General features: G+C 37.2%; 9 protein-coding genes, 1 long non-coding RNA gene and 2 other non-coding genes across 16 annotated transcripts in view; 7 read left to right on the forward strand and 5 right to left on the reverse strand.

Moving 5' to 3' along the window:
* Positions 1-987: 987 nt before the first annotated feature.
* Fh (fumarate hydratase) lies at positions 988-28,376 on the reverse strand. Its single transcript, XM_046432474.2, has 10 exons — positions 28,244-28,376; positions 22,658-22,792; positions 19,637-19,747; positions 17,219-17,395; positions 14,640-14,822; positions 13,058-13,223; positions 7,891-8,094; positions 6,312-6,439; positions 3,754-3,907; positions 988-1,185 (listed from the first exon to the last, which is right to left on the reverse strand). The coding sequence occupies exons 1-10, from the start codon at positions 28,367-28,369 to the stop codon at positions 1,043-1,045; spliced, it is 1,527 nt and encodes a 508-aa protein (XP_046288430.1). The 5' UTR covers positions 28,370-28,376; the 3' UTR covers positions 988-1,042.
* Positions 28,377-28,383: 7 nt separating this feature from the next.
* On the forward strand, positions 28,384-30,561 carry LOC124084995 (uncharacterized). The gene is made up of 3 exons (XR_006849312.2): positions 28,384-28,520; positions 28,803-28,973; positions 29,108-30,561. It is a non-coding gene; the product is annotated as an uncharacterized LOC124084995 (long non-coding RNA).
* A 5,713-nt stretch (positions 30,562-36,274) lies between these two features.
* Positions 36,275-86,149, forward strand: Kmo (kynurenine 3-monooxygenase). The gene is given in 16 exon segments (XM_046432530.2): positions 36,275-36,526; positions 48,662-48,731; positions 49,032-49,129; positions 61,555-61,644; positions 64,882-64,930; positions 69,051-69,138; positions 70,902-71,067; positions 74,252-74,323; positions 75,113-75,234; positions 77,238-77,385; positions 79,493-79,550; positions 82,434-82,516; positions 84,542-84,643; positions 84,734-84,793; positions 85,804-85,908; positions 85,910-86,149. Coding segments are annotated over 16 exon segments (1,434 nt in total). The 5' UTR covers positions 36,275-36,472; the 3' UTR covers positions 85,979-86,149.
* A 505-nt stretch (positions 86,150-86,654) lies between these two features.
* Opn3 (opsin 3) lies at positions 86,655-129,310 on the reverse strand. 2 transcript variants are annotated; one of them, XM_046432528.2, is made up of 4 exons: positions 128,821-129,308; positions 96,241-96,560; positions 90,184-90,435; positions 86,655-89,006 (listed from the first exon to the last, which is right to left on the reverse strand). In XM_046432528.2, the coding sequence occupies exons 1-4, from the start codon at positions 129,191-129,193 to the stop codon at positions 88,743-88,745; spliced, it is 1,209 nt and encodes a 402-aa protein (XP_046288484.1). In that variant the 5' UTR covers positions 129,194-129,308; the 3' UTR covers positions 86,655-88,742. The 2 variants fall into 2 exon arrangements, with proteins under 2 accessions (XP_046288484.1, XP_046288485.1); XM_046432529.2 differs by lacking the exons at positions 86,655-89,006; positions 90,184-90,435; positions 96,241-96,560 and adding an exon at positions 124,874-125,011 and having other exon boundaries at positions 128,821-129,310.
* On the reverse strand, positions 118,290-124,676 carry Chml (CHM like Rab escort protein). The gene has a single exon (XM_046432527.2). The coding sequence runs from the start codon at positions 124,674-124,676 to the stop codon at positions 122,793-122,795; it is 1,884 nt and encodes a 627-aa protein (XP_046288483.1). The 3' UTR covers positions 118,290-122,792.
* A 13,160-nt stretch (positions 129,311-142,470) lies between the features above and the next one.
* On the forward strand, positions 142,471-278,050 carry Wdr64 (WD repeat domain 64). Its single transcript, XM_046432506.2, has 28 exons — positions 142,471-142,616; positions 148,548-148,678; positions 170,290-170,389; positions 172,874-172,977; positions 176,088-176,117; positions 177,486-177,596; positions 180,394-180,608; positions 184,205-184,339; positions 205,400-205,479; positions 215,654-215,793; positions 228,590-228,716; positions 231,562-231,710; positions 234,199-234,322; positions 239,740-239,915; positions 241,030-241,206; positions 248,963-249,093; positions 252,327-252,428; positions 253,472-253,541; positions 254,673-254,709; positions 255,841-255,977; positions 257,234-257,339; positions 260,573-260,631; positions 264,531-264,640; positions 267,674-267,862; positions 269,869-269,974; positions 272,258-272,338; positions 273,123-273,224; positions 277,967-278,050. Exons 1-28 carry the CDS (start codon positions 142,472-142,474, stop codon positions 278,048-278,050), a joined length of 3,258 nt encoding a protein of 1,085 aa, XP_046288462.1. The 5' UTR covers position 142,471.
* LOC124085047 (U6 spliceosomal RNA) lies at positions 252,160-252,266 on the forward strand. Its single transcript, XR_006849322.1, has one exon. It is a non-coding gene; the product is annotated as a U6 spliceosomal RNA (small nuclear RNA).
* Positions 278,051-334,216: 56,166 nt separating the features above from the next.
* Positions 334,217-365,261, forward strand: Exo1 (exonuclease 1). Its single transcript, XM_046432473.2, has 15 exons — positions 334,217-334,453; positions 334,705-335,176; positions 336,045-336,218; positions 339,300-339,419; positions 339,881-340,004; positions 341,711-341,848; positions 342,869-343,081; positions 345,618-345,805; positions 346,469-346,565; positions 351,244-351,469; positions 354,854-355,100; positions 357,564-358,131; positions 360,798-360,899; positions 361,992-362,185; positions 364,772-365,261. The coding sequence occupies exons 3-15, from the start codon at positions 336,058-336,060 to the stop codon at positions 364,905-364,907; spliced, it is 2,514 nt and encodes an 837-aa protein (XP_046288429.1). The 5' UTR covers positions 334,217-334,453; positions 334,705-335,176; positions 336,045-336,057; the 3' UTR covers positions 364,908-365,261.
* Positions 356,157-356,287, forward strand: LOC124085043 (small nucleolar RNA SNORA36 family). The gene has a single exon (XR_006849320.1). It is a non-coding gene; the product is annotated as a small nucleolar RNA SNORA36 family (small nucleolar RNA).
* A 56,899-nt stretch (positions 365,262-422,160) lies between the features above and the next one.
* On the forward strand, positions 422,161-423,441 carry Becn2 (beclin 2). The gene has a single exon (XM_046432500.1). The coding sequence runs from the start codon at positions 422,161-422,163 to the stop codon at positions 423,439-423,441; it is 1,281 nt and encodes a 426-aa protein (XP_046288456.1).
* Positions 423,442-467,629: 44,188 nt separating this feature from the next.
* Map1lc3c (microtubule associated protein 1 light chain 3 gamma) lies at positions 467,630-472,220 on the reverse strand. The gene is made up of 4 exons (XM_046432484.1): positions 472,088-472,220; positions 471,925-471,980; positions 471,674-471,780; positions 467,630-468,469 (listed from the first exon to the last, which is right to left on the reverse strand). Exons 1-4 carry the CDS (start codon positions 472,143-472,145, stop codon positions 468,229-468,231), a joined length of 462 nt encoding a protein of 153 aa, XP_046288440.1. The 5' UTR covers positions 472,146-472,220; the 3' UTR covers positions 467,630-468,228.
* Positions 472,221-513,141: 40,921 nt separating this feature from the next.
* Positions 513,142-576,716, reverse strand: part of Pld5 (phospholipase D family member 5) — a 421,479-nt gene continuing 357,904 nt past the window's right edge. For all 4 annotated transcript variants that reach the window (XM_046432532.2, XM_058575187.1, XM_058575184.1 and 1 more), the window contains exons 6-10: positions 548,524-548,721; positions 533,732-533,868; positions 528,541-528,709; positions 524,145-524,259; positions 513,142-520,142 (exon numbers count right to left, since the gene is read on the reverse strand). In XM_046432532.2, coding sequence (XP_046288488.1) covers positions 519,886-520,142; positions 524,145-524,259; positions 528,541-528,709; positions 533,732-533,868; positions 548,524-548,721 — 876 coding nt within the window. In that variant the 3' untranslated portion in view covers positions 513,142-519,885. The remainder of the gene's footprint in view (positions 520,143-524,144; positions 524,260-528,540; positions 528,710-533,731; positions 533,869-548,523; positions 548,722-576,716) is intronic.

A 576,716-nucleotide genomic window follows, 5' to 3' on the forward strand; every position in this document is an offset into this window, starting at 1 on the left:
TGACTGATAGAACATAACTTACAGATATTCAGCTCATGGGCATTTCTCTCTTCATGAAAACCCTGTTCCAACTTCCTATATAAGAGGTTGATTTAAATCCTTCAGCTTTAGATTTAGGTCAATCTATTCTGGATCTCTCTAGAACTGCTAATCCAAAATCCCCTGAAGTTGTTTCAAATGAGTTCCTGCAGAAAATTCTTAGCAGAGATGCAGAGAGATGATGGGCAAGACTCACTCACAAGACCTGTTCATCTTTCCCTCCTTTCTAGTCCTCTCGCCAGCTTCCCTTATCCTTCTAATCCATGTTTGAAATCCTTTACCCACATCTTTCCAGTCTTTTTATAACTGAAGTAAGACTCTGTGTGTGTGTATGTGTGTGTATCATTAGCACATACAGTATAAATACCCGTTGTTTTTTTTTTAATCTACCCTATTTTCTAGCTTTTTAAATATATGCACAAACACAGAGACACACAATAGCTACTCAGAAGGGCTTGGTCAGCACATGCTCCCAAATCATAGAAAACTTAATGATGGGCATGATTTTGGAATGAAACAAAAAGTACCTTTTTTTTTTACTGTACAAATTTTTTAAAATAATCCAAACCAAAAAATTTATAACTCTTCAGGGTTAGGGAGATAGCTTAGTGGCAGAGCACATGCTTAGCATATGTGAGGTCCTGGGTTCCATCCCTGGCACTATGAAAAACAACAACAACCAAAAAAAACCTCATGGCGTTTTTAGAAAACTTAGTGAAAAAATACATGTACAAATATCAGAGATTCAACTAGAATACTATTTAACATAAAAAAGGAAATAGACTTTTTCTTTTATTTTATATATTTTGTACTTATTCAATTTACTTTGAACCCTAGCTAACCTGGAGTTTTATACACTGCTCAAATTTCTTTGCTAGTGAGTCTCAAGTCTAACAACAGTTTCTTTTTAAGTGTATTCACTTTTGTCTAAGAAATAAACATAAGGAGTCTGATTTTTTAAATTTTATTTTACATGTTTATTTTTATCATAAATTTATTTCAATCACTTTGGACCCAGCATGTCCTTAGGCTTTACCCATTCGTCAAACTGCTCTGCTGTGAGATAGCCAAGCTCAATAGCAGTTTCCTTTAAAGTTGAACCTTTTTTGTGTGCAGTCTTAGCAATCTTTGCTGCCTTGTCATACCCTGAAGAAAAAATAGACAACACCAGAGTTAATGAAATTTGGTTTTCTAAAGCAAAATGTAATACTGCTTACTTGATATTGATGCTAGAAGTCTTCTTTAATGACATATTCCAAAAATTTTTAAAAAGTATTAAAAGTGAATATCTTGATAATTTACTTCTCATATAGAATAAAACCTTTACTTGTTTTAAGGTATAAAGACTTGAACATACCTCACTTTAAGTAGCACATGTCCTCCTACATTGAAATTGTCCATTAACTTAGGTATTTCACAGAGAAAACAAAAAAGAATATATAGCACCAAGACATAAAAGTACACCGTTACATATTCTCCAACAACATGTTTAACCAGCAATAATTATCTTTCTAAGAAAGCATTAATGGGTTAGATGCTCCAGTCCTGCAGAAAGTGTACATAGTACTATAACAACTGGCAACTGGTGACTAGCTCTGAGGGGTGAGAAATCCCCTCAGTGAAGGAGGAACAGCCAGTGCTCTCAGGAAAGACATGCCTTCCAGCAGCAGTTCTTCTCTTCTGAGTTTCTACTGTAGTGGCTTCCATTCCCTGGCCTCTCCTCAGACATTACAAGGATACAGTGGGGCAGTATAGCAGAAATATATACCTGTATAAAAGATCACAGGTACATTGCTGACTTCAGAATTATTTGCTTTAAAATGAAGTTAGGGATTGGGCATTTGGCCTTGTAGTCTTGACTTAATATAACTTTTTTAAAAATTAGAAGAAATAAATGACCACCACCACCACCACCACCAAGAACAAATCAGAAGGCAAAAGCAAGAATGAAAATGAAAACAAGGTAGGAGGAAAGACCAAAAAAACAAAGACCAGGGGAATATGACCCAAGGTAAGAAGGCTGCTGAGGCAATATGATTAACAACCCAGTAAGGTGTTAAATGTCTATATGCAATTAATCATCACCTATAATACAAACTACTAAGATGGTTGATTTTATTACTGAACTGAATTTGTGAATGATCAACATGTTGTAAAGGGCATTTACTGACCAGAGTAGCTTTGAGAAGAATTCTCATGTGAAACTCAAGAGGATGTCTACGCATGAATGCTCACTACTTTTAGTCCTCAAGTTCCACGAGATAGTATTAACAATTAGTCTGTTACACATCTAGGCCATGGAGAAGCCATGATTTGAAGGGCTGTACGGCTCAGGCTCTGTCAACTAGTAAGGAAATATTTGCCCATTTTATTCTTGTATTGCCTCTAATAAGTCTTTTTCTCTCACTTTAAACTAATGTCATTCAGTTTTAGATATTTCTAATTTTAAAAAGTTTTGGCAACATGTTTTGAAGTAAAGATCTGAGGAAATATTTCTCACAAGAACCTTTTATCAATCCTTTTGCATCTTTTCAGTTGAATGTTGATGTACAATTTTAATGGATCAAAATATCATTACAAATACTATACCAAAAAAACATCACATTGGGCTCAGGGCTGCCTAAAACAGTCAAATGAGCTCTAATATTGTAAAAATGAAATTTTAGCTTTTTGGGAAGCTGAGATATAAAATCTGCCTTGAAAGTTCATAATTATATAAGAATGCTTTAAAGTAGTATTCATAACATGATAAGACTACAATGATAACTTATTGTTCTAAAACAGAAAATCAAAGACTATGTTAACTTCAGCAGAAAGAAGGGGTTTGACTTTTTTTGGTATTAGGAATTGAACCCATGGGTGCTTAACCACTGAGCCACCTCTCCAGCCCCACCCCCCACCCTTTTTTAAGTTTGACACAAGGTCTTGCTAAGTTGCTTATGGCTTCACTAAATTGCTAAGGCTGGCCTTACACTTGCAATCCTCCTGCCTCAGCCTCCTGAGCTGCTGAGATTACAGTGTGCGCCACCATGCCTAGTGAGGGTTTGGCCTTTTATAAGTCACAACATAAAGCAATGAATGCCTTAAAACCTACAAAATAGCCAATCCAACAGGGATTGCTATGGTCAGTATACCATACAGGTCTGCTTCTATACAAAATGAAACAGCTACAATTCTGGAAAGACTTGCAATACAAAAGCATGGTTTTATACATAATATTTCCTTTTTTTTCCATTCTCTAAAAGCAATGAATATATAACCTTCTTTCTATTACTTGGCAGCTTTCCATATCTGAACTGGATAAAAACAACGAAATTGAAGTATTATAGAGCATCTGTGAAGATAAGCAGATTCATTCCTTGTGGATAATCAGCCAGTGCCACCTAGTGACATTACCAGCTGAGGTCTTACAGAGAGCCTTCCCAAAGTACCTGCATATTGAGTTTCTGAAGCCATTTAAATACATTTAAAATATTACTTCTGAATATTATATTTAAAATAAAATGAAATATAATGGATCACTTTTTGAAAGAACTATGTCACCATAGAAGTTATAAATATATAAAGTATCTTTTAACACAATTTCAAGTATTTTAAGAGATTTTACTCAATGTCCAAAAGGAATTTGCTATCCACAAACATTGATTTGGAATTCTCTAAAAATGTTTCAGCTTTTAATTTTACATTCAAAATGGCATTATTCTTTATTCTTACCAATATGAGGATTAAGAGCAGTCACCAACATTAGAGATTCGTTCATTAGCTTGTTGATCCTGTCTGTGTTGGCCTGGATCCCCACCACGCAGTTTTCTGTGAAGGAAACTGAAGCATCCCCTAGCAGCCTGGCTGAGTGTAATACATTTTTAATCTTTCAGAGAGAGAGGGAGGGAGGGAGGGAAAGAAGAGGAAGAGACATTACTATGCTTATTATTATTATTTTTTTTAACCAATGACACACATTGTCTGCTGGCTTATTCTCAATGTATAATTCAACAAGCATATAGCACTCCTAAAAACTGTAAGGCCCTACACCCTAAAAACCAAATTTGAGGGCCAGGCACTGGCACACACCTGTAATCCCAGTGACTCAGGAACCTGAGGCAGGAGGATGGAAAGTTCAAGGCCAGCCTCAGCAATTTAGTGAGACCCTGTCTCATAAGAAAAAAGAAAAAAAAAAAAAAAAGGACCAGGGATATAGCTCAGTGGTAGGCTGTGGGCATAGAAATTGAAAAATTATTGCCTTATTAGAGGCAATACAAGGATGAGATGGGCAAATACTTCCTTACTAGTTGACTGAGCATAAAATACAAGATCACCCATGTTGAGTATATAAAACAGGTATGAAGAGTTGGTGATCATAGTAAAAGAGGAATTAACTCCAGCTACAAGAACTGATGAAGTCCTACTTGACACAGAGGATTGGATACCCAGAGACAGACAAAATAATATTCCATGAAGGAGGAAACAGATGCAGAAATTTAAAAATTAAGTATATGCTTGAAGCAACTGGTCCAGTCAGGGTTTCCCAGTTCTTAAAGATCAACAAGGGTTTGTTTTGTTTTGTTTATTGGTTCTTTTTAGTTATGTATGACAGTAGAGTTCATTTTGATATAATTTTACAATCATGGAATATATCTTGTTCTAATTAAAGATCACCAAGGTTTTTATACTTAATAAAACAGATATTCCAGTCACCTTAACTTTTCATATAATTTATAATATGAAAGTAATTGGTAAGTTTTACCAATTGCTTCTTTTTATAGTATTTCCAATATAAACTAAGATATATTCACATATTAATAGCCTTTTGTCTAAACTCAAGGGTACACTTCCAACAGACTCTAATAGAAGGCACTAAACTTTAAAAGTTTAATTTGATACTTGTCACTTTATTACATGGCAAATGTTGATAATCTTGATTTGTTTTCTATTAAAACAAAACAAGAAAAAAATTTAAAAGATTACTAAGACAACATTTTCTTCTTTCTTCTCTTCCTGTCTCTTCTGAGGCTTTCTTTCATTGGTTTTACCTTTTCTATGTGCCTTGGATATCTATCAAATGACTTACTGAAATCCAGACACCAAGTGTCTGTATCATTTCCCTTAAACTAACAGGCCTATAACTCAACACAAAACATAAAATAAGAGGACTTGGTATGACTTTTTTTTTTTTTTTTTTTAAATTCAACTCATGCTTGATAAATTATAAAAATCCAACAATGATTGCTATGTGCCTATATATGACATATAGCTGCTATGCAATCTTACCTGGAAGGAAAAGTTTACGAGTCTGAATTCTACTGCAGGTTTTTTATTTACCATTAGAACATACACTGCAGAAGGGAAAAATCTGTCTTGTTTACTATTTTATTGTAAGCACCCAGTACAGTGCATGATATGGAGTAGAAGCTGATAAATATTTATCGAAACTGAGAGAATACACTTAATATTTGTCATTTGCATGCCTATCAAATTAAGATTAGATTTTACACTGTATACTAATAGAAAATACGCCTCTAAAATATTTTAGATATAACAATACTTGATACAAATGAAGTTCTAAATAGTGATGCAGCTTCATTATCTGAAGCTAGGAAAAAATGGATAAAAGATGATAATATTTTGTTCTATCTCTGGAAAAAATGAAAAAAGAACAATTCTGATAGATACAATGTTTCCACTAATGTAGAAGAGGTAAAACCAATGAAAAAGAATTTGACTTGGGATAGGAAGAGAACTGGGGAGAAAGAAAGAAGATTGTTTCAACATCAGATGATGTTCAACATCAGATGATGCAAGAGAAGAACTGTGGGATGTCTGTTGAATTGAAGAGGTCACTAATGATGGGAGAACAACTCAGGTGCAAGTGGAAGGCACTATGGACTTGTGGGAATCATAGCATAAATGAAAGTGACTGTGGGGTATTCCTTCAAGATTGAATCTGAAGAAAGGAGGAAGCAAAAGCACAACATGAGAAGGAGGCAGGCTTTTAATTTTTTAAACTGAGGAAACTTGAACTTACTTCTAGTGAAGAAACCTATACTACTTCAGAATTTTTCTTCCTATTAAAAATGTAAACTGTCAAATCACTTGAGCTACAAGTCACTTAATTCCTAATATTTAGGGCTACTCTTCTAAGAAGTACTTGATTTCCAATTGCTACTCTTATCATATAATTATCTAATGAGGAAACTCTAGAAACTTAAGGAAAAACAACAACAATGACAATTAGCTTTTAATCAAAATCATTAAAAACTGAATTTAAAGCTTACCATCATTGGCTTGAAAACATTCAATTCAAAATGTCCATTGCTGCCTCCAACAGTAACAGCGACATGATTCCCCATGACTTGAGCTGCAACCATGGTCATTGCTTCACACTGAGTAGGGTTCACCTTGCCTTCAAGGAAACCACCAGTGACAGAACACACATCAAATGCGCTCATAATTTCATGCATCACTTTAAAATTATGTTTTATGTCAAATAATCAGGCCAAGGAGGAAGTCTAATTTCATTAAATAAAAGACATATAAAAAAGACCAATTTAATGAAATAAACTGACTAAAGAAAGAGAGATGAGTAGCTACAAAACTGAATCACTCGATGACTAATGAGAAACTACATCTAATACATTATAGTTCTCCACTATCGTGGTTTTTATTCATGTTATGGAGCCAAGTACACAATACACAATCGGAAATATGGAGACTCTACCTTCATGAAACTTGGTTAGGAAAAAAGCTGGCAATTTCATAGACATCGGGTAAATAAAGAGAAATATACGCTGCTATGGGAACACTTATAAAAGAGGAATATCACCAACACTTGGGAGGCTTCCTGTCAAGCTGAAACTCTGCTATCTACCACGAGTCTCTGGAATTCCACCACCCTGGGAATGTCCCTCCAACAAGCTTCTTCTAACCAATGCAAGTTAACACATTGGGAAGATACCTCCTTTATCTGTGACTCTCCATTTCTCTTTTAGGAAATCACCTTGGATTTGCAATCAAGTAAATCCACATGTCATTTGTCAATATGAAATACTTAAAAACAAGATATTCTCTTGATCTATTACAGGCACAGATTTAAAACAATCAACTGTTAGACCATTCTTTCTCAATATTAAAAATTACTTTTGTCAGTTTTAGACTGATGTATATTGGCCTACAGAGGACTTTAGGAATCTCAATTCTATCATGTGATAAATACTGCCACCTCAACTTTGTTCCAGTATGATCAGCATGTATTTTCTGCCTTCACCTTCAATCACCAGTACAGTGCTGAATGGGTAGAATCCTTCACCTTCAAGATACTCCTCCAGACCAGACTCAACTCATTAGTCATTCCTTAAATGTTACTATTCATCCAGCTGTATTCAGTCACCAGCACTGTTCACACTTCTCCATTGAAACCAATGATTATCAGGTAAGTCTATCAAACGACTTACTGAAATCCAGACACCAAGTGCCTGTATCATTTCCCTTAAACTAATAGGCCCATAACTCAACACAAAACATGAAATAAGAGGACTTGGTATGACTTTTTTTTTTTAAATTCAACTCATGCTGATCATTTAAAACACCCTATTCTAGAATTCTCTTTGCTTTGGCCTGTGAAGGACAGAACTATTACATACCTTCAAATAAGAGAACTGAAATATAGCTGCTAACTTTTTCCTAACTTGTGAGGTGATGTTCTTAGAAATCCTGATCCAAGATAGCCCACACAAGCATTTTGAAACAAGTGTGTCTTGTGTTTCCCTGTCTAACTATGGGATCACATTCTAAAGTTGAGAATGTCTGGGATTTTATTTAAATTCCAGTTCCAACCTTTACTAGCTATGTGATTACCTGGCATGATACTGCTTCCTGGTTCATTTTCAGGCAAGATCAGTTCTCCCAGACCAGACCGAGGACCAGAACCCAGAAAACGAATATCATTTGCTATCTTCATCAGACTGCATGCAGTAGTGTTCATGGCTCCACTGAGTTCCACCAAAGCATCATGAGCAGCCAGAGCTTCAAATTTATTTGGAGCAGTAACAAAAGGTAAGCCTGAAGAAAAAATAGCCAACCTGGGTGAACAGTAAAATAAATAAGTCTGTCTACTTTCAACAAGTTAAACAAAGTTTCAGTACCTGAAAAGCAAAAATACAACCGAGGAGATAGCATTTTTAACAAATGGTGCTGGAAAAATTGGTTCTCCATAGGTAGAAGAATGAGGACTTTTATCTCCCACCCTGAACAATAGTCAACTGAAAATGAATCAAAAAACCTAGGAATTAGACCAAACCATTGACACAGGGTCAACACTCCAACATATGGGCACAGGCAATGACTTTCTCAATAGGAATCCTAACACTCAGGAAATAATGCCAAGAGTTAATAAGTACGATGGCATCAAATTAAAGTTTCTGTACAGCAAAATAATTAGGAATGTGAATAGAGAACCAACAAATTGGGAGAAAATCTTTGCTACTCTTTGACAAAGAATTAATCATCGAAAAACTTAACACCAGCTGGGCACAGTGGTGCACAACTGTAATTTTAGCAACTCAGGAGGCTGCAGCAGGAGGATCACAAGTTCAAGGTCAGTAGATCACAGTTTGAGACCAATTCTCAAAAGAAATACAAATGGCCAACAAATATTTGAAAAACTGTTCAACACCATTAGCAATTAGGGAAATACAAGGAAAACTACCCTGAGATTTCATCTCACTCCAGTCAGAACTGCAGCATCAAGAATACAAACAGCCAGGCACAGTGGTGCACAACTGTAATCCCAGTGGCTCGGGAGGCCAATGCAGGAGATCAAAGGTTCAAAGCTAGCCTCAGCAACTTAGCAAGAATCTATTTCAAAGTAAAAAATAAAAGAGGGCTGGGATGAGGCTCAGTAATTAAGCACCCCTGGGTTCAAGCCCTGGTACAAAAAACAAACAAACAAAAGCAAATGCTGAAAGGCTATGGAGAAAAAGGAACACTTCTGCACTGATGATGGGATTGTAGATTACTAAAATTTCTGTGGAAATAAATATGGAGGTTCCTTAAAAGGCTAGGCATGGAACCAACAGATAAGTGGCCAGCTATACTACTTCTCACTATTAATCCTGAAGTAGTAAAGTCATCATACTTCAGTGATACATACGTACCCATTTACAGTAGCACAATTCACAATAACCAAATTACGGAACCAAACATCAACAGATCAATAGATAAAGAAAATGAGGCATATGTACACTAAGGAGTTTTATTCAGTCATAAAGAAAAATGAAATTGTCATTTGTAGGAAAATGGATGGAACTTGACAACATTATGTTATGCAAAATAAGCCAAAACTCAGAAGGTCAAGGGCTGTATGTTTTCTCTCTTATGTGGAAGCTACAGAAGAAAAGGAAAAGAAGTGTAGGGAGTCTCATTAAAATTGAAGGGAGACCAGTAAAGTAGGAGAAAGGAACCAGGGAGAGGGAGTAGGAGAAGGAAAGGGGAAATACTGGGGAATGATATTGGCCAAAAATTAAATATTGTTATATTATGTGCACATATGAATACATAACAACAAATCCCACCATTATTTACAACTATAATGCACCAACAAAAAAATATGGAAGAAAAAACAATACAACCAAGGGCTAGGGGTACTGCTCAATGATAAAATGTGTTCTCTAGCAAGTATAAGGCCCTGGGTTTGATCCCTAGCATTGCAAACACAAAAACTATAAATATTCCCAAAGAGAATAAAAATTGTACTTCATAAAAAATGTTTAAGGTTTAAACTTCATGTAGATTTAAGAAGTCCTAAAAGAATACAAAGAATCTAGCACCAGAACATTTAAAGGATGAAATAACAAGTACAACAAATATACTAGGAAAAAAACACTACTGTAAAACTGTACTGCCAACATGTGTATAATGCCTGACTACTCTTGAGTAAAAGTGAAAAGTGAACGAAATCCACTCCACTTTACTCCACACTCTGTTCCTAGTATTGTTGAGTTTTTGTTTTTTCTTTTTTTGGTACCAGGGATTGAACTCAGGGGCACTCAATCACTAAGCCACATCCCCAGCACTACTTGGTATTTCATTTAGAGACAGATTCTCCACTAAGTTACATAGTGCCTTGTTCTTGCTGAGGTTGGCTTTGAACTCTAGATCCTCCTGCCTTCAGCCTCCTGAGCCACTGGGATTACAGGTGTGTGCCACCACACCTGGCTCTAGTACAGTTTTAAAAAATTTCTTTGTCCACTTTATTCTGTTCCATTTTTCCCCTCTAGCCAGGGGCCAAAAGATCTCCCTGAGAGAATAAGAAACAAAAATGAGTTAGATGTTCTTAGTCACTCCCATGTCAATTTCAAAAACCTACTTATTCTAAACCTTAAAAATACAGTTGTTGTTTTTTGTTTGTTTGTTTGTTTTTAACTAAAATGTGATGTAAAAGAAAAAAACAGCTAGTATACTTGAACATGTATTGTATAATTATCTCCACACTAACCCTCTGGCAACCTCTATATATTAATAAGACTTTTCTGTAGAGAACAACTTGGCTGTAATAACAGTAATCATTATTCAGACTACAGTACTCAACTAAAGGAAACAAATAATTTAAAAAGATCTAATAATTTAAAGAAATATCACAACATGACATTTTAAAAAAGAAATTAAGCCTGTCTACAACAAATCATTCAAAAGTTATTTCTGCCAATTTTGAAACTTTCACTTCAAAGCAGTTTCAAAGAGAAAATAACTGAATACCACCAGATAGTAAACAAAGTTAACACTGCTATTTTAACTGCATGCTATATGAACTCCTATATAGAAAACCTTTTAAAAGTAAAGGGATTAGCCAGGTGCAGTGGTGCACACCTGAAACAGGAGGATTGCAAGTTCAAAGCCAGCCTCAGCAATGGTGAGGCGCTAAGCAACTCAGTGAGACCCTGTCTCTAAATACAATAAAAAATAGGGCTGGGGATGCGGCTCACTGGCCAAGTGCCCCTGAGTTCAATCCCTAGTACCAAAAAAAAAAAAAAGTGGGGGGATTAACAGCTTTTGAAATGAATATAAAACATGTTTGATAGAAAAATATTTATTTTTCAAAAACTATTTGGTGCATTATAAATAGCTGGATTCATTATGCTATATTTGTACATAATTTGATCAACCACATTCCCTAGTACCTTCCCCTCCATCCTCCCTTTAATCTACTTGCTCTATTCTACTGATCTCCCATTACTACCATTTTAATTAGTGTATTGTAATTACATGTAAAAATAGGATTGTGGTATAACTGTTCATGGACATGGCATAATTTTATAGATTTCATTTGCCAGTACTTCCTCAAACCTCTCGCATCCTTCTCTGCTACCCTACTCATCTCCCTTTTATTTAGATTGCCCCTCCCCCTTTAAAAAATTCCTTTCTTTCTCTCTACCTTCTACATACAAGAGAAACCAATAAGCCCTTGACTTTCTGAGTCTTCTTTCACTTAACATGATGTTATCCAGTTCATCTGTTTACTAGCAAATGCCATAATTTTTCTTTATGGCTGAGCAAAACTCCATTGTGTATACATGCCACATTTCCTTTATTTGTTTGTCTGTTAATGGGAACCTGGGCTGGTTTCATAACTTGACTATTGTGAACTGGGCTGTTATAAACATTGCCATGTGTGTATGACAATAGTGTGCTGATTTTGTTCTTTTGGAAAATACCAAAGGATGGATGGGTCATATGGTGGGTCCATTTCTAGTCTTCTGAGGAATCTCCGTACTGCTTTTCAATGTGGTTATACTAATGTGCAGTCCCATCAACAATGTATAAGTGTACCTTTTCCCCCACATCCTTACTAGACATTGTTATTTGTATTATTGATCACTACTATTCTAACTGGAGTGAGATGAAAATTTAGTATAGTTTTGATTTTCATTTTCCTGATTGCTAAGGATGTTAAATATTTTTTTCATTTATTCATTGGTCATTTATATTTCTTCTTTTGAAAAAGATGTCTATGTTGAGATCATTTGCCCATTTATTCATTGGGTTATTTGGTTTTGGGGTGTTCAGTTTTTTGAATTCTTAAGAGTAGTTGGCAAAAGATTTTCTCCCATTCTACAGGGTATCTTCACACTCTTTTTTCCTTTGCTGTGCAGAAGCTTTTAAATTTGATGCCATCCCATTTATTGATTCTTGGTTTTATTTATTGAGCTTTTCAGGTGTCTAATTAAGGCAGTTAGTGCCTGTGCCAGTATGCTGGAGGGTTGAATCTGTTTTCTTCTAGTAGTTGCAGTGTTTCTGGTCTAATTCCTAGGTCTTTGATTCACTTTGAGTTGATTTTTACATAGAATGAGAGACAAGGATACAGTTTTATTCTTCTACGTCAGAATACCTAGTTTTTCTATCACCATTTGTTAAAAAGGCTCTTTTCTCCTACATTATGTTTTTGGTATTTTTATTAAGTATCAGATGACTGTTATATATACTTGTCTGTTCTATTCTACTGTAATCATGTCTGTTCTGATGCTAATATCATGCTGTTTTGTTACTATATCTCTGTAGTATAATTTGAGATAAGTTATCATGATGTCATCCCCCCCAGCATTGCTCTTATTGTTTAATTTTGCTTCGGGTATTCTGGGTCTTTTATTCTTCCACGTGAATTTTAGAATTGTTTTTCTTAGTTTTGTGAAAAATGTCATTGGTATTTTGATGAAGATCACCTTTAATCTGTGAACCACTTTTTGTAATATGGCCATTTAAAAAATATTAATTCTGACTATCCAAGAACATGGGAGGTTTTTCTATCTTTTAATGTCTTGTTCAATTTCTTCAGTGTTCTACAGCTTTCACTACAGAGGTCTTTCACCTCTTTGGATAGATTTATTCCCAGGGTTTTGTTGTTTTTGTTTTTGAGACTATTCTGAAAAATTATTTCTAAGTTTAAATTTTAAAAAATGCAAGGCAAAGATACCTAAAAATTACCTGAACTAGTACAACGAAAAAGTATACTAACTCACGAATCACTAACCTGTGAGTGCAGCTACTTTTGCAGCAACTTTTTCCGCAAAGCCGATTCTAGTATTTAAACCAGTACCAACAGCAGTGCCTCCAGCTGCAAGCTCATAGATTCTTGGCATGGCAGCTTTTATTCTGGCTATTGCATATTGTACTTGTTGAACATACCCACTAAATTCCTTAAAAGAGAAGAAAATTAAGGTGAGAATTTCCTAATGGCTTACAAGTTATTCTAACTATATTATGAAGTTTAAAAAAAAAATCAGACTACTAAATTATAAGGTACTCAAGTGGTATTTACACTATGTCAATTCATATGATGAGCAAAATACAGGGATAGATGAGGATTTATAAACCTATTAGAAAGGACAACATAGGAAATAAACTTTAAAAATGAACAACTTTACAATATTAAATTATTGGTTTTTTTGTTATTGTTGTGTCCCAGAAAACTTTGAGAAAAAACACTAAATATTCTCCCAAGGAAAAATACAAACTTCTTCATTCAATTTCAATTTAAAAACTTGAGAAGAAACATAAAGACATTTTACAGGGACCTGAGAAGCAAAGTGTCTCAGTGAATAGCATGAAAAGGAAAGAGTAGAGTTAAAACTACAGTGTCACTACAAAATTTAATTCTACTATCAATGTCACATTGGTTCCCAAAACATCATACACTTTAAACAACCATAAAATTTATCATGTTTGAATATAGCAAGGGCCTTATTAACAATTATGCAAGGACAAAAGACATAAGCTGGGCAAGCCAAGGTATATAAGTACACTAAGTCTTTTCTTTCCTGCCTGAAGACATTTAAAAACCACAAACATTTTTGATTAGTACTAGGATTTCATACTGTTCTAACGAAAACATTTTAAAAGATATAATTCTTTTCAGGGAAACCTGATCATGTGACATAATATCATATGTGCACATGCATCTACACATGTACAGAGGTTGGATTCACTCATGGAGTATATTTTGATTAGGGAAAAAGGCAAAAACTCAAAAGACAATTTTAATAAAAGCAACTATAAATGCTTTTGATAAAGTTAAACAAAAACAGAATTTTCTGTCAGGATAGGTAGAATGATGATTTTATATAGATGATTGAGTCAGGGCCCTAATGAACATGGTTTTCAACACGTGATGCATTTAAAAAAAAAATAGAAGCCAGAGAGAAAAGTAGTTTCAAACACATATATAGTTCCTCCTTAAAAATTACACATGGTATTAAGAGTCAATGATGGAAAGAGAAATGGGACATGGCTTTAAAACGCAACTTTTCTTTATTGTACAGCTCAGAAAACTGAGCCATAGAAGGCTAACCACTTTTCCTAACGTCACATATCTCACACAGAACAAAAACCTGAACCTGAGCAGTCTAACTTGAGGGTGGCTCACTGCTAATACACTTTGCTCCTTTCCTAAGGGAAAGCTATTAAAAATTACTGATCGGTTAACACAGAACAATCTCTGTCACTGAATTTAAATGTTATAAATTTGGTCTTTTAAACCAGTAAAACTTTGAAGGTGATACAATGGCCATTTTTATCAATTCCTAAATTGAATAAAATGATTCAAACTCCTATACCTGCCCAAGAGTAAGTGGAACAGCATCCTGAGTGTGAGTACGCCCAATTTTGATGATCTGTGCAAACTCTTTGGATTTTGCATTAAGAGCATCATGTAGTTTCTGTAGTCCTGGTAACAGTACTTCATGGACCTCTACTGCAGCAGCAATGTGCATTGCTGTGGGAAAAGTATCATTGGAGCTCTGTTGGAAATTTTTCAAAAGGAACATAAAATGTTAAATCATGAGCAACAGAAAACAAATGAGTATCTCAATCTCAAAAAAGAAAAAAAAAAGAAACCTCACTAAATGATAATTTCAGAACTGGCAATATGTAATAATTACATTTAATGTGGCAAGTTAGATCACTTAAGTCAAATAAGAAGCATCCTAGTTCTCAGAACTGTATTATATACAAGTATATTGGGTGTATTACATATTATAACCAAGTACATTTAATGTGTTAAGTATTTGCTCACTAGTAAATGACAGCAAAACAAAGTAAACAACTGTATTTGATGATAGTTAATATCTCCTTTCAATTAAATAGTACATCCAATCTTCCACATGTATTTATTAAACTTCAGGAAAGTTCTATGGGGTAGGTCATTACTTTAACAATAGGAAAGTCAAGTTCTCAAAGAAATGACAATGGCTTGCCAAAATACTCAGGAACTGGTAAAATAGACCTAACCAAATAGTGTCTACTCAGTACTCTTTCCTCAACTATTGATCCTGTACTTTAAAACTATGTTTTTTAAAATTATGGAAAATAGTAAAACACAATGGTAGGATAACCATTACAATGAATACTCATGGACCTAAACTCAGCAATTATCAATATACTCAACATACTGTATGTAGTCAATCTTGTATCATCTATTACTCTACTCTATCCTCTCATCTTACTACACACACTGTATTATTCTGAAACAGATTACAGACTGCAGAATATAAAATAAATTCACATTTAAAGGTGAGTACTGAATCTGAAAAATCCTTATCCAATAAACTCATGTAAAAAGCTTTCGTTTTAATACTTTACAATATATTATACTATACCCAACACCCAGATCCTGGTTTCTAAGTATCATTTTTCAAAAAGGTTGTCCAATAGTTCTTTGGAAACGTCAGTTTCTGGGGTTAGGGCAAGGGAAATCTAAGGCAATAAGCCAGGAATATCTTACAGGGCCAGAAAGTAAGAAAAAAAATAGTGACATGATTTACAAGACGTAAGAATCAACTCAATAGGTTCCTAAACAGATAATTTAAGCAATAATATAAATATCAAAAGTACTGGATTATAAACAATCCATGAATCCAAACTGAAAGACATAATTGAATAAGTAAATAAAATGGGGAAGGATAAATTTTTCTTACCAAAAAAAACAAACTTGAATTAATAAATGTAGAAAGAAGGAAAACTGAAAATCACTTTTAAAATATCATGAGTAGTAAGTGCTGTAGGCAAGATTCATTGACGAAGGCTAAAATAAACAGGCAAAGTTTCAGGAGAAAGAAGGTATTTGCATAGTCTTGAAGTATCTCTATTAATTAATGTGGTGATTATAACACATGTACAAAATTTCTTCAATATTCCATCCTCTAGGAACTAAGCTCAAGTGTAGTGCCTGGAATGAAGGCAGGACTTAATACCTCATTTTTAACAAGTAATGTATGGAAGAGGAAAAATAGTAATTTAATGGTGGAGATTTTATTAAGAATCACCATAACCAAATAACTAAGATTAACATCAACAGTATTAATTCATGTTGCTATCTTGCACCCTGATATGATGCAATAAGAAGGGTCCTTACCTTGTATGACAGTCTTGCCCAAAGTTCATAACCTCAGTCTAATCATGAGAAAACACCAGACACACCAAAACATTCTACAAAATACTTGACTACTATTTTCAAAAGTATAAAAGGGACCACTATGGTATAAATGTCAATGTTCCCCCAAAATTCCCCTGTTGAAATGCTAAATTCCAAAGTGATGATATTATCTGAGGACTTTCTAGGTATTTTGTTATAGCAGGCTTAAGGGACCGAGGTAAAAGAATAAGAAACAAGCACAGATAAGAAAAATTGAAGGGATATGCAACTAAACGTAACATGTAGTCTGGAATGGATCCTGGAAGACAGAAAAAAAAAGGACCTTGGTGGAAAAATGGGAAACCCTAAAAATAATCTCTTAAAAAAGTCTGTTGTTTGTGAGTATTATATTTATATTAATTTCTTAGTTTTTATTAATGCATTGTGGTTATATGTTTTAATATTAAGATTAGCAGGTGAAGGGAGTAAAGAAGTTCTTTGAACTATCTTTGCATTTCTTTTAATAGAAGTCTGAAATTATTTCAAAATAAACAATTTAAAACTAGATGCGTCAATAAAAATATACAAATACAGTACAGAAGTGTTAAAAGCAATTTTTATAAAGTTTGTGACAAAGAACAGACCCCTAAAAGAAATTCAGGAAACTTTAGAAGTCTTTTCCACTAAAGAATAAAGCAAATACATTCACCTTATCAAAGACCTTACAAAAATAATCTCAGGCATACTTTTCAATTTGCAATGAAAAAAAGAAAACATACTGACCTGGCTTTTATTAACGTGGTCATTGGGATGCACAGGGTTCTTGCTGCCAAGTTCACCTCCTAACATTTCAATTGCTCTATTGCTAATGACTTCATTTACATTCATATTTGTCTGGGTTCCTGATCCAGTCTGCCATACCACAAGAGGAAAATGATCATTTAATTTACCTTCAGCTACCTGCAGGAAAAAAAAAAAATGTTAAAAATTAGCATTTTTAAAATAAGAAATAATATTCGGGGATTTTAACTAATTATGATTAAATCAGATCCATTTACAAAAAAACTATTTTAAAGATGTTTATTTATTTCCATCTGTTAAATGACTTGTTAAGGGTTCCACAGCATTTGAATGCAGTTGTCCCACAATTCTAAGCTCCTGTAACATCACTTTTCCAACCACAGACACTTTAAAAATGAAATGTTATATATTCTGAATAGTATGACAACTCACTGACTTCAACTGAAAACTGAAGCAAAGTCATTTTTCTTATTTTTCTCTAACTGCCTCCTCTAATAGAAGGCCACCTGTTAAGGCAGACAAATAGTCTTTAGATACATTTATTGTTAAGAAGGAATATCCAACAGATGTTACCACCAGAGTCAGCAGGATAACGAATTAGGGACTTGAAAATGTGAGTTCACTAATAGCTACTTCATTGCACAGATGTCCAATGATTAGCAACTGCCAAATGTAGAAACAAGCACTGCCCAGATTTGCCCCTATTTTTGTCATATTTTTATACTCTCAGCTTATGTGTTAGTCTTTGAATTATAAGCTTCCTAAAAGAGTGGGTTCTGAAATGATTTTAGCTTAAAAAGTCAGAATGCACTTGACAAATCTACACTGAACAACTGGTTCATTTTTAAATAAAACTGTTTCTATCTAGTTATATAAAAATAGGTGATTAGTGCAGATAATTCTGAGAACCGAGGAAAGAATAATAGTCATTTTAGTTCTATCCTACAGAAATAATGGCTATTAGCTTGTTGGCATCTGCTTCCAATGTCTACCTCCCACAATGGGTACATGTGCATATAGTTGGCCCTCAGTATTTGTGGGATTGTGCTATATTACAATAGCACAGAATAAAAATATTTGGAAAAAAAACAAAGAAAGAAAATTATATTTGTACCAAACATTTATAGACTTTTTTGTTTGTCATTCTCTAAACAATACAGTGTAAAAATAGCATTTACATAGTATTTACGTATAACAGAGATGATTTAAAGTGTATGGGAGGATGTGGCTAGGTTATATATCTGACTTCACCATATGTGAAGGATTATAAAAATAATTTCACAAAATTTCCTATTTCTCAAAAAGATTTGTTCTATGCCAATCTTTAAAGAATTAATTTTCTATGATTCATAATATAACAATATAAATGCAATTTACATAAGCAGCTGTTATGGTTAGACACATCCAATTTATTTTTATTATTACATAGCACTATAATGAAAAACACTGTTACCTTCTAATTATTTCCTTAAGACAATGTTATTAGTAGAGTAGTGAAATTATATTCTTGATATGCATTATCAAATAATCAATTAGTTTTAAAAGGAATCATTTATTCATGAGATAAGAAATCAAATATAAAGCTTACTGTCTTTTCAAAACATTTTCTTTCCTTTTTTTTTTTTTTTTTTTGCAGTCAGTGAGGATTTAACCCAGGGGTACTCTACCACTGAGCTACATCCCCAGGTCCTTTTTAACTTTTTATTTTGAGTCTCACTCAGTTGCCCAGGCTGGCCTTGGGAACTTTCATTCTGCTGCCACAGACTTCCAAATAGCTGGGATTACAGGCACCCAACATAAAGTCAAGAAGCTTAAAGGACATAAAATAATCCAGAAATTCTGCCACAATATAGTATTTTAAGCACCATATTAATATCCTCACCAAACAACAATGCAGCCATCTTATCTGGAAATTCATTAACTCAAGAATTCAGTGCCTTAATTTGCTGCTAAGTAGATGGAACTAAGTGAAATAGGCCAATTCCAAAAACCCAAAGGCCGAATGTTCTCTCTGATATGTGGATGCTAATACACAATAAGGGAGGAGGGAGGAGGGAAGAACAGAAGTTCTTTGGAGTAGACAAAGGGGAATGAAAAGAAGGGAGAGGGGATGGGAACAGAAGAGAAAGTAGAATGAACTTTGCTATGTTCATATATGAACACGACCAGTGAACCTCCACATCATGTATAAACACAAGAATGGGATCCTAATTAAGATAATTTCTACTCCATGTGTATATGTCAAAATATACTTCCACTGTCATGTGTATCAAAAAAGAATAAAAAAGGGGAAAAAAATTTAAAAAGGATTCAGTGCCCTTTCCTATTAGCAGGGTTTATCAATACCAATGGAAGACACAAGTCCCATGCCATTAAGCCAATATAGTTATCACCTCCTACCTCATCTGCTGCCTTCATTATTGCATTAGCAATCTTTGGATCAAGACCGTAATCCTGATTTACTTCAGCAGCGGCTCGCTTCAAGATGCCAAAAGCTTTGATAACTGGGATCTAAAATATTAATCAGAAAAATACTTCAAATTTGCAATTTTAGGTAAGCACGAACATTATTTTATGTAGTTGCAAAACTGTACCTAAAACAGTAACTTAATTAACACAATGATCCTCAAATGTTTAGAACAGAGAAAGATTACAGATAAATACATAATGAACCAAAAGAACTAAACAAAAGCAAATATATTGAGTCTTCACATATGTGTATGTCTCACATACCCATACACATGCACATTCATATTCACATATAAACTATTCATTTTAGTTTTTTATATGTATACACTACAATTCTTATTTATTTCACATACTATGCATTCAAAACAAATAGTATTCACTCATTTCCCAGCAAGAGCCATTATTTTTTCTTGCAAAATATGAAATATGATGCCACAGTATTATCACTATTGAGATAACCAGTTGCTGAATGGCTATCATCTTACCCCAAAACCAATAAACAACATAGTCTAGTTAGTGAAGATGTGACAGTCAGTAAGTCACTAGAAATTTCTCTCATATTTTTGTTTTTAAACCCAGGATTCTCTAGACTTTAAAACACATATGGATATATAAATCAGATATATAAATATCTCTATATATCAGATACATAAATATGTATCTTTATACTTTCATTTTTTAGTATGCAAATCTTTTCATTTCTTTCTTTTACTATTTTTTCCACTGGGGATTGAACCCAGGGGTGCTTAACCACTGGGCCACATCCCTAGCCCTCTTTTGCATTTTATTTAAAGACAGGGTCTCACTGAGTTGCTAAGTGCCTCGATAAATTGCTGAGGCTGGCTTTGAACTCTTGATCCTCCTGCCTCAACCTCATTAGTCACTGGGATTACAGGGGTATACCACTGCATCTGTCCAAGTCTTTTCATTTTCTAATACAAATTACTTCAGCAAACTTGAAAAGGATAAATTGAATAAATTTAGATGGGATTTCAATGAAAAAACTTGATTTCTGTCAGAGAATTGACCTATGAATTCTTACCAAAATTAGTAACATAGACTGTGGCACAGATCCCAAGTCAAGTTTGAAAGAACAGAAGGGAGAAAAGGAAGTGAGGAAGAGAACAATGAATTTATAAAACTATAGTTTTATAAATCTATAGTCCTTGATAGAGAATCAATGTGGAAAAAACAAAGAAAAGTAAAGAATAAGATATATTAAACATATACACCTGAACCACAGTGATTATAAGCTGAGAAGCAAACAGAAAAAATAAACAATTTTATTTTGAATTATAAATAACTAAAATTAAAACATGTTTTACTCAAACAAAATGGAGACAAATGGCTAACAACTGATTAGAAACTTAAAACATTTAAACATGAACAAACAACGTGTCAAATCACCACCTAATTATAACCAAATGCCAAATAACACTGACTATGTGAATGGACAGATTGACCCTAGTGTTAATGGACTCATAAAAATAAGATAAGGTTATAAGTTTTACTAAATACAATAAGATAAATTAGCACAGTACATCACGGGGGAGAAAAGAAGAATCATGAAAATCTACTCACATTAGAAATTCATAATCTCATTACCTCTGGGCCTTTCTACTAAGATCAAGTATAAAATCAATAATCTTTTTTGGGTTTGTTTTCCTCTTAGACCTCAAGTATAAAGAGATGGGTTTAATCATACTATTAAGTTCAGGATACACAGAGTCTAACATTTAATAAAGTTCAGGAAATTAATATAGATGAGGTCATATGTGACTAAATTGATTCCCCAGGCAACAATCCCACAGACATATAATCTGAATGTCTGCCCTGTCTTCTAGAGTAAAAGCAGCAAACAATGTACCCTTAAAACCACACAACTTGCTGATTAAAGCAGGATAATAAAAAAATCCCAGGTGTTGAATTATACAGGAATATTTCAGGGTTAGTTTCTATCTTTGCTACTCAAACACGGAGCCTGACCCTATTACTTCATCACAAAACAGGCTATCCATGGCAATGATAAAAAAATTTCTTCAAAGATTTAGTCCCCTGTCACAAAATTCTAAAACCAAGTCAAGATTTGGTCTTGAAGGCTTAGTCATGAGTTAAAACATGGAAGTTAAAATTATTCAGGATAAAAAGTAGATTCAGAAGATAACTGGTAAACAATAGCTCACCGGATGAAGCCTGCTACTTCTAGGCTTACTAACCTATCCTGCAATCCTGCATTGACTATTTTTCATACTCCGGTTGGACTCCATTAGGATATGTAATATATTTCATCAACTCTTTTCACACGTTAAAATCTCTGAAATCAAGATGCATCTCATAATCAGTGACATATCACAACTTTCGCTTTTTCTTTTTTAGTGGTATAGCTGGTCCATCTTCTATTTGATGGCATCTCACATTTAATGAAATGTATTAGGAAGTTTTTTAATCATTTAATCATTTGGGTGGCATTGAACAAGTTCGTATTATCTATTAGCTGGAAATTGATGAGTAGTAATGTTTTAGGGTAAGTGTGTAGTGGACACTTTTCTGAGAACAAAAATCAAGACACAAAGTAAAAAATTAAAGAAAAACCCTAGTTTTACATCAGTAAAATGAAAAAAGAAATTGAATATTCAAATAAAAATTGTTTGCAAACTGTAAAATTCTAGCAAAAATCTATAAACATCCAGTAAAAATAAAAAGATAATCATTTAGTTCTATCAAGAATTTAAAATATTCAAAGTCATGGCTAAAAAATAATAGCATATTAAAACTTCAAAAAGTTATCTGTCATTTTAATGAAAGAAAACAAGTTTTTATTCATGAAGCCAGTTTTCTTAATAAACCTAAATTTAACTGTGTAAAATATTTATTTTTGAGGTAGAGTGATCCATTTGAATATAGCCCCTAGTTCATCTAAAATAAGCCAACATTTTCACAAAAGCCACTTACTGGCATGCGTTCTGTCACACCTCCAATCTTAAAGTTCATTGTAGATCTCACAGTCTGGGCGCCATAATATTTATCATTTGGGACTTTCAGTTCACCAAAGGTATCATATTCAATTCGGAAGGAATTTTGGCTTGCCTAAAGACAAGGAGAAGATGCTGTTACAACCTGAAAGAAACCCAGTATCAAAAGCAATAGCATCTTATGAGCTATAAGGAAAAAGAATAGAAGTAGCACATAATTTTGACCATAAATTTTGTTTTTATTCTCATTCCGCTCCCTGCTTTTAGATCTTTCCTTGAGAAATTGATAAAGTATTAATGCAGATGTTAAGGACAGACTACAGAATTCAAATACTATGCAGATGACAAATACAAGAAAAATATTTGAACTACAGCAGTAATCTTTTCCACTTAGCAGTGTGCCTACTGTGTACTGGTCAAGATTGGGCTAATTCGAACCTAATCTAATTTAATGTTCGTTTCACTGGAACTTTTGCAGAATAACAGTTTGAAATTTGTAAACATATTTTTAAAAAGCTCAGATATGGTCTACAAACACTATGTATGAGCATAGTATAACAAATAGTTCAGACCTTGCAATCAGACAGCTCACCACTTAGTAGCTGTGTCACCTTCTCCAAGTCAGCTTTTCTCATTTATAAATCATAATAAATGCACACACAAGGGGAGATGAGCTATGTCAGTTCAATTAGGTGGACATCATTATACACCAACTTGTCTCCCACCCTGTAAACCATATGCACAAATATAAATATTTTACACTGCAGTCTTTGTTTTGGATACTATAGGCAGAAATCTTTGTATGTTAAAAGATACTTTGAAACAATAACATTAGCAATGACAACAGCACCAACCAAGAAAACTGAGGTCCTTCTTTCTCTTCATTATCTTGTTAAAGAAGAGCACCAAAAGGCTGGCTCTAGAGAAGGTAAACTGGTTTTCATCATTGGTTTGTGAAATCTAGTTTGATTTCTTAAATTTATATCATCACTTTTTTTGTGTTCAAAATTATATTTTCATCATAAAACAGACATTGTCCCCTAAAAACAGGTTATTATGATAAAACTCAGAACCATTCATAGTTACTCAGAAAGATTTAGGTGAATGAGTTTCAGTTCTGTTCTTCAGTTTAAACCTTTGTGTAATTACAAATCAAGAAATAATAGTCTCAATCATATCTTAGGATTTTGACACCAATCAATCATTAAGAAAGTACAGAATTTGGAAAGCAGTATGGAGATTTCTTGGAAAGCTGGGAATGGAGCCACCATTTGACCCAGCTATTCCCCTTCTTGGTCTATTCCCTAAAGACCTAAAAAGAGCATGCTACAGGGACACTGCTACATCGATCATAGCAGCACAGTTCACAATAGCAAGACTGTGGAACCAACCTAGATGCCCTTCAATAGACGAATGGATAAAAAAAATGTGGCATTTATACACAATGGAGTATTACTCTGCATTAAAAAATGACAAAATCATAGAATTTACAGGGAAATGGATGGCATTAGAGCAGATTATGCTAAGTGAAGCTAGCCAATCCCTAAAAAACAAATGCCAAATGTCTTCTTTGATATAAGGAGAGTAACTAAGATCAGAGTAGGGACGAAGAGCAGGAGAAGAAGATTAACATTTAACAGGGATGAGAGGTGGGAGGGAAAGGGAGAGAGAAGGGAAATTGCATGGTAATGGAAGGAGACCCTCAGGGTTATACAGTGGAGGGGGTAGAGAGAGAGGAGGGGAGGGGAGGGGAGGGGAGAGGTGGGGAGGGGGGAGGGTGGAGGATGGGAAAGGCAGCGGAGCACAACAGACACTAGTATGGCAATATGTAAATCAATGGATGTGTAACTGATGTGATTCTGCAATCTGTGTATGGGGTGAAGGTGGGAGTTCATAACCCACTTGAATCAAAGTGTGGAATATGATATGTCAAGAAATTTGTAATGTTTTGAACAACCCACAATAAAAAATTAAAAAAAAAAAAAAAAAAAGAAAGTACAGAAGTCATTTGTGGCTGAAATCCCAATCTCAGCAAACACTTCAAAAAATACACTTCTTTATAATAATTTTAAAATCCCAAATATGCAAAAAGAACAAACACTGGGTCCAGAGAAGTGGCTCAGTGGTAGAATGCTTGCCCAACAATGCACAAAGCCCAGCACCACAAAGTTTGCAGTAGCTTAGTTAGCTAGTAACAAACTATCCTGAAAACCAAAGAGTACTCTGTATTTAACCCAAGAGAATATATAGGTTGTACAAACAGGTAAGACAGAAACAGAAGCAGTGCTGCAAAACATTATTGAGGCTATGTATAACAAACCTAAAAAGAGGGTTGAATCCAATGTATAACAGAAAGATAGAGTGTGTCTTACAAAAATGATGCCTGTATGGATATATGTTTCCTGGGGTATGACTACTCTAACTGTATTTCAATGATCTGAATATGTTATTTTGAAAGGTAGAAGAACCTCCTGAAGGGAACAGCAGGATGTATGTGATATTCCACTTAAGAAACCACTGGTTCACACTAAGAAAATTAGAAAGATGAGATCATTTATATTCTATCAGAAAGTTGCACTAAGTACCAGGAATTAGCAAAAACCGTCAGAGGAGGTGATACCTATGTGGGTGATACCTAGAATCTGTTAGATAAGCACACATATAAATAGAGGAACACTGAACTTGGTTAAGGTAATTACAAAGTTTCTTCAAACATTTTTTTTTTAATGAAGAAAAAAACCTTTATATCATGATTCAGTATATAAACATATATGCACACAAACCTGAAATAAAAATTCCATGAAACAATTTATACCATGTACTCTTATTCTATCTTTTGTTACTCTATTAAAAAAATAAATAAAACCAATGCTGGGCTGGGGATGTGGCTCAAGTGTTAGCGCGCTCGCCTGGCATGCATGCGGCCCGGGTTCGGTCCTTAGCACCACAAACAAACAAAGATGTTGTGTCTGCCGAAAACTAAAAAAAAAATAAATATTAAAAAATTTTTTTTCTCTCTCTCAAAAAAAAAAACAAAACAAAAAAACCCAATGCTGGTTATTCACTCCCTATATTGATTTCACAAATTCCCGAGCTGACCTCAGGTTTGAAAAACACTTGTATGTTTTCAAAATCTTCTCATATTGTCACATGTATAACCTGTTCCCAGTGGCCTGGGACTTAGAGAAAATTATCAACAATGAATGTCAATTCTAAAAATGTTTTTAGTTCACACAATATGAGCATTTTGGTCTTTTTGGAAACTGTCTTCATATGCCACAATTTAGAGAGCAGAATTTCAAGGAAAAGGCAGCTGCTTTAAGAATTAATGCCATGATTTTAAGAATTAAACCAGTAAGGACAGGGCAAGCATAAAGGTGGGAATTTCCATTTGTTTCAGGGACATCCCTATTTATTTATATAAAACTACTTCCCTCCTGGGGAATGAGTGAGTGATGTGTCCAGCATTCACCACAATAGGATTGCTCTGCAGCCTAGAAATACCAAGTATTTGTTAACAGCCACTAACCCCAGTGACCTCAGGTTCTCCTCTCCAAATCTGCATGATAGGCTAAACAGAAAGGTCAGCCAAAAAATACAGACCCCTAGGGCCTGTAAGATATCCCTACGCAAATTCATGGATAAAATTTAACTAAACCATGGTTATTTCATGAAAACAATGTAAAATGATTTTCAAGCTGGGTTTGGTGGCACTCACCTATAATCCCAGTGCCTTGGGAGACTGAGGCAGGAGGATCACAAGTTCAAAGCCAGCCTCAGCAACTAAGCAAGACTCTGTCTCAAAATAAATATTAAAAAGGGCTGAAGATATGACTCAGTGGTTGGTTAAACACCTCTAGGCTCAATTCCCAGTACAAAAAAAAAAAAAAAAAAAAAAAGAGGTGCGATTTATTCCTCATGCAAAAGGACTTAGTAGATAAAAACTAATTTCATTGTGTTGTTTTCAGATTCTTTGTGAAAGACTGTTTGGTCTTAAAACATAGAAGTCTCAAAATAGGCAAATATACAGTAAGTGGTTTATTGATATTACATGGTAATACAAAATATTTATCTTTCAGACTTTATGGCCATCCTGAAAAATCATCAACGAAATGACCTTCAAAAAAATGGAGAACTTCCTCATCCACAAAGTAAGATCACAGCTGGTCTCCCTATTAAATACTCTCTCAAGACCTTTTTTCTCCTTTGTAGTATTAGAACTCTGGGGGAAAGAAATCTATCCCCATTACCACCCTAAAAGCAAGGTAGTGCTATTTTTGACACCTACTCTAAAAGGATATTCATAAGGTCTCCTGCTTCCTTTACATAAATTAAATAGTTAAGAAATGAATTTTTAAAAATTTAAAGATTCTAAAATGCACTAAAATTACTACAGCAGGTAGTTCCAGGAATACAAAAGCATCCTAGACTTTGTAGTTTTGGGTATAGTGATTCCATTGAAGCATCTTCCAGTTTATTGTCCAAGAAATATCTTGGCCCTAGATGAAGCATATTTAATGAATACTCACTACATGGTATTTTCCCATGTACAATCTTGCTGAATAGCTGTAATTACCTCAATTTTGTATACCTGTGGAAATAAGTGCAAAGACAATTTGCCCCAAGTCTTAACTTTTTGAGTAGTAGAGGATTTGTAATCACATCTGGGATTGCAAAGCACATGCTATCCTTTGGTGTAGTAAAGAACTGTACTCTTCTTAAAGCATTATTAATTTCTGGAACCTCCTAAATTATAATTAAATTCTGGAACTTTTCCTAGCCAAACAAAACAAAAAAACCCAAACACGCACACACTCACGAATTTAATGTTTTTTAAAGGCTGAATTACTTCTAAGGTGACATTGTAACGATCAAAGAGCTCGTTAAAGTAAGCATGTCATACTTTGAACTTGGAACTTTTAAATTCCTTAGCTGCCTTTCTAAATCAAAAGTACTGATTCAGCTATAGTGAGGTCCTATCCCATCTCCTCAAACATGCTGTTCACGGATTTCTGGGTTTTACAAACATAATGGTTTCGGGAAACCTTATTAGCCTACAAATTTAACAATCGCAAGAGAAATATAATTTTAAGTTCCTAAGACTTCTACTCCTTTGGAGGGCCTGAGAGCAGTCCAAAGCACCCTTGCGGACCAAGAGGCCAAAGGATGAGCACAGAGCCAGAGCTAGCCCTCTCCCCGCATCCTCCTCCTAGCCCAGCATGGTCCACGAGGTAGCGCCGGGTCGGGACCCAGGCAAAAATAGAGGGAAAGCAGCAAAGGCGACTGAGGCGTGGTACCCCCAAACGAGCGTGGGCTCGCCCGTTGGAGTTGAGGGTAAAAGCCACGCTGGACCGGCAGAACCTCACCGCCAGGTCCCCGGGCCCTCGGGGGAAAGTTCCTTCCCCGCGCTGAAAAAGCGTCAGAGTGGGAGGCGGCCACGCTGGCGCGGGCGCAGAACCGAGCTTCCCGAGGCAACCCTCCCGCCAGCCCGCGGGCGTCCAGGCCGACTACAGCGCTGACTGAAGGTCACCGCTGCAAGGCCGACCCACGGGCCGCCTGCGCTCACCATTCGAGCGGCGTTCAGGGGCCGGAGTGGGAGGACGGCCACGCCACCCAAGCCAGAAGCTAAGGCAGCAGCTGGGTCCCGCAGGAAGCGACTAGACAGCGCGAGGAGCCGCAGGGTTCGATACATGGTTGCCGCCAGAGCGTGGGCGGAATTTCTGTGCGTCTGTGGCCACGCCTCCGCGCCTGCTGTCAGAGCCCAGTCTGCCCTCAGTCCTATCCAATCAGCAGCCTGAAGCCGAGTTGGTGGGGCGGGACTAATCGTGAATGGCCAGGACCGAGTGAGGAGGCGGGTTAACTTCCTTAGGGTTGTAGTGCAGATTTTTAAGCGTTTGGGTTTATGGGAGCTTAGTGAGGGAGGAATTATGGGAAATGTGGTTCAGATGATTCTTTCAGCCAATTTGGTGGCTACGTGTGGCTGATAGAAGGCGAGAATTTTAGCTGATGAATCAGTTAATGTTTGGTTGATGCAATATCCTAGAAAGAAATATTTATTATTTTATTTATCGTCTATTCATTTATGACATGTTCTTCCTTTTGAAATTCATTTTCTATCCTTTCAGAACATATCTTCCTAACAGAAACTTTGGGAAAGTGCAGCACAATGTAGAGAATGAAATAACAATTATTCATAATCTCACCATTGAAAGTTCTCAATTTTTTAAAACTTTTCAATTTGGAGTCTCTACAGTTTCCCTTCTCTTAACGTGCAACTCTCAGAACTCTTTTTAAAGGTAGGATGGAAAATATCCACAATCACAGATTGGGCTTGGATTTTTTTGTTTGTTTGTTTGTTTTGTTTTGTATTTAGGTTCTCTATTTTTTGACTAATGTATACATCTGCAAATTAAGAAAGACATTGTTTTAGTCCCCAGGCACCCTGGACTACTCCTGTAATCTCAGCAGCTCCTGAGGCTGAGACAAGAGGATCATGAGTTCAAAGTCAGCCTCACTAGAAAGCGAAGTGCTAAGCAACTCAGTGAGCCCTGTCTCTAAATAAAATACAAAATAGGACTGGGGATGTGACTCAGTGGTCTAGTGCCCCTGAGTTTAATCCATGGTACAAAAAAAAAAAAAAAAATAGCACATATTGTTTTAACATAATAGATTGTGTCAAGAACTGAAATAAAATTACATCTAAATCACAATTTTATCTCTTCTCCTATTGCTTGGAACCAGATGTTGGTTAAAAAAGAAAAAGAACCATTGGATGATGTCCAGACTCCAAAAGTCTGAAATCTGCAAAACCAAGTTTATCAGTCAGTGACTTCTGTCAAAGTTCTGGGTAACATTGTTTATATAATTTTGTGACTTAAGAATTTGACTTTCATATTTAAAATATAAAAATATGGGGCTGGGGATGTGGCTCAAGCAGTAACGCGCTGGCCTGGCATCTCAGGGCGCGGGGTTCAATCCTCAGCACCACATAAAATAAAATAAAGATGTTGTGTCCACCAAAAACTGAAAAATAAATATTTAAAAATCTCTCTCTCTATTCTCTCTCTCTATCTTAAAACAAAAAATTAAAATATAAAAATATAAATAAGAGACTGTAATAATTGAGTTACAATCAAAACACTCCCTAGAACCTATATAAATTCTTTATCTTTTTATCTCTTCCCTCTGTCAACTAATGATTTGAGAAATCACTAGAATATTTAATGAGGGTGAAACTAAGAATTATTTAGTTGTTAAAAGTTCAGAATTTAAAAATTGGAATTATAAAGAACAGTGTTAGCAAACACTGAGCCACTTAACCCAAATGTTTATATTTTCTACCATTAAAAGGCAAACAACACTTGCAAATTAATTGTGAAATGATATTATCTTTTTCGTTGGTTTGACATAAAGTCACAGGAAAAAAATTACTATCAACTACTGTCATTTCCTAGGAAATGCTAATATTTTGGCTTAATTGTTTCATACCTTTGTAAAATAAAACATTACTAGTAATGGAACCATATTTTCTTTCCCATTTTTCCAGTAGCTCTCATTATTTTGACATGCATCCTTGCAGTTCACCTGTGTATTTTAAGTTTCACTTACTGGTATACAAAAAAAAAATGTTTTTAAATTTTTACTTTAAAGTTTTACTGTTCTGTAAGTGAATTCTATGTTTTTTTAGATGTAAGATGGAATCTCACTATGTTGAACATACTGACCTCAAACTAGAAATCCTCCTGCCTCAACTTCATGAGTAGCTAGGATCAAAGGCATAAGCCACCACACCTGGCTCCATGATCTTCTTAATTTAATCATGTTTTATTGTGTGGATATTAAATGTTTTATTTATTAGTTTCTTAATGAAGGACATTTTTTTGCTATTATACACAATGCTTTAATGAACATAAATTTATGTTTTTTTCATAGACCACTTCTCTCTTCATTGGGTAATCTCTCTCTTTATTCCTATTGTTTCTATTGTTAAATTCTTCTTTAGATATTGATATTTCTATACTAGTTTTATATTGCTTAATTTTTGCCTGATGAACAGTGCCTGTCTTTATGCTAATGAACTGATGATACCAAACTTATTTTTCAAGCCTAGACTCCTCCTCTTAGCTCCAGAGTCACATATCCAATTGTATACTTAATAGCTCTATTTAGTTATCTAACTCAATACTCAGATTTCAATTATCCCGAATAATAAATCTTGATTGGCACCTCTTCCTCAGAAGAGGTGACACACACTTGTAATCCCAGTCGTCTTGGAGCCTGAGGCAGGGAGGATTTCGAGTTCAAAGCCAGCTTTAGCAAAAGCCAGGTGCTAAGCAACTCAGACCCTGTCTCTAAATAAAATTCAAAATAGGGCTGAGGATGTGGCTCAGTGGTCAAGTGCCCCTGAGTTCAAAACCCTGGTACCAAAAAAAAAATCTTATGAATCTTTCTTGATTTTTGAACACTGACCCCATTTCCCAAATACATACATATACTATGTGAATTTTACCAACAAATCCTGGCTATTTTACCTCAAAATTATATCCTTAGTCCATCCACTTTCTTCTCTGATTACTCTCACTGATTCCTATCTGTTAATCAAATAGCCAGGTAGTTTAATACATTAGTAAACATAAAAAAGAAGTAAGATATTTAGACAATGGTGGAGGGGCTGCTTCTTTAAGATAAGGTCAAAACATTGCATTTGAGCTAAGATCTAAAGGATGAGAGCCAGCCCAATAAAGATAAAAGAGCATTCTTGGCTGAGGCTACAAGTATAAAGAACCTGGTCAACTGAATAAACAATTATTGAGCAAGCCAAGTTCATCAGTGAGATGATATTCTGTCACTGTCAACAGTATGAAAATGACGAAAACAAGAGTAAACACTATGAATCCTCTACTAAATTGCATTTTTTGTATGTTTTTATCATTCCCAGTAAGGTTGATTTGTTAAATGTATAAATATATGTATACAGACATGGAAGAATTCAGTGACTGATGTAAAGTAAGTTCCTCTTGGAATCATTCTGTTGTTATAAAGCACCTGTTTTAGGAATTAACAAATTACTGAATTCCAATTAAGACAACTTGTTTGCTGCTATTGTCACAGATTACCCTGTATATTCCTAACTTGTCCTACAGCCTCAAGTTCTTCAGTCTCAGAGGATGGGAGAAAACTAAATGGTCAGTTCTGCTCCCCCCACCCCAAGAAGTCCTATAAAGAAAGGCAGAGTGGGGCTGGGGCTATAGCTCAGTGGTAGAGTGCCTGCCTTGCACATGTGAGGCACTGGGTTTGATCCTCAGCGCCACATAAAAATAAATAAATAAATAAAGATATTGTGTCCACCTATAACTAAAAAAAAAAGGGGGGGTAGTGGTGATCTTGACCTTCTGAGGTTCTTCCACTGTAATGCTTCCTGCATGACTTTTTAGAAAGAAGAGAGGACTAAATAGCCGGGGTCACCTTGTAACTTCATAATCATTAAACTTTGTTCAAACTTTTGCTGCCTTTTCTCTTAGCAAGTACTTCATGTTATCTTTCAGTTTCTGAAAGTCCTCAACTGTGTTCCACCCAGATTTGTTTTCTCTTGCCTAACAACATACAAAAAGTTAATTATTTCTTCTTCTTCCAACCCATAGAACATCAACTCTAATGATTACATGTTCTACTTTATCAATTCAAACTTCATTTAAGAATTTTTTTTTTCAGTTCTGGGGCTCGAACCCAGGGCCTCATGCATTCCAGGATAGTGCTCTATCACTGAGCCATATCCCAGTCCTCATTTAGGTTTGAATTATCAAAAACAAACAGAAAACAAGATGAGATTTGAAAATTGTTACCTCTGGAAAATAGTCATGTGTTACTGACTGGGAAAAATGAGACATAATAACACAAAATATTTTTATCCATTCCAAGAGCAAACTTTAGTTCTTGTCTCAAAAATAGCCAGGACTTAGTACCAAAGTGACAGTCATTATCTATCAGCAGATTGTTTACAAAGTAGCTATATAGAATTGTATGATTCATTATAAATCTCTTTTATCTCAAGTATTTTCTAGATATGATATGATGTTTTGGCCAATAAGTAGTCTCAAATGGGCCATAAAGATTCCAAAGGAACAACTATTTCAGAGACAGATAAATTTCAGTCATATTCCTCACTGAATCACCCATAGGCATATGGCAAAAACAAAAATAAATCATTTCTAAAGCTATATACCAGTGTCTTAAGCTTCAAAGTACCTACAGGGTTTTTTTTTCTTTTTAAAAAAAACATGTTTTTTAAAAGATTCATTTAGACAAGAAAATGTTTTTTTGAGCACTGCACTTAAAATACTGACATGGAAAGTAAATAACATGAGTATCTACAAGAAGATAAATAACCATCAAACAAACCCACTATAGGAATTCTCAGACACAGATCATAAGGCAATCATGTTTTTTATTTTAAGTAACAAACCACAAGATTGAGAATATTAGCAAGGATACAGAAAACTAAAAGCAATTTAGTATTTATAAAAAAGAACCAAATAAAAATACCAGGATTAAAATTTCTAAAAATCAAAATGAAGAACTGGGTTGGGGATGTAGCTCCATGGTAGAGCACTTGCCCTTCAGGTGAGAGGCCCTGAGTTTGATCCCCAGCACAGAGAGAAAAACAAAACACAACCAAAAAATCAATATATGAGTTTGTCAGCTAATAAGACACAGGAGAAAAGTGAATTGGTATATTAAGCAATACATTAAAAGAAACCAGCCATAATGAAGTGCAAAAGAACAAAGGATAAAAATATGATAAAAGAAAAAGATATATGGAACATCGAAGAATATTTCAAAAGGTGGTGGCTGAGAGTATTCTAGCACTATTGAAAGAAACTGATCCATGTTTTAAAAAACCGACTGATTCTCTAATCAGATTCATATAAAGAAATCTTTACCTAGATACATCTTAGTGAAACTACAGAAAACCAAAGACTCAAGTTCAAAGATAAAGATAATAGACTTGATTTTAAAATATTTTATTTTAAAGCTATCATAATTAGGCTGTGGAATAGGCATTGATTTAGGTTAAGTATAGATTAGGTGGAATGAAATAGAATAGAAACCTAGAACCAGACTTACACATATATGAACACCCTACCTACAATAAAGGTATTTGTGAGAAGAGGGAAGCCTTTCATTTAGTAGTACTGGGAATATTGGGTATTCATTTAGACAAGAAAATAAAATTTTGGCTTGTATATCACAGCATGCACAAATACTAACTCCATGTTGATTATGGACCTAAAATGAAATGTAAATTAAAAATCTCTTAGAAAGACAATATGGAAGAATATCTTCATGACCTCAAGACTATAAAAAAATGTAAAACATGACATTAAAAACTATCACACAAAGGAAAAGGCTGATAAACTTGAATATGTTTAAATTAAGGGTATCTTTCAATCAAAAGACCCTGCTGAGAAGGCAAAAAGGCAAAACATAGCACACAAGAAATTATTTGCAACATATATAAACAATAAATCTCATATCCAATGAGAATTTTTCAAAGACATCCTCCCACCAAAAAATGAGTACTAAACACAAAAGAAGAAAGCCATTTTTTTTAAAAAGTTCACAGGAGTTCAATTTCATTGATTATCAACTTTATTAATTATTATTGCAAATTAAAAGGAGCATGAGATACAGTCCACACCAACTAGACTATCCAAAACTAAAAATTCCAATAGTACACATGTTGGTGTAATGTAGCAGAAGGAAAACTTCTAAACACCTTGTCAAGTAAAAATTAGTACACTACTTTGGAATTTAACATTGGTAAATTTGGAAGATTAAAAAAATGCATAACAAGCATATGAATCCCAAGGAGATTATATATATATATATATATATATATATATATATATATATATATATATATATATATACACACACACACACACATACACACATACAACAGCATTATTTGTGATATTAAAATTGAAAACATATAAGAATCCATCAACTATAGAATGGAAAAGTAGTATACAACAGTGAAGATGAATGAACTAGAGCTACTTGTAACAATACAGATGGATTATTAGAAGCATAGTATTCAAAAAAAGAAGCAAGTTGCAAAAAATAAAAATCCAGTATGAGCTTATTTATAGCAAAGTTTTTTTTAAAAGGCAAAACTAAACTATTTTAGGGATTAATGCATGCCACTACAATTATAAATAATAGTAAAGAAGCAATAAAGTAGGAATACTGATAACTTCTATGAACTAAGAATGATCAGCAATGGACTTGTAGACTTCTGGGATTTGGGTGATATTCTTTCTGGACTGGAAAAGTAGTTACATAGGTGCTTGCTTGACAGAAAGTTATTACTCTTTACATTTGTGCTTTATGTACCTTTTGTGCTAGAGTCTATAATTTTTAAAAGCTTTTAAAAAGAGTATTTTCTATATACTTGAATTGTATGTTGTAAATTGAAAAAATAGAATGGGAAAAAGGTCTTAATTTTGCTACTCATTATATTTTTAAAAGAAAGGAGGGAAGAAAATGAGGGGTAGAGTAAGAGCAAGTGAGAAAGAAGCAAGAAAGAAAAGAAAAGACAGAGAAGGGAGAGATAAAATAAGCTTGTAGAAGAGTAGGGAAAATCCACACACATAAACCACTGCCCATTGGTTGTCTCTGGGCAGGGAAAGTAGGCTGCCAAAGAGACGGTGTTAGAAGAATTACTTTTTCACTGTATATCTTTTTTGGCCTTGATTTTCGTACCGTGTAAACATATTACCTATTCAAAATTAAAAAAAAAAAATTAAAATACCTAACAAAAAAATTTGCCAGTAATTTTCACCATACGTATCCACAAGGGGTCACTATTGAATGAATTTTAGGTCCTACAGAAGAAAAAATCATTTTGAATTTTTTGTACTCTCATCAAGAAGTGAGAAAGCATCTTCATTTATGTTCTTAATTCATATAACATCACGTTCCAGAAAAAATTGCATCTTGCAAATATGCAAAAATAAATAAATAAATAATATACATTTCACCTGAGGTGAAAAGCACAAAAGACTAGGTAGATTATAAGGTGTGAAGAACTAAAGTATGACAATTACATAACTAAAAATCTTGTACAGGAATATATTAATTCCTGAAAAAATTTTCCCTGTTAGCTCCTGCTAAAGAATCCGTAGTTCCCTTTAAGTGAAATTACTGGTAAGTCTTCGTTATAAGAATAATTCATGGATAAATTAAAAAACCGTGCCATCTTATTTTTTTTCTTTTAAAAAAATCTGTGCTAGTTATACATGACAGTAGAATGCATTTTGACATATAGATGGAGTATAACTTCTCATTCTTCTGTTTGTACATGATGCAGAGTTACAGCAGTCATGTACTGTGTCATCTTAAATACAACATGTTTAGAGGCTTCAGATGAGGGAAGTTCCATTCATAGTTAATTATGAATGAAAATGAAACTAACAAATGCATAGAAAAAGGGGAAGAACACAAGACTGTTTTTAAAACCCCGTGTCTTATACATAAGATAGTGTCTTCACTTTGCCAGATTTTTCAAAATTTGGTTATTGCAACAAATCCTGCTTTTTCTCAAAGTTAGGTTGATTGGACTTTGGCTACTGATGGGTTAAGTGCTAGCAAGGGACCTTAGCCCTGACCAAACATTTTGGTTGGTTCACAGAGAACTGGGATTTCAGCAGTATAAAGACCAAGAAAAATCAGTGTATAGGACAGAGCTCCCTCAGTGACAGAAGCAACAATTGTGAAAAGTGCTTTGGCAGTTATGGACTCATCTGATATTCAAAGGAAAAAAGTAGCTGTCATCGGTGGTGGCTTGGTAAGAATCTATTCAGATGTATTGTTATTGTTAGTGTTGTTATATTAACTGTTATTACTCTTAATAATGACTGTTCATCATTTGTACAGATTAATTTCTTATAAAACTTTTCTAATATTTAAATATGCCTGTTTTAAATATAGCACTGATTTTTAACTTGTTCTTTTCCAGGAAAGTTATTTTATATTCATTAAGTACAAAGATGTCTATTTCCCTTCATCATTTTGGTGTAGAATTAAAATAAATAAATAAAGCAAATTGAAGTTTATTTTCTTCCCAAATAAGCTATGTTTTAATAAACAGATATTAGTCTTAATAGTCATTTCAATTAAAACATTGACTTCACTTTGGTTAATAACACAGTTAATACTGTTTAATGAGAATTAGAGTTAAGAAATGTGAAATTAATGTTTTAAATCCTGTTGGATGGTCAGTAGTTATTTGAGTAATTGGGAACAATACTTATGTAGTTGTCTGACTTATTTGGCTGCTCCAATGCTGCACCTAGCATGGAGGAGTGAGGTGCTCACTGGTTACCTGAGCAAGTGAGATAAAAGTGCTGGAACTTGGCCCACACCTAGAAAGAGAGAAGTGTTGATTTTTTTGTTTCCTTAGTTTTAGGGCCAAAGCTGGTTCTCTATTGAATATGGAACAGCCTCCAGAAAACTAAATTTTTTCTTCCCTCAGCAGAGTACCTCTTTTAGAATAAAAATATTCCAACTAGTTAAAATTTAATCATTTTTGTTTTCACCTTTGGTCAAATCATTTGCAGGCCTTTAACTCATAGGTATTCATTCCTTCACTCATTTATTTACTCAACAAAAAATTATTGAAGGCTTAACACCATATGAGACTATATAGAGATTGGTAGATTTATGCCACACAATATACAATGAATGCTAATTTTGGCTTTTGTTCTGCTTTCTTTATTGTCTTCTCCCCCAAGTGCTAGGACATTCCTTTCATATTTTGAAATTCAAATTTCAAAATGGTAAGGAATGTTGTCACATGCCGTATGGGTCACCGGTTGTGACATATGATTTTATTGCTTCATACCAGACTACTACCCAGTTCTTTTCTATCAAAATATTATACAAAATGAGAATCCATTAATTTAACAAAATCATATTGTGTATTTACTCTGTGTGAACATTGTTTTCAGGAGTAGGGATACAGGGATGAACCAACAATGAAAACAATGGAAAAAAACACATAAGATAATTTCAGGTAGGGATGAGCTCTATGAAAGAAATCCAGACAGGGTAATGTGGTTGTCCTGAGGGTACCTGTTTAGAGTGTGGTCAAGGATGACCTCTCTAAGGAGGAGTTTTTTGTCCAGAAATATGAATGATGAGAAGGAATCAACCATGGAAGATCTAGAGAAAGAGCATTTGGGTGAGAGGAAACTGACAGAAGGGAAACCCTGGGACTTCAATGAGCTGCAACTGTTCAAAGAGCAGAACAAGACCAGAGGAGCAGCTGGTCAGGCTGGAGAAGCTGGCACAGCCAGATCTTGTAGGATCTGGAAGGCCAGGTGAGAAGATCCAGATTTTATTCCAATTACAATGGAAAGCCATGGGAAGATTTTAGGGGGAAAAAATAGCTGACTTTAAAAAGTCCTTCAGGCTTTTACATGGAAAATGACTGGGAAAACTTAAAGAAGATAGACCAGTTAGAAAGCTGTTGATCCAATACTTGGACGAGGGCAGCAGTAAGGATGTCTCTTAAAATGTCTCTTAGAACTTCAAGGGGAGAGAGAACAAATTTGTGATTGGATATATGATTTTGGAAGGCACAGATATGTGGGTGTCATCCTCATTATGGAATCACTTCATACATGTGCCTTCGAAAGATCTCAGCTTTCATTCTGAGAGTTTGTGTCTTACAGCTGTAGATGATAGATTTTGTCATGGATTTATAGGCTAAATGTATTGATGGCAAACTGGCCCCAAATGGTGTTTCTGCATTGTCCGAATGGCGTTGCATTAAGAGAAGCAACTGTCCTTCAACTGAAGAGAAATTAGAAGCAGGTAGAGTCTTTAATGTGGTCTGGTTAAAACACTGAATCTGGAATCTAATCAAAACTCACTATAAAATTTTCTAAAAATAATCTTGCCCTCACCAGTTTGAATCTCTTTTACATGCTTTGCAACTACTCCAGGAGCAAAACAAAGGAAGATCAAGCAGTTTTCTTCTGCTCTAGGCTGTCACATTTTTCTTCCCAGCTCACGTAAGACTCTTTTCTTTCTCCCTTCTCTCTGCTTTCTCATTTCCCTCTTATTCTTATTTCGTTCCTGTCTGGTAGCTAGGCCCAAGAGCCAATGGGGCAGGTAGAAAGATGGTGTGGATCAGGAGTTGCTGAGTTTTTGCCCCACTCATCAGATTTGACATTTGGTAGACTACTTCCTTACCAGGATTTTAGAAAAAGAAATCAATGTGCACCATATAATTGTTTATAAAGCTAAAAATAAAATAACTTGACTAGCCAAATAGAAGTGAATTGCATGCAATTAAATGTAATGCAATTCTTATTTTTATTTAATATATTTTCTGACACAGAAATATATTCACAATATACCATACACTTTTTAGGAAAAAAAATGATGATAAGAAATATACATATATATATATATATATATATATATATACAGATATAATATATGGATACAATTTTAAAAGAAAATATCATAAACTTTATATATACATACAAAAATGTGACTACTGGTTGACTAGTAGTAAGATTGTGGAAGAATGCCATCTTTTCTTTAGCAATTTTTTACCTTGTTGATAGCACTTTCTTTCTTTCTTTCTTTATTTATTATTTATATGTGGTGCTGAGAATCAAACCCAGTTCCTCACACATGCCAGGCAAGTGCGCTACCACTGAGCACCAGCCCCAGCCCACAAGAATACTATCTTTATTCATGTTTATCTGTACTTCCTAATTTTTATTAAAAATTTTGGGTCTTACTATGTATCAGATATTGTGGTTTGTGCCCAAAACAGAAAGATCGATGTAAATATCATTTCTGCTGGGGGAGTCAGATTAGAAATGCAAATAAATAATTCAACTCATTGTGAGAGATGTTACTACACATATTGCACGTATGTAGAATTGCAGAAGAAAAGGCAAATAAGTAATTCATAGGAGGTGAGGAAAACTGCACTGAGAACATGAATCTTGAAGGAAAGATAAAAATTTTCCAAATACATAAAGCAGAAAAGAATAGTTCAGGCAAAAGAAACGCTACATTTAAAGGCATGAAATAAAAAAGTGCATGGCATATTTAGTTTCTAGTGAGGCAAATGACTTGAACAGGTAGAAACTGGGGAAGGAGAGGGTTAGTAGAACACCCCTGCAATAGCCCAGGCAAAAAGTAAGGACGCCCCATGTAAGAGGGTGTGAGTAGGAGGAGATCTGTTTTGAAAAAGATTCAAGAGGAGCAACTAATAGGCCTTGTTGCCTAAGTATATTATAGGTAGAGAGGGTTGTTTGACATTACCTGAGCTATCCTGGTAGGTAAATTACTGTATGCTGTTGCCATTTCCAGAAGATATAGAATTCAGAAGGAGAGGAAGGTTTATGAACACAGCATACAGGAGAAGGTTGAGGGATAAGAACAAGAAAAGTTTTAGTCATGTGGAGATGGAGATGTCTGTCAGCACCATAGTACACAGATTCTATAGTCAGAAATAGAGCTCAAGAGAAAGATCAAGGCTCTTAATTAACCCCAGAATCCCCACAGAAAGAACGTAGGATGTTCAAAAACAGACCATGAAGATCACTGATTGGTTTTAGAGACCAAGTGCAGATGTTTCAGATCAGAAACTTTAGGGTAAGGTTTAAACAATAAAATAGACTTAGACATAACAGATGCAATTCTAGCTGGTGCTATAGTTACTAACAAAGTAGGAAGACATTTTTATGTGCCTATTACATAATAAGTAGAATTATTCTGATTTTTTTTTTCTCATTACACTGATATGTTCAAACATCACTTTTTTTTTTTTTGGAGGGAGATCAGGTAACCAGGGATTGAACTCAAGGGCACTCAACTACTGAGCCACATCCCCCCAGTCCTATTTTGTATTTTATTTAGAGACAGGGTCTCATTGAGTTGCTTAGTGCCTCACTTTTGCTAAGGCTGGCTTTGAACTTATGATCCTCCTGCCTCACACCTCCAGAGCTGCTGGAATTACAGACATGCACCACTGCGCCTGGCTTAAAGATCACATTCTTGAGAGACAAAATTATAGTTCCATGATACAATACATATTTCAAGAGATATAAACATGTTTTTAAAAACTTTGATAATAAACTTAGAAACACCTATGATCCTTAGGGAGATTTTTATGTTTCGTTAACAATAGTTGACATGTGTTTAAAAATCATATTACCAGATTAATTTAAAACATATTATAGGGCTAGGGGTGTGGCTCAGTGGTAGGGCACTTGCCTAGCATGTGTAAGGCCCTGGGTTCAATCCTCAGTACCACATATAAATAAAGAAAGGTATTGTGTCCATCTACAACTAAAAAAATTTTTTAAATATATTACAAAAAGAGGAATGAAATGCATGAATTTTTATGATCATTATTTCCCTTTCCCATTAGGGTCAACATTTGTAAATTAAAAGGTATGGTGTATTAGTTAGCTTTCTGCCACTATAACAAATACCTGAGATAAATCAACTTACAAAGAGAGAAGGTTTATTTTGATTCGCAATTTGGGCCTGTGGTGAGGCAGGGCATCATGGTGGAGAGCCCATCGCAGAGGAAAACCACTCATCTCCTAGCAGCTGGGAAGTGAAAAGAAGAAAAAGAAGGGGCTGGGTTCTATAACTCCAGTGATCTAAAAACCTCCCACTAGGTCCCACCTCTTAAACATTCAACCACTTCCCAAAAATACCATACTGGAAACAAAAACATTAATACATGGACGTTTGGGGGACATTCCAAATCCAAACTATATGTATAATGTTCCATCATCATTAGCAAGTTGAATAATTACTATTGGAGGGGTCACAGGAGAGTCAGTCAGAAAACCATACAGTGAAATACGTGATAAATATACTTTCATGTTTACATAAAATAAATTTACAAATAATGTTTTTTTTTAATTGGTGAGACATCCATACTAAGATGGGTTCAAAGCACATGACCCATAAAGAGGGAAGTATAAGGAGTGAGAAAAAGAAAGGAGATAATGATAAACTGGGTAAATCCATAATTATGTAACCAAGGAATCTCCTTGAAGCTCATCTTATGCACAGATGTGCTAGATTGGTTGTTAACAGAACCTTTAATTTACAAATTATTTTGTGATCAAAGCGATTTATTGATTCAGGCTTTGGTGCTTTAAAACAAATACAGAAACTCTTCATAATTGTTCATCTTCTTAATGGAAGCTGTTTTATTTCTCCTGGGTGTTTAATTCTGCCCAATTTCTTTCCCTCACCCAAATAACCTCTTCCCTATTTATGGTCAGGAACCCAGCTGTGCCTGAACCAGGAATTTGTGGAGGCTTAGAATGGTTTATACACCACATTTCTATTTATATCTTTTTATCTTAGTCTATTTGCCAGTCTAACAAGTAAACTGGTTGTGACAGTTTTTCCCAATTAAGCACATTTTACAGAAAGTGAGAAATAGAAACAGAGTTAGAGTCTAAAAGCTACATTATTAGTCACATTACTATCCCTTCCAACTAAACATATATAGCATATAGAAATATTTTTTTCCTCTTAAGTCATTTGAGTCTCAACTGCACAGAATAAGACTCATTAAAACCTTTGACACATTCTAATGACTAGCCTCGGAGAAGACACTTTTATTTACTGCTTTGTTTGTTTATTAAGTACACTGAATATCTGAAAACCAACATTCAACACAAAAATTAACACATTCCAACCTTTATGCTTCTCCTCCACCCATTAGAAGCATAGTTTTGAAGTGTGTCATTCTTTTGTCTTTTTATTTATACTTTTATCATATATATTATGTAGACATATACAAATAATACATATATTTTTAAAAAATTAGATGCATACATATATCTATGGTTCAGTTTTGTCTTTATAAGAATATCATGCAATTTGAAATCATCTGGGATTTACTCTTTTAACTTACAGTATCGCTGATATATTCATATTATTGTATTTCATCAGGTGACTCTGCCATAATTTATTCATTTATTGTGGTGGTCATTTTGTGGTGTGTGCAATATATTTGCTTTTTCATTTAGTTATGAAAAGTGCTGTTATGAACATTCTGGCACATGTCTCCTGATGAACAAACAGCAGAATTTTCTCTGGGCCTTATTCCATGAAGGGAAATTGCTGGTTTGTCAGACATGTGAAAATTCAACTTGACAAGATAATTATAAGCAAAGCATAAGAGATCTCGTTGGCCCTAATCCTCTCTAGCACTTGATATTTTCATGAACCAAACATCAGTGTCGCGACCCCTCGCCGGCAAGGGAAAACACGACACAGGATTCTTCTTTCAGAAGTTTATTCAGGCCTTGTTTCATGTATTATCTTCTAGCGACCCCCCCGCCGAGCGCCCAAGCACAGCCTAATAAAGCCTCCCGCATACCAATCCCAAGCTGCCACGTGGATCTCTCTCATAGGGTGGTAAGGGATTGCGCGCCAACTCTCCAAAAAAGGAGTTGTTTATCACAGGCCACAGTGGAAGCCGGCGCCATCTTCTAATGGCGGCCACGGTCTATAAGAATGGCTTACCACACATCAGATTTAATTTTATTGTGTTTACAGCACCTGAAGTTCCTTCTTTTCTCCTTCTGTCATGAAGGATCATGAATACATGTTCAATTGCAAATACACAAAAAGGCTTTGCAGAGACATGTATCTACACTATACTTGCCAGCCTGTCATCAGCGATCAACCTCTGGGCCTCTTCTCTCCAATACTAAAGACTTCAGTATTGACACATTTCCCCCCCCCCCCCCCCCCGTCTTCCAGCCCTGCCATCACCCTGAGTGACTGTTGAAGTTCATACTGTTGACCCATCCAGATCCCCAGTCCCTCAGTTCCTTAACCTTCCCATCTCTCCCACTCTCATGACTTCAGACTCCATGTCCTACTGCCCCACATATTTGACTGTCACTCCACCGAATGGTCACATTTGTAGTAAGAATGTCATATCTAAGACTGTCTGGTTAAAAACTCCCTAACATTCTAGCTTTCTCATTCAGGTACCATAACTGTTCCTGCTAAAGTCATCCTACTTCTCACTGTTCATTGACCCTTCTGTATCTTCCTTCAGTCTTATTCAGCATGGTGGTGATGGTCCGTTAATTCAGCGAATATTCTCAACACCTTTTCTTCATTGTCCTTCCATCTGACCCAACTAGCTAATTCTCCTCCTACTTGATGTCAGAAGTCTTCTTCCTCTGCATTAAAATCCAGGTCAGTGCTACAAGAAAAAGAAATTGTACAACCCTACACCTTGGTGCCATTTATAAATTCATGGTCTCTTTTGTAGTCAGCTTTTTCACTGCTGTGACCAAAAACCTGAAAAGAACAGTTAGAGAAAGATAATTTTATTTGGGGGTCTCATGGTTTCAGAAGTCTCAGTCCACAGATAGCCAACTCCATTCCTGGGGGCCTGAGGCAAGGCAGAACATGATGGCAGAAAATTGTGATGAAGGAAAATGGCTCAGACATCACACCAGGAAGCAGAGACTCCCCTCACACAGACAAAATACATACCCCAAAGGCATGCCCCCAATGACTCACTTCCTCCAGTCACACTCTACTGCCTACAGTTACCACCCCGTTAATTCCTATCAGGAGATTAATGCACAGATTAGGTTAAGGCTTTTACCTAGTACAATCATTTCACCTCTAAACTTTCTTTCATCGTCTTACACATGAGCTTTTGCAGAATACCTCATATCTAAACCGTAATAGTCTCTATCCTAAACTGAATCTCCAATACTGTTCAGCTATACCTCTAGTTGATTAGGTCATGGCCTGGAATCAGATTGGATATGTCTGAATCTCAATGCCAACTCTATCACTCATTAGTGCTAACTTAGGTGAGCCACTTAATTTCTTTGTGCTTCAATTTTAATATCTCCAAAATAAGATAATAATAGTATTTAATTAGTAAGACTGCAGTGAAGTTTAAATGAGTTACAATAGTGAATGGTAAATTACAATAATTTCATGAGTATTATATGTTGGTATTATTATTTCTTTAATCAGATTTCACTATTTCATTCTTTCTAGTAGTTATTTTAAACCCATGTGATGTACTTCTCAGAGCCCTCTTTCTCCTGACCCTTATTTGGCTACCCTGCTACTCATCCTACTAGGTTTCTAAGTTTGGCTTTCCTTTTTTATTTTTCTAATAAGTCATATCTTACCCCACTCCATACTCCTGAATTTGAATTAAGGATTCTCCCTCTCTACTCTCAATGCTGTATTTCCCCCATCATTCTATGTATCATGCTATTGGTATTAGTCTGTGGTCTCCTTAAGAGGTCTAGGTGTATCTTGTTCTCTGTTGTAATCTCTAGCACCTAGCATGGAGGTGGCACACAGGAAAAAAAATCAATATATATGTGGTAAATAAATATATAAATAATAAGTGAAAAAATGAAGACTCAAACAAGACTTAAACTCCCTGAGAATAGCAATTATATATTACTGTTGGCATCACCTTAATACCTAGAAAGGAATTTTAAAATGCTAAGGAATCAAGAAATATTTTGCAAATGATCATTTTTCTATCTCTTGAAAATCACTTTTAAGTTTCCAAAATAATTCATATTCTTTGTCAGCTTCATCTCTACATGGCAAAAGAGTCTCATCTCTCAAAGATCAACCAAAGTAACATTATCAACAAAGTTTTTTCCAGTTTTCTTGTTCTAGTTATCTATTGCTGTGCAACAAACAACCACAAAACTTAGTGGCCTAAAATGATAATCTATTATTATACCTCAGGTCTGTGGGTAGTCTGTCATATGGCTGGAGCAGCAACCATCTGTAAAGCTTCACCAATTTGGATATCCAATTTGACACTAGTAGTTGGTGCTGTCAGTTGGTGGGTGAGGCTCTTGATTGGAATAACTACACATAGACTGTCCAGGTGGCTTGGGTTTCTCATAAGACTTGGGCCTCCAATATTTACTATTCTTACGTGATAACTGGCTTCCAAAAACAGGAAGCAGAAGCTTCCGGACCAGCTAAACACTATGCTTAGAAATGACTCAAGTATCACTTCTTCTTTTCTTTTTTCTAGTACAGAGGATTGAACCCAGGAGTACTCTACTACTGACCTATATCCCTAACACTTTTTAGTTTTTATTTTGAGACAGGATCTAGCTGAGTTGCCCAGGTTGGTCTCAAATTTGCCATCCTCCTGCCTCAGGCTCCCTAGTAGCTGGGATTACAGGCATGTGCCACCATGCTTTGCTCAAGTGTCACTTCTGCAGCATCTTGTATATTTATTTATTGCACTGCTGGGGATGGAACCTAGGGCCTTGTGCATGCTAGGCAAGCACTTTATCGCTGAGTTACACTAACAGCCTCTAATGAATTTTATTGGTTAAAGCTCTCACGAGCCCTCCTGAATTTAAAAGAATGAAAAAATAATTTGTCTCTTGATGAAGGAATGTCAGGTTACATTACAGAGGACGATAAAAGGTATTGTTATGACCATCTTTGAAAAAATACAATCTGTTATATTCCTTAAGGAAAAATTAGTCCCCCACTTTTTTTTGGTGTGTGTTCATTAGGACGTATATTGCCTGCCTGCTTTTTTTACCCCCATTTATTTTTAACTGAGCCAAGAGTTCTTTGCAAGGAATTTCTGATGTTAACTTATATGCACACCAAACTTTGAATAAATGGAATAAAATCACAGTTCTCAAATATATAAGTCTTTTAAAAATGTGCTTAGAAGTTTGTGATGGATTTATTATGCATTTTTAAACAATCCATATTAGAAGTTTAAATATTCAATATTTAAGCTTGGGAAATATTCAATTTTTATGTAAAAAGTGGGCTTTCATACTCAAAAATGGGCTATTAAGCATTAGTTCATACATTTGTCTCTTTTTTACTTAAATTGAGTGTTCACTGGGCACAAGAACTTGTTTTGGTAACCTTTAGATTCCTAAAGTTTAGCATAAGTTTTGCATAGCAATTACTCAATAAAGTTTGGTTGTGAATTTTACTTTAAAACATATGATAGAAGCTGGGAATTAAAATGGTGAGCAAAACCCGTCAATACAGCCTAGTGGGGTAAACATATTGATTATAGATTCACTTTAAAGACATAAACTTTCCATTGTGACAAGCTCTTTGTATTGGTTTGCTAGGGTTGCTAAAATTAAGTACTATAAACAGGGTGGCTTAAAGAATACAAATGTACTTTTAAACAATTTTGGAGGCTAGAATTCCAAGGAAAGGGCATCAGGATCTGCTCCAGGTATCTTTCTTTGGCTTGTAGATGGCCATCTTCTCCTTAGGTTTCTTCTTCTATTCATGTCTGTATGAGTCCACATTCCCCCTTTTATAAGAATGGTGGTAGTAATACTGGATTTGGGTCCACCCTCATGGTCTCATTTTAACCTGATTATCTCTGTCTATACTTTATCTCCAAATAAGGTACTGAGGGTTGGGACTCCAGTGTATGAGGTTGGAAGGATGCAATTTCGCTTATAACGCTTCTCAGAGGAAAAGTCCACAGCACTCTGATAATTCATAAGAGGGGAATCTGAGGTGGAGAGGCCGAGGAAGGCTTCCCTGAGGAAGTGAAACTGAGTGGAAACCTGGAGGTTGGGTGGGAGCTTATGAAATCAAGAGGGAAGGGAATTTCTGATCATGGAAATAATATATGGTAAATTCCCCTGTGAGAGAAAGCATTGTGAATACAAGTGGCTGAAAGAAGTCTGGCAAGACTGGGGCAGAAGGGGACATGATCGAATCTGTATAATAAACAAATAAGGAGAAAATCTGAGTCCTATAATGGTGTAATTTTTTCCCCCCAGAGAGAATTTGTTTGCTTCTGTTAGTTGGCTGTGGTTACCAGCAATCCCAGACAAACAGAATCCTCTCAGGAATAGGGATAATTCCCAAACTTTGATCCCTTTGACCACTGGTTCCTTTCCAGTTTACCCTCCTCCTCTTTTGGGTCCTTACCCAATGATGGGGGTTGGGTGGTCTCAAAACTTGCCCTCCTCAACAGAAGTTTGTGTGTTCCAAACTCCAGATTTTGGGCTTCCAGCTTCATGAGTCTATCAAAAATTCTGTTGAAGTTCTCAGCTTCTTCTACATTAGCAGATGCCTATAATGCTTAGGCAGAGAGATTCCACTTCCATGTATAAAACCTTAGAGAAAAATTATCTGATAGGTAACAGAACACATGTACCAAAATGTTCTCTTGAACATGTGAGTCATATTCCCAGACTAGAAACAACTCAAATATCCACTGAGAGTAGGATGGATGAATCATATCTGTGATATTTCATGCAATGAAGAATCAGAGAGGACTAAAAATGGATGATTTGAAGCTAACACATAATTATATGAATGGAATTCATAAATACAATGCTGTGTTAAAGAAGCAAAATGCAAAAAAAATACAGAATGATTTTAATTATATGGTTCAAAATTTGGCAAAAGTAAACTATATTGCTTAGTCACATATACATAAATGGTAGAATTATGAAGAAGCAAAGATAGTTATTACAAAAAATCAGAGTAATGTTTACACTAAGTAAGAGTATTGTAACTGGGTGGAGGTGGCAGGGGTGGTGTTAGAGGGGACTGGTAATTTTCTACTTCTTGATCTGAGTAATGATTTTAATATCAAAAAATTCTTTCCAATTATTCTATAAAGTGTACAATGTACACTGTTTCATGTTCTTTCCATATGAAAGTTATATTTCACTATAAAAAGTTTAAAAAAACAAAAAAAGTACATCTAATACTACACCACTAAATCTTGAATTAATCTTACTATTTTTGCAATCAGTATTCTCTAGCAGTAACTGAGTGAAACAATATAACAATCGTGACACCAATATTTTGTTTTGCCAGTAAAAATTCCCTATGTGTGAGATTATATAAAATTTTAAAAATAAATTGTTTTGATTCCTAGGTTGGATCATTAAATGCATGCTTCCTTGCAAAGAGGAATTTCCAAGTTGATGTATATGAAGCTAGGGAAGGTAAGTCAATAGTGAAAAATGTGAGATGTGACCCTAATTCTTTGACCTCTTTTTTTCTTAGATTTTTCTGAATACAAAAATGTTTTTAATAAAATAAATTTAAAAATAAGAACTGTTGGATTATTTTTAAAGCCTCAGTGATCTACATTTAATATAATGCTCATTTACTATTTGTAATTTTTAGAAGAGTTTAAGAGTCTTTGAGTTTAATTCTGAATGTAATAGTTTCAGGTGCAACAATATGCTCATCCTCTGCCTATATGGTGTAATTAACCATGGTGTCTGCTTCCAATGTATTAGATATCCGAGTGGCTAACTTTGCACGTGGAAGAAGCATTAACTTGGCCCTTTCTTATAGAGGACGACAGGCATTGAAAGCCATTGGCCTGGAAGAACAGGTACCTTGTTATTGCGTTTTCTTATAGAAGATAATATTTAATGTTTTTCAAAAAATTCTATGGTCTTGTTTCTATCCTGGTTTGAAGAAACATTTAATGTCAAGAACCGCTGCATGAAAACTCATTCTACAAAAGTTTTCAAACTTCTAAATTTGACATTTTTGACAAACCTGGGGGATTTGAGGTGACAGGGGTCACTACAACCTCACCTGATGACTGCTTCTGACACTGGGCTTTCATAGATTTTGGATCTTTGCCTAAGAAAAAAAAGAGAGTGTGGAAATGGCATCCAGGATGAGAGGTGGCAGATAAAATTCAATTTTATTTATATTACATGGGACCATAATCTCTTATTCTGAACTCTGCACCCCAACAGAGCTTGGAAAATAGAAAAGTTTTCATCACTTATTTAATAACAAAACTTGACCTGACACAAGCCTTTATGGTCTAATTTTAAGATTCTACTTAGTATAAATGTTGTTTTAATTAGCTTTTCCTCGCTGTGACCAAAATACCTTACAAGAACAATTTAAAGGAGGAAAAGTTTATATTGGCTCACAATTTCAGAGGTTTAGTCCATGGTTGACTGACTCCATATCTCTGGCCCCAAGGTGAGGTAGAACATCATGGCAGAAGGGTGTGGTAGAGGAAAGCACCTCAGTATGTGACAGCCAGGAAGCAGAGGGAGCTCAGCTCACTAGGGACAAATACCTACCTCAAAGGAAAATCAACAGTGACCTGCCTCCACCATCAACAACCTACCTGCTCATAGTTAACACCCAGTAAATCTGTATCAGTGGGTGGGAGTCAAGACGCAGCCCAGACTGCCCACACCAGCCTGTGTAGGACTCAGGCTCACAGTAGGCCGAGGTCTGCACCTCCACTGGCAGGGCAGAACCCACCAGAGCCTAGCCTCTGGCACAGGACCGCCACTTCCAACCAGCAGACTACCAGAGGAGGTCAAGCCCAGATCCACCCACATTGGCCTGTGCAGGGCCCAGGCTCACAGTAGGCCTGGGTCTACCCCTCCACCAGCAGGCACCCATGGAGCCCAGCTTCTGGCACAGGACTGCCCCTCCTGACCAGCAGACTACCAAAGACATCCAGGTAAAGGGTTGGGGAAAATTTTACCACCCACATGGACTGTGGAAGCAAGCAGGAGTTTACATCCTGATATCAAATAAAGTACGCTTCAAACTAAAGTCAATCAAAAAGGATAAAGAAGGACACTACGTACTGCTCAAGGGGACCATACACCAACAAGACATAACAATCATAAATATATATGCCCCAAACAATGGTGCAGCTATGTTCATCAAACAAACTCTTCTCAAGTTCAAGAGTCAAATAGACCACAACACAATAATTTCGGGTGACTTTAACACAACTCTTTCATCACTAGATAGATCTTCGAAACAAAAGCTGAACAAAGAAACTGTAGAACTCAGTAACACAATCAATAACTTAGACTTAACTGACATATATAGAATATTCCATCCTTCAACGAGAGAATATACTTTCTTCTAGAAAAAGAACAAATCAACACCCAAAGCCGCAGAAGATAGGAAATAATTTAAATTGGAGCTGAAATCAATGAAATTGAAAAAATTGACAGAACAAAAAGTTCAAAAAAGTTGGTTCTTTGAAAAAATAAATAAAAGTGACAGACCCTTAGCCATGCTAGTTAAGACAAGGAGAGAGAAAATTCAAATCACTAACATACATGATGAGAAAGGGAATATCACAACAGACACTACAGAAATACAAAAGATAATTAGAAATTATTTTGAAAACTTGTACTCTAATAAAATAGAAAATATAGAAGACATTGACAAATTTCTAGAATCATATAATTTGCCCAGATTGAATCAGGATGATATGCACAATTTAAACAGATCAATTTCAAGTGATAAAATAACAGACGCCATCAAAAGACTACCAACCAAGAAAATCCCAGGACCTGATGGATACACAGCCAAGTTCTACAAGACGTTTAAAGAAGAACTAATACCAATACTCTTCAATTTATTTCATGAAATAGAAAAAGAGGGAGCACTTCCGAACTCATTCTATGAGGCCAATATCACCCTGATTCCAAAACCAGGCAAAGACACATCAAAAAAAGAAAACCGCAGACCAATATCTCTAATGAACATAGACACAAAAATTCTCAATAAAATTCTGGCAAATCAAATATAAAAACATCAAAAAGATTATGTACCAAGATCTTATGGGATTCATCCCAGCAATGCAAGTTTGGCTCAACATACGGAAATCAATAAATGTAATTCATCACATCAATAGAAGTAAAGATAAGAATCATATGATCATCTCAATAGACATAGAAAAAGCATTTGACAAAATACAGCACCCCTTTATGTTCAAAACACTAGAAAAACTAGGGATAACAGGAACATATTTCAACATCATAAAGGCTGTCTATGCTTAGCCCCAGGCCAACATCATTCTAAATGGAGAAAAATTGAAGGCATTGCTGCTAAAAACTGGAACAAGACCGGGATGTCTACTTTCACCACTTCTATTTAACATAGTTATTGGAATACTGGCCAGAGCAATTAGACAAACAAAAGAAATTAAAGGGATACACATAGAAAAAGAAGAATTCAAATTGGAACTATTTGCTGATGATATGATTCTATACCTAGAAGACCCTAAAAGTTTCACAGAAAACTTCTAGGAACTAGTAAATGAATTCAGTCAAGTAGCAGGATATAAAACCAACACCCATAAATCAAAGGCATTCTGTATATCAGTGACAAATCCTCAGAAAGGGAAATGAGGAAAACTACCCCATTTTCAATAGCCTCAAAAATAAAATAAAATACTTAGGCATCAACTTAATGAAAGAGGTGAAAGATCTATATAATGAAAATTATAGAACCCTAAAGAAAGAAGTCAAAGAAGACCTTAGAAGATGGAAAAATCTACCTTGCTCTTGGATAGGCAGAATTAATATTATCAAAATGACCATACCTCCAAAAGCACTATACAGATTTAGTGCAATTCTGATCAAAATTCCAATGACATTCCTCATAGAGATAGAAAAAGCAATCATGAAATTTGTCTGGAAAAATAAGAGACCCAGAATAGCTAAAGCAATCCTTGGCAGGAAGAGTGAAGCAGGTGGCATCACTATACCAGACCCTTAAACTATACTACAGAGCAATAGTAACAAAAACAGCATGGTATTGGCACCAAAACAGACTGGTAGACCAATGGTACAAAACAGAGGGCACAGAGACTAACCTACAAATTTACAATCATCTTATATTAGACAAAGGTGCCAAAAACATGCATTGGAGAAAAGATAGCCTCTTCAATAAATGGTGCTGGGAAAACTGGAAATCTATATGCAATAAAATGAAATTAAACCCCTATCTCTCACCATGCACAAAACTCCACTCAAAATGGATCAGGAACTTAGGAATAAAAACAGACACCCTGCTTCTCATAGAAGAAAAAGTAGACCCTAATCCATCATGTGGTATTAGGCCCCAACTTCCTTAATAAGACTCCTTTGGCAAAATAATTAAAATAAAGAACAAATATATGGGGTGGACTCAAGTTAAAAAGTTTCTTCTCAGCAAAAGAAACAATGTGTGAGGTGAATAGAGAGCCTACATCTTGGGAACAAATCTTTACCCCTCACACATCAGATAGAGCACTAATCTCAAGGGTATATAAAGAACTCAAAAAATAAACACCAAAAAAACCCCACAAATAACCCAATCAATAAATGGGCCAAGGGCCTAAACAGATACTTCTCAGAAGAGGATATACCATCAATCAATAAATATATGAAAAAATGTTCATTATATCTAGCAATTAGAGAAATGAAAATCAAAACCACTCTAAGATAGCATCTCACTCCAGTCAGAATGGCAGCTATTATAAAGACAAACAAAACAATAAGTGTTGGCAAGGATGTGGGGAAAAAAGTACGCTCATACACTGCTGGTGGGACTGCAAATTGGTGCAATCAATATGAAAAGCAGTATGGAGATTTCTTGGAAAATTGGAAATGGAACCACCATTTGACCCAGCAATTCCTCTCCTCAGTCTATACCCAAAGGACTTAAAAACAGATACTACAGGGACACAGCCACATCAATGTTTATGGCAGCATAATTCACAATAGCTAAACTGTGGAACCAACCTAGATGCCCTTCAGTAGATGAATGGATAAAAACAGTGTGGCATATATACACAATGGAATATTACTCAGCAATAAAAGAGAACAAAACCATGACATTTGCAGGTAAATGGGTGGAGTTAGAGAAGATAATGCTAATTGAAGTTAGCCAATCCCCAAAAACCTAATACCGAATGTTTTCTTTGATATAAGGAGGCTGATTCATAGTGGGATAGGGAGCGGGAGCATGGGAGGAATAGACGAACTATAGATAGAGCAGAGAGGTTGGAGGACAAGGGAAGAGGCATGGGGTTAGAAATGATGGTGGAGTGTGATGATCATTATTATCCAAAGTACATGTATGAAGACATGAATTGTTGTGAATATACTTTGTATACAAGCAGAGGTATGAAAAATTGTGCTCTATGTGTGTAATAAGATTTGTAATGCATTCTGCTGTCACATATAAATTAAAAAAATAAAGAAATTAACTGGGGATATAATGAGGGTTGTTCTGCCTTTTTGAGAGGCTGCCTACAGGGACACACGGTATTTTTTGTTCCCTGCATGGTGAATCCTGCCCTAGTCTCACACTGCTTAGGGGAAGGTAAGGTGCTTCTGGCCCCAACACAAGCCACATCCCTCAACCCACATTAGCAGTGATGAAGGTGATGTTTGGCCTCTCTCACCCTGTCACCTTGCCATTTTGTTCAGCATGTGGGTCGAGAAGAGGATGCTCTTTATTGAGCCAACACAAAGACTTCAGTAATAAACAACAGGAACACACTAAAGGTTTATCAATGGAGGGGATAAAAATTTTCCTAGCTATTGGGTAGAACCAGATGAGCTCATTAAACAAGTGTAATTACATGATGAAAGGTGTAATATAGATTCAGCCATAGAACAGGTAATTTCAGGCTGCCATTTGCCTGCGGCTTGCAGACAGATTACTCAGGCTCAATGCTAGATGACCCGCGGAGACTGCTTCTTGGAGCCTAATCTTATCGGAGCATACACCGAGCACGGAGCGGCTGAGTTCTGGCTCCCGGAACTGCTCTGGCCCAGGGCTAAGGAGCCCGCGGAAACTGCTTCTCGGTCCAGGTACTGCTGAGTACTGTGGAGGTAAATACCAACCGAGCCTTCATGGGCAGTGGCAACAGGACTGAGACGGGGCCTGTGAGGGCCAGTCAGGACTCACCCATTGCTTTGGTCACCCGACAAAGGGAACGAAGTGCTGCCATTCGCATAGGATACCAACATGGCAGAGATCTGATGTCATCAGAAAGCGGCGGAGGAGAGAACTTCATCAATACCAGCGGCGACAGAAACAGTTGGTCTCCTGGTAGGGAGGGTGAGTCACAGACACCCGAGTCTCTTGCTTTGTCTTCGAGGCAGAGGGGAGGAGCTGGGCCGCCGCCCGCGCCCGGAGCAGGCCCAGTGGCTCGCTGGCGTGGTGGTCCCATGACCCCAATTGGAGAGGGGGCGGATCGAAGCCGCCACCCGCACCCGCAAGGTGGGCAGACCTGCGACCAACCTGCAGATCAGGCCCAGCGGTCCGCGGGCATGGTAGGAGGGGCAGGGCAGAGCCGCCGCCCGCGCCTGCAAGGTAGGCAGACCTGCGGATCAGGCGCAGTGGCCTGCCGGCGTGGTACACACGTCACCCCAATTGGAGTAGGGGCAGAGCAGAGCCGCCACCCGTGCCCGAAAGGTGGGCAGACCTGCGACAAACTAGCGGGACAGGCCCAGTGGCCTGCTGGTGCGACAGACACGTCACCCCATTTGGAGTAGGGGCAGAGCAGAGCCGCCACCCGTGCACGCAAGGTAGGCAGACCTGCGACCGACCGGTGGAACAGGCCCAGCGGCCGGCCGGGGTGGTAGGCACGTCACCCCAATTGGAGTAGGAGCAGAGCAGAGCCTTCGCCCACACCGGGAACAGGCCCAGCGGTCCGCAGGTGTGGTAGAAAAGTCACACCAATTGGAGGGGAAGCAGAGCAGAGCCGCCGCCCGCGCCTGCAGGGTAGGCAGACCTGCAAGCGACCGGCGGATCAGGCCCGGTGGCCTGGTACACTCGTCACCCCAACTGGAGTAGGGGCAGAGCAGAGCCGCCGCCCGCGCCCGGAACAGGCCCAGTGACCTGCCGGCGTGGTAGTCACGACAACCCAATTGGAGTAAGGGCAGAGCAGAGCCACCGCCCACGCCTGCAAGGTAGGCAGACCGCTGCCCGACCCTGCAAGGGAGACTTTTCAACTATACAAGAGCAATATAAATATATAGGGGAAAAAAAAATTTCAAAAACACAACAGTTTCACCAAGCAGAAAGAAACGCAAGCAGTACGAAAAGACAAGGAAAGAAAGGACCACAAGCAATGCAGGTCAACTCAACTTTAGAAGAGGTAACAGCTGCAGCAGATGGAATGTCAGATAAAAAATTCAGGATATACATGCTTCAGATGATCTGGAGTATCAAGGAAGACATTAGACAGCAAAATCAGACAATGAAAGACCACTTCGACAATGAATTACACAAACAAATCCAGGAAGCAAAGGATCAACTATACAGGGAGATAGAGGTTATAAAAAACAAACAAACAGAAATCCTAGAAATGCAGGAAGCAATAAACCAACTTAAAAACTCAATTGAGAATACTACCAGCAGAGTAGAACACTTAGAAGATAGAACATCAGACAATGAAGACAAAGTATTTCAACTGGAAAAGAACATAGACAGCTCAGCAATACTGTTAAGAAACCATGAGCAGAACATCCAAGAAATATGGGATAACATTAAGAGACCAAACTTAAGAGTCATTGGGATACAGGGAGGTACAGAACTCCAAACCAAAGGAATGAGCAATCTATTCAATGAAATAATATGAGAAAACTTCCCAGACTTGAAGAATGAGACAGAATCCCAAATCCTAGAAGCCTACAGGACACCGAATGTGCAAAATCATAAGACATCCACACCTAGACACATTATAATGAAGATGCCCAACATACAGAATAAGGAGAGAATTTTAAAAGCTACAAGAGAAAGGAAGCAGATTACATTTAGAGGTAAGCCAATCAGGATAACAGCTGATCTTTCAACACAGACTCTGAAAGCTAGAAGATCCTGGAATAACATATTTCAAACACTGAAATAAAATGGGTTCCAACCAAGAATTGTGTATCCAGCGAAATTAAGCTTCAGGATGGAAGATGAAATTAAAACCTTCCACGATAAACAAAAGTTAAAAGAATTTGCAGCTAGAAAACCATCTCTTCAAAACATCCTTGGCAAAACATTACAGGAAGAGGAAATGGAAAATAACAATGAAAACCAACAGTGGGAGGTAGGACAGTAAAGCGGGGGGAAATAATCAAATAGGAAAACAAACCATGTTTAGTAACAGAAATAAACAAATATGGCTGGAAGAACAACCCATATCTCAATAACAACCCTAAATGTTAATGGCTTAAACTCACCAATTAAGAGACACAGGCTAGTAGAATGGATCACAAAACAAGACCCAACAATATGCTGCCTACAGGAGATGCATTTGATAGGAAAAGACATACATAGGCTGAAGGTGAAAGGTTGGGAAAAATCATATCACTCATATGGACTTCAGAAACAAGCAGGAGTGTCCATACTCATATCAAATAAAATAGATTTCAAGCCAAAGTTAATCAAAAGGGATAAAGAGGGACACTACATACTGCTTAAGGGAACCATACACCAACAAGACATAACAATCATAAATATATATGCCCCAAACAATGGTGCAGCTATGTTCATCAAACAAACTCTTCTCAAGTTCAAGAGTCTAATAGACCACCATACAATAATCATGGGAGACTTCAACACACCTCTCTCGCCACTGGACAGATCTTCCAAACAAAAGTTGAATAAGGAAACTATAGAACTCAATAACACAATTAATAACCTAGACTTAATTGACATATATAGAATATACCACCCAACATCAAGCAGTTACACTTTTTTCTCAGCAGCACATGGATCCTTCTCAAAAATAGATCATATATTATGTTACAGGGCAACTCTTAGACAATATAAAGGAGTAGAGATAATACCATGCATCTTATCTGATCACAATGGAATGAAACTGAAAATCAACGATAAAAGAAGGAAGGAAAAAGCATACATCACTTGGAGAATGAACAATAGGTTACTGAATGATCAATGGGTTATAGAAGACATCAAGGAGGAAATTAAAAAATTCTTAGAGATAAATGAAAACACAGACACAACATATTGGAATCTATGGGACACATTGAAAGCAGTTCTAAGAGGAAAATTCATTGCTTGGAGTTCATTCCTTAAAAAAAGAAAAAACCAACAAATAAATGATCTCATACTTCATCTCAAAATCCTAGAAAAAGAAGAGCAAAACAACAGCAAAAGAAGTAGAAGGCAAGAAATAATTAAAATCAGAGCTGAAATTAATGAAATCGAAACAAAAGAAACAATTGAAAAAATTGACAAAACTAAAAGTTGGTTCTTTGAAAAAATAAACAAAATCGACAGACCCTTAGCCATGCTAGTGAAGAGAAGAAGAGAGAGAACTCAAATTACTAGCATACAGGATGAAAAAGGCAATATCACAACAGACACTTCAGAAATACAGAAGATAATCAAAAATTATTTTGAATCCTTATACTCCAATAAATTAGAAGATAGTGAAGGCATAGATAAATTTCTTAAGTCATATGATCTGCCCAGATTGAGTCAGGAGGATATAGACAACCTAAACAGACCAATATCAATTGAGGAAATAGAAGAAACCATCAAAAGACTACCAACTAAGAAAAGCCCAGGACCGGATGGGTATACAGCAGAGTTTTACAAAACCTTTAAAGAGGAACTAATACCAATACTTTTCAAGCTATTTCAGGAAATAGAAAAAGAGGGAGAACTTCCAAATTCATTCTACGAGGCCAACATCACCCTGATACCTAAACCAGATAAAGACACTTCAAAGAAAGAAAACTACAGACCAATATCTCTAATGAACCTAGATGCAAAAATCCTCAATAAAATTCTGGCGAATCAGATACAAAAACATATCAAAAAAATTGTTCACCATGATCAAGTAGGATTCATCCCTGGGATGCAAGGCTGGTTCAATATACGGAAATCAATAAATGTTATTCACCACATCAATAGACTTAAAAATAAGAACCATATGATCATCTCGATAGATGTGGAAAAAGCATTCGACAAAGTACAGCATCCCTTTATGTTCAAAACTCTAGAAAAACTAGGGATAACAGGAACATACCTCAATATTGTAAAAGCAATCTATGCTAAGCCTCAGGCTAGCATCATTCTGAATGGAGAAAAATTGAAGGCATTCTCTCTAAAATCTGGAACAAGACAGGGATGCCCTCTCTCTCCACTTCTGTTCAACATAATTCTTGAAACACTGGCCAGAGCAATTAGACAGACGAAAGAAATTAAAGGCATAAAAATAGGAAAAGAAGAACTTAAATTATCACTATTTTCAGAAGACATGATTCTATACCTAGCAGACCCAAAAGGGTCTACAAAGAAACTATTAAAGCTAATGAATGAATTTAGCAAAGTGGCAGGATATAAAATCAACACGCATAAATCAAAGGCATTCCTGTATATCAGCGACAAATCCTCTGAAATGGAAATGAGGACAACCACTCCATTCACAATATCTTCAAAAAAAATAAAATACTTGGGAATCAACCTAACAAAAGAGGTGAAAGACTTATATAATGAAAACATCGATGTTCATAGCAGCTCAATTCACAATAGCAAGACTGTGGAACCAACCTAGATGCCCTTCAATAGACGAATGGATAAAAAAAAATGTGGCATTTATACACAATGGAGTATTACTCTGCATTAAAAAATGACAAAATCATAGAATTTGCCGGAAAATGGATGGCATTAGAGCAGATTATGCTAAGTGAAGCTAGCCAATCCCTAAAAAACAAATGCCAAATGTCTTCTTTGATATAAGGAGAGTAACTAAGAACAGAGTAGGGATGAAGAGCAGGAGAAGAAGATTAACATTAAACAGGGATGAGAGGTGGGAGGGAAAGGGAGAGAGAAGGGAAATTGCATGGAAATGGAAGGAGACCCTCAGGGTTATACAAAAGTACATACAAGAGGAAATGAGGGGAAAGGGGAAAATAGTACAAGGGGGAGAAATGAATGACAGTAGAGGGGGTAGAGAGAGAAGAGGGGAGGGGAGGGGAGGGTTGGGGGGATAGTAGAGGATAGGAAAGGCAGCAGAACACAACAGACACTAGTATGGCAATATGTAAATCAATGGATGTGTAACTGATGTGATTCTGCAATCTGTATATGGGGTAAAAATGGGAGTTCATAACCCACTTGAATCAAAGTGTGAAATATTATATGTCAAGAACTATGTAATGTTTTGAACAACCAACAATAAAAAAATTAAAAAAAAAGAAAGGTGTAATATACTGGACATACTATTTTCTGTCGTTTTAGCCAGGGGTTACAAACTTTCTGTAAAGGGCCAAATAAAAACATTTTATGGTAACTGGGCTATATATTGTCTTTATTACATTTTTTTAACTTATTGAAAATGTTTTTAACATCCCTACCTCATGCATTGAACAATTTTTTTAAAAAAAATTATATCCTTGCAAAAATTACTAAAAAATTCCAGTAAAAAAATATTAGCCAATTTCTTTCACTTGGTAAAATTGCTCAGTTTAAAACACTAAAGGCTTTGGTCCTTGACTAGTAATAGAGTTAATCTCCCAGCTATTGCTAATAAGACTTCTAGACACACATGGAGCCACATTGGTTATTGCTCAGTACAACCATTAAATCTGGAGGTTTGTGTAATGCTTTGCCAGGAAAGCCTCATGTTTACTTGATGACTAATGCTAACCATCATTCTGTGTTGCATATGCTGCCAGAGAATTTTAGTGTACCTGCTGGTTCAAATTAAAATTTAAAAAGACTAAATACCATGTAAGAGATGATATAAAGTTTATGGGTTTCTGCATTCTTGTTATTTTCTTCTGTCAAGAAGGTCTTTGGTACAGATAAGACTGTTTTATGTCAAGCTGGATATAAACCATTCAATTTCTTATGCTTTCATTTAATAAATTTTCAAGAAGTCTCTCTTCTTGCACAAGTCTGGTCACTGAATGTAAAAGGTTTTGGATAATAAGTGTCAAGTAAACAACTTCTGCAAGGAGGAATTGTTTTTTCTTCAACAGAAGTCTTTCTAAGGGACTTGCATCCTACGAAATTGAATATTTAACCACAGTTATTTATGAGTGTTAAAATGCCCATGGGCTAAAACAAAACAAAAATCTGTATCAGTGGATTAATCCACTATTAAGTTACAGCTCTCATAAACTAATCATTTCACCCCTGGACATTCTTGCACTGTCTTACACATGAGCTTTTGGGGGACATCTCATATCTAAATCATAACATGTTTTGCTACAAAAATAGTGTTTGATTTTGAGATGATGCACCAGACCCACGAAGTGTTAAATGATATGTAGCATTTGTGCCTTATACTACCTGATTAAAATTTGAAAACTCCTGAACTCTGAAACCAACAAGCCCCATGGTTTGAATAAGGGATTGTGAACCTACAGTAAAATTCCCCGACATGGACTTATTATTATGTAACCTCCAATTATCATGAAATTTGGAAATGTAAAGAGAAGTGGCATATTTTTTTTCTTGATAATACTATTACTTCCACTGACAATATGTCTTTCTTTTTTCACCTGTGGTGCTAGGAATCAAACTCAGTCCTTCACAGGTGCAAGGCAAGCATTCTACTATACCCATAGCTAGACAGTGTGTCTTAGAATTGATCATATAAATAAACATGAGTGCTATTTGCATTCCTACAGTTGTTATCCAAATAGCAATAGCCTTGCATAAGAAAACCCTTTGCACTAAACTTCAAGAGTCCCAAGTTTTACCCCTCAAGATGTCCCTTTATGTCATTATGAGGAAATCACTTAACCTCTTTAATTGTAAAACATTCTCCCTAATCTGTGATGTTTGGTTTGGATCAGATCAATCAATTAAAAGATCTAAACTTGGAAAAAAAAACAACTAAAAATTTCAGGAACAGTTTTCACTGCATGTGTTGTTATTATACTGGGTTTCAAGGGTCCTTTGTAGTTATTAATATTTGAAAATTACATTTTAAATTCAATGTTTATCTTATTTGCATGACGTCATATTATAGTAATTGAAATCACTATTTCTGGCTCATTTCAGGTTATATCCCAAGGTGTTCCCATGCGAGCAAGAATGATTCACTTTCTTTCAGGAAGAAAATCAGCAATTCCCTATGGGACAAAGTCTCAGGTGGGTTTACCCTGAAGATAATGATTTTCACATTGATCAAAACTAGGCCTCATATGAAACCTGCCTTTTGCTGGTTGGCTCCTCCTTTTCTCTCCAGCCCTACCTTTGACATTGCCCACTTCAGTCTAGACTCCAGGAACATATGTACTCGTTAATAAGCTAATTCATAGGAGATGCTCAAAACATGACCCAGACCATAATGCACATTCAAAAAGAATTCATTATGATTACTGTTCTTACTGTTAGGCCATTTCTTGTCTTTATGCTTTGCTCCTGCTGTTCAGCTGCCTGGGATGCCCTTTCCCTCCCATGTTCCTTTACAATTAGAGAAAATTAGTATGTTATTTGTTGTCAGTCATAATGGACAAGAACAACTCTGGAGAGTTTTATAATGCTGTTGCCTTTCCCTAACTAACCTTCTTGCCCCAAAGTTGCTTATAATGGAATGTATAAAATGAACCATAAATGCTTTCAGTACTCCATAATTTCTAAAACAACGGACGCCAGATGGTGATGAAGAGTTTATGAATGAAAATTCATTTTCCTGCCTTGTGTTTTTCTTATTTTTCACATAGTAGCAACAACAACAACAAAAAACAAAACTGTGGAAACTATATATTTTCATCTAATTATGCCTTCTGAGTTTGTTTTCTCAAGATAGAATGAATGCACTAAAACACACATCAACAAGAGAAAAATTCCAACTTGCTTTATTGTTACCCAGGATTGTCTTATTAAGCACAGAGTGAGGTTCGTATTGTTCCAAGCAAAATTCCTGTTGCAGGTAGATCTCAGACTCACCTGGGACCTTGTTAAAATGCAGAGTGATTCAGCAGGGATGGAGTGGAGGCTGAGGTTCTGCAATTCTAAGAAGCTGCCAGCTGGGGTTGATGCTGCTGGTCCACAAACCATGCTTTGAGTAGAGAGAAGTGTGTGTGTATTGGGTGGTGGGGAGGGGGCGGTAGAGGAAAAGAAAAAAGAGAACAATAAATCCACAAGAGGGTAAAAGTGTTGGTGAAAGTTCCCCGTATTAGAGGCCTTCACTGTATTATTAAGAAGGAGGAAATGTCCCTTCCCCCATCATTCCAGCTACTTCTGGATTCTTAAGAACTGAGTTAATACTAAATTTACAGCCACCCCTCTCCCTATAGTTTTTGCATCATTCTATCTCATTCTAACATAGGGGCCTCCTTGGCCTGTAAGAACTACATAAAGTTGGTATTAACCACTCAGTTGCACAGCCTGTGAAAGTACAGAGCCATTTCCATGAACCCAGGATTTCTTCCCAGGGAATGAACCTACCTTTCCTTGGCCTCCTCTGCCACTTGGCACCGACTCTCATGTGATATTGGCTGTGTACCACAATAATCCAGTCCTGAAATTCACCCTTTCACTTACTCAAAAGGCCTGTGAATCTGCTGATTTATGTGTCATGGAGGGACCACTTTGTTCAAGGAACACAAACAATTTAGAAATCTTCCATGTGCAAAATCTGACTTATAAAACCTTTCTGACCCCCTTCTCTGGCTTTCCTCTTCCAGCTGTATTTTATTGTTTGTTCGTTAGTCCTTTTCCCCATGAAGCATTCAGACTCTTCCTGTCTGACTGCATCTTGCCGCCTTCCTCCCAAATTGCCCTGGGAACTGTCAAAATACTGTCTAATATACAGAACAGATCTGAGCTCGCTCCCAAATTTATATTTCTAAGCCCCTACGCTCAAAATAGAGAAAGGGTACCCTGCACCTTATTATGAAGCGTTCTTTTCTGAAGGAACTGGGGGATGGAGAAAGCAAACACTTTTTTTCCCTAACATATTTGAAATAGCACCACAACTATTGTCTTATGAATTCCCAAAGGAGACTTTTTTTTTTTAACTTTTCTATGTTTTATTAGTAGTGTCTTTTTGGTTGCAAAAGCCACCTTATACCTCTTGACTTATTTATTCTTATTTGTTCTTCAAAAAATCAGCATTTCAGAATAGGTAGTTATAACACAATACTATTCAAAGATCTGAGGTAGACTGGTGTTCCTGCAGCACTGATGTGTCTGTCAGTTCTCAAATAATGCAAGCATCAACCAAACCTGACAACTAACATGGAAATTTGACTGTTTCTTGACATACTTTGAATAACACATTTGGTTTCCATTGAAAAACTGATTAATGACTTAGAAGACCAGAAAACAGAACCATACAGCAGAGAATGAAGAGGTTCATTTTAATTTACAGCAAAGACAGGAAGCTCCTCCATCATCATTACCACTGTGGTATGACCAACTTATTTTACAAAAGTTTAGATTCAGTTGTTAATGTAAAACTTTTACTTTGGGATAAGCTACAGATACATAAATTAATATTTATGTGTTAAAAATATTGTGACATCTCAAGAAAAATTATATGCTTTAAATATTTAAAGCAATAGATTTACCTTAATTCCAAGGATACATTGTAGTTAGCATAGGCTCTAAGTAGGTACTTCTATATAAAATAATAAATATTAAAAAATAGATTTTATAAGTGCATTATATAAAGATGAATATAAACCAAGCTGAATTTGTTACTATATATTTATTATTGTACTTACTTTATTTTTTCCTTCTGTTTCTAAACTAATCTAAAATTAAAACACTTTAACAGTTGCTTTAAAGTGTTGAGGATCCTAGGCACTGTGCCTACCTTGTCTCATGGGACTGTCAACCCTGCTGAATTTTCCTATGAACTCAGAAATAACCAACATATGTTCCAGTGAGGTTTAATCCTGTCTCTGCCAACCTCCAGCCTCACCACAACCAAATCTAACACATACGTACACACACACACACACATACACACACACACTTTTTATATTCACATGAAAGCCTACGGTAGTCTTTACATTTCTTCTAGTGATGCTATTATTACTGAAGTGTCCCAACAGCTAAATTTAGTTACCTAAGATGAAAATATTTCATTTATGACTCATTGTTAAAGTGAAATTACCTTAGTGAAATAATATTTCTTGTACCTACAAGAGAAGGATTTAGTTTTTAATCAAACTTTGAAAAAAATCCTAGTTAAAACTTGGGCATGTATTAGTACATGTATTTGGTTAAAGTGCTTTTTTAAAAGATCACTCAACTCAATGGTTATAAAACTAAGCTTGCAACCTATGCTAAATGATAAAGATTTCCTTTTGCTGAGTAACTTAGAATTATATTTTCTAGTCTGTAGAAACAGTTTCTACTCTGTTTCTCTTGCAGTATATTCTTTCCATAAGCAGAGAAAACTTAAACAAGGATCTACTGACTGGTAAGTCCGATGCTTTTATTTACCAGGTTGAGGACAGCACACTCATCTTGTCACATGATTTTGGGGGATTTTTCTTACTATTGCTTTTTATGGGTTATAAAGAGAAAGGTTATGTACATTTTAATGTCCTTGAAAAGTAGAAGTAATGCAACCTTCAGTGTCTCTTTTTGCTCTTATCAATTATTTAAAGAAAACTGTTTGTTCATTGTGCAAATTCCTGTTGTCTCTTAGGCACTAGCATGAATGAGTGCTCACTCTTGATGAAGAACTCACAGTCAAAAGGGACAACAGGGGGCTGGGGTTGTGCTCAGCGGTAGAGCACTTGCTTCACACATGCAAGGCCCTGGGTTCGATCCTCAACACCACATAAAAATAAATAAATAAAGGTATTATGTCCAACTACAACTAAAAAATAAATATTTTTTTTTAAAAAAAGGGACAACAGAATGGTCAATTTTGCAAAGTGACATGATTAGATGTACATTTCAGAAAGACAAGAAGCAGTGTGGAGGCTGAGAGAGGGTTGCAATCTTGAGGGCGTTGTCATATCCCTGAATGAAAAAACAGGGCCTGGTTAAGCAACATGTTGGAGGGGAGGGTGTAGATTAATGATATTTGTAGGAGACCAAAAGAGATAAGGGATAGAGGAGGCTGAGAAAGAGGAATGCGTACAATATAACCCTGAGGTTTCTAATTTGAGTAACTAAAAAGGCTTGCTCATTAATGGAAAAGTCACTGGATTATAAATTAAATTTGTAGTTTGGATAACCAATCCAATCATACCCCATGCACCTTTTGGCCTTTACTAACTTTAAGCATAGATCATGATAGTTTCTTCTCTTCAGTATTTGTACTAAACGGATTCATCTCCAGAAACACATGACGCTTAAGAATTTCTTCTCTTTTAAACCAATTCCTCGTGATGTAGTCCAGCAACCTCCCGTCTTCAGGTGGCAGAGGCTCAACATGATCTGTCTTTGCTTCCCCACAGTCCCCTCACAGAGAGTTTGTAACATGTCTGTCAGGATGAATTGAATTAATTGAAATGAAATGAAATGAAGTGAAATGGATCGAAGAATTGAAGAGATTCAATTGAATGATTTGGGGGAATCATTCTAGCTAATTCATCAGGAACTTTGGAAACAGGGCATGGAATTCTTAATTCCATTCCTTTAATTAAATTTAGCAGACTATCTTTTGGATAGATAGGTGAGTAAGGTGGGACTGCTTGGTGAGATATATTCATAATGAACCTAAGAAAGCAAATAAACTGCAAACCAGTTTTTAGCAGTATAGTAGACCTAAGACAACCTCTTTACAGAAATCTCTAGCTTTACTAAGATAAAAATAATAAACATTCTTCGAAGCATCAGGCTTATGTGCATTGATTTATATAACTCTGTCAACAACTATGTGAGATAGGAATTATTTTTTAATCTCAATTTTATAGATGGTAAAATGGAGGCTTAGAGATATTAGGTTACACTGTTAATAAGTAGTAGAATCTGGATTTGAACTTGAGTCTGTTTATTCCAAAGTCCATGCTTTTAATTACTCAGTTTCCGCCTCTAATATCAATGAAACACCTGCTAATACTAAGGCGCTAAAACATGGGGAAAGTACAATCTAGTGGTGCACAGGACATAGTTTATAAACACAATAAATATATTAATAAAATGAATGCTGATTCTCTTAACTCAATCTTCACTTGGCATATAAAATTCTGCATTTCTTTGCAAGGCATAAGGTGTGTGAACCATACATATTCAGCCAATTAAACATGCTCATTTCTCTCTAACTAAACAACCTCCTGTTGGAAAGGATTGCAGCTAAATTGTATCCCTGCATCAACATTTCATGCAGGATTGTTTCATGGTTCACTGTTCTCTGGAATGTTATTAATTGTTAAGCAAAACAAGACAGAAAAAGAATGTGTGATCAGGAAGTGGGATTAAATCCTTCATCAAGCCTGTTGAAACTGGCTTTTCTTTACTTGCAGTATTTCTCAGGGCCTTTATTATACCAGTTAGCACTGTGGACTTTCTAAAGCAGCTGGGGCCACAAATATCAACCACAGGTGTAATTTGCAGCTTTACATAAATAACACTTAAAAAATATTAAAAACGAGTGAAATAAAATTTAATAAGACTTACTGTATATGTATATTTTAATGCTAGGAATTGAAGCCAGGGTTTTGCATGCCACTGGGCAACATCCCCTGACCTTTAATAAAATATATAAACCTAAGATGTTTAAAATATTTTCATTTCAATGTATAATCAATATAAATTATTCATGAGCTATTTTTATTGCTGTATGCATATGTATGTACATATATATTAAGTTGTCAAAATCCAGGGCATGCAACATATCTCAATTTGGACTAGCCACATTCCAAGCATATTTCATGTGACTGGGGACCAGCACAGGACAGCTCAAGGGAACCAGAGTGTTCAGTATTTCTCTACATCTTTGACTGCAGAACCGTTTTTTTTTTTTTTTTAAGGATCATATCCAAAACCAGTGTTTGGTGGAAAAATTTGAGTTGCACAATGCTATAAATTTGTGTAGAAAATTAAATTAGTAAAAAAAAGTTTATTCTATGAACACTCTTTATATTTGTAAAATGGCTTCTCGGCTATCAGGTAAACTCTGATTTCTGTCAAGTTATTTACCAGAAGATTTTTTTTATATACATAGATAAATTTCTTTGGTTTAGCAACTCTTATATTTAAATATTCACAAACTTCCAATCTGATATTCAAGACTCCTAAAATCTTCGGACCTTAAAACAAATCCAACAAAACAGGGCGGAAGAAGACAGACTGAGATGAAATGGAGAGATAAATTAGGAATATTGAGTTGGAAGTCAGAAACCCGTATCTCATTTCCTCTAATTTTTTTCAAATTCAGTATTTTTAATTTAATTTTTGACATCCAAAAACCAGTACATAATTAATGTATACAATTTGATGGACTTGTACTTAAATTTTTATTATGTGTGAACTCAAGGATTTTACCTTTTCTTCCAGGATTCTGAGTACTCTAAGATGAAGGGTTTTGAACTAAGTTATCTCCAAGATTTATTCCAGCTCTAATACCTGTATTCTGATTTGTACTTTTAAAAACAACAGATAGCCTACTTATAGATCTTCTATTCACGAGCATTAATAGGGTCAAAAATCATTATTGGACTACTGTAATAAAATTTGATTGTTAGTTCAGAAAATAAAATTCACTCTGTTTTATAGATTATTACCAGGCAAAGAAAAAAAAGCAATAAAACTATTTATTCAACCGTATTTCAAAACTTTTTTGCTCTTTTCCCTCCTTATATGTTTCAAAGCTTCTTACTCCTTACTCCTTTTTCCCTCCTAACAATTCCAGTGGTTCCCCCTCCCCCAAACCCCAGCCCTAGGGATTGAACTCACTATCACTAAGTTATACTCCAACCTTTTTTATTTTTTATTTTCAGACAAGGTCTTACTAAGTTGCTTAGGCTGGCCTCAAACTTGGGATTCTTCTGCCTCAGCCTTCCAAGTTACTGGAATTAAAAGCATGTGCCACCAGGCCTGGCAATATGCCAGTGTTTGATTCCAAAAAAAAAACTTAACAAATCAATAGTCTATACTTGTGACAATTTGAATTAGAAGTCCAGAGGACTTGCTAAAAAGAGATAGCAAGACATGTATAATATGAGGAAAGGAGTTTGGCTGAATATCTCTAATCATAATAAAACCTTAAATTGGAGCTAACTTTTGAAATATGATGCCTGTTTCTTTACAAGAGCACTAACAATTACTGGAATGCAAGAGTTTGCAGAAATGCAATTGTGTGTGTGTGCATGTGTATGTGTGGGTGTTGTGCTGGGAATATAACCCAGGACCTTGTGCATGCTAGGCAAGCCCTCTACCACTGAGCTCCATATTTTTAAAAACTGTGAGTATAACTGATTTTTATTTTGAATTTGCCAAAATTTGTTGAACTACCATTTTAACAAATTTGTTTTACATTGTTAAGAATAAATATATTATATTCTTCCCAGAAAATGATTAAAATTCAATTTGATCAAGTGAAGCAATTGAAATGTCTGTTCAATTTCCCTTCTTTGTTTCCTCAGCTGTTGAGAAACACCCCAATGTGAAAGTGCATTTTGGCCACAAGCTGGTAAAGTGCAATCTCGAGGAAGGGATGGTCACAGTGCTTGGGTAATCAATGGGGCAAGTTCTTGACTGCTAGGAGGTGGAGGGGTGGAGGCCTGGAATGGAGATTTGTATCTGTAAACTTTGTTCTTTGTCTCTTTTGAAAGAGTTAAATGATTACTAAAAGGGTAATTCACACAGTTTCTAGACTCAAGAAATTTTAGATTGAAAATAGCCTCTGAGTGCCTACTGAATACCAGCACCAGTGATTTGTCTTGATTTTCATGCTCTCTCATCTTCCTATAGTCTTTGACACTGGAGACCACTCTGCTTCCAACTCTCTCTTTCCTGGAAATAGGTGACCCTGGCTACCCTGTTTCTTGTGTCCTCTTTCTGGGTACTCTTTCTCTGCCTCACCTTGGCTGACTGTATTTTTTCTACTTTTCTAAGCATGGTAGCCCATTCTTGGGATCCCCACTCATGACTTCCACAACCACTCATAAAACGATGTGGATTTAAAATGAGCATCTCTAGTCCAGGCCTCTGTTTTCAAATTCTCAATCCTTATTAAAGTCCTAATCAATGAATGTTAATTTCTCAACCACAGGTGCATCTTGCCATTATTTCAAATAATCCATGTCTTAATCATCTATTTCTCCCCAAACCTTTCCCATTCCTGTCTTCCTTGGTATCATTACCAACATAATTAGAACTATTCTTGATGTGACCTTTTTCCTATTTTTACCCATTAAAACTGTAAACACACTGCAGTCTGTCTTGCACCCCACTGACTTGCAGGTCTGAATTCCTTCTTCCTGCTGCCCAGCAGTGTCCTGCTCTCATCCTGCACATGTAAGCTATTGCTATTACCTGTATTTTGCCTCCACTTCAAATTTTCTTAAGTGAGTTTTCTTAAATTACCACTCTTAATACATTATCCTTCTACTGGAAAAATTTATTTTTCCCTTTGCAGTAAGTATTTAAACCTTTTATCTTTGCATCCTGATTTTTTTTCTCCCCTCCACACATTTGACATTTTACAGATTATCCCTACAAATCTATGGGCTCCTTATCCATAGATTCAGCCAATTTCAGATCAAAACTGAAAAAAAAAATTGCATCTGTACTGAGCATGTACAGACATTTTTTTTGTTATTATTCCCTAAACAACACAAATCTTTACATAGCATTTACATTGTTTTAGGTTTTATAAGTAATCCAGAGATGAACTAAAGAAGATGGGAGGATGTGCATTGGTCATATGTAAATCCCACCCTATTTTACATAAGGAAATCAGCAAATTTTGGTATCCTGGAACCAACACTGAGGAATAAAGAGGGACAACTGTATTCTAGTGTTAAGCTTATCTTCTGATACCCTTTCCTCAAGCCAAACTTGTTAATCCTAGAAAATCCTGATCACATCCATGCAGTTGTTCATACATTCATTTATACATCTGGAATGTATAAAAGTACTGTTCATTCATGCACTTGGAACACCTTACCCTTTTCTCAAGATTCTCTTCCTTCATGCAGAGAAACCAACTCCTTGTCACACTTTCATGGGCTAACAGGTCTTCAATAATTAGTACGTTTGTCTATTATTCTCATTCTCATAAGCAAAACCATTACTGGGATAAGTGTTTTCACTTTAATTTTATATCTACTAACTCAAAGCTCTACATTAGGCACATGAAAGTGAATTTTTTGATTTACCCATTGATCTACTACTTTTCATACCTTAAGAGAAGTACATCATCATTTTCACCAGATTATTTTTGTGGTGGTGGGCGGGGGGAGGGAATGGTGATGATTCATTCTGTTTTTCAGATCTGACAAAGTCCCCAAAGACATCACTTATGACCTCATTGTAGGATGTGATGGAGCGTACTCAACGGTTAGAAATTACCTCATGAAGAAACCCTGCTTTGATTACAGTCAGCAATACATTCCTCATGGGTACATGGAGTTGACTATTCCACCAAAGAATGGGGATGTAAGTCCCTTTCCCTTTCCACATCCCTCTCCCTAGGAGCGAAGGAGAGTATTCTAGTGTAGTGGCTCTTAGTGACACGTCTTGAGCAGTTTGAGGTCTACCACAAGAACTTTGTAATTGATAGCAAATCAGATGTACAGGTATCGCTTTAATAACATCATTATATCACTCTCACTCAATCTTTTGATATGCTTTCTTGAGTGAGAAAGAAAAGAGTATAGTTTTAACCACTCTACTGGAAACACACATCAGATTTGTATTATTATGATAATGTCATTTGTCTATGTTCTCTTGGGAAAAGAAAACAGATTGGGACCCAATTCTACAGTACACTGACAATCCAAGATATTTATAACCATGATTTAATTAAATGTTAAATAATAAATCAAATAAACTGTTGCAAAGAGATTTTCATTGTGTTTTCTCATTCCCTAGTATTTCTGTTAAACAATAAGTGTCACCAGAGGCAAATAAGTGTATGCAAATTTTTACATAAAATTTGTTTTCATACATTTTATTTTAAAAAATAAAAATTTTATTTTAAAATATTTTAATATTTTACATGTGAAATGAAATATATCTTTAAAGTATAAAATTAAATTTAAAAAATTTAAAACATTCTAATATTTTAAATATATAATAAAAATTTAAATTTTATTTGTTTTGTCATTACCAAATAACAATAGGAACCTGTTAAGGATAATTAAAATATTAACAAAAGCAATAAGAATTTTGACTTCTAAGTAGGTGACAGTAAATGCTTGATTTGCCTACAAAATAGTCATTTTAAAGGTGCTGACTTAATCTATCCTAGCTAGTCAGTTTGGGACAGCTAGTCAGTTTGGGACAGTGGTGTTGCATACCAGCCAACTGTATAGGTCAGTCAAATCCGTTTTTCAACGTTTTATTGCCTTTTTTATTTCTTACTCCTGGTCAAAAATATATTCATTAATTTTTCAGTGATTATGGTTTTCAGGTGGGTCCTATTCTGGATTTTTCAGGGTAACAGAATTCTGTTGAAAAATTGTCCTAGACTTAAGTAGAATAGTTCCTACCAAAGTAGATTTAAGACAGCCATTTATTTTCTAACTGTAGATAATTAATAGTAAAGATTATGCATTCTTTTTTTTTTTCAAACACACTCTTTTATGAAAGAGTGCTTTTTCTGTTGTTTGTTTGCATTTATTTTTGAGATGGGATCTTGCTGTGTGTCCCAGGCTGTTCTTGATCCTCCTACCTCAGCCTCCCAGGTAGCTAGGACTACTTAGCCATTTAGAAAGTGCTTTGACATGGCAATATGACTCAGACATGGGAACATTTTTACATGAAACCCCCAAACCCATGAAACTTTCTCACTTTTCCTCTCCCCTACCCTTTTCTTTCTTTTACCTAATGTGTATACAACAGACATTTGAACTCTTATCTCTGGTGACTAGAGTGGGAATGAGAGGTTGGTTAAAAAAAAAAAAAAAGGTCTTTGGGTTCCTGTGTGTGTGTGTGTGTGTGTGTGTGTGTGTGTTTTGTAGTGCTGGAGATGGAACCCAGAGCTCCCCACACATTAGGCAAGTACTGTAGCACTAAGCTATACCTCCAGTCCTGGAGGTTCATCTTAAAAGTTGTTTTTGTATCGATAACAAACTATTTTGCCTTGTCCTTTTATGTTTGGAGGTACTTATGGTGAGTGGACTAATGGGATTTTGCTGAGTCTGACCTGGGGATTGCTATTCCTAAGGATATCTACTGAGAGCATGATTTGGTAATATAGAGGCTGAATATTTAAAGGATTATTATTTTCTAGGATCATGGAGTATGTGTGAATATAAGTATGTTCTTGGCATCCTACTCTCTCTCTATCTCAATGACATAGAAACCATTTTCTGAGGAAGACAGAAAATATATATTATATTCCAAACTATTCTAATTACTGTTGCAGTGAATGACAAACAAAATTGGTTTCAGTTGTTAATTTTCCTCACTCCTTAGCTTTTGGAGTTTTAATGGCAACATGGTCACAGATACAAAAGATAGCAGGAAGGGAAGGGAAGGATGTTTCCTTCTTGCAGGCTGGCCTCCTTAGGACCCTCCTAAAATGCTAGACTCATTTATGCCCCCTCTGTCTGGTTGTACACAAAGCCACTGTCCTTTACTTCTTACCTAATCTATGTTTTCCCCCTTTATACAAATTCCTTCTTTTAACCACACCAGCCCCCAAGTACTTCCCTGCCTGGCAGGCACAGACTCTTCTCTTAAGACACAAAAAACCTAATAAGTGTGAAAATGCCAGGGTGGACACCTAGCCTGCCTGGACCCTAGCTGACCTAATCCAGCCATCTGCCTGAGTAAGAAATAAGCACAGGATGGAAAAAGGAAAAGTAAATTTTATGCACTTAGATCAAACTGGGAGAAGCAGCTTGATTGTTTCTCCACCAGTCCCACATAAATGGTTAAAGTTTATACAAATAAAAGTCAGGTGACACATATGTAGATTTTGCGAGGCTATGCTTAGCCAGAGAATGTATCAGTTTTAATTTCCTTGGCATCTGACCTCAGCATGAGGAAGATATTTATTCTTCCTCAACTTTTGTTGAGGAAGTTCGGGAGCTCTCTGTTTCAATTACACTGTTCTTTTAGTATTTATTCCACTAAAGAGATAAGACTCCTTCCTACTATTTGTGTTGTGGGAAACAAAATTTTGTTAACCTTGTGAAATTTAAGCTTAAAAATTTTCCTGTACAGTATAAAAAAGTACCAAAATAAGGTCTAAATTATTATGTATATATACACACACATATATATATATATATACACTCACACCTATATATCTACCCTCATATATTTTGTTTATTTGTATTATATGTTTTTTACATAAATATATGTGTGTAAATATATATGCATATATGTATGCATGTATATGGAAAAAGAGAAAGCGAGAAAACATACTATAGCATGTTTTCAATCTTGAATTATACCTGGTATCAAAAACCTACCTAAGGTGGAGCTTATAAAGACGGAATGTAAAGTATTTTCTAACCAACTTCTATTTTGTGTAGCAGCAGATGTGTGTATCACAATGTATATTATATTGATTGAAATTACCCTGAAAACAATATAAAGCAGAGTCAGTTTTATAGATGGGCTATATCTGAGCACTAATCAAACATATATATGCTTTTTATTTGTGCAGTATGCCATGGAACCGAATTATCTGCATATTTGGCCTAGAAATACCTTCATGATGATTGCACTTCCTAACATGGTAGTATATAGAACTTCTTACCAATTCTCATTTTGCATCTATGATGAATGTTTTTTGTTACTTACTTTTGTACCTAGTATGTGAATATCTAATTGATCTCTTCATTGTTTAATCAATTTAGTGATTATATCTGAAAGTTTTAGGTTATTAAGGAAAAACCTGGGAAGGAAGTCCAATTATTTACTTTGGAAAGGAGGTTTAACTTAGTTTAATGAATAATGGCTGTTTATGTGTCATCTCCATCAAAAACAGTCTGGAAGGAAATGCCTCCCCCAGTAAGGTGAAAGAGATTTAGGTTACATATTATGAAGAACCTCCAGCCTTTAAGGTCTGTAAGACTTTGGAATATACATTATCCAAAAAGAGCTTGGGTTTTCTTTCATTAGACCCTGAGGCTTTTTTCCTATATAGATCTCATCATCTGTTCTCCGGTTGCTCTTTTTCCTCCTGTTGCTGTTTATCCTGTGGTCCAGTGCCTTTGATACTATCTTAAAAACATGAAAAAGAAAAGAAATAAAATCAACCAATCTATTAGTAATCTAAGGAGTGTAGTGTTTGCTTAGTGAACATGGAAAGTTTAGATGGTAGAACTTCTACTAATAAATAAGCAAGGAAGCCCAGGTGCACCCCTGGGACTTAGCAGAGCTTTCTTCTCAAGATGGGGACAAAGTGATAATGCCTTTTCTATCTGCTTGGACATTCCTTACCAGAGCTCCTTGGTCCTTAAAAGAAGCCCTGCGATTTAGGAATCTACTTTCCTTTCTCACTCTGTTCCTCTTCTTCTCACAGAACAAATCTTTCACGTGCACTTTATTCATGCCTTTTGAAGAGTTTGAAAAACTTCTAACCAGGACGGATGTGCTGGATTTCTTCCAGAAGTACTTTCCGGACTCCATCCCTCTAATTGGAGAGTAAGTTTCAAAATGCACAATTATGCCTTTTGCTTTATTGGTTTGAATTATTCCAAAGTCAAATAAAGGTTATGCAACTTATTTGTTTTCATTAAGCATGACAGATTATGAAGTAACCTGGACAGAAGTCTACATAGAGCAAAAGTCTAAGTGAATGTTCTGCTGTGAGCAGGAATTCTGAAAAAGTTCATGCCATGTCCAGTTTCTCCTGGAAAGACAAGCCACCAGTGTCCTAGGGCTGTCATGTATCTGTGCAGGCTCCTCAGGTTCCTTGGGCTCCTTGGACTTGGCTGTGTTTCCTTCTACTAGGAGACACAGAATAGATACATCTAACAACCTCAGTCTCAGATCCAACACTTACTGGTTATACCAGTTTTCCTGTCTTGGGTCCCTCATGGTAAAATGCTGATAAATAATAGTACCTAACCCGAAGCATTACTATGAGGAGTCAATGAGATCATGCTTACAAATCATTTAGCACAGGACCTGTAGACATTAAGTTATGCACAATTGACAGCTGATTGTATTAGCTTTCTGGCTTTAGATCTGCTGCTACTCTAACCTATGTATGTCATTACCCTTCCTTTGGACCAGGTTGTGTACTCTCAGAAGGGCCCGTCCTCCCATTGACTTTTCCTCCTGGAAACCAGCTCTGTTTGTGCACTAATGATATCCTTATGAAGGCAACCCAATGCTGCCAGAAGAATATATGTTACTCTGTTCAGACTGCTATAATAAAAATCCCATAGACTAGGTGGCTTATAAATGATAGAAATCTATTTCTCAGAGTTCTGGAGGCCTGGAATGTCCAAGAATAAGGTGCCAACAGTTTCAGTGTCTGATGAGGTCCTGCTTCCTAGTTCATAGAAGGCAGTTTCTCCCTGTGAACACACACGGTAGAAGGAACGAGGGGGTCTCTCTAGAGTCTCTTATGAGGGCATTAGTCACATCTCATGGGGGCTCTGCTCTCATGATCTAATCACCTCTCAAAGGCCAAACATCATTACATTGAGGATTGGAATTTCAACATATGAATTTTACGGAAACATAAACATTCAGGCTATAATTGAGCAGGATTTTAATATTACTTCTGCCCCTTATTTTCTTGAGTTTCACCTTTAAAATCATAATTCCTACTTTTTAGGGTAGTTAAGAAAATCCAATAAACAAGGAGGAAGGTATAGTTCACTGTTGGCCCTTAAAAATTGCTAGTTTACCTACTTTTCCTGTAGACAAAAATCAGTCTGTATTGATCTCTCTTTCTCAAACATGGAATGTGTCTGCACATCACATTTAGCCCTTATTACTTTTAAAAATTTTCCATGGCTGTTTCTTGCCTCTCCAGTCAGATTTAAGATACTTGAGGGTATGTACTGTTTCTCTATTTATAACTTTCACAAAGCCCCTATAGATGCATTATAAATGCTAGAGGGTGTTTTTGTTTGTTTTATGTCTCGGTCATCATGTTGCACAATAAATTTCTTGAATTTTTCCTTCTGAAATTGTGTGCCCTTTGATTAACATATTCCAGTCCCCCTAAATACTATTTTGGTTGCTATTGTTCATTTCCAAATACATAGGATTCATATTAATTTTAATTTTGGTTTGCTGTAGACTAATCAAATGCATAGTAGCATTTGTTCAATATTTCCATAGAATGCTAAAAAATATACCAATGCATTTAAAAATTCCATGACCTATGTGCATGATATTGTCTTCATGACATCACATATGACACAGAAATATTTCAAATTGTTCAAATGTGGTCAAGCTTGTTCTTTTGGGATATGATTAATATTATGGCAAATCAAGAAGTTAATTAGAACAATGGAATTTTAAGACTGGTAGAAACTTCACTTTTCCCTGTCCTGTTTTCTTCTTGACATTCTTGTGTGTTTTTCAGTAAAATCTTGTATTTAAAAAAAGCCAACAACTTTGAAAGAATCCAGCAGAATTTAATACTAAGTTTAAAGTCTTTTTATTCTGCTTACTTTCTTCCGAAGGCAAGCCCTGGTGGAAGATTTCTTTTTGTTGCCTGCCCAGCCCATGATATCTGTAAAGTGCTCTTCCTTTCACTTTAAATCACATTGTGTGCTGATGGGAGATGCGGCTCATGCCATAGTCCCATTTTTTGGGCAAGGAATGAATGCGGTGAGTTTTTTGTTTTGTTTTGTTTTGTTTTTCCCCTAGGTAGGTTCTAGAAATATTTCCAGGTTAGTCTCAACCTAATTGTCTTAAATAAAAGACAAGTCTAAGATTATCCCCATGTGATAACCAAGAACACAGTCAATTAAACAATTATACCAATTGCTTAACTAGATGAATTGCCAACACTAGTCAGGATTTGGATTATTTGATCCAGTAATCCAATGTAGAAAAAGAATTATAAAGCATAGCATAGTATTCTGTTCAGTTGAAAAATATATCCATAGCTCAACATTTGGAAACTTGGTTCTCAGTAATTGTAGTTTCCTTTTTTTTAATTAAATTTTAATTTTTTTAGTTGTTGATAAAACTTTATTTTTATTTATTTATATGTGGTGCTGAGAATTGAACCCTGTGCCTCACACATGCTAGGCAAGCGCTCTACCACTGAACTACAACCCCAGCCCTCAAGTCTTAATTTTTAAAATAAAGTTTGCCTAGAGACTATGCACAAGTATATGATATTAGCCTCAAAAACAGGAAAAAATATTCTAAATTATCTGTTTCTTCTCTACTTTTTCTTTCTAAAGGAAAGGGAAAGGGAAACATGATTGACAGGGCTAACTAAAACTCTGAAATGGATTCAATGTTGAATACAACTGCCATCGTGGAAATTTTAATAATCTGGCCAGAAAGAAATTTCAGAAAAAAAATAGTTCTTAAATACTGAACACTATTTACAAAATTCTAATTAATTTTCTGTATATGTGTAAGTATGTATTTACACACACATGCATGCTAGTAGTTTATTAATCATTAGTCATGTTTTGTTTTAGTGATTAGAATATATTCTAAATTTTGAAAAGAGCTTTTTTTGGGGGAGGATAAAAAGCATTCATTAATTTATTTTTTTAAAAAAAGAGCCTTTGAATCTAATCCACTGCATTTTCCACAGAGCAGTGGTAAACATTTTGTATTATTGAAACTTAAGAAGGCATCAACTGTACCATAATGGATTAAGTGTTCAGGTATTAGAAAGTCTGTGTTCAAATCTTACCTCCAAGGTTATTTCACAGTGTATTCTTGTACAACTTACTTTATCTTTACTTTCTAATTTATAAAACTGGTATTTTAATAGTATCTACCTCAGAATTTTGTGGAGAGTAAATGCATTAGTTGAAATGAGAAATTAAAACTGTTATGTGAATCTCCTATGCTATCTTTCATTTCTAAATTCCTATGCCATTAAAATCCTGTATTCTGAACTGTAATTTATTTGACAAATAAATTTACTTACTTTAGATGTGATCTCTATAATGGATGTTAAGTATATTTTTAAAATTTTTTATATCTTCTCTAAAATTATAGTTTAATTTGAGCCAGGCATAATGGTGCAAACCTGTAGATGCTGAGGCAGGAGAATCTTCCTGTTTGAGTTCAAGTCCAGCCTGAACAACTGAGGAAGACCCTGCCTCACAATAAAAAATAAAAAGGGCTGGGATGTAACTCAGTGGTACAGCACCCAGGGTCCAAACTCTAGTACCACACACCAAAAAACAAACAAACAACAACAACAAAAACCTTATAGCTTGAATTCCTGGAAAACAGGAAACAGTTTTTGATTTTTCTTTTTCCTCACTAAAATTAGCATAGCACTTTATCAATTTTGATTTAGGAAATTTACTTTAATCTTGAGGTATAGGAACTAAATTAATTTTATCCTATCATTAAATTGTTCTAAATGTAAATCTTAAAGAACTGAATGGTTTAAATATTAAATTCTAAACTTCATGGTAGAATAATATGGTTGTTTGTTCTTTTCAAAGGAGAACTGGAACCCATTGACATTATAGTAGTATAATTTAAATATTTGGTCCTACTCTCTATCACTATAACCATATAAATATGAATTGAGCAAAGGCAGCACCATCAAACATGCAGTTGATGGTCTTTTATCATCAGTGCCAGGTAACAACTGAAGTGCTATGTATTGGCTGAAGATAAACAGCTTAAACATTATACTCACTGATGCACATTCTGTTTGAAATTGAGCAGTTTGTAATTTTTAATTTATCGTTTCATTTATTTTTTCTCATTGTTTTTCTTGTTTCAGGGATTTGAAGACTGCTTGGTATTTGATGAGCTAATGGATAAATTCAATAATGATATTAGTAAGTAAAATTTCTCAAATGGTCATGGATTAGCCCTACTGACTAATTGTAAGCCTACTTTTGATCCTCAGTGATCACAAATCCATGATGTGTGTTCCTCATTCAGGATTATAAACTTTTTAGTTAGCAATCTCTGCCATTATTGTTGCCCATCTCAGACAATGGACACCCACCTCCATTTGTTCATGGAAGTCTATCTTAGTCAGTTTTCCATTACTATAAAAAATACCTGAGATAATCAACTTATAAAGAGAAAAGCTTTATTTTGGCTCATAATTTTGGAGGTTTCAGTTCACAAGCAATTGGCTCTGTTGCTTTGGGCCTTTGGTCAGGCAGTATATCATGGCAGGAGCCCACGGCAGAGCAAAAACTGCTTTCTTCATGGCTGGAGGACAATAAAAGAAGAGACTGGAGTCCCCACGATCGATCCCTTTGATGAGCATGTACCTAATGTCACAAAGATTCCCCACTAGTCCCACTTCTTAAAGGTTCAACCACTTTCCAATAGTGGCCTCCTTGGGTGCAAGGCTTTACTATGTGGACCTTTGAGGGACACTTAACAACCCAAACAGTACCAAGCTCATTGCAGCCATCTGTGCAAAGATAAAAATTCAGAATACCAAAACTAGATGGAGACGTGTTCCTTTCTCTTCCTTTTCAACCTAAGTAAAATCCCCTGCCTGCATCCCTTACAGAGCAGCCTCAGAAACACTTCAGTGCTTTCTTGCTTTTTTCCCTATAAAAGTTTGCAGCAAATCAGTCATCTCGAATGCTTTTCCTGATACTAGGCACTCTCCCTGGGACATTGGCAGCTCTAGTGGGTTGGTTTTATATGATACTATGTGACATAATTACACCAGGCCATGCCAAGACCAAGAGTAGGTTAGGACTACAGGCATAGATTTTTGTTACTGTTGTATCATTTCTTTCTGTAGCCGGTGCCATAGTGCATGCCTGTAATCCCAGTGGCTCAGGAGGCGAAGGCAGGAAGATTCCGAGTTCAAAGCCAGCCTCAGCAACTCAGCAAGGTCCTAATTAACACAGCAAGTCCCCAGTACAACCCACCCCCCCCCCCCAAAAAAAAAAGCGAATTTCACCAGGAAATCTCCAGATTTTCCTCAGGTCTCAATTCTTTTATAGTTGTAAAAATCAAGGTCCAAACAAAAAGAAAGGAATGTTGCAGCTGATACTTCCATTTGTCTTTTTTTTTTCAAGTTGTCAATGGACTTTTATTTTACTTGTTTATTTATTTATATGCGGTACTGAGATTTGAACCCAGTGCCTTACACATACTAGGCAAGTGCTCTACCACTGAGCTACATTTGTCTTTTGATTAATTAGAAATTGATTCAGTCAATTTTACAAATATTGAAGTTGTAACTTTTTATGCAAAATTATGAAATTAAATGTATACATAAAAGGAATTGGAAACAATAGCCCAGGAACTGTACAAACTTTCCCTGCTTCCCAGCATCACCTGTTCTCAAAAGGTACCTCTGAATTTAAACCTGTTTCGGATAAGAGGTAGACTAGAAAACCAATCTTGAAGTTTATACCTAGATTTGAATAGTAACTCACAGTCTTAGCTGTGTGATCTTGAGCAAGTCACTTTATCTTTCTAAAACCTTCATTATTTTTCATCTGTAAAGTAGGAATAATAATATGAAGGAGTTGTGAAGAATAAATAAAAGAATCTATGTAAAGCATTAAAAAGAAAAAAAAGAGAGAAATCATGGTATAAAGTAAGTTCATAGTAAATTGTTTGTTACAGTGTTACAGGAAGTCATCAGACACTGCTGCATGGGCCTAAAGGAATTATAGGATGTTAGGGAAACCTTCTCCTTCTCTTCTTCCTCCTCCTCCTCCATTTCCATCTTTCTTTCCCAGTCAGCACACCCAGATGCTCAGGAACTAGAGGTATTTGGCTTCATTCCTTCTTAGCCCTTGTTTTGCATGCAATAATGAAGGTGGATGAAGAATTCATGTATCAGAACATACCGTCATTACTGGTTTTGGATACTAGAGAACAAAGATAAAACAATAGTAATCAAGAGTAATAATCCTAATTAACATTATTGAACATTTAACACACACACACACACACACACACACACACACACACACACACATATATATATATATATATATATATATATATATATATATATTTATTCTTGTTTTTTTTAAAGCATTCCCTTGTTTGATCCTCACAGAATACATGGAACATCAGTACTAGTCTTATCTCCATTTTACAACAGTGAAATTAAAGTTAAGTAACTTTCCCAAAAACATGTCGTTAGGAAATGGTGAATTGGGACTTGAGCCCAGATTTCCTGACTTTGGAAGTGGCATCTCTAACAACTAGAGTCGTTCAGCTATGTGAATGTAATCTCAGTCATTCACCTTTCAAATATTTCAATATTTCTTGTATACCAGGTTAAGATTTTATATATAAAAACATGGAGCCTGCCTTCTAAGAACTCACCGAAAAATGAGGGAGATGGTATTTAAGATAATAAGGTACAGTGAGACAAGTGTGCACAAGAGCCAAACAAACACCAAGAAGAGAGTGGCAGGTTCTAAGCAGTGCTGAGAGCCACTTACATGGGCTGTTTTCCATTTGTGAAATAAAAAAAATAGTGACTTTACCAATACAGAATTATAATATGTATTATCTTTATTGTAAATCTTATTTAATCTCAACAGGAAATAATCTGTAGACATTTCTCAATAACCATAGATTATTGATCATACAGAATAGTTATCCATAGTTTTAAAAGGTTAGAAAAAATGTGGGTAGTGAATATACTATTTAATTTGACCTAGATAGAGTCTAGCATGTTTTTATAGACTGTTTTGAATATTATTTAACTTGGTTTCCAGGTATGTGCCTTCCTGAATTCTCAAGGTTTAGAATTCCAGATGACCATGCAATTTCAGACCTATCTATGTACAATTACATAGAGGTAAGTTTTGGCTCCATTCTGTAAAATGATTCACTGATAAGATTAGCAATAATTTTATTTTTTTGTGTTCCAGCCCAATATCATGCATCATGTCTAAAGACAGGTACAGACAAGAACACACAGTGGGCTGGGGATGTGGCTCAAGTGGTAGCGTGCTCGCCTGGCATGCTTGCGTCCCGGGTTTGATCCTCAGCACCACATACAAACAAAGATGTGTGTCTTCTGAAAACTAAAAAATAAATATTAAAAAAAGAACACACACAGTATTCCTTAGACATAAATATGTTACTAGCAACAATGACCCACAAAACATCATTTCCATCTGCACTTCAGGGACATTTAGGAGGTAACAAATGACAAAATATCTAATAGTTCATTCTCAGATATTAGACAGTAGAGTTAGTAATAGGCTACTTTAATGAAAATATAATGTGGAGATGTACTAATTACAGAATCTAATAAATGTTAGCTGAGCTTTCCAACCTTAATATTATGAACTGTATATTTAGAGTAGTACTGCATATACTTTAAAGCCTGTGTACTGAATAAAATGTATAATAATACTAAATAAATTCCTGGTTAGAAAAAATACTAAAAAAATTCCTGGTTAGAAAAAATAGTGCTTTGAAAAAATACACATTAATTCCATTTTAAACCAATTGCATTGTTACAGGGCTAGTGCTTTATGGGAAACTAAAGCAGCATGAAGGGCCCCCTCATCAAACCCTGGTTCTTACAATTGGATCAGAAAGATTTGAGACATGTCACTCAGAGTAACAGGCGTGAATTTATTAAAAGGAATAGGAAAGGGGACATTCTCAAGGGAGAAAGTAGGTCCTCTTAGAGAGAAGAGGGGTGGTATGCCTCTCCTGCCCTCCAGCTTTATTGGGGTTCCAGAGAAATTTCCAGGGAGTTGTACTCAAGTCCACCTTGTGACTTTTGACTGACAGCAGGATGACATCAGACTTTCAAGTCCCTACTGCCATGTCAACTTTGGGTCACTTTGGCCCAGGCTGACTGGTTCTAATTGAAACTTGTTCGTATAGATTTTATAGATAGGGAGAATTATCCTTATAACTCTGAGTTCTGGAATCTGGTCTGTTAATGGTCACAAAAATACCCCCTTCAGGGTAACTTGTGTTTTTGTTGGCTCTTGGGGGCCTGAATTTCTCCTGCAGTCTGCCTTTCTCAGGTAGTTTGCTAATGAATGTAACATATCTTAAGGATTTGGGCTACTCGTAGCTGCAGGTAAATTGTTTTTTAAAAGTGAAAGCATATGGAGGTCAGTACAGTGGGCCCATTTTATAGAATTAGTCCCATAACCTCACATTCCCACTCCTCACATCTCTCTGTTCCCTATCAACATGAAAAGCTTATGACAAGTGATTGTGATTACAGTTTTCAAATAATGAAAAGAAAATTTTACAAGACAAATTGAAGGAAGAGTATTACTGTTTTCCACCTCTTCTGAAGACATAAAGAAATAAAAGTACTTTACCTTGAGCCCAATTTCATATATGGTGAAGGAAGTTCTAGGAGATACTCAAATACTTCATTGATGTATCTTGCCTGAGTCTTTAAAAAACAGATGGCTTTGACAACACAGTATTTGTCCTGTATAAGGAATAATAGATCGAGACAGACATAACTTTAAACAATCACTTGTTGCCATAAGCAATATTACAAATCAACCAAGAAACAACCGAAATTGATTAATCTCTGAGTTCACAGATTACCCATAGGTCTGATTACCCAAGCCCTTTGCTGAAATAGAGTTCCTATACTGACCCCTGACCAAACTAGACTTTCCTAATAGGTTTTGTGTGATCACTGTACATTTTCAAGATAATGTCTTGTACTACTGAAATTTCTTAAAAAGAGTTTGGGAATGACCACTATGAAAATGGGAATTTATTTGACTACCTTGTGTCCAGCCTTGTGCTAAGTTGGAATGAAGAATAATAAATGTAGTAAGGAAAGACATTTTGTTCAAGGTGTTTTTAAAAAAGACTTTTATTATTGCAGATGCGAGCACATGTCAATTCCAGGTGGTTCATTTTTCAAAAGAACATAGAGAGGTTTCTCCATGCAATTATGCCATCTACCTTTATCCCGCTCTATACCATGGTAAGGTCTGGATTTAAGACTTCCCCTCATTTTAAACCTCTGTTCAGCCATTGAAGAATCCACAAGAATACTTTTAAAACTTCTCTACAGGTCACTTTCTCCAGGATAAGATACCATGAGGCAGTACGGCGTTGGCATTGGCAAAAAAAGGTGGGAATAAATTACACTATTGAAAAAAAAAAGCCTGATGTGTTGACAGATTATGTTTATCTTTATTTCAAGAAAATACAGAAATGATAGGACAAGTACCAACTGTTTGCTTTCCAAACAAAAACTGTCCTGAGTACTCAGAAGGCAGAGTGCCAACTGAACAACATTACAAAGAGAAATTATGAGAGAGATTTTGAAGGGAAGAAATTTGAAAAAGAAACTGAGACCAATATTTCTTGGCTTTTTCCTTTATTTTAGTGATGTGATGTGATGTACTCTTGACTTTTTCATCCTGCAATATTCTTATGGGTTTAATTTGTACAGTTGGACAGAACTGAAGCACTTATAAAACACTATCAAATTCCATTGCAATGCTATGATACGTTAGTTTTGGGCAATTCACCCAGAGATACCATTAAATGGAATTCAAATTCCTGATGATCTGTTTTGCATGGGTGAAATTATAAAAGTTCATAGTTTATTGAATACATAGATATGGAACTGGGCATGGTGATGAGACTAGCAGGAGGACACAACTGGACCAGAGAAGAGAAGCCTGAAGACACATGATGAACACAGAATTGGGAATAGCAAGTATTTATGTAGAGCTGGAAGGCAGTACATAGGTGTGAGAATGGCTACATGGCCACTGGGGAAGCTGGAGAGGTAAGCCTGAGAGAATCCGAGGGACCAAAGATTTGGATTTTAGAAAGATCACTTCGCTGTAGGGAGAATGGATTGGAAGGCATCAAGATTTAGCAGTACAAAGATAAATAAAATAGGATCTCTGACCTCAAAGAGATAGAAATATGAAAGGGAGAAAGAAATAGCAGCAGACTGTTAGAATGCAGGACAATAAGTGCAGAGAGAGAAATCAGGTCATACAATTTAATTGATTCTTCGGGTTAAAGAACAAAAAGGAAACTGTACTCTTGTGGGGTGTGAATAAAGTCTATTTCATGATTTTAATTTCTAGATAAATGAAATAAGAGTTCTTGCTGTCCTTACAGGTGATAAACAAAGGACTCTTTATCTTTGGGTCGCTGATAGCCATTGGTAGTACCTACCTACTCCTGAACTACATGTCACTGAGCCCTCTGGACTACCTGAGAAGACCCTGAAACAGGAATCACTTACTTCCAGAATATGGAGCAGGTTTACCTGCAAACTCTATGGAGTCACTAGAACAAATCCCTATTTCATTAACCAGTAATGTAAAGGTCCAAAGGTAGCAAATGTTGGATTTCTTTGTGATCAAAATTAAGTAACAAAAAATATATCTCCGTTGTGTTGTCATATTTAATTCACTATTGAAAGATAGTTGTTAGCATATAATTAAACTTAATGTTGAATCTCTCTGTGTTAGTTGCAATTGCTCAGGAATAGGGGAAACATTACTTTTTTAAAGTTGCAACATGTAGCTTCTCCATCATGTTTTACACGCTCAGATTGGGTCATTCTACATTTTAAAATTCAATGACAAAGATCTCTTTCACTTCTCAAAAAATAAGGCTCTGGAGGCCTCTGGGAAGGCACTCATTGTGTGTGTGTGTGTGTGTGTGTGTTCTTTAAAGGACATAGTAGGACTCACAATAAGATTGACAACACTTGAGACTAAAAAAAAAAAAAAAAAAAAATCACAGTTTTGCCTAACATGTTAACTGAGCTTTTCATCATCTGGATGGACCTTTTCTAATTGCAAGGCTCAGATTCACTTGATAAAACCGGAAGTATAAATGAAGTATAAATGATTCAGTGGAGTTCCAAAGAGTTACTGAATGAATCTATTTCATTTCCTGGTTTTCAATGCTATGTATGCCCTTCTGAAGATTAAAAAAAAGGCCATTAATGCAATAATAAGTGAAGGATAAGAAAAGATTTTATTCATAAAACAAACGCTTATATAAGAGAGTAGAAAGTAAACAAGGGGAGACAGCTTTTATAGAAATATGAAGCCATATTTTATTCAATTTCAGACCCTTAGAAACAGTTTAGTAACTTGTTCTTGAACCATATACTACAACAGAACCAGCATTGAACTTGATTTTTTTAAAACGCATTTAGTGAAATATTTTCTTTGGTTATTCTTTCTTCAATAGGCCAACTGAGCCATTTAGAAGTTCTTCAAATACAATTAATTATAAAGATGTAACACTAGAAGGAGAGTCATCTAGGAAATAAAAAAAAATAGGCAGTAAAATAAAATGATTCAGTATTTATTTTCTCTATTGTCAAAGACATTCTCAAGTTCTTGATACACTAATAATCCATGTTTAGTGTGTAGGGGAAGAAAGTAATACTTTTTCCTTTTACCTATGTTAGATCCATTGGCTGGGGCCCCTACAACAAAAGACAGATTAACAAGAGAAGAACAAACACAAACAGAATTTTATTAACATATATTTCATATATACAAGGGAGATGCCCAAAGAATGAGTACATCTCAAAAGAGCTGGCTTAGAACTCCCTGGCTTATATGGCATCTTCAACAAACAGCAAACTGCTAGAGAAGTGACAAGACAAAAGAAAAAGACTGAGTCTCTAGGGGCAGTAACTTGTTTAGAGATTAGCAAAGGGGAGTTATAGAAATTCTTCTGGTGCTGTCTACAGGCTGGTAAGTGTCTAAGTTGTCTCTGTGATGGGCCTTGTCCTTCCTGGTAGAAGAGAGGAGAATACCTTTTTAAATGTATGTCCCAGGTTTAAGCAAATATAGGTGGAAGCCAGAGAGCTTTTCTCTTCTTTCCTTTCCTTTTCTTTCTTTTTGTACCAGGGATTTATCCAGGGGTGCCTAACCACTGAATCACATCCCTTTTATTTTTGCCCTTTTCATTTTGAGACTAAGTTGCTTAGGGCCTCACTAAAGTGCTGAGGCTGGATTTAAACTTGCAATCCTTCTGCCTCAGCTTCTGAAGCCACTGGAATTACAGGCATGTACCACCACACCTGGCTCCAGAGAGCTTTCCTTATATCACTTCTTCTCAACTGTCTTCAGGTCAAAGTAATGCTTATGCAAAATGGACATATGCTACCCAAGGGTAGCATATTCTGGTATCCTACATGTCTAAACAATGACCCATGGAAAAATGGCCCCTTCACTAACATTGACCATCAGTTATTCAGTGGAGTGATTGATGGGCAATGAATATTGAATAATACATTTTATGAATACACTTAAACACTTATTTTCATCCCTCTACAAATGTAAGTTGTTTTCTTACTTAGAACTCCTTTTCTTGCCAAAATTGTGGGAAAGTATTAAAATAAAATGATAATCCTGCCGTGCTCACACTTGAAATGAAATAGATGGAGATACTGCTCTGCCATCAACATCATCTCCACCTGTGTGTTTCCTACTAGTGCATAATTAACCACACACCATGATTACCTTGAAGTCATCTTATTCTCTTTACTGTGATGCTTCCTAATTGTGTCTTCTGGCACTTACTCAGCAACATGTTAGTATGAAGCTTTTCTTTATCATACTACATGTGTAACCGCAGTTTTTTGTTTGTTTCAGATTGATTTTCATCCTAGAATTATTCCCTTGATAATTTAATTTGGTCATATAACATGACTGAATAGGACCCAACACTACAGAGAATTCAAGAAGGTCTAGCTATTTCATACATATGTATGAGACAAAATTTACTTTTACAGTGTGCTTTGGCAAATATAGTCATTTAAAAATACATTTGAAATGAAAATTCTCAACACATTAGAAGATGATGGTGCCAGATGCCCATCTTGTGCCATAAATGTTTTTTCATTATGTAAAGCACCCATTGAATTAAAAGAATGTGTCTTGCTTGTTGAGGACAGAGAACATATGGGCAACTCAGATTTCCTGCTGTGTCACAGAAATTCTGTTGATATTACATAGAATAGGAATTCCAGAACAATCCTTATAAGTCCAAATGTGCTGTCCCATCTAAGGCTCCATCTTTCATTTCTATAAAGGACGAACTTGGATTACATCAGCTTTGGACCCACTGGTTCTATTACTGTCATCAACTGATAGAGATTCGTCACTGGTGATGATAAAAACAATGGAAGAAGAATTAAAAGTCACTTTCTTCTTTGGCCTTTCCCCATCTTTCTGTGATATCACAATGGGTCTGATCTGCATTTCATTTCCAACTGCTGGTAGGTCTTTAGCGGGCTGCTGGCACCTCAGCAGTCGGGAACATAGGAGCTGCAAAAGGGATCTTCGAAACTGGATAGAGGGAAAAAAAAAAAAGAAAGTTGATTTAATAAATAAGGGCCAAGTAAAAACTTGGCCTTTAATCTAAGTTAACATTCAAGAAAATTAGCTGAGCTTAATTTGGGCTGTTTTGTTGTTGTTGTTTGTTAGCGGATGCAGGGTAAGCCTCAGATCTACCTACGTCATCCTGGAGTTCTATGTCTTTTATTTATTAAAATTCTTGTTAACTAGACCACATAGGACTATTTAATACCTTATAATCCTTATTGGTTCAATGTTTACACCTTCTGTGAATAATATGTCTGTTTATTTAAGGGATTTTGAACATGAATCCAGTCCACAAACATTCAGTCATCACGGACTACTGTACTATAATCTACAAATAATATAAATAGCAAAGAAAGAGCCCTTCCTGGTAGAATTCATAGCCTAAGTGACTCACGAATATTCCTTTAACCTATTAAATCCTAAGTTTTCAATCCTGCAAACATAATAAACATTCAAATATTATTTCAAACTTACCATATGTGGTACACTTATAGTTTAAGTTTTTATGTGTTGCACATTTAGAACAATGGGTTAATTAGGTGGAGAATTTTTAAAAAATAAAAATTACTAATCAGTAGGGTCACTCACAGTATCTGTTTCAAAAAAAATGTTTTTTCATATAAAACACTATGGGCAAGAACCATTGTCTTATTCATTCTTGTTTGTTGTATCATTTAGACTTTCTGTTTAAAGCAAGTTCCCAGGAAACAGAAACAACATCAGGATCATTTGGGAGCTTGTTAGAAATGCAGAATATTGGGCACAGAGACATACTGAATCAGAAGATGCATTTTTTACAATATTTTCAGATGTGGTACATACATAAGAAAGTTTAAGAAGCACTCATCTCTAGTGCCTTGGTTGAAAGAAAGGGTACAACAAGTAATTGTTAGTGAATGCATTTATAATTTGACTATTGAGGTCGTGGTCCCTCATTTTGTAACACGTAAATAAAGTAAGGACTAAGACTAGAATTTATTACTTTCTTTGGCAATATTCAACATTTCTTCCTGAACCCTTTACTTTTCTATAAAATCCTTGATTTGGATTTTTTATCATTGAAGCTGTTCTGAATTACCTCTATAAAAGTATTATATTTTTCCAACCCCTCCCACATGGTAAAATCAATTACAAAGCTTACCTTTCTGATCATGAAGATATAAATAACTGGATTGTATACAGTGCTGGATTTAGCAAAGAGATTAGAAACAATAGATACTGTTGGAGTGACCCGTTGTCCATAACCATTAGCCACTAAGAAACAGACCACAATATAAGGCATCCAGCAGATCAGGAAGGTAAATACCATCACGAAGCACATTTTGGCCAATTTCTTTTCATATCTTAAAATCTTGATCACCTGAATTGTCTGAAGATCTTCAACACAGCGAAGCTACAGAAAGGAGAAAGAAAAGGGTTGAGAAATGAATCATCTTCTTTTGCTGCTTTTAATAAAATATGCAACTAGCATTACTGGCCCTGCCTTTGTGGGGAGAACTAAATGGGATCCTGGGAGGCTGACTTGTGATCCAAGCCTTGCAGCTGGGCAAAGCCTTCATCTCTCTGGATCTCAGTCTCTTCAATAGTATCTTAGATTCTTTCATGGTTTTTAATACTTTTCTAATTTGTTCAGTGAGAATGAAATAAATTATTCTGCCTAGACCTTCAAAAGACAGCATGAAAGAGTCATGATAAAATGGAAACAATTTCTCCATGATTAAGAATATTTTCCATTTAGAGCATTAATTGGCAAATTCTCAAATCAGGCAACAAACTCATGTCATGTCAGGAGTTCTGCACAGTTAAACCCACAGCTGGTCTTGATGAGAACTTAATCCCCAATGAATTCTTGCTGGAAACTACTGTGCCTTTCAATTCACTGCTAATAACTATAAACTAATAAATAGGATTTGGTGAGGATTTTCTTTATGGTTGATTTCATCAGAAGCTTGTTTGCAGAGAATGGCATTTGATAAAACTCAGGGTGCCTCATTCCTCTAAAATCAGCACATCTACTAGCTTGTCCTCATTAAAAGTATTGAGTAATAGTGATGTATAGTTAGAAAGTTCTTTGAGTTTCTTGAGTAACATTCTGTAGAACTTCTCTTATTGTTATGAGAAATGTGTTATTAAGGAGATTAAAAGAATATTTCTGCATTCCAAAAATCTATTCTTAAGTGGTCACTGTAAGAAGTTATACTAATTTTGCTACAAAACTATAAATACTGGGGCTGGGGATGTGGCTCAAGCGGTAGTGCGCTCGCCTGGCATGTGTGCGGCCCGGGTTCAATCCTCAGCACCACATACAAACAAAGATGTTGTGTCTGCTGATAACTAAAAAATAAATATTAAAAAAATTCTCTCTCTCTCTCTCTCACTCTCTCTTAAAAAAATATAAATACTTTATACATTGATTTTAAAAGAAAAGTATCTGGCATACTATCAATACTTCATAGTGATAGTTTTAAACTGGGAACTTTATTATATTTCAACAAACTCTTAAGTGAATCCTCTAATTCTAATATTATCATAAAGGCTAGAAAAAATTATAGAAAGAAATTATTAAGATGTGCTTATAGTATTAAAGCACATATTTGAAATGATATCCTTAAATTACTGATGTCATCTAAATTTTATTTAAGAAGCTATATTCACATTAAAGTCACATATTCAGATTAACAAAGAATAGAGGGAAACACAAAAAATTAAAATGTTTGATTGCTTATAATAGAATTCTATTATACCATCATATTCAGATTAACAAAGAATAGAAGGAAACACACAAAAAATAAAATGTTTGATTACTTATAATAGAATTCTATTATACCATCCTATCTTAAAAGAAACTATTTTATTGAATGTGATAGGATATTTTTCTATTTTTCATAATGCCACTCTTTTGGGGGAAGACATGCTTCCTCCAGTTTATAGAAATATTGTGGGGTTCTTGTAGGAGCTTTATATTAGAATCAGATAATCTGATTTTGCTCCCAGTGTGATATTGAACAAGTCAATTACATTCTGTAGGAATAAAGATGAAAAGAAGTTTAAAACCATCTATGAAAATTCCAGTTTCATCACATGTATGTGGATCCAAATTGTGCAGATGCTTTTGAGATTATTTATTTACATTTGAAATATTATAGAAACTAACATACTTATATGCACTTTTGTTTCTATAAAATATTTATAATCATTATTTTTGACTCTTCAGAGTTTCAATTAGCTAGTATATAATCATGTCTAATTATCTTTCCTCGAAGCCCCCACTATCTAGGTCCTAACAGTTTTATTTTTACTATTTTTCTGGGCAAGTTAGTCTCTCACCATTTATAAAGTCAGAGTGCTCATTTATTATTTTGGAATTATATGCATGGAAGAGAAGTTAATTTAAGCAAATGTTGGTCTGTATTTCCCCAGACCCTCTTTAGTATAAGGAGAATGTCCTGACCAATGAGGTTTGTATTTGTGAAATTCCCATAATTATTTTCAATCTTTTTGACTTTTTTATTTCATCACTCTCATTATTCCTTGACTCAGCTCATTCAACATTTTTTTCAAATTGAGAGCTCTACTTTAGGTATCACCTTCTTTATTCAACCATTTGTATGTATTTTTCAAAATCACTGTGGATGAAGCAAAAGCAAATGTACAAATTTGTCCTAAAAAATAAACCACTTAAGAAAAGTTCCCCAGAATTTCCTCTGACAGTGTCTTCTTCCTAAGATGAATGGCTGATGCCTTGTGCCTATTGACCCATACACCTGAAGATCTTCAAAAACCTCATACAAGCCCTTAGTCTCAATGAATAGCTATGTCACCACTACTGTTATGAGTCACCTCTCTCTGAACAGAAGAATAGCGGAAAATTACATGTATGCACTGTGTTCTATGTTGAAGAAATATAACAATCTAAAATCAAATTTCTTTACATTTTTACCATTTCTCCTGTCTTTCCCTTTCTATGCCCTCCATAATTCATTCCAACAATAGTGATTGATCACTTGTTACAGGCAGGTACAGTTTCAGCTTTAGAGATTTGGCCTCTGCTCTTGAGAATCTCACTATTGGGTTAAGGTGGCTGGTGTACAAACACTTGGTTCAATATGAAGGAGGGAAGCAAGGAGGATTATGAGATGCACCAGGCTGGATAACCAGTCCTGAGAGTGACTTAGAGCAAGAAACCCTGATCTGAGCCCTCTGGGGAGAGGAGAAACTGGCCAAGTAAGGAGGAGTGATGGCCAAGAGGGAGAGAGGGAAGGAGGGAGGGAGGGAGGGAGAGAGTCAGAGAGAGAGAGAGAGAGAGAGAGAAAGAAAGAAAGGAAATGTGCTAAGGCAGAGAAAAAAACACCATGTGTCAGGTTCTGGGAACAAGAAATGTTGCAGTTAGCTGGAGGTGGCAAGGAGAGGAGTGTCAAGAAATAAGGATGAACCAGTAGATAGGAGATGCCACACAAGACCTGCTAGCCCTACTCAAAGGCTTCATTTTCAATCATGAAAGCAGTGGAACCCCCAGGTAATATTTAAGAATAAGTACTCTGTTGGAAGTGGGCAGAATATGAGTTAGAGGAAAGCAAGAATAAAGGAAAGAGAACTAAGATTCTTTTGAATTGAGTCTGTGGCAGTGAGAGAGGCAAAAATTGGATATATGGGAAAATATTTAAGTAGAATAGATAAGAATTGATCACTAGTTGGGATTAGGGGAGGAGATAAATGACAGATAGTCAAGAGAACTCCCTAATTTTGGGGTTAGGTAGCTAGGAATGTTGATCATTCAATGAGAAAGAGAACGGAGGGTAGGGGATTTGGTAGAAAAGATGGCAGGTTAATCTCTGTATATGTTGAATTTGACAAGCCTGTGGACTATCGCAATGAAGGTGTTCAATTGAATGTGAGGATTGAACAGAAATCAAAAGAAAGATTTAGATTAGAGATAAAAGTTTTGAAGTCATCAAACCTTTCTTAGAAAAAAATCTTGGCAGTACATGAATTCACCGAAAGCCATTGTGTAGCAACATGAGAACTAAGCAGAGAATGCTGGGGAGAAACAAGAAAGAGAAGCTCTTAAAGGAGCCATAAGAAGATGGGGCTGGAGAGTCAGGAATGAAGGTAGCAGAGAAAAGGGTCCTTGAATCAATAAGGGGAGAAAGTCATAAGTAAGTAGACATCATCAACAGTTTCATATACCACAGATGCCAGAAAACAATATGAATAAGAAATGTGCCCAGGGGCTGGGGATGTGGCTCAAGCGGTAGCGCGCTCGCCTGGCATGCGTGCGGCCAGGGTTCGATCCCAGCACCACATACAAAGATGTTGTGTCCGCCGAAAAAACTAAAAAATAAATATTAAAATTCTCTCTTTCTCTCTCTATCTCTCTCTCTTAAAAAAAAAGAAATGTGCCCATTGGATTTAATATTTAGGAGATAATCAGTAACCTTAAACGAGGGCTATTTTAGAGAGTGTGGTAGAGGAAGGAGGTACACATTTTCAAAGAGTTGAGGAATAAATACTGTATGAATTTACTCAGCTACTAACTCCTTGAGCTACAATAGAAATTTATTTCTCACAGTTCTGGAGGGTAGGAAATCCAGGATTAAGGTGCTGGCAAGGCAGGTTTCATTCTGAGGTATCTTCTCTTGACTTGCAAGTGGCGGTCTTACTATATGCTCACCCAGAAGGAGAGTGGGAGAAAGAACAGGCTTTTTGTTATCTCTTCTTATAAGCCTCACTCTCATGACTTGATCTAACCCTCCTTATTTTCCAAAGGTCCCACTTCACAGAGGATTAAGTCTTTGACATCTGAATTTTGGAGGGCACAAGCCAGGAGAAGCATATTTTAGATGCTCAATAAATAGAGGTTAAATAAACATTTATTGAGTGACAATATGGTACCAAAAGTCACCAGTAGTTCTTTGAGTTAGCAGTGAAAAGAGAGAAATAAAGCAATAGGGAGAGGAAGCTGAGAGTAAATCTTGCTTTTATTTTAAGTTAGCATAGCTATATGCTAAAGAGAAAGATACAAGAAGAGTGGAGAGATTGAAAAGTTAAAAAGTAAAATTATTACGCTTGAGAAAGTTCCCTAGGAAAGAGAATGTAATGGGAGGGACTGGGGGACAATCAGAATTTAGAATTAGCTTTGTCCTGGGAGACTTCCCCTGTCACTCAACAACTGAAGAGAGGCACTTAAGAAATAGTGTTAACATAGAGGTTTTGATAAAGGAAGGCAGGGAGTTGAAAAGTCCTTGCTAATTGGCTTTAATCTTCTAACAAATAACAAGCACAATAATTTAATGAGGAGGGATAATCGGTAAAAAATTAAAATGAAAATTGGTGATTTTTTTTATAGCCATGGTGTGAGAGAGTGCACCTATAGGGATACAAAGACAGGCCTCAGAGGACATCTGAGTAATTTTTTTTTCATCCAGAAACTCTCTACGTTTTGATTATAGCCTTGGAGAAAACAATTGGATTGGCCCAGGGATTTTTTTTCCCCAATGAAACGGGTGTAAACAGTAAAAATGTAGGACTTGAGGGTAATTAGTTAGGATTTACAGTGATGCCTGGAACTAGGTTTGGTTTAAAACAAAAGGTAAAAGTTAGAGATGTTTGAAAGAGTGAGCAAGAGACTAGAGTGTTCTAATAAAAGAAAAGAGCAGATGGAGTAGGAAGAAGCAGTAGTTAAGGAAACCATCTATGGCTGAAGTTGGAGACTGGGACATGGATCATGCCTAGACTGTTGGGTTAGTTCAAAAGTGCCTCTGCTGCCTCCCAACATGTAATCTATTTGTGCTCAGCTCTGGTCCTTTATGGCTCTCATGGGATTTCCAGTGTCATTCTGAGTAGTGTTTCATGGTGATCTTTGGGGGGGAGGGGAATCACGAGAAGCATGAAATTCTCTTTTTAGACTTTCTAAATTCTAAGAATGTTCCACAATGTAGGGCTGTGTTGTTGTTGAGTTTGTCTGTCCAGAATCCCTTTCTGTCCTTCTTTTGATGTGCAGAAAGTAAGTGTTATTCCTCATTTATCTTTTCATGGAGTGACTCAGAGTGCAAAATTCTGCCAAATGGAAAGTCTCCTAGAGTTCCTACAACTCTGGGCAACTACCAATCATGTAGGAAGTGTTTGATTTTTTTTTCCACCCAAAATATTCTGCCATGGACATGTTTTTGAGGAGAGACATTTGTGGACTTCAACTCACCATTCGAATGGAATACAGAATATGGCCATAGCAGTGGGCTATAACACCCACAGGCACCACCAAGCAGCCAAGAAATAAGAAAAGCACAAAGGAGGAATCGTTGGCATCTTTGGATTTCCAGTCCACAGTGCAGCCTAGTCCATGGACGTCTAGGATGTATCTGTTCCAGCCCAGGAGAGGTGCTCCTGCCCATGCCAATGAGTACAGCCAGATGTAGGTAATGGCCCTCCAGGCCCAGGAAAAATTGATCACTCTGGCATGGACCACACGAATATAACGTTCATAGGCCAGCACAGTTAGGGTGGTAATGGAAACAATGCCTGCAAGAAGAGAAAGTAGAAAAGTATAGCATACTGCAGGGGGAAATCAGACATAAGAGGAATAACACATTCTTAACTGGAAATACAATATGGAGTATCTGAGACCAGTGGAGGGCTCTAGAAGTTAAAAGATCCAAGAGTACTAATGCCCCGGAATCCCCCAGGAAATTAAATCAGAAATGTATTTATTTCTAAAAGAAAATGTTGAATAGAAAATGGCATGTGAATTGTAGTGGGACAAAAATAAAAGCCCTAAAAATCAGCCTGTCCTAATGATATCACTATTGTATTAAATTTTCTGCAAAAGAGAAACTAGAGACAGGATCAAGTGTCTCCTTTAGTTCTGCCTTCTCTCTGCTATTAAAAAGTCAAAATGGGTTCCCTGAAGCTCAAAATGGCCAGTCAGGGTGAAATTGTTCAAAGGGCTCCTCAGCCTCCCCACTAACAGATGTCAGCAATAGGAACCTTTCACCTGCAAGGCTTGCTGATGAGGTGGAGGAAGTCTTTGCTCTCATGATCTTCATTTATACCTCTATTTTACAACAAATGCACTTTAACAATATTATTAATGTTTTTCTCTGTTGCTCCTCAGAGAGTGATTTATTTGCTCAACAAGCACCTATTGAGCATCTACTGAGTATCAGCTACTGTACCAACATTGGAGGTCCAAAGATGACTAAGAAGCAGAGCTCCAGATGTCTGAGGGGAATGTATGCTACAATTGTGAAACAACATATGGGAGTCACAAAAAAAGGAAAAATCTGTGCACAAGGCAGGAGAAGCACATTCCAGGAAGAATGAAGAATCAGGGACCAGAGAATGAAGGTGTAAAATAACAGGAAGAGTCCATTAAAGATGACAGTATTCATAGATGTCCTAGATCAGAGGAGACAGAGAAATTTAGAGAGGCAGAGGTGGCCACTCTGAAAAAGGCTCATAGTTTCTAGATAAGATTTTTTTAAAAACCTTCGACTAAATGAAATAGTCAATTATAAATCTGCTACTCTCAGTGGGAATGTTCGTACACAGTTTGGTGGGATAGAAATCAATAAAGGCATTGTTTCTACTGTTAAAAATAAATCTGCTACTCTCTTGTCCTATTTAAGTATGAAAATAACAGTTAAATTCTCTTCCTTCTTGAGAAAAGATGGGAGAGGAGGGGAGGAGTAGGGAGGATAGGAAGGGCAGCAGAATAGAATAGAAAATATGATTGATGTATGTACATTCCATGTATGTATTATATGTCAAAATACATTCTGCTGTCATGTATGACTAAAAAACATTTAAAAAAAAAATTAAAAAAAATTCTCTTCCTTCTTTTGCTTCGGAAAGGACACTCATTCCAATAGTAGTATAGAACTTGAAACACAGCCCAAGGCTATGGGAACCAGCTTGAAGGCAAGGCAGGATATACGTGCCCCAGGGTATCATTAAAGGCAACCAAAGTGAAATCTGGGTTCCGGAGACATTTAGCAATTAGTATCAACTGAATCCATCTGCTTATTAAATGAGTGGAATGAAGGAGAGAGTAAAAAAATAACTTGGAAATTTCTAACCTGCCTAATGAGTAGAGAGTGATTATATTAACCAAGATAAAAGTTACAAGGTTATGAACAGATATGGGAAAGAAAATGAAACTGTGAGCTCCCTAGAACACATCAACATAAGTATTGGTTGGACAAGTGGATGGAGAAAAGTGGCCCTAATAGAGCATAAGACTGGTCTTCCAGAAGCAGGTAAGAGTATGTTGGGGGATGGGGTTGCTAAGAGGCCTGGAGCAAGTCCAGCTCCTAATAAGTAGCTCTGTAATTTCTGACAAATCATACAACCTCTTTAGGCCTTAGTTTTTATTTTCATAAAATTGAAGGTCCATTCACATTATAAGATTATAAGATTTTGATTCTGCTATTATAAAAATATGAAATGAAGAGGCCCTTGACTCAGAAAGAAACTGGTAAAACAGTTAATATTTCATTTATACATGATAGATTTGTTTGTTTTTGTTTTGGGGGTACAGAGAACAACATTATTCCCAGAGTTCAATATACATGTTATACAATAACTATTCATTAAACAAATAAAAGAATGTTTACTAAATAGTGAATAGAAGAAAGTTGAGTTTTATAGCACAGTGAAAGAAACACTTTATAAAGTAGTGATCATAGCAAATAATGGACTTAAATTCAAATTATAGTAAGTAATTGTGAGGACAAGGAAAGCATCAAATTAGATGTTCTGCCTTTGGAAATATATTTTTACTTTATAAATTTTTTATCTAAATAGTGATATCCTTTCTTTATTATGTTCCTAGAAGGATATCTAGAAATCTAAAGTTGGTGATGTAATAACTCTAATGAAACTTTTTTATTAAAATATAATGGCATTTACTTTTATAATTGACTTTAAATGCCAAAACATGGTTTGGCCTTCAATTTTAAGTTAATTTACAATGAATTTTATTTAGTCCTTCAGAGGCAAGAAAACATTGCAATTGATTGCACTATTGTACAATATTATATAATTTTAGTAAATCTCAATGTATATTAAAGATAAATAAATGAATTCTTAGGGTTACAGCAGTAAGCTGATATAATAAGCTTGTGTGAACTATAATTACATTAACTTATTCATTCATTCATTTAGTATTAACTATTGCTTATCTACCTGTCAATTATTATTCTAGAAAATACATATAAAGAGATAAGTAAATCCCTCAAGAAATTTGAAGTCTAGTGATAGAAAGATAATTTTGAAAACAAATAAATAATTAGGGAAATATTAATAAGAAAAGAGAATAAAGAGATAGAAAATAATATAAGGCATGGCGGGAGAATACAAATTAAAGGATGCAATAGTATTGTCAGGGTGCCAGGGCTGAATATGAAAAACTCAGCTTTGTGATGAGTTTTTTAGTGTAGTTTTTGCCCATAACTGTGTGCCAATAAGCACAATAAATTTCAAGTGCCTGATTGCAAACACCTATATTACTAATCATGACAAGTTAAAACCAAACTAAGAAGAGTGATCCTTGAATTTCTGAGGCCCTCCTGATAGCATGGGTGTATAAATGAATGACAATAGGAGACTGATTTGGTTTTCAAGGGTTACCCATCTGAAATTATCTCAACTGCATCCTCCTTGCAAAATATGCAGCAGCTTCCCTCTCCTCATGAACACTTTATTTGGGTCCTCAGTTAAAATTACTTGTTGTATTTTATTTGATTTCCAGAACACAGCTTGAGAGGATGAGAATGAATGGACTGTTTTACAGCAACTTTCTTTACACACACATTTTAGTCAACCTGGGATCCCATTTATTCCATGTGTACATCTGTTTCCCTTAACACTATGAGAAGAAAAAGGAAAGATGACCACTAAAACAGGGCACTAATTATATACCAGGCTCCAGGATAATCATTCTACATATGGTAACCCCCCTTCTGGAAAAAGAGGTCTGTAGTTCAAAAGGGCTAAGGAACCAATAGGTGGTGGAGACAGTTTTGAGAATCTGGTACTGATTTCAAAATTCATGATTTTGCCTTTACACCACCTTCTCCGTTCCCACTGATTTCACTAGGGGTGGAAGTGATGTTCCTATTCTCCCGAAAAAGTTGCATATTAATCAGGTATTTATGAAGTGCCCATCACTGGCTGAGTAGGTCCTGTAAAAGGAATTAGAGATGCATGGTCCCTACCCTGGAGGATACTACAGTATTGTATTTTAATAAAGCCAAGACTAACTCAAACACAACATTAGAGGACAATGTAAGAGAATACATTGTTAAATGTCTGGTGACAGAACAAATCAGGAAAAGTAGACCCTGGTTACTGTGTTGTGGGGGTGGCTTCAGTAAGAGATGAAAGTTTAAAAGGGCCATAAAAATGACAGAATGGTTGTTATAACTAGAAAGGATCAGGCAATTATTTCTGGCTAGAAGAGTGACTTCTACAAAGGCAAAGTCAGTTGCCTTGAATTCTTGCAACAGTGTCTTGGTCTAGGCATGGAGCTAAGCCTGAGAGGTGAGAAGGAGTGGTGAGAAGCTGATCATATCTCCCATGGCTATCAGTGGTCTACAGTAGGAATCTTCAAATTGTTTTTCTAGCATTTCCCCTAGTCAAATTTTGAAAAACAATGTGCATGCTAAGATATTTAAAGGGTGGCATCTATATTTTTAAAATATTAAATTTAAAGTATTATGTAATATAAATATTAGCATTTTAAGATAAAACTATTATCTGACTCTTATAAATATATCCAAATGTATCTAAGGATTCATAAATATATTAGTGATTTCATATACATATTTTATGTGTTTATATATAAATATATATAACAATGACCAATCATTTAAACTTACATATTCATTCCAATTTTCTCCTCAAATTTTTATCTCAAAGAAACATATTGGTGTGGCTGAGAGATTTTAAATTATTTGTTGAATTCTGCAAAGTTGTACTTTGAAACTGAAATTTTTAAATTTCCTCTGCACAATAAGGTTCTAAATCTTTAAAAATTTGTCTTATAGATTGTTTTCAATTTATATACTTAATTAAACTGGGTTATAATTTGTATTACTATACAATTGATAAAAATATTTTGTTACATATTACAAGTAAAAAAATTAGTCAGAAATATACTTCTTAAAGAGATCAATGTGGTTTCCCTCACTGCAAAGGCTATATCTATCCATGATTATAGTATTACTACTACCTAAATGGATGCAGGATCAATTCTACTTCTACTTTTTTCTGCTTGTAAAGTTAAAGAGAGATTTCTTGACACCACGCACACACACACACACACACACACACTCCAAGGTAGTGTAAGGGGACAAACAGATAAGGATAGTGGGAACATGAGGTTAAGAGAATAATTTGATAAAATGAGCCCACTGTATTGACTCCCCACATGCTTTCTTTGTGAAAAAGCAATCTGCCTGTAGCCCCATCTAGCCTGAGGGACAGGAAATGTCACATTCCTCAGCAAACTGAGGCAGGGAGGCCTAAAGTTTTGGCAGTCAGTGTAGGTAATGAATTATGGGGATTGGTTATCAAAGAAAAGACAATGGGTTGTTAACAGCTACCCTCCAGGATCATACTTCCCAGCATAAGGAGTTGATAAAGAATACCTGCTGTTGCTTCTGCTCCTTCTGCCCTTAGGCATGCACATGGAAAAGAGAGACTGGGGGATTCTGGGGTCTATGAAAGAGCAAGATATACCCACTCCCACTGACACCCAGTCTTGGGCCCCCTTCTCTTTGGAGAAGTCTGTGGTCCCTATCTCTTTCTTAAATAAAACTTGCTTTTTAGGCTTGCCTTGGTGTTTCTTGGGTGTTTAATCTTCAACACTGGGGGAACAAGGACCTGTTCCTTATTTCTAAGACTGGTGTCAGTATCAATGGAAGGAGTTTCTTTATATTCAATTCTTATTAATTATAGGAACATCCCTTCTATATTGGGTTAATTAAACCCTCTGAATTTATTTGCTAAAAATCATAGTGCTTATTGCTAAAATTGTTTTTAATAATCTGCCATCTAACAACTTGATCTTGTTAAAAATCAAATCACTGGAAACCCCCTGAGTGATCATTCACTTCTTCAATATTTTCATCAATATTTAAACTTTTACTGTTTTTCAACCTGAAACGCCCCACACCCACTCATTGGCAATACTCCACAGAAAGATTTTATCTTATTTGAGAAGCCTGAGGAGTTTGCTTTTCTTTTTGGTGTAAAGTGGTAGGATGATTCAGGAAGTGCCTTGAAAACAGGTAACTTATCTCTTGGAAAGAATCTGAATGGAAATTGAGAGTTAAAACTCTCCTTGCATAGGCATTGGAAAGAGTTTCTATGCCTCCAGCTGTTCTGAAGATAGTAGTCTCTAAAATCAAATCTCATCTTATTGTGTGCTCACATCAGGATGCATGCTGCACCTCAAACTGCCAGGTGTGTTCAGAGCTGGCTCCTTTGATATTGCTGTTCCCTCTGCCTGAAATGCTGACAAAGATCTCTTAGCCTGGAGAAGACAGCTGTGTAAACAAATAATTACAGGAATGTGATAATTGCTGAAACAGCTGTGGCCAGGGAGCTGGAGAATGAAATGGATAAAGTACTTATTTCTGTCTGGGGAAATACCGGGAGAAGAGTTTAAGAGAAATAATGTTTGAATTGATGAATAGGAAGAGTATATCAAGTTGATAAGGGTGAGGATACTTCAAGATCAAGGATATGGTATTTTCAAAAGCACAGTTTGAAGAGGCATTCAAATTTATCTCCATGCATCAATTTGGTTTTTTTTTTTACTTTTTAAATATTTATTTTATGTTATGATAGTCGTCCAAATCCATGCATCAATTTGAGTTAAATAATTCTGTGTGGTATAATGTGATGGTTATATGTAAACATTTATCGATGAACATAGATAATACACATATGGAGGCACACTGCTAGACATTGTGAAAACAAAAATGAGTAAAAAACCAGAAATAATTATTAAACAATGTGATAAATTCTTTAATAGAGGGGGGAATATGTTTGAGGCCAAAGTCCTGGGTTAAATTTCAGTTTCTTTAATCTTTACATAATTACCATGTGACTCTAGGAAAATTACACACCTGATCCTCAATTTGCTCACCAGTAAAATAGGGATAATAGAACCAAAATGGTGTCTCATTGTGTGTGTGTGTGTGCATGTGTATATTAAATGAGAATGTGAACATGATTAATAAATAGAAATGCTTATGTAACATTACTTTACAGTTGGTTGGAAGCAAAATTGTTTTAAGTGGTAGAAAGTGGACAAGAGGCATAGGAGTAAATAGAGCTCTGGAGCTTAAATATATGATGAGTCAATATGTAATATGTACAAATACCCAAGAATAAAGTCATTTTCTTACTTTGGCCACTGGATGGCCATATTGAATAGCTTATTTATAGTTCAAATGTCTAGACTCCAAAAAAGCAAGTTAATACTAAATAGAATATGTGCTTAGAACAGGTAATGCTTGGTTCCTGACTCAGATCTCTGAATCCCAATCTGTTAAATTAAAAAGTTACCATAATTTGGCCCATCCTTCAAGGAGAAACATTTAGTCCAGAGAAGTGAGTAGAAGGAGAGATTCCATCTAAGAGTGGTAGGAGGAATATCCAGCTCAAGATAAGACATTTTGTGGGAAGCAGGTATAACCAGAGTCTTAAAAAGTACATTTTAACCAGGCAGAGAAAGAGGGTGAGAGGAAACAGCTTATGTTAACCCATGAACACCTGACAAAGTGTGCACCATTTGGGTTTCTGCAAAAAATTCAAAATGGTAGAAACAGAGAGTTCTAGAAACAGAAGTGAAAGGCCAAGACTCTCCCAGGAAGACATATCAGGATCATGTGAAGAGTTTGGAATGCATCTGCAGGGGCTCCCAGAAGCTATTAAACAATTTTGTTCACTTCTATTTTTAGGTAGTTCTAGAGAATTTTGTTAACCTCTGATTTTGTGTATTTTTCTTATAAAAAGTTCCCTCTGGCTGCAATGAGGAAAAAGTATTGTAGGGAGGGACAAGTTTGGCTATAGGTAAACCTACTGGAGAAATGCAATTATTATGATGAGGAATGAGAAGTACTATAGTGGCACTGGGAAAGGAGAGACAAGAGGACCCAATAAATTTAAGGCAGTGAATCTTTGTTGTCTGTGGGAATGAATGAAGAAGAATCGCAGGAAGTCTTGTGCTATTGGCTTGGATAAACAAAGGAATGTTGTCACGGGTTGAGTTGGAAAGCAAATGAGAGAAATAGATTTGGGGAAGATGATGATTAGGGAATAATTCACTTCATCATAGATTAGCTAGGTCATTTTGAACAAATGACTGAATGGACTGTTTCAAATTCTCTCCCTATGAAATGAGGCAACTATAAACCTGCCTTGTGGTTTTTACGAGTTGTCCAGGTGGTAATCTGTAAAGTCTAAACTGAGCTTGTGCTCATTTTCTCAAACTAGTCAAAATTCCAATTGTTCATTCCGACATATATTGATTGGTAGACAATTTAAGGATGCAATTGAATCATAGAATAATGGAAACAAAACTATTCAAGAGTCATTTAATAAAGATGCTACTTTATTATCAGTAGCCTCTACTCAACATTAAAGAAAAATCGTACATTTACTATACTTGAAAAAGATTTTTCTTAAGTAAATAATTCTTTGAAATCTTGTTTTGTTGCTTTTTGCAAAGCTTCCTCACCTTTTTTTTTTTTTTTAATGAGCAATGGTAATTCAAGCCCACCAACATTTATAGAGTGTACTTACAATGTGTCAGGCACTATTCCAAGCAGTTTCCCTGTGTGATCTCATTTAATCCTCACAAGAACTTTGTGAGACGTATAGTGGAAACGGAGGTAAAAAGAGTTAAGAAACTTGTCAAAGTTATGAGTTAATTAACACAGCCAAGATTCAAAACCCATAGCTGCTTTCAATGTCCATGCTATGCTGATTGCTAATTCTCCTTTGGGAATTATGAAACATTTTGTACTAATGAAGTAGGCTCTACAGAAAGCAGACTAATCTACCCCTTCGCTATATATTCTATAACTGTTTTTATCTTTGATATCAGAAGTTGTCACTCTATAAACACAAAATTTTTTTAAGTTGAAGAATTTTAGAAGAAATTTGAGATGACTATCTTCATTTGATAATGTTTCCTGACTCCTGGAATGAGAGATTTCCATTTAATCAATAAAAGTAGTTTTCTAAAACACCAAAAAGATGGTTATATTTTAGTGTGCATCTAATTTTCTATTAAGGCAGAAAAGTTAGTTCTAGATAACGATTTCATCTTTACTATTTGCTTCCTTCCCTTTATCAAATTCAATTTTTCAATGACTTATTTAAAAAACAAATTCTTTGTGTTTAATATTCTTTAGTACACAAGGTTTCAGCTCCATCACAGCATGAAAGTTAAACCCTTTTCCATGGGTTAAAAAATTATGATTTCAGATTAGTTTGAATGGATTTATGGCTGCCATTTGCAAACACAGTCCCAAATACTTGTAGTACATAAAAAACTGACAGCTCCCTTAACAAAAGGACCAATGAATTTCCAGAATGAGAGGCAGTCCTCATGGTAAATCTGTGGGCTAGCATCTCCTCATTCAAATGTCTCTATAGCTGACTCAATTGTTCTTATACTACCCCCCAATGGTATTTCTTGTGTATTAAAAAGGAAATATCTTTTTTTCTCATTAAATTTATTGATTTTTAAGTAGCAGGAGCAAGGTAACTATCTGTTGATGTAGCTGGTAAAGCACATGGTGTGGGCCTCCCTGGGCATCAGTGCAGTGGCTCAGAAATCATTCTAGGCATCTCTTCCCTTTATTATCTCACAGTCTGTGACCCCCTCCAGCTTCTTGTCTTCCTATAGCCCCATTTGGACAGATATTCCAGTTTTAGACTATTTACCTTTCTTTTGATTTGACACGTTTTAGCCTCCTTTTCCTCTAATAATTGGCTAATTCCATACACTCTAAACAAGGGAAAGTTGGCCTCTTCTTGGGATAAGTTCCCATTAGAATCTATTCCTTATTTCTGACTCTGTTCATCAGAGAAGGATATTGAACAAGATGGTTCAAAATGGGGTAGGAGGAATGAGTAATTATTACACTAAGGGACATGTGGGTTTTTTTTTTTCTGTTGCTATAACAAAATGCCTGAGTCTGGGTTCTTTATAAAGAAATGGGGTTTATTTACTAGCTCACAATTTTGGAGGTTGCAAGTCCAAGCAACATGGCACCTGTTCTGACAAGGGTCTCCATATTTCTATCACATCAAAGCAGATGGCATTTGTGATGGAAATGACACAGAGGGAAAGATTACTTGGCAAGGTAGGAAGCCAGAGTAGGGGGACAATCTTGTTCTTTTATAAAACAGTTCCTCTTATGGGAACTAACTTGGGTCCCATGAGTACTGTTAATCCATTCCAAGGGCAATAGCCCTAGTAACCTAATGACTTTGTGCTAGGCTCTACCTCTTGAAGGTTCCACCACCTCCCCAACATTGCCACACTGAGAATGAAGCTTCTAATACATAAACCAGTGGGGAACAAACTAATCCCAACCATAGGAGGACCCAAGGAATATCCATTGTACCAGAATCTGCAATTCTAGTAGGAAAGGGCAGTTTGAAAATAGAGCAACTTTTCTATGGTATTCCTTAGGTTTAGGGAGAATGGCACACATAGGCACAGAGAACCAGTCTCAATTTTTTTTTTTTTCTTAAAAGTACCAATCGAGATCTTATGGTAATCCGAGAATGCTTTTCTAGCAGAACCTGGTCTCTGAACCACTTTAGGAACATGTTTGCTTCCTTAATTTTCCTTTTTGTCTATTTTCTATCTCATGTTTGCATTTAAAACCAACAGGCTTTTCTTTTGAAATGTTCATCTCTAAGCCTCAGACCATTCCCACTATTTTTAATGCAGGCTCACATCCTATAAATGACTGCTATCACCCTACCCTTACTTCCCCCCCGTCTTTATCTGACCTCTGTCATGCTCTTGTGCACTAAATGCTAGATTAATAATTGATGACTTAGTTTATATACCATCTCAGATCCTTGACCCAGCTCACAACCCCCCACTCCCAACTGTGGGCCTTGACTATTTGCCTCACTTCCCAGAAAATGATGGTTCTATGATGGTCACAAAGCTCCAGCTGCTGTTCCTGTAACCATGACCACAGACTTACAGGTGGTTGGTTCCAACCTGTACCTGTACCCTCACTGAACTGGACCCAGCTTATCCAACTCAGAAGCAAAGGGATGTTGACCTCTTAGAGCCGGCTGAGGTCAATGTGAGTCAGGAAACAGAGATTACATTGCTTGCACTGCTCTCCCACCATTTGGGCTGTTTCAAGTTGCTCTAGTTTTAGTAGCCTTATTGAAGATAGCCTGTAAGATCAAGCAATCCCCTGGTTTTTTTTTTTTTGTGTGTGTGTGTGTGTGTGTGTGAAACTGTAGCCAGATCAGGGGTGTAGCCTCTCACATTTGGCCTCCTCTCTTCCTTGCCTCTTCTTCTATTCCCTCACTTTTGATTCCCTAGGATTATACCCCCCAAAATCATTAGGCGTATGCTTTATCTTAGGCTTTATTCTGGGTGACTTATGCTAAGATAATCATCTTATTTCCATAAGATTCTTCTGCAGAGTTCCCTCTTCTTAATGAGCTAGCTTTCAAGGAACTCTGCCTATTTCTTCCCCTACCTAGACAACCTTGTTTTATTTCTAAGTGCCTTAGGGCATGCAGTACTCTACTCATACATTAATACAGACTATATTTTCCTGACTGCTGTTTCCTACTTACTATATTTTAGTATCATTCTATGTATTCTTGTCTTGTTGCTCCAATTAAATTGCAAATACCTGAGGGTTAAAAACCATGTCTTTTGTATTTTGACATTCTCCTTGGCACCTGGAATAGTTGAGAAAGGATTAGTTTATAACGGTTCATTATGAACATATGTATGTGTAAACCATATTTCTATACTGAGGTAAACATGGTCACCTCTGTAATCATACACTAAGGTGAAATGCTGCTTAGAAAAAGCCATCGTCAGATTTCAATGAAAAAGAAAAACAGTACCAATGGAAAATAGCAATATATTAGAACATAAAACAAGACCAATTTCAACATTTTTTCCTAAGGGGATCCCTATTTCAACTAAAAATACTATTTCACAGTTATTACATTATAATTTTTGACTATTAAAAAATCTTTCCTCATTTTTATGGATGATATAAAGTCAAATGTTATTCCTATTAGATTTGTCATTTCTCATTCTCCAAATGCAATAATACATTATAACACCTCATTTAATTTCTTATAATTTTTAAAGTTTTATTTCATATATTTTTCTCATCAGATCTTTATAGGCATGTGAGACAAAACAGCTCATTGTTCCCAGTTGATTATGATAGTTAACTAGCCAAAGGCCACAAGATTAATAAGGATCTGCTTGGATAGCAAGCCAGATTTTCTGATTGCTGGTCTAAAGCTCTCCTAAAAATTTTTTCAAGAAAGATTAGACAAAGCAAATTAGTTGTGATCAATGGAGGAGCTTTAGGTCTTCTTAATTCCATGAAAAAAATTCAACGTATGAATAAATTATCTAATAATCCTGTGACCACTTGCCTGCAATAAGTCTATTTTCTAAGTATTCCTTCCTATATTATTATCTGGCACCAAGAGAAGAAAATTTGATAACACAGAAGAGCAAATTTTAAAATATTAGGAAGGGCTGGAGGTGTAGTTCAGTGGAAAAATGCTTGCCTAGCATATGTCAGACCCTGAGTTCTATCCCCAGCACTGAAGTGGGGGAAAAAAAAAGAATAAACATGAGTGAATCTAAGAGGTATCTAATTAAATTTTTGTTCAGTCATTTTATAGTTTATAAAACTCTCAAGAGAGCCCACAGCTTAGGTTGTACAGCAGATGGTACCAACACCACTTTCATTTTAAGTCACTTTCTCTTACCATGCTGACTCAAGTGGAAAGTATTGAAACAGAAGAAAATTCTTTCCCAAAGATGAAAAGCTTTTTGTGCGTGCATAAACAACTAGAAAATATGATAAAAAGAGAGTGGAGATAGAAGGTAAGAAACTTGTGAGAAGACATAATTGCTAAATAACATGGAGACTGCAATACTGGGACAGAATGCTTGATGTTTATAGAACTAATTTATCAGATAGGTAGTTGTGCAGGAATAAAAATAAAACTTATCTTCTTGGTGACTATGGTTGGGTATTTTGAATGGATGAGAAAATATCATTTCCTTAAAAGGCTTAGTCATCTTGATCTGACAATGCCAAAGGAAGAACTAGAGAAAAATTCCAGGTTGGGGAGGGACGTTTACAAAAAGTGAGGTATATTGCCCAAGGCCAGAAAGCAAAACTTGTAGATGTTAGAGTAAGGCGGATTCCTTGAACTACTAGCATTCTACTATTTCCAGCTTCTTTTTCATGTTGTCTAATTTGGCTCAGTGTGGATTTAACTTTCTCTCAACCCTGAATTTAAAAACCTCTAGATCAGAGCAGTAGGTCTCTTTCCCTTGGTACAAATACTACTTCCAAAGGCCAGCTCTTGAAATAGCCAGATACTAAATCTCCCAGGAGATTGTTAAAAATGCCAGTTTCAAGACTTGACCCTCCAAGACACTGATCCAGTAGGCCTGGGATGGAACCTAGGAATCTGTATATAAGACTCCATTTTTTTCTTTTTTTCAGTCAGTTCTGGGGATTGGACCTAAGGCCTCTTGCCTGCTAGCTGTACTACTGAGCCACATCCCTAGGCACCATCTGATTTTAACTGACTTTGAGAATGATTGGTCAGATCTCCTTAAGTATTATCTCATGGCTATATGCTCATTTCCCAGCATTTTTCTCCAGTGCAGAAACAAAAGTAATCACAACAGGTGTCTCAGAATCCTTCTATGTCAATACTTCACCAAGATGCACTGCAGATTCCTTTTGATTGTGCAGTCAGCACCTAAACTAATCAGCGTAGAGGGCAGGTCCCCCCTCATCTCTGACATAGCCCATTTCTGTTCTATCCCCCTGGAGTCTATGCATCATGACCTCTGTCCTTTGCAGCAGACCAACAACATTGCTATTCTCTGTTTGTACAGACAGTGCTCTAGGACTAGAGACATATTTAAGGACCTCATTATTCTATGGAATTATTCTCCTCAATAAAAAGGCTTTCACACACATGGCAGGGTTTCAGTGGTTTAAAATTTCCCTTTCTCATTGTGACATTCTTTTCTTTGCACATTTGGGTGTTTTTTTTTTTTTTTTTTTTTGTTTTGTTTCTGTTCTGGCTTTTCTTTTTTATCCTAAGAAGTCTATAAGAAATACAAATTTGGGTGTGGTGGTAATCCTAGCAGCTAGGGAGGGAGACTAGGGCAGGAGGATTACAAGTTCAAAGGCAGCCTTGGCAATTCAGCAAGGCCCTAAGCAACTTAGCAAGACCATGTCTCAAAGCTAAAAAGAGCTGGGTATATAGCTCAGTGGTAAAGCTCCTCTAGGTTCAATCCCTGGCACCAAAACGGGGAGGGGGGGAGAAAGAAAGAAAAAAGAAAAATAGAAAAATAAAGGGATTTGCCTCAAGCCCCCAGAAGGGAGAACATATATATATGTGTGTGTGTATATATACATGTACATATTTATTTATTTTTATATACAACTGGAGTTTACCCCAGGCAAGGAAACAGCATCTATACTAAAAATCAGTGCTACCTGCCTTTTAACGTTTTAAATCTTTCATTATTTAGAGATCTTTCTAAGTCAACATTTCCTTATGCCTTGGCACCTGAAAACTTTCAGGAAAAATGCCTGGTTGCCTCAGTCTGGGCTCTAAAAATTGCTTGCCTTTTTTCCCATCATGCTCAGGACCTGCCAACGAGGAGCTTGTAAACTGCCCCCACTTGCAAACCAAATTGAATGGTGGGTTTGAGGCAACATTTCATAAATAGTACTGCAGATAGTGTCACGCACAGAGCTACCCAGTCTGAAAGCCAGTGAGGGTGACAGAATAAAGAGCAGTTTTCCAGTTTATGTAGGCAGCTCTGATTTTCACAAGATTTTTACTTATTCAAAGCTTTCACTCCTTTCCCCTTATCTTTTGCAAAATCTTCTGTTTCTTATAATTCAACAAGCTATAATAATGCCATGTTATTTTGGCACTGGAGGCACAACATTTCAGTAAATGGCTGAAAGCAAGGTCATTTGAAAACAAGGTCTTAGAAATCTGAGAAGCCTTGTTTGCCCAGGAGTAGACAATTACTCAGACTCCAGAGCCCATTGGGTAGTGTTGGGCAGACAGTTTCATCATGAAAAAGGAGGCAAAGTGGAAACCGATGATACTTCTTCATTTTCTCCTATGATGGAGAACAAATTGAAGCCTGATGCACATTAAACTTATGGCATTTTCTGCATGAATAAATGTTCTGGGACAAATCACGGCTTAAAAGCAGACAATCAACAAGTCAGGGATGTCTAAGTCTTTGTTAAGTATTTGAGTAGTCCTAATGTGTAGGGCCCTGAGCTTAATGCTATGAAAGCCAACTCATAAGCTATGGTCCTTAATGTAGAGGGAAAAGCAACACAAAAAGACAAACCAGAATACAAAATTGGATAGTTGAAATGCCTAATGAGACATACAGATGAAACATCATAGGAACTCAGGGAGAGGGAAGGTCTGAGAACTGGGGAACTGGGAAAGCTTTACATAAAGGAGTAGGACTGAAGAAGGTCAAAAACAATTTAAAATTTTGCCCAGCATATATATGTCTAGTAATTTCATATTTACTACTTTGAGCAGTGCTATTTAGAAAAATATGCTATGAACCAAATAGATTACTTAAATTCTACTAGTAGCCATACTTAAAAAAGTATAAAGAGGGCTGGGGTTGTGGCTCAGTGGTAGAGCACTCACATGTGTGAGGCACTGGGTTCAAGTCTCAGCACCACATATAAATAAATGAATAAAATAAAGGTCTATCAACAACTAAAAATATTTTTAAAAAGTATAAAGAAATCTATTAATTCTAACAACATTTAACAGTTACAGACAGCATGCTTGTGTCTTCCCCCAAATGTACATGTTGAAATCCTAACTTTCAGTGACATCACAGTATAGATTGGCAATGTTTCAAGAGCTCCAGAGATGTGTGTGACTAATAGTTACTATATTGATCAGTATAGCCCTAGATAAATTCTGTACTTTGGGTAGGAAGAGATATTATAAGGATATGCTTTGAAGCATTGATTATGTTAGACTGAAAACCAGGAAATAACCTGATGTTTGTCAAGAGAAGGAAATGGATAAAAAAAAAATTGAGCAAAAGGACTGAAACACTGCTTGAACTCCCATTAAATTCATGTTTGTAGTGACTTCTGGGAAGGAAGTGAGATGAACTGAGAAAAGAAACACGTAGGCATGGATTTTATCTGTAATGCTTTGATCCTTAAAAGATGGATTAGAACATATCTAAAAATACTAATACTTGTTCGTGTTGCATGGTAGATATGTGGGCACTTGTATTATCATTTGCACTTTTCTGTATTTAAATATATAAAACAAAACATTGAGGATATGGAAGTAGCAAGTGGAAGACAATTGGAAGGCTGGCTTTTTAAAGAAAGAATAGAAAAAGGAGTCACAAGTCAAGGGACAGTTGGTGATGGTGGTTAGACTTCCAGTTGATGGAAATGATCCCACTCTGAATGAGAGAAATAATAGCCAAAAAGCTTTTATATTCCTTGCATATCTGTGATAGTTCAACTTTGCAGCCTCATTATGGGGGAATGTTGATGAAGCAAAGGGATTTATGGAAAAAGGGAGTAATGCTTTGGAAACAGCAATGATACTCAATGTGTCACCTATTCTAGCATCTAGTCCTGGGGTATTTGGTGTGTTAAAAGAAAGACAGTTGGGAGAGGTGGAGAGTTAGGATCCTTGGGGACAGCCAGAGTTCAATTAAAGTAAGCAGGTAGAGAAAATGTTAAGAGATGTTTACAGTTTCTGAGGTGAGGCTCTAGAGGTTACATAGGAGGAGTTCAAGATTGAACCAGATCAAGAAATACATGAGCCATAAAAAAAAAAAAAATGTGAGTCCAATCATGGCTGACTGGAGAGGTTTTCCCCTTCGCCAAGGAGGGACCTCAAGAAACATAAGAGATATGATGGGATTCATTCTGACCATCTTCTGGAGAGCAAAGTGTTTGCAAGGTCTGGTCCTGAATGAGTTGCTCAGTGGTATATTGATTTCTAGAACATATGCTTTTCCTGATTTCACAGCGTGGACATTTGGATTTCTTTCAGTTTATCAGTTTTCTAACAGTACTGTGAGGAGGGACAATAGAACATAGTGATCATGGACATTAGGTTCAGGTTCCTTAGTGTTTTAAGTTCCTTACTGTAAAATAGGGTAATAATAATACTCAAGTATCCCCATAGAGTTGGGATGAAGACTAAGGTAATTGATATGCACTTAAAATAATACCTGCCATATAGCATGCTCTTAGTGTGGCAATGGATATTATAATTCATGTATATATATGTATACATCCTTGAGATAATTCTTGGCAATATAATGCTAGGATGGGGAAGTACACAAAATCTTAGTGTTTTCAAAATAGCCACCAGAACAGAAATTAAATCCCCAATCACATATTATTGGATGTTCACTTCATTCCTTCTTATATGTCACAGTATATGACAAATCATCTCTAGCCACTCTGCAACTTATTATAGTTATTCTCTATATGCCTACTGACCCTGAATGCAATTGATAAATCATTAAAACATTAGTTCACTCCACCTCTTTGCAATATTATCACTTTGAACCAGGCTCTTGTTGAAATTCCCTGTGGTTTCTATAACATTTTTCATATATATGTGATATGTGTGGTGTGTTTGTGTATATTCATATATATCACCGCTACCTCAGTACTAGGAATTGAATGAAGAGACAGGATCTCTCTAAGTTAGAGATTGGCCTTGAACTTGGGTTTCTCCTGCCTCAGCCTCCCAAGTCATTGGGATTACAGGTATGCACCACACGACTGGCTCTCCTTCCTATATTATATGCTATTTCTATTCTATATTTATTTTCCTTAAGAAAAAAAAAAACAAATGAATTATCTATGTAACCAAAAGTTAAAAGTGGCAATTGTTTTAGCCATAGTTATCCAATAGAAAAAAGATGTGAGGCATATAAGTAGGGCCTGAAATAACGCCATCAGGACTTTGTATTCCTTCTTGCATCATTGGCTTGCTTTTTTTTTCTATTTGGCCAGATCTTAAAACAGATTCTCTGGTAGTCAAGGTATTGGCAATACCTAATTCAAATCCTTGATTCTTCATAAGCCTAGGAAAAAATAAATAAATAGAGTATACTTAGGAATTCTAGAAAAGGAATCTTTCTAACCCAGAACTAATCCAAAAGCAGGAGTTACTGTGTTAAATTCAGGCTGGGCACTATGTCTATATTCCCCCTAGGTCTATATCTACCAGCTCTTTTTAAATTTTCCTGCAGCATTCATGTGCGACCAACCATTGAGTCATGCTGAGTTAATCTTCTCAATAATTCTCAAACCTGTCCTTTGCTCTCCAACTATTGACCTAATTTAGATCCTCACCATCTCTTGCCAAACTACTATAATAGCCTTATGTCTAGACTCTCTGTCTGCAGTCATGCCTCCTTTGTAATCCTCCAAACATAGTGGGTGGGGGTGTGAGGATAGGGAAAAACACACACACACAAAACACACCCCTCAAATGCAACCAGTTCAATTCCTTGTTTAATAACATTGTTTCTCTACTAGGATAAAGTCAACATTTCCTAGCTTGACATGCAGAGTACTCTAAGACCTTCCAAAACCATATACTGATTATCTTGTATGAGCAAAACCAAATCCATTTGCTTTTCTTCAAAACCTGTTCCCAGTCTTGGTTAAATGTATCACTCAATCAAATACCAAAGATGAAATTTCAGTCATTTTCAACTTCCTATTCTCCTCTCTTATGTGGGACATATAATCATTCTCCAGAAATTAGGTATGGAACCACCATTTGACCCAGCTATCCCTCTCCTCGGTCTATACCCAAAGGACTTAAAAAAGAATATTCTACAGGGACATAGTCCCATCAATGTTTATAGCAGCACAATTCACAATAGCTAAACTGTGGAACCAACCTAGATGCCCTTCAATAGATGAATGGATAAAAAAATGTGGCATATATACACAATGGAATATTACTCAGCAATAAAAGAGAATAAAATCATGGCATTTGCAGGTAAATGGATGGAGTTAGAGAAGAGAATGCTAAGTGAAGTTAGGCAACCCCAAATAACCAAATGCCGAATGTTCTTTGATATAAGGAGGCTGATTCATAGTGGGTTAGGGAGCAGGAGCATGGGAGGAATAGATGAACTCTAGATAGGAGGGGAAGGGAGGAGACATGGGGTTAGAAATAATGGTGGAACATGATAATCATTATTATTCAAAGTAAATGTATGAAGACACAAATTGGTTTGAGTATACTTTGTATACAACCAGAGATACGAAAATTGTGCTCTATTTGTGTAATAAGAATTGTAAGCATTCTGCTGTCATATATAAATAAAAGTAAATAAATAAACAAAATAATCATTCTCCAGGTCCTGTATTTCTACCTCCAAATTCTTTCATTTCTATCACCCTGCCCTACCCAGGTCTTATCACATGCTTCCCCCTTACCAATCACCTGCATCCAGTCTCTGTACCTTCTTCCCAGCCTCCTACACACAGCCACCAGGGTAGCCTCTGAAATACAGGTCTTAGGAAGAAAACACGTGCACAGTGTGTTATCCACTGGATAAAAGTCCCAACCTCGTTGGCCCCTATCCCATATGTCCTGCCTCTCCACATCAGTGCAGGCTCTCTTCATGCTTGAGCCAGGAAGGCCATGTCCATGATACCTGTATGCTTTGTTTCCGCCATTCTTTTTGCACAGAATGTTTTCCCACACAGCAGTCTGTGGAAATCCTGTTCAGGGCCCAGTCCAAATACCTTTGCTTTTGTGAATCATCCCCAGATTTCCCTAGTCAGACAAAAGTAATTTCTCTGTGCATCCATTAAAGTTTATCTACACCTATATTATAGTGATTACTACAGCCTGATTGAAACAGTGGTTAGTTGTGCAACAATGTCAGTCCCAATAGATTGAAAGTTGCACTACTTAACTAATTCTGTAATTTTGAGAAAGGTATTGAGTCATATTTCTCATTTTACATGAAAACATTACTACCCTTGTGGGGTTATTTGAAAACATGTAACAATATAGTGAAGAAATACCAGTTTCTGAAATATTGGACTTAATCTGATTGACAACCAGATTTGACAACTTTCTGAAAATACCACGTCATATCTCTGTCACATTTGGTTTATGGCATCAGACTGCCTTCATCTGAAGTCCCTTCTACCACTTACCAGCACAGCATGTGATCTTGGTCAAGTTCTTTGTCTTGTGTTTGTTTCTCCAACTGCAAAATGGGAATAAGTACCTACCAATTGGATTGTTATGAGGACCAAATAAAGATAACAAGAACTTATAGTTAATATGTAGCATATGGTAAGTGCTCTGTGTTATAATCACTATCTTGTATTCCCAAAACTGAACATAGAAACTAGGACATGGAACTGATTTAACCCAAGTTGTTATGCACTCTTATATACGCAATAATTCCGTCTCTTGTGATGGAGGCAAAATGGAATAGTAGCATTTCAAGTCTTACTAGTGGATCTAAATACTAACTAGGAGTGAGTCCAGGCAAGTTACTTTGATTCTTCCAGGTCTCAGCAATAAAGTAAATATAAATACTTGCCCATTCTTACCTTCTGCAGTTATCCTTCGGATCACATAATAGAGTTGTCAGAAGAAAAGCATTCCTATACATGCTGAAGCAGAATTGCCGTCACAATATTCATGTTAGTCAAACTTGTTCAGGTGAACCATGTTCTGTATTATTAACACCTGATAGAAAATTGGAGGAACTGCACCCCCTGCTGTTGCAATGTGAATACATATGGTGGTTGGTTAAATGAAAAGGAACTCTGCTAGAAACAATGCCTCTTTATAATGAAGGTACACACTTAAAAATCTTCAGAGGGAACAACTCAAGGCAAATGGGAGCATGACTTGATCCATCCAGATAAAAGCAAATTAAACTAATCCTTACTAGAGGATTTATTGGTATTAAAACTGATCTGCTTGTCTCATTTAGATTTCTTTACACTTCCTACTCTCCAAACCCCCCAATGATTTTTGAGTTTCTGGACCCAATTTCTTCTACCTTCTCTTTGCTCTTACCCCAAGCAGGACACAAAGCTTATAACTGCTATACTAATTAAATAATTAGTAGCTGAAACAGATTTCAGAAAGTGCTAGCTGACCCAGATTTTAACCTCTTAACTACCTGTTTCCAAGGGTGTAACAAAAGATTTGGGCACCCTGTAAAATAAATGCCATGCATTTTCTTCTTTGGTGAATTAAGGGAAGGGGAACAGTGGTAGTTACAACTGAAATTGTGATGTATAGAAAAGGTATAAAGTACTCACTAAGGTAAAAGAGACTTTAAACTAAATATTCTAAACCGAATGTTTCTCAGGTAGAAAGAATTTATTCTATTCATTTTTATATTTCTGGATCTTAGAATCCAATTGGTGTTTAACCTGTTTGTTGAATTAAATCACCTTGATTTGGATCTCTAGGGACTGGGAGAAATGGTCTGCCTGCATCCTCAGTCCTGAAATCTGTCCTCAACACAGGTCTCCCTGCAGACCCCACTCAGCCAAGGCTTGGCCACCTCTATGAATCCAGCCTTCTTCTCTCTGCTCTGACACTCCCATATTATATCTGTTCTTGGATTTGGGCAATGAAAGTATGCAATTTCTAACTGCTAAGGTCCTGGAATGCATTACTATTATTTTTATTATCATTCTTTAATGCTGGGCAATTAAGTTACGAAAGATACAAAGTCCATTGTGACCAAGAATTCCTTTCCACCAAGACTTAGAAAACTTTCTGCCACACATTTCTGGAGATTAACTTTTTGAACCTTTACCACTTAGAATTTTTTAAAAAATTTTTAATTTAAAGGAGAATCTGAGGAGTTTCCAAAAAATCAGTAATTTTCTCAACAATTCAGAATTCCAACTTACAATAAATCTTTTATTCTTTATTTTACACATCAGTATTTTACAGAAAAAAGAACCCCTTATTAAGCTGCAATTATTTAAATGTCTTCTGATTCTTTTCAACACAGATACATACAAATTTATACAAATATGTAAATATATGTTCTAATTAACATTTTTTGATCTAAGTTTTGCATACAATTTTACATATATCAATATTAACTAATGGCTATATGTTTATGATAGCAACAACAATACACCAAAATTTATCAATTTCTGAATTAATAGGCTTTTTCTTTTAAATTTGTATGAAAGGAACTGCTACAGGTAGCTTTTTTTTTTTTTTCTTTCTTTCTTTTAAGTATTTTCCCAGGCATACATGTGGTATTCAAAGTGATCTGGTATATTTAAAAAAAAAATCAGTTACAGAGCTCTTGTTAGTCTTCTAAAAAGTTCTTTAAAATGACTACTAATATATAGTGCTATTGGTATAGACAAACACAAATTTAAAAGTTTTGCTTAACAGCAAGAACTAGGTCAAAGTCATTTAAATCTCCTTTTAAAATATTTAACCTGAACATCTTTCTAAAAATTTATTTTTACTTATATCTTCTCATTTGTAACCTATCCCTTACTAAATCTACCTAGTAAAGAGGACAAAGCCTTAAGGATTTCCATCCACTTTTAAAAACATTATTAAACCACTTATATAATGCAAACACCCTTTTTATTCCATCTTCTTTTTGTTTATTATACATTTTTCATCTTTTTATTTGTTGATCTACCTTGTCAATATTTCTCATTGCCATGAAATTCCTTGGCACCAATATTGGAATGAAAATTGTAATATTTTCATTTTTACTTTTATAGTTAACATTTTAATTCAACTGGCATAAATTGCATTATCATATGTTAATCTATGTCCACAATGAAACAGCTAGTCTTTCTACCAATAGACTTTCTGTCAGTGTCTATTAAATACCTCTTTCTGTTTATTCATATTAGCTAAGATTTCTGCTCAGCATCACAGAGTTTTTAGATAAGTCACCCAAAGGCATGCTTCAAAGACTTAAAAGGCAAAGCTCCCACTTTTTCTCGTAATTTAAAAACATCTTTACCTGTTTACTTGCCTAGGTAATTTCTTTCAATTTTGTCAAGTTACATGAAACATCCAGTAGGAATGTTAAACGGTATTATAATAAATCTACACATCAATGTCATATATTGACATTCCTTTGGACAATAATTTCATGTTCACTAACTCAATCCTCACAATAATTATTAATTCTAATATAGGTGGTAAAATGGAAGCTAAAAATGTTTTTCCCCGAGATGAGACAACTAATAAGATGTGATGCAAGGACTCCACATGTATGACTTTTCCATTATATCAGGATGTCTCTCATGAGAGTATGCACATATTTTAAATTTAGCTCCTTCAACCTGCTTCTATTTAAGCATTTTTCTTAAATTGTCTCAATATAGTTGCATAACATCCTTTATATGGTTCATATATATTAATACCCAAACACTTTAAATTGCAGTCACTGTTGGCATCTAGAAATTAGATTTTTAACAATGATATATCCTGCAACTTCCTGAATTAGTCTCATTAATAGATTTATATGATAGAATAAGGTTAGCAAGGTATAAAGCCATGTAAATAGAAAATAAAATTTGTGGTGTTTTCTTATCTTTCTTATTTTGTGAATTTCTTTATCACAATGACAAATTTCTTCAACCATATATAAAGAAAATGGTGCCAGCATAGTTTAATTTCAAACTGAGAAATATTTGTTTCCTCAATATGAATATTAATTATTAGTTTTCAAGTAATTATCACACTAAAAAATGAAATCATTACCAAAGATAATTAAATCAAAGATGAATGATAAATTTTTTTAAAGAGTTGAGACTACTAACTTTGGCAGTAGCTAATACTTTGGATTTTTTACCATTTTATTCTACTTATGTTGATATAATGGCTGCTTTGCTGAACATCAGCCTTCTAATTCTGAGTCACAATAAATAAAGACTTTTGTTGATGTATTATTTGCCAACATTTTCCTTTTCATATTGCATTTGCTAAGAATGAGACCGTTTTAAGAATGTTTGAATTTTAATATTGAAGCCGTATGTACCTCAAAATGCAATTAATGGTATATCATCTTTTATGATACACATTTTCCCTAAACATTTAAAAAAGTTAATAATCCATTGGGTCAAATTCTAATTTGTCAGAAAACTATACTAGATTAAAATATCCTCTATATTTTTAAATGCTTTTTACAGTTTATAACTTGTCTCATTTCCAACTTGCTATTTTGTATTGATTTAAGAAAGTAAGATATTCATTTTGTTAGTTTTTTAAAACAATCTCTATTGTGGCCTCATATAATACTTTTTATTTTTATTTCCATTATGTCTGTTGATACCATATTTTGCAACTTTTCACTGTTACTTTTCTGTATTTCTCATGAATAACCTGTGATACTGAAAAACTTTAGTAAGTCTGAATTACTTTCACTTTCATTTTATTTATCTTACAATTTTACTCATTTTAATTAGTATTTTGTAGTAATCAGGCATTTCAACTTTTTGATAGGTTTAAACTTTAGGATCTACTTACTAATATACCACTTTACTGTATTTTAAAAGTCAATATTAATATCAGCCCATGACTTTTATACTTCCAGTATGCTGTCAATTACTTAAATCTGTCTTACTTAAATCTGTCAATTACTTAAATCTGTGATGAAGGACTGAATTAGAACATATTTTGGTCTACTAACGTTTTTTAGAACACAAACTTCAGACCAAAAGATGTCACCAAAGAGCATTATTTTGTCAAACTTAAGTCGAATTCTGCTTCAATGAGATTCATAGCTCTAAAACATTTAATTAATCTTATTCACATTTCTCTGACTTAACAATAAGCTGCAAGACCAGGGTCTGTCTACTTTTCTTGCCCAGCAACATTAGATTTTGATTTTCATGGGCACCTTTTCCTTCTCATTCTGTACCTATACGTTTCTAACAATGATTGCAGGTGGAAAGATGAATGATTTATGGAATCATGAAAGAATGGGTTCCAATACTGGCTCATCCACACATCAGAATGAGTAATGATTAATAACTGAGTCTCCATACCTCTCTGAAAATGTATGCAATAGTATCTGCCTTATATTGTTGAGAAACTGTAGTGAGAAAGCACAGTATGCCCAGCACATAGTAAATGCTATTTTGAGAGCAAACACAGTTATGAAATGGTTTGGGTTTCTATAGGATTATCATTCTCTCTGCCTGAGGACTGGAAATGGAATTAATCATGGAAATTCACCTCCTCTGACAGCTCCCCAAGCTTTCACCTTAGAAAGTTGGAGTAAATGACTTTTTTTTTTTTTTTAACTTTGGATGGGGGGGCGTTTATTCTCCAGATATAGCTAAGAAGCAGAAGTAAATATGAAGGCTGTTGTTACCTATTTGTGGGATGGGACACAACCATAGGGGCACAGTAAATCCTACTTTGACTCAGTATTTTGGTTACTATTGCTAATTAAAGTGACAGAGACAACAAGGTGGTAGTTTCATCCTGAGAAAACTGGGATAAGAAAATCTATTTAAGCAGAGAATTTTAAAATCATCTATAATCCCAGGTTAAAAGTGTCCCACTCAGTTTTTCCTTTGGATCCTTTTTAGGAATTTTGGAATGGTCATCCTGAAATATCTTTTTTTCTGGGGTCATTTATTTTTTATTTTGGCCTGAGTTACTTGTTGGAAGATCTTTTGTTTTAGATGTCAAAGCAAGGTTTTACAGATTTTTTTTTAACTACTCTAACTTCTAAATTTCTTTGGAATGTATCTCCCACAAATGAGCTCTTCAACTACAAACTCTTGACTCTTTAAAGTAGAAGGCTATAATGGTCTCATTGCCTTATGGGTTATAAGGGTCAAGTAGATAAATTCACCTGCAAAATGTATTGTTAACATCAGACTTAACAATTAGAAACAATTGTATTTTATCATATTGGTATTTGTACTATTGCTATTCCTACTACCAAGCCTACATGTTTATATTATTTACAAAAGACTCACATAATTTACTATTTGTATGTGTTTCACTATTCAAGCAGAGGTGATAGCAATTTTAGTAGCTGCAATAGTAACTAGAGCGTTTCTTAAATGATATTAATTGTTCTGTGGATAAAGAAATTTAAAGACCAGTAGTAGGCATAATATTACTTTTCTTTAAGCAAAGCTGATAACATGGAACCCTCACACAATACCCAATATTAAAATAAAGCTAACTTTTTTGATATTCTGGATCATGGAGCCGATTCTGAAATTAAAAAAAAAAAAAGTCCAGTGACAAATAATAGGTTCACAAAGACACCCAGTGCCCAATGTCTCAAATCATGTTAAAGACATCTGTATACCATTCTTTTATGTAGGAAGCTGTCCTTCAAATAATAATATATTGATTCCAGGATGAAGAGTATTTTGAGTTTGTTCTTTTCTAATTCTGAAGATGCTTCCCAGGGCTTTCCAAGTTTTGGCTTTCCTCAGGGGATTCAAGCTTGGCCATTATTATGTTGGTTCCAGGAGCTTCTGGTTGCTTATCATCACCATCAAAGATAATGTCTTCTGGATTTGGAGGAGGAGGACAGAATTCTTCACCAGGAAAGATCTCCTGAAACAGAGTTTCTGCTTGTTTGACTGCATGCTCATTTCCCAGTCCACAGTCAGGCCCAGAGCAGACATAAACATTTGAAGGTAAACCATCATAGGAGCTTCTGCTGATTCCCGAGGAATCTCTCATATTAAAATATAGAGCCCACAAAAGTCTTGGCTTTCCAAGTTCTTCTTTTTCTACTTTTGTTTCAGTAAAAGGAGTGAATAATTTCTTCACCACGGATTCTAAGTCTTCTCTTGCTGTTTTTGAAGATGCACAGGTCAGATGTACTAGATAGGTGTCTTTCATGCATGTCATGGTTGATGAACATAATTCCGTGACCCGAACAGAATAGGTTCCTGATTCCACTGGAGGCACTATCAAAATGGAAATCTGTTGATCTGACTCTGTCTTTAGTACAGACTGATCTGTAATGAGTATTGCCCTCGAGATCTGTTTATACTGCACATTGGAGCATGTTTCCTGAGAAAGGTAACTATCCTCCACAATAAAATATTTAGCATTTATTCTTTGACCCAAGTGATCTATAATTGCTTTACATCTACCAGATTCTTTGTCAACTACAAGGCATTGTACTTTATGGCGAAGACAATAGATTCCACCAAAAACAGCACACATCCTGCAAAAACACTGGGGAATTTCTCCTTGGCCATACAAGGGAAATAAAAATGGAGTGTTGCCAAACCGTCCAAGACACTGAAGGAAGTTTTTTGTTGCTTTAAGGCCATCTAATGTGCTACATGATGATTCTGATGTCATTGCAATTGAGTGCAGTATAAAGTGTTGGAGGCTGGGGGTTAACTTTTTAGTTTTTAAGTACTCTGAAAATGAACATTGCTTGAAATCTTGGTATTCATCAGGTTGTTGTTCATAGTCTAAACAAAAGGTAAGAAATTTCATCAGCATCCTTTTTTCAACCATAGTGAGTTCTTTGCTATTAAAGACATCTGCTCTGGAGCAAGGCACCTGTTCTACCTTTCCTTCCCGAAACGCAAGAATCCTAGTTACATTTTTAAATTCTGCATAACGACTAACATTTGATTTGATTAAAAGATCAATCAGTGATCCTTGGGAATATAGCAGCTTTGATACCAAATCAATATTAAATCTCCTGCCTTCTTCAACTATTAGAGGGTAAGTAATCCTATTTCTCTTTGGCTGATCAATGTTATCTTTCTCTAATGATTCTTGTATACCAGTTACTTCTAGGGAAATATCTTTATCACTTTTTTGGGTATGTTGGGCAGATATTTCATAGCTAGTGAAGTATGAGGAGTCCCTTTCTTTGGGCAAGCACGCAGAATCCACAGATTCAATGAGGGTACTAGATGCCATTGAGGAGGGACTTTTCTGAAGAGCACCAATCTCTTGAACATTGTGCTCTTTATCTTGACTGGCATAGCAAAACACTTCTATGTGTTGAATGGTTTCATCCTTCTTGCAAAGAGTGATGCCTTCCTCTGTTTCATGAATCAAGTCTTGCCAGGCAGTATTTTCTTCCTCAGTATCTCTGTTTTGCTGATACTCCTGCAACCAGGATAGCAATCCTGAAAAACTGAAACTAGCCCAATTCCCTCCATAGTAGCTTCTTGAATCAATATGTAGAACCCTCTGTCCACTTCTTGAGCATGCAGCAGCAAGGATGGATTCAGGCAGACCTGTCCCTATTATAACCACATCAAACTCTGTGGGGAGAATGTCTGCCATTCTAGGAGGCAAAGTGTCTTGTGACAGCTGCTGATGAAGGAAATGTGTATAAATCTAGGCTGAGGGCTCTGCTGAGGTCTGCTTATGTGTAATAAAATCTCTCCTTGTGATGTTCCAGTTCATCCCAGAAGCATTGGGTTTGCAGGTCCTAGTTGTTTAACTGTTTCCCTTTTTTAATGTATTTTTTTTATAAGCCAGTAGCATAAAACCATGATAAAGTACATCTAATCACATCTGAGAATATTAAAACGGACGTGTGGTTTTCATTTCTGCATTTCGGCTTAGCAGTAAATGTCAAAATGCATCACATATGCATTTGTGACTGGAACTCTTCTCTGAAAGAAGAAAATTTAAGAAAGAATACAACTGTAAACAAAATAGAGAAGTAATTTCATGCAATACCAATTATAATCTACTGGAACCTGACTTAGTATCTGGATACAAACCTCTACTAAAGCAAGTCATCAAATGCTTTCTCACATATTTTCTACTTTCTTGAAAATGAACAATATAGGCATATCCCCCTCCCCAAAATAACTAGAATAATAAAGAATGAAAACAGTGGCCCACAAAAACAAAAATTAATTAGCATGACTTAAATTTTGGCTTTTAAGAAACCACTTGAATAAAACTATATACAGCTGTGAGCTTAGACTAAATGAAACGTGTGGCTTCACTGTGTACATGGAAACAGATCATGTTCTATACAAACACTGTCACAATTAGGAATATTTCTGTGCCCAAGAGTCTATAGGTGATTTTGGTAAAGCCAAGCATAAGACTTTTTCTTGCCCCAACCACCCTCAGAACCTTGTGATAGCAATAAGCAACTATTTTGACTGAGTTAACCAGTCAGATTACTACATAAGAATTAATTCAATAAAACAGCTGGCATTTAAAAATATTTAGGCATAAAAAAACAGACCGAGGGGAAAAATGTACATATAATCAGTCTTTATATGAACATACATATGCATGTGTGTATTTTATAATTTAAAAAAATTCCTAGTTTCACATATTAAAATATCGTAACATAAATATCACACATTTCTAACATTTGAATAAAGTAATGGTTTGCATTTTGCCAAACTCTAACCCTGAATCTCTGTATCCCAAGAAAAAAGGTTTTTCTAAACATCCTCGGCTAAGGATAACAATAATACATTATTATATTTATTTTTGAAGGTGTGGTGCAGGAAGTCTCTCCATTAACCTCCAGCATGATGCTGGTTATTGTCTACCTGTAGAGCAACTGTTTGATGCTAGGTATGGCCAGAAGTGGCATAGCCAACGGCCTCAAGGCATACTCACCTGGAAGTCTTCAGGTTAAAGACATACCCTACAGTGCTCTTTTCTATCCATCCTGGCACAGTAGCAGTGAAAGTTCTTAGACCTTTAATTTTTACTACCATTAATTCTACGGAAATCTAGACTGGCACAAGCTGGACCTGCCAAGGCCAGAAGGACTGATTATTATGGATAATGATTAAAAAAAAAAGCCATTCAATCATAACTTAGATAAATTGACTAGGTTACTGACCCACTACTCAGTTTAACTGAAATGGTGATCCCAGCAGTCCTATCTAGTCAAAAGTTTCTGCCTCAAGAACATCAGATTTCACTTACGTTCAGAATTCTCTGAGAAACAGGATCTGACAGAATACAACAATTGCCTTATTTACTCATGCATGCATATATATATATATATATATATATATATATATATATATATATATATATATATACCTGATTTACTGATTACTCCAGTAAAAATATACTTATTTGCTGATTTGGTCTTCTTCTAGCAGGTTGTAAAGAGGAAGACAGAACCTATGAGGGTACTGAATAATAACAAGCATGGTATATGCTTATTCTTGGCTTAGAAGGGAACAGGGCTGAGAGTAGGAGATGAGGATACAAGACATTAGCACCAATACCCAGCACCTTCTAAGCTACACATATCAAAGGAATCCTCAAAATACAAAGTAAGAGGATGATCTTGAAGAACATTAAGCTCAATTACTCCATAATAAAAATGAGAAAACTGATGGCAGGGGAGACTTGAGAAAGCCCACAGGATCAAAAGCAGGACCCACTCTTTTACCCTAAGGCCAGTGAATTTCCCACTGGATGGGAAAGTCTCCAAATCCTATGGAACAAGCAGCTACTTCTGGCATTTTTAAATTCCCTCTCCCTTCAAAACTTCATGGTTGATTAGTTCTTGCTCAGGGTAACAACAAGAGAAACACTTTCATCTGTAATCCTAATCTAGAAGCACACTTCAGGCAAAGAAATTTTTAATCTTTACTAAGAACTTTTTAAACCCCACAGTAATCTCACTCTTGACTTGTTTCCAGTGTTTAACCAAGTCTGATCCTTTAATCTCAGAGTGTCTACCTCTAATTCTAAAATGAGGATATCATGGTTGAAAGCACTAACTAAACACCTTGAGAAGTAGAGCAGCCATTAGGTAAAATATTATGTGGCGAATGTTTCTAGCATCTTAGAAAAATCACTTCTGATTGATATGTGACCTGAGCAGGGATGGTAAAAGAGAAAAAAGGGGCATACAAGATTGTGGGGGCCAGCAAAGAAAACGGGTGAGGAAGCACAAATTAAAAACAAAAACAACCACCACAACAAAAAACCTAGATACATCCTTGTTTTCAAACTCCCTTGTGCACAATTTTCCAGCACAGAAAAGGCACTTCATGGAAATAAGAATTTTCATTTGTGTGAACCAACAACCGTTGCCCACCTTGGGGAGCTTTACTGATATATTAAGCTTAGACTTGAATCACCTTCTTTAAAGTTCAGCGGGGCCTACAAAACTGCCCAATAGATATCTTTAATTAACGTAAAGAGTGTAATCACAGAGTCATCTGTACATTTACAGTCCCTTCTGCAAGCTTCAAATTTTTGCATTAAGGAAATTCTCAGATTAATCCTTATTGGGGAGGAAGAGAATACTAAAATCATTGAGGCAATCAAATAAATGAAATCATGACTTCTCTGACATTTTCTTGTTTCTTTTGAAATATTAAGAAAATTAACCATGAAAAGGCGAATAAGAAAATATCTGTAATGGTGTTATAAAGACTTTCGTTCTCTAATATCTGCCAAGATAATAGTAGTAATAAATCATCAATGGATTTCAAGACTTAGAAAAGAAACTTCAAGACCTCAAAAATACACATTTCTATTTCAACTCTTTATACAAATGAAATTCCTGGAACACACAAAGTAAGTTCTTTTCTAAGCTTAGAATATGTCTTGAATCATATACTGGGGTTGGGCATCCTTCAAAATGTCATCTCAATGAGACCTAAAAATCTTCCATAAGGATTAGGAATACTGTACAAATAAATCTTCAATCAATTGTCAAGTTCCACCTTTAATGAAATATATTGGCTACATAGCTAATTATTTGTTCACCTGGTTTGGGATTCTCTGAGCCGTTGATTTTGGTATGATGGAAAATATAAAGGAGGAAAAACACAATATAAAATACCTGATAGGACACATGCCAATTTGCATTCTAAGAACCTGAATGAAACTTTCTCATTCCTTAGGAAACAAAGGTTTACAACTGCTAATGAGCAAAAGAAAAAATAATAGACTGCCACAATTTTAGGTCGCTACTTCTCATTTTAGGAAAGAAACAATATATGAATTAAATGTCTTATCTCTTCCTCCAACTTTCATGAGCTTTTTTTTCCTCTTGGATCTCTTGACTCTACAGGGCCTCGTTCCCTCAAAATGTAAAACGTTGTGGTGAAATAAATGCCCTGTTGAGTTTTATCAAGAGGTGAAAACAGAGACCTGAGATGAAAGATGAGCTTGCCTGAAGCCAGAGACTTTATGCAAGGGCTGGAGCCTGAAAGAGCAGCTCAGGATGAAGCCGCTATTTAGGGTCAGCGTGCGGGGGAAGAGGCGGGCCACGAGAGCGAAGTCGCGGCAGCGTGGGTGGAGGAGACTAGGGAAGGTGGCAGACACACCATGCACTGGGGGTCGCGGGGGGCAGCAGAAGGGTGGCGGGGCTCTGCAGCCGTGCTGGAGCGAGGGAAGCCAAGCAGGAGGGAAGTGTCAGTGCTGGGAGTGGGGAGCTGAGGCGAGGATGCTTCCTCCTCGTGGTCCAACTCACCGAAGAGGCTGCTGCTGAACCCGTCCCACACGCAGCCCACGGTGTCCCACACCCAGCGGTTCCTTAGGCAGGACACGAAGGTAAAGGTGACCCCGAAGAGGGACATCAGCAGGTCGCCGAGGCTGATGTTGACTAGGAAGAGGTGAGTGGGTGTGCGGAGCCGCTGGAACTTGTAGTAGAGGACGAGCACCAGCAGGTTGCTGCCAGCGCCCAGCAGCCCCAGGGAGCCGAACAGCAGAGCCAGGCGCTCATAAGTGCCGGGACTGAAGAGCGGTGTGGGGCTCAGCGTCCCCTCTGGCGCCGACCCCTCGGCGCCCGCAGGCCCGTCGCCCTCCCAGGAGCCCTGGCTGCCGCTGCGGTTCCCCGAGTACATGGCCCGGCGCCGGCGCGCTCGGCTGTCGGAGGCGCTCAGCGTCCGGGTGGGGCCGGGACTCGGCGGTCGGCTTTGGCCATTGCGCCGAAGGCTGCGCCCAGCGCGCGCTTAGGCACGCCCTCCCCGCCCCTTCCGCCCGGCGCCCCTCCTAGCCACGCCCCCGAAAGCGCGCCCCGCCCCTGGCGCGCACTCGTAGCCTCGCCCTCCTGCGGCGTATCCTCGTAGTCCCGCCTCTACTCTCTGGTCCCTCCTTCACTCCTGCCCCCGCGTGGATGCGCATGGTAGGTGAGTCTGGAGGATAGGAACACAGGGAGGCAAATCAACCTCATTCAATGGTTCTGCACATTCCCATCTCCCCGCGCGCATTCAGCTTAAAAACATCATGTCCTCTCACCCATTCACTCACATACTTATGCATTCATTCATTCATAAATATTTATGAACGCCTGCATCTACCACGTGCTTGCAAAAGGGTTGGATTAAGTACATCCACACTAGGCTTCTCTCCCCCCAACCCCTCCCACCCCCCACTTAATGAAAGCAAAAGAAAACAAAATGTTGAAAAGATTGGAATATGGTATCAGCCAAACAATCTTACAAATAGGGAAACTGAGGAAGAAAAAAACGTTAAACTGATAGATAAATTGACAAATTTAACTGCCTGAGTGCTGGAGGACATATTCAAGGACTTTAAAGAATGTGCTGCAATGGCGAGGGATAGGAAGAGAGAATCATGATAAAGAAGGAAATGGCATTAAAGTGAGACTGAGCTTAAGCACCAGGCTGTACCCCAAAACCTTTCTGTCCTGATCTGAGTAGTGTAGCTGAAGCCCTTCAGTGAAGGTGACTGCCTGGGCTGTGCCCCATAGCTTCAACCTAAATCTAGCAGGTATAGAAAAGTAAGTGCTATATTTAGAACAGGACACATTTTCCACTGGGCCTTTTCCCTGGTAGCAATGAAAATATAGTACATTTCAAATATAGATTGTGAACATGGTTACATTCTTCAAGAGCTGCTTTTGCCTCTATTCCTGCAGGATCTCTAACAAGACCTCACAGGAGGATGCACCCCACAGCCACACCCACAGGCTATCCTTGGCCCTGGTAAGTAGGCTGAGTTTGTAGAAGGGAAAGTAATTGCTCTACATGGAGGTGTTTACCCCTCTAGCCTCAAAAGATGAGTAAAGAATGGTTAGCTTCAAGGAATTCCTGTTCCAAATTTCCTAGAAATAGAATCTAATCTTCTGGATGGTCAGCTCTCCACCCTGGTGTGTTGAGCAATAGTCAAGGGGCAGTGTGCCCTGTCCTCTGTCCTTGATTTTCCTTTAAGGGTTCTAAACTGGACTTGCCATCTATGAGATTATCTAGCCCATCCACCCTTTAAAACTTTTTAATTTTATATTTCAATTTTATTATTTTATATTTTAGAACCTATTCAGTTCTGTTTAATATCCACTGTGTTTTCACCTTAGTTTCTCTTCTACAGTAAGTTCACAATAAATATTAGTTGAATGAATGAAAAAAGGACTCACTGTATTTTTTTTCTAAAGCATTCATTCTTTGGTGCTGAATCCCTCCCTCAAAAAGCTTGCATTCCAGTATTTAGAAAGTAGATGAAATCAAATTAATACATATGTAGGATATCATATGCTAAGTGCCATAAAGAATTATAAAGCAGAGAAAGGGTATGGAAGAGGGAGGAACCTGGTTGTTATTTAGACATGGTGATTACAGATAGTACTTTAGGCACAGGATACATGTACTGAAGTGGGCCTGTGCTTGGTATATTTAAAGAACAACAAGAAAGCTGAAGCTAGATTTACAGATAGGTAGTTAGTGTAGTTAGGTAAATAGGGTCTAAAATTGAGTAAGATAAATAAAATGGAGGCCATATTGAGACGGAGTCCAGGAAACCAGAGCAGTACTTGAGGAAATGAAATGTGAATGTCCCCAAGGCCTGGAGCCCATCCTAAGGAAATGAATCTAGAAAGCAGCTCCCAGCAAACAGGGAGATGCTAATCCAAAAGCCGCCCCAGGCCCTTACTGACCAGATTACTCCTTCAGCCCACTTATCCCCCATCTTTTGGGTCTTCCCATCTGCATTCTATATCACTGTAAGATAATGGAAAACAAAGGAGTGTGGGAAAGCTGAAAGAAGAGTTTAGCTATAAAAAAGGGAAGACCTCCTCCTTCCACGGATTCTGCCTTTTGGGCCCCCTTCTTCCTCCAGGAGGAAGTCTTTTCTGCTGTCCTTTAATAAAGCCTTCCATTTTCCACTCTAAACTTGCCTCAGCATGCTTCTCTGGTGTTATACTTCAGCATTCGGGGAAGCAAGGACTCAGTGTAAACAGCGGTAACAAAGCCGCTGAATGAAAATAGGAAATGAGTCAAATGGTGGCTCCATTCCCAGATTTCCAAGAAATCTCCATACTGCTTTCCAAATTGGCTGCACCAATTTGCAGTCCCACCAGCAATGTACAAGTGTACCCTTTTCCCCACATCCTCGCCAGCACTTATTGTTGTTTGACTTCATAATGGCTGCCAATCTAACTGGAGTGAGATGGTATCTTAGGGTGGTTTTGATTTGCATTTCTCTGACTGCTAGAGATGGTGAGCATTTTTTCATGTACTTGCAGCTATTCCCCTTCTAGGTCTATTCCCTAAAGACCTAAAAAGAGCATGCTACAGGGACACTGCTACATCGATGTTCATAGCAGCTCAATTCACAATAGCAAGACTGTGGAACCAACCTAGATGCCCTTCAATAGACGAATGGATAAAAAAAATGTGGCATTTATACACAATGGAGTATTACTCTGCATTAAAAAATGACAAAATCATAGAACTTGCAGGGAAATGGATGGCATTAGAGCAGATTATGCTAAGTGAAGCTAGCGAATCCCTAAAAAACAAATGCCAAATGTCTTCTTTGATATAAGGAGAGTAACTAAGAACAGAGTAGGGACGAAGAGCAGGAGAAGAAGATTAACATTAAACAGGGATGAGAGGTGGGAGGGAAAGGGAGAGAGAGAAGGGAAATTGCATGGAAATGGAAGGAGACCCTCAGGGTTATACAAAAGTACATACAATAGGAAGTGAGGGGAAAGGGAAAAACAATACAAAGGGGAGAAATGAATGACAGTAGAGGGGGTAGAGAGAGAAGAGGGGAGGGGAGGGGAGGGGTGGGGGGATAGTAGAGGATAGGAAAGGCAGCAGAACACAACAGACACTAGTATGGCAATATGTAAATCAATGGATGTGTAACTGATGTGATTCTGCATTCTGTATATGGGGTAAAAATGGGAGTTCATAACCCACTTGAATCAAAGTGTGAAATATGATATGTCAAGAACTATGTAATGTTTTGAACAACCAACAATAAAAAATTTAAAAAAAGAAGAAAATAGGAAATGAGGGCAGAGAGGTGGGTGAGCACTGATTGGCCTGATCATTGCAGAGTCTTGGCTATTGTAATAAAAGGATTTTGGGTTTTATTTTATACAGAATAAAGCCCACGGAAATACCATGTTTTAGTCAGCTTTTTCACTGCTGTGACCAAAAGAGCAACAAGAACAATTTTAGAGGAGGAAAGTTTATCTGGGGGTTCATAGTTTCAGAGGTCTTAGTCCATAGGCAATTGGCTCCATTCCTCTGAGTTTGAGGTGAGGCAGAACATCATGGCAGAAGAGTGTGGTGAAGGAAAGTAGCTCAGGGCATCACATCAGGAAACAGAGAGAGACTCTACTCACCAGATACAAAATATATACCCCAAAGGCATGTACTCAAAGACCTACCTCTTCCAGCCACACCCTACCTGCCTTCAATTATCACTCAGTTAATCTTTGTGATTACCACCGCCCCCCCCCTTTACCAGTTAAAGTTCTGCTCCCTTACATGTTGAAGTATGCCAAAGCAAGCATATAAATAATATGCAGGGTTTATTTAAAAAGGGGTAATATAGACTTCTCCCAGGAGGGAGAAGGGGGCCATAGCTGGTATCCTGGTATTCTAAGAAGCAAGGATGTTCTGCCTTTCTTATAGGTCTTAGGCTTCCTTTGTTCTCCTGCTCTCTTCCCCTAATCTCCTTCCTGGATGGAGATACTCTGTGGGATGGCCAAAAGGTAAGAAGCAGGTGGACTGGGGAAGGGCTGGATAGAGTAGCCCAGGATACATTAACAACTTTCAAAACTCCCTGTAGCTGAGGGGCGGGGGGCAATTCCTAGGACAGGTTACCTTAGTAGGTTATCTTGATAAGGTGGAGGAAAGACTCTGAAGTCATTTCAGTCCCTCAGGGGGCAGTCTCCAACTTCTTGGACTTACTCAAATTGGCCTCCTTGATTCACCATGACTCAATTTACCTATCTATACTGATTGCCTGTCTAATTCTGGCTTCATTTATCAGGGATTAGTTCACTGATTGGGTCAAGGCTTTCCTAACCCAATCATTTCACCTCTTGAAAGGGTAAAGTTTCTAAGCTGTAAAGCCTGAGTTAAAATGTAAAGGACCAGGTATTGTAAAGTTTTTGAACTGCACACAGAACCTGAAATTCCTGAGGCAGTTAGGACAATGCCCGGTACTGACCATTTAGTTGTTAAATAACCTGGACCCTGTGCAGTTTGGCACGTAGGCATTCAGGGCCCAAACCAATCAGTTTGAATGTACCCTCCTCTTTAGGAGTGACCTATCACCCCCGCCTGACCTGTTCCCGCCAATGAATGTGCTAATCATGTTTAAGAATTGTTGTTTGATTTTCCCGCGGTGTATGGTGATTAGTTAAAGGAGACTGTGATGTATGTGAAGTCCCTGCCCTCCCCAAAAAGTGTACTTAAGCACTGCTCAACCCCCGCTTGGGGCTCTTGGCCGCTCTCCCTTTTGCTGTTGCATGAGCCGGTCTCTTGGTGGTCTCTTCCTCCGACGTTTGCCGGACCCTTACATTGTAAGCCCTCTTGCACTGTCTCTCACACATGAGCTTTTGGAGACACCTAACATCTAAACCATACACTATGCAAGAGAAATAATAGCAGCGAATGAAAAGTAAGAGTAAGAGGCTTTGGCAAATGTTTAAGAATGTTGATTCTGTTGTTTTTTACAGTACTGAACTTGACAGAAATAGGCAAGATATCACACCTACAATTTTCTTTGTTAAACATAAAAATGTTTGTCAATTTATGAATTATGTATTGATGGAATAATGGCAAAGTATTACCACTTAAAAGTAAGCACAGTACTAGAATAAGAATAAACACAATGATCTGTTATAGTTAAAGCTTCGTCCCAGGGTTTCATAAACTGACTTCCAGACCACTCACATGTAATCGAATCAAGCCTTTATTGAAGCACACCAGTGGCGGCTGACCAGAACATAAAGCTGTTCCCCTGATCAGCCCCGAACAATAGCAAGGACACTCCTTATAAGCCTGAAAACCGCAAAAGGGATGTTCAGGAAGGTCCAGCCAATGCAAGCAAGCCAGGAACAGAAGCAGGACAGTGCAGTCAAGCGGAGGGAAGCCTAATCAATCAGAGTTAGCCCAGTCACCCCAGTTACAGAAACAGAGCCCTGTTACCCTAGTTACAGAAACAATGTCCCATTAGGTAGTTCCATGTTCTTAAAGGTTTCTATAGCAAAAGGAAAAGAACATTTTGCCCCAGTTGTGACCTTTCTACTTGGCATGGTTGTTTTACAGGATGAAGTCATAAAACAAAATGGAGTCACATTTGCTCCTACTACTTTGTTTTCCATTATCTTACAGTGATATAGAATGCAGATGGGAAGACCCAAAAGATGGGGGATAAGTGGGCTGAAGGAGTAATCTGGTCAGTAAGGGCCTGGGGCGGCTTTTGGATTAGCATCTCCCTGTTTGCTGGGAGCTGCTTTCTAGATTCATTTCCTTAGGATGGGCTCCAGGCCTTGGGGACATTCACATTTCATTTCCTCAAGTACTGCTCTGGTTTCCTGGACTCCGTCTCAATATGGCTTAGAGGGAGGACTCTCCATTGTGGAAATGGGCTTGCCTGGGACCCAGGTAATTTGCTGTGACATTGTATGAATGTTTGAGAAAGGTGACCCTGCTCAAGGACCAGGGCGGATCTGGGTTTAGGGCGGTTCCAGGTTTAGGGTGTGGATCCTGCTGAGAATAGGGCGTATCCTGCTGCCTTGGGCGCCTGCTCCTTGAGTTCCCGTTGAGTTCTCCCGGGATTCAGAGAGTATTTGGTATGCAGAGCCCGGTGGAGTGTGTGGATTTTCCCAGAATATGCATGTAGAGTGCTGGTGACAGTTCGGGAATAAAGAGTTGCTGTTTGAATCTACAAGGCTGTGTGGTGGCTCGGTTATTTGGTGCCCAGCCAGACTGCGGCAGAACCCTATGTCATATACAAAATTAACTCAAAACGGATCAAAGAAATAACACATGGATCAAAGACTCAAACAGATTATTTGTACAGCAGTGTTCATAGATATACTATTTGTGATGGCCTAAATAACCCAAATGTCCATCAATGGATAAATGATAAACAAAATGTGAGACACACAAACAGTGGAATATTATTTAGCAACAGAAAGGAATGAAATTCTAGAACATGCAACAACATAGATGGACTTTTAAAATATTATGCTTAAATGAAATAAATCAGACACAAAGGACACATATTATATGATTGCACTTATATAACATACCTAAAATAGGCAATCATATAGACAGAAAGTAGCATGGTGGTTGGTTTCCAGTGACAGGGAGTTAGAGGGAATGGGAAATTTACTGGACACAGACGTTCTGTTTGGAATTATGCAAAAATTCTAGAAATGGATAGTGTTGATAATTGTACAACCTTATGGATGTCTTAATGCTATTGAATTATACAATTAAAATAGTTAAAGTTGTAAATTTTGTTTGGTGCATTATACTGCAATTTAAAAACAAAAGAAAAAAAGGCGGGGAACGGGGGAGCGTGTGTAAATCATGCTTGTGCCTCACTGTCTCAAGCATGTAGAAGTAAACTCATGTAACCAGTTGATCAAACAAGCTGGACTGGGTATGGTACAAACAAAAAGTAACTTTAGTCTTTTTTCTCCCATGATTCATTTCAGATATCTTCTTTCCACCTGCTTTATTATTTATTTATTTACTTATTTTGTCTTTTGATTAAAGTTTGGCAGATCCCAAAGCTTTTCTGACCATTTTCAATTAAGACAAGTCCTGGACATTATAATACTAAAACATTAAAACCTATGTAAAACTCACTGTCCACCCTCCAAAATAGTTTGCTTAGAGAGCTTCTGTGAGGGTGAGATAGAAAAACAAGCTTAGCTTCTCCCATTTCCTTGACTCATGACCTACAGATGCTGCTGTTGGCCTGTCTGGGCTCAAGAGAAAAAAAAAATCTTAATTGGTAAAGTTGTCATCTTATGTTGGAGCCCTCTTATTATATCATATTTTAAATGCTGAGCTTTTCTCTTCTGGGGTGATTATTGGATTCTCTAGAAAACCTTAGGCCCCTGAGATTCTTCTTAAACACTTCCCTTGACAGAAGCAATGCCTTCATCAACCAGGTGCTTGGGTTTCCCTCACAGGTGATGCTTAGGGTTCCCCAGATAATAGAGGCCCCATCAATAGAGCCCCCCTGAAGATGGGCCAGTGTGGGATACTTTACTCAGAGTCTAGTATATGACTTTCTGCAAATATGGTATGCATCCTTTCACCATTAAATTCTGGAAGTGCCCTCTATCTCTCCCCATCAGTGCTCATTGGATGGAAAGAAACCAGGGAAAGTTTGGCCCCTCAAAGTGCTCATTGTCTCCACAAACTCCTATTAAACATGTTGCCTTCTTGCAAATAGCTTGGAGGTGAGAATGTGCACATATATGCAGATCTAGTCCCTCTCCCACCTCCTGCATGGATGACCTTTATAACTGGGGAGTTCCTCAAGCCTTTGTGGGGTTACTCCCAAGGCAGAAAATAATTTAGTTTAATATCCTCCTATACTGGAGCATCAGTCACAACCTCTTTATGTTCCAAGACTGTCCTTTGCAAAGTATTGGGGAAGAGAGACAGAGACATGTTTTATCTGACATTCCTGTTTGGAGTACTGAATAATCCCTAGCCTTCTGTGTCATACAATTCCTTAGATGGATGAGATATAAGATCACCTTAATGTATAAACTATGCAAGCTACCCATATTCTCCCAAAATATATACAATGACTTTTAAAACGAAATCTTATTTGTAACTTTGCTGTTTTTATTAGTTAGCTTTCTGTCACTATAATAAATGCTGGAGATAAGAAAAAGGTTTATTTTGGCCAACAGTTTTGGAGGTTTCAGCCCATGATCAATTGCCCCTGTTGCTTTGGGGCCTGTGGCAAAGCAGCACATCACAGTTTAGCAGAACCACTCACCTCATGGCCAGGAGTGAAAAAGACGAAGCGGAAGGGGCTAGGGTCCTTCTGTCCCCTTCAGGGGCATTCCCCAATGACCACAAGGCCTCCTACTAGGCCTGATCTCTTGAAGTTTCTACCACCTCTTGATAGTGCCTAACTGAGGACCAAGCCTTGAACACATGGGCCTTTGGGGAATAGTCTACATCTAACCTATAGCACTGTTAAAAACAGAGTTTAGGTGATGAAGGATTTAGGGAGGAGTAAATTAGGTGATGAAGGATTTAGGGAGGAGTAAATTAGGTGATGAAGGATTTAGGGAGGAGATTTCTTAAAGAAACCGGTTAGTGAAATTGTGATTAATTAACAATATATATTTTTCCCATCAATATTCATTATAGTGAAAGTTTGGTAAACAGGAAACAATATTTGTAAGCTTCTTAAAGGAAAAAAAATTAAAAAGTTATGCATGAAGAGTTAGGAATCAGAATAATTTAGCAACAGAAGCTGGTCAGAATGAACTCCTTAAAACAGTGTAATAAGGGGCTGGGGATGTGGCTCAAGTGGTAACGCGCTTGCCTGGCATGCGCGGGCGCTGAGTTCAATCCTCAGCACCACATAAAATAAAATAAAGATATTGTGTCCACCAAAAACTGAAAAATAAATATTAAAAAATTCTCTCTCTCTCTCTCTTCTCTCTCTCTCTCTCTCTCTCTCTCTCTCTCAAAAAAATCTGTATTTCCTTTTAAAAAAAAGAGTGTAATAATATCTTAACAACTTTGAAAGAAAACAATTTCCAAACTAGAATTCTATACACAAATATCATCAAAGGAAAGCAAAGATCAGGATATTTTTAGACCTGCAAATATCAAAATTTTTCTTGGGCTGGGATGTAATTCAGTGGTGGAATACTTGCTTGGCAAGCACAGGGCTCTGGGTTAAATCTCCTGAAACCCTTCCTCCTGCAAACATATCTTCCAGGTGCTATTTCTGGATGTGAGCCAACAAAATTAGGGTATAAATCATAGAAAAGAAAGACACAGGAAATAAGCCAAGGATAAAGGAATTCACAAAATGATGGTAAAGGGTTATGGCCATATGACACCCATGCCCCACTGTACCTAAAGTCCTGGCTTCAGGATTGTGACTCAAGAGATAGACCCATGGAGGAGTGTTGTTACCAAGATATGTCCCCCTCATGCATTGTCTTTCTATTTTGAATCTGCCTGGCCCAGGTTCTTGGCAATCCCTGGTCAGCCATGGCCACGCACTGTTGAAGTTCCTGCCTCTCAGTGACCTGTCAAAGGAATCATCTGAGAACTTCCCTTTTATCCCAGAGTTCTTCCTTGATGTAGCCTGAGAATTGGAGTTGGCCACAATGCACTAGGAGCAGAGAACACAAAGCAACCTATTGTCCTGGCAGGATTTCTATTAGAGGCTGCTACCTGGCCCAAAAGATAGACAGGTTGAGAATCCAACCATGCACCTTATATCACAGTCTGACCTGCTAACTTCCACACATGGTTCTCATAATACTCGTGGAAGCTGAAGCCAAACTAGCTCAGAGAAACTGTTCCCACCAATTATTTTGCTAGGGACTTACCTCTGACAGTGGCAATACCATTTCTTTTCTTGAATGGCTAAGGATGTGCTTGCTTCTAAATATTTTTCACCAATCCCTTTCACAGTCATTTACATGTAAAAAGTAATTAATAAAATAACACATTTGACAAAATAGATGAAAAAGAAAAAGGAATAACTATGCTAACAAAAGCTACTAGAAACCCAGAGACAGATTTATAGAATAATACATACATTGAAATTTAAATAATGTACATAGTTATATTAAAACTATAAAAGTATCAAAGTGTAGCCTGATTTTCTAAAATTAATAGCCTTTAAGAGCGGGAGACAAGGCATAGTGGCGCCCACCTAGAATCCCAGCATGTTGGAAGGCTGAGGCAGGAGGATTGCAAGTTCTAAGCTAGCCTCAGCAATTTAGCAAGACCCTAAGCAACTTAGTGAGATCCTGTCTCAAAAAATAAATAAATAAATAAAAAGGTGTAGGGATGTAGCTCCATGGTAAAGTGCCCCTGAGTTCAATCTCAAGTACAAAAAAAAATGTGAGGAACATGATAGATTTATTTTAATATTCTTTAAATTTGTGGTTATATCATCTTTGCAATAGAAAAAATACAAGTACAGATACATCCTGTATCTTTATAAATGGCCATAATAGTTGTCAAAAATGCTCTAGCAAACCCTTCTAAGATGTTCCCAAATGGCCTTGCCATAACATGCATTTAATACACATTTATACCTACTATCTCCATGCCCACCCCCCATCATTCCACTGATGAAGCATTCCTCAAGGTATAATACACATTCCAGTGGTTAATTTTCAGTCCTTACTATGTATGGATGATCAATATTACTTTGCACAAGTGACTGCTCCTTTATACTTCAATGCTTATCTGTAAATATTTCCATATGTAGCTCTAAAATATAACATTAAATAATAACAATGCTTTGATATTAACATTTCTGTCATGTGTTGACATCTAACCACCAAGGTGATGGTATTAGGAGGATCTGCCTTTGGGAGATGACTAGGTCAGGAGGGCTCCATTCTCATGAATGGGATTAGTATCCTTATAAAAGAGGCTTGGAGGAAGCTGCCTTCCACAATGTGAGGACACAGAGAAGATGCCACCTCTGAGGAATGGGGCACTCACCAGATATTGGATTTGCTGGAGTTTTGCTATTGGGCTTCCTTCCCAGCCTCCAGAACTATAAGAAATAAATTTCTGATCTTTGTAAATTATTCAGTCTAACACATTTTGTTATAACAACACAAATGGAGATAGACAAACAACATAAAATATAATTAGAATGTCTAATATAATGAACAACATTTTCTTAATATCATCAAATATCTAGTCAGCATTTCAATTTCCAATTGCCTAGTAAGTATTATAATTACTTTCAGTATGTTCATGGAGTCAGGCTATAAATATAGTCTACACACTATTTGAAGCTTCTGTCATCTCTTAACTTGGATTATTGAAATTGCTACCTAATGGATTTATCTATTTCTATCTATTCTTTCTTCCTTCTAGTTGTGATTCATAGAAAGCAACTAGAGCAATGCTTTTCAAATAGAATTCAGATCATGTAACTATTCTGCCAACTCCTGTATGTCTCAGGTTAAAAGCCTTTACAACAACAGACTATAGGATCCTCTATGATCTGCCCACCTCAACACCCTGAAACTGGCTCTTATCTCCCTTCCTCTCTCTCCCATCCCATATCATCCTAGACAAACCACCCATTTCGCTTTTCTTCAGAAATGTTAAGCAAATGTGGATCTCAGAACATCATTCTTGCTCTTCCCTGGAACATCCTTCTACCATCTATCCATGTGCCATGCTACCTTTACTTCCTTCATATTTCTGCCCAAATGTCTTTTTATTAATGTAAAAATAATTACTTTCCCTGAACTCCCCTGCTCCAACACATACCTTTGTTCTTTCTTCATAACACTCACCATCTTCTGACATATAACTTGCTTATTTTTTACCTGTCTTATTTTAATATTAGATTGTAAATTCAAGAAGCTAACTTGCTCATTGCTATATCCTAGTGCCTCTAGCATGATGTTGGTATTCAGTAAATATTAGCTGAATGAATAGATGGAAGAATATAAGAATACATGCATTAGAATCATAGGAAAGGTGGCTCTTCAGATGTTGCTGCATTGTATTTTGAAAGCTTTAAAGGAAAGAAAAGAAATAACGTTTTTAGAGATCATAGAGAATGAAATTAGAGCTAGGAGATTTTTCTTTATGTGTGATGTTAGAGATTTTCTTTCTCATAGATTGTAGCTAGAGATGGATGTCAAACAAACGGTATTGGAGCTGAAGGTGTTCCTCAATGTCATTTGCTTTATCTCTGCAAGTTCTTGCAAGATGTTTTTTTAAAATGGACTACCAAAGGGGTAGGAACCTCATCTAACTCACCTAAACCATAGGAAGCTAACAAGTTGTTGATAAACAGACAACATCTCCTTCCCATAAAAAATTGTGAAGACTGAAAAATTTGATTCGATAGCAATTGGACTAAATGGGATTGAAGATTGTAATTAGAGGGAAGGGAGCATACAGAAAGGTCTCTTATTCCACTGACATCTTGAAAAACTTCCCTAACAGGAGCTATTCCTTCCTATCCTTAGTTCATTTTATTGTTTTAAATGAAGGTCCATGCATGAAGGAATAAGAGGCATTTTTTAAATTCTCTGTGATCTCTAAAAATGTCTTCACTTGAGGTAGAAATAACAGGTGCTGAAATACATTTGCATCTGTAGAAGTTCAAGCTTCCATATCCAGTGTAGCTACAAAAAATGAGCGTGAACTTCCTTCAAAGCACCATGAGGGAGACAAAAGGTGTGAGGTGAGAAGAGATATAGAAGGGATAAAGTAACGCCTACTTTTCTTACTTGGTATTTACCCATTTATCTTCCCTCTAAAGAAGTATACACCCACATACAAAAACCTGTAGGAGAAACAAATTTCAATATCCTCCTTGTGAAAAAAGCAAAATGTTACAGAGACATTGTGATGCAATGGGGACCATCTGAAGGACACTGCTAACATTATGAGGTCAGGAAGTTTTGCAGAAATGTTTGCCTGTAGGAAACGCGTTAGACCTAAGCCAGCCTTCCTCCCTACTAACATCCTATGGTAACTCTTACTCCTATCCATAGGCTGGAATTTTGAGATCAAAAGAATGAGACTTAGAGCAAAAATTGAGACAGCAGAGCAGCACTGCAGGAAACGGAAGGTTTTTCACATTGGCAAATAAAACAACTTTTTATTTCTCTACAGAAATAAAAGATTCCCTGTGTCCATATGGATATCAGAGACAAAAAGCATTTCAGCCCTGCAGTTTTGATTAACAATTTCAGAATAGCCGTGAATGGGTTTCAAAAATTGGTTGAAGAGACAGCACTCCAGAAAAAAGGTGAAAGAGCAGGCTTGTTTTTCCCAAAAGAAGGTAAGAACAGTGATTACAGGGAAGTAGAGTTGGGGAGGTTGATTAGAACTGGGAAGTGTTTGAAGCCATCAGAGAAAACCAGTGTAGCTTAATAGCAAGGACACCAAATGTGGGTCCTGAAGATCTGAGTTCTTGTTCTTTCTTTGTCTCTAAATAGCTAATTTGACTTGGGGAGATGTTTTTCCCAATTCTCTGAATCTTCATTGTCTCAATTTTAAAGTTAGAGGATTGGATTAAATGACATCTCGGGGTTCTTTTGTAGGCACTACGATTTGATTGCTCACTGGTTGACCTGGGGTTCACAGTAGTTAGTGTATAGTGACCATGTGGAAAGCCTTATGTGCTGCTGTGTTAGCTTTCTGTCACTCTAACAAAATACCTGAGATGATCAGCATAAAAGGAGGAAAGGTTTATTTTTATTTTACAGCCAAAACCCAATTATTTTATTTTTGGCTAAGAGTTTCAGAGGTTTCAATCCATGGCCAAATGGTCTGTTGCTTTGGGGCACACCATATGGGGAACACATAATAGAGGAAGCTGTTTGCCTCTAGGCAACCAGAAGGTAAAGAAAGAGAGAGAAAGGAAGTTGGCTGTGGTCCCAAAATCCCCTTCAAGGGCATATCCCAATGATCTAACTTCCTCCCACGAGGTCCCACCTCTTAGAGATTTCATTACTTCGCAATAACTCCACAGGCTGTTGACCAAGTTTTTAACACATGGGGCCTTGGGGGGCACTATTCAAATCACAGCAGCCATCCTTCTATATCTATGGTTATCATGATACCATAAGGACTTTTGGAAGCAATACAAAGTGTCCTGTTTCACTATCTTTCCATTGTCTGGGACAGTCCTCATGTCTCTAGGCAGGCATGATTTGAGCATGCTAAGATAAGGTGAATGTAGTGGACAGTGGTCTGCCAAGAGTATGACTGGCAGAGAACCCAATGCAGAGCCATGGCCATGTTCAAGGGGATTAGTATAGTATGCATTTGGGGGGCCCAAGGACAGTCATAAAGAGTAAGGCTGAATAGCACAGTCAAAACCCAATAGAACAAACGCTCTTATTGAAATAAAAGGAACAAGGGTCAAATAATTGCTAAAGGGACAATGTGACCTGCCTTATGTGTGCCAGGTTACTTAATCATATGTAAGTAAAAAATATTCATTTTGGGTGTTTGTACCCAAACCAGTATTATTTGAATAGCATTTAATAATTTATGTTATTTTAATAAGTATGATTTAATATGATTTGCATGGCAATCTGAATAGACAAAGATTACTAACATGTCCATTTTATTTCTGAAAAGACAGGAGGTAGAGATGAGTCACCTGCCTAAGTCACTCAACTTTTAAGTATTAGAGCTAGGTGGTGTAAGTCCTGTTAGATATGCACTTTGGGTAGTTTTGTACTTGGCGAGGCTTTCTAAACATCTCAATAAAACTTAATTTCCCCCAGTCAGTTTATTTCGTTCTCTGTAATTGATTTTCCAAATTCTTACCATCTTTTCTGAAATCTTCTATGGGATCTCTGCCCCTCCCAGCCAAGTTTCCTATATTATATGGGAAAGCATGGCCCAAAGACATGAAGTCTCTCAAATTCCCTTTCTTCCACTTTCAAAGTACCTAAAGCAGCACCTGTCCTCCCTCCACCCTTCCAAGGCGGTCACTTTGCTACAACAGCCTCAAAAATCTCCTTTCACTGGCTTTGTCCTCTCAATCTAAAAATATACTCAAGCGCCCTGACCTTGACTTTCTCTTCCCTTTAGCTACCACTGTATATCTCTCCTTTGCTTCTCCACTAAATTTCCTTACAGCATTACCACTTCATTGTCAACCTTCTCCAGCCTGGCTTTCCTCATCACTTTGCTGAAAATGCTCTTACTAAGGTATTTGAGAACCTAACACAGTTGCCAAATTCAATAAATTGTTTTCCCCTTTGCAGCCCACTTAGCCATTTTGCTGCATTGACACTGTTAGCCGCCTCTGCTTCAAGAAATGCCCTCCCACTACATCTTTTGTCATAATACTCTCTTCTGATTTTTCTCCTTTTCATTTTTTTCTGTGCCTCTTTTTCTCCTTGAGCTTTGCCTACTGTGTTCTCACTGGGTGTTATGGTATAAACATCATTTGCCATGCCAGTTTATCTGGTATAACCTTTGACTGGGTCATAGTATTTTTCTCTTGGGTTATTACAACAGCCTATTAATAGTCTTCTTGACGAGAGTGATTCCTTCCTCTATACTTTTCAAAAAGCTTTTCCTTTTACAAAATTAGATCTGCCATATTCCTGGCTTATTAGCTGACCTCTGAAATCCATGTATGTTAACTTGGCATGCAGGCCCATTAACAATCATGCCTCAACTTACCTTTCTAGTCTCTGTTCCTGGCACTTTCTTTCTGCACCTTCTGCCCTATCATAAACTTTTTAGCATTTCTAAGTATGTCAGACTCTTAATCATTGATTTTGCTGCATCATTCCCCCAATGTACAATTCCTTTCCTCCTTTTCCTTTTCTTTCTTTTTCTTTGATACCTGTAAAGTCCTGTTCATCTTTTAAGATCCAAATAAAATATCACTTCTTTGCAAAAAGTCCCAAACTTCCCCTAAGGAAAGGCATCTTCAGACTGCTAATGCACTTATTGCTGTCTTAAGGAATTTACCTGATGTATTTAGCCTGCTGAAATATATATATATATATATATATATATATATATATATATATATATATATATATATATATATATATTCCTGTCCCTTTTCCCCCACCATTGACCTATGAGTGTTTTGAAGGTTTTGCAACCCTAAGGCGAGCACAGTCTGATGTCCAGGAGGTTCTCCTTAAATGTGTGCTTCACAAATAAGTTAACCTTGCATCCACTGAGAGGCTTGTAATCACAAACCTGCATTGAATATGTCCTCCCTATATAGTTTTTTAAGATTAGATAAAGAGTAATTACTGCTAGACAAATGACTGTGACCAATGACTACTGTAACTGAGGCACCGGTCTGAAAGATTGAGAAGGAAAAGTATAATTGTAACTTATATCAGGCTGCTAATACTGTCTGAAATAAATTCATATTCATTAATAATCATTAGAAAATTAGGCCTACTGTTTACTATAGGCAAGAAGCTAAGAATGAGAGAATGTTTTTAATGGAATAGTTGTCTATCTCAAAATTGATATTAGGTAGACTGCAGTAATTTGTCCCAGCAATATTGCTCTTAAATCTTGCCAATGACAATGATAGAATCCAAAACAAACCAGGACTGGAAAATCTGATCAAACTTATTACATGACATTTACAAGGAAACACATATATTGTTCTAGTTAGTGTGAATTTAAAATAACTAAATAACTATTTGTGTGTCTCAGAGTAATTTCAAGTTTAATATGACCAAAATGGAATATTTTATTTTTCCCAAGGAGTGTAGTCCTTTCCCAATTACTCCTGTTTTGGTAAATAGTACCAACATTTGCTGAGTTCTGAAACCAGAAACCTGAATGCCATTCTAGAACAAGTTTCTCAACCTTAGCACTATTGACCTTTTGGTCAAATAATTTTTTTTTTCTGTATACATGTACGTGAAGGTGGCATTGGGCTGTCCTATGCATTATAGGATGTTTAGCAGCATCCCTGGACTCTATTCACTAAATGCCAGTAGCACACCCACCTCTAGTTTTGACAATCAGAAATGTCTCCAGACATTACCAAATGGCTTTTGCACAGGTTTGCATGTGCATGGGTGTGTTGTGTATGTGTGTTGTGTATATATGTATATGCATGTGTTTGGGGGTGGGAGTGGTCATAATATCTTCTCTGGACAAGAATCTGTGCTCTCAACTCCTGCCTTTCCTTCACTCACCACTTTTGTTTACATCAATTTTTATTCCATTGTAAGTCCTTGTAATTCTACTTCCAAATATATCTTACCATGTCCAATGGGATCTATAGGGTACTCATATCACTTATCCTCCAACTAGGAACACTTTCAAGAGCAAAAGAGAAAGAGTGTGTTATTGATAATTAAGTTGAGAAGTATAAGTGAGACTCTCTATAGCAGTGAGACATGTACAGTCAACTGCAGTATCATCATGGCCCAAGCCTCTGAAGCCCTGGGTTCGATCCTCAGCACCACATATTTTTATGTGGTTATAAAAAGTTATAAAAATAAAATAAAATTTAAATTAAAAAAAAGTTAAAAATTAAGTCAGATTATCCTTTCCCTCTGTGAAACCCTCCAGTGTAGCCTACCATAGTGCTTAGGATAAAAGACCAACTCTGACCCTAGTTTAACCCTCCTGCGTGTCTGGTCTTAGCTCATAGCACTTTCCCAGTACCCACTAAACTATACTTACTCACCTTCCCAGAACACACAGAGTTCTTTCCAACCAAGGCTTTGTGTTTATCAGCCTTTGTCTAAATATTCTTGTCTTCTTTACAAATGACTGACTCCTTTTTTCTTAGCTTGATATTAAATTTTCCTTAGTTTAATAGTCTTATCTTCCTCCTTAAAGAAGCCTTCCCCGAGGTCCCCAACATCATATAATTCTATCACAGTTTCCCATTGATTGCTTTCATCCCACTTATCTCATTCTATAATGCCATTTAGTTTTACTTTGCACTGAGGTTGACATACCCATAAAGTCAACAATCCACAAAGTGCAATTATAAGCTTAAGTGTGGAGCTTCATAAATTTGAACATTGGTCATCGTACCTATAGCACCAACCAGACAAAGACAAAGAACATTTATAATCTCCCAGCAAGTTCCCTCATGCCTTTTTCCAGCAATACTACTTCCTACCTTATGAATAAATAACCGCTAACTTAATGTCTGTCTCTATTAATGAGCCTTGCCTGTCACCATCTGTGAATTGTTTGTTCACTTTTTCATTTTCTGATCCTCTGCCTAGAATATAAGCCCCTTGAGAGCAGGAATCCTGCTTGCTGAGTTTTCATTCTAAGTCACATGTCTAGCTCAGTTTTGACACACAATTCTCAATATAGTTGTGTGAACTAAATAAAAGAATCTGATCTCTGTGTACAGTTCGATAAATCATTGCATCTAACTCTTTTGTGACCTTAGAGTCAACAGTCTTACTGAAACAGACCTCCTATGGAATTGTTTTAGCATCGTGAACTTCCTCAAGCCAAGAAGGAAATTGAGAACGTTTCCCCTGGCCCAGGAAGGCACTAAGGAAGCTGAAGCTGTGACCCATTCTCTAACTAGAATAGCCTAGTTAAACCTACATATGTGTATCTCCTGGCTTTTGTTTCTATAAATTGTTACTCCTTTTGTAAGACTGAAGGAGGAACAATCTAACTGCTTCTCCCCAGGGTGCTCAAACTGCATTAAATTCATTTTTCCTTTCTGTATCGCTTGCTTATTTCCTACATGGGTGGGTGACTGAATCCAGACAGCTGGGATACACACAGTTTTCCTAACTTGGCTGCAGGTAACATAACCCCAGTAAATCAGTATATTTGGCAAAATGAAGATTCAAACAGTGGTGTATGTGTGTGTGTGTGTGTGTGTATGTTTATGTTTACACAGCGTCAAAGAACCAATTATTGTTCTTTGCACACTCTACCTTTCATTTCATTTCAGTTGGTGAAACTTTTCACAATAAGAAAGAAGTAATTCATTTTCTTATTTTGGGGTTCCTGCCCAAAATTTCTAAGATAGCTGAAACAAAGGCTGTAGAGAAAGCACAGTCTACCAAAAGCAAGATATTTTCTACAGATTTAGTATTATTTTAGCCAAAGGCCTAGTTATGTTTCCAAAGACAAGATCTTTAAAATGCAGATAAATTTGATTTTTATAGGTTGAAATAAGGAAATGGAAGGTTAGGAAATAGATAAAAAGCTGAAATGTGAAATATAGGCCTTGGAATTTGATGAAAATGTAATTGTGCTTTTTCCAATGCAGATGTCATTGACTATAACAAGTTTTATTCATCGGTTCAAGAACTCTTTGGTTCAGAAGTGAAGACTCAAGATGTGAAATGCTTTTATAGGAAACTGTGCAACAACCCTGATGCATCTATAGACTGGTGTGAGGTAGTCACTTTTCATGTTTACAAGAAATTCAATAGTTGTCTTTGTTCAGAATAAAAAATTAAATCAAAGTATTACTTCCAGAGAAGTTAAATCTACAATATGTATGTATCATGTTTCAATATCTATAGTCACACAATATAAAGTGGGTAAACTAAGTGCCAGTTTAACTATAGTCCTGATGAGTAACTCTTAAATATTTTTAGGCCAACCAGTAAATTGGAAGAACTATAGCTGCCATTAACAACAATCAAGACTTTAATAGCCTTAATTGAAAAATTTTTTCCTTTCCATTTCTTTTTTTCTTTCCTTTCTTTCTTTCTTTTTTTTTGGCGGGGAGGGTAGGGGTGGGTGGGAGATTGAGCTCAGTCCTTTTTATTTTGTAATTTGAAAAGAGATCTTGCTAAATGCTAAGACTCCTTGAACTTGTAATCTTCCTGCCTCAATGTTTCAACACTGGGATTAAGGAATGTACCACCACACTTGGCAAAAATATTTCTTTTCAATAGCACAACTATATATAAGTGTTCAGTGTGTCTACATTCTTAATATATAAGAAGGTGATTGATTACCTCTGTCATTCCTTGAGTTTTCTGGTTGGTACAATATTAACTCTTGAAACACATGTATATAAAGTAGTTAAATAATTTATTTTTTAGAGAGAGAGAGAATATTTTTTTAATATTTATTTTTTTGGTGGACACAACATCTTTTTTTTTAAGATTGAGAGAGAGAGGGAGAGAGAGAGAATTTTTTTAATATTTATTTTTTAGTTTTCGGTGGACACAACATCTTTATTTTATTTTTATGTAGTGCTGAGGATCGAGCCCAGCGCTCCGCGCACGCCAGGCGAGCGCGCTACCGCTTGAGCCACATCCCCAGCCCTAGTAATTAAATAATTTTAAAAATTACTTCTCTTTCAAAAATCAGTAGATATAGCAGACCAAAGAAAAAGTAATAATTTAAAGAATTTGATGATCACATTTAACAAGCTGATGGATATGTATAAATGGAACTTTGAACCTAAGACATAATACTCAAACTACATATGTGACTATCACAAAATTGAACATCTGTTTGTCTAAAAAGAATACATCAACAAACTCCAATAGAACAAAATGAGAAACAAAATAAAAGATAGTCCAAATCCCAAAACCAACAAAATAAGATAAATAAAAAATTAACAATTAACTTTGGAGAAAAAAATAACAAACAAAAAAAGATGTCTACTAAGGCTTTAAGGAACACATAATTCCCATGTTATATTGATTATTTTTATAGTCTAAGAACAGCAGAAAATCTATCCAACTCAACTTTATGAGGCTAAATTAACACTGAATTGAACAAAGGAACTAAACCAATATTATTTGTGAATATAAATACTAAAGTCCTAAATAAAATGCTAACATATTGACTTCAGTTGTGCATTTAAAAATCATTTCCAAATAGAATTTACCCCAGAAAATGAAAAGGATAGTTCAATATTAGAAAAGCCACTAATATACTTCTTTTAATAGGTTAGGAGTAAAAAAAAATACAAAAATCTTAATCAGAGGTCAACAAACTAAGGCCTCAGGCCAAGTCTGGACAGCTACCAGTTTTTGCAAATAAAGTTTATTATAGCAGGGCACAGTAGTACATGCCTGTAATCCCAGCTAGTCTGGAGGCTAAAGCAGAAGGACTTCAAGTTTGAGACTGGCCTGGGCAATTTAGAGAGACCCTATCTCAAAAGAAAAAAGAAAAAAAGGCTTGGGGGTAGAGCTCCCTGGGTTCCATCCCTAGTACTTAAATATATATATACACACACATATATATTCTAGAACACAATAATACAAACTCATTTACGTATTCTCTAGAGCTGCTTCTGCCTGATAATACTAGGATTGAACAGTTCTGATAGAGACCAGATAGTATGCAAGTCAAACTGCATAGTCTTTTTCAGAAAAAGTTTGTTGACACCTGATCTTAAAGTAAAATAAGAATAAGGAAAATATTTGACAAAAGTTCAATAGCTATTCCTGCTCTTAAAAGAAAAAAGGGGCTTGGGGATATAGCTCAGTGGAGTGCTTGCCTAACATGCAGGAAGCCCTCAGTTCCATCTCCAGTACTGTGCCAAAAACGAAAACAAAAACAAAAAAACTTAACAGAATAAGACTAAGAGGACATTTCCTTAACTTGATGGTTTCTATTGCTACTGGAGCAAATTACTGAAAGTTTAGTAACTTAAAGAATTATGTCAAAAATTCCATGGATCAGGAGTTTAGGAATAGCTTAACTGAGTCTTCTGCCCAGGGTCTTGCAAGACTGTGAGGTGTTGGATTATATTCTCATTTGGAGGCTCCAACTGAGAATAATATGCTTTTAAAGCTCATTTTAAAGCTCATTCAGGTTAACAGAATTCTCGTTCTTGCTGTTATAAAACTGAGGGTCTCAGCCTTTGAATGGCTGGAGGCTGGAAGCCACCCCCTCCTCCTAAGGACTGTCTGCAGTTCCCTATCACATGGACCTTTACAGGAGCAGTTCACAACATTTCTTCCTTAAAGGCCAGCTTGAAGGCTAGCTTCTTTTATTGTAGGCTAAAACATAATCATTAGAGAAATAGTTCATTTGCCATACTTTGTTGGTTAGAAGCAAATATCAGTTTTGATCATATGAGAAAGAGAGATTATACAAAGTGTGAGTCATGTTTATGAGTAGAGGAGAGGCCCTTTTAAGAATGTGTCCACCATAGGAACTTACCAGAAGTGTATTTAAGTAAATATCATATTTAATGATGAAACACTAGTAACATTCCCATTAGAGTCAAGACCATGAAAAAGATGCTTCAACTTCAGTGTTTTGTTGAAGGTTACAATGCAAAAAGAAAGGAAAAAAAAAAAACAAGAAAAGGCTAAAAATATCCAAGAGAATCCTACAGAAAACTATTGGAAGTGAGATGAGAGCTGAAGAGAGTCCAAAGAAGATGAACATGTCAGAATCAATAACTTCCACAAACCACAATAACCACACCTCGGCTCCACTAAAACTATCAGGAAAAAAATTCCATTCAGAGGAATAACAAATAGTACAGAATATCTTGGGATAAATCTATTAAGGAGTATGTAAGACTATGAAGCCCTACTTGAAGGAGTAAGAACAGAAAAATAGAAAAGCTTAAATTGTCTCCAAATTATACATTTAATAGAATCTCAATAAAAAGCCATTTTATAGTTAATGTGGCTAGAACTAATAGATACCTCAACATACTAGTAAATCAATTTTAGTACATGTCTATTTGATAATTCCTATAAATATTTCAGTTTGCTTATAGCAATTGAAAACTATTCTCGAAAACTTCTGTGAGTACTAATAAAACTTAGATTATCTACAGATTAGTTTGGAGATTCTTCTATGGAGCATATATCTAAAACATATTCATTTTTACAAGAAATGAAAGTAAACATAGGATTTTCACTTCAATTTTTGCGTGACTATGATATCTAATTGAAATCAGAATGTGCAATATATATGAAAATATAAAATCTGGGCAAAAATAGAAATATACACAAGTCATTAGAAGGATCATGTTTCAAAGGTAATGAATTCTGATTAACAAGCTTCACTCCCTTCTCTTCCATGAGCCTGTTGCTTACATACAAATGATGTTTTACCAGAGACTGCACTATAAACATTTTAGTCCTACATTCATGACTAATTTCCTAAGATGTCTTGGATTTTGAGTTGTAGTTTTCTGAGAGGTTTTCAGTTCTGTAATAGAATTTTATACAGTGATGATCTATTTTTCTAGAACATATTAAGAGTTATTATTTATATTGCTAAAATCAGAGTGAATTATACTCAGGATACATTAAATAGAACTTCTAAGTATCTGCCAGATATTACTAAGGAAGGGAGACCTGGTATACTGAACAAAGGTTGGGCTGGAATTTAGATATGAATTCCTGCTTAGATTGTTTAGGTAAAACCAGACAATCAAAAACAGCTGAGAAAATCTGGATTTATCCTTAGTGAAGATAATATAACAAAACCTCATAAAAGCTTTCATAGGAAAGATCATCATCCTTGAGGCTGAATTCTTATACACTAGAGACCTGCACAAACCAAAGAGTTGCCATTAGTCATGTGAGGCTAACTGAACCCTGGAAATATGACTAGTCTGAATTGAAATGTTCTGTAAGTGTAAAATACATATCAGATTTCAAAAGCATATATGAAAACAATGTCTAAGTATCTCAAAAACAACTTTTTGTGTTTACCTGCCAAAATTATATTTTGCACTGGCCATGGTGGTGCACCCCTGTAATCCCAAGTGGTTCGGGAGGCTGAGGCAGGAGGCTCACATGTTCAAACCAACATCAGCAATTTAGTGAGACCCTGTCTCAAAATAAAAAATGTGGAAAAAAAAGTGCGCCAGGGTTGTTTCTCGGTAGTTAAGCATCCCTGGGTTCAATTCCTGGTACAAAAAAATGAAAAATGAAAAATAAATGTGTGTATGTGTGTGTGCATGTGTGTGTATGTATTGCATCTATTAAGTTAAATAAAATGTATTAATAAAATTGATTTCATCTCCTTCTTTTTACATTTTTAATGTGGTTACTAGAATATGTAAAGCTTTATATGTGGCTCACATTTCCTTTCTACTGGATAACATAGAAAATGTCAGAAATAGAAGTAGAATGAATTCCTCTTGATCAGAAAGGACAAATTTTTGTGGGCAAACAATTGAAAAATTTAGAGTCCTTGTCTGACCATATCTGATAGAAGGAGTCTAAAATTTTTAGTTTTTGGAATTGCCTCATTCTACATAATGACTTTTGTAAAATTCCCTTTCCTATGTAATTAATTGGACTAACTATGAAGTACTCAAAATCAGTTTTAATATAAAAAGAATAATCAAGTCACCTATGAAAGAAGACCTGTGACATTTTCTCTGAGAACACAAGCTTGAGAGAAAAGGTTAAGCTTTGCATTTTCACATATAATCAGGGAAAATGACACAATTAGCCATGTGATTGGAAGTACCCATCTGAAGAATGTGATGTCAAAGACTTTTTGTTAACTAGTTTGACAGGGTGAACGTGCAGGCCCATCTCTTAAATTTGGGCAAGAGTACAAGTAGAGGTTCATATACCATATGTCCAAATATTTTAAAATTATAAATCCAGTAAATTGTTAAACAAATGGGTTCTGTCCTCCAATTTTGACAAATGTAACTTATCAGGCCCTGGAAGTCCAGATTAAAATTTAAAACTTGATCTCATACTCCTTATAGTTTCACACTGAAACATGGAAACATGGTGACAGCCGGCCCTGGCCAGCCTCCCTTTATTATCTCTACTGACTCTATCCCACATCTTAGGGGCTATGTGTGCACATATAAGAGCACCTGAGTCTACAAGACTAACTTCCATACCCTCACCTCCGCCAACTCTATTCCTTGGCCACCTCTCAGACCTAAGGTTCACTCAGCTATGATTTTCAGTCCCCCTTCCTGGAGATGGACTTGGGTGAAAGATTTCATGGGCTCTGGTAATAGAGTCTGGGCCCTTTGGCAGGGAATTCTGGGTTTGATTTTAAAAGTATTGGCATAAACAATGGTCCTTAAACTTGCATGAAAGAACTAGACTAAAACTGTTCAGTCCCAACATGGTAGCCACAAGCCACATGTACTAAATGAATTTAAATTAAATATAAAGACAATTGCTCAGATGTACTAGTTACATTTCAAGTGCTCACTATTCATATATGACTAATAACTATTTTATAGGACATGACAACTTAGAGAATATCACCTTCATCACAGAATGTTCAATCAGACAGTATTGATCTAAAAGCGTAGGTCCCAGGGTATGGGTCTAAAGGCAATCCTGCAAGTATGACTGTTTTGATGCAACAAAGTAGAAAACCAATAAATAATCAGGGAAAATGATACAATTAGCCATGTGATTGGAAGTACCCATCTGAAGAATGTGATGTATTTGTTAACAAAAACTCTCATCCAAAGAAAAGTGAACTGTCAGTGACTATACAACATCATATAGAAGCTTCCCCCCACTCCTGAATCATATAAGGGTGCAACATGAATGTATTTTTTCCCAGGATTTAGGCTTTATCACACTGTGCAAATCCTTTGGATATTCTTCTGTATACTGGTAACTTGAATCCAACTAAACGTTGATTAATGTGATTTGAGAATCACATATCCTCAATGTTTTCTATTTTCTTGTAACTATTTCTCATACATCCAGTGGTTTATGTGCTTGAATATCTAATGCAATAGTTTTGGTCCATTGAAATAGAAAAAGGTGTGTATAACAAGTGTTTCATGCAGAGATTCTAGAAGTTCATTGATATTATACACTTATATCGAGAAAGCCAGTGCTCTCAAGATGCCCCATAAATGCCAACAAGTGAGACATAGTGTTCACAAAAGGACACCTATGTAAACAGGCCTAGAGTCTCCGTGTCTGAGTCTCTATGTGCTTGATGGTAAATCCGTTTACTTGGAGTTCCACAATAACTGAGAATCTAGCTTCCAAATGCAGTGAAGTACTATTCTAAAGCAAGTCTGGATGATTTTGATTATAGTGATGAGGAAATTGAGTCTCATTCTCTCTGACAACTCCTTCTCTTTCTTTTTCTCATTCTCTTTCCATTTAGAAAATCAAAATCTTCTTACATTTGTAAAATGTCTTCTTTTTTATATATACATCCCTTTCAGGTTTTATTTAATCTTTACAACAGTTTCATCATATAGGTTATAGAAGATAATTTATAATAATAAGGATGAGGAAAACAAAGCACAGAAAGTTTGACTGACTTTTATCTAAAGCCACCTAGAAAGTCAGGTTTGGTCTTGGAGCTGAGATTTTCTCATCTAATAACTCATGACATTATCCTGTTCCTTCACTTGGGTTATAAATCATATGCAAGTTTAATAGGGGAATTGTGACCAGCCTTTGACAGACCTTATGTTTATGAAGAGTCACCTGAGGGTTGAGAAAATGATGCAAGAAGATTCTTCTTTTATTGTCCTGACATTTTTCTCACAAACTATCTGTGCCAATGCATTTCTCTTTTAACCCATGTGCCCTAATCTTTCTGAGTTTCAAATCTGTCATTTGTAAAATGGAAATTCAATGCTGGAAGACTAGCTTCATTTTAATATGGTTTGCCTGGTTTGTCTCTTTAATCTATTAGCTAATAATAATCTACCAAGTAATAAGAACTGAATTTATTCTTTGAAAGTCAGCCACAGACATATAAATCTGATTCCAAAAGATTTGTAGGAATATTGCTATTGTAGCAATGCCACAAAAAAATTGCACTTTGGAGAATAATGAAATCTTAGAACTCAACTAAAACATTGTCTGGACCTTCCCTTTCAATTTCTAATGAGAAAAATTAGATGTAAAGGGAACTAAAGGAAGATGATGGCCTTAAGTTTACCAAGTGAATCAGCCTGGTACATCATGATCTACTTTCTTTAAAATACTACGTGAATCTGTATTTCCAGGCAGCTTGTAAAAATTTTTTTTAGGAGCACATTACAAATTCATTTGGAGTCATACAGTATCATTTGGGTTGGCTATAACAATTATTATAAAGCTAAAATTATTTTTGCTAACTTCAAAAATGTTAACAGAATGTTCCAGGGTAGGTTGAAAAATAAGCCACATGCAGGTTTTTGTATTATTCTACCTGCTTTTCATTTTCTCCATATGTTCTACAATGAACATATATTCCTAATGTAATTTAAAAAACAAATCACTTAAAGCATGGAACAACGCCTACAAATAGCATATTTGAAAGAAAATTAATACTCTAATAATGGTAATACATCTGGTAGTCATAAAATGCTCAAACTATTTCACATTTTACAATGACTAGACTAATATTTGAAATGTTGAAAGAGAAATTTGAGATCCTCGAGGTAATAGGTTCGTCATAGGAAAAAGAGATATGTTTTGTTCTTTAACATTATTTGCTTGAAACATTTCCTTTCAAAATGTAAAACTTCAGCTATCTCTCCTGAAGTACTTCTGCTATGTCTTCTGAAGTTTATCTGGTATAATCTTAAAATTTTACTAAAATTTTTTTAATAATTTGATATTTTTAGTTTCCTTCAGAAGTTATTTTGAGAAGCATTGTGATATGGTGCTATTACCAGTAGAAGTAGCAAAATGGGTCATTTCCGTAAGAGCAGATGTTCTACATGATGGCATCTACTTGCATGTAGAGCACATAGATACAACTGCAAGCTGCACTTATGACAAAGTGCATGGCTAATGTGTGTCTGGTAGGCAGCATGGGTGCTTAGTGGACAGTTTTAAACCATCAAGGAGGACACCTGAGTTCTGTTTTTTGTACTATACCTGGAAAAATCAGGAATTATACCTCAAATGTTAATGATGGTGTCAGTAGCTTTTTGTTGCTATGATCAAAATCCTGACAACAAACAACTTAGAGAAGGGAAAGTTTATTTTGGACTCGGTTTCAGAGAACATCATAGCTGAAGGACTTGATGAAGGATAACTGCTCACCTTCTGATACCAGGAAGGAGGGAGAGGGAGGGAGAGAGAAAGGAAGAGAGAGAAAGAGGGAGAGAGAGAGGGAGGGGGAGGGGGGAAGAAGGAGTGGGGAAGGGAGAAGAGGGAGGAAGGAGGAAGAAATCAGGAATAAAATATAAACCCCAAAGATGCACCCCACAGTGATCAACTTCCTCCATGCCACAACTGCCTATAGTTAAACATCTATTAGTCCATTTAAATTAAACAGATTAATCTACTGATTAGGTTTCTGCTGTCATGATTGAATTATTTCACCTCTGAACATTCCTGCATTGTCTCTCATGAGCTTTTGGAGGATACCTCACATCAAAACCATAACACTGATTGAACTCTTTCCTACCTGGTACTTGGTGTCACCTAAGTACTCTCTAATCTTTCTAATCACAAGTAATTTAATTATATACTTTCTCATTTAATCTTTATATTAGTGCATCAGATGGGGGTTATTACTGATATCTTTAGTTTCCAGATGGAGAACACTCAGGCACAGAGAAATTAAGGAAAATCGCCTGAGGTTGTATGACCAGCTGATAGTAGAACTAAGATTTGAAGCCATTTCCAAGTCCTGAAATACCTTATACTACCTCACATGAGACATTGCTCATGGATTTCTTCCCACATCTGTTCTCAGAAACCTTACAGATATGTTGTAATTATCTCCATGAAAATTAGAAATCAGATTAAATGACTGTCTGTAAACTGCTTTTTGAAATCAGGTATCATAGACATATGACACATTATTTCAAATTAAATGACAGCACAAACTGGAATTCTCTTATCCTGAGAAGCACTGGAATTCATTCGCATAGAAACAAAAAAGCATTTTTATTTCCATTGTCATTTCACATTATCATCTGAAAATTACTATTTCATACTATAATCTAAGGTTAAATTGGCTGGCAAATGTTCACAATTTTAAAAAATTGTAGTGAATTTAACTTGTATTAATAATGTTTATATGTTTATATGAGGGTATAATAGGCAGACTTTTTGGGCAGCGGTGGGTACCAGGGATTGAACCCAGGGGTGCTTTACCACTGAACCACATCCCCAATCCTTTCTATTTTTTATTTTGAGACAGAGTCTCACTAAGTTGCTTAGAGCCTCATTAAGGTGCTAAAACTGGCCTTGAACTTGCAATCCTCCTGCCTTGGTCTTCTGTGTTGCTGGAGTTATAGGCAAGTGTGATAAGCAGAATACTAAAGGTGCCCCTTTCCTAAGATTCCTATTCCTGGTTATTCAGTCAAGCTCTAATCTGGGTAATGCTGTGAATGGACTTAATGGATTGATAAGGAACAAATCAGCTGAACTTAGGGAACTTGTTCAAATTATCTAGGTGGGTTCCCATCACATGAGTTCTTAAAAACAGGACAGGAAGGAAGGAGATTTCAAGCATAAAGGCGATTTGAAACTCCATTACTATTGTTGTATATATGGCCAAAAACTTGAATGGATGTGAAGCCTAATCTTCCCCCAAAGACTTCAGTAAAAATCATGTCTCTACTAGCTCTTTGATTTTTGGTCCAGCAAGACCCCTCTTGGACCTATGGAAGTGTGAGTTAACACACAGTTGTTACTTTAAATCACTACGTTTGTGGTCACTTGTTTTGGTAGCAATAGAAAAATACAAAAAGGAAGTTGTCAAAGTTCAAAAGCGAACATCTGCTGTTACAACCAACAGAAAACAAAATGTCACTTTAAAAGGAATCCAAGCTCAACAGTAATGTAAGGAGGTGAGATACTTGGAGAAGGAAACTGGACAAGAGAAGAATGAAAAATAGGATTGAGGATTATTATCTGTACTGTGGTTGACTTTAAAAGGTTTTTTGCTGCTTTATTTGTGTTTTTACAATGGGAAAGATTTGAATATGCTTGAATGTTAAAAAGTCAGTAGAAAGGGAGAGATTGAAGATGCAGGGGAAAGAAAAAAGGAGATAACTCTAAAAAAATGAAAGCAAATGGGATGCAGAGAACAGATGACAGGGAAAGAGAGACATAGCTTCCTTTCAAAGGGAATGAAGGAGGGAAGGATGGGGACAAGAAGCTAGAGAAGCTCTTGTCTTGTGACCTCCATCTTTGAAGAAGAAGGTGAGGTCAGCTGTTGAGAGTGAACCAGAGGTGCAAGGTCTTAGACCCTTCAGTTTTCCCTGCATCTCTGCCTCCATTTCCTCCTGTCTCCTTTGCTCTGAGTTACCTTGGATTCCAGGAACAACAGGTCTGATCCATAAAAATCTTCTGATGTGTTGAAACTGCCCACCAGACAACAGCAACTTTCTTATTGCTGACAAGTCCCCACCTGACCCGTGATGAGGTAAGGAATGGACCAGACCAGGTCTGATCAAGATCACCTGCTTTGACAGCTGTGCAAAGCCTTCAACTATGCAAATCCCCAACCCTTACCCTCATTTCTCTTTCTACAAAATCTCAAGTCATTTTCAATCCCTTGAAAACAGGGCTAAGAACACAAAACTCTTTTACTTCCTAGCGTAGCTACACTGATTAAAGTTCTTTTCATCATTAACTTTTTCTGTTTGATTTTGGGGGCCATTAACTTGACCTGATTTGTTGGATTACCAGAGTCAGGCCTCTGGCCTAGGTCTCTGGTAACAAGTAGAGTCACATGTTTAATGGGAGTGGAGAAGGTTTGCCATTACTCCTGTGATCAATGCAAGAGATCACCGAAGGAGACATGGAATGATAGCCAAGAGACTCTGAGACCCACTGAGGCTGGAGCTCCTAAGGAATTGTTTGTCCTGACTGCGGGGCTAGAAGGCTTTCCCCAAGTTAATCAGCCATAGCAACATGACCACAAGGAAAGCAGCAGCTGAATTCCCCCAGTGGTGAGGTTTCTTGCCAGGTCAATGCAGTAGTGAGAAAAGGACTGGAAACGTGTGGTTGAGAAGACAGACCACACACTCTACATAGTGTAAGAAAGGAAACAAAGGCTGCAGGGAACTGATGAATTTGGATAGGAAAAGAGCTGAATTTTCTTTCTGATTCTGGTTGACCATAGAAGTCATATAACTTTATCCCAGAGAGTTTCCATATATTATCAGTTTAAGTCTTTCTTATGGGAGAAACCAGTTCAATCCCTAAGTAGACCTGTGGTTATAGTCTTCATAGTATTTATAACTTTTCTGTCCCTTCCATAATGCCTTCTAATCTAGGCTCTCTAATGATAATAACAGCTATTTAATTTTAAATAACATATGTGTCAGGTGCAATGCAAAATGCTTTACAGGAGCAATGTCATTTAAACATCATTAAAAAGAACGCATAAGTTTACCCTTTTATTCTAGTGAGGAAGAAATTGAAACTTAAAAAGGTATTTGTCCAACTAACTGAGTATCTTAGTACAGGAACTCAAATACTGAGCCATCTGACTACACAGCACACACTCTTTTGGGTTTTGTTTTTTACAGTACTGAGGATTGAACCCAAGGCCTTGTACATGCTAGGCAAGGGTTCTAACTCTGAGTTACACTCCCACCCCACAGCACATGCTCTCGCCATGAGACTGTGATTCAATGAGACAGGGCAAAGGGGCAGATCAGTACATGACCATTAACTGGATAATGCATCAGTAAGTGATGATAGAGAAATCACAGCAACAAAAGATCACTGTCCACTAAAACAGATCTTTTTTTTTTGGTGGGGGGAGAGTACTAGGGATTGAACTCAGAGGCGGTCAACCACTGAGCCACATCCCCAGCCCTATTTTTTTGTATTGTATTTAGATACAGGGTATCATTGAGTTTCTTAGCACCTCACTGTTGCCGAGGTTGGCTTCGAACTCACGATCCTCCTACTTCAGCCTCCCAAGCCACTGGGATTACAGGTGTGTGCCACTGCGCCTGGCTCAAAGCATAGATCTATTAAATGCACTTTCTTTCTCCTTCATCGGTCCTTCAGAGAGAATTAGATGTTAAACCCAGAGATTTTATGCCCATGAAAGATGAACAATGATTTCCGAAAAATAATAAATTAGTTAATTTTTTATTGAGCACTGGCTTTGCTGGTGGGAAGAACGGAAAATATAAGAGGAAATCTTGATGATCCAAACTTTCCCACAGAGTGAAGTCTAGTGGTAAGAAGGGATTAGGGCAGTTGCCACCTGTTGTAAGATTTGGATGATGTGGGTATGTAAAGGTAGAAGTAGTAACATGTGAAGCAACTAACGATAAGATATATGATAAAATATAATGCTGAGCCATCCTTTAACATTGAAATAAATTGTTATTAAAACAAAATGATATGTGATTGGTTTCAATCTACTCTCAATTGAGTCAGCTTACTCTCAAAGTTTGATCACCCATGGGCAGCTTGTTTCAAATGCAGCCTCTCAGACCCCACTCCAGACATGTGGAATCAGATCTGCTATTGAGCAGGATTCTGGGATGGCCGGTGGACACCCTGATGTTTCAGAGTACTCCCTAGTTTCTGCCATTCATTTATTAACAAGGATCACCTAGTCTCAACTTTGTGAGAAATACCGATATATTAGACATGTAAGAATTTAGTTTTAAGTAATTAAAAAGAATTTTTTAAATCCTATTTCTTTAAAAAAAATCTCATATAAGTTTATGAGAATTTTATTTCTGTTTTTTCATAAGACAATTGAAGAACAGTGTGTTTTGAGACAGGCGTCTTGCTAGGTTGTCCATGCTGACCTCAGTCCTTTGGGTTCAAGTGATCTTTCTGCCTGAGTCTGCTGAGTAGGTGGGACAGTAAGCATATGCCACCATCCCAGGCCTAATCAAATTCCTTGCAGTTTAAAGTTGTCATAATTTGACAATTATTCATACATAAAAATTACTTTTCTTTCAAGATATTCTTTTTATAGTAATTTATTCTCATGCAATGCCTAGAGAGTAAGATTTAGAACACTTAAATAGATACAGTCTCTTAAATTCCCAGAAAGCCAGAATGAAAAATCTGGCCCAGAAAGATTCATAAAAAATGGGTATGAATAGTCATTTGAGAGTAACAAAATTCAGTGTGAAGATTGCTAGCTGAGGGCCTTCCAGATGAAGGCAATTGGATTTATAAAAATAAGTGCCAGATCTTAATAGATCTCTCATCTGAGCAAGGATACTGACCTGGTACATTGGTGGAAGCACAGGGGTAAAAAAAAAAAAAAAAAGTGGTGACTCAAAAATCATGCATTATGAGCATACAGTTTGTTGAATATATTAACAAACATTCTTTTTCATATGGGTAAGCCCCTGGCTACTAATATAAATTAAATTTTAGTCAATATCAATGCTGGTCCTTGGCCCATTTATTGATTGGGTTATTTGTTTTTTGGTGGTTAGCTTTTTGAGTTCTTTATATACCCTAGAGATCAGTGCTCTATCTGATTGCTGTGTAAGAGTTAAAGATTTGCTCCCAAGATGTAGGCTCTCTATTCACCTCACAGATTGTTTCTTTTGCCAGAAAGAAACTTTTTAGTTTGAGTCTATCCCATTTATTAATTCTTGCACCACAGGAGTCTTATTAAGGAAGTTGGGGCCTAATCACACATGGAGATTACGGCCTACTTTTTCTTCTATTAGATGCAGGGTCTCTGGTTTTATTACTAAGTTCTTGATTCATTTTGAGTTGAGTTTTGTGCATGGTGAGAGAGAGGGGTTTAATTTCATTTTGTTGCATATGGATTTCCAGTTTTCCCAGCACCATTTGTTGAAGAGGCTATCTTTTATCCAATGCATGTTCTAAACAGCATACTACAGGGACACAGCCACATCAATGTTTATAGCAGCACAATTCACAATAGCTAAACTGTGGAACCAACCTAGATGCCCTTCAATAGATGAATGGATTAAAAAATGTTCCTCAGCAATAAAAGATAATAAAATCATGGCATTTGCAGGTAAATGCAAATGAGTTAGAGAAGATAATACTAAGTGAAGTTAGCCAATCCCAAAATATCAAATGCCGAATGTTTTCTTTTTTTTTTTTTTTAATTTTTTATTGTTGGCTGTTCAAAACATTACATAGTTCTTGATATATCATATTTCACAATTTGATTCAAGTGGGTTATGAGCTCCCATTTTTACCCCATATACAGATTGCAGAATCACATCAGTTACACATCCATTGATTTACATATTGCCATACTAGTGTCTTTTGTATTCTGCTGCCTTTCCTATCCTCTACTATCCCCCCTCCCCTCCCCTTCCCTCCCCTCCCCTCTTCTCTCTCTTCTCCCTCTACTGACATTCGTTTGTCCCCCTTATATTATTTTTCCCCTTCCCCTCACTTCCTCTTGTATGTACTTTTGTATAACTCTGAGGGTCTCCTTCCATTTCCATGCATTTTCCCTTCTCTCTCCCTTTCCCTCCCACCTCTCATCCCTGTTTAATGTTAATCTTCTTCTCATGCTCTTCGACCCTACTCTGTTCTTAGTTACTCTCCTTATATCAAAGAAGACATTTGGCATTTGTTTTTTAGGGATTGGCTAGCTTCACTTAGCATAATCTGCTCTAATGCCATCCATTTCCCTGTAAATTCTATGATTTTGTCATTTTTTAATGCAGAGTAATACTCCATTGTGTATAAATGCCACATTTTTTTTATCCATTCATCCATTGAAGGGCATCTAGGTTGGTTCCACAGTCTAGCTATTGTGAATTGTGCTGCTATGAACATCGATGTAGCAGTGTCCCTGTAGCATGCTCTTTTTAGGTCTTTAGGGAATAGACCGAGAAGGGGAATAGCTGGGTCAAATGGTGGCTCCATTCCCAGCTTTCCAAGAAATCTCCATACTGCTTTCCAAATTGGCTGCACCAATTTGCAGTCCCACCAGCAATGTACAAGTGTACCCTTTTCCCCACATCCTCGCCAGCACTTGTTGTTGTTTGACTTCATAATGGCTGCCAATCTAACTGGAGTGAGATGGTATCTTAGGGTGGTTTTGATTTGCATTTCTCTGACTGCTAGAGATGGTGAGCATTTTTTCATGTACTTGTTGATTGATTGTATGTCCTCCTCTGAGAAGTGTCTGTTCAGGTCCTTTGCCCATTTGTTGATTGGGTTGTTTGTTCTCTTATTGTCTAATTTTTTGAGTTCTTTGTATACTCTGGATATTAGGGCTCTATCTGAAGTGTGAGGAGTAAAGATTTGTTCCCAGGATGTAGGCTCTCTATTTACCTCTCTTATTGTATCTTTTGCTGAGAAAAAACTTTTTAGTTTGAGTAAGTCCCATTTGTTGATTCTAGTTATTAACTTTTGTGCTATGGGTGTCCTATTGAGGAATTTGGAGCCCGACCCCACAGTATGTAGATCGTAGCCAAATTTTTCTTCTATCAGACGGCGTGTCTCTGATTTGATATCAAGCTCCTTGATCCATTTTGAATTAACTTTTGTGCATGGCGAGAGAAAGGGATTCAGTTTCATTTTGTTGCATATGGATTTCCAGTTTTCCCAGCACCATTTGTTGAAGATGCTATCCTTCCTCCATTGCGTGCTTTTAGCCCCTTTATCAAATATAAGGTAGTTGTAGTTTTGTGGATTGGTTTCTGTGTCCTCTATTCTGTACCATTGGTCCACCCGCCTGTTTTGGTACCAGTACCATGCTGTTTTTGTTACTATTGCTCTGTAGTATAGTTTGAAGTCTGGTATCGCTATACCGCCTGATTCACACTTCCTGCTTAGCATTGTTTTTGCTATTCTGGGTCTTTTGTTTTTCCATATGAATTTCATGATTGCTTTCTCTATTTCTACAAGAAATGCCATTGGGATTTTGATTGGCATTGCATTAAACCTATAGAGAACTTTTGGTAATATCGCCATTTTGATGATGTTAGTTCTGCCTATCCATGAACAGGGTATATTTTTCCATCTTCTAAGATCTTCTTCTATTTCTCTCTTTAGGGTTCTGTAGTTTTCATTGTATAAGTCTTTCACCTCTTTTGTTAGGTTGATTCCCAAGTATTTTATTTTTTTTGAAGATATTGTGAATGGAGTGGTTGTCCTCATTTCCATTTCAGAGGATTTGTTGCTGATATACAGGAATGCCTTTGATTTATGCGTGTTGATTTTATATCCTGCCACTTTGCTGAATTCATTTATTAGCTCTAATAGTTTCTTTGTAGAGCCTTTTGGGTCTGCTAGGTATAGAATCATGTCATCTGCAAATAGTGATAATTTAAGTTCTTCTTTTCCTATTTTGATGCCTTTAATTTCTTTCGTCTGTCTAATTGCTCTGGCCAGTGTTTCGAGAACTATGTTGAACAGAAGTGGTGAGAGAGGGCATCCCTGTCTTGTTCCAGATTTTAGAGGGAATGCCTTCAATTTTTCTCCATTCAGAATGATGCTAGCCTGAGGCTTAGCATAGATTGCTTTTACAATATTGAGGTATGTTCCTGTTATCCCTAGTTTTTCTAGAGTTTTGAACATAAAGGGATGCTGTACTTTGTCAAATGCTTTTTCCGCATCTATCGAGATGATCATATGATTCTTATTTTTAAGTCTATTGATGTGGTGAATAACATTTATTGATTTCCGTATATTGAACCAGCCTTGCATCCCAGGGATGAATCCTACTTGATCATGGTGCACAATTTTTTTGATAAGTTTTTGTATCCGAGTGGCCAGAATTTTATTGAGGATTTTTGCATCTAGGTTCATTAGAGATATTGGTCTGTAGTTTTCTCTCTTTGAAGTGTCTTTGTCTGGTTTAGGTATCAGGGTGATGTTGGCCTCATAGAATGAATTTGGAAGTTCTCCCTCTTTTTCTATTTCCCGAAGTAACTTGAAAAGTATTGGTATTAGTTCCCCTTTAAAGGTTTTGTAAAACTCTGCTGTATACCCATCCGGTCCTGGGCTTTTCTTAGTTGGTAGTCTTTTGATGGTTTCTTCTATTTCCTCAATTGATATTGGTCTGTTTAGGTTGTCTATATCCTCCTGACTCAATCTGGGCAGATCATATGACTTAAGAAATTTATCTATGCCTTCACTATCTTCTAATTTATTGGAGTATAAGGATTCAAAATAATTTTTGATTATCTTCTGTATTTCTGAAGTGTCTGTTGTGATACTGCCTCTTTAATCCCGTATGTTAGTAATTTGAGTTCTCTCTCTTCTTCTCTTCGCTAGCATGGCTAAGGGTCTGTCGATTTTGTTTATTTTTTCAAAGAACCAACTTTTAGTTTTGTCAATTTTTTCTATTGTTTCTTTTGTTTCGATTTCATTAATTTCAGCTCTGATTTTAATTATTTCATGCCTTCTACTTCTTTTGCTGTTGTTTTGCTCTTCTTTTTCAAGGATTTTGAGATGAAGTATGAGATCATTTATTTGTTGGTTTTTTCTTTTTTTAAGGAATGAACTCCAAGCAATGAATTTTCCTCTTAGAACTGCTTTCAATGTGTCCCATAGATTCCGATATGTTGTGTCTGTGTTTTCATTAATCTCTAAGAATTTTTTAATTTTTTCCTTGATGTCTTCTATAACCCATTGATCATTCAGTAACCTATTGTTCATTCTCCAAGTGATGTATTCTTTTCCCTTCCTTCTTTTATCGTTGATTTTCAGTTCCATTCCATTATGATCAGATAGGATGCATGGTATTATCTCTACTCCTTTATATTGTCTAAGAGTTTCCCTGTGACATAATATATGATCTATTTTTGAGAAGGATCCATGTGCTGCTGAGAAAAAAGTGTAACTGCTTGATGTTGGGTGGTATATTCTATATATGTCAATTAAGTCTAGGTTATTAATTGTGTTATTGAGTTCTATAGTTTCCTTATTCAACTTTTGTTTGGAAGATCTGTCCAGTGGTGATAGAGGTGTGTTGAAGTCTCCCATGATTATTGTATGGTGGTCTATTAGACTCTTGAACTTGAGAAGAGTTTGTTTGATGAACATAGCTGCACCATTGTTTGGGGCATATATATTTATGATTGTTATGTCTTGTTGGTGTATGGTTCCCTTGAGCAGTATGTAGTGTCCCTCTTTATCCCTTTTGATTAACTTTGGCTTGAAATCTATTTTATTTGATATGAGTATGGATACTCCTGCTTGTTTCCGAAGTCCATATGAGTGATATGATTTTTCCCAACCTTTCACCTTCAGCCTATGTATGTCTTTTCCTATCAAATGCGTCTCCTGTAGGCAGCATATTGTTGGGTCTTGTTTTGTGATCCATTCTACTAGCCTGTGTCTCTTGATTGGTGAGTTTAAGCCATTAACATTTAGGGTTATTATTGAGATATGGGTTGTTCTTCCAGCCATATTTGTTTATTTGTGTTACTAAACATGGTTTGTTTTCCTCTTTGATTATTTTCCCCCCTTTAGTGTCCTACCTTCCACTGTTGGTTTTCATTGTTATTTTCCATTTCCTCTTCCTGTAATGTTTTGCCAAGGATGTTTTGAAGAGATGGTTTTCTAGCTGCAAATTCTTTTAACTTTTGTTTATCGTGGAAGGTTTTAATTTCATCTTCCATCCTGAAGCTTAATTTCGCTGGAAACACAATTCTTGGTTGGAACCCATTTTCTTTCAGTGTTTGAAATATGTTATTCCAGGATCTTCTAGCTTTCAGAGTCTGTGTTGAAAGATCAGCTGTTATCCTGATTGGCTTACCCCTAAACGTGATCTGCTTCCTTTCTCTTGTAGCTTTTAAAATTCTCTCCTTATTCTGTATGTTGGGCATCTTCATTATAATGTGTCTAGGTGTGGGTCTCTTATGATTTTGCACATTCGGCGTCCTGTAGGCTTCTAGGATTTGGGGTTCTGTCTCATTCTTCAAGTCTGGGAAGTTTTCTCGTATTATTTCATTGAATAGATTGCTCATTCCTTTGGTTTGAAACTCTGTCCCTTCCTGTATCCCAATGACTCTTAAATTTGGTCTCTTGATGTTATCCCATATTTCTTGGATGTTCTGCTCATGGTTTCTTAACAGTCTTGCTGAGCTTTCTATGTTCTTTTCAAGTTGAAATACTTTATCTTCATTGTCTGATGTTCTGTCTTCTAAGTGTTCTACTCTGCTGGTAGTGTTCTCAATTGAGTTTTTAAGTTGGCTTATTGCTTCCTGCATTTCTAGGATTTCTGTTTGTTTGTTTTTTATAACCTCTATTTCCCTGTATAGTTGATCTTTTGCTTCTTGGATTTGTTTATGTAATTCATTGTTGAAGTGATCTTTCATTGTCTGATTTTGCTGTCTGATGTCTTCCTTGAGACTCCAGATCATCTGAAGCATGTATATCCTGAATTCTTTATCTGACATTCCATCTGATGCAGCTATTACCTCTTCTAACGTTGAGTTGACCTGCAATGCTTGTGGTCCTTTCTTTCCTTGTCTCTTCATACTGTTCGCGTTCCTTTATACTTGGTGAAACTGTTGTGCTATTGAATTTTCCCCCTATATATTTATATTGGTCTTGTATAGTTGCAAAGTCTCCCTCGCAGGCGTGGGCGGCAGCTCTGTCCCTCTGCGGGCCGCTAGGCTTGTTCTGTCGGTGGTCACAGTTCTGTCTACTTTGCAGGCGCAGGCAGCGGCACTGCCACTCTGCAGGCCTCTGGGGCTGTACTGCCAGTGGGTCGCAGGCCCGCCTACCTTGCAGGCGCGGAGGGGGGCGGCTCTACCCTTCCTCAGGCCACTGGGCCTGTTCTGTCTCTAGGTTGCAGGTCTGGCTTGTTCTGATGGTGGTCACAGTTCCGTCTACCTTGCAGGCGCGGGGGGGAGGGGGCGGCTCTGCCTCTCAGCAGGCCGCTGCTCCTCTTCTGCCGGTGGGTCGCAGGCCCGCCTACCTTGCAGGAGTGATTGGAAGCTCTGTCCCGCGGCGGGCCACTGGGCCTTTTCTGTCCGAGGTCACAGTTCCCCTACCTGGCAGGCGCGGGGGGTGTGGGGCGGCTCTGCCCCTCAGCAGGCCGCTGGGCCTGCTCTGTGCATGGTCACAGTTCCCTCTACTTTGCCGGCCCAGGGGGAGGGGGCGGCTCAGCCTCTCAGCAGGCCGCTGCTCCTCTTCTGCCGGTGGGTCGCAGGCCAGCCTACCTTGCAGGAGTGATTAGAAGCTCTGTCCCGCCGCGGGCCACTGGGCCTTTTCTATCGGTGGTCACCGTTCCACCTACCTGGGAGGCGCGGGGGGTGGGGGGCGGCTCTGCCCCTCAGCAGGCCGCTGGGCCTGCTCTGTGCGTGGTCACAGTTCCCTCTACCTTGCCGGTGCAGGGGGAGGGGGCGGCTCTGCCTCTCAGCAGGCCGCTGCTCCTCTTCTGCCGGTGGGTCGCAGGCCCGCCTACCTTGCAGGAGTGATTGGAAGCTCTGTCCCACCGCGGGCCACTGGGCCTTTTCTGTCGGTGGTCACCTGGCAGGCGCGGGGGGTGGGGGGTGGCTCTGCCCCTCAGCAGGCCGCTGGGCCTGCTCTGTGCGTGGTCATAGTTCCCTTTACCTTGCCGGTGCAGGGGGAGGGGGCGGCTCTGCCTCTCAGCAGGCCGCTGCTCCTCTTCTGCCGGTGGGTCGCAGGCCCGCCTACCTTGCAGGAGTGATTGGAAGCTCTGTCCCGCCGCGGGCCACTGGGCCTTTTCTGTCCGTGGTCACAGTTCCCCTACCTGGCAGGCGCAGGGGGTGGGGGGCGGCTCTGCCCCTCAGCAGGCCGCTGGGCCTGCTCTGTGCGTGGTCACAGTTCCCTCTACCTTGCCGGTGCAGGGGGAGGGGGCGGCTCTCCGAATGTTTTCTTTGATATAAGGAGGCTAATTCATAGTGGGATAGGGAGCAGGAGCATGGGAGGAATGGATGAACTCTAGATAGGGCTGAGGGGTTGAAGAGGAAGGGAGGGGGCATGGGTTATTAATGATGGTGGAATGGGACAATCATTATTATCCAAAGTACAGGTATGAAGACACTAATTTGTGTGAATATACTGTGTATATAACCAGAGATATGAAAATTGTGCTGTATATGTATAATAAGAACTGTAATGCATTCCGCTGTCATATATAAATAATAAATAAATAAAATTTAAAAAATATATCAACTCTGTTATTACTCTGCAGTTAATTCTAAAATATTATGCATGTCTATATGTGTTGTTTGGGATTTTTAGATCTTTGGATACTTCTCTGAAGATGATGCTCTTACTTCCCACATGGATGAAGAAAATTTGGTTTTCCTTGTGTCTAGAAAACAGCGAATTATTATTTCAGGTGATATTCCTTAGTTTACCTTCTAGTATGAGTTGTAATATTTTTTTCCAATACATCAGTATTGGGAACTCACTGTTTCCATTGAATCACCTTTCATTTTATTTTCTTGCTCATTTTTTCATAACTGGGGGTTGGAAGTGACAATTTCATATGAAGTTGTAGGAAGAAACTACACTTGCAGATAAAACTGAAATATCATTGCTCCAACAACATTAAGAATGTGAGGTGAAAAAATATAAGTATTCTTGAATAGGCTCAGACCTCAAGTTAAACCTCTTTACATTAGCGGCTCAATAATGAGCTCAATAATGCATGCTCTAGTACCAAATGGAATCATGAGTCTTTAAAATTAATTCTTGAAATTATGTTTTCAGTTTAGAAGTGCCCCCATACTTTTACTCTCAATTATCTTAGGGAGGTTTGCTGACATGTCCAAAGTTGAGTTTACCCAATCATGGAGAGAGATATTAATCCATTTAGAAAGTTACCAATTTACATGGGGCTTCATAGTTGAGCTTGGGATTTGGGGATTTCCAATCCTCTCTGCTTTTGACACTTTGGGTTTTTTACCCTTTATCTCATCCAGGTTGGGAGAAGTTCAGGGAAAGATATACCCTTGAATATACTGTCTTCTAGCATTCCATCACATATTTAAAGATGAACTGGGTAGTCCAGGTTGAGTCTAATGGTCCTTTACCAAAGCACCTGGATTTACTTCAGTCCTTTGAGAACAAAGCCCACTTTTGGCTTTTACCCTTCCTTAGCCCAGCCTCTACCCTGGGAACTATTGCCAAATAAACAGATGAAAAAGGACTATTCTGGCCATCATTGCTCTTGAGCTGAGGAAGGGTCAGAGTGCAGAGGAGAAGTGTTGCAGGCATCCTTAGTAAGAACTTTGAAAGCATTTTTCTAGATGGCAGATGTAGTTCATTTATCTCTCAACTAATCTGTGTTAAGATCCACAAAGGTGCACTGGGTACCTCTTCAAGTGCTGGGGACACAGCAGTGACAGATACAAAGTCCCTGACCTCATAGAGATTACATTCTCATGGGGAGATACAGACAACAACAGAAAAATCAAAGTAACATATGCAGTATGTCAGGTGGCAATAAGTGCCAGAGGAGAAAAAATAATCATATTTTAGAGAAAAATAAAACAGGAATGTAGGAAGAAGAAATTGGGTTAGGGTTGGGAGACAGAAAGGTGGTTGGGGAAACCCCCACTGAGAAGTGAATAAAAAACTTGGAGAAAGAGAGAACAAGGAGCATGTATTTCAGGCAGATATGGAGTGGAATGGTGTGACAAGGCAAGAATAGCGGATAGTGAGTTTGAAGAGGCAAGAGTGGACATTAGGATAGATGTACAGGAATCTGTGGACAATACACTACATTTACGCTCTATATATTCAGATCTATTTCTAAGAGAGGGAAAGCTATAAGAAAGCTGTAGATAGAGAAGAGGCATGATATGAGTTGTTCTTTAAATGCTTTTCTGCCTTCTATGTAGAAAATAGTCTACATTGGGGAAGAAGTAGAAGCAGAGAGAATCATAGGGGCATGGAATAGTGTGTTTTTCAATCTTTTTTTCATTAATGATCCCGAAGGAACCTGTTTATAAAAAGATTTCTTTAATATCCTTTTCTCCCCCAGCAACCGTGCTACATGACATTTTAATACCTTAGATATTAATTACTATGTATATCTGATTATATACTATATGTACACCTGTGCTTTGTACACAGAAAGAGTACGATTTATTTACAACCCCCCAATGACCAATTTGCACCCCTGTGGGGACTTCTCTGCGGATGCATGCATGTTGTGGTAACACTGGAGCATGAGATTTGTTCATTTGCCTTTCCTAAGAGTTTACAACTATAAAAGCTAAATCATCCAAAAGAGTCCAATATACATGGCTTTATCATTTAGTATGTGACCATAGAATGACATCAGAGTCTAGAAGTTGGTTTGTTTTTTTCCCCCAAACGTACACAATTTTTAAAAAGACTTAATAATAGCACTGAAATAGTTTCATTCTTTTATATAAGAAATTCTGAAATAGTATTGGATATTCAGTCTATAAATTTTCTTCTGTAAATCATGATGGTGACAGAAAAGATTCCTGAGATGTGAAAAATCTCAAAATAGAAGTGATTTCAAAAGATGTTTAGAAAACTCATTCTCTGTGAAATGTGCACACATAGGGTATATGTATGGTGTGTGGGTGTGTATCTTACATTTTCTCTGTGAATTCATGCACCACATTTTGTTGGGAAGCTCTATATATTTAGATCTATCTCTAAGGATAATTAAAAAGCTACAGTTGCTGGGGTTTATGGTTTTATTCTATTTTAGTTTTTAAGTAATTTGGGACTTCCTGGCAAAACACTGTTGTCTTTTCTTTCTCTTTTTAAGACTGATTTAACAAATGAATTTTAGCGTCTTCAGTGCTGGAAATTGAAATTAATATTATGCTATTGACAGGTAGTAGAAGACGGGATGTGATCAAGTGCATTGTCAAGGTTCCTCAATTGGATTTATTAATAACTGCTTCACAGAAAGGCCTAATAACTATCTTTAACAGCCAGGTAATTTGAAATCTTAGATTTTTCCTTCCATCCCTCTTTTCTCTCTTAGGCTTTGTCTATGCATTATGCAAATGTTTCAGGTAAAACAGAACCCAAAACTTTAGAGTTATTCCAAAAATAAAGCCAAATACTTAGTCATAAGGAGCACTTGGGCAATTTTTGAAGTTTTGATAATTACATTTGACATGGTTACTCAGGGTGTCATATTGAATCATGTGGCATCAACACAATTAAAGGTTGATCAGAAGCATTTCCAAGCCAACCAATTTTGTCATTACCTGACCAAGTAAAGTCCCATCAAAAACCTTGGTCATTGAGGAAATAAAATGGCTCAAATTCTGTCTCCTCTATTTTATTAGACATAGGAAATTTAAAGAATAATTTTTATCTTTATATTCTATTTTTGTTTCTATAAAATGAGGGAAATAGAACCAGTTCTTTTTCTCAGAGGACTATAGTGAAGATTAAATGAAATAGTGAACATAGAAGCACTTTATGAATGATAAATTACTATACAAATGTAAGGCATTGCTATTATCAATGTTATTTCTAAATTTATAAATCTATTTTTAAAATAAAAGAGATTTTAAAAGAATGTATGATGATATATCCTATATAACATTTAACTATGAAAAAAGGTGAATTTTTGGTGTTAAATATATTTAAAAATCTATTAATTTATTTCCAATTAGTGACAAGCTGTATACAAGTAAAATACATTTAAAATAATCAATATATGACTAAAATTTCCAAAATAATTTTCATATTTCAGTAACGCTCAACTCAAGGCATTTTTTAAACATTGAAATCACAATCAGCCATATAATGATGATGAGTCTTCCTCCTCTTCTTCTTTTCCTACTCCTCTTCCTATTTTTTGTTTTGTTTGTTTTTGCAGTACTAGGCATATCACTGAGCTATATCCTCAGTCATTTTTATTTTGAAGCAACACCTCACTAAGTTGTAATCTTCCTGCTTCAACCTCCTGAGCTGCTGAGATTGCAGGGGTATGCCACAACTCCCAGCCCAGGCAGTCAGCTTCTGTCAGAGGAAGGGGCCAGCTGGGCCCTGAAGCTGGTACACTGGGGATATGGAGTGGGTGTGAAATCGGGGTTCCAGCCTGGTGCAAAGCCAGCTGTTCACAGTACTCCGTATTTCCCTGCTCTGGTAGTTGTGTTGGTTAGTTAGATCATTTAATATACACAAAGGGCTTAACATCATTATAAGCACACATTAAGTGATTTCTTTTTTTCTTTGTGCATTTTTAATGCTTTTTTTTTTAGTTGTAGGTGGACACAATACCTTTATTTGGTTTATTTATTTTTATTTGGTGCTGAGGATCGAACCCAGGGTCCCACACATGCGAGGCAAGTGCTCTACCGCTGAGCCACAACTCCAGGCCCTTCTTTGTGCATCTTTTCCCTCTCATTTCTCCTTTATTTTCTCAAAAACAGAATGAAGAAGGTATCTAAAAAACAATTGAAGAGGAAAATAATGATCTGACTATGTGAAATAAGGTGGCATTATCATATTTCCAAATATGCTTCATACATGCACAAAAGTGCACACACAAGCTTATAAGTGCACATATGCATACTCACAAGCACACTCTCACATCAATTTCTTATAAGATAATGTAATCGGAATAAAATGCACCAGGAATAAAAAATATTTCCAGTGTTACATGCCTTATGAATAAGATGTATATTGTGTAAAGAAAGTAATCTGGAGGTATATATTATGGGGACAATTTAGTAAAGTTAGCCATTCATAGCTTCAAATGTCCTTTATTAGGTTAAATGATAATTTGGACTGTAGCTTCAAATATCTTTTATTAGGTTAATTGATAATTTAGACTCTAGCTGAAATAGAACAAATATAGTTAGGAATGTTCTCGGTGATATAGACTGGAAATGTCATTAAGAAAAATTCTTGAAACCAAAGCTAGATTTTAAAAACTCAGAATATATAGGTTGTTTAACCTCAACATCACATAAAAATAAATAAAATTAAGACATTGTGTCCAACTACAACTAAAAAAAATTAAAAAAAAAACTCAGAAGATAGTCGTAGGATTATGAGAATTTAAGAAAGGTGAGAGAGCTTTAAGCAGGTGACTTCCACTAAAGATGGATATAGATGAATAGAAGAGGAAAACACAGGGGTTCTGTTCTGCTGCTCACCAGTTTCCTTTCAGCACTTTCTTTTTCCATCTAGAAATAAGTCCCTGGTTGGAAAATCCTTTTTTAACTCTTCAGATGAAAGTCTCTGGATGGCTATGACAAACAGCTTCACAGCTCTCCATGACGCACTTTTCCTATTTCACGTAATCTACTCCTTCTGAGAAGCCATATCCTAGATATTGTGCATCTTTTCCCTCAACCCCCCCCCACAAAACCCAAAAACAAACAAATAAAAAAACTGGGTAATTAAGATACTTCCCCCACAAACCCAAAAACAAACAAATAAAAAAACTGGGTAATTAAGATACTTCAACTCCAAGTCCTCATCTTGGGAGCAGTTATCATCCCTCCCAGATATGGAGGAGTCTTATATCTACCACTTCTCTGCATGGAACCAATCTATGATTCTCAGCCCCTGGGCATAATCACTCTGCAGATACTTACTGAATAAACAAGGAGGTCCCCTCAACAGAATGTTCTCTAAGTCTCTCAATAACTTGGAGAGAGATCTTCCAAATCAAACAGTGCTAGATTCTTCTATATAACCCTATGTTCCTATTGATCTCATTAGCATTATTTGAATTACTCTTGTCATTGCTGTTAGAATTTACATTTCCAACTTTTGGTATCAAATGTTGCTCTAAATAAATAAGAATGTGAGGTAGATTGCAGATAGAAGGAACAAAATAATTAGTCAAATGTAAGACTCTTAAGAGGACAGTCACCAGGCCTAAGGACAAGCCAAAGACGTATAAGCCTAGCTCAATGCAAACTGAGCTACATCATTCAAGGTCAAACAGAGAGGTAACTCATGGCAGATAAAATAAGTGAGATTAATCCAAGGAGACACTGTGTTTTCATAGACAGCATTCTCATTCCTAATTGTAGGGGCAACTAGGTTTCATTATTCTCTTCCTTTATTCACAGATGAGAGTTCAGACCAGCACCAGTGTTACAGTAAGTTCATTTTAAAAATTTCTAATAAAGTCCAATTAAGGTTGTGATGATGATTCCTTCATAATTAATCAAAATCACAGTGAAGTACCTGAACAGGCTGTGACTATGTTTTATAGATTGTTTTTTGACTAGGATCAAAACTAAACCTGGAGTCGAGTGTGGTGGTGCATTCCTGTAATCCCAGCTACTCTGGAGGCTGAGGCAGGAGGATGAGTTCAAAGCCAGCCTCAGCAACTTAGAGAGGCTTTAAGCAACTCAGTGTGACCCTGTCTCCAAATTAAATCTAAAAAAGGGCTGGGAATGCGTCTCAGTGATTAAGTGATAAACCCATGGGTTCAATCCCCAGTACCAAAGAAATTAAAATTGAAAAACCCTAAACCTGGAAAAATAACAAAGACAACTCAGGTCTTGCTTCCTGGAGTTCAATTATCTGCAGAGAATTGTTTGGAAGCTGATTACTCCTTGGAAATTTCAATTTAAGAGGTTCTCCTGAGTTTTTCTGAGCACCTACTACGGAAGGATATAAAAAATGATACAACGCAAATTATAAAAACAAGGAGGCAGCCAGTGGAAATAATTCGAGAGCACTTTATTTTAAATTTAAAAATAGCATCAAAATTCTAGTGCAATTTTGTAATTATTTAATCCTTATCAGTGAACTGAACAGTAATCTTCAGCAGATATAAAACTACAGTGATTTGCTTTATAGGTTTATTAGAGACAGGGAAAAGCTCTGAATGAATGCACTGAACTATGGAAGCAGGGTGCCATGCTGTGTGGCAAAGGAGTATGGATTCTCTTTAAACCTCTGAGATTCCATTCCTTTAAACCTTTGAGCTTCCATTTCTTAGCCACTTAGAATTCCTAACAGGTTTTACAGAATTCAAGGGCACATTTGAAACTCATGGAGCAGTTTCTGGCACACCAGGCATTCATAAGTGGAAACTATTGCTTCTGTTCCCTGGGGTGTTGGTGTTGATATTACAGATTCCAGCTATGCTAGCTTGGTGACTTTTGGCAAAACACAAGACAAACTCCTTGGCCTCAGCTTATCATTGTCAAGTGATTGCTAGTTAATAGTCTGAGCATGCACCAGGGCCAGAGAACCTGTGTAATCAGTGCCCCAAATCTAGCTCCCTGTGCTCACTGTGAAGAAGTCTCAAAAAAAGTGAATAGCGCAAAAATTGGCAGCTCTTTCAGCTGCAGTGTGCTGCCAGAAGCAGCACCTACACCAGCTGAATCACTCTCCAGCTGATGGCTTCTCTGCAAACTGGGTTTTTTAACATCAATAACTTACTCCTTAGTATCTACCACCATGTCACAGGAGGGAAATGCATTATGACCCCTAGTTCTGTGCTTTTCTATCAGGATACTTCCTGGATTACAGGATGCGATTACCTCTCCCAGCTGAAACGAATTGTTGCCACTTCAGAAAGGACTATCATTGTCTGGGATTATAAAGCTCAAGGGAACAGCCAGGTACTGTGCCAAGAGAAATACTCAAAAGAAATGAGAGTGTCAATTTGTATTGGTGAGAATATGAACAACACAGTTTCCGTAGTGAAGGTCACCTTCCTCATACACAAAATCAGAGGACTTAACTAAATAACCTCTCAGATCAAGTTCCGTATTCACATTCTGTGATTAAAAGGAAATGTTCTTCCCATTAAGTGCATATTTAATTCAGGGGGTTTTGCCTAGTTTTGATTTTGAGGAGAGGGTAATTCCTTTCCTCTTGTATGCCCATTCTCTTAATCCAAGCATTATTTTTCTGGTTATGCTTTCCCACACTTTTCTCTCCAGTCCAGCTTCATTAGGTAAAAAAAAAAAAAAAATTACAAAAATCAAACTGCCTAACTCTGGAAAAAAGTCTAATGAAGCAGCTCTTTTGTGACTGAGCAATTTGCAGACATTTAGAAGTAATGAACATGTTCTCTGCCTTCAAAAACCACTCAGTCTTGAAGGACCTCATGAATAAACACAATGTATAACAAAAGGACATCAAATTCTACAGTAAAAAGATGCAACTACAATAGGGGCTCAGGGAGAAGTAAGATTGCCGAGAATTAGGACTATAAAATTTTTTTTTTCATGGTTCAGGCTGACTCTGAAGGACATGGTAGATGAAGTAGTTATTTAATCTTCTTCCATTCCTTACATGTTCCTAGCTTCAGTGAGATACTAAACTATTTTGTGCGATTTGTCCTGCTATTGTAACCAACTACTGATGCCAGAAGGCTGGGGCAGGGGCTGTAGCTCAGTGGCAGAGCCCTTGCCTAGCATGTATGATACGCTGGGTTCCTTCCTTAACAATGCATAAAAAAAACTAAACAAAAAGTCATGCTGTCCATCTACAACTATAAAAAAAATTAAAAATAAAATAAAAGGCTGCTGGTTGCTTAGTGTGCTTTGTCACATAGTATGTGACTCTCTCTGAGTTATAGACCTGACTTTATTAATTTCTGAAATCCTGAACTTCAGTACCCTGGACTTGGGTCCTTCGAGCTTTCCTGTTTTCACTCTTTTTCAGTCCCATAGAAGTTTCCAGTCCCTTTTGAAAGTTTCTTCTCCAGACTTCAGTTCCTCTCACACTTCTCTTTTATTTCTGCCTGTGCCACTAGGAAGATCATCTGGGCTGGTCATCTTCGCCCTCCAGTCTCTTTAGTGTCTGCCTATCAATGTGGATAAATGTTACATATTCTCTGTCCATTCACAGGAGCTAAGCACTGCTGTGGAAAAGCACAAATCACACTATTTGGCATCATTTGCAACTCAGGGTCTGCAGACATAGCTCTCAGCAGCCACTGTCTGATCTCGTTCTTGTCCTTTGTCAACTCACTCAACCATTCCTCATAAGTATTCCAAAATTTCATTATTTTCTCAGTCCCCCTCCCTCTCAGCAGATGGACTTGCTTTTACTTTCCTGAGTAAACTAAATCTATGACTTGTTCTTTTTCAAATTCAAGCCCTTCTATACATAGATTTAACTGGAAACACCCCCCTACTTCTTACTCTCTGAAGGCAAAAATCCTTGCATCCCGCACATCATCTCCCCCTGTCATGGCCAGGACAAGGCTCCACAGTTTCTTGCCCTTCTACTTTTTTGGCATTAATCTTCTTCGAGGGCTCCTTCCTCTCAACCTCTTCTTTACCTTTCTCTCCATCAATTCTGGTCCTAAATCAAAGGTCATTTTTCTGACCCTGGGACTTATAGTGGGCTATTCACGCTGTGTGCAGCGCTATAATTCATTTCCTTAGGTGCAAGTCCTGTTACGTGCTCTGTTGTACTCTGCTGTCTTCCTACTAGCCTGCCAGCTCCACAAAGTCAGAAACTTTGTTCTATTCATCACTGTACACCCTATGCCTGGAATAATTCTTGGCACACAGGTGTCCAGTAAATGTTTGTTTGTTTAATGCCTGAAGGAGCCTCTGAACATGTTCCACTCTCATTCATTCTAAAGAAAATGGAACAAATAACAAAAATTTAATTTTTTTTCTTCTCTCTTAGAGAGTTCTCTGGAAGAGCAATCGTAGCCTAAATTAGTGAACCTATTGGATAGTTCAAAGTCAGCTTAACTAATGTTTGTTGATTATTTCTGGATGAACTTGAATGTTAGGATATTTTCTTCTCCCGATAACTCCTTATAAAATACATGGAACTTTGATATTTAGTTTTTCTGTTTTTACTACCCAGTTTTATGTCAATGGTATGCAACCCAGGGTCCTGTTTTCACTCTTTTTTAAGTGCTTCTGGCCACTAAAACTTACAGATACTTGAATGAATTGAAGAGTTAAATAAAACATTTAAATCAAGAAAAGATATATTTATAGAAATAGAATTATATGTACATGTATGACATTTTACTGAACCTTTTTATACTTCTTGTTAATATTTCTTTACAAATCCAGGAGAAGACTATTTACAGTAATACATAATAAAATCTCATTATGAGACACAGGTAGGTACTCCACCTTTTTCCCCACAAAAACACCCAAAAGCACAATACTGGGCTCATGATGAGTGTTCATTAACTTCTATTTGGTGAACTTTTTTTTTTCTTTCAAATTCCTTTATCAGTGTGGGAGAATTTAAGATGAAAAATATCAGAAAATAAAACTTATCAAATACTAAGGATAATAGGATTTTTTTGGGGGGGTTCTGGAGATTGAACAGTGTCTTATGCATGCTAAGCATATGTTCACATATTCTCCCAGCCCTATTAGTATTTATTAATACTAATGCAATAGCTCATTAAAAGCATTCATTTGTTTATAGGAGAACTACTATGTCATAAAGCCCATGGATCACTGCCTTCTGTGTGTGTGTGTGGCATCTCTGCCTGACCAGCTCTGCCGGGATGACATCCTTCTGGGAGATGATGGTGGTTTTGTGAACAGATTCACAATTAACAGTGATGACTTTGGACTAAAGCAGGCAAAAACCAAAAAGAATTTACAAACTCAGGTCTTGGACTCAAAGAACTTTAAAAGGTAACAAGTAGTCCATTTGTTTTAATAATTGTAGTCATTGTTCAATTATACGCACACACATATAGTGAAAATAAGATGCCAGCCCCATAAAAGAGATTTGAGATTCAAAGCTGAACAAAAAGCATTTCTTGGCTCAAGAATCTTCCAATATAATAGAGGAGAAAACAGGAAAATTAACCATTCAAATTCCCTGTTTAAAAAAATTAATTAATTAATTTGTTACACATGACAGCAGAATGCATTTCAGTTCATAGTACACAAATAGAGCACAATTTTTCATTTCTCTGGTCATACACAAATTTGTGTCTTCATACATGTACTAGGGTAATGATGTGAAATTCCTATTTTAAGTGCTTCTGGCAACTAAAACTTACAGATACTTGAATGGATTGAAGAGTTAAATTAAAAATTTAAATCAAGAAAAGATATATTTATAGAAATTGAATTATATATACATGTATGGCTTTTTACTAGCTCTTCAAAGAAGATTCTAAACATAAAGCAATTAACTAAGAATTTAAAGAAAAAGTTTGATAGACTTGACTACCAAATAAAACCTCAAAGACATAAAAATATCCTTTTAAAAGGTAAATAAAAACAAATAAATTCTGCCATAAATATTATAGACAATAAGTCAACGTTCTTTAATGTGTCTTAAAATTCAATTAAAAACAAAAATTCTCCAAGAGAATGAACAAAGGATATGAACAGATAATTCATGCTTATGCACACATCTTACAAATAAATGGTCAGTAAACACTTCAAAGTGATTTTCATACTAAAATGCTAACAGTTATCACCAACTAGTAAGATAATGGTGATTATTATCATCTTCCTTACAATTACAATGTCCATGTTTTTGAGTAGGGCATATATTACTTTTATTAGTAGAAAAAGTTAAATTTTGAATTAAAATTTGCATTTCCTTTTTCATCAAGTGAGTACAACTTAAAATCTGATTCATTTTTTAAATTTTAAATTAGAAACTATTAAAAATGGGGAAGTGTGAATTAGATAAAATTTTCCAGAAAGCAGTTGGGAAAGATATATCAAATGCCTAATAAACATTTATACATTGGGACCTGAAATCCCTGGGAGTTCAGAATATCAATATAGTTTTCACAGCATAATTTCTAACATTAAATTGTTTCATGTCTATTATAGGGAAATGATTAATTAAATTATTAATTTACATAAATAATTCAGATATAATTTCTATAAATGAACATTTATATTTTTAATAAAATGTCCATATTTATGTATAAGATTTATGTATAAGATACATTTTTTTTTGTCAGACTCCCAAAAGCTTTTATGGTATCAAAGATGTCCACTACATCATGGGATAACCATATTCAAGAATGCCATGTACCCATTAAATTATATTTTGAAAAATATTTATGACATAATATTAAGTGAAAAACAATTTATCTGGGACTGAAGTTGTGGCTCAATAGTAGAGTGATTGCATTGTATGTGAAAACTCCTGGGGTCAGCTGGGGATATAGCTCAGTTGGTAGAGTGCTTGCCCTGCATGCACAAGGCCCTGGGTTCAATCCTCAGCACCACAAAAAAAAAAAAAGAAAAAAAAATTGGGGGCTGGGGTTGTCGCTCAGTGGCAGAGTGCCTGCCTTGCACATGTGAGGCACTGGGTTCGGCCCTCAGCACCACATAAAAAAATAAACAAATAAACAAATAAAGATATTGTGTCCATCTATAACTAAAAAATAAGAAAACTCCTGGGGTCAATATCCAGCATCATACCCACACACAAAAAATTATCTATGAATGCATCAATCCAGTTTTGTAAATACATTGCATATCTGTGTTCATGAATATGTATTTTTATTTAGACAAATATTAAGTGTAATTATCCAAAATATTAACAATGAGTCTCTATGATATTTCAGAAATATGATTTTTGTTTTCTGGTTTGTTTTTTGCTTCCTGATTTTTTTTATAAAACATCTTTTTTTAAAAAAATATATTTTTTTAGTTGTTGATGGACCTTTATTTTCTTGATTCATTTATATGCAGTGCTGAGAACTGAACACAGGTGAGGCAAATGCTCTACCGCTGAGCCACAATCCCAGCCCAAATATCTTTCTTTTATAATTGAAAAAAATTTAAAATGTGGGGTCATACAAATAAGTAACAAATAGGGTTAATTTGTAGGGTTAGAATGTGCAATTTACCCTACTCAAAAACATGGACATTGTAATTGTAAGACTAACCCCATTGCTGTAACTCTAAGAATGACAGAGTCATTAAGAAACTGGTTCCACTTTCTTCCCTTTATATCTGAGCAGTGTAAGCCTCACCAAAGGTTTACCAAAAGCTGAGACATGAATCTTTACTGAGATCTATACCACTTGTCAGAAAACCCATGACCCATTCTTCAGTTCCTATTTCCATTAGGCATAATCAGAAATGAGATTTGGGAATCTGGGGAATTTGAGGAATCTGGGTACAGTTAAATGAATGATAATTCACACTGGTTCTTGTGGATCATTATTTACATGTAGACAATCCAATCGTAGATTATCTAAATCTTTCAAAACTCAGATGTATATATAGGCTGAATGTTGAGACAGTTTCCCATACCAAGAGTTCCTGAAACTTGACAGAATGAAAAATATTAAGGCTTAAGATAGTTAAGTTCTGGAGTCATCAAAAAAGCTTTCTTGTGGTTGACATCTACAAGAATTCATTCGTGTCGAATGGGTGGGGACATAGGTAGCAAACACTAACACACAAAATAAAGAGAGAAATAGCCAGCACCCTGAGTTCAGAATTAAACAAAATCTGGCACAGAAAAAGAAGTATCTCTCTCCTCTTCTTAATCCCATATTGTAGAGCTTTTATACCTTGAGTTGTAAACATGTCTGTTCAACTAGAATCTAAGCAACATGGTGAGAAGAATTTCATCTTCATCATCACTTTATGTCCTTGATACCTAGGTTAAGTAGGTCATTAATATACGTGAATGAGGAAACAAATCATTACATGTGAATAACTATAACACCTAGGATAGCTTATTCCTGGTTAAGACAACATGTTTGAGGCAGAGATTTAGACTTCTGATTTTAAGCCTCCCACTCAAATGCTCTGTAAAGCAATGAAGGATAATCCTTGAACAAGAAATTGAATGGGTATTCTAGCCTCCCCTTCACCAATGGTTGGGATTTCAAATTTTCCACTTCTCCAATTGTGAAAATTATGGAAAATACAGATGTATTTTTCAGCTGAATTGATTCATAAGCCATAAACCAATATGAAATGTACTGCACCACTTGGATGATCAGAATTTTTTCAGTGAAGTAAGGATGATATTGCCAATTAGAGACTGAGATCTTTCCAAATTGTTCCTTTAGTTCTGAGTTTATAGCTTAAAAGTTGATGAGAATCTTTTAAACTTTTTTTTTCATTTTAAATAGGCTAGAGTAGGAAATTTTAGTTAGTTAAAAGTGGCATAACCCATACAACTGTATTCTTAGCATGGCTCAGAGTTGCAATTCAGTTACTCAAATTAGATGCTCAATTGAAATGTGTTTGTGTATCTAACATAATACTCTACCCTCTTTTTGCATTCCCAGTGTTAAAAGGAAGCTACATAATGACTGGGTTATGAAAATTAGATATATCCCATCCCTAAATTGCTTTGGATCCTGCTCCTTAGACAGTGTTCATTCATTAGTTTTGGAATCCTTGAAGAGACTTGAGGACAATTTGTAAGTACATGGTTTATATAAGTGAACATTTTGTGGCTTTCAAAATTTTTATCATGATAAAACATCACAGTCTTGAAACTTTCAAACTTGTTTTCCAAAAAATTAGATGTTAAATATTCCATTTGCTTGACAAGGTTAATCAGATTTTTCAGGAGGAAACTGAAGTTGCTCAAGCAAATCTGAATATGACGTGTTCTCTTCACAGCAGTTTTGCTCATTTGTCATTTATCACTGTGATCTACTGCAATAGATCAATACAGCTACATCTATAACTAAATTTGAAAAATGTTGGTTTGTTAATTAAACTTCATACTTTTAAAATTATTGTTTAAACTAACCAGTAGTTTGTATTGGCCATACATAGCACAACCATAACATTTTGTGTATAATACACCAGATGGCAAGGTGAACTTGAATAATGGGCTGATTTATTTTCAATCTGGCTAAATGCTTGTTATTAACTAAAGAACAATGATTGCATTTTAATTTTTAACTTTAAAAATTCATTGAGATCTGTGCTACAGCAGACAAACTTCTAAAACATTATGCTAAGTGACAAAAGCTGGACAAAAACCCTTGCATATTTTATGATTCCATTTATATGAAATGTACAAAAGGGCAAATATATAGAGGCAGAACAGTGGTTGCCTAGGAGCCGGTGGTAGGAGCAGGGATACCAAATGGGCACAGAGACTGATGAATCAATCTTTATGTATCATTGAATACATAAACGTATCATTAGACACTTATACATGGTAAGTTTCATGGCACGTGAATTATACCCCATGAAAGATTCTTAGAAAAATATATCAAGATTCTGGTTCCCAGTATGACAAAAAGGAGTTTGGAAGTTGTCATTCCATCCTAAAAACAAATTTTAAAAAATGAAAAAATTGAAAAATCAATAGTTGAGTTTTTCTTAGATACGTCAGATATGTGAGGTCACAGGGTAATTCTGCCGCCTTCAAATTGGGGAGACAGGTAGGTAGATAGTGAGAATCACAATATACTGAACTGAAATTCATATGCAGAAACATCCAGGGCACCTGATACCAAGGTAGAATGACCTAAACTTTCATTAACAAATTTCTGGAGACTCAGCATGGGTTACTTTAAGTGTTAAAACCCAAGGGCCCAGGCACAGGGGGAGCACCCTACATTGTGTAGATTTTGTCTCCAAGAGCTCACCAAGTTCTCAAGTAAAAATTAGAGAAAAATCCTCTCAGGCTTCTGGCAGGGAGAGGAAAAAGGGAATTATATTGAAATATACCAGAGTATTCTGTTCTTCACAAGGCCTACTTTCCTGAGAAACTATAATACCAAGTCCTAGACTTCAGGGTTTTTTTTTTTTCAGATACTAACCAACCTGAGAGAAGGGAAATATTCAATTTCAATTCACTCTAGCCATCCAACCCCAACTAAGGGCAAACAGAGAAGCCCTGTGAAGTTCACAGTTCAGAGACATAGACTCACTAAAAGACTGACTCCTGATTTTAGGACTAATGGGCACATAGTCTTTCCCATAGCTTACCACCATATTACTAAAGCCCTATTTTCAGCAATTCTTTTTTACCTTTGTTATCATGGCTGACATTCAAGAAAAAATTCAAAGGCATACTAAAAGACAGAAAATATGGCAGGGATATTAGAATTATCATACTGGGATTTTAAAACTACTAGGATTAACATGCGAAAGGCTGTGTCTGATAAAGTAAACAACAGGCAAAAACAGATGTGTAATGTAAGCCGAAAGATGGACATTCTATGAAAGAACCAAAAAGAAACACTAGAGATCAAAACAATAGCAAAAATTAAAAAATACCTTTGATAGGCTCATTAGAAGACTGCACATGGTTAGAAAAGAATCTATGAGCCAGGCACCGTGGCACACCGGAGGCTGAGATTATAGGCCAGTCTCAGCAATTTAGCAAGGCTGTAAACAAATCTAGTGAGACTCTGTCTCAAAATAAAAAATGAAAAGGGCTGGGGATGTGGCTTAAATTAGGTTATGTGCCCTTAGGTTCAATCCCTAGTACCAAAAAAAAAAAAAAAAAAAGAAAGAAAGAATCTATGCGTTTGAGGATATGTGAGTAGAAACTTCTTCCAAGACAGAAAAGTAAAGAGCATACCCAAGAACTGTGGCATAACTGCGGAAGTGGAACATTTATAATGGGCATGCAGAAAAAAAAAAGGTAAAAGGAGAGAAGAAATATTTGAAGTGACATTCATTGAGGATTTTCCCAAATGAATATAAGACAAAAAAAAAACATGAACTCTGGAATCTCTGAAAACAGGAACAATAAATACCACACACACACACACACACAGAGAGAGAGAGAGACACACACACACACACACACACACACCTATACATCTATAGAAAATAATTACATCTGACTTTTAAGATACTCTGTAAGCAGGAGAGTAATGTGAAATATTTAGTGTTGGAGAAAAAAAAAGGAAATTAAAAACCAGTCTAGAATTCTGCACCCTGCAAAATTACTCTTCAAAAGGGCAGAAGAAATAAAACTTTTTCAAGACAAGTAAAAATTGAAGGAATTTGTTGTCAGTAGGTTTGTCTTGCAAGAAATATTAAGAGAAGTTCTTCAAAGAGAAGGAAAATCATATATGTAAGATATTTATTTTTACCTTAAAAAGAATCAAAGAAAGAAAAAATAAAGATGAAATAACTTATTTTTCTTATTTGTAAACGATCCAACAAATAACAGACTGTTCAAAATAATATCAATGGCATCTTTGATCCTGGGTAGATGTATATGCATATTATGTATGCATGTATGTAAGTAAAATAATAAAGCAATAAACAAGGGTCTAGAGGAAAGAATTAATAGCATCTTTTAACTATAAGCTATCACATTACTCATGATTTTGTTTTGTGTTATTTGAAAGTTTAGTTCAGATTAGTTGTAAATGTATATTATAAATTCTAGGGCAATCTCTAAAAATAGTTGAAAAAGGAACGAGAAGGAAAAGGAGAGAAAGAAAAAGAAGGAGAAGGAGAAAGAGGAGGAGGAGGAGGAGGAGGAGGAGGAAAGGAGAAGGAAAAGAAGGAGAAAAAATTATATTTAAAATAAAATGGAATTATACAAATATGTTATTATACAAATATGTTCAGTCAAATCCATGAGAGCAGAAAAAGAGTGAAAAGACAAAAACAGGAACAAAGGGTAAGGACAATGAATAAAACCCAGTAATAAATATAGTAGATATCCAATTACATCAAAAAGCTCTTTAAATGTCAATAATCTAAATATACCAATTAAGAGAAAGAAATTGTCAGAGGGATAAAAAATAAGACCCAATTATATAGTTTATGAGAAATACACTATATATATATATATATATATATATATATATATATATATATATATATATATATATGAAAGAGACAGAGAAAGTATAAAATATGTCATATTATTAATCAGAAAAAATTTTAGGGAAAAGGAAAGGAACCAGCAATTAGGATGTCAATTCTCCTACAAAACATAACAATTTTTAGTGTGTATGCACCTAATAACTCAGAGCATCAAACTACATGAGAAAAAGACTGATAGAACTTCAAGGACAAATAAATGAATCCATTTTTTATTCTAGTTGGAGACTTCACCCCTTGTTTATAAAAAAAAATAAGCAGATCTAGTAGACAGAAAGTCAGTGTACACCGTTGAACTCAACTGAAGAAAATGGACATCTATAGACTACTTCATCCAATGACAGGAGAACACATTCTTATGCTCATATGGAATAGTCACCAAAATTGACTACATTCTGGGTATAAAACATACTTAAACAAATTTAAGAAAATAGGAATCATATATTGTTTGCTCTGAAGATTATACAGAATTAAGCTGAAATCTATAACATAAGGATAATGGAAAATCCCAAAATATGTGGAGATTACACAACACATTTTTGAATAATGCATGTTAAAGAAATATGAAGAGAAATTAAAATATGTTTTGAACTAAATGAAAATGAAAATGTAACAAATTCATGCAATATTGAGAAATCAGTTCTCAAGAGGGAAATTTTTGGTGTTGAGTGCATATGTTAGAAGAGATAAAGATCTGAAATTAGTCAGCTAAGCTTTCAACTTGGGAAAGTAGAAAAACAAAGTAAATGAAATCCAAGTAAGGAGAAAGTTAGGAATAATAAAATGTAGAGCAGAAATAAATGAAATTGAAAACAGGAAATCAATAGAGAAAACCAACAAAAAAACAATAGCTAGTATCATGAAAATATAAATAAAATCAATAAGCCAGTCTTAGAAAAAAGATAGGGCACAAATTACTAATATCAGAAATGAAAGGGAGAAACTTTGCTTCAGATCTCAGAGATGTTAAACAGATAATAAAGGAACATTATGAATAACTTTATGCCTACAAATTTGAAAACTTAGATGAAATGGACCAATTCTTTGAAAGATACCATCTACCAAAACACAAAAGAAGAAACAGACCATCTAAAAAGGCCATATCTACTAAAGAAATGGAATTAAAGACACTTCACAGAAGAAATATAACTGGTCAATAAATATATGGAAAAAAATGTTCATCATCACTAGCAATTAGAGAAATGCAAATTAAAACCACACTGAGATTCCATCTCACTCTAGTCAGATGGCAATTATAAAGAATATAAGTAACAATAATGTTGGCAAGGATTTGGTAGGATTGCAAATTGGTACAACCACTCTGGAAAGCAGTGTGGAGATTCCTCAGAAAATTTGGAATGGAACCATCATTCAACTTAGTTACTCCACTCATCAGTCTTTACTCACAGGACTTAAAATCAATATACTACAGTGATGCAGTCACATCAATGTTCATAGCAACTCAATTCACAATAGCTAAGCTATGGAACTAAGGTTCCCTTTAATAGATAAATGAATAAAAAAAATGTGGTACATATTTCAAAATGGAATATTACTTAGCCATAAAGAAGAATGGAATTATGGCATTTGCCAGTAAATGGATGGAAGAGGAGACTATCATGCTAAGAAGCCAATCCCCCCAAAAAACAAATGCCTGAATATTCTCTTTGATATGCAGATGCTAACTCATAATAGGGTAGGGAGTGGAAGTTCACCGGATTGGACAGGGAGGAGTTGGGGGAAGGATGGGGGATTGGGAATAGGAAAGAATAGAATGAATCTGACAAAACTTTCCTATGCTTATATATGAATACATGACCAGTGTAACTGCATCATGTACAACCACAAAAATGGGAAGTTATTCTTCATGTATATGTGATATATCAAAATACATTCTATTGTCCTGTATAATTAAAAAAAACAAATAAAAATAAAATTGATTTTATATAAGAAAAAATTAATTGACTTTCCACAGAAAACACCAAGCTCAATGGATTCACTGATGAATTTTAACAAATGTTTAAGAGAAATTATATCTATTCCCTTCAATCTCTTACAGAGAATGGAAGCAGAAGGAATACTTCTGAACTAATTCTATAAGGCCAAGGTTACCCTAATACCCAAACCAGACAGACATTATGAGAAAATAAGGCTAACAACAAATATCTCTCCCGAACATGAAGGCAAAAAATCCTCAAAAATGGTGAATCAAATCCAAAAAGGTAGAAAAAGAATTACACATTATGACTATTACAGATGAATGTTTGTTTCCTTTGAAATTCATATTTTTAAATTCTACCTTAAGAAGGTAATTTAGATCATGAAGATAAAATACTCACCAATGGGATTAGTGCCCTTATAAAATAGAGTCCAGGGAGCTCTCAAGTTTTCTTCCTGCCAAATAAGTATACAAGGAGACAACAGCTATCTACAACTTGGAAAAGGGACTTCACCAGAACATGGCAATCTTGACACTTGGATTTTGGATTCTTAAGTTTCCAAAAACTGTGAGAAATAAGTGTTTGTTGTTTATGCCACTCATCTATAGTACTTTGTTACAGCAGCCCGAACTGACTGAGACAATGACCAGGTTGCATTTATCTCAGATACACAAAGCCAGGTCAACATTCAAAAATCAGTTAGTGTAATCCATAATGTCAATAGGTCACAAAAGAAAAATTACATGGTCATATTAATAAATGCAGAAGAAGAACTTGACAAAATCCAACACCAGGATAAAAACTCTCAGCAAGGTAGCAATAGAAGGAATATTTTCAATTTGATAAATGTCATCTACAAAGACCCTATAGCTAACTAAAATTCTACTTAATGTTAGTTAATGGCAAGAAATTAGAAACTTTCTCACAAAGACCAGGAACAAGGCAAGGATATTCCTTCTCTGCTCTCCTTTTCAACATCTATACACTCTAGTTAATGGAATAGGACAAGAAAAAATAAAAATAAAAAAGGAAAGAAAGAAAGAATACCTACTGATTGGGAAAGAAGAAATAAAACTGTTCACAAATGATATACTTCTCTATGGAGAAAATCCAAAAGCATTAACCAAAAAACTCTTAGAACTAATAATCAATTAAAGCAAGTTTGCACAATGTAAAGTTAATATACAAAAGTTAGCCACTTTTTTCTGTATCACAATAAAGAATAATTGGAATTTGAAATTAAAAACACAATACTATTGACAGTAGCATTTAAAAGAACAAAATACCTAGATATAATTTAACAAAATAAATGCAAGATTTGAATGAGGAAAACTATAAAACTTTGATGAACTACATCAAATATAAATGGAGAGATATTTTGTGTTTAGAGACAGGAAAACTCAATCTCATCAAGATGTCAATTTTTAACATCCTGGTCTCTATTTTCTTTTTTGGGGGGACTGAACTGAGGGGCACTCAGCCACTGAGCCACATCCCCAGTCCTATATTGTATTTTATTTAGAGACAGGGTCTAACAGAGTTGCTTAGAACCTCGCCATTGCGGAAGGCTAGCTTTGAAATCACGATTCTCCTGTCTCAGCCTCCTGAGCCGCTGGTATTACAGGCATGCACCACCATGCCTGTCTTGGTCTATATTTTCAATGGTATTTCAATCAAAGACCCAGTAAATTATTTTGTGGATCTCAAAAAACTTATGCTAAAGTTTATATAAAACTTATGCAAGAGACTTAGACTTCACAACACAATATTGAAGGAGAAGATCAAAGTCATAGGGCTGACATTACCTGACTTCAAGAATTACTATAGAGCTGTTGATATCAAGACTGTGGCACTGGCAAATGCATATGCAACTAGTTTGGTGAAACAGAATAGAGAACCCAGGAATAGCCCCACACAAATAGAGTCAGCTGATCTTTGACATAGAAGCAAAGGCAATTCAATGGAGCACAGATATACTTCTGACAAATGGTGCTAGAACAAGTGGACATCTAGAAGCAAGAAGAATCTAGACACAGACTTTACTCATTTCATAAAAACTAACTCTAACTGGAACATAGTTCTAAGTTTAAAATGCAAAAGTCTAAAATTCTTACAAGATAACAGAAGAACATCTAGGGGACTTGGGTATGGCAACTTTTTAGACAAAACACCAAAGTTTGGATCCATTAAAGGAATAATTGGTAAGCTGGACTTTATTAAAATAAAAACCTTCTGTTCTTTTCTTTTGTCAATAAATTATTTTTTATTTTATTTCTTTTCTTTTGTCAATAAATTATTTTTTATTTTATTTTTTTAATTATATGTGATAGCAGAATGCATTATAATTCTTATTACACATATATAGCACAATTTTTCATATCTCTGGTTGTATACATAGTATATTTACACCAATTTGTGTCTTCATTCCTGTACTTTGGATAATAATGATTGTTCCATCCCACCATCATTAATAACCCCATGCTCTCTCCCTTCCCCTCCAAACCCTCTGCCCTATCTAGAGTTCATCTATTCCTCCCATGCTCCCGCTCCCTATCCCACTATGAATCAGCCTCCTTATATATAAAAAAAAATTGGCATTTGGCTTTTTGGGGATTGGCTAACTTCACTTAGCATTATCTTCTCTAACTCCATCCATTTACCTGCAAATGCCATGATTTTATTCTCTTTCATTGCTGAGTAATATTCCATTGTGTATATATGCCACATTTTTTTTTATCCGTTCATCCACTGAAGGGCATCTAGGTTGGTTCCACAGTTTAGCTATTGTGAATTGTGCTGCTATAAACATTGATGTGGCTGTGTTCCTGTAGTATGCTGTTTTTAAGTCCTTTGGGTGTAGACCAAGGAGAGGGACAACTGGGTCAAATGTGGTTTCATTCCCAATTTTCCAAGAAATCTCCATACTGCTTTCTATATTGACTCACCACTTTGCAGCTCCAGCAATGTATGAGTGTGACTTTTCCCCCACATTCTTGCCAATACTTATTGTTGTTTGTCTTCATAATAGCTGCCATTCTGACTGGAGTGAGATGAAATCTCAGAGTGGTATTGATTTGCATTTCTCTAATTGCTAGTGATGATGAACATTTTTTTAATGTATTTGTTGATCTACTGAGAATTGTCTCTTCAGATCCTTGGCCAATTTATTGATTGGGATATTTATTTGTTTATTTATTTATTTATTGGTGGTTAGCTTTTTGAGTTCTTTATATACTCTAGAGATTAGTGCTCTATCTGATGTGTGAGGGCTAAAGATTTGCTCCCGAGATGTAGGCTTTCTATTCACCTCACAGATTGTTCCTTTTGTGAAGAAGAAACTGTTTTTTTAGTTCATCCCATTTATTGATTCTTGATTTTAATTCTTTGGCAAAGGAGTCTTATTAAGGAAGTTGGGGCCTAATCCCACATGATGGAGATTAGGACCTACTTTTTCTTCTATTAGATGCAGGGTCTCTGGTTTTATTCCTAAGTTCTTGATCCATTTTGAGTTGAGTTTTGTGCATGGTGAGAGAGAGGGGTTTAATTCAATTTTGTTGCATATGGATTTCCAGTTTTCCCAGCACCATTTGTTGAAGAGGCTATCTTTTCTCCAATGCATGTTCTTGGCACCTTTGTCTAATATAAGATAATTATAGTTTTGTGGGTTAGTCTCTGTGTTCTCTATTCTGTACCATTGGTCTACCAGCCTGTTTTGGTGCCAATACCATGCTGTTTTTGTTACTATTGCTCTGTAGTATAGTTTAAGATCTGGTTTAGTGATGCCACCTGCTTCACTCTACCTGCTAAGGATTGCTTTAGCTATTCTGGGTCTCTTATTTTTCCAGATGAATTTCATGATTGATTTTTCTATTTCTATGAGGAATGTCATTGGAATTTTAATCAGAATTGCACTAAATCTGTATAGTGCTTTTGGAAGTATTGTCATTTTGATAATATTAATTCTGCCTATCCAAGAGCAAGGTAGATCTTTCCATCTTCTAAGGTCTTCTTTGAGTTCTTTCTTTAAGGTTCTGTAATTTTCATTACATAGATCTTTCACCTCTTTTGTTAAGTTGATTATTTTATTTCATTTTATTTTTGAGGCTATTGAAAATTGGGTAGTTTTCCTCATTTCCCTTTCTGACGATTTGTCACTGATATACAGAAATGTCTTTGATTTATGGGTATTGATTTTATATCCTGCTACTTTGCTGAATTCATTTACTAGTTCTAGAAGTTTTCTGGTGGAACTTTTAGGGTCTTCTAGGTATAGAATTATATCATCAGCAAATAGTGCCAATTTGAAGTCTTCTTTTTCTATGTGTATCCCTTTAATTTCTTTTGTCTGTCTAATTGCTCTGGCCAGTGTTCCAAGAATTATGTTGAATAGAAGTGGTGAAAGAAGGCATCCCTCTCTTGTTTCACTTTTTAGAAGGAATGTCTTCAATTTTTCTCCATTTTTAGAATGATGTTGGCCTGGGGCTTAGCATAGATAGCCTTTATGATGTTGAGATATGTTCCTGTTATCCCTAGTTTTTGCTTTGAACATGAAGGGGTGCTGAATTTTGTCAAGTGCTTTTTCTGCATCTATTGAGATGATCATATGAGTCTTATCTTTAAGTCTATTGATGTGATAAATTATATTTATTGATTTCCGTATGTTGAACCAAACTTGCATTGCTGGGATGAATCCCACATGATCATGGTGCACAATCTTTTTGATATGTTTTTATATTTGATTTGCCAGAATTTTATTGAGAATTTTTGCATCTATGTTCATTAGAGATATTGGTCTGAAGTTTTCTTTTTATGATATGTCATTGCCTGGTTTGGGGATCAGGGTGATATTGGCCTCATAGAATGAGTTTGGAGTTGCTGCCTCTTTTTCTATTTCCTGAAATAAATTGGAGAGTATTGGTATTAGTTCTTCTTTAAAGGTCATGTAGAACTTGGCTGTGTATCCATCTGGTCCTGGGCTTTTCCTGGTTGGTAGACTTTTGGTGGCATCTGCTATTTCATCACTTGAAATTGATCTGTTTAAATTGTGTATGTCATCCTGATTCAATTTGGGCAAATTATATGACTCTAGAAATTTGTCAATGCCTTCCATATTTTCTATTTTATTAGAGTACAAGTTTTCAAAATAATTTCTAATTATCTTCTGTATTTCTGTAGTGTCTGTTGTGATATTCCCTTTCTCACATGTATGTTAGTGATTTGAGTTTTCTCTCTCCTTCTCTTCATTAGCATGGCTAAGGGTCTGTTGATTTTATTTATTTTTTCAAAAAAACAACTTTTTGAATTTTTTGTTCTGTCAGTTTTTTCAATTGTTTCTTTTTTTTCAATTTCATTGATTTCAGCTCTGATTTTAATTATTTCCTGTCTTCTGCTGTTTTTGGTGTTGATTTGTTCTTTTCCTAGGGCTTTGAGATGTAATATTAAGTCATTTATTTGTTGACTTTTTCTTCTTTTAAGGAATGAACTCTATGCAATCAGCTTTCCTCTTAGAACTGCTTTCATAGTGTCCCAAAGATTTTGATATGTTGTATCTGTGTTCCCATTCACCTGTAAAAAATTTTTAATCTCCTCCTTGATATCTTCTGCAACTCATTGTTCATTCAGTAGCATATTATTTAGTCTCCTTTTTGGTTGACTTTAGTTTGAAGTCTACTTTATTTGATATATTGATGGAAACCCCTGCTTGCTTCCGCAGTCCATGTGAGTGGTATGATTTTTCCCAACACTTCACCTTCAGTCTGTGAATGTCTTTTTCTATAAGATGAGTCTCTTAGAGGCAGCATAGTGTTGGTTTTTTTTTTTTAATCCAATTGCTAGTCTATGTCTTTTGATTGGTGAGGTTAGGCCATTAACATTCAGGGTTATTATTGAGACATGATTTGTATTCCCAGCCATTTTTGTTTATTTTTGGTATTTAATGTGACTTGGTTTCTTCTCTGATTAGATTTTCCTTTAGTGTAATCCCTCCTTCTGCTGATTTTCATCATTGTTTTTCATTTCCTCTTCTTGGAATATTTTGCTGAGGATGTTCTGTAGTGCCAGCTTTCAAGTTGTAAATTCTTTTATCTTTTGTTTATCACAGAAGGAAGGTTTTTATTTCAGCATCAGATCTAAAGCTTAGTTTTGCTGGATATAAGATTCTTGGTTGGCATCCATTTTCTTACAGAATTTGTTATACGTTGTTCCACGATCTCCTGGCTTTGAGAGTCTGGGTTGAAAAATCTGCTGAGACACAAATTGATCTCCCCCTATATTTGATCTCATTCCTCTATCTTGCAGCTTTTAAGATTCTATCCTTATTCTGTATGCTGGGCATTTTCATCATAATGTGACTTGGTGTATATGTGTTGTGATTTTGTACATTTGGTGTCCTGTAAGCCTCTTGTATTTGGTTTTCCAATTCGTTCTTCATGCTTGGGAAATTTTCTGATATTATCTCATTGAAAGGATTGTGCATTCCTTTGGTTTGAACTCTGTGCCTTCTTCTATTCCAATAACTCTTAGATTTGGTCTTTTGATGCTGTCCCATAATTCTTGGATGTTCTGTTCGTGGTTTCTAACTTTCTCCACTGTGTGATCAACTTTATTTTCCAGATTGTATACTTTTTCTTCATTATCTGATGTTCTTTCTTCCAAGTGATCTAGTCTGTTGGTTATGCTTTCTGTTTGTTTGTTTTTTTCCCAGAGTCTCTATCTCTCTCTTGAAGTAATCTTTTGCTACCTGTATTTGCTCTCTTATCTCATTGTTGGAGTGATAAGTTTTTGCTTGTATTTGCTCATTTAGGTCATTCTTTAATTCACAGATTATTTTAATTATGAACCTTCTGAACTCCTTTTCTGACATTTCATCAACTTCACTGTCCATGGGTTCTGTTACTATAGTGTCCTGGTTTGTTTGGGGCACTTTCCTCTCTTGTCTTTTCATGTTGTCTATGTGTCTTCCTTTCTTGCAGCGTGGATCTAAAATATTACAGTTTCTTCCCTATATTCTTGTAGTAGCTGTGCAGATTGTCTGTACCTCACCTTGATGTTGGGCTTCCAGACCCTGCTGTTGTCCCTCAAGGAATGCTACTGCATCCTGAATCTGGGTCTTGCTTAAGTTGGAGTGGGTGGATCTGGGCCACTGGCTTGACCTCCTGTGGTAGTTTGCTGGTAGGAAGGGGCGGTCCTGTGCCAGAGGCTAGGCTCTGGCAGGCCTACGAGAGCCTGGATCCCATGGGCTGGAGTGGGTGGTCTGGGCTGGATCTGGGCTCCCATGGGTAGTCCACTGGTCAGAAGGGGTGGTCCTGCACCAGAGTGTCTGCCCCTCCAGGAAAGGGCTGTCAATAAATTATTATAACATTTATTTAAATAAAATAAACTTGGAAATCTTGTGAGATGAAAGACAGAGAGGTTTCCTTTTCAAAGTCATCATTTATTTAAATTACCATTTACACTGTTAGCAGTTCAGAGTCAGACAACAGAATGAGAGAATTAAATTAGAAATGTAAAACCATTGAAAATATATTATAATAACAGTAATGAACAAACACCTGGTAACACTTGTAATGTGACTCATGATTGACATGAAAAAAAAAACTTGCTTTTTGAAAGATGCTGTCAAGAGAATGAGAAGAAATGCCACTAACTGGGAAAAAATATTTGCAAATAACATATCTGATAAAGAACTGCTAAGCAAAATACACAAAGAACTTTAAAAATTGAACTTATTGTACCTTTTCTATATAAACAGTGAATGTTGAAATTTAATTAAGTCCTAGGTAGATGACTTGGCTTCTTTACCCCTTCATACTAAGTATAAAGCAGTATTAAGAAAAAATGGAAATAGTCATTTATACCCTTAACAAAATACAATGATTCCTTCTAGATCCTTTTGAGCTATTTAACAGAATTCACAAAAAAAGGAAAAGAAAAAATAGCATTTGCACATCTTTAAGGCAGAATTTCCTTAAATTACAAGATTTTAATTTAAATAATGGAATAACCATTAGCTATTTAATGGAAGAACAGATATCATATCTCTAAGATGATTGACTACCTCAGATTTTTGGAAAATTGTACATTTTATACTCATTTAGAAAAAGCTGAAAATGTTTATGTTGGTATATAATATATTGCACTGAGAGATGAATTAAAAAATTTTCACAGTAAGTTAAAAATAGTTTCATTTCTTGACACCAAATCTGATTCCACAAATGTCATTTATATGGCATAATTAATTACAGAGTTTCAGTAATGTAATTAACTGCTAATGATTAACATGATGACATTTTAAAGAAGTGCATTTCTGAAACATTTAATTAAGAAATAGATGCAACTTTATATTCAGTTTGATTTTATACTCTGAGGGCAATTCATGAAACATTTATAACCAAACCATTTGTTTGGTTATAGAGAAGCATTGTGAAAACATACAAGTACTATGTGACCTCGGGTCCTATAAAAGACATACCTTCTACTTAAACATCTAGATCATTTTCATTTCGAAGTGACTCTAACAAACAGCAATGATTTTACCAGTACAAATGTTTCCAGAACATATTTAGCAGGACAATTGCAATAGGTAATGTGGCAACTAGTAATGGATACTGGTCCTGTAGTTTAGCCTTTAATCCAGAAACATACCAATTAATAATAAATAATTAATAAATATACTTAAGTCATGACCTTTGCCTCTGAGTGCTTAAAATCTAAGTGTGAAAACAAGAAATACAGACATAAAATCAGTGGTATGCTGAAATCAGGGTGTGTCAGCATATGAGAGCTGATTGCCAAGCCTGTTGTTAATCACTGCCATTAACAAAAATTAAATTTATAAATAAAAAATTTATTTAAATTAAAAATATAGGCAGTAAATATCCTAAACCCATCATTTCACACCTATTTTACTTTAATTTACTATTATTTATCTTCTTGAGGTTTTTGTATCCTCCAGAACATAGAAATCCTGCCTAATGGTGTATAGCTATATATCTTTTCCCAAAATAATGTTCAAAGATGTCAAATTGGCCAATAGGAATAAATAACCCATGGAAAATAGCAAACACACCAGAGATGGTGGTGCACACCTGTAATCCTAACTTCTTGGAGGCTGAGGCAGGAGGATTACAAGTTGGAGGCCAGCCTCGGCAACTTAGTGACACCCTGTCTCAAAGTAAAAATTTTTAAAAGGATCAAGGACTGATTTAAGCATACTACTAATTTTATGTCTGTATTTCTTGTTTTCCCACTTAGATTTTAAGTACTCAGAGGCAAAGGTCATATGAACTAGTTATTTGTTATTAATTGATATGTTTCCGGATTAAAGGCTAATATAGCTCAGTGCTTACCTCGAATGTGTGAGGCTCTGGGATCAGCCCCCAGTACCACAAAACAAACAAACAAACAGAAGGCAATGACCCTTTCCCCTCCTTGGCCCACGATGAATATGAAACATTTACTAGCACGCTATCACATAGGATAATAATTAACAATGGAAATCATTGTGTTAAAGGCCAACTGAATTGTTTATGCTTATAGGCATGGAATAAATTCAGAAAAGGTGGTGATAAGTGATAGCCCTCTGGCAAGTTCAAAAAGATAACAATGAGTTTTACAGAAGGTACAAAAAAAGTAAAGTTGGCAATGATTTCATTAACAAGAAAAACTATAGCAGCCACAATAAACATGCTAAGTCTGAATTTCGATGGGTGAAATGGCTAATTTCTTCTTTCTTCAAGTATCTTTATATTGATGTGTTAGTTGCCTAGTATCAATGCAGACATTTTAAAATAGAAATAAAAGGATTAGTCCAACAACATTGGCAGGTACTAACTCACAGCACCTGGAACTAATCTCTTCAGAAATTTCCAGTATCCCTGAGACTCTGTTCCTTACCTTTAGAGTTCTTGAATGCTCTAATTCCCACTAAACCTCCCAATGATCTCATTGAAGTGTCTCTTGATACTTGGTTCTCTCAATTGCATGCATCTTGTCAGTCTTCTCCTTGACCTTTCTCTCTTTCCTCCTTACTCACCTGTACCCAAGGCTTATCATCTGAGCTTCATGTCAGCATTCTTCGTTGCCCTCAGTCCCTGTCTGCCTACTTACCAGCCAGAAACACCTCAATCCCTCTGCTGAGCAGAGCCTGAATTACACTCCTTTTACACACTTGGTTTATCTGCTCTTCCATGCCCCTCAGTAACTATTCCAGACTTCACCTCCTTCCATTCCCCACTGAAGTTTTCTCACTGTCCTGTATGACACAAAACCTTGAGATCCCAAGAGGAATTCTCCAACACACCCTACCTTTCAAAATCATGTCTGGTCACCCCTATCTTTACTGTTTTGTTTTTGTTCAGAGGTTGAGGTATGAAAACTTTCCATTGGTAACCTTGTGTTCAACTCTTTGCTCTATCCGTTTTTCCCACTCTCTTTATTTTCAACCTATATTGCTTCTTAAGTCTCTTCAGATCTGAGTAATTCTTTCCTTGGTCTACAATATCATCCTCCCAATGACTATGCTATGCCTTTTCTTCCCTTTTAACTTTTGGAAAGGACTCTGCATTAATTGCCTCCCCTTCCTTGATCTTGCTCATTTCCTCCATAATCCTTCCTAACACAGCTTCTCCCCATCTTTTTCTGTGGACAAGTTTGGCTTGGGGCATTCGGTATTCATCTCACTCAGGCAGACACTTTTCTCCTGGCTTCTGCAAAGGCAGATTTTCTCCTAGTATCTTACTGTTTATTCTTTTTCCTTCTGATTCTTCTTTTTGTGTCTGTCCTAAATAGTGGCATTTTCAGGAGTTCTTTCCATACTCAACATTTTGTCTCAGTTTCTATGCTCTTCTTGGGTGATGTACCTCTTCTCCAACACACCAATATCCATACATTGGTGAAACCCAAGCTCTCTTGAAGTTTGAATGTAAGTATACCTGTTCACCATGTCCACCTGGATATCTCATAGCCTCTCAAATTCACATGACCATATTTGAAATTGACTTCCCCTACCTCTCAATACATACATACAACAGCATATTATATTTTGTTTGGTGACAGCATGATCTATCTATCACCCCAGCCAGAAATTTGGTGATCTCACATGACTCTTCACTCTCAACTCCCACAAACCATGGATCACCAATTTGTCTACATTGCTTCATAAACACTCATTGAATAGGTCTTATCTTCTTTATCTCTATGCTTCCCACTCTCCAGTCTCTTACCTCCAATTGGTCTCTTGCTTCAGGTGTTTTAAAAAATATTTATTTATTTTTAGTTTTAGGTGGACACAATATCTTTATTTTTTATGTGGTGCTGAGGATCAAACCCAGTGCCTCGCACATGCCAGGCAAGCACGCTACCATTTGAGCCACATCCCCAGCCCTCTTGCTTCAGTTTTATTGCTGTCAAAACTGTTGTCAAATTTTAGCATGTTTCCCTGAAGATGACATGGAGCTGTCTCAACATCTTTCACTTATCTCTATCCTCTGCAAAGAGCATATCTGTGGTTTGTCTCCTGTAAACCCCGCCCCCCCAATCTTATCTCTCACTCTCTTGAAATTAGTTACTTAGATCTCTGAGCTTGTTACTGCTTCCTGGATACCCCATTATGGGACTTTGTATATGTTTGGGACCTGACACAGTCTCTTACCCTCTTTTTCCTTTTCCCCCACCTCAACGACTGATTAAGGATCAGATAACATCTGTTCCACGGAATTATTCTGACCTTTCTATAGCTTCTCCCTTTCAAGACTAGGTAAGATACCCTTTACCTAGTCATGCCTCAATTTTTGTATTTATTGCAAGTTAATTATGTTTTAGGGTGTGTCGCTACAAGGTACTAAATTTAGTGATGCATCCAACATTCTCTTTCTGATTGTTTCATAATTTGAACGAGTCTACATAGATGACTCCCAAATAAATTCTGGAGCAAGAATCTGAATATTCATTGTTTGAGAAAATTCATATTGATGAGTTACTGTGTTTGAGGAACCACACTAGGTGCTGGGAATTTAAAGATGAGTAAGATGAGGTCTTTGATCTTAATGCCTAACGAGAGAGAAAAACTAATAAATGATTCCCACAAAGGGTGATAGTGCCTTGATGGAGATGTAAGAGAGGACTGTGGGAGCAGAAGAGAATGCCAAGAGCATCTTCAGGTAGGCTGTGGGGGGAGAAAAATCAGGGAAGGCTTCCTGAAAGAGTTGTCACACATGCTGAGTATTAGAGAATTGGTAAGAGTTATCTAGGCAAAGCAATTAAATGGCAGTGGAGTAGATGAATAGACACACTAATGAAATGGCAGTTGCAAAGTATGGAAGTAAAAAAGAAGAAGGTGAGTTCTGGAAATTGTCAATGGTTCATGTGATTGGAGCACTGGGAGAAGAAGAGTAGGGGAAGATAAGGCGAGACAAACCAATCTCGAAAATATCAGGCTAAAGAGTTGGAATCTAAAACCAAAAGCTATAGGAAGCCATTAAATACTTTAAATGGGGGAGGTGATAATGTATGTTTTTTAGTAGCTCATCCTAGCATCAAGGTTGAAAAAATGGATTGGGAAAAGAGAGATAAAAACGAGGGAGAACAATTAGTGACTCTATGGTATACTTCAGAAGACAAATGATGAGGACTTTAACTTAACCAGTGGAAATAAGGATGAAAAAAGACCAGATTCTTGCAAAATTTATAAGAATTGTAACCCACTGGATGAGAAGAATTAGTTACCTACTGGATGAAAGGAAACTGCCTCATTTTTTTTTTGTTCTCAACAATATTGATTGCATATTTTTGAAAGACCAGAAACTAACTATTCCAAGTAGGGATATAACGGTGCCAAAAAGACACTAAATGTGTTCTTATGGAGCTCATGTTCTAGTGGGAAGCAGATAATAAACTAACAAATAAATAACACAAATTTAGGTGATTGCATGATGGAATTGAATGAGAATGGAGAGACATTGGAGACAATATTTGAAGTTGGAAGGCAGGAAAAACTGCTCTGAAGAAATAAGTTGTAAGTAGAGATAGCATGAGGAGAAGATAGACTCATGCAAAAACCCAGAGGAAAATGTCCATGCTTCAGGTGACTGCCAGGCTTCTGACTGGGAGGACTGTCTACATGGTACTTTTTACCAATATATAATATGAGTGAAGGAATAAATTGGTGAGATGTGAATTCTAATGTCATTTCTGCCATATAGGTGTTGGGCACGTTGTCTTGGGCACATTACTTGAGTTACTTAAACCTTACTACCCTCATTTATAACTGGAAATAGTCTTAACTTTCTTATCTCACATCTGTGGTGCTCAAATAAGCTGAGATGGGTGATAGTGCTTTGAAAAGCATAAAATGCTGTAACAATTGAAAGTATTATTGTTTGCTTAAGTTGTCTAAGCCTTTCATGAAGAAAAGAATTTAAAAAAAAACCTTTGAACTCCATGTGCTGACACAGTCCATGAGAATAATAAATACTCAACAGGGGAGGAAAAGGAAAGAACTCTCTGTTTTCCTTTGGAAACAAGTGATGATGGTTTCCATAGTCCCCTTTTTCAAGCGTTAGTATCTGTCAATCAGGTTGTGAATTTTTGTATTAAGTTTTAAATGAGATAGCAACCTTTTTTAAAAATTAGGTAGAAATTTATATACATTTTAATCTCCCCTTTAATTACCTTCTCTTTTTGTATGGAAAATATGCCCTTCAACTAATGTGATTCTAGGCAAATCTAATTCATGGAGGGGTAGCTCAAGAGCAGAGTTGAGTTAATCATACTCTCACACTATTCCTATCTTATTTTACTCCTTTTTATTGTTTACTCCATTTCATTCGTACACGGGGCAGAGAGAGGAGTAACAGCCATTCTATTGGGTTTAACGCATCTTTTTATATGTTTTTATATGTTTATATGTTTATATGTTTCCTTCAAAGTGCATGTTTGAATGTATTTTTAATTTGTAATGGTATCGTAGGGCATTTAAATTCTTACTATTCATAGTATTCTATATATTTACTATTTAGTAGTTATGAACAATTAAAGTATCTAGAAGGTTTTAATTTTCTAACTAACCAGTATATTCTAGTCTTTGCTCCAAAAGAGCATCTATTTTGCAATAGTTTGGAGTCTGTCTTTGAAACCAATTCTAAGCTTCCTAGTATTTACCCTATCTCTTGGAATTTGTTGGTGACATAAGCAGCTGAGAGTCAGGAAACTGTGAGATAAAAATACTCAGACAACCTCAGCATACAGTGATCATTGATCTGATCAGCCGGATTCTGTCTGAGCTTTTCAATGTCTTCCTCACTTAGATCACTCTCTTTCTAAATGTAGAAACTGAAGAGGTTTGTTGAGTGTTCAGCATAATCATGTTTTCCTGAACTGCCATGGCCACTGGAGAGTCATCGAAGTAGAGTAAGAGTTGGGTTGCTTCCCTCTCCAGATTCAACATGTTCCCATTTCTGCAGTTTCCTATAATGAGTTTCAAGTTGAGCCAGATTAAACTGCATTTATACAAATACATAATTGGCCAGCTGTTAAAATCGAAGCCAGCACAACTCCCAAAAAGGCAGAAAAAAAAATTCTCTCAAAAAACAATTTCCATTTCAGAAGCGATTACCATTCTGGTTATAATTTTGCATGGAAATTTCAGAAATGGAGTTTTGTACCAGAAAGAAAATGAACATCTGCAATTAATTATACTATATGGAACACATTGGCCTGTTGTAACACATAAGTTGAACTTTTTACCCTTTGATAGCTTGACCGTTTCTGAGAGATGAGCAACTAACCACTCAGTACTACTTTTCATTAGTCAGCCAACTCAGAGGCAGCTTATGTTGGAAAGACATAGTGTCCTTCCATAGGACTGCTGTGGAGCTAGACAGAACTGGCATCTGTCCCAGCATTCACTAGTTCTGTGACCACTAAATATATTACCATAACCTCTTCTTTAGCCCAAGCTTTCCCATTTGTGAAGTTAATTTGGGTTAACTCACATAAAGTGCCTGGTTTAATGCATGGCACAGTCAGAGCTTATTTGTTCATTTCTTTTTCTTGTTCCCCTAAGAACTAAAAAATATGCTGAAAGCATTAGGGGCAAAAAAAAAATGTCATAATACTGAGGAGATGAGATGGAGCTATTATAAGTCTGCACTTGCATCTCAGGCCCAGATTAGAAAATCCTGTCCTAAGGGCCAAATCCAATAAGCCACCAGTTTCTATAACATCAGTAAACTAAAAATGGTGTAACAAATATTTGAGGTAAATACACTTTAAAAGACATTTATTTGGGCTCACAATTTTGGAAGTTTCAGTCTACGGTCAGTTGACCATGGAGAGGCAGCGCCATGATAGTGAGAGCTTATAATGGAACAAACTGTTCACCTCATGGCACCTAGGAAGCAAAGAGAAGAAGAGGATGGGGATGGGTTTCTCCAAACCCCTTCAATCACACACCCCCATGACCAAAAGACCTCCCATGAGGCTCCAACTCTTAAAGGTTTCACCACTTCCCAATTGCACCAAGAGCTGGGGCCCAAACCCGTGCCACGTGGACGTCTGCATGGAGTAAGTAGATCCTGTAGATCAGTAATGATTCAATCATTATTTACATTTTCTGTGAGCAAATGGATTTACAAACCATTTAATAATGAGTATGTTAAATAGAATTTATAAGTTGAAATTAGCTTTATAAAGAAAAATGTAGATATCTTATATCTGTTTGTTTTCCAGGCCTGTCAGAGAGTTTGCTATGCCAAGAGGAGCAAATACATTTTGCTACTGTGTAAAAGCAAATGTGGTTGTCACTGGAGGTAAGAGGACAGTTCCCATCATAAAGAGATTTTCTGCCTTGCAAAGAGTGCTCTCCTATTTTACTGCTGGGAATAACCTTTTAGGGAATTTATAAAATTTTATGAAGTCAAATCTGTATGTCGCATTCTGTGTGGCTTCTTGACTTGGGGACACACTTAGAAAAGCTTTCCTCAGCCTAGGAATCGGTGAAACAAGATTTTCTAGATTTTATTTTAACTTGCTTTTATTATTTGGCTTTATGGTTTTACTTTTAGAGCTTTAATCCATGTAAAAACCTATTTTTACAAATGAGAGCATGAGTTCCTAAATTTTAAAGCTTCCTAAAATATAACAAAGCTTGTATCTTTATTTGCGTATTTTGGGGGGGATAAAGCCAAATTTGTCAAATTCTTAAAAGGATTCCATGACCAAAAAGGTCAAGAGCTAATGACTTTGAGTTAACAGAGAAGAGGACCAAGTTTAGAACCTTGAATACCAACTATCTAGGGGCAAGTAAGGTAGAAGATGGGAAACAAGGTCATCTTCTGAGAGGGGAAAGATGACATCGTGAGAAGTTTTAGGGGAAAGATAGAGGACCAAAACACTCTTTTTTTTTTTCAGGGATTAAACCCATGGGTGCTCACCCACTGAGTCACATCCTCAGCCCTTTTCATTTTTTATGTTTGAGACAGGGTCTCACTGAGTTGCTTAGTGTGTCACTTTTACTGAGTCTGGCTTTGAATTTGTAATCCTCCTGCCTCAGCCTCACAAGTGACTGGGATTACAGGTGTACGCCACCACGCCCAACCTGAAACACTTTTTCAGATGCAAACTCCTCCACTATAACACTGACTTTTTATTTTACTGCACTTTGGAGTCAGATTGTCTAGGTACGAATTCACTCGCAAGCAGTGTGGTGGGCAGATTGTTTATTTCCCTAAAATTTCAATCTCATCTGTAAGTAGAGTTGACTGTAGTATCTGCTCAAAAGAATTCAAGTAATTTAAATAAAGTACTTAGTACTGTGTCTTCTGCACAGTAAGTGCTCAATGTGTGTTTGCTAATGATATCAATGGTAAGAAAAAACATATCATGTAGTGTTTGAGATTAATTGAGCTAATACATGCCTGGCACGTAGTAAGGTCTCAATAAATATCCATTCGGTCCACTTATAATACATAGGCAAAATTACTTTGGCAGATGTGTGAAGGTTTTGTTGGAATAAAGAAATCTGAGGTTGTGTTTAGAAGGCTGTTACCGCTGTCATGAATGAGATGGAGAGGGTCTAAATTATCATGGGTATCATGGAAAAAGAAAAGAAAAAGCAAATTTCAAGGACACTGGAAGTGGGGCTAGGGGTGTAGCTTAGTGGTAAAGTGCATGCTTAACATGAGTAAGACCCTAGGTTCAACCCTTCCTCCCCCCCCCAAAAAAAACCAAGCAAAACAAAATAAAAAATCCAAAACAAAGCAAAAAAATTGGAAATGAATGATTCATAAGGCAATTCATGCAGAATGATATTGTAGATTGTAAGGTGGGAAATGGAAAAACATCATTATGTTCATAGTGACACAGATATGAGGAAGAAGATGCTTAGGTGGATTTTCCATCTAAGCAAACAAAAGCTCAATTTTTGAACCTAAAGTTCAAATGTTAATTAAACACCCAAGAGGGCATTCCTTCTGTTGATGGGAAAAGATCTAGTTAGAGAGGAAGGGTATTGGGGATCCCAGACTGCCTTCAGGAGGGGGAAGACTAACACGCATTATAGGTAAGCAGACTTATAGGTAAGATGCAAGTGAGCAAAGCAGAAATATAAACAAATATACGTCAAGAAAATGTCCTGTATTGCAAAACCAAAGTTTAAAAAGAGTAAGAATAGAAAATTTTAAAAAACCTCTTTCCTTAAAAAATAAAATAAAATTTAGTAAATATATCATTTGCCTAAAGACATTAGAGCAAAAATACCCATTAAAAGAACCAAGATGTTAAATGAGTGAGTGCTATTGGCCCCTACCAGGTAAGATACCTTCAATTCTTATTCCCAAATACTCACGGCAGGCAATGCCTGGATTCTTCTTAGAGTCAGCTGCCTCACCCTAAAGTGCCTATTTTGCAAACTATAAAGTGTAAAGATAGCTAAGCTCCTACTTCAGAATAGGTATATCTATCTGAGATATACCCTGAGAGCACAAAGCTAATTTTTTAAGTATACTGTGTATTCAAAGTTAATACTTAAATTAATGTTTTGTTTTCTTGAGTGAAAGCAATAACTATTTATTAGAATAATACTTAATTAACAAACTGGGTCCCAGATTTTTCAAAATATATTTTTAGTTTACCTTCCTAAGAACAGGCAGTTCTTGGAAAATTGTAACCATAGTATTTTAGGTCAGGAGGATCTCTGAAAGCATGTAGTTCAGTTTCCTCATTGAGGAAAATATAAGCAACAGGGAGAGATTAAATATTGAAAATTAAACAGTTTATTAGTAGCCAGGCTATGACTAAACTTAAGAATAAGTTTATAACTAAATTTCTAATACATTGTTTTTACTTGTTTTGCTATCCAAAAGAATGCTATATTATTTTTATAATTATAATTTAACTATAAGTTAATTTCAAGTAAGTATTGTAGAAGGCCTAAAGTTGAGCACAAATTTAAGTATTAAGTTCGAATGCATAGTATACTTGAAAAAAAAATTCGCTTTGTGCTCTCAGGGGAGATATACTTACCCCTGAAGTAGGAGTTTAGCTGTCTTTACACTTAATTGTCATAGGAAAGCAAGGAGCCGAAACTCTAAGTTCTTGTGCTCTAGTGAAAGAAGATTTAAACTCAGACACCAAAAGTCATGCAGGAGAACTTTATTAGAAGTGAAAGTGAGGTAGAAATAAAATAAGATAAAAGTGAGGCTTAAATAGAAAGCACTTTCAAGGGAGAGAGTAGACTGTCTCCAAGCAGAGAACAACAAAGAAGAAAATGCTAATTTTCTTTTTTCCCCAATTTTATTACTGTTTGATGTTTACCAGAACTGGGGACCACCTTCTGTACTCTTCGCCAATTAGATATTCAACTCCTTCACATTGGGCAGTGGAGTTTTTTACCTTAGTTGGTCCTCTCTGGAACTCTCATGGTGGCCATCCTATTTAGGGGGGCTTCATCTACAAGTCAATCCCATATTAATATGGTCATTGGGTCAATTGCTGGTCAGAAGTTACCTTAGTGCACCTAAACTACTAAAAAAATCTTCCTTCCCAGATAAATAGAGACACCTTTAGCCATAATTCCTAACTTCATGTCAATATCAACGGACCCTATCAAGAGTTAATCCCATTAATCCTTTTCTTTTGACATATTTCCCAATTAGCTCCTTTTGCTTCTGTTTCCTTTCTACAAATTAACTGTCACACTTTCTTGTTTACTTTGGACATAGTTTAAAGAAGAACCTAAAGTAATTTAAAAGAACACTTGTGACCTTGCCTGCATTTCACTGCTCATTGCTAATTATTACCCAACAAGATGTATGATCTATCATGGGCAATGGAAATGGAGACATTTCCTGGCCTGGACTACAAGACAAAGTAGTAGTGGGTGCCCCAAGAGATGAAAGAAGGATTGCACAGCGTGGTGGAAATGGAGCACCAAACATGACTGAATCAGTCGGCTTTCTATCACTGTGACAGAATACCCGAGAGAATCAAATTGAAAGGAGAATGGACTTATTGTGCTATAGTTTCAGAGATTTCAGTCCATGGTCACTTGGCCTGTTGGTTTGGACTTGTAGGGCTCAGTATGACATGGTGGGAATATGTGGCAGAGGAAGCTGTTCATCTCATGGCAACCAGGAACCAAAGAGAGAGACAGGAAGGGTCTAGGGACCCAATGTCCTCTTCAAGGGCATGATTCCAATGACCTAACTTCCTCCAACTAGGTCCCACCTATTAAAAGTTCCACCACCTTCCAATAGCATCACAAGCTGGGGACTAAGACTTTAGCACATGGGCCTTTGGGGAACATTCCAGATCCAAATGAAAGCAATGCCTAAGAAGCAAACCACTAGATTCTGCCTCCACCATTGCAAGTCTTTATTATTAGGAAAAATTTTAATACTCTATTTCAACCCAAATCCCCCCCCCAAAAAAAAAACCCTTTGACAAAACAGTACTTAAATATGTGGCCAAACTGAGATTTAATTTTTAAAATATAATCATCATATAATGGTTTCACATTCATCTTAACCAGGTGCTTTGGACAGCCCTTTGTTCTCACTTAAAAGAAAATAAAACTTTTAAGAACACCAGCTTTGGCTACATGCTTGTAATCCCAGTGCCTTGCAAGGCTGAGGCAGGAGGATTGCAAGTTCAAAGCCAGCCTCAGCAAAAGTGAGGGGCTAAACAACTCTGTGAGACCCTGTCTCTAAATAAAATACAATATAGGAGTGGGGATGTGGCTCAGTGGTCAAGTACCCCTGAGTTCAATCACCAATAGCCCCATACACACACACACAAACAAAATACCAGCTTTAATATAATGTTAGCATTTTAATCATGTCTGGGGGAAATGTGTTTAGTAAAGTTCTGGAACTTAAATGATTCCATTAAACTCAGTGTTCATTATATTATAAAATCCTGCTCTACAGCTTTGAAAACTTATTAGTTATAGTTTTTCTAGCCTTTGCAAAAGAAATCAAACATTTAACAGCATGACCAGCAAGAAACCAATACATTTCACCATGCATAATTTATTAAATTTCACAGTTTTGAAGCCTCTATTAGTAGAAAATGCAAATTCTCAATAACTGAAAACATGTTTTTCCCAGGAGAATACTCTTGTTGATTAGTGACTCAGCCAAGCACATTGTGAAGTGTACAGTACGTACTGGCCAATGACTCAAAATATACAATAAGAGCTGTTTTGCGAAGCATAGTTGAGCAGGTTAAATATGCAGGGACACTTATAAACAATTTTCCACAATTGCACAACTAGTTATCTAGTTGAGTCAGTTGTCTTTGCTCCCAGCCTTGCGTTGTTCCTGGACCACTATCATCTGATTTGTTAGAGGTGCTCTCTCCTCTGTATTCATCTCTGAACTGAGCCAGCTCATTTCATGAAAAGCAATGTACTTGGATCAAGTGACTCACCAACTGAGATAAGAGCTTGCTAAAAGAAAGAAAATCCTCTGGTGAGTGGCTTTATCTAAATCTTGGCTTAGTTAAAAAAGAGAAGAAAAATAACAAAGAAACAGGACATGCTCCTTATGAGTCATAATATATTATTTGCAATATAAAATCCTGTCTTCATATTTGACATTTTCTGTGAATACCTACTTTCCTTCCATATGTTTTGTGTGCCTTACTGCTATTGTTGGATTATAAACACTCAAAAGCAGGGACCTTGCTTCATATATCTATAAGAGTTTCTCTCACTCTCTTCCAAACATTTTGTAGAATGCTCTGTTCAAGGAAGGGACCTAGAAAAATGATAATAATAGTGGTAATAATATTCAACTTATAGTCCAAGATCTTTTCAGTTGCATATATACAATCTCAATTAGTTTCATGATAAAATTATGACCTAAGTTCATTTATCCCCATTATAAAAATAAGAAAATGCAAACACTTAGGTGAAGCAACTTACTCAATATCATAGAACTAGGGAATGATGGAGATAGGTTTCAAATCAAAACTGACTTACCCAGAATATGCATTCTTAACCACTTCATAAGAGAATCTGCTAACCAACTCATTTTACTTAGCAAATAATAATCAAGCACTTAATAGTTGTCAAGGATTGTCATAAACAGAAATACAGGACTATTATGATTTGGATGTGAGGTGTCCCCCAAAAGCTCATGCTTTCAGTTATCGAGACAATGCAAGAAGGTTCAGAGAAGAAATGATTGGGTTGTGAGAGTCTTAACCCAATCAGTGGATTAATCCTCTGATAGGGATTAACTGAGTGGTAATTGAAGTGATGGGGTGTGGATTTAAGTGTATATTTGTATCTGGCAAGTGGAGACCTCTCTCTCAGCTTCCTGATCACCATGTGAGCTGGTTCCTTATGCCACACTCTGCTACCATGATGTTCTGCCTCACCTTGAGCCCAGAGGAATGGAGCCAGCCTTCAATGGACTAGGACTTCTGAAACCTTGAGTCCTCAATGAAACTCTTCTTCCCTAAAATTGTTCTGGTTAGATCTTTTAGTCACAGCAGTGAAAAGGCTGACTAAAACAAAGACTCATCGGATAAACAATAAGCAGATATGTAAACATAAAACTATAATCAATCAGGATTAGTGCTATAAAAGAAGTCTGATGAAAACACTCTGAGAACACTAAAAAGTCTTAAGTCCATCAGGGCCCGGGGAGAGTGATCAAGGAAGGTGCTAGAGAGGAAATATTAAAATTAAGTCTAAAAGGTTTTTTTTTTTTGCAAAGTAGACTTTTAACAGGGAATTTCTTTGTATCCTTAACATTTAGCAAAATAGCAAGTGTACGGTAATTTCTCAAGAAATTTTTATTCTTGCTATTAATAAGGATAACATGAAATCTTAAATTTGAGAAATATCCCACTTACTCATCTACCATAGTCCTTAAAATATCTGGATTGATATTTTAAGTCATCTTGGGCTGCTATAATGTAATAAGAGACTGGGTGTCTTAAACAACAGAAATTTATTTTCTTATAGTTCTGGAGGCTGAAGTCCAAGGTCCAGGTGCCAGAATGGTCAGTTCCTAGTGAGGGCTATTCACCTGACTTATAAGTGGCCTTCCTCTGGCTGTGGCCCTCAAAAGACAGAGCAGTGGAGAGTTGTCTGGTTCCTCACATATGGACCATCATAAGGACTCCGTCCTTATGACCTCATCCCAAAGGACTCATCTACAAATACCATCACAGTGAGGATTAGGGTTTCTACATATAAAATTTGAAGGAACATGATTCAGTCCATAGAAGTTACTTGAGAAACAGAAACTAAGATTCAGATGTTCCCTGCTTTTTCCAGCCTGTTTCTGGTAATATTTCAGGATCCGAGAGTCTCTGAAATGAAAGCAGTTCACTTTCCCAGAGGAGTTAGATAAATGTTCAACAAAGATTTATTTTCAATTTACATGCATGTTTCCCCTGTCCTTTAGCCCTTGATAGTTAAAGCTTCTGATTCATATCCACACTGAAGTTACTGAAATTGTTCAATAGATATTAGTTGAACTCCTACTATATGTTACACACCAGAAATACCAGAGTAAACAAGAAAAAGTTCTGGCCTCAAATCACTTAGAGTCTAGCAGCTGGAGTTGTGTTACTATACTAACACTGGAAGGATGAATAGAGAAAGAATAGGGTAGAAAATATACCATGCTCCTTTTTCATGGGACCCAACAAAATAATCTGAATTACAGAAGCATCTGAACCTATCACATTTGGCTGGCTTCTGAATATCTGACTATCTTGGCGTCCAATTTTTCCTCTACTGGCTCTTTCAACATGGAGAAGTCTATTTACATAAATAGCCCAATATATATCAGCAAATAGCTCCTTTGCATGGTCAAACACATTACCAAATTAAATAAGATTACCATGTTGGATTTCAGGTGTTCATGTAAATTGTTATTCTTAATAACTTAAGATATATATTTTATATATATATATATATATATATATATATATATATATATATAATTATAATGCTATTATATAATCTTTTTGTCTAGTAGCCTAAAGGTCCTTGGTAATATGTAAGATGCTCAGGAATGCATCACAATAATCCTAACTCGATTTCATTTTCTGCTGTGTGCTTCTGAGCAGAATATATTTGAATCACTAAATTAAATCATTTGATTAGAATAACTTAATCTTTAGGAGTTATTTTCTTATAAGAAGGTTGGATTATATAATTTCTAGGATCTCAACTTGAAATTATTTGCTATTTTTATGAGTCAACTTCCAGGATGACATTGAATGAGTTGTTGGTAAAATAGAAAATCCAGTATCTTAAAAATATTTCATATGTTAGAAACTATTACACATAGATTAAGTTACTCTTTTTAAAGACATAAATGGATTACAATCATGTTAGTTCTGATAATGCAGGCTGCTGTAACAAACTCACTCAAATTTTATTTTTCATACCATTGGAATTGTAATAGATCAATGGTAAAAAGATATGGTCAAACAATCTACAGAGAAAGGAGATAAAATTAGCAAATATGTATAGGAGAAAATAATACTATCATAAATTAAATTGAGATAAAAATAAAATATCATTTTGGATCTACTAAAACACCAAACATTTTAAATCATGGTAATATTCATGTGCTGACCAGAGTCTAACAAAACTGGTAGCCTTGAGATTTGGTACAACTATTTTGGAAAGTAACCCATCAGTATTTTAAAGTCATAACAATGTTTATAGCCCTTAATATAATGATCCCACTCTTGAGGATTTATCCTCAGTGAATAACCCAAAAGAAAAAAAATCATGCAAATAAGTGTACATTACAGTACAGCTGAAAAAAAAAATTAAAAAACTAGAAAGATCTAAATAATTTAATGGTTAAGAATGGTGAAAGAACAAATGGTTAAGAAATTGTTAAATCGCAACGTAAGGTTATGCAGCCATAAAAAAGAATGAAATCCTGTGATTTGCAGCAACATAGATGTTCCTGGAGGCCATTATAACTGAAATAGGTCAGGTACAGAAAGACAGATACCACACATTCTCATTTATATTAGGAAGCTAAAATGTTGATCTCAAAGAAGTAGAGAGTAAAATTGTGGTTACCAAAGCCTGTGAAGGGTGTGTGAGGGGTGGGGGGGGGGTGAATAATAGATGGTTAATGGTTACAGAAATGCAGTTGGACAAGAGGAATAACTTTTAATGTTCTGTAGCACAGTAGGATAGCTTTGGTTGACAACAAGTAATTGAATGTTTCAAAATAGTGAGTAGAGAGGATTTTGAATGTTTCCAACACACACAAAAAATGTCTGAGGTGTAATATATGACAATTAGCCCAATCATTTCAAACTGTATATATATACTAAAATGTGACAATGTAATATGTATATATATATATATATATACACATATATATGTATATATATATACACACATATATGTGTGTGTGTATATATATATATATATATATATATACACATATATATGTATATATATATACACACATATATGTGTGTGTGTATATATATATATATATATATATATATATGAAACATTATTACTATGGATCAGTTAAAATGAAAATAATTTTTGAAAAGCAGAACAAAATGGTACAATTGCAACTAAAATGATAATTATGAGGCCATGGACCCACAGTCGTCCATGAGCATAAAATAATACATAGTGAGAGCTGGTCCTGGTAGTGTACACCTGTAGTCCTAGTCACTCAGGAGGCTGAGGCAGGAATATCACTTGAGCCCAAGTTTTTCAGGCCAGCCTGGGCAAATAGTGAGATTTTTATCTTAAAAAATGGGCATAAAAACATATCCAGAATCATATATGATTTATATTTTTAAAGTTGACACTGATTTCCTAGAGGGAGTAGAACTAGGGATTATGGGAATTATGGGGAAAAGACTTTATTTTGCAAAAATTATACTCTTTTCTACTATTTAAATCTTCTACCATGTACCCAGATCATAAAAAAAAAAACAACTGTCTGTGCCATGATAGTAATTACCTATAAATTATATGAGCTTATGGATATGTGTTAGAAGGGAAGATGGAAAAATAAAAACAGTTGATTTGTTCTAGTGGTAGATATTATGTGTAGTTTTCCTGTTACCTTGATTTTTCTTATTATTATAATGTTTGCATAATTTAAGAATGTGAAAATAAAAGAACAGCTGCCTTAAATACTTTTTGGAAATAAATAAAGCATAAATAATACATTAATGCATGAAGGAGTAGGAAAGTATTGAATCAAGAAAAATACTCATCAAATATTTATGAGAACTCACATTTGTATGTATAAATACAATTACAACAAAACAGCCTTGACAAGAAACAGCAGATACAGATCAAGGCTAGGCCCTTAGCAAGTCAATCACAGAATTTGTCCTGGAAGAAATGGGCTGTGATTACTTATTAAAAGAAGGATAAAGGATGTGATTGAATGGGAGAGATAATTTTTAAATTTTGACCACTTGAGAAAATAAATAATCTTTCACCATCCTCCTTTTTAGGAGATGATAAAGTCCTCCGGTTGTGGCACCCCAATATCAGCACCAAGCCCGTGGGGAAACTGGTGGGACACATGTTCAGCATCACCGAGATGGTAACCAATGAGAAAGAGCAACACCTCATCAGCCTTTCTTCTGCAAAGGTAACAAGAAGAAAATAGCAAAATCAAAATGAAATCTGTTTTTTTTTCTTTCTTTCCTGAAATCACCTCTTCGAAGACCTAGGGTGCATATGATATTTGAATGAAATAATGGATAATCACTGAGAAAAATATTGTTAGTATGAAAATAGAATTAATGAGCTTCTATGTTATTTCTGTTGATTGTAGCCTAAGAAAGGGCAGGTTTAAAACAAGTGTAAAAGGAGACAATATTGGGAAGCCAATGTTATCCTCAGTAGACAAAACAAAAGAGACTGTCATTAAAGAAGGGAACATCACCACTAAAGAAAGAAAAAAATAAATAAATGTTTCTGTCACTGTCATCATGAAACTATTTTAAATGTTCTAGCCAATGTAACACAAGGAAAAATGAGGTATAAAGATTAGGTTGAGAATATCCAATTACTATATTTGTAAATGATGTGATTGCTTGAAAAAGAGTAAAATCAACTTAAAATTTTTAAAAATGAAAAGCTCAATAAGTTGTCTTGTTATAATAGCAATTTATAAAAAAGATAAATTTCTATATAAGACCAATAACTAGTTATGAAGAAATGGTCGAAGAAACAGTATTCTTAATTACATAAAGTATGACATATTTTGGAATAATGTTAATAGGAAATATTCATGATTAATAATAAGATAACTATAAAGTTTTACTGATGTATTTAAGAACATGAATGTTTCTACATGGAAATATTATACTGTAAAAGAGCGTCTTCATCAAATTAATCTATGTACTTGATATTATTTGGTATTAGTTAATATATTAATATACAAGAATATCCTAGAAACCTTGAAAGATATAACTATAAGGTGACACTTCTCAATTGGATATAAAAACATAAAGTCACAATGAATAAAACAGCAGTAGGTAGACAATGCAGGAATTATTAATTTCATTTCATGTATGAAAGAAAACAGAGATTTCAGGAATTAGTAAATATGGGTGTGGGAATTTGTATATGATAAAGATAGCATTTCAAATATATGAGCGATGAATGATTTATTCAATAAATGTTGGGTAAACTGATTAACTGTATAGCAAAAAAAATGTAATCAGGTCCTCACTTCATAATAATGCAGCAAAATACATTCTATATGGGTTATGGATAAAACTAAAGATGTTCTAGAATTTTCCAGAAAATATAGGTGAATATTCATATAGTTTGGGGGTAATTTCTAAGCATAGCATCTATAGCTGATGGGAAAATAAATTTAACTACATTAGCATCCAAGTTTTCTATAAATTATGATAATAGCTATTATTTATAAAATAACAAATTCCATGTACTGTGCTAAGTATTTTGTAAGCCCAACTCATTTAATGCTAATAGTGACCTTAGAGGACAAGGGACTAATCCCTTGAGACCCTTAGAGGACTAGGCTTGCTTAGCCATGTAAGAGGCCCTGGGCTCAATCCCTAGCACCTATGTGCAAATAAGTGCACATACACACAGAAACTATATGAAATGATTCTATCAGTTTTACACAGGTGAAAGAAAATGAGACCTAAATAACTTGTACAAGGTCACATGGCTACATAGTAGCTAAGTGTAGCCAACCTGGCAGCAGCTTCTTCCTCAGACTGTCTTTCTACCTTCATAAACAAAGTTAAAGGCAAGCAGCAGAGAAGACAAAAGTGCAATTTAAAGGAAACATACTGGAATAATACCCATAAACAAAACAAAACCTTGATAAGTAGGAATTAAAAGGAGGAAACAGGAGTGGAAGGAAAGGCTTAAAAACAGACTGGCATGTTCACATAGTGCTGGGTTGGAGTAAAAAAGAACATTGAAAAGGGCAAAAGTAGGGCAAGTACAATATCCTAACCTACTTCTCATGTATTTCTTAATATTTCATGTTTAAAATAAAACTTATTACACCTTGTGACATGTTGCTCAATGTATATAGAGAAAATAGACAACTATATTTTAAAAATAGGATGATTAAATGGACCCAAATGAAAATAAGGGTTCTGCACTTCATTCAAAGTGGTAAAAACACAGTCATCTAAACCGTGCATGACCCTATAAATGAAGTAATGCAGAGATTATAGTAGTGCCCCCTATCTTCAGGAATACAGTTCAAGGCTCCCAATGGATGCCTGCTCCATTGTATATACAAAAGACTGTACTCTGTCCTTTTTGTTGCTTTTTTTTTCCTATAAGTAAACACCTAAGATAAAAAAATTAATTTATAAATCTGGCACAGTAAGAGAAATAACAATAATAATACAATAGAACAATTATAGCAATATACTGTAATAAAATTGCCAGCATCACTCTCTTGTGTTTTATTTATTCATTTGCAATAGTGGGAATTGAACCCAGGGATGCTTTATCATTGAGCTATATCTGCAACCCTTTGTTATGGTTTAGATGAGGTGTCTTCCAAAAAGCTCATGTGTGAGATAGTGCAAGAAAGTTTAAAGGTAAAATGATTGGGTTAGAGAACAATCAATGCATTAATCCACTTGAATGGATTAATCCACTTGAATGGATTTACACCACTTGAATGGATTGACCCACTTGAATGGATTAACACCATGCTTCCGCAGGTAGGGTGTGTCTGGAGGAGGTAGGTCACTGAGGGCATGACTTTGGGGTACATATTTTTGTTTCTGGTGAGTGGAGCTCTTTCTGCTTCCTTTCCATATCCTGAGCAGCTTTCTTCCACCATACCCTTCTGCTGTGCTGTTCTGCTTTACCTCAGGCCCAGAGCTATGGGGTTGTCCATCTGTGAACTGAGATCTCTGAAACTGTCAGCCCCAAATAAACTTTCTCTCCACTGTGTTGTTCTTGGTAGGTCTTTTGGTCACAGCGATGACAAAACTGACTGAAACAACCTTTTAAAAATATTTATTTATTTATTGGTACCAGAGATTGAACCCAAGGGTGCATAACCACTGAGCAACATCCCTAGCCCTTTGTATTTATTTATTTACTTATTTATTTTTGAGACAAGGTCTTATTAGGTTGCATACAGCCTTGCTGAGTTGCTGAGGCTTGCTTTGAAACTGTAATCCTCCTGCCTGAGTAGCTGAGATTACAGGTGTGCACCACCATGCCTGCCTATTCTCCTGTGTTTTAGAACCATTATAAGAAATAATGGTTCTAAAACATAATAATGTCAGCGTTGTGAGCATAAGCAGTGTGCTACCACTACAATGGATCTGATAACTGATATAGCTAATCAGTGACTATGCAACTGGACAAAGGGATGATTCACCATCTGGGCAGGATAGAGGATGATGGAAGATATATTTCTGGCATTTTCCATTAAATAATTTTGTTGTGTTTCATATTTTTGGACCACAGTTGACTGCAGGTAACCGAAAGGTCAGGTAACTGAAACTGGGCAGCAGTACCTCATATAAAAGGGACTACTGCCCAGGTTCATCTTTTGTATATACAAGGTGCCTATTTCAAAGATTTTACTCCACTTTGTCCCCTTCTAAAAAGAGAATTAGAGGGCTGGGGTTGTAGCTCAGTGGTAGAGTGCTTGCCTAGAACGTGTGAGACCCTGGGTTCGATCTTCAGCACCACATAAAGATAAATAAATAAAATAAAGGTATTGTATCCATCTAAACTACAAAAAAATTCAAAAAGAGAGAGAGAATTAGAACTTTCTGGAACCATCTAAAACAGAATTACAATAATAGTGGCACAACTGTTTAAATGCAATAAAACTCATAGAACCTTACACTTAAAATGGATGACTTTTACAGCATGTGGATTACACCTCAATATTGTTGAAAACAGATAATTAATGTGACATGCCAAGAAAGTAAAAATTCAAGAGAAAAAAGGCTTTGATTTATGGTATCTCCTTTTGCATAACAGAAATTCCACTTACACATTTAACATTAATGAATACTGATATGAAAATATCTAAATAATATATGAGATACAATGAAAGAGGATATAATTAATCTATTTTAAAATATATATTTGTATATTTTACATTATCAGTAAGGATTATCAGCAAGATGTTTGATGTTTTAGAGGTTATTACTATGAGACAAGGTTGTGAATGGATTACAAGTATTTTCTTTTGTTTTGGGGTTTTTTTTTTCCCCTTTTATTTTCTGTTCTCTACAGTAAATATTCATTGCTTTTGTAATAATAAAAACTGAAAATTTTTAAATGATACTGGAAAGACAGTGGAGGATTTTGAGAGTAAAACTAAAACATTATGGGAGTCTTCTCTAGAAAATTGAAAGGAAAATAAGATATCTGCTAGCAAAAATTGAGGTCATTTGTGCTCATTGTGAAGAGACAGAAGAGATAACCTTTCCAAAATCTTCTAAATGTAATGGGCACATTAAGATGATGCTCATTCACCATCCTGGCAACTCCATTCGAGCAAATTACTTAATATCTTTCCATTTGGTTTCTTCATTTATAAAACATAGGAGTGTTTAGCCTAGAGGGTTGTTATAAAGATGAAATGAGCTCATTCATTTTATTATTCGGCCAACACTTATTTCTGGGGTATCTACTCAAGCATCAGGTTCTGTTCTGGGATCTAGAGATAGAACATCCAACAAGTGGGGCGAGGGTCATGTCCCTGGAAAATTTAGATCCTAGGGGAAGAAAAACAAGAAAAATAATAATAAATGCATAAGAAAACAGTATGGTAATGTCTGTAAGAAATAGAAAAAAACACTGGGGTGAAGTGATTGAACATCACTGCTGTTTTCTTCTGTATTTATTATTTTGAAATGGGCATAAATTCACATAAAAGCAAAAGCCCGAGTGACCAGAGGACCCAACCCCATGAAAATCTGGCAAAAGAATAACTGAAGCAGAAAGGACACCCAGCAAGATACACACACGTCTTTGCTGAAGCTGTCTTTACAGCTTCAGGGGAATAATTCACAGCAGCACCGGAATAAGATCTCCATCGTCATCATTGATTACAACACAAAACAACAGATAGTCTTTTCATACCTAACATTCCTTCAGATCAATTCACATAAATCAGCGTTCATCAGACCAACCTGAAACAAATCACTGTGTTTAGCTGTGTGGAAACTACCTGCCTTCTCCTAAGTGTTTAAAACAGATTCCCATCTTTCCTTCTATTTTGCAGTATTTCCACAAGGATTTTATATTCTCTTCCAACTGTTAAAAACTATTTGTCTGCCAGCTGCTAAAATTACATGTCTAGTCGCAGAGCTCAAGTGCTGAACAGCTAGGCCACATCTACTGCTCCAGAAGAACTGATAAATGTTGGAAGATGTGAAGACAAATATAAAAGCTACTTACTTTCATTTCATTAGCAAAACCACAGGAATAAGGATTGGCAACCTTTTCTAGTACAGATCTAGCTATCAAAAAGCTGGGTTGTTTTTTTTTTTCCTATGAAGAGGAGAAATATATATGCTTTCGTGATTCGTAACAGATTGCAAATGGGCGTAGAAGTTGCTATTTTTTCTTAAATTTTCACTTTGGAAGTGATATGTAGGAACCTGAGAAAAGGCAAAGCTTGACTAGACAGGGGTTTGCCTTAGAGAAAAAAGCACTGTTTGGAAATTAGGTATCAGGTGATTGAGGTCAGAGCAAACACAATGGATTGTCAACCTAGCCTGTCAACCTAGGCTTGGCTTCCATTTATCCACAATCACATCTAAGATATTCTCATAGATAAAGATAATGCTACAGTCTCCCTTCCAGGCAGCATGGCTAAATGAATCACCTCTAGAATCAGGTAAATCTGAATTTAACTCTTGCCTCTGAAAATAACTATTTGTGAATTTGGGCAAGTCCTTTGAGATCCTTAAGGAGCATAACATAGTATCTTCCTTAAAGAGAGAATTAAATGAGATAGTATGACAGACATCACTCGGCCAGAAAAAGAGCGGGGAACAATCTCATAGCAGCACAGGAATAATAACATTGTGCAAAAAGCCTGCACAGAAAATGAAGGAGAGCCCAAATGCAGTGTGTTAGAAGAAGTGAGAATGTCCTAAGGAGAATCTGAACACCAGCAGATGGAAGGGAATTTTAGGCAGAGGCTGCTTTGGTCTCTTAAAGACTTTAAAGAGGACATAGACTGTAGGCATGTTAAGGATGAAAAAAAATGATAAGAGAGAAAAGGAGTGAAAGGTGTTTGTAAGAGATAAAGGTGTCTGGAGAAAAAATAAGGCTCTGAGCATTCTTGGGACTTAATGTATTTGCCTCTGAATTCATTTATTTCCTATTATTAATAATGCCACTTTATTTTTGTCTGCATTTTATTACTAAATATTTTCTATCGTTTTACTCTAATCCTTCAAAGTAGCTTAGATTTGCATACAACTCTTGTCTTGCATCTCATCTTTTGAACCCAATCTTTTTATTAGTGTATTAATAAAAAGTCTCATTCATTTGCATGGGAAGATACTCATTATATATTACAAAGTGAAAATAACAAGTTGCATAGATACCTTTTGTGTACATTTATACATGACCATAACACGATGCAAAGCAAAATGTCTGAACCATGATACACCAAAGAGAAAGAGTGAATCTCTAAGTGAATTATTTATCTTGTGTACTGGCAACTTCTCCTTTTCGCAAACAAAGGAGAATATATGTTTGTGTGTATATTACTTGTGTCAAACACTCAAAAAATCCTAAAATAGACACTTGAGATAATTTAAGTCAAGCATGCAACACAGCACCTGGTATGGAGCCAGGCCTCAGTACACATTCACAATTATCTGGAAGGCTTGTGCTCTCTCTTCTCTCTAGTTGTGGTGGTAGGATTTTTGTGCTGATCTATCCAACTGGTCCTGAACCATCTTGACCACTCAAGTAGAGATTATGGATGTGGTCCATGGCATAGAATAAAGTGACAGTTTCTAGAAAAATCCGGTGAGTCTCATGGCATTGATGTCTAAACATCAAAACTATGTAAAAGTCAGAGTTTTCCCTGCTGTCCTTGAGTGGCTGATACCACCCTCCTTTCTCTCTAAGCTACCTCATCTTCTACTGATTTTTTTTTTTTTTGCATTACCAGGGAATGTACACAGTGGTGGTGCTCTATCACTGAGCTCCACCCCCAGCCCTTTATTATTTTATTTTTAATTTTGAGACATTGTCTCGATAAGTTACATAGTTGGTCTCAAATGTATGGTCCTTCTGTCTTAGCCTTCTGAGTCACTGGGATTGCAGGCATGTACCACTGTGCCTGACTGATCAGTAGAAACTGATCATTTTGAGGTCATTGTATTAACTTCCCTCTTGTCTATCTCAAAGTCTTTTGGTGTTTTTACCTTCTCTCTTTTTTCTTGCCTCCAAACAAGCAGTTCTCTTCCTGCCTAAATCAAATTCCTCTTCTATGCTCTTAATCAGAGCCCTGACCCATCAAGAACCTTGTTTCATCAACGATGCTTCTCTTCCTATGTCAAATATGTTGATCACCAAGGTTCCTTTTCCTCAGTTGTAAACAATTCAGTTCTAATTTATCTTTAAAAATTTTTTTCTGGACTGGGGATGTGGCTCAAGTGGTAGCACGCTCGCCTGGCATGTGTGCGGCCTGGGTTCGATCCTCGGCACCACATACAAAGATGTTGTGTCCACCGAAAACTAAAAAATAAATATTAAAAAAAAAAAGAAAAAATTCTCTCTCTCTCTTAAAAGAAAAAAATTTCTTCAAATCTATAGTTGAATTTCTTTTCATTTCATATCTTTTTTCTGACTTCTGATTTTCCTTTCATTGTTATTTGTATCATTTGTTTCCCAGTGAACAGTGACCCACCTTCAAAGTCACTTTTGATCCTTCTTCTCCCCAACCCCTACCATGGGTCAGTCTCTTTTTGATCTCTCATTCTCCATCCCACAGTCATGACCTTAGTTCAGACCACCAAGGGGCTTCCAGTTGAAGGTGCATTTAAGAAAGGTATTGGTGGTCTACTATCTTCAATCCCTGCACCCCCCAAACCACCCAAATATTACACTGTCACATTAGCCCTCCTCAACCCTACTTCCAACCTTGCCAGTGCTTTCTTATGGATCAGAAAAGGGAGCTTACAAATGAAGTCCAAATTCTTTTTTTTTTCTTCCAGTTTTTAAGTTTCTCCATGGTTTGGGATCAGAATGCTTTTTAGCTTTGTTTCTATTCATCCACCTTCAGACATACTAAGCTTCACAAAACTCTTCCCCAATGGCTTTGTGCTTTCTGACCTTTTGTCTAAAACATGTTTGCCACTAGGCCCCATCTCTAAAAGGTTTAATTTCCTCCTCCCAATAGCACCAAGCTGGAGACCAAGGCTGTATCATTCCCAGATATTGCATTTATCTTTTAAATGTAAATGAAATATGTCCTGAGTGAAATATTACCATCTTAAAGATCTCCTTGGATCCCTTGCGTTTGCACGCACATACACACACATTTACTACAGCCACTGTTGACATTAACCTTTATCTCTCATACAGCGGGGCCTTCTAAAAAGCCTCCATTGTTCCTTGGCTGTGGCTCATGGCTATAGTAGGACTCCTGACTTCCTACTGTGCAAATATGGGCCAACCAATATATGAGACCTACTAAGTGCCTAATACTCAATAGAAAGGCCCTGTGTCTCTATATATATTGACATAATCTCTGACCAAAGGAGCTACAATCTAGTTGAGTAAATAAAGTATAACTGCCACAGATCTTTCATGACAAGACCTAAGAATGAAGAGAAACCAACTTCAATTTTTTTCAGAATTGAATATAGAAAAATAGAATATTTGTGTCCAAAGATATGAACATTAAGTTCATATCTTTGGACACAAATATTCTATTTCTAAAAGTTTATCACCCAATTATATTTAGACTGCTACCCAGAACAGTGTATTTTACAAAGTTACATGTACAAAGTTACATGTACTTTAATAAAAGAAAATGGGGAAAATGAGTCTAATTTCCAATAATAAGGAGCTAGGTACAATAAATTATGAAACATATAATGGAATACTGTGTAGCCATTAGAAAGAATGAGGCAAATCTCAGTTGATTTATATATCCTAATAGAGATATAGGTTGTTTATATATGCAACCTCATTTAATGTTCATGAAAATTCTAAGAGATAAGTACTAGTTTATCCCCCTTTAGAAACGTGAAAACTAAGGCTTAGAGAAGCTAAATGATTTTCCCAAAGTCACACAGATATTAAGTGATAAAGCAGGAGTCATTTGAGGCAATCTATCTCTAGAGCAGTATTGAGGATCCCAGAAGAAGTGATAGGTGGGAAGAGGAATTTGGTTTTTGTACCATGCATATCAGTTAACTTTCCATTACTATAACAAAAAACTTGAGATAATTAACTTATGAAGAGAAAGGTTTATTTTGGCTTACAGTTTTAGAGATTTCAGTTCATGATCGATTGGCCCTGTTGCTTTGGGCCTGTGGTGAGGCAGTACGTTATAGTGGGAGCAAATAATACAGCAAAGCTGTTCCCTTTTTGATCAGGAAGTAAAAGAGAGTGAGGAGTGGTCAGAGTCCTACAGTTTGTTTCAAGGGTACACCTCCAATGACCTGAAGACTTCCCACTAGGCCCCATCTCTTAAAGGTTTAATTTCCACCTCCCAATAGCACCAAGCTGGAAACCAAGCTGGTAGCACACGAGCCTTTGGAGACATTCAGGATGCAAGCTGTAGCATACTACTTAAAATACATAGAATAATTTTGTCATTAAAAAGTTAATTGTTTTCCATATTTTATGGGTCCATTATAATTATATATAATGGTGGGATTTGCTAATACATATTCATACATGCACACAAGTTAATTTTTAAAAAACATGTTAGATATCCTCATCTCATTTTCCATTTGCTAATTATCACAGAGGAAAAATGTGAGAACAAGATTAAAAAATTAACAAGTTTAGTTTCAAGTTGCTAAAATGTTTTCTTATTAAGTTACTTGGAAGAACTTAATAAATACATTTTTGCATTAAATTTACTAAACAGATAATGTTGAATGTCTTTCATTTCTACTGCACTGTTAAAACCTTAATTTTCAAATATACCTTTTGTCTATAGAGTTAACTCTCAAACAAGTTTCATAATCTCATATATCTTCAAGCTTTTCTTGTGAAAAATCATGTAATTCATGGAATGACCTGATTTGATTCCTTTGGGGACAAAAAAACCCAAAAAACAAGAAACAATCTTATTAACCTCTTGTAGCCATTGGGTAAAATTAGGAAGGCAGGTCAATTCCCAGCTTTCCCTGACAATGCATTTTCTTTCATCATATAATGTTCATTTTACCATTCAAATAGTTCTTTCAATGGACTCTAACTATTTGTCCTCTACCTAATATACTAAGTCCTTTCAGGAATGACCTGCCTGCACATGGATTCTCCCAAGTTTTTAAACACTAATACCCGCCATAAGAATATTGTCAGCCCCTGGTCAGGATAAGTGAATGAAGATGACTAGCATCCTTAGAACCTCATTAATATCATTACTTTCTTTTCTCCCAAAGGAACTAATATATTATAACCAACTAAGAATAAAATGGATTATGCTTTCTGAAAGTGTTCCATTGATTAATTAGATTAGTAAAAGGTATTGTGTGTCTCTGCAGTGCTGAGCCACTGTACAGTTCTCTTGGACCAAGACAGAATAAGCAAGTAACAGACCCAATACCCCATAACCAACCCCAAATAAAGGAAATTCATAAGACATTCTATTAAGATGTGGTTTCTCCCTTAAGTAACTTCTGGTCTAGAAGACAAGACTACTCAGTAAGTCATCATATTATAATTGCTACATGATACTAATATAAACAAGAAATGGGCATATAATGGAAGTGTGTGTGTGTGTGTGTGTGTGTGTGTATCTCCTATTGAAATCTCTTCTTTTTTTCCTCAACACTGTATTTTGAAGTTTATATGGTATTCTACTGTATGAATGCATTACGTCTTAGCTTGCTAATGAATGTTTGAATGTTTTGTTTTATTTTACCCTTTGTGTCTTTGTGATTATTGCTTTGGTTGAATAGAGGCAGAGGGTACTGGTATCTTTATGTTCATTCTAGAAACAAGAAAATTGAGACCCAAGAAGTTTAAATGATAGATTAGAATGAAAACCCAATTTTTTTTTTTGCCTATTCTCTTGTTTCCAACAACTACAATTCAGAGTGTATGCACACACAGCAAAAAGATGCCCACTTTGGACTATCTCAGTTAAAGCAATAAAATCAGAAACAAAATGAAAAGAGAGAAGTTTCTTTGACACTCCTTGAATTTGCTTTTTTTGCCTCTATCTCCTGCTGTTCTTCATTCTAGGTTCTGAACCTAAAATCATAGGTAGTCCTTTATACTTGCTTACTTTTTCATACAAAAGACTGAAAAGTTCAATGTTCTATCTTCTCTGTATATTTGCATTATTTTACTATGACAAAGGAAATAAATCCTATTTTAGTAATATTAACATACAAAGGATACATATTTGGGTAAAATATCCTTAAATCACCCGACTTCAACAATTTTGTGTTCTTACATATAAGAACCAATCTGTTTTATCAGTAGTGAAGATTTCAACTCAGTTAACTCAGTTTTAAGGGCCTCAAATTAGAAGTTAGTATCTTTGTTAACAAAATTAATTCTCAGAGTTTGATACATAGTTCTGAGAATAATCACTCATTTACTCAACAAATATAAATGATCTCCAACTTACAATAGTTTATGATTTTTAAATTTTATAATTATATAAAAGCATACCTACCGTTGTGGTTTTCACTTTCTGTACAGTATTTAGTAAATTATATGAGATATTCAACCACTCTATTATAAACAGGGATTTGTGTTAAATAATTTTGTCCAATTGTAAGCTAATGTAAGTATTCTGAGTACATTCAAGGTAAGGTAGGCCAAGCTGTGATATTCAGTAGATCAAGTATATTAAGTATATTTTTACTTGCAACATTTTCCACTTATAATGGAAATAACCCCACAAAAGTCCAAAGCTATTCATAGTCTAATTTAATTGGTTAACAGTAATTGCTATGATATAAAAATTTTATTTAGAGCTAATGCATGTCAAGGAATGTAATCTTTGATCAAAGCACACTTATTTCTGAAATTCTGTTACACTATAACTTACTAGAAAAAAAACACAGCATAATGAAGAAGGCTAAGACCAGTTATTTCAGGTGACAAAATGTAAACTTGACCTAGTTTTCTGAACTCAAGTTTTATTTGAATTATTGTATAGTTTTCTGTCCCCTCTCAAAGCAGAGCAATAAACCAATTCCCTATTTTCTTACTCTATTTATATCATCTCTAAAAACTACTTTCCATAATTCTTACATCTCTGTACACGGGGAACGAGAGGTTCTTAGAAACCTCACTTAGTAAGATGTTCCCATCTTTATAAATCACGAAAGAACAATTTGAAGCCTCCCACCTAAACTATGAGTCTCCCTATTTTCTTATTCATGGCAAAAAAAGAAATGTGGCTTCAATTCAACAGTAAGTTATGATCTGTCTATTATTATTTCTCCACATTTTTAAATAGTAAAAATACTATTCTCCCCTCCCCACTATAACAATAGAAAAAGTCCCTTCCTCAGGTATAATTCTGAGCAGGGCTTTAATCACTGTTGTTCTTTTCCTCTGATATTAATGAACAATAAATGAACCAAGAACCAAATTGGAGCTTTGCAAATGTGTGCTCATGAAATAAATTGTATTTCCCTGCAGACTTTGCAGACTCTGAAAATGCTTTCCCTAAATGTCTTGAGTGAGAAAGACAAAGTATAAACAATGGTGAATTCTGTGCTTTATTCCCCCAGGTTTTCAGGGTGTGGGATATACAGACTCTCTCCCTGTTACAAGTCTTCCATGACAGCCAGGGAGGACCAGGAGACATGCAGATTTATTCTATGATATATGATACCAATCATGGCATGCTTATTGCAGGTAAGCGTACCCAAACACAGGCAAATAAAACTCATGCCTTGATTTTTAACCTTTAAAAACATTAACACTTGAGCACTTACTATGGAAAAAGATGAGAAGGGGAAATAACCAACCATCATTTACCACAGTAGATATTTCTTTTAATTCCATTTTTTTCTTATTGTTATATTGGTAGATGGATGAAATGTGTAACTGCACTTTCCTGAATATACCAGATTAGTTCTTTAAATCCTCGAAGCTAAGAACACATAGCCTGTGTGAAACAGCAAAGAGGACTGTAAATTGTTGCTACATCTAGGGGAAATCCAGCTCCCATATTCAGCTCCGTTTTGACTTTGGGTAACAGGAACATGATCCTGTCTTAGAATGGTGACCCCAGCATGCACCAGCATTAGCCCCTTTTCCACAGTGAGGCAATTTGGCCCCATGAATTCTGGTAGCACCCAGTTACTCAAAAAGGATACAGACCCTCCCAGCTGCCTTTGCTTCTAAACAAAGAGCAGTGGAAAGAGAAACTAGGATCCAGTGCTGATGCCAACAGATTTGTCACCAATTTTTATTGTGCCCCCTTAGACACACTAAAGAGACAAGGTACCCTGTTAGGCATTTAGGTTGAACACTGTTCATTTGCGCACCCTTAGGCTTTAGAAGAAAAAAAAATGAATGATATTAATAGTAGTACTTCCTTCTGGAACACTAAGCCAGAATTACATTTCCTAAGCATATTCTCACTGACCACCTGCTCTGAGTTCCTGTGGGATTAATTAAAATAGGGAAATGACTAGTGCTATCTCTGATGGAGAAAATAATTATTTTTAACCTTTGTGTTGATTTTTCCTCTCTGGATTAGGAGTGACCTAGCACTTCATGCTGGATAAGTAATTTTTCACCTCATAAAAGAGAACTTATTTCCAGTTGTAAGCACCCCTCTTTTATATGACCTCCTCTAAAAACTGCTGGCAAATTTTCTTAGTGTCCCAACTTCCATGTTTGACTATTGGATTTGGCATTTCCATCCCATTTATCATCAGAGTAACTACTAAGTTTCAAATCAGAGTATAATATACCAACATAAAAGAAGGAAGAAAAGAAAAATCAAGATTCTTCCTAATTTTATATAATTTTGGTAGTATGTCTGCTTGTAAAAACAGAACTCTGTGTGTATTGCTTAGCCACTAAAACTGCATGTGTTGACTATAGCCATGAACTTGACATAAGAATTACATGAAACTTATTAATTCATGCTTGATTCACATGAAGCTTCCCTATATAGTAGTCTTCTAAGCTACAATGACAGCAGTACCACATTCTGGAAATGCTTTGCAGAATATGTTGTTACTGGCACTGTCATTATCATTATCATTCTTATTAAGGCAATGACAACTGGTATACTTTTTTTTACTTTATGCAATTCCATATGAAATGGAAATTATTAACTTTTTATTTTGTAAATAGCAAGATAATCTCAAACAGTTCAGTTCAACTGATGAAGGCTAAAATATAGTACTATAATTTGATCTTAAAGCTTCTGACTCCTAAATCCACATTCATTCTCTGTACTGCATTGATTCCATAGTTGTAGTACAACCAACCAAAAAAGTAGAAAATTGCCCCATGTCCATAAGCATATCTAGCTTTGTTGCTGTGAATTTTAAATAAAGTTAGTTATTGTCAGTGTAATGTTAAGAGATCTACCAAGAAGTTCCAAATGTGGTTTGATTATCTGGTTACCATATGCCTCTCACATTTCCATATTGAAGTATTCGAATTGAGAAATATTTCCAGATGAACCATTTCAGTCTTTCTTCACACATAAACAGATTTTTTTTCTTAAAATGTAAGCACCTTAGGAAAGTGTTTAGTAACTCCTGCTAAAACTTTTAAAGTGGAGATTTCTTTGGAAAGATTTGAAAAATTAAATGAAAAATAAGTCTGCTGTTGGTAACTTAATCTCTACCTCAATAAAATGGGGAAGAAGTTTTATATTTATTTTAATGACAGGATGCTTTGATATTGTTATTAATATTTCTAGATATTACACTAAAACAGAACATACCATTAGTTGATTTTGAGAGTCAATACTTGAAATTTATAGTACAGCTATAAAACCAAACCAAATGCCCTCTTAAAAGTGCAAGAATCCCTGTTCTCCATCTCATGACCATACTAACTGCATCTGTCACTATGTCATTTTGGAAATTAACCTTTCTTACCGATATTGCAAGCACCGGCTTACAATTATTCCCATTCATTATATTTAGTAAGATCGCACTCACGGAGTTATTTATCATTTGTTGGTTGAAAAGGACTCTCTAACACTAATTTCAACCACTTATTAGAAGTTCACCTTCAGCAGAAAGTTGGTCATTCCCATCACTGCTGTGCACCAAATGAAGGGACATTAGTAGGCATGATAGAGAAAGGAAAAAGTGTACTATAAAACGCTATCTGTTCTGAATCCATAATTAAGGTGAGTACATATCGGCTCTTTTGAAAGATAAAGGCAGAGCAAATGTAATTTTCTCTTCTTTGTGTGATTACATAAATCATCGCATGACTAAGTAAATGTGGTGCATATGATGAGATTGTACATTGGAACTCCTTTTAAGCTTTAATTGGGGATCACTAGCAAAGGTATGTCAGTGAAGTCCAAGTGACCTGCACTTGAAAAATAATGAAGTTCAAAATAAATGCTTTATTTGTCAAAAATGTTGTAGAGTAATTGGATATATTTTCACCTTCTTAAATTTCCTGGGTGTTGATATTATTAATCTCACTGATTGTGGTTGGGTAAATTCCAAAGGTCTAATATTGAGTACTTATGAGATGCTTACTTCTGTTTCAGGATCAAGTGTTATAGATATGTATCCTTTAACTAAGATGATACAGGATACAAAACAGGTTCCTCACACTCATGATCGAGAAATCAACGTCATACTTTATAACACATATTTTGCCCAAGTACTCACTATCTGTTCTGAATCCATAATTAAGGTGAGTATATATTGGCTCTTTCAATAGATAAAGGCAGAGCAAATGGAATTTTCTCTGCTTTGTGTGATTATATAAATCACTGCATGACTAAGTAAATGTAGTGGTGCATATGATGAGATTGCACATTGGAACTCCTTTTAAGCTTTAATGAATACACGAAAAACAAGCATTTTAAGCCAGCTCATATTGCTTGCTACCAAGTCACATGCTTATTTGAATAAATAAAGCTACTTTCACTATCGTTTTAGAAATGGAAAAGGAAATATATCAAGGAGGGAAAACTAGCCTGATTCCATTTTTTCCATTCACAGTTGAGCTGTGAGTAGACAGTGCATGCTGAGAAGGAAGGAAAGAAAATTGATATATGTTTCTATGATCCCTATAGGAGGATGCCAAGAGCATATTGTCCATGATTTCATTTAATTCATGAAAGCTCTCTGTGGACAGATGAAAACTTCCATTTTAAGGAAGTTCAGCTCAGAGCTGAAGTGACTTCCCCCAGATAATATAGTTAGTAAACATGAGGATTGGGATATGAACCCAGGTTTGCCTGATGTAAATCCTCTTGACTTTTATGCTCCACCCCGGTAGTTCCACTGCTGCTGTGTGCAGAGGCTGGGATACCTGGCTGTGCTAACCGTGTCTGTCAGTAACCACTGCTATTGCCTGGCATCAATAGCTAGAGTTTTTTGCAACAGGTATTTCACACATATTCTCTAAGAGGAGAGAGACACATGAACTGGTAAAATGCATTCCTCAAGAAACCCTTCAAATTCCCTCTCAATTTTTGATATTTTGTGCACATCTGCTGGAAATTTTCACACCACTAAAGGAGCTCCTGAGTGCAGTTAGTTAATCATCACTTAGGATAATTTTAAAAGAAAGTAACTAGACAAAAAGTAAAACTAAGATCTGTTCTGCTCTCCTACAATAATGGCCTCTTAAGGGGAAACTGTCCTCCCTGTGCGGGACGAAAGAGAGAAAAGGAATTCATCTAGGTAGAGTGTATACCTGATTGGGTGGAGAGGGACTGTACTTTAGGCTGGAGATGGATGACCTAAAACCCATTCATGCAGTGACCAAGATTTTTCTTTTTCCTTTGAAGACCTTGTCTATACCCAGGGACACTCAGAGGTCGAGAACATGAGCTGTAGGACCAGGGTGACTTTATTCAAATCCTGGCTGTACTACTTCTCAGCCAGTGGCTCTCCATTTTCTGGCTCTCAGACTATTTCATCAGTTACATCTCCTCACATGGTCCCATCACTTAACTGTAACAGCTCTCTTTCCCTGGAGGAAAAATACACTTTCCCATCTCTGACCCTTTGTATAGTTGCCCACCCCCCAAAATCTCAAGTGTGATCACCTAGTACTGCTAGCTAAATTTTGTAATTTGGTTGGAAGTTTGATTTACAAGGGGGAGAAATTCAGAGAGCAAGTCTACAAATATAGGTTTCTAGCTTCTTCTATGTTACCAAAGAAAGGTAAAGATGAATTTTGACACATTTCTGGATTTTCTAATTACCTCCAGCCTAATTTCACAGATGGACCCCTCTGAGTCTTGCCCTACCCTTCTCTCTCTTTGCCTCTCCCTCTAGGTTTGTGTCTCTAGTTAGAGAACTACTTGAAACAATTAGCGAGCTCTTTCCTTAGGAGTCTCTCACATAGCAAGCTGTTCACATATTCTGTCCCCTGATCCCTGCCTCATTTGGATGTATGTCACAGGAATACATCCAATTTGATCTTTTTGTCTGCCTTGCTTTTGTTACATCTTTATTTTGCTGCTAACCTTACTTCACATTTACAGTAATGTGTCAATCAGCTATCTATTGCTATAACAAAATACCTGAAACAGCCAACTTATAAAGAGGGAAGGTTTATTTTGGCTCATGGTTTTGGAGGTTCCAGTCCAAAGGTAGGTTGGCCCCATTGCTTTTGGGACTGGGGTGAAGCAGCATCCATGGGAGGAGTGCAAGGTAGAGCAAACTGCTCACCTCATGGACACCAAAAAGCAAGAGAAAGGAAGAGGAGGGTCCATGTCCTAAGATCCATTTCAAGGCACATTCCCAAAGACTGAAAACCTCCCACTAGGTCCCATTACCTCCCAATAACACCTACCCTGGGGACTAAGCCTTTAACAGATGAGCCTTTGGGGGAAACTGAAAACCCAAACTAAAGCAAGTAACAACTGACTACTTTCCCCGCAGCCAGAGACTGCCTGAAATGGAAGCCGCAGGCTGCCTCTGCCATCTACATTTATAGCGGGCATACTCCATGACAGCATAATAACATTTAAATAGCTCTGCATTATTCAGAGCAAACCAACATTCTTTGATCAAACCAGCCCTTAGGGCAGAGGATTGGGAAAGGTTGGAGAAACGCAGAGTACAAATTTGGAGGCTGTCTTGAATATGGTAAAATTTTGTTAAGAATTGAAAAGCATATGTATTGGGTTACTTGATTTTGTGGTTGTCATTCTTTTCTATAGGTATGGGAACTTGAGACAGGCCTCCAAATATACCAGATTCTAGACCCTCATGGCTTCAGTATTGAAGTGACTTCGGCAGCTGTTGACGAAAGTGGATATTTTTTTGCCACAGGAGCATATAATGGTCAGACTAATATCCAGAATATGGCCTCCCTGCTTAATGTCTTGAGAATTTGTGCTAGGAATACAAGTTTTAGGGGTTGAAGAAAGAACATGAATCAGGCTGGAACGTGTAAACGTGCCAGAGTTTTCTCTGCCCCAATGAACAATGATAGAGTCTCTTATGTGTAATAGACATGTCTTGATATTGATGTTAAAAATAATATTGCATTTGTATAGTGCTGTAACTAATTCAAAAGTCTGTCACATACAGCATCTCATTTAATCTTTGGTAGAAAGTATCTGTGTTGTACTGACTCATTCTATCCTATTTTTTGGGTACTATCAGCTAAAACCAGACATTAGATCCAATTTTTTGGACCAGAAAATATCCGACCAACCTTGGCATAGCATGCCTAGAATTTTATATTGAACTTATTTCTATGTCTAAACTCCTTGAGGGCATATGCCATGTCAAACTTAGGAAAATGTCAGGCTCCTGATGTGAAATTTTATTTTGTGTTTCTCAAGCTGTGGAGCACTGCATAGAATTTCTAGGAACTAGAAAGCTACTGACTGCCCCACCTTTCATCTTACCTTGTTCTGAATTCCCACAAAAGTGTGCTTTATGTGCATGGCCAACTGAATGTGCAACTCAGAATGTGTTGATTCTAGGGACATATTTACTAAACAAATGCTTATTTACAAGCCAATTGATGGACTAAGTAAGTAATCTAATGGGAAAGTTTGATTTTTGAAAGTGAGCAGAAGATAACCAGCATGAAATAACAATCATTAATGCTGAGACAATGAGGTATGAATAAATGCAACTGGTTTTCATATGGAACAGTACATAAGAAAGCAGTGTGAATAAGCCATAAGCTTACCCTACATACATAGAAAACTTGGTAATAATAGAAATTCTGAATGACATACACAATTATTATCAGGCATAAGGATCAAGCAACTCAATATCTGACAGAGAGTCATAGTATTTTCATGCACCCACGTTCATTAGTCCTATAATGCCACCCTGACCAGCATGGGCATCTGAACTAAGATTGCTCCTATGAATTTGCAGGGATATAAAATAAAACACAAACACAATTTACCTTTACACAAGCTTCAGGATGGCTTCTCTAGCTCTCCTTCTATCCATAGTAGGACAGAAGGGGAAGGACTACAAGGGAACAGGTGAGTGTAACTCAACCTTAGGGGCACACCCACAAAGAAGACCTTCTTGCTATCCAAGCCAGTCTCCGACCAAGCCACAAGGAATGCAGTGATTGGTCAGAACCTGACACATCAGGACTGCAGGGCATAGTCAATTCAGTGTGTCCCCCCCCCAATCTAAGATTCTTTTAAATATTGGCAATTTCTCTTTCACAGAGGTATATTAATTAAATTGACAAGGATTCTCCATCTAGGACAACTCAGAAAGTAGGATTCCTTGACTCCCTATGGACCTCTGCCCACGAGCCATCAGTTGCTTCTCACTATTGCCCCAACCACCACTTAGGGAAGAGTTATACCTCTGCCTGCTCTCTGCATTACTAAATCTGATGGCCCATATCCCAAGGTAGAAGGAAATCTGGGCCATGGGACTGTGGTTATGCCTAAGCCAGGAATGAAGGAAAACATGATAAGTTCTTAATTGTTTGTATGACCATTTTCCTATGAAACCATAAACTCCTCAAGGACTATTCATTTTATATCCAAAGGTCCTCCCACAGTACAGGGCCTGTAGGGCCTGAACATTAATCAATGTTCAATGTTGTTAGTGAACAAATGATAAGGTTTGACTATCACTGATCGGGGAAGGAAAATAGACAGGGAAAACCTTCTGGATATCCAAGAGGATTACAGCTGGGGAATAAGAGCTAGAGAGATAGGAAGAGGTAGGTGGTAGGGTTAAAGGAAGGGAGGAAAAGTGCCAAGAAGGCAAGTCCAATGGACTCTAAACTGTGGTGACCACCGTAAGAGCCCATTGGGAAGATAATTTGCTACATAGTAATAAATTAGAAATAGGCATTCAACACTACACTGATTATCATCCCTTCTGGCTCCTTCATCCCTAAATCAAATGAACAAAGCTGATCATACAGAAATTGTTTGAGCTTATATAACAAAATCCCATAGATTGGCTTATAAATATTAGAAATTTATTTCTCACAATTTTGAAGGCTGGGAAGTCCAAGATCAAGGCCTTGGCAGATTTTTTTGTTTGGTGAGGACCCACTTCCTGATTCATAGATGCTAACTTTTTGTCCCCAACATGGTGGAAGGGATGAGGGAGCTTTCTTTAAGACCTTTTTTTAATAAGAGTTACTTAAACTAAAAAGTTTTTTCTCAGCAAAAGAAACAATAAGAGAGGTAAATAGGGAGCCTACATCCTGGGAACAAATCTTTACTCCTCACACTTCAGATAGAGCCCTAATATCCAGAATATACAAAGAACTCAAAAAATTAGACAATAAGAGAACAAACAACCCTATCAACAAATGGGCCAAGGACCTGAACAGACACTTCTCAGAGGAGGACATACAATCAATCAATAAGTACATGAAAAAATGCTCACCATCTCTAGCAGTCAGAGAAATGCAAATCAAAACCACCCTAAGATACCATCTCACTCCAGTAAGATTGGCAGCCATTATGAAGTCAAGCAACAATAAGTGCTGGCGAGGATGTGGGAAAAGGGTACACTTGTACATTGCTGGTGGAACTGCAAATTGGTGCGGCCAATATGGAAAGCAGTATGGAGATTCCTAGGAAAGCTGGGAATGGAACCACCATTTGACCCAGCTATCGCCCTTCTCGGTCTATTCCCTGAGGACCTTAAAAGAGCCTACTATAGGGATACTGCCACATCAGTGATCATAGCAGCACAATTCACAATAGCTAGACTTTGGAATCAACCTAGATGCCCTTCAATAGATGAATGTATTAAAAAACTGTGGCATTTATACACAATGGAGTATTACGCAGCACTAAAAAATGACAAAATCATGGATTTTGCAGGGAAATGGATGGCATTAGAGCAGATTATGCTAAGTGAAGCTAGCCAATCCTTAAAAAACAAATGCCAAATGTCTTCTTTGATATAAAGAGAGTAACTAAGATCAGAACAGGGAAGAAGAGCATGAGGAAAAGATTAACATTAAACAGAGACGAGTGGGGGGAGAGAAAGGGAGAGAGAAGGGAAACTGTATGGAAATGGAAGGAGACCCTCATTGTTACACAAAATTACATATAAGAGTTTTTGAGGGGAAAGGGGGAAAAAAACAAACAAGGGAGAGAATTAAACAACAGCAGATGGGGTAGAGAGGGAAGATGAGAGGGAAGGGGAGGGGGGATAGTAGGGGATAGGAAAGGTAGCAGAATACAACAGTCATTAATATGGTATTATGTAAAAATGTGGATGTGTAACCGATGTGATTCTGCAACTTGTATTTGGGGTAAAAAATGGGAGTTCATAACCCACTTGAATCAAATGTATGGAAGATGATATGTCATGAGCTTTGTAATGTTTTGAACAACCAATTAAAAAAAAACAAGTACATGAAAAAATGCTCACCATCTCTAGCAGTCAGAGAAATGCAAATCAATACCACCCTAAGATACCATCTCACTCCAGTTAGATTGGCAGCCATTATGAAGTCAAACAACAACAAGTGCTGGCGAGGATGTGGGGAAAAGGGTACACTTGTACATTGCTGGTGGGACTGCAAATTGGTGCAGCCAATTTGGAAAGCAGTATGGAGATTTCTTGGAAAGCTGGGAATGGAGCCACCATTTGACCCAGCTATTCCCCTTCTAGGTCTATTCCCTAAAGACCTAAAAAGAGCATGCTACAGGGACACTGCTACATCGATGTTCATAGCAGCTCAATTCACAATAGCAAGACTGTGGAACCAACCTAGATGCCCTTCAATAGACGAATGGATAAAAAAAATGTGGCATTTATACACAATGGAGTATTACTCTGCATTAAAAAATGACAAAATCATAGAACTTGCAGGGAAATGGATGGCATTAGAGCAGATTATGCTAAGTGAAGCTAGCCAATCCCTAAAAAACAAATGCCAAATGTCTTCTTTGATATAAGGAGAGTAATTAAGAACAGAGTAAGGTCGAAGAGCATGAGAAGAAGATTAACATTAAACAGGGATGAGAGGTGGGAGGGAAAGGGAGAGAGAAGGGAAATTGCATGGAAATGGAAGGAGACCCTCAGGGTTACACAAAATTACATACAAGAGGAAGTGAGGGGAAAGGGAAAAATAATATAAGGGGGAGAAATGAATGACAGTAGAGGGGGTAGAGAGAGAAGAGGGGAGGGGAGGGGAGGGGAGGGGGGATAGTAGAGGATAGGAAAGGCAGCAGAATACAACAGACATTAGTATGGCAATATGTAAATCAATGGATGTGTAACTGATGTGATTCTACAATCTGTATATGGGGTAAAAATGGGAGTTCGTAACCCACTTGAATCAAAGTGTGAAATATGATATATCAAGAACTATGTAATGTTTTGAACAGCCAACAATAAAAATTAAAGGAAAAAAAAAGAAAAACTAATAGTAGCTGCCTACGAGAGTAAGGATGAATTGCAAAGCACAGGGAATAATTTCCTTGGGGGATGGAATATTCCATTTCATAGTTTAGACATTAGTTTCATGAGGGATATATTTGTCAAAACTCCTAAAATTATATTTTTATGGATGTGAATTTCATTATATGTAAATTTTACCACAATGAAAAAGTCGTATCGTAAAAAAAAAAGCATGGGGAGAATCAACAGAAAAGAAAGTAAACTCAAATAGAAGAGTCTAAGGGTTTCAAAGAAAACAGCTTTCTGTTACTGTAACAAACACCTGAAATAATTAACCTATATGGAGGAAGGTTTTGTTTTGGCTTGTAGTTTAGGAGACTTTCAGTCCATGGTTGCTTGATTGGGACTGTGGTGAAAGAGCTGACATCATGGCAGGAACATGGCATCCAGGAAGTGAAAAAGAGTGATCAAAAGGGTCCAGAGTCCCACAGTCTCCCTCAATGGCACTCCTTCAGTGACTTAACTTCCTTTCCCCAGACCCCATCTCCTAAAGGTTCCACCACTTCCCAGTAGCATAGCTGGAGACCAAGTCTTCAACACATGGGCCTTGGGGGGGGGGGCACTTCTCCAAACCATAATAAAAACGGTCATAAATTTAGAGACTCTGCCTGATCCTATTGGGGTTTTATCAGCCTGTGACAAATCAAGGCATACAGAAATATATTTCATGCACAGCAAGCCTGGGGAACTTCACTTATCAATCTTAGTAAGAAATAAATGTAGGATAAATTGTTGGCAGACAGCTTTCAATCAGATCAGTTTGCTCTGAGTTAAAAGCCAAGCTTTCCACAAATTATGTTATTCATGTAGTCTTTTCCTTGTGTGCTCAGGGACAGTTAAAATCTGGGACTTCGGCAGTGGGCAAGAGATGAAAGCGTTGCCAGAAGGGAAAGACTGGAAAGAGGAAAAGCATTGGCTGAAACGCCTGATTTTTCTCAAAACTCAGGAAAAACGCCAGTACTTGATCCTTGCCTTGGAGCTCAGTGGAACTATCAAAATGATCCAGGTTTATGGTTATATTTTTGTATTTGTGCTATAGGTGATCTTCTTGGGAGAACCAAAGTTCTTAGTGAATAATATCATGTAATTCCTCCCCGGTCAGCCAACTGAATATAGTGTTTATCTATTAGACTTTCTGTGAGACTGCTAATTAACTGTGTCCAGGTCCAAGCAAAAAAGCAGAAAGAACAGCTGTCCAGGCACAGTATCCTGTCCATCAAGCTTCTGCTGCAGAGTTAGTCAAGATCCTCTAAAGCCAGTATCAGGAAGGTTAAATTTACATACAGCTACCCACCTCTGACATTGCTTATATCCTCTTTTGGGATTAATTCATTGCTCCTGGAACTGCTCCTCAGCAAGCTGTGTCCCTTATAACCCATAATGCATTCAGAGATGCTCAAGTCACTTTTTCCATTTGTCACCAAAATTGCTTTGTTTATTTTAAGGTTAATGATGCAATCTGCTCAGGGCTGTTTTGGGAGAATTGAGATAGGCTAATTTATTTTTCCTGTGACTCTATTACCACCTAGGAATACTAATGCCTTCTTCACATTTAAAATGAAGGCTACATCATTTATCCTTGCTGAGTGGATCTTACCCTGTCAGTTAGAATTCAAGGACTCATTGCCTTTATTATTTTCTTTTTGGAAGCTAAGATCACACAAGTCTTGAATAGGAAAGCAATCATGCAGTAGCAACATTGATTAAGATGACTAATAATCTTTTAGCTAGGGCAAGGAGTAAAGCAGTTCCCTGATTCAATACTCTTCCTTTGTCGTCTTCACAATCCAAAATGGTACTGTAGAAAGGAATTTCTTAGTAACATACTCTAAAGCACAAGGATAAGTCAACTTTCTTTTGAATAATACAATTGATCAATTATTAAAACAATTGGTCATCAGGATACTCTTCCTAACAATGTCTGTTGTCACAAAGATTCCCCTTTCAAGAGCTTAGAAAAGAAAGAGGAACTATATTAGCAAGGGATTCACAGGGCTTAAGATTTGATAAAGCTGGATGATGGATACGGCAGTATATGTTTTATTTTTCATTCTTTAAAGTAGCTCAAAGTAAAACCAATTAATTAAACTTTCTATGCCCTCCCTGAATTTCTACTAAAGGGTAGGGAAGATGATGCTTTCCTTGTGGTGATATGGGAGCTACCTGATCCTATGCCTCACCTACATGATGGAAACCACATTATACATCTGAAGACCTTATCTAAAAATAGAAACATGGATATTCCTTTCCCAGATGTTGAGTTAGTTGTTCAGAGAAAATTTTCTCAACATACTAAAGTAAGTTTCAAGTTTTAACTTTTTTTAGTTTTTCCTTTTAGTTATTGAAAATCATAAATAATATATATACAAAAGTCCATAAAATAATACAATGAACTTCTATGTACTATTGCTCAGCTCAAATATTTTCTGTGAATGGCCATTTTTTTCTTTAATCTTGCCAATCTTCCTATGATCATCTCCTACAGATTTTAAAGCCAATTCCAGACATTATGTCATTTTACCTCTAAATGTTTCAGTTATCTGTTTCTAAACAATGACTCTTTCAAAAATTACAATACTACTATTTTCTAAAATATTTTCTAAAATAATTTACAAAAGGTCTTTAAAATCTTCACATATTCTTTTGGTATTCAAATTCCCCACATGTCTTCATAAATCCTTTTTTTATTTTACTTTGTTTTAAAGTAAACAAGGTTCAAAACAAGGCACCTCAGTTTCATTTGGTTGAGAATCTATTTAATAACTTTTATTTTTTTTCCCAGTACAGGGGGTGGAACCCAGGGGTACTTACCCACTGAGCTACATCCCCAGATTTTTTCTTTATTTTTTATTTTGACACAGGGTCTTGATAAGTTGCTTAGGGCCTTTCTTGCTAAGTTAGTTGCTGGCTTTTAACTTTCTCTCATTCTGCCTTGACCTGTCAAACTGCTGGGATTACAGGTGTGCACCACCCCACCCAGTTTAAATAGGTTTTAATATATAAATGCCTTTCGGTTTTTCTTTTTTCTCCCCTAATAATTTGTTTCCATATTTTCTCACTTTCTGGGTTTTTCTGGTTGCATCCTTATGATATCGTTTTAGGTTCTGAACTTCCTGCAATCTGGGAATTAAAATTGGTTAATTTCATATAACTTTGTTGTTGTTTTTTTCTTTAACAAATCTCTATCATGGAGTATGTTGTGATGATATTATTCCATCAAGACTGACAGAACTACTGGTTGACTTTGTGTCAGAATCCATTGATGATCATTACCTAGGGCTATTATTTCATTTCCAGTTGCCTCTCTGCCCTTAGGCTTTCTTTATTACTGAAATGTGTATTTAAAGAAAAACCCTCCTTCATCAAATATTTGATTATAGTGAAGATACAATTGATACAGGAAAGCAAATTAACTTTCTCTGTATTTTTTTAGTATTCAAAATAAGGAGTAGGTTTCCTAGCATCTTCTGAAGGTGGCCAGTGAATTTTATTTGCTTAGTATCATTGTCAACTCAAAAGTTTAAATGTTTTTGATGTGTTTCAGTTAGTCATACTATTATTGATGCCCAGATTGTCCTCTTTCAACATGGTTGGAGCTTTGGATCATGTCTGGATTTCTTTTGACATGATCCCAGAAGTTCTGGATAGCTTCCAGGTATGAGAAGAAAATCCAGGCTCATCTGTGTATCTCTTGTTCCAGATCTATAAGCTACTCCAAGAAGCCCTTCTTCTTTTTAGTGGGAAATAGTATTTAAAAATCATAGTCTGGGATTGAGATGTCTTTTACCACTAGTCTGATTCTTGCTTTTATAACTTTTCAAAGGTCTTCAGCTTTTCATTGGACAGAGCAAAGAAAAACCTTTTAAGAGAAAATACATGATGAGCTCAAACTGATCTTTCCAATTCAAATTTAAGAATAGATGGTTTTGGCTGTTTTTATTTTATATCTCCGTTTCACTGGAAATCTTTGTTCCTAATGACATTCATATAATTAAATATTTGCTTTATCCTATTGTTTATTTACCAAACCTTATATACTATATAATGCTTTTTATATAATATTTTATTGTTATTGTATTTTGTGTTATATTTTAGTTTTAGAAAAGCAATAAAATTATTAGAAATAGGATAGATTGAACAATTTAAGATCTTCCTTTTTTTGAGTTCTTTTTGTCCTTAGGGTAGATATAATTTGGAATGTACTGTGTTTTAAAATTATTTGAAAGGATTCCTTGTGCCACCAACACTGCAAACAGTTAAATTTACTTTTTTCGTTTTTTTTTTTATGTATTGCTTTATTTTTTCAGTATTGAAGATTGAACCCAGGGGCACTCTGTCACTCGGTTATATCCTCAATTCTTTTTATTTAACTTGTTTTAAAATTTGAAACAGGATTTTGGGACCTTGCTAAGTTGTTAAGGTTCTTGGTAAATTGCTGAAGCTGACCTCAACTTGCAGTACTCCTTCTTCAGACACCCAAGTTGCTTTTTAAAATTAACTTTTCTTATTATTATGTAAAACATTTAAATAGTTCCAAAATCAAATCTATGAAACAACTTGTATTACAAGATAAAAAACAAGGTCTGATCTAACTTCTACTTGTGTCCTTCCACCCTACTCCCTCCCTAACCTATATTGTTAGCTCTTTATTTTTAATTTTTGTTTTAACTTATGTCTCTAATGTTATTTTTTAATATAACCAAATATTTATCCATACTTGGTTCTCTATCATCCTTTATTAGGAAAATAATAGAATAACCATAATAGAATAACCATAGTAGAATATGATTATATATATATATAAAATCATTCCTTTGTTATTTTAGTTTATTAGTTTATTTTATTTAGTATTATTTTATTTTGGAGATTATTATAAACTCTAGGAATCTTGGTCTTTGTTTTTTTAAAAAAAATTATGGTAAAATGCATATAGCATGAAATATAACATGAAAAAAATTATAACTTGTTATATTTTACATGCACTTATTTTGTATATAGTGAATAAATTATATATATATACATATATATATAATAGTCTGATGATATTCTTTCCTTATTTATAATTTAAAACAGCATTAAAAATGGCAACAACATGCGCGCGCGCGCGCACACACACACACACACACACGTGTGGACCAATTGTTCATATCTTCTGCCCATTTTTCTACCTAGATTGCTCCTTTTCTTCTGATGTAGTAAAAGCTTTTCATTTACTAGAAATTATATATGACATGTTTTTGTATGTATGTGTATTATCCCATGTATAAATCATTAGGGATATATATTATGGATACTAGTCCTTTGCAATGTAAGTTCCAAGTGTCTTTCCAGTTTCTTATTAGTGTGAATGTTTTGTGTATGATCATTTTTGCCAAGGCAATACCAACTTTTAGGAAGCTAGGTAAAGATGAGTTTCTGGTATCAGGAAGTACTTAAGATACAATTTGTAAGTGTTCTTCACTATAGAATCCTGTCTGTCTCTCAGTCTATCATTTCTATCATTTATATCATCTGTTTATCTACCTATTTAAACTAATCTTTCTAAAAGTAGCAAGGTCATGGAAGGAATAGATGAATTCTAGATAGGATAGAGGGGTAGGAGGGAAAGACAGGGGACAGGGGGTTAGCAAGGAGGGTGGAATGTGAGACATGACTATCCAAATGACATGTATGAAGAACACAAATAGTTGTCAACATACTTTATATACAAACAGAGATATGAAAAATTGTGCTGTATATGTGAAATAATAATTGTAATCCATTCTGCTGTCATTTATTTTGTTAAAAAGTCAATAAAAAAATAAAAATCGCAAGGTCTTTTAAATTCTTCTGGATTTTAATAGGAAGTAAGTTTGGGACCATATCAAAAGATCATGAAATGGTAATTCACTTTTTTTTGCCAATTATTATTTTTATACCATATATTTTCATCTAGATTTTTTTCAATGTTGATAGAACTTTATTCTTTTCAAAAGTTTCATTCCTTTTAAACTTCTCATCCTGCTTTGATGGCATCATATGGTTAATTATAAAGGCCTTGTTTTGTTGTTGCCCTTTTCAATGCTGTTTTAAAATATAAATAAGAAAATAATATTATTGGACTATTTTTTTTTCAAGATAGTCTAAATTCCAAAATTGTAAGCATAATGAAAGGAACCAGTCTTATTTTCCCTAACCCAGGGGGAAAAACATGTTTATCCTAACATGTACTTAATGATAGACCTTCAAGTTATAGAACCAGAATCCTTACCCTGGGATTCAGGGGCTCCCTGGCCATGGGTAGACTTCTGGAGTCTAAAAAGCCTGTGAAATTGTATGCAAATTCTTTTCTCAGGAGTGCAAGGTTCATAGCTATTTTCTCCCAACATTTTAATACAAAAATTTTCAAATATAAAATTATTTCAGTGAACACCTCTATATCATTTCACTTAAATTTAACCATTAAAATTTTACAATATTTATGATTCCTTCAGGCCACCTTATTTTAAAAATATATTTTGAAGAAAAGATGAAGGCAAAGGTAGATATCACCCCTAAACACTTTGGCATGTGCATCATTAGCTGGAGTTCACTATTTAGGTTTGTTTTTAGTGAAATTTACATAAGAGAAAATGCACAAAATTTAAGCATCTATTCAATGAGTTTAAAGAGAAATACGTACAACCCAAATCCCTATCAAGATAAAGAACATTACCACTATCCCATAAAGCTCTTCCATGTCCCTGCCTACTCAGCATCTGCCTCTCACCCAGAGGAAACCACTGCTCCAATTTTTTTCACCATAAATCTGTTTTTCCAAATGCAACATAAGTATAATCCTATAGTTTATATGTAAGGTTTCTTTCATTTAGCATAATGTTTTTGAGGTATGCCTGTATCACTGCATGTATCAGTAACTCTTCCCTTTTTATGGTGAGTAAAATTCCACCTTAACTTTTAAAAAGATTTTTGAAGTGTTGTGATCAAGAAAAGGTTTATAACTGCTAACTAAAGTTCAAATTCATTTCAAAATATCTCAGAAGTGGATGAATGTATTGAATTTGACAACTTCTTAAAACCCCTTTAGAAAGAGATTTTATGAGGTGCTTGTATCTCCTCAACCAGGCAGATGCATATGTGCATACCTGAGCTATGAAGTGTCCAGGGCAGATGCTGGAGGTTGATGGATGGAGAAGCAAGGAAACTGTCCCTTTGTTTCTATAAAAATTTAGACCAGAGGGGAGAAATGCTGGGGAGCAATATTGGCCAAATTATATTGTTATATTGTGCACATGTACAAATATGTAACACCAAATCCCATCATTCTGTGCATCTATAATGCACCAATAAAAATGTGGGGAAGATAGAAAAAGAATAAAAATTAAACAAATTGATTTTTTTAAAATGAGAATATTCATTAGCCTCATTTATTTAATATTAACTGAAGCCACTCATACTTTTCAGCTTTTACAGGGATAAATGGTCAGTCAATAAAAACTGCATGCTATAAAAGAAGAAAATTATGGTAATCATAAGTTTTCCCTGCTACCATTAGTGAATAAACTGTAACATAATTTAAGAGAGAATAATATATCTTGTTTTATAGAACTGAAACTATTATATGACAAAGAGATATGATTTTTATTCATAATGAAACAAATGTCAGTATAGCAGTGCAATTTGAATTCCAGTCATCGCTCATTTAAATAACTAGGTTTTGTTATCTAAAACGTCTTTGAAATTAATACATATAGTGCCTAGATCATAATAACATTATCAAAAAATGTGTGCAAAAAATAGAACAAAATGTGCCTCCACATAAAGTAATTTTATCCTACTTCTTCTTCCAATGCTGTGGATCACTGGAAACACTAGGTTCAATCATATGTAATTGATGTATGAGACATTGTTTATAGCTAATAAGAACACAATGAAGATCAATGTACAATAAGTCAGAACCAAAGGAGATGGCAAGTAATTGCATAGGTAATGAAAACAATTACCTTGAAAAAAGTATTTTATAAATTATATAATAAATTATTGAAGTACAATGGAAGTACCTTCTAGGATTTTATGCAAGTGTCAGTATCTCTGATTTTGAATTCTTACTTTGGGTATTTATCAAATTAACATTATAGTACCTCCTTTGTGCAGTGTATTTTAAAATTACTCTTTAGGGAAAATGCAAAAGTCACCTGGGAAAAAATTGGAGTCTATGTGGAAATTCTTTCCAAAAAACTCTTTCACTTAGAAATCAGTTTTTACTGAGCACTTACCATGTAGCATGTTGATCTCTTAACACTGGAAATGTCAAGATTAATGAGATATAGTACCTGGGTTATCGGAGTACAGCAGAGAACTTGGAGGGCTGTGGTGAGAGGGGAGCTCCTGAAGAAGATAATTGCCAAGTTAGATATAAAGAATTATTGGGAGTTAGCTTGGCCCAGATAGGGGTTTCTAAAGGGATGTGAAAAGATAGAGTGAATCCCAAGTGAAGTAGATAACATGATCAATTTATGGAGGTTCAATATTGCTCAGTCAGAGAAAGATAACTACAAATATCTCAGTGTGGCTGAAGGAAGACTGGAGAGGTAGAAGATGAAGATTTAAAAAAAAAAGTGGATATGGACTGGATGGTGCTCATGATGGTAAAATGCTTGAATATCTTTTAAGAGATGAAAAGCCACTAAAGAATTGTATGTGGGAAATGGCAGGATCGCATTGTGTTGTGGATTGCTCACATTTGATGCTGCTTAGGTGGCAGATTTGAATGACAATTAAACTACAAAAATTCAGGCAATAGGCTATTGTTTGACTTGAAAGTTACAAGATCATGATAGCATAATGAGAAAGGGAAGGTTTCCAAAAATATTTAGTCAATAAAGTAGCAGAATTGGCCATCAGTTAATTAATGATGAATGCCAAATAATTGGGAGAGGACTCACGGACAGCGCCAGGAACATGCTTAAATCAGGCAATAACTTAGATGTATTAACTTTGAGATATCTGTAAAGGTTCAAATTGGTGATTAAATATTCAAACCTGAAGCTTGTAGGTCATTAACATGGTGATAAATGATTCAAACATAAGGTAATAAGATTGCCCAGAAAGAGTTGGATGTATTGGAGGTAAACCTTAATGGTATTGACATTTTAAAAGTTGGCAGACTAAGAGGATACCAAGAAGAAAACAGAAAAAGAAGGACCAAAGAGACACAAGCTGTATTAGTCAGCTTCTCATTGCTGTGATAAAGTACCTGGGAAAATCAACTTCAAGGAGGAGGGTTTATTTTTGACTCATGATTTGAGAGGTTTCAGTTCATCGTTGCTTGGCACTATTGCTTTCGGGCCTGTGATAAGACAGAATATCATGATGGAAGCACTTGGAGAAGGAAACTGCTCACCTCGTGGCAGGAAGTAAAAGAGAGAGGAAGGGGCCAGGGTCCCAATATTCCCTTAACCATCAAGTATTATGCATGCCTCTAATAGAATGCTTTAAAATTATGTGGTAATCAATACTTCATCTGAATACTTTACATTATTATGCATTTCTCCAATCACCTGTTTGACTTCATAGTCTATGAACATAAGATGCCCAACAAATACTCAAGACAAGATAATTGAAAAGTATCACATAGAAATGGAAATAATGGTAAATAAAAAGGGCCACACAATGATATGGAACAGAAGCCAATTAGGGTTGCTGATCGAAAGAAAGGTCAGTCGGTGAAAAATAGCTAGTGCAGAGTATTCTTTCAACAAGTTTGAAGAGAAGAGAAAGGTAGAAAGGTAATCTAATGTTTGGTAAAGAAGAATAAATCAAGGCTGAGAGAAAGGAACCAGCATGAAGGAGAGCATATTTTTGTTGTTTTAATGAGTTTTTCAATTTAAAAATTTCAGATTGAACGTCGAACTTTAGATTAGATTTTACTAAATTTCATTAGATTTTACTTAAACAGTTTTAAGAAGACATTTTGTTTTAACTTGATGACAATTACAACTTGTTCACACGACATTCATACTACAGTTAGATATTGTATTCTTAACTATGAGGCCATTTTTCTTCTTTCTTTAGAATCCTGCTATCAATACTGAGGTGAGCTGCATGGATTTATTACAAAGAGAAGGATATAATTTGATAGTTACTGGAGCCTTAAATGGTATAATCATCCTATGGAATTTTGTAGCATCTACTGTCAAAGAAGTGTAAGTTGTATTTTTGCCTTAAATAATATAAAAGGTTTACTGAATAATAATAGTCAAAATAACTGACAATGCTTAACAAAACAAAACATAATGGATAAAAGTGGGGATGACTCTTAAGGGAGGCTTTCCTGGAGTTTATGGTCATGAAAAGACTATGTTCCTTACATTCGAATTCTAGAATGATATATACACAGTAAACCTTAAGTATCTATATTCTAAAAACTTTGACCTATACTCTCCTCACATGCCTATATGATCTTTTCATGTGTGATCTTGTCCAAACTTGTCACTTTGACAAATACTTAAAATACATAATAACTTCAAACACAAATATCTCCAGAATTTCAAACACATGTCTAGTTGTCAACTGGTGATTTCCAAAGTCAAATGGTGAGAGGTGTCCTAGGGCTTTTATGTCTCATTCAGCACCCCAACACATCCAATTTATTATGGAATGGTGCTAGCAAAGGCTAATGTGTCAGGTGTAATTTTTAATCGAAAGCACTTAGATTGAGATGCTCTATATTATGACCAAAATCTTCCTCTGCCATTCATATCTAAATTTTTTTGCCATTGGTTATAAAGAAGCCAATGTATATTGTATTATCTGTTCAGATGGATTGTAAATAATAATTCCCCAGTTGTCCAATTAGGACTCTTACAAGGACCATGTGTGGACACTCTATGTCAAAGGGGTTTGTAAGATTTTATTTAAAGGTACAAGATGGCCAAGAATTTTAATGATTAAATTAAAATATAAAGATTATCTAATTCCTTAGGGAAGGGAAGATGTATGAAGGATAGGAGAAAAGAAAGCTGGAACAGATGAGGCAGAAGAGGAAAATTCACAAGCAATCTCTGCCTCTCTACAGTACCTTACATAGTACTGGCCTATCTGGACTTAATGCTCTTTTTCTGTCCAAGTTTGAATCATTGCTTTTAGACAACTTTTGAAAGGAAAACAATTCTCATTGGGACTCTGGATTTATTCTCTTTTGAAGCTTTAATTGCAATAGTCAATATTTGAGGTTCAGACCCTACACTCTGCACCTCAGTCCATGTTCTCCTGGACCGTCCCTACAATTTCTGCCATCCTCTGGTCCTTCCGGTCCTTCTCTTCAACCTTGCCCTGGAGCTTTTCTTGCAGACTCTCATTTGATATCTGTATCTATGTGCATGGCACACTGCCTCACCTTTTTTTAAATTAATATATTTATTGCACTGTAAGTGACTTATTGCCAAGAAGGGAAAGTAGATAAGACTTAGAAGACCAGTATGGATGCCACAGATGAAAGGGTGGGCAATTCTCCTGAGAACATTCTCAATTTAAAGGTAGAGATCCTCTTTGTTGGCGTACCTGGTATTTTGTCAAGAGATGCATGCAATTCCAACACCCAATCAGAGAGAAAAGCAACTCATTTTTGTGGTTTCTATATGGCGTCCCTTTCTAATAGGCTGATAATTATAGAAAAACAATTGATAGAGAACCACTGGAGTATTTTTCAAAACATATAATTAAGGTAATTTGCTTTTAAATTGAAAATAGTTTCCATATTCATGGTGAAGGCCATTTCTTCTTCTACCTTAAACTTTGCCTAAGACCTCTCTTCCTTTAAATTAAGAATATTCTCAGGAGAAATAAGCCTTCTCTCTCTCTGCTCCCAAATCCATGTTTTGGGGAGGCCCAAATTCATTTTTTTTTTGGTGCCAGGGATTGAGCCCAGGGGCACTTAACCACTGAGCCATGTCTCTAACCCTTTTTATGTCTTATTTAGAGATGGTCTCAATGAGTTGCTTAGGGCCTTGCTAAATTGCTGAGGCTGGCTTTGAACTTGTGATCCTCCTGCCTCAGCCTCCCAAGCTGCTGGAATTACAGACATGTACTACTACATCGGGCTTCAATATTGTTTTTGATAATTTTAATGTATTTCAGCTTAAGAATGATTTTAATGTATTTAATGTATTCAGCTTATCTGCAAAGCAGAAATACCTAAGAATTTCGAGCCCAACAAGTCATCAAGCCCAAATCCTTTATTTTTTGAACTTGGTTACTTCATCTCTCTTAGTCAGTTTTCCCTTACTTTAACAAATACTTGACATAGTCAGTAAGAGAAAAGTTTTATTTGGGCTCACAGAGGTTTCAGTTTATGATCATTTGGCCATTTTGCTTGAAGCAAAACCATCTTCTGGCAAGGAAGCAAAAATGAAGGCCAGGAAGGAGTGGGATCCCACTGGCCCTTCAAGGGCATGCCCCACTGACCAGAAAATTCTCATTAGGCCTTACCTAGTCAAATTTCCACCAGCTCCCAATAGCATCAAGCCAAGGACCAAACCTTTAACATATGGCCTTTGAAGGACATCTCAGATCCTACTCCCTCACTGGCTCAAATTAGCAGAAGTCATTTCTGGAAAAGGGGATTTTGCTAAAGGGCCTATTTGCTATAAGGAATTAAAAGTGTTACTTTTGGAACCAAGCATGCTGATTTTCAGGCAGTTAGGCACAGTTGCTCTGGTCTCACTCAGGCCACTACCTAGGATGGTGTATCATTCCTTACAATCTGGAGCATCAGGGGACTTGAAAAACAGGAGCAATGTAATCTCTAAAATGCCTATTCTTCTCCACTAAATTGTAAGCTCTTTTAATTCCAATTTGTCACTCCACTTATTCAGAGAGTATAATTCTATTATTTAAACAGTATGATACTTCCAGTAGTTTCCACCACAGGATTATACAAACTGACACTCTGACCTATAGTTAGGAGAACCAGTCCAATTAACTGAATTAAGACTTTTAAACTATTAAGGGATAATATGGTTATGCAGAACCTTATTAAAGAAAACATTCAAACCCTAAAATTTCTGGATTTTCTTTTTTTAATAATACCTTTATTTTATTTATTTATTTTTATATGGTGCTGAGGATCGAACCCAGGGCCTTGCTAGGAGAGCACTCTACCTCTGAGCCACAACCCTAGCCCCTGGATTTTCTTTATATTCAAAGTCATCAACATTTTGGGAGTTGGTCATATTTGCATGGGAAATATGGTACAAATAATATAAGTTATTGTGGTTGCTTCGGCAGCACATATACTAAAATTGAAACGATACAGAGAAGATTAGCAGGGCCACTGCTCAAGGATGACATGCAAATTCATGAAGCATTCCATATTAAAAAAATAATACAAGTTATCTACTTTGAGAAATTTATCATGTAAATGCATGCTGATTTTCAGGTATCGACCTGAAGGTTGTTTCAATGTGGACCCTGACTTGGATCCCAAGCGCTTTAGGATTAATGACATACTGTTCCTCTTTCGTACTCCTGAATGTGCAAGGTAATTAGTATTTATGGATCAAGTAGTATTATCTGGGACTTATGTTGATGACATTAAAAAAGAGTTCTCTTCATTCTAGTATTAAAGAAGGGGACAACTGGAGGAAGACATAAGTTGAGTTGACTTCTCAGCTTCAATGCTTTTTTTTCCTGTCACTGTCTTTATGCAGTTAGAGTGGTCCTCAGGGACCTAATGTGCTGTATGGTCCCCTCACCATATCAACTTCACAGCCTCCTTTACATCATTCAGCCACACTGTGAGCCAACATCTAACACTGTCACCACCGATGTAAAGCTAAAGTTAGAACTTTCCAGGCAGGGATGGAAGATCAAACTGCAGGTTTCACGTTCAATTCAATATCACTGAGCAATCTCCATCCATTTCTGAAAGAACAAAGACTTGTTTTATAAGTATTTAAGAGAAAGTATATTGGCTTGAGAATTCTGGTTTGGGGGCAATAAACAATGTTAAACACATCTCCAGAGAAGAAATAAAAAGTTTCTATGTTAGTTTGAGGTCACCCACTGGTGAGCCAGAATACAATACCTTACCTACCTCTTGGCTTGAAATTTCATCAAAACAATTTGGACAATATTTCAAAGACTTCCACTGTGTTCATTTGCACCAGCACCAGCACCCTAAGCCACTTTTCGGTCCATGCTAGCAAACCACTGCAGAGACAGAATCAAGCCAGCACTGACCATTATAGTGCAAGAAGTTAGCCAGGCTTGTCAGACCCTACCCAAAACCACCCCATCCCCAGCCATTTCAGTGTCAAAGCCTCTGGGAGTAAATCCAGCTTTAGTAGTAGGACAGATCAGACTTGTTTTTTCCAGACCCAGGCAGCAATACACCTTAGCTGCTAAAAGCTCCCCAGGAGTCTCCACCACACTACTGAATGTCTGTCACACAAAATTTCATAATTGAAGGGCCTGGTATCCACAGCTGATACAAGAAGCAATCAATGGAAAGTTAAGCAGAAGATACTCTTGGAGTATGATATAGTATCTTTTCATCCTTGGGTTTCCTTCCTTCCATTATAGGAAATCAAGCCAGGATTCCATATGCTCTTCATCCCAGTGTGAGTCTAGCAAGGGTCCACAGAGTAGCAAGGTAAGCCACAAGTAGAGAGGGTATCTTCTTGTTCTACTTGGTGTTGGCTCAAAAATAGGATGTTGAGCATCTGAGTCCTTCCTTCCTTTAAAGGAAAGTAAAGGTGGAAAAATTTGATGTGTATATGTCAAAAGTATGTTTTTCATAATAATATCTACACCATTTTCAATTTTAAATTTTTTTCAAAGCTTTTCCATCTGCAAATAATCAATATATAACCATTAACAAAGTAAGTTAAGTGATATTACTTTTGCATTCATAAAATAACAAATTAATTTTAGAGTATCTCATTTGCTAAAAAGTATTACAATTTACAGGAAGAAGAGATTACATGATATAATGATAACATAATGTAATGTAGTGGTTTTTAATTTCAATGTATATATTTTTACACATTATATTTTGTTTATTTATTTATTTTGGTTTTGGGGATTGAACCCAGGAGCATTTGACCACTGAGCCACATCCTCAGCCCTTATTTTATTTTTCATTTTGAGACAGGGTCTCACTAAATGCTTAGGGCCTCTCTAAGTTGCTAAGGCTGGCATCAAACTTGTAATCCTCCTGCCTCAGCCTCCAGAGTCACTGGGATGACAGGCATGCACCACCACACTTGGTTTATACATTGTATTTCCAATTAGGATTTTGTACAAAGGAAAGTTTTCGCAGCATAAATTATTTTAAAATAGCTGGCATGGTGAAAGAATAAATTTATTCAGATAGATATAAAAGCAAGACTTGTACATGAATCCAAGTCCTCCAGTTAGTAACTGGATAGCTGTAGAGATGTCACATCACATGATCTGAGTTTCTGTTTGTTCATCAGTAAAAAGAGAATAATAAAGATTAAACTATTTGGCTGTCAATAGAATTAGAGATAATGTATACCAAGAACTGGGCATGGCATGTTTTGTGTGTTTAATGATTCTCATTATTATGCTACTCCTGAACCCACTAGGAAATGTTGGGTTATGGATTCCCTATTTATGAACATGAAAATCTCTGCAATACAGTTTTTCAAAGAACTAATTTTAAAATTAATGCTTAAGGAAATAAATCTGCTCATCTATTGTGTCTTATTTCCTTACAATGTCAAGAAATATTTTATCTTGCTCTTCTCTCCTCATTCAGGGAAGCAAGCAAAGCATACACGATGGTGAGTTGAAAGGTCAGTGTCCCTTCTCTTCTTCTTAATAAAACAGTACCTTCTTTTCTTTTATTTTTTTAAGTTTTTGCTGTGTTTCAGATTGAACCTAGAGCCTCCCCCATGCTAGGCAAGTGCTCTACCACTGAGCCACATCCCCAGCCCTGGCTACTGCTTTGTAGCAGGGACTTTACCTGACAGAATACTCTTAATGAATATTGTGCTCAAATGTTGAGATGCTGTGGGATTTGGTAGCCCAACAGGTAGAATTTGTTATGATAATGCCTTTTAAAATACAAATTCTAGGTTTTAAAAACATCTAAAACATTACTGAGCTTCTTAATCTCCAGCCCATTTTCCTCAAACCTCTACATAAGCCATTCTGGATGTGTTAGGATTTACACTAGTTGGCACATACGGTAAATAGAGGCTTTTGCTATAGGATAAAAAATATAAACCTTTTAAAGTTTTTCAGTGATCCAGGATTCCATTTTTTTTATTTTTAAAAATGTTTTTATTATTGAATTATAGCTATGCATAATAGTTGGGCTTATTTTGACAAAATCATACATGAATGGAATTTAATTTGCTCCATTTTGGTCCCCAGAACATTTCCTTTCCTCATTCCCTCCCCCATCTCTCCTCCTCCTACTCTACTGGTTTTTCTTTTATATATTTACTTATTTTTAAGTGATATATATATACATATATATAATTCACTGTAATATATATGTAAATAGCATAATTCTGTTAAATGCATTCTGCATTTTCTCCCCTTTCCCATCCCTCCTCCCTCCCCCTTGATTTCTTTCTCCTACTCCACAGATCTTCCCTCTATCCTTATGAAATGTTACCTCCTTTCCCTTCCTTACTTTGCTCTTGCTTCCATGTATGAGGGGAAACATTCAACCCTTGATTTTCAAAGTCTGGCATATTTCCCTTAGTGTAAGGATTTTATTTTTTAACACTTTTTTATTCCCTGCCCTGTGTTGTTCTCTTGAATTAAAAAAAAGAAAGAAAGGAAGGAAGGAAGGAAAAATTCTGGGGAAGAGAATGTGATATTTTGCTATTTTCCTGCTTCCTCTTTACATTTCATAAAATGTAGAATTCCAAGTATTGCAAATACCATTTATAGCTCATTAATTTCTTCAATAGGTGAGAAAACAAATGTGGAGAGAGAGCAACTGTCAGTGGACAAAAACCAACCTGGATCTGCCAATTTAACACAAGTTCAGCCTCCTATCCTTGTTACTGCTCATGAGGATGGACACCTCCGCTTATGGACTATGGAGGTAATGGAGCTTAGTGTTTCCTGGAAATAGGAAAAATGGGAAAGATAAATAAAATAATTAAATAAATCTTAGTCTTCTTCCATATGGCATCCAACTCTAATGTTTTTCATCCTTCTAGCCAACTGGATGTTTTCATAGCCTGCTATGATCATATTATTTGAACTTTACAATAAGCCAGTTTTGTAATTCAAGAGACCAAATCATCAAAACTATTAATATTTCACTCTTTCTTTTATTATTATAAAAAATAATAATTTTTATTCACCAAAAGATTTTAAATTATTGGAGTTGAGGGTGGGCATTTCAAATTAAGAGGGCAAATTAAGAGGCATTAGGAAGACAACAGATTAACAAAGGATCTTTAGCAGTCTGAGGATCAGGGTAGTGAATCCCTGAGAGAGGCGAGGGAATAAACCCACTGTGGTAATAAGGTTCTTTGCTTTAGGGACACTCAGGAAGTAGCAAAAGTGTTATGTGACACATGGGGGGAATCCAACAACAGAACAAGATGGCTGCCTCCTAGATCAACTCCAAGTCTGTTCGTGGATTCTAGCTTATTAGTGAAAATACAAAATATATCTGAGATGACCTTTTTTTTCCCTAAAAAAATAGGTCATCTCAGATCTATAAAAAGTCTAAGAGGTATGCTCAAGAATGAGAGAGTGAGAGAAACATGAGAAAGATTATATTTAAGTCAAGTCTCAGGAAATAAAGAACTGATTCAAACTTTTTGTTTTCAAGCTTAGATGTTTATTCCCAAAGCAAGTTAACATGTGTAAAAGTCCTTCCCAGAGCTGGTTTATACTAAGCACTGAAAAACAATCTGTGTGAATCTGAATCTCTCACAATCCCTTATCTTGCATCAATATTGAAAAAATAGATATTTCTGAAATGGCAAGTATTTATGTGAAAACCAGTGGAGATACACTTCAACCTAAAATTAACATTTAAGTGACTATGTAACTGAAAATACTATCTGAGGAACAGGATGAAGAATCATAGGAAACCCCAAATTTAGAGGCAGTCTATAATAATCAGAGTCTACATACATAATTAATAGTTGTCTATAACTTTAGAGTATTTAATTTCAAAGAACTAAGTCCTTGTGGATAGTTTCAAACTATTTTATTAAAAGAAGAAGAGAATCATGTTTAAGTACTAGAGATGAAGAGATGTATTACATAGAGAGAAATTCAATTTATTAAAATTTATTTGTAGAATTTATAACAACCTTACTTTCATTATCCTTTATTCAGGGGAAACTACTGAAAGACATACTCCCTTTCACAAAACATTCAGCCATTTCTCTGACATCGCTGTATGCTGATTCATGTTCCAGGGTTCTATTAGCTGGAAATGTGGGTAAGTCATTACTTTTATATCAGCCACAGATATCTTAGCAATCATTCACCAAAGTGACTACAGGAAAAATGTGTGATGTTTAGTGAGATAAAAAAAAAAAAAAGTCTAACAGGTATGCTCAAGCATGAGAAAGTTATGAATAGCATGTTGAAGAAATGGAAAAATAAACAAATGTCAGGAGAACCAATTTTTTTCCTAATTCTTCAAGCAAGCCATTCTATTTCTTCCACCTATAAAAGGGGTATATGGCTACCAATCACTTTACCTTACTTTATTGGGAATAATGTAAAATTTTACCTTCTAAAATTGAAGATTTATGTTGTATTAATCTTCTTTGTGTGTGTTTGTGTGTGTTCTTTGTTGTTATTGTTGTTCTTTTTAGTTATACATGACAATGGGATGTATTTTGGCATATTATATGTACATGGAGTATAACTTATTCTAATTAGGATCCTGTTCTTGTGGTTGTACATGATGCAGAGTTACCCTGGTCATGTATTCAAATACAAGGCTAGAAAAGTTATGTCAGATTAATTCTACAGTCCTTCCTATTCCCTTCTCCACTCTCTTCCCTTCATTTCCCTTTGTCTGATCCAATGGACTTCTATTTTTCCCCCTCCAACCTTGTCTTGTAGTGTGTTAGCATCCACATATCAGAGAGAACATTCAGCATTTGATTTTTTGGGATTGGCTTATTTCACTTAGCATGATAGTCTCCATTTCCATCCATTTACCAGCAAATGCCATAATTTCATTCTTCTTTATGGCTGAGTATTATTTCATTGTGTATATATACCACAATTTCTTTATCCGTTCATCTGATGAAGGACACATCGGTTGGTTCCATAGCTTAGCTTAGCTATTGTGAATTGAACTGCTATAAACATTGATGTGGTTGCATCATTGTAGTATGCTGATGTTAAGTCCTTTGAGTATAGACCAAGCAGTGAGGGATAACTGGGTCAAATGGTGGTTCCATTCCAACTTTTGTAAGGAGTCTCCATTCTGCTTTCCATAGTGGTTGCACCATTTTGCAGTCTTACCAGCAATGTATTCTGAGAGTATCTTTCTCCTCACATCCTCACCAACATTTATTGTTACTTGTATTCTTTATAATTTCCATTCTGACTGGAGTGAGATGGAATTTCAGTGTAGTTTTAATTTGCATTTCTCTAATTGCTAGAGATGTTGGACAATTTTTTTATATATTTTTTCACCATTTGTATTTCTTCTTCCGTGAAGTGCCTGGTCAGTTCTTTTGCCCATTTGTTTTTGTTTGTTTGTTTTGGTGTATTTTGTTTTCTTGGTGTATTTTGGTTATTTTGGGGGTTTTTGTTTTTGTTTTTGTGTGTGTGTGTGGGCTTTTTTTTTTTTTTTGGTATATTTTGAGTTCTTATCAGAGCTATAGTAACAAACCTGGCATGGGATTGGGAAAAAAAAAAGACCAAGAGAACAGAAGACACAGAGACACACCCACGTAAATACAGTTGCCTCATCCTAGACAAAGGCATCATAAATATACATTGGAGAAAAGATAGCCTCTTTAACAAATGATGCTGGGAAAACTGGAAATCCATATTTAGTAGAATGAAATTGAACCCCTATCTCTCACCCTTCCCAATATACAACTCAAAGTGGATCAAGGACCTAGGTACTAAACCAGAAACCCTGCATTTACTAGAAGAAAAAGTAGGCTCAATTCTCTGTCTTGACAGCTTAGGAACTGACTTCCTCAACAAGACTCCTAAAGTGCAAGAAGTACAATCAAGAATCAATAAATGGGATGGTAAACTAAAAAGTTTCTTCACTGCATTAATCTTTATTGCAAAACGGAGTAGTGACATACATTAGAGAAGAATATGGCTATTGGTTCTCAATAAGGGGCTTTTTTATATAAGTTAATATTAATATAGTTGCTCTTAATTCTTCCATCTAATAATATATTTTTTATTCTTCCTTTTTATTTCTCTTCTTCTGTCTTTTGAATTAATCCTAAATTTCCTTTGTTATCATTTTTTCTGTGCTTTGAAAGATTATGTGTGCATTAATGCAGATTCATATGTTAAGCAATCTTTAATTTTTCTAGTGTTTACCTTTAAGTTTTTAAAATGGTTAATCAGTTTGTGAAAATTAGAATGAAACAACGTCTTTTCAGTTAAAGCAGCAAATTAGAAACTGACAAACTCTGGCCCTACCATTATTCATTCCTACCAGCAATGAAAGACAGTTCCTGCTATTCCACATCCTCACCAGCACATGCTATTTTCTGTGTTCTGAATTTGGGCCATTTTAATGGATGTGTAGTGGCATCTCATTGTTGTTTTAATTTTCATTTACCTAATGACGTATTCTCTAGATCATCTTTTAATATGCTTTGTGAGGTTTCCGTTCGGATCTTTTGCCCATTTTTAAATTGGATTGTTCATTTCCTTATTGTTGAGTTTTCAGGGGTTCTTTTAATTAAATAAAGTTTTTCTCCCTGATAATTTCCATTGCTCTGAAGTCTGCTCAGTCTGAAATATCTATTCCTTCTTTCTTTTGGTTAGTGTTACTACAATACGTCTCTCTCCATCTCTTTTAATCTGTGTCTATATTTAACGTGTGTTTTTTGTGGACAACTTCTGCCATTTAATTGGTGTACTTAGACTATTTACATTTTAAGTTGGATTAATACCTACTATATTTGTCACTGTTTTCAGTCTGTTCTTTGTTTCTATCTTTGTGTCTGTCTGCCACTCATTTTCTGACTTTTGTGGTTTTAATTGAGCATTTTGTGTAATTTCATTTTCTTTCCTTTCTGAGATTATCAATTATATTTCTTTTTCTTAAATATGTATGGTAGTTGCCATAGAATTTACAATGTATATTTACAATTAATCCATGTTCACTTTCAAATAACATTATACCACTTCATTTGGATTACAGGATAAATATCTCTGTAACTGTTTGGACTCAATTCAGTAGTGGTATATTCATTCTATCATCATCTACTTTGATCTCTAGAAAAAAATTTGAGTAGATAAAACAACTTTATTGAGGCATACTAATTCAGAAACCAAATAATAGCGTCATAGAAAAACTTAAGTAAAAATTTTTTTTCCTATTCGGTTTCTCAGATTCCCTTTTATTTACCAATATAAATGCCTACGTCAAAATGATTTGACTTTCTGCATAGTATTTATTTAGATAATGTGGTATCTGATTAAGGATTCCAATGTTTAAATTTTATACAGAAGGACATGTTATCCTTTGCAGTATTAGTTCCTTCCTGGACCCACCTCATGATGAAAAGGTATGAAATTTAGTTTTCCACTCTCATAAATGAATTGGCACATATTTATTGAGCTTTTCTCTGGGTAAGACTCCAAAAGAGATAGAACTGCAAGACTCCCTACTTTTAAGGCACATATACTATTGCAATTTAAGCTAGATGACAAAGAACTGCTGGTGATAAGAGGGATGAATGAGTGGGGGTTGGGAGGTTGAGTAAGCCAGCCACTGGTCACTTTACATCTTCCTCATGTTTTGACTTATTTGTAAGGATCTATGTATAAAATCAGAGTTTAAAAAGGTTCATAGATCATCTACTCATCCCCAGTCAGGTTATTGACCTTGTAAGATATTCCATAATATTTCCTTGCAAGCCTAATACAGAACCATTATTTTCAAGAAAATTTTCCTATTCTCTAATGTAAATCTTCTTCTAATTCAAGAAGATTTTAATTTATTTTAGATTTAAAGTGATGTAAATGTCCCATTCTTATTTTATAAAACTTAAGTATGCACTTTTTGTGTGAATGTAAATATCTAATATAGTACATATATTATAGGTAAAGAACCAAAATTAACTAAATTGCACTAAGGAAGAACTGTTTTTAGCAGAGTCTTATTTATCTTTAAGTTAATACTTCAAATCCAAAAGCTAAATATTAGCTTAAATAAGCACTGTTTTATTTTTTTAATCCTACATAGCAATACATAGATGTACTGAATGTGATTGGTTCCTTGCAGAGTGTCTTAGAATGGTTATTCTTTAAAATATTAATCCACTTGATCAATGAGGTTTTCCTTTTGCTTAAAAAATCCAGTGTAGTTTTTATGAAGTTTGAATATTCTGCTTTAGTTTGATGTTCTCCACCTTGCAGAAGGTAAATCAGAATGATTTCCTGAGATCACACTGGCAGTTAATGATGAAGTCAGGGCCAGGAACAGGGTTCTTGTTCACTAGTTCAATGATCCTTCCACCTGAAACATTTAGTGCTACCAAATGACAATCAATAAGGTTCAAGTATCTTATGAAATACCAAGTTTCATTTACAATAACCACAGATTGCTTATAATCAAATCAGGCTATAAACTAAACAAAATCAAATTATGTACTTGAATCATTTATAGCAAAAGACTTTCTACTTGTTTTCTCCTACAAGTAATAATTATCAATATTGTATGAGTTCAAAACATTATCACCAATTAGAAGAAAATAATTTATTTTGATAATATTTTAAATTCTACCATGTTCAATCTCATTTCAGCCTTTTCTGTTCTTGGATAATGTGATTATCCAGTTTGTATATGGAAGCCTATTTGTAAATATACAACAGAACTTGGTTATAAAATGTCTCATCATTACATAGACAAACATATACCAATGTGTGAAATAAGCCAGATCCAGCTATAGGTTACAACTGTAACAAAAAAATCTATAAATCACAGGTTAATATTGCTTATTCCTAATATTACTATTAAAAAGAAGCTCTGTGGAATACGGAAATTCTAAAAGATGGGATAGTCAGGTCTCTCCTACATACATATGGTTATATACACGCACTTCAGGAAAAGACAGTTCTGCTTTCTAATTGCAGGTTATAATCCATTAAGGGGTCACTGAAATAAACTTAATGAGTTGCAACCATTAGTTTTGTAAAAATGGAAGAAAATGGAATGCAAAGCAATAGCATAGACAATATTAGTATATATTTTACATAGGCTAAGAATCCTTCTGTGAAAATTGTTTCAGATACATGAATATGCACATGTTTACTGCACTGTAAAGTCAAATGTCTGTCTTACTATATCTATGGTCCATGTTTGAGAAACACTTGCCTTAGATGGCATTTAGAGAAAGAAATCTTGAATGACGAGATATTCATGGACAGCTTTGAAACAATGTGAAGTAGAAGAATGCAGATTTTACCCTATTTCTCTAAGAAAAGCCCGAGAAAATTGAATCAGTAGGTCATGAAATTTAGGAAGAATTGTCCCTAACCCTTGTTAAAGTCTAAATGAATAGGAGGCTCATAGGAGAACTCTAAACTACCAGAACTGTGGAAGCAGTATGGTCTTACTGTGGGTTCATCAGTGATAGGGACATATTCAAAAAAGTGTATTATTGCAGAGCAAGCCCCCTAGTTAATAATTCTAGTTCACATAATTTAGGAATGTCTTGAGGCTCATCAGGGGCTCCAGACTTGAGGATAAACCTGAAGGGACACACCAATGAAGCCTCATGAATGTTTCTAAAAGAGAATGTGGTAGGCCCATTCTTTTTGTTAATCCTGTGTAGTATATACCTCCTACCACACACTCCAAATGAAGAACAAAGTAGCCAGTGCTTTCTCTGGATGGACTTTGCAAACAAAATTCTTTATTCCAGACTTACCTTTGACCTTCCCCTACCAGCTCTGTGTCATCTCGTTCCTGATAATATTCTCTGCCATTCTCCCCCATGCCCTCTCCCAAGGCAATTCTTTCATGTAGTCATCTATTGCCCATCAGCTAAAAGAACTGTGAATCTTCAATTCCATGATCAGTTGCTGAAGACATAAAATACTTCCTCTTCCAGGGGTATTTGCACTTAATAAATTGCTAATGTTGGAAATTTGGGTACCTCCAAAAGCAAGAGACCAGGGACTTAACCACTTAGTGCAGATGTTTATACCATCCATTCAAACATTGCTCTTTAAATATGTTTCCCCCCCCCAGGGGGTGAGGGGGAGTACCGGGGATTGAACTCAGGGCCACTCAACCACTAAGCTACATCCTCAGCCCTCTTTTGTATTTTATTTAGAGATAGGGTCTAAAGAGATAGGTCTTAGAGATAGGGCAAAATTGTGACCTATGCAGTTGAGGGGAGAAACAAAGAATGTCCACGAGTTTTTGCCCCTTTCAATGCTTTATTCACTCAAATTACTCAATACAATTTCACTCTATAGGTTCTTAATCAAGAAAACGACAATCCTTAATGCTAGGCACTGCAATAGACATAATCAATTCACAGCAAACAATTCTAGATTAATTAATTCATAGCAAACAATTCTAGATTAATTCTAAGCACTGCAAAACACACTTAATCATGACAAGCTAATGATAGACATTCCTTCTGCATGGTAAGTTAAAAAGTTTTAAGCCTTAGACTTTATGTCCAACAGATGCACACTCACTTGGACCTGGAACCAAGCCAGGCTTTTCCTGGCATGGAGTGGACGACCGGTTGAGGAGAGGGTCATAGGGAGAAGTTGTGGCTCTCACCAAGGTCCAGATGAGGTGATAGAGTTTGAGAGTGGTGAGGATCAAGCAGAGGATCAGGAATGATGACAAGTGATGGGATGCCAGTCTAGGTCCTTATCAGGCTCTCCAGCTCGAGTGCATCCTATTACAACTGGCTGACTCCCTGTTCATCAGCTCTATTATTTATGCTTAATTTGACCCCCCTTTCAACCTTATCCGCTACCACTGGATTTCTCAGTGACATCTTTTACCCTGGGGTCAGAAATATCTGGCCTGGTGGTCTCCACCCTGATCTTCTCGCCTTTCCCTGTTATCAGGCAAGGACAGTCTGCCAGGGGCTTCACTCTATTTATCAGGGTGAGGGGAAGTAACTTGTCTGAGGCCATACTGGAGGGCTCTGTGGGTGCGCCTAGTGAGACTGCAGGTTTCAAACTGGAGTTTTTAAAATGGAGTTGCTTAGGCTCATTCCTAAGGCCATCCTCACAGAGTGTCACCGAGTTGCTTAGCACCTCACGTTTGCTGAGGCTGGCTTTGAACTCACAATCCTTCTGCCTCAGCTTCCCAAGCCACTGGGATTCCAGGTGTGTGCCACCGCACCCAACCAAGACTGCTCCTTAAAAGAACAATTTTAACATTGTATTTCTTGACTTATTCCAAGAGACATGTCTTGTTGTTGCTATCTAGAAATTCAGGCAGCTCCTCTCCTGGCGGGCTCATTCTTTAGAAATTGTTCAAGTGATCTATGTGGAAGACAAGCAAGTGGTGCTTACTGCTTCCGTTGATGGCTCAATAAGGTAGGCCAAGATGGTTTCCTACTGTGAATTCAGGGTTTTGAGTACGAGAAGTGAACAAAAGGATTTATGCTAATGTTGAAGTATTAGGTTAAAATAAAATCTTGGTAAGCCGAATAGAAAAATAAATTAATAAAAAATGAAAGGTGACACAAAAGGGCTTTGAGAAGACTCGTTGATTTGGAATTTTTTTTTCTGTATCCAAGGAAACAAAATGTTATGCTCATCTACATTTAAAAGTAATAATAAATGTTTTCAATGCAACTCTTTTGTAGAATTATTTCAAAGAATTAAACCAGATAGGCAGCTCAGAGAGCTCAACCCAAGCCTAGGAAAGGCCACAAAAGGAGGCTTAGGATTAGAAGTTATAAAACAGCTATAGAAAGACCATCTAACTGAGTGCAATGATGTGCACTAGTAGTCCCAGCTACTTGAGAAGTGAGACGGGGGATTGCTTGAGCCCAGGAGTTCTAAGTTAACCTGGGCAACACAGGAAGATCCCTTCTCAAAATAATAAACAGTACAAAAAAAAAAAAAAAACTAACAAAATCATCTAATACTTGGAAAGTAAATTATGAGCCAATTAATTCACTAACAATGTGATTGATTTAGCAAAACCTACTTGTTTTTAATTACCTATAAAATGCTAAGTACATACACACAAAATACTAAAAACATACACACATATTTCAGAGAAAAAGGGAAATATCATAACATTTCTAGAGATAAATTGGTGTTTATATTTTACTTTCAATTTTTGTGGTACTGAGGATTTAACCCAGGTTGCTCTATCATTGAGCTAAATCCCCCTCCCTTTTTAAATTTTATCTGGAGACAGATCTGGTTAAGTTGTTAAGGTCTGAGAACTTGAAATCTTCCTGCTTCAGCCTCCTGAGCCACTGGGCTTTAAGACATGCTCGTCTATTTGAATTATCTTAAAATCATGCTAATGAATTATGCTCTTAAAAGAATTGAAGTTAAAATAAGAGGAGTAGTATTCAGACTATAGCACTATTCAAACTAGCTATCCATGCCATGGATAAATTACTTTGATGATTCCTTTAAATAGAAATCTCTTTAGAAACTCAGTTCAAAGAGCCTTGCTTTATTAATAGCAATCTCAGACTACAGCTCTCTTCATAACTAAGCCATCTTTTTGCTCATATGAGCTGCCATTATCTAAAAAGGCAGGGAATTTTAATACTCTAAATCTTGTCAGAAAGATTCTGATTTTTAGTAGGAAATAAACATAAACTGAGGCTTAAGCCTGGGACATAGAATAGGAGTTTAGAGTAAAGAAAAAATTTCAGTGTGGTTCAAGTTTGCCAAGAGTCCACAATACAGGAAATAAAGCTGAAGTAGAAACAGTTGCTTGGGAAAGCACCACATGAAGAAGGAAACACCAAGAAACAAGGAGACCAAACGTTACTCAGTCAAGGTCTAAAGCAGAATAAATTTAGAGTTGTTCTGAAGTTAGTCCCTCAACCTTCTAACTTCTGTGTTTAACCCATTTGGGTCCACTATCACAGATGTGGCACACCTATAAAAGCTTAAATTGAGCAACAAAGAAACCACTATGAAAGGTATTAATTTGTTATGTTAATTTGAGCTAATTATTATGTATTTAGAGTTCTATTCTTTTGAGAAAAATAGTAGGTGAATTATTAGAGCATTTGAATATACATATATAGGATAATATATGTTATATATATTATATATATATACACGCATATATGTATCTTAATACATATATTTCCGCATATATATGAAATATATATAAAGGATATATAAGCTTTAAGTTATGATTTTTAACCTATTTTAAAGCATTTGTGTCAATTTCATTGAAATATTCACCGAATTGCCAACTTGGGATTTATTGGGTTAAAGGACCATCTCATTCCCTTTAGTGCTAAGGAACTAAAATATGTAAGGGATGTAAGATGTTCATGTGAAGTCCTCAGGACACTGTCACATCTGAGGAGTCCAGACTGACACCTCCACTTCTGTCTTCTCAGTAACTACTCTTTAGGGTAGGATACTGCTTAGCCTTTGTAGAATCTACTTACTTTTAGTTCCTTTAGCTTGTCCACTTTCTGAGTCATTGCAGCAGGGCATATGATTGCTGTCTTTGTCATTTCCTGCTCTAAGGTTGAAATCAAGATATAAAAGGAAGATCTTTTTTTAAAAAAATATTTATTTTTCAGTTTTCAGTGGACACAACATCTTTATTTTATTTTTATGTGGTGCTGAGGATAGAACCCACCGCCCCGCGCTTGCCAGGCGAGCACGTTACCGCTTGAGCCACATCCCCAGCCCCCAAGGAAGATCTTTTTGATGATATTTTGTTTTTCCACAAGATATCAGGCACATATTCCACTAATGATATTCTATATCATTTTAAGTCATGTGGAGTGAAATGATATTGAAATAATACATATGGGTAGAAACCTACTTCTTTTGCCATCCTATATCAGAACTCATCTATAAAAATTAATATGGTTCTCCATGACAGTAGGAATTGTGGAAGGAGTTTGAAAGGAATTTGATATTGCTAAAAGCATCTCTAGGTCTCTCCTCTCACTAGTTTAGTACTGATTCATAAGTAGGCAGCTGAGACATAGGCCTAATTTGACCAAGAGACAGTCAATGTGGATACTGATTAGCTTGAAGGGGAGCAGGGTTGTTTGGGGGAAAATATGTTCTTTGTTTTCTAACTTTGATAAATGAGTATCACAAATATAGATTCAAACTGACATTCCCTAAAAGGTTGTGGGTTAGAGTTTTAACTGATAAAAATGTTTACATTGAGGGCTGGGTATGTAGCTTAATGACAGAGCACTTGCCTAGCATGCTTGAGGCCCTAGGTTAGGAGAAAAGTTGACACAATGATCAGGTTTCACAATATTTGTAGGAAGAGACTTGGACTTGAGTTTAAATCCTTGGTAGACCCCCAAAAACTACACAGGTGATCTATGAACAGAATCACTTCCCCTGATTCCCCAATTACTTTCCCTCCCTTCCTTGGTCTTCTCTCAGGCTCTGGCATGCCCTCAATGGTCATTATTGTGGATATTTTGGACAGAGAAGATTCTTTGAATTATCCCAAACCAGTGATTTCATTTTGCCTTGTGATGTTACTGAAGCTCCCATAGAAATAAAAGAAGAAAGCAAGTTGGCAGACAAGAGGAAAAAATATGAATATCCTCTAATATTTGACCGGGAAAGGTGAGATGGTTGGTTTTGTTGTTGATGTTTGTTGGTTTGTTCTTTAGATGAATAGACAAGAATTAAACTATGGTGATACTGTGACACTGCTGGACATGAAGAATTGAAAGGTGAAAAGTCCACAACTTTTCAATAATTTTGCAACCCAGCAGAAGGGAGAAAGATGTGAACAAAAAGTTCTAATTCCATGAAATAGTGCTTTTAGGAACATCCAATTCTTTATTTGGTAGGGGCAGGGCGAGGGAAGCGACTGAATCCAGAGGTGCTTTACCACCGAACTACATCCCCATTCCTTTTTGTTTTGCATTTTGAGATAGGATCTTGCTAAGTTTATTAAGCCTTTGCTAAATTGCCAAGACTGATCTCAAACTTGAAATCCTCTTGCCCCAGCCTCCTGGGGGACTGGGATTGCAGGTGTGCTCCACTGCACTCAACTAGGAACATCCCGTTTTTAATAACGGAAGGGTAAATAGAATCTAACCAAAGACCAAATAGGCAATTGCCTAAAGAAAGGCACCAAATAATGAGAAACTGTGCTATAGTTTTTAAGCTTAGCTTTTAGCGGGTATGTGGGAAGACATGATAGGAGATAAAGCTTGAAAAGTCTATAGGGAAAATGGACTTCTTTATGGGTCAGTTTAAAATTTTTAAGCTTTACAGTATTCACTGTAACAGAATATACAAGAGAAAAAGCAAGTGTGAAAAAAAGAGAAGGGTTTGCTTGGGAACATCCAGGTGGAGGTATTTATTGAGCACCCAGATAAATCTGTATATCCTCAAAGAGGTCAAAGCGGTAAACACAGATTTTGAAGTCATTAGCATAGCAGTATTTTCAGTGTAGATAAGTCATGAAGGTCTTGTGTATTGATTGAGAAAAAGCAGAAAACTATGCGATAAACAAGAAACAGTTTCTAAAGAGCAGACCAAGAAAGAGACACTAGTGAAAATCTTGAGAAGGAACAGCTATGATGTTGAAAGCAAAAATACAAGTAAGTAGTATAGTAGAAATCAAGGAAGGAGATAAGTGTTCTGTGAAGAAGTAGAGAAAGATGCATTTATGGAATAAAGTAAATGCTGGGTGTGGCATAAAAAGGTCACTTATGACTCTAGAGGGTAACTTCAGTAAAGTGATTGGTGAAAATCACATAGCAATGGTTGAGAAATAAAAAGGAGATATGAGAAGATAATATAGAGTACTTTCAAAATTTTAGTTATACAAATTTATGGGGTATAATGTCATAACTTAAGACATATTAAACAATGTTTTCTAATATGTGAATATGGGTCTTCATCATTATACCGTGAGATCTTTGAGCATAGATTCCTTGTTTTATAAATCCCTAGTTCTTATCTCTGAGCCAGCACCCAGCAGGAGCTCAAAAGATACTTGTGAAACAAAGAATGGAAACCATTACAAAGAGTGGGCATACATGTAAATGGTAGATAAAGAAGTATGAAAAGCTACAGTGTATTTGGGTAAGCTAAATATGGGATCTGTGTGCACATTGTGTTTACTATGAAATAATTTTGTTTGCCTGTAGCAAAATTGGCCTTATCTGTAGAGTAACTCCATCTCAGGATGTATTTTTATTGTCTTTTAAAAAATGTTTCTAATGCCTGGCTGTGGATTTCTAAATGTCTCCATAAGTTAGTTTTAACTCTAGGGGAACCTTCAGGTCACATAGAACTCAAGCACAGGATTTACACAAGAGGTTTTCCAGCTCTGCTATATAGTCCCCCCCCCTTCTCCCCATGACTATTTATGAACTTAATTACATGGAATGTTCAGGCAGAAAAGAAGTCAATGTGGTTTCTCTAGAGGAAAATCTAAAAAGCTAAATGGAATAAGAATCAGGTGCAGACATAGTGTCATTAGTACTGGTGCCACGAAAACCTAGAAATTTGGGGACTGAAGAGGAAAGACATAACTGGTATTTGTTTAGTTGACAGGACATATAAGGGACAAGTATGAAGTTAACTTTCTTTTTTTGTATCTTTGTATGCAGATGGAGAAAGATGAGCTCAATGTCATTACTTTTCAAACGCACACCTCCCAAGCCCTTTGAAGTGGAACAGGATTTTAAGTTTTTCAAGGCTCTTTCTTCTCCAAAGGTAGCTAAAAAAAAAAAAAAAAAAAAAAGAACCACACACACAACAAAGCAAAAAAAAAAAAAAAAAAACAAGAACACTTTAACTGAAAAAAATTACTTTCCAGAATTTATAAAGATCTAAAAATTAATGAGAAAAAACAGTCCAATTAAAAATGGTTGAAAACTTGAATAAATTCTTTACAAAATAAAAAAAATCCAATAAACATGAAAATATGCTCACTCTTATTAGTAAACATGGGAGTGCACGTCAATAATATTATGGGATACCACTTAGACCTACCAGGTTGACAAAAATAAAAAAGTCTGATGATATTCACTATAATCAGAACACTAATCTGTCGATGGTGATGGTGTTATTTGATAGAACCACATGGAAGAACAACATGGCATTGTTAAATGTGGTTAAAGTTGAAAATAGTCATGCCCTATTAAATATATTCCCTGGTGAAACTTTTGAATATGTGCTTGGGGGCAGGAATATACAGCTCAGAGGAGTATTCTTTGTAACTGAAAGAAATTTAAATACTTGTCAACAGTGTAATGGACAAATAAGTTACAGCATATTCTTAAATCATTTTAGTATACAGCAGTGAAAGTAAATGTACTAGCTTAACACTTACCTCCATGGATGAGTGAAACACTACTGAGTGAGAAAAGTTTTATATGAGTATTTACATATTGATTCAGTTTATGTTAAAAAGAAAAGAAAGGGCAAAACTAAAAAATATTGGTTTGGAAAAAGCATAGAAGGTACCAAACATGGTGGTACACACCTGGGATCTCAACAACTCAGGTGAAGCAGGGGAATCACAAGTTTGAGGCCAGCCTCAGCAACTTAGTGAGGCCCTAAGTAACTTTGTAAGACCCTGTCTCAAAATAAAAAATAAAAAGGGCTGGGGATATGGCTCAGTGGTTAAGTACCTCTGGATATTCAGTATACCCCTCCCACTCTGAAAAAAAGCATATAAGGTAAAATTATATAAAAATAAAAGCAAGTAAATCAAATGCGTGAAATTCAAGATAATCATCAATGTCTGAAATGTAGATCAGGAAAGAGGCCAGGGAACTGCAGTCTGAAGATTTCAAATTTGAGGGTATAATTCCAATTTGTAGAGCAGGCCAGTGGGTTCATTATATCAATATTCTTTTACACTATCTACTTCATACTTAATAAATATTTAATACCTTTCATTTTTTTTTTCTAAAACCCTACCTTTCTGTTCAAATAGGACTCAGATTTTTTTTTCCATGAAGAGTGATAGGTAGGGCAGACACAGGCTGTGGAGTCCAACAGACTTAAGTATAATTTTAGATAAGTTATTTTATTCATCTTCTATTTTGAAAATCCCTCAATAAGTTGTGTGAAGATTGAGAAAATATATACCAGGAACATTTTAAATTCTCCATAAAAATGAGTTCCACTTTCCCCCAAGACTCCAAGCTCTCCAATCTTTCTCTTCATGTCTTATGATCTGTTTAGTTAGCATGTTCTACATTGAATTACAATTTTATTTATATCTTGTCTTTACTTCCCACTTCTACTACTAACTCATAAGCTCTTTATGGGCATAATATGTAACAGATACTCAGTTTTGTGGAATAGGATTGAAATAGTGCAACCTAGAAATAGAGGCAATATTCATCCAACATAGAAATAAATATTTTTAAAAAAAAAACAGTTAACAACTGAGACATTGAATAAATTTGGGGAAATTTTTAAAAGGGCTTATAGAGCCCTTGAAATAATGGAATGGCCCAATATTATGAGCCTTGCCAACTACTTACTTGATTAGGTAGTAAAATAAAAAAGAATCAATGCTAAATTTGAGTTGAAATGCATTTCACTTAGGATTCTCTGATTGTCATCAGCAATCTTGTTTTGCCCATTTCTTTTCATTCTTAGTTATGTAATATTAATCTATTCACTTATTTTCAGTCAATTCCCTTTTGTCTTGTTGTTACTAGTAATAAGAATATAATGGTACTAAATCTTAAATTTGCTAACACGTGGCTATCTATATGATCTCCTTTGATTCTTTTTTTTTATTATTGGTTGCTCAAGACAATACAATGATCTTGACATATCATACATTTGATTCAAATGGGGTATGAATTCTTATTTTTCCATGTGTACAGATTGCAGGATCACATTGGTTATACAGCCACATTTATACATACAGCAATACATGCAGCTAGTAAATGAAGGAGTCAGGGTTTGAACCAGGTGTTTTGCTACTGATGGAATGCACCCTTTTCACAAAACACTCATTCCTTTGTTTTACAGATTCGCAGACATGCCTTAGAAGGTTTCATGACTGAGAACAGAGAGGCCGGGATTGGTTTTGGTTCTCTTCCTATATACAGGGTGAGTTGGGGCATTTTGTAGAGCTGGAGAAGTAACAAAACAATACAAAAGCTGACTTCTTATTCCTCACCCTGCACTATCAAGCAAGGTTGGGGGAAATCACACCCCTAAACCCACTTTTGTTTCCATAAACAGCTGATGTCCAGTCCCAGAAGAGTTTTGGGTGTCAACAGCTTGAATCACTTATCTCTACCATTCCACATGGTAGCTATTTTGAATTTTAACTTAGTGGCTCTTCATCATCCACAGGATAAAATCTTGGCATATAGACTTATGATCCAGTTTCTGCCAGAATTATTTGCCCTCATTTTGATCACATTCTCACCATACTCTGTAGGCTAGAGCCTGCCAAATAACTTTCTATGCATTAAGCCTCACTGATCTGTCTGTCACCTCTATCACACTGTGCCTGTGCTGTCCTCTAATATTCACCCAACCCTTGTTTTCTTTCAAATCCCTCCTTTCAAGTGTCCACCCCAGGTTACCTGTGTTAAAGAACTAAGTAATGAACCTGAGAAATAATAAACCAAAGAACAAATGTTTCATCTTAATATCAACTTGAATCTTAAATGCTATTTATCTTTTCCAAGGATATGTTCATTTTAATAGGTGTCAAAGATTTAAGCAATAGATGATGCTAATAGTAAACCATTAAGAATTAACAGTGGGCAATTGGTAGAGGGGTCTTGTTGAAGTGTGGTTCTCCCCCTCATTTCCCATCGAGAATTCACATTAGGGAAGTTATCACATTAAGTATGTCTGACTCTTTGTTTATGACTTACAGGTAACAAGCCCCACTAGTTTAAGATTCCTTCCACTCATTGGTTCAGAAGCACAAAAGGAATCCTCAGATGGAAAGAAGGGAATTCATGTTCAACATGAAAAAGTAAGTTAGTACTAACTCCACAGTTGATTCTAATTCTACAGTTTATCCCCTTTGTTTGGTTTTTAATTATTTAATTATTTTTCTGTTCCTAGAAACATAACTTCGGGGCCTAAAATTATTTCTGTTCATACTTTTTACTGAATATTGCAGATGTATGTGTCTTAGATCAGTGCGATGGAAATCATGAATTTTTTGGATAGAGAGGACAAAAATCAAATAGAACCTGGGAGCATGAGTGAATGAAGCTCTGCTAGTGCTTCAAAACTGAAATTATTCACTGAGCTCTTTTAGAAGCTAGGCAACTTGATACAACAGTCAAACACTGGACATCCATCATTGCTTCATTTTATTTATTTTTATTTTCTGCAGTGCTGGGAAAGGCACCCAGAGCCTTGTGCATGCTAGGTAAATGCTCTACCACTGAGCTACATACTTTGCTTCTTAATCTTATTGCACCTATAAGATGGAGCCATGGCTTCAGTCAGCTTCTGGCTCTCCAGCAAGAAATTTTCCCATGTATTAACAGGAAAAACATAAAGTGCTTCAAAGTTTACAATGTATCTTTATATATGATTCTTTTAATTTTCACAATAAGTTCAAAGAAAATGTTAGTTCCATCCTAGAGCTGGGGAAGAAAACAGGATCCTAAAGCAAGATCAAGTGACTTGCCAACTATCACATGCTAATTAAGTGATAAACTGAGGTTTTTTTCACACTAAATGTCATGCTCATTTTTAGTAGATTAATGGTCTGTACAAATCAAACCTTATTCCTTATCCACTAGTTCTAGAAGCTTGCATGGGTCTGACTTAATCCATTGTGATTTATATTTAGTGATTCAAATATATCAAACACTAAGAGGAAGATCTAGCAGCACATGGTGATTTTTATAAAGCCCCTTGCCATGAAGTCAGATTAAAAACAGAAAGAAAATAATTTTTATTATCCACACCTAATCCAATAACAGATAACAAACAGAATGACAACAACACAACAGTTTTTAAAAGCATTAAACGTGTTTAAAATTAAGTAAAATTAATTAACATGGGAAATTTTACCATAATTTTGTTAGCTTGTGTACTTAAGGAGAATAGGAGTGCTTCCTGGTAATTATTAATTCCGTCAATTTTTCCAGTGAGAGCTTTCAGCAATAGAAGAGTTTTCTATAAAAATAGTACTATTACTTGGAATTGTCTTAAGTAATGGGTGAAACACCATCATATAAATAATCTAAAACTAAAAGACAATTTAGAAAAACATTATTTGTGCTGGGCATGGTGACCCACACCTGTAACCCAGTTAATCAGGAAGCTGAGACCGGAGGATTGCAAGTTTCAGGCCAGCCTGGGCAATTTAGTGAGACCATATCTCAAAATAAAAATAAAAAGATTGGATGTAGCTTAGTGGTAGAGCTCTTGCCTAGTATGTGCAAGGTCATGGGTTCAATCCAGAGAACTGAAAACAAAGCAGAACAAAACTGTTCTGGCTTAAATGAAGAAAAGAATTAAGCATGGTTAATGGGTTGAAATTAGTTTCCAAAATAAAATTAAACTTGTTTTCAGAAAATTGTGTACTTAGAAGAGGACAACAAAATCTGAAAACCAAAACAGATTAAAGCCACCAGTGTGTTGATTTTCTGCAACTTGAGGAAGCCAAACAGCCTAAGTATGAAAATGGTGGATGAAATCAAATCAATAAATAAACACCCAATGCCTAGTCTCATAAGAAGCATTTCTAGGAAGATGGGCATAAAGTGCCCTCAGAAAGTTTGGATTCAAGATTTCAATTTAGTGAAATAAACATTTATGGAATACCCTAAAAATTCTATCATGTGCTTGGCAGTGTTACTGCCACCAGGAATCTATTCACAGATCAGGAAGCTCACAGCACAGAGCAGAGAAAGTACTATGAAAAAAGTCCAATAATAGACATCCTAATCTCTTTTGACTTGCAATTTTAAAATATAGAAATGCTGGCTCCAAGTACTAACTTCTGTAAATGGTTTATAAATCTCCTGAAAATTAAACTACAAAATTATAAGATACTACTCATAATATAGGAAAACAAATTAGAACACATGTTATATTCCTTTTCAAAAAGTTTAAATGTGGAAACAGAGAGGAAGAATGTGAACTTTGTGAAATGCAACCCATTTCCAAAATTATAGACACATATCCAATCATAGAAAAATTATTTAAGTGAAAGATGGTATATATATAATATATATATATATATATATATAGCATATTCATAGTTTTTCAAAAGAATGTATAATGACAGAATTTCTCATGATTTTATTTTAGGTGAACTATTATAACTCAATAATATTGTCAATTATAGTGGCTAATATTTATTTTCAAATTAGTATGCCAGGTACAATACTGTGCACTTGACATGTAGTCTTTCACATAATCTTTGCAATAACACTTTGAAGTAGTTACAATTATCACACTCATTTTACAGTTAAGAAAACTAAAAGCACAGAACATAAGTATACTTATGTTTATCTAAGATTCCAAAAGAACCCAGTAATTGAGCTGGGGTTTAAACCCAGAAGTTTGACTTTAGAGCCTGATATTTAAATATAAAACAATAGAATTCAGAGATAGATGAGCTGCTAGTCTCTTCTGACCAGAATAATCTTCTGAGAGTGTACAAATAATGAACATTAAGAATCCCTTCCCATCACTCTCTATCCCCTCTCCCAGCTTGATTTTTCTCTGTGGCTCTGATGAATTTTTTTAAAGACATTTTCCATGGCATTTTTTTCCTTAAAAAATTATTCATTTTTTTTCTCACTGGAATGAAAATTCCAGAAAGGCAGAAACTTTATCTTACTTATTCTGTCCTGTAAAACATCTAGAATAGACTTGACACATAAAAGACACTGAAAAAAGTTGCTGAATATAATAATGAGTTTTTATTAACCCCAAATTCCTAACAAGAGGAATTCGCAAATTCCCATCACTAGAAATGTATACAGTAGGAGCTTCAAAAGTCCAAACTATAAAAATATAAATATTCTTTGGAGGCAACATTCTAATCCTCTTATCTATTATTAACAAACGCCTTAATGAGCTACTGGGAATAGGAGCAAGAATGCATTTGGGAAAGTCGGAGTGGTCAGGCACTAGGAATGTCTGAAAGAGGAGTTTGGGGCACCGTGGGCACACTGCATCCCTCCAGGTCTCTTAAGGCTAACTCTGCTGGACGATATGTACTAACCAAGTGGTAGGGCAGGGAGGGCTTGCCTCATTATTTTCATATTTTCCTCATTCCCCGTGAAAATCAAAAGTTGCCTTGAGCTGGAGGTGGTGGCCCACACCTGTAATCCCAGTGACTCCAGAAACTAACGCAGGAGGGTCAGTTGGAGGCCAGCCTCAACCACTTAGCAAAACTCTCGGTAACTTAGCAAGAACCTGTCTCAAAATAAAAAGATCTGGGGATGTAGCTCAGTGGCAAAGAGCTTCAGGATTCAATTTCCAGTGAGAAGGGAGGTGCGAGTTGGAGACATAAGGGAACAGAGATGCCAGGACTTCATAAACCTGAATCAAGGTTCTAAAGTGATGAAATTTAATTAATGAAATTTAGTTCTAAATTTAAGAACTGTGTCCTTTACTGAAGGGAAATTTGTGTATCAAAACACTTTTTAAACCAAAATTTTTTTTTTCTTTAGCAAATCTACTTCCAAAAATTAAGTCTGAAGAAATAAGGGCAGGGGTTGTAGCTCAGTGGCAGAGCGGTTACCTGAGGCACTGGGTTCGATCCTCAGCACCACATAAAAATAAACAAATAAAATAAAGGCATGCTGTCCATCTACAACTACCAAAAATAGTTAAAGAAAGAAGAAAATTATAGCAGGCATATGTTTTTTAGTTAATAAACTTTATTTTAAAAAGATAAAAGAAATACAAAAAGGAAAATATAAGAAGGACCCATGCAGCTTGGGAAGTTCCTTTAGCTTGGTTTCAGTAGAGTGATCTTGGGAACTAAGCCTCCTAACCTTGTCTCTGGGAGCAAGAGGAGCAGGCACATGACCTACTAGTGTCTAAGCCTAAAGAATCTTTGAGTGATTGAATCTGGACTTTAGTAGTTTATTGTTTTTGTTTTACCTTATAATTCGCCTCTTTTTGTTCCTTCTGTCTTCTTTACAATGGATCATAACATCAAATTGATGTGTGTTTCAAAATCATATAACCAAGCCCTTCAAAATTCTATATGGTGTCAATTTTAAATGCTGGTTGGACATTACTGATAAAATTAGATATTTCTTAATACAAACTAAATGAATTTAAAGTTTCATCTTTTTTTCTTCCAAAAATATTCAATTCAAAACCAACTCATTTTTCTCATTTGTGTGATCATCACTTGATTTTATTTTCCTACTGGTCAGCAGAATCTGATGTTACTAAGATTAATTATTAATTAGCTAAGTTTGTTTTAACTAACCCTTTCCATGTTTCTCAGTTGAGCCCTAGAGTGGATAACTGTCCAATTAAAGTAGGTTTAAAACTTCTCACTTCTATTCTTCTACTATACCCTTGTTCTACTTCCTACTTGTAGCATTCTTTTGTCTGGAGACACATTGGAATGTGAAGTAAACGACTACACACACACACACACACACACACACACACCCCAGGAGGATTAAAAACTTCTGTAGTGATGAAACTTGAACTTGACTCTGGAAAATCGTTTGTTCTGTAATCTAGTTACTAAATAACATGCCCTTTATTTCACAGGGAGGACGGAAGAGAAGTTTGAAAAAAAATTTAGTGCCACAAATCAATCTGGCTTCTTCCTTCTTCCCAGCCATTACCAAGTAAAGAGGAAATTCAGAATTGGCTGCTGCACATGAAATGACAAGGTCTGGATGATACCCTGGTCTTATTTCAGGATAAGAATGAAAGTCCACCAGAGTCACTGGTCTCTGGATCCTCAGACCATCCTGTTGCTGACGATTGCTTTGGGAGCTTTAGTGACCTCAGCTCTGAGTACCAAGCAGGTGACAAGCAGCCAGTTCACGGATGTCATTCATACATCGAAATCCATTTACGGAATAGGAGATGTTTCCTGTTTAGTATTAACAAAATGAAATACACAGAAACAAACGAAAGCAATAGCATAGAGAGATCTAAAATAATATAGTTATCTATGATTCGCTTTATACCTTCTACCATATGCACCATAGTTTATAAACTAGAATTATTATCAGAATGTATGCAGGCAGAGGCAAATTATATGTCACGTTTTAAAGTATATGAAGAGAATTAAAATTAAAAAGAAAAATGTGACAATCAAGCCTCTAGTTATTTGTCTTCTTCATTTAGAGAAATGTTATCTGATAGAAAATATTCAGTTTCTTAGGTAAAGACAAATTATTTACATTTAGTTTGGAAATTAGTACAGATAAAGAGAACTTAAATGGTATCTAAACTTTCTGGGGTTCGTCTTTTATTACTTTCTTTTATTAATTAATTGATTTTAGTATTTGGACTAAATGATCAATGTTACCAGTCGGTATGCATAAAGAAAGAAAACATCAAAACTTTATCAGTAAAGAATCAAATTTTAAATAAGTAAAAAATCATGAACAAAGTATCATAATTTTGAAGGCTGAGAATTAGCTGACCTCTTCAGAAAAATGATTCTGAGAGCTAAATAAAAAAAGTAGTCTGATAGTCTGCTTTTCCCAAAGCACCAGACCAATTGGGTAAGAAAAAAATGTGGTCTGTTCCTTGGTAATATCAGGTTTCTAATTTATAACAGATTTTATAATTCTTAAAATCCCAAAGTGTTTGGAAAACTAAAGAAATTTGTTATTCACATAAATTCTACATTTATACACATTTCTTTTTATGTTTGTGAACTGAAGTTCTCTGAAGAAGCCATATATATGTTGAAAAGCCTGCAGACTGTGTGACCTTGGCTGACCAGAACATAGTGATTGTGAAGAGATGGGATGTTGCAGATCAAGAGCCAAAGTTATCTTGGACTGTCTTTGGTCCCTTCTAATACCATTTACTATCAACCTTTGTATCTGACCTAGCATCATGTGACCACTAGATTAAACTCTTAGAATGGATAGCTAAGCTTGACAGACCTCTAGTCTCCACCAACTCTAAAGCTAAGATTTCAGTAACACTTGAAACCCATGGAAGAGATTGCTTGCCTTGCTGTAGCTTGTCCCTGAGGCTCCTACCAATGTGATTGGTAAGTGCATTGATTTATGGCTTTCTATTGTTATATGACTCTAAAATGTAATATAACCTCTTCCCTGGTAGAATGTAGCATTCAGAGAAACTTGCATTTGTGTTATTGAGCCATGGTCACCCTAATTAGGCTCAGCAGAAAATATTTTTGCTGGTGTGGTAGCCCACTCCTTCAATCTCAATGACTCAGGAGGCTGACGCAAGAGGATCACAAGTTCGAGACCAAACTAGGCAACACAGCAAGACCCTGTCTCAAAACAAAAAAAAATAAAAAGACTGGGGATGTAGTTCAATAGTAAAGCTCAATTCCCAGTACCAAATAAATACATAAAGTACTTTCTTATTTCCTTTAAATCAGAGTTGTTATTTTATACTGTATTCATTTAGACATTTAATTTTTGTTGCTAATAAGAATGTGGTGATTTCTCCAACTGCTTTTCTTTATCTTCTAGCTTTTTTCTTTATATATTTTAATTTCACTAGAAGCTTAAGTACCAAGAGAAAATACTGAACATTAACATTTTAAAGTTTTGTTTTTTGGGGGTTTTGTTTTGTTTTTTTCTAGTACAGGGGTACTCTATCACTGACTTACATCCCAGCCCTTTTTATTTTGAGACAGGATCTCGATAAGTTGCCAAGGCTAACCTCAAACATGTGATCCTCCTGCCTCAGCCTCTTAAGTACCTAGGATTACAGGTGTATGCCACCACAGCAAGCTAAAATTTGTTTAACTGATATATATAATTTACTCAAATACAAAGATATTCTAGAAAAAGAGTACTAGAGAACATCAACTACCCTTAACTCCTAAGTAAACCAATTTAAAAAAAAAAATCTAAAACTTAAACTTCCAAGAAGTTAATAGAGATGATTTATTTTTTCTTTTAGTCTCAGTTGTAAAAAAAGGATATTTTATTTACTAAAACAAGACAATGTTAACTACTTTGCCAAGAACTTAATCCCTTTAAAATGACATTCAAGGGCCCAAAATAATATCTTCCACCCATTTTGCCAGAGGAATTCACTCTCAAAATCCCTTTAACAGAAATAAACAATTTCTTGATCCCTTTAAGATTTAAAAATCTTTCAACTTTTTTTTGTGTTATATAAGTGATTTACTTTCAAAAATGATATTATACATAATTATGTAGCTAGAATTTTTAATGATACACATAATATATAGAAAAATTTGCCCTTTCTTTCTTTTCTAAAAGTGTAGACTGATTAACCATTGTTAAAGGGCATGATTTTTTGACATCAGATTTAAAATATTTTATCACATCGTACTTAGGGTGGAGTTAGAATGTTCACTAAAATATAGGATAATGAGTTCTGCATCAGGTAATGGTGAAGTAGGTAATTTGGACAAATCACACCCCCTGAGGACAACTAGAATTGGGAAACATTTCTTTGAAGGCATTTGAGAGTAAATACATTGACAAAGTATGAATATGACAGATTCTGGGGGAAGAGTTAGGCTGAGGTATGTCACCCCAACTTTTGAAGCCAGTTTTCAGCAATGCAAGTATGTACTGGTTCCAGAAGAGAAGATTAAGAAGCTGAGAAGCTGAAATGGTAAGTAGGGCAAAGGGCTGAGTCCCTCTTACTTTGCATTGGGTTCCAAAGAACTTCATCCTAGAAATACGGGTGAAACATAGGCAAACAGATCTTTGCTAGGGACTATATAGTTCAGCTTCCAATCGTTGCAAACCCTGAAAATGGATGAAGGTAATTCTAGATTGATGGAGCCCCCAAATGCCTGCAGAAGCAGAGATAAATATGAGGAAAGATGAAGATAATTTAGTCCTCAAGTTATCTTCATTCCAAATGTACATTTGACCCACTATAAAATATTACTTGGTGCATGAGGAGACAAGACAATGAAAATGAGAACTAAGGAAATCACAAGATTTACCAGATAGATAGACTTTAAAATAACTAGCACTGAAAAAGAAAAGCAAAAATTAAACTATGCTCAGCATATTGGAGTATATAAAAACAAGAATTAGAATTTCAGCAGAGAATTAGAAATTATTGATAAGAACTAAATGGAAATTCTAAAACAACAAAAAATGAGCAAAACTTACTCCAAGGATATAACAATAGTCTGATAAAAGAGAAAATCAGTGAACTGAAAAATATTTTAGAAGGAAATATCCATAATGAATCATTAAGAGATGAAAAATAGGAGTTAAAAAAAAAACAGAGGTGAGATAGTAAGAGTAATACATCTCAGAAGAAAATGGAAGAATAGGGTTTTAGCAATATACCAACTGTTTTTCAATACCTAATAAATGGGGCTGGGGTTATGGCTCAGTAGTAGAGCACTTGTCTACCATGCGAGAGGCACTGGGTTCTATTCTCAGCACCACATAAAAATAAATAAATAAAGGTTCATCCTCAACTTAAAAAAAAAAAAAACTAATAAAAGCCACTAGTTCACGGATTCAGAAAGTATCATAAGCTTTAGGTAGAGTAAATAAAATTAGTAAAAATGAATGTACATCTACATACTTCATAGTAAAGTTATTGAAACATTATGGAAGAAATAAGAGAGGATTTGCCTTTAGAGGCAAATTGTCTTCCTGAATAATGAATAAAGTGACTTTACCCAGCTTCACAGTAGAAATGGGAAGAGGACCAGGAAACAGAGTGATATACTCATACTTCAGGAATAAAATAAAAGCTAACCAATTGTCAATCAAAACAAAGGACAGTTAAATGTCATATGAGGTTTTGACAAACAAAAACCAAGAGAATCAATCATAGTAGATGCACATTAAAGTACTGAAGAATACTTTTTAGCAGGAGGGAAACAACTGGGGAGTTCAGAGATATAAAAAAGATGGAAAGCAATAAGAGTGGAAGATCTGTGGATAAACTAAACACAGATGATAAAATTGATACAAAAGAGATATAAAAGTGGAGAGGAAAATAAACACAGTTCTCTAATGCTCTTCATTGCTTGGGAGAAGGTAAAAGAAATAATAATCCAACTCTAATAAGTCAGGGATATGTATTATAATATCTGTGTTAACCACTAAAGATAACAATATATATGACTATATATATTGTAGCTATGGCTCAGCAGTAGCACACTTGCCTGGCACATGTGAAGCACTGGGTTAGAACTCAGCACTACATATAAATAAATAAAATAAAGGTCTATCAACAATTAAGAAAAAAACTTGATCTAAAAGAAAACATGAAAAGGTGGGACGAATAGAAAATACATAGAAATTTGGTGGATTTAATTCTAAATATATCATAAATATGAAACATTTGATAGGTCTTCAAATTAAAAGACATAAAATTATGTTGTCAGAATGGATAAAATAATGCAAAACCCAACAGTATATCGTAACAATCCTAATATATAAGGACACCAAACTATTGGAGATAAAATGATGGAAAAACATTTATAATACAAAAGCTCACCAGGAAAAAGGTGGCATGTATAATACAAAAGCTACAGAAATATTAAAGTATACGTTAAGAAAATAAGAATCTTCCCACTAGTTTTATTCATAATAACTCAAAACTGGAAAAAGTCTACTTCCCATCAACAAAAGGATTATTAAACAAACTGTAATAATTGTGACACAACAGACTACCCCCTGCAATTATAAGGAATAAAATACTAATGTATACATTAGCATGGATATGTAACTGGCCTAAGGGCAAGGGTCCCCAGGGAGTTCTAGGTCCAGGTTCTTGGCATGCTGAGCAAAGAACTGAGCAAGAGGTTGGCTGAAAAGCCAGAGGTTTGTTGAAAGCAAAAGAAAACACTCTTGGAGAACAGAATGTGCCTAGCTGAGAAGAAGATCAAGGCCCCGTCTACTCAGTGAAACTGACTTTTGTTGGGCTCTGCTAGTTTGCCCCTTTCTCCTGTGAAGATCTAGGTTTGATTGGCACCTTTATTGACAGCTGAATTGACATAATTTCTTCTATACTGCCCAGGCATTTCCTTTTCCCCTAGAAAATGCACAGAGGGACAGCAAACTCCAATGCTGATAACCTTCAGTAGCGACAAATTTACTTTGGGTCAGTCCCCCTGGCTCTGCACATGCCCAAGATCTGGGACTTTTCCTTTAGGGTCTTAAACTCCCCTTGTTGTCATCTATCTTGCTCGCTTTAACCACAAGAGGCCCAAGTTTCCCCTCACAGGAAGATGCTGGGTGAGGATGAGGGGCCCTAGCCCCCCCCAATGCCCTATCTCTTACCTAACAGATCCATCGTAAGAGCATAAGTCATAGAAGTTTTGAGAAAGAGATGAGTACTTTATGATTCCATTCTTATGAAATTCCATAACAGGTAAAGTGAATCTTTGGTTAAAAATTGAAACAATGGCCTCTCACACCTACTCCCTCCATTGTGATACTGTCTGCCATGAGGTCCTCATCAGAGCTGACCTGAAGCCGGCACCAGGTCTTTGAACCTACAGAACTAAGAAAATTCAGATGAATTATCTGGTGAATGACAGGAAAAGTGCCATAAATCTGACATTATTTCTTTTTCTTCTGAGGAAAGCCTGGTTCTGTGTAATTATTGAGCTACACTGTGAACGGAACACACGCTGTAAATTGGCAAGAAACTCTTTTAAATCCGATCTTGATGCCGGTGTAAGTGATGCTGGTGATAGATAGGGTTAAGATTCAGTTTCAGATCAATTTAGTGCAGAATTTGAAGTTGGATTTTTCAACTCAGAAGAATATAGCCTCAGTGAAGGACAAGAACTCTCAGATAAAGATGATGAGATATATTCAGTTTCTGTCTAGCTGGCATGAAGAAGATCCTGAGGTTTCCTTAGTTGACTAATAGAAGCATACCTCAGGTGGTGAAATGAAAATCCCCTTCCACCACATTGCCACAGATATTGGGTTTTTCTTGAGAAATGGCTTCCCTAAAATAGAGGAGAAAACAAAGTAGAAATTCCCCAGAAGGCAAATTAGAAAACAGCACATGCAAGAAGTTGAGTGCCCCTGAGTTCAATCCCTGGTACCAAATAAATAAATAAATAAAAATAAATTCCCCAGTACCTCCCCTTTCCCTCCCCCTCTTCCCTCCTGCTGAACCTCTTCCTCTACTTTAGTCTTCTCGCTTCCAGTTTTCATGAGATCCTCTCCCACCTTTCTTTTTTCTTTCTTCTCTCTTAACTTTCACTTATGAGAGAAAATATGATGACTCTTGATTATCTGTGTCATAACGCTCTCAAGTTCCATTCATTTTTCTGCAAATGACATAGTTATTATTCTTTATGGCTGAATAAAAATATATTGTGTATATGCCACATTTTATTTATCCATTATCTGTTTGCAGACACCTAAGCTGGTTTCAGAGGTTGACTATTGTGCATTGAGCCATTATAAACTTGGTTTTGCATGTATTATTATAGTAAGCTGACTTTAATTCTTTGGGGTAAATATGAAGGAGTATAGCTAGAATATATAGTGTTTCCATTTCTAGTTTTGGAGGCAACCTCCATACTGATTTCCATAGTGATTATACTAATTTACAATCCCACCAACAATGTATAGGTGTTCCTTTTCCCCGACAGTCTCCCAGTCATTTATTTTTATTTGTATTCTTGATGACTGCCATTCTAACTGGAGAAGAAATTTCAGTGTAGTTTTGATTTGTGTTTTCCTAGTTGCTAAAGATACTGAACATTTTTTTCATGTATTTGTTGTAGGTCATGACTCTTCTCAGGATGAACTCAGGATTCCAAGAAGGCAAGAACAGAAACCATATGATCTCTTGAAGTTTAGGCTGAGAGCTCACCCAACATCTTATCTGCTGTACTGTATTAGCCAAATTAAGCTACAAGGCAAATTCCTACTCAAGGAAGTAGGAAAATAGTCATAATACAAAGTTGAGTATGCATACAAATATAGGAGGAATTTATGGCTGTTTTTCTATTACTTACCACACTCCTTGCTATATTTGGATATGGTTTGTTCCCCAAAGGTTCGTGTGCTATAAGCTTGGTCCCCTATATGTGATATTGAGGTGGTGGCACAGTAAGAGGTGGGGCCTAATGGGAGGTATCTAGATCATGGGTACTCTACCTTCATGAATGGACTAAGCTATCTCCTGGGAGTGGATCTGGTCTAATGGGCCTAGATTCGTTGTAAGAATGAGTTTTTATAAGGAAACCCCATGCTTCCCATGAGTCTCTCCTCTATATTGAGTGATTTCCCTTTTTGCTTTTTTCTTCCTTGCCACTCTCACCAGATGTGAAGCTGTTTGGACTTTTTAACAACTAAAATAGTTAGGCAAATAAATTGTCTTTTTTAAAAGAAAGCACCTAGCCTCAGATATTTTGTGATTGTAACAAAAAAATTGACTAAGATACTCCTCAAATATTTCTTTAAATTCATTGTAATCCTAATAACAATCTCACTATTTTTTCCTTTAATTTGACTTGGCAGGTTGATTATAAAGTTTACTTAAGAATATAAAAAGTTTTCATATATTAGCTAGGATACTCTTGAAGATGAAGAAGGATAGACTTGCTTAGTTATATATCAAGATAATAGAAAGCTACAGTATGATAATTGGCGTAAGTATAGATAAAGCCGTGGAATAGAGTAGGAAGCACAGAAAGCAACCCTCACATATCTAGATGTTTGATTTATAGCCTAGGCAGCACTGCAGCACAATATAAAATGGGTTATCTCTTCTGTCTATGGTACTGAGAGAATTAATTATCTATATTTAGAATATTCACTAACTTACACCATGCATAAAAATGACATATAATTCTAAATGTAAAAGGAAAAAATATGAAGTAATTTTAAAATAAATCAGGGCCTGGGGAATGTGGCTCGATGGTAAAGCACTTGCCTAGCATGTGTGAGGCCCTGAATGCAATCCCCAGAACAGCCAAAAAAAAAAAAAAAAAAAGTTAAAATAAAACAAAGATATATTTCTTCATGAACAGAGAAATAATTCTTAAATGGTGTATAAAAAGCACTGAGCACAAAATAATAGATAAATTGAATTATATTACCGTTTGAAAATTCCTATTCATCAAAGACACAATTAAGAAAGTGAAAAAGAAAATAAATGCATGAAAAAGAAAGCTATATAAAGGCAAAGGTTTTTATCACTTATAACTAGGATTTAGATCCACAATAAATGAAGAATCCCAACAAAGCAATAATAAAAATAAAGATAATCCAGTAGAATAGGCAAGAGACTCGAATTGATATTTCACAAAGGAGGATATTCAAATAACCAGTACATCTATGAAAAGGTACTAAATCTCTTTATTAGTCAGGATAATGCTAATTAAAACTACATTAGGGCTGGTGTTGTAGCTCAGTGGTACAGCATGTGCATAGTAAGTGTGAGGCACTGGGTTCGATCCTCAGCACCACATAAAAAGAAATTGGAAAAAAGGTATTATGTCCATCTACAACTATTTTAAAAAAATTTTAAAACTACATTAGATGAAAGAATCAATGAAAAAGTTTCTTGGACTAATAAGTGATTATATCAATGTTGTAGAACACAAGGTTAACATATAATTCCAGTGGCTCAGGAGGCTGAGGCAGGAAGAGTGCAAGTTCAAAGCCAGCAATTTAGCAAGGTCCTAAGCAATTTAGTGTGAGACTCTGTCTCAAAATAAAAATTAAAAAGGGCTGGAAATGTGGCTCAGTGGTTAAGCGCCCCTGGGTTTAATCCCCAGTACCAAGGGGGAAAAACACACACACACACATACACAAGGTTAACATACAAAAGTCAATTGCTTTCCTATACATCAGTAATAAACATGTGAGACTGAAATTAAAAACTCAATACCACCTAACATTAGCCCTCTCCAAAATGAAATCGGTATAAATCTAACAAAAATATGTACAAGACCTACATGAGGAAAACTACAAAACTGTGACAAAAGAAATCAAAGGAAGACTAAATAAATGGAGAGAGATTCTGTGTTCCTGATGTCAAAACCTTGAAACTACATTTTATGGTATCAAAAAATAGACCTCAAACTGCTGTTATAATCTGATATTTAGAATTATTACATGTTGCACCTTAAAAAGAAAAACTAGTTTCTTTTAATACTTTTTTTGTTTTGTTTCTGGATAATGAGCTATGATTAAAAGGTTCAAGCTGTTAATTACAGGTTCTTCTCTGAAACTAACACATTGTAGGTGTGTATCATCTTATTTCCAACATGTGAAAAGCAAAATTAGTTACACCTATCATTAAAATTTTTCTTGTTTAAATCTATTTTGAAATGCTAGAAACATTGATGTGCTATTTAAGAATTTTGATCAGATGGATATAGTGCATGAATCGAATTATGATTTTGAGGACATTTACTAAATTAAAATTTAACATCCTCATTGCCTTGTTGCTTTTAGACATCAATATTTCTTTTGATTCCTATCTTCAACCAATGTCTATTATGAGTTACAATATGAAATATGGCTGAAACAAAAGCTGAGTTGCTTGGGGCCTCACTACGTGGCTGAGGTTAGCTTTGAACTTTCAATCCATCTGCCTCAACCTCCAGAGTAACTGAGATTATAGGTGTGCACCATTACACCTGCACTTGTGATGTTTTCACTCAACACTTTTGTGGCTCTGAGGATATTGAGACATATAGTCTGTTTTTCTCTTACAAAAAAATAACATTTGGGGCTGTGAAAGTAGGAGACCTAGATATACAGAAAGGTGAAGGAATACTTTCAAGATAGGATGAGCTTAAACATGTTTAAAGACTTTGAGACATGTAACAGGAGAGGAAGGAACCAGAAAATGAAGATAGAATTTGCCTTGTTGCTTTTGGTGGAGTCAGATCTGCCTTAAGCGGGAGCAAATCTCACCTTCTATTGTGGCTTTAAGCAATAAGGAAGTGGGTACAGATAAGGATAATTTCATAGTTGCAATGGGAGGATATCGAAGATGTTTCCACCACTTTGCCTCAGTTTCTCTCATAAATAACAACTAATATGTATTAGTATTTAATTTTTATTTTATGACAACAAAGGGTTTATTTTGGCTCAAGTATTTATTATTTATAAGGCCCGTGTTAAGCACTAGACATAGATTTTTCTCAATGAATGTTCATAATGCAACCATGCTATTATTATCTCCTTTTACATTTAAGTTTTGTTTTGGGGGTATTTTTGTTTGTTTGTTCAATGCTTGGGATCAAACCCAGGGCCTCATGCATGTTAGGAGAGTACATATGTACTACTGAGTTACAACCTCACCTTCCTTTTCCATTTGAAAACAGAGAGTTCAAAAGTTAAATAATTTGTCCAAATTTAGATCTTTAGGAAGTAGAGGAGCTAAGAACTAAATCCATGTCTATTTGATTCTTGAGCCCACATTATGAACAAGTACATTTGTTCATAAGGTCAGCCAAACCCTAATACTACAAAAAAAAAAAAAAAAGTAAAAGTGATGTACAAGTAGTAGATTGTGGTCTGAGTTAATGAAATTAAAAATTTTGGAAGTTGGAAGTATAGCTGTAATTTAAAGGTAGCTTAATGCTTAGCATACAAAAGGTCCTGGGTTTTAATCCCCATTTCAGAATCATAAATGAGATTTTGGTAGATGTTTGAAAAGGGATGAGAAGATTTTAGTATTCTTTTTTTAATAATATTTATTTATTTTTAGTTGTAGTTGGACACAATACTTTTATTTTATTTATTTTTATGTGGTGCTGAGAATCAAACCCAGGGCCTTGCACATGCTAGGCGAGCGTTCTACCTCTGAGCTACAACCCCAGCCCCTTTAATATTCTTGAAGACTGAAAAGAGAATTTTCTAGACATAACAAGACCACGATGTAGCAATTAAGGTTCTGCTGAGTTTTAATAACCATGAGTTTGCAATGGCTTCAGTCTAGAGTTGTGGAATCTTCTCTGTGGCTCTTGCAGAAATGAGAAGCTCTACAATCTGCCTGAGATTTTGCAGAATGAAACTGATGGGGAACAAGGGGGCAAGTGGTTCAATAGCACAGCAAGAACCACAGGATGTAGGCTGATAAGGAGGAAGACAAAGCCAGAAGGGTACCGATTCACTGGTCAAAAGTGAGTGGCCATCAATACTGTCAAAGGTGTATTGAAAAATAAGTGTGATTGGGGCTGGGGGTGTAATTTGATGTTAGAGTGTGTACTAACACCAATTATTCAAGTGTAAAGCCCTGGGTTCCATCCCCAACTGTGGAGAGCGGTGACTTAACCATGGTTTCTGATTCCCTCATGGCTGTGTTTGCACTGAGAACTGCCTTTGCGAAGGTGCAGGTCAAGATGGCCCAATTGCTACAGTGATGCCCAGCCAGAGGAGGCTATTTGCAAAGGTGTGCAGCTGTTATCAGTTGGAACCTTGAGTTCAGTCACCAACTCCCAGGGGGTACAGAATTCTGAGCATACAAGATGACCCTGATGTCTTGCAAGTTTCTCAGCATCCTTCAGATTGCTTGCTTTGCTGAAACTTTACCACAAATAACCTTTTGATGAAACCTATGTAATAAATATGCTGTTATTGAATATTTCATTATATATAATAATATTTTATTATATAGGTAGTCAGCCAAACCCTAACCCTACAAAAAAAAATAGTAAAAGTGATGCACAAGTGGTAGATTGTGATCTGTGTGAGTTAATGAAAATAAAAATTTTGGAAGTTGGAAGTATAGCTGTAACTTAAAGGTAGCTCAATGCTAAGCATACAAAAGGTCCTGGGTTTAATCCCCAATAGAAACACAGGAAGGAAAGAAGAAAAGAAGGAAGGAAAGGAAAAAAATAGAAGAGGAATAATTCTAGGAGATAACAAAGTACGTTAAGGGACAGTTAAGGGTGACAGTAAAAGATTTCTGGGAAAATTTTTGAAAGGTGAAGATTTCTGGAGGTGAAATTTAATAAAACTGAGACCAGGGAACTCTAATGTTGTGAGTAAAATGAATTATCCACAGATATCAAAGATAGTGTGACTGAGTTTGATTGAAAACACCCTGGACCTGAACTTCACAGTAAATGTGGAGGAGGCAGGCCAGAAGTTTGGTAAGCAACACTACTAGGAAGAGAAAAGATATTATAGTAGCAGGGTCCTTGTACATGAGGGTAGTAGAATCATGATTTTGAAAGAACAATAGGGGGAAAGTGCTAAAATGAGGAGGGTGAAGGAGAAGATAAAATGTTTTGAGACCAAAGGAACTGAACATTATCCCACTGCTCCATCTAAATAGCACAATTCGAAATTGTAATGAAAGGGATATAACATTTGATGTTAGGGGAAAATAAGAAAGAAATATTAACCAGAGCACTTCTGGGCTCTGAGCACTTCAGCAATGCCCAACATTCCAAACAAAGCCAACCTCAGATCTATGACATTTGCTATTTAATTCATTCATAAATGTGTTTTGTTTGCTTTGTTCTTTTATTCATTTTTTGCCAACTAAACTATTAAAGTTTTTGAGGATAAGGAAATTTCATACTTTAAAAAATATGAATTGAATTACTGAATTAAATCTAGTGAAGGATATAAATGCTAGCCATAACACTCTGGCTATCTTTATTTTATAATATCCTGAAACCCCATCTGCTATTGAAATCAGCCCAGATTTGAGGACAAGCCCACCCATCTTTCTGTGTGTGGCCAGGATATTTTTTGCCATGTTTTGTCACATTTTAGGATGACATAATTAGATCTATTCTAGTCTAGCAGACTTAACTCCCACTATGCTGAGAACAGATCATAATAATTACCAATGTGATAATAATCACCAATGGCAATTTTTACATGAGACAAAAAAATAAACTGTTTGAAAATATATAGGCCAAAGTGAATCTTTTCAATATAAGACTCAAAAAAGAGAGTTATATACTTTGACCAACAAATCTGTTGAACATTTTCCCCCAGGGCACTTCTCCCACTTTCTTCAGCTCTCTGCTCAAATGTCACCTTATAATTGAAACATTTTCCCACCATGTCCATTTGAAATAGTCCCTTCCCACCTGCTTCTCACCTCTACCCTGGACTATCTTCCCTCCCTGTTCTTTATATCACTTATTGCAAGTTGATCACATTCATTTGCTTGTTTTAATGTTGTTGTTGTTGTTGTTTGGTTTTTTTGTGTGTGTTTTTTTATCTGTTACTCCTCCCTAGGAATTAAGTTCCTTTCTTCCTTCCTCCCCGCACCCCCCTCGGCTGGAACTCTAGTTGGATTGTGTGCTCTGTCAGTACCTATAATAGTACCTATAATAGTACCTGGTACAAAGGAGGCATCTGTAAGGATTTGCTGAATGGCAGTTTTTTATACATGATACAGTCGAAAAAGCATAGAACTTGGAATTAGAATTCCACTGCTGAGTCCAGCTGTGCTAACTCATAAGCTGTTTGACCTAAGATAAGTTACTAAATCTTCCTGATCTTTAAATTTCTTATCTATAAAATAAGAGTGTTACCTATCACTGGTTTAAAAGCTATAGAGTAGTGTACAGATATTTATATGTGCTTAGCATGGCGTGGCGGCTCAGTAAGAGCTGGTGTGTTCCGAGACTTTTGACCTATAGCCACCATGTCCTAATTGAAGAAACAATTTGTCTCTCACTAGTTGGCCCATTTTCACTGCACTGGTGGGGGGAGTAAGGCTGTGGAAATTGAAAAATAGAAAGAGAATCATGAGTCGCAATCTATTAATTCACAGTACCACCAGGAACAAGGTCTCCTGAACTCCCAGCCTCTTCAGTTCCTCTTGCTTAGCCTAAATTATGAATTCAGAAACAAGATATGCTACCAGTCACCCCTTCAAAGAACCATTAGTATTAGCAGCAAAGTGGGTCAGCATATATTGGCAACACTTAGAAAAAATGTAAAATATTTGGGCGCCTATGGATGGCTCCTCGTTATAGAAAACAAGGAGAAATTTAATTACCTCCTCAATGGCTTCTGCTTTCTTCCAGGAATGTCTAAATTATCTCAGCCCCAGAAGGACTAAAACAAAGCTATCAAATTTTATACAGCATAAAGGAAGATATTCTTTTCATTTTTAAGTCATTTGTCTGTATAACTTTCTATCATAACTTGATTTTTCTCATCTTATTCTTTAATAGAACAACTCATTATGTGAGAAATGCAATCTAACGTGTTTTGACTCCTATATTCTGTTTGAAAGCTGAATACTGGGACTACTTTATTTTTGTAACTTATTGAATTACTTTTACTGAACTGTGCTTTGGTTTTGTTGGATGCTATAATAAACAGCCAAAGAGGACCCACTGTTGCACTTACTCCAGGGATACAATGATAATAGCAACATTTTTAGGTCATGTAGAGTCTTTAACAAGGAAGACTCAGGAGCTAACTCTCCTTCAGGTCCCTAGATTAAGAAAAGATGTATTTTGTCCAGAGGCCTGATCTGCTTGGATCTCACAAACACACAGTTGTTTCCTCTTCTCTCTGACAATTTGGTAAGTGTAAAGCCAAATTTGTATACTTCCTTCAGCAACTGTCTTAGAACATGATTATATTTTACATTTTTGTGCAAATATTCCCCTGGTCCAAGTTGCCCAAGTAATTTATTTGAGATTTTTAAAATTAATATAGTCCTGTTGTAGGATACGATCTATGAATGATTACATAGATAAGCATACACATTCATAGAAAAAATGAGCAGAGAATGTACAGAGATCCTCTATCTTCCTTATGCCTCACCACATGTACAGACTCCTCCCCATCATCAATTTTTTCTACCTGAGTGGTACATGTATTATAATTGATGAACATGCATGACACATCATTATTATTTAGAATCCATAGTTTACATTAACTTTCATTCTTAGTGTTGTACAGTCTCTGTGCTTATACATTATACAAATGTATAATGCCATGTATCTTCCATTGTAGAGTCATACAGAATAGTTGCACCCTGTATATACCGATATTTTGCTGTTCAGTTTTAAAGAATAAAAAAGTACAAAATTTGTTCTCAACTTTTTTTTCTAAGTTTCTACTGGTTTTTCATGAATGATCTTGTCTGTATGATGTATCTGCAGTGGGTAATAAGTTCCTTCTCTCAAAACTGACCCATTTTTCATCAAGCACAACCAAAATAAGCCAAATCTATCTGCAAATCCAAATTTCAGTAGAAATGTTTGCACAAAAGCTTATTGTACAGAGTACCTCTTCACAAAATGGAACTGATAAAGCCTCAAGAGTTTTAAGCAATAAACTTAGACCTTTAATCATAAATAGGCATGAAGAGTAAAGACAGAAGGAATAAACATTCAGAACCTTTGCTCTTTTTCATTACTAAAATTATAAGCCCCCTCCCAAAATAACTTGGGGAATGAATGACATTTGTCATAACTAATAATGAATTATTTTTGTTAATATAATTCTTCTAAATTTTTTAAATGATAGGTAATTAAAGAAGAATATATTATTAATGAATCACTTAGAAGGGCTATAAGAAATATGTAGCCATTGGAAAATATTTTCAAACAATATTTTCATTATGTCCATATGTAGAATGTCCCTTTAGGTTGTTTACATGAGAAATTTCAGAACCTGGGCTGCTATACTGAAAACCTAACCATATAGACATGTAGGAAGAATTGTCTTAACTTCTAAAATGTTTTCAAATGAAATTTCAGAATAGTCTTTTAAATGGTTCTGAAGAAAGAAAAAGTTAAATCTGTCTTCAAACATTTATAATAGCACATGGGAAGCCACTCCTGAGCTATTTAGCATCTTCAATCGGCCTTGAGCCACGGAGATTTGGGTTTGGCATTGCAAGTCATTCTGTGGCTCCTCCCACTTAATGCATTACACTATACAGGTGACTTCAGTCTTCGCTCTGCTAGGGAGGCTGCTCTCATAGCTTGGAATTGGGCATGACCCATTGGGCCTGGATAGCCCACCTGCTACCTTATTTGGCAGAAGAACATTCTGTGGAAAACCATTGAAGTTTCCCCCATATATAGTTAGCAAATGCAGGCTCTCACTCTCTCTCTTCCCAGTGTGAAGCTTGACCCCTAAGGTCAAAGAACTGTCCCACCCCCGCTTTTCAAAATTACTGTGTAGTGTGATTTTTTTCCGCTGCTTTCTTTACTTAGCTTTATTTTGCAGCCAGCCCGCCTCACACAAAGGAAACCCAAATTCCACCACCCACATAGGACGTGGGTAAGAATAGCAGATATTAATCAGACTCCAGTCTCTCCCTGCATCTACTTCAAAGAATCTCACATCTTTCTAGCTTCCAGAATATCAGTGCACTGTGCCATCGTGAATTCTAAACATCATTTCCGTCTACCTTCCTTTGAAGACATTTCTCCCATTTCCGTACACCCATACAGTTCCAAAAACCAATCTCATTTATTTCTCTCTTTTTTTCCTCTCTCTTTCCTTTCCCTATACCTCATTCCCTGCCATGATCTGTCTTCTGCAAGCTGGAGGCTCAGGAAAACCAACAGGTAATTCTAGTACAAGTCCAAGGGCCTGGGAACCAGGGGAACCAATGATATAAGTCCCAATCCAAACATGAAGACCAAAGAATTAGAAGCACTAATGTCTGAGAGCCGGAGAAGCTGAAAATCCCTGATGAATCCACCCTTCTTCTCCCTTGTCATTCTATTTCCGACCTCAAATGGTTGGATGGTGCCATTAATATTCGAACTTCTTTAATCAGTCCACCAATTTAAATGCCAATCTCCAGAAAAACTCTCATGGAAACACTCAGAAATAATGTTTTCTAGCTATATGGGCATCTCTTAGCCCAATAAAGTTGACACATAAAATTATCCATCACATTGAATATTAGGAACTAATAAATACCCTGTTAAGTACTTGCAATATTAGAAGATGCTTGAAGTCCACTTTGATGACTATTAAAGATATGAAACGTCTGGGAGCCTGGTGCATGCCTGTAATCCCAGGAACTCTGGAGGCTGAGGCAGGAGGATCAGAGTTCAAACCCAGCCTCACCAAAAGCAAAGGGCTAAGCAACTCAGTGAGACCCTGTCTCTAAATAAAATACAAAATAAGGATGGGGATTTGGCTCAGTGGTTGGGTGCCCCTGAATTCAGTCCCTGGTACAAAAAATAAATAAATAACAGCCAACATCAATGACATTAATTTTAATATTGCAGTTTAATTTGTTCTTATTATGATAATCCACCATATTATGCTAGTACTTATAAATCACTGTTACTTCCATATTTTTGCTTATTTAATAGCTCATTTCCTCAAATTTAAAATATTTTAGTGATCTGTGCACTATTCCTAGTATATAGGAGGCACTCAATATTTGTTGTTTGACTTTAATTTTGTCATTGCCATAATAAATTCTATTCTAATATGCCAGATGCTCTTCATATTAGCACCTACTAGCAAAGCAGAATCATGAACCATTCCAGCATGACAAGCAAATTGCATAAACATTACATAAGAAAAAATAAGCAGATTTTGATGTAGGTTACAAAAAAAGTGCTTAAACTTTTCTCTGAGCTTTCACTTTATAAAATTGCAAGCAACAAATTTGATTGAATTTCTCAAAATTGTATCTTTAAAAATGTAGAGAAGAAATGACACTGGTCAAATTATATTGCTTTATTGTGTGCACGTACAAACAATTCCACCATTACAGCTATAATGCACTAATTTAAATATATGGAAAAATGCAATGAAGTTAATAAGGCTCTTTAAGTTTTGTCATATCCATATAATTCAACTGGGTTTTACTTAGGCTAAATCTCTACCAATGGCTCCCCAAACTGACCCAATGACTGGATTAGTATAGCTGAGAAGTGGTTTTAGTTTAGGGAGCTTTTTTGTCTGCTAAAATGCAATACAGATTACTAGGCTCCATCCCCTAACTGCTGATTCAGCTATGTCTGGTGTGGGGCCAAGACATCTATATTATTTTAAAGACACTAAGGTTATTGTGATGCACAAACGTTTTCAGGTTTGGACTGGCTCAGGTCATTACATGACACATGATCATTTTATAAATGAATTAGCACACAAACATCTTTAAAAACAGGAATCACCTTTTTTCCTCATCTCAAAGCCAAGATGATATAACACTACATTGAGATAGCTATTGAGACCAACTCCTTCTAAAAATTGGGAAGTATTCTTCAGTGACAAGCTTAGAATATGCAACAGAAGTATCCCATCCATATTTTCATCTCAGAAATTCAGGTTATCTGTATGGATCACAAAACTGAGATGAATTATTTTTGTGGATATCTTCATGGATCAGAAAATTGATCCATAAAGGCGGGTTTCATTATTATGCATCCAAATTTGTTGCAGAACAATTCACCTGAGCTTGTAAATCATATCTTCAAACTTAGTCATTCATTCGGTAAACATTTTCTTAGTTCCTATTTTAGGCCAGAAACTATATTGAAATGGAAGAAGCTATTATAAACACCCAAAGTAAGCCTTTCATAGTTAATCAACCTCAGAAGAAATGGACACAAAAATAAAATAATTGTAATACTTTCAGTGAATCTAAAGGTATTACATTATCATCAAATACAGGGGAAGCAACCAACTGTTTGGGTGGAGAAACTGGCCAGTTGTGCTTGTAGTGTCATGAGCCACGCGTTGGAAGATGTTCTGAACATACTTTCAAATGAGAGTCTAGAACTGGAGACACGTTTAGGCAGCTGTGGCAATGAATAAGACTTTACAGGGAAAATAAATTGAATGAAAAGAAAAAAAGGAGAAGTGGGGGAATAAAAAGAGCAGAGAACTCTAAGGAATAGCAGACATTCAAGGAGCAGGTATAACTAGAAGTGGTAGTGAAAGAGCCCAGGATGAGACAGGGAAAGTAAAAGTGTCAGGCAGAAAAGAGAAGAAATAGCAACTCACAGGAAGAAGGACAGAGAGGGTTTTGAGAAGGAAAAATTGGTCAACACTTTTAATTTTCAAAGGTCAAATAACAAGAGCAGGATGGTGTATTTATTATAAGTTCTGAGAACTCAGAGGAATTTAGTGACCTTAAGAAGCCACGGTTGCGGGGGGCAGGCAGCACCAAGCAACAAGTAGAGGTGAGTAAGAAGAGACAAGGGAGTAATGGCAACTCCTTCAGGCTGCTTTGCCAGAAAGAGAAAGAAATGGGATCACAGAGAGGCAGACAAGGAAGAGACGGGTTCTTTTTTCTTTCTTTTGTTTTAAAAGAAAGAAAAAAGGTGGGTAAGGGCAGCAGCCCCTTAACTCATCTTATTGAAAGAATTGCTAAACAGAAATCCCTGCAAAATCTGGTACAGTGGAAATGGTAAATAGAAGTCAGGAGCTAAGAGAGGGAGCAGCAGACAGTGGAGACAGAAGAGCTGGAAAGACCTGGCTTCAAATTTGCTACATCCCTGAGCAAATTACTCAGCCTATGCAAGATTGTTTTCTTGCTATTTGTATTCAGAAAGAATATCCTTTCAAGTTTGTATAGAAGATGAAATAAAGTACAGAGTACACACCTCAGTACCGGCCAGTAACATGCCCCCTTCCCCTTTCTGTCATCCTAAGCAAAAATCAAAAAGAATTTAATAAAAACATATTTTGTTAACCTTGAAACGCACACACACACACACACAGCATTTGAAATTTGCATAAGTACCTAACCAATGAATTTAATCTAATGAGTAATTTTAGACTTTTAATGTAATAATGAAAAACATAAATGTTATATGCAGTAAACTATATGAATTAATAGAAATATATATAATGGATATCTACAAAGTTGATGAAGACATAAAATAATGTAACCATAACTTTTACATGACATGTTAGTCCACAAACAAGGCCTATGACAGGAAACTTGTTAATGCTTATTCTGACCAACTTTTGTCTCACAGCCATAAAATCAATTTCATAGGAAAGCAGTTATTCATTAAGCTCTGTATTAGCTAAAATAAAATATTTCTTGCTGATATATTCTGGGCTCTGCTTGTTAGGTTACTAGTGTTCAAGAAGAAGGGTTGTAGAGGTGACTCCATATGGACTATGGCTTCTGTTGTATGATATAAGGTGAATTCCAAGCCTAAGGCTCTATGTTAGGGCAAATTTAGGGGTCTGAATTCAGACCTTGGTCAGTCTTCTCTACCAAGAAGGAAGGATGATGACTGACACATCATGGATAATTGAGAACGTTGTCCTTGTCATCAAAAATCACCTGTTAAAATGATTATTCAGATTCCTGGTCAGGATATGGTCAAGACGAGGATTCAGTCAGGATACATGTGAATGGTGCCACAGTGAGCACAGTTCTCATCAATTAAATAAACTGATGTTCCTATTTATAAAGGTAAACAATATTGCTGCAGACAATTAGGCTTCTAGTATCTAATCAATCATGTCATTCCTGAATCTAGATATTCATCCCTACCAACAGCATAAGAAGATAATCCTCTAGTAAGTAACATTTGAGGGATTCCTCCACCAGAATGTTATCTGAAATGTTCATTGATGCCTAAATATTGAAACTGATATGTGCTCTTTTGGATTTTTTTGCATTTTTGTTTTTTGGGTATTGGGGATTGAATCCAGGAATGCTCTACCATTCAGCTATATTACCAGTCCTTTTAATGTTTTATTTTGAGGCAGGGTCTTTCTAAATTACCAAAGATCTCACTAAATTACAGAGGCTAGCCTTGAATTTGTAATCCTTCTGCCTCAGCCTCCGAGTCACTGGTATTATAGGCATGTACTACCCACCGTGACAGATATGTGCCCTTCCATAAGATCTTCATCCCTCTCCTATGAATGCATCCAGGAATATTAACGTGACCAACTATCTGACACTACAAAAAGTTGAAAAGAAAGGATGAGGTAAGAAGAATGGGGAGAAGACAGAGTATGTGTACATGAGGGAAGAGCTGAAGAAATGCGCACGCGCACACACACACACACACACACACACACACTCACACACATACGGGGTAAGAGGGCAGACATAACAATTAGTGAGGGCAAGGAAAGACAAACCAAGAATTCAAATTGGACTGTAATTAGGGAAACTATCATGATAAGTATGGCAGAGAGAGATAATCTGATATGCCACACATGATTTTTATTTGACTCTGAAATACATAGGATATTTTTGTAATGAATATACCTGCTGAATTGTGTTATAGGTTAACAGTGAAGTGACATCCTCTGAACCTATACCAGCTGGGTGGACGGGAGATAAAATGGCTAGCAGTTTGCTAGGTATCAGTAAAAAATTTGGCTAAGATCCAAAATATCTCAAGGATAATTTGTGATACAAGTTTTGCCTGCTTAGAAATTAATTAAATGGTCTATATTTACATGCTTGCATTTGTATATGTACAGGATTACTGTACTCAATTTGATAACATACTTGTACATTTTATGTATTTTTGTACCCTCTATTAATCTATAAGTACTTCTTTAAAAAGGTACTATGTATCTAGTATTTTCTTTTTACCATCATAAACTACCTAGTTCAGATATTATTTTATTGTTGGTACCCAAAATGTAATTTACCTATTAATGGATTACCTCCATTTCTGTTTTTCTTAGAGACAACAAGTTTTTGTTTGTTCGTTTGTTTTTACTAGATGTGTGAATAAGTAGGTAAAGAATGGAATGAAACATTAATTTTCTTAAACAAGTTAATACTGAATTAGAAAAACAGAAGTTACCTAGGAAAATAAGATGACTTCTGCCCTTGAGGTACTTATCATCTGGGAGATGAAACAGGGATGGAATCATTTGAACAACAAAGTAGGAGAGACACAATGTGGAGGTCATTACAGGTGCCACGTGGACATAGGAAGCTACCATTCTGAAAAATGCATACCTCTTCTCAATAGTGTCAGGCCTCATCTCTGTAGGGCTCAGAAAGAAGGAAGAAGGAAATGCACATCACATTAAAAGCAGAAAGACACAAGCAATATATACAAAGGTTAGCAAGATTCAGAAAACAGTCAGGTAGAGATGAAAGGGATTAGCTAAAGGGACTCATGTTTATACTACCAGTCCCCATTTTTGTATTATGAAACAATAGATGAATGCATCCAAGTTAAAATCAGCTTTAATTTATAGCTACATACCATCTGTATTATGTACTATTCTTATTGCGGCAACATCTTCAAAGAAGGCATTTGATTTTAAAAAGAATCTCATATCTACTTTTAGATGTTTTTTTCCTATAAAAAAAGGCCATAGACTGGAGGAAAGCACAGAGGCACAGGTGGCTAAATAAAATTTTTCAATGAATAGAAATGAGCTAAGAGTCCCTAACATTTCTCAAAATGTCTTATGATGTCAGAACAAATTGAATGAATTTATGTATTGCTCATGCATATACATTATTTATGATTTAATGAATCAGAAGCAGTATTTGATGAATAAATTCAACTACTGCATTTCTGTGCAATGCCTGTAAATATTTTTCTGCCATTCTAACTTAATCATTGGTGAATTAAAAAGAGATGAACACATTTGGAAGAAGAAAAATTAAAAAGATTTCTACCACATGGAACATGCGATTTTTTTTTTCCGATTATTGAAACACTCCTTCAGATAGCTGGCCACATGTGGGGGAAATGATTTACTGAAGAAATACTTAAGATAAGGGTTACATCAATTTTACTATTTATGCCCTCCTGAAGACAATACACAGTGGTAAGGAATACTAGTACATGCAGGCATTCACAAAAATGGGTCAGAAGTCAGACCAATAGCAGAAAAAAATGCATCAAATTATCCTGTAAATTGTATGTTATCCACAAAAATAGTTCAATGAATAGTATCTTTCTTCTTTTCCTCAAATTTCCAGGCCAATTCATTTCAGACCAGAATATATTTTAAACCCTGGGTTCCAGGCCTATCTCAGTTCTTCCTTAGGTTCTTCTGGAAGGGACTGACCAGCTGGATCAACTCTAGTCTGAAGCTAACACTAAATACCCACACTTTCTTTAAGTGGTACTGAATCCTCGTGAAACTCCTTAACTCTCAGTCTTCACAATTTACAGAGCAAAATCACACCTACTTTATGGCAGAGAGCACAGATTTTGCAATTACCCTCTCTAGTTTCAAAACCTGCCTCCCCAGATATATGGTTTGGGAAAAGTAATTTATTTTATGTTCTCTGTGCACAAGTTAACTCATTTGCAATGTGAAAATTTTAGTACATCTACATCATAAAGTTTTATGAAGATTAAATTAAATAGTACAGGTAAAACTATTTAGCAAAATATATTACACATATTTATTTATTTAATATGTATCTATGTAGATTCATAAATATAATTATATATGCACATATTTTTCAGTTTCTTTTCACCTAGGCACCCTACTTTGTTCTTATCTTGTAAATGTGACATACAAAAAATTTTTTGACATTTTCCCCATCTTTATTTTTTCTTCTATGTTGCCCTTTGCCAAGTGAACACAGCTAACCTAACCAGAGAGAAAAAACAAATCTCACATCCTAGCAACTGTCAAGTTTTTAATCCATGTCATTTCTGATATTTCCTTCATTGCTTGCAACAGCAGAAAGAAAAATAAAAAGATGTCTTGGGTAATTGATAATGTGCTTTTTCCATCACCAATTAGAATCCTGAGACTCTCAGTCATGGGAGGAGCAGCTTCAGATATGTTTTCAGACAGAAAGAAACCAACATTGCTTTCTGCCTGGAGAGAAAAGCCTTCCTCCTATGAATACTGATTCAGTTCAAAGGCAAACCTAAATCTTATCCAAAGCAGAATAGGATGGAAAGTTCTTAATTAGAATCTAAGCATACGATTGGGGAAGTAGGGGGACAGTCACGCACAGTAAGTTTGTTCTTGCATAAATTCTAACACCTCCCTAAGACATACTACTTGTGCATCAGAGCCAAAGGAATGAAAAAAATAAAAATAAAAACAATCACTAAGTTGAACAGCAAAGATAGAAGTAGAGCTGAAGCTTAAGCCTCTTAATTTGCCTTCAGTTAATTCAGTTCCACAATAACTTATTTCCTGTATCATCAAAGATACAAGAAATAGGATTGAAGACCCTGAGCAGGCAGAACTTACAATGTGATGTTTCAAGTGGGGGCAAGATTGCTGATTGCTCGGTTATACCTCAAGAATTACACTAGTACTTGCTGTCTTGGGGCTGATTTCTAGTTCCAAAGCTAAGACATTCCCTTCAAGGCAGTTGAGAATTAAAAGCTTTCCCTCTTCCCAGCATTGTTTATTGCACCGGGAAGCCAATCACCCAGATGGAAAAGGGTTTGAGGTATTCCAGGAATAGAGGCTAGAGAGTCTGTGAGGGATGACTTTGAATGCTGCACATCCAAAGCTACTCAAATTGTCATCCTGCAAATCATCAAGGGTTGTGCTCCCTGGATTGTTTTTTAGGGTTTCTCGATAAAGAAGCTTGCATGAATTCCAAAAAGTAAATCAAGAGAAAAAAAACTTCTGACCTAAAAGTGCTGTAGAAAACTGGGATCTCCAATGGCAGAATTTAACACAGATGGGAAAAGATACTCCCTGTCTTCTTCCCAGCACATGACTGTAACATGAAAATTTGGAAAGGTGGATTGTGCCTGGAAGTGTGCCATCAGAGGATACTTCAAGGAAACAGTGGAAGAGAAGTGATGGTACTTCATGTGAAAAAGAAAGCACTTATTCATGTGTCTTTTTCTTTTCCTTACTGGGGCTGATGGTGAACCAGTGATCCAAGAGCTGGAATCTGAAGAATCAAAACAAGGATGCAATCTTCCTGAAAAAGCAGAATCAGAAAAGTTTAGAAAGACAAGTGCTAGTTATTGTCCCTTTGAAAGAGTGAGAACCCAGCTCAGGGCACTAGAAGCATTACTAGAGCCATCCAAAGATGGGGTGAGAGCAAAATAAGATAATACCAAACAAGGGCTAGGCACAGTGATTGCTGAGGAGTAGCCAAGCAAACAAGCCATCAAGGCTCCCATGCCCAATAAAAGCGTGACGACTAGAGGAATGTTGTGTTATATGTTTTTCCATGTTAAGAGTTCTGTGAATCTGAGTCAACTGCTATTTTAATTATTATTAACATAGTTAACATTTAATTATGACTATGCTTTGACAACACTAACTCCATTTTGAGCTACCTCTTATTACACAAGCTGTAACTGAGCCAAGTGGCCGGCTGATTGTTACCCTTAACAGAAGGCTGAACAATGGACAACTGTGCCGATACATAAATGTGATTGTTGATATCTGGGACCTTTCCCTATAAAAAAATTGACATCTGGAAGCCGAGATAATACACCTTCTGGGAATATAAATACCAGTGCCTTTAGATTTCCATTTGACACTGATCTCACAGTGACTCTGCTTTGCAAAGTATCCACCTTGAAAAGGCAATAGCCATTGCAGGCCCTGCCTGGGTAAACAAGTGCTTTTCATTACCGATGACTTAGTAGCAATTCAAACCCTTGAAGGGACTGCTCTCCTATACCATTTGGGCAATTCCTTCCGTGAATGCAGTGTTCTGTTTATTACAAGCATTCTGTACCTACATTTGTCTACATTTTTATGTACTCCTTTTGGTTATTTTTACCTATTCTGCTTTGGTGTGTCTTGCAATAAACCTTTTTTCCTTTGGAATCTATCTATGTTTCACTTGACTTGTTATTTGATTAAAGGATAAAAAGACCTGCCTCCTTGGAGAAAGCACAAGCCTTGAGGTGAAACTGTCACCAAGTACTGGAGAACCAGGTCATCTGGGCTGGTCCTGTGTGACAGGGGATAAGAATGAGAATATGGGGGAGGTGTAGGTCCTATGCTCAGTCACAGAGTATAAAACCAATCAGAAATCAAAGACAATTCAAACTGAAAGTCAAAGTGTCCATTGATACAATACCTAGAGTTTGTGTTAAAATAACGGTGCATAGATGAAACAAAACCGGTGTTTTAAAAATGCAAACAGTGCAATATAAAAAGCTATTTTTGATTCAGAACACTTCATTCTGAATATAGAAAACAATGACTGGAAATTGAAAATGATATGTATGAGGAGTACCAACTAATATAGTATTGAAGAAGGAAGCTTCTCATCTTGCAGCTCAAAGAAATTCCTCTTAATTCATATGTAAATAGGAGTGGAGGAACATTCAAGAAAGATGGCTGTGGTAGAGTAGATTCTTTTACATAATGTTTTAAGAGCAAAATCAAAATACAGTTGCTTCTTGCCCAATATTAAAAGGTTTAAATAAAAGATAATTATATTCTCAGAGCCTAATGTCACATTTTTGCAGCTTTTCGTATTGGTGTTTTATTTATATTATCTTATAACAGCCCTGTAACAGAAGCTAACTAATATTAATATGCTTATTGTATTAAAAAAGAAAGTAAGGCCCAACAAGAAGAAAAAGTGGCCCAAACTTCATCAGCCTCAGTAAATGAAAGAGTCAGTTTTCAGAGTCTTCTGACTCCTAACCAGCCTCTCATCACATTGTCCCTCATCCCCATTTCTTGGGTTGCCTCTAGTTGCTAGGTAGGTATCCCATTCTGGTACTTTGCCTATTAAGTCTTTCCAGCCTTGACCTAACAAATGGTTGAAATACAGTTTTACAGCATTCTAATATTCCAGAATATCTTCCTTATTTTTTTTTTTAAGAACCAAGTGTGTTAGTTGTCTCTTAGTGTAAGACATACCTGAGATAATCAACTTATTTTGGCTTACAGTTTTGGAAGTTCTACTCCATGACTGATTGACTCTGGAGTGGCACATCATGGCAGGTATGCATGGAAGAGGAAAATCATTCACCTCATGGCTGGGAAGAGAAAAAGAAGAAGAGACAAAGATCCCACAATCCCCAAAGAGACATGCTCCCAATGGCCTTAAGACCTCCTACTAGGCCTCAACTTTCAAAGTTTCTACCACCTTCAAACAGCACCACTTTATAACTCAAAGGCTTCTTTTGGAGGACATTCTAGATTCAAACCATAGCACCAAGTATTTTCTGGGTTTTTTTTTTTTTTTTTGGTGTAGTACTATTATTTCATTATTTCAAAACTCTAAACTCTGGAATTAGTGAATTATGAGATATACTTACTATATATATTTAAATTTCATATCAAATATGAACCAGAACCTATAAAGTTCTCTGATTATATTAAAATCTCTTCTGAATGATTTTACTGTAATATTTATAATTTCCTAAAATACAAGTAAGGCTGATCCAATTTTTTCTTATAGTTTTTTTTTTTTATTTCTCTCAGGTAGTTTTAGCCCACTTTCCAAAAATCTCTAATGGAATTTAAATAAAGTGGGGGTGGTATATTAGGAAAGTACTCTAAGAAAATGAAGTAAGAGGAGAAGAAAAAAATATACAAAGAAGTTCCTAAATTAGTGGTTCTTTTTCTTTTTTTTTTTTCCCTGAGAGGACCAAATCCATTTTCTTAGAAATAGGTTTCTTTCCCATAGGACAATTTGTTTTAAATTATTCCCCAATTTAAAATAGATTTAGGCTGGCAAGGTAAAGAAAAACAGTCCTTAACCCAGCTCTCTCAAGTTATTTTCTCAAGACAAAGAATAGACAATGACGGTACTGTGATGATGTCATCCCTTCATCAAACATCGCCAAGAATAGCATTGATGTCAGCACTTCAAGATTATGAAAATAAATATGATCGGTCTTTTGTCACTTGGTTCCAACGTTGAAGTTGTGAAGCCTGACTGTTTGAAGTGGCAAGTCACCTACTGTGGCAGCTCTTGTGGCCTCTTCACCACAGTCAGCAAAGCATAACATCAAATGGCCCCCATCACAGCTCCCCATCGTTGGCTGCTGTCTTCTGATCCTAAGTGCTACTGGTAAATTCTGTTCTACTAACAAATGTTCTTCCTCTGGGCGAAACTTGGATTCCAGTGTTACTATCCTCATTCTCAACTCTAGCTATAAACCATGAGCTAAAGGGAGCTAAATATAATGCAATGCAATTTGTGTGTGTGTGTGTGTGTGTGTGTGTTAACTCAGGATTGAACCCAGGACCTGAAGCATGCTAAATATACATTCTGCCTCTCAGTGGTGTCCCCCTATACCCAGTGGAATATTTTTGTCAGAACTACCCAAATTCCTATTAATAAAGAATTGATTGATGGAGGGATTAAATTTTGGTGCAGCCATATGGTGTCATTCCAAGACACACAAAAAAAGTGAGTTCCATTTACGTGTACTCATGCCAAAAGTCAAGATGAGATGATTAAGTGACAGGGGCAAGTTTGGACAATACTCATTGTAAGAACTGTAATTATAGAATGAAACCCTGTAACCAGTATGTGTCTATCTTCTATCCCTCCATCTAGTTGGTTATCTCTATGCCTGTATAAAAATGAATAGGAAGAGTTCTAGAGAATTTATTGGCCTGCCTAACAGAAATGCTTGAATGCACATAGAATGAATTTAGCACACAAAGAGACATAGTTTGTATCCAATTTTTTAAGTGTAAAAATAAATTTCAAAGCAAAATGTGAGCTGAATGCAAAATACTTTTTGGCAGGGGAGAAGGAGGCAGCCTGCCAATACACAATGCCAACTTCCAGCAAGCCGACCAGGCTAAGAGGGGCCTCTAAAAGGGTGAAGCAAACTGCCCAGCACGTAAGAAGGTGATTCTTCTTAATGGTGATGAAATACGCGACACTGTCCATCCTGATGATAACAGAAGAGTTGCCATCTTTGCTAACAGTCCATCCGTTACTGAGTCATATTCACTTGAATCCCCAGTGATGCTCTCATTTTCCCCCCTACCACCACCCCCCCACTTTCTTTTAAGAATCAGTGAGAGCTCTTTCATCTCTGGCTGAGGAGAAATAAGACACAGGCCAGAGTGATCACTGAGCATTAGCCACAGTTCTTGCTATTAGAACAGGGGACAGAGGTCCTCTTTTTTCATTAGCTGCCACTGCAGCAAGCTTAAAGGATGTTCCCACATAACTTGACCATGTTGGCTGCAATTTTAAGAATAATTAAGCCTAAAAGATGAATGTAAATGCCACAATACAAAAGACTTAACTGATATTAATGTAATCATGTTCATTATACGTATTGGACTATTAACTAGATTTTTGAATTTTTCTCATAACTGTCAAGAGCTCATCTTTTTATTCTTTTCTGGTAAATTCTGTCTCTCATTAATTTAAAATACACTCAACCCCTGGTGTTTAAGTATACCAAAATAAGTTGTACAACTTTACTTTTTTAGTATATTCTTAGTTTACTCCTTAAAAATGAAGAACAACAACAACAAAAAAAACCCAAAACAATCTAACATTCTAAATGATGTTATTCTCAATTATGTAACTGTACACTTGGAAAAATACCAAGAAAATTAACTCAAAAGCTATTACAAAGTAGAGAAAAAATTCAGTAAATGGGCTACATATAAAATAAATATTTTAAAAATTAGTAGCTTTTCTGCTGAGCACAGTGCTACCTGCCTGATAAAAGGCTAATAGAAGGATTGCATATTCAAGTCCAGCCTGGGCAACTTAGTGAGATCCTATCTCAAAATAAAAAATAAAAAGGGCCGGGGGTGTTGCTCAGTGGTAAAGTGCCCCTGGGTTCAATCCCCAGTATTAGAAAAAAACAAAATGTTGTCAATAGACAAACAACAATTAAATAATAGATATAAAGGAAGAAAAATATATAAAATAGTGATTGTGATAATCAGAAAAAAATTAACAATAAACATGCAAAATTTTAGTAAACAATTTTAATCTCATAGCTAAAATCTTTAAATCTATAAGAAAAATATTTAATTAAAAAGTTTACACTAAGGTATATACAAGACAAATAGAAAATATTCTCATTATTATAATGTCAAAATTCCTTCCTAAACTAATATATAAATTTTAAATGATCAATAGAAGTAACAGCAAAATTTAAACAAGCTGTTTTAAAGTTCATAGAAGGCCCGCCGCCTGATGTCCACCTGCAGATCACCCGCCCTTAACCTGCAGACTGCGCACAGACCAGACCGCTAGTAGATCACCCACCATTGGCTGCCCTTTGCCTCCTGAAAGTCCATTGTCACAGTACCGGCAGGTTTCTTTACACGCAGCCCGCTGCCACCTGGAAACACCTGCCAAGGCCATCAGGTTTGCCACTGCCACTGCCGCCATCTCAACGCCGCCTCAGTCTGGGGACACCAGCCAGGGCCTGGAGATACATTGTCAGGATACCTGCAGGACTGGTTGCACCTAAGGTCTTTCTTCTGGGTGTGCAAGTGGCTGCAGGGTCCCTGGTGGCCTCCCTGCAAGTTGAAAAGGCATTGAGATCTTGGCATTGCAGCAAGAGAGAGCCTGGGGAATCTGAAGTCTAGGTCTATCAGATTGCAGCTGGGTTTGTGTGGGCCAGCCTGGGTCTAGCAAGCCTGTGGAAAGCCAGAGACTAGGGGCAGTTCCCCAGGGAGAGTTCAGGTTGGAGAAACTTGAGAAAACAAGGCTCTCTAGCTCAGTGAGTCCTCAGGTGCATGGGGACAGAAGGGGCCAACTACAATAGGTAGGAAGACTGGGAGAGGGTGTGAGAGCATTTTGCTATCAGCTCACCCACTCAACCAGTTTGACACCCACTGGACTGGAGCTACCATCAAACTTCAGACAACCCCACCTATCAGCAGAGAAGGGAAGCTGAGAAAAATTTTGAAAGCCAACAGAAGCTAATTGTTCAGTTTTCCTTTCCCCTTCTCTCTCACATCTCTACCATCTTTGAATCCAAATATTTTTCAAGCATCAATTTATTGAGAAATGGGATGTCTGAATAGCATATTAGAATTTTGTTGGGTATCCTATATTTTTACTTTTTAAAAAAATTGTATATATTTTTTTCTCTCACCTATCTGTCTCCCTGGATTCTCTTTCTCACTTCTCTCATACTAATAATCAGCCTTGATTAATTCCTTCTTTATTCTTACTTTTAAATTTTTACCTCTATATTCTCTTCTCCCTCATAAACATCAATCTCATACTACTTCTGTTCCCTCATTGTCCATCATTAGAAACAGTAAACTCTTTTAGTAAACTTACTGTTTATATTATAGAAAATAATTGAATACATTGTCGCTGTTTATTGTGACTAAACTGTAGATGCCTTAATAGAAGCTATTTGGTTTAAAGGTATGTATTGTTTACATTGAGTTCTGTTATATTGGTCTTCCCCTTAAAGGTGAGGTACTGGAAGCCTTCAGGGACACTATGAGACTACAGGGTAGAAACTGTAATGCCTCAGATCCATACTACTAGATGGGAAAGTACACAAACAACATGAAAAAAACAAGGGAATAAAGCACCTCAAACAAACCAAGATGTTCCAATAATAGAATCTGTAGACAATACAGTGGAAGAAATGTCACAGAAGGAATTTAGAATGTACATAGGTAAGCAGATCTGTGAAGTAAAGGACAGTATAAGGAGTGAAATCAAAGAGAAAATACAGGAAGTGAACTATCACTTCAATAAACAGAAATTGTGGGGGGAAAAACTAGCAAAAATCTTCAAAATGAAGGAATCAATAAACCAAATTATAAATTCAATAGAAACATCACCAATAGACTAGACCACTTGGAAGACAGAACCTCAGACCATGAAGACAAAATATATACTCTTGAAAATAAAGTTGACTGCACAGAGAAGATGGTAAGAAACCATGAACAGGACTTCCAAGAAATATGGGATGGCATCAAAAGACCAAATTTAAGATTTATCAGAATAGACGAAGACATGGAGATACAAACCAAAGGAATTATATCAGAAAATTTCCCAAATCTAAAGAATGAAATGGAAAATCAACTACAAGAGGCTTATAGGATCCCAAATGTACAAAATTACAGCAGACACACACCAAGGCACATCATAATGAAAATGACTAAGAATAGAATTTTAAAGGCTGCGAGAGAAAAAAATACAAATTACATACAGGGGAAAATCAATTCATATTTCAACTGATTTCTTTTTTTTTTTTAAAGAGAGTGAGAGAGAGAGAGAATTTTTTTTTTAATATTTCTTTTTTAGTTCTCGGCAGACACAGCATCTTTGTTTGTAAGTGGTGCTAAGGATCGAAACCGGGCCGCACGAATGCCAGGCGAGCGCGCTACCGCTTGAGCCACATCCCCAGCCCATTTCTTTTCTTTTTTTTTTATTGGTTGTTCAAAACATTACAGAGCTCTTGACATATCATATTTCATACATTAGATATAAGTGGGTTATGAACTCCCATTTTTACCCCAAATACAGATTGCAGAATCACATCGGTTACACATCCACATTTTTACATAATGCCATATTAGTAACTGTTGTATTCTGCTACCTTTCCTATCCTCAACTATCCCCCTCCCCTCCCCTCCCCTCCCATCTTCTCTCTCTACCCCATCTACTGTAATTCATTTCTCTCCTTGTTTATTTTCCCATTCCCCTCGCAACCTCTTATATGTAATTTTGTATAACAATGAGGGTCTCCTTCCATTTCCATGCAATTTCCCTTTTCTCTCCCTTTCCCTTCCACTTCATGTCTCTGTTTAATGTTAATCTTATCCTCCTGCTCTTCCTCCCTGCTCTGTTCTTAGTTGCTCTCATTATATCAAAGAAGACATTTGGCCTTTGTTTTTTAGGGATTGGCTAGCTTCACTTAGCATAATCTGCTCTAGTGCCATCCATTTCCCTGCAAATTCAATGATTTTGTCATTTTTTAGTGCTGCGTAATACTCCATGGTGTATAAATGCCACATTTTTTTTATCCATTCATCTATTGAAGGGCATCTGGGTTGGTTCCACAGTCTATCAATTGTGAATTGTGCTGCTATGAACATCGATGTGGCAGTATCTCTGTAGTACGCTCTTTTAAGGTCTTCAGGGAATAGTCCAAGAAGGGCAATAGCTGGGTCAAATGGTGGTTCCATTCCCAGCTTTCCCAGGAATCTCCATACTGCTTTCCAAATTGGCCGCACCAATTTGCAGTCCCACCAGCAATGTACAAGAGTACCCTTTTCCCCACATCCTCGCCAGCACTTGTTGTTGTTTGATTTCAGAATGGCTGCCAATCTTACTGGAGTGAGATGGTATCTTAGGGTGGTTTTGATTTGCATTTCTCTGACTGCTAGAGATGGTGAGAATTTTTTCATGTACTTGTTGATTGATTGTGTGTCCTCCTCTGAGAAGTGTCTGTTCAGGTCCTTGGCCCATTTGTTGATTGGGTTATTTGTTAACTTATTGTCTAATTTTTTGAGTTCTTTATATACTCTGGATATTAGGGCTCTATCTGAAGTGTGAGGAGTAAAAATTTGTTCCCATGATGTAGGCTCCCTATTTACCTCTCTTATTGTTTCTCTTGCTGAGGAAAAAACTTTTTAGTTTAAATAAGTCCCATTTGTTGATTCTTGTTATTAACTCTTGTGCTATGGGTGTCCTATTAAGGAATTTGGAGCCCGACCCCACAATATGTAGATCAGAGCCAACTTTTTCTTCTATCAGACACAGAGTCTCTGATTTGATATCAAGCTCCTTGATCCATTTTGAGTTAACTTTTGTGCATGGCGAGAGGAGGGGATTCAGTTTCATTTTGTTGCATATGGATTTCCAGTTTTCCCAGCACCATTTGTTGAAGATGCTATCCTTCCTCCATTGCATGCTTTTAGCCCCTTTATCAAATATAAGATAGTTGTAACTTTGTGGATTAGTCTCTGTGTCCTCTATTCTGTACCATTGGTCCACCCGCCTGTTTTGGTACCAGTACCATGCTGTTTTTGTTACTATTGCTCTGTAATATAGTTTGAAATCTGGTATCGCTATACCGCCTGATTCACACTTCCTGCTTAGAATTGCTTTTGCTATTCTGGGTCTTTTATTTTTCCATATGAATTTCATGATTGCTTTATCTATTTCTACAAGAAATGCCGTTGGGATTTTGATTGGCATTGCAGCTCCAGGAGGTCCTGGAATAATATATATCAAGCTCTAAAAGAAATGGATGCCAACTGAGAATTTTATAGCCAGCACAATAAAGTTTCAGATTTGAAGATGAAATAAAAACCTTCCATGATAAACAAAAGTTTAAAGAATTCCCAACTAGAAAGCCTGCACTCCAGAACCTTCTCAGCAAAATATTCCACAGGGAGGAAATGAAAATAAATAAACAAACAAAACAATGAAAACCAGTAAAGAGAAGAGCTACACTAAAGGAAATGTCAATCAAAGGAGAAACTAAGTAAAGTTAAATAAAAACCAAAAATAAACCAAAATGACCAGAAATAAAAATTATATCTCAATAATAACCCTGAATGTTAATGGCCTAAACTCATCAATCAAAAGACATAGACTGGCAGATTGGAATTTTAGAAAGACTCAACAATATGCTAAGTAAAGAAGCCAATCTCAAAAAAACAAAGAACAAATGTATTGATCCATAGTGGGTGAGAGGGGATGTAAGTAAGAATGAAGGAATTTTGGATTGTGCACAGAGGAGTGAGGAGAGGGGTGGGGCTATAGGGATGGGACAGTGGAGTGAGACAGATATTATTACCCTGTATACATGTATGATTACACTACTTGTGTGACTCTGCACCATGTACAGCAAGAGTAATAAGTAGTTGTGCTCCATTGTGTACAATAAGTCAAAATTCATTCTACTGTTATGTATAACTGATTTTTAAAAATAAATAAAATATTTTATTCTAGTAAAAAAAAAGTTCATAGAAGGAAATGTGTTATCTGTATGTTTCAGAAAAAAATATATAAAAGAAAGATTAGACCTGCAGATATTAGAACATAGTATAATGCAAAAGTAATAAAAAATAACCTAGTATATGCATGTAGAGAGATACATCAATAACAGAAGAGTCTAGAAATAGGCATAAATGCATTTTGGAAGGCAGGTTCAAAATGGCTTCTTCAAATCAACCAGGAAAGATGAACTTTCATTAAAGAGCTTGGAAACGAAGCATATGGGGAAAAATAACACTAGATGTCAACCTTACTTCTTACATCAAAATAAATTTTAGTTGGATCAAAAATTTTAAATTTAATTAATTATTTAATTACTTATTTAATTAATCATTTAAATTACTCATAATAGGAGAAATGCAAACTAAAAATTACAATACAATTTCTTGTTTTTCACCCAACATATTTGAAAAGAACAAAATATTTGATAAAAAGCAATTATGGAGTGGTAAAAGCACCACCTTTAGTGGGAATATAAATCAGTAACAATCACTATAGGGCAATTGTGCAACACCTGCCCCCATTAAAATGTCCATATCCTTTGACCCAACAACTCATCTTTTATTTTACAACCCTAAATCATATTCCCAGAAAAGAAACACAGGTATACAGAAAATCACTACATTGTTTTTTATAGTCAATAAGTAAAAATAGGTCAAATACCTTTCAATTAGAGACTAGACAAATCAACTATAGTACACCCAGCAAATGGAATACTTGGCAACTGTTAAGAAGAAAAAGGCTGGGACTGAGGTTGTAGCTCAGTGGTAGAGTCTTGCCTTGCACATGTGAGGCCCTGGGTTCAATCCTCAGCACCACATATAAATAAATTAATTAAATAAAGGTATTTTGTCCATCTACAACTAAAACAATATTTTTAAAAAGTAGATTTCATGTTGCTCCAGCTGACTTGAAATGAAGGGCAAGCCATGTTAATTTAAGGGTAATTGTTGGTGATGGTGTTTTGAGTGAAGGTATAATTTGTGGGTCATACTACCATTTCTGTATACAAGCAAACAAACAAAAAACCTAAACAGGACCTCCTCATTCGTATTGATGGCAAGAGATGCAATATCAGTTACCTCTGGATGGTGAAACTATGGGACCAGGGGATGAGGATGGGAGGGCCAAGCTGTATGATTTCCAGAGAAAACCCTTATTGTATTTTTATATTCTACCTTATGCACTTATTATTTACACATAACAAAAAATTAATCAATTGAAAGTTAAATAAATAAACGTTATGAAATATTCTGTGATATTTTTAGTACTTATAAATGTATTTCTTCTGCTATACATACACAGTTTTTATAGGTACTAAAACAAATGCAATAGAAAATATATTAACTTGAAACCATTTTGTAATTCATCATATTTAAGAAATACTTTAGTTGATTTTTAAAAATTGTGCCTTATATGCAAACAAAAATCTTTCATGCGCTTATTGCAATTGATGTAAAAATAAATTCTTTTTATAGCATGACCTCTCACATTTGATATGACGTAGCTGTCCTACTTATGGAAGGACACCCAGAAGCCAAGTCCCAACTGGCATATGTACCTTTGTAATATAATAGTACCTTGCTTTTTATAGTAGTTTGCATGTGGGTTATTTGATTGTTTTTTTTCCCCAGACCTAAATATAAGAAACCATCTATATGTAAGAAACTGTTTTTAGCCATCCTTTTGTGTTTTCATAGATAAGATTTTTGTAGCCTCGCTCATTGGCCTGACCTACCTTCCACCCTCCCCCTCTCTCTTCCTTTCTTCTTCTCTCTTTCTTTTCTTCCTTTCCTTCCTTTGTGGATTTGTGTGTTTTTGTGAGATAAATGTGATCCTAAGAATGTTAATGGGATTCCAAGAGGAATGACCTTCCAATGACTGCTTGGGTCAGCATAATCCTTCAGGATGGCCTTTTCCTACAGATCTCCTTATTTGAACTAAAGCAACTATTCTTTTTTATTTTGAGAATTGTTTTCCACTCTGCAGAATAGGAAAGGTTGTTTTCCCTCACCTCCTGGCCTTTCAAGAGTCATAAAGGGGAAAGGAAGAAAAAAAACACTATTGGCTGTTTTTTTGTTATCTACTTCTTATTTATTAATGTTTGGTTTGGATTTTGAGTAGACACTGGATCTTTTTAATTTCTGTATTCTTCTAAGTTGAATTTTAACAAAAAAATTTGAACTATTTTGTTTGTGTTTTCTGCTTTAACCTTTTGAACCCTCTTAATTCTTTTATCATTTTCTTATTTATTTTTTACTGGGTATTGAACCCAGGGCTGTCATATCAGTAAACTATATACCCAGCTCTTTTTATTTATTTATTTATTTATTTTTGACACAGGGTCTCCTTGAACTTCCCAGGTTGGCCTCAAACTTGCAATATTCCTGCTTCAGTCGCCAAATCGCTGGGATTATAGGTGTGCACCACTGCACCCAGGGAATCTTCCTTATATAACTTAAAGTTATTAAAAAATAGTCTCTTTGTGCAGGCACTCTTCTATATAATTTCTGGTCATATAATTGTGGTGGAAACTACTTATTTTCTGTACGGTTTCTTGTAGTCAATTCCCTCCCTTTCAGCGGAGAAAAGATGGGTTTTAGGAAGGCATATCAGTTTCCCTCAAGCAAGTGTTGGCCCCTAGTGGACCAAAAGTGACAACACACTTTTTGACCACGGGTTGACTGTGTCACTGTGTTTTGGGAAAGCGGATTGCTAATCTAGAAGAAAACAAAGGAAAACAAATCATTTTTCCAAATCACATAAATGCGTTGGATGAAGTCACAAATTAATATTAGCAGAATTGACTCCTTGATCAATGTAAAACTTAGCTATATAAAAAACTTCAAAAACAAAAACTAAAAGTCCAATGACAAACTGGGAAAAACAAATATGACATTCAAATTGTGAACATTCTCAATATATAAAGAACTTTTAAAAAAATAGGCACTATAAGAACTAATAAATTTTCAGTTTCCCACAGATATAAGATAAACTTACAAAAATAATATCATTTCTCAATAACCAATATACAGCAATAACCAACTAGAAAAAAAATTAAAAGGAGATATAGGAGTGAAGCAATAAATACCTGGGACCTAACCAGGATACACAAGATCTCTAGGGGAATGCTTTTAAATTCTAATAAGAGACATAGATAATTATATGAATAAATTATTTTAAATAGGTTGATTTAATTTTACAAAGACGTCAACTTTCTCAAAGTTAAATTAAATGTACCCAAATCCAATGTAATTCCATTTAAACTTTCAACTTTCTTTCAGAGAAACTAAATAAACATTATAAAATTAGTTGAGTTTGCCTTTAAGAAAGAAGAGTAAAAAGGAAGGACTTGTTCTGTTAGATACTAAAGCATAGTACAAAGTCCCAGTAATAAAAAAATGTATGGATTATAAAGAACAAATAAATGAGCCAACGGAACAGAAAAAGCGAGTATAGAAATAGATGCACACATTTTTCAAATTTATATACAATAAAAGTAACAATACAAATTAATGGGAGAACAATTTTTTTAAAATAGCATTATAGAAATTTGTGTACATATAGCAAAAAATAAAACTGAATTTCTGCTTAACACCAACTACTGAAGGTAACCTACTCAGACTAAACAGCTACATTTAACCAGGAAAGAAAAGGATTTTAAACATAATAGAAGGCAACATAACATATACTAATGATGTAGGATGAGAAAAAAAAACAAAATTTCAAAAGCACAAATCAAAAGGGAAAAGTTCATATATGTGTTTGCATCAAAATTGAAGATTTCTATACAATAAAGAAATAATTTAGCAGATAGATGACAAGACTAGAAGACATTAGCAAACTGTAAAATTGATCTGCATCTACTATCTTGAGCAATTGTTTACAATGGAACTTTCTGCAATATGAAAATGTTCTAAATCTACACTATCCAATAAAGTAGCCCCTCGCCACGTGTGGCTATCGAGCACTTGGAATATTGCCAATGCAATTGAAGAAGTGGATTTTTAATTTTATTCAAGTTTAATAAATTTCAATTTAAATAATCCTTATAATGGTAGTTAACCACTGAACAGAGCAGACTATACAGGAGACTTGGAAATCTACAAGAAAAAAAATCAGGTACTACAGAAGAAGATTTATAAAAGCCACATTAGAACAATATACACAAGAGAATATCTGAGCAAAGATGCTCAAAAGCCTTAGCAATCATGAGATGCAAATTAAAACAAAAATAAAAATAAATGATCACTTGGACAGGTAAGTATGAAAGGGATATGTGGACTTAGGAAATCTCATTCATTGCTCTTGGAAATTAAGACTGGAATAGCTATCTAAAGAACAATTGACAAGTTTAAAGTAAAATTAGGTATGACCTAATCTCTCTCTCTCTCTCTCTCTCTCTCTCTCTCTCTCTCTCTCTCTCTGTGTGTGTTTTCAAAAAACTTCTCACAGAAGTTCAACAAAGGTGTGTGTGTGGGGGATATTTATTGTAGCAATTGTAGCATCATTTGCAATGGCAGAGGAGGGAGAAATTCAGGGGGGAATCAGAATGACCCCAGTATGGAGCCCTTTGCAGCAATTAGAAGTAGCTGCATAGTTGAATCTTTAGAATAATTCTAAGGGAAAAAGAAGAACCAGAATTAAATGTAATACCTAATATGATTTGATTTAAATAATCTGAAGATGCATGCTTGCACTAATACCCATTTTACAACTCAATATAAGTAAAAGGATATGAATTGAACAAACTAGGAAATTTGCATATATGTATGTGAGAAGGGGAGAAAAATGGGAATCAAGAATCCAGATAAAAGTGAATAACACTGATGATGTCCATAAAAAGAGGAGTGTCATTAACTCAACCATTTACAATATATGTTCAATAAAAAAAATGAAAACCTTAATAGCCTAATAGAAAAAAAAGGGCAAAGAACATAAAGAGTGACTGTGCAAATAAGAAAAAAAATATGAGACACAATATTCATCTTCTCAGTATCCATACAAATAAGAGTATGATGATAGTTTCAACTATCATACAATAAAAATGTGTTAGTGAAAGTATCTTGCCTTTGTTGGAAGAGGCCCTCATAAAGTGCTGGTGGTTTTAAATTGAGAATCCTTTCCTGAAGGCAACCTGGCAGTATATATATCAATAATTTTAAAAGATAATCAAACTGTTTAACTCTGAAATTCCTTTTCAAGGATCTTTTAAAAAAATTGACCACCGAATAAGAGGAAAAAGATGTAAGTATGTCCACAATTTACAATAAAAGTAAAATGAACTAAACCCCCAATGGTGGGTAAAACATTAAACCATTATGATATGCATCCATAATGAAAGAATATGAAATATGACATGTTTAAATAATATTTAATGCCTAGTAAAATGCTCAAGAAATAGGGATATAGGAGAAAATACAAACTTTTATTTATATAGACTAGAAAGTCAAGTTTATTAAATAAATTTATGTATGCAAACTCATTAAAAGCGGTGCCAGAAAATACATAAGATATTAATAATAGTTACTGTTGAATAGCAATATTACTAAGTTTTTAAAATTCTTTCTCTGTACATTTATGTATTGTCTAAGGTCATGGAAAAAATATATGTTTCTATTATGATTTAGAAAATACACATTGATTTAGGAGATATGGGAATATCTTGACTTGTAATGAATGGGTAACCTGAGAAAAAAGATCTATGTAGAAATACTACCTAAGGATGACAAATGCTTGATACATTTTTTGTAGCTACTGTTCTTTAGAAGCCAGACCTTTATGAAATACACAAGAGGAAAGAAATGTGGGCAGGATTCCCATTGTTATTGCCAGATCACTTAGAGGAGCTATAATGTGCAAGCAAAATGAAAGCCAGAGATAGTCTGTATTCTGCTTCTTTTCCATCACAAAATGTCATCACAACACAAGGGGTTTTTGATTAATACATCCAGTGCCCTTTTCAAGCATAAGGGTGCATTATAGAACTATAGTTTCCACCTCAAAAAAGAATTCAAGGTAGTTCTGATAATTTCTAGGAATCTATGTACCTTCATTTCCCCAGTATCAATTACAGGTACACCTGGACATCCAGATTCAGAAAAACTCATTGCACCATTTGAAGAGTTATTAAAGACAGACTTATAAATATAAAGGACATGGAGACTAAGGTACCTAAGTACCTTAGGTTATATAACCCTTGAAATGCTATGCCTTTTACAGACTCTATATTGCCTTATAGAAACTCTCTTTAGCTGATAATCTTATCTCCAAGGAACATAAAGAAAAAGATAATCAATTTAACTATGCAATTCTTCTTCAAGCAATTTATCCTAAGTATGTCATTGGATAAGAAAATGTAAATATGTTCACTGTTTACAATAAAAAATAGAAATAAACTAAGCCAATAGTAGGCAAAATGTTAAACCATTACAATACATGCATTATGAAGGAATACATAATATGACATGTTCAAAGAATATATAATATACAGTAAAATTGCCATGAAATAGGTATAGGAGGATAACAGCTGAGAGAGAGAGAGAGAGAGAGAGAGAGAGAGAGAGAGAGAGAATTGATGATGTGTATAGAAAATGTATATAGCTACTAAATAACTCAGATAGTTAATGAACTCAGATTTTAATTCTGGAAAAGGACTTGGGTTTATAATCCATGATGGTGGACAAGGATGCTACCAAGATGGATACAGGACATCAGAAAGGTACAACTGAAGGTGTGTAGCTTGTAGGTGGAAAAGAGAAACTCTAGAAAGGACAGGAGAAAAAAAAGAATAAGGAAGCATGAGAGGGCACCGGTGTAAAAACAAGTCAGCTACCCTTGTCATGTATGAAAACTTGATCATCAAAAATAAGTAGAGCAGAAATGACAAAAATATATCACCTAATGACAAATATATCACCTAAAGAAATACTTCTACACCCAAGTCTCAATGGCTAATGATATAATCTCCAATGGACATGAAGAGAAAAAAATAATCAATTTATGAAATCCTATGTAGTTTATAAAATCACTATTTTTATTTCTGAAAGTTAATAAAATAGAGCAGTAATGAGGTGTATCAAGACTCAGTAAAATTTTTCAAGAGCTAAATTAAACGCTTTGCAAACAAATTTTTACTAATTTGTGGAATTGCTTCATAAAGAACCAACTAAAAAGACTGGAAGAATGTTGTTCGATGTTCAGAGGAAAAGACCTATTTGAAAATGTGATGGAAGTGGATGAGATGGAACTCCTGGATGTCATGACTGACCCTGGAAATGAACACAGAGCTCGGGGAGGGGCCCAGGGCCTATAAGGCAAGACAAGATCCCAAGGACAGGTAGCTTCTTGGAATAAAACTCCACCCTTTCACTTGCTAACTTTGTAACTGTTTAGTAAATAATTCCCATGCACCTGGCTCTTTGCAAGGTTTAGCAATATTATTTCCCAGTGCTCTGATGTTGTCCCTTGCCAAAACTTTAAGTATGGCTTTCTTAACAAAATGTGTAAAGAACCTTTTTTAATTCCTGTTCCACACTAAGTCTCCCTCTTGTCAAAGCAAATTTAATTATTTTCATAATACTATGTTCTTATTTCTAGTATTTCTATTTTGTTACCATTTTGTTTCATACTAAGCTGTTTGTTGCTTTGGGTCTATCTTCTCTTTGGTCTCTGAGGATTTTAGGCACAAGGACAATAATCATTCTTGTATTTGTCGTCCCTAGGGAGTGTTATGCTCTTTGTAAGCACTCTATACTATTTGGTAATATTCAGTTCTGCCCACAGATCTCTGACTCTCTGAGTATCCTGCTTCACAGATTTGTAATGGGAATCAAGCAAGAATCATGTGTCAGTGCTTGGCACAAGCAGGTACTTAAGTTGACACAGGCCTTTCAAGCATCCAACCTCCTTACCCTGGTGACAGCACTTCATTTTCTTTTGGGAAATCACCTTTTTATGTGTGATTTAGTGATACAAAGTCTACTTTCCCCTGTCCTCAAACCTGCTTCCTAAGGTTAGGTATGCCCAGAGCCAGCTTTTGCTCAAGGCCTTTTGCTGTAATAATTAGTAAGATACTGTCTTGTTTCAATGGTGTCCAAAATGACTTAACTATTAAGCTTTGAGCTGGAAGAATTGCCCACATGAATAGCCTGCCTGTGAACACTCAATTTCTAAGATTTCCTAAAATGCTCTCAATTGTAAGTCAGACCATTATTTTATGTACCACTAAGAATAAAGAAATGTAAGAAAAAATTTTAAGTTACATCTGAATTTCAGGCATGTGCAAAAGAAAGGGAATACATGCATTTCAGAATTGATGTACCAGCATAGAAGAAAAAGAAATGAGAGACATATCACATCTTGATGACACTGTTTGCTCCCTTACATCCATCTATGCCTAAATCCTTGAACTATTCCTGAAATTCTCAAGTATAAGAAGGTGTGTTTAATTAGGGGTGCCATGACAAGGGATCACAAACTGATTGGTTTAAGAAAAAAAATTCTTTTCTTAATTTTAGAGGCTAGAAGTCCAAAATCAAGGTGTAGGCAGGGTCAGTTCCTTCCAGATCCCTTTGCTTGCAGATGGCCCTCTTCCGTCTCTGTTCTCCATATCATCTTTTGTTTATGTGCACTTATATACAAATGTCCCCTTCTTATGAGGGCATCAGTCATATAGGATTAGGGACCTCATTTATTAATGACCTCATTTGTACTGGAATACTGCTGTAAAGGCTCTGTCTCCAAATAAAGTCACATTCTGATGTACTGGGATTTGGGACGCTCATAAATTTGGGGGGGGGGTGGTAATGGGGATTGAACTCAGGGGCACTCAACCACTGAGCTACATCTTCAGCCCTATTTTGTTTTTTAGAGAAAGGGTCTTACAGAGTTGCTTAGTGCCCTGCCATTGCTGAGGCTGGCTTTGAACTCTTGATCCTCCTGTCTCAGCCTCCTAAAGAGCTGGAATTGCAGGCATACGCCACTGTTCCAAGCCACTCATAAATTTTTGAGAGGGAGACACAATTCAACCCATAATGCTGAGAATGAATTTTCTTTTTATAAAAGTCAATTTGATTTTTTTTTGTCATTTTACAACTAAGGGCTCTTCTGATCAATAAAATTTAATTAATTTTCTTTCCTTAGGTAACTAATTCTTTCAAGCTCCAGCAAGTTTCCAGGAATGGATGATAACACACATAATTTAATCAGTTCCATTCCTTCTGAGTCATGCTTGAAGAAAGCCCCAGCCAGGATCAGGTAATGAAGGACAAGATCTTGGTTCTAATTTTAATTCTTCCATTACAAATGAAGTTGGCCTAATCATTACTAAAAGAATATGAATTTCATTTTAAAGGTAAGCATGAGATTATGAAAAGGACTATAATCTAAATATGAAAATATCTTTTTGGATAAAAGATCTTGACTTTAATATTTGCTGTATGAAATTGGGTGAGCCATAGGGTGTTGTCAAGAGCTCATCTTCCTCATTTGTAGCAAACGTGGCCTATCTCATTATGTCATTGTGAAAGGCAGATGAAAAATGTGTTGAAAGCTCTTGGCAAACCATAAATCACTATATGCAACTAAAATAATCATAGACACTTTAAAAATATTGAGTGTAAGAATCCAGATACTGTACTATAAATTTTGCATGCATTGTCTCATTTAATATTCACAATCCTGTGGAAATGTTGCCTTAGGTCTATTTTCATCCAAGATTTCAGAAAAAGAAAATTAATAATGAAGAGATAAAATACTATTTCTAAAATCATTAAATAAATAGCTAATAAGTAACAGCTCAGATTTGAATCCAAGTCATGTTTATCCAGAGGTGAAGCTCTTAACCACATAGGGTAGTACGTAAAACATAACAGAAGTTATCTACAGAGATATAGATATGCATATAAATTTGCAAAAGAACAGTGGAAAAACTGGCCACAGATGTTTTGGTGAAAATACTTATTAGATTTTAAGTGGTAGGATTAAGGCTTGTGTTTATCCTCTGCTTCTGAAAATAGAACTGCTGGCTGAGTCAGTCCCCTGGAGGCTGAAAGACCAATAAGTGGACAGAAATCCATTACTCTGTCATTCCAAGAGCAGCTGCTGCATGCAGAATCTGGCACTTACTACTCAAGCACCACTCTTTGCCTTGCAATCAATGTGACTCCTTTGTGTAGCTGAGCTTCTCCATCTTGTATTTCTACTCACTAAGCATTCTGTTGCTGGTTGTTTTTCTTACTCTGTTGATGTATTGATGCCGGCTTTATTGTTTCAGGTTATATTTCACTGAGTTTTCAGTAGAAGTGTCTCTTCTAGCTATCTGGTGAATGAATGTCCTTTATCGGTTTACCACCTTGGAACTATTATTCTGATATCTTATTGCAAGTTACACTTTTCCATTAAAGGCCAACCAGTAATATCTATTTTGTGCCTGTGACTGAGTCAAAAGTTCACAAGGATTATGAATTGCATTCTCTAAACTTCTTGTGTTTTTTAATTTTTTAAAAATGTCAAAATCAAACCAAACCAAAAATTTATGTTGAGATGAGTGAATTCTTTGGGCCACAATAAGTTATGATACCACTAAAAATCATTAGAGATGTAATTTCTGCTTCAACAATTGAAAGAGGAGATTCCAATGGACAGTTTATTAAATGTACAATTTATTATAATCTCATTTAATAATGAAGCTTGAAGTTATGATTTCTATAAGCTTCGTCCTCCAAGAGTTCATGTATTGGAAACTTTGTCTCCAACGTGGCTGTATTTGTTGTGGGATGAGTTGCTCAGAAAACACACCAAGTCCAAGTATTGTCCAAATTGAAGAGTCTTTATTTAGCTGTCCAGCCAGCTCCTGACCCCTGCAGGAACCATAACTATCTCTGCAAGGAACAGCCCTGAGCCTGAGTATTTTGGGATATTTAAAGGCAAAAATCACATCTGGGTTGACATAGCTTCAAACAAGCAGGTATAGAAGTTGAACTGGGCAGTCAGCAAGACAATGCAATGGGTACATTGGTATTTCCCACTGGACTTTCCAGGTTGGTATAGCAGCAAGTAAGCAGAAGAGAAGTGGACTAAAATGACCCTAGTTCAGTACAAGTTAGAGAATGGATACTAACTTAATCAATCTCTTACAAGGTACATTGCCCAAGAAAAATGGAAGCCAAAGAGAACAATTTTACCTTGTATAAGAATTGCTATTTCTTGTTGCCAAGTATGTTATGCTCGGTAACTCTTAATGGGTACAGAGGCAGGGCTTTCCCATGGGAGAAGCATTTCTTACATGATATGGAATCTCAGGGTAAAATGGAGTCTGTTTGGTCATTGCCCATATAGCCTGGCCCATAACATATTAAGAAGCAATTGAACCCTCAAGGGGTGAGTTTAATAGAAGGTAATTAGAAATAATGTAGTTCTTATAGGACTTCAGTTCCCAAGAGAGAGTTGTTACAAAAGAGCAAGACTCCTCCACACTTTCTGGCTTTCTGTCTTACCCTGTGATCTCTCCCTCTTGCATGTATCCCAGTCATGGTGCCATCTGTCATTTTGTGATGCAGCCAGAGGCTCTTTCTAGAGAGGAATACATGCTGGTGCATACTCTTGGATCTCCAACATTGCAAACTAAATAAATCTTTTTTTCTCTAAAAGTTACTCAGTCTCAGATAATTTGTTATAGCAATGGAAAATAGATTAATATGCTTCCCATGATCTCAGGGACCCATCCCATTCATTTACAAGAAGCGTACTTGAGAGTGAGCTTTGAAAGCCAGAGATAGAAAGAGATACCCAGAACTTCTCAGCTGGGATTATGTCTACTACTGTTCTAATTCCATTCCCAATTATAGCCTGCCACCAACTGGAATTGTGGACTACTCCTCTTTTGCAGGGTGGCTAGCACCCCACTAGGGTAATTTCCTGCTCAGAAGGTCGTGAGACACCTGAGAAAAAGAAAGTCTGAAAGAATTAGTAAAGAAATAAGGGTCAGAGCCAGAAATTAGATTTAAAGGATGTAGAGCACCTGATAGATCCAGTCCACATAAGAGCTGGAACTGAACAACTAGAAAATGGCTCCTTATTTAAGGGAGAGTACATCAAAGGCAGGGATAAGATTTCAGTGGGAGGAGTCTTACTGCAAACAGGTTGATTGTCATCTTGGAAAGCCACACCCATCTCTGAGACTCTGTGGGGCTGTTTAGCTCCAGCAGGTTATCCCATTTCCAGGGCAGTGCTGAACCTGACAGAGCTGAGTAGGAAGCCACATGTAATGGGCAGTCTCAAGCCGGCAGGATTGCTGCTGGGAGTTTCCAGATACCAGACTTTCCTACCCAATGGCTTCCATGTTGATTTGGTTCATGCACATTTCATGGATGGCTCCCCACACTTCTTCTTTCTGGAAGCTCACTATTACCTAGGTAATACCAAACCCTATGTGTCTTAGTGAAGGATATAGACTTTTCAAGTCAGACAGTTCTAATCTAAATCTTATTAAAATTACGTCTCATAGTAGCTTTAGGACCATAACAACATTAACTATTTCTCTCTGCTTCAGCTTTTTCTTCTGTAAATGGGGAAATAGTAGTTAATTTTCCAGAGCTATTTTGAGGATGCCATGAAGTAACACAGGCCAAACACAGTAGTTTATAAATAAAAGTTGTTTCTTTCTTCTTCCCAAATAATCTTAAAAAGAAATTTAAATCATTATGAAATGGATCAACAAACTGATAAATTTGAAAAGGCTGCTATGATATATTCCTCTATCACTGCATGAATAAATATATTTAGTGGTCATATAAAGGTAGTAGCTAAAATCATAGACTTTGTATCCAAATAGATTCAAATTCTTTTGTACTTCAGTTGCCTCATTTGTAAAATGGGTATAATGAGTGTACCAATCTTATAATAATGATGTACTAAGTAAGCTAAGTACACAGAATATATTCAAGAAATATACTAATTGCTTCCTAAGTGTTATAATTAATGACGTTAATAGTAAAATTTATTATTCAGAAGATGGAAAGATAACATTGAATCTAGTATTTCAATTACTTAAGAAAGGTTTGCTGTATACCTATGCCAGTTTCTCTAAAATGCATATTTTGATGGATGCTATATTATTTTTTATAAGTGTCATTCTGGATAAATACATACATAACATTTTTGCAATAGGAAAAAAAAAAGAAATGCTATTTAAAAATCTCTTTTCCTTCACGGTAGGAATAAGAACCTATATTATTTTGTGTACATTATATCTTACATTGTTTAAATATTACTCACATTGATTACTTTTGGGATCGCTTAATTTTACTGTAGAATAGTAAATGTTATATTATCCATATGCCAACTTCTAAAAATGTGAGTATTCATATATAGGATATTAACTAATTTCAATATTCATTAATTAATTCATTCAACCGTATTTACTGGGTGTCTGCTGTGTGAAAGGCATTGTTATAGATGATGGATTAAAATTCGTTGCCCTTATAAAGCTTTTATTACAGTGGGTTGGCAGATGGTCAATGAACAGGTAACTAACACTTGTAATATATCAATTATGGTATGTATCACAGAGAAAGATAAATCAGATAATGGAAATTTGGACATTGTAAGACAAAAATAGAATTTGGAATTCAAATGGCATGGTTAGAGAATGCCTCCATTAGTATGTTTCTTGTATATATTCTATGTACTTAGCTTATTTAGTACATCATTATTATAAGATGGGTACACTTATTATACCTATTTTACAAATGAGACAATAGAATTTCATCTAGAATTGAATCTATTTGGATAAAAAGTCTGATTTTAACCGCTACTTTTATATGACCACTAAATATATTTATTCATGGAGTAATAGAGAGAAGGTATCATAGCATAGATATCAGCAAAGGCATGAGAGAAGTAAAGTTCAGAGCCATAGTGGATATGTGGTGGAAGGGCACAGAATATTCAGAAGACCAGAGATGGAAGTGCACTTGAAATGTTCGCAGAATGGCAAAAAGGCTAGACTGACTAAAGTAGAGCAGGCAAGAGTAAGAGTAATAGCAGCTGAAGTCACATGCTCATAATCACAAGATTGTTCAGGGAAGTGTTATTAATAATAGCCCAAATCTGGAAACAACTCAGATATCTATACATGGTAGAACAAATACATGACAATGTAATTATATTATGTTATTCTAGAGTAATGAACAAGAAAAAAATTATAGGTTCTCTCAATAATACAGATGAATCTCAAAAACCTACTTTTGAGAAAAGAGGCCAAAATAAATAATTCCGTTAGTGTAATTTTTTTACAAACAAGGAAATATTAACATATACAATAATAAGGCAGAGTACTAGTTACAGAAGACAGAGTTATGTGTGCTCAAAAAGGAAGGGGACTGAAAGGATATGAAAGGAATCATAGCTTGTTTTATGATAATTTTCTTAGAATTTGTGTATCTTTCTGTGGGTATGTTTTACCTCAATTTTAAAAAAATCTGTAATTGTACGTGAAAAAACTTATGATAGCAAGTATTCAGATAATTCTTGCAAAAGTTTTACTTTAAGGGGAGCAAAGAAATGGGTGATAGGTGAAGGGTCATTTTAAAGATGGAAATAAATGAGTGTTTTGGAAAGTTTGCTTTCTTATGTTTGCCATTAGTGAGAAAAATCCATCCTATTTTTTACTTAATATGTTTTCTTTAAATCAACTCAGTTTCAACTTAAATTTATTTTTTAAAAATTTCATATTGACACTATAAATACGACTTGCCATACTGTAAAAATATAATACAAAAGTCATTCAATTAAAACAATTTAAAAATGGAAAAACAACTGGACGCAAATAAGAATCAGTGTAATTTAGCTACAAAGATGGGCACCTAAAAATAAATTCCTTGATCAGAAAACTGGAGGTGTTGTAAGCAATTTCTGAAAATTATTAAGATTCAGAGTAAGTTAGGGAATAAATTAGAAAGATGTATGCTACTCAGGCACTTGATAGGCAAAGTCAGGATGGGAAGAAGTTATGTCTAGTATATGGATATTTAGGGTGCATCAGATTCTGTTTAGATGGTGATTATTCTGAAAGTGATTATTTTTTATAATATTCAGATTTTGTTTTTCTTTAACTATTGCTATAAAATGTATTGGTTACTTTCTTTCCTCTTTTATGAATTATAATGATCACACTTAACTCATGTATTTTGTCCATTTATTAAACATTTTTTGTTAACTACTACCATATGGAATACAAAAGATGAAAAAATCACATTCTTAGTTTGAAAAGAAAAAAAAATAGAGAGAAAAAGAAAACTGGAGCTCTTAAGGATCAGTCAGAAAATAGGTAACCTGTTCCATATCTGTGTAATAATCACCATCGATGCTCACATTTTCCTTATCTTCTCCTTAGTATTTTAAGCATTTTTTTAATACTGGGAATTGAACCCAGGGGCACTTAACCATTGAGCCACATCCCTAGCCCTTTTTAAAATATATACTTTATTTAGATACAGGGTTTTGCTGAGTTGCTTAGGGCCTCACTAAGTTCTAAAGCTGGCTTTGAACTTGAAATCTTCCAGCCTCAGCCACCAGACCTGCTGGGATTACAGGTATGTGCCACCATGCCCAACCTAAGAATCCTTAAAAAAAAAAAAAAAAAACACTTATATTGAGTTTAACAGAAGAACAAAATAAAGCAGTCTTGTCCCAAAATGATTAAAGGATGCTGAGCTGGCCAGCACTTGAATCCCTAATTCCAAGTCTTTCAGGTTTGGAGGTAAATCAGCCTTGAGAAAAAGCTTTCCCATACTGCTATCTACCCATACATCTGACAGAAAAGAATATACTCCCACATATTTCTTGGAAAGTATCTGGTGTGTATCAGTGTACATGTGGGGGCAAATGGTGCTCAGCTCTGATTCTAGCAACAACTGAAGGATATTATCCAAAGCCTCAAACAGTCACCCAGAGTCCCAAATCACATGCTGTTTCACATTGTAGAAAATACTGTTTTATAACAATGGAGTCAATATTTTCCATATTAAAAATAAGGACATCTATTCATACAACCAGATAGATAATTTAAAGTAGGAGCTAAACCCAAAACTCAAAATTATGGTGGCATACCTAGGACATTCGTTAGTACACAAATTTAGATTTTTAAAATAAAATTAACACTACTGACAAACACCAGGTACTCTGGTTTAGATGTGGTTTGATTATATCCCCTAAAGTTTCATGTGTTGGAAGCTTGGTCCTCATTATTGCAGTGTGGAGGTGGTGAGACATCTGAGACATGGTTAAGGCCCTGGGTTTTGTTAAGGGATAGACAAATGCAAATGGTGGGAACATGACGTTAAGAGATGTGGCGATGTGCAAAAATGCAACTTATGCAGCCGAGGGGGAGAAATAAAGAATATCCAGGGGCTGGGGATGTGGCTCAAGCAGTAATGCGCTCGCCTGGCATGTGCGGGGCGCTGGGTTCGATCCTCAGCACCACATAAAAATAAAAAAATAAAGATGCTGTGTCCACCGAAAACTAAAATAAATAAATAAAGAAAGAATATCCATATGCTTCTTCGCTTTTCAATGCTTTATTCACTCAAATCACTCAATAAAATTTCACTCTATAGGTTCTTTTTTTTAATTAATGTTTTTATTTATCTGACAGCAGAATGCATTACAATTCTTATTACACATATAGAGCACAATTTTTCATACCTCTGGTTGTATATAAAGTATATTCACACCAATTCATGTGTTCATACATGTACTTTGGATAATAATGTCCATCACATTCCACCATCATTTCTAACCCCATACTCACTTCCTTTCCTTCTCACCCTTCTGCCCTGTATAGAGTTCATCTATTCCTCCAATGCTCCCCCTCCCTACCCCACTATGAATCACCCTCCTTATAGCAGAGAAAACATTCAGCATTTGGTTTTCTTGAGATTGGCTAACTTCACCTAGAATTACTTAGCATCTTCTCTAACTCCATCCATTTATCTGCAAATGGCAAGATTTTATTCTCTTTTATTGCTGAGTAATATTCCATTGTGTCTATATGCCACATTTTCTTTTATCCATTAATCTATTTAAGGGCATTTAAGTTGGTTCCACAGTTTAGCTATTGTGAATTTTGCTAGTATAAACATTGATGTGGCTGTGTCCCTGTAGTCTGCTCTTTTTAAGTCCTTTGGGTATAGATCAATGAGAGGGACAGCTGGTCAAACGGTGGTTCCATTCCCAAATTCCAAGAAATCTCCATACTGCTTTCCATGTTGGCTGCACCAATTTACATCCCCACCAGCAGTGTATGAGTGTACCTTTTTCCCTGCATCCTTGCCAACACTTATTGTTGTTTGTCTTCATAATAGCTGCCATTCTGACTGGAGTGAGATGATATCTTAGAGTAGTTTTGATTTGCATTTCTCTAATTACTAGTGATGATGAACATTTTTTCATATATTTGTTGACTGACTGTATGTCATCTTTCTGGAAGTGTCTGTTCAGGTCCTTGGCCCACTTATTGACTGGGTTATTTGTTTTTTCGGTGCTTAGCTTTTTGAGTTTTTTATATACCCTAGAGATTAGTGCTCTATCTGATGTGTGAGGGGTAAAAATTTGCTCCCGAGATGCAGGCTCTCTGTTCACCTCACAGATTGTTTCTTTTGCTGAGAAGAAACTTTTTAGTTTCAGTCCATCCCATTTATTGATTCTTGATTTTAATTTTTGCACTAAAGGAGTCTTATTAAGGGAGTTGAAGCCTAATCCCACACGATGGAGATTAGGGTCTACTTTTTCTTCTATTAGATGCAGGGTCTCTGGTTTTATTCCTAGGTCCTTGATCCATTTTGAGTTGAGTTTTGTGCATGGTGAGAGATAGGGGTTTAATTTGATTTTGTTGCATATGGATTTCCAGTTTTCCCAGCACCATTTGTCGAAGAGGCTATCTTTTCTCCAATGCATGTTTTTGGCACCTTGTCTAATATAATTGTAATTTTATGGGTTAGTCTCTGTGGCCTCTATTCTATACCATTGGTCTACCAGTCTATAGGTTCTTAATCAAGAAAATAATAATCATTAATGCTAGTCACTGCAATAGACATAAAAAATCATAGTAAAAAATTCTAGATTAATTTTAAGCACTGCAAACACACTTAATCATGACAGGCTCATGACAGACATTTCCTCTGCATGCTCAGCTCAAGTGTCAGATCAAAAGTCTCAAGCCTTAGGTTCTAAGTCCAGCAGATGCACACTCACTCAGACCATGGTGATCAGATCAGGAACAAAGGCAGGCTTCTCCTGGGGTGGAGCTGACAGCTGACTGAGGAGGCAGTCATAGGGAGAAGTCCTTGTCTCACCAGAATCAAGAGCTGTGAGAATAACGCAGTGGATCAGGCAGATGAGAAGAGTTGGGATGTCAGTACAGGTGCTCATCAAGCTCTCAGGCTGATGTGCATCAGTGTCAGCTGGCTGAATGTTTGTTCATTTGCTCCATCATTTATACTAAATTTTGGGGCTTCTGACCATCCCTTTAATCCCTATCAGCAGCTACCGAATTTCTCAGTGACGTCATTAGTCCTGGGGTTAAAGCATCTGGTCTGGTGGTCCTCACCCTGATTTTCTTGCTTCTCCTGCTTATCAGGATGTGGGCAACAGGCCAGAGACTTCATTTTGAGTTTGTCAGAGCGGGGAGAAGTGACTTGTTTGTGCCTGAGGGCGAAATGAAATACTCCATAGGTGTCCCTGGTGAGACTGCAGGTTTCAAACTGGAGTTTTAAAATGGACTTGCTTAGGCTAAGGCTAAGGCCATCCTTACAAGAGAATAATTCTATAAAATGGGCCAACTAAGCTGACTCCCTGTCTCGAGGGGGCAAAATTGCGAAGTATGCAGTCGAGGGGAGAAATGAAGAATGTCCGCGCGCTTCTGCCCCTTTCAGTGCTTTATTCACTCAAATGACTCAATACTTTTTCACTCTATAGGTTCTTAATCAAGAAAACAACAATCCTTAATGCTAGGCACTGCAATACACATAATCAATTCATAGAAAACAATTCTAGATTAATTCTAAGCACTGCAAAATACACTTAATCATGATAGGCTAATGACAGATATTCCCTCTGCATGCTAATTTCAAAAGTCTTTAGCCTTAGGTTTTATGTCCAGCAGATGCACACTCACTCAGACCACGGTGATCAGGTCCGGAACCAAGGCAGGCTTTTCCTGGTGTGGAGTGGACAACCTGTTGAGGAGAGGGTTGTAGGGAGAAGTTGCAGTTCTCACCAAGGTCCAGACGAGGCGGTAGAGTTTTAGAGTGGTGAGGCTCATGCAGAGGATCAGGAAAGATTGATGATAAGTGATGGCATGTCAGGTCCTCATCAGGCTCTCCATCCTTGTTTCCGCTGGCTGAATCCCCGTTCATTTGCTCTATTATTTATACAAAATTTTGGGGCTTTTGACCCACCTTTTAATTCTTATCAGCTACCACCAGGATTTCTCAGTGACATCATTTACCTGGGGTCAGAATCATCTGATCTGGTGGTCTCCACCCTGATCTTCTCGCCTTTCCCTCTTATCAGGTGAAGACAGCCTGCCAGGGGCTTCACTCTGTTTATCAGGGTGAGGGGAAGTAACTTGTTTGAGGCCATACTAGAGAGCTCTGTGGGTGTGCCTGGTGAGACTGCAGGTTTCAAAATGGAGTTTTTAAAATGGAGTTGCTTAGGCTCAGGCCTAAGGCCATCCTCACACCCCCATATCCTTTATTTTCCAGGAAGCAATTTGTCTGAAGTTCTACCTGGCCTAAGTGGACAGGCTGTCACATTCCTCAGCAAAATTTCTGTTATCTGCAGGAGAAATGCAGACCCCCCCCAAAAAATGTTGATAAGAGGAGCTCAAGTATCCAGAAACTTGGTGGAGATAAGGGTAATTCCTTCTGACCATAAAATCCGTAAGAATGCATGGTTAAGAATCTCTTTATGATTAAAACCAGTCAGCGTGGGCCAAAGTGACCTAGGGTTGTTATAGCCTGGACAGTTGAGTCTAATGTCATTCTGCTCTAAGTCAAGAGGTGGACCTGGGCAGGATTCTCTGGTCATTTCTCTGGTATCCCCAATAAAATTGGAGTGCAGGAGAGGTACACTGTCCCTCTCCTGAAAGGACCCATTCTCTCCCTGGAGTGACCTTTTCCCCTTTCCTATCCATTCAATAAACTCACTTCTGTTACTCCGAGGAACATATCTGAAATCTTTCTGACTTGATTGCAAGACTTGTGGTTGAAAAGGGGTTATCAGTATCTTTGCACTGCCTGTTTTCCAGAAGGCCCCAGCTCTAGCAGTTTGATCCCCAACACCACACACACACACACACACACACACACACACACACACCCCTCAAAGAAAAGGGAAGAGTAATAAGTTCTCAGGTATTAGGAGTACTGAAATCTAGCCCCATGTGGCCACCAGAAGTTCAAATACCCTTATAAAAGCCTGTACACCATAAGGCCCACTTTACTGTCTGATTATAAAGGTAAAGTTCTCCCCAATTTATGTCTTTGAGGCTGAACTCTAGGTAAAGTGGTAAAAACAGACTTTAATCAATAATACTACTGCAATACAGAGTCAGGCATAAACTGAAATTAATTTCAATTAGTACAGAAGTTCAAGAAAGAATTAAGGAACTGGGGGTGAGCAAGCGTGTGAAACCAAAGGACTAATTTCAACTGGGTTCTTTTTCCTTGTTTTAAGAACCTCAACATAAACACGCAAGGCTCCCAGGGTTTCATCCTCTGGAAACTGACTCTGCAGACGGCGGGAGAACTACAACTCCCAGCAGCCCCAGCGAGGGCGAAACTTCCAATTTCCAAGGCGCCGTTCTCCGTCAGCCTGCAGCGTTAGCTTAGCTCGTGCCTCTAAGAAGGGGCACAAGGTCAGAGAAGGCAGCAGCGGCCCTGGCCGAGGAGTTGCCAGCCCCACAGAGGCCTGCAGAGCTCCCGTCTCAGGACCCGGATAAACGGGAGGCGGCGGGAGGCGGAGCCACGTCGCAGGATGTGCGCTGAGGTCACGTCCGCTGGGTGGGGCTGCAGCGATCCCGCGCAAATTGAAAGGGCCGGCTCTCAGCTTGCGACCGGAGCCGGGCTGCCGGTGTTCTGCGTCCCTGGCCCAAGTAAGCGAGGGTCATAGCAGGCGGGCTTCGGAGAAGCTATCTGGCTGTACTGCCCACAGGCGAGCGTGGAGAGCCTTTCTCCGAAAGTTAGGGGCGCTGGCTGTGCGGAGGCTGATGGTCCCCGCGGGGCTCGATCTACACGTCACGCCGATTCCCTACTCCGGATTCAAGATTTGGGGCTGGAGGTGGGTTGTGGCAAGCGTCAGGAGCGGTCTTTCCGCCTGTGTTGCAAAACCCTTAGACCCAGGGAGGCCAGCGGAGGGATGTTTTTGGTGGATGCAGGGAGAGCCCGCGCTCCCTGCAGGCGGGTCCCGGGGAACAGGCGCCAGGGTTGTGCCACATCTCACGTTCTCAGCAGAGGCCGGCAGTCCAGGTTTACATGCACTGTTCCCACTTCTAATTGTCACAAACAAGTAATTTTTTCCCTTAATTACAGGCCAAAGGAAACGCGGTATCTGGAATGGGCTTGTGGCCACGACTGCACATCCCGGAGAGAAAAGGATGAAGTAGTGAAGTCGTTTCTGCTGTTTCTCCTGTGCCACCGGTGATCTCTATGAGTTGATATGCGCCAATTGGCACGCATTCTTACTATGTCAAAGAGGAAATGTTTACTGGAGGGTATTTACCTTGCTTAGAAGAAACTTACCTGTTTCATGAAATGTATGTCATTTCCAGTTTCCTCAGCATGAGCAACAACTCGTGTTAGAGACATTTCTGAGAGGTAGGAGAATAATGGTCAGAAACTGACTTGACCGCCTGCATCCAGATCACCGGGGTTTAAATTCAGGCTATCCTATCACACTCCAAAAGTAGTGAGTCAGTCACTGGAGTGGAGTTGAAAATCTGCCTACATCTGAAATTTGAAAACTGCTGGACTAGAGAATCAGCTCTAACAGGGTGGCAAGAGGGTAAGGATGACTTCTGATCCTGTACTTTCTTTTCTTCCTTCCAAACTTGATGTTTCATAGTAGACACTTGTCTTAAGAAATATCAAGCAAATGCTTGGTGCCTATTGCTACCTTGTCTTTATCCTGTGGAGTTGGAATGAGAGGGAGTAGTTGCTTTGGAAAGGACAGTGGCAGCTCTGGAATTTCCATGTAGGTCTTAGTGAAGTATAACCTCATGAGAGGGAATGGGAAGTTAAATCATTTGTCATTAGAGCTATATTTGTACAGCAAGCATAGTTTTAGATTTCTTTGGGGAGTAACTTTTTTATGACTTGTCCCTAGGCATCACCACTGCTTATTAGCAGAATGTTTGGTGGTAGTAAATTTTAGTCCTAAAAAAGTACAGATCTCTTTCTGTAATTATGTATTTTATTTTTTGAAATCCCTACCTTCCTACAAACTGTTTCTACTCTTATGTGACTTTGCATGTTGGCCTTTTAATGCCTTCTGTGGAGGCAATATAAAACCACAGCAGGCATATTTTGTAGATTTTTAACAATGCCTTTTTTGATAAAAGCAGAGGTTTATCCATTTTTGAGTACGTTCTGTGTGCTTAGGACTGTTAGTATCTTGGAACACAAGTTATGATTCTTAATATAAAAGCACTTTGGAAAGAATAAATATTAAGCAACTATCAAGTGGCATTAGAGGTAGTATTGTTGATTAAGGTAAATTCTAACCTATGGAATTTGACAGGGAACAGGCCAGTTATTAGCTAAATAATAACAAATTCTGTGTTCGATTGCAAGCTCCATTTCTTCATTTTTCAGAAGATTTTTGGTAAGCATTTTGCTTTAAATATTGCTCTTTTTCCTTTCATATCATGTAGTTAATTTGGCACTATGGGAATACAAGGACTGCTACAATTTATCAAAGAAGCTTCTGAACCCATCAATGTGAGGAAATATAAAGGGCAGGTAGTGGCTGTGGATACCTATTGTTGGCTTCACAAAGGAGCTATTGCTTGTGCTGAAAAGCTAGCCAAAGGGGAACCTACTGATAGGTAAGTTTGGACCTTATATTAATTATTTGAGAATTTGGAATCAGACTTAAAGAGCTTACACCCATTCCTTCCAGGAATGGATTTTTATTCAGTGCTAGTAGTTATTAAGAAACAAGAGTGTGTGTTTGAAAATATTGCAAAACCAGGGATGACTTCTTTCTGTGACATAGACTAGTTTTAGTTCTTTGTAATAAGCTAGAGAGTATCAGGACACCAATTGACAGATAAGAGATTGTCTCCTTTATTCTTTACCTAAGGCAAACTTTTTAACAATGTTTTGAAAATCCATGATGTTCAGACTCTGTACTCTTAAAGAGTACAGACAACACACTGCTAATCTCTGGCAGCAAAACAAGGCAAAGGGACAGAATATTCTGACTTCCTTTTTATTTCACTTATGGCCAAAAATTGGGGGCCATGTACATATCCAGTCCCAGTTCTGTGATCTCATTTGAGGCAGGTTCAATGTACAAATGCCCTCTATTTTTTAAATAGAAATATTAGAAAATCAAGCAAGTATAATTTTTGGATAGAGATTTTCCACAGGGATTTGGCCAATATTATGAGGGCTTTTTTTTTTTTTCCTTTCTTTTAAGTATATAATTTATCTCCTGGATGAAAAACTTATGGATCTTAATACTAATTAATTAAGCATAATGTAGGTAAATTTTGTTAATCCTGTTAGTTTCCATTGAAGAAAGGTGGGGGAGATAATCATTGTTGAATGATGAGTGTTTGGGACTTTTAGGCCTGTCAGGTTAATGCAACCGACAGTAACCCCTATCAACAGTGTCTGAGGGATCTGAATAAGCCAAGGTACTTCTTCCACTCTAATTGCTAAAATGACCTTTTTCATGCTGGGGATTAAACATAAGGGCATTATGCATGCTAGACATGTACTCTAACCACTGACCATGCACCCTCAGCTCCAAGATAACCTTTATTATTATTATTATTATTATTATTATTATTATTATTATTTTTATACTAGGGATTGAATCCAAGGGCTGCTTTATCACTGAGCTACATCCTCCCTTTTTATTTTAAGATAGGGTCTCACTGACTTGCTTAGGGCTTCGCTGAGTTGCTAAGGCTGGTCTTAAACTTGGAATGCTGTGCCTCAGCCTCCTGAGTTTCTGGGATTACAGGAATGAATCACTGTACTTGGCCCCAAGATAATTTTTTGAAAGCAATTCTATTTTTACCCTGAATTTAAACTATTACAGTAGTGAATGTCTACAAGTTTTTTATTACTACTTTCAATGTTTCTTTGAATCTCTCTTCATGGGGAAAAAAAAGCTTTATATCTATTTTTTTGTAAGTTTTGATTACTAATTAGAAGAGGTGTTGAAAATACAGGCAATATCTTTTATTAATAAAGATGAGAGATGAAATCCACAGGACCTGCCCTGTAGTTGGTGCTTGGTGAATATTAATTGAAGTAAAAGTTTTTGAATTTTCAACACTGTACACACTGTGTGTTTTAATTTTCCCCTAGCAACTAAGAAGTCACATTTAGAACTGGGCACAGTAATCTGTAATCTCATCAAGCTGGGAAGATAAGGCAGGAGGATTGCAAGTTCAAAGCTGGCCTCCACAACTTAATGAGACCCAATCTCAAAATAAAAAGGGATAGAGTTGTAGTTTAGTGATAGGGCACTCCTGGGTTCTGTCTTCAGTACCAGGAAAAAAAAATGTCACATTTGGTATAATTGATCTTTCTTTTTCACCTTTGAATGGAGAGAGGTATTAGCCAAAAAGATTACCACTTCAGAAAATTGGGATAAGCTTGAAATAAACCTTTATCATTATTATAAAGGTTGAGGTAAATCAGCGTGCACTAACTTGGAAAGATGTGTGTGAAATATTTAAAACAGTATGGCTTGTATTCTGTTTAGTAAAAAGAAAAAAAAAAGTGACCAGATGCAGTGGCTCATGCCTATAATCCCAGCAGCTCGGGAGGCTGAAGCAGGAGGATCGCAAGTTCAGTGCCAGCCTCAGCAACAGTGAGGCCCTAAAGCAACTCAGGGAGACCCTGTCTGTAAATAAAAATACAAAAAATAGGGCTAGGAATGTGGCTCAGTGGTTGAGAGACACTGAATTCAACCTTTGGTAACAAAAAACAAAACGAACAAACAAAAAAATGTTCTTTAAAGTTAATTATCATTTTGTATTTGCTTTCTCCTAATTTTTGCTTAATATTTTAATCAGCAGGTGCCAATCATTGTTCTCTACCAATGTAGGTCGATTATCATTGATCTATAATAAATTGAAAAATAAGGATAATGTAATGAGTCTTTCAGTAAGATTCAACTTCAAAGGCTATATGTTTTTCTACTATATTTGAGCTAAAATGTCTTTTTCTTTATGAAGGGTAGAAGTTTGTTGTTAATTGCGTTGTCAGAATAAAAAACTGTATACAATACATGATCCTTGATTGGATCCTGGGTTAGAAAACTAGTAGCAATGGTATGCTGGATCCAACACATACAAGCTATACATAATCTCTTCCCAACTCAGCATTGACTGACTCTATATTGGTAGCTTTCCCACTGTTGTGAATATTCACTTTAGGGAAATCAGGCACCCCAACTCCCCAGAACTGGTTGTTAAACATTTACCAGGACATCACTGGTATGAAGAAGCCTTATTGGAACTGTTGGATAAATTTTAATGTAGACTATATATTAGATAGTATTTTGTATCACTGCTAAATTTCTTGGATGAGGTATGCTATTGTTGAAAAAATCAAGTGTCCCTATATTGTTCTTAGAACTTTTTTAGATTTTAAATGACTCAATTTTTTTTTTTTTAAATGAGAGAAAAACTGTGAGATTGAAACAACAAAATGTCTGAATCAGAAAGGTAAAAGCCCTTCAATCTAAAGATGAGGGAAACTAAGGCTTTAATGTCTAAGGCAGGATTTGAACCCAAGTATGAGTTCAAGTTTCCATTTCATATAAAAACACTTGTTTTAAAAAATAAAGTAAAATCAAAATTGTCTAATTTGGTCTTAAATAGAATAAAAGTATTACTTTAAGAGTTGCAAGCATTTAAATGTGTTTTTCTTTTTCCCCATAGGTATGTAGGATTTTGTATGAAATTTGTAAATATGCTACTATCTCATGGAGTCACACCTATTCTTGTATTTGATGGGTGTACTTTACCTTCTAAAAAGGAGGTAGAGAGGTCTAGAAGAGAGTAAGTTGATTCTATACTTAATTATTAACTTAACTGTGCTAAAGTTAGATGTTGTAGGCTGTATACCATATTTTTTAAAATCTTAACTTGTTGAAGCTTGTTTTATAATCTAGCGCATGAACAGATTTCCTAAAATGTTCTATATTAGATCATTTTTAGTTTTTAAATAAATATCTCAGTTACTGTGTTTTCATTTGATATAAAACATCACTGTGAAAAGGTTTGACAATAATTGTATGTGTGTTCATGCACATGTGTCTATATTTTAAATCACTTGTTTTTGCTTAGAAGCCCAAAGGATCTGGGTTAATATTCTTGAGCATGTGGTTATGCATTTTCAAATGAGTCAAACTTTTTTAATTGTAGCAAAATTTCCTGAATTATACTCTTATTACAGTTTTTCAAAGAAGCCTCTTAAATATATATTTTTTAATATTAAAAAAAATATTATTACCTTGCAGAAGACGACAAGCAAATCTTCTTAAGGGAAAGCAGCTTCTCCGCGAGGGGAAAGTCTCAGAAGCCCGAGAATGTTTTACCCGTTGCATCAATATTACACATGCCATGGCCCACAAAGTAATTAAGGTAAGTGAATAGAAAAATAAAGCTAAAAGAACAAATGGCTAAAGCTCATTTAAGCTACTTCTAAGTTGCTCATTAATGGAAGGGCAAGAAAATCACAGGAGAAAAATTATTCTAGTCCTAACCTCAAGTAAAGAGGTTAGAAGAAAAGATGAATGGTACTATCAGGAGAGGAGTCCAGCTGTTTCTAAGAGAGAAATCCCAAGGAATGAGTAAGGCCTTCCCTCTTGAGGTAAGTGACTTGGGTATATAAACATCTTGGCGTGTTGTTTGGTAGGAATGGAAGGGACGAATTCCTGGGGGTTTTCATTTTCACCCGACTCATAAAATCTTCAGCACTTATTATAACTTGCACTTTTTTTTAAAATTTAGCACATCATAATTATACAAATTTATGGGATTCGCAATGATATTTTCATGCATGCATACAGCATGCATTGATCATGTCCAGGCCCACTCCCCTTTCCACACCCAGCTCTGTTCCTATTAATCACTGTTCTACTTTCAATGACTGCACTCAAACCTGTCTCAGTGCCTCAGGCCTATGCCAACTCCTATTATCCTTAATCTGCTTAGAAGCTTATTTCCTGAATTTTTGTGTCAGCTACTCAGTCCCAGCCCTCAGGCCCCCAACCCTTTCCCCTTTTTTTTTTGTTCCTATACTGGGGATTTTTATTTAGAGACAGAGTCTCCCTGAGTCCTTAGGGCCTCTCTAAGTTACTGCTTTTCAAACTGCTTGGTAAAGGTGGTATCAACATTTTTAGGATATAGGTCTACTATCCAGTTTCTGAACTAAAATAAGCACTAAAAGTCTTATGGCCATTTCTTTTGTCTTCATGGGTTCAAGTGGAAAGTAAAGATGGGCTACAGGAAAAGATGTGAAGTATAGAGGAAGCACGTGCTAGTTATAAGTTATTCATTAATGGGAGGGCAACGAAGAGAGGACTTCTTTTGTGCTTAGTAGAGAAGAAGCCTGATTGAACACATATAATAGTACCAAAGGATAAGAGCAGATCACCTAATAGACAAGAAAAAGAAAGGAGAAAAAAAGAACCACGATTTGCAGAGTTGCTGAAATTAATAGTACCAGGATGCTAATGCATCTTTCTACCTTTCTTAACTTCCCAACGCCTCTCTTGGGCCTTGGGAGCTGTGCCTTTGATTTGGAACAAGAAAGGTTGTGTTCTAGCTATTTGTGATGGGGACTGTTTTTCCTGGCAATGTCATTTAAAAAGTATTCTCCCCCTCATTAATTTGTTTTAAATATAATGATTAATGTTTAGAGTTTTATCAGTATATTATTAGGCAAACTTTTGTAGCCTGACAGGGCAACCTATCACTTTTGGGGAAAAATTTTGCAAATCCCCAAACATAAATACTTTTAGAACATACATATAATATTTTTAAGATGAAAGCTTTTTATAATTTGAAATAATTAATTTTGTAGTTTGCAGGCACTCCCCTCTCCCCCCAAAATATTTCTTTTCTACAAATTTGTAAATTGTTTTTTTTACAAATTTCTTAGTGACTGGGTGCTTAGTATAAAATATGCTAGAACTAAAAGTAGTGAAATATTTCAATGAAATGGTTTCTGAAAATAATATTAGCATGGGCATATTGAAGCTAGTAGTAAAATGAGTTTGAAGTGGAAGTCATTTAGTGCTTTCCATTTGCCTTGTTGGAGATTCACTGAGTTCTCTTTCATACAGGCTGCTCGCTCTCAGGGGGTGGATTGCCTTGTGGCTCCATATGAAGCTGATGCACAGTTGGCCTATCTTAACAAAGCTGGTATTGTACAAGCTATAATAACAGAAGACTCTGATCTCCTAGCCTTTGGCTGTAAGAAGGTACTTAACTGCAATGTTACATGTTACTTTTCTATGTTGATAGGAGTAGTATAAATTAAGAAGCTGAAGTTTTTTCTCTCCAGGAATAATAGGTTTATCTAAAATTTGCAGTTCACATCTGTTTATATAATGTTCATAGTTACTTAAGATGATTTAAAAGTTCAGATAGTCAGGACACTTTTTCAGAGTATGCACTTGAAATTGGAAATGGTTGTTCTTTTGTCCAAGTTATTTGTTTATTTGTTTGTTTATTCTTTCAGTGCTGGGAATGGAAACCAGGCCCTTGCACATGCTAGGCAAGCACTCTGCCACTGAACTATATCCCCAGCCTTTAAAGTCCTTAGTAGAATGTAAACTTACCAGTTTTGCTTTTTAATAGTAACATGCTGTATTTTTTTTCAATTGGTTAGGTAAATTAAGTAACTTATCTACTAATGACATGTTATACAGTTATTTGTAACCATGCATAAAACTGTTTAATGGAAAACTTCATCATGATATATTATTTGTGGATGACTAGAAGGATCCATATCACAATGCTAATGTTTGGTAACTGATAAATAAGAAATTATGGCAATTGCTATGTATCTCGATTTTCTAAATAAACATGTATTACTTTATTTTTTTAATATTGTATTTTTTATACTGTTATTTATTTATAGAACCCAGTGCCTCACACATGCTTGGCAAGCACTCTACCACTGAGCTACAACGGCAGCCCCAACATGTATTACTTTAATAATAAGAAAAGGTTGATTACTTTAAAATATAAAAGAAGGAGAAAAAAAAAGGCATTACTATTTGGTCATCATTATGATCTGTGATAAAGAGGTGGAGAGATATTTTGCCAGAGTTGAGATAATCAAGTCCTGGCTATATACCTGTCTCGTTCTGCCCAGCTTCTATTTCTCAGTGTTAAAGGGAGGAATAAGAAAGATTTCTTAGAATTATTGCAGTAAATTAGATACTAATAAATCAAAATGGCCCTTCTAGGTGTTAACATTTCACTTTCATTTGAAGGTGATTTTAAAAATGGACCAGTTTGGAAATGGACTAGAAATTGATCAGGCTCGGCTAGGCATGTGCAAACAGCTCGGGGATGTATTCACAGAAGAGAAGTTCCGTTACATGTGCATTCTTTCAGGCTGTGACTATCTCTCATCATTGCGTGGGATTGGTTTAGCAAAGGCATGCAAAGTACTAAGACTGGCCAACAACCCAGATATTGTAAAGGTAAGAGTGATTCACCAAGTTCCCTATTCAATTTCTGAAGCATTTTTAAAATAATAGAATGAACTATTCCGTATATGAATTTTTAAGTGTTCTATTCTGTCAGTGTCCTGTAAATGTTATTGAAAGGAGCAACTGAATAAAACATTAAAACTTTGCTTTTAGCAATTAATTAACATTGGAAGATCCATGTTTTTAGCAATTCAAAAATTAGTAATTTTTAGCTACTTAGGGCAAAACATCTGGGGTAGGATTAATGCTAGACTCACATTTTTATTTTTTATTTTTTTGGTAGTTGTAAATGGACACAATAGCTTTATTTATTTATTTTGTGGTGCTGAGAATCGAACCCAGTGCCTCACACATAGCAGGCAGGCGCTCTACCACTAAGCCATAACCCCAGTGCAAGACTCATGATTTTTTGACCTCTATTCTATTGTCCTGTAGTAGTGGTTTTCAAACTTAAACTTAATAATAAACTCATTAAAGGTTAACATAAATCACATGTCTTTATGAAAAACAATCATTTTTAAGATAAAAGTTAAGAGAGAGGAATTATACATTTATCAAATCTCTGTAACATGGCTTAAAAAAAAGTTGAATTCTCATCTACATCTTTATATTTAATCTCATTTGATATCAGGTGGTAGGTATCTGCTGAGAAATTAAAACAGTGGCCATCACCACTATATAGATTCTCTGATGCCTTTACCTTAAAAAAATAAACTGGTATTTGGGCTAGATTGTGTAATTCAGGGAGAATTTGCCTAGCATCCCCAGTACCTCAAAAATAAAATAAATAAACAAATAACCCTACATTAAAGGAGGCTCACTTGGATAGTTTTCTAAAACCGTTAGAGTTTAAAGAGGAGAAATCTCATTTTTGGGGGGGGGGGTGTGTGCATATGATTTATTTATTTATTTTTCTTTTAATTAGTTACACATGACAGTACAACATAATTAGTTACACATGACATCATACATTTGAATCAGATGGGGTACAATTTTTCATTTTGAGTGTACAGGTTGCAGAATCACATTGGTCATGCAGTCACGTATATACATCCAGAAATAATAAAGTCTATTTTATTCTGCTGTCCTTCCTTTCCCTCCCCCTTCCCCTCCCCTCCCCTCCCATCACTTCTTTCTACCCCAAAATCTAATGTGACACACTTCTTTTTTTTTCTTTTTCCTCACTTCATCATACATGTATTCAGTATAACGATGAGGGTCTCCTTCCATCTTCCGAGCAATTCCCCTTCTCCCTCCCTTAGAAATCTCATTTTCTATTTTCAAGAGTACAAGCATGAGTCCTCAGGGCAAAGGGTGATATAACACAATGGAAAGATCTTTGGGTTGGGAGATAATGGCCTAACTGGGAATAAAGAAACATGCCTCAGCTAGCCTGTGACTCTAGGATCTTTGGTTCTCTGGGTCTTTCCTTTATCTCTGAGCTTGATGTACACCTCTTAACAACAGGGATACATTCTAAGAAATGTCTTAGTCAATTTTGTCATTATGCAAACATGATGGGGTATTACACAAACTAAGATGTCTCTGATGTCACTAGATGATATAATCTTGTGGGATAACATATATGTGGTCTCTTATTGAAACATCATTGGGGAGCTGGGGTTGTGACTCTGGTAAAGTGCTTGCCTAGCACATGTAAGGCACTGAATTCAATCTCCAGCACCACATTAAAAAATAAATAAATAAATAAACAACATAAAGGTATTGTGAACATCTACAATTAAAAATATTTGAGCTGGGGTTGTGGCTCAGCGGTAGAGTGCTCGCCTAGCGTGTGCGAGGTCCTGGGTTCGATCCTCTGCACCACATAAGAATAACTAAATAAAATAAAGGTATTGTGTCCATCTACAACTAAAAAATAAATTTTTTTTTAAAAAAGAAACATCATTGTGCAGTGTATGACTATAATATTTAAGATCCCTCCCATCCTAAAGCATCCATGACCAATAGAAGTTAAATGTCAACTTAGTTTTTAAAATACGATCTTAAAAAAAAGATCTAAGAATATTTTAGTGTTTTTTTTTTAATACTTTTAAGTTGACATGGACCTTTATTTTATTTATTTATATGCTGTGCTGAGAATCAAACCAGTGCCTCACATATGCTAGGCAAGTACTCTACCACTAAACCACTGCTCCAGCCCCCTTGAGTGGTTTTTATTCTAAAGTTTCATATATTGTTTGTATTTTTTTTTCCAAAAAAAAGGGGCTTTGAAGATGAATTACAATTCATGTTTATGTTTCAGTTTGGAAACATAAACATGATATATAACTGAATCTTCAGTCATTCAGGTTAACAATAGAAAAACCAAAGAAAATGCTAGTCATGAGACCAAATTTTAAGTGATGGGATGTGGTTGTGTTTGCAGTTGGTTTTTTAATGTAGATGAAAGCAACTGGTTGTTTGGTCTCCGCTCATGCTTCTCTGATGTAAATCAGTCAGTCTTGGGGATTACATGCTGTCTGTTCTTTAGTCACAGATAAAATAATTTTGTTTCCATTGTTAGGTTATCAAGAAAATTGGACATTATCTCAAGATGAATATAACAGTGCCAGAGGATTACATCAAAGGATTTATTCGAGCCAACAATACTTTCCTTTATCAACTAGTTTTTGATCCCATCAAAAGGAAACTTGTCCCTCTGAATGCCTACGAAGATGACATTGATCCTGAAACACTAAGTTATGCTGGACAGTATCCTTTCTGAATCACAATGATAGAATTTTACATTTCTTTTTTCATTATTATTACAATGATAATTTTTTTTTTTAGTTAGACATCCAGTAAAAAAAGAAGAAAATTGGGTATTGTTTTTTGCTTTTTTTAATAATGAAAATATCAGTATTTTGTTTATTACTATGCTGGTGAAAACTTTTCTTTATAAATCTGATGCTCACCTGCCATAGTATATTGATTGTTTAGATTGACTTGACAGGGCTAGGCACTGGGTCAGTCACTTATGGCACTCATTCCACATGAGAACCCCTCATTGCAAACAATTTATCTGGACATATGAGTGCACCAGGAGAGGATGTCCTCCTACAGCCACTGGCACTCAGGCTGATGCGGATCCCTGAGTCTTTAGGTGATTCCCTGGATTTTCCCCCATATCTCCCTAAAAAGGGGCAAGTGCTGACCAGGGCCTTTGCTATTAAAGATGTTCTACTCCTACAGAGACGGATTGAGACCAGCACATTATGCCTGTGATTGTAGTAATGCTGGTATAGAAAGAAGGATCCATTTAAATCATAAATCTTCAATATTTTCAATGACAATCAAAAACATTTTCCTATCATAGTTCAGTTTTATTTGATTAGTTGTTAATGTAGACATATTTCCTTAATCTTATCAACCTAGGTATGTTGATGACTCTGTAGCTCTTCAAATAGCACTTGGAAATAAAGATATAAATACTTTTGAACAGATTGACAACTACAATCCAGACACTGCTATGGTAAGATTTTAATGACTGCTATATAAAAGCACATTTTAGTTACATCTCAAAAACCATGATTAAAGATTTATCTTTGTTTAGTAAACATCTCTGAAGCATTTTTGTATCAAGACACTATGCAGAGTATTCATTGAATCAACTTGATCCTAGAAAAGTTATAAAGAACCTAGGTATTTTGGCAAGGTTTGTTGTTGTTGTTGTTGTTTTGTTTTTCTTAAGTTAGTAAGTAACCACATTGTGTATTACCAAATGTAGACTTTAGTACTCTTATGATCACATTTGGTGCCATTTTTGTCATCTCACCCTATTCACCCTCTTTGGCATTTGGCATTGTTGAAAACCCAAATCTAGTCACGTTGCTTTTGAGAATATAAACTATTTTTTTCAGTCATTCGTAACTGAGTGAAGTCGTTGAGTACCCCTCCTGTCTTTGAATCCTTTACTATTTTTTTCATTGTATTTATCCCTTTAGATGCAGTCCTGTTACTCTTCATATTCCTGTTCATATTCTGTTCTCCTTTCTGTTCATATTTATTCCATGTAAGTTCTTTTAGTTATGCCATTTATGCAGAGAGCTCACATGTGTTTGTACCTTTACCCCCATTGCTTGCCTGTGTACCAGCCTCATAATTCCCTTTGTGATTTGGTCCCTACATAAATAGTTTCCACTAACTTAAAATCTATCCCATAGTCAAAACTGAACTCTGCATGGTTTATCAGTTTCTCTTAATAACATTTCTTGTGTTTTTGTTTTTGCATATTTATTTCCACATAACAATACATCTCTTTTATTGTTTATTTACTCTTTTTCCCCAATAGACTATAGTCTTTATAAAGGTGTAGTTTTGTGATCTTCATTGCTGTATTGTATTTACCACATTTCTTTGTTGGAATGAGTGAATGTCTCTTATGTGATCTCTTATTTTCTCAAACCAAAAAACTTGGAAATAAAGTTTAGCATTCTTTTGATTGCTAAAGCTTCTTGCTTCTTTTAGCTTTCTTTCTGGTTGATATTTTCTGTTTTCTCCTAGCTTCCAGTCTAGCGTAGGTCTTTTTCCCCTTGCTTACTAATTCAGTCCTTTACTAAGCATTTATTAAGTACTGTGATGACATAGTTAAGTTAGCTAGGGTTCTGGAATATAAAGAAAAATAAAATACCCTCCTTGCCTATAATGTGCTCATTTTCTAGAAAAGGGAATGTGATTATATAGAGAGAAATGTGGAGAGTGCTATAATAGAGATGTATTCTAGGATCTGTGAAAACAAAAGGCATAGACCTAATTCCACATGAGAAGAGAATGCTTCCTGATAATAATAACAGTTTTTGACCACGTATTATTTTTCAAATAGTATTTTAAGCACTTCAAAATATTAACTGATTTATGTTTCAACAAGCCTCTGAAGTCAGTACTATTCTCACTTTGTAGACAATTAGAGAAAAGTTGGGTAACTTGCCCAAGTGACACATTGAATAAATAGGAGAACTGTGATTCTAAACCAGACATTCCACTGTCTGCTCACAGAGAAGACAATGTGTGTCCTTGGTCTGCATGGATTAGCAAGGATTTTCAAGGGTGAGTGATTTCAGGCCAAAGAAAACAGCATGTATAGTAGAAGATAAAATGTTAAGGGAATTTTTGTGTTGTTCATTATGGACAGACCAAGAATGACTTAAAGTTAACCTTGTAAAGGAATCAGAGCTCCTTGCAAAGGAGAAAGCAGTGAACCTGAAGAAAATGCTCACTAACAATCTTGTGACAAGTTGAGCATTTAAAAGTAATCATGCCAGGTGAGGTGGTGCACACCTATACCCAGCAACTCAGGAGGCAGAGGCAGGGGCAGATCCTTAGGAGGATCAGCCTCAGGAACTTAGCAAGACTCTGTCTCAAAATACAAAATAAAAAGGACTAAGGATGTAGCTCAGTGTTAAAGTACCTTTGGAATTAATCTCTAGTACTAAAAACGGAGAGAAAGAGAGCACCATAGTCCTCATAATGATACCAAAAGAGAGCTGTATGTTCATCAACTCAAATTATGTAAACTTCATACTCGGATTGCTATTTCTTTATTTTGTTTTCTAATCTGCTGTCCAGCATGATAGGCACTAACTACATGTGGCAGTGCACATTAATTAACACATTAATTAAAATTAAATGTTTGGCTAAGAGTATATCTCAGTGGTAAAGCACTTGCCTAACATAGGTAAAGCCCTGAATTTGATCTCCAGCAGCACAAAAAAAAAAAAAAAAAAAAAAAAAGAAAAGAAAAAAGAAAAGAAAAGAAAGAAAGAAAAAGAAAAAAAAATCAGTTGCTGTTTTAATTTTTCAGTTACATGGGCTACCTTTCATGTGTAGTGGCTATCATTTCTATCACTGCTGAAAATTCTATTGAATTTTAAAATTTCTACCACATCTAAGTATTCCTGTAATTGTACTTTTTAAAAAAAGATTTGTATTATGAATATAACCTAGAATCACTCTCCAGTAATATTAAATATAATTTCTAGGACATTTTCTTTGGCTGTTTGCATCATCTCTGTTTGCTTTGAAGGTATTTTTCTGTTTATTTTGGTCTTTTTTATAGTAGAGACTTTCTTTTTTCCAATCATGTTTGAGAGAGATTGAAAAGCTCATTGGAAACCAGTGTGTGGAGGAAAGGCTTATAGTCTTAGACTTTACTCTCGGTTGATCTCATTTATAACAAGCTGGCTTTGCTTGTTTGTAAATTCTTTGGTGTCAGAGAATGTTTTCTCTGCACAGTTACATTTTTCCAAAAGGGAATCCTCTAGTGTCTACTTAAAGTATATAAACCTGACTCTGCATTTTGAGAGCAGGATAGTAGAGTGAATTGGGGCAAGCTGAGTGATTCCTTACCATTTATTATTTAGCTTCTCATTTCATGTTGTTTCTAGGAAAAAAGAATATCTTCATCTTCTAAATGCCTATTGTTTTATGTTTGTTTCTATGTTTCAAAAGTCCAATCATGTGGTTGTGAAGTCGGTAGTGTTAGCTGACTGTATGGTCAGGTTGGTGATGGGGACCCAGCAAATAACAACCCCTTTTCAACCTTCCCCCATCTTTGGCCTTCAGAGTCCCTCATGCCTTAAATTCCTGAGCTTTTCTTCAGGTTTCTGCAGGTGGAATTGGCTTTTCATTGATATTCTCTTCTGTTGATACTTAGGTTTGGTATTTCTTCTGCTAAGTCTTTTGACACGTTTATCTTTTATCTTCTGTAGTGTGGAAGTATCTGATGTAGTATGGAATTGTCTTTACTTCAGAAAATAGAGTATGGACAAAAGTACCTCAAAATGTTATTGTAGCTAGAGTTTGTGCTTGTATTTCTTGTCCTTACTGTTTTGTGAAGTGATTATTGGAAGAAAGAGTCTGAAAGTGTTCACTCTGCTCCGCATGTGAATTAGTGATACTATAATTTCACCAGAAATCATTCTTAAGTTTTTCATTTCAGAAAGTCAAATGTAGTTGTATTAAATATGTCTAGTTCTGAACAGCAAGGTAATGGCTTATTAAAACAACCATCCTTCATAAGCCCAAATCCCTGTCTAATCCTTCCCTTTTTCATAGAGAAATTCATTATACACCAAACTAATTTTTTTCATCTAAATTTATTCTTCCCTGTCTGATTTTCTACTCACCTATTTCTGCTTTTTCAATAAAACCATCAGTGGGATATAATTCCTGGAACAATACTGCTAAAGTAATTTTTAATACTCATTCCCTTAATTAAGTTACATTCCTTGTTAATTCTCAATATCCTGATTAATGTCTTCTTGGTTGATTTATACTTATTTTCCTTTTTATTTAAGTGCAAAATTTAGATTTTAGTTTATTTGGGAATTTATCACCTGGGATTCATGCCTCCCAGTTGACATTTTTTTGTTGTATCTCCTACTCCCCCCACCACACACACACACACTTTACTTGTCCGTTTTTAAATAAGACTATCATTGACATCCTTTTAGCAGATCATTGTCTTTGAAAATGTGTCATAATTGGGAAGAATTCATATTGGCATTAAAAGTGATTGCCAATACCAACTGGCATCAAGCCACGCCCTTTCTCAAAAACTCTCATTGTAGACCACAGTAACTTTTTATTTCTCACCATTGTCCACTAAAGATGGCATCTGGTGTGGATCTAATAGAAACTAATGTTATGTAACCTTCACTTGTTTTGGGTTGAACTCAGCCACGTTCTTAAGGTAGGATACTTGATTACATTAAAGTACATGATTTTATGATCAGGTGCATTTTAAAGGTTACATATATGATTATTTGTAGACATATTGCCAGTTAATTATTTAACTAATTAATATTGTGTATTGAAATAGTATTCCAATTTAAAGGTGACTTTTTTCCTAACCACACTTTGTCAATTGCAATCTCATTTCTTACACTATTCATCTTAGGAAATTTTGTTTTTTATTTCTTACAAATTAGTCAGTAGAATGGCTTAAGTCTCATTAGAAGAAACACAGACCTGGGAACACAAGACACATTTATAGAAAATATAGGGCTAGCTAAAAGTATAAAATGTTGTTAAGGGACAGATACTTCAAAGCTGATCTTTTTAAGGATAATTTATTTAATTCTAATCTATATCGTTACAGAGGGAAAAGAATTGATTATCTTTCTTCTTCAAGTAACCTTTTTCTTTTGTAGTCTGACCTATCAAGAAGTCATAGTTGGAACAACAAAACTTGTCAAAAGTCATCTATTGTTAACAGCATCTGGCATAGGAATTATTGCCCTAGACTTGAGTTGGATAATGTTTCAGGTGCTACACAGTTGAAGGAAAATCCAAGTACTGTGGGCATTAAACAAGTGATTAGTACTAAAGGATTAAATCTTCTAAGGAAATCATCCATGGTGAAAAGACCAAGAAATGGTATGTCTTTAGTTTTTATAGAATACTAGTGAGTATTGGTCATATTTAAGAAATTTTTGTCAAACCTAAGATTGCTAAAATCTTGTTTTGTTTTTTTTTCTAGAAGTTTTATAGTTTTGGCTCTTATATTTAAGCCTGTGATCCATTTTGATCTAATTTTTTAAATATATGATGTAAGGTATTCCTTACCTTGCATGTGGCAGTCAAGTTCCAGTATCATTTGTTAAAAAGTTATCTTTTCCTCAATTAATTGCCTTGCCACAGTTACTCCAAATCAGTTGATCCTATAAGAGTGTGTCTTTTTGAACTCTATTATTATGTGCTATTAATCTCAACTTAGGATCAAATATATTATTTACCACTATAGTTGTAGTACATTTTGAAATCGGGTAGTATAAGTCTTCTAAGTTTGTCCTTCTGTTGAAAAGTTGCTCGTGTTATTTTGTGTTCTTCATATTTCCATGTATATTTTAGAGCTAGCTTGTTAAATTTTTTAAGAAACAAAAAAAAGCTGTGGGAATTTAATTGGATTGATCTATCTGTATGGAGAGAGTTAGTGTCTTAACAATATTGAGTTTTCTAATCCATTTAAGCCTTTAATACTCACTAATTTATAATATAGAGATCTTACACATCTATTGTCAAATTTATCCTTATATTTCAGATTATAAGGATAATCTTTAATTATCCTTAATTAAATGATTAATAATAATAATGCTTTAATCGTATTTTTATTTCAATTTCCAGTTCATTGCTAGTATATAGAAATATAGTTGATTTTTATGTTAATCTGCTGTTTTCCAACTTTGCTAAAATTGCCTATTAGTTCTAGTATTTCTTATAGACTCTAGGATTTCTACATAGATGGTCATGTCACTTATGAATAAAGATAGTCTTGCTTTTCCTTTTGCAGTTTAGGTGCCTTTTTTAAATTTTATTTTTATTTTTTATTTTTTGTAGTTGTACACAGTGACTTTTATTTATTTTTATGTGGTGTTGAGGATCGAACCCAGGGCCTTGCACATTCGAGGCAAGCGCTCTACCGCTGAGCCACAACCCCAGCCCCAATATTTTCTGGAATATTAGAACCTCCAGTAAGATGTTGAACAGAAGTACTAAGAGGGAGCCAGGCATGGTAGGGCATGCCTAACTCCAGCTACTCTGGAAGCTGAGGCAAAATGATCTTGAGTTCAAGGCAATTTAGCAAGATCCTGTTTCAAATAAGAAGGACTGGGGATGTGTCTCAGTGGTAGAGGTTTGCCTAGCATATACCAGGCCCCAGGGTTCAAACCCCAGTATCAGGATGGCAGGAGGGAAGCACTAAAAGTAGAGTACTAGGTATTGAGAAACACAGAAGTTTTTTTCACCACAAAAGCGGGAAAAATAATTATAATCTCTTTTTTCTCTCTTACTTCCTTCTCTCAGCTACATTGATGAATGGAAGACTAACAACAAAAACAAAACAATGACCTTTGCAAAATTTTAGTACATACTTATTTTTAAGCTCGGTATAGATTATATGCATTTGGCCAAGACATTTTGATTTCTTATGAAGCTAAGTCTTTTTCATGATATTTCTGAACCTTTTTTTATTCATATGAAATGGGAATTATGATATATGTTATAGCATAAAAATACGTGTGAAACAGCAAATAAACCATACTTTTTTCCCCCTTTTTTTTCAATACAATACAGATAGGCTATTTATTTTCTGTAAATGGCTCATTATCAGTGAATTCTTTATGTTGCACTAAGTCTGCTTCCATATAACTACCATTTATCGATGAATTTTGTCTCCTAGGTGTGCACAGGCACACATACCCACAAATACTGGAATAAGTTTAATCCCTATTTTTATGACAGTCCTACACATACTATTGATAACAGTTATGACTTTTATAAATTTCCTAAGCTAAAAGTTCTTTATCAAGAAGGTGTTTTAGATGAAATATAGTTTTTTAATAATTGTATAACTGCTACAGTGAGTACAATTCTTGAGATTCAGTCTACTTATAGTTGTAGCATTCCTTCAGTCTTTCATCCAGAGACTGTGCTTTCATATGCAAACTGAGATTGCATTAGTTTTTATTAGTATTCTTGACATTTTCCTGGCATTTACCAAATTTATAATTGAGTTCCTTGAGTTGCTATTGAACCAAGTACAGTTATATTTTAAACTCAAGTGTGGGTTACATTACCCTTGTTGTGGAAATTTCAATTCATGTTAGTTTTTAATCTTTGTGTTACCATCTAGTGTATGGGTCATTTGAAAATTATAAAATATATATGGCCTCCTATGTTTTAAAGTTTGTGTTAAAACTTGTTTATATAATGTCTGCCAGAATTGGAAAAAGTACAGGAATCTAGAGCGTATGAGACCAGCTTCTTTTCAGACCAAGCATTGACAGTAGTCTCTTTGGCTGTAGAACTTGCTGCAGATCCACATAACTAATACATAACAGGTACTGCTCTACATTGTCCCCTAGGATAGTATGAGAGATACTGAGGTATCTTGCTGAATTCAAGATATGCACACCTTCTGGAATTCCCCTAAACAACTAGACTACCAGACTCATCATAACAAGAAAATGAGTTTAGTCAACAGATCAAACTGCTGTTTCTTCTTGAAGAAGCCTTGCTAGGTATCCTAGAATACTTGATTTTTCTTTTTCTGAAGGACTTATAATCCCCCACATAATGAGCAAACTTAGCCAGGGATCAAGATAAAGTTTACTGATCTATAACTTTTGAAATTTCAGTAGTACCTTAGTGCTATTTCTATATCCTAATTCTCAGGCTTTAATCTATTAAGCTTATTCAGACTTATTAAATGTATTAGAATCATTCAGTCTTGCAACTTATTACAGTACCACAGAATGCACTTGATAGACAGGAGTCTTCTTGGGCCTCTTATCTAGGTAATAACAATCAGATGTTTAAAGCAAAAATCACTTTTGACAATGTGTGAGCCACATATACTTTAAAAACTATAAAACATAAATGGTATGGATAAATAGCTGCTGGTTTTATTGGAACACTTAAAAATAACTTATTATTTATATATTTATCTGTGAATTGCCTTTCATTTTATTTACATACAAAATTAGGCCTTTATTATAATAAGCATATAACCATATAGAAATGTGTCCTGAAATTTTGAGTAGGGTACTTTCATATTAAATCATACAAATCATTGACATTGAATCTTAACCAATTTAGAAATTGTAAAACACAGCTCAGGTAATTGTTTTTGAGTCATTCTCCTGTTTCCTTTTGTGAAGCATAATTTTAAAAAAGTAAGACTTCACTGTTAGGACAGTGGATACAGACCATGAAGTCAAAGCCAAATCTCTAGGACTTACAGATTCTTTTGTTTTTATTTAGAAGAGCTGTCAGAAGATGATCTATTGAATCAGTATTCTCTCTCATTTACAAAGAAGATCAAGAAAAATAGCTGTGAAAATAATGAATCATTGAAATCTTCTGAAATGTTTGTGCCTGCCCTGGAAGATGGAACTATTCAAACAAAAACTTTAAGCACACCACCTCAGACAAGAAATAAATTTGCAACATTTTTACAGAGAAAAAACAAAGAAAGTGGGGCAGTTGTGGTTCCAGGGACCAGAAGCAGGTAAAGATATATCTTCAGAATGTTGTTTATCTGATATATTATGTAATGGGTTCATATTTATTTTGTCTTGAGTTGACATTGGCTTTAGAGCCAGTGAGGCGTAGGACCTGCCTTAGTATGTCTACCAACACATGAGGCTTCAGCTTAGGATTTTAGGACTCTGATAGTGTGAAAGTGATATGTATTCAGTATAAATGGTACTTTGATTTTTTCGAAGGGCTTTATGCAATTTTGTGAGTCTTTTTGGAAGTATATTAAGATATAGATAACTGTAGAGTTGAATATTAACTGCGAATCCAATACCATGCTGTGTGTTGTGATTCCAAAAATGAAATAGACATACTTTTTGTTTTTGAGACATTTGTGGTCCAGGTGGAAAAATAAGTACATAAACAAAATTTTTCATTTATCGTGGCAGTGTGGTCATTAAAACACATATAAAGTGTTCTGAGAGCATCAAAGGGGCAGTATTTAGAAAGCATCAGTGTTGGATTTGCTGGTAGGGTGAAGCTGACAAAGACTGCAGCCAAACACCTTCCCAGTAGAGCCAAACAGCTTGAGCAGAGGTTTGGGGATGGGAAGCAGCATGGGGCATGGCACAACTAACTTACTGTGGATAGTTGCTGTTATTACTACCAGAAAGAAAGTTTGGAAGAGGGAGGTGAAGAGGCAGCAGTAGTAGGTGGGTGCCAGCTCATGAAAGGCTTGTATGTCAAGCTAAAACCTTTAGTCTTCTTTAGAGGTGATTGGAAACATTTAGAGGGTTTCTTATCAGGAGAGGGTTGTGATTTGATTCTCATTTTAGATAGACCACTGTGAACACCCAGAGAAAACAAGTTTGAGAGGACCAAATGTGGAACACAAAGATCTGCTGGGCTGTTCCCATAGTCCCTGTAAAGGATGATGAGATTTTGAAAAGTATTACAATTTGGGGGTTAGGAATTTAAACCCCTGCATCAGACCTCTTGGATTTGAGTCTTGTCATGTTCATGAGATGTTTGACTTGGGCAAGTTTACTTCTGGGTGTTTTACTTTTCTTTTGTAAGAAATAGAGCTTTCCAAAGTGTTGAGTTCAGTTCAGGCAACTTCCCTGTTCTGTTAATTAAACTTTGGTACATTGAAATAGGCCAGGAGAGACTATTGGATAGAAAGTGTTATTCTATTCATTTACCTCCCAGCCTACAAAAATAAAAAATTAAAAAAATTTTTAACACAGTTGTAACAACCCCAGTGTTGTTGAGACAATTAATTAAATGAGTTATTTTAAGTAAATTGCCTAAGACAGGACCTTATGGTAAACACACAATAAATAACATTTTATTGACTTTAGATGGTTGTACTGTATTAGTTCATATTCTGTTGCTGTAACTGAATACTATAGACTGGGAAATTTATAAAAAAAAAATAGAAGTTTATTTAGCTCATTATCTTATATTTAGTTCATTATCTTAGATTTCAACCAATGCTTACTAAAGGAGGTAGATTCTCTTTTTTAAAAGGTTCTTTCTCCTCCTCTTTCCCTCTCTTCTTCCTCTCCCTCTTTTTTCTCTTCCTCTTTTCCTTCCTCCCTTCTTCTTCTTTCCCCCCTTTCTTTATTTTTTATTTTATTTTTAAAGTTTTTTTTTTTTTTTGTGTGTGTGTGTGTGTGTGTGTGTGTGTGGTCTTTGTTAAGCATTCTACCGCTGAACTATGTCTCTACCCCTTATTGGAGTTTTTTGAAGCATTTTTTAAAGCTGCTCCACTGAACAACTAATATTGCTGTAGTAATAACAGATTTAGTGATTAATTTGAAAGTTTTTATATTTAAAATAGCAGAAGTTGATAGGGTATAAAACAAGCTGGTAGATTAGAATACTACTTCAAGTTCCCAGGTGATTTGATGCTAGGAGTAAAAGATGATAGGTAGAGGGCTAATTTATTTTCTTTCCTATAAAATATGAGGTAAGAGTTGAAAATTGTCCTTTGTATTATTCATGTGTATGACTGCCAACCATGTGTTAGCTATTCTCTTAGGTACAATGAAGATGCAAACACATAGACAATACCTACTCTCAAACAGCTCCCTTTCTCTTTGGGAGTTAAAAGACTTAAAGCAGGGCTGAGGAGTCAGCTCAGTGGTGTCACCTTGCCTAGCTTGGGCTAGGCCCTCGGTTCCTTTCCCAGCAGTGCAATAAATAAATAGATAGGTTAGGAGAGAGAACACTTATGTAATGATTAGGTCTAGATTAAATATTAGGTCTAGAAATTTCAAATACATATATAAAGAGAATTGTTTTTAGGAAGGCCTGTTTAAAAATTGATTGTATAAATAAATTCTAAATGTGAATGTTGGCATAATAAAAATTAAGCTTTGATTGAAATTCCAGCTCTATATTGCCTTTACTTATAAAATATTGAATCTTGTTATCTTTGTGAGAAAACTCTAAAATACTTAATAATCTATTCTTCCTGGTTTTTTGTTAGGTTTTTTTGCAGTCCTCTGGATTCTGTGGATTGCATATCAAAGAAAGAGAACAGCCAGCCTCTAGATGAAGCTTCTGTCACAGATAAAGTGACCAATCTCAGTGAGTCAGATTGTCGAGACCTAGAAGGCAGGAAGCTGGTCGATACAAACATAGCACATAATTCAAGTGATCAGGTTCCAAAGGATGTGACTGTATTTGCTGATGAAGAGTCCCAGTCTCTTAGAACCAGCAAATTCACAAGGACTGTTTCACCACCAACTCTGGGAACTCTAAGAAGTTGTTTTAGTTGGTCTGGAAGTCTTGGGGGTTTTTCCAGAACTCCAAGCCCCACCCCAGGCACAGCGTTGCAGCAGTTGCGCAGAATGAGTGATTCCCTTGCTGCTATGCCTGAGAACAATGCAGTGCCCCAGACACCTCAGTCAAAGAGTGATGAGTCTGGTGGTGAGTCTCCACCCTTACATGACGTTGAGCGGTCTTCACAGTCTCAGGAAAGTGAAGAGTTATCATCAAACAGTTTAAATACTTCAAAACTTTCTCAGCCTTCCAGTAAGGATTCTGATTCAGAGGTAAGTCATATCATGAGACCCCTGTTTTTAAATTTATGTGTAAGAAAGAAAAAGGTGTTAATCATACGATTGAGGGAAATGTGCCTACATTATTTAATTATTGGTTATCTTAATTTTTCATTCTGTCTAGAAAGTTAACATTTCATTGATTTGAAGAACTTCTCTCTGTATCTTTCTTTTTTCCAACTCCTGTACATTTAAACCAACTCTACACCACTGTGTGTTCAAGTTTTGGCACGGTTAACACCTAGGCAGAGGCCCTAGGCACAGTGGCACACACCTGTAATTCCAGCCCCTCAGGAGTCTGAGACGTGGCTCAGTGGTTGAGTGCCCCTGAGTTCAATCCCCAAAAAACAAACAAACAAAAACCACCTAAGCAGAATAATCTATAGAATAAAAATTTATTATAAATTTGCTACTTAAATTAATATAAGCTTAAATTCAGATAACATTTGAGACCTTATAAAGAAATGACCCTATTAATGTGAAGTTGTCTGTTAAGTTTTAGTACTTCAGAAAATATATACTTTCGTTTATTTTTATTTCCTGAACTTTACTTTATAATAAAATAAAATAGTAATATCAGTGATTTTATAAAGCATCCTAACCACTTTTTTCTCCTGTATAAAATATCTTTTATTCTGATTTTGATTTTTTTATTTCTGACTTTGATTTGACTAAAATCTCCTAATAAGTACTGCTCATAAAATCCAAGTGACATAGTTTAAAATGATCTGGTGGCATTATCTCAAATTTACCAACATAACATTCTGTTTTATTTTTACTCAAATAATTACCACATTGTAAGAACAATTACAAACACAGTAATATTTGACAATTTGATGTCTGATAATCCTGAATGTCGAATGACATCTAATAAATCAGTACAGCTTATGTTCTTTAAAAAGAAAATATTTAAATTCTCAAAGGAAACTTGAGTTATATTGGGTTCTAGTTGAAGGAAAATACCAAGTTAAAAAGTGGAAATAAATTGTTTTCATTTGAAGAAAGCTGAAATCAAAAATTTATATAATTGAATCATCAGTCTTTCATCTGTAGCATTTTTTAAGCCAAACCCTTGACTGTCTTTGAGACTTCAATATTCTTTTCTCTGTTTTACTTTTTTCATATTGAGTACTGTCCTTACTAGTCTAGAAGACTGTTTCTTTTAATGTGTGTCTCCATTTTAGTGCCATCTTTCTCATTTTTCACGCATACTACTTTTCCTCTTGGTGTGTTTTGAGTACCACCACAATTGCTATCACTTGAACGTTTTTAATAAAACATTACTGTCAGGGAGAATACTTGCAAGTCTGCTGAGCACCTTTGGGGCATTCTATTTCTTTTTATGGTGTGCATCTTTGTTTCACTTTATAAAGTTTTACCCATGTCTTACTGAGTAGCCGTCTTTATCAGCTCACAGACAGAACTCTGCACACTTGTCTGAGCTAACCATTTTTTATATTGACCTGTTATAGAAATATGAACCTTTATCCTCCAAAAGTAAACAAACCAAGAATAACTCATTGAGTCGTCTCTTTTGCTGCCAGATATAATAAATTCCTCTTAGGATAGATTGTTAATTATAGGCATATGTGTATAACCTCAGCTATTTGGGAGACTGAGGAAAGAGGATCACAAGTTCAAGGCTATCATGGGCAACATAGTGACAGCCTGTCTCAGGAAAAACAAAAAATATGTGTCAGTTTGATCATATGACTGTGAGAAATGGAAGTCTTCAGGCTGAAAGTTCAATGTAATCTTAGGATCTTTCTCAGGATCTTTATTGTAAGAAATGGTTTAGCCCAACTGGGCACAGTGGCACGTGCCTATAATCCCAGTGCTTGGGAGGCTAAGGCAGAAGGATCACAAATTTGAGGCCGGCTTCAGCAGCTTAGCAAGACCTTGTCTCAATAAGTAGAAATAAAAATTTAAAAAATGGGGATGTAGTTCAGTGTAAAGTACCCTTGGGTTCAATCCCCAGTCACAAAAATAAGAAAGAAATGATTTGGCCCAGAGTCACCGCTACTGTTAGCTATGAGGAAGAAATATTAGAGTTTCTGTAAGGTACAAGTCAGTGGAGTCTTATTCACTATGATTGTGATGGTTGTTTGAGTATATAATACAGCATAGAGTTCCAGTATTTTTTTTTTAAATCTTGAAAAAGGAAGAAATAAAGCTTTTTGAGTGTTTACTCATCCTTTTTTATTTTATAGTGTTGAACATGTTACAATTTAAAGAAGAGATGTGGAGCTACATTGGTTCAGCTTTTTATAGCTAATAATTTATGAAAACCATTAGTCTAGTATGGGTAAAGCTATAGTATTATAGTAAAAGATTCTAGTTTTATCTGAGTCAGCATTTTGACAAGCTGCTCAAATGTTTCAGAAAAGGAAAAGCCTTCAAAATTTTAAATATGTGTTTTATACAATTTACTTCTCTAGGTGAAACATTGCCTAGTTTCTTCAATGAAACTGGCAACTATCATCCTTTCCATATTAAATTTATTTTGTTTTATTAATTCCATGCCATGTTTTTAGTCTTTTTCTGTGAAATTATTACTGATTTTCTCATCTTATTTTTCTTCCTGTTGAGTATTGGTTAGTTGTCATGAAAATACCACTAGTAAAAATCTAATTTATTTTCTTTCTGATCTGGGGATATAGGAATCTGATTGTAATATGAAGTCACTTGATAATCAAGGTAATCAGAACTATAAGCAGTGTTTATCTCGTTTCTCAAAGAAAGACACACTTCTAAGGAACAAGGTAAAATATTTATTTATTTTTAATTTCAGAAACTATACATGCTTCCAACAAGAAAATGAAAAATATAAGCAAAACTTATAAATTAAAATACTTAAATTGTGATTTATTTTAAAAAGTCGACTTTCTTACTTTCTAGAATAGTATCTGTGCTTAAAGATAGGTATTTAAGGTATTAAGTTGAAACTTCTTTTACAGGTAGTAAGATCTTTTTCCAAGTACTATTATATAATCCTTTTGTAGTCATTTACCCTTAAATTTTTTTTGCTATAGTTAAACAATATTACAACCAAGATCTTTTGGGTAAATAGTTGAGTACATACCCTGATTATCTGTAGGGATAAATTCCATGGAGTGGTATTATTGGTCCCAATGCATGCATGTTTTAATGCTTTGACATGTATTACAAAATACTTCTAAAATCTGTGGACCCAGGATAAGCCAGTTTGTTTTTTTTTTTTTGTAACTTTTCCATTCTTTATACACTCTTTGCCAGATTATGTACCTTCTATTTTATATATCTCTTAATTATACTGAGAATCAACAATAAAACATCAATGGCTCCATATTGTCCACAGAATGAAAATTAACTCTTCAATGGAAATAAAAATGTTGATAGAAATTTAAGTACATAATGCCACATTTGTGCAATGGAAGAACAGGCAACTTATTCAAAATAAAAGTCAGTTCTACATGTGAAAAAGAAAAATCTCTAAAATATATCAATCATTAAGTGGAATCAAAGCAAAGTAATTATTGTGTAGTCTGCTGTCAGTTTTGTGTGCATGCTCATGTATGCAAATAATTTAGTGGATGCACAGAAAACTGGTAACAGCAATTGCCTCTCGAGAGGTAAAGTAGAAATAAATGAGACACATTCCTCTCCGTTCATTTATGACTCTTAAATTTTATGCTAGGTGCAGGTATTACCCATTAAAATATTATGATTATCTCTATAGTAGTCATTTGTAAATAACACATTTTTATACTTTGTTTATGCATTATTTTTTGGTACTGATGAATAAACAATACTTTTAAATTAATTAAAGGTAGTTGCCTAATAGAGTAATGATAACATGAGCATTTAATCTTTAGGTTCCTGGGCTGTATAAATCCAGTTCTGTGGACTCACTTTCCACAACAAAGATCAAACCTCTAGTACCTGCTAGAGTCAGTGGACTAAGCAAGAAGTCATCAAGCATCCAAAAGAGAAATCATCATAATGCTGAGAACAAGCCAGGATTACAGATAAAAATAAGTGAGCTCTGGAAAAATTTTGGATTTAAAAAGTGAGTTGTCTTGTTCCTTGTTCTGAAATAAGATGAGCTATTGTTGTTTTCCACAATTCCAATCCCTGTCTCCCAACTCTCTCTAGTTTCGTGTGAATCAATTTCTGTTTCTCACACCATCAGTTTTCAGTGTGGCTTCTGGAGTCTCTGTTTCACCTATTACTTTCCCAGGCCTTAAATGTCTCAGCCTTCTTTCCTTCTTATTTCTTAGAATTTTAATGAGAAGAAACTTTTAGAGAGAGGGTAAGAGTGCTGTGTTATACTTCCCTAAATTATCATATCTAAAATGGGGAGAATCACAGAGTTTACTTGATGATTTTGCCAGATTTCTAATGTACGTGGTAAGCATTGTTTTAAAATAAATGATCTTTAAAATTGCTACATATTCTTCCTTCAGTGAGACTTCAGAATAAAGCCACAACACAGCATTAATTTATAATTATTTTCTTATACTTTCTCAATAAAGCAAATGTGTGATAAGCTTAATAAATATGTGTAGCGGGGGAGCAAACATGGGGATGATAGAATTAAACTTTACCTGATAGAAGTATTGTCACAGTCAGATGAACTGGTATGAGTAGAAATACTTTTCAAGTATTAGACAATTGTTTCTTATTTTGTGTATATGTATGTCTAATATTAGACTCAGCAACAATTCTCAAACTTTATTTTCAGGAAACCTTTATACAGGAGCACTTAACTATTCCAGAAATGAGGAAGACATTTAACAAAATACTCAATTTTTAAATAACAATAATAAGCCATGTGAACATGCCGTGTTTTTTTATGAAAAAAAAATGCTATATTTTCCAAAACAAAAAAATTTAAAAAGAGTGGCATTGTTTTTTTAAAAAAATATGTAATTTTTTTTTTTTTTTTAGTTGTAGTTGGACACAATACCTGTATTTTATTTATTTGTTTTTATGTGGTGCTGTTGATTGAACCCAGTACCTCGAACATGCTAGATGAGCGCACTACTAGTGAGCCACAACCCCAGCCCAAGAGTGGCATTGTTTTACATTTGCAGATGTTTTTGTGTATGATGTTTTGGTTGAAAAGTATATGAAAAAATATAACCCAACACATATTTGCATTTGGAAAGTGTTTATTTTATTTTACTTTTTAAAAGATTTTTGTTGTTAAGTTGTTGTTGTTGTTGTAGATGGACATGATAAATTTTTATTTTATTCATTTTTTTATGTGGGCTGAGGATTGAACCCAGTGCCTCACACATGCTAGGTGAGCACTCCACCACTGAGCCACAACCCCAGTCCCAGGAAAGTATTTATTAGATAATTGTAAGCTTCTTTCTTTGCCATTCCACCAAATTTCAGTAAATAGTAGTTTTTTTAAGGTTACTTACAACAGACTGTGAGTTCAATATCCATTGATTGTTTGGGAAATACTGGTTCATTGAATTGGATTTTTCTTACAAATACTGACTAATTTCATTTTATAATATAAGGAACAAAATCACAATTAGCAGTCTTAAACATTAGGAAGCTTTCCAGCAGAGGACACAAGTTTTTCAGAATTTTAATTTTTACTTAAAAGTTTGAAATTTATCTGGGCAATGAGTATTGTTACTTATTTCCTTCATGACGATGCTCTCTTTGTTCCTTTGCCAAATACCTAAAAATTGCTGGGCGTTTTTGTTGGTTTTTGGTACCAGTGATTGATTTACACATGCTTTCTATTTTGTCACAAAATATTAAGTATACCAAAGGATTGATATTTTTAAAAATTAGTGATTTTTACTGCTTCATCAAGTATATTCTTGAAACTTTTTCTGGGTTTTTTTGTTTGTTTGTTTGTTTTAGCTGCAAGTGCACAATAATGGAAAATACAAGAGCACTAGCATTACTTAAGAAATTTCATGTCACTGCTTTGAATCATGCCAAGTTGCTGGCCATTTTACCCAGTTCCGCTTTAGCATTAGTACAAATGTCAGCACAGTGGAAAAACAGATAAGGTCTAAAAATTATTATAAAATAATTTCAATCTTACAAACTCCCGGAAAGTGTCTTGAATCTCCATGGCCCATGGAACATATTTGGAGAACTGCTGTTGGAGAGAAATGAAGGGTACAACAGTATTACATGCCTTTAGAAAATAAGACTTACTGGTGTTTAATTTTGTTAACAGGAAACAGAAATATGTAATCTTCATAATAAGATTAATTTGTAAGGACATATAGCTGTCTTTCATTAAAAGCAAGAAAGGGGATAAAAAAAATTGGGTTTAATCATTTGTTATGCTTCACCTATATTGATTCTTAGCCCGACTTGAGAAGAGTCCTACAGAGAAATGAATTAAAATTTCTCTATTGGAATCTTTCTGCCTTAGCTACTATATATCTAATAATGGCCTAGCACCTACATTGAAAGGCAGGAAGGGACTTTAAGAAGAAAAACTCGAAATTTATTGAAAATACTTAGAGGAGAATCTGAATGTGATCCACAATGAGTGAGAGATTATCCATTAAAGGGTTTTATCCTTTCCATAAACCTCTATTTTTTCCAAGTATTTTATTGTCTAATAATCATGACCATAAAAATATCTAATTTATTTTATTGTATTTTGCAGAGATTCTGAAAAGCTTCCTTCTTGTAAGAAGCCCCTGTCTCCAGTCAGAGATAATATCCAACTAACTCCAGAAACAGAAGATGATATATACAACAAAGCTGAATGTTCACATGTTCAGAGAGCAATATTTCAGTAAATTCAGACTACTGGGAAAATCTGATCAATTTGAGCTCCCTATTTGAAGATGAGGGAGTTACCAGCCTGAAAGATTGGTTCTTAAATGCCCCTTTTTAAATACAATACATTTTGTATATTAACTACGTAATTGTTTCTATTGCTTAGCTTTTTATATTTTCATAAGAAGCTAAATAGAAGAGTAATTTAGTCTTTGACAGTTTTTTTTGAAGCTTTTATGTTAACTGGGCAAATCCACTGTAGTTTCTAAAAATCTACAGACTTTTATAATGTCCAATATAAGATAGTAAATGGAAAGCCACAATTCTATATAATCTTTTTGTTATAGAAGAAATCACTTTCTTAAGCCTTTAAATATTTCCACTTGCCTTTCTTGTCTATCCTCAGCATTGAATTGTAAATAAAGCTACTCGGATGGGAGGGGTAGTTGGAAGGGTTAACGGTCATTACACAGATGGAAGGATGCTCTATTATCCCTGAAATTTGGTTGAGTTATGGGTTGACAGTGGAAGAAAATTATTTTCAGCCTCAGGTAAAAGAAACTACTTACATTGTTAATATTCTTAAACTTAAAAATAGCTTCAGTCTTTTTTTTTAAGTGTGGACTAAAAAACACCCTTAAACACTTATTTAAAATTAGTTCCTGAAATAAATAAAATTAGTTCCTGAAATGCTACATAAGATACTAAAGCTGCAGATCTATGAAAGGTACACTCTACAAAGAAATAGGCAGATGCCTAGAAAAAGAATAACCTACACAAGTGAAGATCTGCAATGACAGGAAGTAGAGACATCACTAAAGTATTTTTGATATAGAGCATAAAAGAGAGGGACCGAGAGTATTTTAATTTTTAAATAAAAAATAATATTAAAGAGACCCAGTCTGGAAAAGACCTAATCCCAAGAGCAAAATATTTTAATGCCCTGTGAATGTTTCCTGTTGTAGAACAAATTAAGAATGTGAATCAAACATTTTCTACAAACATCTCATTCATAATGATAACTTAAATGGTAGAAAATGAATAATATACTATAAATCCACAAGGGTTAACAGAATGGAAGAAGAGACATCAGGTATGGAAACTGGATTGGGGGGTAGAGGTAAATGATTTACAAAGAAATGATTTTTTTTTTTTTTTGGGTGCCAAAGGCCAACAAGAGAATTATAGGACTGAGGTTGTGGCTCAGCGGTAGAGTGCTCGCCTAGCATCCATGCAGCACTGGGTTCGATCCTCAGCACCACATAAATATAAAGATTATTTCCACCTATAACTAAAAAATAAATATTTTTTTTAAAAAAGAATTATGCTAGGTGGAAAAAAAGGAGTACCTACTGGATTCCACTTATGAAAAAGGTTTAGAAAACATAAACATAATTAGAAACAGAAAGCATATCAGTGGTTATCTGGGTATGAAGGGTTGGGGGTAAGGGAAGGACCATAGCCAGGCACAAAGAAACTGGGAGGTGATGGATATGTTCACTCCCTTGATTGTTGTTATTAGTCAGCTTTCTTTTACTAAAATAAATAGATGAGCAAATCAACTTATAAAGACAAAAGGTTTGTTTTGGCTTCACTTTCTGAAACTGACAAGATGGCATATTGTGGTGGGAGCACAAGAGGGAGAAAAACCACTCACCTCATAGCCAAGAAGCAAAAGAGTGAGGAAGAGACCTGGGTCCCATAATTCCCTTGAAGGACATGAGGACGTCTTATTAGACTTTACAGTCTCTCAAGAACACCACTGTGAGGACCCAGCCTTTAACACATGAACCTTTGAGGGGCATTCAAGATCCAAACTGTACTAATGGCTTCATGGGTGTATGCATTAAATAGAAACCTGAATTGTTTATTGCATGCCAATGATATCTTAATAAAACCTATTGGGGGGGGGGAGATAGTCTTGGGGAAAACAAGCTGAGTTGTTTGTGGAGCCTCAGATGGAACCCAGCGTCTCACGCACATTAGACTAGCACCCAACCACTGAGTAAGCGCCCAACCCAAGCTGTTATTCTATTCAACACAATAGACTTTCAAGTGTAAAGGGCAGAAGCAACTCACCCAACATAGAAAATTGGGGAAATATTCCCCTTAAGCTCTTCCTCAGGAATGTGCCAGAAAACCAAAATAACGAGATATAATAATATAAAGACTGGTGATGTGGTGGCAGGTACCTGTAATCCCAGCTACTTGAGAGGCTGAGGCAAAGATGCTAAGTTAGAGGCCAGCCTTGGCAATTTAGCAAGACTGTCAAAATGTGAAGGGTTGGGAGCTGGGGAATGTAGTTCAGTGGTAGAACACCCCTAGGTTCAATACCCAGTACTAATAAAAAGAATAAGTGGTGAGCATTAAGTATAGTAACCTGCAATCAAACTAAGAGTTACAAGGGAGGCAGTATAGTAGATAAAAGCAAATGCAAAAACAAAAACATGGTTTAGTTGGTAGTCTGATAGCGTTGTTTTGACACTGTCTTGTGTATAATGTGGAGTAAAAGAGGTTGAGTATGGGATTCAGGCATACACTGGAGATACTGAGTTCCCTTCCAGACCACTTGGATAAAGCAAATATTGCAACAAAACAAGTCATAAAATTGTTGGCTTCCCAGTGTTTGTAAAATTTATGTTTATGCTACTATAATCTTGCAAGAGCATGTCTAAAAAATGAATATATGAACTGTAAAAATATTGCTAAAAGAATCCAATATTTATCTGAGCCTTCAGCAAGTTATAATTTTTGCCACATAAGGGCTTGCCTCATATTGATGGCTGCTGACTGATTAGGGTGTTGGTTGCTGAAGGCTGGGGTGGCTGTGGAAATTTCTTAAGATAAAATACCCGTGATTTGGTGCCTTGATTGACTCTTCCTTTCATGAAAGATTTCTCTGTAGCATGCAGTGCTATTTAATGGCACTTTACCTACACAGTAGAACTTCTTTCAAAATTGTAATTAAGTCTCTCAAATCCTGCCTCTGCTTTATCAATTAAGTTTTTGTAATATTCTAAATTATTTGTTGTCATTTTAACAATGTGCACAGCATCTTCACCAGGGATAGATTCCATCCCAAGAAACTTATTCACCCTCATTCATAGGAAGCAGTTCCTCATTCATTCAGATTTTATCCTGAGATTGCAGCAATTCAGTAACATCTAAAAACTCCACTTCCAATTCTAGTTCTCTTGCTATGTCCATCACATCTGTAGTTACTTCCTCTACTGAAGTCCTGAACCACTCAAGGACATCTATGAGGGTTGGAATCAACTTCCTCCAAACTGCCATTGATGTAAATAAATGTTTTGGCCTCCTTTCATGAATCAGGAATGTTTTTAGTAGCATCTAGTATGGTAACTCCTTTCCAGAGGATTTTCTGTTTACTTCGCCTGAATTCATCAGAAGAATTATTTCCTATGGCAGTTATTATATATATATATATATATATATATATATATATATATATATATATATATATATATATATGTATATATATATATTGGTACCACGGCTTGAACTCAGGGGCACTGGACCACTGAGTCACATCCCCAGCCCTGTTTTGTATTTTATTTAGAGACAGAGCCTCACTGATGGCTTAGCACCTTGCTAAATTGCTGAGGCTGGCTTCGAACTTGCAATCTTTCTGCCTCAGCCTCCCCAGCTGCTGGAATTAAAGACATGTGCCACCATGCCTCCCACAAAATATATTTCTTAAATAATAAGACTTAAAAGTCAAAATCCCCCTTCTCGGACTATACCCAAAAGACCTAAAAAGAGCATACTACAGGGACACAGCCACATCAATGTTTATAGCAGCACAATTCACAATAGCTAGAATGTGGAACCAACCTAGATGTCTTCAATAGCTGAATGGATTAAAAATGTGGCATTTATACACAATGGAATGTTACTCAGCACTAAAAAATAACAAGATCATGGCATTTGCAGGTAAATGGATGGCATTAGAGCAGATTATGTTAAGTGAAGTTAGCCAATCCCTAAAAAACAAATGCCGAATGTCTTCTCTGATATAAGGGGGGTGACTCAAAATGGGATAGGAGGAAGAGCATGAGAAGAAGATTACCATTAAATAGGGAAGAGAGGTGGGAGGGAAAAAGAGGGAGAAGGGGAGTTGCACGGAAGATGGAAGGAGAACCTCATTGTTATACAGAATACATATATGATGTTGTAATGAGAAAAAAAAAGTGTGTCACATTAGATTGGATAGAGAGAAAGGATGGGAGAGGAGGGGAGGAGTAGGGAGGATACGTAGGGTAGCAGAATAGAATAGACAATATGATTGATGTATACACATTCCATGTATGTATTATATGTCAAAATACATTCTGCTGTCATGTATGACTAAAAAAAATTAAAATTAAAAAAAAAAGTCAAAATCATTCCGTGATCTCTGCCTGCAGGATGAATGTTGTGTTGGCAGTCCTGAAAACACTAACCTTATACTTCTCCATCTGGGGTCATCAAGGTGCATTGTTAATGAGCAGGAATGTTTTGAAAGGAATAGTTTTTCTGAACAGTGGGTTTAAACTATTCAGTAAACATGCTATAAACAGATGTGCTATAAATCAATTTTAGTTATTCTACTTACAGAGCACAGGCAGAGTAGATTCAATATAATTCTTTAGGGCCCTGGGATTTTCAGAATAGTAAATGAACAGTGGATTCAACTTCAATTTACCAGCTTCAGACGCTCTCAATAAGAGTCAGCCTGTCCTTTGAAGCTTTGAAGCTAAATATTGACTTCTCTCTAGCTATGAAAATCCCTATAATCACAGCAACTTGGGAGTCTGAGGCAAGAGGATCACAAGTTTGAGGCTAGCCTCCGCAACTTAGAAAGACCCTGTCTCATAATTTTTAAAATGAATAAATACAAAGGGCTAGGATGTGGCTCAGTGATAAAGTGTCCCTGAGTTCAATCTCCAGAAAACCCAACCCTCCAATCTAAATCTAGTTATGAGAGTTCTAGATGGCATTTTCTAATAGAAGCCTCTTTGATTTACATTGAAACCCATTGTTTAGTATAGCCACCTTCATCTGTTACCTTTGCTCTATCTTCTGGGTAAGTTGTTGCAGCTTCTACCCCAGTACTTGCTGCTCCACCTCGCTAGCTTTTGATTTAAAGTGAAAAACTGCAAGTCCTCCTTTCACTTGAACACTTACAGGCCATTTTAGTAGGTTAATTTTGATATTGTTGTGTCTTGAGTAAGGAAGCCCCAGTAGACAGAGACATGGCAGCAGCTGGTTGGTGAAACAGTCAGAATACACACAACATTCACTGATGAAGTTTGCTATTTTATTCAGGTATTGTTTGTGATGTTCCAAGACAATTAGAATGATAACATCAAAGATCACTGATCGCAGATCACCACAGCAGACTTAACAAAATGAAACATTTGAAATGTGAAAATTACCAAAATGTGGCAGACACTATACTATTAGATAAATGGTGCTGGTAGATCTGTTTGATGCAGGGTTGCCACAAACCTTCAGTCTGGACAAAATGCTTATTGCAAAGTGATATAAGCCTGATATAACAGGGTATGGTGGTGATGTACACCTGCAGTCTCAACAACCTAGGAGGCCGAGGCAGGAGAATTCCAAGTCAGAGGCCAGCCTCAGCAATTTAACGAGACTAAGTGAGACCCTATCTCAAAATGAAAAACTGAAAAATACCTGGGGATGTGACTCAGTGGTAAATCGTCTCTGGGTTCAATCCCCAGAACAAAAAAAAAAAAAAAAAAAAAGTATGCCTGTGTTTTAATTTCTCCTATTTTTTTGAGAACCAGGGTTCTTAGCATGGGGGAAAGAAGACAATATGAGATGACTAGGTGAATTTTAAAAAATTTTTGGTAGTTATGAATTTGAATTAACATACTGATATAAATTTATGAATATATATTGATTCTCTGTTCGTGTACACATATTCATAAATTTCTACCACTATATCCAATTCAAGTTCTTAACCACTATGATCTCTAGAATATTTGCCAGCGGAAACAAGGACTTCTTGGGGCAAATAGTGTCTGCCAAGAAATGTAAAAGATAAGCCTGGGGTATCCTATTAAGACAGACAGACATTGGAACTAGGGACATGGCTCAGTGATAGAGTGCTTGCCTACCATACATGTAGCTCCAGGTTTGATCCCCAGCACCTAAAACAAGAACAACAACAACAAAAAACAGACATCATCAAAGGCAACAAGGTAATTTCAAAAAGATGTAAGAGCCAAATTAAAGGTACTCTTACTTTAACATAGATGCTATTTTCAAAAACATTAAAATGTCTACCCTAGAATAAATTCAGCAGTTACACCACAGTTTCTGTCCCTCATGTACAGAAGCCTCAATCTGTTTCCCCAACAGAGATTTGAAGTTTTCCATTCATAATTGGTAACAGATTGCCTCTGATCTTAAAAAACATAAAACACAGCCAAGTGAAGGTAAGGGACTATCCTGAAAAGAGTGGAGAAAATGACAAAATACTGAACAGTATTATTCCCAGGCCTGTTCCCTCACGTAGCTCCTATTTTTTCACTTTCTGGGATTCCAATTATACGTTTGTTACACTGTTCAAATTTGTCCCGCAGCTCTTGGATGCCTTTATGTTTGCTTTCTGCTCTTCTGTTTTTCAGTTTGTGTTTCTATTGACCCATCTTCAAGTTTAGTGATTCATTATTTCTAATGAGTCTAGTGATAAGATCTCAAAAGCATTTTTTTTATCTCTGTTGTGTTCTTTATTTATAGCATTTCTTTTTTTTTAAATATTTTTTTAATTGTAGTTGGACACAATATCTTTATGTATTTTTATGTGGTGCTGAGGATCAAACCCAAAGCCTCACAAGTACATGGCGGGCGCTCTACCACTGAGCCACAGCCCCAGCCCCTATTTCTAGTATTTCTATTTGACTGTTCCCTTTTTCATCTCCCTTTCGGACATTCCCCCATGTGCTTCTATATGGTGTTCATATTTTCCATCATACTTTTAACATTTTACTCGTGGTTGTTTTAAGTTCCTTCCCTGATATTTCCAACATCTGAATCATCTCTGAATCTGGTTCTGTAATTTGTGTCTTGACAGTGTTTTCTTTGTTCTTGCTTTTTTGTGTCATAGAGTTTCTGATTGAGTTCCATACCTTGACGTAGGATAGTAGTGACTAAGATAAATAATATGTACCCCTGGAAGCGGGCATGCTTCTTCCGCTACTAGGCAGGTAGAGCAGGCACTGGAAAGTCTAGTAAGGAGTTTAATTGGGTGTAGGTTTTGTTATTGCCTTGAGCATTATTTCTCTGTAGTTTCTTCCTAGGTCTCTGGATCCCGGTGGTAGGTTTTTAATGATTCTGTTCCTTTTGTAGTGGTAGAGTTATAATGAAAAAGGCTTAACAATTTCCTGCCTCTTACCAGGGACAGATTTATTTATTTATTTTCTTTTTCTTTTTCTCAGCTGCAATTGGGCTTCATCTGTGCCCTGGCACAACATGGTTTGCTGCTCTTGCCACCACAATTTAAGGCTTTTGTTTTGTAGGGCAAAATAGTTGACATGCCGGCACCTCCTAATCACATATTTGGAACTGGTAAATGAGTTACTTGTGGTCGAAACAAATCCTAGTCACTCTCTAATCTAATAATATCTTAGCACTTAATAACTAACACTAATATCTTAGCCATTACCTATTTCCTACCAATACCCAACATTTTACGTTAAGATATTGCTTAATGACAGCCTTGAGGGTACCATCATTAAATATGCTGATTAAATTAGACTTTACAATCAATGATGGAAGCATTATCTTTCTTTGTTTCTCAAATTTCCAACAAGATCCTGGAGACATTGTCAGCATTTCACATTTTTCCTTTTCAGTGACTACTAGCTACCAAGTTCTGTATATTGAATAGCACCTCAAGTCTTTCTAAACTTATTCAACACTTGCTGATTCATGGTTTTGGGAGACAGAAGAAGTGAAAGGGATGGGCTGGGGCTGTAGCTCAGTGGTAGAGCTGCTAGCCTAGCACACATGAGGCACTGGTTTCATCCTCAGCATCACATAAAAAAATAAAATAAAATAAAGGCATTCTTTCCATCTACAACTACAAAAAAAATTTTTTTAAAGAAGTGAAAGGATTCTTCATAGGAATCAGAAGACGTGGTCTGTAATTATGACTTGCTGATTATTCTTAGGGACTGCAAGCTGAGCATTTGTTTCCTTCTTTTTACTTACAGGACAAATGTTAGGTATTGACCTCTAACTCTGAAATTGCCACTCCAAGTTCAAAAAGTTCTTTGATTTATAACCATTTAAAGACTATTAAAAATCTCCACAAGAGGGCAGCTCCTTCATACTGTTCAATGTCTGAAGAGCAATTCTGAATACCTTCAAGTTTATTATGAAATCACCTTTTTTTACAATATTGGTTCTTTTCTTTCTTTTATTTTCCTTTTTTTTTTAATTTAGTTTTTGCAGTCCAGGGGTGCTCTACCACTGAGCTACATCCCCAGCCATTTTTATTTTTCATTTTGAGACTAGATCTCTCTAAATTGTCTAGACTAGCTTTGAACTTCTAATCCTTCTGCCTCAGATTCCTGAGTCACAGGATTACAGGTATGAGTCACCATGCCCAGCAATATTGGTTTATTTCTTTTACTTATTTAGGTAAATTACAATACATTCCTATGTATAAAAATTCCAACATTATAAATCAATTTTCACTGTTTTGATTAATATCCCTAATCCTCATCCCATTCCCTATTATGAGGTTAGTTAGAATTTTATGTCTCATGAAGTTTTGTTACCTGTGACTTTTTAGAAACATCACTTCTGCAATGAGTTTTTAAAATACATATATGATTTAAACATTTTTCTTTTAATAAACAGATAAATGTGTTTTAATTTCTCTTATTAAAATACATGTCATAACTTATTTAATTATTTTAAAATAAGCTAGGCACAGGGGCACACACCTGTAATCCCAGCAACTTAGGAGGATGAGGCAAGAGGATAGCAAGTTCAAAGCCAGCCTCAGCAACCTGGCAAGGCCCTAAGCAACTTAGCAAGACCCTGTCTCAAAATAAAAAATAAAATAGAAGGGATTGAGGATGTGGCCTGGTTGATTAAGTGCCTTGGACTTAATCTTCAGTATCTAATTAATTAATTAAAAATGAAAAATAAGCTAAAATAAGATTTTTTTATTTTTCTTAGTACTCAGTGCTGTATTGAGTATTTCAATACTGCATTCTGAAAAAATGTGAAGTCTCACAAGATTTCATAATAATTACTATTTTAAAGCTAATTCATTACATTCCAAAGTAATGAACTTAAAAGTAAAAATGTCTTAATAATTTTACTAGCCAAAAAATACATAAAGTCAATTTACAGAAGAGAGACTAGAAGAAGAGGAAATACTTGGCAGCTTTCCTTGGAATCATTTAGGTTTAATTCATTCCATGATGTAAATCATGCCAGGATGCCCTTCCTGTTAAGGCAATTTACCAGGTATGCTTAGACCAGATTAGAACTAAAGCAACAAATGGTGCAGGTAATGAAGAGAGCAGAAACAAGAAATGATCCCGTGAGGCGGGGGCTGTGCTGTTACCTTTGCACCCACCACAGTGTTAAGGAAGTATTTGCTGGGAATGAGCCAGAGCCACTCCTATCTCATGCATATCAGAAAAGTTAAATTGAATTGTGTCTGACAATACTAATGTAAAGTTAGCTGTACCTGTGTCAAATGTTCCTGAAGAAAAGGAGAAGTCCTGAAAGGGACCCTTTAGTATTTGAAACTTGACCAGGCTTGATGCATGAGTTTGAGATTGATAGAAGGCAAGGAGGAGGGCTGCTTTCTAAGCTTAGGGAAGGGAATGCACAAAATATGTTTGCAGCAAACTGAGGAGACTTGACTGAGCCCAATCAGAGAACTTGCTTCATGGAGAGTTAGAAAAGGGTTGGAGATTCAGGTAGGATATCAGACTGAAAGGTCTTCCATGGAGTGCAACTCCACTTCTGGAATGGAGAGAGTCAGTAAAGGTTTTTTTTTTTTTGAGTGATTAATTTGTCTACCTATCGCCAGTCTTAATTTTGAAAATTTGAAGTTTCATTGAGCTTTTATTGTATGTAAGTGAGTAGAAAACAGTAGGGATGGGTATGACCAATAATTAATAGCTAGAATATAGTTGCAATTTTAATCTGTGTGTGTGTGTGTGTATGTGTGTACACGTGTGTATGCACGCACGCATGTGGTGCACACACTGGGGATGGAACCCAGGGTTTTGTGCATGTTAGGCAAGTGCTCTATCACTGAACTACTCCCCCAGCCCTTCAATCTTACTTTTGCTTGTATGTTCATTTTATCGTTGCCTTTCTACTCAGTAAACTATAATGCCTCTGAGAACAGAAAGACAATAGCTACAATGACTGGTTCTTGCTTTTCATTGAATCCTCACCACCCACCACAGTGCCTGTTATAGTAGAGGTATTTAATAAATCTTTGATATTTTTTTGAGAGTTAGTGATTGAATGAATGAAAAAGTCATTGCTGTGAAGTCAAAATAGTTATTTTCATTTTTACAGAAGAATAAACAGAAGCTCAAAGAAAATAACTGCCATAGTAGTTAGACTTCAAGATAGTCCCCAATGATCCCTCCCACTGGTATTTAAGTCTTTACATAGTGCTTTTCTACATTGACTAGGGCTCATTTGTCTAAACCATAGGATATAATAGTAACTACCGTGTGATTTCTGAGGCTAGGTTACGAAAGACTTTGTGTCTTCCACCTTGCTCTTTCTCTCTAGGATCAATTGCTCTAGAGGCACCCAGCTGCCATGTCATGAGGACATTTGAAATGGCCTTTATAAAGATGTTCAAGAGGAAAAGAATGGAGGTCTCCTACCAACATCTAGCCCTGACTTCCTAGCCATGTGAGTGAGCCATCTTGGAAGCAGATCCTCCAGCCCCAGTCAATTATTTAGATGATTACAGTTCCAGATAATATATTCACTGCAACCTTACAAGAAATTCCACTCAGAACCACTCAGCTAAGCTGCTACCTGGACCCACATGAGCTATGTGAGATAGTAAATTTATTATTGTTTTAAGTCACTAAGTTGTGGGATGATTTGTTATGCAGCATAACTAACTTATTTGATGCTCATGGCCCTACAAGGTAGATATTATTATTATTTTACCCACGAGATAACTGATATAGGTCCTAAACATCCTGAACTAAGATAAAAACATCTCTGGATAATGCCACATAGCTGGGGTCACACTGGGAAAATACCCAAGGTACTAGACCTTCAGGTCCTGAAGCTGACAGGTGCTGCATCCTCCTCCCAGCCTTGAACACTTAAAGAGGAGATTTATTAGGAGGCCATAGGCCAATGTTATAATGTACAACAGGGTACATGATAATAAATGCAAGAGATTCAGAAAGAAAAAAATTGCTCAGGATCTTAGAAAAATGGGGTTAAAACTCCCTTTGTGGAACCACCCCAGTTTCCAAATTATTTTTCAGACCCATGTTTTTTCTTCCTACTTTCCTGCATCTTGGGAATGCCTATGTGTCAGAACATCTTTTGTCATCCCAAAGGATAGGGCACAAATACTACCAAAATTGACTTATGACAAAGATGAGAGATTATGACAGTGGATTGCGGAAACAGGGAAAGGGTCTTGAATCTTTTCCCCTGACATCCCAGAGGAACTGGAGGCAGTGTGTGCTCCTCCACTCCCACATGCCATGGTCTAATGTCTAAATAGACCATCTGTGTGATGGCATTTATGAAACTGGGAAGAAGCAGTCTCCATATTTGGAGGGATAGAGGGAATTCTCCATTTTGATCTAAACTTTGAAGACCCACACAGGGGAGGGAACAGAGGGTCTGGTTATTTAAGAATTGCAGGGGTAAAAGACTGTCTAGAGGGATGTCTCTGGAAATATTTTCCTTCAGACCATAAGGTTTTCTACTAGCAAGTTCTTTATTTAAAATTCAGCAGAACACATTCTTTCAAAATGGAATGTGCATGGTCAAATCTTGCCAGCTGTACAATCCAGAGCATAATATTTTGCTTCTCTGAGTTTTACTTCTAGTTTTCAGAAGAAATAACTGAGAAAATGTATGTAGTTATTAGCATAGTATCAAACAAAAAGTATGCCTCCTCTTTATTCCTGTGAAAGATAACAATGATGATGATGAGACTGGGAATGGGCCGGGTTGTCTGGTCCAACCTTGTCTTGTTCATAGACTCTGGGGAACGTCTCTGATTTTCAGGCTCTTCATCAACAACATGGTAAAAATAATAATTACTGAGTAGCATGTGTCAGGCACTGTTTTAAGTCTTTTTTTTTACATGCACTAACTTATTTGATGCTCATGGCCCTACAAGGTAGATGTTATTATTATTTTACCCACGAGATAACTGAAATAGAGTGTATCAATTAGCCCAAGGTCATACAGCTAGTAGGTGAGAGAACTGGAGTTCAAACTCAAGTGCTCCAACCCCAGAGCCCAGACTCTTTTGTGTGTGTGCGTGGGGTGGGGGAATAATCATTGTAATGGAGAATAACTGTACTCACCAATAATCACTTGTAGGTAGGGTGGTATGCTTCATGTTTATCAGTGGAAGGTGAGTGGGTCTTATCGGGTGCCACTTTAAGCACTTGAAATCTGAGGCAGTCAAGAGCACATTATTTCCATCTATTTTCTCTTCTGAAATTCTAGAAACAAATGACTCAGAAATGACAAAATTGCAAGTTGGAAGCAACCTCTGTACCTGAATTTCTTGTCACAAACAGCCAAATCGGAGAGCCTTCCAACATGCATTGAACCACAGTGTGGGTGAGAATATGTTTCACTGTTGAATTGTGTGGTGTATTTGATATTGTAGCATAGCCTATCCTGACTGAATCATTACATGGTAAAACCTGTATTACTTTTCTCAAATAAAATAGACCGAGGAGGAGGAGGAGAAGGAGGAGGAGGAGGAAGAGGAGGAGGAGGACGACAACGACAAATAACCATGAAAGGAAAATGTTGTGAAGTTAATATTAAAAATGTAGAATTTTTTCTTCTTGGGCCACTAAATGAACATTTGGAGAGCCCCAGGGTTCAAGGAATTGGTTAAATGATACTTGGTGGAGAAAGGAGCCAGGAGAAAAAGAAAGAAAGAGAAAGGGACCCAAAAGGAATCATGTCTTTGTGGATGATATACCAGGCTCCTTCCTAGACTTCAGCATCCAGACAGGCTATCTAGACCTGGTGTAGAGCTTTATTAAATAAGTCACTGCCCTGACTCACCACTGGGCCCAGGCAGAGCTAGGGAAGACACTGTCCATGGTGAAGGCTGGGGAGATGGAGGCCCACTACAAAACTTGACCTCCTGAGGTCAAGTTTTCTTCCCAAGTTCCAGAATGGGCTCAGAAACCACTGTCCCAGCTTCTCAGGCAGAAAGAAAGGCAATTTTTTTAATGGAGGATATTTTAAATCAGTCAAAGGCAAGAGCCAACTACTTTTCCTTCTATCCCTCAATAAACCATCAAATGATTTGGCATGGAATAGTACCAGGGAAGACCCCAGAAATCAAGAGAACTCCATTAACAATGCAGGAGACACTAATGGTGCTGATGAGTCTGTATCATAAAGAGGGGCCAAGGCTGGGTGCGGTGGTGCATGCCTATAATCCTGGTGGCTGGGAAGCTGAGGCAGGAGGATTGTGAGTTGGAAGTCAGCCTCAGAAAAAGTGAGGTGCTAAGTAACTCAGTGAGACTCTGTCTCTAAATAAAATACAAAATAAAGGTGGGGATGTGGCTCAGTGCTTGAGTGCCCCTGAGTTCAATCCCTGGTACCCGGTCTCCCATGCCCCACCAAAAAACCATCAGGGGCCACTGTGCTCCTGGGTCTGAGGTGAGGGAGTGGTCAGCAACAATCACAATATTGTTTTCTAGGTACTGAAGCAAAGGATGGAACACCCTGGTCTGGGAATAAGAACTGTGAATGACTAACCTTCCATAGAACCCTAGGCAGGTGAATTACTTTGTGTAGACCGCAGTTTCATCATCTATTAAATGCAAAGTCTTGGTGTTAATAAAAACTGTTCTACCCACATTCCTGGACATATATAAATATAACAAAATTTGTTAGAAAACTTCAGAGCATAAGACCATTTTAATACATGCCTGGATTTTAGCCCAGTTTCACTTCTTTTTATCTGGGTAAAATTACTCAACCTTTCTATTTCTTACTGTGGAAAAGAGCAACATAGTTCAGGTTCAGGTGACTCAATCTTGTATCTGCTTCATTACTATGATATTAAAAATATTGTCACCTGGGGCTACTTCTATTCAGAGCTCCTTATCTAGGGCCTGGGACCTTGTGATAGTGAAGATCTTTAGCAAAGAAATGTCTTGGACTGGTCATGAACAAAAAGACTTTCTTTGACCAGTGATCACATAACTATTTCATTTCCATCCTCAGAAATGACCTCCTGCTGCCCAGGAGGCTTGGGGGGGGGGGAGGGAAACCGAGGAGAGCCTGATGTCACTCAGCCCTACATAATGGCCTCTTTTAGGCTTCTGCAGGCAATTCGTTTTTTTGTTTTTAGAAATATTTCCCAAGAGACTTACAGAAAAGGGGCAAAGCCCTAATCTATGCATGTGCCCTGTAGGCAATTTGGAAGTAGGTGGAGGAGTGAGTCAGGTCCAGTGTGGGATTTTTTTATTATATTATTATTTTTAAAGATAGACATAGCTGAGCACGGTGGTGCACCCCTGTAATCCCAGTGCCTCAGGAGGCTGAGGCAAGAGGATCCCATGTTCGAAGCCAGACTCCACAAAGTAGTGAGGCTATAAGCAACCTAGTGGGACCTTGTCTCAAATTAAAAAACAGAAAGGGTTGGGGATGTGTCTTAGTGGTGAAATGCCCTTGGGTTCAATCCCTGGTACAAAAAAAAAAAAAGATACAAACACAGCTGTTGGGTAAAAAACCACCTCCACAAACCTCAGAACTTTCAAGCAGAAGAAACGCTTAAGTAAAGTACTTGCAGGACTTTACCAGAGAAAGAGTAAAAGCCTGCTCTTACTGTCTACTTATTCTTTTGTACTTGAACTATTCACAGCAATCAGACATCAGAAAGTTCCTGGAATCCCGGCAAAGTTCCCAAACAAGATCCCAGTAAGACTCCATTGTACTTCCTTAGTGGGGCCTGGGATCCTGTCCTCTGATTAAACAAAAACCATAGGGTTGGGGAACATAGCTTAGTTGTAGGGCACTTGCCTAACTTGCCTAGCATGTGTGAGACCCTGGCTTCAATTCCAACACCAGAAAAAAGAAAATGAGAAATAACAAAGGCCAGCCAGTGGCCTCTTTCTCTGTGCCAAGTTCCTAGACAGAGAGGTCTGTCTCATTTTGAAGGACTGAAACTCTTTTTTTTTTTTAATATTTATTTTTTAGTTGTAGTTGGACACAATACCTTCATTCCATTCATTTATTTTATTGTGGTGCTGAGGATTGAACCTAGGGCCCCGCACGAGCTAGGCGAGAGTTCTACTGCTGAGCCACATCCCAGCCCCAGGACTGAAACTCTTGATAGGTGATACGTGGAGCAGAGAACAAGTCCTGTCCTTGATGGACAAAACCAAGTTACTGGTCCCATAGGAGCTGACCCTAACCCAGTTGCTCAGCCTCATTCAGTAGGTGGTAATGCATGTGCACGTTTGGCAGAGGGATAACAGGAATAATTTACATTCTATCTTTTCTCTTCAAATGCACCTTTAAAAAAGATGAATAACTGTTGGGGGCTGGGCCTGATGCTGGTGTTTGAACCCAGGGCCTCACCAATGGCTAGGCAAATACTCTACCACTGAGCTACATCCCCAACCCTTCAAAGAGCCTGTTTTGAAAAGGTGGGAAATATCTTTTCAAAACATGAGGGCTCCCAATTTTGACCTAATAGCAGTTTTATATTTAATTTCAATATTTAACTGGTATTTTAATTTATTGAACTTCTCTAAGAAGTTTCCAAAGGAATATTTGATAACAATCCCAAAGACCTCTAACTTCAGGTATTTTTAAAATCCAGTAAGAGCATTTTTCTCCTACTATTTCTTTTACCTCCTGATGGCAGGGTGGAAAGGGAAATGCTCAGTTCACCTCCTGAAATCCCTAAGCAGAGGAACCAGACTGTCCCTGTAACCACTCAGGACAAGGCCACGCAAAGCTAAGCAAATGCTGCTAACTATTTACAAATAAAGCTTAAGGGATTAAGACTGTCATCTGCCAGCTGGACTCAATAAAAAATATTATGAAACTAAAAATAACCGATAGGTCTCAGTAAGTGCAGGTGGCTGGTAAGTCTCCCTGAGATGGAAGCAACCTCTTGAAGGTTTTGGCCGATGCAGACAGCTTCTTCAGAGCATTCATTAGGGTTTTTTAATGAGCTCTTCTAGAACACTCTGCATTCTCTTCAGATCTTCTAAATTAGGTTAATCCAGTGGAAAGTAAGACCAACTAAAAGAAACCAAAATTACACTTAGATTTCAATTTCTTTTTTTAATATTTACTTTTTAGGTGTAGATGGACACAACACAATGCCTTTATTTTTATGTGATGCTGAGGATCGAACCTGGGTCCCGCCCGTACTCGGCAAGCGCTCTATGCTGAGCCACAATCCCAGGCCTTAGATTTCAATTTCTATCAGGCTCCGGGATAATGTGAGGATTGCAGTGGCTTCGCCAAAAAGTGATACAATTTCCTCCTTTTTTCCATATCATATGCATCCAGATTTCATGCACCTCCCATTCTCCATCCCTGCAATATACATTTCTACATTAATATATTTAGACATGTTTATATTAAGTACCCATAAAAATATTTACATGCTACCAGACACATGCGAGGCTGTGCACATAGATAGCATCCAATATACAGTTTTCAGTATTGGGGCTCAACAGCCTTGATAAAAGGAGACCCTGGTAGAAAAAGAGAGCAAACAGAGGTGGATTTTCTGGACACAAGAGCCAATTATGAAGCAGTCTATCTTTAGCCCCAACTTTCCAATGTGGAACTAGCATTGGCTCACAACACAAAAACAGAGCAAGGGTCAGAGCTTGGTCTTTGGATTATCTAGAGTTAGTTAATGATTCTAAAATGATTGCTTCTCCTACCCACCATGTAAACTTAACCCCTCCAGTCCCTGGAGGCTGGCAATGGAATTAAAGCAGAGAACCAGGACATGCTCCTGACACTGACAGCATGAGGGGTATTGGTTGTTCAGGTGGAAGGTACTACAATTGAGGATCAGCTGTTACTAAGGGATTTGATTTGCCATGCTATTAAAATGATCCAGAATCTCTACAATATCCAGCCAAATGCAGCTGCTGCAGTGGTACTGTAACCCATGGGGAGGGATTTTAGACTCCCAAGCTGTTTAAGCAAGGTGTTAGAACATAGGACATTATGCATTCCCTTTGCACCATGTGGGGAATTCTTAACTTTTAATTAATAGCAAACAGACATATTTGCTTAGCATTTTTGAGCTATGAGTACATTTTCTAGTTAATGATAGGAAGGCCTTGTACTTTGAGCCCAACTGAGAATCCTCGGCATTTTAAATCTTTAGGAAGGTGTTTGGAATCATATAGTCGGTTTTTATCTCATTGCCACAGGGATACTGCAAAGAGCCACTTGGGTCTTTTAACATCTTTTATTTTTATTATTTAATTATGATAAAATATCACTAACATAAAATTTAGCACATTAATCAGTTTCAAGCGTGCAGTTGGGTGGCACTAAGTGCATTTATACTGTTGTGCAACCATCACCACCATCCATCTCCAGAACATTTTAATCTTTCCAAACTGAAACTGTACTCATTAAATGACAACTCCCCATTCCTCCTTTCTTTCAACACCTGGAAACTTCTATTCTACTTTCTGTGCCTGCGAATTTCACTGGATAGCTCGCATTCATCTGCCTCCCCACAGAGTGTGGTCAGGAGTTTATTTCATGCAACATTATGTCTTCAAGGCTCAACCATGGTCTAGCATGTGTCAGACTTTCCTTCCTTTTTAAGTCTGAATAATATTTCATTGTATGGATGTGCCACATAAAATTGATCCATTCATTTGTCCATGGACACTTGGGTTGTTTCCACCAGATCCTTTAACTCTGTGCCTTGGTTTAACTGTCAGTAGGAACCATAAGGAATATGGGCTATGGTTTTGTATAGAAATAAGTAGTGGTCAGATATAAATTGTTAATTCTAGTCTGGGGATGTAGTTCAGTGGTAAAGTACTTGGTTAGTATATATGAGGCCCTTAGTTTGAGCCCCAGCTCAGAAAAAAAAAAAAAAAAAGAAAAAAATTACTACTTCCCCAGTAACTGGTGTAGGTAGCCAAATAGATTTAAATGAGACTTTTGAATAAAAACAAGTGGAAACCAGGCTGCCGGTGCTTCTAAAACAATGTTCATGATGGCTTCGCAATCATGTAGATTACCAGGTTGCTTCCCTTGGATCTATTAACTCAAAAACTGAGAGGTAACATCTAGAAAATTGTATTTTCAATAATTCCTTTTTTGGGAAATCTGACTGCACCATGAAGTCTGAAAAACTGAGTCTTTAGGGTTGGGAACATGGGACATCTCATCTAATGGGAAAATATATTTTTATTGGCCAAATAAAGGTACAGCTGTGGTCCAGAGCCTTATCCTGGTTCCCTCCTCTTCACCCTCCCCTCCATTACCATCCTCCTCAGCTGCATGGTCCTGAGGGTCACTGAAGCCTTTTACCTGCTGGTGAACAACAAGAGCCTGGACAGCATGAATGTGACCATGGCAGAGATCTACAGGGACTACAAGGATGAGGATGGCTTCGTGTACATGACCTACACCTCCCAGGAGACATTTGGTTCCTTAGGGTCAGCAGACCTCAGTGACCCGGCAATGGGAGCAGCCTGGGGAGCAGATCTTCAATCCTCACTAGCCCATGTCCAGAAAAACCTGTAATTTGACCTATGCAAGAAACTAGCAGAATAGACGGCTCTTCAGTGAAACTTTTTGAAGGGTTCCTGGGTAGCAAAGATGGCTTGGATGGACAGCCTTATGAAATGGCACTGAAGTCATGGATCATTTCTTGTTCAGTTTCTCTTCTCATGTTCTTTCTTTGGGTTTAAACTGCTCTTGGAAATTTTATAGGACATAATTGTGCTTTGCATAAAAAATGGTGTTATAGCTTTAATTTTAAATGTTCCCCAAAGACCATGTGTTGAGGGCTTGGTTGCCAGGAGGTGGTGGAAAGTGGGTCCTGGAAGGAAGTTAGGTCATTGCAGGCATGCCCTTGAGGGGATATTGGGATCCTGGCCCCTTCTCTCTTTCTTTGCTCCTCTGCCACTGTGAGGTGAGTAGCTTTGTTCTACCACACTCTCCTCCATGATGCTCTCTGCCTCACCACAGGCCCAAAAGCAGTGGAGCCAACTGACCGTGGACTGAAACCTCTGAAATCAGGAGCCAAATTAATCTTTCCTCCTATTAATTTGATGATCTCAGATGTTTTGTCACAATAATGGAACTACTACAACTAATACAAATTGTGTGATGAGCTGGAGATATCTTCTAAGTCTCCTGCAGGGTATGTGGGAAGGCGTTTGAAGGGTTTGATTGCACCATGAGTGTAGTCAGGAGTCCTGTATATGGCTGTCTCTCAGTAGGCTAGACTAGCTCCTTACACAGTAGTTTCAGGGCTTCATTCTAAGGGGACAAAAGTGAAAGATGCAAGTTCTCCTGTTACTTTGACCTTGGGAATTGCACAGTATAATTTCTGCCACATTCTTTGGTCAAGGCCAGATTCAAGGGATGGGTTCTTCTAGAACATCATAATTTAATTTTTTCACTACATTCTTTAAGACCTTCCCATGATTTATTTCCATATTTTCAAGCAACATCCATAGTAACTTAAAGGCACCAGCCTCCAAACTTCACTGACTCCTGATGGATTCCAGGGAGAATGCCCTGTGATTGCCACCCTGATTGTGCTTTCTTGGTAAGTATGCCTGTTTATTTTTTATGAAGTACATGGAGGTTTAGCCTTTACCTTTATGATCCACCCCAATATCCTCAAATACCAAAACTGAGATGGGTTCTGCTTTGGAATATCTCCACAATATAGTGCCTATTCATATTCTCCAATATAGTGCCTAACTACATATTCTCTCTCTCTCTCTCTCTCTCTCTCTCTCTCTCTCTCTCTCTCTCTCTCTCTCCTCTACCAGTTCAAATAGGTTTTAGAAAGTGGCATAACATAGTCTCATAGTAAAATATACATTTTCAAACTTTATTTTATTTATTTAAGAATTTTTTTATTATGTGCTCACAATGGGCATATAATGATTTTATATGCTTACATTACAAAGAAGGTGTGGTAAGGAGAGGCAATGTTCTTGGTAGCCCCTATAGCATCTAGCTAAGATTTGGATTCCAGGAATAATTCCTGAAGGAAGCAACACCTAAGCAAATATATAATGAGAAGAATTAGCCAGACCAAGATAAGGAAAAGCATTCCAGGCAGAGAAAACAAGATGGAATATTGGAAGAACGAAAATTTTGGTATGGCTGGAATTTGAGAAGTGAGTGGAACAAGTAAGAACTATGAGATGAGGCTGGAGAGGACGCCAAGGCTTTGATCAAGAAGAGCGAACTCCATCCTGAGAAGACTGAACAGGATGGCTATGCTTCTGGGACTGGGAGTGCTACCAGTGGTCCATTTTCCATTTTAGAAAGCTCACTCCACATAAGAAAGTAAGCCATTGAAAGTTTCAATTTCTTTTTTAGAAAGCCCACTGTCTGCAAGTTACCAAGGATGTTATTTCAATGTGTCCTTGAAAGGTCATAAGGAAGATAGAAAAAAAAAACCCTAAATATGTATTCTGGAGTTATAATGTTCTAAAAGAAGCTTAACAGAACATTAGCAGCTGGAGCAGGTTTGGAATAGAGATAAAAATCCAGGCATCAGGAGCTCTGTGTCCTCTGGGAGCTTCCTTGAGCAAAAGAGCTTTACTAGCCCCTCTCTAAAACTGGACAAGTCATGCAGAAACTGGACACTGATAACATGCAGGACACATTGTTCCATTGTCCTATGAAGCTCAGGTGAAGTTCAAGAGGAAGACAAAGTGCTAAGTGGCTATAGGATGGGGTCTCTATGGCCTCTTCTCAAAGTTTGGGATACTTCCTACAGAATGACCTGACAGTTCTATCCTGATGGAAGATGTTTCTTTAGGGGAGGCTTCAGGTCACTGGGGACATCTTCCACATCTTCCCAGTCCAAAAAGACCTGAATCAATCTCTGTTTGAGGAGAACACCATGACCCTTTTAGAATGCCTGGACACTCCTCTCTATCACAGAATATAAGAGTCAGAACTTAAAACACCATTTGGCCTCGAACTTGCAATTCTTCTGCCTCAGCATCCCAAGTAGCTGGAATTATAGGTGTACCCAGCTTGTACTAATTTGACTTTGATTTCATGTGACTTTTTGCCTTTAAGAATGTACTTGTGAGATTTTCCAGAGGCCTGGAATGAAAGTGCCTTCATTCAGAGAGATTTTGCATTTGAAGCTGCCAAGCACCTGAACACTAGAAATCTAACCATTTAGATTTTTAACCATCTCTTGTACCTGACACTGAATTTGAGGGGCAAGTGCTCACCAGGATCAGCATTAGCTTTTCAAGTTCAAGGAAACATCTCTTTCATCACTAGACCCCAAACTCTTCCAACTCAAAGGGAACAGGAAAAGCGGGGTGATGCCCTTCTGGTCCAGCCCACCCTTAAGCCTCAGTTGAGTTTCCCACCTGTCTCCAGACAGATTTGCAAATACCTTGGGGAAAGAGTGGGCAGTGGTATGCCAGTATCCTCTCATTTCTTGACTTCTTCTGTAGTTTGAATCTGGAATGTCTCCCAAAGGCCCATGGTCCCAATTCATAGCACTTTTGGAAGGTGGTTGAAGCTTTAAGAGGTAGGACCTACTGGAAAGGTTGGGACCTCAACTCCTTCCTCTTCCTCTCTTTTCCTTCCCAGCCACGATGTGAGAGCTTTGCTCTATTTCTCACTCCTGCCATGATATGCTGCTTCTCCACAGGTCCCAAAGCAACGTGGTCAACCAACCACAGACTGAAACCTCTGAAATCATGAGCCAAAATAAACCTTTTCTCTTATTAAGTTGATCATCTCAGGGTTTGTTTTTTTCTTTTATGATAACTAAAAGCTGACCAACACAACTTTCAAATTTTGAACTGTCTTTCTGAGAAACTTTTAAGACATTTTCCACATTCTGTTGTTTGAAGTTGTCTTCAATAGGAATGTGGTTTAAGTAATAAAACCTGCTATCATCAGAAATGGAAGTCCCAAAAAGGATTTTTTTTTAAATATCCATTTATTATTTAGTTGTAGTTGGACACAATATCTTTATTTTATTTATTTTATATGTGGTACTGAGACTCAAACCCAGGGCCTCATACAAGCTAGACGAGCGAGCACTTTACCACTGAGCCACAACCCCAGTCTCCCCAAAAGGGATTTTAAAAAAGAAAAGAAAATCAAGAAAAATGGAAGTCCCCCTTATTATATTTCTACATTTTTTTTCTAATTTCTATCAAGTGCTAGTCAAAGGCCAAGAAATCATTTGGGTTTACTCAACTCTAATACAGAGTTAATCATTTCTAGTATCCTTCATTGTCAGTGTACAAGTCATAGATATTGTAGGTAAAAGTTTCCATAAACTTATCAGATATCACCTAGAGAAGAGATGTGAGTTGAGAAATTAGGCTGTGTTTGTTTCTTCCACTTCTAAAATTCCCAGAGTCTGTATTTTGGCATGAAATTTCCCATCTCTGACCAACATTTATGTAAGTTTTCACATTCTATTCTGCTATTCACATACCCAACATTTTTTTAATGAATCTACATATCCTTCACGACTTATGCAGGTACATCTACATAAGGGGTCCTCATGATGACTACAAACATGTAGATGTGTGATCCTTGCCCAGAACCATTTAATCAGGATCTCTGAGGGATGGGGTGCAGACTCTCCATCCTTCCACGCAGCAGAGTTGAGAATCTCGGTTCATAAGGAATTTCACAATGAAAAAAAAAAAAGACTTTCATGACACAGTGAAGCACAGCAATCTCTCCCAGAATCCTGTCTCTTCTTGAGTCAATCATTCAGTGCTTTGTGTGTCAATCAGTTCTTGAAATTTATAAATACCCCATCTTTGTAAAGATAATATAAATTATTTTATGGATAATTTAGCTTTGCTTTCCATATTGTACATAGAACTGACCCTTGAAAATAATAAGAAACCTAAACTTATTTTCACATATGATTATTATGGGGGATGTGAAAAATTACCTTTCATTCCTAGGTAATACATTACTGTCACAGTTACTAAAAAAAAAAAAAAAAAAAAAAAAAAAAAAAAAAAAATTAAAAGCCCTCCAAAACAATGATGGATTGCTTAAATAAGTTATGTGTTAACCATCCAATGGAATAAATTTCAGCCACTAAAAATGATGATGGATACTATTTAATGACATGGTAATATGATTTTGATGCATTAAATGAGAAAAAAGTAAGTTATTAAATAGTTTGTGTGCTATACATGCAATGGTACATTTCCTCAAACCCATCGAATGTACATCACCAAGAGTGAATCCTGACGTAATCTATGGACAGCATGATAATGAAGTGTCAATGTCATCTTATCAATTGTAACAAATGTACCATTCTGGAGGAAGATGCTGATCACAGGCTGATTCTATGTAAGGTTAGAGGGTATGTGGAAACTTTGTACCTTCCACTCAATTTTCTCGTGAACCTGACACTGCTCTAAAAGCATATATTCTTAGGTGGGTGGCATAGCTCAGAGGCAAGGTACTTGCCTAGCATGCTTGAAGCCCTGGGTGTAATCCTTAGCAACACACACACACACACACACACACATACACACACACGCACACACATAACAGGTGTCCCCAGCTTGTACTAATTTGTACTAATTAGTAATTTGTACTAATGTGCTTTTTAAAAAATATGCAATATAAGGAATTCAGGAAAGTATTTATGGAGCAATGATGTTCCTGAACATTTTTAATTTAGATGACAAAACAAAAATGAAGGCAGCATCCTTTTCTGGGGGCTGTATAAGTCTGTATGTATAAATCTGAGCAAAGTTAGGTAAGGTGCTTGTCTCTGTAGTTCACAAAAAATCTTCCTTCTTTCCAAGTTTCCATCCTGGATCATTCTAATGACAGTAAATGATGTGTCCAGGACAGCACAGACACTCTCTCACTCTCACTGTTGACCTGCTGCTGACATCTGCTCTTTCCTTTGGTCTAATGCAGAGATAAATGGCCAGGGCTGGAGCCATGGTCTGAAGGCTATGAGTGTGAATGTGATTGGTTAGCTGGTGAAGTCCTGGTTACTAAATATTTGGACTCAATAGTGCCAATGCATGAAAACGGAATATAAAAGGAAGCTTTAACACAGCTTAGCTTTTTATAACCTGGGGTGGATTGAATACAGGTTTCAACATCTATGGAAAGAGATGATCACTATTTTTTTTTTTGCTTGGAGAATAAAATGGTTATATAAAAGAACAAAATAAAATAACAGATAGCACATGATCCTAAGACTATTAAAGGAAAATAAGGCTGGAAGGGAATACATCAGTGCCACCAACCATCAGGACTCTCATGCATTGCTGACTGAAGCATCATTTGATACAAACATCATTAAACAATTTGGCAATACCCTATCCAAATTATAAATTCACATCCTTTGAGGCAGAGAAACCATTTCATATTTTTTGACATGCTCACACATTTTAAAGACAATATACATGCAAACTTACTAATACAGTACAGTATGAAAAAGTTTGAAAATAAAACATCTGTCAGTAGGAACTTTTTAAATAATTGACCGAATACAAGCAAAAAGAGGATCTCTCTCTCTCTCTCTCTCTCTCTCTCTCTCTCTCTCTCTCTCTCTCTCAGAAACTCATGGAATAATCTCCAAGATTCAAATGGAAAAACAGATGGATATGGATTAAATTGCATTTTCTAGGCTATTTGCTTTAAATAAAAGGGGTGAATGAATATGCATGTTTTCTATGTATTTTAGAATATATATAAATGTGCTTGTCTTAAGATGAGAAAATGGGTGGGAACAGGGAATATCTGCATTATGTACTCTTTTGTACTTCTTAAATTTGAACCATGTAAGTAAAATTTATAATTAAAAAAAAGTGTATCCCATCAACTCAGGAGGCTGAGGCAGAAAGATCGCAAGTTCGAGGTCAGCCTCAGCAATTCAACGACACCCTCAGTAACTTAGCAAAACCCTGTCCCAAAATAAAGAGTAAACAGGATTTGAAATGCAGCCCAGTGGTAAAGCGCTCTGGGTTCAACTTCCAGTACCAAAATAAATACATAAATAAATATGAGTAATAATAATATTACAAAACTTCTAGAATGTAAGCTTCTTAGAGGTAAGGGATTGTGTCTATCTCGTATGCAGTTTTGCTCACAGCCTCCAGTACAACATCTGCAACAGAATCAAGAAATTATTTTGTAATTTAAAAAATATTATTTCATGTACTGCTATTAATTTTTATAATCAGAAATACAATTTTTAAGTGGAAGGAAAAGATTCAGATGCAATAGACCCCTTAGATTCAGCAAGTGAAGCCTCTGCCCCAGGTTGGCTTTGCATTTCAGGAATCCCCAGGCTTTCTGGAATCTTTCTAAGACCATCAGATGCAGTGGCTCATACCTGTAACCCCAGCAATTAGAGAGGCTGAGGCAGGAGGATCTCAGGTTTGAGATTGGTGTCCACCATCCTTAACAAATTAGTTCCTATCTCAAAATAGAAAATGAAAAAGGCTGGAGATGTAACTCAGTGATAGAACACACCTAGGTTTAATCCTCAGTTCTGCAAAAGCAGACTAAGACCCTTCTGTTAGCTGGAACCAACCAGAGCTAGCAGTACCATTGTTGCAGGATGTCTTAGATACAGACTAGATCTCAAAGTATTCTTCAGTCTTCTGCCACCTTCCTCCTCAAGGGGTGGCACAGAAGCTCCATGATTTGTGTCTTTGAAGTTACACTGGCCTGGGCCCTGGTTCCAAAAGAGTAACTTGCATACAAAGGATTCCTATTGCCTGGTGCATCATTGTTTTTGTGAAATTGTGCAACATTAGGTCACCAGAAGCTGCTAATGCCTGGTTTGGGGTAAATCTCGAATTGGACACAGGGCAAAGGGTAAGTTCAGGACTTGACTCCTGGGCCTTAAATTGAGTCCCCATGAAGCTTGTGCACTGGTTCTTACCTATCTATGTTCTGAATTTTTTTTTCATGATATTGTTTACATATATAGGAGTCCTCCCAAAATATTTGCTAGGGCTCACACACACCAGAGGTACCCCTGATCTATCACCTGTATTATTTGAAAGAGTTCTAAAAGCACATGTGAAAGCAGTTAACATTCTGAGATCAAAGTAAATTTGTGTTCTAGAAGATAATTTTGCTGAACAGACAAAGACAAATAAGTCATTGTGATCAGAGCCCACAAAATCCAGAGTCAAAATCCCATTGAGTTATACAGTGGGATATTTTATAGCTAAATTCAACCATTTTACAATGAATTTTAAAATTTATAATGATGTAACCAATCTTGAACTTCCATGTTCCTTTATGGCAATGACTCAGAAGAGGCTGAGTCCCATTAGAGCTGCAAAGCAGCTTTGCAGTCTCTGCCTCATTCTGTTGTGAACACTGCAGGTTTAACTCTCTTATATGTTCATCTCCCCACATCACACTCCAAAAAGCACGTTCCGAAGAAGTCATTTGAGTTTTAGAAAGAGCAGAGGGTCAGAGAGAGATTAGCCCAGGAAGAATCAGCCTTTGGAGATAAAGTCAACTTCATCTTCCTGCAATGAAATCCTCTCACTTTTCTGCTCTTCAACTTTAACATGCATCTTCTATGAAATCTTTAACATGCATTTTCTTTGGATTCTATATAATACAAATAAAAATGTGATGTTTTCTTGAATAAAATGCCCCATGTCCTTTCCGACTCTCAAGCAGCCTTGGGAGTCCTTGGCGGTCTTTCTACAGCAGGATGGCAATGGGGACCAGGCACACCCAGCTCTTACCTGATAGCTCCTGCAAATGAAGTGATTCTGGGACTCTTATGTCACATGGAGCCTTGTCACACTCAGAGATCCAGCCAAGTCTGGTTTTTATTTTCATAAGTGTACACTGGATGAGAATCATAGCATGGGCACCTGAGAAAACATGTGAACTGGCACAGGCTGAGTGGGACAGTTGGATCCAGCTAGTCACCAGAGACACACACCATTTACAGAACTGTGTGTGATGGGTGTGAGGACATTTGCCTGAAGTCTCTTACTGCTCATAGACTAAGCCCCACAATATCCATCCTCCTGGCTTTGGTTAACCAACAGAATCTATGAACTTTGTCCTCTACCAAACTGAGTGAAGGCTCACAGACCAAAATTTATTCTGGAAGAGAGTCACTACTGTATTGGGGAGGGTTGGGGAATGGAATGGGGAAATCCAGTAGTTACATATTGGGCAGAAGAAGGAGGATGGCAGCCCCGCAACCAGTCTCTGATCATCCTCTGAAGTTTCTGACTCAACTAGAAGTCAATAACAGACAAAGAGGCTAACAGCCAGGAGGAGGTGGATCGGCATTGGGAAGGCAGGCTAGCTGATATGCAAGGAAGCACACAAATGGTGCTATTATTAGATTACTGGCTGAATGATGCTCATTGATTCATTTGTCGAAAGATCAATTTTTAAGCACTTACTATGGGCTATGGTAGCAGAAAACAGCCTAAGTATCTGTGCTGGGTTCCTGTATTTGGTGGAGAAAACAAGCTCACTGAAGTAGTGTTCTAGATAGGATGATAGGGGACTGGGAGGGGGACTCAAAGAAAAAAGCAGACAATGTTACCTGGGCTTGGAGTTGGGTAGAGAGGCAGTTGAGTTTTCATGCAGAACATGATGCTTGAGCAGAATCTTCCAAGGTGAGGAGATAACTGAAGATGATGAAGGGTCTAGAAATGAATACTTGGTAGAGAGAACAAATGGAGCACAAAGGGGAAATGTGAACTGTAAAGAGAAGAGTGGGTTAGCTAGGGTAAGACTCCGCTTGTGTGGTGGCAGTACAGAGAGCAGAGAGTGATAAAGATGGTGGAAAAGGGCTTTAAGTTAGACTTATCCTTATTTTATTCATTTTTATATGCAGTGCTGAGAATCAAACCCAGTGCCTCACACATGTTAGGCAAATTCTCTGCCACTGAGCCACAATCCCAGCCCCGACCCCTGCAACTATTTCTGTTTCGATTGAAACACATTTTAGGAAATTATTGTGCCACACCAAAAATAATAGCCACATTTCCTGTAAAATTCCTAAACTATGAAACTATGTTTTGCAGGTTGTCTTCTTCATTATATTACAAAGCAGGTTTATGATTGCAAATTAAAACAAAGCAAGAGATTTGGCTATGGGAAAAGATCCTCAAAATTGGATTATAAAAAAATAAAATAAAATGCACAGTAGAAGCAGTACAGAGGATGGACTGAGAGAAAAGGCCACGGAGGACCTCAGGATGGGAAATGAGTGGTCACTGCCAGAGTTAGCTCGTCTTCCGGGAGCCAGAGAGGACAATAGTACTAGGCTCCAGAAGGTCAGGGAAAGGAAAGAGGCTGTCAAAACCACTGCTCTAACACTGGGGTAGCTATGAAAGATCAAGAGAAGAAGATGCTGGCAATTGGAAGATCAAGGTGAATCTTATCAAAGAATTTTCACCAATCGATGGAGAAGAAGCCCAGCAATAATCAGAGCTCCAGGTAGGGAGTGGGGATATGTAGCCAGTGACAGTAGAGGTCAGTTGGAGGCTGAAGTAGGAGGATCACAAGTTTGAGGCCAACTTTCATAACTTAATGAGAGTCCAGGTGACTTAATGAGACCCTGTCTCAAAATAAAAAAAATTAAAAGGACTGGGGATGTGGCCCAGTGGTTAAACTCTTCAGGTTCAATCCCTGGTATCCCCAAAATATAAAATAAAAATAATAAAATAGAGCCATGGAGACAGGACCAAGAATGACTTTATCTCTTGCTTCTTTTTTGAAAGTTTATTTCCAAACAAAAGATTTAAGAAATTATGAGACATCCACATTCATCAGGTTACTATTATTATTCGTAAATAACTTTAATATTTTGAAAATCTCACTTTTTTTTGCTTTATGAATCTTATTGGTTTTTCCAACTGATAAAAATCGATCTCATTCTATACTACAGCTGAATAACATTGCTTTGCCCAGATTACCATAATTTACTTCTTCTACATCTTGTTAATGAACTTGGATCTGTCTAAGTGTCTGCTAGTGAAAATAGAGTTGGCGGGGCTGGAATTGTGGCTTAGTGGCAGAGCACTTGCCTCACACATATGAGGCACTGGGTTCGATCCTTAGCACCACATAAAAATAAATAAACAACAACAACAACAAAAAGATTAAAAAAAAAAAGAAGAAGGGCTGGGACTGTGGCTCAGTGGTAGCACACTTGCCTTGCACATGTGGGGCACTGGGTTCGATTATCATATAGCACCACATATAAATAAATAAAATAAAGATCTATCAACAACTAAGAGAAAAATATTTAAAAAAAAATAGAAAATAGAGTTGGCTGCCTGTATCTACAGGCTCCATCTGCTTATTCAACAAACCAAAGACTAAACATATTTGAAAACAAGTTGTCTGTACTGAATATGTACTAACATTTTTTTTTCTTGTCAGTATTCCCTAAATAATATGTTATATAATTATTTACATCATACTGATATTATATTAGATATTATAAATAAGTTAAATATTTTTCATAGCTGGAAGGTTGTACATAGGCTAGAAGCAAATGCTGAGTCATTTATATAAGAGACTTGAGCATCTGTACTGTTAAGGTTTGGATATGAGGTCTCCCCCAAAAGCTCCTGAGTTAATGCAGGAATATTCAGAGGAGAAATGATTGAATTGAGAGCTGTAACCTAATCAGTCCATTCTAGTTTAGATGGACTAACTAGGTGTAATGGTAGGCAGGTGGGGTATGGCAGGCAGGAGGATATGGGTCACTGGGGGCATGCCCTGGAAGGATGCATCTTCTCTGCCCCCCTTTCATTCTCTCTCTCTTCTTCCTGACTGCCATGAGATGAGCAGTTTCCCTCTGACCTGCCTTGTGCCACCATGTTCTGCCTCCCCTTGGGTCCAAAGCAATGGATTTGGCTGATCATGGACTGAACCTTTAGAAACCGTGAGCCTCAAATAAACTTTCTCTCCTCTAAGCTGTTCTTACCCCATATTTTGGCCAGTGTGATGCAAAGCTGACTAACACATGCACCTTTTATTGTCCTTAGGTGGTTCTGGCACCAATATCCCAGGTATACTGAAGGACAATTGCAATGATGTGTGGGACAGGTCACCAGCACATGCTTTGAAGAAAGCACTCATCTGGATTTTCTCATCACCTTAAGCATTTTTCCCCCTGAGTCTTGTTTTTAACACCAGTACATTGATTTAGTGGTTGTGAGATATCAATTATGATAAAGAATGTACATATAACCTGGCATGTAGTAGACCTCAACTCATAAGAGCAATGTTTATCATGAATGCCATCTTTGTGGCTCTGTCTTTATGTATTTGTGTTGGTACTGCTGTGGAATAACTTTCTAAAGTGGAATTGCTGGGTAAAGGGTATGAACATTTTATTAAAGTATGATAAATATTACTGACTTTCTCTCTACAAATTGTTCTAGATTATGCTCTCTCTAAAAGTGTCATTCCTCCACTTCATCATCTACCCTGGAAAAATAAATCTTTAAAAATATTTACAAGCCTACGAGGTGGAAACTTGTCTAATACCATTTTATTCTCTATGCTTTTTGTCTTCCAGAGTCTGATCCAGTGTTTATTGACAATTTTCACTTTGTCTTTAGTCAATTCTGCATCTTTCCAGGTGGGAGGACATTCATTGATTTTCTATTGATTTGCAAAAGTCTTTGTTTATTAGAGAAAATTGCCTGCTCTGAGTGCTGCAAATTTATATTTTCTTGTTTATGGTTGGCTTTTTCTTTTCTTACAGAAGTTTTAAAATTTTTATGAGATCAAGTTTTTCAGTTTTTTTTCCTGTGGGGTTTCTGGGATTCATGTCCTGTTTTAAAAAAGTTCCACACCTTGATTACAAAATGTTATCCACTAACGTTTTGTTGTTTGCTAAATCTATTATGATCTTATTTATTTTACGGTTAAATCTTTGATGCACCTAGTATTTATTTTAGTATTATAAGGGAGGAAAGGCTGTAGCTTCCAAATGCTTAAACAACCATGTTTCCAAAGCTATGTATTAAAGAATTCATCTATGATCCCTGCTGCAACTTGACTAGAATCTGCTCTGGTTGCTGTATGCAGGCGTCCCAGCTCCATGGCAACACTGACCTCTTCAAGGGTGAGACAGAGGTTTTATTTTTCTTTGGGCAGAATGCTGGGCACCTTGCAGCATGCTGGGCACCTAACAGCTGCTCACTGGACAAGATGATAGACTGAGAGATTGCTTGCAACTCATAGCAAGAGGACATGGCTATGCTGGGTAGGAGTCTGGGGGTTTTTTATGGTAACTACATCATGGAGGGAAATCAGCTTTTCTCTGAGTTCCCTTCCTTACATTTGTCATCCCTTCCTTCTGTATCCTAAGTCCCAACACAGTGGAGAACCAAAGACAGTGGCTTCCTCACAGCTAAAGTAAGTTTCCCCAGTAGCGTTGTCTCATTAAATGTTGAACTCATATGAGCCGATCACAAGATATTTTGCAGGAATCAATGTGTATTACTGTAATGCACTAATAAAAAATGGGAAGAAAAATCAATAAGTAAATAAAAAATACTTTGCAGGAATTGGGGTGGGGAGAATCCTAATCATTAAGACTTGATATTGTCTTATAAGAAATGAAAGAAAAAGTGTTGACAGCCTGTTGCCCAACTGAGGGAGTCTCCAGGTACACTGACCTAGTCATAGTTCTTCCCAGTCATAGGGCTCCCTTATCAGGGCTCCTTAACCTTTCACCTTTCTCAAGCCTGTCCCTGCCTCTTCTCCCTGACTGGCCTCTAAGTTGGGAATGTTGTTTCTAAGTGTGTGCCCTGCATTCTTCCACAGACATGAGGTGCCTGTTTCTTAGTAATCCCGCCCCCCCCCCCAAAAAAAAACCAGAGTCGGAGGGCCCAAGTCTTTCTCACAGAAGATGGGCCCAAGTTACGTCAGGTCTGGTGTCCAGAGTCCTGGGTAGTCGAGTTACTCTGCTGCTTTTCCAATCTCCCAGGAAAGTGTCCTATTTATACTTCACCCCTTTCGATCCTGCTTGCAGTGCAAATTAAAATCAATCCCAGAAGTATGAATTGAGCACAGTGAGAAATGGTGTGGTGTTTTGCAAAGAACCCACCCACACTTTATCACTAGACAGATATAAATTTAAAGACAGGCCCTGTCTCAGTGTCCTTGGTGGAGTTAACCTCTCTGTATTGATTTATCTTTCAGAACTGTGGGTCATGTCCCAATGCTCAAAGCCTAAGTCTGGCTTCATAACATGTCCCGGGCACTTATCTAATGATCTTTTATTGTTATCTTGAAACTCTATTTTTTTTTTTTTTTTTTAGTATTGGGTATTGAACCTAGGGTCCCTCTACCACTGAAATACATCCTCAGTCCTTCATTTATTTATTTTTTATTTTGAGACAGGGACACCCTAAGTTCCCTAGGCTGGCCTTGAATTTGTGATCCTGCCTCAGTCTTCCAAGTTGCTGGGATTATACATGTGTGACCCCCACACCTGGTTAGTATTTGTTAAGCCTTTAATCATTATTTTAGGTTGTACTATTCTATTTATAAAAAGTCAGTCTGATCCAGGCAATTTAGGAAGCTGGGGAAGGAGAATTACAAGTTTGAGGCCAGCCTCAGGAATTCAGGAAGACCCTGTTTCAAAAAAACAAAAGAATAAGTATCTGGGCACAATGGCACACACCTGTAATCCCAGTAACTCTGGAGGCTGAGACAGGAGGATTGCAAGTTTAAAGCCAGCCTCAGGAATTTAGCAAGTCCCTAAGCAATTTAGTGAGAACTTGTCTCAAAATAAAATGTGAAAAAAAAGGATGGGGATGTGGCTTAGTAGTTAAGTGCCCAGGGTTCAATCCCTGGTACCAAAAAGATAGATAAATAAACAAACAAATAAGTAAATAAATAAATAAATAATTTTAAAAATGGCTGGGGATGTAGCTTAGTAGTAAAACACCCTGGCTTCAATCCCCAGTACCAAAAAAGGAAGTTATTTATTATCACTCTCAGATATCATATACTGTACACAAATATCATATGCCGTACACATATAAGCACACAGGGTTTATTTACCTCAGTGTCAGCACAAACCTGTGATTCATGCATTGAGCTATTACATCACAATGGCTCTGATGTCACATGGCAACAGGAACATTTCAGCTCCATTATAATCTATGGAACAACTGTTGAGTATATGGTCCACTGATGGCCCAAATGCTGTTACACATCACATGACTGTAATATAAAGACAAAGTCAGCTCTTGAGTGAAGGGTGACAAGTGGGTAGGGATGGATTTAGAATGAATGAAGAAAATAAAAAAGATGATAAAGCGAATGTTATAGCCATGCTGCTGCAAAGACCCAAAGGAGGAAAATGCTCCCACATATGGAGGGTCCTCTGGACATCAAGTGTGAAAAGAAGCCCTATAGCAAGAAGGACAGAGAACAAACAAAAACATTAACAAAGGAACAGGAGCCCTTTCTTGTTACCACCTGTACCCTGGAATACTAGGGAGGTGCAAAAAAAGTGAGATCTACATGTACATATTGGGATGTATGCCTCATACAATAAGTGGAGGTAAGATTGTGTAAGAGTTCATTAATATTCCCATTTCTATAATAAACAAGTCTAGAAATGTGTATATGTCTTTTTGTAGATCCATTTGGAAAAATCTGGGGATACACAACCAAGTGTTAGGTGTGGTCACGGTTGGGGGTGGGTAGAAAGCCAGATAGTGGTCCCAAAAGGGAAAGGAGAATGCAACAGGTCAGTGGATTTCCAGTGTTATTCACAGGATTTCAGAGAGTAAAGGAAGTACTCTGGATCTCTCCAGAGTGTCACTCAAGTGTGCTGATTACATAATTTGCAAGTAAATTTTTGGTAAGAGTTTTTCCATGTATAAATGTAGGGAGAGAATATCCAGATCAAACTTGATGATTGCTTGCCTATAATTCATATGTGATGTTATGTTGGGGTTTTGACATTGGCCAGTTTTGAGCTCCAAAGGCAAAAGTTCATCAATGAGTGATGGGTGATGAGATAAAGGTCCACCTGCAAAGCACCACAAGGAACCTTGAGAACACTAGGGGCTGGTAGTGTCCCAGGTGGAATTCACTCTGCCTTTCTTGTGCTTCAAAGCTTCTGCCCTCTTGGAGATGGTTGCTATTTTATTCTCCCATTTATCCTTTCTTAACACCAGTGAGAATTCCATTTTAACTTACTTTTTGATTTTTTTTATTTTAGCTATTCCTTTTGGCATCTTTTATTATTATTATTATTATTATTATTATTATTATTATTATTATCATCATTATTTTAGCAGTTGCCAAAGGTACCCAACTATACATCCTCAACTTTCCATAGTCAACTTAAACTTCATATAAAATACAAAATTGCAACTGTGTAAGGCCATTTCCCACCCCCTCCTTTATTATATGGTTGTAATACGTATATATCTTCACATATCCTGTTCCCTATAATACAGAGCTATAAGTCTCTGCCTTAAAGGCCCATATGTATTTTAAAGAAACTAAGAAGAAAAAGCAGTCTTCTATATTAACCCACATATTTTTTTCCAGTTCTAGCACTTCCACAATGGGATTATAATGCACTCTGAGAAAAAGAATACAGTCATGGAAACCAGAGAACTATACACAAGTTTTGCAGGATTCTATGGGTAGCAGAAAGGGTCTCCAAGAGTTGATGGGATTATCTGACTGATTCAGGTCCTAACTTCCACTTTTCCTGGATTAGATTTGATTTCTCTGACCCAATTATCACCAAAATCATCTAGAATTTTTTCTTCCTTTTCTGCTTTTATGAGATCTAATGTAATCACATTAACATTTTACAATTTGGTTCTGCTTTACGAGGCCATTTTAAAGGAAGATGAATAGGATTTTTGAATCTGTCTTAGCAACTGAAACATTGCAATTACTTCTCTTAAATCTTCCTTAAGAGTTATAAAACGTGATAAAACCTGTCATTTCACTGTGTTATATGGCAATGGTTTGTGGGAGGGAGACATTCCCTGTCCCCTCATTATCCTCCCTGCCAAACTCTGCAGATATTTGAATTTGCTGCTCTTGTTTAGAGAAATGACATGAAGTCCAGGAGGTTATAGCACGTGGAAGGAAGGTAAAGTGGGTGAGAAACAAATGGGAGAGGTCAGGCAGGGCCTTTATGGTGCTCAGATTTTCTTCTAAATGCAACAATCCATTAGAGTTGCAATCTTTGGGGTGCAATGATCTTGTTGGTACTTTAAAGGTACTGCTGTGACTGTGTGACTACACAGCAACAGAACTGAAGGCAGGAGGGGAAGGAGGAAGTCCAGCTAGATAGGGAGGTGAGTGTCTTGGGTAAGTGGCAGGGGAGAGAGAAAGAGAGAGAGAGAGAGAGAGAGGGTCAGGATTCAATTTGGAGGTGAAGCTGTGAAGCTTGCTGGGGACTAGATATAAGTTTGAAGAATAGAGAAAGCCAAGGTGAAGCCTATTGTCAGGCTCACACACCCCTATAATGGATGCTGCTGCCATTTTCTTAGCCAGAAAGACCTGCAGGGGCAGATGGTGCACAGACTGAATTTCAAAGGGAACAGTTTCTTTTTTTGGATTTCCTATGTTTAAAATGTCAGTTCATGGCTGGGGGTGTAACTCAGGGGTAGAGCATTTGCTTAGCATGCACGAGGCCCTGGGCTCCATCCCCAACACCAAAAAAAAAAAAAATAAAGAAACAAAACAAAATAAAATGTCTGTGTAATATCAAGTGGGCCTGTCACATAAGCAGCTGGATTTAAGAGTGAGGAACTCAGGGAGAACTCTTCCTTCCATTTAGTCTTGGAAGAAGCATCTTCCTCCAGAAGCTGAGCCTTCACTTCACCTCCATCATCACCCAAATACACACACTGCAGTCAACCACGGAACTCAATTGCCTTATGCACTGAGGCTGCCTCTTGAGGCATCCTGCCCACACTTCCCAAGCATGCAACTCCCTCCCAAACAGGCCACAGTGTGGCCTAAGTTATTTTTGGAATTCAGGGACAAATGGGGATGGTAGCCAAATGCTAGCATAAAAATCCAAGAAATTAGCCAGGTGCAGTGGCGCATACCTGTAATCGAAGCAGTTTGAGAGGTTGAGGCAGGAGGATTTCAAGTTCAAAGCCAGCCTCAGTAATTTAGGGAGCCCCTGAGCAATTTAGCAAGATCCTGTCTTAAAAAAAAGAAAGACTGGGAATGTGGCTTAGTAGTTAAGTGCCCTGGGTTATAACCCTGGAACCAAAAAAAAAAAAAAAAGAATCCAAGAAATGGAAGAAGACATTGGTGTAACTCAGTGGTAGAGTTGCCTACTATGTATGAGGCCCTGGGTTCATCTCCTACACTGCAAAAAAATAGAAAAAAAAAATTCTTATCTCAGTCATGCTGTAGGAGAACATACAGGGATGGCAGATTGGGGAAAGAATAGGCATCCAGTCTTAGGAATAAGATGCAGGTGGCCCCCAGAGGCCTCAGAGTTTTCCAGATGCATTCTTTTTGAAGTCGAAACTAGTAGGAAAGTTTCAGACAGGAACCCAGACTTTTCTCTGTATAGTTAAACCAGAGTGAATCACTACCACCAGGTGGCGCCAATCTAGCCTTTGAAGGTCTAGTAACTGATCAGTGATAGATTGTTAGCCAATAAACATTTGAGGCCTAACAATTTGGAGCATTTTTTTTTTTTTGGTGGTGGTTCTGGGATAAAACCAGGGCCTTGCACTAGGCAAGTGCTCTATCACTGAGCTACATCTTCAGCCCAATTATAAATCTCTTAATTAATGTATCTGAATCCTCTGAAAAGTTTGCATAAAAATGGGAGGGGGTAAGTATAGAAGTAGGGGGAATATAGCAAGGAAAAGTAAATGAGCCTCTTTGATGCAAGACTAACCCAAAGGTTCCTGAATCAATCACTTTAGAGGAAAGGATTGTCAAGACCTTGGAAGGAGCAAAACAGCAGAAAGGAAGCCCAGTCCTCCAAACTCCTGTGTTGCCATGGCAACTGAAGGACCACATGAGGTCACCCCAAAGGTGGTGAGTGGCCCAGGTGAACTATGGGAGCAGGGACCAGGAGTGAGAGGACTCAACCCACCAGGAGGGAAATGGAAATCAGGGCAGAGAAAAGGAGGGAATGTCTGGTAACAGAATAAAATTAGTCACAGCTGTTAAGTTACAGCCACAAAATTCTGAACAGACCTTTTGGCTTAAAAAGAAGGGAAAAGACACTAAATTTATTTCGTTCTTGCATATGTCTTTCATCAAAGGATATTAAAACACTTCGCTCACACCAAGCACCTTGTTGCCTTCATTTTATGGCTGTCATGTCAGTGATTCATGCTGATGGGGAACATGGAATGTATGAATAAAGACATTTGCTGGGAATTGGCCCTAGGACTAAATAATTGCACACTCATTTGAGACCCCAGAATCAAACCTCCTATTTACCAAACTTGTTTCTAACCTCATAAACAAAACAAAACATAAGGTTAAAGGAAAATTATCTCTCAAAAAGTACATGGTTGAGCAAAACCAAAGAAGTAAAACTAAGGAGTTTTACTAAGGGATGGTGCAGACCTGGCTTAACTAGAAGGACAAAAACAGGAACAAGTAGAGCAGGCATGTCACAAACACCCTGCTGCTGAAGTCACATGGTTCCATGGAAAACCCACAAATAACTCAAATTGCTTTCCCGACAACAACTCTGTCTGTTTCCTCAAAGGCAAACCACTGTCCTTGAGAGCTTCTGGCCTGAGGGTGAGAAAAACAACTCCAGTGAGCCAGAGGCTGACCTGCAGCCAGTCTGTGTTCTCCTGTCAAACATAAACAGATCCATTGAACATGGACATCAGTCAAGACCTCTCTGAGACCCACCAGGCAAAGTGGCATATGCCTGTCATCCCAGCAACTCAGGGGGCTGAGGCAGGAAGATTGCAAGTTCAAGGCCAGGCTCCACAATTTAGTGAGACCTTGTTTCAAATTAAAAAAAAAAAAAGCTGGGAATGTAGGTCAGTGGTAAAGCTCCCTGAGTTCCATCCTGAATACCAAAAAAGAAAAAAGAAAGGATACTGTGACCAGAGACCATCAAGACAAACCAAGACCACTGTGTAAGCATGTTTGAGGACACACAACAGCAAGAATACCACCAAAATCACAGAAAAGATCAAATATCTTCTTATCCTGGATAATGGGTGGCTGCTGCTTTTGACCAGTTATAGAGTTAGCTACAATCTGTTCTTTTGGTATTCGAGATAAGAATCATGATGATAAGATAACCCATAGGTCACAGCTGTGAAAAAAAGTTGACTAAAGTAATTCTAATAGTTTAAGTAAAAATAAAAAGGTATCCATCATAGAATCACTCCCTACTTCCTGACAGCAGCCAATCCAGGGAAAAACCGTATTGTTTAAATCCTCTCTAGATCCTTTAAGTCTTTTCTAACCCCTCTTACTGGGCCACCCCACAATTCCCCATTGTAAGTGTAATTCCAGATTCATGGGACCCCGATAGACCTCCAGGAGCCGAATCCGATTCAATCACACTAGAGTCTTTATTGCAAGCTCAAGCCTGGACTCACAACCATCCCAACACAGCGGTCCCAGGGATTGAGTCCCGGTCCTATGTTCAGTGAGATTTTATAGGTTTTGGGGGGATACTCTATGTGTCACAACATCACATAGCAAATCATTCCATACCGCAGGAAAATCAAACAACAACTCTTAACATTGATTAGCACATTTACTAGCTGGAACAAGTTGGGTAGGGGTGATTGGCTAGTACAAGAGGGGGATTCCTTTGAACTGATTGGTTTAAGCCACGAGGGGAGTACTGCTGAACTATATGGTTTCCCAACATGTTATCCACCACCATAAACTACTGGGAGGGTCATCTGGCATCCCAGGTATTTTCCCTGTCTCATGCTGATTGGTGGTTGCTAGGGAGTTGCTATGGGTCCTCACCTAGCCTGACTGAGTCAGGGACACCTGGTGCTGCAGATCTCTCCTGTAATTTTCTTTTAAATATTTATTTTTTTTAGTTGTAGTTGCACACAATACCTCTATTTATGTGTGGTGCTGAGGATCGAACCCAGGGCCTCATGCACATGCTAGGCAAGGGCTCTACCACTGAGCCACAACCCCAGCCTGCTCTCCTGTTATTTACAAACAACTCAGCAAGGTGGATATGTGATTAGGAGCTCTCTGTGGGTTTTTCCCAGGACAAGGGTCACGCCCCCCTCCTTAGAACAGGCCTTGAGGTAGAAGCTGGTTTCTCAAAAATGGAGTCACATCAGTTTCTCAGAAGGAGTTAATAAACCCAACTTTAACTACAGATGTGCTCCTGGTGGACACTGAGAAGGCAATTAGTTTACATAAGGAGTGTGGGGAAGGGTTCATTATTGTACACTCTGCCTTGCTTTTGTTCATAGACTGATGTTGCTCCATCTCCTAGTGGTTTGGACTATTTTATCAAAATGGCATATATTCCTTTGCGTCTTTTAATACTGCTTGCCTTCAGGCCAATTTCATTAGATATTAATATAGCAACATGGATATGAGGGAGATTGATATTCATATGACATCTTATAGTTAATTCTCAGCCTAATGTTTCTTACTATTGGATAAAAATAGAAATTTCAATAAGTTATCCTTGAGTTATAGTCCACTTACACTTAGTGTAAATGATTTGTAATAAAAAGCTTCTTTTGTTTCTATATTTTGTCAAATTCCTATTCCTCACTTTTCTAATTTAAAAGTTATGTACTCCATTTCTGTTCTTCTTTGGTATTCTAGAAATTACAACACATCATCTTAATTGTCAATGTCTAAACTTTTTTATTTACCCTCACCTTTGATAATACAAGAAATTTAGGAGTACTTTAACTGCATTTATCACCTTCATTATTTTTTCACTTCATGTATTTTAGTTTAAGCCTTTTATTTAAAATTCCATATGTCATTCTTTTTTGTCTGAAGACATTAAAATATTCAGATATCATATATATGTGTGTGTGTGTGTCACAGCTGTGAAAAAAAAGCTGTTTAAAACAATTCTAATAGTTTAAGTAAAAATAAAAAAGTATCCATCATTGAATCATATATATATGATTACTTACTTTAGAATTCTTTTAGTTTTAATTTGTTCCGAAAATATATTTTGCTTTATTGTTCTGTCTCCCCACTCCTCCTTTATTTTGAGATATGGTCTGGTTAAATTGCTGAGGCTGACCTCAAACTTGCAACCTTTCTGCCTCAGCCTACCTACTTGCTGGGATTACAGGCATGCCACACCTGACATGCTCTCATTCTTGAAAATTACAGCAATTTATTATTTTATTTTATTTTGGTAGTGTGGATTGAATTTAGAGGCGCTTAACCACTGAGTCACATCTCCAAATCTTTTTTTTTTTTTCATTTTGAGACAAGTTCTCACTAAGTTGCTTAGAGCCTTGCTAAACTGCTGAGACTGGCCTTGAATTTGTAATCCTCCTGCCTTTTGCCTCCCAAACTCTTGGAATGACAGGCATACACCACCACACCCAGTTAGCTCTTAAAAATTTATTCAAGTAGGGATTTATTAAGCTTCTTGAATCTATGGATTAAGCCTCTTGAATCTCTCAATAGCTCTGAAGAACTTATGGCCATTATTTCTTCATATCTTTCTTCTGGCCTCTTTCTTCTTTACTGCTGGGACTTTGATTACGTGTATGTTAGACCATTCTATTTTATCATTTACATCTCTCATCTTTGCTACTGTATTTCCTGTGTTTTTGCCTGTGTACTATTGTAGATAATTCCTTTAACCCTGTCTTTTAAATCTGTGACTTTCTCTTTAGCCATGTTAGATTGGTTTCCTAACTCACTTATTAACATTGAATTCTTAATTTCAGTTATGAATATTTTTCTTTGTAAAATTTCAATGTATAATTATCTGTTTCTCACAGATATTTCTGAGTATCCTGTTTTTAAGTATAATAATCATCCTTTGGGAATAATCTGTCTGATAACCCGATTTTCAAAGTCATTGGATGTCAGATTATGTCATCTGTTTTGGTCTCATTCAAAATGTGTGCATCTTGGTGCGTTTCTCATGGCCCTTGAACAATTAATTGCTGGGGTTCCCAGAAGCATAGGGTAGATCAGTCTTCTACTAAGGTCTTGCATTTTCATTTACTAAATTCATGGGCCAGTTACCCCTGCCACCACTTTACATTCACATTTGATTCTGATAATATGAATGGGATATGATTCCTTGCCGAGGTGGGCATTGGGTTTATAAACTTAAAGAGGTACATTTTTTCTTCCAAGTCTTCCCCACCTCTCAGCAAAAAAGACCATTCTTCCTTCTATTCTAGAAAGATGGGTAAAGGAAAATGGTTTACTCCTGGTTCTCCCCGGTTGTGATGGAGGCATTTGTAGCCTTTTCTCTGTGTAAGTTGTCTCTCACCCCCATTGACCTCTCCCCACATCTGAGTTTAGCTTTGGGTCAGATCAGCAAACGCTCACAGAGTGAAAGGAAGCTGTGTGTTCCTGCTTTCTCCTAGACTTCCTCCTCATTCCATTTTAGTTCTTCTATTCTGAAAGTCGTTTTTCATACTCTTTACAGTGTTTTTACCTATTCTCAGGAGGAGTACTTATCTGAATAAACTAGGCCCCCTTTTGCCTGAAGTGGAAGTCCTCACATGATCTGTCTTCCACTTTTTTGGTGTCCTGCCAAAATCACTCAGGTTCATGCCTTCAATTTTCTCAACTAGAAGGTGGGGCTAATGATTTTCTCTACCTTATAGACTTATTGTGGCATTTAAGATAACACAGATGAGAATTCTCAACAAACTATAAAGTGCAAACTCTATAAATACATATGAACAACTTTGTTAGTAGTAGCAGTGATGAACAAAGGAATCAAGAGGTGAGCAGAGAGACTCGATAGTCTTTTTTTTTAATAATTTTTTTGTACCTTTATTTTATTTATTGATTTTTATGTGGTGCTGAGGATCGAACCCAGGGCCCTCGCACATGCTAGACGAGCACTCTACCGCTGAGCCACAACCCCAGCCCCAAGACTCGATAGTCTTAATGGCTCCTTTCCATTCTAACATTACAAGAGTACTTGTAATGTTAGTACTTATACCTCTGCATGAGTACTTCCCATCTCTACTCGCTTAGTTATATCACTCTTGAACATATTTTTTCTATATCCATCCAGAACATTTTCTTCTTTTTTTAAAATTTTTTATTTGTTTTAATTAGTTCTTCTTTTTTTCTTTTGTAATGCTACTGATATTAAGATCCAGTGCAAGTACATCTATTTTGTGATTCTCAACTCTAAATGTACTCTGGATTACATATGGAGCTTAAGAAAATGCAGTTTTGAAATTTCAAACTAAAGCAGCTTTGTCAAAATATACTCTACTGTCATATATCTCTAAAAAGAACACATAAGATAATAATAAAAAAAAAAACTAAAGGAGTATAGCTGGGCTAGACTACTCTGGGCTGAGGTGGTGTAGGGGAATGTGTATTTTTTGAAAGTCCTCAGTGATTATAACGTGCAGCCAGAGTTGAGAATGACAAGTCATGATTCTTTTTTTCTCTTTTTTCTATTGGATTATTTACTTTTCTACTTGATTTATAAAAATTCATTATATATTCTGATACTAAACTTTAATTGTTATATATTTTAAGTGTATCCTGTACTGCTGCTGTCATACTTCGATAAACTTTTGGGAGCAGCTATTAACACAAAGCATTCCAACTAAAATTTATAGCCTTCAATCCAGCCCCTCTGGATGGATACTTTCCCTATAAAAATATACATATTATAAATATATTTTTAAAATAATAACAGTATAACATGTAAAATATCATACACTTATTAAATTGAAGAATGTCATTACAGGGGCTAGGGTGTGGGCCAGTGGTAGAGCGCTTGCCTGGCATGCAGAAGTCCCTGTGTTTGATCTCCAAATTCCCATACCCACACTCAAAAAAGCATAAATCACTACAATAGTAAAATTATGTAGCAGTATCAGAGTACCAGAGTGAACTCCTTTTGATAAAGCATCAGGTCTTTGACATAAAAACTACAATAAATGTTTATTAAATAAAAACAATCTTTTTGAAGTTACCTTTTTTTTATGAGAAAGGAAAAGTACACTGTTTGTAATCTTTTTGGAGTGTCCAAATTCTTGTAACCATGACTAGATGGGAGATGCAAAAGGTATTTTTGTTAATGTCCCTCATAGAAATCCTCCTGGCACATTTATTAGAAGGGATCCAAGATTGGAACTGGTCAAGATTTCAGAGTAGAGGAAGAACCACTAGATGAATAGCTTTTCACAATACCTTTGAATCAAAAGATACATTTAGAAATGGCAGAGGAAGTAGAGGAGGTGATGGTGCACACCTGTAATTCCAGGTGCTCAGGAGGCTGAGGCAGGAGAATCAAGACCAGCCTCAGCAATTTAGAAAGGCCTTAATCAATTTAGTGAGGCTCTGCCTTAAAAATGTTTAAGGATGTGACTCAGTTGTTGAATCCCTAGGTTAAATTCCTAGTACTCCCCACCCACCCACCCACCCACCCCCACCAAAAAAGAAAAAAAAAAAAAGATATGGCAGAGGAAGGAAAAAGGAAAAAGATCTGACATCCATTTCTGGGCATTTTTTCTAAAGGCTTGTGTCAGATTTGGCAAGCCCAGCTATAGTTATCCTAAAGCACAGGTAGTGAGTCTGCTCAAGATCTCTACCAGAAGCCAGGTGCGGTGGCACATACCTGTACTGTAATCCTAGCTGCTAGGGAGGCTGAAGCAGGAGGATTTCAAACTCAAAACCAGTCTCAGCAACTTAGTGAGGCCCTAAGCAACTCAGTGAGAGCCTGTCTCAAAAAAAAAAAAAAAAAAAGGGGGGGGGGTGGCTGGGATGAGGCTTGGTGGTTAAGCACCTCTAGGTTCAATCTTTGGTACAAAAAAAAAAAAAAAAAAGGTTTTCTACAAAGCTTAGGTGCTGATTGTTTCAAATCCAATTCTACCTGTGTAAACACTGGTAGAGAGATCAAGGACCCCAGCCCTGAAACCACTGTTTATTGCATTTATAAACCACAAGAATCATAGAAGTACGGTATAGTATGAGTTTTCTTCATCTTAAGAATTAAATACTTGTCAATACCCACATTGAATTTCAAATGAAAATAATTTACAAAATAATAATTTGTAGAATAAAACTAACTTGTTTCCCAACAGTTCAAACTAGCTTACATTCCACACTATTTAATGAACCAAGCAATTTCTTGGTAAATTCTATTTTAGGATGAAAGAAAGAACTAATTGCAAAAGATCAAAACAAGATAAGCCAACCATGAGAAGTTTCCTGCGTTCGTTTTCCATCCATAGAGGACTGTGGAACAAATTATGCTTCATCTGCAATGAGCACAGTGTAGGACTAAGATTCCAGTCATTCTTAAGGAAAACCAAAATTTACTCACATTAAAGGATACCTCTATGTACACAGATGTTTAAATGCAGAGGAAATAAAAAGCTTAGAGAAAAGAGCCAGAAATATTGCAAGTGGTTGCCTCTGGGGGACTATGGCTTTTTTTCTTTAGAATTGTCTGCAGTGAAAAGTCTTCATATGTTGCTTAAAATTAAGAACACTGTTAAAAGTCTGCACAGAGTTCAGCAGTATTAATAGCAAAATGATACTTGCCTTTCAGAGTTGATACAAGGATGCAATTATTTATTCACTCATATTCATTCAAGTCACTATTATCACATTATAATTGGTTGCATTTTCTGCTAACAATAGCACACTATTACAGACTGGATAAGTTATAAGGAAAAGAGGTTTATTTAGGTTCACAAGACTGGAGGTCCAAGGTGAAAGGCCCAAGTTTAGAGATGGCCTGCTTGCTGACAGAATTCCAGGGCAACATAGGACATTATCACATGGCAGAAAACAAGGAGTGCAGGTCTCTTCAGTCTCTCTTCCTCCTCTTTGTACTAGGTACTGAACCCAGGGATGCTCTACGACTGAGCCATATCCCCAGACTATTATTATTATTATTATTATTATTATTATTATTATTATTATTATTTTTATTTTTATTTTACTTTGGGACAGGGTTTTGCTAAGCAGTCCAGGCTGGCCTCAAACTTGTGATTCTCCTGCCTCAGCTTCCCAAGTTGCTGGGATTACAGGTATGTGCCACCACACCTGCCACTTTTCATAAAGCCACCAGGATTCAATCAGGGGGCACCACCCTGATGACATTCAAACACCCTATTTTTTTTGTTATTTATTTTGTCTTTTCATAATACTGAAAACTCAATTCAGGGGCACCCTACTGTTGAACTACACCCCCAGCCCTTCCTTGATCTTTTATTTTGAGTCAGTTGCCTAGGCTGGCCTTGAACTTCAGATCCTCCTGCCTCAGGTTCCTGAGTATCTGGGTTACTGGAGGGTGCCACTTTGCCCAGCTTAAACATAGTTTGGATGAAGTTTCAACCTTCTTAATATCTCAAAATGTGGGTTAAATTTCAACACATTAAATCATGGAAAATGCACTCACACCATTTTGAATCATAGCAGTTGATGAGGGCCTCCACCATGAAAAGACAGAGCTTGACGGAGCTGCATCCTAATGAAAAGGCACAATAAACTGCTAACAACTGAGGACAGACAGTGGTAAATTTGGTAAAGATGCTACAGTGGAGAGTAACTCAGGACCAACATACCAGAATGTCCTGTTAAGGCCTGCCAAAATGAAGTTTAAGTTCAGTCCTGAAGGATGAGAAAGAGCCAACTGTGCTTGAAGATCTTTCTAGAAAAAGGAAGAAACAGACACCATGCAAGAAGCTCTCTAAAAAGAAGAAATTTCCCATTTTGCATAAGTAAGAACAAACAGATCCTGTGTGACTGGATCAGGCTGGATGAATTCTCAATGCACCAGGGTAGCGTGGCATTCACAGAGGTCGAATTTTCCACCAACACTAAAAACACTATCAGGAAGTTTCTTAGGATGATGCCCCAGGGTAATATTCAGCTGTTCCCACTGTCTGCAGGCCCACATTCACACTCATGTAGTAAATTAAAAAAAAAAAACTCTTCAAGATCTTTGAAAAATATATTTGAAATATATGTATTTTCTGGCTGATTCTATGAAGGCCCTGCTCTTCTTCCCAAGCCAATTTCCAAACTGCCTTTCCATCCCGTGTTAGATGTTTTTCCCTTTCCCACTTTCCAGTGTTAAGGGATTAGTAAGTTCTGTGATGCTTCTGCATGCCAGAGCATCATTTTTCATCCCAAGGGACACACTCAAACACCTGCAAGGTTGACTCATGAAAGGAGAGGAGCCAGGGCTTTCTGGCAGAGGGGTGTGGGAATGTGAGACAAGGTCATAATGGTTTTACTTTCTCTAAAGCTCTTAGAAGCAGCCTGATCATCCTTACTCTGAGATGCTGGTCTATTTCTAACTAAATAGATATGTAGGGAGACAAGGGGCTGTCAGCAGCTGGCCATTAGCATCCTGAGGGCATCCGAAGCTGCTTTGTTCATGTAGAACTTGTTTTAGGTACTGCATTCAGTGTGTGTGTGTGGTGGGGGGGGAGTGGAGGGTTTGTAGCTGGGGCTACTGAAGCAATATTCAGTATTTTACAAAGACCAGAGTTCTAAGTAAACTTTTGCATTACTCGTTAAAAATAAAAAATAAAAATAAAGTCTTCATATATTAAAGGAAAGCTTTTTATTTTTTTTTTTTGAGACAGGGTCTCGCTAAGTTGCTGAGGCTGGCCTCAAACTTGTGATTCTCCTGCCTTAGCATCCCAAATTTCTGGGATTATAGCCGTGTGCCACCATGCCTGTCTTGACAGTAGTATATGTGACATCAAAAGTTATGCTTGTTGTGGAGTGTGGTAAGGCATGCTTATAATCCCAGAGACTCATGAGGCTGAGGCAGGAAATTCATAAGTTTGAGGTTAGCCTCAACAACTTAGAGAGACCTTATCACAAAATAAAAAAATAAAAAGGTCTGGGGATATGACTTAGAGGTTAAGTGTCCCTAGTTTAATCGCCTGAAAAATCAATCTCTCTCTCTCTCTCTCTCTCTCTCTCTCTCGCTCTCGCTCTCTCTTGCTCTCTCTCTCTCTCTTCACACACACACACACACACACACACACACACACACACACATATTCAAATTCCAGGGCCTGATGGATCCTGATGTTCACCTTTCTAAAATCCATTGGTCTATTTAGAAGGATTAAAATGAGGACTGAGATTGTAGATCAGTAGTAGAGGATTAGATAGAATGTGTGAGGGCTTGAGTTCCATCTCTATCACAGAAGAGGAGAAGGAAGGGGTGGGGAGAAGAAAGGAGAGACAGTGAGCTGGGTGAGGTGGCACATGCCTGTAATCCCTGTGACTCAGGAGGCTGAGGTAGGAGGATCACAAGTTCAAAATCAGCATCAGCAAATTAATGAGGCTTTAAGCAACTTAGTGAGAACTTGCCTCAAAATAAAAAAATAAAAAAAGGGCTGGGAATGCAGTGGTAAAGTGCTCCTGGGTTCAATCCCCAGTGAGAGAGAGAGAGAGAGAGAGAGAGAGAGAATATATGTGGAAGTTAACTGCTAATCAGTTTTTGATGTGTCAATAACCCTAATTTAATGACTTTCAATCCAAACATTTATTTCCCATGCAGAATTTAGTAGGTTGGCACTGGGGGGAGAGGGTAATGAGGAGGGGGAGCTCTAGCTGTCTTCTCACTTGGGGTACAAGGCTTCAGCAGCTCCTACCTGGGGTATGCTGGTCTCATGAAGTTTACAAGAAGTCTAGTTGAAACTTGAACTGGAATAGCATATAGTCACTCTATCCCAGTCCACTGTCCAAAAAGCCCCCATGTGGAGGGAGGGAAGGGTGCATATATGTGTAAAGATATATGTATATATGCTTAGTCACCACACTAAGCTAGGGTCATTTTAGGTACTTAACAAATGTCAGCCTCCATCCTTTCTGGTACAACAATAAGCCAATTCTGTTGCCAACACTAACTTTGAATACCACCAGCTGGCCAATCTTCATTGGCCAACACCTCGACCTTCATTACAGTCTTACTGCTGCAAACTGTTTCCTTTCCCCGAGTTTCCTTGCCATTTTCAGTTCCATTCCTGAACACTGCTCCTGAGGTTGGCCTGACTTCCCCCTGAAGCATCTCACTTGGCCAGGTGCCCTGACACCTAGAGGAATTCCCTCACTTTCTACACTTGCCTTGACTCCAGTAAGCTCCAGGACCACAGACTTCCTGCCATTGGGATTCATCCTGATCTCTGTGCAATATTCAGTCAGTATTTTACTAAGACCAGAGACTTTGCAGATCAGAGAAGTACATCACCTCTTTTGCCACTGAAAAAGCACATCAAATGTGATGGCTTATTCCAACCAACCAAAATAGTTGAAAACATAGTCCACAGTCACATCACATGTTATCTTTGGATTCAAGTCTGTTTTTAATTTTATTTCATTTGTGCTGGGGATTGAACTCAGTGCTTTACCACTGAGCCACATTCCCAGCCCTTTTTATTTTGAGGCAAGATCTCTCTGAGTTACTTGGGGCCTCCTTAGATTGCCGAAACTGGCCTTGAACTTGTGATCCTCCTTCCTTAGCCTCCTGAGTCTGGGATTACAGGGATGTGCCACTGCACCTGGAAAATCTGTTCATTTTAATGAAAAAGATTCTCAGTGATTTCTCAGCTTTGTTACTATGACAGTGGGAAGGAAGGAGTTTGGGGTGAGACACAAGAATTTGTTGGCAACCCTGGCTGAAAGAGGCAGGAAAAGTAACAATTGAAGATGAGAGGACTTTGAATATTACTTGCTTCAAGGTCCTTATTTTATAAATGTGAAAACCAAGACCCACAGAAATTGTCTGCAGCTGATTGTGAACAGAATCCACATATACTGAAGCCTGGTCCGAGCTCTTCTGCCACATCAGCATAGAGTGGCCATCAAATGTCCTGATCTCCAAAAGCAGGGGGCAATAGGGCGGTGAAACTAACGTCTTGGAGAGAGGAGAAAAACCTCTTAAACAGAGCCCATTGCATGAAAGAGGGGGGTTGAGGAGAAATGTTTGGAGGTAGTGTGTAGGTTGTGCAGGGTCCTCAGGGTCAGTGTGGCTTAGGTATAAATAGAATAAATATAAATAGGTATAAATAGAATCCTGTCTGTGAGCATATACCATCTTAACAGGCACAATTTCAGGGCCTTAAGACTTGAGCCGCCTCCCAGAGACTTTTCTCTGCCTGATGATGATTGTTAGGATGGTGAGCATAAAGGCCTGAGCTTGAGTATTGATGCTGCTGCTGCCCATGCTCAGATAGCCCAAGGCTTGGGGTGCGAATAGTTCTCACATACCCAGGAGAGCAAATGAAAATGTCATCTTTAGGAATATCTAAAGGCATTCTTGCAACAAGAGATCACAATCCAAAACAGGCATTAAAAAATGGCTCCTACATCATCAGTCCAAAGTTTTATTACTGGACGCAACGGCACATGCTTATAATCTCAGCCACACGGGAGGCTGAGGCAGGAGGATCAAAAATTCAAGGCCTACTGAAGCAATTTAGCAAGACTTTGTCCCAAAATAAAAAATAAAAAGGGCTGGAGATGTGGTTTAGTGCTGCTTAAATGCCCTGGATTCAATCTCCAGTTTAAATACACACACACATATATATATATATATATTTGATTAACTATCATTGGCATGAACTTTCCTGGAAAGAGAATCACCAGTATCTTTTAGTGGAGCAAGATATACCCATGTGGAATTATTTAAGTGTTATCATAGCATCTAGGAATCCTCTCATAGGATGAAGAAAAACATAAATAAAAGAATAAAATAGATGCCGAGACAGATTTCAGTAATGTCCCAAGAGGTGCACAGTCCAGCAGATGGATACATCTATCAAATGCCATCTTCTAACATTAAATTGATGCATATGTAATACATTGGTGTAGGTAGTATCAACTCTCACAGGTAAGTTCTATTGGAAGAACATTTTGTCCTCCAATTAGCATGACCCCCCCCCAAAAAATTTTTATTTTATTTTTCCTTTTACAGTTGAGGATCAAACCCATGGCCTTGAGCATTCTAGACAAGTGCTCTACCATTGAGCTAGCCCCCCAACCCTTAGTATTGATTATAAACAGTTAATAATCTGTGACACATGCTAGTCAATGTGAATTTTTCCATTCATAGAAATTCTATGAATCCTTTTGCAAATAAAAACTACTTGTTTTATATGTGTAGCTTTGATGTAAATTTATACTTTATTTTTATGGCATGTTAGTAGCTAGAAGCCTCTGTGGTGGGAAATGGAAGCTCCTGACTTTTAGGATGAATATTTCCTCAAATTAGAAGTATGGAACCAAGGGTTGGGGTTGTGGCTCAGTGGTAGAGTGCTTGCCTAGCAGGTGTGAGGCACTGGGTTCGATCCCCAGCACCACATAAAAAAAGTAAACAAAATAAAGGTATTTTTAAAAAATGTGGAACCAATCATTCCTTTAATGAACTGTTACTTCATACCACCTGCTGCACCAAACACAGAGAAGGCGCTGTGTGTGTCATTGCCCATAATTATTACTGTGAGCAATTGCCAGCACTAAACCCATTTCACAGAGAGTAATTAAGCAGACTATGTTTAGATGACTTCCCAAACTGGCAGTTGAACTGGGGCAGAAAGTCATAATCTTGGCTCTTTTGATAATTTGAGTCTTTAAAAAAAAAAAAACTTGTTCCAGATTGATCCAATTAACTCATCTGCTGTCTTGCTGGCAAGGAGAATTTGAGAGGACACCTGGTTAGCCTGAAGCAAAACCCAACGAAATCAAGCTTGAAATTCCTTTTTTAATTTGTGTATGTGAACCATCAGCTGGGCTCTCCTGTCCTCTTGAGTACTGCCTTCCCACTCTCTGGGACTTGCATCTAGGCTGAAGGTTTCTGGCCTTCACCGAAGCAGTCCTTCCTCACAAGCTGGATTCTATGAAGTCAGTAGCACACAGAGAACATTCTGAGGCCCATAAGGCAATTCAGCCTGGAAAAATTTTTTGTTAGGTTTTGTTTTTCATGCTTTTCAGTTATCATAAGATATACCTAGCATTTAGCAGTTCTGTGACCTTCATTCATACTAGCCAGGTGTGGTGGTGCATGCCTGGAATCCCAGCAACTCCAGAGGCTGAGGCAGGAGGATTTGAGTTCAAGGCCAGATCAGAGAACCTGGCTTAAAATAAAAATATCTGGATGTGTAGCTCAGTGGTAGAGTGTCCCTGGGTTGGTAATGCCAGATTCGTGGGACCCCAATAGACCTCCAGGAGCTGAATCTGATGCAATCACAAAAGAGTCTTTATTACAAGCTCAAGCCTGGACTCACAACAATTTCCGATGCAGCAGTCCCAGGGAGTGAGTCCCGATCCTTTGTTCAGTGAGATTTTATTGGTTTTGGGGGGATACTCTATGCGTCACAGCATCACACAGCAAATCATTCCATACCTTGAGAAAGTCAAACAACAACTCTTAACATTGATTAGCACATTCACTGGCGGGAACAAGTTGGGTAGGGGTGATTGGTTAGTACAAGAGGGGGATTCCTTTGAACTGATTGATTTAGGCCACGAGGGGTGTACGTGCTAAACTACATGTTTCCCAACATGTTATCCACCACCATAAACTACTGGGGGGGGGTCATCTGGCATCCCAGGTATTTTCCCTGTCTCATGCTGATTGGTGGTTGCTAGGGGGTTGCTATGGGTCCTCACCTAGCCTAACTGAGTCAGGGACACCTGGCGCCGCAGATCAACTCAGCAGGGTGGGTATGTGCCTAGGAGTGCTCTGTGGTTTTTTCCAAGGACAAGGGTCACGCCCCCTTCCTTGGACAGGCTTTGCTCTGAGGTAGAGGCTGGTTTCTCAAAAATGGACTCACATCAGTTTCTCAGGTTCAATCTTCAGTACCCCACCACCCCCCAAAATCATATCATTTTGCTACCATCACCAACATCTATCTCCCATAACTTTTTAAACTTTCTAAACTAAAACTTCATACCCTTTAAATAGTAATTCCCCATTTCTTCCTTGCCCCAGTCCTTGGAAACTTCTACTTTTGTGTCCTTGTGAATTTGACTGGGTACCTCAGGTTAGTGGAATCATACAATATCTGTCTTTTTCTGACTGGCTCATTTCACTTAGCAAATGTTCTTCAGGTTCCTTCAAGATATAGTATGCATCATTATTTCCTTCCTTCTTTCAGCTGAATAATATTCTATTGTATGTATAGACCATGTTTCTTTTATCTGTTTATCCATTAATGGATACTTGGTTGTTTCCGTGTGTGTGTGTGTGTGTACACACCAAGGATTGAACCCAGGGGTGCTTAACAACTGAGGTACATATCAAGCCCTTTTTTATTTTGAGACAGGGTCTCACTAAATTGCTTAGGACCTTGCTAAGTTGCTGAGGCTGGCTTTGAACTTGTGATCCTTCTGCCTCAGCCTCCAGAGCCACTGAGATTTCAAGCATGCACCCATGTGCCTTGCTCCATATTTTAGGTAATGTTGAATAATTCTGCTATGAATATGGATGTACAAATCTTTAAAAATTTTAAAGGAAGCTTTTATTCACATTTGCAAGTTTTAGAAAAGGTCAATTATCCATAGAAAACACAGACTTTGGAGGTTCCTGGCAGGCTAAGGAGGAAGATCCCGTGGTGTTAAAAAGGCAGGTCAAACATCTAGGAATCAGAAGCCACTCTTCTCTGGGGTTCCAAGAAAAGACTTTTTTTTCCTTTTAATGAAGAGATATAAAATGTAAAAAATGAAAACCCAGATGAGGACTGAAAATATATTTTATTCTTGTTTAATCTTCTATTCTCCAAGATGGCGTTGGCTTCCTTCTCCTCCTTCTTCTTCTTCTTTTTTTTTTTGGTGCTGGGGATCGAACCCCCGGCACTTAACCACTGAGCCATATCCCCAGCCCCTTTGCCCTTTATATCTTGAGAAGGGTCTTGCTAAATTGCTGAGGCTGGCTTTGAACTTGGCAATCTTCCTACCTCAGGCTCCTAAACCACTGTGATTACAGATGTGCACCAGGGCACCCACGCTGCTTCATTCATTCTCCAAGGAAGAGTTTGAGCATCAAAGAGGTTAAGTACCCTGTTAATTATCTAGATTAGAACCCAACACTGTCTGACTCCAAAATACTGTATCCCATGTCTGGAGGAGCCACAGGGCAGCTGCTTTAGGGTGGAGGAGAGGAAAGGTTACAGGTTATGGGGAGCAAGTCCCCCATTATCCTCATCTGGCTTCCTCCACTACCTGCTGGGTTTACTCCTTGGATATCCTGATGCCTTGGTGCTTAACATTCCTTTGACCCCACCAGAACTGGAGTCCATTGACTGGACTGCCTTTTCATTACATTCACTGCTTTCTCTGCCAAACGTTGTCCTTTCCTCCCAGCAAGCATTTCTGTCCACCTCCTGACCTTCTCTACTTGGTCACATCCCCCTTGTCTCCCTGATTTACTTTTGCTTGCTTGACCACACGCAGGTGACTATGGCTGGTGACTGATGGACACCTACCGCTGGCAGAAAGTTGCACATGAACCTCTCAGTTGCCCATGAACTGACCAACAAGCATCCCGCTTCTCCTTCTTGGATCATCTCACTCTTCCCATCCTCACATTTAGCTTTCTATTCCATGGGGATTAAGTTTAGTGACATGGCAAGCATTTGTGACCTTGATAAGAGGAGTTTTTATGGAGTGGTGAGAATAAAGATGGGTGGGTTTTAAGAGAGAAAGGAGCCAATCCCAGCAACATGGGAGGCTGTGGGTAGGAGGATTCCAGGTTCAAAGCTGGTCTCAGCAATTTAGCAAGGCCCTAAGCAACTTAACAAGATCCTATCTCAAAAACAAAAAGTAAAAAAATAAAAGGACTGGGGATGTAGTTCAGCAGTAAAGCGCCCCTGGGTTCAATCCCTAGTAACAACAAAAACAACTGTAAGGTCCTTGCTTAGCATTTGGGCTGCCATCTTAAGTTTCAGCCCACCACCACCCCCAACCCAACCATTCTTTCCTGCCCAAGGGCATATTACCACTCCCTTATATCAACCCCACCCTTAAAAGGCCAGCATTGGATCTGCCTGGCTGGAATCCCTGAGCCTGGCCCATAAAAGCCCTCCAATCCAAGCCTGTCCTGCCTTTCTCCCTCTATGGAGAGATGACCTTTATTTGTCAGCTCTGACAAATAAACTCGAGAATGTATCTCTGTCTGGTCTCTCTCCATCTTTCATTTCTCACTCACACACTGGTTTCCTTTCAAAAACAAAAAGAAAAAAGAGAAAGAAAAGAGTTGGAAACAACAGAGACAGCTTCAGACAATCTTCTCCAGAGCTTTGCAGCAAAAGAGCCCAAGGGAAACAGCAAGGGTTAAGATCATTAATCTAGGTGCTGGCAATACAGTAATAAACAAAACTCTGTTCTGAAACATCCTTCAATCTATAGAATCCTCACTGTCGTCCTTTCCCCAACCCTTAGGAATGAGATCTTGTAAAGAGGAGGCAGGAAATAGAGGGGAAATCTCTGCAAATGAGAAGGGATTTCCTTCCAACTGAGAGCAGCACTCCATCTCTCCACCCACTCCTTCACAGAAGAAGGGCTCACAAATGGATTCTGGACTAGCCTGGAAGCATTATAGAGCTGGATTACCCTGAGTCTGAATTCCCACACCTTCCTTCCTCTGTTTCAGGCACCATCCCTCTGGGCTAACAACCTCAAAGTCAAGCATGACTTGGATTTTCATTTAATTTTAATAAAAGGGTAATTAAATAGGCTCAACTATTACAAATGAGTTTACTTCATTCTACCCTCAGGGATGAAGCAGGATTTAGAACTGACCAGGCCATTGAAACTAGTTCCAATCTCATTCTGCTGTTGCCCAACCCTATTGGGAGAAGGTCAGGGTGAAGAAATGCAGATTTTTGTAGAGATCCCACCCATCTGTGACCCATGGCCTTAGACTCCTAGCAAACAATGAACCACTGTTCTAAGCATTTTAAATAATTGATCTGTCTCCTAATCAATTTCAGGATTGACTTTCATGTTTGACCCACTTGACATGTTCTGGGTAATATTGAATGACTCAAGTAAGAGGCTCTGTACTTAACTTGTAAAGGATGCTCATGTTACTGATTGGTTCAGGGAGATTTCAGAGAAGTCATGAGGGCTAAAGTCTTTTTGACTAATTATGGAATCTCTCTACACCTTCTTTCGTTTCTTTTTCTTTCTTTTTTATTTTTTAATTTAAGTACTAGGGATTAAACCTAGGGCCCCACATGTTAGGCAAGTACTCTGTCACTGAGTTGTACTCTCAGCCCTTTTTATTTTGAGACAGGATCTCACTAAGCTGTCCAGGTTCGCCTGGAACTTACGATTTTCTGCCCCCCTTCTGAAGTAATTGGGATTTCTAGGCCTGGGCCACCACTGCCAACTGCACTTCAGTTTCTTTATTGTAAAGTAGAAATGTACTCCCTGTCTTCCCACCTTCCAGTGGTTTTGAGGGTCAGATAGAATAACTGCAGATTAGAAGCTCATACGGTTTTTAGAGCAAGTGTTTCTCGTTAACATATGTGGCTTCACTGGGTGGTTAACTGAAGAAAATCTCGATGTACTTGTAAACATTTGTGTTTGTTTTATATTTTGACTAGTGTGTTAATCCTGTTAATTATGAAGCAGCGTATCTTTAGTCTCTGACTGAGGTGATGGCAAAATACATACCTCCAAACATTTTTTTTTTAATAGTGCTGGGATGGTACCCAGAGCCTTGTACATGCTAGGCAGGTACCGCATCACTGAGTTACATGCCTAACCCCAAACTATTTTGATTCATCATTTCCATATATGTGCATTGTATTTCTGTGTGATAAACATTGGTAAATATTTCATCAGAGTAAAGAACCTAAATTTGGAGGTCAGGGGAAGGCTTTCTGGTAGAAATGACATCTAACCTAGTCCTAAAGGATGAGTAGAAACTGGCCGGGAAGGAAGGGAAGGAAGTGTTTCAGGTAGAGAGCACAATATGATACATTGGAAGAAATAAAAGGCAGGGAGTATGCAGGAACCCAGAGAAGCCGATATGCAGAGAAGCAGCTGGTAAGATGGGCTGGGGCCTTGGTGTGATTAATTAAGATGATTGGACTTGCCAGGAATGGTGACTCACGCCGGTAATCCTAGCAGCTCAGGAGGCTGAGGCAGGAAGATCTCAAGTATAAGGCTAGTCTTAACAAGTGAGACCCCATACTCAAAATAAAAACAAGAAAGGGCTGGGATGTGACTCAATGGTAAAGTGCCTCTGGGTTCAATCCCCAGTAGGAAAAAAAAAAGGATTACACTTTATCTTAAGGTGAGATAAGAGTATTAAACATTTTAAGAAGGGAAGAGCCATAACCAGATTTTAGTTTTAGAAAGATTTAAGGTGTGCCTTAAAAATGTTTAAAGAGGGCAGTGAGATGATCAGATTTTCCTTGTAGAAAGACTCATGAGTGGAAAAGGGGTGGGGGGAGAGAATCACTTATCTATTAGGAAATCTACAGGTAACACCCGGAGGGTACCCATGAGGGTTTTAAGTTGCCAGTGACATAATGAGATATGCATTTATAAAGACTCACCCTTCAAGGAAGAGCTTAAAAAGGTGCTGAATCGTAAACATCTGGAAAGCCAGAGAAAACTTCAACCTGAGGTAGAGTCAAGATGTCCAGGATGTCTTCCTTCCGCTTTCTGTGCCAGCGATGCAACCGGCCGCTGAAAGGTGATGAATCCATGGAGATGTCCAGCTCAGGGCAGGGGGAGCCAGGAGAAGCCCAAGAGGATGGTGCCCGCTCCATGGAGAAGACAGACGGTGGAGAGCTACAAGTCAGTGCCTCCAGACCCCTTCCTGATGATGGGGGGATGTCGGAGCAAAGGGACAGCAATTTCATCTTGCTTGGTGAGATCACCTCCTTGAGAACTTTGAGTAGCATCCAGAAGACCACCGCAGAAATGTTTGACATCCTCTCTGGTCAAAAAGAGATGGATCTTCCACTGTGCGAGGAATGTACTGACAATTTTCTAAAGCAGCTGGATTCCCAAATTGCCCTCACAGAACTGGATGAACAGATCTACAGACGCTATCTGGAAACCAAGGTGCTGAAGGGTGAGGACCAAAGAGAGACACTACAGATGGAGTTGCAGGGCCTGCAGCTGGAGGAGGCCAAGCTGGCCCTGGAGCTGGAGGATGTGGATGAGAACCATGCAAGAATAGCAGCGGATCTCAGGGCAGCCCAGGCAGAGACGGTGGAGCTGCAGCTGCAGGAGAGACAGCATCTGAGGGACTTCAATAAGCTGAAGTGGCAGCAGCAGGAACTGTCCGACCAGCTGACAAGTGTGGAGAACCAGCTGTGGTACGCGCGCGTCCAGCTGCACCAGCTGAAGAAGACCAACATCTTCAATGCCACATTTGAGATCAGGGAGGAGGGAACTTTGGGTATCATCAATAACTTCAGATTGGGCCGCCTCCCCGGTGTCCCCGTGGGCTGGAATGAGATTAACGCTGCCTGGGGACAGGCAGCTTTACTGCTCCTGGCCCTGTCCAAAGCAATTGGGCTGCAGTTTCAGAGGTATCAGGTCATCGCCTGCGGAAACCATTCCTATTTGAAGTCTTTAACCGGTGACTGTGCTGACCTGCCCCTGTTCTCTGATGGGAGAGAAAATGTTTTCTGGAATAATACCTTTGACCAGGCGATCTTGGCCTTCCTGGACTGCCTGCAGCAGTTCAAGGAAGAGGCTGAGAAACAGGCAGGGGATCTCTGCCTGCCCCACAGGATCCTCGTGGAGGAAGGCCTGATAGAGGGCCCCACAGGCAGTGGGGAATGGTATTCTGTCAGGACCCATCTGAACACTGAGGAGCAGTGGACAAAGGCACTCAAATTAATGCTTCTCAATTTGAAGAGAAGTCTTTCTTGGGCTTCCTCGAGGTACTATCAAAATCAACTCTCTTTCTAAATTATTGTGAAAATATTATAAAAATGTAAAGTGAAAGAGCACAACGTGTTGAATTCAAAAGGCCAAACCTAATATTAATTTAATATTGGCCAGAGCAAACCAAGTCATTGAGACTGGTGATGAGAGAGGGGGAGGGGGCAATGAGGGAAGGGGGGATGGTAAGGGAAAGGGAACAGCTTTCTTTCTCTTTTTTTTTTTTTTGGTATGGGAGATGGCACCCAGGGGCACTCTACCACTGAGCCACGTCCCCAGCCCTTTTTACTTTGGCACAGGGTCTTGCTCAGTTGCTGAGCCTGGCCTCCATCTTGGCAATCTTTCTGCCTCAGCCTCTCAAGGGGCTGGGATTACAGGTACGTACCATGGCTGAGGATTTCAATTTTTTTGATGAACACTGGGCAACTGTATGTAGTGGAACTTTGGGGGCCAGGGAGTGGGGGAGATATTCAAATCTTTTTTTTTTTTGAGTTTTTGTTGTGATGTAGAGTGTTAACTTTTCCCCTTTACTCCCTAAGAAACATTCAATAAATTACTATATTTTCTATCATGATTTAAAGAAGTCTGTCTTATTGGGCTGGGTCATTTTGTTGGGATTATCTTAAATCAATTAAAGAGTCATGAGGCAAAGCCTTGCAGAAAGATAAAAGACTGAAAAGGAGTGAATCAGAATTCTTGTCGGGCTGGGGATGTGGCTCAAGCGGTAGCACGCCATGCCTGGCATGCATGTGGCCCAGGTTCGATTCTCAGCACCAACCACATACAACCAAAGATGTTGTGTCCCCCGAAAACTAAAAAATAAACACTAAAAATTAAAAAAAAAAAGAATTCTTGATTTTTTTTTTCTCATTTATTTTTTAGATGGGAGCTGGGGTGCGGGTGGGGGGGGGGGTCTCAACATATAGTCCAGGCTGGTCTTAAACTCCTGGGCTCAAATAGTTCTCCCAAGTAGCTGGGATTACAGGCATGTGCCATCCAGAGGAATTTGGGGGTGGAGGTACCAGAATTGAACTTGGGGCACTCGACCACTGAGCCCTATTTTGTATTTTATTTAGAGACGAGATCTCACTGAGTAGTTTAGCGCCTCACCATTGCTGAGGCTGACTGAACTTGATTCTCCTGCCTCAGCCTCCCAAGCCACTAGGATTACAGGCATGTGCCACGGTGCCAGGCTCACATCCAGAGGAATTTTTTAAATGCAAACTTGTATCATGGCACGGTCTGCTTCTCTTACTCTCAGAATAAAAGCCCAAATGCATACCACAGCCTTCAGCCTTTGGTGACCTGCGCTGCCTACTGCTCCAGGCACATAATATAGTTCTCCCAGCTCTTTTCTCTTCCAAAACATGCCCAGCGTACTTCTTCTCTGTCTAGGCTCTTCCCTGTGCACGAATCTTCTAACCAATCTATAAAGTTCTTTTTTTTTGGGGGGGGGGTACTAGGGATTGGATCCAGGGGTACTTAATCACTGAGACACATCCCCAGCCCTTTTTATTTTTTATTTTGAAACAGGGTCTCACTGAGTTGCTTAGGGCGTGACTAAATAGCTGATGCTGACCTCAAACCTGTGATCCTCCTACCCCAGCCTCCTGAGTTATTGGGATTATAGGCATGTGCTACCACACCCTGCAGTAGCCTTTCTTTCTTAATCTTAAAGGGAAAACTTTTTGTAAATACAAAATTTTTAGTTTGGGCGCAGGTACTTAACATGCACAAGGCCCTGGGTTTTATCACTAGCACTAAATAAATAAATAAATAGATAGATAGATAGACAAATAAAATTTTTAAAAAAGATAAAGAGGAAAAAAATCAAGGAAAAAAAAAACTTTTGCCTGTGGAAACCATTCCTATTTGAAGTCTTTCACAGGTGACTGTGCTGACCTGCCCCTATTCTCTGATGGGAGAGAAATGTTTTCTGGGATAATACATTTGACCATGCAATCAAGGAATTCAAGGAATATATATTTCAGTGCTGGGGGTTGAACCCAGGGCTGTCCTTCTTCTTCTTCTTCTTCTTCTTCTTCTTCTTCTTCTCCTTCTCCTTCTCCTTCTTCTATCTTTTTTTGTACGGGGGATTGCACCCAGGGTACTCTACCACTGAGATATGTCTCTACTGCTAAATTGCTGAGGCTGGGGGTGGGGGTGGAGTGCATGCCTGCAATCTCCCAGAGGCTCAGGAGGCTAAGGCAAGAGGATTGCACTGTGGTTAAGCACTCCTGGGTTCAATCTCTGGTATAAATAAATAAACAAACAAATAAATAGATAGATACCTGAGGCTGGCCTTGAATTTGCAATCCTCCTACCTCAGCCTCCCAAGTCTTTGGGATTACAGGCAGGCATCACTGTACCTGTTTTCATGTTGTATGTTTTATAACCTAATCTTTTTACTAAATATAAGCATTGTCATGAAATATTATACTATTCTTCTAAAACATCTACATACCTACTAGGGTCTTCCATCACGTGCTTAGACTGTGTTTAACCAATCTGCTGGAGTTTTCTGCTAGCTCCCAAGTCTATGACAAGTTAACCACCTTTTTTTTTTTCTTATTTTTCCATAACCACCACTTAGCATATAGGAGTTGTTCTAGGCACTATCTGAACTAGAAAGTTAAGTTAGCTTTAAGGATTTAATAGTTGGTCCAGGTGTGATACTGCACAGCTGTAATCCCAGAGATTCAGGAGGCTGAGGCAGGAGGATCTCAAGTTTGAGGCCAGCCTCAGCAATTTATTGAGACCCTAAGCAAATTGGTGAGATTCTGTCTCAAAAAAAGAAAGAAAGAAAAGAAAAAAGCCTGGGGATGTAGCTCAGTGGTAAAACACTCCTGGATTTAGTCCCCAGTACCAATAAGTAAAAATAAAAAAAATAAATTTATTGGCTATTTTTTAGGTCAATACAAATTCCCTTCTAAGCATTAGAAAAAACATCTTAAAATAATTTCAATCATGAGCCATTGGAGTAATTTTGGGGTAACTGAGTAAACTGACACAAAGCTCTTGCACAGAAAATTAATTTGACACAGTCCTTTGCACAGGTAATTGTGTTACCAATTCTTTCTAAACAGAGATTGGCAAACTTTTTCTGTAAAAGGCCAAACAGTAAATAAATATTTTAGGATTTGGGGATCATGGATCTCTGTTCCAATTCCTCAATTATGTTGTTTTAGTGTAAAAAGCAGAGAAAAGATGTAAATGAACATGACATTCTCCATTTACTGAACAGGCCTCTAGCTGTGCTTGGTCCTTGGGCCATAATTTGCTTTGAACCCTGCTCTATAAAATTGGCCCTACCAAATCATAGGCTATGTCAATCTTGTTTGCAGTGGTGCCGCGGCCTGTGCAATGCCTGTTACATAGTGACTGCACAATGAATGGCCGAATGAAGAAACCACTAAATTATACTGAGTGATGGGATTATGCGGAAATTTTATTTTCTCCTTTGTGGTTTATCTCATTCATTCATTTATTTTATTTTATTTTGGTACTGGGGATGGAATCCCTGGGTTATTTTTATTTATTTATTTTTCTAAATTTTATTTTAATACAGATCTTGATATATTACTGAGGGTCTCACTGAATTGCTGAGGCTAGTCTTGAACTTGTGATCCTCCTACTTTAGCTTCCGGAGTTGCTGGGATTATAGGCATGTCACCATGGTAAACAATTATTCTTTAGTATACACGCATTTGACTTTTTTTTTTTTTTTTTTTTTTGGTATTAGGGATTGAACTGAAGGGCTCTCAACCACTGAGCCATATCCCCAGCCCTATTTTGTATTTTATTTGGAGATGGGGTCTCACTGAGTTGCTTAGTGCCTTGCTGAGGCTGAGGCTGGCTTTGAACTCGTGATCCTCCTGCCTCAGCCTCCTGAGCCGCTGGTGTCACAGGAAACCAGGGAGCTAAAACTCCAAACTTGGCTCTTGGGCTCCAGTGGAAGAAGGTTTAAACTGAGACACCAAAAGTCATGCAAGATGACTTTATTAGAAGTGAAAGTGAGGTGAAAGTAAAGTAGGTTTAAGCAAAAAGCACTCTCTAGGGAGAGTGGGCTGACTCCATCAGAAAACAATAAAGGAGACAATGCTGCCCCTGATTTTGATATTGTTTTATGGTTAATTTGAAAATTGGGGTCCTTCTTCAGCAACTTTCACCAATCAGGTGTTTAATTCCTCCTTCCTGTCGGGCAGACGAGTTTTTGACCTTAGTTGGTCCTCTCCGCAACTGTCATGGTGGCCATCTATTTGGGGGGGCTTCATCTACAAATCAGTTCCATGTTCATGTGGTCACTGGGGTCAATTGCTGGTCAGAAGTTACCTTGGTGTGCCTGCACTTCTAAAGAAATCTTCCTCCCCAGATAAATGGAGATACTTGTATCCATAATTCCTAGCTTCATATCAAAATCAATAGACTCAATCAAGAGTTAGTCCCATTAATCCTTTTCTTTTGACATATTTCCCAATTAGCTCCTTTTGCTTCTGTTTCTTTTCTACAAATTATCACATTTTGCTTTCTTGTTTACTTTGGAAGTAGTTTAAAGAAAACCCTAAAGTAATTTAAAGAACACCTGGGACCTTGCCTGCATTTCACTTCTCATCACCAGCTATTACCTAACACTGGGATTACAGGCTTGCGCCACCACGTCCAGCTTGTATTTGATTTTTTTGTGTGTTTTTGTTATATCTTTTGGTACTGGTGAATGGACCCAGGGCACTTTACCACAGAGCTATATTCCTGTTGGCAACAGGTCCACCTTGGCCCCTGGAGCCCTACCTCCACTAGTTTGTTCTGCATGCCAGTGTGGCCAGCTCACAAGGCCATGGCGAACTTGCGGTTTTTCTGTTCCTGCTTATCCGTCTGAGACATATGTATCCCACGGGAATGCCTTGACCTTTTCTGGTCTGATGGACTTATTGTTAAGGGAGGTTTCGGTACCTGACAATAATAGATGTTGAAACTAAATTTCTCCCCCCTCCCTCCTGCTTTTGGGTAGTTTTCCACTTCTGCTGCTTGGGGTATAAAAAAAGGTGTGTTAGCAATAAAGATTATTGACTCCTGGATGAAGAACCTTGGTGTCCTGTGTGTCTTTTAACCTCGCCGTCCCTCGCCGGACTCGGCTCCCTTGGCCGGACGCGGCAATTGGAGGTTCCACCGAGATCCGGAAAGCAGGGGTAAGCGGACGGGGCTCACCTTCTAAGAAAGAAGGGGGAGGATTGGTTTAAAGATAATTTAAAGAGACAGGGTACGTACCATGGGTAACTCAACAGCGAAGGTTCGTCTGGCCAACGAACTGAAAGAGCTGTTAAATACACAAGGAACAGGAATAAAAACTAAGACTGCAACCAAATTCGTTGAAATTATTGCCCAGGCTTGTCCTTGGTTTCTGACAGGAGGATTTCTTAATAATAGTGACTGGGACCTGGTGAGGCATGACCTTCAGAAATTATTGAGGGACCGGGGCTCGGACAGTGTCCCAGTTGCCACCTTTTCCTTATGGAGGTTGGTAAAGGATGCTTTATTAACAGATAAAGTAAAGATCAAGGATCAGCTTGCTGAATGTGAACAGGCCCTTAATCAGGTGCAGGAAGAGCAAATGGCAGAATCCTTAAAGGATGAGGGTCCTCTTGAGGACTCGGGCTCAGGGGGTAGGAAACACCTCCAGATTTCTAAGCCCAAAAATGATCCTGAGGACCTCAGTTCTCTCTCTGAGGAAGAGGAGGGATTAGAAAGGGAGATAGAGGAATTAGAACATCGCCTTAAAAGGGCAAATGTGAGGGTGCCTAGGGCCCCCTCAGTTGCCGCACCTCCTCCCTATAATCCTGATTGGAATGAGGACGCCCCTACTAGACGGGCGGGGGTCCACTGGGGTTCTAGAGCGGCTCAGGTTTTTCCAATGATTGAAAACGCCAATGCTGATGGACAGCCGGCCAGAGCCCATGTCCCCCTAGCCTTCAAGGACATAAAACAGCTTAAGGAGGCGGTCATTAATTATGGACCTCATGCCCCTTTCACATTGACCCTCTTCGAGTCTTTCTCAGCCAGTCAACTGATACCTAATGATTGGCAGCAACTTTGCAGGGCTGTGTTATCTGGAGGGGATTTCTTATTGTGGAAAAGTAAATATCATGAAAGGTGCCGCGAGCTGGCTCAGATTAACCTGAATGCGGGCCATCAACGGCAAAATGCTGAAATGTTGACAGGAACTGGGCAGTATGCCACCATAGGCCAACAAATTAATTACGACCCAGGTGTTTATGCTCAAATAGCCTCAGCTGCAGTTCATGCCTGGAAAGCCCTGCCCATTTCTAAGACTGAAGCAAAAATTTCCAAGATCTCTCAAGGACCCTCTGAACCTTATTCAGACTTTATAGCCCGCCTAATGCAGGCTGCTGGAAAAATATTCCCTAATCTGGAACAGGCTATGCCACTTATTAGACAACTGGCATATGAAAACGCTAACACTTACTGCCAAAATGCTATTAAGTCCTCCCGGGCCAAAAGTATAGATGACATGATTCGAGCATGCAAAGATATAGATGGGCCTCATATTACTGGTCAGGTGTTGGCTGCTGCCCTTAAGACTGGAATACAAAAATCTGATAACAGGGGAACCCGCTCTAAGGGGTGTTTTAAATGTGGGAAAGAGGGACATATAAGGAGAAACTGCCCGGAAAGGAGCGAGGGTGCTGGCAGAGGGATGCCTAAAATTTGTCCTAAATGTCATAAAGGAAATCATTGGAGCAGTGAGTGCAGGTCAAAATTTGACATCCAGGGTAACCCAATACCATCGGGAAACGGGAGCAGGGGCCCGCCCCGGGCCCCGGAAGCCAAAGTGTACGGGGCAGTGCAGGGACAGAACAGTGCCCCAGGGAGTGGGTGTCTCCGCCGCCTCCCACTGACCAACCCCTTTCTATCTGGGAACTCCCCAGGGGAACACCAGGAAGCGCAGGACTGGACCTCAGTTCCACCTCCCGAGCGGTATTAACTCCCCAAATGGGACCTCAGACGCTGCCTACTGGGGTTTTTGGACCCCTGCCAGAGAGGACGGTGGGACTAGTGTTGGGACGAGGTAGCGCAACTCAGTGGGGCTTGAAGATTCTTACGGGGGTTGTTGATGCTGATTATCAGGGAGAAATAAAAATAGTAGTAGAAGCTACCCAAGGAATTGTTATTCTTCCCCCCGGGGAGCGTATAGCTCAATTGCTGCTGCTACCTTTAGCTTCCATTCCTGGGCACACCCTCCGTGGGTTCCGGGGCGACAGCAGCTTTGGCTCCACTGGAACTCCCCAGGCCTTTTGGGTAGCTCATTTGGATTCGCGTCCCAACCTGACCATTGAGATACAGGACAAGGCTTTCAAGGGAATACTAGATACGGGGGCGGATGTCTCTGTCATTTCTAAAAAACAATGGCCACCTGCCTGGCCCCTCCAGAGTCCCTCGGCCATATTACAGGGGATAGGACAGACCCGACCAAAAAGAAGTGCCTCCTTTTTAAAATGGAGAGATGGCGAAGGACATAGTGGCCATTTCCAGCCCTATGTGGTGACTGGACTCCCCACGAACCTTTGGGGGAGGGACTTGCTTCATCAAATGGGGGCTATTCTCACTACCCAGACTTTAAAAAAAAATAATGACTTTGTTAATGATGCAATGCTAGACATGGGATGGATCCCTGGAAGGGGACTAGAAAAGAGACATGAGGGCAAAATATCACCCGTGGATCCAGCAAAACAGGTTACCCGGCGGGGAAGAGACCGGAGAGGACTGGAAAATTTATCCTAGGGGCCACTGAAGTGCGGCCACCTCCACTGTCCATTACTTGGTTATCAGATGACCCTGTGTGGGTAAAACAGTGGCCCCTAACTAAGGACAAATTACAAGCTGCTTCCCTATTAGTTCAAGACCAACTTGAGTTAGGACACGTGGTGCCCTCTACCTCCCCTTGGAATACCCCTATTTTTGTTATACAAAAGGGGTCTGGGAAGTGGAGACTTCTTCAGGACCTACGAGCTATTAATAAAACTATGCAACCCATGGGACCCTTACAACCAGGGCTACCCTTTCCTACTGCGATCCCAAAGGATTGGCATCTTATTGTTATAGATTTAAAAGATTGTTTCTTCTCTATCCCCTTAGACCCACGAGACCGAAAGCGTTTTGCTTTTTCCTTGCCTTCCACAAAATTTAGGGAACCTTACCAACGGTATGAATGGACTGTCCTACCTCAAGGGATGACTAATAGTCCTACAATGTGCCAATATTTTGTAGCTGAGGTTTTGCGACCCTTTCGACAACAGTTCCCACAGCTCTACCTCATTCATTATATGGATGACATCTTACTGACAGGGCCCAAGAAAGAAAGGCTTCTTCAATCTTATGAAGTCCTCCAATCCCTTCTAAAAGGGGCAGGGCTGGTCATAGCACCCAAAAAGGTGCAGTTTCAACACCCTTACAATTATTTGGGATATATCATTAATAACATAGAAATCTTTCCCCAGAGACCCCAGTTCCAGATAAATCAACTCAAAACTTTACATCAGTGGCAGACATTCCTCGGAGAAATACAGTGGCTGCGCCTGTCCTTTCATATTCCAACTGGAGAGCTCAAACCCCTGTATGACCTCTTGCGAGGAGATCCTTCTCCTACGTCGTGTAGAGTACCTACACCAGAAGCCTTACGAGCACTGAGGCTAATAGAAGAGGCTCTACAGGACATGCAGATTACGCAGATAGATTATTCTCTGCCCTTGTCATTTATAGTTCTACCTTCTAAAATTACTCCCACAGGAGTGTTCTGACAAACGGGTCCCATTTATTGGGTCCACTTGCCGGCTTCTAACCCCCGGGTATTGACTCCCTTTTATGAGCTAGTTATTAACTTAATTTGGAAGGCTAAATATTTGGGTGATGCATTGTTTGGAAAAACCTTTGACATACTTATTCAACCTTACACTCAAGATATGATACACAAGTTACAACAAAAACATGACCTTTGGTGTCTTTTCCTGTACATCTTCAAGGGTCAGATTGATAATCACTTCCCTAAACATAGACTTTTGGAGGGCTTTAAAAGGTGTCCCATTATCTTCCCAAAGATTATGAAAAGGAAACCTATTCCAAAGGCCCAAACTGTATATACAGATGGGGCCAAAAATGGATTTGCTGTCGTTTTTGATGGATCTCAAATTCTCCGACAACCTGTGTCAGGTCAGTCGGCCCAAAAGACAAAAGTTGAAGCTTTAATCATAGCTCTCAAAGTCTATAGTTCTATTCCTCTTAATGTGTATACTGACAGCTTGTATGTAGCCAATCTGGCTCTAGTCATAAAAACAACATCATATATTGGAAAACAATCCACCATCACAAAACAACTACAGGTAGTTCAGCTTCTCATTTGGGCTAGACGAGATCCTTTATACATTGGCCACATCCGAAGCCATTCAGGGCTCCCTGGACCTTTGTCAGAGGGCAACGCAAAAGCAGACGCTGCTACTCATGCTGTTGGCCTTTCCTGTGTGACGACCAAATATGATAAGGCCTTACAATTCCATAACAAATTTCATTTAAATACACAGTCTTTACGCTTCCACACAGGATGTTCACGAGACCAAGCTTTACAGATTGTCTCATTATGTCCAACCTGTGCACCGTTTATTCATTCTCCTTCCCTTGGGGTTAATCCAAGAGGACTACAACCTAATGATGTCTGGAAAACTGATGTTACACACTTCCCTAGCTTTGGTAAGCTCTCCTTTATACATGTTTCCACTGACACATATTCTGACTTCATTTTTGCCACCTTACATACTAGAGAGAAGGCTAAGGATGTAATCAGTCATCTTCTAAAAGCCTTTTCCTCCATGGGCACCCCACGATGCCTCAAAACCGATAATGGTCCCACATATGTAAGCCAGGCGGTTCAACGGTTTTACACCCAATGGGAAATTAATCATAAGACTGAAATCCCTTATAATCCACAGGGACAAGCTATCGTGGAACGAGCCCATCAACATTTAAAAACTTATTTACAAAAAACAAAAGAGGGGGAGATATACCGGAATTGTCAGGGACCACAAGCACTTCTAAGCATAACCTTATTTACTTTAAATTTTTTACTCACTGACACTGGAGGGCGCACGGCTGCACAACGCCACTTTTCCCCTCCCACTGTACAAGATGCTCAAATAAGGTGGAAAGATTTATCCACCGGAAAGTGGCAACCCCCGGCTCCACTCTTAGCTAGAGTGAGGGGAGCTGTATGTGTTTTTCCCCCAGGAACTGAGAAGCCCATTTGGATCCCGGAGCGCTGCACCAGACCGGTAAATGAAAATTCAAGACAAAATGAAGTTCCCAAGATGGCTGATCCTGCCGTTGTTGTTCTCACCCCTTCAAGTGAGTGCCGAGACACACCTCATGAGCTGGACCCCTCTTGTGGCATTCCTTCTGGACAGGTTTGCTGAAGGAGGGCTTGACCCCCCACCTGGGAATATTCATGAATATCTTTTTGGAGCCCCTTGTGAGTGTAAGGGAGGGCCCCGGCACTCGGCCCCCTCTGGTTATATCCAGAGCATTGATTGTGGGACTAAAGTAGCCTACATGGCGGCTGAACTCAATGAAAACATCGGAGGATTTAAACAACCAAAATGGGTATGTGTTAATAAGCCCGGACTTGTTGTCCCTAATCCGACCAAGACTCTTGGAAGCTGTTCCGCCACTTGTCATTACACCCCGGCAATGCACATCTCCTGTTATACATCGGCCTCAATTTGTGTTAATAATCAAGGAAAACAGTATTTTGAGGCCATCCTAACTAACACTCGTGGAGAATGGGAGACCACTTATAATTATATTCCTTTTCTTGGTGACCGGGGAGGGGAAGGCATCACGACTCGGTTAATGGAGGCGGGATGTGAGGGCTTCGTGGGTAAACCTTCCTGCTGGCCCATGCAGGCCCCCATCAGAGTCTCTGATGGAGGGGGACCCACTGATGCTATCAAACACCTTCAGGTGATTAAGCTTTTAAAGCCGGAGATCCCTAAGCCTACATACCACCCCTTGATATTGCCCAAATCCCAGTTTCCTGATTTAGATGCCAATACATTAGATATCCTAGAAACTACCTTTTCTTTACTTAACAGTTCCAATCCTACCCTTGCTGGTGATTGCTGGCTCTGCATGACGGCAGGTGCAGTCATGCCATTGGCGGTTCCCATCAATTATACCATTGATGATGACAACACATGTCAATCTGGGCTACCCTTTAAGGTGCAGCCTCTAGGTGGTTTTATGTCATGCCTTCTGGGCATGATGCAAAATAATACCTATGATGTTGATGTTGGAATCTCTTCCTTTGGAAACTGCTCATTAGTAAAGAATTACTCCTCACCTACTCCTCCCATTTGTCCCCCTAATGGTACAGTCTTTATGTGTGGTGGAAATTTAGCTTTTCCCAGGCTCCCAGCAAATTGGACTGGTGGTTGTGTTCTGGCATTACTGCTTCCTGATATCACGATTATCTCAGGAGATGAACCCCTACCCATTCCTAGCCTAGACATCTTAGTTAGAAGACACAAGAGAGCTGTGCAGGCCTTACCACTCCTTGTTGGCCTTGGAATAACCGCTGCTGTGGGTACAGGCACGGCAGGATTGGGTACGGCTATACATTCTTACCGCCGCCTATCTCAACAGCTTATAGATGATGTGCAAACCCTGTCGGGAACCATTAAAGACTTACAAGACCAGATAGACTCTCTAGCAGAAGTAGTTCTTCAGAATAGGCGGGGTTTAGACTTGCTTACTGCCAATCAAGGGGGAATTTGTTTAGCCCTTGGGGAGAGGTGCTGTTTTTATGCTAACAAATCTGGCATATTCCCATGCTATTTTATTTCGAGACCGGGTTATCTCTAAGTTGCTAAGGGCCTTTCCAAATTACAGAGGCTGGCCTCAAACTTGTTATCCTCCTGTTTCAGCCTCCCGAGCTGGGATTACAGGCCTGCACCATCACACCTGGCATGCATTTTGTTTTATGATTAAAAAATGAAAGGGTGTGAAGAGACATACTGACTTAACTTTCTGTTATATCATTCTGTTTCATTTGGGGACTATCCATCTCCACCTTCTGTCCTCATCCCAAAATTTCTCACAAAGACATACATTTTCCATCAAAATTACTTAAGTGGTAAAAACTTCTGGGCCAAGAGATTTTAGTTCCTGAAAGTAAAAGATGAATCCATTTTAGGAACTGTGAGTGTAGCTCAGTGGTAGAGTGTTTACCTAATATGCAGGAGGCCCTGCTGTGTTCTAGCCCCAATACCAAAAATAAGAAAATAAAAAATAAATTAGTTTTAATTAAGGAGAAGTTCTAGGTTTTGTTATGTAAAGTAAGATCCCCAATAGCTGCACAGCAGTACCTAGGTTAAGAAAGGCTACCATAGACTTACTGAATCAGAATCTTCTTTCTTTCTTTCTTTCTTTTTCTTTTTTAGAATCTTCATTCTTCTTAACAGGAAACATCTAGAAAAAGTGAAGAAACAGTAGAACAGGTGGACCACCAGGAGTAGGTGTGGAACTCAATGTGCTGCAGGGAGGAAAGTTATTGGGAGACAAGGGAGGTGATGCAGGAAAGAGCTCTGTTTTGGAGTGGCATCAATACCATGTCAAGGGGTTTTAATTTGTAGTCAGTGGGGCGCCATTGAAACCCCACATCTACCACCGTGGACATGGCCGTGGCCGTGGCCAGACAAATCATGAGAAGCCCCAAGCTTGCAGTTTTAGAAAGGTCATAATAGAAGCAACGTAAACTACAGAGGACAGACTATTATTCAAGGCTGCAGCAGGAGGATCAAAAGTTCAAGACCAAACTCAGCAACTTAGTGAGAGCCTGTCTCAAAATAACAATCAATTTTAAAGACCTGGGAATGTAGCTCAGTGGTAGAGCACTTGTCTAGCACCTACAAAGCCATGGGTTCAAGCCCCAGTACAACAAAAAACTAGTCCTATGTGGTGACTCATGCTTGTACTTCCAGAGACAAAGACCTGGGAATGTAGCTCAGTGGTAGAGCACTTGTCTAGCACCTACAAAGCCATGGGTTCAAGCCCCAGTACAACAAAAAACTAGTCCTATGTGGTGACTCATGCTTGTACTTCCAGAGACTACCCCAACACAAAACACCACCAGCCCTAGAGGAACTGTGAATGGAATGTCAGGTACTGATTACCTAGAGAATTAGGCAAATAAACAGACTTGGGAAAGGGAAAAAGAGAAAGATTACAGAGAGTCCAAAAAAATTACGAGTTTTTTTCACTGCGTCTAATAAGAATTTTCCAAGTGGTCATGACAAGATTTACCTGGCAGTAGATAGAAAAGTGAAACAGGGTTAAGAGTGTGAATGTGGACAATTCTTTTGACCACTGGGAGAAGGACGTAAATAAAGCATAGGAATTTTGAAGCAAGGACCACCTTGAGAATTTTTATAAGCTAAGAGGAAGGAGGTTGGAGAGAAAAATTTTAAATATACTGTTAAGGGAGTGTCAAAGGAGTTGGGGCTACCTATTAATAATGAGTTGACAATGGTAGAGGAGAAAGTAGAGTCTATTCAATGGTGGGCGCCAGGCACTTGACCTGAAGACAGCAGAACTGAAGTCACAGCACTGAGTACAAATGTACAGGCAAAGTCTCTACGAGGCCTCCACTTGTGGAGGGAGAAAGTGTCAGGTGGGCTGGTGGGAACAACAAGGAGCCTTCTGTTGGCTGCTAGCAGGGGCGGGTTGAGGAATGTTTCCTGATGAGCAGAATAGAAAGCACCTGGCTCTCAGGATGCACCTGGGACTCTCTGAGATGGATAACTAAGGGGTGTTGGGCATCTGAAGTTAAGGTGGCACCACTTAATGCCTTTCAGGTTACAGTCAAGACCTTGGCTGTGGCATTTGCCCTTTGAACCTACCAACTCATAATCATAAGAAGATGAAGGGATTATTCTTGAACAGGAGACAATATAGATCATTGAGACTAAGGAGAAGATGGAATAGGGAAGTGTGTTTGTTTGATAGATTTTTGATTTCTAAAGTGCTGGGGATCAAGCCCAGACATTACAGGTGCACAGTACTGTACCTGGCTAAACCTGATACTACCAAAATTTGTCATAATTACAGCTGGACTGTCATCCTGGAGTGCTGGTGGCTGAGGCAGGAGGATTCAATAGCAGCCTCAGCAACTTAGTGAGACACATTCTCAAATAATTTAAAAAAAGGGAGGGGGGTGACAGTTCTGCAGCTCAGCTGTAATGTGCCTTGGGTTCAACCCCTAGTACTTAAACAAATTTTTTTTTGATCACATAAAGGACAATCTTAAATATTTTTAAAAACAGTCATTTTAGTAAATATATTCTAGGATAAAAAGTACTAAAATGAAATACTTAAATATTGTCTAGTAATTTTCTTTTTTTCTTTCTTCCTTTCTTGTTGGTTGGTTTTTGCAGTACTGGTAATTGAATCCAGGGGCCCTATACCACTGAACTATATCCCCAGTCCTTTTTAAAATTTTTATTTTAAGACAGTGTCTTCCTAAATTGCTGAGGGTGATTTTGAATTTGGCAATCCTCCTGCCTCAGCCTCCCAAGTTGCTGGGATTACAGTTGTGCACCACCACACTCAGCCATAGTAGCCAACTTAAAGGAGCTCCCAGTAGCCAAATTTGTGACAGTTTGAGCATCAAGAATAAAAAGAGGTTGTAAGACGTTGAAAAAAAGAAGTCCATGAATCCTTACTGATCCTAGAAATGGGAGGAAACAATACTCACTTGTCATAAGTTGACTAATATAGCAGATTCTTGCCTTGAAATTCACTGGGGAAATGATGAAGATGAAGCCAGCCAGCCCTTTGTTTTTTTAGGAGAAACAGCAGTTGAACTCCAGATAAAAGAAATTCTTAGAGGACTGGAGAGACAGCTCAGTTGATAGATTGTTAACCTTGCATGTACAAGGCCCTGGGTTCAATCCCCAGCACCACACACACACACACACACACACACACAAAAAAAAGGGACCTAGAACTAGAAAGCAGCCATTTTGTAGCCCTGGGGAGTAACTGACTCAGGTATGAATGACCCAAAGCTGCTGGAAGAGAACCCTGGGGAGAGGACATTTGTACCATATGTGAAGCATCCCACAGATGAATGACTGGCTCATCCACACTCTTCTAGTTATTTAATTTTTTGTTTTATCTTATATTTTTAGAAATAGAGTTCCAGCTGGTCTAGCCCTTCTGAACTCAAGCTATCCCTGCCTCAGCCTCCCAAGTAGCTGGGACTACAGGTGTGCACCAACAAACCTGGCTCCATGATCCTTTATAATGGAGACATTTTCTGTCTACACTTTAACCAGCTTCTCAAAATTTTTAAAATTTTTTTTTCCAGTAGCATTGACTTTTATTCATTCTTGTTACCTGAAATAATACCTGCTTAGCTTCTCAAATTTAACATGACTAATAGTGAGGTGATCTATTTAATATTTAATATACCTTTGACAGGGTACATTAACCTCACTATATCTCACCAGTATTCTTTTTTTTTAATTCTGATTTGTTATATATGATGGCAGAATGCAATTCATTTCATATTATACATATAGAGCACAATTTTTCAAGACACTGATTGTACACAGAGTATTTTCACACCATTCTTGTCTTATACATGGACTTAGAGAAATGATGTCTAACTCATTCCACCATCATTTCTACCCCCTTACTCCCTCTTTTCTCTTCTCCCCTCATCACCATATGAGGATGCATCTGCATCCTCATATCAAATAAAACATTTGGCCTTTGTTTTTGGGGGATTGGCTTGCTTCACTTAGCATTCATTATATTCTCCACCTTCATCCATTTATCTGCAAATGCCATGATTTTATTCTCTTTTACTGCTGAGTAATATTCCATTATGTATATATACCAAAGTTTTCCTATCCATTCACCTACGGAAGGGCATCTAGGTTGGTTCCACAGTTTAGCTATTGTGAATTGTGTTGCTATAAACATGCATATGGCTGTGTCCCTGTAGTATGCTGTTTTTAAGTCCTTTGGGTATAGACCGAGGAGAGGGATAGCTGAGTCAAATGGTAGTTCCATTCTCAGTTTTCCAAGGAATCTCCATACTGTTTTCCATATTGGCTGCACCATTTTGCAGCCCCACTAGCCTTTTCCCCCACATCCTCGTCATCACCTGTATTCTTTTTGTAAATTTTATCTTACTTTTTTGAGATAGGTGTCTTACTATGTTGCCCAGACTGGTCTCAGATTCCTGAGCTCAATAGACCCCACCTCAGTTCCCTGGTTAGCTGGGATTACAGGCACATACCACTATCCTTGGCATTTATAAAGTATTCTTGCAAAAAAAAAATGGATTTAAATCTTACTAAGCCCTTAGACCTATTTTCCAGTTTCCTGAAACAAGCTAAATGCTTTCACAAAGAAATAATCAGATTAATCCAGAACATGAAATTTTCTATAAGGCAACTAACCTAATTTCCAAATTGTAATTTTTTTAAGTGGGAAGAATATATCAGATTAAGAGAGATAAATGAGGTATAAAAACTGAATATCATGAAAATTAAAAAAAAAAAACAAACAGCCCCTCACTGCTGGCAGCTGAGCTGGCCTGACTCCAAGGACCAGACCACGGGGCTCTCCTGTTGAACACAAACCATTTCACAGAATGCCAAAAGACAGGGTCACCCTCTAATCCTAAAAACAGACAAAAACAAGAACATTGTGCAAACCACAGACTCGGCCAACATTCCCTTTGTCTGCATTATTTCCCTTGCTTCTAGTTAAGATAACCATAAAATTACTCCTGCTTTTTGACAGGACCCAATCCAGAGCAAAACCCTGTTTTCTTGAACTCTCCCCCAAATCCACTAACACAAGCCACAGCCCTATGTGCCCTGACTCAAGCTGTAAACAGATCAGTCTAATATGTTTTGTCTTTCTACCTTGCCAAGCAGACCTTCAAAATTACCTGGAAGGTCATATTCTTTCCTTTTTTTTTTTAACCCCCTTGGTACTGGGGATTGAATCCAGGGGGTGCTTTACTGCTAAGTCTTTATTCTGAGATAGGGTCACTACGTTTCTGAGGGTCTCCTGAAATTATTGAGGCTGGCCTTGAACATTTTTTTTTAAGAGAGAGAGAGAATTTTTTAATATTTATTTTTTAGTTTTCGGTGGACACAACATCTTTTATTTTATTTTTATGTGGTGCTGAGCATCGAACCCAGCACCCCGCACAGGAGAGTGCACTACCACTTGAGCCACATCCCCAGCCCAACTTTTTTTTTTTTTTAAAGGGATCAAACCCAGGGGGGCTTAACCACTGAGCCACATCCCCAGCCCTTTTTAAATATTTTATTTAGAGACAGGGTCTCACTGAATTGCTTAGGGATCGCTAAATTGCTGAAGCTGAACTTGCAGTCTTCCTGCCTCAGCCTTCAGAGCTGCTGGAATTCCAGTTATGAGCCACTGGGCCCAACTGGCCTTGAATTTTTTTTTTTTTTTTTTGGAATTTTTTAATATTTATTTTTTAGTTGTTTTCGGCGGACACAACATCTTTGTTTGTATGAGGTGCTGAGAATCGAACCCGGGCCGCACGCATGCCAGGCGAGCGCGCTACCACTTGAGCCACGTCCCCAGCCCAGCCTTGAATATTTAATCCACCTGCCTCAGTCTCCAGAGATACTGGGATTATAGGTGTGTGCCCATGAGCCTGGCTGGAAGGCCAGTTTCAGATTTGGAATTCTTGAACACCTTGAAGTCCAGACTGAGACACACCATGTGGGATGATCATCTTTCCATCCCTGGCTTCATTCCACAAGGCAAAGAGCAGCTCAGGCTCCCATATGGGCACAATAGGTCTCGTGCCTAAGGTCCATCCACAGCTCTGCAATCTGCAGCCCCTCTGGGTCAGAGGTGCACACCAGCAGCAGGGCCAGCCTTGAGAAAATAGAGCAGGGAAGAGGTCTGTGTAGTTCCTGACATGGGCATTGGGCCACTTGTGCAGAGAGTACAGGGTCCAGGACATCTGGAGGATGTTCTTAGAAGGGAAGGCTCCCGGTGGGCCTGTTAAATCTTTCCAAATGGGGAGGATTTTGCGAAAGAGGGCCAGAATGCTGTCTGCTAAAGCACAGGGAGGAGCTGGAGATACAGTTCAGTGGGAGATCTCTTGCCTACCATGCACAAGGCTCTGGGTTTGATTCCTATTTTTAAAAAGTAAAAATAAGGCACAGGGAGGCCCTTCTTAACTAGTATTGATTTTATCAATCTATATTCCCATCAAAGATGACTATTGCATCCTGGCATAACTAAACACTAGATAGTATCAACATTTAAAAATGTTTATTAATGCATTACATGTGAAAAAATATCCAGTGTTGTTTCAACCTGAATTTCTATAATTGTTAGACATTTTTGCATTTACTCCTCACTGGATCTCCTATTTGCTGGACTAAGACCATTTTAATTTTATGCTTGTCTATTCAAGCATAAGAGTTTTGGGTACATTAGGAAAATCAGTCAGGCACAGTGGCGCACACCTGTGATCCCAATGACTCTAGAGGCTGAGGCAGGAGGATCGAAAGTTTGAGGCCATACTCTGCAATTTAGTAAGAACTTCTCTCAAAATAAGAAATTTTAAAGAAAGACTGGGGGTGTACAGCATCCCTGAGATCAATGCTTATCACTGAAAGTAACAAACAAAAAGTTTTGACTTCAGTTTTAGAGTTTAAAAAAAAAAGCGAAGACAATGCAAAAAAGTCTTACTTATTATGGTTTAATTTCTCCTTCTCTAGAATACCTAGACCTTGATGGTAAGTCATGTGAATTGAAAAAAGAACTCGAGTTCAGCTGGGGATACCAAGTCAGCTGTGGCAAAGACTGTGTGACTTGTTGGCCACTGTTCGACTTTTGAAAGACATGGACAGTGGGGAGGGGAAGGAGTGACTAATGCCTGGAAACCAGATGGAATGGAGGGATTTCTTGACCAAAAAGTCAGCAATCATTCTTCTCTTTGACATTTAATATCGTTAATATTAAATATTTCATGTTGTTGGGTGCCGTTGTCTAAATATAATAACATTAGACTTTTGTTTTGTATTGAACCCAGGGGTGCTTTACCACTGAGCCACATCCCTAGCCCTTTTTATTTTTTATTTTGAAACAGGGCCTCACCCTAAATTACTTAGGGCTTTACTAAATTGCTGAGACTGGCCTTGAACTTGTGATCCTCCTGCAGCAGCCTCCAGTTGCTGGAATTACAGGCATGCACCACTGCCATTTTTTTTTTTTTAAAGAAGCTAAACAAAAGAATAGTAGTAGTACCTCGATATGTGTTAGTGCTATTCTGAGAACTTTTACAGGTATTATTTCATTTATTCTTTACATGAAGTTCTAGATGACATAGCAAGCTCTCCAAGTTATACCCCTAGTATTTATTGAGCATCTACTACTGTTGAGTCTAGTTGCCACTGATATTCCAAGAGAAGAAAGCCACAGTCCTTGTCTTTTAGGAGTTGTTGTTAAGGCAATACAATATAAGGTGGGTGTGGCAGCAAAGGATTATAATCCAGCAACTTGGAAGACTGAGGCAGGAGAATCACAAGCAACTTAGTAAAATCCTGTCTCAAAATTTTACAAAAAAATCTGGGCACAGCATTTTGGGAAGCTGAGGCAGGAGAATCACAAATTCAAAGCCAGGCTCACAACTTAGTGAGGCCCTAAGTGACTCTCTTTAAATAAAATATAAAAAGGGCTGGGGATGCGGCTCAGGGGCTGAGTGCCCTTGATTTCAATCACCAGTACCAAAAAGAAACATTTTGTTAAAAAAGGAGATAAGATATATTGGCCAAAGTATATTGTTATATTGTGTGCATTTATAAATATGTAACAACAAATCCCATCATTATGAACAACTACAATGCACCAGTAAAAAATGTGGGAAGAAAAGATGTATTATACATCTTATACAACTGTGAAGAAAAAAAGCCACAAATCTTTGTCTTTTTTTTTTTTTTTTTTTTTTTTCTGAGACAAGTTTTTAGTATGTTGCACAGCTTGGCCTCCAGTGATCCTCTTGGGCTCAATTGATCCTCTTGCCTCAGCCTCCTGAGTAGCTGGATTGTAGGACACCAGTGTGCCTGACTGAAAATAAACTATTAATTTTGACCATGTAAAATTTTAAAATAAAAATTTAGATGACCAATCCTATTGTAAATATAAGTAACAGGAAAACTAGGGTGGAGGGATATCTTTATAACCTATATGGTAAGTTGATATTATTTTCTCTCTCTCTCTCTTTTTTTTTTTTTTTCGATACTGGTAATTGAACCCAGGGGTGCTTCATAACTGAGATATATCCCCAGTTTTTTATTTTTTTATTTTTTTGAGGCAGGATCTCTCTAAGTTGCTTAGGGCCTTGTTAAGTTGCTGTGGCTGGCTTTATACTTGACATTTTTCTGGGAGAATAGTCATGGGCCACAGTGCCTGGCAAGAAAACTTCTTTTGAAGCTTATTGTTTTCATAATTAAAATCGTGAAATCTCAGCTATGTTAATCTTCTCAGGTTTGTTCCCTGCTATTTGTCCATTTACTGGATTTCTCTTGCATGTAAGATTTTGAGGCAGGTACTGTCATTTCATGGAGAGCCTGATTACAGTCCGTTTCTCACCAAACTTCCCTCAGGTCAGAGCTTCTTAAAGCAGAATGGATCAAGTCGCTTTAGTCCAGGTTTAGTGTCAAGTCCTTCCTGGGCAGTACGGCCACTGTTTTTTTCTTCCCATCCAATGGAAAAGTGGCCTAATTGTGGGTGATATGTGTCCTTATTGCTCCTGGCAATGGTAAAATCAATTTGACAAGTATGTTTTGAGCAAATACCTTGGCTCAGCACTGTCCTGGGGAGCTGAAATGTCTAATGAAGAGCCAGGGTTTTGTAATCAGGTGAATCTAGTTTTCTCTCTCTCTCTCTCTCTTTCTTTCTCTTCAATATTGGGGATTGAACCCAAGGTTGCTTTACTATTAGGTTGCTGAGTATGGCCTTGAACTTGTGATCCTCCTTAACCTCCTGAGTCACTGGGATTAAGGTGTGTACCACTGCACTCAGCAGACAAATCTAGTTTCAAAACATGAGCTTGTCAGCTGGGCCTGTTATCCCAGTGATTTGGGAGGCTGAGATAGGAGAATCACACGTTCAGGCCAGCCTCAGCAATTTAGACAGGCCCTAAAAGCAATTTAGTGAGATCCTGTCTCAAAATATAAAAAGAAAAAGGGCTGGGGATGTGTGGCTTAGTGGTAATGTGCCCCTGGGTTCAATCCCCAGTACCAAAAAAAAAAAAAAAAAAAGAAGATGAGCTTGCCATTGTGCCCCTGAGAAGTTTCTAAAATTCTAGGTTATTTCTTTATCTGTTATATCTGATCAGGCAGCTTTGAAAGATCGAAATGCAGGTCCCTACACCCACGTATCCATACCAAAGTAATCTGGAAGAAGAATCTGGAAATCAGAGGGCCTAGTAAGAGCCTCCAGGAGAAAGGATCACAAAAAGATGTCACTAGTTATCCCAGAGTCTGCCAATCTCCTGGGGCTCTTTTCACTTGAACTTTGTGTCTCTTTGCTTATCTATAAAATAGGGATGATAACTATTCTTACTTCAAAGGATTATTAAGACAATTAAATGAGATAACGCATGTGAAGACCTTAGAATCAAACTGGCACTTAATGAAGAACTAATACTTATGTTTTTTTTTCTAATTTTTGTTTTATGTCTTACATAATGGAATTAGCATGTTCAAAAATGTTTAAAAAAAGGTTTAAGGAGAGAAATCGTTGCTAACCTTTTGATTCAGAGACTCCTTTAGAACATGAGAGCATGAAATAGGCAAGTGACAAAAAACAAGATAATAATAATCAACACACACCAAAGATACTTACCTTACTCAACCCTAAATAAATACATATGACAAACAAGTAAAATAAACATTTCCCCCTTAATAAGTGCTATGGTTTGAGTAAGTGCCCCCCCTGAGGCCCATGTGTTAGAGGTTTGGTCTCCAGGCTGTGGTAGTATTGGGAACCCCGAGTAGAACTGGGTAGTCTATGGAACTTTTACGAGGTGGGCTTAGCTGGAGGAAGTTAGGTCACTGGGGGACATTGGGCCCTCAGGCTTTTCCTCCTTCTTTCTTTTACTTCCTGGTCATCATGAAGAAAACAAGTCTCCTCCATCACAAGCTCTTGGTGGAATTCTGTGCTGCCATAGGCCCAAAGCAGGGGCCAATCAGTCATGGATTAAAACCTCCAAAACTGAATAGCAACATCCAATCTGAGATTCAACTATAGCAACAATGTTGCCAGTTTGGTTCTAGAGCTTCCTGGCTCCTGTCACTTACTCTTGCTATGATAGGCTGCCTCATCACAGGATCAGTAGCAAAGGGGCCAACCAACATGTACTGAAACCTACAGAACTTCGAGCCAAAATAAACCTTTCCCGTATTAAGGCTGAGTAACTCAGGTATTTTGTTATGTTATGGGCCAGGCTATATGGGCAAGACCAAATGGATGCCATTTTACCCTGAGATTCCATGTTATATAAGAAATGCTTCTCCCTTGGGAACACCCTGCCTCTCTACCTATCAATAGTTACTTACCAGAGCATGTTTGGCAACACAAGATGTTAATTCTTATAAAATGTAAAATTGTTCTGTCTTTGGTTCCCATTTTTCTTGGACAGTGTACCCTGTCAGAGATTGTCTAAACATTAGTAACCATTCTTTGACTTTTACTCAACTAGGGTCATTTTGACCCACTTCCCTTCTTCTTGCCTGCTGCTATGCCAACCTGGAAAGTCTCATGGGAAATACTAATGTACCCATTGCATTGTTTCACTAACAGCTCAATTCATCTTCTGTACCCCTGCTTGCTTGCTTGCTGTTATGCCAACCTGGATATGGTCTTTGCCTTTAAATACCCTGAAATGCTCAGGCTCAGGACTATTCCTTGCAGAGACAGTTATGGGTCCTGCAGGGAGCTGTGGCCGGCTAAATAAAGAGTCTCCAATTTGGACAAAATGGACTTGGTGTGTTTTCGAAGCAGTCTGCCCCATAAACCGTTACAGTGATGCAAACACTGACTAACAAAATATATCATATCATAAATAAACATAATAAAAAGAGAAAAAGTCAGTGACATTTACTGTTGGTCAGGATGTTTGAAAAAGACGCTCTCACACATTTTTTTTTTATTTTGAACAGTATAAATTAGCCAGGTATAATAGTGCATGCCTGTAATCCCAGCAACTTGGGGGGTTGAGGCAAGAGGATCACAAGTTCAAATCCAGCCTCAGCAATTTAGTGAGGCCTGGAACAACTCTGTCTCAAGATTTAAAAAGTTTAAAGGGCTTGAGGCTATAGCTCAGTGGTAAAGAACCCCTGGGTGCAATCCCCAGCAGCAAAAGACAAACAAACAAACAAAGGTACAAATTAATCTAACATTTTAGGAGAAAACTTTGGCAATGTCTGTCGAATTTTTTAATGAACTTTCTTATAAAGCAATTGTCATTTCTAGGACATCTGAAATATTTGTGTGAAAATTAGTTCATTTATTAAATAAATACTTTTGGAGTTATTGCCTCTGTTCTAGGCAGGTGCACGCGCGCGCACACACACACACACACACACACACAGCTACACATAAAACCGTTCAAAGGGCAACAACACCGCTCTCAAGGCAAGAAACAACCACCAGGACTTCAGGTTGCTTCCAGTGCTAAGAAGGAAACAAATCAATTTAAGGAATTAGAGATGGGTATGGTGGGGATGGGCTATTTTAGAAAATATGGGGAAAAAAGGCTTCCCTGAGGGAAGCAAGTGTGCTAGGACACCACAGCAGGACCCCTGTGGCAAGAACTCCAGGAGGAACACAGGCCAAAGGCCTGGGGCAGTAAGTGTCTGGCTCTTAGAGAAGCTGCATGAAGGGTAATAACTATTGTTCCCTATAAATAGAGGCAAGGAAAGACAGCTAAATAAATAGATTCAATAGTGCATTGTGCAGTTGCTACCAAGAATGAGGAAAAATGTCCAAGATATAAAGCAGGGCATGGTGGCACACACCTGTAATCCCCAAGACTCTGATTTCTGAGGCAGGAGAATCCCAAACTCAAGACCAGCCTAGGAAATTCAGCAAGACCCTATCTCAAAGTAAAAGATAAAAAGGGCTTGGAATGCAGTCAGTGATATATTATCTAAAAGACATTACTGAAACATATGTTTCATACAGTGCAATTATTGAAATACATATATATATAATATATATATATATAATATAATATATATATATTATATATTATATATATATATATATATGCCTATGTTGGTATGAAGAGCTTTCAAATTTTAACTAATGAAGTTATAATGCATTACTAATGAACTTACACTGCATTATTCACAATGCATTTTTACATTAATAATTATGCAGGAAACCATCCATCAATTACATGAGGAACTTCTCTTGGCATGGAAGCCAGGTAGATTTAGGTTTGGCCTTGGGAACTATCCGTGGCTCTCCCACAGCAATAGATTGCCCAATGCATGTGACCTTTATCTTCCCTCTGCTAGGAAGATCTCTCATAGTAGCTCCAGAGATGAGTGTAACCCGACAGTGTTACTGGAGTGTAACTGGACAGCCTAACTTTAACCTTTTTTAGTGAAGAACATTCTATAGAAGGCCTTTGATGTTTCCTAATATTAATAAAGAGGTGCGGGCTCCATTTTGGCCAGAGTCTGGAAACTCAATCCATCTGATCAGCTTGCCCCTGCTTTTGAAACTACTTTTTGTGTCCTGTGGTTTTTTTTCGTCATTCTATTTTTCTTAGCTTTTATTTCTCAGCCAGCTCATTCCACAGAGGGGAACCCCATTTCTACCACCCTCATGGAACGCAGGCAAGGTGATTATTAAAAATTATACATACAATCAGACAAGACAGAGTCAATTCAGGATGGTATGGCTATAGACTTTGTTTCTATATTCATCAAACAATCAGAAGACTGTAATTTGGCTTCTCGTATGGATTAGTTTCCAGGGAGAGGATGTGCTGATCACACTGGTTATTTGATGGCTTTTATTTTAAAAAGTACTCATCAATATTGAGGTTTCTATGAGTTTGGAGGGATTGATTTTACAATGAGAGATGGCTGTGCACAGGTTCATGGATAAATGTTTAAGATCACAAAGTTGAGGACCAATACCTATTTCCTCTCAGACCCCATGGAACAGCTCATGGCATCCCAAGTGTCCACAGTACCGCTCCAACAACATTCACTATCTCAGGCTGATGTGAAGCTTAGAGATAGCATAGTATGTGTTAAGAGGCCACTATGGTGCCTGAGCAGACAAGGTATTCAGTGGTGTTAATTTTGTCCACCCCTCTTAACTATAAAGATTCCCACACTCAAGGGTTTATAATATTCTTTGGGAGAATGGATTATTTAATGGAAACTAGAGAATAATATACTACAGTACAAGGTACTATGGTGTGCATGTGTCCCCCAAAATTCATATGTTAGAAACTAAATTTTCAAAGTAACAGTGTTGAGAGGTAGGATCTTGAAGAGGTGATAAAGTCATAAATGCTCTGCCTTCATGAATGGATTAAGGCCATTATTGTGGGATAGTCATGGAATGGGTGAGCCAACTCTCAGTCTCCCCACCCCACCCCCCATCATGTTGTGAAAAACAAGATGGTCCTCATCAGAAGTGGCCCCTGGATCTTGGACTTCCTAGTCTCCTGTGAGGATGGCCTTAGGTTTGAGTCTAAGCAACTCTATTTTAAAAACTCCAGTTTGAACCTGCAGTCTCACTACGCACTCCCAAAGAACCCTCCAGTATGGCCTCAGACAAGTTACTTCCCCTCTCACCCTGATAAACAGAGTGAAGCCCCTGGCAGGCTGTCCTCGCCTGATAAGAGGGAAAGGCGAGAAGATCAGGGTGGAGACCACCAGACCAGATGTTTCTGACCCCAGGTAAATGATGTCACTGAGAAATCTGGTGGTGGCTAATAAGGATTGAAAGGGGGGTCAAAAACTCCCAAAATTTAGTATAAATAATAAAGCAAATGAACAGGGATTCAGCCAGCAGTCGAGCTGGAGAACCTGATGAGGACCTGGACTGACATCCCATCACTTGTCATCATTCTTGATCCTCTGCATGATCCTCACTGTTCTCAAACTCTACTACCTCGTCTGGACCTTGGTGAGAGCCACAACTTCTCCCTACAACCCTCTCCTCAACCGGTCATGCACTCCACACCAGGAAAAGCCTGGCTTCTTTCCGGACCTGGTCACCGAAGTCTGAGTGTGTGTGCGTCTGCTGAACATAAGGCCTAAAGCTTAAGACTTTTGAACTTAACCTGTAGAGGGAATGTCTGTCATTAGTCATGATTAAGTGTGTTTTGCAGTGTTTAGAATTAATCTAGAATTGTTTGCCGTGAATTGATTATGTCTATTGCAGTGCCTAGTATTAAGAATTGTCTTTTTCTTGATTAAGAACCTATAGAGTGAAATTGTATTGAGTAATTTGAGTGAATAAAGCATTGAAAGGGGCAGATGTGCTGGAAATTTTTTATTTCTCCCCTTGACTGCAAACGTTGTAATTTTGCCCCCTTGCGACATCTCCAGAAACAAGAGCCAAATAAAATTTTACTGTTTATAATTTATCCAGTCTCAGGTATTCCACAGGAGAAAACAGAATAGGCAAGAAAAATAGTTGACAGAATTGATAAATAGTCGAGGAGGTAACAAACGCTGATGGAAATTTTCCAGATAAATCAAATTCTAAACTTGACTTTTGTTGGAGTTGATTGAATTTCTTGAATAAAAATCCCACAAACTGTGTGGATCTGTTTTCTTTTGCTTATCACAAGAAGTTCTGACCTAATAAATTGGGGTCACCTTCCCTTATTTACAAGATTTTAGCAACTTGGTTGTACTGTGTAAAGCCTTTCCAGGGCAAAGGTTAGGATTCTTTGCATCTGTCTCAATCACTAAGACATTGACAAAAGTGACTTTGAACCTCCCTTGGGATTTCAAAAACAGATCCATCTTATCTAGGGTTCTCCCCCACATTACCATGAAACAAATCCAAGTCATTACACCATTTTGTCCATAAAAATTTTAAAATATGTATTTCAAAATATAGCTGTGGGACCACTCTCATGCCTGAAGAAAACCAACTTTTCTGTGTAGTCAGTGATAAAGCCCACTTATGACAAGTTGCCTCAAGAAGGCCTCTATGAAGAGGTAGCATTAGAACTGAGATGTGGAACAATGTGTTCTGAACTATGTGTGGCCAAGAGCTTGTTTTTCTGTGGAATTTCCAGATGATATGGACAAACACTTTGTGAAACACAATAAAAATAAAATACCTCAAAAGAGCAAAAATTTAAAAATTTACATATAATAGGTATTGGCAAACAATGACCTATAGATCCATGACCTACTTATGAAAGACTCATGAGCTAAGAATTTTTCTTACACAAATAGTTAGAAAATTAAGAATAATATTTCATGACATAAAATTATGTGAAATTCAAATTTTACTGTTAATAAAGTTTTATTAGAATGCAGCCACACTGATTCATTTATGTAAGGTATGCTTTCCTGTATTGAATAGTTTCTATAGAGACTATATAACCTATAAGTCTAAAACATATATTACAGAAATTATTTTCTGACTCCTACACTAAATTCAAGAGCTATTTTTTTTTGTACTAGAGATTGAAACCAGGGGCACTGTATCAACCTTATTTTTTATTTTGATACAGGATCTTGCTAAGTTGCTAGGACCTCACTAAATTACTGAGGCTGGTCTTGAAGTTGAGATCCTCATGTCTCAGCATCCCAAGCCTCTGAGATTACATTACAGGCATGGGCCACTGTGCCCAGCCTTAAATTATTATATTCAGGAGACATAAAATTATTCCGTCAAATTGCTGCATAATCAAATTGCTGTATAATTTTCATACAATTCTTGTCAAAAGCCTGTAACATGTTTGCAAACGTACACCTGAATAGTTTTGACCTAGAAGATAGAGGAAGGAGTTTTGCAATTAGTAGTCCAGGTTAGACACTGGCAAGTACAAATATGGTGGTAGGAGAGTTTGGCACAGCCTAGGCTAGAAGATACAGGCTTGATGGCAACATTCCATTGATTGGTGCCTGTAGCCTACATTGTGTTTTATTTTGCTTTTTGGTACCAGGAATTGAACCTAAGGGTGCTTAACCAGTGAGCCACATTCCAAACCCTTTCTATTTTTTTTATTTTGAGAGGGTCTCACTGGGTTGAGTACAGCCTCACTTAGTTGCTGAGGCTGGTTTTGAACCTGTGATCCTCTTGCCTCAGCCTCCCAAGCAGTTGGGATGACATGTGTGTGGCACCATGCCCCGCTGTAGCCTACATTGTGTTTTAAAACAAATTACAGCCAGCTCATATAATCCCAGTGGTTCCAGAAGATAAGGCAGGAGGATGGAAAATTCAAAGCCAGCCTCATCAAAAGCAACAGACTACGCAACTCAGTGAGACCCTGTCTCTAAGGGCTGGGGATGTGGCTCAGTGGTCGAGTGCCCCTGACTTCAATCTCAAGTACCACCAAACAAACACCAAATCAGAGGCCTTGTTGTGGCACATGCTTGTCATTCTAGCAACTTGGAGGCTGAGGCAGGGAAAATAAAATAAATTAAAAATGAAAAAAAATAAAAAGTCTCAGAACATAGCTTAGTGGTGGAGTACTCCTAGGTTTTTAAATACCTATGAGTAAAAAGCTCAGAGAAATTCATTATCTCTTCGAACCACAGAAAATTGTTTCTGGGATATAAATAAAAAGTAGTATATGAGATTGTTATCTTTAAGTTTCTGTTGCTACTTTTTCAAATTCTGAAGTTTCCTTTTTGAGATACACAAAAGCACATCCTCTCACATCTTGGAGCTGGACAGGTACTGACAGTTGAACCACAGAGTCCTGTTGAATGGAGTCAAGTTCATGAAGCACTAACATGACGGCAGGCCATGCTGAGACCCTTCATGATGCATCAAGACAAAAACAAGACTGCTATGTAACCACTTCGGAACACAGACAAAAACATTAACACTGTCCAAGCCACAAAATGACCCAAAGCCCCATATGACTAATTGCCACTTCTTCACAATGGAAGCGTTAGCTTGCCTTCATTCTCCCTCTTTTAAAGTTAAAAATTGTCAAGATACCTGATTATGGAATTATCCCTGCTTCCTGATGGCATCCAGTCCAGAGCCGAGCCTTAAAGTCTGAAACACCTTTCTGTCCTCCAGTTCGGATACACCCATCGAGTGCATCTTCTCTCCCCGTAATGGGTAGTGAACCAAATTTAGTCAACTACAGGTGTATGTTTTGGGGGGGCCTTTGACTGGAGAGCATTAACACACTCAAGACTAAACTATTCTCAGGAAAATGAACCAAATGACCAATTGTAAATGCTTTCTGTTCTCACCAAGGAACCCAGAGACTTTTGAAGCAGGACATAGTTTACTTCAATATTTGTGCAACTGTAGACTCAGTTTAACTCAGCTTCTTAGAGTTTAGAGATTCCTAAGCAGTTGTTACAGTTTGGACACGAGGTTCCCCCTCACCCCACAAACACACACTGCTCCTGTTAAGGCAGGAATATTCAGAAGTGAAAGGATTAGATTATGAGAGCTGAAACCTAATCAATCCATCTAGTTTGAATGGCCTGAGTGGTAACTGTAGGCAGGTGGGGCATGGCTGAAGGGAGTGGACCACTGGGAAGAGTGCATCTTTCCTGTAGCCTCTCTCCTCTTTGCTTCCTGACCCCTTCATGACCACGGCAGCTTCTCTCCTTGGGTCCATCCCTGCATGATGTGCTGGGCTGTCTTGGGCCCAGAGCAACAGTGACTTCTATCTATGGACTAAGATCTCTGAAACTATGAGCCCCAACTAACTTTCCATCTTCTAAGTTGTTCTTGTCAGGTATTTTAGTCACAGCAACAAAAAGAAACACCCAGATCATGCAACATGGCACCCCTGGATTAGATAAAGCGTTGGATGGAAAATAACTACAAAATTTAGTTCTGTTTGATGCAAATATTAGCCAAAGGACATCTAAATTGTTGGTCTACTCAAAATGCTTAACTGCTGAAATGAGGAATGCAAAATAAAAAACTGCTGAAATGAGGAATGCAAGAAAAACACAACCTTCATATCGTCATGGCAACTGGTGCTCAGAAATGATGCAGTTGTACAGGCAGCTGGATATTTGCACATATGACTGTGGGAGTCGGGGTTAAGGCTGGGGGGAGTGAGGGCAAGATCCCACCATCAGGGAAATGGAAACCAGGCAAGGGAAAATGTACGCTAATTCTGGTAACAAAAATAAAATCAGTCATAGCTGTTAGCTGTAAGAAATGGGAAAAAGGAGTAAGTATGATCTACTTCTGCATGATGTATTTCCTCAGACATTATTAAAACACACCTCACTGTCATTAATTCATTTCCCTAGCGCCGTGCTGAGGGGGCACTCACCCCATTTTAGAGGCAATACGGTCAGCTCAGTGACTCAGAATTAGAAGGAAAAGGAATTGTATGAATCAAACATTCCATGGAAGTTGGCTATGGTATCAAGTATCACAAACTCATTTGAACTTCGAACTTCTTCTTTACCAAAACTTCCCTAACCTTACCTTTTTTTTTTTTTTTTTTTTTGAGACAGGGTCTCCTATGTTGTCCAGGCTGACCTCAAACTCCTGAGCTCAAGCAATCCTCCTGCCTCAGCCTCCCAAGTTTGGACCACAAGTGTGTGCCACTATATTTGTTTAGCTTTTTTTTTTTTCTTATTGTATATATTTAAAGTATACAATTTTTTTTTATAAGCATATGCACAGTTAAAAACATTACCATAGTCAAGTCAATTAGCATATCCATTTCTCACATTTTTATCTATGGCAAGAACACCTAAAATCTTCCCTTAGCAAATTTCCAATACACAATACAATATTATTGTATATAATTCTCTAGTCTTATTTGTTCTGTATAATTGCAACTTTGTAGTTTTTGACCTACATCCATCTCCATAATCTTCTGCAATACTCAGATCTTGCCCCATTTCTGATAACCACTATTTTCTTTTTTTTTAAATATTTATTTTTTAATTTATAGGTGGACACAATGTCTTTATTTTATTTCATGTGATGCTGAGGATCTAGCCCAGTGCCTCACTTATGCTAGGTGAGTGCTCTACCTCTGGAGCCACAACCACAGCCCTATTTTACTTTGTTAAAAAGGACCATTGTTTTTTAGATGCTACATATAAGAAAAATCATGCAGTATTTTTATTTCTGTGCATGGTTTATTTCACTTAGAATTAGTTTCATCCGTGTTGTCACAAATAGCAGGGGCTGTTATTTATTTATTTATTTATTTCTTAAGAGAAAGAGAGAGAGAGAGAGAGTCTTTTTTGTAGATGGACTCAACATAATGCCTTTATTTTTATGTGGTGCTGAGAATCGAACCGGGGTCCGCCCATGCTAGACAAGCTGCTCTACTGCTAAGCCACAATCCCAGCCCAGGGGCTGTTTTTTAAAGATGATATAATATACTTGTGTGTGTGTACAATCATGGAATGAAACTTCTAAAACCATGAGCCAAAATTAACCACTTCTTCTTATAAATCAATTATCTCAGGAATTTTTTTTTCAGTAACAAAAAGCTAAAACATGCTATTGTTTACCCATGTTTATCTTGGACTAATTAGGATTATGCATGGAAGAGGACTAATGAGCACAGGAATTCTCAGGGTTTCATCTGAGGAGTGCTAAAAATGTTAAACTTTGGAGCATACCCGTAATCCCAGCAACTCAGGAAGCTGAGGCAGAAGGATTTCAAAAATAAAGCATTAGCAACTTTAGTGAGGCCCTAAGCAGTTTACCAAGACCCTTTCTCAAAATAAAAAAATAAAAAGGACTGGGATGTAGTTCAGTGGTTAAGTGCCCCTGGGTTCAATCCCAGGTACCAACAACCACCACAACAAAAGTGACACAGTGTTCAATGAAAGGAAAGTCCCATGCAGAAGTAACAGTCACTAAAATATGGTATTGATGCAGGACACTGGATAACATAATTAAAATATGTCTAGCATTTGTTATAAGTAACAGAATCTTAAAAAATGAGGCCAGAGAAGTAGTTTGATGATCAAGGACCTTGCATAACTTGCCATAAAAGCTAAGAATTATCCAGTATGTAACTGGGAGTCCTGGGCTGGGTGAGTAGAGCATTATCTAGCACGCATGAGGTCCACAGTTCCATTCCCATTACTTTGGGGGAAAAAATATATAACTAGGAATCATGAAAGTACACATTCTAAGAATGATGGAGTAGTATTTATTTAATACTGGCTTGGGTCAGGTCCTAGGGTTACCAAATAATGTTCTGGCCCACAAAAAATCATGATCTAGTACAAAAACATACATGTAAGCAAAAATTTTAATATTTATGTTATTTATTTTGGCACAGGGGATTGAACCAAGGAGTGCTTATATCACTGAGATACATCCCAACACTTTTTATTTTTTATTTTGAGACAGAGTCTCTCTAAGTTTCCCAGAGTCTGGCAAAGAACTTGCACTTTTCCTGCCTCAGCCCCTGAGTTGCTGGGATTATAGGTATGTTCCATTGCGCCTAGCAATATTTATGATTTTAAATCATAAATTTAATGTAAAGGATTTTTAAAATTTGTGAATCTGAGAGCAAGACACCTTGAATTTGGACATGCAAGGTCCCAGCTACTACTCATCCCAATGTTCCAAAGATATATGGATCTGAGTGGACCTACCTAGACAAGATGGGTATGAAGGAGTTGTGTTAACCATGAGGGAAATTCTCCTGGAACAGAGGACAACTCAGAAGGGTGAGCTTATGACAAGGCCAGTGGACAAGAAAGCTATGTGAGTTAGGGGAAAGGCAAAGTGTTCAGTATGATTGGAATCGAAGATCTTTGCAGGTGACGGGCAGTGAGATGTTTGTGTTCCAGAGTCTCCAACCAGAGACCAATGCCCAGCTCTACCCTCGGTTGCCTGGTGGTCTCTAAGTGCTCTACCTCTCAGTTTCCTCATTGCTAAAATGGGGATCATAATTGCAACTGCTTCATAGAATTATTTTAAAGTTTAAATAAAACCCTTTAGGGAAGGAGTTAGCGCAATGCCTGGATTATTGAGGTCAATGCATGTTATCTACTAGAACTTTTGGTTGCATGTGAATCTGTGATAGTGCAGCCAAAAGCAAATCAAGCCTAAGTGTAATCAACTTGTGAAGTTGAATTATAGTCAATTATATTGTGTTAACATAAAAGCTCAGTGTCTAGAAGAAGGGTTCAATAGATTGATATTTATCCAGGAGCCCTATGTAGTGTACTACTTATCAATTGCTATTTATACATCTAAATTTAAGTAAACTCAGGGAAAATCTCTTCTAATCCATTCTACAGTCAAACTGTTTTCTTTTCTTTCTTTCTTTCTTTTTTCTTTTTTTTTTTTTGAGGCGAGGTACTGGAGATTGAACCCAGAGGCACTTTACCACTGAGCCATTTCTCCAGCCTTTTATTATTATTATTATTATTATTATTATTTTTAAAGACAGTTTCTCTTTAAGTTGTTTAGGGTCTCACCAAGTTGCTGAGGCTGGTCTTGAACTTGTGATCCTCCTGTCTCAACATTCTAAGTCTCTGGGATTACAGATGTTCTCCGCTGCATCAGCAGAACTGCTTTCTCGATTGACAGGAGCAGAAGTATAAGATTATACTCATGTTTTCTACTCTTAGGTCATCTTTAAGATTTTGGCCACAATTACCCATTCTATTATTTACTTCATATTTATAAATAAACTTTTTTTTCCCCTTTGATCTGAGCAAACTGTCTCCTCGATTTAGTAAAGCATTCTAAACCCGTATACTTACACATTCTTGGGGAAGCAGTGGAACATATGGAATGACCTTGGGTCATTCCTGTGTCATTTAGCCATTAACCCACTCAGGATGTGGGCCTGGCGGCTTTGGGCTCAAGGCCAACGTAGTCCTTCATGCCTCTTTAGGTGGGGAATCCCACTAAATGAAAATGAACTCATTCATTATTTGTGGAATACCTACTATGTGCCAGGCTTTTAACTACAAGGTGAGTTTGTACTAGTTTTTACATTAAAGCCTGAATTTCAACATTCATTTCATTTTGTTCTGGATCAAGCATTTCTTAGCTAAGCTACTTTTCAGTTAGACTACAGAAAAACTAACTTGATCCAGAGGATATGAGAAGATTCTTTTGAAGGAGTCAAAATTTTGGTTTCCACTTAGAGTCCACCTATTTTGTTAACCACGTCCAGGATCATATAGGAAGGGGTAAAATTCTGTATCCTTCCATCCTTGGCGCTTGAGAACTGTAACCTTCACGTGACAAGCAAACCAGACAGAAAATAGAAAAGAAAGCCAGGCACGGTGGTGCCTGCTACTATTTGTTCACTTGAACCCAGGAGTTCAAGGCCAACCTGGGAAACATAATGAGAATTCATAAAGAGAGAGAGAGAGGGAGAGAAAGAACAATAGGGGGAAAAAACAACAACAAAAAAATATAGGAATATCAAGAAGAAAAAAAAATTGGAGATTTCCTCAAACCAGGAAAAAAATTTCTCTAGAGAGTGGAAGTGAGGCACTCAGAATCACCACTGGGGAGTCCATGTCCTTTCCCTGTTCCTCTAGGGATGATGCAGGAAGAAAGAATCCCCTGCTCATGCTCTAGGGCAGTTTCTGGCTAATGCTTGGAGCTTCCCCGAGATCCTCAGTTTTTCTCAGAATTGCCTGACTTGTAGAGACTGGTGCTAACCAGAGCCCCACTTCCCTCTCCAGCTTCTCTCAAGTCCACTTATTCCATTTGGATTCAAGTCCAGACGGGGTCAGATCCCTCTGAGTGTCTAGCCTATCCAGGTCAAGCTTCCCTAGTTCTTCCAATTAGGGTACCTCGTATGGTCCAGGGACAGCCACACTGAACTTTATTTTAGTTTTATGTCAGACATCTACTGGTTGCAAAAAGAAGATGCCAAATTGGCTGAGATGAGGTGAAATGGAAATCCTTTTATCTAAGACGAGTAAGATGACAAAAAACTATTTAAAATGGTCCTGAGACTCAGGAAGGGGAATGCTCCCTAATTATATTCTTGATCATCCCGTTGCTCTTCCCCCCCACTGACATAAAAGATCCTTGTAAGACTTCCACCACTGCTGGGAGTTGCAGATTGGGCCAAGCTGGGGATCTTCCGTGGTTCTGGAGGTTGGTGCTGGCACAGGGACCTTAGTAACTCAGTCGAATGGCAGGGAGCAGCATCCAGACCAAGGGATGTCCACAGCTGGTTTGAGGGGAGCTGTGATTTTCCTGCGGTTGAACATAAAGCCATGGATTTTAACCTCTTGATCCTTTAAGAAATGAAGGCCCATTTTGAGCCAGGACTTAAAGGGGCCCCTAAGTCCTGTATCTGCGGGTATAGAACTTTCTAGGTTGCGAGACAATCTAAGTGACTTTGGAGCTAGAGGCAAATATTTATACTATACTTTGAAGTCAGGATGAGTTGTTCAGTAAATCATCCTCTAGAATACAAAAATAAAGTCTCTAAAAGGCATTTGTCTGAGACTGAACTTAAAATATTTTTGTATACTGTACTTAACCTTGGTTTCCTTCATAGAAGGGATTTGCAGTCTCTGAAATCTAGTCTGAAACCCAATATTAATGTAATTAGTCCTGAAAAATAAAGGGAGGGGAAGGGCTACTATCTTCTACTGTTCCCACCATCGCATCCATACCCCTACATCATAGCCACACTTTTCCTACTATACACTCACTCAGGCAATTCCTTTAGGTTTCCACCTCAAAATCACTTTTTCTGAGAGGTTCTTACAACCATCTTGGAAAATCTGAGCATATGTGATCACCCAATACACTATTATTTTTCCTCTTTATTTCATCTGATCTCATTATCTAAATAGCTGGGTTTTGTCTGAATATGCTTTGGATAAGGAAGCTCTGGTCTAATAGTTACGACATCTTTTTTGTTCACCCATTTCTTATGTTTTCGAATTTCAGCAAATGTCTTTTGTTGTCCCCATATGAACAGGTCTATCTGTAAAAGTAAATAGATGGAGATGAGAAAATATGTTTTCTGTCTTAATAGTGGTTTATTCGCACATTCAACCTTTTTTCTTCTTCTTTTTGTGTTGCTGGAGATTGAACCCAGGGCTTCCCGCATACTAGGCAAGCACTGTACAACTGTAGTACATTCCCAGCTTCTATAACTTGATTCTCCTAGGCAAGGGGCTGACCACAGTAATTAAGACATTGTGGAGTAGGCACTAATAAAGGTATGAACAAGATGTGTATGCAAGAAGAACTCAGGTGGGAATGGTCATCCATGCCTGCAGCAGAAGCCAACTGTCCTTGGTTTTAAAGAGGGAGTTGACATATTCTAGTGCATCAGAGTGGAAGACAGTCTAGGGAAAGTCAGAGGATCCAAAAACTGAATAGTTCTATATGTTTGAAACTACTGTGTGTCCAGTACGGAGTATATGCCTATAATCCTAGCAACTTGGGAGGCTGAGACAGGATGATCAAAAGTTTGAGGCCAGATTCAGCAATTTAGGGAGGCCCTAAGCAACTTAGTAAGACTGCCTCAAAATTTAAATAAACAAATAGAACTGGGACCCGAGCATGGTGGCCTACGGCTATACTTCCAGTTACTTGAGGGGCTGAGGCAGAAAGATCACAAGTTTGAGAACTGCCTGGGCAATCCAGTGAGACCCTGTCACAAAGGGTGGAGGTGGGGGGCTGTGGATGTGGCTCAGTGGTAAAGCACCTCTGGGTCCAATCCCCAATATTTATAAATAAACAAATAATGAAATGGAAGGAGCACATAAATAAACAAGCCAAGAGGCTACCTTGAGACTTGAAGACTAGGAAGAGTTCATCCCTAGAGGGAAGGACACTCTGAGCACAGACAAACCGGAACAATGATGGTTAGGTATTCAAAATAAAAGAGCTTGGTCAAGACAGAGCCAGTGCATGCAGTGCAGAATTGTAATGCAGCAAACAAACAAACAAACAAAAACAAAGTACACATATAAAGGCATGAGCTGGCGTGAACATACTCTAAATACAAAGATATGAAAAATTGAACTCTATGTGTAATAAGAATTGTAATGCATTCCGCTGTCGTGTATTTAAAAAAAATAAAATCAATAAAACTAAAAAAAGAATTAAAGTCAGCATACTATAGCGACACAGCACATCCATGTTTATAGCAGCACAATTCACAATAGCTACAACTATGAAACCAGCGCAGGTGTCCATCCACAGATGAAGGGATAAAGAAAATGTGGCATATATACTGGATAGAGTTTTATTCTGTCATAAAAAATGAAATTATGTCATTTGCAGGAAAATGGATGGAACTAGAAACCACTGTGTTAAGTAAAAACCAAAGTCAGAAGATTAAAAAAAAAAAGGAAGTGGGAAAGGCCAGGTATGGTGGAGTATGGCTATAATCCCAGCAATGCAGGAGGCTGAGGCAGGAGGATCACCAGTTCAAGGACATCTTAGGCAAGTAAACCAGACCCTGTCTCAAAATAAAGAGGATATAGCCCAGGGTATAGAGAGCCCCTAGGTCAAATCTCCAGTACCACCAACAAAACAACAAACCAGGTGTGGTGGTGCTGGCCTATAATCGCAGTGGCTCCAGAGGCTGAGGCAGGAGGATCATGAGTTCAAGGTCAGCTTCCGAAATTTAGCAAGGCCCAAACAACTCAGCAAGACCCTGTCTCTACATAAAATATAAGAAAGGGTGGGAGATGTGGCTCAGTGGTTGAGTGCCCCTGGGTTCAATCCTCACAGTACCTAAACAACAACAACAAAAAAACCCCAAAGGGATACTTTTTTTTTTTCCCCCACCAATTGGGGACCGGCATTGTCAGTAATGAAAAATCTTCTGTCCCTCATCCAGGAAGTTAGGAAGTTCTTCTCTGAATATCAAATTACCTTGGAAGTGCAAATAATTCAGAGAAGATTCTCGACCACTGAATTCACACCCCCGATTCAGATTCCTGTTGCCACTTGACTCAGGAGTCTACCCTGTTGGCTTTGAGGTGTTCATCTGATTTGGATTATTGAGACAACTTTTTTATTTCTTTTTCTGCTACTGGAGAGTGAACCCAGGGGTGCTTTATCACTGAGCTACTGTTGGGGGCAGTTCGCTCAGAAAACACACCAAGTCCCAGTTTTGTCCAAATTGAATAGTTTTTATTTAGCTGGCCAGCTGATGACTGCTCTCAGCAGGACTCGGAACTGTCTCTGCAAGGAACAGCCCCAAGCCTGAGCATTTTAGGATATTTAAAGGCAAAAACCACATCTGGGTTGATGTAGCTTCAAGCAAGCAGGTACAGAAGCTGAATTTGGCAGTGAGCGAGACAATGCAATGGGTACATTGATATTTCCCACAGGACTTTCCAGGTTGGCATAGCAGCAAGCAAGCAGAAGGGAAGTGGGTCAAAATTACCCTAGTTCAGTACAAGTTAGAGAATGGTTACCAACATCTAGACAATCAATCTCTGAAAAGGTACATTGCCCAAGAAAAGTGGAAAGCAAAGAGAACAATTTTACATTGTATAAGAATTACTATTTTGCATTGCCAAGTATGTTATGCTAGGTAAATATTAATGGGTACAGAGGTGGGGCTTTCCCATGGGAGAAGCATTTCTGACATGATATGGAGTCTCAGGATAAAATGGAATCTGTTTGGTCATTGCCCATATAGCTTGGCCCATAACACTACATACCCAGTCCTTATTTAGTTTTGAGACAGGGTTTCTCTAAGTTGCCCAGGCAGGCCTCCAACTCACCACCCTACTGCCTCAGCCTCTAGAGTTTCAGAGATTACAGGTGTGCATTACCACACTGGTTGGAAGGCATCCTAATACCATAATTTGGAGTGTCACCGGCTTGTGGTGGCTATGCTTTCTGAATTAGTACTCATGAGTGTTTATCTTTCGGCATCATTTAAGGTGAAAATAACATCAGCCTTTGGGACTAGATTTATTTCTGTTATTAGAAATTCTCTGCTTTTCTCTGGTGTGGTGGCACATGCCTGTAATCCAGAGACTCGGGAGGCCTAGGCAGCAGGATCGCAAATTTGGGGCCAGCCTTAGCAGTTTAGCAGGGCCCTAACCAATTTAGCAAGACCCTGTCTCAAAACAAAAACAAAAACAAAACATTAAAAGCTCTGGGTATGTTGTTCAGTGGTTAAGCACTCCTGGGTTTAACCCTGATACAAAACCAAACCAACCAATCAAATTCTCCCCACCCCACCCCAATCCTCTGGTTTTATTCCTTTCCTGACTTCTCATTCTCACATGGTGGTCTGAATCCTCACTCCCAAAATGTGCTCCCATAATCCACCTAGGCACTTTATAACAACCTAATCTGTGAGCACTAATTGTCATGGCAGCACCAGAAGTTTGGAAGCCTGTGTATTCCTTTCTAATATTCTGTTTCTTCAAAGGTCTCAGCAGTTCTTGTGGGCCAGCTGACATTCCTGTCAATGAAGACACATTTCAATATTCTGTGTACTCTCCTCCCAACATTTATTCGATTCTCCCTTTGGCTAGAGGTGGCCTTTTCAGAAGTTTAAATAAACTCATCAAGAGCCTTATAAACTGGAGGATTTATGTTGGCAACCAAGTATTTTTACCTTAATCCGAATGAACTCTGTTGGCGCCATCTAGTGGTATTATTTAGCTCTGACAATCTTCAGTAGAGGCCTCTTGAGCCTTGAGCTGGCTAGAGGTGAAGAATGCAATTCCAGGTATAGTTTATTTGTTTGTACTAAGGAACTGAACTCAGGGAAACTTTACCACTAAGCTACACCCCCAGCCCCTTTTTATTTTTGAGACAGGGTGTTGCTAAGTTGCTTCGGGCCTCACTATGTTGCTGAGGCTGGCCTTGAACTTGCAATCCTCAGGTCTCAGCCTCTGGAGTCTCTGGGCTTCCAGGTGTAGTCTTTTACTTGCTGCCCTTGAGACTTTATCACTTGTGAGGAACATATGAATAGAAAACTTTGGAACTAAAGGAGTACAGATCTTTCCAAATAGCCTGTTCAGAAGATCTTCCTGTTCTAAAGCCTAGACTAGGAGTTTTCTGTTTGTTGTTGTTTGCTTTGTTTTTGCAAATGATAAAACTGATTCAGAGATTGAATACTTTTCTACATGCACATCACAGAACCACCTTTTGGACCCAAGTCCATCTTATAACAAAGTCCCAGCTCTTCCTACAACAGCACACTGTCTATAAATACAGTACTAGGCCAAGGTACATGCTCAATATGTTGATGTGAATTTGAGCCAGAAATAAGATGGATGTAGATGAAGCATCATGATGGAACTTTTCCAACAGGAGGGGAACAGAAGCAGCAATGGAGTTTCCACACAAGATGACTGCTTCTTCCACAGAAGACTAGCCCAGTGCTTCTCAAACGCTAATGTGCATATGAATCATCTGGAGAGATTAATAAATTGCAGATTGTGAGTCAGTAGTTCTGAGAAGTGGCCTGAGAGTCTACATTTTTTTAAAAGCTGCAAGATGATGCTGATGATGCCAGTCTTCAGAAAAAGCATTCTTCACCCCCAGGATGATGGGTCAAATAGCAAGTATGTTAGGTATTATAAGTTGTGTGGTCTCTGCCACAGCTACTCATCCTAGCCTTTGTGACCTAAAGCAGCCAGAGATAACTACCATTGTCATGATGGCATTCCAACAAATATTAATAAAAATAGGCCCCAAGTCAGATGGCCCATAGGCATTAGTTTGCTGATCTCATGTATAGGCACTGTAGATCCCACGTTTGTGGTTACATAAGCACCTGCATTTTCTATGTGGGCCCACTTATCAAGGTGAGAAAGTGACTAATGGATTACAAAAAGAGAACCCCCCAAAAAACATCAGTGGTTTCCAAGCTTGACCAAACCACTATGAAAACAGTCACTCATATCAAAACTCAATAGTTCTGTTTTCTTTCTATGAAGTTGACACTGTAGTTTCTCTAATTTTCCACCAAGTAAATTAATATTTAATATTAATATTTAGTATTTTAATATTTTAATAATATTAAATACCTAAGATGTATTTAGCATTGCTGGGAGCAATGAGGAATTCTTTAAAAACAGTTATAGTCCATGTTCTTTAAGAGTTTTCTTGGTGTTATTGTGCTACTAAGACATAGAAACATGGTTGCAAAAAATTTAAACACCCATGGAGAGATTATTCAGTAAATGCACATGTGACAATAGGTTAGAGATTTGGAAAAATAATGGAACCTGGCATATGCATCTATTACCAAAATAAATTCTAGTTGCTTCAAACACTTAAGTGTAAACATTATGTAAAGAATAAGAGTATTGGATAGACACACACACACACACACACACACACACCTCCTAATTTTGGAGTTGGAAGAGTCTATTGGGAAACGTGAATATCAGAAGCCACAAGGAAAAGACCATATAATAAAAAGCATCTAAACTGGGTGTGGTGGTGCATGCCTGTAATCCCCGTGGCTCAGGAAGCTGAGGCAGGAAGATTGCAAGTTTGAGGCCAGCCTCAACAATTTAGCAAGACCCTATGCAACTCAGTTAGACCCTGTCACAAGATAAAAAAATAAAAAGGGCTGGGAATGTTGCTCAATGATTAAACACCCTTGGGCTCAATCCCTGGTACCCCCTTCTCTCCAGAAAAGCATCTTCATGGGAAAATCTTTCATTGAAAAAAAAACAAACACAAAGAATCGGGTAATTATTACTCAGCTAATAAAAACTCAATAGAAAGTTTAAAATAGACTAAAAGTGGTCATAATTCAGAGTACAAATTGCCAATTAATTTTAAGTTAACAGTGTAAATGCTAACAAAAGAAAAAAATATCCACACTAAAAATTGATTGAAATCCATCTCCTACTGACAGGTCAGCTGCTGTCTTGGATTCTTGGATCATATGTTCTCCAGCTGTTTCTATCTTTCTTTTCTTTGTGGTACTGGGGATCAAATTCAGGATCTCGAATATGTTAGGCAAGTGCTTTACTTCTGAGCTGTCTCTGGCCCATATCCCCAGCCTCCAGATGTTCCTTCTGATGATGCTTGCACCTGGAATCCAGCCCCAATGTTGAGAGGCCTCTTAGAGCCATGCCAGTCCTCAATCTCAACTGGGCCCAGCCTCAAGTCAGCCCAGCCCAGGGGTCAGGGAGGTGAACGAAAATCCCCCAGATGATTCCAGTTCCCAGACCTTTGAGTCATTCACAGACATTTGGATCTTCCCAGCTGAGTCCCCCAACATGTTGGAGCAGAGCAAACCTGTTGCTACTGTCTGTATACTTTCTGAAATCCCCTTGCCCAGACTCCATGAGTAGCATAACAGAGTGGTTGCTGGGCTCATACACTGAGGTTTGGTTAAGGACCAAACAATGCCTACCCTAAACAAGGCAACTGAAGACATCCTTAACATCTCCACACTGTTTATGTGTGAGAGGGATCTACACCAGGGAGCATCTTAAAAACCAAACATAACACAAGAGCTCACCCAGTCGGTACAGTAGTGAATACCTGTAATCCCCGCAACTCAGGAGGCGGAGGCGGGAAGATCACAAGTTCAAGGCCAGCCTCAGCAACATAGCAGGACCCTGTCTCAAAATAAAAATAATAATAATAATAAAAAGGGCTGGGGACATACCTCAGTGGACAGCCCACATTTTGTGATCCAGTGAAGACCAAAGAGGTGAAGACGGTTGAAAGCAAGAGGAACAGCACTGGCCATGGACAGTTCAGTGAATATTCAGGAACCAAGGGCCCTCATCAAGTTCAAAGTGAATCCTAAGAAGTAGATTTCTTTGGGAAATAGCTTCACTGGATCAAGGTAAAGCAACAAGGATTCGTCTGGAGAACAAATTCGGGAGACGATGTTTTTACTTGGCATATGGTGAAGCTGACTCAAAGGATGAGTTTTGGAGGAATTGTCGTCTTTGGCAAGCCAGGAGGGAAAAGCTGCTGGCAGAAGAGCAGCCTGGAACAGGAACAGCAGACCCTCAAAGGGAGCTGAGGATAACACCAGGCACGGCACTGCTGAGGGCACTTAGGGAGATCACACCATCTCTGAGCCTCAGCTTCTTCAACAAAAGCTATTTCTCTACCACTGTCTCCTTTTCACCATTTTGATCCAAGTGAAAATTATTCCTTCTTAGACTATCCTAGATAATGAATTCCATGTGCCAATCATTTTGTTTTCTTATCTTCTAATCTCCATCTTCATCATCTTTTTTATTGTACTTAATAAGTATTTGAATATCATGTCTTTCTTTGCTAGAATTATTTTTATTGGATTTTTTTCATATTTTTGGTGCATTATAATTATACATATTATTGGGATTCACTGCAATAAATCTGTGCATGCCTTTAATTAAAGGAGGACTGGGGTGTTTTTTGTTTGTTTGTTTGTTTTGTTTTGCCTATTTTGTTTATTGTTGTATTGTCAGGACCCAATATAGTGTTTAGCAAAAAGTAAGCACTCAATAAATGTTTGCTGAATATGAATAAATAAAACTCTTTCCTAAATAAAATTCTCATACACACTTCATAACTCAGCTCAAGCTGAACTTCCCATAAAACCTTATGTTACCAATTCCCTCCAAACACAGTTGGAGCATTTATGGCTTGCTGTGCTGCTGCTGCTGCTGATGCATCTAAGGAGTGCTGCTGAAGCTTCCAGTTGACACTATGCTCCCCAAGGCCGTGTTAGTGTCACCCACACTGCATAGCTCAAGGATTGGTAGGCGCTCATCGAGGAGAGCAACTGCTCTTCAGGTAGCACAGAGTTAGGCTCATGGCTTCAAAAACCAGATTTCCTGAACTCAAGTCCTCCTGGTGGACTGTGTTGTGTGAATCTGAAAATGATCTTGACTTTTTCTGGGCCTCAGCTTCCTTATCTGTAAAATGATAAGAATAGTTAACCATAGAGAGTTGTGATAAGGAGCTAAGGCACAAAGGGTGCTTGGAATAAAGACTGGCACACAGATTTAAATGCTCAGATGGTTTTAATAACTTTATATTGAGAAGTTACAAGTTTGACATGAATATGTATGGCATAGACACACACACAAAAGGAAGTAAGAGGAAATAGCTAAAGAGGGTAAATGCTGAGGAAATATTATTTCTAAGGACAAATAAGGATCCCCCCAAATGAGTTGATCATGATTTTCACTGGTTTCACCTGGTTTCACCAACACCAGTGTATCATGGGTCATAGGTTCTCCATAAATCTACCTCCACATTGGATTCCTCCCCGCAGGGAGTGAAGTCAGTCATTAAGGTCAGACTCACCTCCACCACAGATGACACCTAACTCATATGGCCAGCTCATCATACAAAACCATCATATAAGCTAAACATTTCTTATTCAGAAGAGAGTTGCTATTCATAAAACTTAACAAAAGCCCATATTTTTCTTAGAGAATATAAGAGCATGGAGCGCAGAAAAGATAAACCAGGAAGGGCCACAGCTTGGCTGTCACTGGTTGGAGCTGATCGCACCATCCATCTCTGGCCCCTTCTGGCCCCTCCAGTGCCTATGCAGAAGAAAAGCAGTTCCTTCCGTCAGCACCTGGTGCACACGGTTCAGAGGACAAATTCTTCTTGAAGTGGGCTATTGAGGACTGCAGATCTGTCCCCGAGGTCACTGGGGTCTGCCGATGCTAAGGAACCAAATGTCTCTTGGGAGGCGTAGGTCATGTATACGAAGCCATCCTCATCCTTATAGTCCCTGTAGATCTCTGCCATGGTCACATTCATGCTGACCAGGCTCTTGTTGTTCACCAGCAGGTAAAAGGCTTCAGTGGCTCTTAGGACCATTCGGCTCCTGGGATGGGGATGAGGGTGATATGAGGGGTTGATCTGAGAAGCAGCCCAAGAATCTGTAACAGGGGTTCATTTGATTTTTTTTTTGTAGTTATAGATGGACAGAATTTTTTATTTTATCTGTTTATTTTTATGTGGTGCTAAGGATTAAACCCAGGGCCTCACCCATGCTAGGCAAGAGCTCTGCCACTGAGCTACAGCCCCAGCCCTCACTTGATGTTTTGACTATATCCCTTGTGGCTTTGAAACTTAGATTTTTCTTTTTCCCAATCTTCTTTTCCCTAAACTTCTCCCTGATCTCTCCTCCCTAATTTCATTTTCTCTGAATTACTACTATAAAAGCTCCCTATTCCTGCAGATGGGTAGGACACAGCCTTTGGGACAGGAGTCCCCTGTGTTTCTCCTTTGCTAGCAAAGCAATAAACCTTTTTCATTTTTCTCAAAATTGTGTCCTCGTTAATACATTGGCATTGGGGATGAGAACTGAGCTTTCTGCAACAAATCTATAGGGTCACGATGCTCAAGATGACTGACCAGCTCCCTACCCTTTCTCAGGAGATGTAGGAATCACACAGACTCCCAATTAGGCCCAAAGTATCAGATAATCTCATTATTAATGAGGAGACTTGCCAATACAAAAATTCTAAGCAAATAAGCCCCAACATTAAAAGTATCTTCCCCAGCATCTGTCTCATTGTTGGACAGCCTGGGAATGGCCATTGGAGGGGATCTTCTGCCTCAAAGTGCATCCTTCCTCTACCCTGCTGTTACTCCCCTGACATCAAGGAGATAGGGAGGCAGCAAAGTTGACATGCTTTAAACATCAAAGGCTGTTAAGTTCCAATTCATCTGGCATGAAAACACAGAAACCCAGAGGAAGGGTCAGTCTCACCTTAAGCACACACTTCTGTTCACTTTAATTGGTGACAGTGGCACTCACAACATCAGAGCTTTAAACTTTCAGGAGGGCTAAGTCCACAGGGCAGTGATGGATGGGAGTGACTGGAACCTGATGCATTTTACAGCCATATAATATGTGAAGTCAGTCATTAAGGTCAGACTCACCTCCACCACAGATGACACCTAACTCATATCGCCAAATGTTCCAGCCCTGACAATGTCCAGCTGTCTTTGGGTAAAAAATAATTGTTCTACAATGGGGGCAGGGAAAGCTGGGGCTGGGAGTGTTGCCACCAGCTGGGAAGGAAGCATTCTTGTTCTCAGAGCTTCCATATCCATCTTCTGCAGGTTTGCTTTTGATGAGGGTAGAGGTGTGGGGGAGGAGGCTATGGACAGGGGATCTTTATCTAGCCTGTTCATGGCTGCATCCCAGAACCCAGAAAGCACCCCAGAACACAGTGGGCACTCAAATCATTGAGGAGAATCAAATTTGGGATGGAGATCTAAGTTGAGAGTGATGGTGACACAGGAGGGAATAGTCTCAAAACTCAAAGACCTTTTTTGGGGGGTGGAGTGGGGGGGGTTAAGTACTGACAGAATGTGTTGGGATCCAGAATATTTTTTTTTCTTGCTGGGGATCGAACTCATGGCCCCAAGCATGCACTCCACCACTGAGTTACATTCCCAGCCCTGATGCCGGGATATAATCCCTGACTTTCATTCTACCTCCAGTCACCTGCATTCACACCAGACTAACCTTAACAAAGAAATGTCCCTGAGAGGAGAAAATGGGAATGCTTTTATATAACGGAGTAAAAAAAAAAAATTAAAACCAAACATTCAAGAGTGTACTTCCAAACAGACTTTTCAACACTATGAAGACTTCCCTATCCCCAGAGATTTAGGAGGCTGAGTTGGGGGAAAGCACGTTGGGGGCCAGCCTCAGCAATTTAGTGAGATTCTGTCTCAAAAAAAAAAAAAAATAGCTGAGTGCAGTGGCCCTTGCCTGTAATCCCAGAGAGTCAGGAGACTGAGGCAGCAGGATCCCAAGTTCAAATCCAGCCTCAGCAACTTGGGAGGCCCTAAGCAACTTAGTGAAACTCTGCCTCTAAATAAAATATAAAAAGGGTTAAGGATGTGGCTAACTGGTTAAGTGCCCCTTGGGTTCAGTCCCAGGTACCTAAAAAAATAAAAATAAAAATAGCTAGGCAGATGGTGCCACCTGTAATCCCAGCAATTTGGGAACCTCAGGCAGGAGGATTGCAAATTCAAATCCAGCTTCAGCAATTTAGGGAGGTCCTAAGCAATTTAGCGAGACTCTGTCACAAAATAAAAAATAAAAAGCGCTGGGGATGGAACGCACCTCTGTTTCAGCGGTACCAATAAATAAATAGATAAATAGACAAATATTTAAAAAGAAAAGAACTGGGGATGTAGCTCTGTGGAAAAGCACCCCTGGGTTCAAACTCAAATACCAAGAAAAAGACTTCCCCACTGTCTCTATTTTCTCCACATTTTCATCTTAACCCTCTTACACTTTTTTTGGGGGGCGGTACTGGGGATTGAACTCGGGCGCTCAACCACTGAGCCGCATCCCCAGCCCTATTTTGTATTTTATTTAGAGACAGGGTCCCACTGAGTTGTTAAGTGTTTCGACATTGCTGAGACTGGTTTTGAACTTGCGATCCTCCTGTCTGGGCCTCCAGAGCCACTAGGATTACAGGTGTGCTCCACCGCGCCCGGCTCTCTCATACTTTAAAACTAGCTGCATTTTCTTGGCTGTGCCTTTACCTTAAACCAAAGGAAGGAGAGGGTCTTATGCTCCAACTTCATTTTCTGAGCAGTGCAAAAAGCCCTTCCCCTCTGAAAAGGTCCGGCTCCTCCAGGCGCACAAACACTTGGAGGAGGAATTGCTCCAGGGGACAGACAGACTAGGTTTCAGATGGTATCTGAAAGAAAGGCTCTTCTGGAGTACCTTGGAGCCAAGACTACTTTAGGAAATTCTTAGAAATCTTGGCAGATTTTTAGAACTGTTGTCTGGGGGGTTTTCCCCACCTGTTTAAAATAGAGTAGTTCTAAGAGTATCTTTTCAGGATACTACAAAATATAAAGATGAGTCACAAAAACCAATCTATCTTCTCCTGTAGGCCTCCCCCCCACCCCCCCAAATCAAACAACCAAAGAACAAAGAAAAGGCCCAGGTACGTACAGCAGGCATTTGCACAGGCACATACACACACACACACACACACACACCACACACACACACACACACACACAAGCACCTGCGTGCACTGTCACTTACCGGATGAGGCTGAGGAACTGGGTCATGGTCAGCTCCTGCGGGACCAGGAACTTGGTTTTGTCCAGCAGGGGCAAGAACTGCTCTCTGGGGTAGCGCTCCACTATCACCTGTCAAGAGTTTCAGCCCTTCAGAATGAAATTCAGAGCTCAGTGCTAGGAACTTGGAACAGAGGAGGGAGGCCTCCAGCGGGTCTTGATTTAATCAGAGGACAGGATCCCAGGCCCCACTAAGGAAGTACAATGGAGTCTTACCGGGATCTTGTTTGGGAACTTTGCCCGGATTCCAGCAACTTCCTGTTGTCTGGTTGCTGCGAACAGTTCAAGTACAAAAGAATAAGTAGACAGTAAGAGCAGGCTGCATCTTTTGCTCTGCTTTTTTCTCTGGTAACCCAGCGAGCTCCCCCAAGAACTTTACCTAAGTTCTTCCTCTGCTTGAAAGGTTTGAGGTTTGGGATTTTCTGTGGAGGCGGCATTTTTACCCAACAGCTGTGTTTGTGTCTGTCTTTAAAAAGAAAAAAAAAATCCCACAACCAGGACCTAACTCGCTCCTCCAGCTGCTTCCAAATTGCCTGCAGGATCCTAAAAGAGGCCCTTATGTAGGGCTGAGTGACATCAGGCTCTCCTCACCCTCCCTTCTCCCCACTCCCCCTCCCTGGGCAGCAGGAGGTCAGTTCTGAGGATGGAAATGGAATAGCCACCTGCTCACTGGTCAGAGAAAGTCACTTTGTTCATGACCAGTTCAAGATGTTTCTTTGCTAAAGAAATTAGGATCCATAATAAAATCATTGGCTATAAACTCCAACAGCCTAGTTCTGGGCTGAGGACTTTGGAGAGGTGAAATTGCCTTATGCTGAGGACATTTTTGTGCTTCAGACCATTTGGCCAGAATGCACTTTAGGTGGGACCCAATCCAGATGTTCCAATTCCCAATGGCGGACCCAGACTCCAGGACCAGGCAAAGCTAGTTTCAGGTCTGAAACTCCCACCTATTCACCTTAAATTCAGATCTTCAGATAAATGATTTTGTTTATCAAGTAGTATTTTCAGTTATTTCACTAATACATAACTCAGAGTGGGTATGTGAGGCTTAAATGAACCAGTATATGTAAAGGATGCCTAGTGCCTAGTACCAAACTGATCTTTCAATTTTTGATTCTTCCCTCCTGCTTCCCTTTCACTTTTCTTTTGAGGGAATCAGGTGTCCAAGGTGCTATATGATCTGGTTAGTGCTTCTGGGGTTGGGGGCTTAGGGGGAGGGAGCTGGGAGGTGATTCCAGTTGCTAATGCTATATGGATTTGGACGTAAAGAATAGGAACAGTCCTGGGAAAAATGGCTGGAGCAAGTGCCCACTCTTGATTGGAGTCCTATCTATAGATATTTTATTTTGGTACTAAAGATTGAACCAGGGGCACTTTATCACTGAACTGGATCCCCAACCCTTTTAATTTTTCTTTATTTTGAGACAGGGTCTCAAAAAATTGTTTAGGGACTCTCTAAATTGTTGAGGCTGGACTTGAACTTTTGATTCTCCTGTCTCAGCCTCCCAAGCTGCTGGGATTAGAGGTGTGCACCATTGTGCCCAGCTGTATTTTAATAAACAGAAAACTGACGTAGCTCACAATGTAGATCACACATTTGCAGTGGGAAATATGTTTCTTACAGCTTGACTTGTCCTGAAGACAAAGCATGTGAAAAAAGATAGTTGATGTTTGTTTTTGTTCTGTTTGGTTTTCCCGGTACTGGGGATTGAATGCAGGGGTACTTTACCACTGAACTACATCTCCATTCCTTTTTATTTTTATTTTGAGATAGGGTCTTGCTAAGTTGCTGAGGCTGGTCTCAGATTTGTGATTCTTAAGACTCAGCCTCTGGACTAGTGGGGATCATAGCAGTGTGCCACCAAACTAGGCAGGTTGAGCTTATTGTGATTCCCATTAACCACATTCTCACTCCACCTGGTCCCACCTGGCCCCACCTCTGTCTTCTCAGACCAGATATTGGTAGGGTGAAATACATTTGGAATTCAGGAACTAGAGAGTGAGCTGGTAAGACAAGAGTGGCAGAGTGGGAGGTTTTGCATAGGCATTAGGGAGGATTTATTCCTTTCCGCCAATGACCGTGCCTAAGCCTCTCCTTTCTTAAAATAACAACTAGTCAACCCTCCCTTGGCTCTACCAGGCATGTGACTGTTGTAAAAAGAGCTTTGGAAACAGATGGGTTCTAACTCCTGCTTACTAGAAAGTTAACCTCTTTGGAACTCATTCAGCAAATGAGTTCATTAGCAAGATGGGTAGGGTTTCACTCATCTCATGAAGTAGTGTGAGGATTAAATGTGGAAATATATGTGATGTGCACATATCTAGGAAATGACACAGCTGAAGCTCAATAAATAGGAGTGCTGTCAGGCTACTCATACCCAGGATAGCTAATAGCCAGGCCCTCTCTGCTTACACTTCCTGGAGCCTTGAGAAAGCTCCATTGAGCTCACTTAGCTCAGTGCTTCTGGCTCTTGCAGCTCTGTAATCTGGGGTCTGTCCCAACACTAAGGTACTGCTCTTTGAGGGTCAGCAGTGCACACAAATCCCTTTTTTCAGCTCTATTTCATCTCTGATCCTTGACATTTGAAATTATTGTCTATTTCCTCCTCAAAATTTGCATCTTGAACAAAAAAGAGTTTTTCCTTCTTATGAAATGTGAACAGAAATTTTGTGAAGCCTTCCTACATTAATATTTGTAGAATGCAATCTTGGCGTTGGTGGGGTAGAGCACTTGCCTAGCACGTGCGAGAACTTGGGTTCAGTTCTTGGCTCTGAAAAAAAGTCCAAAACAACCCACCCATCCCCCCCCACTCCCCGCCGAAACAAACAACAGAAAAACCAAAACAAGGTAATGTAGTGCTATGTAAACAGAGCTTTAAGATTAGTACCCAGAAGATGGGGAGTAGATCAGTGACATACCCCATCCCTTGCTTAACATGTGTGAAGCCCTGAGCACACGTGCAGGTGCCCACGCCCTCAGGATCACTATGGCTGTTGCTCCAGTGCCCCTTAATGTTAGCATCACACTGACTCCATCAGGATCTTCTTGCTCTGTAATGCCCTCCTTGGATGATTTTAATCATTCCAGAGGAGTCTCCTAAACTGACTCAGTTTCTCCGATGTCATTAAAAATAGGCCTGCTCTTGGCCAGTAGGGTGTTTGAGGCTCTGGGAGTGACTAGAATGGATTCATTGTGCTCCCTGTTGCTGTTGTTGTTCATCCTTTCTGGCCACAAGCTCTGATGACAGTGAGAAAACAAATTTGGAAAATTATCACAAGATCAAAGTGAAATGTGTGCCTCTGAAATAAGAGCACTCTGCAGGTTGGGGGGCCAAGGAACTGGAAATCTTCTTCAACATTTCCATTTCATAGAGGTCAAAGATTCTCAGGCCACCTCAGGGTATTGCCTGGTCCTCATAAAAGTTCCCCTGAGTTTTTTTTTTTTTTTGTACCAGACATTGAACCCAGAGGCACTTAACCACTAGACCACATTTCCAGCCCTTTTTGTTTTTATTTTGAGACGGAGTCTCACTAAGTTGCTTAGGGCCTTGCTAAGTTGAGAGTTGAGGAGTCAGATCATCAAAGGATATAAATAAATCTAGTTTCCAGTCCCAAATGAGTTACTATTAAGTCACTTGAGCTCACAACCCGATTAATTTGTAAAATAGTTTCATTTTGTTTGGTATAGGGGTTGAACCCAAGGGTGCTCTACCACTGAAATACATCCCAGCTATTTATTTATTTAGAGACAGGGTCTTGGTTAATTGCTGAGGGTCTTACTAAGTTTCAAACTTGAAATCCTTCTGCCTCAGCCTCTGGAGTCATTGGGATTACAGGCATCTCCACTTATTTGGCTTGAAATAATTTTAATGCTGGAAATTTTTCTATCCTGCCCCCTCAAACAAACAAATAAGCAAAAAACCCACTTACTGAGTCATTGAAATATTTATGTCCCATCAGTGAATTACATGTGACTTACCAAGACTTCTAATGGATTTGTCACTTGTTGTTAATCTGATTAGATAAACATGTTGTCACTAATATACTGGATTGATATCATTATTTGGGATTTCCAGATTTTTTTTTTATTCTATGACAGAGGGTGGGAGAGTCAGCATAGCCTCAGAGAAAGTATATTAATATGTATAATTATCTGTCCCATATAAATGTGTTATGGTTTACATATGAGGTGTCCCATCAGTCATGTTAATATTCTCCAGCAGAAGCCAGGTGTGTGGGAAACCATGCAATCTTCAGTGACTTGGAAGCCTGTGACAGGAGGGTCCCGAGTTTGAGACTAGCCTCATCAAATTAACAAGACACCGTCTTAAGATAAAAATTAAAGAGGGCTGGGGATATGCTCAGTTGTAGAGTACCCCTGGGTCCAATCCCCAGTACCTAAATAAATAATAATAATAAAAAATCTCCTGCAGATGTCTTACATCTGGCAGAAGCACTTTCTATGGGGCTACTGCTTGTTTGAGCTTCCGCTAGTCACCTTAGCATCATACTAGAGGCAGCATCTTGCAGGTTCCTTGACAGTAAATCAAATCCATATAAGGGGAAAATGTTTTTCTGCCAATAACATTTCCCTTATCTAACTTCATATTTCATGCCTTCTCAACTTCCTAATTTTATGTTTCATATATCCCTCTCAACCAGCACATTCAGAATCCTGGCCCAGGTGTTCTCTCCTGTCTCCTGGGGGTACATGTTGTTGGCTAGCTCCTGCAGCTCCATTGGATGGAGGATATACACTACCTCTCCTACTGGCCATTTGCTAATGACCAAATTTAGGTCACAGTTAACTCAGCTGGGCTGTGTTGTAACCTAGACCTAGTTGTCAGCATAATGGCCAGGAAGAGAGTTGGAGTATATCCTAAGCAGGGATATATGTTGTCTTCTAAGGCAAACATTACTGTTTGGTTTTCAGGCAAGAGGCGAGTTCAAACCTTTACCTGTAAAGAGCAGACTAGATTTTTCAAGGGAACCTCAGGGTTCAGGATTTTCAAGTGCATTGACCCAATTATATCCCAGCCCACATCTCAGATTCTAATAATTCTCAACCAGGGTCTTGATGTTGGCAAAACACATGAGGCTTAGATTGATAGTTCAGTCTTCTCTGGAGTTGGAGGATATAGGAGTCTCTGCCAAAGAGGTCCTCTGGATTTCATACTTTGTGATACTTTCATACTTAGTGATGAATCACTTTCAGCATTTCATTTATTTTCTGGGAAGCATTGATATCCCCCAGCAAAAGATGTGAAATTCCATAGTCCTTATAATAATTATTGTTTACTCTTTCGTTCTCAAACCACAGAGCACTCACTTCTAGTATTTACCGTCCAGTTCACCAGTACTCCCACAGCAGAGGAATGACGACATGCTTCAGTCCTGGACGGGGATCCAGGCAGTGAAAGCCTGCATTCATCCGCCTTCATCATCTTTATTATCATCACTTAAGTTTTATGTGTAAAGTCATCCAGCTGACATTCACGGAGCATATATACATGTTAGGCTCTGGGTTGGTTAGTCCACTTTCTTATTTAATCCTTTTTTGGGGAAAAAGACAACTGAAGCTCAGAGAGTTGAAGTAACTTTCTCAGAATCACACAGCTGGTGAGATTTGAGCTTATGACCATATGCCACCAGAACCCATTATGATGTAATGCTTTCCATTCTAGAATTTAAAACTAACGCAAAATAGAACCTTTGCTGTCATAGGGAAAACACTTCCTGAAACATTCCCCCTAGCTGCTCCAGAGTTAGGGCTGAACAAGCACAGAACCTCTATTCTTTCTGCTGAAGGTATTCCCCAGTGCTGATCCGGACTACTTGCTTTATATTCCCCCAAATACAAAGAGCCCAGCTCCAACCACTGTTCTCACATTACAACCCTTGGAACTCAAGGTGGAGCGGCTCAGACTGTGGCTGAGCAGTCTGTTTCCAGATCCTTTGTGCCAGGAGAAGTGAGCTGTGACCCTGCTCCACAGCTCCCACCATCCACTGCCAGAAAGCCTTGCTCCTCCCACTTTCCTGACTCAACCTCTCAGGTGCTAGGGTTTGACCCTCTACCCCACACCACCCACCTGGGATGAGATGTGCTGGCACCAGGAGGCATTCCAGGATTTACTAATCCCTTAGATACAGAGTGTAGCAAGAGAAAAAATAAATAAATAAATCTACAGTGAAGAGTGAGGGAGTCTGGAAAGAGGCACTCCTGGAAGCAGCCAGGAAGGGAAAAATCAAGCCTGTTTTTCCAACAGCCAGAGGCATTTCTTGTTTTCAGCATCTGCAGCAAGCAGGGTCTGCCTGACCCTCAGGGAAGCTGGGCGTGGTCCTTTTGTCGACCAAGACCTTGTGAAAGGGAATATCTTTTCTCCTAAAATATTTCCTGTATTTACAGTGTTGCCAGGTACACACTTATGTTTAACATTGAATGTGTCCACGGGCTCAGTAAATATGCATGGATTTGGCTGATTTTCAACCAAAACTTAGAATTGTGGAAGATACAAAGATGTACTTGTTAGGAGGACCTCCCCACATTGGGAAGGTGAGAGTGCATCACTTCCTCTCTGTTCTCAATTGTGCATCAACTGGGCTGTTTGTTTCCAAGGCTCAGGAGCACATTTTAGGCCAAGAGAACAGCTGGGAGTGAATGTTCTTCTGGTGGGTGAAGATTATTATAGAATGATTCACATCATGGAATAGGATGAAATTAAAACCACTCAAGGACTGCCAGTCCAGCTTTAAATTTATATTATTATTACTATTATTACTATTATTATTTTGGTACTGAGGATTGAACCCAGGGGTGCTTGACCATTGAGCCACATCCCCAGCCCTTTATACTCTTTGAGACATGGTCTCGCTAAGTCACTCAGTGCCTTGCTAAATTGCTGAGGCTGGCTTTGAACTTGTGATCTTCCTGCATCAGCCTCCTGAGCCGCTGGGATTACAGACGTGAGCCACTGCACCCAGCTGAGTTTATCTCTTTAAAATATTAGCTTTGCTTTATATTTTTTTTTTTAGCAAGAAAATTACTAAAGCAATTTACTTTGGAGTGATACATTAATTAGAACTTTGAATTACCTTGATACTTGATGGAGCTATTTACTAACAATGACAAGTTACAGTACTGAAGTACGTGAATACTAAGCTCCTCTTTGCATATACACACATCTATAAAATTTGGTCAGGCAGAGGACCTGGACTCTGTCACCCTCTGCTGTTCCATATGTTAGACACATGAAATTACTGTGAATCAGTTTAAGAGAGTCAATTTTCCAAATTTACCACACACAACAAACCAGCACATTTACTGAATTTCCTGGTTGTGGTTTTAATAACATTGACATAAATGTTCAATTTCATTTACTTATGATGAAATTCTAAACATAAAATTTAACACATAAAAATTGCCCTTGGGCTGGGGTTTGTAACTCAGTGATAACAGTGCTTGCTTATCATGAATAAGGCCCTGGGTTCCATCCCCAGCACCTTAAAAAAAAAAGAAAAGAAAAAAATCCCTGAATATTGCTAAAAATTCTAAACAGAAATCTACATAAAATAAATCATTTTCACCCTGAATTTTTGCATTCCCTATGATGGTATTAATTCCAGAGATCTTATTTCTTCTATTTATTTTTTAAATATGTATTTATTTTAGTTGTAAATGTTTCTTTATTTTATTTATATTTGGTGCTGAGAATTGAACCCAGGGCCTCACACATGCTAGGCAAGCGCTCTACCACTGAGCCACAACCCCAGCTCCTAGATATCTCTTATTTCTTTTGGACTTTAAAAAATGTTATTTTCATTGGGGGTGTAGCTCAATGGTAGAACATTGCTTAGCATGTTTTTACTTGTTTATTTCTTTTCAGAGCATAAACATTTTATATTATTTTGTCAATTTCTCAAAATGATAGGCTAGTCCTATACTTTAAATTTTTTCCAACAATACGAAACTTAAAGTTAGATAACTTTAAACAAATAATATGTTCAAAGTAAAGTTTGAAAAACACTTTAATCATTTTAATTAGACTTAATTAAATCCATTAAGCTTTAATCTCATTCAAAGTCATTCTAAGAAAAATTTAAATTAATCAAATTTCAATTTTAAATAAGTTAAATTCAATGAGTTAAAATTAAAATCAAAGAAAAAAAAAGAATTTTCAAAAACCACTTATAAAGCACTGAATTTGTCTGGATGGAGTGGCATCTGCCTGTAATACCAGCAACTAGGGAGGCTTGAGGCAGGAGGATAACAAGTTCAAGGTCAACCTCAGTAATTTATTGAGGCCATGTCTCAGAGAGAGAGAGAGAGAGAGAGAGAGAGAGAGAGAGAGAAGGCTGGGGCTATAGCTCAGTGGTAAAATGCCCCTTAGTATAATACCAGGAATAAATAAATAAATAAAGCACTGAAACTTGGTTTCAAAAAGAGAAGAATGTGAAATTATCCTGCCCAGTCAGTAATATAAGGATTTTAATGAGTCAGAAAAAAGTATTTGAAAAGGCATGAAGGAAAAGATTATAATAATAAATTCAATGAGTTGCAACTCAAATTTGAAAAGTTATATCTATAAACATATGATTATCAGAGGAACTGTATAAAGTTAATGAGTAAAACCTGTCGCACACCCAAAACCTGCTTAAATATTGGCAAAGCAGAAAGTATAATAAAAATGAATTAAGAAAAATAACAAACTGAACATTTTCTATCTGAACTGCTTAATTTACAATGTATGTTAAAATTTCCTCAAGAAATTCCTATCATAACCTTTAACCAAAACAGGCAAGAGATAAAGCCATTTTTTTTTTTTTTTTGGTAAATGAACATACCTAATAAATTGACCCAGATGATCTTCCTGCATACCTTCATTTTTGGATTATGATTGGAAGTGTTTTAGCATTTCCTTTGTACAGTAAGCCTCCTGGCTGCTCACTTAATACAGACCGTGTTGTGGTTTGTATGTGAGGTGTCCCCCAAAAGCTCATGTGTGAGACAATTCGAAAGTGTTCAGAGAAGAAATAGCTGGTTGTGAGAGCCTAAACCCAGTCAGTGAATTAATCACCTGATGGGATTCATTGAGTGGTAATTGAAGGCAGGTGGAGTGTGGCTAGAGGAGGTGGGGCATTGGGGGTGTGGCTTTGGGGTGTATATTTGTATCTGGCTGGTGACCTCTCTTTCTGCTTCCTGACCACCGATAATCTGTTTCCCTCTATTACAATTCTTTGCCATAATGTTTTGCCTCATCTCGAGTCCCAAGGAGTGAAGCCTTCTGATCTATGGATTGAGACCTCTGAAACCATGAGCCCCCAAACAAACTTTTTCTCCTCTAAATTTGTTCTGGTTGGGTCTTTTAGTCACAGCAGTGAAAAAGTTGACTAAAACAGACCCTTTATATGAGTGTAGTATTTTATGGCTTAAATTCTTTTTTTTTCCCCAAACATTATCTCAGTCAACCCACAGTTTCTGTGAGGTTGTGCTTTTATCCTGTTTCACACTGGGGAATTATCTCAAAGAACACAAATAATCCTCCAAAGACACCCACTTAAGAATGTTAGAGACACCAAGAGCTAGCATTTTTTCAGCTATAATAAAATGTGTATTTACTAGCTTCTGCGATCTGATACTTAATCACTTTATCTAACCCAGGAATTTCCATGTAGTAGTACTTCAAAACTTCTCGTGGGTCCTTGCTATTTGGCATTTTTGTTTTGTTTTATTTATGTGGTACTAGGGACTAAACCCAGGGGCCCTCTACCATTGAGGCCCTCTCCAGTCCTTTTTATTTTATTTTTGAGATTAAAGTCTCGCTGAGTTGCTGAGGCTGACCTCAAATTTGGATCCTCCTGCTTCCACCTCTTGGGTTGCTGGGATTACAGGCATAATCCCAGTGTCCAGGGGCTTCAGTGCCTTTGGGATTTTTGATAGAATTTTGTACGAGTCAGTCTGTATTGACAGCCACTCTGTACCAGTCACAGTGCGAGGTGCTCCTGTGCATCATCCACACCCAAGTCTCAACCATCACCTCCTCACCGATGGACCCCAAATCTGTCTCCAGCTCAGGCCTCTCTCATTGCCATACTCCTGCTAAAGGTGGAGATAGTCAAAGCAAACTCTACAGCTCTCTGTCCCCCTTGGGATGTCAAAACATTTGTCTCTGTGTACCCTATACAGAATCTGCAAGCTCCAAAAGGAACATAGCAGCACATTTTTCATCCTTGAATGTCCCTTGAATGTCCCTCCATCCCTGAGAGAAGTGATTTACAGACAGTTGTTGCTCCGTATTTATTGGCTTCAGGGTATGCTTCAGTTTGTCTAAATCAAGCCAAGGAAGAAATGACCACTAGATGTCGTACCACACTTGGTGGTCAGCAGAGAATTCCTGATCTGTTATTCCAAATTTCATTCCAGATTTTAGTATGAAAGAAAGCAAATCTTGGCTAACCATAGTCACTAATCACAACCATATGAAGTATCAACCGGGCTTTTTTTTTGGGGGGGGGGTATTGGTGTCCACTTTCAATTACTCATTTCCTTGGGAAGAGAGAATGTCTGGAGATAATGTGTACATCATTTGTGGTTGACTTTGGGGTTTATCATATAATATCCTCCTTGCCTATTTGCCTTTTTTTGTTCTCTTTGTTTATATTAATTTGCATTTCTAAGTATTGTGTGAGATATACTCTGTAAAGTGAGGTAGAGGGCTAGCCTGAAATTAATAATATTATTAAGCAAAATTTTGATGATGCCATCCTCGGATTTAAACCCTTCCAAGGATTCCCATTGCTTATATTTTTACACGTTAATTAAATATTTAGAGAGTGGATCTTCTTTTGGTGGGGGGACTACCAGGAATTAAACCTAGGGGTACTTAACCACTGAGCAATATCCCTAGCTCACTTTTTATTTATTCTTTTGAGACAGGGTCTCTCTAAATTGCTTAAGACCTTGCTGTGTTGATGAGACTGGCTTTGAACTTGCATCCTCCTGCCTCAGACTCCTGAGCAGCGGGCATTACAGGCGCATGGTGGTCCTGCCTGCTTGTTTACCTGCTCAGCTCATCACCTCCTCAGAAACCTCAACTTCTCTAGCTCTTTCAGCATCACCTGACAACTCTGAATGCACTCTACTCTCCACCTCTTTATCCAAGTAATTTGTAAGAGTTCTTTGGACCTCAATTTCAAAGCCTGCAGGAAGATTTTCATAAGTTCCCACTGTATTAGTGTCCTATGGCTGCTGTGACAAGTTACCCCATGTTAGTGATATAAAACAACACATTTGTTCTCTACTTTCTTGTTGCCATGCCCTGAGCTGTTTTTCTCTGCCACACCCTTCCACCATGATGTTCCACCTCACCATGGGCCCAGAGCAATGCGGTCAGCCATGGCTGACTCAGTATGGACTGAGACATCTGAAACTGTGAACCAAATATACTTTTCCTTCTCTAATTGTTGTTGTCAGTTTTTTTGGTCACAGTGCAAAAAAAATTAAAAAAAGACTAAAACAGCCTCCTACGTTATGGACTTTCCTATTCTTGAAAGTTTTCATATCAAACATTCTCTTCGTGTTTAGTCTCTATCTCAATACCATCTTTGTGTCTTCTACAAAACTCTATTGCATACACACTTGTAATTTTTTATTTGGTCTAATTAGTTATACATGACAGTGGAATGCATTTTGACATATTATTCACAAATGGAGCACAATTTCTCATGCCTTTGGCTGTACATGGTGCAGAGTCACTCCAGTAGTGTAATCATACGTGTACATAGGGCAATAATGTCTATCTCATTCTACCATCCTTCTCATTCTCACAGCCCCACCCCTCCCCTTACTCCCCTCTACACAAACCAAAGTTGCTTCTTTCTTCCCTATCCCCTTGTCCCACTATGGGTTAGCATCCACTTATCAGAGAAAACATTCGGCTTTTGTTTTTTTGGGATTGGCTTATTTCACTTAGCATGATATTCTCTAATTCCATCCATTTACCTGCAAATGCCATCATTTCATTCTTCTTTAAGGCTGAGTAATATTCCTTTGTATACATTTGCCATGTTATTTGTTTCTACTTTTTTTAATTGGAATGGAATTTCCCCGAAAAGCTTAATTATGTTTACAATAACATTCTCAGCAAAAAATTAAACCAATAAATATCTGTAGTATGAATTTAAAAAACACATAATTATTTGCTGACATATCTGGAGATTAAAAGTCTAAATGGGTCTCACTGAGCTGGTTATGGTGGCTAATGCCTGTAATCCCAGCAACTCTGGAGGCTAAGGCAGGATGATTGCAAGTTGGAGGCCAACCTTAGCAATTTAGCAAGGCCTTGTCTCAAATAAATAAATAAATAAATAAATAAATAAATAAAAGGGGTAGGGATATAGTTCAGTGCAAAGCACCCTGGGTTCAATCCCCAGTACCAAAATACTACTACTACTACTACTACTACTACTAAAAACACCTTAGGGGAAAAAAATAAATGGATCTGATTAGGTAAAATAAAGGTGTCAGCAGGGCAACATTCTTTCTAAAGACTCTGGGGGAGACTCTGCTTTCTTTTTTTTTTCATCTTCAAGACCAGCAGTCACCATCACTCCAACCTGACTTCTACTAATTTCTTATATTTACATTTGTTCAAATAATGAGACTCTATCCCTGAGCTTGTGTGTTTCACAAGGCTGCAGATTCTAATTTTCTTATTATTGTATCTTCACCCTCTAGCACTTTTCTCAAATAAATGCCAAGTATGGGATTGGTTAGTGGGAGATACATGGTAGTTGTGACAGCTTCTTTTAAAAAAAAAAATCCAGTTTATCCTTTTGATTCCTCTTCCTCCCCATTTCTCAGTTTAGTGAAATCCCCCAAATCCTACTTACCATGTTGGGGAGCCTTAGTTTTGCAATTCTCTGGAAAACTTAGTTGCTCTCTCCTACAGGTCTGACTATAGGTCTGACTGGCTCCTCTACTTCTTATCTGCCGATCCTGGTGCAGTAAATTAAACTTTGATAGTTTTCATTTTTTCATCCATAGTGTGGAAATGTAATATGTAATGGGATTGTACTGAAGACCAAATGAGCTATTAATGGGTAAATTGTATAACACCAGACTAGCCTGTCATACATATTAATATGTCAATACTTGTAATGTCTTTCTCCTGGATAGTGTGTTGCTCTTTTTATTCCCTGGCTTCAGAACATGGATTTGTGAGCCAGGCATGATGGCGCACACTTGTAATCCCAGCAGTTTGGGAGGCGGAGGCAGGAGGATTGCAGGTTCAAAGCCAACCTCAGCAACTTAGTGAGGCCCTAAGCAACTTAGTGAGACTCTGCCTCAAAATAAAAAATAAAAAGGGCTGGGATGTGATTAATATCCAACCATAAATCTTTGGCATTGGACTGAACATCTGTCCCCAGTGAAGTGAGAGGGGTAGGAACTAATATTTAGCAACCATTGTAAACCTCCCTCTCTGGGTACTTTTATAATCATTAATTCATTTAATCTTCACATGACTACTGGGAGGAAAGTTGGAAAGTTGTGATTTCTATAACAAGCCAAGACTCATAGAAATTTTATATGTGCACAAAGGCACACATCTTGATAATGAAAAATATAGTATTAAACCTCGGCCATAAAAGGACAGTTTAATCTCTTGTTACTAACTATTGTGTCTCTCTGAATCTGAGCCTATTTTAACAATAGAACAACAGATCCTTTCAAATAAAGAAAAAGGATCTAGCAGCCTATATGAGAATATGCATAGATAGGATTTGTAAAATGACTTTTTAAAAAAGATTTTCAAGATTGCCATAAATTGCATTTCTAAAGTAACATTTTTATTCTCCAAAATTTGAGAATATTGTCTCATTGTCAGTTTCAGAAAGGGAAGACTTCCAGCCATTTATTTACATTGACTAAATCTAAAATATACTGACTTTACAACATTATAGAATAATACAAAGCTTTTAGAAAGCTTAACTTCTGGCTTATCAGGCCTATCAGGAGACCTCTGAGCTCACCCTTCAGTATTATTAATATGATTCCTCCATGTTTCCTGGCACTTGCTATGTCCTTTAGTGTCTTTGCTGTGTTCTCCTGTGGGTTCCATGTATAAGGTCTTAACTGCATCAGGAAAACGAACCTCATGAGGAGCTAATAACCAGATGCGTTGGCAGCCTAAGATGCCTGTTAATTCAGTGTGGTTTTAAACTTGAGACATGAATCATTTTTAAGATTTTTCTTAAAAAGAAACAAAATAGAAAGGAGAGATAAACCCACAAGCTGGGAAAAATTATTGCCACAAATGCTAACAGACTTCACATATAAAGAGCCTGAATATATTTATAAGAAAGCTATTAATACTCCATACAAATTCTAAGCATATAAAATGTTATTCATAGATGAGGGAATAAAATATTTTATAGACAAGAAAATACACTCAACTTTATTAACAATATAACAGTGAATAGGAAGATTTAATATTTGACAAATGAATAAATATTGCCTTCATCAATCCCATAACTTGGCTAGGTTTTTGGGAACAGAAAGGGGGCATTCAGGGATATGGTGTTTTATTGTATCCCTTTATTTGTATCACACTTAAAGGGTGATACACCCACTCTCAGAGCCTCCAGGAAGAACTAACCTTCCAACACCTTGATTTTGAACTTCTAACCTCCAGAATTATGAAATAATTAATTTCCATGGTTAAGGCCACCCAGTCTGTGGCACTCTGTTACAACAGCCCTAGGACATTAATATACCTACAGTTTATTGGCTTGATTGAATAAGAAAAATGCCATATTATCAGACTTGAAAATGTTAATTTAAAAAATATAAACTGCACACCTATTATATGGCAGGTGTTGAACCTGGTAATGGAGATACAAGAAGTAATAAGACATATTTGATGGGAAGGGAATGGAGTGAGGTATAGAAAGAGATAGCAGAAGTGGTTAGAGGCCAGATCTTGAATGGCCTTGAACCATGTTTAACAGTCTGAAGTGGATCCCTGAGCAATTTATGGGTCCTTGGAAGTTGCAGGCAAGGAAAAAATGCAATTAAAATTATATTTGGGAGGGATCATTATGGGTGACTAAGGAATTAATCTGTTAATATAAAGTGAAAAATTAGGGGTAGGGGAACAGGTAGGAAGTTGCTGAAGTAATTTGAGTGGCAAATGATGGTGGTATGAATTGGTTAACAGGGAAAAGGTGAAGTGGGGAGTTTGGAGAAATATTGAGGAATTTGAATCAATCGAAGCTGGTGATTAAGAGCTTGGGAGATGGAGAAGAAATGAGGAATGGAAAAAGATTTGGACATTTCTAGCCTCAAGAATTGGGTTGACATAAATCAGTTGTGTTCTTCTACATCAGTGATGAATCACCTGAAAGAGAAATTAGGAAATCCATCCCATTCACAATAACCTTGTGAAAAAAACCCAAAATATTTGGGAATCAGTCTAACAAAATAGGTAAAATGAAACTACAAACCTCTCAATGAAAACTACAGAACACTATTACTCAGCCATAAAATAATGACTTTATGACTTTTGCTGGTAAATGGATGAATCTTGAGACCATCATGCTAACTGAAATAAGCAAATCACAAAAAAACAAAAGTCCAATATTCTCTCTGTTATGTGGGTGTTAACACATGATAAGGGGAAGGGGAGGGAAGCATAGAAGTACTTTTGATTAGACAAAGGGGAATGAAGGGAAGGAAGGGAGCATGGAAATAGGAAAGACACTAGAATGAATTGGACATAACTTTCCTATAGTCATATATGAATACAAGACCAGTGAAACTTCACAACCAGAAGAATGGGAAATGGTACTCCATGTATGTATAATATGTCAACATACACTCTATTGTTATGTATAACTAAACAGAATAAATAAAAACTTTAAGTAAAATTAATTGGGTTGATATGTGAAGGAGATCTCAGGGAAGAAGTAGCATGGAAGGGGGGAAATTCACTTTTGGGGGATGGAGGTTAAAATGGGACATCCGAGGAGAGATGTTCAGTGAGAAGAATATGAAGATTGGAAGGCATCATTGAAGCCAGAGGAGTGTATAAAATTTTCTAGAGAGAGCTCATAAGGTGAGGAGAGCAGGGGAGAAGAGGAGAGAGAGCAATGAAAGAACCCTGAGAACCATCAGCATCTTTTTTTTTTTTAAGAGAGAGAGAGAACATCGATGTAGCAGTGTCCCTGTAGCATGCTCTTTTTAGGTCTTTAGGGAATAGAACAAGAAGGGGAATAGCTGGGTCAAATGGTGGCTCCATTCCCAGCTTTCCAAGAAATCTCCATACTGCTTTCCAAATTGGCTGCACCAATTTGCAGTCCCACCAGCAATGTACAAGTGTACCCTTTTCCCCACATCCTCGCCAGCACTTGTTGTTGTTTGACTTCATAATGGCTGCCAATCTTACTGGAGTGAGATGGTATCTTAGGGTGGTTTTGATTTGCATTTCTCTGACAGCTAGAGATGGTGAGCATTTTTTCATGTACTTGTTGATTGACTGTATGTCCTCCTCTGAGAAGTGTCTGTTCAGGTCCTTGGCCCATTTGTTGATTGGGTTGTTTGTTCTCTTATTGTCTAATTTTTGAGTTCTTTGTATACTCTGGATATTAGGGCTCTATCTGAAGTGTTCATAGCAGCACAGTTCACATTAGCAAGACTGTGGAACCAACCTAGATGCCCTTCAATAGACGAATGGATAAAAAAAATGTGGCATTTATACACAATGGAGTATTACTCTGCATTAAAAAATGACAAAATCATAGAATTTACAGGGAAATGGATGGCATTAGAGCAGATTATGCTAAGTGAAGCTAGCCAATCCCTAAAAAACAAATGCCAAATGTCTTCTTTGATATAAGGAGAGTAACTAAGATCAGAGTAGGGACAAAGAGCAGGAGAAGAAGATTAACATTTAACAGGGATGAGAGGTGGGAGGGAAAGGGAGAGAGAAGGGAAATTGCATGGTAATGGAAGGAGACCCTCAGGGTTATACAGTGGAGGGGGTAGAGAGAGAGGAGGGGAGGGGAGGGGAGAGGTGGGGAGGGGGGAGGGGGGAGGATGGGAAAGGCAGCGGAGCACAACAGACACTAGTATGGCAATATGTAAATCAATGGATGTGTAACTGATGTGATTCTGCAATCTGTGTATGGGGTGAAGGTGGGAGTTCATAACCCACTTGAATCAAAGTGTGGAATATGATATGTCAAGAAATTTGTAATGTTTTGAACAACCCACAATAAAAAATTTTAAAAAAATTAGTTTCTAAAATTACAAGACTTTAAAATGTTATGTGCATTAGATTTTTTAAAAGAGATTTTGAGATTTTAAAAGAGATTTTGATTTTTCATGATAAGAAAATTTGTAGTTTCCAAATTATTTCATTTACTTGAAGAGGAATATACTTTATGAAGACTGAAGACAGTAGTACTGTGTTCCACAGTAAAAATGATAACTGTGACTGATAATTGTCACTTTAACTAATAATAGTTGCAGTACTTTCTTGATGAGTGATCCAGGCATATGGAAGAATCTCAGAAACTGACAATATTCTCTTTACAATACATCCAAAGTGTGTGCAATTCAAATATTTTATAAATTTGAGTATTTCCAAGTCTTTGTCTTTTATCTGTGTAACTTTATTCTTACTCCTCTCCAGATAAGAAAGGAAGTTTTTTTCCCCCACTATGGAAATGGGCAAATGGAGATCCTAAATAAAAAAGTCTAATTTGCACAATATGTTTAGGCAAGATAGGAGCCTAGACCTTTTGGTTTCAGTTTTGTGTCCTTTCTGTTCCTCCATCTGATTCACTTTTATGCTGGAATTGAATGTGAAATGTGTAAATAAGCAAATAAAATATAATATATATCTATAAAAAAAAGAGAGAGAGAGAGAATTTTAATATTTATTTTTCAGTTTTCAGCAGACACAACATCTTTGTTTGTATGTGGTGCTGAGGTTCGAACCCGGGCCGCACGCATGCCAGGCGAGTTCGATACTGCTTGAGCCACATCCCCAGCCCATCCATCAGCATCTTAATCACAGTAAATTTGACTTGAAAAGGAGACTAGGAGAGTGGAGGAATAGGACCAGGGAAAGGGAAGAGGGGAGGACAAGGGGAGGCTCTAGGGAGGTAAACTGAGCCAATTATTTTGTGTGTATATGTATAAATATGTAACAATGAATCCCACTATTATGTATAATCATGATGCACCAATTAAAAATAAAAGAAGACAAAAAGAAAGAAAGAGGGGCTGGGGTTGTAGCTCGGTGGTAGAGTGTTTGCCCAGCATGTGTGAGGCACTGGGTTTAATTCTCAGCACCACATATAAATAAATAAATAAATAAATAAAAATAAAGGTCCATCGACAACTAAAAAAAATATTAAAAGAAAGGAAGAAAGGAACTTGAGATGAAGTAGTGCCTGTATTAGGAAGATATCCAAGTGTTTATAGTATGGCGGAGACCAAGGAAAACTAACAGAACAGGGTTTCAAATAAGAAGGGAGTGGATTTTGTCAAATGCCATCAATAATATAAGAAACATAAAGCATTAAAAAAGGAGATGTGTGGTGATACTGTGGGTACCAGTAGTTTCAGTGGAATGGCCAAAATGGGAAATCCATGTCACAAAGGGCTGAGAAACTAGTGAATAGTGAGGAAGTGTGTTTTTAAGCCTTGGATGGAAAGGGAAGAAAAGTACTAGAGTAATGGATGGTGTTTAAGTCAGCTTTTTCACTCCTGTGACCAAAAGACCCGAGAAAAACAATTAGAGGAGGAAAAGGTTATCTGGGGATCAGAATTTCAGAGGTCTTTGTCCATAGACATCTGGTTCCATTGCTCTGGGCTTGAGATGAGGCAGAACTTCATGGTAGAAGTGTGTAGTGGAGGATAGCAGTCAGGACATGGCACCAGGAAACGGAGAGACTAAGTGTGGCTCGTCAAGGATAAAATAGAAACTCCAAAGTCACGGGCCCAACAACCTACTTCCCTAGCCACACTCTACCTGCCTACAGTTACCTTTTAGTTAATCCCTATCAGGAGGGATTAACCTACCATTAGGTTAAGGGTCTTATAACCCAGTCATTTCACCTTTAAGCTTTCTTGCCTTGTCTCACACTTGAGCTTTTGGGGGGACACCTCATATCTAGACCATAACAGGTAGAGAGAAGACGAGAGTTAAAAAGTGGGATAAACCCATATTGAAGGACAAGCCAATGGAGAGGGAGAGAATGAAGACAAATGAGAGACAAGGAAAATATTTAGGGCATCCAAGGAGAATAGACAGAGCCTAAAGCTCTGCACTGGTGGGGGATCAGCCTCAGTTAGAATGAGATCAAGAGATGGAACTAAAGTTTAAGAAACTAGAAAGGGTTTGAAATGGTCCCCGTGGAAAAGCACAACCTGACTACCAAGGCGATGCAGCACTGCTCCTAACCCAACATCGTGAAGGATGGAGCCATTTTGCACTAAATCTCATTTTGAGTTCATCGCTAATTTTTTTATGACTGTGCATTACCTGTTGTTCACAGTCAAAAAATACTTGAGGTAATCAACTTATAATAGGGAAAGACTTATTCTGGCTCACAGTTTGGGTGGTTTCAATCCATGATCAATTGGCCCTAATGTTTTGGCCTGTAGCACATCATGGTGGGGAGTCTGTGGTAGAAGATATCATTCACTTAGTGGCTAGAATGTGAAAGAAAAAGACAGAAAAGGACTGGGTCCCAATATCCTCTTCAAAGGCACTTCCCCAAAGACCAGACACCCTCCCACTAGTCTCTACCTGTTAGTGGTTCCACCACCTTCCAACAGCGCCAAGCTGTGGACTAAGCCTTTAACACAGGGGTTTTTGAGAGACATCCTAGATCCAAACTCCAGTAAGCTGTCTGTAACACACACCATACACCAGGTGGTTTAAAAACAGGCATTAATTTCTTATAGTTTTTGAAGACAGGGTACCATCCTGGTCAGGTTCTTAGTCCTCTGCCTAGTTATGGCTCATTGAAATACCTTTGTGCATGTGATCACACACACACATACACACACATGCACACACATGCACCATAATGAAGGCTTTAATTTCTTCCTCTTTTTTAAGGACACAATTTCATCATGGGTGTTCCAACCTCAACAACCTCATCCAACCCTAATCAGCTCCCAGAAGCCCCAGCTCCCATGGATGGGTCAGGTTTCCACTGACGAATTTGGGGAGGACAGGAACATGCACTCTGATGTTTTCTGTACTTCGTTCAGTGCATTTCAAAGTCTTACTGAGGGAGCTGTGACTTGCTGAGCTAAGGAGCATGTGATTGCTCAGGGATCAGCTGGGGTCACTTTATCTTGCCCAACGGATGCAACCCCTTTCAAAGTTAGCTCTCCAAGATGCCCAGATATTACCAAGGTCATTATTGACTTTATCCTCTTACTTACACTGAATTAGATGGCCTCAGCACATTCATTTATGAGTGAAGATGATTTACTGAAAACTCAAGGCAGCAGAGAGATTTATATTACAACACAAGAAACTGAAAATGCAGTTAACCTTTTCTTTTCACATATATTTCAGCCATTTCTGAAATGGTGGTGCTTGTCAATTTCTCCATGTTTTGGCCCACTTCTCTCAGATATGGCAAATTTCGGCTCTTATCTCAAGCACAGGTCTAGTGCTCTCTTCTGTTGTATTGACTCTTGCTTTCCTAGTCATCAAATTCTCACCATCTATCTCCATGCAGCTGATTAAAGTATCTTGTGAACAAAAGTGATTCCCTCTGCCATTCACTGAAAGAAATTCTGACTCCAACTGCTAAGATAATGTATTTTCATCCCAATGTATAATTCTAAAAAGGACTAAATACCCCAAATTCTTCTGATGATGATTCATCATCAATCAATGTTCTAGCCACATTTGCCTGAAGCATCTTCAGGAGTAGAAATCACATCCACCATCTGGATGGAGAGTATGACTCTGTTACCCTCCTGACCCTGGGTGAAAATGAATGCCTTCATTCAGTTTAAAGAAAAATAACATTTATATAGTGTTTTCAAGTGCATTAGATTTGGTCCTCTGTATCCACAGGTTTTGCATCCATGGAGTCAACCAACTGTGAATCAAAACTGCTTGGAGAAAAAATTACATCTGTATTAAACATGTACAGACTTTTTCTCCCTTGTCATTGTTCCCCAAACAATACAGCATAATGACTATTTACATAGAATTTACATTGGGTTGGGTAATAAGTAATCTAGAAATGAATTAAAGTATATGGGAGAATGTGCACGGGTTACATGCAAACACAATGGCATTTTACATAAAGGACTTGAGCATCTGCAGAGTTTGGTATCTGAAGAAGGTCCTGGAGCCAACCCCCTACAAGATACAAAGGAACAACTGTATCTCATTTGATTTTCACAAGAACTGGACACCCACATAATGGAGGCAGTATTCCCTCTCTACAAATGAAGTAAGCAGGACTCAAAAGGGCTTATTCATAAGCACCCAGTTGGTAGAGTGGCACAGTCGGCTGCAAAGGTGAATCTCATGCTCCACAGGCCCTGCTCTCTCCACTGTAACAGAATGCCTGTTTGGTTTGATAACATCTATTTCATAATCCCAAGCCCTTTTCAATGCTCCTGCTTTAATTTGATGATTTCATGGGATTCTGTTATAACCACACTGTGAGGCTTGACATTATTTTTACCTACAGTGGAGTAACGCTTGGTCTGTTTGGTTTGATACCTGGGATTTTGTAAATCTCCTATCTAAAATTTACAGAGTTCCCCAATTCTGGGGGAATGGTCAGGGGATTCAGAAGAAGGGTCTATCCCTCAGTTCCCATTTCCTAAATAATGGCTTTTCAGAGACAATTTTGATCAATATTGGCAGCATTCAGAATCTGTATTCCACCAAACACTGGTGATGTATCGCACAGACCTATAGCATCGTGTGCCATTGACAAAGTAGAGATTCCAAGTATAGGAGCCAAGTGCATTTAAATGTTAGTCTGCCAGCCCTAATGTATTGGCCTTTGTCTCATCCATCTTTGTTAGTGATCAGGCAAGACATCATAAATTGTTTCTGCTGGAATATTTTTTTTCCTCTAAATAACATAATGAATATTGATGTAGCCAAGAATGTGGTGAGTAGGTGGGATGGATGGTTATTAGATGAAAAAAAAAATCAATGTAGTATAACCTCAAGACTCAATTTGAATTCCACTTTGGGAACTGTTTTGTGGTTTAGAAAGAAATGAATTCTATGGCAGCTGTTTGAGACTTGACAAAAGAAAGAGATCTGACAGTTCTGTTCAAAGGATGAAATCTCAGACAATGGAGGGTGGAAATAGTTCGATTTCTCTGAAACCAGATGGGACGATAACAGCATTTGGAACAGATACCTCCTTCTGCAATGCTGGATCCATGTAGCAGTAAGTGGATTCGTGGCAAGAAGCTGCATAGTAGGGAACAATAAATGGGCCTGATAGTTAAAGCTGGATTTAGCAGGTGCTATACTTTGGAGGTCGAATATTCCTTCAAATGACCATGTGTTAAGGGCTTGCACCCCTGGGAGGTGATATTGGAAGGAAGTGGAACCCTTAACAGGTATGATTTATTGGGAGGTCCTCAGGTGATTTGGAGCATACCCTCAAACAGGATTGTGGGAACCTAGCCCCCTCTTTGCCCTCCTTGATCCCTGGCTTGGGATGTAAGCAAATTTTCTCACCATGTTGCAGTGACAGACCCAAAGCATTGGGAACAACTAAGTATGCGCTGGAACCTCTAAAACTATGAGCCAAAATAAAACTTTTCTCTTTATAAGTTGATTATCTCAAAAGTATTTTGTTATGGTGATGGAAGTTTGACTGACACACCCATATTGCAACTTGTAAACATGGTCAAGAGTAGCAAACCATTTGGAATTGCATTTGCTTTATCTCTAAGCCGAACGTAATAATTTCTACCTTGCAGGTAAAGATCAGCAATAATGTATGTGCAGTGTCTGGCATATAGCACATGCTTAAGAAAGAGCAGCAATTATACTTCATACTATGTAGCAAAATAAATTATAAGATAATTTTTTTGTTGTTTCACCCTTGTTTTTTGAATATGACTTATTCAAGAGTCAATAGTGTTGTAAAAAAGTCTTTATATTCTTCCTCTTATTTTACTTCTCTGAGATCTTTTGTCATAATCTATAAACTTACTAAGACAAACTGTAACAGTAATATCTGCCATTAAATATATGGCATAGTTGGTTATAAAAATAGTTGAGAGAAAATATGTGGAAATATATTGCAAGATGTAAATGTATTGCAGAGATATTTTTAGGCTTCCTTCCCCCAGTGCACTTAGGAGAAACTTCCACAGCATTTACTGCACTTACAGCAAAGCAAATGTGTCTTTTCCTACATATGTGCCACATAGCAAGTATAGGTGGTAGATAGAAAAGGGGATTTCTTGTAGGAATTTGTCATATCTGACAACCAGGATCTCTTTCCTCATTTGTCTTCCAGTCACTCTAAGTAAACAGCTGTTCCACACCATTGAACAGTGGAGATAACATGTCTTCAGGAAGAATAGCTAATAATAATTTGGGGTTGCAGGTGTTGGAGAATGTCAAGCTAAAATCTGCATCTTATAGGCTTTTGTTTTTAAACAAAGTGTTGGGAATGAATATCATACACATGTGTTATAATATTCCAAATAATATAAAAGTGCATAAGAAAAAAATATTAATGCTCTTCCTTTCTCTGTTCTTATTCTCAGCTTTCAGAGGTACACAATGTTGACAGTTTGATGGGGGTTCTTCCACATATGAATGAGTTTTTCAGCCATGAATGCTAGTGAAAGCCATCAGTGGAATGACTTTGAAAATCAAGATGGGAATCAATATCTGTATCCTTGAGAAATAGAACCTCCTGTTATCAGGCTTCCCAGACAATCACAGACAGGTTATCTGGGAGATAAATTTAAAGTCTTGGAAACCTTAGTAGAATGCATATAATTCTTTTGCCAATGACTAGTCAAGCTGATACATAAAAATGAAAAATAATTTAAAATCTGATCATGGCGTGTTCCTTTGCCAGAAAATGAGTTGAAATTCCCTTCCCTGATGCCTAAAAAATGTCTAACTCCTTAGCATTGCATTCTGGTGAGCTGTCCTGCTGGCAATTCTCCATGCCTGTTGTCATGCTTCATGCTGGGAGGGTAACAGGGTCCTGAGGACAATGGAAGCCTCACATTTGGAGCCTCCCACACTCTGCCCTGTGTGCCTCTTCCTTTGGCTGAGTTTAACTCATTTCTTTTCCCTGTAATACTACATGCCATGAGTATAATATCTTCTGCTGAGTTTTGTGAGTCCTTCTAGTAAATTACTAAAGTTGAGAGTGGAATTGGGAACCTATGGACCTCCCAGTTAGTGTTAGAAGTAAGGGTGGTTTGTGTGTAAATTCTTTCTTCTAAATTTGTATTTGGATCCTAACTTAGTCAGCACGTGTTGTCACCTAAAATACCTTGGACTAAGTGGCTTAGGGCAGAAATTTATTTTCTCTTAATTCTGAAGTCCAAGGTCACGGGGCTGACCTATCTGACTTCTGGTAAAGGTTTTCTTCCTGCTTGCACTCAGCTGTTTTCCCTCCGTGTCCTCAATTTTATAGGGATGATATTTCTATTTGGTTAAGGTTTCACCCTTATGAGGCCATTTAACTTTTATCTGTTCCTTAAATTCTTTAACTTCAATAAAATTACGTGGGAATTTGGGGACCTCCACCTACGAATTTTCAGGACCACAGTTCAATCTATGTCACACACTAACTCCATGCAGTTGGAGTCAGATGTTTTGGGAAGCCTTGGAAATCTAGGAATTCCACACTTGACCTCGCTGTTTGGTGACTCTGGGTAAGAGTCAAAAGGGGCTGTTCTTTGCAGAGACAGTTATGGGTCCAATTTAGCAAGCTGATTGGCTGGCTAAATAAAGACTCCAATTTGGACAAAATGGACTTGGTAAGTTTTCTGAGAGGTATGCCCCATAACATGTATGTGTGTGTATGTCTACAACTTTAAAAAGTGCATGTGAACCATCAGCCCATAATAATTTCATCATAACAGTGGATCTGGAATGCAGACAACAGAAAACTAGAACACTCATAGCAATGTAGTTAGACAAATTCTCCTTTCTGCTATAGTCTGAACATTGGTGTCCTCCACAAATTGAGATTTTGCAGTCCTAAGCCCTAAAGCAATTGCATTAGGAGTGAGGCCTTTGCAATGTGATTAAGTTTTTATTTTAGTTGGCATTGTATTACTATAACAAATAACTGAGATAATCAATTTACAAAGAGGAAAGCTTTATTCTGGCTCACGATTTTGAAGGTTCCAATCTATGATTAGGAAGACATATTTGCTTTTAGGCCTCTGGTAGGGGTGCGAGATGACATTGGTAGGGAGCCCATGGGGGAGCAGAGACACTCATGTCATGGCTAGGGAGAGAAAAGGGAGGATGCTGGAGTCCCCCCAGTTTCCTTCAAGGGCACACCCCCATCACCTAAACACCTTCCACAAGGCCCTACCTTTTAAATATTCCACCATCTCCCAAGAGTTCCTCCCTGGGGACCATGCCTATAACACATGGCTTTTAGGGAACATTAAAGATCCAAACCCAGCAGTGACTAATATTTTGAATGGGATTAGTGCTCTTACCAAAAGGCCCTACAGAGCTTCCTTGCCCCTTCCACCATGTCAGGGTGCAGTGAGAAGGCAATTGTCTGTGAACCAGAAAACAAATTTGTCAGATCTTGATTTGGGACCTCGAAGCCTCCAGGATTATGAAGAATAAGTTTCTGTTGCTTATAAAGTATTTTTTTTTTTTTGTTATAAGGTCCCAAATGGATTAAGGCAACTTCCTAATCTTGTTCACTCTTTCTGAATTATTGGTGTATATTTAGTCATATCTGTCACTCACTGAAACAGAGACTGTTAAGTGTCCACCAAAGCACATTTACTTTCCTTCTGGGCATGCATTTGGATTAGATTTCTAAATTAAGAGGCTGCCTCTGCAAGATGTGTGTCATCTCTCTATCTCCTCTGTAAGTGAACCTCTTTTCCTCTCCTGTAAGAATGGGCAGGATTCCAAGGACCCAGAGGAAGATAAAAGGAAATGAACAGAAACACTTGGCATTGGATTGTTACGGGCCAAGAAATAAAATATACTCTTTTAAAGTCATGAAGAATATTCTAAGTTTTTCTATTGTGGAATCTTAAGTTACTTTCCCACCTTATGTATGCACCCTTTAGAAAAATTCTAACAAGCTTTTTTTTTTGTGTGTGTGTGTGTGGTTTATAGAAAGTTTATTGATTATTTTCAAGAATTAGAAAATACTAAAAATGTCCATAAAGAAGTGAATGGATAAATAAATGTGTTATTAACAAATTTTTATGACAAATTATTGTGCAATAACAAAATACCACAGAGAGCAATTTAACATAAATATGTCATCTTAAGGTTCTAAAATCAGAAGTCCAAAACAAGTCTCATTAGATAAAAATCAAGGTTTCTGGAGGCTCTGAATGAGAATACATTTCTCTGACTTTCCCAACTTGCCCCTCCATCTACAAAGCCTCCAATCTTGTATCTTTCTATTTTTATTTTTTTTTTTGCTAAGCAATTATTTATTTATTTATTAGTTACACATGACAGTACAATGACCTTGACATATCGTACATTTGAAGCTTTGTTGCATGAGCTAGATGCTTAATTACTTTTATTACAGAAGCATTGCTATGATAAGAAAATCTTTCATTCCTTCTCAAAGAAACAAATAGAAATCCTTTTCTTGAAACACTTTTCTAAAAAATGTTCATCAGAACATATCCAGTAATAGATCTTAGCAGCTATTATATAGAAGGTTATTAAAATAAAGTGTGAGGATACTGGCCCAGTTCTTACATGGACACAAAAATAGTATTAGGGTTTGTCATACTGTAAAAATATGGCATTTTTTATAAAAAAAAACCCTAAAGTTAACAAAAACATAGCATTTAAAAATCATATTAAATTTTGTATGCTGCTTCTGCATTTGTGTAAAAGTGTGTCATAATGGAAAAATTTCATTTATATAAGGAAAGCACATAATTATCCCATTTTAGTATGTGGAAAACCCCAAATATAAGTTAGTTATTAAAGTTAGGTATTAAACATGAGATGTCATGAACCTATTTTGTTTTCCTCCTATTTTGAATCTACTTGCACCCACAAAATGTCCCTCCATAATTTTTCCAATGGGTTTCTTTCACTTGAATGTCTGTACTTGAATATCTTGTTATATCTAGCATTGTCTATACATGTTTGAGTAAGGGTGTGCACCCCAGGATTCAGAGAGGGAATTCTGGGATAGAAGATGTTTCCATATTCACTTCTTTCCAAAGGAGACCTCAACACTCTGAAGCAACATCCTTCTTCACACAAGACACTGGTCATACTGGTAGAGTGGATCCAGCTGGCTGAGTCCAATTCAAGTTTTCTATAAAGACCAGAATTCTTGGTCTTCAGGAACCTTATTAAGGTTGGACAGAATTGAGAGGAAATGGGGCCATGGGTGGCAAAGAGGGTGAAAGAATGTCTCCTCCCCTCTCTCGTCTCCTGTTTCCCATATATTCTACTTCCACAGGATGGAAAAAGGTGGGAGAATAAAAAAAGAAGAGAAGAAGCAGGCCAGGAAATAAGGCTGTACTTACAGGAAATACTTTGGAGTCAAATACTTTGGAGTCAGCCTCCTGCAGGGAGGGAAGAACCCTCGTGTTGCTCACATGTTTCTAGTACTTGAGTAATAGATTTGAGGTGATAGATGGCACACCAGCAATTCTGAAAGGGGCAGGCACACCTTCCCCAGCACTAGCCACGGGAGCTGAGACTGACAAGTGCCTTTATGCATGTTTGTGAAAATGACATTCAAAGCCAAGTTAATCCCTGAGATGAAGGACACAATTTTAGTCCACAAATAGGAAGCAAATGTGAAGTGACTAGCACTTATGTAGAAATAAATGATGTGATGAAAAATAAACTAGTAAACTCCAGAGATTATTTACAAATAGCAGTAGAGGAAATTAAAAAAAAAATCACTCCAGTCACGGGGACTAGTGTGTGGTCTCAGGAAAGCCTGGTTGTACCATACAAATGATGCATGATCTAAGACTTTTCAGGTGCACAGACTGATGGTAGACAAAATATAAGCCTTAGGCTCTCTCTCTGTTCCGTGTGTGATGTACTGGACCACTTTCCTCCGCCACACTCTTCTGTGATGTTCTGCCTCACTGTGGGCCCAGAGCAACAGACTTGGCCATCTAAGGACAGAGACCTCTGAAACCTTATCCTAGCTCAGTGATTTCTCATCTGTTAAGACAAAGCATATATTCATTTCCATGTGATTCACAGGAGGCTGTTTGCTAACTGGAACAATCTCTACCTGAAGTCAGCATTGTGTAGCCTCACTTACAGGATGAAAAAAGATGAGAAATGGTTCCATCTCCAAGAATGTAACAAGCTGTTGTTCCTTAGGACTGAACGAAACTAAAAGATGGAAAACAGACTTTTTTTTTTCCTGTGCTAGAATGGAGAAATTTTAGGTTAGAATGGGATAAGGAAAATCCACTGGTTAATTTTGAGGTTAAGATCGGTCCTGGTACACTTAGGAATCCACAGTAACTTGCATGCTAACAGGAATAAAGGCTGTGACAGTCAGAACAGAGGGACTCCTTTTGGGGTTGTGTAGACATCACCAGTTGTGTTGAGCTATGGCTTCTCTTGCCATAACAAATGACCAATGTTGAAAGCCCTACCTTAACTAATTAGAACAAAGAAAAAAAGAAAAAAAGAAGGTTCTACTGTATATGTGTTTATAGAAAGTTGATATTGAACTGAACTTAATTGTATTTAACAAAGATGATATTTCCTGCACATGTATTTTAAAAGACTCTTATTCGGTGCTTACAAATAATACAAAGTAGAAAAGGAAAAAAATGATCATGTTATTTTAAATCTTTTTAATTTATATCTTGGTATCAGGGATTGAACCAAGGGGTGCTTAACCACTGAGCCACATCACCTACCCTTGCCCCTTTTAATTTTTTTATTATTTTATTTAGAGACAGAGTCTTGCTAAATTGCTTAGGGCCTAAGTTGTTGAGGCTGACTTTGAACTTGCAATCCTCCTGCCTCAGCCTCCTGACCCACTAGGATTATAGGTGTGCACCATTTTGCCTGGCTATTTTAAGTCTCTCTCTCTCTCTCTCTCTCTCTCTCTCTCTCTCTCTCTCTCTCTCTCTCTTTAATATTTATAGATTTTAGTTGAACTTGGATACAATACCTTTATTTTTATGTGGTGCTGAGGATCGAACCCAGGGCCTCACACATGCTAGGCAAGTACTCTACCGCTGAGCCACAACCCAGCCCCTATTTTAAGTCTTTGATGAAGTAAAATAAGTAAAATGTCATTCAATTTTTTGAAAAAAAATTAAGCTGCAAATGAATTTCTTATGATGAGTTTGTGTCAGATGAGGAAAAAGAGGTTGCACTCAGGAAAGCAGTATGGAGATTTCTCAGAAAACTTGAAATGGAATCACCATTTGATCGAGTTATCCCATTCCTTGGTATCTACCCAAAAGACTTAAGATCAGTATACTACAGTGTCGTAGCCATGTCAATGATTATAGCAGTTCAATTCACAGTAGCCAAGCTATGGAACCAACCTAGGTGCCCTTCATTAGAAGAATAGATGGATAAAGAAAATGTAGTATATATACACAATGGAATATTACTCAGCCATAAATAAGAATGAAATTATGGCTTTTTGTAAATGTATGGAACTGGAGACTATCATGCTATGTGAAATAAGCCACTACCAAAAAAGCAAAGGTCAAATGTTCTCTTTGGTATGTGTATGCTAACACACGATGGGGGTGGGAAGAGAAGGATAGAAGTTCATTGTATTAGACAAAAGGCAATGAAGGAGCCGGGCGTGGTAGCATATGCCTGTAATCTCAGCAGCTTGGGAGGCTGAGACAGGAGGATCTCGAGTTCAAAGCCAGCCTTAGCAACAGCAAGGCACTAAGCAACTCAGTGAGACCCTGTCTCTAAATAAAATACAAAAAATAGGGTTGAGGATGTGGATCAGTGGTCAAGTGCCCCTGGGTTCAATTCCCAGTACCCCCCCCCCCCAAAAAAAAAGGAATGAATGGAAGGGAGGAGGGATGGGAATAGGAAAGACAGTAGAATGACTAGACACAACTTTCCTATGTTCATATATGAATACACGACCAGTGTAACTCCATAAGATGTACAACCACAGGAATGGGATCCTAATTAGAATAAGTTATATTGATGTATGTATAATATGTGAAAATATACTATACTGTCATATATTTCTAAAAAAAGATCAAATTAAAAAGAGAGAGAGAGAGAGAGAGAGAGAGAGAGAGAGAGAGAGAGAGAGAGAGAGGTTTGGAGATACTAGTTCATATACTCTCACACTGCTAAAATAAACAGTGGAACCAATATTCAAATCTATAGTTTTCTTTTCCTTTTTTTTTTTTTTTTGTTCTGGGGATTGAACCTAGGGGCATTTTACCACTGAACATTTTTTAATTTTTATTTTGAGACAGGGTCTCAAGTTTCTCAATAAGTTGCTTAGGGCCTTGCTAAGTTGCTGAGGCTGGCCTTGAACTTTTTTATTATTATTAATTTAATTTTACTTTTTTACACAAATGAAGCACAACTTTTCCTTTCTCTGGTTGTACATGATGTAGAGTCACACCATTTGTGCAATCATACCCATACATAGGGGTAATAATGTTCACCTCATTCTATCTTGTCCCCCCAACACTCTTTCTTCCCTCTCCGCCCTCCCCTCCCTTCCTTCTGCTTCATCCAAAGTTTCTCCCTTCTTCCCTTTCCCCCCACCCATTATGGAACAGTATCCACTTGTCAGAGAAAACATTTGGCCAATAGGTTTTTGGGATTGGCTTTCATTGCTTAGCATGATATTCTCCAACTCTGTTCATTTACCCATTTCTTCTTTAAGGCTGAGTAGTATTCCACGGTGTATCTATACCACGGTTTCTTTATCCATTCATCTACTGAAGGGCATCTATTCAAGTTTTGACCCCACCCCCCCACCCGAGCCTCCCAATTGAGGGGATCACAGGAGTGTGTCACCATGCCTGGTTTCTCTGTATTTTTCTAATACCATAGTTCCAGAATATATATTTCACATTTATTTATTCCACAAACATTTATTGGGCACTGGGTGAGTGGGGATAAGACACTGCTGTTTTGAAAGACCCCACAGTGTGCTGGGACCAAGCATGCTGTTTGTTATGTTGTAGTGATCCATGTGACAAAGGCTGTATTTGGGCTGTCAGAGGAGACTGGTATGACAGCGTCATCCTCAACATGGAGGAATGTGGACGGAGGTGGGGGAAGAGGAGAGGGTGCTTGGGACCAGTTATAATAGCAAGTACATGTTAGCTAGTAGACACAGAGCCAGGGATTCAGGAGAGGAAATGACACAGAAATGTAAGAAAGAAAATTAATCTGGGGATGAACTATTATCTATGGGGAAAGGAGTGTGTACTGCTCAGGAGACCTATGGGGAAATATCAGGGATGAATATGAGAGGTCCAGGGGACCTATCTGAACTCCTCATGAGCCAGAACAAGGAAATAAGAGTTTTACACACACTCATACATACACACAAATGGGGCATCAGCAAAATGTTTTTAAGTAGTGGTCAAATGAACATGGGTCAAATGAACATGTTGAGAATAGCTTTCTACACGCCTGTAATCCCAGTGGTTTAGGAGGCTGAGGCAGGAGGATCATGAATTCAAAGCCAGCCTCAGAGAAGCGAGGCACTAAGTAACTCAGTCAGACCCTGTCTCTAAATAAAATACAAAATAAAGCTGGGAAGGTGGCTTAGTGGTGAGTGTCCCTGAGTTCCATCTCCAGTACCACCCCCCACTCCTAAAAAAAAAAAAAAAAGATGAGAGAAAGACTCAGAACTCCCAGTGTAGTGCGTCTGGAAGGGGTGAGACTGCCATTTAAGTTTTAGAGCATTCCTTCTTTTAAAGGCACATAAGGAGAACTTGTCCTCTTGATTGGTTCTTTTTTCTTGAAAATGTAATATATTTATTAATTCATTTAAATAACAACAATAGACTCCTTGTATGTTCACACAAATAAAATATCTTAATAAAAATATTTTTCAAGAGAAAAATAAAATATTTTAATAAAAAACTATATTTTCAAAAGAATAGTGAGAATAGCACTCTTACAATTTTTACAAATCTTCAGTGCCTTGAATAATATAAGACAGCTGGATTCTCATATCTTCTCCACATTCAACCTGTTGTGAAATTATTTTTAAGTTTTATTTTATTTTCAATTGACACAAATAATTATACATATTTATGGCAAACACAGTGATGTTTACATACATGTATACAGTGTGTAATGATCAAGTCAGGGTAATTCACATATCTATCACTTTCAACACTATAATGGGAATACTATTCAGCCACAAAAGTGGAAGTCATTTGAGACAACCTGGATGAGCCTGGAGGACATTATGTTAAGTGAATAAGCCAGGCACAGAAAGACAAATACAGCATGATCTCACTCCTATGTGAAATCTAAAATAGTTGATCTCCTCTTATGTATGATGTGTCAAAGTTCAGTCTACTGTCATGTATAACTAATTAGAACAAATTTTTAAAAAGTGATCAATAGTGACACCATAAGCAATAGAATGTGATTTTTTTGATGTAGTCTGTGTAAGTATATGGAACATCTAACACATCTGCATGGATCAACATTTTTCAAATGACTATTGCACAATTTTTAAAAAAAAATTAAAAAAAAATCCTACATGGATTAATGAAGTGTTGAAAATGTCAGGGAAGTTTTATTGATGACATCATATTCCACATTTAAAAACTACTGTTTGCTAAATTTGGATGCAATAAAAAGAATAAGTACAATTATCTGAAAAACACTAAAAACGGCCTTCTCTTTTCCAACTGCATATCCAAGTGAGATCAGATTTTCAACGTTACATTTCAACCTACACTTCATTCACCTGTTGATTGCTTCTTGAGATTTCAATTGTCCCTGATCTGGAGTGGGCCGGATTATGCAGTCCCTCTCCACAAGGTGGGAATTTATGCCCTTTGAGAAGTAAAAACTGTTGATATCAAGTCAAGGCGTGTTAAAAAGACCCCTGCTTGCCTCTTGTTGACCTTTCTACTCTGAACTGCTTATCCTTTTCTATTTCATTGGGAGATAGTGGAATTTCAAGAGGTGGGACCTAGCGGCAGGTCTTTAGGTCATGGGGCGTGCCATTGAAGGTGACAGTAGAACTGCTTATCATATCCTACTGTGAGCTACCTGTTGTGATGGATAGGTAATATGAGATAGTCACCGATTCTGAGATATATATATCTTTTTTTTTTTTAAGTGCTGGGGATTGAACCCATGGTCTCACACATGCTAAGCACACACTGTCTGAGCTGCACGCCCATCCTGTCTGCACACTCAGCTCTTTTCCAGTAGAAGACTGAGGAGCTAAATGTTGATGCTGAGTATTTTCCTAATGGAATCATGGAACATTTCACTACTTTTTTGTACCTTGGATTTTAAAAATGTCAACTTGAGTCTATGTTTTCAAGGGTAATCAAGTCTATGTAAGTGCCACTGTATAACTTCACAGCTGAGCTACTTGAAGTATCAGGCAGGAGAGGGGATAATACCTATGGCAGAAATAGTATTCCAATCCACGATTTTGCCCAGACTGATGTTTTTTACATAGGACTTTATTTTTTATTGTTGGTTATTACAAAAGAATAAGAGTGGTCCAGACATGGGTTCTATTTTTACTCAAGGCCAAGCATTAGCTAGGTTGAAAAGGAACTTACAACTAGATCAAAGAAATATGACCTGAGACTTGACTGGGTCATTTCCACATCCATGTGTTTCACACCCTTTTTTACAGCTTGGATGGTTCTTACCCATTTTCTTTAAAAAAATGCTTACATTTTTTTTTTTTTTTTTGCATTTTAGTCACCAATGTACTTTTTATAATTTGGAGGTGTTAAAATTTTTTACCTTAGGTTTATGACTAAGCCTATTTTATTATGGACTCCAGAGTCCCAGTGAAATAGGTGAAACTTTAAACATACCTTGCAGAAAAGACAAAAGGAAAAGATGCTTTTGCATTCATTTTTAACTTCTCTGTGTTCTTATATTATGGCAAATCTTAAAATTCCTAAAGTAGCATAGAACTAGATTTTAAAAATCCAATCAGAAAATGTTCTTTTTAAAATAAAGTAGGTATTTATTCTGTCTGAAATTAAGGTAACTATGTATTAATTTGGTTAATCTACCAACTTACTATTGCTTACTAATTGTCTGGTTTACTGTATATTTCTTGTCTCTCTATTCTTGCCTCCTAGTGGATCAATTATTATTAATCTTCTGTCCCCCCACTTATTAGATTATTGACTATATAACCCATCTTTTGTGGCAGTGCTGGGCTATATGTGTATGTGTGTGTGTATTCTTTATATATATATATATATATATATATATATATATATATATATATATATATATATATATGTGTGTGTGTGTGTGTGTATGTATATTTATACATATGTATGTATGTGTATATATATATATATATATATATATATACACATACATACACACACTTTTACTATTCATTTAATGATTACAATGTGAATCATTGATTTATTAAAATCTAAGGTAAGTAAATACTGTCATTCCTTTTTTGGGGAGCGGGGTACCAGGGATTGAACTCAGGGACACTTGACCACTGAGCCACATCCCCAGCCCTATTTTTTTATATTTTATGTAGAGATAGGGTCTCACTGAGTTTGCTTAGTGCCTTGCTTTTTGCTGAGGCTGGCTTTGAACTCATGATCCTCTTGTCTCAGTCTCCCGAGCAACTGGGATTACAGGCATGTGCTGCCATGCCTGGCTAAGTACCTTCATTCCTTTATTCTGAACCACAAAAGGCTTCTAGAGAATTAAACTCCATTTACTCCTCACCTTCCCATGTCCATCAACTTGTATTTGATATTGATAGGTGTTTAAATTCTCTCTCTTTATCTCTTTTTCTGAATTTATGTATTTATTTTGCCAAACTTATTTAGATATACCTTTTTTTTTCTTTTTTGAGATAGATTCTTGGGATGTTGCCTAGGTCAGCCTGGAACTCCTGGGCTCAAGTGATCCTCCTGCCTCAGCCTCCTGAGTAACTGGGACTATGAGTGAACAATTAGCTTTATTTGTCTTCTGCATGAAAACCCTTTAGGGTTTCCTTTGGTATTTGTCTAAGAATTACTTTTTTAACATCTTTTTTTTTTTTTTTTTTTTTGGTATTGGGGATTTAACCCAGGGGTGGTCTACCACTGAACTACATCCTCAGTCCTTCTTATTTTTTATTTTGAGACAGAGTCTTGCTAAGTTGCTTAGGGCCTCACCAAGTTGCTGAGTCTGGCCTTGAACTTGCAATCCTCCTGCTTCAGCCTCCCAATTTGCTGGGATTACAGGTATGCACCAACACAACCAGCTAAACATTATCTTTTGGAAAACATTTTTTTTTTCTGGGTAAACACATATAAATTGACAGGTTCTTTATAGCACCTTGAAGTTGGTATCCATTTCATCACCTTCTGGACTTATTTCCATTGAAGATTCAGCCATTGTTTATTGTATCTTTGATACTTAAGTGTTTTCCCATGATGTGCTTAGGAGTGGTTTTGTTTGTGTTTATCTTGCTTCTGGTTCACACAAATTCTTTCTTTTTAATTTAGTTTTTTAATTGTAGATGAACACAATATCTTTTTTTTTTTTAAATGTGGTGCCAAGCACCAAACCCAGTTCCTCATACATGCTAGGAAAATGCTCTATCACTGAGCTACAACCCTAGCCCCACACAGGAATTCTTGAAACTATGGGTTGATATTTTTCATTAGTTTTTAAAGTTTTTCATCATTTGTATTTTCAAATATGGTAGCTGTTTCATTCTCTACTTTTCTTCTTTGACACCATTTATTCATGTTAGATGTTTTTTTTTTTGGTACCAGAGATTAAACTCAGGGGCACTAAACCACTGAGCCACACCCCCAGCCCTTTTTTGTGCTTTATCTAGAGACAGGGTCTCTCTGATATTTAGGGCCTCACTAAGTTGCTGAGATTGGCTCTGAATTTGCAATCCTCCTATCTCAGCCTCCATGTTAGATCTTTTAATTATACTATATAAAGCTCTTGGATCTACTCTGATTTTTTATTTCTATGTCTTTTCAGTATATCATATGAGTATTTTTTTCTGACTTGTGTCAATTGAATTTTTATTTTTAATTTCTGCTTTTAAAGTTCTAGAATTTGATTTTTTAGTCATACTTTTCTGTCAAAATTCTTCATGTTGTCTTTTATTTCTTCCAACATACTAAGTGGAGCTATTTTAAATCCTGTGATTTCTTCTTTATCTAGAGTACTTATAGGACTATTTCTACTATCTGTTTTTCCTCTCTCTTATGGCACATGGTTTTGCCTCTTTGTATGCTTAGTAATTTTTAAACATTGCATACTCCTGAAAAATGTGAATGGTTCTGAATGTTGTATTTCTCCAGAAAGAATAATTGTTTGCTTCTGGAATATGGCTAAGCTAGGAAGAACATTCACAATACCAAATCATCTTAGTTCAATCAGAGATAGAGATGATTTGCAGCACTCTGATAGAGCCTACTTCCAATTCAGCTTTACTCCTTGTGTGTTAACACTTTAGCATTCCACCCCAAAGCCCAGGGGCTTAGAAGGGCCCATCTTCCTTAGTAGATCTGACTTCTTGTATTTCCTCCCCCTGAGTCTGGTGGAAGCTCTGCTCAGGATCTGTGTTACTGGAATCAGCCAATAGCTCTGGGGAAAAGTGGCTGCAAATACTTGAGTCACCTCTCTAGGTTTTCTTTGTCTCTCAGGTCCTAATCATGCAGTTTTCCTCTCGGCCTTATTATATCTCTGATGTGTTCAATATTAATATGTGTCCATGTTAAACCCATCCACCCACTGAGTTTTTAGTTGTCTTCTTTGAATGGATATACATCATTTACTGGACATACTTCATCATTGTAAGAAGAAAAACATTACTTTTTTTTTTTTTTTTTGGTACTGAGGATTGAACCCAGGGGTTCTCAACCACGGAACATCAGGGATTGAACTCAGGGGCGCTTAACCACTGAGCAATATCCCCAGCCCTTTTTGTGTTTTATGTAGGGTATCACTGAGTTGCTAAGTGCCTTGCTAAGATGGTGAGGCTGGCTTTGCACTCATGATCCTCCTGCCTCAGCCTCCTGAACTGCTGGGATTATAAAGCATTACATTTTTTAACATAGCATTTCTCTTCCTTCTTTCTTTCCCTTCTCTCCTCCCCTCCCTCTCTCCCACCCTCCACTTTCTCTTCTTCCTAATATTTGAGGTCCCAGAAAGGAGAGGCTATTTTATCCATTATGTGCACTCAGCAAGAACTTGAAACATAACATATTGTATTAACACTTTGCTGAATAAATAAATAAGTGTGGTTTCTGCTTGGGATTGATAGTAATGAAGGTGAATTTTCACCCCTTGCCAGAAATTGAAAACATGGTCAAGCATTAGTATCCCATGGGCAGGGTGAGGGGAGCTGTCCACCTGGGAGCAGTCAACTAGTTAACTAGGTAAGCCATAACTGTGGCCCTGATCACCTGGAGGTTGGCTTAGCCTGGTAGAGAACTTTCAACCATATGCAAACATATTTGCCTGAGTTTAGCTGTTGGCCCCTTGGCAGTGTTAGGGTTTTTCTAGATGAACAAACAAAGTTTTTCAATTGAGGAGGAGTATTATATTACTGTTGCACGATGTTAGTAAAAAGCAGACAACTTTTAGTTAGTGATTTTATTGATTTTACATTCCCAACATTAAAAAAAAAATTCCTAACATAAAAGGTGCTCCATTGCCTGCAGTCTAGATGGACTGCTCACACTATCTAACCCTAACCCTCCATATGCTGGTGCTCTTGATAGTGGTTTTGGAAGAACAACACAGCTGAGTCTGTGGAGAGGGGTGTGTCTGTTTAGTGAGTGGGCCAGTTGGCTCTGATGTGCTTCATTCCCTTGAAGTCCTAGCGAAACATTTACCTGATGTGGATAGTGTTTAACTATACTCCTACTGATAAAATTAGGGGCAGGCAAATGTTCAAAAGTTACTTGCTCAAAGTGGATAGACCTGGATGTTTGATTTGCTTTCTGTACTAGACCATAAGCTCCCTTGAGGACAAGGACCATATCTCATTCATTATTTTTTGTTTCACGGCAATAATTGTTGTAATAATGAGTGCTTAATAAATGTTCAACTGTGTGTTTCCCCCCATGTTTCATTTCACATATATGCCATGATAATATTTGTTGTATTCTTATCTCTTAAAATTGACCCAGCATGCATGAAAGTGAAAACGTTTTTTAAAGAATAAATGATGTCTTATTAAGTGTTCTTCAGCCTCCTGAGATATAATTTTAAAGAGAAACTGGCAATGTGAAAAAAATAGTTCATTATTTGTTTAAAAGAGGTTAACCTGTATTAGTTAAAGAAGAGGAAGCCTTTATTTCATGAAGTTAAAAAGATAAAGATTAGTGGGTAGTACACGGAAATACCACATTTAAGAAATGAATTCATAAAAGTCAGAGACAAGCCAAAACTCAGCTGAGAACACTCTTCTCCTTTGCTTAGGTTCTTATTTATATATTATTTTTTTACATATTGATAGGCCCTGAACTCTACCTAAATAGATATTTGGAACTTGGGGGTCACATTAAAGAAAGTTATTGTAATCCCTTACACTCATGATTATTTTTGCCCTTCTCTGATTAAGTCAGCTGGTTGACATCTCTTAGTACATCTTAAGAGTGTTGCTTTTTAAATTTTTATTTATTAATTTTTATGGTGCCAACACCAAAGTTTAGCATAACCTATTTTTGTTTCATTTATCTATTCTTTAGAAAATAATTCTGATTCTAGGATTTCCTTACATTTTATCTTCATGAATTTGTCCTCACTTTAAAGAGAAGATTACTGATGAGTTTGTTTTTGAAATTAACTATGTCAGTCATTAATACTGCCCACTACTATTCTGGATTCTTTACCATTTCAGAAATGCCAATAGGATTATATTTCTCAGCATTAGGCTGGGTGAGATCATGTGTGGTTCCCATCATTGTCTTATGAGCAAAAGTGACACATGTTACTTCCTAGTTAGAGAATTTAATTGCTGATGCACAACCCTCCAGCAATCTCCTCTTCCTTTGGCATGGAGACCAGAATGCTTTGCTCAGCAATTTGAGTCCCTGAGTGACCATGATGAACAGAGAACCCCTATTGACAGGTGATGAATATATAATATGAGGGGAAAAAAAAGACAGAGAGGGAAAAAAAAGGAAAACAACAACAACAACAAATAGTTTTAACCACTAATATTTGGGGATTGCTTATTACTGTCTGTATAAGGGTTCCATTGAGCAATAGAGCTAGTATACACATGTATATATACACAGAGATTAACTTATTGAAAAGTATTGGCTTATGTGGTTTTGGAACCTGTTGGGAAGCTATGAAATCTGTAGGGCAACCCATCAGGATGCGTAGGCTGGAATGCGCAGGCAGGACCTGACGTTCAGGCAGAAGAGAGAATTTCTTTATCTGGAAGCTTCCATTCTGCTGTTAAGGCCCTGATTGGGTCAGGCCCTCACAGATCATTGAGTATAATCTTCCTTACTTTAAAAAAAAACTGATTATAGACTTTAATGACATACAAAATGCATTCACAGAAACTCCTAGGTTAATATGTCTTTGAATAACTGGGCACCATAGCTTAGCCAAATTGACACATACATGACACATACACAGTATGTCATAACATAATTAGGCTTCCCTAATTACATGAACACAGTAGCAATTCAGCAATGTATCACTGTCAGAAGACCTGAGACTCCTTAAATAGTCTACCTCATGCATCCTTTTAATATAATAACTAGAAAGGAACAGAGTGACAAACAACCAAATGCGGAATTCTGTTTTCAACCCATAAATTAAATGATAGTTTCTGGCATTCCTTTCACTTTTGAATGATTGCCCATGATGAGTCACATGTGAAGCAGAACACATAACCAAAGACCTTCTTCCCATATCTTTCTAATGTCTACCCAAATTGACTTGGGAGCAGAGCCAACTTAAATGTGCCTTGACCCCTAACACCTTTTCCCATCTGAAAGATCCATCTTTCTTTGTCAGACATCTTAGAAGCATTTTTATTCTGTCTTCTACAAATCCCTGTAAATTACTCACTTATACCAAATAGTCAGCATATTACTAGCAATTTTTATTAAGTCGATCATTAGAATATATATTTAAGAACACTATCTAAATTTATAATACATCTGCCTCTACTTAACTCAGTGTGTGTTCTGTGCTTCCTTTTTTTTTCTCATGCAGAAAAAGAATGGGTCTGGGCTTTGAGACTTCTAATTTTTCTTTCATTTCTTACAGCCTCTGTGTCCATCATGTAGTCATCTCTACATGATGGTGTGTGTGTGTGTGTGTTTTCTATGCTCAATGCTACCAATTCATCTTTATGAGTCTAGGTTACTGTTGATTTGATATTTAACATTTATATAGTATATCTACATGGTTTACCGTGGAGACACTCATGTCTAGATGAGAATCCATGTCTAATTACCGCATTCTGGCTGGGCACAAATCACGAGCCACTCAAGCAGGAACAAACTTTATTTCGGAACTCCCACAGCATTCCACCCGCACTCCCTGGGAACTCTCCCGAACGCCACCCACGCGGCTCCTCCAGGAACACACCACATACCAACCGGAACTCCCCCCCCTGCCCGTCTACAGCACAGTCACTCTTGGAACCCCAGGAGAACTCAACGGGAACTCCAAAGTAGCCGGCGCCCAAGGCAGCAAGAGCCATCCTATTGCCCGAAAGTAAAGGTCAAATATACAATTCAATCAATCCAGCATCACAGTAATTATATATAGCTTAATTCAGATCATCATCTCAATGGTTCGCTGGCGTCACCTTTCAACCATTCCCTCTGGCAAATGCCAGGCGTCATTCTGAATGAGCTGTGGCTCTCAACATCTAATCAAAATAGGATATGCTATATGTTTCTTTTCCCTTCCTCTTTTACTTGTCAAGCTGCTTAGACAAGAGGACAACTTTTGCTTCATTAAGTTGTTCATTAGGCACTTCCCGATCGTGAAGAACAAACACAGTCACATGATCTCAGTTAATGTGAGTTTATTTATGTCAATACATAAGAAAGTAAGGAAGATAAGAAAGCAACCCAGTAACTATAAAGTCCACACTCGTTTAGTTCAATCATTTCCCCAGGAACCTGAGAGCAGGACTCTAGCTGTCTTGATGGCAGAAGTCATTGTCATTCCTATTCTAAGGTGACTTCATCATGGTGACTGCACCATTTTGCTGCTCTTACTACTTGTTTTCTCTTTCTCTCTTATTCAGACTTTGATGGATTGGGCCAGGTATTTCTCAAGAAATCCTTTCCTTATGCCAGCATATGGCCTGTAAATGAGTCACTTTGAATAATGTATTGAACCTTGGTGCAAATGGTATGGCCGGCATGGAGAGCTTTCATGACAGAAAACAAGATTTGCTTATATAAGAACTACGGAACTGGTCTTTCCAGGACATCAGGAAAATTATAAAGCCACCCATGAAATATAGATAATAACATATAGCTTTATTGCTAGGGACAAAACAGCTTTTGTTGCTTAATGAAACTTTCCCACACAGGGTTTTAAAGTACTCTGTCAATACCATAACTTATCTGAAACTACAGTGCTGCCTTTCTTTTATTGCATTTTTTTGATTGTTGCCTTTTATAACACGCACTTTCTAAAGAGGTAGAAAATCCTCTTTTCAATAAAAACAAGTGAAATTGTAGATGAAGCTCTGATTCACATGAATATTGTTGGATCATATTTTCTGAGTTGTCTTTAAAATTTTTTCATCTTTCATTTATATTGGTAGGCTATAGAGAATTTCAACATTTTTAATCCTGGAAATTCAAGTCATATTCCCAAGATTGGTTATGTACCTAAACAAGAACACTCTAAATTAGAAACTGGGTTTGTCTGTTTTTGTTGTTGTTGTTTGTTTAGAATTTTACACCAATGGAAAATAGTGCAGTCCATAAAGTAATTCATTTTTCTACATACATGAGGCCAAAGGAATGGGCTTAAGAGCCAGACATCCATTTTACAAAAAGAGAATTATGCCTTACTAATTTTCTCTTGTACGAAATAAAAATAAATCACAAATAATCTTCATATTTACTAATACTGAATTGGACTCCTTGCACAAAGTTGTCTCATAAAACTATTTTCTCATAAAACTATTTTCCCAAACAAACAAACATAAAATTATTGGTCTCAGAAACTGCCAATGAAATTAAATAATTAGTATTGACGAATATAGATTCAGAAAGTCCACTTTATTAAGGTTTTGCTAAACTTTCAAAAGACAATTTAAAAAAATGCTTCTTCAGATTGTTTTTGTCTTTGATTCAGAGATTAAGTCTTTTCCTCAAATCCAAATTACTTTAGCAAATCAACTAAATTTTATCCCATGTGGATTTTGTGAAAGGCACTGTGTATTAAGCGTTCCAAATTGTTTGACTGGAGTATGCCCATAACTTCTAAGTGGCCAGGTGGGAAGGAAATTTGTGCATTTGGAGGAGTTAGTTTAGATGTCTTTCAAGGTAAGGTCTAAACCTCAGGTTCAAAATGGTTTTGCTGGGGTCTAGGGGCATCGCTCAGTGGTAGAGTGTGTGCCTAGCATGAGTGAGGCACAGGGAGAAAACCAAAACACACTGTATTTGCTAAGAAGACACAGGTGTATTTGAATTTAGGTATAGATAGAAGAGAGTGTGATGGATTAGTATGTGACGCAACAGAACTAGCTGCCGCGAAAGAGTACAGAGCATGGTCTCTAGAATTGTTTCTTCACTAAAACATGATCACTTATTTACCCCAAATCAACACATACTAGGAATGAACCTTTCTTTCTTTCTTTTTTTAAAGAGATAGGAGTAGTGTTACAAAGATGTTGGGTGGGTGAATATACAAAACAGTGGGCCTTTAGCCTATTGGATCAGTTGCATTTACCTTATTCATCATGTAGAATAGTGGGAGAAGCTGATTCGTTTCTGAGATCAAACTGAGACAAAAATGTATGCCCGCATCTGACAGTGTGAAAAAGCCATAAAATACGTACTTCTGATAAAACATGAGCATTTGGTAAAGGTTTCATAATTTTAATGATTTCCTGCCCCACCAATTCAGCTTTTCATCACAACAATTTATTTAGGGACCTGAAGGTTAATAATGTAGCTATACCTGGGTACAAGTTTATCCTATTTAAAGAAAGGTACATTAAAAATCTTGAATTTTTAATCCTTTGTAACAGAAATGGAAGTTTAGCAGTCAAACACAGCAAAAGAAAATGAATAACCTATTACATCTTGCATTCCTTTTTGTTACATTGCCAAAAAGTAATCAGTGAACTTTTAGAACTCTGTAACTACAAGACTGCTAATGTGTCAAAATATGAAAATTCAGTTTTTATAGTTTTAAGAAACTTCTGATGGATACCTATCTAGTCACCACAAAAGGCAATATCTTCATAATTCTGCCAAAGATGGAAATTTTCTCAAATGGGAAAGGTAGGTTGTCAAATAGGGTTGACTTCAGGGCTATTACAAAATCTCCATCATCTTAAGTCAATAAGTTAAAAAAAAATGGTAAGCACGTATTTGGTTAACAATAAATAAAAGGAAAAGATGCTAATTAATAGCAAATGGAAAATATTGAATATAGATTCATTTATCCAATCTACCTTAGACCATATGGAAGTTATATTCATTTCTTCTTTAAAAGGTTTATAATAAAATGCACCAATTCATTGGGAATAAGTACAGGAAAAAAAATAGAATTGAACATCTGTGCACAATATATGGAGCTGTTTATAGGAGACTGAATTTGAATAACCAATGGCAAAGTATCGTTCATTACAGGAGATGACTGTTCTATTGCAAGTAAAGGCAGCTTTTTACATTCCCTAAGCATAAAAATAATGGAATGAATTCTGGACACAAAAATGCATACAAATGATCATGCATATGGAAAAAAATGACATATTCTAGGACAGAATTCCTGAGAAAAAACGGACCCTAGATCTGATCCTATCAAGAAATTCTTATAGTCTTTTTATTTTTTTTTCCCCTGGAATTTAGTTCAATAGAAGTTTCTACAAACAAACAAAAATCTCCGAACAAATCGAAGTCACTTGAGAATAACTGCAGTCTGGCGGGAAATGAGCTGTTCAGTCCCAGGTTCATTGAGGCACTTGAATAAACCAGTAACTGCATTAATAAAACATGTTTTTCAAAGGGTAAGATCAACCAGAAATGTGATCTGAAACATCTTTACTAAGAGCGAAACCACAGCCCAGATTCAGGGAAAAACGTGATGCTCAGAGCTACACAAATGCTGAGGTTTCCCACAGACATTTCATTTTTTTCACTGAGCCTGCTTTGACTTTCTGTAGACACCAGTTTTCATCCTATGTTCCTCAGGACCTTGGAAGTCTATGAAGCATCTCTTTACAAGTTTCCTTAAAGACTCATGGGGACATTTTCAGCATGTCTCACTTTGATCATTTTGGGGTATCCAGAGGGTGGTGTTTACAGAGCCTAGATACAATCTCAGAATGTCCCACTTCCTCTCTCATGAAGTGATAAGCTGTGATTCAATTATTTGATATGAGAGTGGCCAGTGACAATGTAGTGGACATTTGAGAGTGAATAATGTCAATGATTTGACTCGGGGATGATAAACGTTATGTGGCTTGGGAAGAGAGCAGGCTGCCTGAAAACCACTGAGGCTCACATGCAAGTTTTCAACCTGTCGTCTCATCAGAAGTCCTTATTGTACTCCAGAGTAGGCAGAAACGTTCTTGTGTAGTGGGTTATTGTTCTTTGAAATCAATGCTTGAGAGTAAATAAGGCACTAGGTTCATATTAGCAAAAGAGAAATCTAAACTAGAATCTCAAATTGTTTGGTTCCCAACACTTGGAAAATAATTCCAAAGATGGAGACAAAAAAGATGAAGGTGAATAGTCACCCTCCTTAGAATTTCCCACATGGACATTCACCAGATAGTCTCAAATTAAGTTTTTGATTTGTGTTTTTTTTTTTCATTTTGAGAAATATTTCCTGGGATGTTTGGGAGTGAGAGAAAAGGAAGTCTATGTCACACAGAAGAAGTCTAAAAGAGAGGAAGGCTACGTCTAGAGGGGTAGATTCAACATCCCAATGAAAGAGAAAGTTCTGAAGAATGGAATGTTCTCTGTGGAGACATGGACTCATATGTGACACTCTGCACAGGGCCCATTTTCCTGTATGCCACAGAAGGTCAGTGTTGTCTCCTGGAGTCAGTGTTCTTGCCTGTGCTGTTGCTGCCCTGACCACGCTGATGAGGTGGGTGGCTGTGTCAAGAAGAACTCTGCTGCTGGTGGCACAGGGCAGAGGATGCTGGGATACAGCTCCCAGCACTGCCATGTTTGATGGGGTTCAGAGGAAATGGCAATGATAGTTATTTTATAAAAGATGACATTCTCTTTTCCTGCCACATGCACACAAAAGACAATGGCAGTGAGGGGCGGGGGCATGACACTAAGCCTACCCTTGTCCAGTGACTGTGGAGAAATACCTCCCGGGAGACCCCTTGGGAACCATAAGGAAGCAACTATATTTTTCCATTTGGATTTCCTTTTCAAACTCAACCAGGTGACTTCTGTTTGTCCAAGGACACACTTGGTAAATTTGTTTCATTCTACCTTTACTCTCTGCTTTCTTTCTTTTTAAAACGATCGCCAAAGCCACCTATATTTGAATGACTGGCAGGATAACTCCCAACTCAAGGATTGGGGATATGGTAAATATTTTTATAGTCTTATAGGTTGGCCATTATTGATGAATAATTCCATTTAGAATACCCCAATCAGTCATAAGAACACGTTACCCTTAAAAACACAGCTCCCGTCTAGTTCTCTTGACCGGTAAAATATCCAGTGAAGCAGTACTTGGAAACATTAAGAAAGGAAAGCAGCCATTCTACATTAAGTGAACCCACTAGAAGAGATCCATTGGTTCCTCCTTCAGTCTTTTGGCATATTTACAACCAAGTCTCTAGAAATGAGAAAGAATAAATGAAATTGCTTGTCCTCGCTCTGAAAACCCACGAATTATATGCTGGTCCTAAAAAACAATCCCTAGCTAACATCTGGTTTTGTGTTGATATTATTTATGCCAAGGTGACCAGAGAAAAATGGTCCCTCAAGATGTTAACAATCCAGATCTCTACCAGGGCTTTTGTGCGGCTGCATTCTTGTCATCCACATTCGTGACTGGAAGCAGTGGATTTCTTTTCCCTTCTGGGTTCTAGGGGAGGACCTGTTACTGATTCTACCAGGATACCACAAAGATTATTTCAAGAAAAAGATTATATGTTATAATGCTTAGCATTTATATATGTTCTTTTGATTTCAAAACAAGTTATAAATATCTCCTACCATGACAACATTCTTGCGAGGTAGGTGAGTATCACTGTCTCTACATTAGCAATAGAAAAACCAGAGGCCAGGGGGTGAAGGACTCTGTTCTGAGTCATGGAGTCAGGAGCCACACTGGGCGCGGGCATCCTGGCTACCCCCTCTGGGCTCTGAAGAGACCATCCCTCTCTCTTGTGTAGCAACAGTCTCCATTAATACATGGTTATATATTGTATAGATATAAAACACCAACACACAATGACATTATAGAACAATAATCCAATATTTCTGTTTCTTAGTAAAATATGTTACGCACAGTATTTAAATTGCATTTCTCTGAAAAGCATTTGGTATATTAAATAGCAGAAGGTATATTAAATAGCTCTATAAACGTTTGCTGGCATACTCTTAACAGCATAATGATTCTAAAGAAATTAAAATCCACTGGCGCAGAGAGACCTTTCCTTTATAATACCATAAACTAAACAAAAATGTTGAAAAACTACTTTGTTCTCAAAATGCAGACTTAATAGCTTACTGAATATTAGCAGGTGGCTATATCTTTTTTTTTTTTTTCTGAGCTTAAGAGAAAGGATACATATTGCTGGCTGTGGTTTTAAAATAAGCAATTCGGTAGGGGAAAAGAATGCAGTTGAAAGGTGAAAATTAAAGACTGCTATTTCCATTTTGTATGCATTTTAAGGGAATCATACATTTTCAAAAGATGTTATCATACTTGGAATTAATATTGAGGTGAATAGAGGAACACTATGTAATAAGAACATTTTGTGAGAAGAGAAAGAAAATGATACTAATTAAACCTACGGTATTAGAAGACAATGAGCAAGCAGACAAAAAAAGGTATTTTTCAGGGCTATTGAAGGCTGGCATGAGATGGAATCTCTTCATGCTCAGGTGACTGGATTGGGCTGGGAGACGGTTTTCAAGAATAAATTCTTGGTTTGATCAGTCTTTTCTCCTAGGTGAAATCTTCACCTTCCTCTCCAGATCAGCAGTGCTCAGAATGGTGTGAAAGCAAAGAGCTCACCTCATGCTAAGAACCGACCAGGTGGGTTGGCAGAAAAAGCTCTAAAACCCAGACAGGAACAGGAAACAGGAATCCAAGTCTTAAAATCCATAGGCAAACATAAAAACTAACTTCTAAGCCAGAAGGACATTCTCTGTCAGAAGTAACAAATACAAAAGTCTTGATTTTAGTATACATGGTGCTAAGATACTGTTAGCTAGAGAGTACACGTCGTTCAGAGAACATTTTTTTTATAAGTGTGCTTTTTTTTTTCCCTAAAAAAAAAAAAAGACATATTAAATTGTCTTTCTCTCCTCGAGTCCTTTATGTATAAATACGAAGTACGGAACTGTTGTTGTTCACTCTGCTATGCGCTCAAGGGCTCCTTCCCGCTGGTATTGTGTGTGGCAGTTTTGTTGGAGGGGTGTGAGAGCTTGAAGAGGCTTGAACAGTTCGGCTGTTTGGTTGGCTGTAAGGTTTTGGCGTAAGGTGAATACCAGTCCCTTTCAAACACATCTTTAAGTTGCTTAATGATGCTTCTGTTGTTCCGCACATCTGCCTGGTTGATAACAAGGCCTGTGCCAGCATTCTGGGTAAAATCATTCCCTACCCAGTCAAAATTTCCTGCAAACCAACAAAGAAATAATGGTGAGGAGTTAGGATCCACTGGGGGAATAGTCCCAATATAATGAAATACAGAGCCAATTCTATTTTAAAAAATTATAACATAAACACCCAGGAATAATGACAGGGAACCTGAATTGTGTTGACAGCTTCAATAAAAAAAATCCAAGAAGCCTTACATATGGCATATTAATATTTGCATATTATCTTGGCATTTCCTTCATCTTCGCTCAAGTTGAAACTCAAAACAAGGAATCTGCTGTTCCTTTTTGTAAATGTTATTTCTTATTGACATTCACAAGACGCACTAAATATGGCAACATTTGAAATATATAGGAATACACTTAAAAATCCTGTGAACAATTACTACCTTCTCAAAGAGACACCCTCTAATCCATATGTACAAGCATAATGCTAAAACACTTTTGCATCAAAGAAAAAGCTGATGCTGGGGAAGTACTGGTTCCTGAGTACACAAATGCTCCTCTATTGGGATGTACATAATTTCCTGTATTGGCCACTTTGGCCCAGGAATTCAGACAGTTGTTTTGAGAACAAGCTCCCATGTATGACCGTGGTGTTAACCAGTGTATTTGTTTTCTAGGGCTGGATTCATAGTGTACCATACACTCAGTGGGTGAAACAACAAATCTCTTTTCTCACATTTCTGGAGACATAATCAATGTGCCAGCAAAATTGGTTCCTTCCATGGGCTGAGGGAAGGACCTGCTCCAGACCTCTCTCCTTGGCTTGTAGCTAGCCCTTTTCTCCTTATATCTCTTCTGATTGTCTTCCCTTTATGTGTTTTGGTTTCCAAATTTCTCCTTTTTATAAGGACAACAGTCAGATTCGATTAGTGCTCACCTGAATGATCTAAATTTTAACTTGATTATCTCTGTAAAGACTTTCTCTCTAACTATGGTGACATTCTGGTATACTGGAGGTTAGCAATTCAGCCATATGAATTTTGAGGGAGCCGGTAAGGCTGGACTCTATCCCAAGAGAGGGTAATAATCTCTATGCCATTTATTTGCAAGGTGGAAGCAGATTAGAGGACTGGACAACTCATAATGCCCAAGTGAGTCTCTTCTTTGGTATCAAATGCAGACAGGTTTCCAGCAGATCAAAGGTTTCTCCTCAAGAGGCACAGCACCATTTTTTTTCCCCTTTACTCTTCTTTGTTCTTCATTCAATGAATACTTATTGAGTGCCCTTAGGTGACATTAGTCTAACAGGTCCCATATTAGGAGCTGCTAATATAAAGGTGAAAATGGCATCCCTGCCTTCAAGGAGTCCAGGAGGGAAACACAATAGTTATAATACAAAGAGTATGTAATACTAGGAGAGAAGAATGCACACAATGCCACCAGCACAGGACAGAAGGAGTTTCTAACTCTGGCTACATGGGTCAAGAAAGGAACATTCTATTGAATAATGAGAGATGCATTGAAATTTACTTAGGACAAGAGAACCAGATCCCAAAGAGAGGATGACATCTTGTGGACAGAGATAACTTGTGGATAGTTAGGGCATTGGAACATTGAGGGGAGAGACTAGGAATGAGGCCAGGAATGAAGGGTGTCTAAGGATGGAGGGACTATCATTTATTGAGTGCCTACTATGAACAAAGCACTGTACTTGATATTTATGTTTATTTCATGATTGGTAAGATTTACACTGACTTTACAAAGGAGGAGAGGGAGGCTCAAAGGAGGGAATAAATTTGCCCAATGTCCCATGACTAAGCAGTGATGCACCCAGGTCTCCAGGTTCCATGAGCTCTCTATGGTATGACAAATAAGAAGTATTCTCTCTAAAAAATATTGAGCCGTGTCAAGACTCACAAAAATTTATTTATAAGTGACCACCATCCCTGGTATGAACTAAGCTCATGGTTTTGTTCTCCTTTTTGGTTAAGAGCTAGTTCCATAAAGGGAAACGGAGACTTTAAATGTCAAGACTGGTCTTCCATTCCCTCAGTAGCAATTCAGGTCTCACTGCAGAAATACTTGCTGAATAAGATGCTGAGCTCATGTGTCCTTGGATAACCTTGGTCCAATCCCTGCAGCCATCTGTGGGAGAGGCTGCTGGCAGAAGGTACTTAGCTGTCTCTTTAAAATTTCATCTTTTGGTCCTTGCACTGCCCTTTGAAGCCCCCAAACATACCAACTCCCTTTTGCACGTGGCACCTCTTGGAATCCTGGAAGGTGGGTCTTTTTTTTTTTTCATTTTACTCCTTAAGTCTAAGGCCTCAAGGCCTAAGAATACAAAGTCATTTAAAAATGCCTTAGGGAAGAATACTGGGACAGCAAAGAATCAATATTTATTAAGGATCTAGATAGATTAGAGAGTCATGTTAGGAGCTATTCGTATATTAGCTCACTTAATGGTCATTCCAAACCAAAGGGTGAATGCTATAATCACCATTTCACAAATAAGGAGATGGAAGATCATGTGACTTTTTACCATCTTCCAGCTTGTATCAGTGCTAGAATTAAAATATGGGTTGTCTGGTTCCAAAATACTTGACTTATCAAAACAGCATTTGAATATTACTACAAATTACTACTGAAGGTGCCCACAACACCTTGCTTTAAGTAAAGCTCACAAGTGAAATGTCCCAATTTAGGTCTCTAAATCCCACTGTTTCTGAATTTGATTCCATCCCTGGATTTCCAAATAGTTGTCCACAAATTTCCTTTTATTTAGTAAACAATTTTGAGTTTGTTTTTTGTCACTTGCTTAAAAGGAAGCTGATTTCATATTATTCGTCCTAAGCTGATAAACATGAGGAAATTCAAATAATCACATTTTTTAATCCCAAGAGGAACAGGAGGGATAAAATAATATGCTTATGTTACAGAAGATGTTCTAATAATCCATTTTAATAAAATGATGCTATAACTATTAAAAATGGTAAAAGAGCATCTTCACACTAGTAAACCTCTACATGGCCAAAGGGGCTGTGTGGTCTGCACCTGCATAACTAAGACATTTCATGTCTTACAGCCCAAGTGTTCTGATTTCTGAAATGTAGAAGATAAAAGTCACCTTATTGATGATGTTGCTAAGAGAATCAAATCATATAAAGTGCTTTTTAAAGTTAAGATATATTTTTTTATTCATCTACTGAATTTGGAAAAAAATGATTAATGTGAACTTCATGTTCCTATATTCTCACAAACATATTTTTCTTTTCTGTTTTGAGACTGCCACTTTGTCTATGCCATGTAATAACCACACGGCTGTTTTGGATTTATGTGCCTACCCTGTACAGATAATTTCAACTCTACCTGTGATGTTTCCAGTGAAGGGACCACGTAGGGCTCATGCACAGCACAGAAAATTAGAATAAACTTGATATGTTAGGAAATAATTCCATCAACAAATGGGTTTATGCATCTGGGACTTTATTACCTTAATACTAATAGCTAATATTAATTGGATCTTATATTTGTGCCAGGTACTTTGTATATACTGTCTCAGTAGAAACTGCCATTAACCCCATTTTACAGATAAGAAAAACTGGGATTTAGAGAGTTCAAGGAAATTATCCAAAATTAGACATTTAGAAAATGGCAGGAATGGGATTGTGACTCAGATAGTATAAGTTCTGGCACTGAACAATTACAGTGCTTGCCTCCCCATGACCCACGGTCGACTGGCTTGTGGTGCTGTGGTGCTTGTTTTGGTGCCAGCCACGGTCTTTGTGAGCCATTTGCCTTCTTGTCTATAAAATGAGGCCAGTGGACCAGAGAATTTCTGCAAAGCAAGATGTAAAGACATCTTCCATGATATCCTAGTACAAGAATCAGGTCTCAGAGGAGACATTTGGGGTGAGGAGCTCTTCTCCCTACCCTCCTATTTCCTGACCACCAGGGCCTACTAGTCATCAGCCATGGCTCCAAGGTGCTGATCTTTCACCATGGACCACCACTGAGGTCCAGTTGAACCAGCACTTCCTGGGGAATCTCTGAGGAGCTTCCCAGCCCTGACACCTACCAATATAAGCTGCTCCATCTGTCACCATGTACTTGTTACGATTTAATTTAGGAAAGGTGTGATTCTTTTGTTCTTTTGTTGCACAAGCATTCTCTCTTTCCAGATCAAAAAATTTCTGTAAGGAGAAAAAAAAATCAGGTGAATAGAGACTGTTTTTGGTCTGTTCAAACAGGCAAAGGAGCGAATTATCCAAATGTCAACAATAGACCTCATATTGGGTTATTAAAACCATACACTCGTTATTTTGTATAGAGGAAGCTATTTTTATTCTTGAATTTATATAGGCAACAAGAGAGAAAATTAGCATGCTCCACTTGGTCTATAATTAACACTTTTAAGCTACAAAATTCATTCTTTCAACAGGGTGAGGGCCAGAAGGTTGTTTAATTCTCTTTGTCTTATTCACCAGGGTGCACTGGCATTTGAAGCATGCCTCAGGGACCTTTCTGTCAAGCATGCCAAAGAACTGAATGAGTATTCTTACACTTTGCATGCATTATGTCAAGGACTAGCTGATTAGCCTGGGGATTCACAAAGGTCACAAGAGAGTTTTCCACAGGAACAAATACTTTCCATCTACACACCTAAGTCTACAAGCTCATTCAGTGGGTGATTCAAGCCATGCAAACCATAATTGCAAACAATGAGTCTTGACTTTCAACTTCACCATGACCCCAAAAGCAGGTTTGCACTTCAACCAAGGCCAAAGATGGAGGAACAAGGAGAATGTGGGCTCAGAGCAGGAAAGATCAAAGTAGGCACTCCTGGGTCTGTTGAATTTGCCACGTGTTGGATAAAGTGGTTTGTTTCTTTTTCTTTCTTTTTTTATTGGTTGCTCAAAACATTACAATAATCTTGACATATCATCTTTCATACATTTGATTCAAGTGGGTTATGAATTCTTATTTTTACCATGTGTACAGATTGCAGGATCACATTGGTTATACATCCACGTTTATACATACTTCCATACTAGTGACTGTTGTATTCTGCTGAATTTGTTCTTTTTAGATATACGAGTGTGGATAAAGTTTTGACTGTGATTGAGCTCCTGGGACTCTGGTGGTTGAGCTCACACCCATCAACAGTGAAAGTCTGTACATTAGAAAACAAACATTTTCATAATGGCAAGGAATTCTTTGTGTGTGTGTGTGTGTGTGTGTGTGTGTGTGTGTTGCTGGTGATTGAACCCAGGGCTTCGTGCATGCTAGGCAAGTGCTCTGCCACTTAGCTACGTCCCCAGCCTCACCATGGATTTTTTTTCTAGGATGTCTTGCAGGTGTGAGATCATGTGTATTGGAAGGAAAGAAGAAAAAGAGAGAAAAATGACATGATACTTAAAAAAGAAGACATAGTATAGTTTCAAAACAGTAAGTGTTTAAATTTGGCTTGGGGAAATAATGAGAGTTGGTTTTCCTTGCCTATGCCTCAGACTGGGAAAGAGGTGACCTCGGTGATCATTAAGGTCCCTTCCAGCCTGTTTTTTTTTTTTTTTTCAAAACCCTTGAGATCCATGGTGCACACACCAAAATTTACCATCCAAATAATGCCTATTTCACAACACAGAGGAACATTCTCCCAGGGCACGGAGAATGCCCTAGTTCACCTTATTTCCCTAGTTCCTGTCTTCCACAAAATTTGCTGGTTTGTGGAGTCATCAAACTGACTTAATAACTTGAGAATGCTCCCAGGTCACAGTTATATACTCACAAAGTCATGTTAGTATTGTGGGTAACAACCAGCAGTCAGCTCGCCTAAACATTCTATCAATATGTCCACGCATAGACTGTTTCCTTCTGAGAAAGATACTATTGTAGAATCAAGAATTGATTGAATTCAAATCAATCAACTTGAAAAGGAGTAAAATACATATCCTAAGTTAAGTAAAGGATGGAGTCACAGCTTGAGGCTTTAGCAAGAACCCATTTTCTCTAGAAAGTTGATGATGGCCCAGAAGAGGAGAGACAGATTTATCTGAGAGACTAACATGACAGCAGAAATCAGTCAGAAATTCACTGACATTATTAGATACCATCATATGTTGTAAGAGACAGCAAAGTCATTTCAAAACTGATTAGTTAATTCATTAAAAAATAAATACTCAGCTAACTGGAACAATCTTGTGAGTTGCTGTCTCTTTTTGTGATCTCCTTGTGGGTACAAACCCACATCAGGGGTGTGAGGTGCCCATTCCTCCAAGGACAGAGTTTCCTGTCCAGTTCCCAAGCCCTGTGTCTTAGCAAAGCTCCAAGGCTCCTGCAGATATGCCGCATGCAAGAGTCCAATGCCTACTTTTCCTTGGAAGAGCTCATCAGCCATCTGTGTTCTAGATATTGGGGCCTTAAGCTTCCTTCTCACCTTGGCTTGTCTTGAGCTTAGAAATACATGACCTCTATTTAATAAAATGGCCAACGGTGAGCTTTTAATGTTTGGCCTATTCAAGAAATATGACCATCTGTGTTCAGAAAGATAAAATTGATGAAGTACTGTAGAGGTTATGATGATGGAGGCGTTCTACTTTCCTTGGAATTTCTTGCAAGTCTTCACTGAGAGCACTCAACATTTCACACCCCTGGGAGATTTCAACTGCAGGGGCCTTAGCAGGTGTTAGATATGGGGTCAGGAAGTAGCTGGCAGGTGAGACCTCTGACATGGGCACAGGGAAGTTGCAGAACATGAAAGCAAATATACCACAGAGTGTGCCCAAGGCCAAGATGCCCTCCTTTCTGCTCCTGGTAGACCTTTTTAGTGTGGCAGTAGTGCTCTTCTACCGCGAATGATTCCCTGGGCATCGGAGTCCACAGAAAGTGGCTAACCACACCTTGGATTTGGGCATTGCTCTAGACTCGGCTCCCTCTCTCTCACTATCTTAGAGAAATTTTCTTATCCCTCTGCCTTTGCTAGCTCTTTTCTTTGACTTTATTCATTCATACTTTCACTCATTCGACACATATTGGAATACTGTGCCAGGCATCATGCTGGGCACTGGGCACCTGTTCCTAGTTTTGCTTGATTACCCCTGGGACCTTTATGTCACTTCAATTACCTGGAAGATGCTGTTCCTGGGCTGAAATAATCCTAAGCATCCCCTTGTCTGTGGAAAGGTTTTAAACTCTATCCTCTAGTGTCTCTGCCAGGTTTCTGGGGACTATATAGCAACTTCTCAGATCTGTGATATTTGATTCCAAACTACACTGGTGCTCTGATCCAGTTCCTGGTTATTTCATTTATTTGCAAATCTGACCTGGGAAACTTCCATGGGGGTAACCACAGACTTGTTTCAATTTGCAATACTTACTCTGATTTGTGAACCCAGAGACATAGGTATGGCTGCCTCAGTTTACAAAAACTAGTTGAACAGAGATTTGTGCAGTGATTTGGATGAAACTTTGCATTTCTCCCTCACAGAGGGATGAGGGTTCTCCATGTGGGAAAAGTGTAATAGATAGTGGGTACCCAGAACTTCAGACCATGGTGATTCACAGATATATTCTGTTCCCTTGGGAACAAAGCTATCCTTCTGAACACACTCATAAGCCTCCCTTGTCCCCACGTGTGTGGTGTCTGGGCAGTGGAATGCAGGCCACCTCTAGACCTGACCCGTAAAGTCTTCTTCATGGTCTTCCAGCCTCTCACTTCTCTTGATTGAGGTAGTGAGGGTCAGAAGCTACATGTCAAAGTGATATTGCAAAGCCCTTGTCACCCTAAATTCCTCTATACCAAGAGGAACACAGTCCAACTACCTAGAAGAGGGCCTGCTACAGAGCTTGGGCTCAGCACACATGGATTGAATGATTACACAGAAGGCTGGACAAAGCTGAGACCCAAAGGGTTAGTGGCCATTTGTCAGGTGAAGCATGGAGAAGAGTGTTATGGGCAGAGGGCACAGTATGCACAAAGGTCCTGTGTGGAGGATGGAGAAAGTCAAAGATGAGCTGGAGAGTTAGCACATTTACAGTATCACCAATTTCCAAACTTGCTTCCTTCAAGGTTTTCAGAATGGAATAGCATGTGGTTTAGGTGACCAGGAAACAAGTGTGGAAGCCCAGGCTGGGGAAACACTGGGACTTGGGGGGTGGGGTCTTTGTTAGAGCATGTTCCAATGCTCTAGTGGTCACAGTTGTGCAGGTAATCACAGTAGGTGAATGAAGCAGTTCAAACAAAATGGAGAGATTGCAACAAAAGTATGTTTGAAGAAGGCTAGACAAGAGGAAATTTGGGTCCACTGTCCGTATTTTGTGTGTGATTGTTTTGAAAAATAATTTCCTACCCTCTGAAGTAAGTCTTTACTCTCCTGTTCTTACTGGAAGCCTATGTGCATGTGTATGCTCACAGCTTTCACAGACATGCAAAGGGAATACAATCTATTTAATAGCACAGTCAATATAATACTTACAACTTTCAAACTGCAGTTGGCTATTTCTGTGCAAATAGCTTTAAGAGATGAAATAAAGTTAAATGTGAGGGGATCAGTTTCCTTCCAGAAGCTTATAAGAAGTCGAACTTTAACACTTCGTAAAACTAATGCTTCTCTTATTTTTCCATCCAGGTCTGGCCAGTAAGTCCTGTATAAGTAATATGCATATAGATAAAAATAAAGAAAATAAATTAGGTTGGGGAAGAAAATTGACTGTACTATATAGAAAACACTTCAATTACTCTCTGATCATTATTCTGTAGTAAACAAAAAGCCCATGGGCTGGGGATGTGGCTCAAGCGGTAGCGCGCTCGCCTGGCATGCGTGCGGCCCGGGTTTGATCCTCAGCACCACATACAAACAAAGATGATGTGTCCACCGAAAACTAAAAAATAAATATTAAAATTCTCTCTCTCTTAAACAAACAAACAAACAAAAAAGCCTTGTAAGATAGGTTGAAAAAAAAATGCAAGTCTTTTGGGTTAGGCACAAAGAAATGAAGCTTGACTGGGACCAGCTCCTGCCTAAAAGAAGATCTCCCACCACCAGCACCTGGACTGCATGGGCCTAGGGTGCAGACAGAATGACCACCACTGCACACTTCCATCATCATACCCACCACACATATGTGCACTAAGAATCAGTTTTTCAACACAATTTCAGTTAAGAGGCTTTAGCAGCTCCCCTGTCCCCAGATGCCCCTCTGACCTCTCTTCTTGGGTAACTGTCTCCATATGAATTTCTGCTCCGATTATCTGAGCTTTTTTCACACTCTTCTTTCCAGGGTGTCCTTGGCATCACCTCTCCTGGCCAAGCCTCCCAGGACTCCTCTACCTCCCACCTCTGGGTTGTACATTTGGATTCTTCCATCAGACAATCAGTTTCTTTACAGCCTCAACCTCTTCCTTGAATCCTTAGCCCTCTGCCTTTAGGGTTAAGGATGCCCTGATTCTTCTCAAAGGCCACAACTTCTCTTAAAGACCTGCCATGTAGTCCCCCCCACCACACCTAGCCACTTGGTTTCAACTGTGAGGACAGCTTCCTGCTCTACCTCCCCCATTCCTGCCAATGTCACTTCCAGAATTGTCACTTAATTCTCCCGTGAAAACCAAACAACTTCCCTATCTTAAGGACCATGACTTGCATACTTTATCTCCTCTGCATTTCTAGGGCTTTGTTTACTCATTCAAATCTTGTCCTAATTCTGGGCCAATCCACTGTTTGGGCTCATGATAAATTATTCAGAACCTTAGCTTGTTTATGTCATGATCACTGCTTCTTCACACATCTTCTCTTTGTATCCGATGCCAGCCTCCTGCCCTTCAAGTCCCCTGCTCTTTCAATTGCATAAAACCTGCTCTTTGACCTTGTGTGGGCTGCAGCCCTAGGATCCCTTCAATGACTCCTGTCCTTCAGCTCTTCCCTGTGTCTCTTGCCTGCCCAGTTCTCATGCCAGGTCTGATAATCTGCATAGCACTTGCCCTTCCAATTTTCTCTCACTTATGACAAAAACCTAAATCATGGGTAAGTGCTGTAATTTTCTTTTTGTCTATTTCTATACCCACAAAACTGAGTCCTACTGGGAAAAATCACCTCAGTCTTGTGCTTCAAGTTGGTTTCTCTGCCTCCAGTTTTATCCCTGTCAAGTACCTCCACCATGACCTCCAAAATGACCCATCTAAAAGCACTTCTGGTCATGTTTTTCCTTGGATTAAAACACAGAAGATGCTCTCCAAACTCACAATACTTACCAATAGATGGGGCCCCCTAGTTCCTGGTCCCTGCCTCCTCATCAGTTTGATTTCTCACCACCTTGCCTTGGGCTCTGTGATCTAGCACTGAATTTTCTAGGCTTCTTTCCTCCATCTGAAACTTGGCTCAAGGTGTCCCTTTCATTTGGAAAATTCCATTTCTTATACTTTTCACAAATGTTCATGAATAATTTGAAATGCAACTCAGATAGCAGGTCCTCCTGTAAGCTTCCTTTAACTCAGGAACTGTACCATAGATATTCTTTCATGGAGTGGCTCTAATATTTTTTACACACACCTATTGCTCCATCTGTACCACTGCATTCTAATAAGATAATCTATGTCTATCTGCCCCTATCAGATGGAACTTCTGTGACCATATGCTGTTCATGCTTTAACCATAAGTACACAGAGCTATATAAATATTTGTTAAAAAACAGATATTAATAAATGAAAGATATTAATACAATAGTTCCTTCTTATCCATTTCGAGACCCTAGTCGATGCCTGAAACCACAGGTTGTACTGAACCTTATATATACTGTGTTTTTTTCCCCTCTACATATAAATCCTGCGTAAAATATATAAATTAAGTAAAATAAAATATTAACAATATTAATTAACAAAAGAACAATGATAGCAAGATACTATAATACAAGGTATTTAAAATTTCTGAATTGCTTATTTCTGGAAATTTCCCTTTCATATTTTCAACCTACAGGTAACTGAAGCTATAGAAAGTGAAACTGTGGGAAGAGAAGACTATTGAACTCAAAGACTAATCAGGCTACATTTTTATTAGTCTTTCACACATTGACCAGTTTCCTTCTGAAAGATGCATTCCAAGTAACTGAAGAAATAAATCATGAACAACCCCAAACTGAGACCTAAATAATTACGTGAATTGACTGAAGGAAGACAGCTTGATTGCTATAGCAGGACGAGGTGGAGCTGGGCTTCTGATTTTTTTTTTTTTAAATTTTATATGTTGTTTTAAGTTGTAGATGGACACAGTACTTTGATTTTGTTTATTTATTTATTTTTATGTGGTGCTAAGGATTGAACCCAGTGCCTCACAACTGAGGGGCAAGTGCTCTACTGCTGAGCCACAACCCCAGCTCCAGGGCTTCTGATTTTTTTAACTACAGTATTTTCTTAGTCATACATCATTGTTCCATTCACTTCCTACTACCTTGAAAATTAGAAATTCTAAAACTAACACTAAACTATGGTGTATGGTTTTTTTTCACAGGCTGTCAATCATTTCTAATTTGGGAGTGTATGAACTTTTTTCTTTTTCATTTGGATATTGGCAGTGTGTAGACTAAAAAAATCTTTAAGATATTAATTAATTTCATAAACACAATAAAATCTGATAGTATTTACTAGTTCAGTGAAGTTTAATTGACTCCTGAAAAACTTTTCCAGTACTATATAAACATGAGTAACCAATCTGACCTTTTAAAAAATATCATTCATTTGATTGAGAAGACTTTCATTATAACCTGGATATATGAACTACTTATTTTCTTCAATGACCTTTTGTTTAGAAAGTTAAAAACACCTTTTGTTTTGAAATTTTAAAAATATAATAAAAGAAGTATTCTCTGAATAACATCTGAAATGACAGATTAATAACCAAAATGCAAAATTTCAGGTAGGCTTCAGTTCTTTAACATTCTTTTAATTTCTTTTCCTTTAAGTACTTCATAATTCTTTTTCCCATGACCATGAAGGATTCCAGTTTTGTTTATGGGTCTTCATGGAACAAAGGTTTTGTCAATCTGATCATGCATCTTCCTATCCTAAAACAGAAATCCATGAATTTGCCTTATTCTCCTTTTTCATAACAGGAAAATTATGCAAAACCTATTCGTTTCAATATCCTTCCAAAATGAAACTGACATCCAGAACTGAACTAAAATCAAATAAACAACAGAAAGAAAATTTTTTATGAAAAGGAGGGATAAAAAATATGTGAAAGCGCATGTGTGCAAGGGGGAATCCATGAATGTTCAAAGGACGCACAATATTTTAAAGTAAAAGTGTCTTAATCATGTGCGTCTTGCAGATTAAAATGCTTCTTCACTGACTGTCATCAGGAGTGATCATTTTCTGGAAGACTGCAATTCTGTGGTAATTTGCATAAAGAAGTTACATATTATGCATATGTGGGGTTGGCAATATGAAAAATATTCAAGCAATATAGGGCATACTTAATCATTTAACCTCAGTAAATGGTTATTTTGAAATTATAATTTTCCAAATTAAAAATGTCTTTGGTTTCACTCCCAAAAAGTGCATTTTGAAAAGATTTCCTGGGTTAAACTAATTATTCAGAACACTGACAAGCACCTGAATCTGTACATTTACAGTGAGAAAGCAAAAATGGGAGAATGGGAGTACCTGGGCATGGCCATGCATATATACATGCAAAGGTTTTTGTAAAGAAAAAAAATAATTTCTGTCCCTGAATTTATTTCAAGTATTTGCATGCTGAAAGAATGATGAATTAATTTTTAAAATACTACATTTTAAAGATGTTCTGTTTCTTTCCCAGAGAGATGCATTGACTAGGAACATATATATTTTTAATTTCCTTCTCCTTTACATTGAGAAGATACATGAACATTGAGCATTTAATGAAGATTGCTCTGAATATAAGAAAGAAATATCTCCTTTAAGGAAAATCTGGCAAGACTACTCAGTTATATTCAGCACATCCTTTGGTACATCCTCATGAATAATGTTAAAATATATTTTTCCAAATAATAGTCTATTTTTTAAATTTGTTTTCGCAGTGCTGGGTATCAAATAAAATGTCTCATGCATGTTAGGTAAATGCTCTACCACTGAGCTGAACTCCTAGTCTTTGTTTTATTTTATTTCATTTTATTACTTTGTATTTTAATTTTCAAAGTGAGAACTACCTAACTTTCTGAAATTGCTTTCATGCCAATAATGTGAACTACTGAGCTATTTATGCATGGCCAGAACCTAGTACCCCTCCCCATTTTTTTTTTTTTTTTAGTACTGAGAATTGAACCCAGAGGTGCTTAGCCATTGTGCCTCATCACCAGCCCTTTTTATTTTATTTTTGAGAAAGGGTCTCGCTAAGTTGCTTGGGCCTCTTTATGTTACTGACCTTGAACTTGAAATCCCCTTGTCTCAGTCTCCCAAGTAACTGGGATTAGAGGCATGCTTTACAGTGCTCAGTTAAGACCCTGATCTCTAATATTTGGGGAGGAGATGTATCTGTGGGTGAACTGCAAATGCACACCAGGCATATCTGAACAGTGTGCTCTTCCTAATGCAATGTGATAGTGTTTCCATGTGCAGGCTGGTTTATCCTGTGATCCTTCATTTAATGGCTGGCTCCGAAAAACTGGGTTATAACTAGAAGGTGGATACTCACTGACCTTTTGGTGCTTGTGCTGGAGATAGGCAGGTAGTCCATGACAGCAATGTACACGTACTGTTTGGCGTCATCTATCACGCTGTAGATGGCATCTATGTCAAAACTTCTGTTTTTAGGGCAAAAAAGTTTGGGAGAATTCTGTGAAGACAAAACCCCCAAATTTCAGAGCATTAATGGTTGGCATCTGAGGATTTCTTTATTTGCTTTAATGGGTAGCTTCAAACTAAAATTTTGCAAACCTACTTTCTGCTGCTTCTTCTGCTACTGCTTTTTCTCCCCACCCCACCAACCCCCGATTTTTCCTTTTTGGTACTAGGGATTTATACCTGGGGTGCTCTATCACTGAGCTGCATTCCCAGACCTTTTTATCTTCTTCTTCTTATTATTATTTTTGAAACAGGGTCTCAAAATAAAGTTGTTCAGTGTCTGTCTAAATTGCCAAGGCTGGCCTTGAACTTGCAATCCTGCTAACTCAGTCTCCCTAGTCACTGGGATTACAGGTATGCACAACGACGCCTGGCTATTTTCTGCTTCTTGATCAGATTAGACAAAAATATTCTCAGCCTTTGAAAGTTGAGACACAGAAAGATAAAGGAGAGATGGGATGGGTCTCCTGCCTGTCCTTTATGTCTAATTTAGTAGAGAATTTTCACTTTTAAATACAGACATCTACACGTTTTGGAGGTGCACTCCAGCTTCAATCTTATGTGATTCTGGAATACCTCTCCATCAGATAAGTTGTTAATTTCCTCAAGTGTTACCATATAAACTTACATATACATATAACAAGCAATTTATTCCAGAAGTCATTTCATTTGAAAGTGTATAAATAGGCATGAAAATATTCAAGACACAAAAATCTAAAGATCTTGGTGTTTATTTATTTATTTTCGCCTGAATCTTTCATTGAATCAGGAAGAGGCAGGGATGTTGATTGTCGAGAAGGGACCATCAATAATCCTACAGGAAAAATCTGAGTGAGTGATTAAGATGCCCAAATCCATCAGGAGAGTCAGAGAGAAAGGATATTCTGTCAGACTTCAGCAAAATGAAAAAAGAGGGAAATTATGCTTCAGGTATTTTTCTCACGTTGCCTGAAGTTTCCATCTATAAAAATATAATGTTGCTATGGCAAGGGTGGGGGAAATGTAGTTTTTTCCCCCATTATTTTTCCAATGGTGGGGATTGAAAATAGTGTTCCTTTTAGTTCTTCTTTTTGACAAGCCTCGGTGCACAAATATTGCAAGGAGTGGTTAGTACCAAAAGGCTGAAGAAATGTTTCTGAAACTGCCTGGAATAAATAGCGGTGTTGGGCAGTCAGAGTCCCAGGTCACTTCTGGTACAGTTCTTTACACTGCATTGGTCAGAATTCCCGTCCCAGCTCACGGGTTCATGAAATGAAGTGTCTGGAATGGATGCCCACTTGAGATGAAGTAAGGGGGTAAGAAACGAGCAGGTTGAAGGTCACCTCCTAACCCCAGGCATCCCTATTCAGAAAGTCCTCTTGGCAGGTGATAGTCAGGATGTGCTTTCGATTATTAAAATTATTTTTTCTTTTGGAATGAGGCTGAGCTTCCAAATTTTAACAACAACAAAGACACAAACAACCAAAACATAACAATGCTAGTCCTACAGAGATATATAGAGAGTCCATCTGTTACCCAGACAGACAGATGGGTACTGCTTCTGCAGTGTTTCTGGTGTTGGTCAGTCCCTCCCTCTTCTTCCTGATGGTCATTTCCTTCATTCAGGTACTCATACTGTTTGCAGGGGGTTTGTGATACCTCCTAGTGTATTGCCTTGCCTCCATGATGTTTAACAAACACATGTCACTCTCTGGATAAACTGACTTCTGGTCTTGGGGAATCCAGTCTAAGCTCATAGGGAGGGATGTGTCCATAGCTGTTGCTCTGTCTCCCTTATTTGCTGGCTACTGTGTAGTCTGTGTCCCCCAAACTGAATTAATCATCAGCTCATGCCTGTGTCCTCATCTTATCTGCCTCTGGGCATTTGCTCAGCTGGTCCCTCCAGCTGACATCCTTCCTTACTTTTGGCTACCCAAGTCCTATTGGCTCAGTTCAAATTCAGCTCAAATATTACCTCCACTGAAATTTTCTTTTAGATCCTCAACCAGTGGTTGTTTCTCCCATCTCTATGTTCCCATCCTATATATTTCTTTTTCTTTTTTTACCATCTTGGCCATTTCTAACGTCAAGGGCACCCTGTGCATTCACGTTGCTATTGCAACCATCACCACCAGCCACCTCTGGAATTTACTTCTTATTTATCCTATTCAAATTTATATTATAATTACTTGCACTTGCCTCCCCTCCTCAGCTGGACTGTTTCTAGACTGATTTCAAGGATTGTCTTTTATTCATTCTCCTCTATATATCCTCTAAAATTAAATATGCATATTATTTAATTTTCTCAGCCCTTTGGGTTTGCTTTAAACATGCTTCAGGTTGTTATGAAGAAGCTGAGGATCTCATCTCTGGATAGGCTCCTGGGCTAACTCTGAAATGTGTCCAAGCACCCTCTCTTTTTCAGTTAAGAACTTCCTGAATTGTATCACATGATCCCAAACTGGATTTTGTTTTCGGAGAGAAACAAATTTAGGCAGAGTTGTTGGTGGTCTCTCTACGTTTGCTGTCATCTTACAAGTTTGGATATAGTGTCATTAATCTATATAGAAAAGAGTAAAAGCTTTGGTGATACAGGCCAGACCCAGATTCCAGCACTTATGCGCTAGGCCTGTCTCTTACACCTTGAATTTATGTTTTTTAGTGGAGTTAATAACAATAACACAACTTTCTCACTGGTTCACCTGCTGTACCCCTCTTCTATGCTTGTTTTCATTCAATCATCAGATCTTCTTAACTGCCTGCTGTGTTCCAGGCTCTGGTCTGGGCACATGACCTATAACTGTGATAAAGGTATGATCCTGCTTTGTGGAGCTTCACTCTGGCACAGGTTGCTTGGCACTGCATTCATTTGTCTTTGTGTTCGTACACTAACTCGTGAGCTGCTTAATGCTCTATCTCTTGCACCTTTTCCCATACACTTATTACATGCTCAGTAAATATCTGTGGAATAAGTGTGCAAGTATTTCATAAATTAATAAATGTTGGAGGTCTGTCCAACCCCAACCTCCACTTCTAGTTAGAGTTTCTTTATTCTAGGTATTTCCAAACACATTTAAACATATCTTCATTAGCATTTACCTGCCTCAATGTTGCCCATGCTCCCACTGCTTAACACAATGTCCAGAACTTGGAAAGTGCTCTATGTGTTCATGAAGGAGAGTAATGATTATTCACATCAGTCCCCTTGCACCTGGGGGCTGGTGGTACTTCCCTGTGTGTTCTAGGCATGTTCTAGGGTCCTCTACATTTATAGACAGTGCCTGGACATACTACTGTCTTTAAAGTGTTTGCTCAGGGTATAAATGAAAATAAATAAAACATAAAAGAAGATCTACTGCTCTGGTATAGGAAATTAACGTTCCAACTGTAACTAGAGAGAAGGCTGTTAAGTTTCCCTCTTAGCACTCCTGAATGAATTTTCTGAGTCTGACTTGGGATCTCCCTTTATTCCATGGTAAAGTAGAAGAGGGAAAATATAAATCCTATTCTAATTTCAGTTCTGTGATAATCTCTTACCAATCAAGAATTAGTGATATATTTTGTTTTTAGGTTAATTAAGGTTTCTGTCACAGATCTATAGTGCCTTACATAATATGCATGTAATTTATTTTGTATAGTCACTCAATACTTGCCTTTTAAAGAATTTAGCAGATTTTTTTATTATTTAATCATAATATCCTGGTTTTTAAGTCTATACTCTATTTGTAGAATAGTTCCATTAAAATGTAATTAAACATAAAAAGACAACCCACAGCATGAGAGAAAATATTTGTAAATCATGTATGTGATAAGGGCCTTGTATCCAGAATGTAGAAAGAACCCTTGCAACTCTATTAAAAACAAACAAACAAACAAACAAACAAAACCCCCTTACTTTGAAAAAAGAAAGTATTTGATAAGCATTCCTCTAAACAAGATATTTTACAAATAGCTGCCCCCCAAAAGATGCAAATCAATACCACAATGAGATTCAATTTCACACCCATTAAGAGGGCTAAAATAAGACATAAAAGTAATAAGGATATGGAGAAATTGAAATATTCATATATTGCTGGTGTGATTTTACAATGGTATAACCAGCTTGGAAAACTGTTTGGCAGTTTCTCAAAATGTTCAACATAAGTATCATAGTACACAGAAATTCCCTTCCTAAATATAAACCCCAAAGAATTGAAAATGGGTATTCAAATAAAAACTTGTACATGAAGGTTCATAGTGGCACTCTTCACCATAGTCAGAAGACAGAAACACCCAAATGTCCATCAACTGATAGATGCATGGACACAATGTGGAATGTCCATACAATGGACTATTATTTGAGCATAAAAAGAAATGAAAGAAGTAATGATCTACACCACAACATGGATGAACCTTGATAACATTATATTGGCTGAAAGAAACCAGTCACAAAAGACTGCATATTGTATCACTCCATTAAGAAGAAATGTTCAGTAAAAACAAGATCATAAAAAATAAAGTAGATTAGTGGTTGCCAGTGGTTGGGGGAAGAGAAAAATGGAGAGTGGCTGCTAATGATTATGAGGCTTTTCTTTGTGGTGAAGAAAATGTTCTGAAGTTATAATGGTGGAGATGATTGCAGAACTTTGTGACTATACTAAAACCCATTGAATTGTATACTTTAAAAGGGTGGATTTTGTGATGAATGAATTATATCTCAATAAATCTGTTAAAATATAATTAATAATACACACGAGAAGTTCTAAAGAAGAATATGGTGTTTTTTTGACAGCGGCACTGAGTTTTATTCAACTTCTGTCCTCTCACTAAATATATCTTAGTTTACATGACTGATGAGTGAATGAACTGAACAATAAACAACAAGAAATACCACTTATCTAGCAGCTAGATCAATAAAAGTACATCTTGAACTAACTAGTCTTTGTCCTGGAAAGCAAGTGCATAATTTTAAGGACTCTAAAAATATAACTAAAACACAAAATCTCAGCCAGCCATTATTCCTATCTTGGAATTTCATTTTATACACAAATATATATACATATATATGTATAAATATTTAATAGAATTATCTGGCCCTAAGCTATAATAAATTACATGGTTAAATCTAACCAAGGACCTGTTTGTGGTCCACGAGAAAATTAGATATAATCCATATTTATATTATAACTTAAAATTTATATTTAGATATTTTATCAATTATCTAAAGCTTATTTTGGGGATGATTATTTTTGAGATCTTCAAAATTTTTTTTGTGTGTGTATGTGCAACTTAGTGTTGGCACAGTTTATAAACATAGACTATTTTAAGATGTTTTACAACAGGAGCTCTCTCTGGCTCTTTGATGCCATGTCCTTCACCATGCCCTTTTGTGGTGATGTTCTGCCTCACCTCAGGCCCACAGCCATGGAGCTGGCCATCTATGGACAGAGACCTCTGATATGGTAAAGGGTGGACTCCCAGTGAAAGGTTGGCTCAATGTTGAGACTGATAGCATCAGATACATGCATGGCCAGGAACCTACTGGACAGCATCGAACACATGGTCATAGTGGACACATGGAATATACCCTTTTCTTCCTGCCAACCTCACCAAGAGATTCTTCAATATTTTATGGTATCAATTTCTGACCCCTAAAGGAAAGGTCAGGAAGAAGTTGCCAGAGTGTCTCTGGGAGTCCCAGAGCTTCAGAGATTCTAGGGATGGAAGGTGCAAGAAGCCTCCTGTCCTAATCTGAGTATTTCTTATTTTTGTGTACACTTCACCTATAAAATTCAGTGTCGACAGAACCCCAAAGATAAGAGCAATTCCACATGGGTGCACTATGCTTTTTTGTAAGTAGCATTCCTGAGATTGCACGTCTCCACTCCCCAAATCCCAAGTATTCCCTCTTCACGACCTTCAGCTGTGACCAGGAGGAGCTTTTTGATGGGGAGATTGCATGACAGTGGTGAGGCACCCGACTAGCAGCCACTGCCGCAGGCAAGCCCTGCCCTGCCACTGGCCCAGCTCTTGATTCCCTGCACCTGGGATTATGGGGATGAAGCCACAGAACACCCTGCAATCTCCAGTGCCTTGCAGAGGTGTCTTCTCCAACAGCTGCAACCCATCATCCCTACACACTTCAGGTAGGGGTCTGAAGATCAGGAAAAGGATTTCTTCTGGCCAACACCAACTGAAAGTGAATCAAGTCTACATTGGTTCAAGGGGAGCACCTCTGTCTATACTATGCCAATGGGAACAAGTCCCTGTATAGATTGGCTTAAGGAAAGTGAGTGCCCATCTACCCTGACTCAAGGTGAATGAGTATATACTGTGAGCAGTAGAATGAGGCACAGTGGTCCAAGACTTGGAGAGGATGGCTGCTGGGCTCTGGCCCTTGCTCTGAAGCCTCTCTCTCTCTCTCTCAAAAAACAAAATAAAAAAGCCCCCCAAAATAGAACAAATAGAAACACACAAAACTATCTTTAAATAAAATCTCGGAAATATCGATTTTGTTATACAATTTGTGAAAAAAAGAAATTCAGAATAAATTTCTCCCAAAGCATTGAAGAAAGGACAAAGAGCAGGACAGGGGGAAGTGTCCCAGGGAAAAGTCTCTATGATGTGTTTCATAGGCAAAAGCTTCTCTGATGTGCTTCACAGGTAGGGGCAGAGAACTCCTGGTGGAGGCAGATGCCCTCCTGCCTGGAATCCTCCCAGAGACGCCAGAGCCAATTGGCACACCTCATTCCCACATCATGATGTCATCCATGTAGCTCAGGATCTTCTGGCTATCTGTTGGTCCTGTCTGGGCTCCACATTTCCACTGGAGTCGCTCTGTTTCTGGACAGTGGTCCACTCTGTTTCTGGATATCATGGTATACAGCAGAGTTGCTGGATCCATTTGGCAGTTCTTGTCCTCAGTCTTTTCTAACCCCAGCTGCTGTCTTGGGGTTGCCCTGTGGAGGTCCCTTGGGAGAATGAGCAGCTGGGCACAGGGTGAGGCTAGGACGTTAAGCTGGGAGGGGGGTGTGTTCTCATGGAGGAAGCAGAGAAGGATGGCTGGCACGCTGGCACTTCTAGCAGCCTTCTGCTGGGACTGCTTGGCTTCCTAGGCTGCTGCTACTCACAGGGCAAGGGAAAGGCTCACTACAACACTTCTTGGGGTAGACCCTGGGAAGATCTGCAGGGCCTGGGCCATCCTTGGGCTTCACCTGGAGTGCGCAGGCCTCCCCACTGGGTTTTCTGGTGCTTGACTATGCAGTATGTCACTATCATCTCATCAAATTTGCGATTCACCATAGATACCCTGGTGTTATAGGGGTGGTAACCCCAGTTGATCATGATGTTCATAATTGTGGGATCCAGGAGTTTGGTGAGTACCTCATTAGGAGATGAAGCTTCATCACCCGGGCTCAGCCATAGGTGCCCCACTACCTGGTCTATGGAGGGCCTTTGTGTGGGATCCACCATAAGATCTCAGGGATGAGGCTCTGCACTCCCTCAGAGACATGCGGGGGAAGGCCCTAGGTTGCCTCCTTGATTGGCTTCTTCAGCTGCCTGTTGCTGCTTGCTGCACCATGGGCCTCTCCCTGTGAGTATTATTCTATTCTCACTCAGGCTCCAGACATCTGCTGCCCACGGACACTCTCAGAGTCAGTGTAGAGGAGAGTGCCAAAGAACCTCTTCAGCTTCTTCCCAGCTGTGAATCTGGTGCTCAGGCCAAAGTTGATGAGTTTGACATTGCCGCTGGAATCCACCACGACGTTCTCCAGCTTCAGGTCCAGGTGCACAATCCCCTTCTGATGGCAGTACTGCACAGTCCTCAAGATCTGCCTGAATAGTCTATGGGCCTCCTCCTCCAGCATGCCATCAGTTTCCAGGATGAGGTCCCACAGTTGTCCCCCTCTTGCATGCTCCATGATAAGGTAGATATGTTCATTGGTCTTGATGACCTGGAAGAGCTGGATCACGTTTTGGTGATCCAAGGTTGCCATCAACTCTGGTTCAGAGAGGATGGGAAGCTTGAGGTTACTTTTACCAAGACCTTCACTGCAACCTCTGTCCAGGTAGGTAGATGGCAGGCAGGTTTCACCTGGGTGAAGCCCCCTGCCCCAATGTCCTGCAAGACCATAAAATGGCCCACAAAGGCAGGTTCACAGCAGGAGCTCTGCCTCTGCAGCCCTACACTGCTCTGACTACTCTCATTGCTCATCCTGAGCCCGATCAAGTATGCTATCTAAAAAATAATAATAAACCAAAACAAAAAACTAGAAAACAAAAACAAAAACAAAAAAAGAAAAAAAATAGGAAAACCCCTTCCCAATATCCAGACACCACTATCACCAGCCACCAACCACCAACCACCAACCACCACCAAATGTGCTGTCTTGGAGTCTGACAGGTCACCACCTTGAGTTTCCTGTGCTTTTGGATAAAAAAAAAACAAGCTGCAGCCACTCTCTTATATCCTGCAGTTTTAAATCCCCTCACAATGGCTCCTTGTGAAGTTGGAGCAATAAATGACCCAGTCATACCTGGGCATGATCACCCCCAGTGGTCACCTCACTTTTGGGCCTTCAGGAACTTTCCCACTTTCATAATAAGAATAAGAAAGGACTGTGGAAGGTTTTTTTGCTTTAGTGGGTTATGGGTACCAATATTTACTTGTTTAGAAATTAAAATTTGTAGGATACTCAGCAGTCTTTTCATTTGAGTCTAAAATCTGTAATATCTTTGTGGCTTTGAAAGACCTCATCATATGTACATGCTTCATTGCTGCCCTGAACCGAGCAGATTTCCTCTACTGGACCCTTATCCCATGAGGGACTACCTCCCTTTGGGCAGAGAAATGGAGTCAGCCAGAACTGAGTCTTCTGTTAGCTCCAGAGAAGCTTTTCTTCCTACAAGTTGTTCTTGTTGGGTAAAAAGAAATAAAATTGATAAACCTGTAGCCACCACAATGAAAAGAAGGAGACTGAAAACTCAAATTATTAAAATTTGTGATAAAAAAGGAAATGTCATGACAGACACTATTGAAATACAGAAGATAATTAGAAATTACTTTGAAAATTTATATTCCAGTAAAATGGAAAATCCCAAAGACACCAGCAAATTTCTAGAGGCACATATGATCTGCCCAAACTGAATCAGGAGGACATATACAATTTAAACAGAACAATTTCAAGCAAGGAAATAGAAGACACCATCAAAAGCCTACCAATCAAGAAAAGCCCGGGTCCAGATGGATTCTCAGCCGAGTTCTACAAGATCTTCAGAGAAGAATTAATACCAATACTCCTCAATTTATTCCATGAAATAGGAAAGGAGGGAACCCTTTCAAAACTTATTCTATGAAGCTAGAATTACCCTAATACCCAAACCAGACAAAGACAAATCAAGGCAAGAAAGCTTCAGACCAATATCCCTGATAAACATAGACGCAAAAATTCTCAATATAATTCTGGAAAATTGCATTCAAAAACATATCAAAAAGATAGTGCACTACAATCAAGTAGGGTTCATCCCAAGGATGCAATGTTGGTTCAACATACAGAAATCAATAAACATAATACATCACATCAATAGACTTAAAGACAAGAGTCATATGATTATCTCAATAGATGCTGAGAAAGCATTTGACAAAATATAGCAACTCTTCATATTCAAAACCCTGGAAAAACTAGGGATAGTAGGCACATACCTCAACATTATAAAAGCTATCAATGCTAAGCCCAAGGCCAACATTATTCTAAATGGAGAAAAATTGAAAGCATTCCCTCTAAAAAAGGAACAAGACAGGGATGACCTCTTTCACCACTGCTATTCAACACAGTCCTGGAAACTCCAGCTACAGCAAGCAGACAGATGAAAGAAATTGAAGTGATAAGCATAGGAAAAGAAGAACTCAAACTATCACTATTTGGTGATGACATGATTCTATATTTAGAAGATCCAAACAATTCCATCAGCAAACTTCTAGATTTAATAAATGAATTCAGCAAAGTAGCAGGATATAAAATCAATACCCATAAAAATCAAATGCCTTTCTATACAGAAGTGATGAATCCACTGCAAGAGAAATCTTCAGAATTTGCCCCATTCACAATAGCCTCAAAAAAATTTGGAATAAATCTAACAAAAGAGGTGAAAGTCTTCTACATTAAAGAAAGAAATTGAAGAAGACCTTAGAAGATGGAAAGATCTCCCATGCTCTTGTATAGGCAAAATTAATATAATCAAAATGGCCATACTACTAAAACTGCTATACAGATTTAATACAATTCCTATTAAAATCCCAATAACGTTATTCATAGAACTAGAAAAAGCAATCATGAAATTCATTTGGAAAAATAAGAGACCCAGAATAACTGAGGCAGTCCTTAACAAGAAGAATGAGGCAGCAGGCATCACTACCAGACCTTAAACTACACTGTAGAGCAATAGTAACAAAAACGGCAAGGGGGGCTAGCATTGTGGCTCAGTGGTAGAGCGCTTGCCTCGCATGCGTGAGGCCCTGGGTTCGATCCTCAGCACCACATAAAAAATAAATGAATAAATAAATAAAAATAAATAAAGATTAACTCCCCCCCCCAAAAAAAAAAACCCTTTAAACAAAAACAAGAACAAAAAAACGGCATGAAATTGTATTAAAATAGACTTGTAGACCAGTGGTATAAAATAGAAGACACAGAGACAAATCCACATAAATATAGCTGTCTCATACTAGGCTCCAAAAACATACATGGAGAAAGATAGCCTTTTCAACAAATGATGCTGGGAAAACTGGAAATCCATATGTAGCAAAATGAAATTAAACCTCTAACTCTCACCCTGCACAAAAATCAACTCAAAGTGAGTCAAAAACTTAGGCATTGGAACTAATAGCCACTTCTATTAGGCATTGACTAATAGAAGAAAAAGTAGGCCCAAATCTTCATCATGTTGGTTTAGGGTCTGACTTCCTGAACGAGACTCTGAAACCACAAGAAGTAAATCAAGAATCAATAAATGTATATATATATATATATATATATATATGTGTGTGTGTGTGTGTGTATGTGTGTGTGTGTGTCTATATATATATATATATATATATATATATATATATATATATATATATACCTTTGTCAAAATAGAGCCAAGGTGAGTTTTTGTATAGGGAAATGAATTCTGAAAATAGAACATGCAATTTCATATTAATTGTCACTTAGAATAAAAATAATGATAAAAAGAAAGTTTACCATCAATAGGAAATGACTTTTTCAAATAGAAAAAAAAATTGCCAATTAAAATATTTATTCTGATCCACATGTGGTGGCATGCGCCTAAAAAAAAAAAAGAATCAATAAATGGATAGATTCAAACTAAAAAGCTTCTTCTCAGAAAAGGAAACAATCAGAATAATCAGTAATGTGATGAGAGAGCCTACAGAATGTCAAAAAATGTTTACCCCATTCACCTCAGACAGAGCACTAATCTCCAGGATAATAAAGAACTCAAAAAACTTAACACCAAAAAAAAAAAAAAGAAAAGAAAAGGAAAACCAAATAACCCAATCAATAAATCGGCTAAGGAACTGAACAGACAATTCACAGAAGAAGAAATACAATTGATCAACAGATGCATGAAAAAAAATTCAACATCTCTAGTAATTAGAGAAATGCAAATCAAAACTACTCTAAGATTTCATTTCACACCAGTCATAATGGCAGTTATCAAGAATACAAACAATTATAAGTGTTGGAGAGTATGTGGGGGCGGAAAAGTACACTCTTACATTGCTGGTGGGACTGCAAATTGGTGTAACTACTTTGGAAAATAGTGTGGAATTTCTCATAAAAATTGGAATGGGACCACCATTTGACCTAGCTATCCCAGTTTATACCCAAGGGACTTAAAATCAGCATACTATAGTGACTCAGTCACATCAGTGTTTATAGCAGTTCAATTCACAATAGCTAAACTATGCAACCAATTTAGGTGCCCTTCAACAGATGAATAGATAAAGAAAATATGGTACACATACACAATGGAATAATACTCAGCCTTAAAGAAGAATGAAATTATGGTATTTGCAGGTAAATAGATGGAACTAAAGAATACCTTGCTAAGTGAAATAAACTAATCTCCCCCAAACCAAAAGCTGAATGTTTTCTCTGATAAGCAGATGCTGATCCATAGTTGGGCAGGGGGATAGAGAAGAATGAAGGAACTTTTGTTTGTGTAGAAGGGAGTGAGGGAAGGGGTGGGGTTGTGGAGATAGGAAAGATGATAGACTGAGACAGACATTATTACCCTATATACATGTATGATTACATTAATGGAGTGACTCTGCTCCACGCACACCCAGAGGAATGAGAAGTTGTGCTCCATTTGTGTATAATATGTCAAGATTTATTCTACTGTAAAATAAATTAATAAATATTTTTTTTTAAAAAGTTGTTTTACAACAAATACATTGAGCTTAAATAATTTTTTTCTTGTCATTTGTTATATGCTACTGAAAAAAACTATGTGCATTCTGGAAATTTCCATTAATATTACTACTAATAAATTCAATCCAACATTTATTGCTGATTTTAGAGAGGACTCAGGTGAAGTGGTGGGAATACCAATGACAAAGAGAATGTAGCATATCATCTTCAGAGCCTTATAAATTAGTGGGAAAAATGATGATAAGCACATAGCAATAAAAATGTGATATTTTAAAATAGAGGTGAGATCAAGAAGCTCAATTTCAATAGCAGAAGTTTTCTGACTTAAAAAAAATCTGTAAAGTTTTATAACTCTTAAAAATGATTTTCAATCAATATCTGTTGAATTAAAACTTAGTTTAATAAGAAATAGAAAATAAAATAATAGATTAAAATAAATAAATGAAAATAGAAAATAAAAGCATTGCATAGTTTGAGAGATTACCTGAGTAAATGTTTTACAACTCAATTTGTGGCTAACTCTTTTAATAAAAAACAACTTCTAAATTTGTCCTAGAATACAACAGAAGCTTTTAACTTCTATAAATTTTATTAAAGACCTGAGGCCACTTAACTCCTTCCCTTTTTAAGGGTCAAAATCTAAATTTATGAACAACCTCATTCACTTATTTCTAAGATTCAAATTTTAAATTCAAAATCCAGTGATTAACCAAAATATGTTCATTCCAGCTATGTCTTGTTGTTTCTATTCCGTTCTGCTGGTCTGCTTGCTTGGGGCATCATTTCACCCTGTTTCATTTCACTGTTCATATATGAACTGGTCTTCTGGCCTTACACACAGGCTCTTGAGACAAATGAAATGTGTAAATGAAATAGTTTTGTTAGTACAAGGCCCTATGCAATATGCTACTTGCTACTGTCATTCTTGACCTCCACATTAACATTTTTTAAAAAAAGAAAACAAGAGTTCTTAAAGTTTTATTTGATGAAAATCCTTAATAGTCCATTTTCTAATATTCATATGTATGCAAATTTGTTATTTAAGACAAACAACTTTAACTTCCTTTCCCCCTCTAGTACTACCTTTGTAAATGTTTGGATTGTGATTTCATGTGAACAGGCAAAAAGCATATAATTCACTCTTCAATAAAATGCTCTTTAGTCACATAAAAGTGGTTGGCATAAAAGCACTGATATCAATCAAGGGAGAAAAAGCAGCACAATATTAAATTTTTTTGGAGAAGTTTCTTGGAGTATCAGGATCAATTTAGAAGTCTGATTCAAAGTTACACCTCTAAGATCTCACCCCAGATGGATGAGAGTGGAGTGGATCAGTTCCTGGGTGGGAGAGGAGGGATTGTCAATCTCCATTTTAACAGACCCTGTAGCTGATTCTTAGGTATATGGAAGTTTGAGTAGCTATGCTGTATGCTCCCCATATCTCTGCAGGATAGTTGTGGAGTGTGGGCAGTAGTGTGGTGGCCCAGGGAGGTAATGATGGCAGGGGACGGGGAAGTTGTTGGTTTTCAATGGAGTTGAATTGGAGATCTAGAAGCAGAGCGTAAGAAGCCTTGTCCTGCTGAGTGGGCCTTTTCCAGCTCCAATTAAATTCAGTATCTCTGCTTTTGTCTGTCTCATATACTGGGATTCCCTTGTATTTATCTCATCAAAGAGTTCTTCTGATAAAACATCTGAAAAATAATTTATATAGGGCATGGAAAACAGGATGATCAGCTTTAGTGCCAAAAGACCAAAATGGACTTCCCTTGTGTTAACATCTTTATTCGTAAAATACTCACAATCTCATGTCTACCTTATGGGATGACTGTGGGGACAAAATCTGGCAACCCAAAGTATCTGAAACCAGGAATGATTATTTATTTATTTATTAAAAAAATTTTTAGTTTTTGGTGGACACAACATCTTTATTTTATTTTTATGTGGTGCTGAGGATCGAACCCAGCACCCCGCACACGCCAGGCGAGCGCGTTACCGCTTGAGCCACATCCCCAGCCCCACCACATCCCCAGCCCCAGGAATGATTATTAAGATGTGTCATTGTTATTACTGGGGACAGCATGTGACAGAGGATATGAGAGCACACATTTGAACTCCTCGAGGGATACAATAGAACTAATCTGTCTAATTCTTTTTTGTTCAGTGTAAGATCACACTGAAACATTCACACTTAATAAAGAACCTTTAGAGGAAGAAAGAGAGGGAAGGGGTGAGAAAGAAGGCAGACAACTCACCGACACAAATGCTTGAGATTTGGTGTCGTTCAGCTGAAGTTGCAATTTCTTTTCATTGTCGTAGACTCCATAGAGCCTCTTGGACCAGGTCTGAGGTACTCTGCTTTTGAATTTTAATGAACTATATAAAGCAAATATCCTTTGTAAATCTAGGACCAGGCAGCTGCAGTTGTAGAAGATGACACCAAGCTCTTTCATCTGTGAAATTAAAATTGAAAGCATCAATGCCATGTGTACCTGATGGTGTTATTTTCAGATAAAAATTGCCTACAAATGCAGTAGCAGTGACATCTTTTTTCTTGCATTTGTTGTTACACAGAAGTATATAGCTATTGTTACTTTATGGTATATAGAAGAGATATGTTATCAAAATGCTGAAGTAGTTAAGTAGAACTTTGGGTTGCCGTTTGCATTTTGGCTTTACAGATAATTTCCCCACATTTATCTATATTTTTCATATTGGCTCTTCAGATTTGTTTTCTTGACACCAATTTTTTTTGGTATAGATCTTTAAATTGTGCAGCAAGATAAAAGGTTGCTGTTAATTGCAATCTAACATAATGGTGAGAATCATGGATTCTGGAGTTGCAATGCCTGGACTTAGGTTGTTGCTTCACGATGTTTTAGTTGTGTGACTTTGGACAATCTAGTAATCTGTGATGTTGGTGTCTTATCCCTTAAAATGTAGATGAAGTATTTATTTCATATAGTTGTTATGAGATTTAAGATGGTTACTACACATAAGGGGGTTAGAATATAAAGGTTGAAATTATCATTCTTATTAACATTGCACAAGCCTCAAGAGTAATAGACCAATAGAACCTTGCAACAAAGAGCCCTCAAAGAGGCTGACTATTTTGTCAACCTCCCTCAATGCATGCATGAGTAAAGGAAGGGTCTTAAAGTTAAATAAAAATAAGTTAGAGATTTAGTCAATGGCAAATTAAAAATCTGCAGATTTTCTGACTCCTGATCCAATATGCCCAGGGACATAGCTGCACTGGACTCATCTGAGTTCAGTATAACTTTGTAAAAATCACAAAACGATTTCTGATTTAGTCAATGAAAGTGACAAAGTTGAATTTTCATTAGGGAAGAACAGATCACAAATATGTATCAGTTTCTATCAGATATGACTTGATTACCCAGCGTGGGGTTTGTTAAGGGAGACTTTGGTTTTTGAGGAATCTGGGGTACACTGATATTAAACTCCCTCCTTACACTTTTTCCAGCCCCTACTCTAGATGCTTAACTGGGGTATAGGAGAGGTCACCCACTAGGTAAAATCCTGTGTCACCTTGACCTGGGAACTCTCCAGTACAACATACCATGGTGATCTTTCCATTTTAATCTGTACTGGACCTGCCACTATTTTTTTTTCCAGCTCTACAGTAATCACAAAATAGATGGACATAAGTTATTTAACCCACTGATGGCTTTTTTTAAAATATTCTCTCTAACGCAAAAAATGAAGCAATGAGCATCTATGTACATATATCTTTGTGCACCTGTGCAAGTATTTCTTTAGCATAGATTCCTAGAATTGGAAGGACAAACACATGAAGGACAATGAGAGGCTGAGGAAATGAAAGGGGACAGAGTGGGAGAGCCTATCAGTAGGTGCAAAAGCACTGATTCTGGGGGTGATACAGCCAGAGCTGTGTGGCTTGAAGATGAACTCCATTAAGAGCTCTTGAGCAGGAAGGGGAGAATGTGTGTGTGTGTGTGTGTGTGCGTGTGTAAATATTTTTTTTCTAATGGCAGGGGGGTAGAACAGGAGGCACAGGGATGTTGAATCCTCAGGAGCTTTTGTGCTGGGATCAGCAGTTTGATATTTATGATGAAGGTCACTTGGAGGCAGGTAGTGAGGGAAGGGCATCACCAAGCTATGAACTGAAAAGGTCACCTTTGGCTTTGGTGTGGAGAAGAGAGGGGAAGGATGAGGGCAGCTGGGGACAGGGCATTCAGATTCCCAGCCTTGGCAGTGGCTAAAGGAGAGGCTTACACATTCTTTCTTTCTTTTTTTTTTTTTTCACTGAATCAAAAGAAGAAAATTTATTGAAAATCGAGGAAAATCAAACAGAAAAATAACCTCCAACAAGTAACAAAGCAAAGACTAAAAGGAAATAAGAGGAAAAAAATACCGAAATTAAGACAAAGCTCCAAACTATTTCCCAATGATGAAATTGTATTGGATATGGTATCTAAAAGATGCAGGTAGGGGATGAAGATCTGATGTGGGTGTGGCTGTCAGCAGAGGACTGTGGGAAAATCCTTGTTGGAGAGCACAGGTCCTTCATTCCTGGAGATGCAGGCAGCCGCTGCACTGGGTTGCAGACCAAGATCCCCATAAATTAGGAAAGATAAGTGATAAAATTGGCTAGGGGCAGGGGCAGCATCAAGGGAAGGAAGTGCACCCAGGAACACTCATTCCACTCCTAGACTGGAGACCCAGACACTCCCAGGTGACGCAAATGACAGGTGGAAACAGCAATTAGATGAAATAGTAGCCAGAGTGAGGACTTGTGGGACCTTTGGAATGGGGCAGGTGCAGAACCCCCATCCACTCAGAAATCTCCTTGACCTGATTTGTCTGGTCTTCAAGGTCACCTTCCTCAGGCTTTGCAGTGGAGAGTCTCTTCAAGGCAACTTCTAGTTCCTCATCCTCTCCCCTAAGGGGCCAGGCACTCTCCTGGGCACTGCCCCAGAGGTTCCCACAGGCCTGGGCCCGGAGAACTTTCTGGGTCTTCTGGGGCTGGGGTAGTGGACATCTTTGCAGGATGGGCATGTACAACAGAAGCTAGACCAGGATGGTCTAGCTTGAGTGTGCCCAGGTTGAGTGTGCCCAGGATGAGCCGGCTGAGGAGTCATGCAAATGGCTGATAGCCTGGTTCAGGGTTTGGGTATATCTTCTGTTACACCCTAAACCAATTCTTCACATGTTGCTCCTCTAGGGCAAGGCAGGAGGCCAGGACCACCAGGGTACCGTGGGATGGAAAGGGGTCCCTCAGGAAGTGTGCCTCCAGCTCCTGCATCTGCTGCCTGCTGAGGATCAAAATAGACCAATCCGAGGCCGATGGGCCCAGCATATTGCGAAGGCTTTCGATCTCATCCATGGCAGCGGAGGCTCCATTCAGTGGAATGGGACCGAGACTTACACATTCTTATATGTTCTCTAATCTCACAGATTTACAGAATTTGCCTATAATAACTTCTAATGAGGGTCAGAGTTGTAGCTCAGTGGTAGTGCACTTGCCCAGAACGCATGAGGCACTGGGTTCCATCCTTAGCACCACATAAAAATAAATAAATAAAATAAAGGTATTGTGTCCACCTACAACTAAAATAAATATTTAAAAAATAACTTCTAAGAGGACTAATCTCATTTCAGGTTAATGATCCTGTTGTCCGTTGAGTCTCTGATGACATGGCCTGGAATATATTAGAATCTGCATCAGGACTTTTTGCTTTGAGCTTTTTCCCAAGTTGAATCAATGCTGCAACCTTATCTTCTTCAATGGAATCTGGAGCACTTTATTGTTTTCTCAACTTTTCTATCAGGTTAGCCTTTATCCCTAGGCTCTGGGCCTGGTGATGGGAGTGGGGACAGAGAAGTGGAGATTGGCTTCTGTGTGGGTAAGTAGCTGTCCCACAGGCTGAGGCCTCCCTAACATCTTTCCTGTGCCTCACAGGAAATTTGGGCTGATGATCTTGTTCTTCTGACCTTGCCCAAGGCCACTGTCAGGAAAAAACAAATGAAAAACCTGGACTCTAAGCCCCCAAATGCTGGTTGAATCCTTAGGTCTTTCACCAGCCAAATACAGGGCCTTGAAGAAGTCAACTGACTTCATAGATTCTTGATCTAAGCAATGAAGGGTTTGGTTCGTAGTCTACATGGTCTTCCAGCCTGGCCATCTTTGAACACAAGCTGAGAGCTGTCCTTGGTAAACAACTTCCTGCTCAGTTTCCAACTACTTCTCCCTCCTTGATCTTACTCTCTAATACTGTCCAGAGAACTTTCATCAGGACCAGCTCCTTTTTGCTTCTCCATGTGGCTGGTGACACCCTGGGGTTTGAAAGTCAGACAATGTAGATTTGCATCTTGGCTCTATTCCTTGCTTATTGAATAGCCTTGAGTAAGTTACTTAACTCTTAAATTTCAGTTCGTCTGAATAAGTTTTACTGTTAGAATTTAATGACAATAATTTTGACAAATAGTATCAATTGGCACTCAATGATCAGTATCAATGCAGGCTTTAGATCAACGAGCCAACTGTTCTCTCTGCATGCTTCCTGCACCTATTAATCATTTGGTGCAGAGCTCAATACAGTCTTGTCATTGATTAGAGGAACTGCCTTAAAAACTCAACATTATCCAAGCCTGAGTGTAGCCAGAAAAAAGAATACCATGAAAGTCAAAATCCAGGGAATCATTTGACTTTTGGGGCCAAAAGGCAAACTCAGTGGCCGTGAGTTTTACAAAGGTCAGATCTCTTTGGCATTTTTTTATTTTGCTACATGAAACCTTTGGTATTTCCATGGTTATTTGCTCATGCATAGCCAACATGCATGTTTGCAATTTTCTGTTCAAAGTTTGAATATGAAGGTGATACATCCCTATCATCTACTTCTTTCCTCAGAATACTTGTCCCCTAATCTGTGCATGGGGGGCAGGGACATGCCCTCTCTGCTGTGGCTGGAGATGGATCAAGGCCAACAACAGTGGCTGTGGAGCAAAGCAGCTGTCCTGACTGGCCACTGTTGTCTTTTCTACCAACATGTAGAATAATACCACACAAAGCAGCCAAAGTAGTACTGAAAGATCTCCATATATGAAGAAAAATAGCTTCTCTGAAAAACTCTTATTTTGAAAATTGATATCCAGAAGGATGCCAGGGTGGTGACTCGCACAGCTGTAAACACAGAAAAAAGAGAGACCAGTCTGACCTAATTAGGACACGGCAAGTCCTCTCCTGGAGCGAGCTCTGAAGACACCAACTCCACCCTGGCCAAGACATGTCTTCACTGCCTTCATCTATAAATAGGTATACATCCTAGGGTTTCCAAGAAGAATAAATAAAAAGGTGCAGGTCAAACATCAAGCTTCTGCTCAAACAGCAATAGCTGCAGCCATATCAATGTCCACCATCTTTCTTCTACCTTTCAAGGATTCTTCTACTACACCATTGCTTTAAAGAGTTGATTGGCTGAACCAGATGTTGCACAATCCTTTATCTACAAAAAAATTCACTTAATCACTAACATGACATTTCTGTCACAAATGTGAGAGGACAAAATTCATTCATCACAGACCATTTGTGGCTAGACTGAATGGGTGCCAGAATGGTTACAACAGATTGACTATTTGAGGCGTATGAAATATGACATTTCCACTTCATTCTCCAGTTCAGCTCTACTGGTCATGTACTCCAGTGTTTAGCAGATGATGATGGGGTAGCATAAACAGCACAGTAGAAGGGACAAATAGGGGATGGTGAAACAACAATGTGTTACTCAATGTTTTGCTGGGGTAGGGCATACAGAAGAACACAGGGAAAGGGAGTAGTTTGTAGCAAGATCACAGGCTGCCTTAAATGTCTATTGAAAGGTCTCTGTCAGGACAGTAAAGTAGTTGAAGATTTGGGGTAGGGGAGAAACAAAGTAGAGTAGTTCTACTAGTCTTATGGGAACTTCTCTTCTGGGGTTTCAAATCTGGACATGCAGAACATTTATTAAAGACCCCAGTCTCATAAAGGAAGACCAAGTAGAGGGGAAAGGATGACCTTCTTTGTGGCTTTTCTGCAATACCTGAGCCTGTGGAATGCACTGTCTAGAATTTTTGGTCAACTGCCCCTTCAAGGCACCCAAATTTGGAACCAGGTTAAGAATAAAAAAATAAAAGCATCTGGTCATTGGTCTTCCAGGGAATTTATCAACTGAAATAATTGTTTAAAAAGAATTTGATATTTAAAACAATAACTAGATGCTGGCTTTGGGAATCAAGTGGCACAAGGCATTATTAGTTCTATTTAATGAATGGGAGCCAACAAATGTTCTTTCTTCATGAAAAGTTAATTTTTATGAAATAAAAATGTACATACTTAAAAATATAAAAATAATGTAAAAGACCATAATGTACGTAGAACACCGATAACTTGGTCACATACTAGGACACTATTAACTCTTTGTTGAGGGAGCGTATATCTTCTTCAGGTCCAAAACATGGCCAAAATGTTTGTTCTAGGACAATTATAATCATAGTTTTAATTATGTCTATATTGCAGATAGATCTATACCTATATCTCATCTACATCTAAAACTATATCCAGATCTATATCAATATCAATATCTATATTCATACCTGTATCTATTTCTATATCTACATCTATGTTCATATTCAGATCTATGTCTATATCTGTTTACACCTACATTATATCCATATCCAGAACTTCATAAACATGAATATAAAGAAATATGGGCTGGGATTGTGGCTCAGTGGTAGAGTGCTTGTCTAGCACATGTGAGGCCCTGGGTTTTGATTCTCAGCACCACATAAAAATAAATAAATAAAATAAAGGTTAAAAAAAGAAATATATATATATATATATATATATACACACATATATATATTCATACATATGTATATATAAATAAATGCAAACAAAAACTCTGAAGTTATAAATATAAGGTGTTCATCAGAACAGGACATGTTTTGAAGTAATGTTTTAGTTCCCATTTTAGAGAAGATCACTGAGGCCATGGTCACTAATCTTGCCCCAGGTAACTTTACTAATTGTGAATTCACAGTAGAACTCATATGTGATCCCAGTTTGTTTTGACTCCTTAGTCTGACTCTTTCCACTGCTTCACTTGCCTTCACTCCTCATATCCTTGGGAGAGTTCCCTTAGCATATTCTACCATACCAGATACAGACATTTTTTAAAAGAGGGATTGTTTGCCTTATTAATCTCAGAACACTTCCTTTTTCAAAGGCGGCTAGAACTAAAAGACTGGACATTCTTAACTAGAGATGTTTCTATGCTTACATGTGACTACTTGAACAAAAGCCCATTTCCAAGAAAATCATGGAAGAAGGACCAATGATGCCATTGAATTAATACATGTCTAGGTCATATTGTACTTAGGGTCTTACTGAAGTCAGCAGACAACAATGTTCTCAAGACTCATGCAGTTCTCTCCATAGAATATGCCAGGAAGCTCAGCTGGATTTTCCTGGCTCCCCGTTAAACTATTTCACTGACACAGTTAGACCAGAACACCGACATCAGGCTGCACCACTCTGTGACCACCCACGATGGGTCCAGAGAAAAGCAAGACGGCATTGTAATTCTGAGTGAACACAGACAAAAATATTGATGTTCTTTAAGTTACAAAAGTGGCCGACTATCCTCCAGCTTGGCTAATAAAAGAGACTGCTGTTTATTTACTAACTACTGCTTAGCTTCACTCCATTCTTACCTCCATACGGACAAAATCTGTTAAGATACTCAATCATAGGATTGTCCCTACTTCCTAACAACATCCCATCCTGAAAGCCCTTCTTTCTTAGACGCTCCCTCAAATCATCTTATACAAGCCTAGACCTCATCATTTGTTTTTAAACCTACTTACTGAGACACTTCTTATTATAACAATATGCATGTTCAGTCTCTCTATTCGCACTGGCCTCTGGCTAGAGGGTGATGACTCCACCTTATCCTTCTACATCTAGGGTTGTGAGGTCACTGATGGTCAGTGTACTGGGCCACAGTGACCAACACTCAATACATTGACAGTTGTTATTCTACCCTAAGTCACTTTCTAGATGAAGGTATTAGGTATTCAATATTTTTCCAGATGCTCAGGTGAGGTGCTCAGACACCAGAAAAGAAATACTTTAAGGAAAATGAGCAAACAAAGGTAATAATGACCTTTGTGGGCAGAAATAAAGAAAGGTTATACATTGGGAAGGGGCTTCACCTACTAGAACCTAAAGCCAAATAATGCTCCTGTGACATCTCCAGCTTCAATCTCTCTTCAGTCTCTATTTCTGCTATATGACTCATTTTGGAATAACACATCCCTTTTTTTTAAGAGACAGAGAGAGAATTTTTAATATTTATTTTTTAGTTTTTGGCGGACACAACATCTTTGTTTGTATGTGGTGCTGAGGATTGAACCCGGGCTGCACGCATGCCAGGCGAGCGCGCTACCGCTTGAGCCACATCCCCAACCCATAACACATCCTTTAATCTGGAAATCCTGTGAACCAAATCTTCAGCGGCTAATGGAAAAACTGGGAGCATAAAATAAAAATGCTTATTTAAAGGCATTATAATTTGAGTGATGTTTGTCTTTTTAAGTATGATCAGATGGTAGGAAGCATATTTATGAACATCCTCAGCATATTTATGAACATTCTCAGTCCATTTATCACCATCAAGATGCAAGTAGTTACTGTCTCTCCATCTACTCTCTCTAGATTTTTCTCTAGCTACAAGTATTTCTAATAACTCTTATAAACCGAGATTTAGTGTTCCTTTTACCCTGTTGTGTAAACTAAATGGCTGATTCGTGAGATTTTTTCTGCAACCCCTGACATCATTCCATCTATGGCTATATTCAATTTTAGAATCTAAAGGCAAAGAAAAAAAGCCAAGCCCTGCCCTCCAGAGGGGTAAAGAGAATTAAACTTCCTGTGGGTATCTTTCTCTCAGTCTTAGAATGACTCACTTCCATTTTTAGTTATACATATTTGATTCAGGCTGCCGTTGAAGATGAAAAAAAATAAAATTGGCTTTTGTTTTGCCAGTTTTCATGCAAAGCAAAAATTCAGGGCAAATTTATGAACAAACCTTGTAACAAATGCTGGCAGCAGAAAAAAATAAATAAATTTGGGTTTCTGACAAATTTCCTTGTCTATTTTATCAAAGGAAGAAAAAGGTAAAAGGTGGATTGATTAGCAGAGGCATTCTTCATGATGTCTCAGCAATAAGACAAACCATACCTTCCAGAGCTTGGTCTCCTGTCAAATGGCAGGTTGCTCAGCCCTACTTCACCTCAGTGGGTGGCTACAGAGAGCTGCACATCCCAATGGGTTGCCCTGACTTTTCCGTTAAGTCACATAGGTGATCTATGCAGTCAGAATAAGTCAAACTGTTTACTGAATGGTCCAGTTGTCTGAAATAAAATATCTTGGATAAGCTGGAGGTTTATCAGCTAATAATTCTTCAGAAGAGAAAAATTCCTAGGAAGGAATTGATTCTTTATTCCATAAAGTGGGTAAAGTGTTAATGATGAACCCACAGGGCTGAGAGGCATTTTTAGGACCTCAAACAACTGCAGCACCTTGTTAAGAAGCAGGTCCAAGGGCAATTATTTTGTTTAAAACTTGAGTTCTATCAATGTTCTTTCTTGTCTCTTGCACTGGGATGTTATAAGGTATGGGAGACTTTGGTAAGGGTGTTTGGGTTTCATACAAACGAGAAGACACTATCAACCCAATTCTTAGGGAGAAATAATAGAAGCAATGGTTGGTTTATGAAAGTGCTGACTGTGTACCATGTATGGTTCTGGATACTTTTCCTATCTGCATTCTTTAAACCTTAGAGTTCATTTCATAGGCAGGAAACCAAGGTACACAGAGGTTGTGGTACTTGCACAATTGCACAGATAGTAAGCAAGGAAGCTGGGATTATGATACTCGAAGACTGATTTAATACTGCATTTTCAGAAAGAATTAATTACAAAGTGAAACCTTGAGACTAGAAGTTTTTTTTTTTTTTTTTTTTTTTTTTGTGGGTGAGAGGCAAAGCCTGCTGGTTATTTGCATCTCCTCTTTTTTTATAACCAATTGTTTTGATTTGCGAAACAATGTAAGAATTTGGAAAAACGTACAATTGCACCAGAAAAAAAAAGTTTTACTTATTATTTTCTCACAATTATTGGAAAGGTGGTTATCAAAGAGATACAGGAAGCAAAGAAGCTGAGATCCCTTTTAGCTAGGAAATGAGAGGCAGTGTAACCAAAGACGGGCTTGATTTGATGGCTTTTACTGGTGAAGCAGAAGCCAAAGCAGGCATCTGATGGATGCTGTTGTCAGCAGAATGGGGAGAGGAGGGACATTAGCATCATTCTTTACTGTAATTCAGAATAATTAATATAAGTTAGCTTAACTGACGCTCAATTTATCACTTACAGATGTCCAGTGCATTGTTTTTATGATTTTATAGAAATGTGAACAATTATTTTTTAAATTTTCCTGACAAAGACAAAAGAACCCGCAACTGTGAGCAACTTCCTTGCATCCAGTTTAGCTACTGATTTATATTCTGAGTTGCTGCAGGAGATTTAATTACTAGGAGCTCTAACTTCATTTTATTTCTGCCCTTAAGGTAAAATTTTTTGCTGCTGGGGATTAAAAAAAAAAAGAATTAAATATTGGGAGCTCAAAGACAGCCTCCTGCTCAGAAGCATGCTGCTCTCCTGCCCCTTCGCTCCCTCAGTGGGTGGCTTGTGCCACTTAACTTATTGATGTCTTATTTTCTGTGACCACCAAGTGGGAATAATAGTGCTTTCCAGAAGGAACATGACTAACTGAAGAGGCAGGGGAGGATTCAAGAATCTTAGAGAACAGTTAGTTCAACCTTATTTTGGAAATTAGGAAACCGAGGTTTCAAAAGAGGAAGTGATTTATCATAGAAAAATGACCTGTGATTTTGGATCCTGGACTCTTTTGTTCAATAATGTGGTCCCACTAGCATACTAGGTTCATTTGTAGGATGAATGAGAAGCCTGGCTTTTTGCCCACCTGTCTGCCTGCCTTCTCTTTCTTCCTCTTTCTTCCCTTACCTCCTCCCTCCTTCCTTCATATGTGTGTGTATATGTATATGAGTATATATAAAAATTTGCATAACCATCACAACAACCCCATGAGTATTCTCACCACTTTCTGTTATTCACTTCTCCCACTGGGGAGAAACTTCCCTAGGGAAACTGGGGAATGAATCTAGCATGCACAATGATGGCTCTCCTTCTCCTTCCTGACAGCCTGGTCTCTAAGTGTTTACTCCTGCTCTCCAACCTGCAGATTTGCAGCTGCTCTTCCTTTAACTTGGTTAAATTCAACTCTGGGGAGTTGGTAAAAGGCCCAATCTGATCACATGTCTAAATTACATTTTCTATTTTGACTTCATTAACGATAAACTGATAGTCTGTTCCTCTTCTGATTGCTGAAGTGTATTTTTTTTTTAAAGGGCATGGAGCTCATGAAGTTAAGAGAAGACTTTTATTTATTAGATTCCTTAAAGTCCAGGAATGAGTTCCTATATTTAATATTCACAACTTCATTCTTCCGTAGATCTGGATCAGGTATGAGTATTCCAAGCAACTTCCACTTTCCCTTGCATAAGAAAGGCACTCAGCTAGAATTTTTAAAATGTAAAACTTGTCTCTGTGCTCTATCATAATGTATTTTTGACTTACCCCTGTTGCTCATAGAGCTGCTGTATTTTTCATGTTAGTATTCACCACACCTTCTCCACAATAGTGCTCCGAATACAGCAATTGCCCAAAATGTTCCAATATTGGTTAATAAATTGATATCCTACCCTCACAGAGAAAGTATGGGTTGGAGTATGAAAACACAATTGAGATAAACCAAATCCTTGTCTGATTCTTTAGTTAGTTCCTAGAGCTTAACTCCCCTAAATTAGCCAAAGCACTGAGGCCTTGGTATCAGGTTCATACCCCCATGGTGCATCATATCGTATCTTTAATACACATCTAACCAACATCTGTCTCAGACATGATATGGGGATGCTAGAGAAAGTGTTAATGTCCAAAAATAGGATGATTGAAATCTGGAACATTCTAATGCAACAATTTCATATTTATTTGCAAAGTGTGTGAGATGAATTTTCCCACACTTTTTATTGATGCATTATAGTTGTACATGATGGTACGATTTGTTGTTACATATTTGTTCATGCACACACTCCAACAATATAATTTGATTGTAGTCAATTTTTCAGCTCATGGGATTAAGTCATCATCTTAAAGGATCTGGATGGGGAGATTCTCCCTTTAAAAGGGATATGGAAGACTCTCCCTTAAAAAAGGAATAGAAGACAGTCCAACAGCTGCTTGATCACTGGCTAACCAAAGGATATAAAATATGGTGTGTTTCACTGAGCTTGAATAGGGATTTAGTGAGGGACTGGGTAAATTTACTGCAAATAATTTAATATCATTTCCCAATAAATATAATCAAAATCATCTTAAGAAACAAACACAATAAAAACAGATTTTAGGGTTCTCTTATTTGAAATCAGATCAGCCATATCATGAGAGAGAAGGGCTTCCAACAATATTACAGAAGCAAATGTCTTGAAGATTGTCAAGTACTCAGTCCAATGTGGTTTAAACATACAACATTCTTTAATGTCAGAACCATCATATAAAGTGTATCCAAGTCTAGCACGAGCAGGAGAATCATAAATCTGATTGACCATGGATCTGACCTCTGACCTGAAAGCATCTTCAAAATGCATCTGAACCACAGAGACATGAAATACCAATGACAGTGAATGCTGATCAATAATTATCATCTGATGGGAGAAATGAAAGCAACACCCACTGAATATGGAAAAAGAAAGGCCCATTGGCATACTACAGCAATACAGCCACCTCAATGTTTACAGCAGCACAATTCATAATAGCTAAAAGTGGAATCAACCCATAAGCCCATCAGTAGATGAACGGATTAAGAAATTGTGAGATACACACACACACACTCGCGCGCGCGCGCGCGCGCGCACACCCACCCCCACACACACACACTGGAATGAAATGATGGCATTTGCCGGTAAATGGATAGAAATGGAGAACATCATGCTGAGTGAAATAACTCAGAAACTCAAAGGTTGAATGTTTTCTTTCATATGCAGAAACTAAAGCAAAATAAAGGAAATGGGGAAGAGAAGGATAGGATAACATAAAGGGAAGATTAGTAGCATAGAATCAGGAGATATAGAGGCAGAGTGGAAGAATGGGAAAGGGGAGGCCAGGAATTCTTAAAAAATCATGTTATGTGCATATATAAATATACCATGGGAAACTTCACCTTTATGCATAGCATAGGTAGAAAGAAAAAATCAAATATAAATAAATAGACAAGTGAAAGAAAGTCTAGTAGAGTAGAGGAAGGGAAAACAGGAGGAAAAAAGGAGGAGAGAAAAGAGGGAATCATGAACTGAAATTGCACATGTATGAGTCTGTTGCGATGAACCCAACTAATATATGTAAATGAGTTCTAATAAAAAAAGATTATGAAGAAGGACAGAGGCTTTGTTTGCCAGTTTCTAAATTCTCAGTTTGACTTCAAGTGAAAGTCACATTCTTTCCATGTGTTATTGGGTTACTAAGACATGACTATCATCAAAATTCAAATGAATTAGATGACTGCAGGCATATATAGCACAGAACACAGTTTGACAATCAAACACTGTTAGAAAAGTCCTGTGTATAATTATAAATAATAATGTCCCCCAATCTTATCAGTGATATAATTTTTATAGAAGGCTGACAACTGCTTAATCAGTTCATAAGATTGGTAACCAGGATTTAGAAATAATTCGATTCAATCCAATAATTAAATTCTCAGCATCCCTTATGTACAAGGCACTGTATTAGGAAAGCAGGATAAACTTATGAGCAAATCATATCCCTGGTGTATAAATAGGAGCATGGGAGGGTATGAAGGAGTGATAGCAATTCAGAAAAGAGAAAAATGCATAAAATGAACAATGAAACAAGGCAGAATCTGACTAGTGGCTTAAGGAAAATGTCACCAGCATTCTGTAGGATTCAAATAAAGGAAATGGTGTACTAAGGAGTGGGCCATTATCCTCTATATTAGAGGTCGGAAACTCTAATGCCTTCAGAGCCAGAATAAATATGGAATATAAATATGTATAAAAATGGTGACAAAAGGGGCTGAGGCTGAACCTAGGGAGCGTATGTGATGACATGCACACTCAATCTACATTTTAATATCACTAACCAAACCAAAACAGCTGCATCTTGAGTTAGTTCTCAGAGCATTAGTCGGCTTGGGGTATTAATGAATGGAGGTGATGTTACTCAATTCTCTGAGGCAGAATTAGAAAAGGGTCAAGGAGAGAAGTCCTGAACCACAGAGAAAGGAAGCAATTGTGGCAGGACTTGGAGAAAAAGTGGATGTGCAGGAGAGGGAATGGAAAGAGGGAGGCTGATTCCTGTGGCTGAAGTAGGTGACTTGAGTGGACAAAGGACGCAGCAGCTCTGCTGCAGACACAGTCCGATGTACATTTTGAACATGCAAGTTTTGATTTATTATTATTAACGACAGTAAAAATTTAACATTAATTGAGCTCTGAGTCTTTTATAATTCTTATATGTATGAACTTAATCCTCAGAATAACCATGTGTGTAGTGCCATTATTATCTCCACTTAACACAAGGGGACAATGAAGCACAGAGCAGTTAAGGCCACATATTCAATGAGGAGTGGAACTGGCATTTGAACACAGGCAGAGCAGCTCTAGAATCCATACTTTTAACCCCTGTGCTGTCTTGTCTCTAAAGGGGTGGTGACTTTCAATCAAGGAACACAAAGGAAGGGACATATATGTGAGATATAATTGTGACAGCCATCCTCCCAATGGCTGTTACTAAAGGAGTAGGTGATTCCCTCAGGAAGAATGGGTAGGCTGTTCAGGATGGATTACATTTTCAGTGTATTCGTCTATTTATATTGTCCCTTAGTGAGAAAAATGGGCTTGCTTGCCTTGCTGACTGCTGTATTTCCAGTGCATAACCTGTAGTAGATCTTCAATAAATAAATAATTGTTGAATAAATTAATGAGTAGACAAAATCCTAGGGAACATCATAATCTGAGGTTAGAACTCTGCATTTAAGAAGAACCCACAAAAGGAGATGAAGGACAACTCAAAATATGGAGATGAACTAAAAGATTCAGTGTCACAGAAGAATAACTTTTTAAAAGCATAAATAAGGAAGGAGATTTCAAGGAGGAGATCAATGTGTACCACAAAGATGTTGAGAGGGATTGAAGACTCCAGCTTCTTTTCTTGCTCACTGGGAAATCTCTCCCCTTACCCCCTTCCCAATTTTCTTAAATGTTCATAGGGAAGTTTTCTATTTCTCTGTATTTCTGAGAGGTTCTTCTTAAAAGTTGAGGAAGGAATAGTTATAAAAAATGGGGAATCCCAGATGAATTCATCAGTCCAGCTGATTGATTATGATGTCATTGTTACAGTGCTATTTGCCAAGCTCAAGAGTGAGGGTGAAGCCCAGAAGAGAAAATGTGCAAGGAAAGAAAGAAATTGATCTTGTTTGTGCATTGTCTCTGTGCTTTCTTTTCTTCTTGCCATTAAACATTTTAATTCAGTTTTTAACCGTTTAACAGATTTCCCTTTGAGGGTCCAAATGACCTTTTAATTTGTAAAATAGAGTTGAAATTCATACAAAGTTAATACGACAAGGAAACTGGTATATGCCTTAACATTTACATGAAAAGGCAGAGTAATTTTTCTACCTTGATAAATAATATTTATGTAAATACAGACAATATAAACAACAGTGAATAAACCACAGATCTACATTTATTTAAATATCTTACCTTGATTTTTATACCAGAGATGTCTTCATTTTTCTCCTCCTCAAATCATTTTTATATATGTGTATGCGTATAAATAAATAAATAATACATACACCCCCCCCCCACACACACACACACATAATCTTTACAACCTGACATATCCTTTAAAAATTATAGAAGCACTAACAGGAACTCTTTAGATTTTTTTCTCTAGTTATTTTTATGATCCATAAAATAAGAATTTTACATATTAAAAGATTTTTAAGGGCTGGGGCTATAGCCCAGGGGCTATAACACACATGCTTGCCTAGCATGTGTGAGGCACTGGTTGGATCCTTAGCATCACATAAAAATAAACAAATAAAGGCATTCTGTCCATCTACAACTATTAAATATTTAAAAAACATTTTACGTTAAAGTGGCATCAAGACCTATGTGTGACAAACATGGAGTTTTGTAAGAGCAGCTCATCAATATTCACTGAGATTACTCAAGCTTAGTATACACATACAGAATGTTGAGAGCCAGACATTTTTTTTTGTTACTGGTTTAATTTTCTCCACAGGAAACCTTTTCTAAAATCCTGTGCTTATTCGAGATTATTTGGAAATAATACCCTCCCTTGCATTAGCAAATAGTTAATATGTTCAAAACTAATATGCAGTTTATTAACAGATTTGTTTTTAAAACCAATACCATTATAAAACCACACGCTTTAAGAAAATTACTTTCCATTTGTACTAGGATACAATTTACATGTAATAAAATTCACACTTTTTTTGTATACAGTTCTTAAAAATTTGATACACATCATTAAGCCACCACCACAATCAAGATATAGAATAGTGTTATCCCTCAAATTTTCCCATGCCTCTTTGCTCTCTTCAAACTCCCGCCCTTGGCAAACACTGCATTTCTTTGTCCCTAGTTTTGCATTTGTAAGAATTTCATATCATAGAGTGTGTAGTCCTTTGAATCCAGTTCATTTAGCTTAATGCATAGAGAGTCATTGTGAAAAATAGTAGTTGGTTCCTCTGTATTTCTGAGTAGCATTTCATTGTACAGGTTGTGGCAGTTTGCCTATCTATTCTTCAGATGAGAAAGAAGCTTGTAGGTAGGTGGTTTCATGTTACTGATGACTACAAATAAAGCTGCTGCAAATACTCCTGTATGCATTATTTGCGAGAATATAGTTTTTGTTTCATTTGGTGTGACAATGCCAGGCCATACAGTCAATATATGTTTAACTTGATAAGAAACTGTAAACTGTTTTCCAAAGTGTCTTCAACATTTTGCAATACTACCAGCAGTTTTATGTAATTTAACTTGCTTCTTATCCTTGCCAGAACCTGGTATTTGATTTTTTTTTAATTTCATTATTCCAATAGAGGTGTAGTGGTACCACATTGTGGTTTTAATTTACCTTTCTTTAATGATTGATGTTGTTGAACACATATTTATATGCTTCTTTGCCATCTGCATGGAAAGTATCCACAATTTCACTCATTTTTAAATTGGTTTTTCCCCCTTATGGAACTGTGAGTTTCATTGGGTTTGAAAATATTCTGGAAACAAATCCTTTATTAGATAGATGATTTGTAAATGTGACACCTTCTTCCTAACATAAACACTTTGTGTTATAAATTTTCCTCAAGGCACTGCTTTAGCTACGCACACGTGTGTGTGTTGTGTGTGTGTGTGCTGATGGGGATCAAATGAATGCTAGGAAATGCTCTATACTGGTGCTATACCATCAGTCTCTCTACACATTTTGATATGCTATATTTTAATTTTCACACAATAAAATTATTATCCAAATACCCTATGATATCATCTTGACATAGTCAATATGTGGGATATTTTATAGAGATCTTTTTTAGATTTCACTTTTTTGATCTTCATAGATTTCACTCGGGATATAAGAACATATTTTGTATAATTTCAATTTTTTGAACTATGTAAGCTTTGTTTTATAGTTGATAATATGGAATATTTTGGAAAATGTTCCATGTGCATTTGAAAATAATATCTATATTACTGGGATTAACTATTCTGTAAACACCAGTTAGGTCAGGTGGTTGATAGTGTTTTTCACGTTTTCCATAGCCTTACTGATTGTCTCTCTACTTGATGTATCAATTTTATTTTTCTACTATATATTTTAAAGTTGTCCTACTAGGTGCATATATCTGTTTATGATTTTTAAGGATCCTGGGAGACTGACCCTTTATCAATATGTAATGTCCTTCTTTGTCTCTGGCAAAATAATCCCTTTTCTGAGGTCTAATTTGTTTAGTATCGCTATTGCTATTCCAGCTCTTTTGACTAGTGGTAGCAGGGTAAATATTTTTCCATCCTTTTATTTTGAACCTATTTATATATTTATATTTAAAGTGGCACTTTAAAACAGACATATAGCTGGGCCTTGTTTTTCCAAACAATCTGACAATCTTTGTTTTTTAGGTGGTGTATTGAAACTAATTACATTTTGTGTGTGTATGGGTAGTCCTGGGGGACTGAACCCAGGGGTGCTCTACCACTAAGCTACACCCCTAGTCCTTTTCCATTTTTCAAATTTTGAGCTAGAGTCTTGTTAAATTTGAGGTAAGGCTCAAACTTGTAATCCTCCTGCCTCAGCCTGAGTAGCTTGATTGCAGGCATGCACCACCATATCCACCTAGAATATTTCTATTTAATGTAACTAATGATACAGTTAGATTAAATTATGCCATTTTGATAGATCTGTTCCATTCTTACCATCTATTTGTTGTTTTTTAAATAATTTTTCTTCCTTCATTTGTATTGAGTATTATTCATTATTCTATTTTAAGATCCGTTTTCTGACAAATATTTATGCATTAAGTTTTTTAGTGGTTTTTAGTTGTTGCCCTAGACTTTCAATATTCTTTTTTAATTAATCATTTTCCATTTAAATAGCATTATGACACTTTGAAGTATAAGGACCTTACAACAATCTCTATTTCTCCCTCCCATCTTTCATGCTATTGTTGTAATAGATTTTACTTTTACATATTCTAAAACACAGACTACATTGGTATTTTCTTATACACATCAGTTATATTTTATAACATTAAAAAAGAAAAATGTATTTTCTATTTGCTTTAATTTATTATGTTTTCCATTCTCTTATATCATTGTTTGGAGCATCTATAATTTTCAAGCATCTTTCTGTTATCATATTTCTTATTGCCGAGGAACTTCCTTTAACATCTTTTCAGTGCAGTTTTACTGGTAGTGAATTTCCTCAATTTTTGTTAGTTAAATGCTTTACTTGTCCTTCATTACTTCTTCCTGATTTTGAAAAAGATTTTCACTAATTGCAGAATTCTGGATTGAAAGGTTCTGCCCCAACTCCAAACACTTAAATTTTCTGATTTGCACAACATCCAATAAGAAGCCCACTGTAAATCTTGTTGTTCCTGTATGCAATGCATCTTTTCAACATTTCTTTGTCTTTGAATCTTAGGTTTTCAGCAGTTTAAATATGATATGCCTAGTTTTTTTTTCTTGTTTTGTATTTTTAATACTTTGTGTTCTCTGATCTTCTTGGATCTAAGGTTTTATGTTTGACAATTTTTGGAGCATTCTTGGCTATTCAGATATTTCTTCAGTCCTATTTTCTCTCTTTTTTTTCTAATAACTCAACTACATAATGGTTCAATCTTTTTCTCCACATTTTTATTGGTGCACTATAATTGTACATAAAGGTGAGATTCACTGTTACATATTCACACATATACACAATATAACAATATAACTTGGCTGATATCTTTCCTCAGAGGTTCAATCTTTTGACATTGTCTTTTTGGATTCTCTTTGTCTATTTTCTGCCTTTGACCTTTCAGTTGAGTAATTTCTATTGATTTTTTTTTATCGAGTTCCTGTATTTTTTCTCAACGGTTTACAGTAGACTGATAAGCCTATTGAGAGCACTTTTTTTTCCTCTTTATTTTTCACTTCCAGTATTTCGTCAAATTCTTTCTCAGATATTCCATCTCTCTACTGAATTTAATATTTATTTTTTTTAGGTGTAGATGGACACAACACAATGCCTTTAATTTTTTTTTTTTTTATGTGGTGCTGAGGATGGAACCCGGGTCCCGCCTGTGCTAGGTGAGTACTCTACAGCTGAGCCACAATCCCAGCCCCACTCTCTACTGAATTTAACCACTTGTTCTAGCATGTTGTTCACCTCTTTAATGTACTTATCACCATAATTTTAAGTTCTAATAGTTTAAATATATATTTCATATAATTCTGATTCTGCTGATTTGTACACCCCATCATTTTTTGAACAAAAACTGGTTTTCTTATATATGATATTACAGATTGAGGCAAATAGTTTTTGTGCTTTTTGAAGATGAGCACAACTTTCTTTCTTCTAGATGCTGATGTAAAAAGTCAATCTAGGGCTGCAAATTTCCCCACTGATTCCCCTGTGTTTGAGTTGGGGCATGGTTTGCAAGAGAGCATTGTCAATGTCTGTTCTACTCTTAAGTTCCTTTCTCTCCATTGCACTGCACCTTGGTATACTTCTCCATGTGTCTGTCCCTCTCCTAGAAAGAAGATGTCATTAACTATTTGTAGAAAAATTTTCATTTTTATCATTAAGCTTTACTATTAAGGAGTCACTGTGAGTATGGTTCTCAGAAGTGGGGCTTTCTCAGTGATCCTGCCCTACCTAGCCCCAAGGTCTATGATCTTTGTGTATACCTGATTCTACCTCCAGAGGTAGAGATTTTTCACCCCCCATACCCCATTAGTGGGTTTTTACCAATAACTCTAAGGGCAGCAGAGTTTGTTCCCTAGTAGCCTAAGGGTTTTATTCTATAGAAAAGATGGGGGAGAAGGATCCAAGTTGGGTTCTAGGACTTTCCTGTATCAGCTGCTGTTTCTTAACCCCAAACTTAAAGAAATGAGGGAGGCTTTCTTAGGGATCTTGCCAATCATTTTTGTGATACCTGGTGTGGACCATGGAGGAAATTCTAAGATTTGTACTGTATCTCCTTGAGTCTGCATTAGACAACGGCTGGATAGTCTCTTGGTATACATATTGGCCTTTAGGAATTCATTAACAATGTTAGCTAAACTTTTTTTACCCATGTATGCCAGTGTTCTCCTCAGCTGAGGAAGTGATTATGTCCTGTCTCTTTGTTCTTAGGTTTTAGATTAGTTAATTTCTCTGCAACATCAATTAGTATTCAAGATAAACTGCGAATTTGTAGATTGTTTAGTTTACTCTTTTTGTTGTTGTTGTTTTGTTACTGTACGAGCAATACTCTTTCTAGCTTTTTCCATCCCAAGCAGGAGCCCCACAGAAAGTCAGGAATCAGAAGTTTCCTTAGAAATAACTCACCCCTAACTCAACAGTCACTGAGTTGTTAACATCACATTCCTGCTATTATAGGTGCATGTTAGAACAGGAAATTGGATGCAATATAAATGACCACTAGGACGTAGTTAAATAAACTTCAATATGTTCACAAAAGTGAATATGTTATTAAGCCTTTCATGATATTGCAATTGTTTATTGACAATAGAAAAAGTGCCATGAAATGGTAGATACAGTATAATTGCTTCTCTTTGTAAGAACTGAATCAACAATGCAATGGATGGGGGGCTTATAGATATTATTTTTAACCAGCATTTTAAATTTGTTACAACAATATTTTCTGTATTTAAAATAAGACAACACTTAAAAATAAACTTTTGCGCATTTTATAGTTTATGGCTATACAAAAGTATAGGTACCTTTGGATGATGATTTGTGGAAACAGAAAAAAGAATAGCATTAAAATGGGTGAATTTGTATGTATTTTTCCTTGTGTGCAGTTTCCTGTGTTATAAAAGTGAACCTAACTTTTGGGGGAATATTCACTGTGAAGATTTAGGATGCCTTCCTTAGGTTTTGTCCAGATGTTCTGTGAGGACATGTGAAATGCACTGTTGTGGGATTATGCACACAATCAAGGCTTATGATTCTTCTTAGAAGATTTCAGTCACCCCCCCCCCTCCCCGCTTGCCTTCTTTTGTTTCCTTTGCTCACTGTAGTGGTTAAGATGCTTTTCAGAAGTAACATAGATCATGAGAGAAGAGATTATTAATTTCTAGCATGAGTTATTAGACATACATTTGGAGCCCTTGATGACTTCTCAATCAAGACAAAGAACACTGAGCTACAACCACATGAAGAACTAGAGCTGCCATAGCAAAAAAGGACAGATTCTTTGTCTGATTTATGTCATGAGTGGGAACAGAAAAGAGCTCAACATCTCAGGACAACCTACACAGCTGTTCAGCCTTGGCAATGGAACAAACACTGTCATCTTTTGCATGTTTCAAAGGTCAGTTTTTGCCTACTTGGTGGGCAAGAAATAAATACGTGGCATGATTTTTAAATAAAATGAACTTCATCAAGAAGATGAGGACATTTATTCAATTAACAAGTTGGGACTAAAAGCTAAATTCTCCTTTGAATCTTACACAAAATTAAATTTCCAATTAAAATTTCCAAAGATTGACATCATAGAATGAAAGCACTAGGAACACTAGAAGCAGCAACCTTTGTTTTTTGGTTTTTTTTTTTGCTCAATAGGAAGAAGCAGCTCTCTCTCTTCTGAATAAACTGGATGCTTTTTGCTGAGTGTTGTCACTGCTAAAGTGCTTTTTCATTGTTGGACTCCATCAATCATTCTCCCTTGGCAGACCGCTAATTTATCAGTTGAAAAGCCAGCAAGCAATGACTATAGCCATTACCTAAGAAGCAGGTCAATATGATTATTTTCACTCTGTAACTGAGAAACCTAAAGTACAAAGAAAATTGTCTAGCCCCAAATCTTCAGGAAGCCACTGTCTGTGTTATTTCCTAAGCTTAGCTATTTCCTTGTTTTACTCTGTAGACTATTTCAATGTATTAAAACGTTACCCAGGGATGGGACCTTAGCAATTAGTTATACAGAATAATACTTAAGAAAATATTAAGTTCTAGCTTCTCTCTTCGGATCAAGGTTGCAGCATTGTAAAGCTACAAAGAGCTTTGCTCTGGCTCACTTAAATTAATAAACCTTAAAAGCAGATGTCTGCTACATTTGAAAGAATAAACAACTTTGGGCATACCAGAATCATAAAGAATGTTCATTATTCTTAGGTTAAGAATACTTGGGAAGTCGAAGATAGATGGTAGCATGGTATTAAAACATCCTCTAACTGGATGGATGTCTTCCATTTATGTTCTGAACACAAAAGAAGCTTATTAGGTGGGGAAAAAAAGCAGATTAACAATGTTCAATACCACCCTTCCCCAAAACAGGAGAGAGACCATGCAACTTCCTAACCTGGTTCTTTCTATTCCTTGGTATTCACTGGTATTTTTATCAAATATGCTTTGGTTATTGATGCCATAAACATCTTAGGACTAGCAAGGACTAAAGGAATTAATAGAAATATAAGTTAAAAAAAAGAGGGAACTACTCTCTTCAAATCTTAATTTTATGTCTGTCAAATATTGAGCCATATTAATAATCAGTATATGCATGTTTCATTTGCAATGGAATTCAGGACAAGAGAAAGACACTAGAAGCAAAGAAGGGGAGTTTCAGAACCACCCCCCCTTTTTAAAACCCAAACTCAAATTCATTGTATTTAAGTGCAGAAACATATTGAGCATTCCGTGGCTTAAGAAATCTCTTTGGCATAGGATAGGTTTATAATGGGGGTGGATAGAAACTCTCCTCTCACTTCTACATCACTTCAAAAATCCTTCCATTTTCAACACCTTTGTTACACTACTTTTGGAAAGTTCTGCCTGATTTATCTCACATGAGCCTCCAATTACTTCTACAACTTACTATACAGCTGCTGAGCATGTCTATACTTGGTTTATACATGATTTATTTCCAAGTATTTATAAGTTACTTGTAAATCTTTGAGAGCTCTTTTCCTCTGGATTTCCTGCTGCTCTGACTAAAATGCAAAGTCTCCTTATATCCATCCACACAGCATATGTCTGATTGTTTTTCCTCCTGCTAGTATAAACCTAGGCATCATAGAAAAATTATCATCCTATGGAGAATTTTTCCTTTGAGGAATAGGAAAATCTCCCAAGGGCAGCAAACACCAGTCGGGGAAAGTCTCTTTTAGTAGAACTATCTTCCCACTTCTCTCTTGACTCTCCTCAGCAAAGTGTCCTTTCTTGAGAAGGAGCAAGAACAGGGCTCAATGCTTTACTTAACAAGAAAAACAAGTGACTGTGGTCTAAACCATGTTTACCATTTTGCAGTGATATTTCTAGGACAAGCTGCTTATACTATCCTGAAGTTTCAATGACCTCTTGCAAGAGGGCATCATCTCCAGCACAAGCTATAATTTATATTTATAGAAATTTAAGAAAACCCTGCCAACATCCTTAGTTTGATAAATAGGATGTGTGTGGCCTTAAAGCAAACAAGTGCCTGCCAGCAAGAAGCTGGACGTGAAATATAGATTGTGCCAAAAGCATCTTTCAGATCTTCACAATTGGAGACCTAAGAGCAATACTTAGGTTCTTATGGACTGATGGATGTGGTTAAGGAAAAGGTGAAAATAAATGCTATTCTAAACACACTTGACTCTGTTCACCATTGCCCATGCCCATGTGTGCACACATAGGCCTTGATGAGCCATGGATTACGTGTTTAATGATTTTCTCTTTAGTACAGAGGCTTTTCTCTTTGGCTGAGAAGCAGCATTAGATTCACAACATTGCAAAAATTCCAAGGTTATTGAAAGTAGACATGTCAGGGAAAGCACCCCTGTAATTTAGAAAGTGATTTTTCACCTCCATAGTTACAAAAAAGTTTTTATTTTGTTTTTTGAGACATAATATTTGCACATCTTTATGGGGTAATTCAATCCATGTGTACAATGTGTAATAACACATCAGGAAACTAAGCCCTTCCATCTTTTCAAAACTTCATCATTTTTATGTGTTGAAAATTTCATACTTTTCTTTTCCAGCTATTTTGAAATATTTCATAGATTGTTTTTTTACTACTAGTTACTCTAATGGTTAGAGAAAACCTGGGGCCTAATTCATCCTTTCTGTGTTTTTATGCCCCTTGTCTGACTTCTTTCCAACCCACCCCCTTCCCTGCCAGGCTCTAGTGACCACTATCCCACTCCATTTCAAAAGACTGACATTTTTTTAATATTTATTATTTATTTTTTAGTTATCAGCGGACACAACATCTTTGTTTGCATGTGGTGCTGAGGATCGAACCCGGGCCGCACGGATGCCAGGCAAGCTACTGCTTGAGCCACATCCCCAGTCCTCAAAAGACTGACATTTAATTTCACAAATGAGTATGCACATGTGGTTTTTATCATTTTGTGTCTGGTTTATCTCACTTAACATAGTGACCTCCAGTTCCATCTATGTTGCTGCAAATGACTGGGTTTCATTCCTTTTTATAGTTGAATAATATTTAATTGTGTAAATATACCATGTTTTCTTTATCTGTTCATCCACTGACGGACATCTTGGTTGGTCTCATATCTAACCTATTGTGCATAGTGCCACAATAAAATTGGGAATGCAAGTGTCTCTTTGTTATAATACTTTGATCTCTTTGCACATAAGCCTAATAGTAGAATTGCTGGATCATATGGTAGTTGTATTTTCAGAAGAATCCCCATGATGGCAGTACTAATTTACATGCCCACCACAGCTTCTAAGAGTCTCCCTTTCTCTACAGTCACACCAGCATTTGTCATTTTCGGTCTTTTTCCATTCTCACTGGGGTAAGATGACATCTCATTATGGTTTTGATTTACATGTCTCTGATTATTAGTGAGATTGAGCATTTTTTCATATGTGTGTTGGTCATCTGTATGTCTTCTTTAGTGTTTATTCCAGTCTTTAGACCATTTTGCAATTGGATTTTTTCTTTTTGAGTACTTTATATATTCTGGATTGTCAGGTGCATAGTTTGCAAATATTTTCTTCCACTCTGTAGGTTGTCTTTTCACTCTGTTGATTGTTTCCTTTGCTGTGCAGAAGCTTCTTCTTTCTATATGACCCATTTGTCTGTTTTTACTTTTGTTGCCTAAAACAAAAAGTATTTGAAATCTTTCCCCATTTTTTTTCCAACAAAGAGAGAAAATTATTAAGGTTTCCTTAAGGAACTGACTCAAAGTTATGATGAAATAGTTGTTGACTGACAGCACAGTTATTCAGGAAGGAAGCCAATTTGGGAAAAATGGGAGAATTCACCCTTTTCTAAAATTCACAGACAACTGGTATAGTTTTTGAGCTACTATGGCCAGTAGTACGAGGTGCTGTGTGCTTCACTGATTGTAATTTTTACATATCATTGTGACTGGTAAAATAAAAGAGCCAAAGACGGAAACCTACTTTGGTTTTATAAATTAGATGGATATACATTTATCTCTACTATAAAAAGTCATCCACTCAAGAAAAGGTGGCCACACAGCTAGGCCAGAGCAGGGTCCTGGGAAGCAGCAATGACAGTAATAGTAGCCCTCATAGTGTCAAAGATAATAATTTTAATGCAATCTTTGATAATTGCCTGAAGAAGTTACAAGTAATTCACATACATCTCCTAAAGCCCTCTTAACAACACTAAGAGACAGGTATCAGTTTCTCATTCCCATTTTAGAGATGAGGCTATTGAGGCACAGAGAGGTTCCGAGGCTAACCCTAAATCACATATGCAGCAAATATATCCACAGGCATGATTGACTATGGAAAGTCAATCCATAAAGTGCATCGTGGGAGAGATTAAAAAAATATTTGGCATAGATTAGACAGTCATTTGTGCAAAGATTTAGGTAGGCAAATTGCTCACATATTTTACACTGACTTGTAATTTGCCTTTGAAACATTTCAAAAATTGTTTATGCAATTACTACTGAGGATAAGGAGGTAAAGTTCACAGGCATTTGTGTTGTTACTTTATAAATGTGGATGATTTGCTTGAGAAGGAGGAACTTCTCTAGGTTCTATAATAAAATATACTGGGCAAGTATTTCCAAAATCTACAGGCTAAGGTATAACTCCAAATTGATGGAACCAGAATTTCTAGCATTCATTCATTCATTTTGGGGACTGAGGATTGAACCCAGGGGTGCTTTACCACTGAGCCACATCTCCAGTCCTTTTGATTTTTTATTTTCAGACATTTTCTTGCTCAGGTGCAAAAATTCTTATCAATTGCTGAGGCTGGCCTCAAACTTGTGATCCTCCTGTCTTAGCCTCCTGAGTTGCTGGGTTTATAGTCATGAACCACCATACCCAGCAGAATCTCTAGCATTTATAAAAACAAATGCTTGGTGATAAATATCAATCCTTAATTAAGAACAGCTGGTCTTTTATAAATCTTATAGATGTTGGTTTATTTGTGCTTTGTTATGGATAACTGAACAATGGCCTTTAGGGAAAACTTTTGACTAAACACAAAGAATATATGCATTAGGCCAACACATGAAATCTGCATATCTTATGGGTAATATGGGTATGTCATGGAAGGCAACTAATTTCAATTTTTAATTTTTCACTTAATGAATATTTATTTTTGCTAAGAATACAGTTTGTAACTGTAGATAGGAAAAGAAGAATTCTTTTTTTTTGATTGTTGAATCAGATAAAGTATATTTAATAGTATACACTGTGAACAAACCTACTATCTGATTAGGTTGGACCAAACTGTTATCCAGTGACATAAAAAAGCAAAAATATAAAACTGGCTGAATTAAGGCACTGGTTAGCTGATACTTTAGTTCAATAGCTGGAAAGATGAGCTCTAAGAACAATCATTTTAAAGGATTGCAGAAACTCTATGAAGGCTTTGAAGCATCCAAACTTTAGCTTCTGGGGAGATAAAGGAGTCTGTTCCACAAGTAAATGAGCAGCTGGTGTTAATACAAAAAAATTAATATAATTTTTCAGTTTTCATCCTACACAAGGTAGGTTATAGGAATTATTCAAGGGCACAACACCTGAGCAATCTCTTCCTCCTCTATTTTAAAGATAATTTACGTGATAATTCTTTTTTATTATTATTAAATTATTTATTCATTCTAATTTGTCATATATGATGGCAGAATGCAATTCATTTCATATTATACATACAGAGCATATTACAATTTTTCAAGTTTCTGGTTGTACACAAAGTATTTTCACACCATTCGTGTCTTCACTCATGTACTTAGGGTAATGATGTCTAACTCATTTCACCATCTTTCCTACCCCCATATCCCCTCCCTTCCTCTCCCTCCCCTTTGCCTTATCTAAAGTTCCTCCATTCCTCCCATGCTCCCCCTCCCAATGGCCATTATGAGTCAGCATCCTCATATCAAAGAAAACATTAGGTCTTTGGTTTTGGGGATTGGCTTACTTCACTTAGCATTATATTCTCCAACTCCATTCATTTACCTGCAAATGCCATGATTTTTTTCTCCTTTAATGCTAAGTAATGTTCCATTGTGTATATATACAAAGTTTCCCTATCCAT

This window comes from Marmota monax, unplaced genomic scaffold, assembly GCF_021218885.2.
Source record: "Marmota monax isolate L192 unplaced genomic scaffold, Marmota_monax_Labrador192_F-V1.1 WCK01_AAM20220418_F8-fsc00090, whole genome shotgun sequence".
NCBI lineage: Eukaryota > Metazoa > Chordata > Mammalia > Rodentia > Sciuridae > Marmota > Marmota monax.

Coding starts and splice junctions, on each gene's coding strand:
- Fh (XM_046432474.2), bottom strand. CDS start 28,369: ATGTATCGAACCCTGCGGCTCCTCGCGCTGTCTAGTCGCTTCCTGCGG. Junction 13,224..14,639: donor TTCCACTTACTCTTGGGCAG/GTATAGGAGTTT, acceptor TTCTCTTTTAAG/GAATTTAGTGGGTATGTTCA. Junction 6,440..7,890: donor AGGAAGCAGTATCATGCCAG/GTAATCACATAG, acceptor GTTTCCTTGAAG/GCAAGGTGAACCCTACTCAG.
- Chml (XM_046432527.2), bottom strand. CDS start 124,676: ATGGCAGACATTCTCCCCACAGAGTTTGATGTGGTTATAATAGGGACA.
- Opn3 (XM_046432528.2), bottom strand. CDS start 129,193: ATGTACTCGGGGAACCGCAGCGGCAGCCAGGGCTCCTGGGAGGGCGAC. Junction 96,561..128,820: donor GTTCAGCAGCAGCCTCTTCG/GTGAGTTGGACC, acceptor CTCTTCTTGCAG/GCATTGTTTCCATTACCACC. Junction 89,007..90,183: donor ATATCTTCATGATCAGAAAG/GTAAGCTTTGTA, acceptor CCCTCTATCCAG/TTTCGAAGATCCCTTTTGCA.
- Wdr64 (XM_046432506.2), top strand. CDS start 142,472: ATGGATATCAGAGACAAAAAGCATTTCAGCCCTGCAGTTTTGATTAAC. Junction 241,207..248,962: donor AATTTTCTCAACATACTAAA/GTAAGTTTCAAG, acceptor TTCTTTCTTTAG/AATCCTGCTATCAATACTGA. Junction 257,340..260,572: donor TCTATTAGCTGGAAATGTGG/GTAAGTCATTAC, acceptor AATTTTATACAG/AAGGACATGTTATCCTTTGC.
- Exo1 (XM_046432473.2), top strand. CDS start 336,058: ATGGGAATACAAGGACTGCTACAATTTATCAAAGAAGCTTCTGAACCC. Junction 346,566..351,243: donor ACAATCCAGACACTGCTATG/GTAAGATTTTAA, acceptor TTTCTTTTGTAG/TCTGACCTATCAAGAAGTCA. Junction 362,186..364,771: donor AAAAATTTTGGATTTAAAAA/GTGAGTTGTCTT, acceptor TGTATTTTGCAG/AGATTCTGAAAAGCTTCCTT.
- Becn2 (XM_046432500.1), top strand. CDS start 422,161: ATGTCTTCCTTCCGCTTTCTGTGCCAGCGATGCAACCGGCCGCTGAAA.
- Map1lc3c (XM_046432484.1), bottom strand. CDS start 472,145: ATGCCGCCTCCACAGAAAATCCCAAACCTCAAACCTTTCAAGCAGAGG. Junction 471,981..472,087: donor CAAGCAGAGGAAGAACTTAG/GTAAAGTTCTTG, acceptor AACTGTTCGCAG/CAACCAGACAACAGGAAGTT. Junction 471,781..471,924: donor AGTTCCCAAACAAGATCCCG/GTAAGACTCCAT, acceptor AACTCTTGACAG/GTGATAGTGGAGCGCTACCC.